Source organism: Gopherus flavomarginatus, chromosome 20 (genome assembly GCF_025201925.1).
Source record: "Gopherus flavomarginatus isolate rGopFla2 chromosome 20, rGopFla2.mat.asm, whole genome shotgun sequence".
NCBI classification, from domain to species: domain Eukaryota; kingdom Metazoa; phylum Chordata; order Testudines; family Testudinidae; genus Gopherus; species Gopherus flavomarginatus.
This window is the reverse complement of record NC_066636.1, coordinates 14,158,638-14,733,971: the sequence shown is the minus strand read 5'-3', so window position 1 is coordinate 14,733,971 and position 575,334 is coordinate 14,158,638. Positions and strand designations below refer to the sequence as shown.

The 575,334-nt window shown below is 49.7% G+C and overlaps 7 protein-coding genes and 1 long non-coding RNA gene across 10 annotated transcripts; 1 reads left to right on the top strand and 7 right to left on the bottom strand.

Annotated features, from left to right (window-relative positions):
• Positions 1 to 6,093: 6,093 nt before the first annotated feature.
• On the top strand, positions 6,094 to 9,163 carry APCS (amyloid P component, serum). The gene is made up of 2 exons (XM_050929966.1): positions 6,094 to 6,164; positions 8,541 to 9,163. Exons 1-2 carry the CDS (start codon positions 6,101 to 6,103, stop codon positions 9,161 to 9,163), a joined length of 687 nt encoding a protein of 228 aa, XP_050785923.1. The 5' UTR covers positions 6,094 to 6,100.
• Positions 9,164 to 22,897: 13,734 nt separating this feature from the next.
• On the bottom strand, positions 22,898 to 28,017 carry LOC127037836 (mucosal pentraxin-like). Its single transcript, XM_050929969.1, has 2 exons — positions 27,954 to 28,017; positions 22,898 to 23,511 (listed from the first exon to the last, which is right to left on the bottom strand). The coding sequence occupies exons 1-2, from the start codon at positions 28,015 to 28,017 to the stop codon at positions 22,898 to 22,900; spliced, it is 678 nt and encodes a 225-aa protein (XP_050785926.1).
• A 30,600-nt stretch (positions 28,018 to 58,617) lies between these two features.
• LOC127037822 (serum amyloid P-component-like) lies at positions 58,618 to 79,917 on the bottom strand. 2 transcript variants are annotated; one of them, XM_050929939.1, is made up of 5 exons: positions 79,515 to 79,917; positions 69,651 to 69,723; positions 68,905 to 68,995; positions 66,388 to 66,557; positions 58,618 to 62,365 (listed from the first exon to the last, which is right to left on the bottom strand). In XM_050929939.1, the coding sequence occupies exons 2-5, from the start codon at positions 69,712 to 69,714 to the stop codon at positions 61,764 to 61,766; spliced, it is 927 nt and encodes a 308-aa protein (XP_050785896.1). In that variant the 5' UTR covers positions 69,715 to 69,723; positions 79,515 to 79,917; the 3' UTR covers positions 58,618 to 61,763. The 2 variants fall into 2 exon arrangements, with proteins under 2 accessions (XP_050785896.1, XP_050785897.1); XM_050929940.1 differs by lacking the exon at positions 79,515 to 79,917 and adding an exon at positions 76,616 to 76,694.
• A 37,049-nt stretch (positions 79,918 to 116,966) lies between these two features.
• On the bottom strand, positions 116,967 to 124,761 carry LOC127037834 (serum amyloid P-component-like). Its single transcript, XM_050929967.1, has 2 exons — positions 124,530 to 124,761; positions 116,967 to 119,067 (listed from the first exon to the last, which is right to left on the bottom strand). The coding sequence occupies exons 1-2, from the start codon at positions 124,591 to 124,593 to the stop codon at positions 118,448 to 118,450; spliced, it is 684 nt and encodes a 227-aa protein (XP_050785924.1). The 5' UTR covers positions 124,594 to 124,761; the 3' UTR covers positions 116,967 to 118,447.
• On the bottom strand, positions 116,967 to 413,696 carry LOC127037885 (uncharacterized). The gene is made up of 2 exons (XR_007770509.1): positions 413,469 to 413,696; positions 116,967 to 117,697 (listed from the first exon to the last, which is right to left on the bottom strand). It is a non-coding gene; the product is annotated as an uncharacterized LOC127037885 (long non-coding RNA).
• On the bottom strand, positions 168,711 to 183,709 carry ACKR1 (atypical chemokine receptor 1 (Duffy blood group)). The gene is made up of 2 exons (XM_050929917.1): positions 183,595 to 183,709; positions 168,711 to 171,446 (listed from the first exon to the last, which is right to left on the bottom strand). Exons 1-2 carry the CDS (start codon positions 183,616 to 183,618, stop codon positions 170,508 to 170,510), a joined length of 963 nt encoding a protein of 320 aa, XP_050785874.1. The 5' UTR covers positions 183,619 to 183,709; the 3' UTR covers positions 168,711 to 170,507.
• CADM3 (cell adhesion molecule 3) lies at positions 235,520 to 357,694 on the bottom strand. 2 transcript variants are annotated; one of them, XM_050929890.1, is made up of 10 exons: positions 357,429 to 357,694; positions 304,893 to 305,006; positions 275,579 to 275,719; positions 274,841 to 274,993; positions 274,074 to 274,211; positions 272,827 to 272,997; positions 256,109 to 256,199; positions 255,621 to 255,790; positions 238,634 to 238,759; positions 235,520 to 235,859 (listed from the first exon to the last, which is right to left on the bottom strand). In XM_050929890.1, exons 1-10 carry the CDS (start codon positions 357,502 to 357,504, stop codon positions 235,741 to 235,743), a joined length of 1,299 nt encoding a protein of 432 aa, XP_050785847.1. In that variant the 5' UTR covers positions 357,505 to 357,694; the 3' UTR covers positions 235,520 to 235,740. The 2 variants fall into 2 exon arrangements, with proteins under 2 accessions (XP_050785847.1, XP_050785848.1); XM_050929891.1 differs by lacking the exon at positions 304,893 to 305,006 and having other exon boundaries at positions 357,429 to 357,691.
• Positions 413,697 to 505,539: 91,843 nt separating the features above from the next.
• Positions 505,540 to 507,030, bottom strand: LOC127038392 (golgin subfamily A member 6-like protein 10). The gene is made up of 2 exons (XM_050930971.1): positions 506,956 to 507,030; positions 505,540 to 505,967 (listed from the first exon to the last, which is right to left on the bottom strand). The coding sequence occupies exons 1-2, from the start codon at positions 506,969 to 506,971 to the stop codon at positions 505,540 to 505,542; spliced, it is 444 nt and encodes a 147-aa protein (XP_050786928.1). The 5' UTR covers positions 506,972 to 507,030.
• Positions 507,031 to 575,334: the final 68,304 nt, after the last annotated feature.

The window sequence follows — 575,334 nt, the reverse complement described above, 5'->3', positions numbered from 1 at the left end:
TCCCCTGGACGGTCCCAGAGACTGCTGCTCGGGTGGTCCCTGAGGCCAGCTGCATTGGCTGCTACTTGGATGGTCCCCAGGGCCAGCTAGTTGAGTGGCCCTGGGGTCAGCCATACTAGCCACTGCAGCTGCTGAAGTCACAGAGATCGTGGAAAGTCACATAATCCATGACTTCTATGACCTCTGTGACAGACTCTCAGCCTTAGTGATAAGATTCCCCTGTCTGGTGTTATTAACACATGTTCCAAACTCCACAGCCCTGCTCAGGCAGAAGTTGGCAAACAGGCCTGTCCTACACAAAGGAATGAGTGCTTGAGCATTTAAGCACTAAACAGATATCTCAAGCAGGGAGGGAAATGAACAGATGAGGAGAAGCCAGCCGGGAACATCCTGTCACATCAACTCTTTGTCTCCTAGTGCCCAGCTGGGAATGTTTTTCAAGAGAGGGACTGAAACTATAAAAAGAAGAGACAAACACCCCAGGTGACCATCCTGTCTCTCCCTGCCCATTGCAATCACTGCACCTGAAATGACAAAGAAAGCATTCGTTGGACTCTGGGGCAGGGGTCCTGACCTACAGAGTTTGGCCAGTACTACTGCTGAAAGCATGTGGAGAGAAACTTTGCCTGAATTTGATGGAGTTGGTTAAGTTAGACATTAGTGAATGTCTTGTCTTTATTTTTCTTGTAACCATTTCTGACTTTTATGCTTCATGACTTGAACTCACTTAAAATCTCTCTTGTAGTTAATAAGCTCGTTGTGATTAAACTGAAGTGTCTGAACAATTGTTTGAGATGATAAACTGGTATATTCTGCCCTTTCAGAAATAATGGACTTAATATATTTGAACTGTCCAGGAGAGCAACACAGGATGTACATTTCTGGGGGAAATCTGAGACTGGGGGTGTGTTGGGGTCACCCTGCAGTATAACCCAGGCTGCTGAGAGCCAGCATGTAACCCAAATGTGGCTGGCAGGCTGCAGTTACACACAGACACTCAGGGTGTGACTTGCATGCTGGACGGCTGTTTGTGAGTGGCCCAGATGGGAGTTGTTTCAGCAAAGCATAGCCTTGCAGGCAGGGGTCACACAGTCACCCATTGGTCTGAACTGTGCCCTGGTATGTCACAGGTGGACCCTACTGCCATGCAGTGCAGGAAGGAGGGCACTGCCGTCTCTGCTGGGGTTGGGGAGGAAACTCCCAAGGCAGCCTGAACTCAGCCAGTGCCTGATTGGGCTTCCCTCCACACCTGGAAAGGAAGGTCTGTGTGTTCCCCAAGGGGTCCAATGACCCATGTGCCATCCTGTCCCCAAGGCTGGAGAGGCCGCAGCAGAGCTTCACCATGTGCCTGAGATCCTTTGGCCACTTGGCCCAGCCCTATGGCCTCTTCTCCTATGCCACCAGGGACACAGTGACGAGATCCTGCTCTGCCGGGACAGCCCCACCGAGTATCAGATGTACATGGGTGGGGGCCCCTGATGTTCAGTGTCCCACTGAGCAGTTGCAGCACCCAGTGGGAATCCAGCTGCCTGGCCTGGGACTTGGCACGGGGCTGGTGCAGCGGTGGTGAACAGGCCAAACTTAGGCAGGAAGGGTGTTGCCGAGGGCTGAGCCGGTGATCGTCCTTGGAAAGGATCAGGACTCCTACCGGGGCTCATTGGATGCCAATCAGGAGTTTGTGGAGGAGATAGCGGAAGTGAACGTGTGGCACCATGTGCTTTTGCCTGAGCAGATGGGGCAGCTGCACAAGGAGAAGCTCCCCAGCCCCAGGCTGGACAGGACAGCCCTGAGCTATCAGCTCCAGCCTGAGGGCTGACAGAGCCCTGGGCAGCCCACACCCAGGAACCTGGCATCGGGAACAGTAGGAGGGCTCTGGGAGATGGAGGGAGCCACCCAGCTGCTAAGCCCTGGACACTGGGAGAAGGGGAGATGCTTTTCACAAGTGACTTGGGATTTTGGGTGCAGGACCGGCTCTACAGTTTTTGCCGCCCCAAGCAGCGCATCGAATTGCCGCCACAGTGGTGGCAGTCCATGTGCCCTTAGGGTGGCAGGAGCGTTTCCGCGGCGATGGCAATTTGGCGTGCTGCTTGGGGGCAAAATAACAGGGACAGCCGCCCCTTGCAGAATGCCGCTCCAAGCACCAGCTTGGAATGCTGGTGCCTGGAGCTGGCCCTGTTTGGGTGTCTCGGTTTGTGGGACACCTGGAAGGGCCCACCTCCTGAGGGGGCTGAGCAACCTGCTGCCAAGAGCTGGCCCTTCCAGGGGCCCCAAATCACTTGCCACTTCTGAAAACTTTGGCCCTTGTCTGGGACTGTTTGTGCCTGATGGGCTTCTCTGGAAGCCCCACATTTCTGTGTCACTATTGAGTCCAATGAAGTGAGGAGACCTGCCCGGGCTTCTGCCAGAAGGACTCCAAAACCAGCAACGGGATGGAGGGAACGGTCTGCTGGGAAAGGGCAGAAGCGTCCCATGTGGAGGCTGTGAGCTCCCCAGGAGGATGGGGAGATGGCTGGGGATTGGACTTCAGTACAGTTAAGAACATAAGAACATAAGAACGGCCGTACTGGGTCAGACCAAAGGTCCATCTAGCACAGTATCTGTCTACCGACAGTGGCCAATGCCAGGTGCCCCAGAGGGAGTGAACCTAACAGGCAATGATCAAGTGATCTCTCTCCTGCCATCCATCTCCATCCTCTGATGAACAGAGGCTAGGGACACCATTTTTACCCTTCCTGGCTAATAGCCATTTATGGACTTAGCCACCATGAATTTATCCAGTTCCCTTTTAAACATTGTTATAGTCCCAGCCCTCACAACCTCCTCAGGTAAGGAGTTCCACAAGCTGACTGTGCGCTGTGTGAAGAAGAACTTCCTTTTATTTGTTTTAAACCTGCTACCTAATAATTTTATTTGGTGACCCCTAGTTCTTGTATTATGGGAATAAGTAAATAACTTTTCCTTATCCACTTTCTCAACATCACTCATGATTTTATATACCTCTATCATATCCCCCCTTAGTCTCCTCTTCTCCAAGCTGAAGAGGCCTAGACTCTTTAATCTTTCCTCGTATGGGACCCTCTCCAAATCCCTAATCATTTTAGTTGCCCTTTTCTGAACCTTTTCTAGTGCTAGAATATCTTTTTTGAGGTGAGGAGACCACATCTGTACACAGTATTCGAGATGTGGGTGTACCATGGATTTATATAAGGGCAATAATATATTCTCAGTCTTATTCTCTATCCCCTTTTTAATGATTCCTAACATCTTGTTTGCTTTTTGACCGCCTCTGCACACTGTGTGGACATCTTCAGAGAACTATCCACAATGACGCCAAGATCTTTTTCCTGAATCGTTGTAGCTAGATTAGCCCCCATCACATTGTATGTATAGTTGGGGTTATTTTTTCCACTGTGCATTACTTTACATTTATCTACATTAAATTTCATTTGCCATTTTATTGCCCAATCACTTAGTTTTGTGAGATCTTTTTGAAGTTCTTCACAATTTGCTTTGGTCTTAACTATCTTGAGTAGTTTAGTATCATCTGCAAACTTTGCCACCTCACTGTTTACCCCTTTCTTCAGATCATTTATGAATAAATTGAATAGGATTGCTCCTAGGACTGACCCTTGGGGAACACCACTAGTTACCCCTCTCCATTCTGAGAATTTACCATTAATTCCTACCCTTTGTTTCCTGTCTTTTAGCCAGTTCTCAGTCCATGAAAGGATCCTCCCTTTTATCCCATGACAGCTTAATTTACGTATGAGCCTTTGGTGAGGGACCTTGTCAAAGGCTTTCTGAGTACACTATGTCCACTGGATCCCCCTTGTCCACACGTTTGTTGACCCCTTCAAAGAACTCTAATAGATTAGTCAGACACGATTTCCCTTTACAGAAACCATGTTGACTATTGCTCAACAGTTTATGGTTTTCTATGTGTCTGACAATTTTATTCTTAACTATTGTTTTGACTAATTTGCCCCGTACCGACATTAGACTTACCAGTCTGTAATTGCCGAGATCACCTCTAGAGCCCTTTTTAAATATTGGCATTACATTAGCTAACTTCCAGTCATTGGGTACCGAAGCCGATTTAAAGGACAGGTTACAAACCTTAGTTAATAGTTCCACAACTTCATATTTGAGTTCTTTCAGAACTCTTGGGTGAATGCCATCTGGTCCCGGTGACTTGTTAATGTTGAGTTTATCAAATAATTCCAAAACCTCCTCTAATGACATTTCAATCTGTGATAGTTCCTCAGATTTGTCACCTACAAAGCCAGTTCAGGTTTGGGAATCTCCTTAACATCCTCAGCCGTGAAGACTGAAGCAAAGAATCCATTTAGTTTCTCCGCAATGACTTTATCGTCTTTAAGCGCTCCTTTTGTATTTCGATCATCAAGGGGCCCCACTGGTTATTTAGCAGGCTTCCTGCTTCTGATGTACTTAAAAAACATTTTGTTACCTTTGGAGTTTTTGGCTAGCCGTTCTTCAAACTCTTCTTTGGCTTTTTTTATTACACTCTTGCACTTAAGCTGGCAGTGTTTGTGCTCCTTTCTATTTGCCTCACTAGGATTTGACTTCCACTTTTTAAAGGAAGTCTTTTTATCTCTCACTGCTTCTTTTACATGGTTGTTAAGCCACGGTGGCTCTTTTTTAGTTCTTTTACTGTGTTTTTTAATTTGGGGTATACATTGAAGTTGGGCCTCTATTATGGTGTCTTTAATGCACCGATCCCTCTGCTGCACCAACTTCATGCTGCTACCCCTCCACTGCTGCACTCGTCACCACACAGAGAGCTGGGCCCAACTGGCCACTGGCCATAGTAGCTCATGGCGAAGCCCTGCAGTCCTGCCCCACCCCAGCCATTCCCATTCCCGCTACCAGAGCAGGGCGGCAGCCTGAGCCAGGGGCATGTTCATCTCTGCGCTGAGAGCTGCCCGGACACTGAGCAGAACCAGAGCCCAGTGCTGGTACCCTGAGACACTGATGCCCTGGTGCCCTGATAGGTTCAGACAAAGCCCCTCCCAGAGCCGCTGCCTCCTGCCATGGGGACTAGTGCTCACTTTGGGCCGCAGCCCTTCAGAATAGCAGGGTTGAGCTGGGTGAGATCTGCTTCCACCCGTCTCCTGACAGAGCCAACCAGGGAGCTCCAGCCAAGCCCCCAAGCGCCTGGCCTGGCTGCCCCTCGGTACTGCTGTGAACACCCCATCAGCACCAGCACAGACCCTCCCTCCAGCACTGATGTCACCTGCCAGGGGCATGACATGACACGCCAGCCCTGGGACCCGGAACTGCTGCTTCTCGGAATGCTTCAGCCAGGGAAGCAGCTGATGGGTTAGAAGCCACTGCGGTCTCCTGGCACCCAGCAGGAAAGTCTAGTGGGGCTGTGGGGAGAGGGTGTTTCTGACCCTGGACAAGGATCCTGCTGCACCTGCACCCAGCACATAGTGTAACAAGGAGCCGTGCTGGGCAGGGCCATGGTGCCCGGGGGGTGATGGACAGAAAGCGTGTGGACAGCCCATCGCCCCTTTACCTGGCCTGGCTCTATTATGGCGGGTGGGGTTCCCTGTGGGCTGAGCCTCCCCTCCTTCCCCCTCAAAAGTTGCTGTCCTGGAGACCATCCCATAGCCAAGGTAGGCTGGAGGGTCCTGTGGCTGGAGGCTTTGCCAGCAGCTGTGAGAGCTCTGGCCCCGGGGCCAGAACTGCAGCCATGGCTGTGCCAGACGCCCTGCATGGCTGCATGTGGCTGTCCGAGCCCTTTCCTCTCCCCGCCCTCCCCACCGGGAACAGCCTGTTCCTTCTTGGCTGGTTTCCTGTGTGCAGCTCTAATGAGTAACTGCCATCGATCGCGAGCCCCGCACCCTCCCAGACCTACCCCCTGCAGCTGCACCCAACCTGCAAATACTGGAATATTGCTTACACATCGATTCTGCTGCCGTCACCACTAAGGATATAAATCAGGGCTGGTCCCTCCGGTCCATGCACTTGGGGACTGGCATTGCCTGGGAGCAGGTTCCAGGGCAGAGCAGTCCAAGACCTCCCACCTCCCTTCTTCGCTTTCCTGCCCCTCTGGGTCGCTCTGCCGGTGAAGAACATGGAGAAGCTGCAGGTTTGGCTCCTTGTCATCGCTGGCTTCTCAGGAGCCGTCGCTCAGACAGGTAGGGGCAGAGCTGGTTGTGCAAGGGGGCCAAGCCCTGGCTGAATCTGCAGAAGGATGGGGCTGGCAATTGGCTTCAGCAGGGTTTAAGATGGCCCTTGTTACTGAGATGCTGCTGCTGCTTCAAAAAGAAGCAAATGTTATTTTAGGTTGCATTACCAGAGGCAGAGCATGCAAGTCACGGGTGGTAATAGCACCGCTCTACTCAGTGCTGGTGAGGCCTCAGCTGCAGTACTGTGTCCAGTTTTGGTCCCGAATGTATAGAAAGGATGTAGAGAAACTAGCAAGGATCCAGAGGTGAGCAACAAAGATGATCAAGGGGAGGGAATGCAGGCCATATGTGCACAGGCTGAAGGAACTGGGTATGTGTAGTTTGGAAAAGAGGAGATTAAGGGGGAGTATGATAGCTGTCTTCAATTACTTGAAAGGCTGCCATAAAAAAGATGGAGAAAAGTTGTTCTCTTTTGCCACATAGGGCAGGGCAAGAGGCAAAGGTTCAAACTACAGCACAGCAGATGTAGATGAAAAACTTCCTAATGGTAAGAACAGAAGGCCAATGGAACAGACACCTAGGGAGGTCGTGGAAGCTCCTTCACTGGAGGTTTTAGAAAGGAGGCTGGAGCCATCTGTCACGGATGGCTTAGACACAACAAATCCTGCACCTTGGCAGGGTTTATACTAGGTGACCCTGGAGGTCCCTTCTAACCCCCCGGGTCTATGAGTCTATGGAGGATCCTTCCAAACCCTCTTCCTGGCTCGCTTGTCAAGTGTATGGGGATGGGGTGAGCTGGGCTGAGTGCTGGGACCCTCACTCACTCAAGCCCCTCTGCTGCAGTGGGCCTGGGTGCTGGGGGAAGCTGTGTGCTGTCTCTGCAGTGACAGAATTCCCAGGCTCTTGGTTCAGAAGCTCTTGGCACTGAGAGTTGCCCCCACACAGCAACTGCAGAGAAACAGGGGAGAGAAGAAAACGAGGGAGGGAGAAATAGGGTGACCAGATGTCCCGATTTTATAGGGACAGTCCCGATATTTGGGGCTTTTTTTATATGGGCTCCTATTATCCGCCACCCTCTGTCCTGATTTTTCACATTTGCTATCTGGTCACCCTAGGGAGAAAGGTGGTTGCGGGAGGACAGGGCTCCATGGGGCATCGGCCAAAGCACTCACCTCCCAGTGCTAAGTCTCATTGCTAGATCTACTGCACAGCCAGAAACAGAGGTGCCTGGGTAGAGCTGTGGGTGGAGGGAGACCAGGGCTGGGATAGCAGAGGGCTGCGGGTCAGGACTGAAGGATGTATAGGGCCATTTGCACAGCAAGAGCAGGGGCCTGTGGATTGTGGCTGATGGCCATGGGCAGAGGTGAGCGCATGCGTGCGTGGGAAGGGGTGTGAATGTCCAGGGGTGGGAATATCAGTTTTTCTGCAGGCCAGGGCTAGGGGGCAGCCCAGACTGGAAGGGAAGCAGGTACCGAGATCAGGGTCCCATTTCGTACAGCGTGAGACGGAAGCTCACCCTCTGTCAGCCCAGCCTGTCCCTTGCCGGCCAGGACTGAGCCTCCTGTCTGAGAACCTGGCCCAGATTCCATCCAGCCTCAGCAGGCACAGGACCAACTCCTCAATTGGTGCAAATCAGCAGAGCTCTGGTGACATGACTCATTGTGCCTCCGTTAACACCAGCTGCAGCTTTGGCCCCACATGTATGAGAGGCTGAAATTTCCTGCTCCTGAGCACCCAGGGGCACAAGCAGCCGCTCCCCTACAGGAAGCGAACAGCACCACCCCTCACAGGGCACGTTTCACCAGGGGATCCACAGGCGCCATGCAGATGAGCAGGGATACACTCACAGATTGCCCTGTCCCCGAGCAGGCAGCTACCGGGGGGTGGGCCCCAGTGGCTGTTTGTGCACCCCCTGGCCGAACCGCCCCCCCCCGGACCCTGCACTCTCTGTCCAAACTGCTCCCGCAGCACCCCTTGGCTGAACTGCCCTCCCAGCAACCTGCACTCCCTGCCTGAACTGCCCCCCCAGCACTCTATACTCCCTGCCCAACCCCCCCAGTACCCTGTACCCACTGCTGGAATCATCCCCAGCACCCCCCAATCAAAACACACCCTGCACCTGAATCATCCCCTCAGCACCCTCCATCCCTCTGCCCGAACCTCCTGGGGTCCACCCCATGCCCCAATCCCCTGCAGCTCTGTGCTGGGCTTGGTGGGGAGCGCTCTGCTCCTGAGTCACTAGCCCACTTCCTGCGGGGCTGGCAGGGCAGCGAGGCCTCCTGCTTGCCCAGTCCTGGGGCAGTGATGGGGCAGGTCAGGGCAAGAGCCAGACTGTGATGCTGGCACACAACCCAGCCTCACTGGCCGCCTGTGTCTCCCTGGCAGATCTACACGGCAAAGTGTTTGTGTTCCCTAAGGTGACTGCAACTGCCCACGTCATCCTGAAACCGAGGCTGGCCAAGCCGCTGTGGAACGTCAGTGTGTGTCTGAGATTCGGGTGTGACCTGACCCGGGCCTACAGCCTCTTCTCCTACGCCACCAAGGCCAAGGACAATGACTTCCTCCTCTTCAAACCCAAGCCCGGGTCGCTCAGTCTGTACGTCGGAGGCGAACAGGTCACCTTCAAAGTCCCAGAAGGAACAGGTACAAACACTGGGTGGATGCATGTCTGTGCCAGCTGGGAGTCTGCCACCGGCATAGCCGAGCTCTGGGTGAACGGGAGCCCCTTACCCAGGAAGGGGCTGAAGAAAGGCTACTCTGTCAGCAACCAGGGTGTGCTTGTCCTGGGGCAGGAGCAGGACACCCCGGGGGGTAAATTCGACATAAATCAGTCGTTTGTCGGGGAAATCACAGATGTGTACATGTGGGACACTCTGCTCTCCCCGGATGAAGTTAGCCTTGCCATGAACAATGGGGTCCTGCCTCACGTCATCCTTGACTGGAGAGCCCTGAGCTACGAGACCAAAGATTATGTTGTCATCAAACCCAGCCTGCTCCCGGTGTACTGAAGGCCCAGCGCTGCTTGGCTAGTGGGCCGGAAAATGAGTGAGGTCGCAAAGCAAGGAATTGTCTGTATCATTGTGGTAATGTAATAGAGCTGTTCGGCCTGCGATGGGAAAAAGGCAGGTGTGCTCTGGAGATCTGCACATGGACCTGGGGCCAGGGAGCTCCTCACGTCTATCTCCAGCTCTGACCCCAACTCCCACCTGGACCTTGGGAAATCACATGGGCCAGATTTGCAAGGGTGCTCACCCTGTAACAGGGCCAGCCACCTCCGAGCACCCCCTAGTGGCCAGGGTTGGCTCTGCAGTGCCCTGTCTCAGTTTCCCCTCTTGGACACTAAATAGCTCCCCAAAAGCCTTTCATGCAGCCAATTACAAACAGCCCTTTGGAGGTCTTGTTTATGGCCATAAAATGCCAAAGGATTCAATGAGCCCCCTCCCACAGCTTAGCCTATGAGCAGACTTCTCTACCTGCCTCGTCCAATGCCCCATGGCTCCAAGGGGTCTGCAGGCAAAGCCCTTTGCTGGTTCCCCAGCCTCCCCATGTCTCTCAGGGTCCCTGCAGCATGCCCTCTGCCCATCTTTGTGCCATTTCCAACTGGGATCAGCCCTCCTTCCCGAGGAGGCTGTTTGCTGCTGCAGCTCTGCATGCCTCCCTGCCACTGCCCATGGCCCCCTCGTCTCTAACCCCCTCTAACCAGGTTAGTCACATGGCTCCTCTCCCCTGGAAATGGTCGTGTCTCATGCTGTGGCCATCCCCCTTGAGGGGCAGCCACCCTGAGGCACACATCTGTGTTGAGCTTTTGAGCACTCACCCTGCCCTCCGGTGAGGTGCTGATGGCAGCACTTGCCTCTGGAGGAGTTGGGAGACAGGACCTGGGAAAAACTGCTTTGTGAACAGTACCCAAGGGGTTCAGGCGCCCGAGCCCCACTCAGTTCAATGGGAGTTTGTGCCCAGCCAGAGTCTGTGAAGTGCTTGGAGCATGGCAGTGCTGGGAGTGCCAGGGGTCTTCATGGTCACCATCAGCAGAGCCTGCCAGAGCAGACCAGCTCTGTGTGTCCAACCTGATACTTTCCTGGGTTGGCTCAGTCGCTGGAGATGTTTCCCAGCAGGGGCGGCTCCCGGCACCAGCGCAGCAAGTGCCTGCCTGCTGCGTCAAGCCATGGGGCGCTGTTAGGGCGGCAGTCAGGCTTCCTTCTGCGGCGTTTCTGCGGGAGGTCCGCAGGTCCCGCAGTTTTGGTGGCACTTCGGCGGCCGGTGTGCTGAAGGCGCGAGACCGGCGGACCTCCTGCAGAACTGCCACCGAATCCGTGTGACCGGGGCGGACCTCCTGCCGAGGCTGCCTGACTGCTGTGCTTGGGGGCAAAAACCATAGAGCCGCACCTGTTTCCCAGCCTGTGTACGTCAGTGTCTCCATTGCTGCTGGGTGGGCTGGGGAGCATCCCAGGTACTAGGCCCAAGGAGCCCCATGGTTACCCTCCTGCCTCTCCACTGGGATGCCTAGGGCTGAGTTTAGTATTACTGTGGTCATCTGTGTTATAAGAGACTGTGCCATTGTCCCAGGAGCCTGGCGCCCTACCAGCCCCAGTAAATGACCCTTTCAGCTGAGCTGTGCGCATGGTTATTGGTGACCTGCAGGGCCAGCAACACGGGTGCTGTGGTCAGACCTCTTCTAACACCTCTTCTAACACAGGTGGGTGGGGGCTCGTGGCACCAGGCCTTGTGCAGGTGGCTAAAGGGGGGTCTGAACAGTTATCCAAGCTGTTTCTTTGGTTGCCTGGTGCCCGCTTTTCAACCAGAAAGTCCGGTTGAAAGGGTACCTGACAATGTCCGGTCAGATGTACTGAGCGGACATCAAAAGGGCAGTTACCGCTGGGTGGGGAGACACACCTGGTCATTAAACCATGCCAGCGCCTACTCAACCAGGTCCACCTCCTACCTGCAGGTAGGCTCCTTGTCAGACTGCAGCAGCTCCTGCTGCCCCAGAGCAGAGGGAACCCAGCTGGTGTGGGGAGGGAGGTGGAGACGATCCACTGAGGAGAATAGGGGGAGAAAGGAGCAATTGACTGGGGTGGGGCCATGGAAGGAAGAGTACCCCAGTAACAAGGAGACTGGGCCTCCTGATAAGAGATGGAGCAGGGGTGGAGCCTTGGGGGAAGAGGTGGGGTAGGGGGCAGGGCCTTGGGGGTCTGATTACCAGCAATCCAAAAGATGGCAACCCTCCCTGTTTCGGAGAGCTACAATGCATCAGTGTGCAGGAGAGACTGATTCCACAAAACATGCTGTTTGTGTCTACTCCTCTTCACACAACACAAAGAAAATGGAGAAACCACAGGGGTACTCTTGGGTCAGCCTCACGTTGCACACGTGCACACACACACACACACACACACACACACACACACACACACACACACACACACACACACACACACACACACACTAAGCTCAAGGCCTCCTATCCCCTCCAGGGGGAGGCAGGCATAAGCCACTCCCCTTTCTCAGAGATGCTGAGTGACTGCACAGAACACATCAGGGACCAGACCCCAGTTCTAACCCTGAAGACTCCTGTCTCATCCCTGTGGTTACACTGCCTTAGGCCACAGCTAGCTGAAAAATGGAATTTCTGTCCTGATAGGAATGGTGACATTTGGAAAGGTAATTTTGTCCCAAATCAGGAGGAAAATTTGCAGAACAAAATATTTTGATTTGGACCCATCAGAATGACCTTATCAGAATGTTTTATAGTGACACTGTCAAACCACTTTAATGTAAGCAGGGTCTGAATGAGCTCTCCCCCGACATCTAGTGATGAGCTGTGGAGGAGGACTTCAGAAGCTGATCTCATTTGCACGGGCACACCCACCCTGCATAGGTGCTCAGCGTGATGGGATTGCTTGCCCAAATGATCACTTTTGGCTGGTGTTGGATCCCCAGTCTCCTTGTTACTGGGGGCAGGAGTACTAAAGGGTTGTTGTCCTTGTTGTGTGCATCAAGGGCAGCAGAACTGTGCTTGGCATGGTGTGATTGAGGGTCTCACCCTCAACTAATGGCACTTGCTGGGCAGGGGACATGGGTTCCAGTGACCAGTAGTGATGGTGAACATGAGCAAGTTTATTTGGTGAGTGTTAGAGTTATTCTGACTTTTTCTTCTTCCCTTTTGCTACTGTGTAATAAAAGAACTAATTTACACTCAGTTGAAAGTTTTGTTGCATGCTGGAGTGTTGAAATACCAGCAGTGAGGTTCCCCTACTAACAATTAGAATCACTGAGAGCTGTGTTAAGTGGGGGGACTTGAAGGCATTCTGGCAGGTTGAAAATCTGCTGGTATGATGCTCAGTGGAGAGGTGTATCAATCAGTGGGTAAGGTAGCTGCTGGAGAGGACTGGAGTGGAGCACCACAGAGCAGTGTGGTGATCTGCCAGCAGAGGGGCTGGTGAAGAGATGTGGAGCACCAACTGGCCAGCAGGGCGGCTGCTGAAGAGGAGCAGAGGGCTGATCGGTAGGCAGGGCAGCTGGCAAAGAGGAGTGGCGAGCAAGTGCCTGGACATCAGAGTGAGTAAGGTGCCAGGGTGAGCAGTGAACTCTGCAGATGCATCTCTGAACTCTGGATCTGCACTGACCAAGGACAGCAACTGTAAGTGGAGTGCAGAGGAGGGGCAGGCATGTTAAAGGGACTTTTGGTTGCTGGACTTAAGAACCTGAGGGGAAAAGCTGTGACTGGTTGGATCACAGAAACTCCCTTGGGAGCTGCCACCCAATGTGCCAAAACTACTTCTACCCCTGCTTTCCCTGCCAGCTCAGGACTCCAGCACCCTGTCTTGCTAAGCCAGACACAGCCATCTGCTCCAACAAAGACCCAGGATCTGAACCATGTGCCTCTCCGCTGCAGACTTAGCTGAAAGCAGCTTACAAAGTTTTCCTGTCTTTAACACTCAGATACCCAACTCCCAGTGGCATCCAAACCCCATATAAATCCGTTTTACCCTATATAAAGCTTGTACGGGGTAAACTCTTAAATTGTTTGCCCTTTGTAGCCCTGATAGAGAGATATGCACAGCTGTTTGCTCCCCCAGGTATTAATACATACTCTGCATTAATTAATAAGTAAAAAGTGATTTTATTAAATACAGAAAGTAGGATTTAAGTGGTCCAAGCAGTAACACAGAACAAAGTAAGTCACCGAGCAAAATAAAATAAAATGAACAAATCTATGTCTAATCAAACTGAATACAGATAATCTCACCTTCAGAGATGCTTCAGTAAGTTTTTTCCTTAGACTGGACCCCTTCCAGGCCTGGGTACAATTATCTCCCATGGTACAGCTCTCGTTCCAGCTCAGGTGGTAGCTAGGGGTTTCTTCATGATGGCTCCTTCTATCTTTGTTCTGTTCCACCCCTTTATATATCTTTTGCATAAGGTGGGAATCCTTTGTCCCTCTGGGTTTCCACCCCCCCATGCACACTGGAAAAGCACCAGGTTAAAGATGGATTCCAGTTCACGTGACATGATCACATGTCACTGTAAGACCCCCAAGCCATTCCCCCCAGCCTGACTCACAGGAAGGCTTGCCGGCAAACAGAGCCATCCAGTCAATTGTCCTGATTGATGGGAGCCATTAAGATTTCAAACCACCGTTAATGACCCACACTTTGCATAATTACAATAGGCCTTCAGAGTTATATTTCATATTTCTAGTTTCAGATACAAGAGTGAAACATTTATAGAAATAGGATGACCACACTCAGTAGATTATAGGCTTTGTAATGATACCTTACAAGAGATCTTTTGCATGAAGCATATTCCAGTTACATTATATTCACCCATTAGCATATTTTTATAAAATCATATCAACTGCAACATCACAAAGGACAGTGCCCAACTTACTTGGGGGGTGGGTGTTATGCTCATGGTTTATGTTTATGAACCCCAGTTGTGGTGTTTTCCCAAATTAATACTGAGTTACTTCCCTCTGTGAGGGTTTGAGCCTCTGGTTACAGGGTAGTACGGCCTAATGGTCGGAGTTCATAGAATCATCCCCGATGGCAGGGCAGTACGGCCTAGGGGCCAGAGTCCATAGGGTCACCCTTGGTTGCAGGGCAGTACAGCCTAATGGCTGGAGTCTCTCCCACTCCACCAGGTCCCAGCCAATAGCCCTAACCATGGCATAGGGCCCTGTCACTGGCTCAGCAGGGGTGCTACCAAAACATACTGAGGCTTACCAGGGGCAAGGTACCCATCTGTCACCACCCCTCCCCCACTCCCAGGTTGCTTCCTATTGGCTTGAGAGTTGGGGTCTCCCAGGAGTCCCTAGGTTCGCTTTGGGCCTCCGGGTCAGTCACCTCCTTGGGTTCTTCCCGCTGTAGGGCTTCGAGCTGGCCTGTAGAGGTTTCAGTCCCCAGCCTCTTCACAGGCAGTGGCAGGACCTTCCCCTCCGCCACCAGCCCAGACTGAGCTGAGCTCCCTCCTTTTATATTCCCGAAGCACTTGGAGCATGCCCAGTACAGAGGGGGTGGCACTTCCGCCATCAGTGCTACTGGTCTGACGCTGCTGGGGCTAGTGCGGGGCGGTGTTGCCCCGTCGCACCCTCCTTTTATTAAAAGTTTCTTTGCTACTCTCAGAGTCTGTGCTTGCAAGAGGGGAAGCATTGCCTCTTAGAGGTGCCCAGGGAGTGGTGTGTAATAGTCCCGGATCACTGGGTGGGGGCTTGAGCCAGTTTTATGTTGAATTGTTGAAAAGGAACCCCTAGATACTGAACCCAGCCCTTGTTGCTGCCAGTGCTGACTGGCAGAAGGGTTACAGTATTATAATATCAAAATAATGAATAATCTATTAATAATAATGTGACGGGTTAGGTCACAGAACCTCCCTTGGGAACTGCCAACTGGTGTGCCAAGACTACTTCTGCCCCTGCTTTCCCTGCCAGTCTGGGACTCCAGCACCCTGTCTTGTTGAGCCAGACACACCAGTCTGCGCCAACACAGACACAGGATCTGAACCATGTGCCCCATTGCTGCAGACTTAGCTGAAAGCAGCTTACAGAAGTGTTCCTGTCTTTAGCACTCAGATGCCCAACTCCCAGTGGGGTCCAAACCCAAATAAATCCATTTTACTCTGTATAAAGCTTATATGTAGTAAACTCATAGATGTTTTGCTCTCTATAACACCGATAGAGAGATATGCACAGCTGTTTGCCCCCCCTCCCGTATTAATACATACTCTGGTTAATTAATAAGTAAAAAGTGATTTTATTAAATACAGAAAGTAAGATTTAAGTGGTTCCAAGAAGTAACAGACAGAACAAACTGAATTACTAAGTAAAATAAAATAGAACTCACAAGTCTATGTCTGAGAAAACTGAATACAGATAAAACCTCACCAGTTACAGTAAGCTTTCTTTTACAGACTAGTCTCCTTCTAGCCCACGTCCAGACTAACCCGCTGTATCGGCGGGTTAAAATCGATTGCTTGGGGATTGATATATCGTGTCTAGTCTGGACGCGATGTATCAATCCCCAAGCGCGCTTACATCAATTCCGGAACTCCATCAACCCGAACGGAGTTCCGGAATCGACACGGAGAGCCGCGGATATCAATCCCGCACCGTCTGGACGGGTGAGTAACTCGATCTTAGAAATTCGACTTCAGCTACGTTATTCACGTAGCTGAAGTTGCGTATCTAAGATCGATTTTCCTCCCCTAGTCTGGACGTGGCCTTAGTCTGGGTCCAGCAATCACCCCTGTAGTTACTGTCCTTTGTTCCAATCTCTTTCAGGTATCCTTGGGGGTGGAGAGGCTATCTCTTTAGCCAGCTGAATACCAAATGGAGGGGTCTCCCAGGGGTTTAAGTAGACTTTCTTTTCTGGGTGGAGACCCCTTCCTCTCCCCTATGCAAAGTCCAGCTCCAAGATGGAGTTTTGGAGTCACATGGGCAAGTCACATGTCCATGCATGACTCAATTTTTACAGGCAGCAGCCCCTGCTTACCTGCTGCCTTGAACATCCTCATATAGACTTCTTATGTGGATTGGAACCTCCCAAAATCCATTGTGTCTTAAGTGCTTCTTGAATGGGCACTTAATTTGCACATTCCTTTCTCAAGAAGCTGACCAAATGCTTTACAAAGGCTACTTAAAAATCAAGCCAGTGCCCAGCCAATATTCATAACTTCAAATACAACGATACATGCATACAAATCAGATTAATAGATTCAGTAGATCATAACCTTTACAGAGAGATGTTACATGACATATGTAGCATAAAACATATTGCAGTTATATTATATATACAATCATAAGCATAGTTCTATAAAGCCTTGTGGGGTACACTGTCGCAAATACAATACAATATAAAAGTAATTTGAAATGAAAAAGTCAAACTGAGTTAAACTATTTCATGTTGATTTTTAATCTTTTTAGAAATGTTTCCCTCAAATGTTTTGTTGAAATTGACATGTTCCCACCAAACTCGACAATTTCGACTAAGTAGCCCTTTCTGATGGAAAACTGATCAACGAGTTTTCCTTTTGGCATAAATATGCCAGATCTCTGTTTGGCTGTCCTGCCTGTAGCACCTGATCTACCCACTTCCAGAGCAGGGAAGTGAACCCAGGGGTTACCATGTGCTTCTGCTGTCTAGCCAGAGGAGAAAGTGGGCCAGTATGGGCCAGAACGGCCTATTGGTAAGAAGTACATGCCGGTACCGGCCCATACATAGCCCATGTTAAAGTGCTGCCATGGTAGTGCTTTAATGTCACTGACCCTTTTACCCCCCACACCCAGTGCCGCTGCTGACCGAGGGGATGGTGGGGCAAAAGGGGCAGCTGCCCCGGGCCCGGCAATTTAAAAGGGCCCGGGACTCCCAGCCGCCACTGCTACCGTGGCACCGACCAGAGCCACAGGCTCTTTAAATCACCATCAGAGCCCTGGGCGGCATGGGATGGGCATCGTGGAAGGGCTGGCTGGGGGAGGCTGACCCCAGCCCCACCCCCTCCACCCAAGACCTCACCCCTTCCAGGGGCCCAGAGCCGGGCCCCCATACTGGTAAGTATTTTATCTTACTTTCACTCGTGTCTAGCCAAGAATGTGTCACCCACTGCGGAAGCTCATGGTGTGTGGATCTGAAAGTCCTGTGTTCAAACCCTGCTGCGGACCCACAGGTTTGTAGTTACAGATCCCTGTGGAGGAGTGGGAATGGGGAATCCTGGAATGGAGGGAGGGGAGGATAGAGAGGTCCACACAGATTCCGGTGTGAGGAATCATGGTGGGGGAGGGGGGAAGAGGGGCACATAGAGCCCCTGGCATGGGGGGAATGTGAGAATGGGGGGGGGACACAGAGCCTGGGAAGGTAGCACTTGGGGAGATGGAGGGATGCCAGGAGCCCTGGGTTGTGCAATGAGCTTGGCCAATACAAATTAAGGAGTGTGTGGCCCCTAGTATTTCAGGTGGTTCACGGAGGGTCCACAGCCAATTTCTGGCAGAGCAAGGCTAGAATCCAAATTAGTCCTGGAGCGGAGTCACTGCAAATCCCAAACCAAACCTGTTTCCCAGCCCAGGCAGTGCAGAGGGAAGGTGCTGTCTCTCCCACAGCACAACCCACCACTGCCCCACTGCACCGCCCAGGGGAGCCCCAGACCATCATATTCCTTCTTGGGGTGGTGGTGGTGGGGAACTTTTCCCTCAACTGAGAATTGTAGGAGATCCACAGAGGCAGTGCTAGCCCCTTTTGTTGTATTAACGCACCAGAGACACAGCAGCGAGGCAGCGTGTTGTGCCCAGGGCGCCTCTGAGCTGCCCGCTGCTAGCAGAGCGGGAAGTGAATTTGCTTAGCTACATTAACATGGTCAGAGTCTCTGGAGGGCTCCTGGTCTTTCCAATTCTACAATTGCCTTCGCCTTTCATGGATCCAGCTGAGCTGCTCTGTCTCTGAGCACATTTCTCCAGAGCCAGTTGCATGCAGCCAGGCCTGGCGTTCGTGCCTGTACAGTCTGAGGTTCTTTCTGGCTCACTGCTGATTCTCTGTTCTAAATGGAGTGGTGTGGGGTCACTGTGACAGGGCGCACCCAGCCTTGTGGGCCCTGCTGGAGGCCCTGTGGTTCTACTACTCCCTCCCTCCCCTTCCCCTGAAGGAGCGGCAGATGGGGGTCCTCCAGACCTGCCTAGACAGACTTCCTGGAAGCAGTCAATCAGAGCTCAGCAGGCTCAGATAAAAGGAGGGGCAGGGCCTCACCAGCTCAGTTGGTGGGCTGGGCTGACTTTGTCCCAGGTCTGGTCCCTGGCTCAGCAGGGTAGAGTCATAGGGGACAAGGTATGGCTGGGTGGGTCAAAAGAGGCTGCGTAGGGAGACTCTAAGCTGGGTGGGTAGGCCTGTCTATCCCCACCTGGGGCCATAGGGGGAAGGATGGAGGTGGGGTGTGTGGGTGGGGTGGGGGCTCCGCTGCCACCACAAGAGATCAATGGGATGTATTTCCTGGTCCTGGGAGCGAGAGGGCCTGAGAGTTGTAACCCTGAGGTCATGGTGGGTGGTGAAGGGCCAGGTGGGAAGACACCCAGGGAAGCAGCAGGAACTGATTGAAGGAAGAGTCCATGTCTGCTCTTTATAGTGTCCCTGGGTTGGACCTGGAGCCATGAGTGGCCTGCGTCCCCCTACCCCTCCACACACACATCTCAGCCACTGGCAAAGTGGCCTGAGCCCTGAGAAGAAGGCAACACTACTTTAGAAGCCCAAGTAGAGGGCTAGATTTAAAGGGCCCAGGGACTGGGCTGAAGATCTTGGTGGAGGCAGACAGTTTGGTGAACGCTTTGCTACCCCAGACAAGGTCCATGACAACTGTGTGACTTGGCTGGAGGGTTGAGCCACTGAAGATCTGCCTATCAAGGTCATCAGCCCAGTAATGGGGGAAAAGATTGCAGCACCACTCCCAGCCTCTTGGAGGCACTCAGGAGGAGAGCGTCCTCATCACTGTCATTTGGACTCATAACCACATTGCTCTGTAAACATACAATTGGAACAAGCAGAGAGCAGACTCCAAAAGATTTTGTCAATGGATTTTGTTTGGACTGGAATAGCCATAGTTTGAGATTCCCAAGGCCAGGATAAGCTTAGTGATTGCCAGGGAAGTGCATTAGCAGATCTGTATCAGGAGGTACCAGAAACCATCTCTGATTGGACCTTGGGATGGTGATGAATGGCCACACCCCTTTTGGACATTTCTTTGGGGAGCCCTTTGCCAAAGGTTACAAATACCAGAATTCAAGTCACCTATGGCTTGTGCAAGCCATTTGCCTCTAGACTTTGGGGAGCTTCTCCTCTACACCCAGTCCATAGGTACACAACCTAGAAACCAGGGAGACCATAGCAAGGGTCCAGAGAGGACCTCAGACCTTCGGCTCAGAACTCCTGGGGCCTCAGCAACTTCTAGGATGCCAGTTTGAGAATACTGCTGCTCCCTTCCCTGATGTCTCATTTCAGCCCATCCGACAGTCTCTTTTTGCTTCTGTTTGTCCAATCAGTGCCAAGCTCAGTCAGCTTTGCAACTGGTCCAGTCTATTAGCTCACAGCTGTAGCTGGACTGGTGTGAACAGCTTTGTCCTGACAGGAGGGGATCAGGCCATGCCAGTCAGAAGCTGTCTCAAAGATGTAGCCAACGATTTTAATTTATTGTAATTTTATTTTGTGATGTTATAATTAACATGTTATGTCATAGATAATCATATGTTAAATAGGGTTAAAGTGTAAGATTATAGAAGTATAAGATTGATCAGTATTTAGAGGGAACCATTTATTAGATATCTAAGTAAGAAAGGCAAAAGTGCAAGACCTGTAGGCTGAGGCTTGCAAAACTTTTGCTTCTCTATTTTAGGCCTTGGAGCTAAGAAATGCTGACATAAGTAAGTAACTGAAGAATAACCCAATGCCCTAAGACTATGGGAAAAGAGGTAACAAGTGGTAATATTGCAAAAAGTAGATGGAAGATTAAATTTAAATCATAAAAATGCTGTAGAGGCACATCTGTCTCCAACATGTGTCTTAACCACACAGTACAGTATGTGTGTCAATGCTAATGAGAATAAAGAGAACCTACACAACCTATGAAAGTTGGGGTCCCATATATTTCTGGGGGCACAGACCACTAAGGAAAAAGAGGGCTGACACTTTCATGGACATATGCAGAATGTAGGTATAGACAGAATCACTTTATAAAAAGGGGGTGCCTGGGAAAATGGATCTTCCCTCGACTGATGATCAATCCGTGAGACAGCCATCAGACTCTAACAGTATCTAGGAGGATGTGAGTATGTCTGTAGTTATAATTGGTGCATGGATATATTTAGGCATTATATATGCTGGGACATTCATATCTTTGTTGGTAACTTTAATAAAGTTGATAAAAGATAGCGGAGCTTGTTCTTGTGATTGTCTGTGTTACTTGCCTATGGTTTCATGTGTTTCCATGAGCTCTAGATCTAAAACAAGCAGAGATAACTCAGTTGAACTTGAGACCGTAGCTGTCAAAGCCAAACCCTCGATGATGTAATATAATATCACTAAAATTCACTTTAAATAAAAGCAAAGGCTATAAAGCAGTGCATGGAAGATAAGGCGACTGACCTGTCCCTGGATTGTACCCAGACTGCAACATGGCATCCAGAGCCAACCACGCTCCCTCCCGTGAATCTTTGTCAGGTACCTCCCAAGGCAGCATTAAGCGTAACCACCATTGACAGCACCAGGATTCTAGGTGTAACTGGCTCCACAAAGGGAATTTGGTCGCCAAGGGACTTGAATTGACACCAGATTAAGGGATTTTATCTAAATCATTTCTGGCACAGACAATGATCTATTTCAAATAAAGCATGCCAAGTAAGATATAATATGAAAGGTCATGATCTTCTGAAACCCGTTGTTCTGTTCAAATATGTATATCGTTATTGTGTATGAAGTTATGAGATTTTGCTGTATGATTGTTACTGGAATATGTCGTAAGTTTGACGGTCTCTACTGCTAGGTGGTGATCCATTGCCAGGAGGGTGTCAAGTGACCATTAATCAGCAGGGGAGTTGTAAACAAGGGATTTACAATTCTGTCAGAGAAGCACCACACAATGGGGGATTGCTCAACCCTGTGAGTCAGCAAAGCCCAGCAGGACATGTCTGGCCTAGTGTTTTCCAGGCACATGGACTGAGGATATAATAGAGAGGACAGTGGCATCATACTTTGACCTTTCTCCTTCCCCACCTACGTGGGAAGCAACAAAAACACTAAGAAGACAAAGACTTGAACTGAGGAGACTGGTTCCAGGCTTAAAGGGGAAACCTGTGTATTTAGGACTATAACCTACCTGCCACATCCAGTGGGGTGAGAGAACTGCTTGATCTAAACACTGCCTAGTCCAGGAGTTGGCAACCTTTCAGAAGTGGTGTGCCGAATCTTCATTTATTCACTCTGATTTAAGGTTTTGTGTGCCAGTCATACATTTTAACATTTTTAGAAGGTCTCTTTTTATAAGTCTATAATATATAACTAAACTATTGTTGTATGTAAAGTAAATAAGGGTTTAAAAATGTTCAAGAAGCTTCATTTAATATTAAACAAAAATGCAGAGGCCCCGGACTGGTGGCCAGGACCCGAGCACTGTGAGTGCCACTGAAAATCAGGTCACGTGCTGCCTTTGGCACCCATGCCATAGGATGCCTACCCCTGGCCTAGTCTAATAAGGTTTAAGATTTAGACTGTGCATTTACCTTTTATTTTCTTTGGTAACTATCTCTGATCTTTTGTGCTTACCACTTATAATCACTTAAAGTCTATCTTTCTGTAGTTAATAAATCTGTTTTAGGTAAAATATAAAACAATGGGTTTTAGTTGAAATGCTTGGGAAATCTCAGCTCAGGTTACAAAAGCTACTGTGTGTTTGCTCCACATCGAGGGAGAAGCAGACTGGGTAAGGAATTTACACTGGTCAGGCTTCTGACCACGACAAGACAGTACAGTTTTGGGCTGCAAGGCTGTGGGCTTGGGAGATTGCTGGTACTTTTCTCTGTGTGATTTGTGAGTGGCTCTGGGAGCATTCATGCAGTCTAGCTGGGTGTGGAGCTCCATGTGCTGTTGTACTGAATGATAACAGTGCTTAGAGGGGTTTGCTGCTTGTTACTAGCAAAGCATTGTGAGAGACAGCCCAGGCTGGAGAGTTAAAGGGGCACAGTGGTACCCCAGTTCCAGATTGTACCCCGGGGATCCTGTAACACTATGGAATGGGGACTATTTGTGGGGTTCCTGTGTGTGTATTAATATTGAACAGGATCCTCTTGTTTGGTTCTCACACAGAAGAACTGACTCCTGTGGTGGCCATGAACATTAGGAACCCAGAATTCTCAGAGCCCTCTGACACAACGGGTCACAACCTGGACAACCTGGATTCCCATTCTTAGACTGTGCCCGGTGGAGCTGTACTGGGATTCTCAATACACCACAGGCTGCAGGGGGGCAAATCAGCTCATTTATTGGTATACAGAATCATACCAGGCTTTAGACACAGGTAAATGCCCAAATGACACAAACACCAGGGATTGATTGATTTCATGCTATGCCCACAGGGTTCACAAGAGCAGAGGTTGACACTAGTTTTGCTCAGATGCCACTGGAGTGTGTGCATCACTATTCTCTGTCATGCACCAATAGGGTTTGGAGCTGGATTGTCAGGCCCCTGTTCCCAAGGCAAGACTGCATTTCAATAGGACCTTATGCCAGCATGGGTTTCAGTACCACGTAACCCTTTATTTGATAGTGCAAATTGCCCCAGCCCACAATGGAGGTGGGCAGCTGCGAATCATCATTGGCAGCCTGCATTACAGCAGTTGGGGTGGCATGGTCCCACATGTACACATCAGCAATTTCCCCTGTAAATGACTGCTTGGCATCAAATCCACCCCCAAAGGAGTCCTGCTCCTGCCCCAGGACTATCACACCCTGGTTGCTGACAGAGTAGCCTTTCTTCAGCCCCTTCCTGGGTAAGGGGCTCCCATTCACCCAGAGCTCGGCTATGCCGGTGGCAGACTCCCAGCTGGCACAGACATGCACCCACTCAGTGCTTGTGCCTGTTCCTTCTGGGACTTTGAAGGTGACCACTTCGCCTCCGACGAACAGACGGAGCTCCCCAGGCTTCTCTTTGAAGAGGAGGATCTCGTTGTCTCTGGCCCTGGTAGCATAGGAGAACAGGCTGTAGGGCCGGGTTAGGTCAGTGAAGTATCTCAGACACACTGTGACGGTCTGCAGAGGGCCACTGTTATTCATGTTCAGGATAACGTGGGCATCAGCAGACTCCTTTGGAAAAACAAACACCTGCCCATAAAGATCTGTGTGGAGAAGTGAGAGGAAAAGGCTGGGTTCTCTATCAGGCTGACACTCTTCTTACTAAGACAAGTCATTCCAATGTTTCCAAGATGATTAGCTTTTCCAGCCCTGGGCTTCCCCCTGCTATTCTAGCCCTGGGCCTCCCCCTGCTATTCCAGTCTCACCGAACACAGCTCTGTCAGGTAGGGTTGCCAACTTTCTAATTGCAGAAAACTGAACATCCTTGCCCTGCCCCGGCCTTGCCACTTCCCTGAAGTCCCACACCTTCTTCAAGGCCCCATCCCCACTCACTCCATACACCCTTCCTCCCAACACTCGTGTGACGGAGCAGGAAACTGGGCAGATTTGACCTGGGAGTTACACTGGGGATGAGAAGGAAGCTACCTGAGCTGTAACCTGAGCCAGGAGTGGGGGTGGGGAGAAGTGACACTTTCTGCCCAGGACTGAACAAAGGAGAGGAGGAGCAGAGGGGAGGGGGGAGAAAGCTGCTGGAGGGATTTTGAGTATCAGTTTGGGCTGGTTGGTGCAACGCAGGGAACCTCAGGCTGGGGTCTAAGCTCCCTGAACCCCCCAGAAGGACTTGATTGAGGGGTTCTGGTTAAACCTAAATGCTCTGCTTGGGACTGTGTTCCTGTCCTCTAATAAACCTTCTGTTTTACTGGCTGGCTGAGAGTCACAGTGACTCTCAGGAAGAGGGGTGCAGGGCCCTGACTCCCCCACACTCTGTGATAGCTTGCTCTTCCCCACCTTCACTCACTCTCTCATTTTCACTGGGCTGGGGCAGGGGGTTGGGGTGCAGGAGGGAGTGAGGATTCCAGTTGGGGATGCAGGCTCTGGGGTGAGGCTGGGCATAAGGAGTTTGGGGTGCAGGAAGAAGCTGTGGGGTGGGCCAAAGGGTTTAGAGTGTGAGAGGGAGCTTTGGGCAGAGGCAGGGGGTTGGGGTGTGGGAGGGAGTACAGGCTCTGGGCTGTGGGCTTGGGCTCCGTGGTCGGTTCAGAAATGAGGGGTTCAGGGTGCTGGAGTGGGTGAGGGATCCATTTGGGGATGAGGACTCTGGAGGGGAGCCAGGAATGAGGGATTTGGGGTCCAGAAGGGAGGTCTGGGCTGGGGCCAAGAGGTTCAGAGTGTGGGAGGGGGCTGTGGGCTGGGGCAGGGGATTGGAGTGCAAGGTGCAGTCTCCCCACAGTGTTTACCGCAAGCAGCTCCCAGGAAGCAGTGACATGTCTCTCCGCTCTCCGGCTCCTAAGCAGAGACTCGGCCAGGTGGCTCCACACATTGCCCACTGCCCGCATGCACTGCCCCGCAACTCCCATTGGCCATGGTGCAGAGCAACACCTGAGTGTGGGTGCAGCACACAGCCCCCCGGCTACTCCTCTGCCTAGGAGTTGAACAGACCGGCCATTTTCTGGAAGCTTTGCAGAGCTGAGCAGGGAACCTGCCTGCCCCGCTGCGGCCAAACTGACTTTTAACAGCCCAGTCAGTAGTGTTGACCAGAATCGCCAGGATCCCATTTTGACCAGATATTCTGGTCGATAAACGGACACCTGGCAACCCTACTGTCAGGATAAATCTTTGGGTGCGGCTCCTGCTATGTCAGTTCTGGGCCCGCACTTAACTCTGCCAATGCAGCTTTGTCCTGGCCTACAGCACCAGCTAGAGAGTCTGGGGGTGTGGCCGGGTCTCCTCTACCTCACCTTTACATGCTCCTGAGTCAAAGCCAAGGTTTGAATGGCACCAGAATCTAACAGGAAGCTGGTGTGATGGGCAGGGGGGCTGTGGAGAACAAGATCTAGGCAACCCAAGTGAGAACTCCCCAAAACTCCTAGTGCTTCCCAGCACGGGGTCTGCCACATCGCAAGTATTGCTTCTCACATGGGAATGTCCCAAAGCCCTGTCCCCCCCCATTCCCGCAACCATTGCCTTGCAGGGGCAGTATGAACAGATGCCCAGGGGCGTGTTGATAAGGAACACACCCATGGAGTGGGCGGGGGAGACACCCGGGGTCATGGTGGAGTCTCCATCGCTGGCAATTTTTAGCTCAAGATTGGATGTTTTTCTAGAAGCTCTGCTCCAGGAGTTAGTTTGGGGCAGGTCTCTGGCCTGTGCTATACAGGGGTCAGACTAGGTATCTGGTGATCCATGAATCTACAAAAACAGCCTGGCTCAGAGCTACCCAAAGGAGCTTCCTGCACCTCAGTGACAGTGGGAGGAGTGTGGAAAGGGCTCAGAGAGGCCAGACACCCCAGGGTACACAAAGATAGTTTGGGGAACATGGTCAAAAGCACCCCAGACATAGGCTGGCCAGCCAACCTCCACACATCAGAAATCCTGAGTCACACCCTCGAAATTATGCCCTTTTATCTGAAGGGTGACATTGTGTTTTCAGTCTGTCAGCCCTGCCTTCCCCGTGCGCGGGTGACAATCAGTGCTGCCCCCCCTCCCAAATGTATTGAAAATGTTGATTTTGGCCCTGGCTGTAAGAGTTCTCAACCCCATGTCTGCCCATCCCCTGCCCAGCAATTAATGCTGTTCCCCAGTCCCACCTTTTGGCGCAGCCCCCCACCCAGCCCCACCTGTGCTCCTTCTGGGTCTCTTCACCCCCCTCTCCTAGACCTGTGGGGGGAGGGGGCTGCAGAGGGATCCCCTCCCCTTGCAGACTGTGAAGGGGGGGTGCCTAGAGGGGCTCTTCACGCTCCTCTGGCTCTTCCCAGGAAGGTGCCACAATGGGCAGGGGCAGTGGTGCCATCCCACCCCCATAGCTCCCAGGAGGGGATGGGGCAAAGCTGCCCTGAGCTGCTGGAGCCTGCTACCCCCTCCCCCGACCTTGGGTTGTTATGTGTGTTGGGGGGAGAGGTCTGCCTGAAGCAGCTGTCAAGTGCGCCATTTCAGATTTTGGTAGTGGGGGACAACTTTAACCAAGATTCCAGAGGCTACTTGGGCACCTGAAAACTCTTGGCCTTTTTTCTGCAGATAACTTAGATCAAGAGTCCCCAACGTGGTGCCCATGGGCACCATGGCACCCAGGGGGTGTCTAAATGCTCCCGTGTCGTGGCCGGTGGTTGAGCATCCGCCAAAATGCCGCTGAAATTTGGCGGCGTTTCGGCGGCAACGCCTCTAGATGACACCGCTTGCTGCCAACAAGCAGCGTCATCCAGAGGCATCGCCGCCAAAATGCCGCCGAATTTCGGCGGCATTTCGGCAGATGCTCAACTGCTGCCATGGTCCTTCGTCTGGCGCCTGCCAGATGAAAAGGGGTGGGGACCACTGACTTAGATACAGTGCCCCTGTCAGATAAGAATTTCTAATTCCTATATAAAGAAAGAAAAATAAATAAATATTAGACCCACTCAGCTCTAATACTAACACGTTCTGACATTTTGTGTCATGTCACTTAAAGGACACTAATTAGGTTTAAAATGTTAATGTATATTCACACTTTATTACTAACTCTTGAATACAACAATTGAAACAACTGTAGAAAAATCTAGATGACTTTCTACCACTTTTTTGCAGTTCATCAAGCTTGGAATAGATCATTTAATTTATGGAAACATCTTATTAGGGCAAAGCCCCGAGAGTTTATACTGCACCTGCCTAGGGCTCTAAGGGTGTTACCCCACTACAAATAATAGACTAGAGAATAACTTTAAACAGGAGTGAAACTGACACTTTCAAATCACTTTCATAGTATTGCCAACCCCAAATGTTCAAAAATCAAGAATTGGGCTCACCAAAAATCATGAAACTGGCTTTAAAATAATGAGATTATGTAACAATAATAGACCTAGTTTTTTTTAATTTAAATGCTGCTTTTTGAGCTTTTAAGGTGCGCTGGGGTCACATTTTGAAATTTTCTCCACAGTCACAAGAGCCAGAAACAGCTAGAAAGAGCCTCCTGCCATCTACTTGGTGCCCTTGGCAGCAGTGGTTGGTTCTTCAGCCCCAGGAGGTGGGCAAGTGGGGCAGGCAGCCAATCAGAGGGCTCAGATTTGCTAGAGGGCTGTAGCATCTCGCATAATGGGCCAAAGGCTCCAGCCCGACCAATCCCGTCACAGTGAGAACACCGTGGGAGCCGGCGGCACTGCACATGGGAGCCAGACTCAGTGACCCAGACGCTCTCGGGCTTTGGGGTTCCCCAGTCAGAGGCGTTTGGACAGTGCTCCCCCACATCTCTGCTGCACTCTGCCCCTGGTGATGCTTTCTGCCATGCCCAGGGTGGGGCACTGCTTCCCCCCCAGGACAGCCTGTGCACTGCACCCCTGCAGCAGCATGACACACCAGGGCTTGGGACAGGGCTGTGGCTACTGCCAGGTCATTTCTGACAGGACCCAGCACCCTTGGTACTGTGAGGGAGCCTGTTCAGTTTCCCACGGGAGCCCATGCTCAGCTGTGTCATTCTGTGCCCAGCCACGGCTCGACCCCCGGCACCGCTGCCTGCCCCTACCTGACTGAGTGAGGGCTCCCGAGAGGCCAGCGAGGATGAGGAACCAAAGCTGCAGCTTCTCCATGTTTTTCACCTGCAGAGTGACCCAGAGGGGCAGGAACGTGGAGAAAGGAGGTGGGAGGCCCTGGACTGCTCTGCCCTGAAACCTGCCTCCTAATTTAACCCTGAGTAGAGGTGGGAGTGGAAACTTGTTCAATCAATCCCCTCCCAGGGGCAGAGTCTGGAATTCACCATTGGTTCCGGATGTCAACCTGTCACCACCCTGCAGTTGTTATTAATCCTTCCTATACTCTGCACCAAGCACTGCCCCTTTATGGAGACACTCCCCATGCACACAGTGTCTCCTGACTGCATCCTGCTCTGCAACCAGCACCTTCCCATCTAGCAAGTCACCTGCTGGCAACTGACACATTTCATTGGGATTTTTGCTTCCTCTGCTAAACAATCTGGTTGTTAATATATGGCCTGATCCAAAGCCCATTGAGGCCCATGGGAGACCCTGAGCTGGGTCTCAAGGGCTCTGGACGGGGCCCATAATGCAGAATGCCTAGGTCTTAGGAATGTTGTAGCTGTGTAGCTGGATATAAGAGAGACGAGGGGGAGGGGATGAGGCAATGTCTTTTACTGGACCAACTTCTGTTGGTGAGAGAGACAAGCTTTGGAGCTTACACAGAGCTCTTCTTGAGCTCTGAGGAAGGTACTCCGAGTGTCACAGTTAAATACGAGGTAGAACAGATTGTTTAGCATAAGGAGTTGATGTGTTGTAAAAGACCATTCAAGATGAAGAGGGCAGTTAATTCCTCTGCAGTTCTAGCACAAAGGGGGGTTAGTGGGTTACAGATTGTTGGAATGAGCCATAAGTCCAGTGTCTTTAGTAAGTCCGTGATTTTTGGTGTCTAGCAAAGCTATGAATTTAAGCTCCCAGACTGGTCTGTTGAGGGCCCTGGGCAGGTTCCCTTTGTGGATCTAGTCTGAGAGGTTAGATATAGAGTGATCATTCTGTGAAAAGTGTTCACCCCGGGATGCTGCGGTGTTTGTCATTTATCAGTTCTCCTGTGTAAGTTTTCGAGTTTTTGTATTGATTGTCTGGTTTCTCTCACATAGTTGATATTGGGGCATTTAGTGCACTTGAGGAGGTGCACAACATGTTGTGATGGGCGTGTATAGGACCCTGGGATCTTGAACTGTGTGTTGTGGGAGGTGTTGATGATTGTAGCAGTGAGATATGTCTTCAGGTTTTGCATCTGTTTTTCTGGCAGGGGCTGGCATCACTCTGAGTTGGTGTGTCCTGGACTGTGGGGAGCTAGCTCCTGATGATGAGCTTGGCAAGGTTGTGGGGTTGTTTGAAGGCCAGTGGGAGGGTGGGGGGATTTTTCTTTCAGGATGTGGTCCCCATAGAGCAGTGGTCACCAACTGGTCGATCGCTATAGCCTGGTCGATCCTGGACCCTCTTGCAGTTGCTTGCGATCTCTGGCTGCTAAAAGTCCCACAACACAGCGGGGCTCGGGCAGGCTGCATGCCTGCTCTGTCTCCACACTACTCCAGACACAGCTGGCTGTTGGCACATCTCTGAGGCTCCTTGGCGGGGAGCATTAGGCAGCTCCATGCACTGCCCCTGCCCTCAGCACCATCCCTGCAGCTACTATTGGCCGGGAACCAGCCAATGGGAGCTGTGGGGGCGGTGCTTGAGGGCATGGGCAGTGCACGGAGACCCATTGCTCCCCTCTTCCCCCAGTCCCAGGGACCTCAGAGAGTGCCAGCAGCCAGCTGCCTCTGGGAGTGGCGTGGGGCCAGGGCAAGCGCACAGTCTGTCTGAGCTCCGCTGTGCCACTGGCTGGGAGATGCCTGTAGTAAGCACTTCCTGACTGGAGCCTGCACCTTGAACACCCTTCTGCACCCCAACACTGTGCCCCAGCCCAGAGCCCCCTCCTGCACCAACCCCCCTCCCAGGGCCCACACCCCTCACCTCTCCTGCACCCCAACACTGCTCCAGCCTGGACCCCCCCTCCTGCACCCAACCCCTGTGCCAGAGCCAACACCCCTCACCCTCTCCTGCACCCCAATACTACCCCAGCCTGGAACCTCCCCTTCATCCAACCCTCTTGCCACAGCCCACACTCCTCACCCCCTTCTGCACCCCAACACTCTGCCCCAGCCTGGAGCCCCCTCCTGCACCCAACCCACCTGCCAGAGCCCACATCCCTCACCCCCTCCTGCACCTCAACACTGCCCTAGCCTGGAGCCCCCCCCCCTGCACCCAACCCCCCTGCCAGAGCCCAGACCCCTCACCCCCTCCTGCATGCCAACACTACACCAGCCCAGAGCCCCCTCCTGGACTAAACATCCTCCCAGAGCCCACACCTCTCACCCCTCCTGCACCCCAACAGTCTGCCCCAGCCCGGATCCCCCTCCTGCACCAACCCCCCTCCCAGAGCCCACACCCCTAACCCCCTCCTGCACCCCAACACTGTCCTAGTCTGCAGCCACCTCCTGCACCCAAGCTCCCTCCTAGAGCCTGCACCCCTCACTCCTGCAACCCAATTCGCTGCCCCAGGTTCAGCCAGGAACCCCCTCCCACACTCCAAAACACTTGGCCCCAGCCCAGAGCCCTCACCCCCTCCCACAACCCAACCCCCTGCCTCAGCCCGGTGAAAGTGAGTGAGGGTTGGGGAGAGCAAGCAATGGAGGGAGGGGGAATGGAATGAGTAAGGAATAGCCTCGGGGAAGGGGCAGAGCCTCAGGGAAGGAACAGGATAGATCCTGGGTTGATCTTAAATTCAAAAAGTGATCTTGTGAGTAAAAAGGTTGGAGACCACTGCCATAGAGTATGAGTTGTAACTGTTTAATGATACCTCATGTCGGTTCCAGGGTGGGGTGGTAGGTGACAACTATGGGTGCAGTTGGAGGATTTTTTTTTCCATACTGAAGCATGTTCTCTGGGGTATTGGGACGGCCCATTCCATGATGCAAGCTACTTGTCTGGTGGAGTGGCTTTGTTTGGTGAAGGCGGTTTTGAGTGTGCTAAGGTGTGTATCCTGGACTTTCTCCTCAGAACATGTTCTGTGGTGTCTGAGAGCCTGGCTGTAGATAACAGATTCCTTAGTGTGTCTGGGTTGGTTATTGCATCTATGAGGCTAGGTGTGGTGATCCGTGGGTTCCTTTGTTGAAACTGCTCATAGTGTCCAGGAAGCTGATGTTGGTGTGGGAGTATCCTACGAGGGGTTAACTCCCCTGCATTGCCTTGAATGGTCTCTTACAACATGCTAACTCCTCATGGTAAACAATCTCTGAGAACCTTGCCCAGCCCTGACACAGAGCCCTGGGTAAGCTCATCTCTTTCATTAACGGAAGTTGGTTCAATCAAAGATATTACCACTCCCACCTTGTCTCTAGTTCTTAGCAAGACTAGGATTTGTGCCAGTCAACACAGCACTTCAAATGACCCTTGTGCAAACAATCTTCTTGTTCCATGGAACTGTGCAGCTATTGTTCCATATCTGCCAACACGTTTGGCAACTTGGTGAGGGAACATCTCCTGTTCAGGCCCTCAGCAGTCCTTCCTCTGTTTTCCTGTAACCTAACCGAGTGTCAGGAGACTTTACTCCCTGTGCAGATAATCACAGGATTTTGGCTGCTGGCCAGTGGTTGAACAGGTTGGATGGCATTTCAGATGATGCTGGGACAGAAGGGATCTGGGTGGGGAGCTCTGGATTGGCAATGCACAGCAGCCTGCATGTGCCACATATACAGAGGTGCTTCACAAGTGAACACTATGGCCTTGTCTATGCTACACAGCTTTGTCGGCAAAAGTCAGCTTTTGTTGCCAAAGCAGTGGAGGTGTACACACTGCAGTGCTCCTCCACTGACAAAACTCTCCTGTTTTGCTGACAAATTAAAACCACCATGATGAGCAGCGTAAAGATTTTTGCAACAAAATTAGATCAACAAAGTGTCAGTGTAGACACCATACTTGGTTTTGTTGCTCTAAATGGCATCCAGGAGGTATCCCACAAGGCCCATCCTGACTGCTCTGGGTCAGCAGTTTGAACTCTGCTGCCCTGCACCCGGGTACACAGACATCCAGCCCTCCCCCTTTAAAGGCTTGGGAATTTTAGAAATTCCACTTCCCGCTGGCTCAGCATGGAGAGCTCACATTGCATCTTCCCAGCTGACCATGGTGGCTCCACACAGCAAACACTCTCCTGCTGCATCTGCTCACTGTATGGGGAGAGAAGGCTGTCCAGTCCCAGCAGCGCTCCAGCCGTAGGGACTGCAATATCTACAGGCAGATTTTCTCATGGCTTGTGTGATTAGGGCTACGAATAGGATACAGCACCGTGCCGAGTGAAGATAAACAGGGCTGGCCCACAACATTTCGGCACCTGAGACGGGGAGCTCAAATGACACCCCTGTGCCCCCTCACTTGAGCCAAAACTTTGAAAGATCTCAGTTCTTCCTTCTTCCTGTTCTACGCCTCTCATGGTACTGCTCTGCTACCTACCCCAATAAAGGAGAACTAACAACTTAAAATGCCTTGTTCAAAAATTTGAGAACAGTAAATGTAACTTTTCTTGTCTGCATAGTAAACACCGGCATTTTAATCTGTTTGAATAATCAAAGTGCTGCTTTCCGGGCCTTCTTGGTTGCAAAGATTTGAACTGCTTCCTGAAGGTCCACAGTCTGGGCCAGCTCATGCTCTGTTGAGATGTTTGCAAGGCCGACCAGCCTCTCCTGTGTCATTGTGGAGAATAGATGTATTTTTATTAACTTCAGCTTGGAGAAGCTGCATTTTCCACTGGCAACTTTACAGGTATGCGCAGAGCAACAAAAGCATTTGGAAAGAGGGTGATCATCTTATTTGTGCACATATATTCCAGAACTGCCTTTGGAGTTGATCCTGCTGAAATGTATCTTGAAAGGGCTTTCAGTTCATCACCTAAATCACTCGCATCAATATCACGCATGTCATCATGTGTCAGCACTGTCCCTAGTGCCCTGCATTGCTGGTGTAGGTCTTCTTTAGGTATAGTGAGGAGTTTGGGAATATCATACGACATCCCAAATATACCACTGTGTTCATTGAGCTGCATGAAACGTTCTTCAGCTGACTGTATTGCACAATCTAGCACCTGGTTAAAGAATTCAGCTTTGAATTGTTGTTTGGGGTCTCTTATGGGATTATCCCGTGCCTCGTAATCAAAATGCCTTCTTCTTCAGTGACGCTTGTATTCTTGAATGGGTGGGAAAATAGCTTCAGTGTGAAGTTCCTCTGCCAACTTCTGTGCACTCTTCATGACATTTTGAAATCCCTCATCTGACTGGTAAGACTGTAGGTATGACTTTGCTTTGTCCAGTTTTTCCACTGCTCCAGATATATCAAGGTCAACACCTTGGAGTCTCTTGGTTACATTTATTTCAAACAGTATGTCATACTACAACATTAAGCCACACAAAAATTTGAAGTTATGTATGTAAGCAGAATCAGGATGAGCTCTACCCTGACATCTAGTGGTGAATTATGGCAAGTGTGGAAAAGAACTTAGGGGGCTGATCTTGTTTGCATAGGCACACGCACTCCGCCTAGCATGAGTCCACGGCAGCCCAAAATGGTCACTTTGACAGCTGTGGGATCCCCAATTTCTCGGTTATTGAGATAGGAGGAATAAAGTGTTGTTACCCTGATTATGTGAGTGAAGGACTATGAGACTGTTTTATGACAGAGGGTCTCACCATCAACTAAGTAGCACTCGCTAGACAAGGGATGTGGGTTCCAAAACCCAGTGAATTAAGAGAGGTTGGGGATATGTGTGTGTCTTATGCTGTACCCCACTGGGCATAACACTAATTGCCTTGCCTTTTCTCTCTTCACTGTTGAATAGCAGAGCCAATTTTGATTCCATTAGGAATCTAACTAGAGACTGCTGAGCTGAATTCATTTTGGGCCAATGGTGCACCAACACTGGGGCTTCTCTGCTAAGAGCTGAGATCACTGAGTGCTGTGTCAACTAGTGAGGGAGACTGAAGATATATTGCTAAGTGGCTGGCAGAGCAGTTTGCAGGGTGACTGGAGGGGTGATCTTAGGAGAGTGGAGCTGAGCAGTTTGCAGGGACAGCTGGAGCGGTTCATGTGATGGCTGGTGGAGTGGAGCAGGAGACAGTTGGAGTGGCCCATGGAACAGTGAGTGGAGCAGAGCAGTTTGTGGGGACAGCTGGAGGAGTGGAGCGGCTGGGGAAGCAGAGCTGTTTGTGGTGAAGGCTGCAGCAGATCTCTGCGGAGAGGTGGGACAGTTGGCCTCGGCCCATGTAAGGTGCCCCTTAACACCCCATGTGCACCCCCTCATTCCACCCAAGCTGTGGGGGTAAAACTCCGCAGATAAACTTTTGAACTCTGGGGAGGTACTGACCAGGGACAAAGACTTTTGGGTTGTTGGACTTTGGAGTGATTGGCCTTAAGACCCTGAGGGGAAAAGGACAGTGCCAAATTTACCTGGAGGTGGGTCTTTGCTCATGGTCTGTGTTATGAATTCTGTTTGCGGTGTTTCCCCAATGTAATGCCACATTGTTTCTCTCCTTTATAAAAGGATTTTGCTACACTTGGACTCCATGCTTGCGAGAGTGGAAGTATTGCCTCCTAGAGGTGCCCGGGGGGGGGGGGTGATATGTAATTGTCCCAGGTCACTGGGTTGGGGCTTGAGCTGGTTTTGCATTGCGTTATTGAAACGGAACCCTTAGATACTGAAACCAGCCCTTGTTGCTGCCAACTTAGAGGGGCAGAAGAGTTACATGTATGTTTCTGGTGATTCTGTTTCCCCCCGCCACTGTTCTCCCACGAATAGTTCCTGTCATAGCATTATCCTCCATAATGGCAACTATGGCATCATCTAGCTTCCCAATTTGGTGTTTGATAGGCTTTATTGCCTCCACTCAACTTTCCCATCGTGTGGCATTCAATGGTTTCAGTGTCAGAGAGGATGTTCCCAGATGTTGCTTCAAAATTTGCCATCGATGAGCTGATGCAGAGAAAAATACATAGATGCTTTGAATTACATTAAAAAATTCAGCAACTTCACTAGAAGCTGATGCTGCATCGTTGACCACCAAGTTCAATGAATGAGAACTGCATGGGACAAAAAAAGCTCGAGGCTTTAACTCTTGGATCTGTGTCTGCACTCCTCAATTCTTTCCTCTCACATTGGCACCATTATCGTAGCCCTGACCTCTCATGTCAGCTGTCGCAATTCCAGTATCTTCCAGCTTTTTAAGAGGCACATTTGTCATACCAGCTCCTGTAGTATCATCAATGTCAAAAAATTCTAGAAAATGCTCTCTGACAGTCACCATTGCAGGGACATTTTCACTAGGTTCTGTTGTTACAAAACACACCATTAAAGTCATTTGTTTCGTATGGCTGATGTCAAGTGTGCAGTCCAGAAAAACAGAGTAATATCTTGCTGACTTCAGATCTGCCACAATCTTCTGTTTGACTTTTGTTGACAGTAACTGTATGATCTCATTTTAAATTGTCTTTCCAAGGCAGTGGTGTGTGTACATTTCTCGGGTGGTGACTCTACTTAGATGTTCCTGGAGTACGGCATCAAACTCAGCCATCAGCTCCACAATGTTAAGGAAGTTTCCATTGTTTGGCACATACAGTTGATCTAGGTTTTGATCTATGTGCTAGGTTTTGGGTAGCAAGCATTCTCACAATTCAAGGAGCCTTTTCAGAACTTTTTGCGAATAAAGAGAGGCTGATGCAATCTTCTCTTGATGTTGATCATCTATGGTGGCCTTTAACCTTAGTCTCATCTCAAGTTTTTTCCATCTATGGAATGCTCTCTGGTGATTTGCTTCCTTCTTATGGCATGCCAGATTTCTAGCCAGATTTTTCCAGTCCTTTGTTCCTGTAGAACCCAATGTGGCTGGAACATTAGACTGGAAGAGTTTGCAACAAAAACAGTATGCAGCATTCTGGGTTTTTGAGTACATAAGCAACAGCGACTCCAGGCACCAGCCCTCCAAGTGTGCCTGGGGTGGCAAGCTGCGGCGGGTGCCCTGCCAGTCCCTGCTAGGGCAGCAGTCAGGCTGCCTTCAGCGGCATGCCTGTGGGATGTCCTCCGGTTCTGCAGATTCAGCGGCAATTTGGTGGCGGGTATGCTGAAGCCACAGGACTGGCGGACCTCCCGCAGGCAAGTCGCCGAATCCACGGGACCGGGGACCTCCCGCAGGCAAGCCACTGAAGGCAGCCTGCCTGCCGTGCTTGGGGTGGCAAAAAAGCTAGAGCCGCCCCTGTACATAAGCCATGGCCTCTTCACTTTATCACCATTGGGGATTTCACGCTAGGAATGTGTTGGATGGAAACTTCTATTTTCATTGTCTTTGGGGAACATGAAGTTTTTCACTTTCTGTGGCCATTGCAGTACAAGGAAGTCCCTCAGGTTACTGCTCAAGTGGGTCCAGGGTCCTGGATTATCTAGACTTAAGGAACTAAACTCGGCAGCAGCTGTTTCTTGTGCCTCCACAACACTTTTCTCTGATCTACACTTTTCTTCAGGAATCTGCATGGTTACATCCATTTGAGATGGAGATATGGATGCTGCAGTAGCTGCCAGGTCACCTGCACTCTGACTAACTGAAAGATCAGGCATCTCCTAACCACTCACATCCTCACTGGGGCCGGAAGGTTCAACCGTGAACATTTGTGTCTATGTATCTCAGGAGAGCTCCTTCCTGCTTAGATAGAAAATCGTCCTTTGCTTTCTTTCTTTTTCTGAATGCTGCCCCAGAGGGGCATTTTCTCCTTTCACTCATGACTGCTGTTCTGTGCCAGCTATAGTGGCTCTCAGCACTCAGGCTGAAGGGGACAAATAAGTAGGCTGGTAGCAGGGCCTGAGTGAGGGAAGAAATCAGCATCTTAAGGTCCTAACTGACTCTTACTACTTCAGTTGACTGCCTGTTCTCCTCAAGCGGGTTCAGGGAAGCAGCAGGAAACAAGAAGCTCCCTGAGAAGCTGACGTTAAACATTCCAGGTTCCTGGGGGTGCTCGAGAGGTACATAAGAAGAGGCTTCTCCTCCTCTGTTTCCCTGCAGCTCCTGCTGCTTTCTGATATTCCCTCTCACCTTTTCTCCTGCCTGCCTGTTATGTCTCTTGTGCCCTCCTTCCTCCAGCCCAGCACTCCACCATCTCTGTGCATCTAGAGCAGAGAGATGCACCAGCAATATGCACCAGCAGCAGACACAATTTTCTACACTCTGGATCCTAGTGGCACCCCCCACAGTCTGGCACCTGAAGCGGTCACCTCAGTTTGCCTCATAGTAAGGCCAGCCCTGAAGATAAAGAAGGTGAAGTAGGCACACCAGAAGGCAAAGGAGGCACCATAGACCTGCTGTCTTCTATAAGGAGCCAAGAGGTGAATACTTCGGTGGGGCTGGAGGCGACGGAGCGTGGACCTAGCTCTGAGGATGAAGTCGTGGATGAGGCGGTCGAGTTGGAGGATGATATGGAGCACACGGAAGGATTGTCTGGTGGGATGGTGAGTCAGGACCTCTTTTCCACTCCTCTTTTCCACTCCAGAGAGGTCTAGCCAGTCTCAGCAGTCTCTCTCTGGCACTCACGATGCAGGAGAGGAGAGCCCTGGTAAATGATCTTTTTGAGTTGATGCTGCTTGGTTACATGAGGTAGAGCTGTTTTTTGCTCTGTGTATTTTAGAAGTGGGTGAAGGGATAGAAATGTGCAAGACTAGCTGTGTTTGAGTGTGCTGCACATTCCCCTGTGAGGCTAAGCAGTGCGATGGAACAGGGTGTCGATGCACACTGAGATTTCACAGGAATCCTCCAGAGATATCTCCAGGAAACTTTCCTGGAGGTACTCGCAAATCCTCTGCCAAAGGTTCCTTGGCAGAACTGCTTTGTTCCTTCCCCCATTGTAGGAACCTTTCCTGCACCACTCGGCAATCACTTGTGCAGGGACCAAAGTGGCACACAAACGAACAGCATAGGGACGGGTCAGAACCTGAATGCGTGCAGTAGATGCACTCTTACTTGCCCCCAGAAGTGAGATATTGGCTTCAATGACCCCCACCTGTGGAAAATGGTGGCAGAATTTACAATATTATCCATAGTCACCTTCTCTAATCCCCTGAAAACAACACCTACATCCTTGCCCCATCTTGAATGCCCACTCCCCACCCGGGCCTAACTCACCACATTTAGGATGTTCACTGAGACTTGTGCTTGACAAAGGTCAGTGAGAATGTGATTGGTATGTTACAAGAGGTGTATTTTTTACTGTAATGATTGAATGCTGTGCGTGAACTAACAATCATGCTTCTGTGTATTGTTTCTTGGGCTTCTGCAGATGTGGCTGTGACATTGCAGTCTATATGATTTTATGAAAATTTGATAATGAGTGAATATAATGTAACTGGAATATGCTTCATGCAAAAGGTCTCTTGTAAGGTATCATTACAAAGCTTATTGTCCACTGAGTGTGGTCATCCTATTTGTATAAAGGTATCACTCTTGTATCTGAAACTAGAAATATGAAATATCACTTTGATGGCCTATTGTAATTATGCAAAGTGTGGGCCATTAATGGTGGTTTGGAATCTTAATGGCTCTCATCAACCAGGACAATTGACTGGATGGCTCTGTTTGCAGGCAAGCCTTCTGGTGAGTCAGGCTGGGAGGAATTAAGGTTTGGGGTCTTACAGTGATATGTGATCATGTCACGTGAACTGGAATCCATCTTTAACCTGATGCTTTTCCAGTGTGCATGGGGAGGTGGAAACCCAGAGGAACAAAGGATTCCCGCCTTATGCAAAAGATATATAAAGGGATGGAACAGAACAAAGATGGAAGGAGCCATCATGAAGAATCCCCTAGCTACCACCTGAGCTGGAACAAGAGCTGTACCAGGGGAAAGAATTGTGTCCAGGCCTGGAATGTGTCCAGTCTGAGGAAAAAACTTACTGAAGCATCTCTGAAGGTGAGATTATCTGTATTTAGTTTGATTAGACATAGATTTGCTCATTTTATTTTATTTTGCTTGGTGACTTACTTTGTTCTGTCTGTTACAACTTGGAAACACTTAAATCCTATTTTCTGTATTTAATAAAATCACTTTTTACTTATTAATTAACTCAGAGTATGTATTAATACCTGGGGGAGCAAATAGCTGTGCATATCTCTCTATCAGGGTTACAGAGGGCGAACATTTTATGAGTTTACCCTGTATAAGCTTTATAAAGGGTAAAATGGATTTCTCTGGGTTTAGACCTCACTGGGAGTTGAGCATCTGAGTGTTAAAGACAGGAACACTTCTGTGAGCTGCTTTCAGGTAAACCTGCAGCTTTGGGGCAAGTAATTCAGACCCTGGGTCTTTGTTGGAGCAGACAGGAGTGTCTGGTTCAGCAGGACAGGGTGCAGGAGCCACGAGCTGGTGGGAAAGGCAGGGGAGAAGTAGTCTTGGCACATCGGGTGGCAGCTCCCAAGAGGGTTTCTGTGATCCAGCCCATCACAGTGGCCTTCAGGGGAACCTTTGCCTTTGCCAGATAGAGATGTGACCAAGGCATAGCAAGGAAGACATGTTCTGAGAGGTGCTTCAATCCTCAGAGGCCAAAGAAAGAGAATGTAGGAAGTGGAGAGAAAAGGAAAGGCAGGACAGAAAGTAGAGTAAGAAGTGCATTCTAATGGACCAGGAGCAAATGATAAAAGTGATGGAAGAGCAAACAGAGATGTTGAAGTCTCTAATCACGCTATAGTCAGAACAGATGCATGGTCCTCCCTCCCCCCTGCAGCCCATACCAAACTGTTTTCCATCCCTCCCCAAACCCCTCCCACACATTCCTAGCAACTTCCTGACATGTCTCGGTACCCCATTCCCTCCAACCCTTGGACAGTTTCCAAAATGATAGTTGGACATATACACAGCTCTGAGAGCCTACACTACCATCACTGTTATCTCCCTTCCGACCAAGCCTTTTGTGTGTGTTAAATGAGGTTTAATAAAAACAAACTCTCTGAAACAGAACCAATCTTTATTTGTGTCCTACACGTGGTGATTGCTGCAGATAGTGATACACAGATGCAGTTTAATCATTTGCTTAGTACAAATCCTGCTCTGGAATCATCACAGTTTTTAGGCAAAACAAAGTAACTGAAGTTACTGAAGCATGACAGATTGCTGTATAGAAATACACATTACTGGTGCTCATTATCAAAGCATTGCTTCAAAGTCTCCCTGATTCCAATAGCCCCTCGTTATGCCCCTCTAATAGCCCTGGTATCTGGATGTTCAAAATCAGCTGCCAGGCAACCTGCCTCAGCGCTCCACCCCGGGGGAAATTTTACACCCTTAGCCTCACAAATATTATGGAGCACGCAGCAGGTTGCTATGACCATTGGAATGTTTCCTCCATTTAGGTCTAACCTGCCATAAAGGCAGCACCAGTGCACTTTTAATATGCCAAAGGGGGGAAGGGATAGCTCAGTGGTTTGAGCATTGGCCTGTTAAACCCAGAGTTGTGAGTTCAATCCTTGCGGAGGCCAATTAGGGAACTGGTGTAAAATTCTGTTTGGGAATTAGTCCTGCTTTGAGTAGGGGGTTAGACTTAGATGACCTCCTGAGGTCCCTTCCAACCCTGATATTCTATGATTCTAAGGCACATTCCACACCTGCTCAGCCTATTGTTGAAGCAATCCTTGGTGCTGTCCAAGCTTCCCATCTAAGGCTATGGGAGAAAGGGGTGCACTGGGTCTCCTGGATCATTAAGGGCATTTCAGCACCACCTACTGGAATCTTCTGGTCTGTGCTCCTGTTGTGCAAAAGGCACATGGCTGCATGCAGAGTCAGGAGGAGAGGGCTTTAAAAAGCACATGGTGCATGGTGGAGGCTTTAGACAAAGGGTGCAGGGTCACTGAGGTTTACAAACAGCTTTTCTGACATGTTGTTTTCCCACTGCATTAAAATGTAGCTGAGACAGAAAAAAGAGGTCTCAGGTTCCCTCACTGGGGTACAGACGAGTAGGGGAAAACCCAGTATCTTACAGAGTGGCATGAAAGAGAAAGCATACATCTGTGTCTAAGCAAGAGTAAGGAGAACCCCACAAAATGACAAATCTCAAGCTGTGTTTGAATTCCTTGTGGGGAAAATTCAGCCAGAGGACAATTCTGACTAACACTAGTACGGTGACGAACCCCGGTGAACTCCTCAATGATGTCTTTACCCCTCATGATGAGGTGTTGTTGTATGAGTTGATCGATGATGACACGGCCATAGTGTGCTGGAATTACACAAAAGAACACTGCCCCCATTCTCGCAACACTAATGTGTTCATAGTGTGCTTTACCACTGCTCAGGCCAGGCTAGCACTCTACTGCCTGTTAGCGCATTTACATGAGCTGTGTCTGGCCTGTGATTCTGATGCTGTGATTATAGAGAGTAAAGGGGAGTGGCTCCCACCCCAGGGGGTTATTTGGGAGTGGCACCCATCCCTGGGGGTTATTTAGGGGCTCTGACTAGCAAGATACAGCCAGATGAACACATTGTTGAGTTTGTGCCCGCAGGGCCTAAAACCTACGGGTACAAACTAGCTGGAGGTAAGGCCTGTATGAAAGTAAAAGGGATCATGCCCAACTCAACGGTGTTGTCATATGTTTGGCTGTGTGTGTGTGTGTTCTTTGTGTGCTGTCCCAGCTCTGCTCTGATAGTTGGCACAGCAGACCTCAATCTACCTGCCCAATGATCACAAGATCCATTAAAGTTCGAAGGCAACAAGGCATGGTAATAGCACCTGGCAGACTCTACGAGGATACTAAGGTGTATGCCATGACAATGGACGCAGCTCAGTGAATGGTAGGTGTACCTATTGGGTTTCTGGGTGTGAATGGTAGGTGTAGTGGGATGGTTACCCACTCCTGCCCTTCAAGGTGGAAAACAGCCCAGGAGAGGGCTGTGGCTGGGGCAAGAAGCCTGGGCTGATTAGGAAAGGTAGGATAAGCTGTGGCCAAGCCCCACTCAGGCCCATCTGGCCCCTATAAGAGGCAGTGAGCCAGGAGCCCAGTCAGTCTCCCTCTGCCTGTAGAGGGAGAAGGGCCTGGCTGTAGGGAGCTAGAGGCAGGGTACCTGAGTGAAGCAGGGCTGGGGAAAGGCAGAGGAGCTGGGGAGCTCCAGCCTGGAAAGCCGCAGGCTGTGGCCTAGCATAAGGCTAACAGGTACTGGGGGTTGTAGAGGGCAGCCCGGGGTAGGCCAAAGCAGCAGGTCCAAACCAACCTTGCCAGTGATGAGTGGCTGATACTGCAGCCTGCCCCAGGGCGTGGGGCTAGACAATGACTGGCACTAGCCTTATACTGAGGTGAGGTGTGGGTAGCGGGTGGGGGATTCCTGGGGAGGGGAGACCCTGAGAGAAGGGGGTTACTGCCAGGGGGCAGCACTTCAGCTAACAGGGCACCGGAGTCCAGGGAGGGACACGGGGGCCAAGCGGTAGTGGATCACCTGCCTGCAGAGGGGGCTCTGGGCTGGAAATCGAGCTAATTCCCTGAGAGACCAGCAGGAGGTGCCACAGGGGGGAGTCCAAGCGCTTACATAGGACTTTCCATTCCCAAAGAGTTAAAGCAAAGTGTCCCAACATTGGTAGACTGAGACAAATAATTTGAGATAAACAACTTAGGTATCATCTTAAGCATTTCATGACATGTTTGTTACCTCCCCTTGTGCTTTCCTCCTGTTGGTTCAGACAAAACACTTCTATTCACCACCTGGCTCTGTACTTTTACTCCTAATGTTTCAGACAAAATATCACTATTCATGACTTTGGTCAAACCATTTTATTGCGTGCTAGGCTGGGATGTTCTTGTGTTGGCCGGGTGGAAAGTGTTTACATATTCAGTGTGTTTTAGCAATGCTAGCAATACTGGTGCCAAGTTTGTGTACTGAACAGTGACTTGCAGGCAAGCGTCTGCTTTTGACAGGGCCTGACTGTTGTTTATAGCATAACATTTGTTGACTTTGGTTCAGGCCTCAGGCCTTGCACCAGGCCTATGCTTCAGGCTCTCTTTCTACGACAGAGGGATAGTAAGAACGTTAATTTTGAGAGTTTAAAAGCTCTCGTCCATGACTACTGTTTGAACCCCAAAGGGGAGGACTCAAAAGAGATCATGGTACAGCATGCTGGGATCAAGAGAGTGAAAAAGTACTGGCTGATAGAGACAAGAACTCTTAAAAACTCCAGAAAGTCATTTATGACCAAAGAACTGTCCAGGCAGATTTTAAAACCTTGTCATAAGGGTACTGATTATTATGCAGAGTTTGCTCATCCCTTTTCCTGTTTGATTTGTGGCCCTTAAAAGTCAGGAAAATCTTTTTTTCCCCCCTAAAACAGTGGTTAGAAAACAGTAACAAACTGTTATTGTGCATGCCTGAAAATATTGTGTGGTGTTACAGCTGCTGGCAACTGTTGTATAAAGAGTTGTTATATAAATTTCCATATATTATGTTTTTGGAAGGTTTACTTGACACTTTAAATGATGAATATTTATTTCCTAGTAATAAAGTGCATATGGTGATTGTAGCTGATCTGATGGAGTCTGCTGCTGAAAGTGGTGAAATAAAGAAAGCCTTTACAAAGTATGTACACCACAGGAACCTAAGTACAATGTGCAAAATGTGTTTTGTCAGGAAAAAAGGGCTACACAATTAATTTAAATACAAAGTAAAAACTCCTGAGATAAATGGCCAATTGTCACGGTGGCACATCAAATTACTCTGGTAAGACAGAATTCTTTTTAGAGGCGGTAGAGACACTGTGGTAGAAAGGGACCCCAAGGCACAAGGCCTTGTATCAGAGGCCGGGGGTGAGGCCTGAGGCCTGAACTAAAGTAGTGGTCAGGCCTTGTTAATGTAAAGCACAGTTAGCAAGAGACTGGCTGTGAGTGGAGTGTGTGCAAGCTCACTGGTTTTACAAAAACACACGTTCCTGAGAAGTGCTAGGCACAGGACACTCATGCAAACACATTCCAGAAGAGTGGCACCAGAACACCCCGAAACAAAGGATGATACAAATACTCCTTGAAGCTGATACAAGGACACACTGACCCCCTCTTAAAGATAAGTCAGATGACAGGGTGATGGATAGAGATGTTTTCATTCAACCAACATGTACAAGGTAAAGGTGGCAACTAACCACACCAGAGGGACAGTAATTAACTATGTCAGAGGGGTAATACGTAGCTTGTTTGTATTGGGGTATGAAGAGATATCTCAGAGGGAGTGTCTTTGGCTGGCCTGGGGGCAGTGGAAAATCCCGCTACTGACTGAGCTATGGGCATCCATGTATTAGTGGCCTGGTAGAGTCTGCAGGATACTAGTACTGTGCTTTGTCGACAATAAACCTGGCCGGGTGCCTTCACTACTAAACGGGCGTGTGGTTATTAGGCAGTTCGATCGCAGCCCACTGTACAGGCTATTTGGCCAGAGCCAGTGCAGCATGTACGTACACACACACACACACACACACAGAGCCAACATCTGAGAACACACATTACCACAAAACCCTGTGGGTACACGCTGGTGGATTTCAATGCTTCAGTGCCTGAATCTTACAGGTCAGGTTTCTTCCCCCAGAGTGGCCCTGTGTATATGTTGTGAAAAAAGCTCCTAAAAAGTAGTTATTTTTACCACACTCCAACAAGTATGTCTAGCCATGTGCAGAGAAACCTGGCCCTTTAAAAACTGCTCCTCAAAGCCAGACTGAAGCAGAGAAAGGCTATTTTGTGTCGTGTGTAGTAGCCATCTCAAAAATAGCTCTCAGCGAGGCCGGCTACTGCGTTTTTGCCGCCCCAAGTGGCAAAAAATACCCAAGAAAAAACCAAAACCAAACAAAAAAAAACCTGCTGCGATCGGCGGTACTTCAACGGGAGCTCTATTGCCGCTGCTTCATCCTTCGGTGGCAATTCAGCGACAGGTCCTTTATTGCTGCCAAAGAGCTGGACGTGCTGCCCCTTTCCATTGGCCGCCCCAAGCACCTTCTTCTGCGCTGGTGTCTGGAGCCGGCCCTGCTTTCAGCGCTTTAAAAGGAAACATCCCCCTGAAGCCCTGAGAAGTAAGTGTCCAAAAAGACAATGGGGTTTATTAAAAAATGGAGTGATAAGAAGTTGTCCGTCAAAAGGAAAAAGCTTTATTGGTCCTTTGTCAAGCTTTGCTCTCCCCCTACTGTCAGGACTTTTAAATACCTGATAATGGAACATGGTTAAAAAATGTATCTGGTTCTGAGTTATCAGCTAGAACAATTGAGAAGGGTTTCTAGCGGCACAGAAAATATCAGACCACAACCACTTACTGACTGGATTCTGAGACGAAAGACATCCTACAAAGATCTGGTTTATCCGACTAGGAAAAGGCTAACCATTACCACAGGGTCCTGCACAGATACCTGATAAGTGCCAAGCCAGGGGAAGTGCAAAAGGCTAAAATAAGTCTCTTTCTCTGAACAAGAGCACAATCAACCTCCTGAAGCTGATGGGAGTTCATCGGACTGTGTCTCTCAGGAGGTATTGAAGGGGGTAATTACCCGCTAGAAGAAAAACACTGAAATGCTGTTAAATAAACTAAGTCGGCATAAAGACATTTCCTCTTGGGATGATAAAGGAATCTCTGTATAGTGGAGTGTGGTGATTGTGGGGGTTTAACATACTCGGTTTAGTTAGGTGATACACATTGTCTCGCCAACAAGAGACAGCCTGAAGGATGGGATGTTTTTATTAAAACCATGGTAGAACTGAATGTGCCTAGCTCTGTCGTGGAGCACGGTGCCAACAGAGTATTTAGAATGTCTAAAAACAGGCCTAGAGCCAGCCAGAGGGGGGATAAGAACGGAGGCTGAAAGCAACATCACCCCTTTTAGATCTGCGCCTCCCAAAAACCAGAGGCTGTGAGACGGTCTGAGTGGTAACTGGGTAAAACAAATACTTGAACAGAAACCAATGGGTATGTTATTTGTTTTTAAAGGGGTTGGGGTATATCTTTAAACTCACAACAAAAAAATCAGGTCTGGACATGTTAAAACATGTTTGGGGCATGTCCAGGGCTTAATTTGTGCCAGGGCTTGCCAGGGCTCAGCCTCTGCACTTCTAGGCTTGCCACATCATTTATGAATGTAAAAAAATTGCTTGAGCCCTGGCACCTCTTTCATTACAAATTTAAACACTGGGCAGGTCTGACTCCCCATCCCCCTCCCTTTTTACAAACTGCACCCCCATGTGGTCATGTTCAGGTAAATCACTGGTGTACAATTTGAAAATCTGAAAAAAGGATAACCCCTTACTAAATTTCTTAAAAAATATGTGCAATGATAATCACAGGTTACTGTAAGGAGGTCTTGTAACTGTCTCTGGTGAAACACAATGTTATCAGAATTACAATTTTAAAAAGTCATGATAGCTTCAAGAAAGAAGTTACTGTCTGGGAGAAATCCATACGAATAAAAAAACTTACCTGGCCCAAGTCTGATAGGTAGAGAGAGCCTCTGTGTGTGTGTGTGTGTGTGTGTGTGTGTGTGTGTGTGCGCGCAATCTTCTGGATACAGAACCCTTTGGGAGCAGGTCGCTTGGAAACCCATTTTAAATCGAAGCATCCATTGATAAAATACATGTGAACTGCACAGTTTTCATACTCACATATAGTCAAACAGGACATTCCTTCGGTGGTTAACTTTGAGCACATTGTCAAAACCCCCCTACTATCAGATTGACTGTAGAGGGCAGCGCCAGGGCAAAATGCATCTCTGCTCTCAGGTTGCCAGTTTTAATCAGAGCATAATGATGGCTCGTTCCAGGCCCGGGGTCAGGGTCGGGGTGTACCATGCGTAACCCGGGACAAATTCCCCACAATCGATGAAGAGCACTCGATCTTTTACAGATTTCCCAGAGGCCTGCAGGAGCTGCACGCACTCCCTCACACAGTTCCCATTCTCAAAATCAGGGTGTAGAAATTTAGCTGGCACCTGCTCACTATTCCCATACAAGGTCACAAAATTAATGTTGTGATGTTTAACACTGAAACAGGTTTTAATGGACTTACCACCAAAGGCATCATTATGTATAAAGCTGATAATGAGCTGTTTTGGTAACTGCCTTGCAGAGAGGCTTTCCTTGTTACTGATATGACTACCAGGCCGAATACTATAAACACCTTCATGCCTACCCGGTCCACATCGTATTTAGTGTTAGTGGTCATTAGAGTCTCTAGTGGCACAAATGGACCCCCAGAGTAATTTTCACCCATTTCATTCATTACAAGGGGACAATTTAGAATTCTGATTGATATTCCCACTCAGGAGGCAAAAAGTATCTTTGCTACATGTGAGTTTAATTTTCAAGTCGTAGAATCATAGAACCATAGGGTTAGAAGGGACCGCAAGGGTCATCTAGTCTAACCCCCTGCCAAGATGCAGGATTTGTTGTGTCTAAACCATCCAAGACAGATGGCTCCAGCCTCCATTTGAAAACCTCCAGTGGAGATGATTCCTCGACTTCCCTAGGTAATCTGTTCCTTTGTCCTACAGTTCTTACCGTTAGGAAATTTTTCCTGAAATGCTGTAGTTTGAACCCATTGCCTCCTGTCCTGCTCTCTGTGGCAAAAGAGAACAATTTTCACCATCTTTTTAATAGGAACCTTTCAGGTATTTGAAAACTGCTATCAAGTCCCCCCCTTTAATCTCCTCTTTTCCAAACTAAACAGCCTTTGCTCAGATGGTTTGCATTCTATCCCTTGGATCATCTTTGTTGCTCGCCTCTGGATCCTTTCCAGTTTCTCCATATCCTTTATTTATACTAGTGACCAAAAGTGGACACAGTTCTGCAGCTGAGGCCTAACCAGTACTGAGTAAAGTGGTGCTATCACCTCCCATGACTTGCATGCCATGCCTCTGTTAAGGCAACCTAAAATAGCATTTGCATTTTTTGCAATAGCATCACCATTCAGCAGAAGTTATTCTTGAAAAAAAACAAAGCACCATGTGAAGGCCCCAGCAACTCCAGCTTCCTGGTGTGGGCAGTTAGGTGAGCCCTGTGCATAAAGCCCTTGTAACCCATGCCAGCCCAAATGGTGCTCTCATGGGCATCTGCTGTGTCTTTCTGAAATGCCCTCTGGAAAGCTTCCTAGCGAGAGTATCGTGGCTGTAGGTCAGAATAAATTCAATAAAGGCTCTATGTAAGCAGGGTCTGAATGAGTTCTCCCCTGGCAGCTAGCTGGGAGGGGGAGAGACTTCAGGAGTAAAGTGTATTTACATGAACACACTCACTCTGCCTAGGTGTCCAGCAGCAGGAGCGATGTTGCTCAAAGTGATCAGGTTTGGCTGGTGTTGGGTTACGAAATGCTGTAGTACTGACTGCAGGGATAGTGAAATGTTGTTAACCATGCTGTTATCTTTATTGCATAAGTAAAAGAGAGCAGAACTATGCTGAGTCGGTCTTGATTGAGGGGGTCACCCTCAGTTGAAAGAAACTTGCTAAAGCAAGGGCTCAAATTCCAGCCCCTTGTGACAGTAGGGGGGGGGGGGGGGGGGGTGGTGTGTGTAGGTAGGTATCTCAGCCAGGAAATGGATTCTCCTTAAGTGTCCCTGGGCTGGTTTAACTTGCTTTTCCCCACCATTAAAAAACAGAGCTAAATAGGCTCCTTTAGAAGCCATCCATTATATTGCACATTCAATAAGAGCTAAAATTACTTTCAGTAGAACAGAGTTTCTACCCAGCTAAAAATCCCTAAGGGCACATCTATGCTACCTGCCGGATCAGCAGGTAGTGATCAATTTATCACACTAGTATCAACGCAATAAAATTGATCCACAATCACTCTGCCCTCAACTCCAGAACTCCACTGTGGCGAGAGGCAGAAGTGGAGTCAATGCTGCTGCCAGGTAAATCGACCTAAGATATACTGACTTCAGCTATGTTATTTGCATAGCTGAAGTTGCATATCTTTGGTCACTACCCCCAGTGTAGGCCTAGCCTAAGAGACTGACCTGCAGCAGTCACTGTAGAGAGGCAGGTGGCCAGCAGGCATGGCAAAGAACAGCAGCTGGCAGGGTAACCAGTCAGAGCAAGTGCTCATATGGCAGAGCAAACCAGAGGCCTTCTTCCCTGGTGGGAAGTGAGATCACACAAATGCACATCTGGACCCTGACCAAGGACAACCCCTGTAAGTGTGGTTTGGTGAGGGAGCAGAGGAGGGCACAGAAAAGGAACTGTTGGTTGTAGAACTCAAGGACATGAGGTAGAAGGCTCTGCCCCAAACACTCTGGGGTGGGTGTCCTGCTCGCAGTTTTATGGTTATGAATCCTGCTTATGGCCTTTTCCTAAATGAAATTCAGGTGACTTGCCTCCTTTCATTAAAAGTTTCTTTTCTACACACAGACTCTGTGCTTGCAAGTCAGAAGTATTGCCTCTCAGAAGAGCCCAGGGATAGTGTGTAATTTTCCCAGGGTGGGGGCTCGAGCCAGTTCTGTGTTGTATTGTTGAAAAGGAGCCCTTAGATATTGAACCAGCCCTGGTTACCACCAGCTCCACCTGGCAGAAGGGTTACATTTGAAAGGGTATGTCTACACTATGAAATTAGTTCGATTTAATAGAAGTCGACTTTTTGGAAATCGATTTGATACTGTCATTTGTGTGTGTCCCCACTAAGCACATTAAGTCAGATGTGTGCGTCCACAGTACGGAGGCTAGCATCGACTTTCGGAGCATTGCATTGTGGTAACTATCCCACAGTTCCTGCAGTCTCTGCCCCCCATTGGAATTCTGGGTTGCGCTTCCAATGCCTGATGGGGCGAAATCATTGAGGTGGGTGGTTCTGGGTACATGTTGTAAGGCCCCCCGCCCTCCGTGAAAGCAACAGAAAAAAATAGTTTCTCATCTTTTTTCTTGGGTTACCCGTGCAGGCGACATATTATGGCAAGCATGGAGCCTGCTCAGCTCGCTGTAACCGTATGTCTCCTGGGTGCTGCTGACAGATGCGGTACTGAAGTGGTACACAGCAGCAGCTCCTTGCCTTTGCAAGTTGGCAAAGACAGTTACCCGTCATACTGTACCATCTGTTGCTTTGCAAGTTGGCAAAGATGGTTACCAGTCATACTGTACTATCTGCTGCTGTCATGGGTGCTCCTGGCCAGCCTCGGTGAGGTCTGTCGGGGTCGCCTGGACAGAAATGGGAATGACTCCCCAAGTCATTCTCTTCTTTAAGTTTTGTCTAACGGAGATTCAGTCCTGCCTAGAATATCAGGCAAGCCTACTAAAGAACCTCAGATGCAAATGGCTGCTCTGGGTCAGAGCCCCAGACATCTTGCAGAAATGACGAGCTGCATGCCATTCTAGGGGGTGCCCCTACAACAACCCCACCCGTTGCTTCCCTTCTCCCCCACCCCTCCTGGGCTACCTTGGCAGTTACCCCCCCCCATATGTGTGATGAAGTAATGAAGAATGCATGAATTTGAAACAACACTGATTTTATTGCCTCTGCAAGCAGAGATCAAAGGAGGGAGGCAGGAGGGTATGGGAGGGCAGTTGGCTTACAGGGAAGTAGGGTGAACCACCATTCTGCACTTGCTCAGCCTATAGTTGGACTGCTCCTTACTACTGTCCAGGCTTCATGAGCCACGGGAGCAAGGGGTAGGCTGGGGTAGGTGCGACCACATGGTGCTGCCGGCTGGGAGAGTAGCTGAGGCAGAAGCCTCCAGCTTGCATGATATTCCAGGCAAGATTGAATCTCCATTACACAAAACTTAAAGAGAGAACGACCTGAAATAATTCCCTTTTTTTTTTCCAGGTGCCCCCGACCGACCTCACTGAGGCCGGCTAGGAGCACCCATGTCTGCTCAGGCACCCCCGACCAACCTCACTATGACCAGCCAGGCGCACCTACGGGACGACAGTGACAGATACCAGTCATACTGCACCAGCTGCCATCGGCAAGGCAAGGCAAGGGGATGCTGCTGTTTAGCACTGCAGTACCACATCTGCCAGCAGCATCCAGTAGACATACGGTGACAGTGAAAAAAGGCAAGAAATGATTTTTTCCTGTTGCTTTCACGGGGGTGGGGGCTGATGACATGTACCCAGAACCACCCTGTAGACGTCCACTGTTGGGGTCGCCCCTCTGTGGGGTGACTGGGAGCCAGGCCACCACATTACACAAGTCTGGTGAGTTGGTGAATTAGCCTGGTGGGGCAGGAAACAGTCAGGGGCTCAGGCCCTTAGGCAGGGGCTGAGCAAATAGTTCCGTATTGTAAGCTCAGGCCCTAGGTCAGGGCGGGTCAACAAACAACAGTTCAGGGCTCAGATCCTCAGGCCGGGACTGAGCAAATAGTTCAGTATTTTAAGCCCAGGCCCTAGGTCAGGGCAGGGCAGCAAACAACAGTTCAGAGCTCAGACCCTCGGGCAGGGGCTGGGCAAATAGTTCAGTATTAAGCCCAGGCTCCTGGTCCTGAGCATCGGGGTGAGGGGGAGACTGCCACCCAGGAGTAGGGTGGCAGGGGGGACACAGGCCCACCCACTCCTCTGCATCCCAGCCCAGGGCCCTAACAGCGGCAGGCGGCCTGCTGCTGTGTCAGTGGGGAACCTGGCCGCAACACATTGACATTGGCTCTGGGTGTGCTGCAGCCAGACTAGGGTCGGCTGCCCCCAGGCTACTTCCAACCTCCCCGTCTACCAGTACCTGCGTCTCAGCGGCATCTTCCACGGCGTCTAGCACCATGGGCTCCTCGGGATACTTGGCGAGCGGTAAGCTGGGCAGCTCCTCTGGGTCCCTTCGTACTGGTCGGCTTCTTGGCTCTTCCGGTGTCTGGTTGGCATCCGCCTCCACGGGTATGGCCAGTCCTCGGGTCAGTCACAGGTGGCAGGAGTCTCACCAGCGGGAGCTAGGGCATCAGCATCTGGCCTCTTCTGCGGCCAGGCACCTTCTGAGCCCTGGGGTTAGGATACTTCCTGCCCTGCACTTTGACCTCTAGGGGGTGGGCACAGGCTCCAGTGACTCCGCCCACTTTGGCCTCCGTAGGGGCTCATCCATCTCTGGGGCAGCTGGAAGCCAGGCTGCCTCACTACACACCCGCAACAATGTTTTTGACTCATCAGGCATTGGGAGCTCAACCCAGAATTCAAATTGTTGGCGGAGACTGTGGGATAGCTACAGTCAACAGTCACCCCTCTCTCCGTGAGAGCAACTGCAGACAATCATTTCACGCCTTTTTTCTGCTCAGACGCCATAGCACGGCAAGCATGGAGCCCGTTCAGCTCACCGCAGCAGTTATGAGCATTGTAAACACCTAGCGCATTATTGTGCAGTTTACGCAGAACCAGAAGCTGAAAAACCAGTCGAGGAAGTGACGGTAGCGTGGTGACGAGAGTGATGAGGCCATGGACACAGACTTCTCTCAAAGTGTGGGCCCCAGCAATATGGATATCATGGTGGTAATGGGGCAGGTTCATGCCTTGGAATGCCGATTCTTGGCCTGGGAAACAAGCACAGACTGGTGGGATTGCATAATATTGCAGGTCTGGGATGATTCCCAGTGGCTGCAAAACTTTCGCATGCGTAAGGGCACTTTCATGGAACTTTGTGACTTGCTTTCCCCTCCCCTGAACCACAAGAATACCAAGATGAGAGCAGCCCTCACAGTTCACAAGTGAGTGGTGATAGCCCTCTGGAAGCTTGCAACACCAGACAACAGTTGGGAATCAATTTGGAGTGGGCAAATCTACTGTGGGGGTTGCTGTCATGCAAGTAGCCAACACAATCACTGAGCAGTTGCTATCAAAGGTAGTGACTCTGGGAAATGTGCAGGTCATAGTGGATGGCTTTGCTGCAATGAGATTCCCTAACTGTGGTTGGGCGATAGACAGAACCCATATCCCTATCTTGGGACCGAACCACCAAGGCAGCCAGTACATAAACCACAAGGGGTTCTTTTCAATGGTGCTGCAAGCACTGGTGGATCACAAGGGATATTTCACCAACATCAACGTGGGATGGCCGAGAAAGGTTCATGATGCTCACGTCTTCAGGAACTCTGGTCTGTTTAAACGGCTGCAGGAAGGGATTTACTTCCCAGACCAGAAAATAACTGTTGAGGATGTTGAAATGCCTATAGTTATCCTTGGGAACCCAGCCTACCCCTTAATGCCCTGGTTCATGAAGCCGTACACAGGCACCCTGGACAGTAGTAAGGAACTGTTCAACTATAGGCCGAGCAAGTGCAGAATGGTGGTAGAGTGTGCATTGGGACGTTTGAAGGGTCACTGGCGCAGTTTACTGACTTGCTTAGACCTCAGCGAAACCAATACCCTCATTGTTATTGCTGTTTGCTGTGTGCAGGCTGGGAGGTTGAGGCAAATCACCTGGCTGCTGATTACACGCAGCCAGACACCTGGGCAATTAGAAGAGCACATTAGGAAGCGCTGCACGTCAGAGAAGCTTTGAAAACCAGCTTCATGACTGTCCAGGGTACCATATGACAGTTCTATTTGTTTCTCCTTGATGAAAACTCGTCCCCTTGGTTGACTCTAATTCTCTGTAAGCCAAATGCCCTCCCCACTTCGATCACAGCTTGCAAATAAAGTCACTATTGTTTAAAATCCATGTATTCTTTATTAATTGATTTTAAAAATAGGGAGATAACTCACAAGGTAGCCCGGGTGGGGTGTGGGAGGAGGGGAGGAGGGAAGGAAAAGGCCATTTCAGTACTTGTTGAATACAGCCTTCTGTCCACTGGGGTGGAGTGTTGGGTGCCCGGAGCCTCCCCCACTGTGTTCTTGGGCGTCTGGGTGAGGAGGCAGCTATGGAACTTGGGGAGGAGAAAGGGTGGTTAAACAGGGGCTGCAGCGGCAGTCTCTCCAGCTGACATTCCTGAACCTCCACCAGACGCCGGATCATGTCAGTTTGTTCCCACAGTAGCCCCAGCTTTGCATCCTGTCTCCTCTGATCTTCCTGCAGTCACCTCTCCTTATGTTCGCTGGCCGCTTTCCTGTCCTGTGCTATTGTGTCCCTCCACGCTTTCTGCTGAGCTCTTTCAGTGCGGGATGCCTGCATGAGCTCAGAGAACATTTCATCGCACGTGCGTTTTTTTCGCTGCCTTTTCTGAGATAGCCTTTGGGACGGAAGATGGAGGCTTGAAACATTTGCAGCTGCGGGAGGAAAAAAAGGGAGGGAAGTATTTAAAAAGATACATTTTACAGAACAGTGGGTATACTCTTTCATGGTGAACAACACTATTCAGTACAAGGTGATTTCAGTACAAGGTCAATTTTTGCATCTTATTTTGAGTGACTGCAGCTTTGGTGTCAGAGATCAAACAAGCCGGGCAACAGAATTCGGCTTGCAGGTGGCCATGGTAAGCCGTAGTCTTTCAGCTTCTGCAACCTTCATAACAGCAGCGCCCTCCTTTCCCATACCAAGCAAAGCCTGTTGAGTTGTCCATTTAGGGCTGCAGTTTTCGAATTAAAGTGCAGCAGCAGAAGCCAAACTACCCCCCCCATACTTTTCTCTGGGATGACCGCTTTAACCCTCCCCCAACCACAGTGCGTGGCTGGTATCAGGGAAGATCCCTGCTAGCCAAACGCGAACATCTCAGTGCCAATGGCCCCCCGGTCCACCACCACTTGGCTAAGTGCGGGGAGGATTTCTTTTCAGCCACAGGCAAACAGCCCAGTAGGAACGGCCACTTATGAATGTTCCCTTAATTAAATTCCCGTATTTCAACCAGGTTACCATGAACAATATCACTCTCCTGAGGAGATAAAGAATGGATGTTGCTTGAATGCCAGCAAACACTGGGACTATACGCTGCCAGGCTTTGTCATGCAATGATACCAGATTACTTGCTACTAGCGTGACGAGGTAAAGTGTCCTACCATGGAGGACAGAATAAGGCTGCTCTTCCCAGAAACCTTCTGCAAAGGCTTTTAGAGTACCTCCAGGAGAGCTTCATGGAGATGTCTCTAGAGGATTCCCACTCCATCCCCAGACATTTTAACAGACTTTTCCAGTAGCTGTACTGGCCATGAATGCATCTCAAGTCCTCAGGGCAAATTAATCATTAAAAAATGCTTGCTTTTAAACCATGTTTTATATATACAAAGGTACACTCACCAGAGGTCCCTTGTATGGCTTCATGGTCCAGGATACCGGCTTGGGAGGGTTGGGAGAGTACAGTCAGGGTGAGAAAAAGATCCTGGCTGTCGGGGAGAATGGTGTGCTGTGTGCTCTCCTCAACCTCGTCCTCCTCATCTTCCCCATCCGCAAAATCCTCAGGCATAGCTGAGAGTACCCCATCATCGGAGTCCACAGATAGGGGTGGGATAGTGGTGGCACCCACCCACCCCTCGAATTGCCTGCAGCTCAGCGTAGAAGCGGCATGTCTGCAGCTCTGTCCCAGAGCGTTAGTTTGATTCTTTGGCTTTCTGGTACCCTTGTCTCAGCTACCTAAGTTTCACATGGCACTATGTTGAGTCCCTGTTGTGGCCTCTGTCCATCATGACCTTGGAGATTTTTTCAAATGTTTTGGCATTCCGTCTTTTGGAATGGAGTTCTGATAGTATGGATTCGTCTCCCCATACAGCAATCAGATCCAGTACCTCTCGCAAGGTCCATGCTGGAGCTCTTTTGCGATTCTGCAACTGCATGGTCACCTGTGCTGATGAGCTCTGCATGGTCACCTGTGCTGATCAGCTCTCCACGCTGGGCAAACAAGAAAATTCAAAAGTTTGAGGGGCTTTTCCTGTCTACCTGGCCAGTGCATCTGAGTTCAGATTGCTGTCCAAAGCGGTCACAATGGTGCACTGTGGGATAGCTCCCAGAGGCCAGTGTCATTGAATTGCGTCCACACTAACCCTAATTTGAACTGGCAATCTCGATTTCTGTGCTACTCCCCTCGTCGGGGAGGAGTACAGACATCAATTTTAAGAGCTCTTTATGTCGACAAAAATTGCTTTGTTGTGTGGATGGGTGCAGGGTTAATTCGATTTAATGCTGCTAAATTCAACCTAAACTCATAGTGTAGACCAGGCCTAAGTGTACTAACTGTTGTTCTGGCTAATAATTTGCTCATCTAAAGTGACATCCAACTCGTTAAAAAGGGTGCCAATGGGGTAATTTGTTAAGATGACCCTGGCATCGTCGGAGAAGTCTGCACCATCTTCTTTCACAACCTTGCAGCACACAACAGCAATGTATTGTTGAATCTAAGTAATGATCCCTGTGTCTCGAAATAAAAAAATTCTAGAGAGGCAGTCACCATTAAAACGCCCAAAGGCGGCACTTCCACGTCAAAGCTATTCTCAAGGCTTGCTTGGGTGGGAGCTTCTTGAAATAGCTTCAGCTCTGATTTGACACATTCTTCAGACCTTCAATCAATAAAAGCCATTTTGTGTTTTATACTGTATCCCTTTTACCATGTGCAATGCTTCGCTTCCTCTACCGAGGGAGTCTTATATGTTTATGGCTGTGGCATGTTCCGATAGCTTTTCTTTTAAAGGTCCAAGAGGGCCCGTAAATGGACGGCAGACTGCTGTGCCTTTTCTCCTAATCACCACTACACCAGCACCTTCCTCTTTCGTGTGTGCCTACTTTTCTCATAGTGGTGTTACACATATGGCTCACTAAAGCTTTGGTTATATTTTTAGTGGCTGTTTTCATGTGGGGCTTAATCATTTCTAGATGCTTTCTAAAAATTGGAACTGCTTTTCTAAAATGACTGTGCAAATCCCCCATAAACCAGCCCTGTACGTGAAGAGTAATCCATGACATTCTTGTAGGACATAACCAGCTTGGGTCTTGTAGTTCCTATACAGAGAGGAGTCCCCATAATATTTTTAGAGTCACAATTGTTCAACATTCCTGGGGCACAGATGAAGTTTAATGATCCCCTCCCAAAAGGAAATAAAACGTGTTTATTCTGGTCCATCTTTATTTCAATAGTGATGGTTCCGATGTGCTGTTTGCTTGCTCATGGGGACATAATGGAGTCTGTCATACGTGAGAGTGATCAGCTCGTTGTTGCTGCTGCAGATGGGAACATAGTGCAATGAAGGCACATGGTAGTCTCCTGCTAATGGATGTTCCGCTATATCTGTGTGTATACGTATAAAGAATGAACCTCCCCCACCCTAGGTAACATCTGTGGGGTGTGGGACTATCTTGCGTTTCTATTTCAGGATTGCTCCTCATATCGTCTCCAATGCCCCTGTATGGAAAAAACAAACAGCTTTACACTGTTTGCACTGATGCTTCTAACCGAACCTGTCTTGTCACTGCATCATAAATGACACCGACCGCCAGTTTCCTGGGGTTGGCATTGCGGTTAATAGCGTCGCTGATATTTTCTACTAAATGTCAAATGCTTGAATAATAGCCCCTGTTTACATAGGAGGGAGGGATAGCTCAGTGGTTTGAGCACTGGCCTACTAAACCCAGGGTTGTAAATTCAATCCTTGAGGGGGCCATTTAGAGATCTAGGTCAAAAACCTGTCTGGGGATTAGACTAGATGAGGTCCTTTCCAATCCTGATATTTCTTTGAGGCCACCACAAATGAGAAATCATGTTCCACAAGTCACAATAGTGAATCTCCGGTAAAGTAACATCTCATTTCTATTTCCCAGTCTGTCTGTAATTTTTGAGATTACCTGTTAGTCTTAAAGGTGCCACAGGACTCTCTGTTGCTTTTTACAGATCCAGACTAACACAGCTACCCTTCTGATACTTGTAATTTTTGAGGCACCTGATCTTGGCTGAAAATAGCTTTAAATGCTGTTGCCACCTTTTCCCTGGTTTTATTTTTTAGGGCTACCACCCAGACAAAATGTTGATGACTGTTAAAATATATTTACAGCTATCTTTGCAGTAAAGAGTAGAGGCCAGCCTGCCACTGAGCATCCATATCAAACACAACTGTTCTATTTCTTTTAAACTTGAGTCTTGCCAGCTTGTGCAAAGCTTAAGCATCTTGGTCTATAAGCCAAGCTGCAATCTGCTTTCTGGTCAGAGTTTTATCACGTTTTTAGCAGCCTGAAGTAAGGAGGTTACACCCCCAAAACTCCCAACCTCCCTTTCTGACCTGTCTTATTCTAAGACTTAAGTATCTGTAAGAAAACACAGACTTGGATTTTTTTTATTTAAAACAGCTTCTCTCACTTTGTAACTTGTTAGCCCCCCACCTTATTTTCCTCTAAAATGCATGTTCTATTACTAATATTTCATACCTTTATTTAAAAAATGCAATTATTTTTCTCTAAAAAAAAATTGTCATTGAGACTTTATTTCAAAGTAACCTAAATGCATAAAATTTATTCTTTCCCCCAAAATAGTTATTACTAATATTTAATGCCTTTAGTTCAAAGGGCATAACAGTTTTCTCTAAAGCCACTTTCTTCTTCTAATTTCTAAACTTCTAACCTTAAAATGACCCTAAATGTGAAAAAAATCATGTGCAAATAGTGCCAATGCTCCCCATAAATAATTTTTTAAAATGTCAAAATGGCCCCTGCACCGAAAGTGCACGTATCTGAAAATGAGGCTGGGGGTGGGACATAAATTTAAAAAGGGAGTATGGACACCTGTCAGAACTATATGTTGAAGAAAACTATAGTGCCTTTCCTACTTGCCCCCCATGAGCAGTGCAGAGCAGATCTTGCCAGCAAATGACATTGTTTGTTTCCCAAACCATTTTTATTTACTTGATATCATGTGGGTAATCTGGGGTTACATGTTGCGATCAAAACATAATATAACAGTGTTATATGCTGCAATAGCATGGAGAGTTCTCATATCAAAACATACATAAGTGTAAAAGCAGCAAAGAATCCTGTGGCACCTTATAGACTAACAGATGTTTTGGAGCATGAGCTTTCGTGGGTGAATACCCACTTCTTCTTTGCTGCTTTTACAGATCCAGACTAACACGGCTACCCCTCTGATACATAAGTGTGTTTATACCATGGAGTGGCAAATGCTGCATATCATAGAATCATAGATTAGGGTTGGAAGAGACCTTAAGAGGTCGTCTAGCCTCAAAGAAGGACCAACCCCAATGAAATCATTCCAGCCAGGACCTTGTCAAGTCTGGTCTTAAAAATCTCTAAGGATGGAGATCCCACCACCTCCCTAGGAAACCCATTCCAGTGCTTCATCACCCTCCTAGTGAAATGGTGTTTCCTAATATCCAACCTAGACCTCCTCCACTGCAACTTGAGACCATTGCTCCTTGTTCTGTCATTTGCCACCACTGAGAACAGCCGAGCTCCATCCTCTGTGGAACCCCCGTTCACGTAGTTGAAAGCAGCTATCAAATCCCCCCTCACTCTTCTCTTCTGCAGACTAAATAAGCCCAGTTCCCTCAGCCTCTCCTCTATCTCACATCCAGAGTGCAAAAACAGGAGGCTGAGAAACCAGGACTGAACTCCTGATGACCAGGGAGCCTAGAAATCTGTTTGCTGTGGGAAAATGTGGAATTTGCATTCTTACAGAGAATCTTTAGTTTTTACATTCTGTGAAAAAATTAAAACCTATTATTAACAATTAATTAAAATCTTACAGAAAGTGCCAGTGCCATTTATTCAATGAGCACAACCATCCCCCTCTTGTGGTTGATTTTTGAATTTGTTTTAAATTAACAGCTGAAACCTATTTATCTGATCTAAATGGGACCGGGGCCAGATCGGATAATCAAAAATTGGGATAAACAGGAGAACTGGCAAAGAGCTTTCAATCCCTTATTTTAAGATGGGGGGCTCAGGCTGTCAGCGTCTCATGCAGCTGGCACTTGGGCTGTCAGTCTTAGGAGACTGATGGGTCGGTTAGTATGGAGAGCTGGATAGGGGAGGCTTGGATAAACAGGCTTCTACTGCATATCAGTACACCATTGTGTTCAGCTGATACCTGTAGGTATGGTGCCTATGGAAACTAAAGTTCAGCCTTTCATTTTAATTGAGGAAAAATGCACATTTTTATAGTTTTTATCAGAGAAGTTTGGTTTTTTATCACAGAAAACTAGGACCCCTGCTGCTGACAGCCTTGAGCTCCACCCATGGCCTGGACCCAAGCTGAGCAAAGAGCTAAGAACTTTGAGTGGGCCCAGGCTTGGATCAGCTTGGAGACCTTAACCATGAAAATGTTATAATGATTTGGTGGTTGAGGGTGTAGATGTGTCACCCCCGCCAGCGCCCTCATGGAATGGGGGCAGGACCGCTAGGCATCCAGCGGAGCTACCATGCCCACGGGCAAATGGTTCCCCAGCCGCCATGCTCTGCTGCACCAGCATGGGCTGGCTGAATGGGAATGGCTGTGACCTGTTGGTGGGTTCTGTGCTGCTCTCATTCAGAGTCAGTCTACACTGCAATTAGACAGCCTGGCTGGCCCATGTCAGCTGACTCCGGCTGATGGGGACAAGCAAAGAGCTGTTTAATTGGGGTGTAGGAAGGTCCTGGGAGGTGGGAGGGTCCCAACACTCAGGCTGCAGCCAAAGCTGGAGCGTCTACATTGCAATTAAACAGCCCCTTAGCCAATAGGAATCAGGACCATAAACAGTGGGAAATGCTAGAGGGTAACGGAAAGAGAGCAGGAGGGGATGGCACCTTCTGGTCTCATTTCAGAGCCTCTTAAGATCTAAGTGACCTGGAAGAGAGTGAGGAGAATGCCTGTGTGAGAAAATCACAGACAAAAAGAGGTGAGTGGGAGGGGTGGGAGCCTAGAGAAAAAATGCAACAGGTAGGGTTATAGCTAAGCTGACGGTAGGAAAATGGAGATGTACAGCCAGCCATGAGGGGTGGGGGGCATGAGCTAATCAGGAGCCAAGCTTTTCAAGGGGAGGGCACTGTCTGGCAAGGGGCAATGCTGATACACTGAGGGAATGGGCAGGAGTTTGCAATGCCATCTGCCTGCATGAAAAGCCAACGGGATTTGGGTCTGCCTGTGCCAAGGGCTTAACCCAGCGGTGAAAGGCACAGCTCTGCAGGCCAGAATTCACCAGATTAGTGGGAGGAACCCAGGCACATGGTGCTGAGTGCACGTCAGGATCCCATCCTGCCCGTGAGATCTGTGGCGAGTAGGGAAGCTCACAGAGAGCTGCACCAGCCCTAATGCCAGGCACATTTATGAGCAGACTGGACCAAGCACTGGAAAGCTGACTGAGGTGCATCCAGTGCTGGAACCCAGGGTGGGAGGCCTAGACAGCACCTACCAGCCTCTCTCAGCTCTGTGCTTTGGCCCAGTGTGTGCCACCCGGAACGGCACATACTCCAGGGGCTGGAGATCACATTCTCCTTTGTGCTAGACTCGCCAGGGTTTATGGCACAGTTGCCAACTTTCACACAGTAAATAAGCACCCAACATTCACAATAAGCCAAAAATCAAGCTAATCGCACTTCAAAACAAGGCCAGTCCCTAAGAACCCCAACACTCTATGTGACTAGATCCCCCCGGCGTGCAGTCTGGGACTGTGGTGGGCCTGCTGTGCACCCCTGACTCTTCCTTTCTTGCCCCTGCTTGCCCCTTGCCTCAGCTTGCCCCTGCTTGCCAGGAGCCGATCAAAAAAAAAGAAGCCACAAGCTATAACAAGCTACAAGCCAAAACTAGCCAACAAGCAACTCACAAGCCAATTAAGCCAAAACCAAGCCGAATTTCTGCATTTTTTCCACGGGTTTGGCATGTCTGGTTTATGGCTGCAGACAGCATGCCCCGGGGGCACGTCACTCTCTGAAAGTGACAGCAGGAGTTGGAGCTCCACAGCTTTGGGCTGGGGCTGCACTGCTACTGAATGCAGCCTGTGCTCACAGGATCAGAATAACAGCTTGCGTTTCAGGAACACATCACCTACTAATTCATAGTGCAAATTATTCCAGCCAAAGATGTAGTGGGAAAAGTACCCACCCCACATTATAGACTCCATGTTATAGAGGACATGGTCCCACATGTACACATCTGTGATTTCCCCTACAAAAGACTCTGGGAGTTCAAACCCGCCCCCGAAGGAGTCCTGCTCCTGCCCCAGGATGATCACAGCCTCAGCACTGATGGAATAGCCTTTCCGCAGACCCTTCCTGGGTAAGGGCTTCCCGTTCACCCAGAACTCAGCTATGCCCGTGGCCGATTCCCAGCCAGCACAGACATGCTCCCAGTCCATACGGTTCTCTGGGACTCTGAAGGTCACAAATTCCCCCCCCACGTATAGTCTGTACTCCCCAGGCTTGGGTTTGAAGAGCAGGATCTCATTATCATAGGCCTTGGTGGCATAAGAGAAGAGGGCATATGGCCGGGGCAGGTCAGTGTAGGATCTCAGACAAATGGTAAAACTCTGCAATGGCTGCTCTGGCTTCGGCTTCAGGATAACGTAGGAGTCGTTGGATGCTCTTGGGAAAACAAACACCTTACGGAAGAGGTCTGTGAGAAGGGAGATGGGGGGTGTGTGTTTCTTTGTCAGGGTAAGGGACCCGATTGGTACCACTCTTCCCAGTTAACCCCTGAGACCTCTAAGTCTCCCCCCCACCTTGCTATCCCAGCTCTGGGGCCGACCCAGCTCTACCAATGCCCCTGATTCCCCCCTCCCTGCTATCCCAGCCCTGGGCTGTACCCAGCTCTGCCAATGCCCCCGATTTGCCCCGCCCTGCTATCCCAGCCCTGGGCCGTACCCAGTTCTGCTACTGCACTCACCCGCCTCCCACACCCTACTATCCCAGCTGTGGCAGGGTGCTGCTGCAAGCACACCTCATCAGTCCCTGCCATGCCAGCCCCAATTAAGGGGGAAAGATTGGGGCTGGTTGAAAAGCCTTATGTCTGCCTGATGATTGACAACACCTGCCAGCTTGATAGGCAGGAGCTACAAAGGTTGGGAAGGAGCCAGAAGGAGCAGGTCAGTCAGAGAGGGAGGTGGAATCCCTCTAGCTGGTTACTGACCCAGCCTGCGCTAGGCAAGACACTTGTAAGGATTGTATATAGTTGGACGCAGATGGTGGGAAAATGCTTAAAGAATAAAGGATACGGGTGTTGCACAGAGTTGGAGTCTTCCTGGACTTATTTGGGATGGCGACCAGCCCCAGAAGAAGAGGGGCTGGGCGTGCACCCCATGACATGTGGGAGCTTGTCCGAGATCCTTTTGTGCCAGAGCTACAGTTTGGCAAGCTGGAGATGGAGGGAACCCCGCAGTGGCTGACTCAGCAGTAGGAGGAGATGCAGAAGGTGCTGCAGGCCTTCCAGCAATCCCACCGGATGGAGAGATAGGCTCAACTCGCCTGGCAGGCCAAGCAGCGGAGGACTTTACAGGATTTATTAAGGAGCAGGTGGGGTTGCCATAACAACTCCTGCAGAAACTAGTGAGTTGCCCCCGGGGAAGATGGTACCTGCACTACTGGGTTGGGCCTTTGTAAAATGGGCCCTGATGATGACCCCAACACTTTCCTTTGAGTGAGTGGCCATGGGTGCCGGATGGGACAGGTCAACCTGGGCCCTACAGCTAGTCCCATATCTCACCCCCAGGCAGTATGCAGACACTCCGGGGGTGGGCAAGGCAAGGGGCGGGGCTGCATGTGGGCTCCAGGGAGCATGTGGACAGGCCCGGGGGAGGAGGTAACAGCTGCAGGGATATTCAGAATGTGAACCCAGATAGGGCACTTTGGGTCAGGGGCTGTTGCCTTCACTGAAGCCATCCCCTATATTTTTAAATATAGAACTGGAAGGGACCTTGAAAGGTCATCAAGTCCAGTCCCCTGCCTTCACAGTAGGACTAAGTACTGTCCCTGACACATTTTTGCCCCAAATGGTCCCCTCAAGGATTGAACTCATAACTCTGGGTTTAGTAGGCCAATACTCAAACCCAGGGCCAGCTCCAGGCACCAGCATCTCAAGCAGGTACTTGGGGTGGCAATCTACAAGGGGCGGCAGTCCCTGTGTTTTTGTCCTCAAACAGTGCTCCGAATTACCACCACGGATGGCGGGGGCAGTCCGTGTGCCTTTAGGGCGGCATGCATGTTTCCATGGCGGTGGCAATTCGGTGGCAGCTTCTATGTTCAGCTGTCCGCGGCAGCACAGCTTCTGTCTTCCGGCTGAAGACAGAAGCTGCCTCTGAATTGCTGCCTCCGTGGAAACGCACGAGCTACCCTAACGGCACACGGACTGCCCCCATCGTCCGCGACGGCAATTCGGCACGCTGCTTGGGGTGGCAAAAACAGTAGAGTTGGCCCTGCTCAAACTACTGAGCTATCCTTCTCCATAAACCAGCCTCCTCTATAACCATTGATTTATTTCTCACTTGCAAGATGTGTGCTTGAGGAATACTTGTTTCTGAAATGTGCAGATGTGTCAACCAGAAGCCAAAACAGATTTCTGCACTGATGAATATCAGAGCCCTGCAAACTTAGGACCCGGTCTGTCACCCTTACTCACGCTCATGTCAGTATCTTACTCCATGAGCTATCCCACTGGGTTGGGTTCAGTTATTAACCTCTTTTGGTGTGTGCATTTACTCAGGTGAGTAATCCCATTAGTTGCAGTGAGACTACTTGTGTAAATGTTCACAACATGAAGAAGAGCCACACAATTGATCCCTTCTGTAATTCAGTGACAAGTGTAACATCTCATGGAACAGATCATAGCCCAACCTATGAAGCCTTATAGGGATGGAAAGAGGGGTAAGACTTTTCCCCCAGTGGCCCTCTCAGCCTGCCCTTATCCCTAAGGTAGGTGGTGTAAGCTGCATGCCTGGTGCATTCCCAGTGCAGGTGGGTGGAGAGTAGGCAAAGGGCAGGAGAAGCACAGACAGGGCATAGTATGTTTGAATATTCTACACTGGACAGTTTTGTGAACCTCCAAGGAGCACACCTATATTTTCCCTTTTTATTTTTTCCCTTTTAACTGGTTCCAGTTTGAGGCAGATGAACACCTGCTTAGATTGATATAGAAGCGAGGGGAGCGTGGACTAGCCCCTATTGACAAAAATTCCAAACTTATTTGTTACTGTTTCTGAGCATTCTTAAAGATTTGCTGCAGCTCATTTGCATATTTAGGGCTTGTGTGGAGTGATGTGCAGCTGAGCACTGCCCCAGGAACACGGAAAATTCCCTCCATGTTTCTCCCTTGCTACAGTGGGGATGATAATTTGCTGCTGGCCTATACCAGCATCAAATGACAATACTTCACCACAAACTCTTCTATTGTGGCCAAAGTGTTGGAGGGGCAGAGCCAAGGCTATACCTAGTAGTTAGATCTTTCTCTTTACAGCAGCCTGTCTGGTTGGGGGGAAGTCAGGGCCCTGGATCCAGATAAGCCTGTACTGGGACACACTGTGGGTGTCTTACTCCCCTCCATGCCCCATTTCAGGTGCTCAGGCCAGGGGATAATTGTATCTAGAGAGGATGTTTTAAACGTTTTTCAGACTATGTTCATATGACTCAATATTTTTTGTTGTCAATTGTATATTGTCCTATTTATTGCAATACAGTTGGAGAAACTTAGTTGTCTAGATTCTCTGAATATTTTTATATTTTATTGAACATCTATTCCCCGCCCAGTCACTGTACCCAAGCAAGGACAGCAGGAGTGGACTGGGGGCCTTTCCCATCCCAGGTGTTCTGCATTGGCCCTGGTGCCCACCTCCTCCCCAGGCATCATTGGGGTGCCTGCGTCTCCCTTATGGCAGTTGAGGAGTGAGGCCCACACTGCTTCTCCGTGGGTTTCCCACAGCAGGGTCCGGAGAGGCTCCTGGTCACGTTTATAGTCTCCAAAGGCCTTCCCAGCTCTATGCTGTACCCCGGACCCCTGCACTGTGAGCTTTGAGGGGTGGGGCAACTCATTGGGAATGCAGGCAAAGTACCACATAGGGGCAGGCATTCAACTCCCCCAGAGAGATGGGGATGGGGGGGGGGCGGAGAAGCGTTAACCCTTGGGGAAGCCCTATTGATATAAACAGTGAGATCAGCACTGTCCACGCGAGATTCCCCTCTACACCACCCTGAGGCCCCTCCATCTGCACCAAGAGCCTGACCCTGTCCCCTCTCCTGACACCGGCAGCAGATCCCACTCACCAGAAGGGCATAGTGGGCTCGGGCGCAGGATCTGCTGCCCCTAGGAGAGGAGAGTGGTGGGTACACACTGCACCCCCTGCTGGTCGCGGGGAAGTGGAGAAATGAACAGCCCCCTGCTGTCTTTGGGCTGGGGACCGATGGACCCCACGGCCACCTTCCCCAAGTCCCAGGCAGCACTATCCTGGGGAAGCAGCATTCGAATGAGGCTCTTTTAACTGAAAGGACCCATCAGCACATGGCCACATTGGCACTTTGCCCACCAGGAAACAGGGCACAAAAGTGGATGCTGGTGCTGGAGAAAGCCCCCTCGGGTGGGGGCAGAAGGGAGCTCAGTGCCCTGGCTGCTGCCATGTGCCCTTACTGGGGCCGAGGGCTGCAGGGACCTACCGATCATCTCCAGGCTGTACTTGGCCACGGAGCTGCCCCAGGCACTGGTGGCCGTGCAGATGTAGGTGCCCGTTTCATTCTTGCCGATGGGGGGGAGGGTGAGGATGCGGTTAGGGTTTATCTGCAGGGGGACATAGCTGCCGTCCTTTGTCCACAGGAACTCCAGGGGGCTAAGAGGAGGGGTATTAGTGACAGATAAGGAGTGCTTTCCCGAGGGGCACACACTGGTACATGTCTGACTGCACCCCCACGGCAGCGCCTCTGGGGCAGGCCCCTGCAGGTGATATCAGCACACAGCAATGCTGCAGCCATTCCATGACAGCCGGTGAAGGGCGCCAGAGCCAAGAGGCCTGGTCCTCTGTCACCAGGCACTTTCTTTCACCGTTCACACCAGGACAGGGCGAGTGCAGAAGCTGCATATAACACTACCAGGGAGATCTAGCAGCATGTGCCACCCCCTCTGCAATGACATGGGCACGAGGCAGGGCAAGGCAGAGCCGGGCCCGGATCTGCTAGGGAGCGAGGTACGTGGGGCTTGTCCCAAAAGGCAGCGCAATCATGCTCAGGACAAGAACTCAGAGAGCAGGCAAGTGGCCACAGGGAGGCTCCCAGCTAGCCCCGCACTGGCTGTTCTATGATCTGGATCTAGCGTCCCACTGGGGCAAGATTCTCTGTGGGTGTGAGGTAGAAGGTTTGTGCTCCGGTAGATCTGATCCCACTTCTCCATGCACAGTGCAGGGCTCAGCAACGTTTGGCATTTCCCTGTGAAGATGATCCTGGTGTGACCCATGTTGTGTCCCGGGCCCTACTGATGGGTGTAGAGTGGGCGTGATGGGATGGGAAGGGGCAAACACTATGGGCCTAGGGTTGAGGTGGGTGCAGTGGGAGGGGGAAGGCGAGTGCTACAGGTGCAGGGTGGGTGTGATGGGAAGGAGATGGGCGAGCACTATGGGTGCAGGTTGGGGGGTGTGATGGGAAGGGGAGGGGCGAGCGTTATGGGTGCAAGGTGGGTGTGGGTTTGATGGGAGTGGGAGGGGCAAGCGCTATGGGTGCAGGGTGGGTGTAGGTGAGATGGGAGGGGGAGGGGCAAGCACTATGGGCACAGGGTGGAGCAGGCATGATGGGAGGGGGGAGATTGGGCACTAGGGGCACAGGGTGGGGGTGGTCGTGATGGGAGGTGGAGGGGTGAGCGCTACGGGTGCAGAGTGGGGATAGGTATGATGGGAGGGGGGTGAGCGCTATGGATGCAGGGTGCGGGTGGGTGCAATGGGAAGGGGAGGGGTGAGTGCTATGGGTGCAGAGTGGGGGTAGGTATGATGAGGGGGTGAGCGCTATGGGCGCAGGGTGGGAGTGGGTGTAATGGGAGATGGAGGGGTGAGCGCTATGGGTGCAGAGTGGGGGTGGGTGCAATGGGAAAGGGAGGGATGAGTGCTATGGGCATAGGGTGGAGATAGTCATTATGGGAGGGGGAGGGGCGAGCGCTATGGGCACAGAGTGGGGTGGGCATGATGAGTGGGGGAAGATTGGGCACTAGGGATCAGGGTGGAGATGGATGCAATGGGAGTGGGAGGGGTGAGCCCTATGGGTGCAGGGTGGGGGTGGGCGCCATGGGCGGGGCAAGCACTTTGTGTGCAGGGTGGGGTGGACGTGATGGGGGGAGGAGTGAGCACTATGGACGCAGGTTGGGATGGGTGCGATGGGAGGGGGAGGGGTGAGCGCTATGGGCGCAGGGTGGGGGTGGGTGCGATGGGAAGGGGAGGGGGCACGTGCTATAGGCACAGGTTGGAGATGGGTGTGATGGGAGGGGGAGAGGGCAAATGCTATGGGCACAGGTTGGGGATGGGTGCGATGGGAGGGGGAGGGGTGAGCGCTATGGGTGCAGGGTGGGGGTGAGTGTGATGGGAGGGGGAGAGGGCAAATGCTATGGGCACAGGTTGGGGATGGGTGCGGTGGGAGGGGGAGGGGTGAGCGCTATGGGTGCAGGGTGGGGGTGGGTGCGATGGGAAGGGGAGGGGGCAAGTGGTATGGGCACAGGTTGGAGATGGGTGTGATGGGAGGGGGAGGGGGCAAGTGCTATGGGCACAGGTTGGGATGGGTGCGATGGGAGGGGGAGAGGTGAGCGCTATGGGTGCAGAGTGGGGGTGAGTGTGATGGGAAGGGGAGGGGGCAAGTGCTATGGGCACAGGTTGGGGATGGGTGCGGTGGGAGGGGGAGGGGTGAGCGCTATGGGCGCAGGGTGGGGGTGGGTGCGATGGGAAGGGGAGGGGTGAGCGCTATGGGCACAGGTTGGGGATGGGTGCGATGGGAGGGGGAGGGGTGAGCGCTATGGGCGCAGGGTGGGGGTGGGTGCGATGGGAAGGGGAGGGGGCAAGTGCTATGGGCACAGGTTGGGGATGGGTGTGGTGGGAGGGGGAGGGGTGAGCGCTATGGGTGCAGGGTGGGGGTGAGTGTGATGGGAAGGGGACCACTAGAGCAGCGCAGCCAAGGGGAGAGGTGAGGGGGCGGGGAGCTCCTTACCCAGGATCCCCTGGGACGTCACAGTGCAGCTGTAGCTCTCTGCCCGGGCTGGGGTAGGGGGGGCGCGGCTGGATCCTCGCTGCTGGCTTGTCTGATAACGTGGAGAAGGACGAACATGGAATGAAGCCTGTTCCCTTGCAGGGGCTGGGGTAAGCAGCGACTGTACAGAGGAATGACCCTGCAAGCCCCTGGCTGCCCACAGTGCCTCTGCCAACCCCTTGTGCTGCCCACCGAGCCTCTGGGTCATCTGCTGATGCCCACGTGCTGGCTGCAGTGTGCCCACCACAATCCCCTTTTGCCAGCCAGAATGGAGCCACGTACAGCAATGTGGGTCTTCCCAACGCCTCCTCTGCCCCGCACTGGTTCCGTGTCGCTGTTTCTAGGAGTCCTGGGGCCTTGCCCTCACAGGCACTGAGCCCCAACGCTTCAACTGACATCAGGCCCCAGTGTCTCGAGGTGGGTGGCAAGATCCAATGGGGCTAAATGCTGAGCACCAGGGACTTAGCACTGCACAGTCCCCTGAGTCCAGCAGAAGCCATGCCCTGGACGAGGGCGTTATTGGGAGTCCCATCTTCGGCTGGGAGCTGTGGGGAGAGTGGTTGGAAAACATGACTCACGCATCCTCCAGAGTGCCAGGGACTCAGCTGCTCTCTGCCTGCAGTAGCACAAACCCTGTCCTCCCTGTACAGAGGGCATCACGGCCAGGGCTTGCCCCCCTCCCCTCGCACAGCCAGCTCTGCCCCTACCTGTCTGGGCCACAGATCCTGAGAGGCTAGCGAGGAGAAGGAGGCAAAGCTGAAGGTTCTGCATTTTCTTCACCTGCAGAATAAACCAGAGGGAAAAATCAGAGGGGCAGATGTCAAGAGTCTGTGGCCAGTGTGTTACGGACAGTCAAGGCGTTTGTTAAATCTATCGGGAACAAATAAAATCCCAGTGTTCAGACAGCTCCGTTACGAGAGAGCAGCGGCAACCCTGTCAGCCATGACAGAGGAAAGAGGGAAGTGTTCAGGAAATATTTCTGTTCTGTGCTGGAAGGAGACGGGGGGACATTTCCATCTCTGACAGTGATCAAGTCATGCTTTCTATCCCATCCGTGACTAAGGAGGGTGCTACCCAGCAGCTACTAAAGTTAAACATTTTTAAGTCGACAGGAGCAGACCACTCACACCCAGGAGTATTAAAATAATTGGCCGAGGAGGTCTCTGAGCATTAATGGTGATATTGAAGAACTCTGGAACACTGGGGGAAGTTGCAGACAACTGGCAGAAGAAACGTGCCAAGATTTAAATATGATAAATGATGCGAGTCGGTTAGACTGTCATCGTTTCAGGGCAAAACCCTGGAGAGGCTGAGGCAGGCGCAAACGGTAAAAAACTAGAAGATGGGTGTATAATTGTCACGGAGTGTGGGGGAGTCCGGCCCTGCACCCCTCTTCCTGGGACCCACAGTGACTCTCAGCCAGTCAGTAAAACAGAAGGTTTATTGGACAACAGGAACACAGGTTACAGCAGAGCTTGCAGGCACAGTCAGGACCCCTCCACCGAGTCCTTCTGGGCTTTCAGGGTGCTTGGATCCTAGCTAGGATACCCTGAATTCCGCCCACACAGCCCCCAGCCCAAACTCAAACTGCTTCCCTCCTGCCACTCCCTTCCTTTGTCCCCTTCCCGGGCAAAGGTGTTGACCTTTCCCCTCCCTTACCTAGCTCAGGTTACAGGCTCTGGCATCGTCCATCTCCTAAAGTCCTCCCCTGCTCTCCCACTCCCCACACAGACAGTCCCTACTGCATCACATCTCTCCCCCCTTCGAGACTGAACTGAGCGGGGTCACTCTGCCCAGTGACCTGGGGAAGTTCAGGGTCCCCTCTCCGGGACAACGCATCCGCTGTCAGGTTGGCACTTCCCTTCACATGGACCACGTCCATGTCATAGTCCTGCAGGAGCAGGCTCCACCTCAGGAGCTTGGCGTTGGCTCCTTTCATCTGGTGCAGCCAGGTCAGGGGAGAGTGGTCGGTGTACACGGTGAAGTGTCGCCCAAAGAGATATGGCTCTAGCTTCTTAAGGGCCCACACCATGGCCAGGCATTCCTTCTCGATGGCCGCGTAGCTTTGTTCCCGGGGTAGCAGCTTCTTACTCAGGTACACGATGGGGTGTCTCTCCCCCTTTTCATCCTCCTGCATTAACACCGCCCCCAGTCCCGTGTCTGAGGCATCGGTGAACACCATAAAGGGTTTGTCAAAATCTGGGTTTGCCAGAACTGGGTCGCTAACCAGAGCCTCCTTCAGCGCCCGGAAAGCCTCCTGGCACTGCTCAGTCCAGATCACCTTGTCTGGCTTCCCCTTTTTGCACAGTTCAGTGATGGGGCCGGCTATGGCACTGAAGTGGGGCACGAACCTTCGATAGTACCCCGCCATCCCAATAAAGGCCTGGACCTGCTTTTTGGTTTGGGGAGCAGGCCAGTCTCTGATCACCTCCACCTTGGCTGGTTCCGGCTTCAGGCAGCCGCTCCCCACCCGATGGCCCAGGTAAGATACTTCAGCCATCCCCACCTTGCACTTCTCAGCCTTTACTGTTAACCCAGCCTTTCGGAGTCGGTCCAGGACTTGTTTAACCTGGGACACGTGGTCCTCCCAGGTCTGGCTGAAGACGCAGATGTCGTCAATATACGCCACGGCAAAACTCTCCATCCCCCTCAGTAGCTGATCCACCAGGCGCTGGAAGGTGGCCGGCGCTCCCTTGAGGCCGAAGGGCAGGGTCAAAAACTCATAGAGCCCCAGAGGGGTGATAAAGGCCGATTTCAGCCTGGCATCTGCGTCCAGCGGCACTTGCCAGTAGCCTTTGGTAAGATCCATAGTGGTGAGGTACCGTGCACCTCCCAGCTTGTCTAGGAGCTCGTCAGGCCTGGGCATAGGGTAGGCATCAGATACGGTGATGGCATTGAGCTTTCGATAGTCCACACAGAACCGGACTGACCCATCCTTCTTGGGAACCAGCACTACTGGCGAGGCCCAAGGGCTGGAAGACGGCTGGATCACCCCCAAAGCCAGCATGTCCCTGACCTCTCTTTCAAGATCCTGGGCAGTTTTACCAGTGACCCGAAAAGGGGAGCATCTTATAGGGGGGTGTGACCCGGTCTCCACCCGGTGGACAGTCAAATTAGTGCGTCCAGGCTGGTTGGAAAACAGCTGTCTGTACAGATGCAGCACCCCTCTGATCTCAGCGTGCTGGCCCGGGGTCAGCTGATCAGAGAGGGGAATCGCCTCCAGGGGGGAACCAGTTTTTGTCCCAGGGAATAGATCCACTAAGGGGTCATCTCCCTGCCCCTCCCAATGTCCACACACGGCCAACACCACATTCCCCCTGTCATAGTATGGTTTCATCATGTTCACATGGTACACCCGACGGTGATGTGCCCGGTTTGACAGCTCCACCACATAGTTTACCTCATTCAGTTGCTTGATAACCTTGAAGGGCCCTTCCCAGGCGGCCTGGAGTTTGTTTCTCCTCACGGGGATGAGAACCATCACCTGATCCCCGGTGGCGAAGGCACGGGCTCGGGCTGTGCGGTCATACCAGACCTTCTGCCTCCTCTGGGCTCGGGCCAGATTCTCCCTGGCCAGGCCCATGAGCTCGGCCAGTCTTTCCCGGAAGGTCAGGACATACTCCACCACTGACTCTCCCTCGGGAGAGGCCTTCCCCTCCCATTCGTCCCTCATCAGGTCTAGGGGCCCCCTCACCCGCCTTCCATACAACAGTTCGAAAGGTGAAAACCCAGTAGATTCCTGGGGTACCTCCCTGTACGCAAACAGCAGGTGAGGTAAGTACTTGTCCCAATCTTGCGGATGCTGGTTCATAAATGTTTTTAGCATCATCTTCAGCGTCCCGTTGAACCTTTCTACCAGCCCGTTGGACTGGGGGTGATACGCTGAGGCCCAGTTGTGCTGGACCCCACATTTCTGCCATAAGGACCGGAGCAGGGCCGACATGAAGTTGGACCCCTGGTCCGTTAAGACCTCCTTGGGGAACCCCACCCGGCTGAAAATTGTCAGCAGCGCATCTGCCACTGTGTCTGCTTCGATAGAGGACAAGGCCACCGCCTCGGGGTAGCGAGTGGCAAAATCCACCACCACCAGGATGTATTTCTTCCCTGACCGGGTCGTCTTGCTGAGAGGTCCCACTATGTCCATGGCCACCTTCTGGAAAGGTTCTTCTATGATGGGTAAAGGCCTCAAAGCTGCTTTCCCCTTGTCCCGGGCCTTCCCCACCCTCTGGCAGGGATCACAGGATTGGCAGTACTGTCGGACATGGGTAAAGACCCCAGGCCAGTAAAAGTTCTGTAGCAGCCTCTGCCTGGTGCGCCGGATTCCCTGGTGCCCTGCGAGAGGGATGTCATCGGCCAGGTACAGCAGCTTGTGACGGAACTTCTGGGGAACCACCAACTGCCTCCTGATCCCCCATGACTCTACTTCCCCTGGGGGAGCCCATTCTCGGTACAGGAACCCCTTCTCCCACAGGAACCTCTCCTTGCAACCTCTCCTCATGGTCTGTACCGCACTAAGGTCAGCCCGGTCCCTGTGCTTCCGCAAGGAGGGATCTTTCTGCAACTCGGCCTGGAACTCAGCAGCTGGGACAGGAATGGGGACCGGCTCTCTCTTGCTGGCTGGGTCTGAGGCCGCAGCCTCTCTGCACCGTGCCCCTGGGCGTTCCCCGCTCCCTGAGTTAGGGTCCTGCACCTCAGGTCGAGTACCTTCCCCGTTTTCGGGGTGCAGTGCCATTTGCCGACTCTGACTACGAGTCACGACCAGGGCACTCTGGGTGTTAGTAGGCCAGTCCTCAAGGTCCCCTCCCATTAACACGTCAGTGGGCAAATATTGGTGTACCCCCACATCCTTGGGGCCCTCCTTGGCCCCCCATTTCAGGTGTACCCTTGCCACGGGTACCTTGAATGGGGTCCCGCCCACGCCCATCAGGGTCAGGTAGGTGTCGGGCACCATCCGATCTGAGGCCACCACCTCGGGCCGGGCCAGCGTCACCTCTGCGCCCGTGTCCCAGTACCCAGTGACCTTCCTCCCATCCACTTCCAGGGAAACAATGCACTCTTTCCGGAGGGGCAGCCCCGCGCCCACCCGGTAAACCAAAAACCCGGAACTGGGAGCATCCATAGGTGGTATGTTGCCAACCCCCCTTTCCTGGGAATGTAGCCCCTCCTCCGATTGGGTTTTTACCCAGTCCACCCTCTGCGGGTTGGGTCTGCTTGGTCTGTCCCTGAGCTTGGGGCACTGGGCCCGTATGTGACCTCGTTGGCCACAGCGATAGCAGCCCATATCTCGTGGGTCCCCTTGAGTGGGTCGGAGGGACCTGCCGCTGGATGTTCCCCTTTTGGGGGGGTTCTCCATAGGCCCCCTTTGGGAGGTCCCATGTTGACTCTCTCTCTGCGTTGAGGCAGGCCTGCTCCTTCGAGACTCCTCCCTGCCATCCCCTGCCCGACTGTCCACAAATTGGTCGGCCAGCTGGCCTGCATGCTGCGGGTTCTCCGGCTTCTGGTCCATCAACCACAGCCTCAGGTCGGACGGGCACTGCTCGTACAGGTGCTCCAGTATGAATAGGTCAAGCAGGTCCTCTTTAGTTTGGGCCCCAGCTGTCCACTTGCGGGCCAGGTCCAGCTCATGTTTACGCTGTTTCTCCTTCTCCTCCCGCTCATGTTTACGCTGGTTCTCCTTCTCCTCCTGCTCACGCTGGCGCTGGTTCTCCTCATGTTCACGCTGTTTCGCCTTCTCCTCCAGCTCTCGCCTCTTTAACTCGAGCTCCTCCCGTCTCAGCTCCCTTTCATATTCCAGCCGCATCCGCTCCACGGATGTCGAGCGTTGCCGGGAGGATCCCCTGCTGGGGGGTGGGCTTCGCCGGGCAGATCCCCTGCTGGCCGGGGGTGTCACGGTGCCCTCGGTATACACTGGGCTCCTCCCCGCCCTTCCTCTACGCCTAGGAAGGGGGGGTCTCGGGAAGCCCTCGTCCGCCGGCTGACCACTCCCAGCGGGGACAGACACTGGTGCCTGCGCTGCATCTGCTCGGCTGCTTCCCTCAGCGACAGGGCTCCGTTCATTCATGCGGTCTCCCTCCTCCAGCTGGGCAATCAGCTGGTCCTTGGTGCGTCTCCCTGGGTGCAGCCCCCTCTGCTTGCACAGCTCCACCAGGTCACACTTGCGCCGCTTGGCATACATCTTCCTGCTGGCCACTCACAGGCCGGGGTGCTCGCCGCTCCCCACGGTTTCCAGGGGGACCCCTAGTGCACCAGCCCTTCTTGAGGTCACCACCTCTCTGCCAGGGTCGAGCTGCAGACTCCTCCGCCCCTGGGACCGCTCACTGCAATCCCCCGGGGGACCCTGTTACTGCAAAGTCCTTCTCACTGGGCACACACTCCCAGGGGTTAACCACCCCTTCGTTTTACTGCTCCCCAGTCACTTACTGCAGGAAGCGCCGTCCACGGGGTGCAGTATATCCCACCGCTGCCACCAGTTGTCACGGAGTGTGGGGGAGTCCGGCCCTGCACCCCTCTTCCTGGGACCCACAGTGACTCTCAGCCAGTCAGTAAAACAGAAGGTTTATTGGACAACAGGAACACAGGTTACAGCAGAGCTTGCAGGCACAGTCAGGACCCCTCCACCGAGTCCTTCTGGGCTTTCAGGGTGCTTGGATCCTAGCTAGGATACCCTGAATTCCGCCCACACAGCCCCCAGCCCAAACTCAAACTGCTTCCCTCCTGCCACTCCCTTCCTTTGTCCCCTTCCCGGGCAAAGGTGTTGACCTTTCCCCTCCCTTACCTAGCTCAGGTTACAGGCTCTGGCATCGTCCATCTCCTAAAGTCCTCCCCTGCTCTCCCACTCCCCACACAGACAGTCCCTACTGCATCACAATAATTACTGCCAGTCCACATGCTTTTGGGGGAATAGGTCTTGTCAGACACGCCTGAGACAGATTTTTGATGAGCTCATACGTTTGGCTGATCAAGGCAGGAGTGTGACCTTCATACACATGATATTTCTATCACATATAGCCTGAGTGCAGCGCTCCACTTTGTATTGCTCTGCCTGCCCTGCCTATAACCTGCCCCCAGGCAATACCAATCTCCAGATGCAGAAGTTGCTGCCCCAGTATGGGGAGGGAGGCAGGCAAGCTGAGAATGAGTGATGGGATGGATCACTTGATGTTTACCTGTTCTGTTCATTCCCTCTGGGGCACCTGGCACTGGCCACTGTCAGAGGACAGGATACTGGGCTAGATGGACCTTTGGTCTGACCCAGTATGGCTGTTTTTATATTATGTTCTTAAGGACATGGCCCCCTCACCCGCTCTCCCCAACCTGAGGCGCACCGGGGAGCAGATGCTCTGTCAGAAAGGATGGTGTCACCAGGGCACTCCTCCCAGCACTAGGGGAGGATAGCAGCTCCCCAACCCCCCTCAGGCCAACATCTCCACCTGCACCTGCTCTGAGCTGTGCGTAAGGACACAATTTAGTCATGGATTCCGTGATCGCATCAGACCTCTGTGACTTCAGCTTCTGCTGTCAGCAGCTGTGGCTATGTTAGGCTTTTACTAGAGGCCTCTGTACAGGATCGGGGAGCAGATACTGGACACAGTGTTGGTCTATAATACTCTAAATACCTTTTACTGATTACAATATAAACCTCACTCACTCCACATTCATATCCCAAACATACCGCACCAGAATCCAAAGATCAGAACAAAGTCCCAATGGTCAGTCGAGGTTCGGTCCAATCTCAAGGCGTGGCAAGCCGACACTGCACACCTCTTCAAAATCAGGGCTCTGGATCGATGTCTGACTCCAAATTTCAGATATGTCAGGCAAGCATTTATAGACCAGTCCGTCGCGTCATCTGCTCTTTGTCTCCATTCGCTAGGCCTTTCACCCACAGCACAGAGAAAGCAGCCCCAGGAAGCTGCCATAATCCAAGCAGCCCCAGGAGGCTGCGTTCCATTTCCCCTAGTTTTTATCCACAGCTGTAATGGATACAATACCACCAATGTTATTCCCTTTTCTGCTGATTTTGTATGTTTCCCCTGGACATAACAAGGCTGTTTTGCAAGAACAGTCCTTGACTGCTTAAAACCTTAAAGCCTCGCTTCAGTTGCCAGCATGTAACTCACATACTCATGTCAAACACACTTCATTCACACTAGGCCTCAACGGCCCATAACATATTGCATTATATATAGTGTAGATATAACCCAACAGCTGGAGCTGGGGCTGCGTCCCTCACCCCCACCCCTTGCAGCTGTGGCCTGGGCTATGCACCACCTCCAGCCCCCACAACTGCAGCCAGGGCTGTGCCCTGCCCGCTGCTCTCCCACTCACACACTCGACTAGGGCCAGGGCTGTGCCAAAATCTTAACCTTAGCTATGTGGCATGAGAAGACTCTGCTGGCAACATCCTCGTTTGTAGCCTTTCACTCAGTGCCTGAGGCGCTCAGGGCCCGGAGACAGGCTTCGGGAGCAATCCCAGGCACCGTGTAGCTCAGGGCATGGCAAACAGCAGTGGGAGCAGAGCCAAGTCCCACCTCACTGCGAGACTGCATGGGCAGCAGAAAGCCAAGTATGTGGGGTGGGTGGCTGGGTTGGGTGGCTCCAGGCAGACATTTGCCAGAGCAGCAGCAGGGCAGTGGCACCTCAGGGGGAGTTCTGCTTCCACGGGCTAGTAAAACAGCGCTGTTCAGTGATAGAGAGAGCAGCTGCCTCCTCCCTAAAGTTAGCGGGGGGGCGGGGCACCCAGAGCTGGCAGGGCGCAGGGGAGGGTGGGGGAGGTGCAGGAGCAGGCGGGATGCTGAACTGTGTCCCAGGATGTCTTGCTGTGAGGGTGCTGAGGTCACTAGCTCAGCTGAGGAAGGATGGAAAGCAGCCCTCTGTGCTCCCTGCACTTCCAGGACTGAAAGAAGGCACCTGGGCTTTGGCATCCACACAAGCCGCGCAGCAGTCCATGGAGAACCAGAGCCTTGCAGAACGCAGCCCGTCCTCAGTACATCACTGCTGAGACCCCGACTCACTCAATGTTGCTCTGGCCTGTGGACCTCGGCTGTAATCCAGAGCTGCGCTAATGCCCACTGGACAAGCCAGGCCACAGCGTGTCGGGGGCTGCAAAGATCCAATCTGCGAGGCAGACAGGATGGTTCCCGGATGTGTCTCAGAGCGCTCCCTCGTCTGAGCGTGGGACCAGCCTCAGCAGCAGCCCTTGGCTGGGGACAGGCTGGGCCCTGGCTCTAGACCGAGTGAGGGGTTTGCACTTTCGCTTCTGCTTATCGAGTCTGATTGCCCCAGAGATGAAGGGCTTGGCTACTCTTGTGAGTTACCGCACATTAAAGGAGCCCTGAGCGCACTAGCTCACTACCCATCCACACTGGCAAGGCACGTAAAGTGCTCTGACTCCACAGCGAGAGCGCTCCTGGTTACCACCTCGGCAAGTGGAATAACGTTTGATGCGTCCCCACTGGAATGCCCCAGTGTCAGTGTGAACGAGGTTTTACATTACTGCGCTCTGATCAGCCTCCAGAAATGTCCCATAATCCCCTTAAGTCAAGTGGCCACTCTTATCATTGTTTTGGATATGCCCTTTGAAAGCTCCGTTTGACAGCTGGCTGCTTATCTGCTCCAAGACAAAGTAACCATTACTGGGAATGCATTGTGTGAGAGAGAGAGGTGCGGGGAGCAGGGGGAAGGGGAGGTCTGCTGCTGTCTGAATTTACAAGACAGCATGCTGACACACTCTCAGCCCCCTCCAAACCCACTCTTTCTCCCCTCACATACACATAGCACAGTCCCTGTCACACTCCACCCCACTCCCCCATTTGAAAAGCACATTGCAGCCACTTGCATGCTGGTATAGCTACCACAATGCACTGCTCTCTGTGGCCCTTGCAAGAGCTGCTAATGTGGCCACACCAGTGTGCTGGCAGCTGTCAGTGTGGACAGACTGCAGCACTTTCCCTACTGCACTCTGCAAAGGCTGGTTTAACTCAAAGCGCTCTACATCTGCAAGTGTAGCTATGCCCATGCCCGAAGATATGATTGCAAACCAGCCTTCCTCCAGCTATGCCCCAGGAACCCAGCCAAGCTGAGACCACAGTGCCTGGGCGGAAACACCTGCTTCCCCTCCAGGCTTCAGAAAGGGGAAGTGAGCCCAAAGCAGCCAGGCCTTAAATGGGGGTGAGTAAAGAAGAGATCGAGCCAAACCCTGGCAGATAGTGCCTGAAGCACGCCCCTCCCTCGCTCCCCAGTGAGCTTGGTTTGTGGGTCTGCAGCCCCCGGCGCCCCGGGGAAGTCGTGTCTCCACAAGCTACCCCTGTTTTGCCCTGTGCTGGCCATACAGCCCGCTCGCAGAGCACAGCTTGGCATTGCCTGTTTCCCCCAGCATCTCCTATTGTCCCCTCCCCCTGGGATCGCCTGTCCCCTGCCTGTTAGCTTCAGGGCTGCAGCCTGACGGGCAGCGTGGTGCTCCAGCTCCCAGAGGTCTCGCTCCTGCTGCAGGGACCTGGCCAGGCTGTCCCACCTCGAGCTCACCACAAGATCCTCCACTCCCGGCAGCGCCCCCCCATCGCCCCACTCACCAAGCCAGGCACCCGACGCAGTGTCCCACTCCCAAGGTGCTCAGGAACATCCGCTGAAGTGCAGCTCTCTGCTGCTCCTGGCCCAAGGGAGACGCTCCTGCTGCGGGCGGGTGGGAGCGGAGTCTGTGGAAGGGCTGGGGTCCAGCAGCTGTGGTGGGAGTAGGGGTGGGGTTCAGCGTTGGTGATTCAGTGCCCCAGGTGATGGCAGAGGAACATGGGAAAGGGGGGGTAGATCTCCCCCTGCCAAGATGGTGCAGCTCAGACCCCGGTTCCCAGGGCTGTGCTAGGCCAGGCAGAGGCAGCTCCTCCCTGACTGATGCAATGGACTGGGCTGACAAAGGCGACTGGATCCAGTGAACCACTTTCACAGACACCACCCAAAGCAGTATAATGGGCAGTATTTGCACTTGTCTGCACCAAGTCTCCCCGTAGTTCCCAGCTTTGTTTTAGGGGCTGTTCTCGTTGCAGCACGGGAGGGACCTTGTCTTGTGACTCACTGTAGAGGGGCTGTCACTCCTTTACAGTATTTACTGTCGGAAAAGTTATTGTTATTACTCTTAGCAGCTCATCATTCCTCTCCCTTAAGGCTGAGTAGATGGAGGTCCCGCTGCATACACTTAATAACAGATAATCTTTGAAGATACTAAGTTGCTAGTAGCTTCAACAACCACCTCTCAATGTTTCTAGTGTAGTATTTCCTAGTGGTACTGCAATATAAGGTTTTAATTCTAAATTGTTGGGTTTTTCTTCTTTTTCTGCACACAAGTTTATTTTTGGAAGCATCTGACTTGAAGGCTGACTGATGTCCTGTGCTGGTGTCAAAACATCTTCAGTTTCCTTTGATCTGCCAGTGGAGACTGCCTTTGTCAACTGGAATTTTGCCTCTGTATCCAGCACCTGTGTTTTTTTCACATCCCCACCTCTGTGTAGAACTTGGTTTCCAAATATTCACCACAAGCCAGATTTTTAAGGTTGAATCCCACTAGTCACCTAAATAACTTTTTAAAATCTGGCCCTAAGGGTGCCGTATAAAATCCTCCTCAAAGGCAAATTTCTACTGTAATTTTTACTAAATATAGTTATACAACCCCAAGGTAGATTGACAACCGCAACAATTAAAAAATCATGAATTAAGCCCCCAAAAGTCATGAAATTAAAATAAATAAATGCAGACCTTTTGTGTTCTTTTAATTTGCCTTTTTCTTTCTGAGCCTTTAGAGTGCACTAGCTTCCCACTTCTGCTGTGACCTTGCCCAATGAATCCACACACCTAAAACGGTTGTACAGACCTGTAACATTCCATTCTGTTTTGGACTTCCAGTAATGTGATTCCTGCCCCCATCCTCTTTGGAACTGAAAATGTATTAAAAATCCTTATTTCTGTAAGTAACCCCCCATCAATCATGCAAACACAGTCACACAGATTTTACTCTTCTGTTACTGCACTTGCTAGATACATAGATGTTGATTCTTCTGCCAAATTGTTTATACTTCTAATTGCATATTTTAATTTCATAGCCTTTTATGCTGGCTATATATATTGTTATGATACCTTTCAGCGACGTTCTTCATTTGAATACGTTTATTGTCTGACATCTGCCAGGAGAGCAATACAGCAGTGCAGACAATCCAGGAAGTTTTTGGAGAGTGTTGGGGACAACTTCCTGGTGCAAGTGCTGGGGGAACCAACTAGGGGCCGGGCTCCTCTTGACCTGCTGCTCACAAACAGGGAAGAATTGATAGGGGGAATAGAAGTGGGTGGCAACCTGGGCAGCAGTGACCATGAGATGGTCCAAATCAGGATCCTGACACAAGAAAGAAAGGAGAGCAGCAAAATACAGACCCTGAACCTCAGAAAAGCAGATTTTGACTCCATCAGGGAACTGATGGACAGGATCCCCTGGGAGGCTAATATGAAGGGGAAAAGAGTCCAAGAGAGCTGGCTGTATTTTAAAGAAGCCTTATTGAGGTTGCAGGAACAAACCATCCTGATGTGCAGAAAGAATAGCAAATATGGCAGGCAACCAGCGTGGTTTAACAGTGAAATCTCCGGTGAGCTTTAACACAAAAAGGAAGCTTTCAAGAAGTGGAAACTTGGACAGATAACTAGGGAAGAGTATAAAAATATTGCTCAGGCATGCAGGAGTGAAATCAGGAAGGCCAAAGCACAGTTGGAGTTGCAGCTAGCAAGAGATATGAAGAGTAACAAGAAGGATTTCTACAAGTATGTTAGCCACAAGAAGAAGATCAGGGAAAGTGTGGGTCTCTTGCTGAATGGGGGAGGCAACCTAGTGACAGAGGATGTGGAAAAGGCTGAAGTACTCAATGCTTTTTTTGCCTCGGTCTTCACAGAGAAGGTCAGCTCCCAGACTACTGCACTAGGCAACACAGTATGGGGAGGAGGTGAGCAACCCTCAGTAGTGAAAGAACAGGTTAAGGACTATTTAGAAAAGTTGGACATGCACAAGTCCATGGAGCCGGATGCACTGCATCTGAGGGTGCTGAGGGAGTTGGCTGATGCCATTGGCAATTATGTTTGAAAACTCGTGACGATCAGGCAGGGCTGGCTCTGGCTTTTTTGCTGCCCCAAGCAAAAACAACAACAACAAACAAACAAACAAAACCACAACCAGGGTACAGGGAGGCCAGAGCAATGAACCAGAAAAAAAACAAAACAGGGTGCAAACTTTCAGTGCCACTTACTTGGCAGCTCGTGGCTGCCTCTCCCGGCCATGCTGATGAGACTCTGGGTGGGTGGCAGCTGCACTCTGGCTAGTGGGACTCCCTGCTCTGTAGACATGCCCTGGGCAGCAGAGTGCGTGCCCTGGCTAGCAGGGGGAAGGGAGCGGGGGCGAGAGAGAGAGAAGGGAGGAGACCAGGGCTTCCTTCAGCCATAGCGCTCGCCACTCAGCCCTCCAGCGCGCCGCCTGCCAGGAGGGCTCCGCGCCGCTCCCGCCTGCAGGTGAATTGAAGGTTGTCGGTTGGCGGGAAGGGATATGCGAGCTGCTGGGCTTGCTGCAGACCTGGCATCGGCTGGGGCAGAAGGAGCATGCAGTCCGCTCCCAGAAAGGAGCTCCCCTCCTCCACGCCGCTGCCCCCTACAGTGGCGCACTGAAAGTCGTCGGTGAAACAAAAGAAAAACAAACAAACAAAAACACCAGGGTGCAGGGCGGCCAGAGCAGCAAACCAAAAAAAAAAAAAAAAAGTGGCCATGCCACCCTAGGATTGGATGGAATGCTGCCCCTTAGAATCTGCCACCCCAAGCACGAGCTTGCTCGACTGGTACCTAGAGCCGGCCCTGAGATCAGGGGAGGTCCCGGACGATAGGAAAAAAGGCAAATATAGTGCCCATCTTTAAAAAAGGGAAGAAGGAGAATGCAGGGAACTACAGACAACCTCACCTCAGTCCCTGGAAAAATCATGGAGCAGGTCCTCAAGGAATCCATTTTGAAGCACTTGGAGAAGGGGAAGGTGATCAGGAACAGTCAACATGGATTCACCAAGGGCAAGTCATGCCTGACCCACTTGATTGCCTTCTATGATGAAATCACTGGCTCTGTGGATATGGGGAAAGAGGTGGACATGATATACCTTGACTTTAGCAAAGCTTTTGATACTGTCTCCCACAGTATTCTTGCCAGCAAGATAAAGAAGTATGGGCTGGATGAATGGGCTATAAGGTAGATAGAAAGCTGGCTAGATCATCAGGCTCAACAGGTAGTGATCGACGGCTTGCTGTCTAGCTGTCAGCCAGTATCAAGTGGAGTGCCCCAGGGGTCAGTCCTGGGGCTGGTTTTGTTCAACATCTTCATTAAGGATCTGGATGATGGGATGGATAGTAAGTTCACAGATGACACTCATAGACTCATAGACTCTAGGACTGGAAGGGACCTCGAGAGGTCATCGAGTCCAGTCCCCTGCCCTCATGGCAGGACCAAATACTGTCTAGACCATCCCTAATAGACATTTATCTAACCTACTCTTAAATATCTCCAGAGATGGAGATTCCACAACTTCCCTAGGCAATCTATTCCAGTGTTTAACTACCCTGACAGTTAGGAACTTTTTCCTAATGTCCAACCTAAATCTCCCTTGCTGCAGTTTAAGCCCATTGCTTCTTGTTCTATCATTGGAGGCTAAGGTGAACAAGTTTTCTCCCTCCTCCTGATGACACCCTTTTAGATACCTGAAAACTGCTATCATGTCCCCTCTCAGTCTTCTCTTTTCCAAACTAAACAAACTCAATTCCTTCAGCCTTCCTTCATAGGTCATGTTCTCAAGACCTTTAATCATTCTTGTTGCTCTTCTCTGGGGAGTGAGGTAGATATGCTGGAGGGTAGGGATAGTATACTGAGGGTCCTAGACAAATTAGAGGACTGGGCCAAAAAAAATCTGATGAGGTCCAACAAGGACAAGTGCAGAGTCCTGCACTTAGGATGGAAGAATCCCAGGCACTACTACAGGCTGGGGACCAACTGGTTAAGTGGCAGTTCTGCAGAAAAGGACCTGGGGATTACTGTGGATGAGAAGCTGGATATGAGTCAGCAGTGTACCCTTGCGGCCAAGAAGGCCAATGGCATATTGGGCTGCATTAGTAGGAGCGTTGCCAGCAGATCAAGGGAAGTGATTATTCCCCTCTGTTCGGCACTTGGGAGACCACATCTGGTGTACTGAGTCCAGTTTTGGGGCCCTCATTACAGAAAGGATGTGGACCAACTGGAGAGAGTCCAGCAGAGGGCAACGAAAGTGACTAGGGGACTGGGGCACATGACTTATGAGGAGACTCTGAGAGAACTGGGCTTATTTAGTCTGCAGAAGAGAAGAGTGAGGGGACATTTGATAGCAGCCTTCAACTACCTGAAAGGAAGTTCCAAAGAGGATGGTGCTCGGCTGTTCTCAGTGGTAGCAGATGACAGAACAAGAAGCAATGGTCTCATTGCAGTGGGGGAGGTCTAGGTTGGATATTAGGAAACACTATTTCACTAGGAGGATCGTGAAGAACTGGAATGGGTCACCTAGGGAGGTGGTGGAATCTCCATCCTTGGAGGTTTTTAAGGTCAGGCTTGACAAAGCTCTGGAGGGGATGATTGAGTTGGGGTTGGTCCTGCTTTGAGCAGAGGGTTGGACTAGATGATCTCTTGAGGTCCCTTCCAGTCCTATGATTCTATGATTGTTCTGTCCTGTCAAAATCCAAGGCTTTTTAAAAATCAGTGACCTTATTACTCCTTTACATTTGTTGGGAGGGGGAGTGGGGGCATCTAGTTTTGCCTTTTGGTGAAACTAAAGTGCATTGAGACAACTGTGTTTTTACAGTGGGATGGCTAATACATGTTAATTATCCCTCTGGTAAAACCCATGTTTTCTTAGCACTGAGGACACAGACTATACTGCTGACTCTGATGCTAAATGAATCATTATTTTCATGGCTTGACAACTGTGATACTGATTGTTTGCATGGCTAACACCACTCCTTCACCATCAGAGCCAGGTATTTGAATGTCTACAGCCCCCCCCCCCGCCTTTGTGTGGGTGTCATGGAAAACCAGTTAAAACATTTTAAACATAAGGAATTAACAGAGGCTCCCTCCTCAATACCCCTTATTCCTCTCTCTTATTAAGGGCTTATCATCACAGTGTGACAGTAAAGGTGTGAAATTAATACACATAAGATAGAGCTCTGTAAGCCCCTCTGTGGATGCTCTCTTCAGAAGTAAGCGTCCTTAGTCTTGACAACAACTGTCAGAGCAATAGAAGAGTGCAGGTGTCCTTCCTCCAAACGTTGCTAATCATCAGGGCTTTGGCCTGTCTTGAACATTGTTAAGTTTTGTATAGTCCAGCTACATCCCCGTTGGATTTTTTACATCCAAGTGAAAGGAATGAAGTAGGGGAGACCTTGTCTGAACTTTCCTGGGCATTGCCCTGGGTTGAAAAGCCTTTACAATATTTCACAGGTACCAGTTTTGGTCTGAGACAATTTCAATAAAGATTTAAGATGAAAATAAAAGGGGATCTCACTCCTTCTCTGTGCCCTGCGCTGGTCAGGACACCATTAATGAGCTGCAGAATAAAGACCTGATGGTGCCATGGTAGGTCCGGATGGGCAGGTAGACGGGGTTGGCCTAGTGGCACAGGGAGCCCTGAAGCTCGTAGTTCCTCATTCACATAATCAGGTGGCAACACTTTATTTATCCTGCCCCAATAACAAAGACATTGGGGATCCCAGAGCTGTCAAAATAACCATCCCAGGCTGCCTTGGGCTATGCTGGGTGTGCCCATGCAAATAGCTGAGCCTTCACACTTTGTGACATTCTTTCCACAGTTCCCATAATTCACCACCAGATGTCAGGGTAGAGCTCATCCTGACTCTGCTGACATCCTCCCCTCAGCCAAGAATTTGTCGTCCCGACAAATCACATTCCCTACTATACCAACTCACTGGTCCCCTCCAAAGGGCCCCAGATAGCCCACTTTTGCTTTCACAAACCTGTGTGCTAAATGTATTAGCTCCTCACTAGTCACCCCAGGTGCATTGTAAGTTAACCGTTTCACTGGTCTTATTACCCTGTCTCTGTTGCTGTGGTAGGGGGGACATCCTCTTGAGTGATGGATGGGGAGGTTTCCTGTGAGTTCCCCTCGGATACTGGCATAGGCCCCTGCATTTCTAGTTCTAACAGTGGAGGGTCGAAGGTGCTCAGGACATCCTCCATCTATATGTCACCACTGTCCAATAACCTGTGTTTGTCATCACACGGGGGTTCCACCAGTGGCTCAGGAGTGTCAGGAATGGGCCTAAATACTTCTGCCATAGGGTTTAGGGCGGAAGAGGAGGTACTCTCTTTTGATTCAGCTGAGCGAGACTGAAATCTTGTCTTCATTCCAGGATACACCATGGTTGTGTCTTCCTCCTGAAACTCACTGTCAGATGTGCTGAGTAGGGGTAGGTTAGCTGCAGGAGGCCGGCTGTTCACGTTGGAGGGCGCTTTGGTACAGCACCTTCATTCTGCCCAGTTGCCCTGTTGTGGCCCATCTCATAAGGGCTGTCTACCAATTCCCCCACAGGGAGCAAAAGGTTTCTATGCATGGTTCTGGTCTGCCCTGTACCCTCTTCAGGTTTGATCTTGTAGACCGGCAGGTCTCCTAGCTTTTCCGTCACCAAGTAAGGTATTGCCTTCCATCTGTCAGCTATCTTGTGTTTGCCAGCAATACCCAAATTTCACAGCAGGACTCTGTCCCCTGGCTGGAGCTCTTGCAGATACACCCTAGCATCATATCGATGTTTGTTGCGGTCTGCATTCTTCTGAGCTGCAGATGTAGCTAAGTGATAAGCATCCCGCAGCTTTTCTCGTAGTCGGGATACATATTGTTGATGGGTTTCATAGCTATCACCATCCTCTGATACACCAAAGCACAGATCTATGGGTAATCTTGGTTCTCACCCAAACATCAAGAGATATGGGGTGACTCCCATAGCATCGTTCTTTGTGGCGTTGTAGGCATGCACCAGAAATGCAACATATTGCCTTCTGCTCTGGCCGCAAAGTCCCTAATATATCTAATATGGTTCGGTTGAACCTCTCTGGCTCAGGGCCACCTTGCGGGTGATAAGGCGTTGTCCTTGACTTTTTAATTCCTGCTATCCTCAGCACCTCCTTCAGAAGGTGACTCTCAAAGTCTCATCCCTGATCTGAGTGTATCCAGGCTGGGAATCCATAAACTGAGAAATATTTTTCCCACAGTACTCGAGCGACAGTGGTGGCCCTCTGATCACGTGTGGGATATGCCTGCGCATATCATGTATAATGGTCGATCACTACTAGAATGTTCCCAATATTCCTCTTGTCTACTTCTAAAGACAAGAAATCAATGCAGCTCCAGAGGCTTGTTGCTGGTGATGTTCTTCAGATATGCAACCCTCATGGGCAGAGTTTTCCTTTGAACACATTGAGCGCAGGTCTCACATTTCCTGCAAACATCTTCAGCCATCTGGGGCCAATAGAATCTACTGCGGATAAGTTCCAGTGTCCTCTCCATCCTTAAATGTCCAAAGTCATCATGCAGGGCCCTCATGGCCAGAGCTCTGTACTCTTTCGGCAGCACTAGTTGATTCCGTTGCTTTTGTAGAGGGTCTGTGGTCATGCGGTGTAGCACTCCCTGAATCAGTTTTAGTTTGGTCCATTCTCTCAATAGTAGTTTGCCCTCTGGGGTAGGTGGGACAACCGCAGCTGGGCCTCGCCCCTCTCTTTTGGCAAGTAGTGTATCACGAATGTCAATATCTTGCAGCTGGGCTTCCTGCCAGTCAGCCGCATTGAGCATGGGCAAGGGAGATTGGTCCAAAGCAATATAGTTCACTGAAGCAGAAGGCATGCATTAAGGGGGTAGGCCCAAAGTTTCAGCAACACATCCATGAAGGCTCTCATGGGCCTCCGGCTCTCAGCGACTCACACTGCAAATAGCTCTCATTCCATCCGTGGGTATCACAGCAAGTCCTGGTGCCTGTGGACACCTGGACAATGCATCTGCATCTACATTGCTTCTCCCTAATCGGTATTGAATGCTGAAGTCATAGCTAGCCAAAGCAGCCACCCATCTTTGCCCTGTAGCATCCAGTTTAGCACTTGTTAACACATAAGTCAGTGGATTGTTGTCTGTCCACACCTGGAACTGGGCCCCATACAAGTAGTCTCGAAATTTCTCAGTGATGGCCCATTTCAAGGCCAAGAACTCCAGCTTGTGGGTGGGATAGCGGGTTTCACTATCAGACAGTCCTCGGCTGGCAAAGGCTACAGGTTTACGCTTGCCATCCACCTCCTGGTACAGTACCGCCCCCAGACCCTCCAAACTGGCATCAGTATGCAGGATAAATGGCTTGCTTGGGTCAGCAAAGACTAGGACTGGGGCATGAGTTAGGCAAGTAATGATTTCTCGAAAAGTCCTTTCACATTTCTCATCCCACCATGGCCCAAAGGGTTCGAAGGGGTCATAGTGTCTCTGCACGGAAGGCCCTTTATTCTTGGTCTTAGATTTGTTCTTGCTGGACTGATGTCCCCTGGTAAGATCATTGAGGGGTTTTACAATTGTAGCATAGTATTTCACAAATCTGCGGTAGTAGCCACTAAACCCAAGGAAGGTCTTGAGTTCTCTGTAGTTGCTTGGACGTGGCCATGTAGTGAGTGCTTCTATTTTATCAGGATCAGTACTCACACCCTCTTGGGACACGATGTGACCCACATAACTTCACCGAAGTCCTGCTGAACTGGCATTTGTCAACGGAAAGCTTTAAACCATAATCCTCCAACCTATCAAGCACTTTAAGAAGTCTTTCTTCATGCTCCTCCAAAGTTCTTCCAAACACAATCAGGTCATCCAAATAAACTAACACTTGCAGTAAATTCATGTCTCCCACAACTTTCTCCATAAGATGTTGAAGTGTGGCAGGTGGTCCAGAAATCCCTTGGGGCATGCGTTCAAACTGATAAAACCCTAATGGGCAGATGAAGGCTGTCTTCTCCTTCTCTTCTTCACCCAGAGGGATCTGGTAGTATCCACTCCGAAGATCCAACACAGAGAACCACTGGCTTCCCAGCAAACAATCTAAAGCATCTTGGACTCGAAGCATTGTGTACTGGTCAACCACAGTACGGCGGTTTAGGGTGTGGTAGTCAATACACATCTGGATTTTCCCATTCTTTTTAAGGACCACCACAATGGATGAGGTGTATGAGCTGCGGGACTCTGTAATGATGCCATTTGCAGCCAGCTCTTGAAGATGTTGTCGCACATCTTCCATCTCGGAGAGAGCAAGCCTCCTAGATCTCTCTCTGAAAGGTCAAGAGTCATGTAGTCTGATGTTGTGCTCTACTCCTTTTGCACATCCCACATCCCACTCATGCAATGAGAACACCTTGGATCTTTCACAAAGTTTCCTTCTCAGGCGATTTTTCCACTCCTCGGACAATGGTGAATCTCCAAAGTAAAACTTTGCTGGGTCTGTTGTCGGAACTTGAGTCTCGCACTGGGGTTTTACAATTGATTCAGGCTCGAAAAGGTCTGCTATCTTTAGTCCTTGCCTCACAACAACATCTCTACTTGTTTCATTAGCAATCAGTATAGTCACCTTTTCCTGGGCTTCAGCAGGTAGGGTTATGACTCCACTGGGAACCAACACTCCTTGCGGGAGCTCTCCTTCAGCCGGCTGCTCTACCATTGCTAATGCCCCTTTACTGCCTTTCAGCCTGATACTCATGACAAGCACTTCTTGCTCTGCCCTTGCAGGCACTACTAAGGGGGTTGTACCCATGTACTTCAGTGCCCCAATTGGTAGCTCAGATGTCTCCTTTTTAGCATTCTCAATATTCCTATAGGCTTCAGCACAAAGCGTATGGATCATCAGGGTACTCGGGTACTGGTCCCCAGCCTGTCGTCTGCAGTAATCCAGAAGCACCTTGAAGAGACTGGAGTTGGTCACTATCAGCACAGACACATCAGAGGTCCCTTTAAGGTCAGGGCATATTAAGGCAGCTGTGTCTACCTCTTCCCTTCCCCAGCAACCTCCTCTGGGAATTCCAGGTGCACTATGACATACCCTTGATAGGAGTATTCATCCATGCTGAGGCCACACAGACCAATGCCAGTCAGTGGCTGTATAGGCAGGTGCCTAAGCATCTGTTGGTAGAATGACTGAAATATAATAGTCACTTGAGATCCAATGTCAAGCATGGCTTTACACTCCACCCCTCCAATTCTCACCATGACCTCTGCTCGAGGCCCTATCAGTCCTGCAGGGATCCCAGCTGGACGATCTCTTCTGGGGGAATCTTCATATCCTGTAGACATAGGTGGTCTCTGTCCCCAGACCTTCTGGCAGCTACTGGATCTCTCCCAACTGATCCTCAGCTTTTCATACACTAAGGAGGGGTTCTCTTCCTTATGGCAGTTAGCAGCACTGTGCCCATCATGACCACCCTGGTAGCAAAAGACTTCGCCGGGGTGGGACAGTGGCTCTAGATACTGACTTCTCTATCGTCACAGTCTGAGGCTCCTTATTCCTGGAAATCTTAGCTCGGTCAATGATACTCTGCAGCTCAACTATCCGTTCCATCAGGACCTGCATTTGTTGGGCAAGTTCCTCTGTGGTGCTCACCACCAGTACACTGGCCATTGGCAGTGGCATTGTGCTGGCTGGTTCCAATGTTTGGGCTTCCCAACACTCGCTGGCCACCTGCCTTTCTTCCTCTTCCCTGACCTCCTTTATCAGCTGGGAGTAATTTGGGGGATGTTCCTGCCGTTCTCTTAGTCGGAGATGAAGTAGGATTGGATTCTGATACTGAATCCCTCTTACAACCTGAGCCAGTCTGGTCTGATCCATCTGCTCAGCAGTCACTGCTCCCCTCATAACAGCTCTCTGAAGCAGTCTCTCCAGCCTCTGTATACAGGCTGAAATTCTCTCACCCCTTTGCTGTCGGGAATTAAGGAATTTACAGTAACTGTCCTCAGGGCCCTTTACACTCCCAAAGGTATTATCAAGGGCCTCTAGGCAGTCCTTCACACTGACCCCAGGGTCAATGAGCTTTAGGGTGCGAATTACATCTAATGTTGGGCCACTAAGGCTCTCTATTAGACATCTTCGCTTTTCTACATCGGGTACGGCCCACTCCAGCAGCATTTCTGTGGTATGCTCCAACCAGGGTTCAAACTCCTCTTCCCCAGCAAATAACCTTAATTTATGACAAGAGTTTGACGTAGCATAGGCCAACGCAATCTTTTCCAATATATGCCCCTGTGCTTTTGCCCAATCATAGGCTGCATCTGCCGCCCCTGAGCTAGAGGCTGCAGGACTGGGGCCCAACAAACCCGACATATTAGCCATTATGCAAACAGTAATTTCCTCAAAATATAAACACAATTATTTCCCAGTACAGTGGGACACTCAACAGGTGCTTGCGAGGGGTACTGACCCAGGGATCCCGGACGAGCCCCCCAAAATGTAACCCTTCTGCCCCTCTGAGTTGGCAGCAACAAGGGCCGGGTTCAGTATCCAGGGGTTACGTTTTAATAACTCAATGCATAACCGGCTCGAGCCCCCAGCCAGTGACCTGGGACACTTACATACCACACACCCCTGGGCGCTTCTAGGAGGCAATACTTCCCCACTCGCAAGCACGGAGTCTGAGTGTAGCAAAATCCTTTTAATAAAGGAAGGAAACAATGTGGCATCCCATTGCAGAAACACCACAAACAGGATTATAACACAAACCATAAGCAAAAACCCACCTCCAAGTATGTTTGGCAATGTCCTTTCCCCCTTAGGGTCTTAAGTCCAATCACCCCAAAGTCCAACAACCCAAAAGTCTCTGGTCAGTGCCACCCCAGAATTCAAAAGTTTATCTGCAGAGTTTATCCCCCCAGCCTGGGTGGAAATGAGGGGGAGTTCACACAAGGTGTTAAGGGGGCACCTTACGTGGGCCAGGGCCAACTGCTCCACCTCTCCGTGGAGTTCTGCTGCAGCCTTCACCACAACCAGCTCCACTACACCAGCTGTGCCGCTCCTCCAGCCGTCCCTGCAAACCACTTCACTCTGCTCACTGTTCCATGGGCTGCTCCAACAGGCTGCAAACTGCTCTGCCAGCCACTTAACAATAGGTCTTCAGGTTCCCCTCTTAGTTAACACAGTACTCAGTGATCTCAACTCAGCTCTTTGTAGGGGAACCCTGGTGCTGATGTACTATTGGCCCAACATGAATTCAGCTCAGCAGTGTCTAGACAGACTTCTAATGGAATCAAAATTAGCTCCACTCTTTAACAGTGAAGAGAGAAGAATATGCAATTGGTGTTCCAGGCCCTCATAAGCAGCCCATGCCATCAAGTGTACATGTGTGTACACATACGTACATACGCACACACACCCTCTCTCAATTCAGTGGGTTTTGGAACCCAAGTCCCTTGTCTAGCAAGTGTCACTTAATTTATATTGAGACATCTCTGTCATAAAGCAGTCTCCTAATTCCTCATTCACATAATCAGGTGGCAACACTTTATTTATCCTGCCCCAATAACAAAGACATTGGGGAACCCAGAGCTGTCAAAATAACCATCCCAGGCTGCCTTGGGCCATGCTGGGTGTGCCCATGCAAATACCTGAGATTTCACACTTTGTGACATTCTTTCCGCACTTCCCATAATTCACCACCAGATGTCAGGGTAGAGCTCATCCTGACTCTGCTGACATATATCTATATAAAGTAGTGCCATTCTTGTCCCATTAGAATTAATCAATTGACCCACATTTTTGGTGCTTTAACTGTAAAGATTCCTCTTTGATCTCAGCCTCTGCCTGATTGCTAACCACAGGTGATATAATCCTTATCTACTAACTACGTGCTCCCAGACAAATGTCTGAGGGTGTGGCAGCTATCAGACAGTCTTTGTATTTGTTTCTGAAGCTGTGTAGGATGTTTTCACTATAGGTAAATCACCTGGCAGGTCGCTCCCCATTTACTCACCTTCTTGTGTCGCTGAGCCAAACAGAGCTGGCGGGGGTTGGGTAGAGGGAGAGGTGATGTTATAAATATAGCTGCTGAAGACAGCCCTGTGACATCAGTGGCTGGTCAATGAAAGAGCTGGTGAGTGTCTGCTCTGAGGGACGGTTTTGCTGACAGCTCTGAGAAACGTTTGGTAAAGGAGGATGCTGATGTTCGTATGAAGCTCTGAAGAAGCCTGGCCTGAACACTACATATTATGGCCACATCAGAGAGACTTAGAGCCAGATTCACAAAGATTTAGATGCCTACAGCCCAATTTTAGGCTCCACTGTGATTCCCAAACTCCCACCTCACTCTTGGGCACCTAAACTCACTCAGCACCTACATTTTTAGTGAAAAATCTCCCTAGGTGCCTAAGCTTCTGCCTTTGGGCCTGTGCACGGCTGCCTTCCTCTAGGCATCTAGACTCCCATCCCCCACCTAAACCCCAGAGGCATGCGTGTGGGGACCAATCTGCTAGGTGTGCTTAGGGCTACCTATTGGGTTGGGTCCCATTCAAATCTGGTAGGATGAGGAAGACATGGTGTCACCACTCAGCTTCTAGCCCAATGGTTGGCACACACAGCTGGGATGTGGGAGACCAAGGATCAATTCTCCCCTCAGGCAGAGGGAGAGAAAAGATTTGAACAGGGGTCTGCTGCATCCCGGGTGATGCTCTAACCTGTGGGCTAAAGGTTAGAAGGGGGGCACCAGCTCCTCCTTCTCCTGCAGCTGTTTTGGTGGAGTTAGGCACCTTCCTAGCACCTTCTCTCAAGATCCAGCTTAGACACCCAAGCCGCCTGACTCTTGGAGAGGGGTCTGTCTTTGAGAGCTAGGTACAGAACTCTGCAAGGGGGCAGGGCTTAGGGGCAGGGCTTAGCACACACCCCTCTGCTCAGCATCTCCCATTGGCTGCCTTGGTGATTCCCCGCCTAGCTCAGCTGTGTGAGTGGCAGTGTCCGGTGCCTCTCACCACCTATTCATTGTCTCAGGAGCCTGGGTGTCTGAGTCAAGCTTTGTGATTCACAGAGCGTCCCTGTGACTTTCTAGGTGCCTAAAAGCCAGGCCTTGTGACCCTGAGCAGTGCCACGCCAATGTCCCTTTGTGACTTTAGCCTTTTGTTGTCTTTTATCTGACCTCAGGATAACTAAGGTGCAGGAGCTACTCTGTGGTAACAATCCAGGGAGGGCAAGGCATTTCAGTCTGAGCAGGCAGGAAAGGGCCTGAGAAAACGTCTCTGGAATATGATCCGGGCCACTGTGCTCACAGATTTGGCCAAAGTACAGAAGTACAAATTGTGCATTGAAAACTTGCTCAGTGTGTGTAACAGTGGCAAAGGGGGGACGTCTGTATAAGGAACAATGGCAGATGTTCTGCCTAATAGATTATATTTCAAATGTATTCGTGTTTCCAAACCTGTTTACAAGCCTTTATGCTGGTTTCGGTGTTTTGTGTCCATTCAATGTTTGTTTTCTGTAGAAACTTAATGGCTTGATGTACAATGCTATGACCAGCTGCTTTTGGAAGCAACCAGGGCTGATTTCAACATATGGGGCAGGAGTGGCAAAATCGTGGCTCGCGAGCTGCATGCGGCTCTTTTACAATTAAAGTGCAGCTTGCGGAGTCCGCCACGTTCCCCGCCTACCAGACTGGTGGGGGCGGGGGAGAACTTGAGGCTTCTGCCCTGCAGCGGGAAGGGGGGTCTCGGAGTTTCAGCCCCATGGGGCACTCCTGCTGGGGCTCAGGGATTCAGCAGGAGTGGGTCTGAAGCCCTGACACCCCCTTCCCCACAGGGCAGAAGCCCCGCTCTGGCTGGTGCATTCTAGCTCTCAAATGTCTGAAGATTGTCATATGAGGCTTGGAGGGCCAGTAAGTTTGACCACCTTGATCTGGTGATAGTGGGTGCTATTAGGACGGGGTCTCCTTCTTAGCAGCCTGATATTACAGTATTTTAGGGTATGTCTACACTACGAAATTAGATTGATTTTATAGAAGTCGATTTTTAGAAATCTATTTTATACAGTTGATTGCATATGTCCACATTAAGCACATTAAGTCAGCGGAGTGCGTCCTCACTATCGTGGCTAGCATCAACTTATGGAGCAGTGCACTGTGGTAGCTATCCCACAGTTCCCACAGTCTCTGCTGCCCATAGAAATTCTGGGTTAAGCTCCCAATGCCTGATGGTTTTGGGTACATGTCATCAGTCGCCCCTCCCTCCATGAAAGCAACAGCAGACAATCGTTTCACGCCTTTTTTGCTGCTTGTTTTGTGCTCTGTGAGAGTAAGGGGGAGATGTTTATAGCTGGGTGGGAGGTTGGCATCCAAATTTGAACAGCCAGACACCAGGTCAATTAGAAGAGCACAGCAAGGCATGCTGCGCAACAGAGAGGCTTTGAAAACCTGTTTCATGACTGGCCAGGCTTCAGTGTGACAGTTGTGTGTGTTTCTCCTTGATAAATAAAGTAACTATGGTTTTGAAACCATGCATTCTTTCTTTATTAATTAAGAACAAATGAGATAACAGACAAGGTAGCCTGTGTGATGTAGGAGAGGAGGGAAGGACAAGGCCACATTGCTTATTGTAGCCACTCTAAAAATCAAACTGTTTGAATGACAGCCTTCTGTTGCTTGGGCCATCCTCTGGAGTGGAGTGGCTGGGTGCCCAGAGCCTCTCCCCCTGCATTCTTGGGCATCTGGGTGAGGAGGCTATGGCACATGGGGAGGAGGGGAGGCGGTTATACAATGGATGCAGTGGGAGTCTGTGCTCTTGTTGGCTTTCCTGCAGCTCCAACAGATGCTTCATTGTGTCTGTTTGCTCCCCCATTAGCCTCAGCATTGCGTCCTGCCTCCCCTCTTTGCACTCACTTAATTCTTTCCTGGCCTCTGCCACTGAATGCCTCCAGGCAGTAAGCTGTGACCTATCAGTGAGAGAGGACTGCATGAGCTCGGAAAACATGTCATCGCGAGTGCGTTTTTTTCGCCTTTTAATCTGCGATAACCTCAGGGACGGAGATAATAGGAGGAACGTAGAAACATTCTAGGGTCTATGATTCTGGGGGGACTGCATGGTCACCTGTGCTGCTGAGTTCACCACGCTGACCAAACAGGAAATGAAATTCAAAAGTTCCCAAGGCTTTTCCTGTGTACCTGGCTAGTGCATCGGAGTTCAAAGTGGTGTCCAGAGTGGTCACAACAGAGCACTCTGGGATAGCTCCCAGAGGCCAATACTGTCGATTTGTGTCTGCACTACCCCAAATTCGACCCAGCAAGGTCGATTTTAGCGCTACTCCCCTCGTCGGGGAGGAGTACAGAAGTCAATTTTAAAAGCCCTTTAAGTCGATGGAACGGAGTTGGTTGTGTGGACGCAGGTTATTTTTAAATCAACCTAACACGGCTAAATTTGACCTAACCTTGTCGTATAGACAGGGCCGGCTTTAGGCCGTTTCGCCCGATTCCTGGGAATCGGGCCCCGCGCCTAAGAGGTCCCGTGCTTTAGGCGCCTTTTAAATTTTTTTACTTACCCCTGCTGCGGTCTGCTGCGGGGTCTTCCATGGCCCCGCTCCCCTGACCAAAGCGCCGGCTGGAGCACGGCTGCCCCCCAGCCCCGCTCTCTCAGCTGGAGCTCTGACCAGAGAGCCGCAAGCCCCGCGGCCCCGCTCTCCTGGCTGGAGCTTTGGCCGGAGCGCGACAAGCCCCGCGGCCCCGGCTGGAGCTCTGGCCGGAGCGCGACAAGCCCCGCGGCCCCAGCTGGAGCTCTGGCTGGAGCACGACAAGCCCCGTGGCCCCAACTGGAGCTCTGGCCGGAGCACGACAAGCCCCGCGGCCCCGGCTGGAGCTCTGGCCGGAGCACGACAAGCCCCACGGCCCCGGCTGGAGCTCTGGCCGGAGCACGACAAGCCCCGCTCTCCTGGCTGGAGCTCCGGCTGGAGCGCAGCAAGCCCCGTGCACCCGACTGGAGCTCCGGGCCCTTTAAATAGCCCCCAGAGCCCTGGGGTAGCAGGGGGCTCTGGGGGCTATTTAAAGGGCCAGGGCTCCAGCTGCCTCTGCCGTCCTGGTCCTTTAAATAGCTGCCGGAGCCCCGCTGCCCCCACGCATTCCCCAGGGCTCCCACAGCTATTTAAAAGGTCCGGGGTGGGGCAGAAGCAGGGGAGCCCCGGGCCCTTTAAATAGCCCCCAAAGCCCTGGGATAGCGGAGGGCTAGGGTCTATTTAAAGGGCCGGGGCTCCAGCTGCCCTGCCCGCACCAGCCCCGCCCCCCACTGCCTGCAGCCAGCTCTGCACCCCCTGCCCACAGCCAGCCCCTACCAACCCTCCTGCCCTGTCTCCAGCCAACCTCTGCCACACACCCCTGCCCGCACCAGCCCTGCACTGCCCACCCTGCCCTGTCTCCAGCCAACCCCTGCTGCACCCCCCTGCGTGAAGCCAGCCAGTCCCATACTCCTGTCTCCAGCCCTGCCAACCCCTGCTGCACCCCCCTGTGGCCCTGCCTGAAGGCAGCCCTCCCCATACTCCCCTGTCTCCAGCCAGCCCCACACCCCTTGCCCTGCCTGCAGCCAGACCCTACCTCCAGTCAGCCCCTGCCTTGCCTCGAACCAGCCCCATGTCCACTGCTGCCCTGCAGTTCCCAGGCCAGTAACCTGCATATCTGCTTCAATGAGAGGGGCAGGAAGCAGCGAGAACCCACACATGTGCACGCCCCCAGGGAGTGGCGGGGACCCACACACGTGAAACAGCAGTCATTAATAACCAATCAACAGCATATATGATACAATGTACATAATATACAATTTTATTATTTATATAGTTATGGAAAGTAAATAATACATGAAAGAAATGGAAGGCTTTTTTTTACACTTTTTTCTTTTTAAGTCATCCCTGCCAGGGCCCCGCCAAAAGTGTTCGAATTGGGCCCCGCACTTCCTAAAGCCGGCCCTCAGTATAGACCAGGCCTTGAAGTAATTTTGATGGAATGTGAGGACGTGGCTTCCTGCTTCTCAGCTAATGGGCCGGCTCCAGGTTTTCTGTCACCCCAAGCGGAGCGCAAAAAAAAAAAAAAAAAAAAAGCCACGGCAGCTCGATCGTGCCATTCCACTCTTCAGCGGCAATTCGACGGCTGGTCCTTCGCTCCCAGAGGGAGGGAGGGACTTGCCGCCGAAGATCGGGAGCTGCCATTCCAATAGCGGCCGGAGGGCCGCACCCTGGTATTGGCCGCCCCAAGCACCTGCTTCTTTAGCTGTTCCTGGAGCTGACCCTGGCTGCTTGGCTGCTCTTCTAATCTGGCTGCAGATGAAGGCTTTAGGCTTAAGGCTTTGCAATATGGCTGCAGACAAAGGCCTTATCCTTACCATCTCCTTCTTAATGAGGCTTTTACCAAAGTCGTCATTTCTATTTCAGGAATCCAATACTCAGACCTGCTGAGCTTGGGCTTGCCTCCTGGGTATAATGAACAAAGGCCTTATTTGACTTTGCATGCCAGCTTCCTGTAGTCTTCTAACAGTTCTCTTTATCCAGCAAGCCAAAGCTGTTATGCTCACTAATAAAGCCAATTGCACTCCAATGATCATCACAATCAGGTGAACCGTTATATTAAGCATACCAATTGGTTATTTACCAATTTCCACCACGCCATTAATTGTCTCTCCCCTTCTGTAACATTTTCCCACAACTTTTTAATTCCAAAGGTAAATTTTCTTGCATGCTTTCCCAGATTATTTGAATGACCAATTGCTCGCTTATTTCCTGGGCCATGTATAGGCTAATGCAAAGGACATGTTTTCTTGTATTGATTCCATAGTCCCTGCTAACAATAACAAATTCTTTTCACCTTGCTGTTGCCATGCTGGCAGTATTTTAGAAAATAATTGTTGCTCCATTCCTAATTTTGATGAGGCTGCACTGATGGGCTTTCCCACTTCCTGGATTTCAGCCATAGCATGACTTTGTTTGTTTGCCATTACCTCTATGTTAGTAGCATCCAGTACTCCAACTCCTAATCCAGTTTTACTCAAAGCAGTTTAATGCACTTCTTGGAAGCCTTTTCTTTAGGCTACCTACCCCTCCTGGCTGCCAGGCAAATCCAATAACCTTCAGTAGTTCACATTGAGATAGTATTAGGGCAGCTATACCGTCACTGGGCCTTTATTGCACTGCCCCTTATAATAATCAGGGAAGGTGTGCATGGCCTTCCTTTCCTTATATCCAATTTTATACAACACCCAAGTGCATTCAGCTGGGCTTGCATACTGGAAGTTGATTAAGACTTACCAAGTATTACTGATTGTTTTTCCCCCAAACAACTAAAGTTTTCACACACCCTTTTTTCCCTTGGTCATTTCTCTTTGTGCTTCAAATATTTTTATGTTTATTCTTTCATTCCCACCAACAGATAAACCTTGTGTCCCACGCATATTCTGCCTTTAAATGTGCCTTTGCCACCTGTGGATGTTTCCCTTCCTTTTACAAATACCCTTGCTGATTGCAGGCAAAACAGGGGAATTACCCCTATACTTTCCTGTGTCTTTGTTCTATAGGCAGGTTTAATGATTTTTAGCCTTTAAGGGTTTAGGGGAAATTATCCCACTGTTCAGTCATTAAATTCATGAGGTGGTGTACCTCAGTTTCCCTTTTTTATACAGCAGCCCAGGTTTGTAATGTTTTTCCTGCTGTGCTAAGCTTTAAGTTTATTCATAGATAATATCTGAGAAGCATCACCATATGATCTGAAAGCATTTTTCCAAAAATCATACACACTATACATTGTTACCGGTTACTTATTAACATTACATTTAGACTCATAGACTTTAGGGTCAGAAGGGACCAATGTGATCATCTAGTCTGACCTCCTGCACAAAGCAGGCCATAGAATCCTACCCATCTACTTCTATAACAAACCCCTAACCTATGTCCGAGTTATTGAAGTCTTCAAATTGTGGTTTGAAGACCTCAAGCTGCAGAGAATCCACCAGCAAGTGACCCATGCCCCATGCTGCAGAGGAAAGCGAAAAACCTCCAGGGCCTCTGCCAATCTGCCCCTGAGGAAAATTCCTTCCCGACCCCAAATATGGCGATCAGCTAAACCCTGAGCACGTGGGCAAGACTCACCAGCCATCACTCAGGAAAGAATTCTCTGCAGTAACTCAGATCCCATCCCATCCAACATCCCATCACCGACCACTGGGCATACTTATCTGCTGATAATCAAAGATCAATTGCCAAAATTAAGCTATCCCATCATACCATCCCTTCCATAAACTTATCAAGCTTAGTCTTAAAGCCAGATATGTCTTTTGCCCCCACTACTCCCCTTGGAAGGCTGTTCCAGAACTTCACTCCTCTAATGGTTAGAAACCTTCATCTAATTTCAAGTCTAAACTTCCTAGTGTCCAGTTTATACCCATTTGTTCTTGTGTCTACATTGGTACTAAGCTTAAATAATTCCTCTCCCTCCCTAATATTAATCCCTCTGATATATTTATATAGAGCAAGCATATCCCCCCTCAGCCATCTTTTGGCTGGACTAAACAAGCCAAGCTCTTTGAGTCTCCTTTCATATGACAAGTTTTCCATTCCTCGGATCATCCTAGTAGCCTGTCTCTGAACCTGTTCCAGTTTGAATTCATCCTTCTTAAACAGGAGACCACAACTGCACACAGTATTCCAGGTGAGGTCTCACCAGTGCCTTATATAACGGTACTAACACCTCCTTATCTTTGCTGGAAATACCTCGCCTGATGCATCCCAAAACCACATTAGCTTTTTTAACAGCCATATCACATTGGCGGCTCATAGTCATCCTGTGATCAACCAATACTCCAAGGTGCTTTTCCTTCTCTGTTGCTTCCAACTGATGTGTCCCCTATCTATATCTAAAATTCTTATTATTAATCCCTAAGTACATGACCTTGCACTTTTCACTATTAAATTTCATCCTATTACTATTACTCCAGTTTACAAGGTCATCCAGATCTTCCTGTATGATATCCCGGTCCTTCTCTGTGTTAGCAAGACCCCCCCAGCTTTGTGTCATCCGCAAACTTTATTAGCACATTCCCGCTTTTTGTGCCAAGGTCAGTAATAAAAAGGTTAAATAAGATTGGTCCCAAAACCGATCCTTGAGGAACTCCACTAGTACCCTCCTTCCAGCCTGACATTTCACCCTTCAGTACGACCCGTTGGAGTCTCCCCTTTAACCAGTTCCTTATCCACCTTTCAATTTTCATATTGATCCCCATCTTTTCCAATTTAACTAATAATTCCCCATGTGGAACCGTGTCAAATGCCTTACTGAAATGGAGGTAAATTAGATCTACTGCATTTCCTTTGTCTAAATAATCTGTCACCTTCTCAGAGAAGGAGATCAGGTTGGTTTGGCACGATCCACCTTTAGTAAAACCATTTTGTAATTTGTCCCAATTACCATTGACCTCAATGTCCTTAACTACTTTCTCCTTCAAAATTTTTTCCAAGACTTTACATACTACAGATGTCAATCTAACAGGCCTATAGTTACTCGGATGACTTTTTTTCCCTTTCTTAAAGATAGGAACTATGTTAGCAATTCTCCAGTCTTACGGTACAACCCCTGAGTTTACCGATTCATTAAAAATTCTTGCTAATGGGTTTGCAATTTCATGCGCCAGTTCCTTTAATATTCTTGGATGAAGATTATCTGGGCCCTCCGATTTTGTCCCATTAAGCTGTTCAAGTTTGGCCTCCACCTCAGATGTGGTAATATCCACCTACATATCCCCATTCCTGTTTATCATCCTTCCATTATCCCTAAGCTCCTCATTAGCCTTATTAAAGACTGAGGCAAAGTACTTATTTAGATATTGGGCCATGCCTAGGTTAACCTCCTTTCCATCCTCAGTGTTTAATGGTCCCACTTCTTCTTTCTTCATTTTCTTCTTATTTATATGGCTATAGAACCGTTTACTATTGGTTTTAATTCCCTTTGCAAGGTCCAACTCTACTTGGCTTTTAGCTTTTCTTACTTTATCCCTACATGTTCTGACCTCACTAAGGTAACTTTCCTTGCTAATCCCACCCTTCTTCCACTCCTTGTAGGCTTTCTTCTTTTTCTTAATCACCTCTCTGAGATGCTTGCTCATCCAGCTTGGTCTACAACTCCTGCCTATGGTTTTTTTCCCCTTTCTTGGGATGCAGGCTTCCGATAGTTTCTGCAGCTGCGACTTAATGTAATTCCAGGCCTCCTCCGCATTTAGATCCACAATTTCTTCAGTCCAATCCACTTCCCTAACTAATTTCCTTAATTCTTTAAAGTTAGCCCTTGAGAAGTCAAAAACCCTAGTCCCAGATCTATTTTTGTTTATCCTTCCATCTAGTTTGAACTGAATTTGAAGCTCATGATCACTCGAACCAAGGTTGTCCCCTACAACCATTTCTTCTATGAGGTCCTCACTATTCACCAAAATCAAATCTAAAATGGCATCTCCTCTTGTTGGTTCTTCAACTACTTGGTGAAGAAATCCATCTGCTATCACATCCAGAAAAATCTGAGCCCTATTCTTCTTGCTAGCACTTGTCCTCCACTCTATATCTGGGAAGTTATAGTCTCCCATGATCGCACATTTCCCATTAGTGTTTACTTCCTTAAAAACATTAAAGAGGTCTCTATTCATATCCAAATCAGATCCCGGCGGTCTGTAGCACACCCCAAGCACTATCTCAGGGGGGGCTCTAGTAGCTTTCTTTCCTAGTGTGATTTTTGCCCAGACAGACTCTGTCTTGTCCATTCCATCACTTCTTATTTCTTTACAGTTAACCTCCTCATTGATGTACAATGCTACTCCACCACCTTTGCCTTTATTTCTGTCTTTCCTAAACAGCACATAGCCTTCAATACCTGTACTCCAGTCATGACTACTATTCCACCATGTTTCTGTTATCCCTATAATATCCGGTTTCACTTCCTGCACCAGTAGCTCTAGTTCCTCCATTTTGTTCCCTAGGCTCCTCGCATTAGTGTACAGACATCTTAATTTTTGCCTTTTGCCTTCACTAACATTCTTTACCCTGTTAGGCACAGACATTCTACCACCAGCATCACCTGTTAGTCTGGTATTTACATTACCCTTCCTCCTTATGTCAATTCTTCTGTCCACGGCTGTATCCCTTCTTACTTTGTTTACTTCCCTCTCAAGGTTAAATTCCGCCGTGGAGATCACCTGGACATCTCCCAGCCATCTCCCCCAAATTCCTAGTTTAGAGCTCTCTTAATCAGTTCGTCGAGCCTCCATCCTAGAAGTCTATTTCCCTCCTTATTCAGGTGAAGTCAATCCCGAGAGAACAGTCTTCTGTCCGTAAATGCTTCCCAGTGGTCGTACATCCCAAAGCCCTCCTTATAGCACCACTGCCTGAGCCATCTGTTGATCGCCATAATCTTGTTACACCTTTGTTGCCCTTCTCTAGGAACCGGCAGAATCCCACTGAAGACCACCTGAGCCTCGATTTCCTTAAGCGTCTTCCCCAGTCTGGCATAGTCTCCCTTGATACATTCCAGAGAGTATCTAGCCGTCATTCGTTCCCACATGAAGTACAATCAACGGATTCTTTCCCGCTCCCATTAGGATCCTTTTCAGCCTCAGTTCCACATTCTGTATCTTAGCACCCGGCAGACAGCACACCCTTCTGTTCTCCCGATCAGCTCTAGTTACAGGCCTGTCTATTCTTCTCAGTAAGGAGTCTCCAATCACGTAGACCTCTATTTTCCTGGTGACAATGTGATTCTCCTGTCTATCTCCTGCACCCACTGGCTGCAAGTCCTCTCGATTCCTATTCCCCCTTGCAATCCTCCTGGGGCTTATATTTGGTGTTGCCTCCATTGACTCCTCCCCTCCTCTTGCAGGACTATCAGCTCTTCTCTTTTTCCTTGCCCTTTCTCCTTCAGCGACCACCTGCTGTGCCCCTTCTTCATTTTCCAACTCTGCAAACCTGTTCCTGAGTTCTATTTCTCCTTCACCGGCCCGTCTTTTCCTCTGCCTGGTTCTCTTAGTCACATGCTTCCACCGTCCACTTTCCTCCCCCAGCAGTCTCTCCTCTGAATTCTTTGGTCCTGCTTCCATCTGCAAGTCTGAGCTTATCCCTTCCGCCCCCTCTTGTCTGTGCTCCATCGTCTGCTCAAACCCCCTTCTAAACTCAACCAGAGTTTCCACCTGCATCTCCAGTCCTCGGATCTTTTCTTCCATCAGCTCTATCAGGCGGCACTTCATGTAGACAAAATGTTTAATATGAACAATAACATTAGCATCAAGTCAATTAAAGGTATCTTGTTATACCATGAATTATATCTCTGGGTTTTGATTAATTAAAAGGTAGGCGTGTCATGCATATAAACAGACCCTTTTTGTATTTGTCTTCAGATTTTAGCACTGGGCATACAACAAAAAAGTTTTGTTTTTTTTACTTAGAGTTGACTTCTTTTTCCACCTTCCTCTGGAGGGTCATAATTTGAGCCTTTGGGTTTCAGCTAGTTTGTTTGCTGACCAGGTATGTTCATTATCTTCAGCTCCTTTGTGCTGGCATTTATGGGCAGTTCTCTCCTTCCTCTATCAGCCAGGTAATTTGCATCGACACAGATGCTTTCTGGCTTGCTTTTGGATCCAAAGCCATGAGAAGAGCTCAGAGACTCTGTTTTAAAAGGGACACACTCAACTTTCACCAGAGTTTTGATTTCTTTCCACTGTCAACTCCTGCTTACAAAACACACTGAGATCTGAAAAAGAAAACACAACTTATAGTGGCTCCTTTTAGGAGCCCTAATAGGATTTTAATTAAGTAGCATATTTTGTTTGCATTTCTTTTACCCCTTCAACAATATACACTGCACATGTCCTGGGGAAAATGCACATTTCTTTCATAGTTTAACTTCTTTAACATTATATTAGCCATATCAATTTTTATATAAGGTATAACTGTTTCTTTGGTGCTCAATGAGTTTTCATGTACCTTTGTCAAAGTGACAGTCTGATTACAGAGCCACCTCAACTATCAAAGTTCCTAATGTTGCTTTTTTTGTTTTGTGCACCTCGCCCCTGCTGTTGCTCCAGAGGGGCACTGTGACATTGCACTCTATATGATTTTATGAAAATATGCCAATGAGTGTGAATATAATGTAACTGGAATATGCTTCATGCAAAAGGTCTCTTGTAAGGTATCATTACAAAGCTTATAATCTACTGAGTGTGGTCATCCTATTTCTATAAAGGTATCATTCTTGCATCTGAAACTAGAAATATGAAATATAACTCTGAGGGCCTATTGTAATTATGCAAAGTGTGGGCCATTAATTGTGGTTTGGAATCTTGAAGGCTCCCATTAACCAGGACAACTGTAGATGGCTCTGTTTTACTTGTAAGTCTTCCTGTATACGTGTGTGCTGGTAAGTGGGTAGTGAAGACGTGCAGTGACATGTGATCATGTCACCTGAACTATCCATCTTTAACCTCATCCTTTTCCATTGAGAAGGAGCGGGTGGGAACCCAGAGAGGGACAAAAGATTCCCACCTTTTGCAGATGTAAGCAGAGTCAGGATGAGTGCTACCCTGACATCTGGTGGTGAATTGTAGGGAATGTGGAAAGAGTTCCAAGAATTTCAAAGAATGGGGAAAGATTTGCATTGGCATCCACCCCCCACTTAGTATAAGCCCACAGCAGACTGGGATGGTTATTTTAACAGCTCTGGGATCCCCAGTTTCTTTGTTATTGGGGCAGGAAATAAAAAGTTTGTCACTCTGATTGTGTGAATGGGGAGCTGTGGGACTGCTTTGTGACAGAGATGACTCAACCTCAGTTGGGTGGTACTTGCTAAAACTGGGACATGGGTTCCAAAACCCAGGAAGGGAGAGAGGTTGGGGACTGGTGTGTGTGCCTGATGGTATGGGCCCTTTGTGAGGGCCTGGAACACCAATTGCACATCCTTCTCTGTCCACTGTTGAAAAGTAGAGCTAATTTTGATTCCATTAGGAGTCCATCTAAAGACTGCTGAGTTGAATTCATGTTGAATTCAATGGTGCACCAACACCAGGGTTCCCCTATTAAGAGCTGAAATCGCTGAAGGGGTTGGGCTGAGCTGAGTGCTGTGTTAATCTGTAGGGGAGCCTGAAGGCCTACTGTTAAGCAGCTGGCAGAGCAGAGTGGTTTGCAGTGTGTTGGAGCAGCCCATGGAGCAGAGTAAAGTGATTTACATGGACAGCTGGAAGAGCGGCACGGTTGGTGTGGTGGAAGGGGTTGTGGTGAAGGCTGCAGCAGAACTTCATGGAGAGGTGGAGCAGTTGGTCTTGGCCCACATAAGGTGCCCCTTAACACTCTGTGTGGACTCTCCCCCCACACTTTCCACCCAGGCTAGGGGGGTAAAACTTGAATTCTGGGGTGGCACTGATCAGAGACTTTTGGGTTGTTGGACTTTGGGGTAATTGGACTTAAAACCCTAAAGGGGAAAGGACATTGCCAAATGTACTTGGAGGTGGGTTTTGTTTATGGTTTGTGTTATAATCCTGTTTGTGGTGTTTCTCCAATGGGATGCCGCAAAAAGGATTTTGCTACACTCAGACTCCGTGCTTGCTAGAGGCACCCAGGAGAGTGTGGTATGTAAGTGTCCCAGGTCACTGGCTGGGGGCTCGAGCAGGTTATGCATTGAGTTATTAAAACGGAACCCCTGGATACTGAACCTGGGCCTTGTTGCTGCCAACTCAGAGGGGCAGAAGGGTTACATTGTGGGGGCTCGTCCAGGATCCATGGGTCAGTACCCCTCGCAAGCACCTGTTGAGTGTCCCACTGTACTGGGAAATAATTGTGTTTATATTTTGAGGAAATTACTGTTTGTATAATGGCTAATATGTCGGGTTTGTTGGGCCCCAGTCCTGCAGCCTCTAGCTCAGGGGCAGCAGATGCAGCCTATGATTGGGCAAAAGCACAGGGGCATATATTGGAAAAGATTTTATTGGCCTATGCTACGTCAAACTTTTGTCATAAGTTAAGGTTATTTGCTGGGGAAGAGGAGTTTGAACTCTGGTCGGAGCATACTACTGAAATGCTGCGGGAGTGGGCCGTACCCGATGTAGAAAAGCGAAGATGTCTAGTAGAGAGCCTTAGTGGCCCAGCATTAGATGTAATTCGCACCCTGAAGCTCACTGACCCTGAGGTCAGTGTGAAGGACTGCCTAGAGGCCCTTGATAATACCTTTGGGAGTGTAGAGGGCCCTGAGGACAGTTACTGTAAATTCCTTAATTCTCGACAGCAAAGGGGTGAGAAAATTTCAGTCTATATACAGAGGCTGGAGAGACTGCTTCAGAGAGCTGTTATGAGGGGAGCAGTGACTGCTGAGCAGATGGATCAGACCAGACTGGCTCAGGTTGTAAGAGGGACTCAGTATCAGAACCTGATCCTACTTCTTCTCCGATTAAGAGAACGGCAGGAATATTCCCCCAAGTTACTCCCATCTGATAAAGGAGGTCAGGGAAGAGGAAGAAAGGCAAGTGGACAGCGAGTGTTGGGAAGCCCAAACATTGGAACCAGCCAGCACAACACCACTGCCAATGGCCAGTGTACTGGTGGTGAGCACCACAGAGGAACTTGCCCAACAAATGCAGGTCCTGATTGAACGGATAGCTGAGCTGCAAAGCATCATTGACCGAGCTAAGATTTCCAGGAATAAGAAGCCTCAGACTGTGACGATAGAGAAGTCAGTATCTAGAGCCACCGTCCCACCTCGGCGAAGGGGGAAAGGACAATTCTTTTGCTACCGGTGTGGTCAGGATGGGCACAGTGCTGCTCACTGCCATAAGGAAGAGAAACCCTCCTTAGTGTATGAAAAGCTGAGGATCAGTTGGGAGAGATCCAGTATCTGCCAGGAGGTCTGGGGATGGAGACCACCTAGGCCTATAGGATTTGAAGATTCCCCCAGAAGAGACCATCCAGCTGGGATCCCTGCAGGACTGATAGGGCCTCAAGCAGAGGTCATGGTGAGGATTGAAGGGGTGGAGTGTAAAGCCGTGCTTGACACTGGATTTCAAGTGACTATTATATTTCAGTCATTTTATCAACAGATGCTTAGGCACCTGCCTATACAGCCACTGACTGGCATTGGTCTGTGTGGCCTCAGCATGGATGAATACCCCTATCAAGGGTATGTCATAGTGCACCTGGAATTCCCAGAGGAGGTTGCTGGGGTAAAGCAAGAGGTGGACACCGCTGCTTTAATATGCCCTGACCCTAAAGGGACCTCTGATGTGTCTGTGCTGATAGGGACCAACTCCAGTCTCTTCAAGGTGCCTGTGGATTATTGCAGATGACTGGCTGGGGATCAGTACCCGAGTACCCTGATGATCCATACGCTTTGTGCTGAAGCCTATAGGAAGATTGAGAGCGCCAAGAAGGAGACATCTGAGCTACCAACTGGGGCACTGAAGTACATGGGTACAACCCCCTTAGTAGTGCCTGCAAGGATGAGCCCCCCAAAATGTAACCCTTCTGCCCCTCTGAGTTGGCAGCAACAAGGGCCGGGTTCAGTATCCAGGGGTTCAGTTTTAATAACTCAATGCATAACCGGCTCGAGCCCCCAGCCAGTGACCTGGGACACACATACCACACACCCCTGGGCGCTTCTAGGAGGGCAATACTTCCCCTCTTGCAAGCACGGAGCCTGAGTGTAGCAAAATCCTTTTAATAAAGGAAGGAAACAATGTGGCATCCCATTGGAGAAACACCACAAACAGGATTATAACACAAACCATAAACAAAAACCCACCTCCAAGTATGTTTGGCAATGTCCTTTTCCCCTTAGGGTCTTAAGTCCAATTACCCCAAAGTCCAACAACCCAAAAGTCTCTGGTCAGTGCCACCCCAGAATTCAAGTTTTACCCCCCTAGCCTGGGTGGAAAGTGGGGGGAGAGTCCACACAGGGTGTTAAGGGGCACCTTACATGCGCCAGGGCCAACTGCTCCACCTCTCCGTGAGGTTCTGCTGCAGCCTTCACCACAACCAGCGCCACCACACCAGCCGTGTCGCTCCTCCAGCTGTCCGTGCAAATCACTTCACTCTGCTCACTTCTCCATGGGCTGCTCCAACACACTCCGCTTTGGCAGTTGCTTAACAATAGGTCTTCAGGCTCCTCCACAGGTTAACACAGCACTCAGCTCAGCCCCACCCCTACCGTGATTTCAGCTCTTAATAGGGGAGCCCTGGTGTTGGTGCACCATTGGCTCAACATGAATTCAGCTCAGCCATCTTTAGATGGATTCCTAATAGAATCAAAATTAGCCCTACTCTTTAACAGTGGAGAAAGGAGGCTGTGCAACTGGTGCTCTAGGCTCTCATAAAGGGCCCATACCATCAAGTACACACACCAGTCCCCAACCTCTCTCTCTTCATGGGGTTTTGGAACCCATGTCCCAGTTTTAGTAAGTACCATCCAACTGAGGTTGAGTCATCTCTGTCACAAAGCAGTCCCACAGCTCCCCATTCACACAATCAGGGTGACAAACTTTTTTTTTCCTGCCCCAATAACAAAGAAATTGGGGATCCCAGAGCTGTTAAAATAACCATCCCAGTTTGCTGTGAGCTTATGCTAAGTGGAGGGTGGATGCCAATGCAAATCTTTCCCCATTCTTTAGCAGACACTCTCAATAGGCGAGACAGGGTAATAAGACCCATGAAACGGTTAACTTATGATGCACCTGGGGTGACTAGTGAGGAGCCAATACATTTAGCACACAGGTTTGTGGAAGCTAAAGTAGGCTATCTGAGGCCCTTTGGAGGGGACTAGTGAGTTGGTATAGTAGGGAATGTGATTTGTCAGGACAACAAATTTTCGGCTGGGGGGAGGATGTAAGCAGAGTCAGGATGAGTGCTACCCTGACATCTGGTGGTGAATTGTAGGGAATGTGGAAAGAATTCCAAGAATTTCAAAAAATGGGGAAAGATTTGCATTGGTATACACCCTCCACTTAGCATAAGCCCACAGCAGACTGGGATGGTTATTTTAACAGCTCTGGGATCCCCAGGGAGCAGTGAGCAGAGTTGGCCCTGGCCCACATAAGGTGCCCCTTAACACCCTGTGTGGACTCTCCCTCCCCTTTCCACCCAGGCGAGGGGGGTAAAACTTGAATTCTGGGGTGGCACTGACCAGAGACTTTTGGGTTGTTGGACTTTGGGGTAATTGGACTTAAGACCCTAAAGGCGAAAGGACATTGCCAAACGTACTTGGAGGTGGGTTTTTGCTTATGGTTTGTGTTATAATCCTGTTTGTGGTGTTTCTCCAATGGGATGCTGCATTGTTTCCTTCCTTTATTAAAAGGATTTTGCTACACTCCGACTCCGTGCTTGCGAGTGGGGAAGTATTGCCTCCTAGAGGCGCCCAGGAGGGTGTGGTATGTAAGTGTCCCAGGTCACTGGCTGGGGGCTCAAGCCGGTTATGCATTGAGTTATTAAAACGGAACCCCTGGATACTGAACCCAGCCCTTGTTGCTGCCATCTCAGAGGGGCAGAAGGGTTACACAAAAGATATACAAGTGGGTGGAACAGAACACAGGGAGAGCTGTCATGAGAAATCCCGTAGCTACCACATGAGCTGGAACAAGGGCTGTGCCAGGGGAAAGGACTGTGTCCAGACTAGGAAGGTGTCCAGTTTGTGAAAGAAACTTATTAAACCATCTCTGAGGGTGAGATTTTATCTGTATTCAGTTTTATTACTGTATTAGGCTTAGAGTTGCATGTTTTATTTTATTTTACTTGGTAAATCACTTTGTTCTGTCTGCTGTTTAATAAAATCACTTTTTACTTATTAATTAACCCAGAGTATGTATTAATACCTGGGGGGGGGGAGCAGCTGTGCATACCTCTCTATCAGTGTTACAGAGGGCAAACAATTTATGAATGTACCCTATATATGCTTTATACAGGGTAAAATGGATTTATTTGGGGTTTGGACCCCATTGGGAGTTGGGCATCTGAGTGTTAAAGACAGGAACACTTCCTCAGTTGCTTTCAGTTAAGTCTGCAGCCTTGGGGCATGTGGTTCAGACCCTGGTTCTGTGTTGGAGCAGTCTGGCATTTCTGGCTCAACAAGACAGGGTGCTGGAGTGCAAGGCTGGCAGGAAAAGCAGGGGCAGAGGTAGTCTTGGCACATCAGTTGGCAGTTCCCAAGGGGAGTTCTGTGATCCAACCCATCACAGGCACTGTCTTTTTAGATTTCTTAATCTTTTACTACAGCTTTTACCTGCTATTTTGTTACCAAAAAACAAATCCAGAATCTCTTCCCATTCTTCTGGGTTTGACTGCCCTGCTGCAGACAGGACTTTGGTCTTTAAAAAGATATTGAACTTTATAAAGCATTGAGGTACCTTAAGGGTTAAAGGCTAAATACCAAAGTCAAACACCAGTTACCTGTGTCTGGCAAAAAGTGTCTGTCAGTTTTGCAACTTTGAATGAAAGATTCAAATGGATTTTTAGTGGTGTTATTTAAAAACAAAACAAAAATCAATTTATCTTAAACCTGCAAAACAGAGTTTTACAAGCCAGGAGTGCTCCACATATTTACACAATATATTTACACACACACACACATACTTTTTTGCTTAACACCCCTTACACTGCTTTAATTTTTACACAGCTGTACCTAGATTACATTTGTATACATTTGGGGGCAGTGAAGTTCCAATAGAACCCCCTTATGTTCTTTTAGTGAATTTGACTAAATTGTTCACAGTCAAATAATTTAAATCAGATTGTCTCTTTGCCTGGCTTATTTACAGACATTCCTTTGGAAAAGAGCCCATTTTCCCTTCAGAATGGCTGCAAAGAAGCCAAGAATTCTCTTTGTATAACAGTTTTCCTTTTCAACGTTTTTACATTCCACTGCTTAATTCCCTCCAGCTTCTGCAGAGCTAACTTCTCACTCTCTTTCCTTAAATCACTTGCTTATCTTCCAAAATGGGACCTCCATCAGCCCAGATATCACCATTCCAAATACTGTGCCAGGGATGCGAAATCCCCAGGCCTGTGCTTACTTACTGCTTCCCTCACTCCTGCCACTATGCCCCTCAGGGCTCCCAACCTGTTTGCCAATCTCTTTATCTGTTGCCTGCCCGCTTCTCTGGGCTGGATCCTGCTTTCCTCGCTGAACCGCCCCTTCCCATGGGCACAGGCTTTGTCCCACTAACCATTTAGCAAGGAGGGTGGGCTCCTCAACTAGCCCCCAATGCTCCTGGTCTCGTTTCTTCTTTCCCTTTCTCTCTTCTTGCTCTGAGGTGGTCATGCTGCCAGACAGATAGCAACCCCTTCTGACAGCAGGCACAGGTACTTTGCTATTATTTACTGGGTTCAGTCCAAAAGACGTTAGGCTACCCAAGCATTTGCCACCAAATTTGTTACCCACACAAAATTCTCTGTTACTCATCCACTCAAGGTCACCCACCTTTACCTAGTTCCTAGGGCTCCAGGCGAAAGCCACCTAACTTTAACTGTCCGTGGGCTCTGGGCTCTACTCTTCTGTGGCCTCCAGGCAAACACCTTTTCCCTGTGGACTCAGGGATTAATCTTTTGTGGGTTTATGGGGTCTTTTACCAGTGAAAGAGCCTTACACGGTAATATACTACATAACCTCTATTTATTAACAATCACCAAAACCAGACTGCACACGCTACACATACAGTGCTCACCACTCCCAATAAGACACATGAACTTTTCTTGATGTCCAGTCAGGATCAGGTCCATCTGGCAGAGTCCAGTTTCTGCCCGGTGTCATTGGCAGAGTGTTGCGGTCTGGCAGCTCTGATCTTGGGGCTGTGTCCTGAAGTTGGTTCCCAAAGAACTTCTTTTTGGACCCCAGCTGATATAGTGAAACTTGAGTCCTTTTTAGCTGTACATTAATCAATCATTTTACTAACATTTTACTAACCAATCCTAACAGAATTCTCTAGTCAATCCTACCCCACCACCTTAATTAATTTACACTTAGCAAAATTTAATAAGTAACAGACAGAAACAATTAAAGAACCAGACAGAGATTATTAAGACAAACAATAGGGAAGTGGGGACCATAAAGACAAAACAATAAAGAAATGAGGATTTCACAACCACAGCTATTGATAAGTGATTTCTTGCCAGACAGATGCTGTCAAACTATGGCCTTGGCTACACTCACACTTTACAGCTCTGCAACTGGGGTGTGAAAAAACACCCCCCTGAGCTCTGCAAGATACAGCGCTGTAAAGCGTCAGTGTAATCAGGGCAGCAGCGCTGCACGCTACACCCGTAAGGGATGTGGTTTACATGCAGCGCTGGGAGAACTCTCTCCCAGCGCTGCCGCTCTGACTACACTCACACTTCAAAGCGCTGCCGCGGCAGCGCTTTGCAATTCCAAATGTAGCCATACCCTATGTTTTCTTTAAAAAAGAACAGGAGTACTTACGGAACCTTAGAGACTAACAAATTTATTTCAGCATAAGCTTTTGTGAGCTACAGCTCACTTCTTTGGATGCATAGAATGGAACACACAGACAGGAGATATTTATACATACAGAGAACATGAAAAGGTGGAAGTATGCATACCAACAGGAAGAGTCTAATCAGTTGAGATGAGCTATCGTCAGCAGAAAAAAAAAAACCTTTTGAAGTGATAATTAAGATGACCCATAGAATGTGTGAGGAGAACTTAACATAGGGAAATAGATTCAATTAGTGTAATGACCCAACCATTCTCAGTCTCTGTTTAAGCCTTAGTTAATTGTATCTAATTTGCATATTAATTCAAGTTCAGCAGTCTCTCTTTGGAGTCTATTTTTGAAGTTTTTTTGTTGCAAAATTGCCACCTTCAAGTCTGTCACAGAATGGTTAGAGAGGTTGAAGTGTTCTCCCACTGGTTTTTGAATGTTATGATTCCTGATGTCAGATTTGTGTCCATTTATTCTTTTGCGTAGATCTTGGGAGACAGGCCAGTCCTCGCTTACAGACAGCCTCCCAACCTGAAGCAAATACTCACCAGCAACCGCACACCATACAACATAAACACTAACCCAGGAATCTATCCATGCTACGAAGCCCGATGCCAGCTCTGTCCACATACCTATTCAAGTGATACCATCATAGGACCTAATCACATCAGCCACGCCATCAGGGGCTCGTTCACCTGTACATCTACCTATGTGATATATGCCATCATGTGCCAGCAATGCCCCTCTGCCATGTACATTGGCCAAACCGGACAGTCTCTACGCAAAAGAATAAATGGACACAAATCTGACATCAGGAATCATAACATTCAAAAACCAGTGGGAGAACACTTCAACCTCTCTAACTACTCAGTGACAGACTTGAAGGTGGCAATTTTGCAACAAAAAAACTTCAAAAACAGACTCCAAAGAGAGACTGCTGAACTCGAATTAATATGCAAATTAGATACAATTAACTAAGGCTTAAACAGAGACTGGGAATGGTTGGGTCATTACACTAATTGAATCTATTTCCCTATGTTAAGTTCTCCTCACACCTTCTATAGGTCATCTTAATTATCACTTCAAAAGGTTTTTTTTCTGCCTGCTGATGATAGCTCCTCTCAATTGATTAGACTCTTCCTGTTGGTATGCATACTTCCACCTTTTCATGTTCTCTGTATGTATAAATATCTCCTGTCTGTGTGTTCCATTCTATGCATCCGAAGAAGTGAGCTGTAGCTCACGAAAGCTCATGCTGAAATAAATTTGTTAGTCTCTAAGGTGCCAGAAGTACTCCTGTTGTTTTTGCGGATACAGACTAACATGGCTGCTACTCTGAAACCTATGTTTTCTTTAACCATCTTAAGATCTGTTTCTTTACCTGGTGATAGCGGGTGCTATTAGGACAGGATCTTCTTGACAGCTAGATGGTACAGTGTTTTAATGTAATTTCGATGGAATGTGAGGATGTGACTTCCTGCTTCTCAGCTAATGGCTGCTGCTCAGCTGCTCTTCTAATCTGGCTGCAGACGAAAGCCTTATCCTTACACATTGACACCAGGCAGCCAATGCCCCAGGGAAGGGGGGGCTTCCCCACATCTCAGCAAGGAAGCTGAGCAAAACACCCAGCTGGAGAACAAAGGACGGGGAGGCTGGCTCCTGGAGAAAGCTGGGAGCTCTCTCTTCTGGGACATGAGTATGGAAATCAGACAGAAACAGATAGAGCCTGAACATGGGCTTCACTACAGTGCACACTCGGCAACGTTCAGCTTTTCCTAGGGCGGTTGCTCCCCCCACGCTGGGCCCTTCAGCTCCGCCCCACTCCACCCCTTCCCCCAAGGCCCCACCCTCACTCTGCCTCTTCCCACCCGCACTCCACCCCCTCCCCCAAGGCTCCGCCTGCCTCTTCCTGGTTCTGTTCCCAACTCCTCCCCACAAGTGTGCCCTACCCTTGCTCCGACTCTTCCCACCCCCACTCCTCCCTCTCCCCCCAGCACCCCCGCTCCTGCCGAACAGCTGGTTGGTGGCAGGCGGGAGGAGGGGGAGGAGCTGATTGGTGGGGCCTGCCAAACAGCTGATTGGCGGGCGGCTGGTGGGTGCCAAGCACCCAGTATTTTTTTCCACGGAGTTGGCACCTATGCTATAGTGTGGCTGGGCTCTACGCTGACTAGAATGGCTTCCTGTCTCTGTGCTAACCTATGGCCTCCTTCTGCTGCGTTCCAGCTGACTGATAAACCTGCCCGTTTTGGAAACACTGTGTGAGCGTGTGACAAAGTGGGAATTTCCCCTTGTTATGTTGTATGTGAGCCTATGTGAGTCATACTGTTTTGCATGCATGCTGTGTGTGCCTCAGTTTCCCTGTGTATTGCACCAATGCTTAGGTGATGGGAATAAGGGCGTGTGACTTTTGCTGAGACCCTCGGCAGCAGGTGAGGCTGCTCCAGCTGCCTGCACATATGCTATGGCCAGTGCCCTTCGTAACCTGAGCTCCAGGAGATGGATGCAACCAGGTGACACTGGAAGTGAGACAAAGACCAGGAGGAGGAGCAACGGATGAGTCAGGGGTTGGGTCACTGGAAGCTGGGCAGCCTGTCTTTTGGGACTCAGAGAGAGGGGGAGTCCAGGTGACTGATTTCTGTGCTATCAAGCTCCATTCTATGTTGTGTTCCTGTCGACTAGTTACAACACTAGTTAAGAGTCACTGCTGACTGCAGAGTCAGGGTGCAGCCCCTCTGGCTTCCCCAGGAGCCCCACCTGGGCAGACGCACTGCAGGAAGTGCAGGTGTGGAAGGGGATGCTGAATGCTCCGAGGTCAGACCCCAGGAAGGTCAAAGCTGTGTAAGCTTCTTGCCCTGGCGACAGTCTGCTCAGACAGAAGAGGCTCCCCCAGAGTCCTGACTGGCTTCATATGAAGCAGTTCTAGAGCATCGGCCTGATGACTCCATGACAGAGCGTCACTGGGAATGCTGGGTGAGGTGCCTCAATCCCTGCAGGGTGGACAAGTCTCTCCCAGGGGTTTGTCTAAGTTGGACTCGCTGAGCAGAGCTCACGCATGAAGCAGGAGCTGGAACCCAGAGGTTCAGTGTCAGGAGGCAGTGAGGCTTTGTGGGTGACCCTGAAGGACACATGAGAGTCTTTGGGTTCCTCCAAGAGACTGTTCCAAATCTGAGGGCGTAGTGCCAAAGTTTCTGGGGGCCCAAGGCAAAATCTGAAATGGAGCCCCCCTGTGTCCTTCCAAAAAAATTGACAGCTTTGAGGGGAGGCCTCAGGGGTGGAGGATATTCTTTGTCCAGGGCCCTGAATCTTCTAAATCTGGCCCTGGGCTAGATTTGGACCTCATGGCCTTTCCCAGCTCTGTGCTTTCCCCTAATGTGTGTGACAAGGAATGACACACAGGGCAGGCTTTAGGAAGTGTGGGGCCCAATTCGAACATTTTCGGCGGGTCCCTGGCAGGGATGACTTGAAAGAAAAAGTGGGAAAAAAAGCCTTTCATGTATTATTTACTTTCCATAACTATATAAATAATAAAATTATATATTATGTACATTGCATCATATATGCTGTTGATTGGTTATTAATGACTGCCGTTTCACATGTGTGGGTCCCAGCTGCTCCCTGCCCCCCTCATTGAAGCAGGTGTGCAGGGTTACTGCCCTGGGAACTGCAGGGCACAAGTGGACATGGGGCTGGCAGGAGGCAGGGCAGGGGCTGACTGGAGGTAGGGTTTGACTGCAGGCAGGGAAAGGGGTGCGGGGCTGGTTGGAGATAGGGGGTGTGTGAGGTGGGCTGGCTTCAGGCAGGACCACGGGGGGATGCAGCAGGGGTTGGCAGGGCTGGAGACAGAGGAGTGTCAGACTGGCTGGCTTCAGGCAGGGGGGGTGCAGCAGGGGTTGGCTGGAGACAGGGCAGGGAGTGCAGGGCTGGTGCAGGCAGCAATGTGTGTGGGGCTGGCTGGCTTTGGGCAGGGCCACAGGGGTGTGTGGCAGGGGTTGACTGGAGACACAGCAGGGGGTTTGACAGGGGCTGACTGTGGGCACGGGGTGCAGAGCTGTCTGCAGGCAGGGGGAGCGGGGCTGGTGTGGGCAGAGCAGGGGGTGCAGCAGAGGCAGCTGGAGCCCCAGCCCTTTAAATAGCCTCCAAGCTCCCTGCTATCCCAGGGCTTTGGGGGCTATTTAAAGGGCCCAGGGCTCCCCAGCTTCTACCCTGCCCTGGACCTTTTAAATAGCTGCTGGAGCCCTCGGGTATGCGTGGGGGTGGCGGGGCTTTGGCGGCTATTTAAAGGACCGGGGTGGCAGAGGCAGGCAGCTGGAGCCCTGACCCTTTAAATAGCCCCCGGAGCCCCTCACTACCCCAGGGCTCTGGGGGCTATTTAAAGGCCCGGAGCTCCAGCCGGGAAAGCAGGGCCACGGGGCTTGCCGTGCTCTGGCTGGAGCTCCAGCCAGGAGAGCGCAGTCGTGGGGCTTGCTGCACTCCAGCCGGGGCTCCAGCCGGGGCCACGGGGCTTGCCGCGCTCCGGCCAGGGCTCCAGCCAGGAAAGCGGGTCCTGGGGGCTTGCCGCGCTCCCATCGGAGCTCCAGCCGGGAGAGTGGGGCTTGCCGCACTCCGGCCGGGGCTCCAGCCAGGAGAGCGGGGCTGCAGGGCTTGCCGCACTCCAGCCTGCACTTCGCTCAAGGGAGCGGGACCAGGGAAGACCCCTGAGCAGATCGCAGCCGGGGACTCGGGGTAAGTTTAAAAAAAAAAGTGTCTAAGGAGCGAGGAATCGGGCGAATAGGCCTAAAGCCAGCCCTGATGACACAAACACCAGGGGCGCAGAAGGTCACATTCTCCTTTATGTCACAATCATCATGGTTTAGCCGCAGCGAGCACACCTTGGGGAGGGGTCAGCCTCTCTGAAATGAGACGGCAGGAGTTGGAGCTCCATGACTTTGGGCTGAGGCTGCACCATGCCTGAATGCAGCCTGTGCTCATATGATCAGCGTGTCTCTCAGTCTGGGCTTCACAGCCACATCACCTTTTATTTCATACTGCAAGTTCCTCCAGCCCAGGGCACTGGGGGGCAGCTGCAGAGACTGATATGCAGCTCTCATTTTGCCTGGTGACAGACCATACCCCCACATGTACACGTCAGTCATTTCACCTGTAAAAGAATTATATAAATCAAACCCGCCCCCGAAGGAGTCCTGCTCCTGCCCCAGGATGATCACAGCCTCGGCACTGATGGAATAGCCTTTCTGCAGACCCTTCCTGGGTAAGGGCTTCCCGTTCACCCAGAACTCAGCTATGCCCGTGGCCGATTCCCAGCCGGCACAGACATGCTCCCAGTCCATACGGTTCTCTGGGACTCTGAAGGTCACAAATTCCCCCCCTACGTATAGTCTGTACTCCCCAGGCTTGGGTTTGAAGAGCAGGATCTCGTTGTCCTGGGCTTTGGTAGCGTAGGAGAAGAGGCCGTATGGACGAGTCAGATCAGTGAAGGATCTCAGACACACGGTGAAGTTCTGCAGTGGCTGCTCCGGCTCCGGCTTCACGACCACATGGGCGTCACTAGGGTCCTTCCGGAAGACGAACACCTTTCGATACAGGTCTGGCAGAGGCAAGGGACATGCTGGGTGTTGGTACCGATATGATGGTATCACTCCTCAGGCCCCTTGCTACAGACTCTGCTGTTCATTCCAGTGTTTGCGCCGCTCAGCTGCTTTCCCTGAGCTCCTCAGTCTTGGCCCTCAGCACCACCTGCTCTTCCACTTCCTCACCCCACTACCCAGTAACCCTCACCAGCTGGGTGTGGAAGCAAAAGCTTAAGAGAGATGGGCTTATAAGGCTACTTAACCCCGCTTAGCCACATTAACCCTTTGTGGGCTAGTGTGGGGTAAACAACCCCTCACGTTGCTCCATGGCCATACTCAGTGGAGTGTAACTTGGGAGACTCGCTCAGAGGCTCTAGGTTGTGTGTGAAACCCTTTGGATTAAGGGTGGAAAGTGGTGCCCCCATATCCGCTTGTGAGCCTGCTTGTCACCACCGTGTCTCATAAGATGCACAGTTTGAACTGTGGGGTGATTAGCCACAGGAACAGCTGACTAAGGAGTGCAGTAAATTCTCTACCTCTGGGAATCTTTACATCAAGAGCAGGGTAAAATTTTCAAAATCACCTAAGTGACTTAGGAGCCTAAGTCCCATTTTCAGATGTGTCACTGAGGGACAGACATGACACTCTCTGTTAGACTCAGGCTCCTAAGGGCCTTGTCACTTTTGAAAATGGGACCTTAGGTGTGTGGATTTTAGAGTATTAAAATCAGCTCTTGAACAGAAAGCCTGAACCATAGCGAATCTGCACCTTTGCTCTGAGTAAGCAGGCTGGAGCAATCTGCTGAAGCCACTGCCATCACTCTGCTCCCACTTGCTATAAGAACCTGCTCCCTGCTATAAATGGCCATGGCGGGGGCATGGGGAGGGCAGAAGAGGGACGAGGGGGGCAAATCAAAGGGAAGGAATGGGCAAAATTTGTGCGGGGAACCAAAATGTGTCTGTTGCAGACCAAACAGCCGAAGGCAGGGGAAGGGGAAGGGCAGAAAGGCAACAGCAGGGACAGAGGGTAGGAGCTGGGGTTAAGAAGTGTGATGATGTGCTGCCAGCCAGTAGTAGAGGGGGAAAGCCCTGGGATACGGAGGGCCAGCTCAAGGCTAGTCTCTGTGATCATATGACTTCAGTGCTGACTGATTTCCTTGGTGGCCATCCAAACTTCTTCCCTTTCCTATGATCTGCCAGGGGGATGGTCTTCCTCAGCTGTGATTGTGCCTTTCATTCCAGCACCCTAGCACTAGGGTAACCATATTTTCCCAAAGAGAAAACTGGACACTGCACAGGGTGGCCCAATGCCCCCCTCTCCTCCTGCATGAGGCAATGGCCCTCCCCCACACCATGGGGCTGGTCTGAAACACCCCTCTTCCCACCCGTGTGAGGGACTGGCCCTCCCACCACCCCTCTCGGGGCTGCCCTGAGGCCCCCCGCTTCCGCCCGTGTGAGGGACAGGCCCTCCCTGCACCCCTCACGGGGCTGGTCTGAGGCCCCCTTCTCCTTTCATGCATGGGGCTGGCCCAAGAACCCCAGCTGCCCATCTGAGGCTGGCCCAAGGCCCCCTGTCCCCCACCATACACAGAGCCAGCCTGGGCCTGAGGCCTTCCTGTCACCTGCCTGGGGGTAGCCTGGCCCGAGCCGCCTTCTAGACCCCTCCCCCCTGTGCGGAGCTGGCATGGCTGCTTGCCCCCTACACATATTCCTTCACGCCCCGTAGCCATTGCACCCCACTTTATTGGCAAAACTGGATATTTGTCCACAACTGATGATCAGTTGGCAAGAGCAAATGGGACAAATGCCCAGTTTTGGCAAAAAAGTTGGGTCGGCTGAGACAGGGCTTAAAGAAGAGACTGTCTAGCCGAAAGGGGATGTATGGTCACCCTACTTAGCGCTTTGTCGCTGTAGTGCTGCTAAATCTTCATTAAGGGCACGACACTAATATCTTGGGGGTTTTGTGTCCGAATTTAAACAGGGATTTCACAGGGTAGCCAGTTTTGACAGGCAGGATCCCAACCCACTGCAAGTGGCTCCTCCTGGCTGGGGAATTGTGGGGTAGCAAATTGTGCCATGGCAGCAATAAATAATACCTAGATGTCAGTAATTACTCCTGATAGGAAGCTGAGATAGGGAGCATTTTATAGCACAACACTCTAAGAAAAAAGGCCTTTTCCTGTAGCCATATTTTAAGTAGGGTTGCCAACTTTCTAATCGCACAAAACTGAACACCCTCACCCCACCTCTTCCCTGAGGTCCAGCCCCTGCTCACTACATTCCCCCTTTCTTGGTGGCTTGCTCTCTCCCCCTCCTCATTCACTTTCGCTGGGCTGGGACATGGGATTGGGGTGCAGGAGGGGGTGAGGGCTCTAACTGGGGGTGCAGGCTCCTGGGTGGGGCCAGAAATGAGGGGTTCAGGGTGCGGGAGGGGGCTCTGGGCTCAGGCAGGGAGCTGGGGTGTGGGATGGGGTTAGGGCTCTAGGATGGAGCTGAGGATGATGGGTTTGAGGTGCAGGAGTGGGCTCCAGGCTGGGGGTGGGGCCAAGGAATTCGGAATGTGGGAGGGGGCTGCAGGTTGAGGCAGGGGGTTGGGGTGCAGGAGGGGGTACAGGCTCTGGGCTGGGGTTGTGGGCTCTGGGGTGGGGCCAGCGATGAGAGGTTTAGGGTGCAGGAGGGGGCTCCAGGTTTGGGAGTGGCTCAGAGCTGGGGCAGGAGGTTGGTGATTGGGGTTGGGGTGCAGGCTTACCTCGTGTGGCTCCCAGTCAGCAGCACAGCGGGCCTAAGGCAGGTTCCCTACCTGTCCTGGCACCAGGCTGCACCCTGGAAGTGGCCAGTAGGTCTGGGTCCTAGGCGAGCGGCAGGACGTGCGGTGCACAGAGCCCCATGGCCCCCCCTGCCTAGGCGCTGGACCTGCTGGACACTTCTGGGGCTCAGTACGGTGGCAGACGTGTAGAGACTAGCCTGCCTTAGCAGCAGCATCACGGACCAGACTTTTAATGGCCCGGTCAGCAGTGCTGACCGGAGCTGCCAGGTTCCCTTTTCGACTGGGTGTTCCAATCAAAAACTGGACACCTGGTTACCCTAACTGTAAGGCTTGAGGGCTTTGTCTGCAGTCAGATTAGAAGAGCAGCCGAGCAACAGCCATTAGTGGAGAAGCAGGAAGCCACATCCTCATATTCCATCTATGTGACATTAAAACACTGTAACATCCGGTTGTTAAGGAGGCAACCCCGTCCTAATGGCCCCCACTATCACCAGGTAAAGAAACAGATCTTAAGAAAACGTAGTTTGACTGCATCTGTCTGGCAAGAACTCACTTATCAATAGTTGTGGTTGTGAAATTCCCATTTCTTTATTGTTTTGTCTTTATGGTCCCTACTTCCCTATTGTTTGTCTGTGTGGTCTCTGTCTGGTTCTTTGGTTATTTCTGTCTGTTACATAATTAATTTTGCTAGATATAAATCAATTAAGGTGGGGGGTATGATTGGTTAGAGAATTTTGTTACAATATGTTAGGATTGGTTAGTAGAATGATTGGTTAAGGAAAGGCTAAGCAGGACTCAAGTTTCACTATATTAACTGGGGTCCAAAAGAAAGTTCTTTGGGAACCAACTCCAGGACACAGCCCCAAGATCAGAGCTGCCAGACTGCAACACTCTGCCAATAACACTGTACAGAAACTGGAGTCCGCCAGATGGACCTGATCCTGACTGGCCAGCAGGGAAAAGTTCATGCATCTTATTGGGAGTGGTGAGCATTGTACGTGTAATGTGTGCATTCTGGTTTTGGTGATTGTTAATAAATAGAGATTAAGTAGGATATTACAGTGTAAGGCTCTTTCACTGGTAAAAGGTCCTGCAAACCTGCAGAAAATTAAGTCCTGAGCCCTAGGAACTGGGGAAGGGTGGGTGCCCTAGAGTGTAAGGTTACACCTGTGCCCTAGGAACTGGGGAAGGGTGGGTGCCCTAGAGTGTAAAGTTACATCTGTGCCCTAGGAACTGGGGAAGGGTGGGTGCCCTAGAGTGTAAAGTTACATCTGTGCCCTAGGAACTGGGGAAGGGTGGCTGCCTAAATTAAGAGGGTTATGCCTTGAGCTCTAGGAACTGAGTAAAGGTGGGCGCCCCTTTGAGTGTGTGAGTAACAGAGAATTTTGTGCGGGTCACAACACCCCCTCATAATACTGCCAGCACTCGGCAAACAGCTTCCTAGGGCATACCCTGTGCTCCCCACTCAGAAAGCAGGCTGAGTAGTAACACACACAGCAACATTTGCAGAAACTTGCTAAGGGCAGGCCTGGAAGGCAGCCCTCTTGGGAGCACAGTGTACTGCCTGGGCCCTAAGCCACCCAGTGACTGCAGCATAAGCATCTCTCTGCAACATTGTTGGGTACCACCACACAGCACCCCAAGCCTGACATGCTCCATCTCACCAGGCACGTGCTAATCACTCCTCTGGCACATATTGCAGATACATGACAATGTTTAGAGCAGGACAGACTTTCAATTAACTTTGTAACAATAGCTAGTGCCCAGCTCTGTGTTGGGGAAGCAGAGCTCAAATCTGATCCTGTTATCCTAGTCTGGGGCAGATCAGGACCATTGTCTGAGCCACCCACAGATGTGTGGAAAAACTTTATTAGAATGAGGAAGATCTACTGGTAGGTCCCTTCTACCCTGACACCACATCTCTGGAGCCCCTTGACCAGGTGACCTCAGCTTTGTATCACCCTGGCCCTGGTGAGGCAACCCCATGTTCAGGACAATGTGAGCATGCACCTGACTCTTACGGCACTTTGGAATACGGGTCTTAGACAGACACTTCTGCCCCACCTTTGTTATAATGTTCCTGGCTCGCCTCTGCAAACTTGTTTTTAAAACCTGTGCCTTTCTGCTTTCACTTCCTTTTTTATCCAGGATGCTTTTTTAGTCTTCTTCGTAATTGTGGCTTTTTGAGAACCTAACAAAAGACTCTAAACAACCTCCAATTATTGTTCACAATTTTCCTTTTAATTTTTTCCTCCCAATCAATCTAGCTCATGATTGTTTTCACATTTGAAAATTGGCCTCTTTATGGTGCCAAATGTCTATGTGACTGTATTGTGTTTGCAAATAACAAATGTAGCAATTAGGTTGTGATCATGGGCACCCAGACTACCACTTTTTGTTCAGTGACCAATTAATTCACCGTTAGCCGCTGGAAGATGTTGTACAGAGTTGCCTTATATTAGAAAATCATCTGTAATTATTAGAAACTCACAAGACATTTAACTAACACAGTATTTGCCCCAAGATTGATGGAATTGAGGGGTCTTTCCTGCACCGGAGAGATTTGCTTGTGCTGCTCTCTAGTCTGATTTGGGTCTGTAATGCACCCCTGGTAGCTCCCTGCAACCTAACTCAGGTTTTAACTGAAGTCTCCAAGTCTACAGCCCTAACCAACTCCACCCTGATCACCCTGTGTAGCACGCTCTGCCCTTACCTTCCTGGGTGATGGTTCCCGAGAGGCCAGCGAGGAGAAAGAGCCAAACCTGCAGCTTCTCCATGTTCTTTACCTGCAGAGCGACCCAGGGGGCAGGAACGTGGAGAAGGGAGGTGCGAGGCCCTGAAACCTGCCCCTGCAATGCCAGTCTCCAGACACAAGGACCTGAAGTTATCCCTGAGTGGAGGTGGAAGAGGAAACGTGTCCAACCAATCCCGTCCCAGAGTGGAGTCTGGCATTGCCTGTTCAAGCCAATTTCATGCAGTTCATGGGGTGATGGCCATTATCAGCCCCTTCCTGTGCAGGGTGGGGCCCAGCCTAGCCAGCTGTGGCAACTGACAGAGACACTCCCCATGCACACAGTGGTCTCAGTATTTGTTGTACGTTACATAGTCTGTGTGTATATGAAATACCCACAAACACTACGTGGCATGTCCTGGCAGTGAGAGATGCCCCCAGTTAACCAAGCCTTCCCCCCAAACCTCACCCCCAAGCCAAAGCTCTGGGTCTTGACTCCTGCCCTGCTTGTGAAGAGACTCAGGTTCTGTCAGTGCAGCCAGGACATGAATTGCTGAGACAAATGCTGTCCTCAATACAAATGCTGTTACCCCCCAAATACTGGGCTGTGCAGAAGAGCCCTGGCTGGCCTCAAACATCCTGGTGACACAGAGAGGGGACAGGGCTCTCTGCAAGGCCCAGCTCAAACCTCAGAGCTTTAGAGATCAACACTGTGAATTGCTGCTGGCAGGAAAGGAGAAGCAGTGCACTCTGGAGAACTGGGTGCATGCCTGGAAGCCTCAGAGCCGAGCAATCATCCTTAGGAGGAGGTGACGGCAAGATGCCTCTCGCAGTATCTGACTGCCTCTGATATCTTTGCCCCTGTCAGGCTGGTCCTGCCTAGATGCTGCATTGGCCAAAGGTCTCCCCTGCCGAGGGGTGAAGATCAGGCACCCATGCTGATGTCATTAGATCTAGAGCAGTGGGTTTCAACCTTTTCCCATTTTGAATGGCATTGCGGACCTTTGGAAATCTTAGACATGGTCTGTGGACTTTCAGAGCCTGTGGCCCACAGGTTGAAAACCACTGATCTATAGCCCTGAGCCATTATATTGCACTTGGCAAGCATTTGATCATGAGGCAGGTGAATATACTTAGCCCAGTTTCACATCTGGGGAAGCTGAGACTGCGAGACGCTTGGCCATCACCAGTCCAAGGTCCCGGGCACTCAGCCGAGTCACTAGCCAGCTTTACTGCCCCTTGGCTTTGCCATCTGTAACAAAGGGCCTGACTCTGCCAGTGCCATTTTGCCCATGGAGGAGAAAGGGGCTCAGGAAGGACAAGGGGCTGGTCCTTGTCCTCAGGGCTGCCCAGAGGGGGGAGCAAGTGGAGCAATTTGCCCCAGGCCCTGGGCCCCGCAGGGGCCCCCATGAGAATATAATATTCTATAGTTTTGCAACTTTTTTTTATGGAAGGGGCCCCCGAAATTGCTTTGCCCCAGGTCCCCTGAATCCTCTGGGCAGCCCTGCTTGTCCTGACACTCCCTTGCTGTGTGATCTGGGGGAAGTCCTGCAATGATCACAGGCTCTGCACTATGGGAATGGGGGCATTCCCCTTCCTTCGGGGCAGAGCAGCGCCTGGAGAATGCTGCAGAGGGAAAAGAGAGGCTCCCTGCCTGGAGTTTGCTGGGCTTAAGGCACCAGCTCAAGTAGCTGCCTTGGTTATCTGAAGAAACAGCCCCAGGGCCCCACCCCTCCTTTCTTGCCTTTTTTTTTTCAATTTTAAAAGTCATCTTTTCATCTTCTCTTGCTGACCATACAGGTTTCCATCCTATCAGATAAAGAGTTTATTTTAAAAAGAAATGTTTGAAAGTTTAGCATGTAAACCAGGTCATGGGGGTCAGAGAGCAGTCCTGAGTTTTATGGGAATATTGATAATTGACTGAATTCTTCGTAGTGAAGCCGTTTTGTAGGCAGCCTTTCTTTGTTAGTTGTCATCCTTTAGCATTGGCAAGCACATGTCATTCAGAAACACTTCCCTCCTTTACCAGGCATTAGCTCCCCCATACAATGGACAAATGAAATAACCAATAAATAAGATTAAGGAAAACACTGAGGATTACAGGCTTGGAGACATTTTGTAGCAGGACCTGCAAAGCAACAGGTACATTTCTGTTTATTATTACATCCCAGGGTCCTAGAGCATGAGGAGTTTGGGGTGTGGGAAGGGCTCAGGGCTAGGGCAGAGGGTTGGGGTGTGGGCGGATGAGGGCTCTGGCTGGTGATGTAGGCTCTGGGGTGGGGCTGGGGATGAGGAGTTTGGGGTGCAGGCAGGCTGCCTCGGGGCTGGGGCCAGAGAAGAGGACTTCCTCCATCCCTCTCACCTCTGGCAGCAGTGAGCTCTGGGGGAGGGGCCCCTCCTCCCCCCCGGCAGCACACTCATCCCACACCACTGTCACTGCATGTGCTCCTAAGGCCCCTCTAAGGTCCAGGAAGCCCACTCGCCTCCCCTGTGGGAGGTGCCGGGGGGGTTGCCATCACATGTGTGCCTAGGGCGGCAGCCAGGGCCAGGGGAGAGACCCAGTCCTGAACATTAGTGGAGCCAGGCCCCCATGCCCTGAATATTGTTGGAGCTCGGGCACCACAGGTGCATATAATTCACCGCCCCTGCTTTTCATCAGAAAGCTTGGTTTGGTTTGGGTTGTAACTAGGGTGACCAAATGTCCCGATTTTATAGGGACAGTCCCGATTTTTGGGTCTTTTTCTTATATAGGCTCCTATTACCTCCCACCCCTGTCTCGTTTTTTCACACTTGCTGTCTGGTCACCCTAGTTGTAACAGAACAGAATCAGGAAAGCATAAGATATACATATAATACAAAAGTAAGGGTGCAACCAGCTCCCATCATCCCATGCCCTTAAAAAGAAATTCCTCCTTACTTAGGGAGGGATATCTGTGGACTTTTGAAAGGTTAGCCCTGAACTATTGGCTAAGAGTATAGCGTAGCTGTTGCAAACTAGTGAATGATCTGTTTCAAGAGGCCTATTGGTTGAAGATGGAAGCACCCAGAAGTCCCTTGATAGCGCCAGCTGTCAAGTGGCTCACAAAGAGATGTTATATGGATGAAAATTGTGGGAAATGAAGAAACAAATATACCAATGACACATATGGTGTTTGAGATGTATCATGGGAAAGGGCCAACAGGGATAGCTGCCAATGAATGTGATCACAAGGACAACGCAGAGGAGAAATATGAAGCCAGACCACTGACCCAAGTTTGTTTGAGACTCTTGCTCCCAAGCAGGAGACCCAAATGATTCAGAGAGAGGGTTGTACTGAAGTGAGTCACAACTACGTTGTATGTAAGAACGTTTAGGAGGTTGGAGGGGACCAGGCCACAGTAATTCAATTGGCTAGAGAGTTTTGGATCGAGCCCATCCAGAGGCAGTTCTTTTATGGTAAAAGCTGTGAGCTGAAGGGGTCTCTTGACACACAAAGTAAAAGGTTTTTAAAGCACATCATATAAAAATACAAAGATGCTCAGAGGATTTGGAGAACCTGGACACTGATTGCTCTGCTAGAGCAAATGGATTGGGCCTGATCCTGTTTTTGCTCAGACCCATATCCAGATGTCCTGCAGGATTCTGAAAGAGAACAGAGTGCTTATTCTATAGGCCCATACTATCTAACGTTGAGGAAGAAATATGGCATCAAGCCTGTACAAGGCCAGAACTGTAAAACTGTTATGTGTGCACTTGTGCAAGTAGCTATGCATGGAATCATTATGCACTGCCTGAGAGAGAAACAATTTGAGGACTGCCCAGGGTGACGCATAGATGCCCCTGGACAGAGGAGTCACAACTGTGTGAACTGGACTGCAGGTGATGTGAACTGTAAAATCAAAGGAATTAGTGGCAATTTGTGCATGGAGAGTGTTCTAAATATTATCATCACACTGTGATACGTACTGCAGTGCCTCTATTTAACCCAGGACCATTGAGCTCAAGGGACAGAGCTGGTGAACAAAGTGACTGAGGACCCAGACAGACCATTAGAGGAAACAATCAAGCTGATGGATAAATTTTGAATACAGTATGTTGAATGTCTTCTTTGTTCAGCAAATCTCAAAACCCTGCTGAGAAAAAACCCTAAAAGTTTGAGTGTGGTGGGGAACAAAACAGGATATGTTGTGAAAATATGGTGTGTGTTGTAAATAAAATGTCAGTTGGAAATGACTCTGTCAAGCATGTTGTTATGGAGCTTCCCATCATGGGAGAAGAGAGGGGTGGTGGGCCCTGTGTCATATCAACACACAATTACTCAACCCCTCGTGCAAAGCCTGCCAAAGCACAGCCCCCATCAAGCCTACAGAATCAAGGCTGTTGCATTGCCACTGTTGCAGGACTGCCCAGAGGGGGCAAGTGAGGCAATTTGCCCGAGGCCCCGGGCCTCGCAGGGGCCCCCACAAGAGTTTATCGGGGCCCCTGGAGCCAGGTCCTTCACTTGCTCCAGGTCCCCAGAGATTCTTCCGCCCCGGGTCTTCTGCGGCAATTCAGAGGCGGGGGGTCCTTCCGCTCGGGGACCCGCTTCCGAAGTGCCCTGAAGACCCTTGGAGGGGGTCCTTCTGCCCCGGGACTCATCGCCAAGGTGCGACGTGGGCTCAGACACCAACCAAGGGTGATACAATGGGCAGGACACCACCAGGAAAGGGCGCTCGACAGGGCTGAGCTAATTCCCAGAGACAACCAGTAGGAGGTGCTGGATGGTGAGTCCCAACCTTGTCACACGTGGTGGAGAATGTGGGCACGAACGGTCCACCCCGATACAAAGGGCAGAACGAGGACTAGGCAGATTGTGCCACAGTCACAGACTGAAAGAGACTAAGATGGTGGAGAGGAAAGACTTTTATTGGAGGGCCTGGGTGGCTTGGCTTGCGGAGCAACAGAGCGGGCTGCTCTGGCTGTTGTGGGGGTGGGCACCGAGACCATATGGGAGACCAGGCACCCAGGGCGGGAGGCCAGGGCCTGGGTCTAGGAACTGTTTTGCCTGTGGGCAAAAAGGCTATTTCAGGCAGGAGTGTCCCTACTGTGAGGGAGCAATGAGGTCCCACCCAGACAAGGCACCCCCTGTGAGATAATAGGGGGGTCTCCAGCTTGTTGCATATGTGGGGAGCAGGGACATGTGAGGGAACATACCCCCCCCCTGCCCATCTTGTTAGATAAGCTCTGCAATTGTTTTTACAGGCCATATATGTAGGCCTCAGGCTTTAGCTAAATCAACGCAGGATAAGAGCCATGGGTTTAGTTCTCAAAAGAAAACTTGTTTATCTGCATATAGGGCACAGGGTGTGGAAAAGCTAGATATGAAGAAACGGGGTATGAAACACTAACAAAAGAGGAACTGGGAGAGGGGACAAGGGGTCCCTTGGAAGCCAGTTCAGCTATAGGCAAACGTAGTAGCTTTACTTGCATAAGGTAGATCACAAGGAGGGGTCACAAGATAATCAGCTCAACACTGCCCAAAACACAGGATATCTGTTGAAATAGCTTGCTAATTTGAAATATTCTGTATGGTAATGCTTTTGCAATATGTAATTGCAACCAAGGGGTCATAGAACAGTCAGCATAATTAACAATAATTGGAAATACCCCAAGCTAAACTTACAGTAAATAACCTGCTGATTTGCAATATTAATTATCAAAAAAGGCAAATAACTTTATGACATTTTGCGGTTTTAACCTTTATAAGCTTGGTGAAAATTGTGAAGGGCAAAGCAGCCTACCTCTTGCGTGAGGTTACACTGGCTCTCCCTGTATGCATACTTGTAAGCTTGTAGTCTTGTTTTATCAATAAAGGTTGCCTCAGGCTGTCTGATCCAAAAACAACTGGGTGGTGGTCTTTTCCCCAACAGACACCTAATGGAAGAGTGTCCCTACAGGGCTCCCAAGGCCCGGGCCAGCCAAGAAGGAAGGGCTAGGGCCCAAACAGGCTGTGATAGGGCTATGGCAAGGGGAAGACACCAAGGGTGCTTCCACTGCCACAATGAGGGCCACATAAAAAGGCATTGCCCCATGAGGCAGAGAGGGAGAGTGTTAAAAGCCAAGGCTTGGTCTGGGACTAGCTGTCAGGAAGGGGTAGTGCAAGCTGAGTCCCCCAGAGAGAAGGAGGCTGGGGCAGAGAGGCCCTACCTTACCTGGGGAACCCACATGAGAGCCAGGAGGGCCACAGTGGGAACACAAACTGGGCAGGAAACCCATGTAAGACTGTAGCAGTCTATGGTGGAGACCCAGACAATAGAAGAGGGAAGCAGGTGGCTCCAGTTGGTGGAGGGCCTGTGCTTTGAAAGAGATTCCCTGAGGGCCCAGCTGCGAGGAGCACAGGGGCAATAGGGAATTCCCCCCCGAGAGGGTTCTTAGGGGTGTGTAGTGGAGCGGCTGCCCCACTCCCTGAGAATTTAGGCTGTGGCACACCAGTGGGCCTGTGCAGACTGACAGTCAAAAAGAAAAGGGCTTACAGGGGGCCAATCAGAGCCAAGACTGGAGACAGCCAATCAGGGCTCAGCTAGGCCCTATATAAAGGCTGCCCAGCAAGGAAGCAGGCAGTCTCTCCCAGGTCTTTGACAGGATAAGATCTGTCTCCAGAGCTGGGAGACTGCACTGTGGATGGAGCAGCACTGGCCAGGCTTGGGGAGCAGAAGGGAGCTCTAGCCTGTAGCCTGCCAGGCTGCATGCCCTGAAGGGAAGGGCTAGCAGGTGCAAGAGGCTGTAGGGGAAGCAGCCCAGGGAAGTGAATGGATGAGGGGAGAGAAGGAGGACAGTGAAGCTGCTGCTAGAGGGTCCCTGGGCTGGGACCCAGAGTAAAGGGTGAGCCTGGGTCTCCCCCTTCTCCCCTTGCAGTACACCCAGCCATCGGCCGTGGGGAGCGGCCATCGTAGCCTATGCCAGATCCCTGACAAGAGGGATTAGACTTTGGGGGTGTGGTTAGACATGGTGGCTGGGGTGTAGATATGGTGGCTGCTGATCACCCCCCCCCCTCTGCCGGAAGGGGGTGTGGATGGACTGAGGGGCACTGCTGAAGGACAGTGGTCTGGGAGAGGATGTTGCGAACTGGGGAGCTATGCGGGATCAGACGCCAATCAAGGGCGAGACAATGGGCGGGACACCACCAGGAGAGGTTGCTCCACTGGACTGAGCTAATTCCTGGAGACAACCAGTAGGAGGCGCTGGGTGGTGAGTCCCAACCTTGTCATACTTCCAAATGTTAAAGCAGTGTATGTGAGATTTGAATGTGGCTCACTATCTCTGGACTAATCCTGCAGATTAAGAACCCAGAGCATCAAATCACTTTGGGGAGACTAATAAGATATTGCCAAATTTAATTAAAAGCCTCAGTTGGCTTGAGCTGGAGGAGGGGGAAGGGAAACAAAAACACTTTTGATGTATTAGCTATAATAATATGGTCATTTATAGCTAAACACACTGCCTTGAAATAGCAATTATATAACTATTAATAGCAGAAAGGGCCAAAGCAAAAAGGGGGAAAGAAGTGAGACTATGTGCCACACACAGTCAGGGCTTGTCTACACTGCAAAAATAAGTCATCCTAATTTATGTTGGCTTGCGGCCTCTGCAGTAATTAGAACACTTGCGCGTGTCTACACGTTGCTCCTTGTGTTGGTGGTGCGTCTCCTCACCAGTCAGTGTGAAGCATTGTGGGACAGCTTCTGAAAGGCAGCAACAAATGATGTAAGCAATGCAGTGTCTACACTAACACTGCATCGACCTAACTACATCGACACTGATTCTATGCCTCTCATGGAGTGGACTTATTAAGTCAGAGTATAGGGCAAGTTACATCACAGAAGCAAAATTTTAGTATAGACACTTACATAGTTAGGTTGACTTCAGCTGCCTGCATTGACCTAACTGTGTAGTGTAGACCAGGGCTCATTCAGTCCAAGGCAGGTGGCTAAAATTCTTTGTCACCCATCTGGGAAGATGCTTCCTGATTTTCCAAAACACTATTCACTTTTCTTAATTGAGACTCATCATTTCTGTAGCTTGGCCTGAGCCAATGACTGGGGCCTGGTCTACACTAGGAACTTACATAGGCATAGCTACATCTCTCAGGGGTGTGAAAAATCCACACCCCTGTGAGAAGTAGCTATCCCAACCTAACCCCCAGTACAGACCGCACTACGTTGACAGAAGAATTCTAAGTATTGCCTCTTGGGGCAGTGGATTACCTACAGTGATAGGAGAAGCTGACCCCTTGACGTAGGTAGTGTGCACACTGGAGATTACTGGGCACCGCTGCAGCATTTTAAAGGTAGACTTATCAGCTGACAGAACCCACAGCTTCCTGGGGCTTAGACCCAGCTGGAGAAAATTCTGTTTTTAGCAGGAAGTTTCTGTTCCTTTGTTCAACGCAATGAATCTGGAAATGGACCTCTTCTGGGTTCTCTGTGTGGAGCTCACTCCCCGCTCTCAGAGGCACAAACAGGCTAGAACAATGGAAAGTACCACTGCCTGCTGGATATCACAGGAAACAGCTCTAGCTTCCCCAGGGCTGTGCTGCCCCTTCCCGTTGCTGCACGGAGGCCCCTGCTCTAGCACCCTTTGCCACTGTGCTGGGTCCTGGCATTTATCCATCATAGCCTCATGGTTTTACTTCCATGGAGATTTTCCAGCGTGTGTATCTTGTGACTGGGAGTAAGTTCCCCCCCTCAATGAGAGCTGCTGAGAGGCCTCCACTGCTTGATTTAAATCACCGTATTTTCCACTAATAGACTGAAGAGTTTCTTCAGCTTTATTAACTCTCCTCTCTAATGTGGAGGCCCGAGGAGTGCATGCCTCCCATTTCCCAGCAATTTGTCCCCAGGGAGCCTTAATGGCCCAGGTGACAGGAGGTGATGGATCCAATCATAATAACACTTGGCTGGCTGGGGACAGAGGCACCTCAGCAGGAAACACTTGCCAGGGTCTATACTGCTGGCGCAATAACAGCAGGTCACCAATACAGACGAGTGGCTTCTGTGCCTTGTTAGAATCCCTGGGCTGCTGGGCCGAGCCTAGGAAATGCTCTGATCAAATAAATCTAAGAGAACATAATGCGCAGCTATCCCATGGTGTGTCAGTGCGTTCCCCTCCCCCAGCAACTAGAGAAAAGAAAACCAAACAGGCTGCTCCCTCACCTCTGTCACCCAACCAGAGGAGGCCGAGCAAATAGCAAACTGCTTCCCCAGGCCCAGCTGGGGGTTAGATCGTGAGGGGTTGTGCAGAGAGCCGCAGCTGATCAATGATATGTTTACAGGCCTGTCTGCATCAGAACAATTACAAAATGCAAATATCCAAAACTATAATGATTTTGTGCAAAGGATGAACATAGGGATACAGACAGTCACAATCACATTGTTAACACATGTTGAGGTTGTGATCCACCACAACTCTCAGATCCTTCTCAGTATTGCTGCTGCCAAACCAGTTTTCCCCCATTCTGTTTTTGTGCATTTTTCCCCCCTAAGTTTATCACTTTACATTTGTCTTTGTTGAATTTCATTTTAGTGCCTATAGCCCATTTCTCCAATTTATCAAGATCCCTTTGACTTTTTGAAAATTCATCAAAAGTATTTGCAACCCCGCCCCCCAGCTTTGCGTCATCTGCACATTTGATCAGTGTGCTCTCTATTCCTACCAAGCCCTCACTGGTAAAGATGTTAAATAACACCAGACCCAGAACAGATCCCTATGGAACCCCACTTGCAACTTCCTTCCAATCAGACGTCATTCCATTAATAGTTACTCTCTGTTTACAGTTATTTAATCAGTTATGTAGCCACTTAATGGTAGTTCTACTCAGCCCACATTTCTCCAGCTTACTTATGAGAATGTCATGTGGGACTGTGTCAAAAGTCTTGCTGAAATCCAGGTATGTTACGTCCACCACATTCCCCGTATCCACCAAACCAGTCACCCTGTCAAAGAAGGAAATCAGATTGGATTGGCATGATTTGTTCATTCTCCAGGTATCTGCAAATGGCATGTTTTATGCATTGTTCTAGTAGCTTCCCAGTATCAAGGTCAGGATGACTGGTCTATAGTTCCCCAGCTTCTCCCTTTTCCCCTTTTAAATATCAACACTATGTTAGCCCTTCTCCAGTCTTCTGGGACCTCTCCTGTCACCCATGAGTTTGCAAATATTATTGCCAGTGGCTCCAAGATTTCTTCAGCTAATCGTTCAGCACCGTGGGGTGAATAGCATCTGGCCCTGCGATAACTTGAATTCATTCAGATTAGTCAGAAGCTCTCTGTGTTCTTTACTCATCCTGATCTGCATCCCTTCCCCTTTATTTTCTGTGATAACTTTGCTAGTTGTGTGGTCACTTGTTATTTTTTGTGTGAAGACTGAAGCAAAGTAGACACTGAGCAGCTCTGCCTTCTTATCATCTCCCATTACCGGCTCATCTTCTTCATTGAGCAGCAGGCCCACAGCATCTTTCTTTTTTGTCTGACATTTGTAGAACCCCTTCTTATTTCCTGACTTTGTCCCTACGTGCTTGTGCTATTCCCGGTATATATCCTCAGTGACATGCCCCTCCTTCCATTTCCTGTATATATCCCTTTTGGTTTATAGTATCAGAGGGGTAGCTGTGTTAGTCTGGATCTGTAAAAGCAGCAAAGAGTCCTGTGGCACCTTACAGACTAACAGACATACTGGAGCATGAGCTTTTGTGGGTGAATACCTACTTCATCAGATGCATGTAGTGGAAATTTCCAGGGGCAGGTATATATATGGTTTATAGATAGCTAAAAAGCTCCTTGTGCAGCCACATTGGTCTCCTGTGGCTTATATTTTTCCTCTGCGTCGAAATAGGTTGATGTTGATCCTCTAGTATTACATCTTTTAGGCACTGCTAGCCCCCTTCAACTCCTTTTCTTCTGAATTGGTCTCTGCATGGGACCTTGCCCACTATTTCTCTGAGTGGGTTGAAATCTGTCTTTCTGAAGTTCAGTGTCCTTGTTTTGTTGTTGTGCTGTTCTCATGTCTTCCTTTCCATAGGTTCATGGTTACACTAATGGTTGTGCCATTCATGAGTCACTTCCAGCAGGAGTGATGGGAGCTCAACCCGTCTGGAGATTATACCCTTGACACTAGGTGCCTACATCTGGATTTAGGTGCCTAACTTTAGGCATTTCTGTTTCCTTAAATTTTATTCAGTCCAGGAGAAGTTCTCCTCCTGGGGGTAGGGTTCTCCACCGCCAGATTCTTCCCCTCTGGCATCCTACTCTGGGGATATCTGTGCTGTGGAGGTGATGCACAGCTCCTCTGCCATGGGAGGAATTCAGTCCCTGGCATTCCTGCTCTCACTCTTGAAATCATGTCCACCAGCAGAAGCAGCACCTTGCCAGTCCTGTATTTCATTCATCATGACCACACTGCCAATTTCATGATGGGTTTTTGAAATCTCACTAGTGCTTTGTATCATTGTCTCTGTAATGTGGCTTCCAGTCCTTTATGGTGTTTCTGTCCAGAAATATATTCAAGAAACTGCTCAAACCAAAACCGGCAGCCTGCAGTTCTTTTTCAGTCGCAATACAATTGTGTTTGAGTCAGTGCTTTAGATGCATCTGCCTCTAGATAACCCTCACCCTGAAAGCCAGTTCCCATCCCTTGTGAGCGTGCATAGATTGAGATCTGTTTCATATTCTCAGAACATTGCAGAACAGGAGCTTATGTGAGAATTGGTTTTAACTCCTGAAAGCTTTTCTTTGCCAGTTGCCCCACTGCTACACCGGACTGGCCTCACTCAGCATTCTGAGGGGAGCACTCCACTGTTGCAGTGTAGAAATGACTGTGCTTTAGATACGTTAACATGCGCTAGTTGCTGTAAAAACTCCTTTCTTCACGATCTTTTCATCTGTACAATTGCCTCCATTTTTCAAGCTCCTTTGCCACTGAGCACATGGCCAGCAGAACCAGCCTCCTTCAGCCCAATCTGACAATCTGCATCCTTCAGTTCAATTTGCTTAAGGTTCGTTTCTTCTGCAGCCTGCAGAACATTGGACAGGTTTTACTGTGTTGCTGATAATTTTGGGGCATCCAAAATTAATGGACAACTTGGCCATAATCCTTTGTGCCTCCCACTGTTGTAGATGGGAATAATCACAACCCCTAGTCTTTCAGGGATGCTGTGAGGATAAATTCAGTAATGTTCATGAAGCACTCAAAATACCATGATGCCATCCCCTGGAAGAAACTCAACTCAGCCTGGAACCAATTGAACTGATGTGGCAAAGAATGTGAAGAGAGACATTTTGCAATTGCTTCTGTCCCAGTGCTAGGAGTCTGGGTAACGAGCAAGAGAATTAAGAAATTCTCACTCATAAGAAGAAATTTTATGTAATTGGCACTACTGAAACCTGGCTGGCGGATTCACAATTGGAATGTTAACATCATTGGTTACAACCCGTTTAGTAAGGCTAGAGTGGGTAAAAGAGATGGAGTGGCACTCTACATTACAGACACCATCACTTGTTCTGGAGTTAACTCAGAAGCACAGGATTTTGATGTGCCTTGGTCAATGTGCTAACTAACATAGCCCCGGGAGGTGGGGTACTTTGACGGATCTGTTACGGACATTCACATCAAACTAGAAAACAGTTTGAAATGTAATATGTGGAAAGGAAAATTGTGTTGTTAAGGGGGACTTCAATTTGGGAGACATCTTCTGGAGGTCTCCTGGAACCAGCAGTAAAACATCATTAGAGCTCCTAAAAATGATAGATAATCATTTTCTAACTCAAAAGGTATTGCACCCAACCTGAGGCAACTCTGCCTGGGATCTCGTTATAATGGATTAAGAAGAAATGATCACTGGGCTGGATGCTGGCGGTGCCTAGGGACCAGTGATCATGAGCTGACGATTTAAGATGGGCAAACAGAGGAGAGTCTCCAGTGGTAATATATATACTTGGTGCTTCAAAAGGGCTTATTTCCCTAAACTGAGGAAAATTATGAGAAAAATTGATTGGGAGGAAAAAAATCCTAAAAAATGCAGCTGACAATTGTGCATTCTTTAAGAAGAGTTTATTGGTTCTCTGAATATGGGAAAATAATATTATCAAGGTTGCAAAGTCGAGCACTCAGCCGATAGGAAAAGGGAGTAGGGTTAAGGTTGCACAGGCCTCCTTAATTCTACCTCTTCCTAAGGGTTGATATGAGCTGTTATTGTTTATAAAACAGTAGCACTTAGAGGCTCCATCTGAGATCAGGTCCCATTGTGCTAGGAGCTGTATAAACACACAGTAAGAAAGGTGTCTTTCCAGTGTGGCTGCTGGGAGCTTGCTGGCCCTAAATATAATTTTGAGTCACCTCAGGCCTGCATTAAATTATTTAGCTGGAATGACCCTTTAGGGGCCTTTACAGTGGCTGGGGATCACCCAAACGCATCACAATCTGACACAACTCCTCTCATCTACCTTTGCCCAGAATCTCCACCCCCACTTGCATCCTATGGTGGGGAAATCCTCACCGTGAACATTCAGAGCAGCTTTGAGGCTCTATTGCATTGCCAGAGCAGTGCAAATAGACCTTACAGTGGGCCAGGATCCTGCGCTTTACTTTTGTTCTTTCTTGTTTGGACTTAAATAGACTGAGTCTGTGTCTGGAAACCACAGCATTTTAGATCCCCTTCCTGTCTTTTCCAGATGGGGTAGCTCAGGGAATCCTTCCTGAGCCAACTGCTCCAGCCTGTGCAGGGCCAGAGCTGCTGACCCCGCACTCTCCCAGGCCTGGCCTGCGTGGTTAAGAGAGCATGATCCTGGGAGCAAAGAATGAGAATGACTCTCTGTGCAGCTGATTGATGCCAGCACTAGAGGCTGTCAGTGACAGCGACCAGACTCTTAGTGGAGCTGCATGGGCTCCTGTGACAGAGACATTCGGCCACAGATTGAGGCAAATTCCTTGTCCCCCTTTTGTGTGTGTTCAGGATGTGCCAGGTGCAGGGCCAGATTAATCTTTTGTGGGTCTGGCACCAAACATATTTGTGGACCCCCATTGGGGCAAAGAAGCATGGCGTGGAGAGGTCGGTCCCCAGAACAAAGGGCCAGTCAGTGGCAATGGGGAATAGCATGGTGGGGCTGGCCAGCCAGCGGCAATGGGGCATAGCATAGTGGGGCTGGCCCTGCTCCACCCAGCCCAGTGCAAGGGCACTGTATACAAACTGGCAGTTGCCAGACGCACACTGGCCCACCCAGCCCTGTGCTACCAGCATGCCCCTTCCCCTCGGGGGTGGGCCCATGTCATGCCACACAGCCCCTGACACCCTATGCCCAGTGTCCCCAGGAAATGCTATGCCCATCAACCCCCTCCTCCCCCAGACCCTCAACCACAAATGCACAGTGGCCTGCACACCACCACCCCTGCCCAGCATCCCCCCACGCAGCTGCACCACTACTGCACAATGCACTTCCCCACAGCCCACCACAACTACACAGCACCCCACTCAGACCCCCCCACTGTGCAGCAACCCAACACACAGACCTCCCACGCTGCCCCCCAAGAGACCCCCACACACACTGCCCAGCAGCCCCCCACACACACCTCCAGAGATCCACTCCCTCACACGCTGCCCCTGGTCACTCACCGGCTCTGCTGGAAGGTGACCAAGTCTGCCAGGCTGAGCTGGCAGCACGACCAGGGCTGGTCCAGTGCCAGGGCAGGGAATCACTCCAGCCTCTCAGGAGTGGCGTGATTAGCCAGGCCAGGGTCTGCCCCCGCCCTGGTTGGACTCTCTCAGGACCCACTTGCCTGGAGATAGGGTGACCATACGTCCCCGTTTGGCTGGGACAGTTCCCTTTTTAAGCTCTCCTCCGGCCATCCTGACTTTTTTGACAAAAACGGGCGTTTATCCCGTTTGCTCTTGCTGCAAATGAACAAACGCCCAGTTTACCAAAAAAGTCCAGTGTGCCCCTTAGCAGGGCGTGGAGGAATGGGTATTTGTGGGGTGGTGATGCAAAGTGTCAGGCCGCAGGGCTTAGAGGGTCAGCCCCAGCCAGAATGGAGCTGGGGGCGGGGGCGGGTTGAAGCCAGCCCCAGCCTCTGGCAGCGGTGTGGGGAAGGTGTCAGCACCAGATCCTGGCAGTGGTGTAGGGAGCTGGGGCGAGGGAGGGATTAGCTTCTGTCCTGGCAGCAGCATGCAGCACTCGGACGGGGGTGAGGAGTCAGCCCTTGGTTGCAACGTGGAGAGCTTATTGGGGAGGGATCAGTCCCAGGGATGGATTTAGAGTTAGTGGGGCCCTGTGCTCAGCTTCATTTTTGGGGCCCCTCCTTGGAACCCAGCCAAGAAAAAGACCATTGTCTCTTATATTCCTCTGCCCCCGTTTTTCATTCTTTTTTTCTTCATCCTCCTCCCATAAGTAACAGCAAGTAAATGAAAGTAAAGTGAGGTACCTTGATTGTTCTTGTCATCTAACTTATTTTTCCACAGACCACTTGAAAATCGCTGGGGGTCTCGGCGGACCACCTAATGATCTTTCCAAATATTGTTTGTACTGTTAGCTAACTATTGTAAAGCTCTTTGGATAAGAGCACTTTATAAAAAAAATGTAAAAAAACTTTGGGGTACAGGGTCTGGCCAGGACTTAGGGTGCAGGAGGGGGCTCAGGGCTGGGGGTGCACGGTCTGGGAGGGAGTTAAAGTGCAGGAGCAGGCTGGGGGTTGGAGTGCAGGATCTGGCCAGGAGTTAGGGTGAGAGAGGGGTCTCAGGGTTGGGGCAGGAGGTTGGGGTGTGGAGAGCTTACCTGGGGCAGCTCCCATTTGGTGTGAGGGGTGCAGATGAGGATGTGGGGAAGGGCAGGAGCTCCCGTTTAGTGCTCGGGGTGGGGATGGGGGGGGTGCAGGAGTCAGGCCATGGAGCTGAGAATGTGTGAGGGGGGTGCAGGAGTCAGGGCAGGTGGCTGGGGTTGTGGTCTGGGGTCATGGGGGTGCTCTCAGCCCCCTGCCCTGAGTAGCTCATAGCAGGGGGCTGGAGTACGGTGACCAGACTTCCCGATAAAATCAGGATTGGCCCGATATTTAGGTGTTTGTCCCATGTCCCAACCGATCTTTGGTCGGGATGCAATTTGTCCCGATATTTCACTCTGCCGGCAGCACTCCCCAAATGTGTCCAAATGTTTTCTTCCCCTCATCTGGTCACCCTAGGCTGGAGAGGGTATGTGTAGGGGGCGTGCGGGGGCCCTGCCTTTTCTCTGCCCTCCCCTGATTCCACCCCCTGCCCCAAGGTCCCATCCCCGCCTCTTCTCCGCCTCCTCCCCCAAGCACACTGCGGCCCCACTCCTCCCCCTCCCTCCAGGAGCGCCAGCAAACAGCTGTTTGGTGGTGGAGGAAGCACTGGGAGGGGGAGGGGTGGGAATGTGGCATGCTTGGGGGAAGAGGTGGGGGAGGTGGGAGCTTGGCTCCCCATAGGTGTGGGTGGAGCCTGCCCTGCAGCAGGAGTCCTAGGAGCCAACAGGACCAAGCTTCAGGAGAGAGCGGTGGGCAGAGAAGAGCTGGCGGGGCCTTGGACTGCAGCCCAAGCAGAACAAGCCAGGCCACGGCCCCTTTGGAGACTGGACCTGGTGCCTTGGTGCTGGTGGTGCCATTGTAAACCTGGTACTGGCCAGGTGTGGGGCTGTTCCTGCCGCCAAACAGCACGGGGAGGGGAGGGGCTCTCAAGGGTTAATTCTCACTCCCTCCACTGGTCTTTAATTTTTCTTTTCATGTTTAGTAAAACTTAAAGCCACTCTTTGCTGAGTGATTTGCAATTGGTTCCTTGATCTCTGCTTGATAAAGGAGCTGGGGCTAACTGCCTTTTATGTCCCTGCAGCCCAGCCCACCTCTCTCATCTGCAGCATTCTGGCTTGGTAATAGAAAGATTATTGGTGAGAAGTAAATTTAATTTTTACTTTCTGCTGGGGGTGCCCAGTCCCTCAAGTTCTACGGGCTGGTGTCTTTGTGATCAGATGCCACTGAGAGGGACGAGGGGGGGGGGGAGAGAGAGAGAGAGGAGAGAGAGATGAGGTCTGAATCGCCCAGTGGAATGGATGTTGGTCTATTCATCTCCCGTCTCTGATGCGGTGCACATGGAGATAGTCCCTGCCACTATGTTTTGCTAGTACATCTTGCAGCCATTTGCTATTTCATGGGTGACAGAGCAGCTGACAAGTTATTAAAAGTGGAAGCATATTCCCAGCCAGCTGGAGTCCTCTTGTTCCCTGCACTTTTCAGTAACTGACATTAAATGAGGTTTCAATCCCAGAGAACAGGGAGTGACAAACGTGTATATTGTGTATAATCCCTGCTGGCTGCTCCCTGACATGACGTTTATCTCCGCTCGTCAGGAAAGAGTGAATAATCCCTCTTCACTTCACTCAGAGAGATAGAATGCCTGAGCCAGGATCAGCCATCACTGCTGCCCTTGCTGTCTGCAGCAATCTCCCAGTGATTGTGGAATCTGTGCACAAAGGAACTCCTCCCAGAGCGTGGTGCTGCTGCGCTGCCTCTAGTGACGGAACTGGGACAGTGTGCATCCCTGGACATCTCCCCCTTTTCCTTCCATGCCTGGCATCTGGCCCATTGACCCCTCATCATCTCACCCTTTCGCAGAACTCTGCTAGCGCAAACATCGTTACACACAAACAGAACAGGGTCATTTATCTAGAGCCCAACCCAGCCCTGACTAGAGCCCAACTCCCCTCTGCTCTAGTGCCCGGCCCAGCTCATAGTGATATGCTTTTATTTCATTTTTGAGGTTACTGAACAAGAGACAGTCATGGATTCCATCGCCCACCCCGACCCTGTATGCTGCTCTGGCAGGATCCTAGCTCCGGAGCTGGGTCACAACTAGAAAGCTCCCCTGGTGCAGCACAGGCCTGCCTTAAGCAGCAATGTGCTGGTCCTCTCAGTAGCCTCAGGGTCAGGGGACAGGCTGGGGCTGGGCCCTGGGAAAGAGTGAGGAGTCTCCATAGCACATGCCCAAAAGTGGCCTTGGGACTGAGGCTGCTGCAGCTGGAAGTGAGCCTGGGGCTACTCTAACTTACACCAGAGCACCTAAGCAGCTCAGAATCCTGGGAGCACAAAGTCGACTTATAGCCCTGCTAGCCCCTGCACCTGGGTAGCACCTCCGGGAGGCAGAGTGAAGTGTGATGACAAACACAGAGAGCCATGCTTTGAGCAGCAACTATAGAGAGAGCTGCCTAACCAGGAAGTTCCCCCATTTTTTAAGATTCTTGCTGCAACACATCCCGGTTCTTTCTGGTTACTGCAGAGGATCAGGAACTGTATAACCACCCCACAGCTCCCTTTCTTTATAATAAATGATTCAAACTTTAAATTATAAACCAATGTATACACATACAACAGTTCAACATACACTTCCAATCCCTTAAAACAATTTACACTACTTTGCCCCCTTATTAATTAATTGTAGTTAAAAAGTCCTCAAAGATCAGGTCTTCAAGGGGGTCTGATCAGTCTTCCAGATGGTGTTCTCACTTTGCTGAGTTTGTGCATGGAGTTCCCTTTGGACATCTCTTCCTGACAGAGTACCAGCAAATCCCAGCTCATCTCTGTTGTGTCGGGAAATACTGAAGAGGAACCCAGTTCCTCCAGAAAAGACCTTTTGGCACCTCCACTAGCTAGAATCTGGGAGTTTCTGCCAAGTTCTGAACAGTTCCAAATGTCCAGCAACTTTTCATCAATTTTAAGGCCAGAATGATCCATTGTGATCATCTAAACTGGCCTCCTGGATAACACGGGCCAATTCAGTTCCGGGAGTGCTTTTGTCCTGGGCCAAAGATTGAAAGTTTGTTGTTACAGAATTATTATTTTAGCACCTTTCACACCTGTTTTCAAAATTCCATCAGGTTGGGCCACTTATGTTTAAGCTCTATTGGTGACACAGGTAAAGGCATCCTTAGTCTTCTTCCCATCAGAAGTTCTGCTGGAGATAGTCCAAACTCAGTGACGTTGACCAATACACCAAGAGTGCTTAAGATGGGTCTACTGATTTTTGCAGAAGTCTTTTTTAAAATGTGCACCTCTGTCTCCACCTCCCTGTTGCTTTGGAAGTAATGGGGACTACTAGTATGATGTTCAAAATCAAAGTCCTGTGAAAAGGCTAGTGAAATGGAGGCCCTTTATCAGATATGAGAACTTCAGAAACTCCTTGTCTTGGAAATATTGATTTTAGTTTCTGGATTACTTGTACTGATGAAGCATGTGTAAGTATGGCCAAGTCAATATATCTAGAGAAGTAATCGACTACAGTAACGTATGTGTGTTCTATCCAGAAAAACAGGTAGCTTTATAGAGAGTCATGGTTCTGGCGAATGTTTATTTTCCATGTTCCATGCCTCTCAGCCTTCTACTAAGGTCTGAATTTGCCTACTCAGAGCAGACCATCATAGGGATTGTTGTGCCTGTGCCCTGGACTTGTTTATACCTGGATGTCCCTTATGGATTTTGGAGAGTATCTCTTTCTGAAGTACCTTATGGCTAAGAAGTCACTGTCCTTTCAGTAGCAGGTCATCAGCCTTGCAAAGGTCATTTCAGTCCTGCGAATATGGTCATAGGTCTTTCAGAAATTGACTCCTTCAAGCCCAGCTTTTTCAGCAGAGATGAGTCAGTTTCAGACTACACTCATTCTTTAATTGTTCCTCTCTAATTTGCTGAAGTCAGCTGGCACATATTGGAATTGCTGCCAGAACACGGTCAATGTAGACTTTGACATCTTTCTCTAAAGCTTTTTCTTCTTCCATGGGTCGCTGCTCAACTGGGGCTCTCGACAGAGTGTCTACTGCTCTGAGTGCTTTCCCTGGGATATGTCCAATGTTGAAAGAAAACTGTGTAAGCTGCAGTCAAAATCTTTGAATCCTAGGTAGAAGGTCATCCAGTAGTTTTGAACCCAGTAATACCACTAAGGGCTCGTGTCATAAACAGATAGTTAAGGGTTAATGCCTCTTTTACCTGTAAAGGGTTAAGAAGCTCAGTAAACCTGGCTGACACCTGACCAGAGGACCAATAAGGGGACAAGATACTTTCAAATCTTGATGGAGGGAAGTCTTTGTTTGTGCTTTTTGTTTTGGGGGTTGTTCGCTCTTGGGACTAAGAGGGACCAGACGTCAGTCCAGGCTCTCCAAATCTTTCTGAATCAGTCTCTCATGTTTCAAAATTATAAGTAACAGCCAGGCAAGGCAAATTAGTTTTATTTTTGTTTTCTCAACTTGTAAATGTCCCTTTTTTGCTGAGAGGATTTTACCTCTGTTTGCTGTAACTTTGAACCTAAGGCTAGAGGGGGTTCCTCTGGACTATATGAATTTGATTACCCTGTAGAGTATTTTCCATCCTGATTTTACAGAGGTAATTTTTACCTTTCTTCTTTAATTAAAAGCTTTCTTTTTAAGAACCTGATTGATTTTTCCTTGTTTTAAGATCCAAGGGGATTGGATCTGGACTCACCAGGGATTGGTGGGGGAAAGGAGGGGGGATGGTTAATTTCTCCTTGTTTTAAGATCCAAGGGGTTTGGATCTGTGTTCACCAGGGAATTGGTGAAATCCTTCAAGGCCACCCAGGGAGGAGAGAGTTTTGGGGGGACAGGAAGTGCTCCAGACACTGACTTCTGGATGGTGGCAGTGTACCAGATCTAAGCTAGTAATTAAGCTTAGAAGTGTCTATGCAGGTCCCCACATTTGTACCTTAAAGTTCAGAGTGGTGAAGGAACCTTGACAGCTCGCAATTTGTTTACATGTTAAATTTCAAGCCAAACAGATATGCACTGAGCCGTTCACTGGCCCAAGTGACTGCTAGAGTTTCCTTTGCCATTTTAGCATGCCACTGCTTAGCTTCTGTGAGACTTCTTGATAGGTATGCAACAGGTGTCTTGTCTCCTTCTGGCTGTTTTTGGGTGAGCATTGCTCCTAAACCATATGGAGATGCACCTGCTGCTATTGTTATTGGGTAGTTTACCAAATATTATGTGAAAATTTCAGTACTTTTATTTTATTAAATGTGTTTTGTTGTGGGCTGCCCAAATCCACATTTTATGCCCATTACGGAGCTATCTTCAGGTTTTTGTTAGACGAGCTAAATTTGTAAGAATTTCCCAAAGTGATTTGTCAGGGCAAGGAATCTTCTTACAGCAGAAACATCTCTGGCTTCCAGTAAGGTGAGTAATGGCTTCAATTTGTCTGAATCCAGCTGAATTCCCTCTTTGCTAATTATGTATCCTACAGATTTATTTGTTCCTTTCCAAATTTACATTTCTCATTCAAATTGGCATGGCTTGTTGGAAGCATCTCAAAGCTGCATGTAGTCATTCACTATATTCATTTCTACTATATCTCTGACATATCCAGTCCCAACAAGCCTTGTGGATAGGGGTGAAGTGGTAGATGTGGTATATCTTGACTTTAGCAAGGCTTTTATATCGTATCACATGATCTTCTGATAAACAAATTAGGAAAATGCAACCTAGATGGAGCTTCTATAAGGTTGGTGCATAACTAGTTGGAAAACCATTCCCAGAAATAATCAGTGGTTCACAGTCAAGCTGGAAGGGCATATCAAGTGGGAACCCTCAGGGATCAGTTCTGGATCAAGTTCTGTTCAATGTCTTCATCAATGATTTAGATAATAACAGAGAGAGTTATAACATTTGTGGATGATACCAAGCTGTTAAGGGTTGCAAGAGCTTTGGAGGATAGGATTAAAATTTAAAATGATCTGGACAAACTGGAGAAATGATCTGAAGTAAATAAGATGAAATTCAGTAAGGACAAATGCAGAGTACTCCACTTAGGAAGGAAAACTCAGTTGCACACATACAAAATATACTGCCTCGGAAGGAGTACTATGGAAAGGGATCTGGGGGTGATCATAGAATCACAGAATATTAGGATTGGAAGAGATCTCAGGAGGTCATCTAGTCCAATCCCCTGCTCAAGGCAGGACCAACACCAACTAAATCATCCCAGCCAGGGCTTTGTCAAGCTGGGACTTAAAAACCTCTAAGGATGTAGATTCTACCACCTCTCTCAGTAACCCATTCCAGTGCTTCACCACCCTCCTAGTGAAATAGTGCTTCCTAATATCCAACCTAGACCTTCCCCACTGTAACTTGAGACCATTGCTTCTCGTTCTGTCATCTGCCACCACTGAGAACAGTCTAGCTCCATCCTCTTTGGAACTCTCCTCTTCGGGTAGTTAAAGGCTGCTATCAAATCCCCCCTCATTCATCTTTCCGTAGACTAAATGATCCCAGTTCCCTCAGTCTCTCCTCATAATTAATGTCCCCAGACCCCGCCAGTCATTTTTGTTGCCCTCCGCTGGACTGTCTCCAATTTTTCCACATCCTTTCTGTAGTGAGGGGACCAAAACTGGATGCAATACTGCAGATGTGGCCTCACCAGTGCCGAATAGAGGGGAATAATCACTTCCCTCGATCTGCTGGCAAATCTCCTACTAATGCAGCCCAATATGTTGTTGGCCTTCTTGGCAACTAGGGCACACTGCTGACTCATATCCAGCTTCTTGTCCACTGTAATCCCCAGGTCCTTTTCTGCAGAACTGCCACTTAGCCAGTCGGTCCCCAGCCTGTAGCGGTGCATGGGATTCTTCCTTCCTAAGTTCAGGACTCTGCACTTGTCCTTGTTGAATCTCAGCAGATTTCTTTTGGCCCAATCTTCCAATTTGTTTAGGTCACTCTGGACCCTATCCCTACCCTCCAGCGTATCTACCTCTCCCCCCAGCTTAGTGTCATCCGTGAAGGTGCAATTCATCCCATCATCCAGATCATTAATAAAGATGTTGAAGAAAACCAGCTCCAGGACTGACCCCTGGGGCACTCCACTTGATACCAGCTGCAGCTAGACATCGAGCCGTTGATCACTACCATTAAGCCTGACAATCTAGCCAGCTTTCTATCCACCTTCTAGTCCATTCATCCAACCCATACTTCCTTAACTTGCTGGCAAGAATACTGTGGGAGACTGTATCAAAAGTCAAGATATATCACATCCACCACTTTTCCCATATCCACAGAGCCAGTTATCTCATCATAGGAGGCAATTAGGTTGGTCAGGCATGACTTGCCCTTGCTGAATCCATGCTGACTGTTCCTGATCACCTTCCTCTCCTCCAAGTGCTTCAAAATGGATTCCTTGAGGACCTGCCCCATGATTGTGCCAGGTACTGAAGTGAGACTGTAGTTCTCTGGGATCTCTTTCTTCCCTTTTTAAAATATGGGCACTATATTTGCCTTTTTCCAATCGTCTGAGATCTCCCTCGATCACCACGAATTTTCAAAGATAATGGCCAATGGCTCTGCAATCACATCAGCCAACTCCCTCAGCATCCTCAGATGCATTAGATCTGGACCCATGGACTTGTGCATGTCCAGCTTTTCTAAATAGTCCTTAACCTGTTCTTTCACCACTGAGGGCTGCTCATCTCCTTCCCATGCTGTGTTGCCCAGTGCAGCAGTCTGGGAGCTGACCTTGTCTGTAAAGACCGAGGGGAAAAAAAGTATTAAGTACTTCAGCTTTTTCCACATCATCTGTCCAAATTTCCATTTCTTGTAAGCCTCCTTTTTGAGTTTAAGCTCACCGAAGATTTCAGTGTTAAGCCACGCTGTTCCAAAAAGAGCAAACATCATTCTGCAGGAGTGTTGTAAGTAAGACACAAGAAATAATTCTTCCGCTATACTCCACACTGATTAGGCCTCAACTGGAGCATTGTGTCCAGTTCTTGGTACCACTGTGACATTCTATACCTTGGAGGAGCGTCCTGTAAACCCCATAGTCCTCATTTATATATAATTGTGATATTGCATATTAAGCAGGCTGTGTGAGGTATTGAGGAAAGGTTATGATCTGCTGAAACCCACTGTTCTATCTAAATATGTATATCATTAATGCATATGAAGTTATGAAAATGTGTTGTATGGTTATCACTAAAATATGCTGTGGGTTTGGGAGGTGCCCAGATACTAGCTCTCCAGAGACAATGACAAGGGAGGTAACCAACACCCCGGTGGATGCTGAACAGACATAACCAGCCATTGTCCAGCAAGGGAGCTACAATTCAATGACTCATCTGCATAAGGCCACACTCAGCAATGCCCACCAGACATGCCTGGTTTTAAGTAATAACAGACAGAACAAAGTAAGTCACCAAGCAAAATAAAACAAAACATGCAAGTCTAAGCCTAATACATTAAGAAACTGTTTAAAAGTAAAATCTCACCCTTAGAGATGTTCCAATAAGTTTCTTTTACAGACTAGACTCCTTTCTAGTCAGGGCCCAATCCTTTCCCTGGTACAGTCCTTGTTAGTTCCAGTAGACATTTTAGGTGGAAAGCAGGGGTGTTCTCGTGACTGGCCTCCTTTGTTCTGTCCCACTCTCTCTTATAGCTATGGCACAAGGCTGGACTCTTTTGTCTCTCTTGGTTCCCACCCCTCCTTCTAGATGCAAAAGTACCAGATTTAAGATGGAATCCAGTATCAGGTGACATGATCACATGTCCTATGAGACCCCAGCCTCCATTCTTCCTGGGCTGGCCCACACCTATGCTGGAAGGTTTGCAAGTAAACAGAGCCATTTACAGTTCATTAATTCTGAAGCATCTTTAATGGCTTTCACTTAATTATGTTTACATCAGTAGCACAAGTTTATATCTTATTCTCCTAACTCCAGACATAGAAATAATACATGCAAACAAATAGGATGAACACTCTCAGTAGATTACAAACTCTCTAATGATACCATACGAGGGGTATGGTAGCATAAAGCATATTCGAGTTATGTCATATTAATAAGCATATTTCCATAAAGCATATGGAGTGCAACATCACAGTATGATTCTATGATGTACCAACACATTATCTGGATGGCAAAGCAAACCTGACACAATCTGAGAGATTCTCATTTGTAAATGTTCTGGTGCTGAAGATATGCTAAATGGAAGACAACTGAAGCTGTACCTTCCAAACCAGGTGATGAACGTAGTTAATGGTATTGATTCTTTACCAAGAGCATATACCAGAAGGCTGCTGTAGCATCTAACTTTGAAAAGACTTTGGCTTCTGATAACTGAGCTAATGGCTAATTAGCCATGGAAGCACATGCCTTTCTTTACACATGCTGTTATTAAGTTATGTCAGACCCACACAAATCTAGATTTTATCTTTGGGCTTTGATATTACAACCATCTCCACGCACCAGTCAATGGGTTCTTCAATCTTAGAAATAACCCCATATCTTCCATTCTCTTTAACTCTTCCTTGACTTTCCCTAGTAAGGGTAGAGGAATGTGGCATGAGACTGTGAAAGCAAGGGTAGTCGCTCATGGCATCAATTTTATTTTGTTCTCCCCTGAGAGCTTTCTAGCTCTGTGATGACGTGTAAATAGTTTGATTTTTGCCATTAATACATTCCATTTTCTCTTCTAGAGATAGCGCTTGTATTGCTGATAACCTTACTAGGGAAGTTGTCAGTCACTGTATTACATATATTATTTGTTGAAGAACTTTCTGGCCTTTCTCCAGTTTCCCAAGTCACTGGCCATAAACACTCAATGTAGTGTTACTAACCCGACACAGAATCTTACTTAGTTTTTGCAGATCTCCAACAAATACATATATATTTGAATTGCAGTGACTTCTGTGCCAGTATCAGTTTTAAATGTAAGGTTTTGACTGTTTAGATTCATTCCTGTGTACCAAGGTGCTGTCCTATTGGGAATGTACTCCCTAGAATTATGGACTCATTGTCATCTGGTGATAACACTCCCTTTTGGATTGTTTCCACTGCTCTTGGTAACCTGTGTGCTATTGTAAAATGGCCCATTCTGTGGCACCTTCTACAGTCTGCCACTTTAGCTGATCACACTGCATCCAGCTATGACTTGGTGTCTTGGCACATCCTCCATAGCTTTCCCAAACTTCCCTCCTGTGTGGGTTCTTTGCTCTCCTACTCTCTGTTCTTGTTTTAAATGTGTCTGACAGCTCCTTTCACATTTCTATCTTTTCTCTTTACTAGGTCAATTTTGTCTGATGCAGTCTTCCCTCTGCAGCTAACATGTAAGTCACATTGCTGTTTCTTTATGGTGCCTTGCATTCTCACTTCTGTTATAAATTTTGCCAGTATGAGATCTGGGTCTAACTGAAACTGCTGATAAACTGCTAAAAGAACAGGAGTACTTATGGCACTTTAGAGACTAACAAATTTATTTGAGCATACGCTTTCGTGGGCTACAGCCCACTTCATCGGACGCATAGAATGGAACATATAGTGAGGAGGTATATATACATACAGACAACCTGAAAAGGTGGGAGTTGCCCAACCAACTCTAAGAGGCTAATTAATTAAGATGAACTGTTGTCAGCAGGAAAAAAAAAACTTTTGTAGTAATAATCAAGATAGCCCATTTAAGACAGTTTGACAAGATACTTAACGTGGGGAAAATAGATTCAATGTGTGTAATGGCTCAGCCATTCCCAGTCTCTATTTAAGCCTATCTAGTTTGCATATCAATTCAAGTTCAGCAGTTTCTCGGTGGAGTCTGTTTTTGAAGCTTTTCTGTTGCAAAATTGCTACCTTTAAATCTGTTACTGAATGGCCAGAGAGGTTGAAGTGTTCTCCTACTGCTTTTTGAAGAACAAGGTGCACATCATGCTGATGAGCTCTGCATGGTCACCTGTGCTGATCAGCTCACCACGCTGACCAAACAGGAAATGAAATTCAAAAGTTTGTGGGCCTTTTCCTGTCTACCTGGCCAGTGCATCTGAGTTGAGAGTGCTGTCCAGAGCGGTCACAATGGAGCACTCTGAGATAGCTCCCATAGGCCAATACCATCAAATTTCGTCCACACTACCCCAAATTCGACCAGGCAAGGCCAATTTCAGCGCTAGTCCCCTCGTAAGAGGTGGAGTAAAGAAAGCAATTTAAAGAGCCCTTTAAATCGAAAAAAAGGGCTTTGTTGTGTGGATGGGTCCAGGCTTAAATCGAGGTAACACTGCTAAATTCAACCTAAAATCATAGTGTAGACCAGGCCTCAGTCACCACACTGGCAGTCTTCTAGAGAAGGAGCAAATTTCCTTTACTCCTTCTCTAGAGAGAGGGATTCACTGACTGCTGACCCACGTGGTGTGAGGCATAGACACAGAGAGTTATGTGTTAAGCAGCACCTAGAGAAAGGCCTAACCAGGAAGTTCTCCAAGTATTAAGCCCCGAACACCAATACATCCTGGGCACTGGGGAGGACCAGGAAACCCGCAGGGCCAGGTGCCAGGAGCAGGAGCCCGGGTTGTGGGTCATGCACCGTGTGGACAAGAAGCAGCCCGTCTCTCAGTAACAACTGGTTGTGAAAAAGTTTTGGTTCTTCCGTGAAAATCCAGACGAGTTGGAGAGAATTGAAACATTCATTTCCCAAAACAGCCTTTTCTAGCTGGCAAACCATGTCCCGGCTGTAGGTGGGATATTGTGCCTGGGTCTGTCTCTGTCCAGGACTGGGCCTGAGCAGCCTTTCCCTGGCAGGGGCAGCCTCCTACTGCTCGGCCTCCTAGTCTGCTCCCCACCTGGCCTCAGCCCCAGCAGCAGCAGGAGCCAAGAGGGTGTGGCCAGCAGCCTTCTCCCCACCCATCAGCCTCAACAAGTGGCAGCAGCTTGGGGGAGGGGGTGGCATGGCAACCCGATGTGCCAGGTCACAACACCACTGGGTTTGGGGGGCTTCTCAAAGAGGAGGCCTAAGGCAAACTGCCCCTTAACTGAGACAGGGCACTTTGGGGGGGCTCAAAGTGGGACAGTCCCACAAAACCCAGCTCTGACAGCCAGAAACAACATCCGGTGCAGGGCTCTGTTAGCAGCCTTATATTGAAAATGACCAAACACTCCCCATGAGCACATGACTTATGAGGAGAGGCTGAGGCAGCTGGGATTGTTTAGTCTGCAGAAGAGAAGACTGAGGGGGGATTTGATAGCTACTTTCAACTACCTGAAAGGGGGTTCCAAAGAGGATGGATCTAGACTGTTCTCAGTGGTGCCTGATGACAGAAAAAGGTGTAATGGTCTCAAATAACAGTGGAGAGGTCTAGGCTGGATATTAGGAGAAACTTTTTCACTAGGAAGGTGGTGAAGCACTGGAATGGGTTACCTAGGGAGGTGGTGGAATCTCTTTCCTTAGAGGTTTTTAAGGTCAGGCTTGACAAAGCCCTGGCTGGGATGACTTAGTTGGGGATTGGTCCTGCTTTGAGCAGGGAGTTGGACTAGGTACCTCCTGGGGTCCCTTCCAACCCTGATATTCTATGATTCTATGATATGCAGAGCTGCCCCATCCCTACCCAACCTTGCCCCAGCCCAGCCACTTCACCCTAGCCATGCAGCCATGCCCCAGCCCAGCCACCCCACCCAACCCTGCCCCAGCCCAGCCACCTCACCCCACCCATGCAGCCATGCCCCAGCCCAGCCACCTCACCCCACCCAGCCCTGCCCCAGACCAGCCGTCTCAGCCCCAGCAGCACTTCTCTTGCCTACTTGGGGGCCACCTTGGAACAAAATATTTGCATGTGAGTGACTCAAGAGTAGGACGTAAAATCTAACCACTGACCACACACTCACCCCTGCCACCACCAGCCAAAGCGGTCCTAGTGCTAACTGGAGCTAACTAGTACACACACACACGGATAGATGGACATTATATTTTTATGTTATCTTATCATTTTTCTTACCTCATCTCAACACAGTGCCACAGTCCAAACTATGGAGATGTGCATTGCAGAGTGCTCTGGTGTGTCCCAAGTATACAGAGAAGGTACATTCCATTTTCTAGCTAGCAAGGCGGGACAAAAACCAGCCAGGGGGCTACCCTAGGAGTAGACTGTGCAACTCTTGAGTCACAGGAAAGGCCAGGCCCAGCTTGAGACATGATCAGTTAGTGTGGCAAGTTGTGTTAGAAATGGTAGATGTGTGTAGGGTGATCAGATGTCCTGATATCAGAGCAATGTTCCCCAAATTTTTTACCTCATGCTCCCCTTACCCCCTTTCATTCTCCCCTACCCCCTGGGGCAGGGAGGGGGCCATGGCTCCAGAAGGGGGTGGACACAGACAGGACTAAAGGGGTTGAGGCTGGGACCACAACTGGGGGCTGGAGTGAAGCCCTGGGTGCAGGGCCAGCAATGGAGACCCTAAGTGCAGGGCCAGGAGCAGAGCCCCAGGTGCAGGGCTGGCAGCCGGGACCAGGAGAAGACCCAAGGGTGCAAGACCGGCATCTGGGACCCTGGGTGTGGGATGCGGGGCCTGGAGCAGAGCCCTGGATGTGGAGCTGGCAGCTGGGTCTAGGGCATGGGGCTGACAGCTGGGGCCAGCAGCCGGAGCCAGCAGCTGGGGCTGGGGCCAGATGCAGAGCTGGGTGGTTCTCCCTCCTCACCCCCATGGGGGCTGGCTCAGGCCCCAGTTGCGCCATCCTGAATGGTCCCCCCCACACTTCCAGGGAGGGGGGGCACACTCAACAGATTGGGGACTTCTGTATTGGAGGTTTTTGTCTTATATACACAACTATACCCTCTACCCCCTGGAAAAAAAAAGTGTCCTGATATTTCATACTTGCTATCTGGTCACCCTAGATAGGGGTGATGGGCTAATGAGCATGGCAGAAGGGAGTGATGGGTCAGGGGACCCCACCTGCTGTGCCTACAAGCCCACTCTCAAAGTCAGACTCAGGACTCACAATTTGTCAGACTACTCTGTTTATTAGCAAAAGAGCCCTGCTAATATACCCAGAAAATGTGAATGCCATACAAGGCTCAAACCACTTTATTTATACAGATAAAAGGGCAAGAAATTAGCAAGATTACAAAGGGAGCAGAACTGATAAGTTTACCTGGGGCTAGACACATATCTTATGTCCTTATTAACGCTCACCAATCTCCTGTTAATGTCCCACCATCAGTTTAAGTGGACCCATTGTTTAATACCTTAATGTTCCTCTTCTTGCCAACTTTATCTCAACATTTCTCATTCCTGCTTAAAGGAACACATAGCATTTCTTTAATTCATTCTACTTCTACAATATAATTCATTCTACTTTCACACTGCTATGTAACATGCCCATCATCAGATCATCCTGTCCTCTTCCCCCATGTAACATGCCAGCTGTCCCATCCCCCTGTGTATCATGCTCCCCCCATTCCATTCCCATCCCCCAGGCAATATGGCCCCTTGCCTCCCCCGCACCCCTGTAACATGTCTCTCCAGCCCCCCTGCCCTCCTCCCATGCGGTGATGCTGAGAATGACTAGATGAAATGGGAAGGACTGGGTAATACATTAGCTGAAAGAGGATCTGATCAGAACTGATAGGAAAAATAGCAAGAGAAGGTCTTCCTTTTGATAAGGAAATTCTCCGAACTCTAGAGATAAGGATGCAAGGAATGAGAACAAAGCGCGCCTGCCTTTATACTGGTGTCAGTACCTAAATCAAAGCTAATTCCAGAGACAGCGCAAAGGCATCCAGATATTTTAATGAGATGGTACCTTCTGAGGTGGAAATATTTGTGCTGTCTCTGCATGAAGCTATGACACAGGGAGGTGACCATGTTTACTGTTTCCATTGACTGGTAGAAAGGACAAAATTCAGGGAAGAGTGACTGTGCCTGTCTAATTGATCTTGTTATTTACCTTTGGAAGGGCCCTTCTGGCCTCTGAGTCACTTAAAATCAAAATTGAGCTGTCAGCAGGAATGATGAGAGCTAACCCTGGCAGGTGGCTCACAGACAGACAGCCTGTTCCACAAGTGAGGCTGCGTAGGGCACGTACCTAATGCTTGGCTAGTGAGTACACACAGGAGAGCTATTGAATTTGTACAGAACAAACACTGGGGGAAATTCATGGTAATGTGGTAGCATCTGGGATGAGCTTGGTTCATTTCACTGCAGGGATGAGTCTTGATCTCTGTGTGAGGAGTGGTGTGATCACTGAAGTTGGTGCCAGGAAACCTGTGTTGTAATCCTGCTTCCTTCTGTGGCCTCGGACACGTCTCTGTGCCTCAGTTTCCCCAGCTGTACAGAAGTGACAACAATGTGCTCACACACTTGTGTGATTTAAAGGTGAAGGGGCACTATAGACATGTCTCTTATTCCACCCTCATTGACAAACAACAGTTCAGGAGAGAAAATAATACCTACCAGATGGACATGAATAGGCAGGGGAATGGAGGGAGGTGCCCTGTAGTTACCCCACTAGGGTTTTGCTTGGAGACCTTTATTATTGCCCATGTATTACAGGCAGAGCTGGTAATGATGTCTATAGTTAAGGATCAATAACATTCTCCATTATAAATCCCTATTTTGAAATGCTTAAACGTTACCAGACTTTGGACTCAAATTTTCCATTTCAGGTGCCTGCCTGAGGCTGAGTTGTTTTTTTGTTTGTTTTGCTTTTTGAAAGTTTCATTTAAAAAGGTTCAGCCATTTCTGAGACTAAGATGAGGAGAAAATAAGTAATTTTTCCAACCCTTTATGAAGATATCTACCACCTCCAGACTTTGCAGCAGGGACTTGAAATTTTGTAGGAAAATAGTCCTAGAGTCAGGGAGGTGCCTTTTGTGATCCCCATGAAAATCTGCCCTGTTTTGGCTGAGTTATAAGCATCTGAAAATTGCCATTTTCATATATGCTACAGTGTCTGAAAATTCCATCAGTATTGAGCATGCTCTGGCCCAGCTGACCGTCCGTCTGTACTGAGCATGCTTCCTGGCCATACTCAGCCTCCTGCATAGTAAGCACAGAGCTAGAACTCTAACTGAGACAGTGGCACAGAAGCACCACTTCCCCCACTCCCATCCCTTCTTCTCAGGAGAAGGTGTGCTGGGCTGGGAGCCAAGAGTTGATCTTCCACTGGTTGGTGTTAATCATTCTGGACATTTCACAGCACTTTGTCATTGAGTGAGGCCTCACAACTGTAACTTAGGAGACAGGCACATGTCACTTCCCCTATTGCATAGCTCAAAAACTGAGAGGTTCCACCAGTTCACTTCTGACCAAACGGCCCCAAACCTCATCTCTGGTAAAACAAACCTGAGTTTCATCTGCTCAGCCACAATTCCTTTGAGACGACATCTGCCAACGCTATGTGTCTGGCTGTGTTGTCTGCCAACACTAGACCACACTCTTCTCCAGAGCCAGGAACAGAACCAAGGAATCCTCGCTCCCAACATTTTACTGCTATCTAGCAAACAACTATGTAAGTGTCCAGACAATGTGTGTCATTCCCCTTTAGCAGCTGTTCCACACAGAGAGTAACAGCCTATCGCTGCTGCCTGTTATTCCTTAAGCTCAATCAGCAGATGTTCGTATTGGGGGTGTAAGGATCATGAGTTCAAACTCAGCTGATGGCACCTGTAGGGCTCAACACTCAAAAATTAGGAAATGCCAGAATTAAGGGTGCCTGTTTAACCTTAACTCTGTCCCCTGTGTAGATATAGTCTTTAATTGCATGATTGCACACAAGGCCCCTGCCTCACTCAGTGGACATGAGGGCAGTGAATGAGGCATAGAGGGCAGGAAGTGAATGGACATTATCTTGTTATTAACACACTGTACTAGGACCCAGAGAAGAGGGATTCTCTCCCTGGCCCTGCTACAGGCTTCCTATGTGATTCTGGGCAGAACTGTATCATACTGCATACTCACAAAGGTGTTGAACGAAGGTCACAGGTAACCTTCATGTGGGACTTTCCTAACTTTGAAGTGTTTGACTTTACAACCTTAACATTTTTGAAGTATTGATTTTTGTGTGTAATTATACAGTGCAAAACATGTGCAGTGCGCCCACGTGGAGATTTTTAATGACTGGTTGGGATAATGGGTTTATGTCTAATTCAAAAGCAGCTCCAATGTCTGCACCTTAACACCAGCAATTAAATTCTGCAGCAAAGTTTTCAGTTACTGTAAAACTGGAAACTTGTAACTCACCATTTGCTAAAAAGGTTTGAAATTTTGCAACTTGATCCCATTTCTACAAATGATTTGCAGCCTCAGAAACAAGGACGTTTTGATGAGAGACAATTTAATTCTGAATCTAATTTTGAGCCCAGCTCTGTTAGTGACCTGTGTACAGAGAGGAGTTAATTTACCAAGTGCTTTCTAAGTTGACTGTGTCACTTTAAATTTATGGGAAAGGTGTTTCAATGTCTTTTCCCTATCCATCTAATTTACAGAATGCATCCTTGGTGATGCCATCTTTGTGCTTGAAGGGGAATTGAACTGCAGGCATGGCATCACCCGAAAAGCCCAATCGGTGATGAAGTCCTATAGGCAAAGAACTACACCGGGGGCAGTGTCCACGGTCAGAGGAGGAATGGGGACAGCATGGAGCCGGAGCCCCTGTCTAGAAGCGATGGTCACATAAACACCACCCTATACCAGAAACCTACTGACCGCTATACTTACCTATATGCCTCCAGCTTCCATCCAGGACACACCACACGATCCATTCTCTACAGCCAAACTCTGAGATACAACTGCATTTGCTCCAATCCCTCAAACAGAGACAAACACCTACAAGATCTCTATCAAGCATTCTTTAAACTACAATACCCACCTGCTGAAGTGAAAAAACAGATTGACAGAGCCAGAAGAGTACCTAGAAGTCACCTACTACAAGACAGGCCCAACATAGAAAATAACAGAACGCCACTAGCCGTCACCTTCAGCCCCCAACAAAAACCTCTCCAGCATATCATCAAAGATCTACAACCTATCCTGAAAGATGATCCCTCACTCTCACAGATCTTGAGAGACAGACCAGTCCTCACTTACAGATAGCCCCCTAACCTGAAGCAAATACCAGCAACCACACACCATACATCAAAAACACTAACCCAGGAACCTATCCTTGCAACAAAGCCTGATGCCAACTCTGTCCACATATCTATTCAAGTGACACCATCATAGGACATAATCACATCAGCCACGCCATCAGGGGCTCGTTCACCTGCACATCTACCAATGTGATATACGCCATCATGTGTCAGCAATGCCCCTCTGCCATGTACATTGGCCAAACCGGACAGTCTCTATGCAAAAGAATAAATGGACACAAATGAGACATCAAGAATTAAAACATTCAAAAACCAGTCGGAGAACACTTCAACCTCTCTGGTCATTTAGTAACAGCCTTAAAGGTGGCAATTTTGCAACAGAAAAGCTTCAAAAATAGACTCCAATCAGAAACTGCTGAACTTGAATTAATATGCAAACTAGATACCATTAATTTTGGTTTGAATAGAGACTGGGAGTGGCTGGGTCATTATAAAAATTGAATCTATTTCCCCACGTTAAGTAACCTCACACCTTTTTGTCAACTGTCTGAAATGGGCCATCTTGATTATCACTACAAAACTTTTTTTCTCCTGTTGATAATAACTCATCTTAATTAATTAGCCTCTTAGAGTTGGTCTGGCAACTCCCACCTTTTCATGTTCTCTGTATGTATATATATCTTCTTACTGTATGTTCCATTCTATGCATCTGATAGCGTGGGCTGTAGCCCACAAAAGCTTATGCTCAAATAAATTTGTTAGTCTCTAAGGTGCCACGAGTACTCCTGTTCTCTTTGCGGATACAGATTAACACGTTTGCTACTCTGAAAGCAGTCTAGAATGAATCACTCTGCTCCCCCGTGTAACATGCCCCATCATGCCCATACAAAAAGCAGTGGCTCCAGACATGAGCTGTTAGTATTCACTGCATCTGCACTCGGGATGTCTCAGACTCATCATACCTTGTCAAGTTGGACACAGGATATTTGTAGATAGGTGGAAAGAAATCTGGATTCAGAGTGAGCAGACACCACCAAGTCCATGTGAACCAAATCCTGCCAATTGTTCCACAGCCACAAATCTCAGCTTATTGGAGAGGGGACATGCCAATAAACTGGAAAGACATTGCAGTAGCAATGTAAGAAGTCACAAAGACACAAAGCAAATAGCCACAGATAATAGGCTTTGGATTACTATCTCAACACTCTGACATAGTGCAGTGCTGGGGCAGGGGAGAGCGTGGGAAGGAAAAGCCATTGATAGTCATAGAAAAATAAAGTTCCTGTTTCTGTCTTTCATGGGGTGTAAGAGATTATCAGCCCTGTCACTGGTGGAGGGACATTGTGGAGCTGTGTGCTGAGACAGGAAGACTGTGAAGATGTCTGCTTTGAGCAGGGGGTTGGGCTAGATGACCTCCTGAGGTCTCTTCCAACCCTAATCTTCTATGATTCTATGATAGTGTATAACACCCTTTGGCAGGAGTAAATGGGCACAAACTGGCTCTTCAGTCAACAAAGACAGAACAGGAGCCCGTGGTTGGAAGCTGAAGTCAGACACATTCAAATTAGAAAGAAGGTGTAAATGTTTACAAGGGTGGCTCCAGGCCCCAGCACACCAAGAGTGTGCTTGGGGAGGCAAGCCTTCGGCGGCGTGCCTGTGGAGGGTCCGCTGGTCCCGTGGTTTCAGAAGGTCCGCTTAAGCCGTGGACCAGTGGACCCTCCACAGGCAAGTCGCCGAAGGCAGCCTGCTTGCCGTGCTTGGGGTGGCAAAATGCCTAGAGCCACCCTTGAATGTTTAACAGGGAGAGTGATTAATCATTGGAACAAACTCCCCTGGGGAAGTGAGGGATTCGCCAGCTCCTATTGTCGTCAGATCCAGACTGGAGCCTTTCTGGAAGCTGCATTAGCCAAAGACAAGTTACTGGGCTCCACACAGAGGTAACTGGGTGACAGTTAATGGCCTGTGAGATACAGGTCAGACTAAATGGCCTAATTGTGCCCTCTGGCTTTCGGGCTGGTGGAGACTCAAAGAGATCGGAGCTAGCTGCTGAATCACCATCAGCCCCGCTCCCTGCAGTACCGAACCTTTCCTTGGAGCTCACCCAGGCTTGTTTAGTGCTGAGTGATCACAGCTGGAGGTGCTGTGGCTGTCAGCCAGAATGGCTGCAATCACGTGACTTGTAGCCCTTTCACTGCAGGACCAAGGGAACTACAAGCCTGTGTGGGTAGCTGGGAAGCTCTGCTTTCTGTTCATCCCTCTCTCCTTTTCCTTTGTGGCCCTTGCTCATGCAGCTCTGAGCTCGGGTTCTCTCCTGCTTTTGGACCCTAGTTACAATTTTACATTCGTTGAGCTGAAAGTGGTGAGATTCTTTCAGGCCCAGTTCACAGACTAGGGATGGGGAGGAAAGTGCACGTGGCTGGGCAGGAAGCAGCTTTTGGGGCAACTGTTTTGAGACGCCAAGGCGGCGTCTACTGTGTAGGAACCCGCACTGAAGATAATAGTCAAGGCAGCAGCACGTTACTGCTCAGAGACAGGGAAAAGCCTGTCACAATTGACCGAGGCTGCTATTATCCTCAGCTCAGAGGTAATTATGGCTTCTTCCTCTTTTCTTCCCTTTATTACTCTCTGAGTTGCTGTTAACATGATTTGAGTCTGAAGCATAAAGCGAATGGTGTGTGTGGCAAGTTTAACGCCCACATTTAATTCTCCAGCTCCCCCTAATTACACCCTATTGCACATCAGCACAATTATACCTTCAGGAGCCATGGGGAACCTGCAGCTAGTCCCCCCTTACAGAGGAGATGAAGCACTGGGCATGCGAGCAAGGGCTGGATCCCAAGCACTGAAGTCCCTGGCAATTTGGGCACCGGCTCCAATGGAGCTGGATCAGGTCCTCAGTGCTGTGCCAAAGGCCAGTGCCTGCTAGAGCGAGAGCAGCAGGGTGGAGGTGAAGGGCCAGGCCCTGGAGAGGCAGCATTGCAGCCTACGGCTAGTAGCACATTCCCTAGATGGAGGCCAGATTTTTCCATCAAAATTGTGAATTTTGAAATATTCCTCTAGCCCCAATCAACACTAAGTGGCAGCCCCACTCACCAGGAACCAAGACCCAGCCCCACCGGCAAGGAACCGAGACCCAGTGCCTCTGTTTACCCTTCATATGTTGTATTGCTACCCTGGAGGGATGTGAGGTGAGGTGAGGGCAATAGAATTAAGTCTGATCTCAGGGCAGACCAAGAGACATAGGTGGATGGGTGTTGCCTAGCTACCTGAGTGAAGTGAATGAGTCATCACTAAAAAGACTGTCCGAGGAGGCCAACACATGTCAATGGAAAACCCAGTCACCAGGACACGGACACCTAGCAACCAAAGACCCAGAGGCAGGAGGATTTTCCCACTTCTCAGCAGGGAAGCTGAGCAAAGACCCCAGCTCAGAACAAAGGACTAGGGGCGTGACGGGGGAAGTAAAGAGCTGGCTTCTGGAAGAAGCCTGGACTCTGTCAGCCAGGAGAGGACTGAGGAAGGAAGTCAGGAGGAGAGACATGGGATCTGAAAATGGGGTGCACTACAGCTTGGCTGGTGAGTTGATCTGTGCTGAGCAGAATGGTCCTTGCTTTCACCTTCCTGTATCTGCGCTAACCTACAGACTTCCTGCTCTGACTGATAAACCCAGTTGTTCTGAAAACGCTGTTTGAGGGTCACTGCAAACACTGTCTGAGGTGCTCTAGTGCCTGCAGAGTGGGCAAGTCTCTCCCAGGAGTCTGTCTCTCAGCTGGACTCATGGGGCAGAGCTCATGCTGTGAAGCAGGAGTGCTGGAGCCCAGAGTTTCAGTCTCAGGAGGTGGAGAGGCCGTGTGGTCGACCCTGAAGGACAAGCTCTTGGGGTCTGGCCCATCGAAGGGGTTCCTCCTAGACACTGTTGCAAAGCAGGGCACATAGCACCAATCCTGTGGGTCTGTGACACTGAACCTGGCGGTGGAAGAGGCTTGGAAATGCAAACAAGTGTCATCATCCCAGCTGTGATTCTGAACTGCTTTGTAAGAACTGACTACTCCATCCTTGGCCTTGACTCTGGGTCCTTCGTCCGGCTGGGGAGCCTTCCTCTTTGTCACATTTGCATGTCCTTATGGTGGTGCACTACCAGGGTCTGCTCATCCTGAGAGTTTCAACCTCTCGCCCTAGTTGGGGCTTCCCTGTTTACGCCTGCCTCAAAGGCTGGTCTCTACCTGCACAGAACCTGCATGGCCAGGTTGCTCCCCACATGCTCCCACACCTCTGGGCACAGAGCTGTGAGGCTGGGGTATGGGGTGCGGTGAGCTGTCAACTCAAATAGGCAAGGCCTCAAATGGCTGGTGGGACTCCTCCCACTGTGCCTTTGTCCAAGTTCCATGTTATAAACCTCCCTCTTCTGTACCCTGCAGGCTGGGTGTGATGGGGTTCAGGACAGGTTGTCTGAACTGCGGTGGGGAAAGCTGGGTGTCCTAGTCCCACAAGCTCAGGCCGTTTTGCCAGCACAGCTCATTCACTGGAGTCGTACCCTGGACTGAACTCCCACCGAGCTCTGACATCTTCATCAGGATGATTAACAGAGAGAACCTGGGCTCCCAAACTGCACTTCCCAGAGAAGCTGATCAGTCCTGAGCCGATATCAGGCAGGGCCCAGCTGTGTCCCGGCATGGGCCCTAGGCAGCAAAGATTCCTGAGTCTCAGGTTACAGCCTGGACTCCAGGATGGCAGGTGGCGGAGGAACAGGCCTAGCTGGCATGGGTTAGGTGGTTCTGCTCATGACCATGGCCAGCAATCGCCAGGGAGGTGACAGGACAGCATCTCCCCGGACGCATCCCAGCAGCACAGCAAAGCTCAGGTGTGTCAGGTATCCAGGGTCACTGGGGTAGCCCAGAACCAATGGGCAGGGCCAACCCAGCTGAGAGAGCAGCTGGAGTGCAGGGGGTAATGGTGGCAGGCAGCCCAAAGCGCCAGGCATGTTCATCTACACCTCAGCACACAGTGCCCACCCAAAGGGGGCGCCAATTAGACCTGCAACAGGTGGGTGGGATGCATGGGTGCCTCAAGGACCCACTCCCCCCCCCCAGACGGACAGACAGACAGTTGTGTATGGGGACAGACAAAGCATCACAATTGTCACATGCCCCCACCCCCACCCCGAGCCGCCCTTTGGCCTGTGGCCCCAAGCCATCCCTTCCCTGCATATGGGGGCTGTTGTTTGGCCAAGGAGGGGTAGAGAGAGGTGCTGTCTGCTTCAACCATTGTCTAGACCCTGCTCTGCCCACCACCCCGATCCCCCAAACAGCACCCTGCATGCCCCTGCCCTCACTCTGGCCATCCCACACCCTGCCGATATTTGTGCTCACCTATGAGACTGGCTTCTGCTTGTGACCCCACAGTCACCTCCATGGCGACAGACACAGCTGTGGGTGGTCTCTGGGGCTGTGGAACCATGATGTGGCAGGCAGGGATGGGGGGCTGAAGCCTGGCTTTGAGCCTGGGGTGTGCAGGTGTGCTGTATCGACCCCTTGGGAACGGACACAGCCCACACCACATGGAGCCCTCATGCCTGCCTGCAGCCCAGGGCAAGACAGGAGGGTTCTCCCAGGGTCCCAGGCCTTGCATCATGCCCCCAAGCAGTGCTGAATAGAGGGAGAAGCACATGTGATCTTCAGCAGAGAAATCCTAGGGGGACAGGGGACACTGCAGTGTGTGGCCCCTGCCCTGCCTCACTGAGCCAGGACCCCACAGCACTCCTCCTTCTCTGGGTGGGGGAGAGGGGGATTGGCCGAGAGCTAGGAATCATTAGTTTGGTACGGAGCCGGTTCTCCCTGCTCAGATCAAACTCCCACTGGGCCTTGCTCACCCCAGGGGTTCCAGCCCCATCGAGCTGCCCCTGTGCAGCCGGTCATGGCTGGTTCGGCATAGCTCACCCCAGTGCACCATGGCACTGGGGACTGGGGACCCCTCTGAGCCCTCCTGCTCCGGCTCCGGCCAGCTCTTGGGACAGGCACCGTCATACCAGCCCAGATGCCATTGTGCTGCATGGTAGGGGCAGTGTGTGGGGGGTGGGGTGAGAGGAGTACAGGGTGGGCATGGTTATAAATAAAGCCAGCCCACACACTTTCCTGGTATGAGCCCATAAGGGTAGCAGGTGCCTTTGCTGGGGGAGGAGGAGAGCGCCTGGACTCCTCGGTGCCTGCCCAGGCCAGCTGGGGTCAGGATGAACGCAGAGCTGCTGGCTGGCGGGGCGTGCCAGAGAGCGGCCAGCACTGCATCAGGAATGGGAATATGGCACATATTGAAATGCACAGAGCTGTCATTAACAGCCTAGTGAGCTGGGCACAGGAAGTTTTGGAGCTGCAATTCCGGTTAGGCCACATTACATGCTGTATTTGCATATTGCAGGCTTAATATGCAGCCTTTTGAGAGAATCATGTGCACTCTGCCATCCAGGGATGGGGCTGTAGGGAGCCTGGCACAAGGCGAACGGCCACAGTTACCCCAGGGCAGGACCCAGCGAGGCTGGGCTCAGCACCAGGGTGCTGCTGACCAGTGCTGGGTGCCTTCTTGCATCTTCACCTGCCTCTCCCTGTGAGATGCTGAAGCTTTAGCTGTGCTGTAAATTGGCACAGCACTGGCACTTTCCCTGCTGAGTGTCAGGCCCAGCAGCCTCAGCAGGGGTAGACAAGATGTGTTTGGAGTCAGGGCAAATGCCCGGTCTTGGGGGCAGCTGAGGACAGAGCTGGAGGAGCCAAGGAAGGGCCTCAGTGCACATAGGCTGGTGGGGATGGTTAACAGGTCTCCGGGCTGTTCTGCTCCATGCAAAACCAGATCTTCACAAATGGGCGCCCTGATAAGAGCCTGGTTTTCCCCACCTGCTGAGCACCCAGCAGCTCCAGGCCCCTCGGGTAGGGAGAAACAGAGGGGTAACAGTTGGACCATGGGGTGACAGCTGGGCAGGGAGTAGCAGAGCGGTAACAGCTGGGCTGTCGGATAGAAGAGGGGTAACAGCTGGGCAGGGGGCAACAGAGGGGGTAATAGCTGGGTGGGGTAGAGGAGAGGTAACAGCTGGGCCATAGGGTAGCAGAGGGTTAACGTCTAGGAACGGGGGTAGCAGAGGGGTAACAGCTGGGCCATGGGGTAGTGCAGAGGTAACAGGCAGGGGGGCAGCAGAGAGGTAACAGCTGGGAAGGGGGTCACAGAGGGGTAAGAGCTGGGCAGGAGTGTAGCTGTGGGGTAACATCTGGGAAGGGGTGTAGCAGAGGGGTAGCAGCTGGGCAGGGGGTAGTAGCAACAGCAGCTGGGGCAGTGAGAACACCAGGCACTTGCAAGTGTCTGTCAGCAGTGCAAGGAGCTGAGGCAGATTTGGGTCAGCCTGGAGCAGCTCCGGTGCGGGTGTAAAGTGGAGTGCGCCTCGCAGGTGGGTAGCACCCAGTGGCTGCTCTCAGTCTGTACTCTGGCCTGGCCCCTTGTAGCTTGTACCTCTCCAGGCAGCCCTGGGACCCCGGCTGTCACTGCAGCTTGCAGCGACCTGGATAGCATGGGCCAGAGATGGTTGTTGTCCCTGGAAGCTGCATTCCGGGGTGCGGCCTAGGGCAGGGCCTCCTGAGCCAGGAGCAGGACAATTCCCCAGTGTGGCCCTCAGACACCTCCATAGACCTGTGCCAAGTAGGGCCAGAAGGTCCTATTCTGCTCACCCCCATCTGACCTCCTGCCGTGCACAGCCCAGAGATGCTTCAATCAGGGAATCCAGAGTCCTGCCCGTCACTGGAGCCTGGTCTGGGCTAGGGTGTTTACACAGCGCTGCCCAATCTCCAATTGCACACAACTCCAATGGGCGGGGGGGGAGGTCATTGTACTCATAGACCCTTGCACACAGCTCCATGAGGTGGGTTTGCGGGGGGGGAGGCATTGTACCCATAGACCCCTGCACACAGCCCCGTGAGGTCTCACCCTGGGGGACAGGGGGGGAGGGCATTGTACTCATAGATCCCTGCACACAGACCCATAAGGTCTCACCCTGGGGAGCACTGTACTCTTAGACCCCTGCACACAGCCCAGTGAGGTCTCACCCTGAGGTTGTGGGGGGAGGCATTGTACCCAGAGACCCCTGCACAGAGCCCCATGAGGTCTCATCCTGGGGAGCACTGTATTCATAGACCCCTGCACACAGCCCCGTGAGGTCTCACCCTGGGGAGTACTGTACTCTTAGACCCTTCCCCACAGCTCCAGGAGGCTGCCCCCCAGTGGGGCTCCCAGCAGGGTAAGTTCTCTCCTTCCCTTCCCCACCTTATTCCTTGGCCACATCCCACATTGTGTTCACCCAGCTTTGACAGTGGCAACCCTGGGTTGGGGTTCCTGGTTCCATAGCTCCTTTCCCTGGCTGTCTGCCCCACCGGACCCCTTCCACTCTGTCCTCTCACCTCCCACCCCACCGCTTCACCCCACCTTTCTTCCCTAACACTCACTGCCCTCCCTCCTTCCCCCACATATCTGGGGAGAGCACCTCCACTGCTCAGCACCCGGGGGCCCAGGGGAAGATGCACTGAGCTGGGAGTCTGGAGACCTACTGGCTGCCATGAGCATCTCTGTGCATTCTACAACTGAGCAAGGCCTCGGAGCCCTCTCCGTGAGGAAGGCAACTATTTTACAGAGCTGGTAACCTCTGGCAGAGTTGGGCATAGACCCCAGGTCAAGAATACAGCAAGTCCAAGCCTCAGCCTCACTGCCATTCAGAAGGGATTTGCCACAACTGTGTGCTTGGCTACTCTGTCTGGAACTACTAGACAACACTTCCCTGCCAGAACCAGGAATAGATTATTATTTATTGTTTGAATGGCAGGAGCAGCTAGAGGCATGGTTAGGAATGAGGACCCCATTCTGCTAGTCACCGTGCACACCATGGGCTGCCCCAAAGAGCTTACAATGGATGTATGTGACGAGAGGCAAGGGAGGTTGTGACGTTCCCCTCTGGTGTTGTCTGGACCAGTGATCTTCTAGGCCACTCCAATCCTTGACTCTGGGAGCCAGCCTCGCCCTGCTCCACTGTGAGAATCCCACTCCTGGGCTGTTCACACACAGCTTTTGGCATGTCAGCTGCTCCTTGAATTGTGCAACTGAATAACACTAGCCAATATCTCTGGTCCCAAGGAACCTCTGCCTTGTAGTGTCCAGTTATGCCCTCTGAATGCTGCAAGCTTATATGAGTTCATGAATTTAACAAAGAAATTGAAATGTACCAGGCTTGTTATCCCAAGGGGAGTTTCTGACACGCTTCAAACAAAACCCACTGCTTCAGGTAGAATAAGCAAACTAATTTATTAACTACAAAGATAGATTTTAAGTGATTATAAGTCAAAACATAACAAGTCGGATCTGGTCAAATGAAATAAAAGCAAAATGCATTCTAAGCTGATCTTAACACTTTCAATGCCCTTGCAAACTTAGATGCTTCTCACCACAGGCTGGCTGGTGCCTTTCAGCCAGGCTGTCCACTTTGATTAGTGCTTCAGTCGCTTGGTGTGGTGTCTGTAGTCGGAGGTGGAAGAGAGGAAAAGCATGGCAAACGTCTCTCCCTTTTATCTTGTCCTTTCTTCCCTCTTGGCTTTGCCCTCCCCTCTTCAGAGTCAGGTGAGCATTACCTCATCGCAGTCCCAAACTGACCAAAGGAAAGGGAGTGACTCACTCAAGAGTCCATCAGATTATTTTGTTGCTGCCTTGGCCAGTGTCCTTTATTCCTGTGAGGCTGGGCTGAGTTTGTCCCATACGTGCCTTGATGAGGTGTGAACTGCCTCTCTGCTCTTAGAGAGTTTTTGCCTGGGCTTGCTTTAAGCCATGAGGATACATTTTTCGGCCTCATAACTATATACATGAAATTACAACCTATAACATTACTATAACATTAATTATTCAGTACATCATGAGCCTTCCAAAGACACCTCACATGACAAACTTTGCATTGGATACCACACAATCATATTATAAGGATGAACATGGGGGTGCTGGGTGTTCCCCCAAGGTACAGAGTGTCACAGCGGTTACACAGACAGACCCAGGATCACAGGGAACAGGGACTGTGCAGCAGTCATAGCCCAGCAGCCACCCAGCCACCATCCAGCCTTTCATAGGCAGCAGGCCTAGCTGGGTCTTGGAGAGGTTTAAGGCCGAGAACATGGTGGTTTTGCTTGTCCATGGCATAAGGGCAGGTGGGGGAGGGAGTGAGAAGGTGCTTCTGGGATGAGCTAACTGATGGGTGCTGAAGGCTGCATCATTACCGGGGGGAAGGGAGGAATGGCGATGGCTCAGTGCCATCTAAAAGATGAGTTAGTTGGGAAGGGCTGACGATGTTTGTGTTTAGTGCTGTGGAGGAGGGATAACCAGCAGAGGGAGGCATAGGGGTGTGACCCGCTGAGCCCAATGAGGCAGGCAATGATCTGGCAATAGCTTTTCGAAAGGGTTTAAGGGGGAAGTTGGGGTTTGACAAGGCCAGAGAGGAGGAGGAGGATGTGGTCATGAAGGTGAGAGATGATGAGGGTCTGGGCCAGAGACATAGCCGTGTGGCCAAAGGACAGGCTGGGTCTTAGACACACCAGGCTGGAAGGAAGGATATGATCCAGACACAGCATGGATGTCTAGAGAGGGGGATAAGTCAAAGTCAATACCCAGGTTACAGGAGTGATGGTGATGGCAGGGGACCGAGACAGCAGGGTGCTGGGAGGGCTTGGGGGACAGGTTAAGTGTTCTGTTTCAGCCAGGTTGAGATTCAGGGTCTGTCTTCAGGGCACAGTTAACTCAAGCTCCCTATGCTCAGCTGACTCCTTCTGAGTCAGCCCAGCCCACGTGAGAGCAGCCCCGCTGTGCAATAATCCTCCAGCTGCTGTGTCCACACTGGCACTGCCCTGGCTCATGTGAGGCACTATGGCTCCTGGGGGCACGTCCCCTAGTTCTTAGTGTTGCATGAGCTGAGCCGCTCTATGGATTCTTTCCCAGTGAACTAGGAGAGAACTTGTCTGTCCTTGCTGAGGCCACGGGGGAATTGTAGGAAGGCACTGGAGGACTAGCAGCACTCGAGTGGAGCTAGCCTGCTTCCACACTAGAGTGGTTGTGTTAGCTGCTGACGAGTTGTGCTCGCCTGAGCTGTTGCCTGTACCCCCGATGGCCCAGCCAGCTCCAGTTAAAAGCAACACACTCGAGTGAGGGTTTGTGTGTGGATGGGAGGGGAGTGAGGGGCAGCGCTCCCGTTATAACTTGAGTTAACTCTGCAGTGAAGAGGCCCTGTCCATTGGCTGCAGGTTGCTGCAGCCACATTGGTCTCAGGATATGACAGAGACGAGGTGGGTTGGGTAACATCTTTGATTGGACCAATGTCTATCGGTGAGAGCCAAGCTTTCGAGCTGCACAGAGCCCAGGTCTGGGACAGGTTCTCAGAGCTCCATGCAGCTCAAGAGCTTGTCTCTCTCACCAGCAGAAGTTGGTCCAATTAAAGATAATACCTCACTCACCTTCTCCTGCTTTAGTTGGTGGCAGGAAGCTCAGGTGAGCAAGGGAGCTCGGCCAACTCAGCCCCAGGGCTGTGAACGCTGCTTTCACAGCCCCGGGCAGAGAGACGGGGGTCTGCCTTCTCCCTGACCCCCCAGCACCTTGTGTTGTCATTTCCACCAGTGGAAAGTGGGATGCAGCTGCTCTGCCTGGGTGAAAATGATGACACAAAGTGCCAGAAATGGCAAGTTGAGCTCAGGCACTGCAGCATGGGCACCTACATGGACATGCAGAACACTAGCTGGAGGGTACCTGGGCAGCCCTGCCCCCTATGTTGCCAACTCTTATGAGTTTGTCATGAGTCTCATAATTACTGGTTTCCTGAAAACCCCAGCTCCTGGAGCCAAGTGGAGATGTGATGACTTCAGCCTTTATTCTTAAAGAAAAAGTCAGTTTCTGGCCCTCATGGCTATAGAGAAAGCATTAAAATGTTTCCCTCATGCACACTAAAGGCTAAAAAAGCAGAAGGCAAATAAAAAGCACCCCAATATTATTTTTAGAGACTCACAGAATTTTAAAGCCAATCTCATGATTTTTGGTGAGCCTGACTCATGCTTTTTGAACATTGGGGTTGGCAATATTAGCCCTGTCACATGCTGTGTGTGAGGAGAGGGCCTGGGTCAGCATGGGTCCTTCGGTGATACAGCCCTGCTCCGAGAAGCAGCAAGGGCCCGAGGCAGCAGTGCAGCACACCGAGGCCCTCTGACAGCCCCAGAAAGAAGTCAAGAAGCTCATAGAAATGGCAGCTGATGTAGAGCAGCTGCCTCCGCACCAGTAAGTCCAGGAGCAGGGCTGTTCCGTATGGCACCCAGAGAAGGAAGAACAGACATGTCACCCCAACCCACAGCTGCGAGCCACTCCTGCGCCACGTCAGCATTGCCTTGGCTACTCCCAGTGCGACAGGAAACAGAATGAAAACAACCAGGCAGGATGTGACGTGGGCCAGGTGCCACCCATGCATGTCCCTCATCATACACAGCTCCTGCGGGTGCCCCTCTGTCCCACTCAGCAAGGCAGCTGGCACTGCCAGGAGGACAGCTGCCACCCAGAGAGCCACGGCCACGCACCAGTGGTGCTGTCTGGGAACCCATTTGCCCCACATGGCACTGCATGCGCCAGCAGCTACCAGCAGCCCTTCAGCGAAGAGAATCCCATGCCACAGCATGTACACCATCTTGCAGAGCCCGTCACCAATGACCCAACCTTGGCTGATGCCTGCAGCAAAAAATGGCAGCATGGCTGTGAAGATGGTGGTGCCAAGCGTCAGCTGGAACAAGGAGGCTCTGCCAGGGGGCCAGCCCCAAAGACTCCGGCAGTTGGTCAAGGCCACCACCAGGGCCAGGTTACTCAACAGGCCCAGGGCACAGACTGCAACCAGGAAGTTGAAGGCATAGCTGCGAAAGAATGAACAGTAGCCACTCTGGCAGGGTGCAGAGGCCAAGATCTCATAAACATCATAGTCAGAGGAGTAATTCACCATCATGTTCTCAAAGTTGTAATCGCTCATGTTTAGTTCCAGGTGGCTGGACTGGAAAAGAGAAACATCAGGTAGTTCAGCCTGTGCCCCACCTGGCAGGTATTCCTTGACCACTGGGCTGCTCTGTGTACCCCAGGGGTTCACTCACTGGGTGCATTCCTTGGCCACCAGGTCCTGATACAAATCCCAGGAATTCACCTATTGGGTAATGGAGGATGGGGTTCTCTGGACCTCAGGGAGCCCTGTAGGTACCAGAGTTTACATGCCGGGTGCTGGAGGGAGGTATCATTTTTCGGACATGAGGCCAGTGTGGGACTTGATTACTCTCTCCCCCTCCCCTGCCTTCTCAGAGTTTATCAGGCCATGTGGCTGTAGGCATTGGGCTGGGTAGTGCTGCTGAGGTGGGTGGTGCCTTTTGCTGGGGTGATGGTTCTGCTCAGGTGAGCTTACTGATGCAGTACCAGGTCCCTCCACCTCCAGGCTCACTTTACACCATCCCCACATTCCCCACAACCTCAAAGGAGGCAAAAACAATGACATTTTCCATGGAACAGACTTTCTGAAACATTTCAGTTCCAAAATATGGCAATGTTTTCTTTCAACACATACAGTCAAAATAAAACAATTTAATATTCCTGAAATCAAAACACTTCATTGAAACATTAAACTGTACTTTCCCATAGTGACACATTGCATTATGGGAGTTGAGTTCAGCAGCCTGATACTGCCATTCTCCCTTGATCCAATGACATTTTCGGTAATGAACCTAAATCATGTGATTCCCATGATGCACCCTACAGCTCAGTCACATTGCCTTATGGGAAATGTAGTCCTCCAGGGAGCCTGGCTCATAGAAGAGAATGGGGGCCAGGACTACAGCTCCCATAAGTAAGGCCCTACCAAATTCACCATTCATTTTGGTCAATTTCATGGTCATAGGATTTTAAAAATTGTAAATTTCATTATTTCAGCTATTTAAATCTGAAATTTCACAGTGTTGTATTTTAGGGGTCCTGACCCAAAAACTAGTTGTGTGTGGGGAGGTGGAAATTGCAAGATTATTGTGGGGTGGGGGGTTGCAGAACTGATACTCTTACTTCTGTGCTGCTGCTGGTGACGGTGCTGCCTTCAGAGCTGGGCAGCTAGAGAACAGCAGCTACTGGCCTAGAGCCCAGCTCTGAAGGCAGAGCTGCCACCAGCTGCAGCGCAAAAGAAAGGATGGCCTGGCATGGTATAGCCACCCTTACTTCTGCAGTGCTGGGCCCCCAGCCAGCAGCCGCCACTCTCTGGTACACTGAAGGCAGCAGTGCAGAAGTAAGGGTGGTCTGATATGGTATTGCCACTTGTACTTCTGCACTGCTGCTGCCAGGATGCTGCCTTCAGAGCTGGGTTCCCGGCCAACAGCTGCCACTCTCTGGCTGCCTAGCTCTGAATGCAGTGCAGAAGTAAGGGTTGCAATACGGTGACCCCACCCCCCACCCCTAAAATAACCTTATGACCTGCCTGCAATGCCCTTGTAGGTCAGGACCCCCAATTTGAGAAATGCTGGTGTCCCCCGTGAAATCATACAAAAGACCAGATTTCACAGGGGAGACCAGATTTCATGGTATGTGGCACATTTGTCATGGCTGTGAATTTGGTAGAGCTCTACCCATAAGGCAACAACGACAGAGGGAAACAGTTTATTGGGCCATTTAAATCAATGAAACATTCCAATTTGGCTCGGCATGTCCTGCAATGAACTATCACATTTCAGTTTACTCGACAGAAAATTGAAATTTTTCAAAACAATCAAAATTTTCCTGCAGAGAATTTCAATTTTTGTGGAAACTGCATATTTCTGCCAGAAAATCATTGCACCAGTATATTCCCAACAAACTCTACTTTACAAGGTGCTCCATCCCGGAGATCTCAGCTCCATTGAGCAGGTCGTTGGTTGCACAGACATAGGCCTAGACTGTGCAACACTTCCTGCTGCTAGCGAGCACTCTGGTCATATGTGTAAGCAACAAGTGTTGCGCAATTCAGCCTGTGGAACCCTCTGGTCTGTGCCATTGTGCTTCGACAAGGAGTTTTAAAGGCTGCACTCCTATGTCTTGGTCTCTGACCAATTCTGCACTGATAGCTCAGAGAGAGCTTCCTCACATTCATTTGCCACATCTGAGTGTTGCCAACTTAGCAACTTTGTCACTAGATTTAGCGACTTTTTGGTTTCCCTAGCAAGAAAATAAGTGTCAAAGTGACCAGTGACAAATCTAGTGACTTTCACTGCCAATTACAGTGACATTCAGATCCTGTAGTAAAGCTTCATCCCTGGAGACACGGTGCCCCCTATCACATTGGGGCATGTGGCCCTGTCTCACCCCGCCCCACCTTCCATCCATGCACCTCTCCTTGCCAGCTAAACTGCCTCCCCCACCCAGCCCGCTTCATTAACTGGGCTTTCCCTGCATGACAGGGTGTGCTACCTACTGTGGAGCATCGAGAAAGAACATTTGGGTAAAAACAAGCCCAGGCTAATGTGCTGCTCTCTCCAAAGTGCGCCCGGCTTTAGCAAAGCATTTAATTAGCCTCCACAAACTTCTTTTCCTCACCCTTTACATTACAGTGATCTCAGCCCAAGAAGCCCTGGATGCGATTCCTTCTTAGGACATGCTCAATTGAGACATAATGACATTGACTTGGTGTGCAGCAGAATGTAGTAAGAAGAGCACAGAATGGATTTTGTTAACACTGTTGAACTGCTTGTGAATGATTCTGTGACTATACTCGCCAGGGCGCATATATATATATATATATATATATATATATATATATATTCTCTGTTGAATTCTCTGGCCATTTTGTTTAGTGACATTTTTTACTCCTTTTAAGTGCTTAAACAGCTACATCTAGCAACTTTTCAGGGTTTGTCTGGTGACTTCCTGCTATGTGGAATTGGCAACCCTGTGAGAGTCTGATTCCAGCTGCCGTGGGGTGGAGTTCGATTCCTCAGTTATGCCCCATCTACCTGGCTGTCCTGCTCAGACACAAACAGGGTTGTTTCATAGCGAGATGTTTCTCTGTATGAAGCTGCATCGCTTGGTGGCCTGCCTGAAGGAGCCCCCATGGGCCCCCATGAAATGTCCCACCTGGCCCTGCAGCTCCATCCCTCTAGGTCTCTCACAGACTGCCACGCCAGAAGGAAGCCTTCATATTTGTTTAACTCTCACACAGCTTCTGTCTCTGGTTCCTTTTGGCCTCCAGAAGGTCACAAATCCCTGTTCTCTCAGTGTGTCCTTCTCACTGGCTTTTGTGACAGTCCACTGTGATGCTCCCAGGTCTTCAGTTTCAGGCCAGGCTGACCCTTTTCCTATCCCCTTTTCCACAGACACTTTTCCCCCTGGCTGAATATATGGAGCCCACATTCAAAAACACTGTCTGCAGATACCAGGGCATAAACCATTGGAAGCCAGATTTATTGGCTGTTTGTAGTCGCCTTTGCATTCAGTCACTAGCTCGGAGCCAGATTTATTGGCTGTTTATAGTTACCTTTCCATTCAATCACAAGGAGCCAGGTTTATTGGCTGTTTATAGTCACCTTTGCATTCAATTTTCTCCTGCAATATTCACACAAAATAATTGTGTTTGTGTGGACGTGGGCAGTCCTGACTTGAAAGGTGCAGTCACACGTTCTAGTACCTTCTGTTTGATTAATCACCGCAGTGTCATGCTTTTGGACTGCGGTTTTTGGCAGCACCCAGCTGTGCGAATAAGCAGCGTCCCATCTAGACCATGTGTAGGCATAGGGACAAGTTCAAAGATGAATCCAGTCTGATGTAACTTACCCTTTCTCTCAGCCCCTTCAGCACATCACCCAACTCCTAGCCTGCCACTCCCATGCCCCTCTGCTTCCACATCACCTCTGACCATGGCCCTCTCAATCTAACCAGCTTGCATTGTGACCTACGCCAGCTGAGTCCCCTTTTCTCCTTGGTAAGAAGGTTGGATGGTGCCTGAGTCAATGCGAGGAGCTGTTTTCTGTGCAGGGTGATCAGACGTCTGGATATAAGGGGCTTTGTCTTAGATAGGACTCTGTTACTCCTCCCCGCCCCTGTCCTGATTCTTCATACTTGCTATCTGGTAACCCTAGTTCTGCCTGCATTTACACCCGTTCAGTGCCACAGTGAGGAGCTGAGGGCCAGGGAGTGTAAGTCACAGCCCCTTGCTCCTCACCTCTGAACATCACTCTCTGGAGAAGTGTGGAATGGGCTGGGGGGAGACAGCCAAGGGCCTGTATCTGGACTAGGCAAGGGGCAGTGTGGAGGTCTCCAAGCTGTCTAATGAGAGTGGCGGAGTGGGAGAGGTCTCTGTGGTCAGAGCAGAGGGTGGGGCTTCTGGGCTGGACGTTGTCAGGAGTGTGAGATGTTGTAGCCAGTGGGCCATGCTGGGTAGCTGGGATGGGCTGGGGGGCGGGGTGAGAGGGTTGAATCTCTGGTCTAAGGCAAGACATTTGTGCTCCTAATGAGAGGCTGAGCTGGAGGATGAGCCCTGGGCTGTGTGTGGGGGGCGGGGGGGAAAGGGGGGAATGGCCCACACTAGAAAGGCTGGTGGGTTCAGGAAAAGGCTGCTGCTTTGTAGGCTGAGGCCAGGCTGGGCCCTGGGCAGAATTGTAGCTGTGACTGAGACAAAGCTGCCTTGCCAACATTTATTATTATAGCCACTGTCTCGTAGCCAGGCTGCTTAGAATTAATAGAGTTTATTTACAACCATCGCTGTGTCTTAAGCAAGTTTGTTATCTGAGTGTGACATTCATTCTGTGTGGCAGGTGGAGAGGGCTTGGCCTGGGGGCTTACCTGCTGGCACAGACCAGGAGAGGGGAAGCTGGTGTGAGGGACGGAGGGGCTGACAAACACTATGAAACAAGCAGTGATCACCTGGCATCTGATGCTAGGTGAGGAAAAGGTGTCTCTTGGCTACACTCGACTGGAGGTAACAGCTATAAATCCCTTTCATTACATATAGGAAATGAGGCCTAGAAATGGCCTCTTCCTAACATCCCATTGCAAGCTGAGCTCTGGCAGGCAGCGGCTGGGACGGTCTCACTGAGCTGATGTTTTGTGACATGGTCTGGATCCTCCTTGAGTTAGTGATGGACAGTCATTGACACCGGTCTCTACATCACCTTAAAGCCCATGAAATCACCAACTGAGTGGGGCAGCAATGTCTGTTTTTTAACCCTAATTCAACACCAATTTGTGTTACTGTAATGGTAGAATCATAGAATATCGGGATTGGAAGGGACCACAGGAGGTTTTCTAATCCAACCCCCTGCTTAAAGCAGGACCAATCCCCAACTAAATCATCCCAGCCAGGACTTTGTCAAGCCTGACCTTAAAAACCTCTAAGGATGGAGATTCCACCACCTCCCTAGGTAACCCATTCCAGTGCTTCACCACCCTCCTAGTGAAAAAGTGTTTCCTAATATCCAACCTAATAAGAGCATGAGGAGTGGCGTTTTCACTAACAGATGTTTGTCTAGAACTTAACTCCATTGTTACAGAGTTTCTGTGTGATAATTTTCATTGTTTTTAGAAAGATTTTTTAACTGTAGAGTGTGAAACCTGTAGATGGTGCTGTTGCAATTTGGATCTAGGAGCAAACTGGCTTTCACTGCACTCCAGTGGCACAGGCTGTGTGGACAGTCATAGAGTGCTGCCAGGAGACTCCATTTTCTTACAGCACAAATTGCCAGTGTTGTGCTCTCTGGGCACCTCACAACGTTAACACTTAGTGTGGTGATTCGACATGGCCCCTGGGAGCTGGAGTCACCTCCTCCACCCAGTTCCCCAGGTCCCTCCGCCCTAACAGGGCCAGCTGCTGCAGCAGAACGGCTGCAGGCAGGAAGACAGCCATGCAATCAGGAGTTCCCCTTGCCTCTACCTAACTGGCCTGTGATTTATGACCTGTGACACAAGACAAGAACAATGGCCTGGCAGGGCCCCTCTCATCATCCACAGTGGGAACAAATGGCCTCATTTCCGAACACAAAGTGAATCCTTCTTGGCAGGATGCTGGGCTCAGCCCAACAGCCAGTGGGGGAAATCCTAGAGGAAGATTCCCCTCAGAGGTTGCCCCCGTCTGGGCGTCACCCATCAGACGGGATTGCTGAGGGCATTTGAGATAGGAACAGAACAGCTCAGCAGTGAAGCACGGGATGGCTAGCAATGCCTGGCATTGCGGAGAGCAAGGCAGCCGGTGGTCACCCAGAACTGGGTCTGACTTTGGCTGTTTGGAGTGTCTCTGGATATAGGGTGTTAGAGAGCCCAGGGCAGGGATCTCACCACCAAAAGCCCTTCAGACAAGTCCAGACTGGAATGGGACATTCCTGAAAACAGCCCCTCTGCGCTGGCGCTACACGTGGTTGTTGGGGGATCACGGGCCCAGTCTGGTGGCCTGACCGAGGACTAGTGTGTGGGAGCCAGGCCTCAGTCTTCGCCATAGTTTCCTGTTTCTCAGGGTTTGGGGTGCAGGAGGGGGTTCCAGGTTGGGACTGAGGGGTTTGGAGTGCGGGAGAGGGATCAAGGCTGGGACAGAGGGTTAGGGTATGGGGGAGGGGGTGAGGAGCCAGGCTGGTGGTGCAGGCTCTGGGATGAGGCTGGAGATGAAGGGTTTGGGGTGCAGGAGGGTGCTCTGGGCTGGGGCCAATGGGTTTGGAGGGCAGGAGGGGGATCAGGGATGGGGCAAGATGTTGGGGCATGGGAGGGGGGTGAGGGCTCTGGCTGGGGGTGGGGCTGGGGCCCTTGGGGGTCCAAGGGGGCCTCTGGGCTGAGACTGAGGGGTTCGGAGGGTGGGAGAGGGATCAGGGCTGTGGCAAGGGATTAGGGCACAGGTGGGGGGGCTCAAGGGTGCAGGCTCCAGTTGGTGCTTACTGCAAGCAGCTCCTGGAAGCATGTCTCCCCTCCGGCTGCAAGGCGTGGCCAGGTGACTCTGCGCACTGCCCCATCCACAGGCACCGCCCCTGCAGCTCTCATTAGCCAGGAACCCCAGCCAAAGGGAGCTGTAGGGGCAGCATCTGCAGATGGGGCAGCACACAGGGTTGTGCCCTTGGCTTACTACATAGGAGCTGGAGGGAGGTCATGCCACCTGCTTCCTGGGAGCTGCCTGGAGCGAGGCAAGCCCTTGACCCCACTCCCCAGCTGGAGCATGGGAGCAGGACATGCCACAGACCCCGCTCTCCAGTGGGAGCTGAGGGCTGGATTAAATGGTCTGATGGGCCAGATGTGGCCCATGGGCTGTAGTTTGCCCAGCCCTGAACTAGGCTGTTCTTAGTGATGGTGGCAGATGACAGAACAAGGAGCAATGGTCCCAAGTAGCAGCGGGGGAGGTCTAGGTTGGATATTAGGAAACACTGTTTCACTAGGAGGGTGGAATGGGTTCCCTAGGAAGGTGGTGGAATCTCCATCCTGAGAGGTTTTTAAGGTCAGGCTTGACAAAGCCCTGGCTGGAATGATTTAGTTGGGGTTGGTATTGGTTTGAGCAGGGGATTGGATTAGATACCTCCTGGAGTCCCTTCCAACCCTAATCTTCTATGATTCAATGATTCTATGATCCTGTAAAAAATTATTAAACAGTTTGTGAGCACCTAGAGGATAATAAGGTTCAAAGGAACAGCCAGCATGGATGTATCAAAAACAAATCATGCCAAACCAACCTAATTTCCTGCTTTGACAAAGTTACTGGCCTAGTGGATAGTGGAGAAAAGCCAGGATGTGCTATATCTTGATTTTAGTCTGGCTTTTGACATTCCCATAAGTAGGGCTCCATGTCTGCCACGGACATTGCAGAAGTCATGGATTGTGACTTCTGCAGCAGCCAGGATGGCTGAACCTAGGGCTGCCTGAGTGGCTGGCCTCAGGGACAGCTGCTCAGGTGGCCTTGCAGACAGTCACACCAGCCGCTGCTGGAGTGGCTCTTCAGCCAGCCTCTTAGGTGGCCTCGCAGCCAGCAGCACCAGCCCCAAGCAGCTGGCCCCAGGGACCACCCAAGCAGCGGCCGATGAGACTGGCCCTGGTGACCGCCTGAGCAGGGTCCCGGGGGCTTCTGGCAGTGGACCTGGGGCAGCCAGAGCAGTGGCTGGCATCCCAGGGCTTCCCCCAGGAAGCAGTTGGAGCGGGACCCCGGGGCTTCCCCCCCCATAGCAGATGGAGCAGCAGTGGGACCCCGGGGCTATTCCCCCACCAGTGGTGGCCAGAGTGGCAGCGGGACGCCGGGGCTTCCCCCACCGCCAGCTGCAGATGCTGTGAGCCGCCCTGGTCCCCCCCCCCCCACGTTCAATCAGGGGTATTTATGTTGTCTTTTGCCTGTGACCTGTCCATGAGTTTTACTGAGAATACCTGTGGTTAAATCGTAGTGTTACTCAAAAGCAAACTAGGGAAATGTGGTCTAAGTGAAATGACCAGAAGGTGGGTGCACAACTAGTTGAAAACCCTTTGCTCAAAGAGTAGTTATCAATGGTTTGCTGTCAAATTGGGAGGACATTTCTAGTGGAGTCCTGCAGGGGTCAGTTCTGGGTCCATTACCCTTCAATATTTTCATTAATGACTTGGATAACAGAGAGGAGGATGTGCTTATAAAATTTGCATGTGATAGGATGCTGGAAGGGGTTGCAAGCACTATGGAAATCAGGAGCAGAATTTGAAAGGACCTTCACAAATTGGAGAATTGGTCTGAAATCAACAAGGTGAAATTCAACAAAGATCAGTGCAAAGCACTTCATTGAGCAAGGACAAATCAAATGCTCAACTACGAAATGGGGATTAATTGGCTAAGTGACAGTACTCCTGAAAAGGATCTGGGGTTATAGTGGATCACAAATTGAACAAGTCAATAATGTGAGGCAGTTGCAAAAAAGGCGCATATCATTCTGGGGCGTATTAACAGAAGTGATGTGTGTAAGACATGGGAGGTCATTGTCCCGCTCTACTTGGCATTGGAGGACGGTGTTCAGTTCTGGGCACCACATTTCAGGCAAGAAATGGAAACTGAAGAGGGTCCAGAGGAGAGGAACAAAAATGCGAAAAGGTTCAGAAAACCGAATGTATGAGAAAAGGTTCAAAAACTGGCCATGTTTATTCTTAAGGAAGGAAGGCTAAGGGGGGGACCTGATAACAGTCTTCAAACACGCTAAGGCTGTTATAAAGGGGAGGGGGATCAAGTGTTCTCCATGGCCACCAAAGGTAGGTCAAGAAGCAATGGGCTAAGTCTGCAACAGGGGAGATTCAGGTCAGATGTTAGGAAAAACTTTCTAACACTAAGGGGAGTTAAACTCTGGGAAAGAGTCCCAAGGGAGCCCCCTCACCAGAGGTTTTTAGCAACAGGCTGGATAAACCTCTGTTAGGGATGCTCCAGGGTCACTGGGTCCTGCCGCAGTGCTGGGGGCTGGGCTAGAGGCGCTCTGGAGGGCTCGTCCTCTCTGCACTCCTAGGATGCCATGGCCTAGTCCCTTTGCAGCAGTGATTTCCAAGCTGTGGCTCACGGAGCCCCAGGGGGCGCAGGCTATGTCTGAGATATCCAAAGGGGGGCGCACCTTCATTCAAAACTTTGTAGGGGTCCACAAATGAAAGAAGGTTGAAAGCTGCTGCTCTGCAGCATGGGCATTGCACAGGCCGCCACTGCGTTTCTCTCCACTGCAGCATGGGCATTGCACAGGCCGCCACTGCGTTTCTCTCCACTGCAGCATGGGCATTGCACAGGCCGCCACTGCGTTTCTCTCCACTGCAGCAGCTGCCCACTGCTGTTCAGAGCACAGCTCGCGCCCCGCTGGCATGAGCCTGCTGACCAGCTGGGAGACTCGTTCCCTGCTGCAGGGCAGACAGAGCCAGTGCAAGCCCCCAGCACAGGGCAGCAGAGATGGCCGGATGGAGGAGGAGGGCTTAGGTGGAAGGGAAGGGTTGGGAGGACTCTGGAGGCTGGGAAGGGGTGAAATGAGGCAGAGGAGGGAGAATGTGGGGAACAACCAGGGAGACCTGGGGTCAGGAACAGATAGGGGAGGCTCAGCAGAGACTCAGGGATAAAGTGGGGCCAGAGAGGAGAGAGAGGCAAGGCCAGCTAAGAGATGGGCAAATAATAACGGGGTGGAGGAAATGGCAGTGAGAACCAGGGATGGGCTGGAGCTGCAGCATGTGGGGAAGGAGAGACCCTGGGGAAGAGCAAGATGGCTCTCTGGGGCTTGTTTTTGTGTCCTTGGCCCCAGGGGGAAGAGCTGTCTAGTCTGTGACTCTGGGGCCCTGCTGGCATCCAGGCGAGGGGAGTAGAAACAAAGCCAGCCCTGGAGATGGGGTGAGTGTGGGCCTAGGAACATGCCCTTTCATGGTAAGCAGCCAGTCCTGTGCCCAGCTGGCCCCTCTGCCTGTCCCCCAGGGTGTAGGAGAAGCAGCACAGGAAGCAGTGTTTTCAGAACTAATGCGCTGATCATCATTTTTACAAAGCCATTTTCCTGGGATGAAGGTCGCAAATCACAGACAGTGCCTGGCTCAGGGCCCCAGGAGGAGGCTGCAGCCAAGCTGCCGGGCAGGCTTGGTGCTGGATGCTTCACAGGTGCCATGGCTCATGCAGCCATGATACCATCCAGCCAGCCATGCTGTGCACAGCAGGTTGCAAAAGCCAGTCTCAAGCCAAAGACAGCAGCTCCCAGCTCTAGCTCTGCAGACAAGGGTCAGTCTGCTCCACAGGACGCCCACTCAGTGACCATGGGATCAGGCAGGGGTTGGGGGATCTGTGATGTACCAGCTGGCTGTCTGGGCTCAGTTCACAAGTACAAATGATACTGCAACCCACTGAACTCCTGTGCTGGATGGGAAGAGCAGGGGAAGCACAAGGTGATGCCTCTGGATAAACTCCCAAACCACCATTTGCTGCTCATCCCCACAGAATCCACTCCTGATGGTTTAGGAGTGGCCCAGGACTGAGATGGCTGGGGATTGGGATTGAGAAGCATGGAAAGCCCAGGGAAGCATCCCTCTCCAGTGTCCCATGTTTGGAGAGCTGTCACTCCTTTTTGTCTCACCTGCATTCTCCCTAAACTCAGAGTGTCCTCACTTTATTGGAGGATTGCCATCAGAAATAATGACTCTTGAATAGGAGATTCTAGAGTTACTTTCCCTAAAGGAAGGAATCCTGCAGTACCTTCCCCTACCTGAACGGAGAGCTGGCGTGTTCCTTGGTTTGGGTCTTTGTCCCACTGGAGCAGGGAGCTGAGTGAGTGAAAAGCACCTGGCACAAATCATAGGTACAGAGAATCTCTCCCCTGGCACTGGCAGGTGAAGAGGGAGGCAGGAGGAGAGCTGCGGGGGAAATGCTTTCCCATCCTGTGGGAGTCAAGATCTAATTTTTTCCCCATTCCACACCAAGCTGGACACCAAGCCCTGTCAACGTTTTCTTGGAAAAATCAGAGAGCAAGCGAGAGCAGCCTTCAAATATTCAATAGTCCAGAGGTTCAGCGGCTCTGCTGGAGCGTGGAGGACCTGGGATCATGTCCCTGTGCTGCCTGGCTTGGTGCAGGGCCTTGAATCTGGGACTCCCCTCAGTACCCTAACCCCAGGGTCAGTACTGACTTAATTACTCCTACTAAGCAGGACAGTGCAGCCAGCCAGGCTGGAGAGAGGCTCCTATAGCCTAGGTTCGGATGTGGGCCAGGGGAGTGCCCATAGCACTGGGCTGTCAGCAACTGGACAAGATCCTGTCTGGCTTTGACCAGAAATTCCATTCTGAGCTGAGAAACATTCCTGGGCAGCTTCACAGACACCAAGACATTGCTGAGGAAAGTCTCTGTTTCCAGGACTCACCATCTTCCAATGAAAACCAGTTTTGTCAGAAAGCCCCGACCAGCTGTGCTCAGGAGCAAGGAGTGTTAGGCCAGCATGTGCCTGTCAGCAGCCGAGATCGAACCAGGGAACTCTGGAGCTTAGTGTCTGAGCTTCTACTGCATGAGCTAAAAGCCACCTGTCTGTTAGCTAAGGCTAAAGAGCAGGCTCATTTAACTCTCTCTTTAAGTGGTCTTGGTGCCACTAGATGGGACAGACACCACACCCAGGAGGTGTGTGGGTTACACCTGCACCACTCCACACTCTGCCTTTGCTCTCAGCCCCTCACCTTCACTATGGGAGCAAATCTATTCTAGGAGGATAGTATAGGTGGGCAAAGGAGCCCCTGGACTCACCGCAGTGATGATGCAGTTCCCCATGGTGTCTGCGTGCTGTGCGAATCGTGGTTGGTACCGGAGAGCTCTCTCTGCCTTTGTCTGCCTGTCCAAGGGGAGGGAACAGGCTGCTGCTACAAGATAAGAGCTGGGATGTTAAAAAACAAACTTTCTTCTCCCGTGAAACCCCCGGAGTGAAGGAAACAGGCGGAGGCCGCACTGCCAGTAAGTGCCTGGAGTCCTCTGGGCAGGAAACACTCCTGGAGGGGACCAATATACTGGATATCCTGGCAGGTTCCCCAATGCCAAGGAATGCGTCTCTTTTCCAGGCTTCCTGTCTGAATGCCTCATATACATGTTCCAGGCCCTGAGACAAATGCATGCTAGAGACCTGACACTACTGACTCCATATCTCAGACTACACATAGCACCAGCCTACAGCCAGATTACAGCCAACCCCACATGGCATCCTTCGGGGTCCAGTTCACTGGCCCTCATGGTGTGGGCACCTGCCCTTCCCTGTTCCTCCCACTCCCTCGGCCCTCCCATTCCACCATCACCCTCGCCTCTCTGGCCTGTTCATTTGCTTCTTACCTTAGAAATGTCAGGACTGGTGATCCTGGGCTCCCCTGGTTTGGCTAGAGGACTCACAGCAGGGTGCACCTGTGTATCAGAAGCTTTTCCTCACTGTTACGCAAAGGGGCAGGCATGGTTTGGGTTTTTAACTCAGACCTCCTTTTCCCAAGTGTCTATTAGGCATTTGAGTTACACAGGCATCTACAAAAGCAAACTCAACCCAAAGTGTGTCAGACAATCTGACCGCATCTTCCTTCCCCACTCTGCTGCTATCTCTCATGTGCCTGGGCAGATGAGATTTGCGTTTCTCATGTCAAAAACAACAAAAGAAAAAGACAAATTCGAAGGCCGTCATTGTCCTTATCATTGAACAGGAGACCTAAAGGCATAGGCCCCCGCTTCATCCCTTTTCTGGTCAGCTCATCAATACCTGGCTGGGCAGTGGCTGTCTATAACTGATTTCTAGATTTACCTGGAGCACCCAAGCTATTCAGCAGCCCTTATGCTCGGGCTATGCTAGCACTGATTTTCTGCAGCTACATCCTGGAGAGCTCAGCATCTCCTTGGCTTTCCTCTTAGGCTAGAGCAGGGCAGTTCAGTCCCTGGATGTCCCTCCCCTTTGTAAGCTCATGAAGGTGAATCCTCCCATATCTCTCCCCTTCTGTGCTCAGCTGCGCACAGACGGTGCTCAGTGCTGTGCATGGGCCATATGGGGCAGCAGGGTGAGGGCTGTGTTGGCCAGGGGCAGGGCCAAGAAGCGAGTGCCTGTTGCCCATCCTCACAGCTGTTACTCAGAAAGGGAACAAACCCCCAAGTCAGTGACCTTTTCTGTGTTGTCCCCCACCCCTGTGGGAATCCCTGGGGGCTGCTCTGGTCTGGAGGAAGCCCACCAAAGGCAGAGCCAGTGTGGTATTACAGCAGGGCCCTGGCTCCCCCTGGATCCCTTGGGATCCAGCAGATCTCCAGGAATCATTACCCTTTGCTGGGTCTACACTTTTTTACTGACATTGAGTAAAGTGATGGCTTCCAGCTCTCTAGAGATCAGCAAGAGCCAGTAAATAGATCTTGAGATTTATCAAATCGCTTCAAAATGGTGCAGATCTAGGCCCAGACCCCCTCCTCCTGCCCCATACATTCATGGGGTGTAATCTTCCTAGTGTGCAAAGAGGAGGGTGTGGTTCCTTCACTAACTCACCCCCCTTGTGAGCCTACCAAAGCCCCCCAAAGGGCTCTGGGCACTGCCAAAATTAATGACTCGTAAATAGCCTTTGAATTTCTGAGGAGTGGGAAAGGAATGTGGCTGTTTGGTGGACAACACGCTGTAGTATTTAGTAACTGCACACTAAGCAACTATGTTATTTTGCAATAATTTTATTAAATAAACAACAGGACTTATTCTTTGATTACCAGAGATTACTAAATCATTCACTACTTAGCGCTGATCGGAATGAGTGACTCTTACTGTGAACTGCTCACAGAACAGGTAAACCAGTTTGTAAGAGACTGAATTGTTAATTCCTAGTCATCAGCATAATATTGCAACATATCAGTGAAATAGCAGCATTTAGACAATAGCCCAGACAATAATTACCTATCAAACAGCTCACCCTATTGCATATTACATGTAACAATAGTGATAAAAGAACCATTACGGTTGCCATGTAAAGCCCTCAGAAGTCAGGAAAAGAATTAAGGCTGCCTGTGTAACTTGAATTCTGCCCTGCATTAAGAAAAGGCCTTTCCCAGTATCGCGCAGAGATTCTGCGGCAAAGCCAGGGACAGAATCCAGCTAGCCTGGGCCCCAATCCAGCATCTTAACCACAAGAGATGTCTTTTTCTTCATACAGTCCTCTCTCTCTCTCACTGTCCATCCTGTGCACTGAATGAGGCAGGAGTTCTGTGGAAAAAATAGCATGTGATTATAAAGACTGTGTCTTAATGCATACACCCAAAGGGGCAGTGCTACGATTTAATGGGCAACTGTGCATTTAGCATTTCCTGACTTTTGAGTGCCTGACTTTGCAAACATAACATCCTGCTCATGTATTTTGTAGGTAATTTTCTAGCTTTTTAAAAATAAAAACAGAAACAAGAGGAATCCCATCATGTGGAACCCTCAGGGTTGGATGCTTTAGACACACAGCCTCCAACTCTAGCACATGCGCTAAAAGAGTATCTGGTAGCAGTGGCAGGATTTACGTTCTATGTGGACCAGTAATTAGAAGGAAATGCAGCACATGCTGTATCAGTTTCTTACACAACTATTTGCTAGAGAGCAGGGAGATGTTGGGAACCAGCATTCCTGGGCTCTATGCTTGGCCCTGGAGGGGTGTGTGGGCTGATGGTTACAAACAGCACAGCCAAGCACATAAATTTGGCACAGCCATTTTGAAAGGCAGAGCAGCTAAGTGGATGAGCCTTAGGTCTGCTCCCTAGTGCTGCCAGAAGAGCTTGTGCAATCTTTCTGTATACTACTCGCCTGCTTCTCAGATAGGGACCCGTGGACGTGCTCACTAAGGAGCGTGAAGTGCACAGAATTATCAGTACCACCCAATGTAAGAGCTGAGATTAGAGGCCGACTTCTCTATTGTTAAGCCTCTTATGTTGTGATTTACACCTGCAAAGTGGGTATTACATAGCACTGCTCCAAGCTGGGAGCATTTTATACCCGCTTTGCACAGCTGCAAATAACGGCACAAGGTGTAGCCGGTGGAAAATCAGGCCCCAGATCTCATGGTCTCCTCCTGGTGCTCAGCTCAACATTTCTTCCTTTAGGCCAAAGCATATCTGACTGCAGTTGCTGCACCTGTGTCTGCTCTGGAGCTCTAGCTCTGTTGAGTCCCAGGGCATTCTCTGTGCAATTGGCCTGTGCAGGTAACGGCCAGCGGCACTGGGGAGCATGCTCAGTGCATAAAGACTGTTCCAAGATTTTATCAGCAAGTGGCTACCAGACACTACTGAGCACAGGCAACCAAGCCTGAGTGGATTGCATACGGCCAGCAAGAGGCACCTTGCTGACCTGAGCATGAGATCCCTACCACAGTCCAAGCCCATGTTCCCCAGCATGGAAGCTCTAGAGCTTTTCCCAAAAAAATGGCTGGCATGGTCTTTAACAGTAGTGAGGCAATTTATTCTGGCCTGTCACTTGAAACAGCTGAACCATTTTTGCTCAGACTTTTACTAACTGACTAGCTAGCAAGGTAGATACTGTCTGAGGCAGAGCTTAGGGAATATTTCAGCCAAACAGGTAAAGTCTGGCAAAGTTATGAGCAACTGATAACGGGAAGTGTTAGGCAAACTTAGCTCCAGACATGAGGGCAGCTCCCCCTGTACCCATTTCCTCCTCACTAGACGTTTAATAAAATGTCTAAAGACATTTTGCAGCAACTTCTGCAAAAGTGGATGACTGGTCAGTCCTCACGTGAGAAAGGAGAGACAAGGGGGTGAGTAGGGGGTAGGGGAGTGAGAAGCTAGTGAGAGTGGAGGGGCATGGCCTACTCAGCCTGGCACCAGCGAGGATGGAAGGAAGCAGCTTTTGCAAGCTTCTGGATGGTGCTGGAAGCAGATCAGATTGATTTGCAATGTGTGTCTGTCAGTTTGTGTGTTTGCCTGTTTGTGTCAGTGTGTGTCTGTTTATCAGTGTCTGTATCAGTGTGTGTGTGTCTGTATCAGTGTGTCTATCAATGTGTGTGTGTGTGTGTGTGTATCACTGTATCTGTGTGTCTGTATCTGTGTCAGTTTGTGTCTCTGTGTGTCTGTATCAGTGTGTCTGTGTGTGTCTGTGTCAGTTTGTGTCTGTCTATTAGTGTGTCTGTGTCTGAGTGTCAGTGTGTGTGTCTGTGTCTCTGTGTGTCTGTGTTTCTGTGTGTGTGCCTATCAGTGTGTCTGTGTCTGTGTTAGTTTGCATCTGTCTATTAGTGTATCTGTGTCTGTTTGTGTCTGTGTGTCAGTGTGTGTATCTGTGTCTCTGTGTGTCTGTATCAGTGTGTCTGTGCTTCTGTGTGTGCGCCTATCAGTGTGTCTGTGTCTGTGTCAGTTTGCGTCTGTCTATTAGTGCGTCTGTGTCTGTGTGTCAATGTGTGTGTCTGTGTTTCTGTGTGTTTGTATCAGTGTGTCTGTGTCTCTGTGTATGTGTCTGTCTGTCTATCAGTGTGTCTGTGACGTTTTGGGGATCACCCAGATCAATAAGGAGTTCTGTCATCACCTGCCCTGTGTTGCTGGGTGCCTTAATGCCCTGCTGCCGTGGCTCAGACCCTTGGCACCGGTAGCCAGCCTACCAGCATAAAGATCTCACCCTGGTCACTCCTTGCAAGGTGACTTCAACAGCCTTTCCTGTCCCGAGTGCCCCCAAAACAATCTGCACCTAGTTCTTAACTGCCAGACACTTTCACTTTCCCCCTCTGATCTGCTCCCCGTTATCAGTTCTCTTTGGGACACACACTCCACACAGTTTGCACCACAGAGACCTGCTTGGGGTAAAAATAAACAAAAGGTTCATTGACTAGAAGAGCCCCCGATTCAGAGATGGGCTGGTGAGGGAGAGCAAACCCAGCAAGTTACCCGAAAATAAACAGACACACCCTCAGGGTTTCACACTTATACAGTGGATAAAATTTCCTTTTCTAACATGTTACCCTAGGGCCTTTGCTCCCTTCCTCAGCATGTCCTCTGTCCTAGAGGGGATCCAGTATTACATGGACAGCACCCTCAACACCTGGATAGCCTTCACATCAAACCCCTTCCCCTTTAATAGGCTTTGCAGGGTTTTTTCTCTCTCACACACTATGATGGTGATTCAAGGTGGGGAAATTCCCTCCTTTCTTAGGTCAGGGCTACACTACAGCCCTACATCAGGATGAGACGTCACTTGGGTTTGAAAAATCCACACCCTTAGGCAATGGAGTTGGATTCACTACGCTGCCGGGAATGCTGTGGGAGCCTCTTCACTAAAGCTGGGCCGCTGTAGGGCTGTAGGTGATGACAAGCCCTTTGTCTTGCAAGACTGGGGTTTTGTTTTCAGGTTCAAGTGATTTCAGTGGTTTTTCATCACTTGTCTGTTTCTGGGTTGGACAATGCGAGCTGCTTGGAGCTAATGTCATAGGTGCCGACTCCGTGGGTGCTCCAAACCTGGAGCACCCACAGAAAAAAATTAGCGGGTGCTTAGCACCCACTGTCAGCCGGTTCCCCCTTCTTCCCCCCAGCGCCTCCAGTCTGCCGCTGATCAACCTCCCCATCCCTCCCAGCGCCTACTGCCCACCAGGATCAGCTGTTTTGCGGCTTGCAGGAGGTGCTGGGGAGGAGCGAGGATGGGGCGGAGTATGCTCAGGGGAGGGGGCGGAACTGGACAGGAAGAGACCAGGCAGAGGCAGGGCAGGAAGAGGTGGGGTGGGGGTGGGGACAAGGCCTGGGGTGGAGTAAGGGTGGGAAGAGTTGGGATGGGGAGGTGTGAACAGGGGGGAAGGGGTTGGGTGGGGGCAGGGCTTGGACAGAGCAGAGGGTTGAGCACCCCCTGGGCCCAGAAGAAGCTGGCGCCTATGGCTAGCGTCACCTGGCTGGGGAGGCAGCTCCTCACTTCCTGCTGACCACCTCCCTCCTGTGAGGTGGAGTGAATGTCGCAGCACAGATTAGGAACACGCTTTGATACCTACACAAACATAAATTGATATGTCTGCGTATCCATACTGACCACCGTGCTAGTGTTACACGCCTTCCTCCAAGACCTTATGTGGCATGTGTTTATACACAATAACATTGTATACAACCAGCTGATTCAATTGCTTATTGGTTGGAGTTCAGACCCCTTGTTTGTGCATTGTCTGGACCCTAATGTTTTGGTAGCTCCAGGCTGGAGCTTAGCGCAGATACCGATAGATTTGTGTCTTTCTGTCCATGTCATTGTGTCTCTGTGTCCGGGCAGGAAGGTGGGGCCAGGCCAATCCCTCAGGAATGTAGGCTGCAAGTGAGGTCTCCTTCTTAGCACTAGATGTCCCCCCACTGGAGGTGCTGCCATAGGCACACAGCCAGCACCTGGTCCTGCTCTAGGCCTGGGCTCCAGCAGCCCAGCAGGCTGGGCAGCTCTGGGGGACCCATCTGCCTGTCACGTCTGACATGCCCATCCCTGCATTATGGCACTGGCTGTGACCACAGGCCCTGGTCACTCAAGCCAGGCCACCAAGTGCCATGCAGGGGAACCAGCCAGGGCCTGCACCCGCCCAGCACTGCCATGGGGATGAGGGAGAAGCCTCAAGTGGCAGAGGCAGCCGCTGACTTAAGTACCTGTCTCCCTGCCAGAGCCACTGCTTCTGTGGAGCATGTAGCCATCCAGGCTGGGTGGACAGGGCGGGTGAGCCGAGGGAGAGAATCTCCACTGAATGCTCCGCAGAGTGAGCCCACCACCCCCACAGCCATTCTCCCTGTGCAGCTCCATGCACCCCCTTCCAAACTGCCATTTCTGGGAGCCTACAAGGAGGCTCCAGCACTCCTAGACCACCACTGGGGCCCTCTGGGTCTGGGGCTTGCTGCTCCTGTGCCCCAGAGCATTCTAGCTCCTTTCACGCTGCTGTCACTGCCAGTTCTGTTCCTGACCCTCTGCCAACCACACCCAGCTGCCTCCTTCCCCTGGAGAAAGCTCCTATGTCTCCCTCCTCTCCTTCTCCTGACTCCGCTTTCCCTTTGCCTCAGTCTCCAAGCCCACACGATTCTAGGGCCTGGTCTACACTAAACCGAATTTAGCAGCTTTAAACAGATTTAACCCTGCGCCCGTCCACACAACAAGGCCCTTTATAGCGATATAAAGGGCTCTTTAAACTGGTTTCTGTACTCCTCCCCGACGAGGGGAGTAGCGCTGAAATCGGTATTACCATATCAGATTAGGATTAGTCTGGCCGTAAATCATCAGTATTGGCCTCTGGGTGGTATCCCACAGTGCACCATTGTGACCGCTCTGGAAAGCCATCTGAACTCCGTTGCACTGGCCAGGTAGACAGGAAAAGCCCCGCGAACTTTTGAATTTCATTTCCTGTTTGGCCAGCGTGGAGAGCTCACCAGCACAGGTGATCACGCAGAGCTCATCAGCACAGGTAACAATGCAGTCTCCTGAGAATCGAAAAAGAGCTCCAGCATGGACCGCACGGGAGGTACTAGATCTGATTGCTGTATGGGGAGAGGATTCCATGCTAACAGAACTCTGTTCCAACAGACAAAATGAAAATAAATTTGAAAAAATTTCCAAGGCCATGATGCAGAAAGGCCACACCAAGGACTCAAGTACAGTGCCGTGTGAAAGTTAAGGAGCTCAGGCAAGCCACCAGAAAACCAAAGAGGCAAATGGAAAGTCCAGGGCAGGGCCAAAAACATGCCGCTTCTATGCTGAGCTACATGCAATTCTAGGGGGGTCTGCCACCACTACCCCCCGTCCGTGGATTCCCTGCAGGTAGCCAAGCAGGGGGAAGAGGGGGCGCGATTGGCCCTGAGCGGGGGGGTGTCTCATGGCGAGGAGGGGCTTAGAAGAGGCTGGCGCTGCCAATGATCCTTGAGCAGGTACGTAGTAGAGTCACAGGAATCCGGGACAAATACTGTTCTGGAGTCATTCAGCCCAGGACTGGGACTTGAGCTCTGCATTTTGAGACTGTCCCACCCAATTTGGGACATGCAGTCACCCTACCAGTAGACCTTGGAAAGTCAAAACAATTCATGTGTTGGGTGGCTTGTTTGTGCCCTGGAGTGTCCCTGCTGCAGTCTCCCTGACTAACGAGTCTGGCGTGTGTGTGTGCACAAGAGCTCATGAACATGTTTCTGTGCCCAGGCTTGTCTGTGCATATATGTTGGCACATGTATGTTTCCGCTGACCTCCTGCACCCAGTAGGCGGCGAACCATGTTTGTAGTCCACCTTCTCCTAAGGGTTCCGTGGGCAAAGATGTTGTGAGGAAGGGCAGTATAACCTGTAAAACAGAATAATAGGAGCCCTGCTCAGGGGCATTAGTTTGTTTATTAAGAACTACATTTGCTGAGCCAGTTATGATGAACTAGCTTGTTACCGGGGGTACTTGTAGCCACTAAGTAGGTGTTAGGGTACTTGCCGGCCCGGAGAATGGTGGTTTTTATAGGTTTTCAATGGCCAGAGGCTTGGGGTTCTGTAAGCCAAACCAGTTGGCCGGTGTTAAACATGGGGGACCAAGGCGGCTTAGGTGTAGGTGAAATGTGAGGCCAGCGAGAGTAACTTTTGTTGAGTGCGATAAGTACCTGGGGTAAAAATGAGCTCCAGTTTTTAAAATCAGGGTTGGGGTTTGCTGTTCGCAACATAGTTTTAAGGACTGCGATTTTTCGCTCTACCACACCATTGCTTTGAGGATGATATTTAGTATGGATGTGAAGGGAAGACCCCCATCCGAAAATGAGCTGTTCAATGCTTTTGCTGGTAAAAGGTGGTCCACCATCTGCTTGGACTTCAGTGGGAATGCCCCAGGCAGCTGCTGTTTGCTTAAGAGCCACAGCGACAGAAGCAGCATTGGTTTTATTAAGAGGAACACAAAAGGTTTGTCGAGACCCCAGATCGACAGTAACTAAGGCTTTTGGAAAACGACGAGCACCTGGCAAGGGTCCTATTAAGTCAACTTGCCACGTACTACCTGGGGCAAAGTGTTCTGCAGCATATGCAGAGCGCTCATATCGGGGACAATTCATAGTTTTTACCTGCACACACTGCAAGCAGGACTGAACAATGAGCTCGCACTGACTGCGGCTAACGTCAGGCTTTTGGTTAGAAAAGCTAGATAACAGGCTGTACAATTTTGTGGGTGGTAATTCTTCATGGAGCCAGCGCAACAGCGGGTCTGCCTGTACGGCGGGATTTGCCATATGAACTTGGGAGAGCTCTCTCATTCTTTGATCAAGACTGGAATGCAGGGGGTTAGAGTCTGGTCGATGGGAGGGACAGTGCGTAATGAACCAAAGGTGAGAGAATTTATGAATTAGGGCAAAAGTTTGGTCCCACAAGTTAACAAAAGCTGAGGGAGAGGCTTGCTCAATTAAAACGTCTAAACAAAATTGAGAATCGATACCTAAAACAACTTGCTTGTTGGCAGAGTGGGCATTAGCAACATGTTGGGCAGCTAAAAGAACGCCCTGCACCTCGCATTCTTGTGCGGAGCAGGAGGGGGGCAGCAACTGCACATTAAAGTGATTACATATGGAACAAAGAACTCCTGCCCTAGGGGATGGTGAGGTGCCCCCGTCAGACACAACCCAGGGATCATATTTTACTTCAATGCACAACGGTTGGTGAAGGGGGGGGGGCTAAGATGTTATCGCTGGGAGTTAGGGTCCATGCCTGCCAAGCTACCTCAACCTGGAAACATAGAAGCTGCCAGGTGCGAGTAGTGCCATGAAACTCGGGTGGAGGGGTACTTGTAACCCATGGGATTAAATGAACACATTGTCCAGACAGGGTACCTGGGATAGGGAGTTGGGACCAGTGACGTGCACTGGATGCAGCCAGTAGCATTTTTCCCACTAGACCATAGTTGTACTGGGGTCCAGACAGGCGATGGGCCCAATTATAAATAGCATTAACATGTTGCAGTACAGTGAACCCTACATGGTGTTTTGTAATAAACAAATTAATGTTGAGGGGTTCTTGGGAATTAAAACGGGCGAGGTGGGGGTTAGAGGCGAACCAGCCAGCTAGTTTCTCTAAGCTTTGTTGTGCTGATGCGTTCCATACTTCTCGGGAGCGTTTAGAAGAGAGAGAGCTTTGTAGGATTTCTAGGTTAAAAATTAGCTGTGCCGGGATATATTGGCGGTGATAATTAAGGAGACCTAATAGCTGCTGAAGCTCTCGTTTATTTTGTGGAGGGGCTTCTGTCCAAGGGTCTAATACACTGGTTGGGGCTTGGGTGTGAGTGGTGGGAGTGAATTGGAGTCCCAAGAATGAGAATTGCTGGCTGGCCTGCAGGTGGCTCTTTGTTTTGTTAATTTGCCACCCATCTGCTTCTAATGCATCAATTATCATTTGGGTGGTACTTTGAACTGCTTGTGAATTGGGCCCACAAATGACAATGTCATCTACATAGGTTAGCACATACACATCCTGTAGGGGTTTTACCTTTTGTAATGTGATATTGAGATGGGACGATGCAAGTGCAGGAGAATTACAGAAACCCTGTGGGCAAACTTTCCATTTATATTGGACGCCCTTAAAAGCAAAGTTTAAGATTCCTTGTGTGTCCTGGAGTGGGATTTGGTAAAACATATCTTTTAAATCAAGAGTACAGGCCCACTGATTACTTGCATCGCTTAGTTGCCGCTGTATTTCGGGAATGGTGGTAGAGTTGGAAAATGCGATAGGCTTTACACGGCTGTTAGCTTGTCTGTAATCAATGACAAGGCGATATTTAGAGGGATCAGACAGGTGGATGCAGTGACCCTTTCTATTTTTTTTTCTTCTAGAAGCTGAGTGAGCAAAGCTTCAATAAGGGGAAGCCCTTCGGATTTTGTGGGAATAGGGGAAAATTTCCATGGCTGGGAGTTAACTACTTCGGGGGTATGGGGGAATGATCGTCTACGGTTATAGGGAGGGCTTGCAGAATTTGATCATGCAGTTTAAATTTTTTAATATCTGAGACACCTAGCAGATTTTTTGATCCCAACAAGGCTTTTATTTTTCTTAGGTATTTTCCGTGGGCAATTTTAACCCAAACCACGGGTTTTTCTTGTACTGCATTGAGACCTTGAACAAACATAAAAGAGCCAGTAGGACAGTGGGCTCAATAACGCTAACTTGAGCTCCAGTGTCTAATAAAAGGAAGTGGGGGTGTCACCGTTAACTAACAGGGTGGCGTATGGGCGTATGGCGTAAAGATCGGTGGGATCTTTAATTTGGGCCGGGCAGCATCCGGCCCCTATTCGTTTTTTGTCCTAACATAGTCCTCCCAATTTTTCCAACCTAGCTGTTCGGCTACATTTTGCTGCTCTTGGTTTGACATTTTATGCAGGGCTTCTTTGGGGATCCCTTTGTTAAGAAGGAAGCCAAATAGTGCCCACTCAGTTTTAGTTCGCTCAGGATATTTTTGGGGATTAAACTGACTTTTTGGAAGGTTTTTTGGTGGTGAATCAACTGGGAGAACAACAGGCGGGGGTGGCAGTAACAACTTAATTTTACTAACCACTTCAAATAACGTTAAGATGGGTCTGCGAACGGCCGCATGCAAGTGCAGCATGGCACCGGTGTCAGCTCCAGGGGCAGCTTCTAATGCCAAATTAACCGCCTCTGCTGAGACAAGAATTTGGGTGGGATCAGTAACGTGTATAAAGGGTGTGGCCACCAATTACTGTTGAACAGTTAAATTAAGTGGATTTTGTATTGGATCCCACAGGGCTATGGAAGCTCCTGCAATTGCCCATATTAGATCGTGTGGAGTAACTAAAGTTCCCGGAGGGATATATAATCCTTTAAAATTGCCTTTCATTGCTAAAATGGCAGCTGCTGGGGTGGTAAGTTGCCAGATGTGATTATTTAATAAAGGGTGACCCGGGAAGCCTCATGCCCAATTGGCCGTTTTGGCTAAGGTGCCGGCCTCCTCGCGGTCCACCAGTTCTGCTCCATGTTCTAAGGCTAGCCGCCCGACCCAAACCATGGGGGCCTCGTCGGCTTTTCGTTGCGTTTCCTTTAAAAACTCTTTACGTTCGGCCTTAGTACGTGTTCGCAGTTCAGTAACCTGCGTGGTGTTGCCTGTTTGTGCGTCTATTTTAGTTTTAGTTATTGCAATAGGCAAAGCTTCTGCTACGGTTTCAGATTCTGCAAATTCTGGGGCTGTTGGCAGAGCTGGATACAGAGGAGTTTTAGGAGCTTCATATGGGGGTGGCAAAATTTTCCGAGAGGGACTTCGGGGGGTGGTAGTGATGGGATCTACCTTTTCTGTCTTCTTCTCATTCTTACCTTTAGGAGAGCCTGGGGCTGCCTGTTTAGCTGCAGACATTGTGCTTCCATGGAGGACAGAACACAGATCGAGGGCCTTGCATATCATGCTAAACAGGACGGTGGAAACATCCTCAGATTTATATTCATCGGGTCGCAATTTTTTGGTTTTCTTAATCAAATTTAATTCTTTTATCATTTGGCATAATAATTTATGTGCCGGATCAGCAGGTATTACCTGAGGTGGGGGAATTAATTTGGAAACGGTGCCTCCAGATTTTCTAACAATGCAGCTACATTCTCTCCAAAGTTGAGAGGGATCTGCAGCACTGAGGTTTTCCACAGTCTCCGTGCACTGAGGCTGCAGGGAACAATCGGCTGGCTGACTCCTAAAGCTCGGGTGGCACCGAAGGAGGCATCCCATATCTGCCAGGGTTAATGGTACAGTATGACCTTTTAGAGTTTTGCCCGAGCCAAGAGAACAGATCCATTCTATTTTTGGATTAGTCGAATTTTGGCTAGTAAGAAGGTGAAACTGCAAATGTTGGAACTGTTTAGTTTCATTATCTGCACGATCTGCAGTGTGCCATGGGCATGGCCCAATCTCTGTGCATCCTGTTCGTGACGCCATGTAGATTGCCACGTACTTTTAGGGACGAAAGAAAAATGCAGACCTGTTATTTACCAGGCTGCACGTGGCAATAGACTGTATAGGTAAGGGATGCAAGGAGGGTATGGGTCACGATGCAAACTGCAGGCACGCACATAACTAAAATTAATTAATTAAAAGTTTTATTGGGGATAGTTACAAGGGGTAGGGGAGCAGCGTATGATTAGCTAATAGGATTAATGGAACTTAAAACATACAATGGCTAAAGAGTTTACTATCAAACAATATTTATAAACAAAGATGCAGTAAACAATATTTATAAACACGGATGCAGCATTTAGTAATAACCAATACTTACGAATACAAACCAACTCATAACGACCGGCAAACGTAGAAACTCTGCTTAAAACACGTGAGCTGAGAGAGGCTTCGAGGTGATCAGGCTCGGTTACGGGTGTGCACAAGGTACACAGGATTCGTTTTTCTTTCTCCTCTTCTGCCTGCACATGGCAGACCAGCCTAAAATACCCACTATGACATCATAGAAGTGTCACAGGGGACGGGGCCCAAAAACTGTGTGTGTTTGTTTCTGATTGGTACAAGCAAAGTTTACACCAAGTAGGGGAGCAGGTGCCTGAAAGTCTGGCTTCGCCCCCAAAAGGTGAGGAAATGCATATAGTTCAGAATGCCTTTAACACTGACTGACAAAGGAAGAGGCCAGGGCAATACCGGTATGGGCACGTCTTTTAGGATGCAGACAGGAACTTATCTCAACGGTATGTGTGTCTCTGGGTACCTGCCTAGGACCCTGTAGCCTGTGGAAGGGGCAGGACTCGGGGTGTGTTGCCAAGCACTTTGGCATGTTGGGTGTATTTTTCTAGGTTTTTTTTTTTTTGTTGGGGGGGTCACTGCCTCCTATTCAGCTCTGGCCATGATGCAGGGAGTTGCTGCCTGGCCCTATCTGTGCTGCCTCTGTGAGATGCAGCCACTCTCCTATCTGGTACCTGGTGAGGTTCCCCTGTTCCCCACAACCATGACTCTTTGCGCTCCCTGAATTAGCACTTTCCCCGGATTGGCTGTGCTTGGTTTTTAATTAAGTTCCGTTCCAGCCATTACAATTCAGGCTGCGCAGAGGCAGGGTGGGCGATGTCTCAGGGCATCCAGCTCTCATCAGTGACTTATAAATCAGCCAGGGCCTGTGCAGCACCTCAGACCGCCAAGCTGGGAGCCAGCTGGTGTGTGCTCAGGCTGCCCCAGAGCAAAGAATTGGCACAGCCCACAGCCCGCTGAGCTGGCAAGAGTGAGACAGCAGCGAGCGGCCAGCTCATGCACAGAGTGGTGTCCTCCTGAGGGGGTGAGAAGCCCAGCCAGAGAGCCATATACTCCCTTCCCTGTGTTCATTTCCTCAGCTAGGGAGGGAGACCCACCCTGCCAGGGGGGCAGGAGCAGGTGTAACTCTCACCAGGCAGAGGGGCAGATGGCTCTGTCCAGCCCAGGATTGCTCAGAGGCCGTCCAGGTGAATTACAGCCTCAGAAACTCAGGCCTGGTCTACACTACGCTGTTAAACTGACTTTAACAGCGTTAAATCGATTTAATGCTGCACCCGTACACACTACACTGCTCTTTATATCGATTTAAAGGGCTCTTTAAATCGATTTCTGTACTCCTACAAAACGAGAGGAGTAACGCTAAAATCAATATTACTATATCAGATTAGGGTTAGTGTGGACGCAAATCGACGTTATTGGCCTCATTATTTTACAGTAGCTACCCACAGTGCACCGCTCCAGAAATCAACACTAGCCTCGGACCATGGACGCACACCACCGAATTAATGTGCCTAGTGTGGACGCACACAATCGACTTTATAATATCTGCTTTATAAAATCGGTTTAAGCTAATTTAACTTTATCCTGTAGTGTAGACGTAGGCTCAGGGCCAGAACAGGGAGAAAATGCAGGTGATCGAATGTATCTGGACTTCAGATAGGCACTTGATAGGGGAGATGACGACAGGCTGTGCTGAAAAGATGAGCTCTGGGGCTGGAGGGACGTTGCTTGTCGAGTTCCACAGGGGTCATTTCTGGGACCAACCTTATTTAATATTTTCATGAATTACCTTGACACAAAAAGTAGGAGGGTACCAATGAAATTTGCCGCTGACACAATGCTGGAAGGCAGCAGCACAGAGGAGGACTGGCAGAGTTGGAGGACTTTGAAGATTGGAGTAATAGAAACGGGATGGAATGTAATAGTATGAAGTGCAAGTTCGTGCACTTAGGGACTAATAACAAGAATTTCTGCTATACGCCGGGGGCTTATCAGTTGATGATACAGAGGGGGAGAAAGACCTGAGACTCTAGGATGTATCAGCCGAGGCATTTCCAGAAGAGATCTGGAAGCATTAATGCCAATGTACAAGGCCCTCCTCAGGAACACAGAAATTCCGGTCTCCCATGGTCAAGAAAGATAAATTCCAACTGGAAGAGATGCAGGAGCTAGGTGAACAATCAGGGGAATGGAAGGCTGATCTTACAAAGGGAGATTAAGAGCTTGGCTGGTTTATCCAAGTGAGAGAAAGGCTGAGAGGTGATCTGCTTGCTCTCTACAGGGGGTAAACACCAGGGAGAGAGAACTATTTAAGCTAAAGAGCAGTGTTGGCACAAGAACAAAGGGGGATAAACTGGCCATGAATAAGCAGAGGCTGGACATTAGAAGGTTTCTAACCATCAGAGGAGTGAGCTTTTGGAACAGCTTCTCAATGGGACTTGTGGGGCAAAGAAACTGGCTAGTTTTAAAAGGGAGCCTGATAAATGTCTCAGTGGGATTGTACGATGGGGTTACTTGTGATGGTGGAGGGAAGGACTCAGCAGTTCTTACAATCCCTTCTGATTCATGTCTTATGTCCCTACATTCTCATGCTTCAGAACTTCAGTCAGTCACCTGCAGGGGGAAGAGAATTTTGTCCCCTATGATGTAGTTTTCCTGTGTGTGTGTGTGTGTTGCCTGGAGAGAGAGAGAGAGTGAGTGTATGTCTCTCTCTCTCTCTCTCTCTCTCTCTCTCTCTCCCCCGGTGGGATCATATGTCTCAGCTAATCCATGACCTGCCTAGGTCCCTCCTAGGCTCTGCCTGTGAAATGCTTTGGCCTAGGTCTGTTTACTGGGCATGGTGTGTCGGTGCTGTTCAGTGAGCAGTTCTGCAGCAGGGCAAACTGGGTAATTTGGGGGTCCCTTCTGGCCTTAAGCCCACAGTTGGCTCACAGCCCAAGATGTGCCTGAAGTGGCCAGAAGTTTCTGCTCCAATGATAAGCAGGAGAAGCTGCAGTTTAAATGGCAGTCATTAGGCTTCAGAGTGCACACGGCATTGAGAAGAAGTGAGAGAGGCCATTCCCAGTTGCCTAGCTGCATCCGGATGACACCGAATCTCTATCACCCTCAGGAGCTTTATTTTGCAAACATAAAGGTTTTAAACCTATTAACAGGAAAAGAGACGCTCTAGTGGCCCCCAGAGACAAGCAGACAGCCTAGCCAACATCAGCACTGCCAAGGGACTGGGGATCGAGGCTGCCCTGAGCAGGGCTGGGGGTGGGGATTTTGACAAATGATTTTTTAATTTTTATTCCTATTTATTTCCTTTCCTTTTTCAAGCAAGCCCCTCCCACCTCCCCACAGCAGGTGCCTCCAGCATGGTTGGGCAGGAGAATGCCAGGTTAGGCGAGAACATGCTCTGGCTGCAGCCACAGATCTGCCACTGTGCTAACAGGGGAACCTGACTTGCAACACAGACCTGGGCTCCCAGCAGGGCACTCCAATAACGGCCTTGAAGCTGCCCATGGGCCCCTGTGATTAATGCTCCCAGAGGAGCCAGCGAGTACCAGAAACTTGCACTCAGGCCGGAGCGATAAAAAGTGCTATGAGAATTCACATGATAAATAGCAGTAATAATGACAGTGGATGCTCAAGGGCTTAAGAGCCATTGAGCAATGCTCCTTTCTGGGACAGGCTGCAGTGGCCAGCACTGCTAGCAGAAGCAAGAGCTGCCTCCAGCAGGTGTGCAGGGCTGGGTCCCAAGCTCCTGTTCTCTGGAACGAACCCTCCACTCAGTGTCAAGTGGGGCTTCACCCTAACCAGATGGTAAGTGGGACTCCCAGGGCCAGTTGGTGAGGGGCTGCCTGCCTCTGTTTGCAGGATTCCTGAGAGGAATGGGACAGGGTGCTGTGTTAAAACTGATAATCCTGCTAAAAGCCCAGACCCTTCTGGGGCTTTTCTCTGTGACCCTGCAGATTAAGAAGTCCCTTCTGTGCAGTGGCCTCAGAACCCAACCTCCCCTGGCTTGCAGGGGACAAGCCATCACCCTGCGACTAGACCAGAACCCGGAATTTAACAGAATCAACAGGAGCCGAGCTCCCAGGAAAGATGCAGTCACTGTCATTCCAGGCAATAACTAGCAGAGGATGGCTGTGGAGACCCAGAGCTGGCCTGCAGGCACTGGGGCAGTACTCAGTGGCGACACACCTGTCCCTCCGAACGGTGAGACAGATGAAATACATGGGTTAAGGTAACAGCAGCGCTAGCTCTGCATTATGAGACATGCACACACACATGGGGACACACACCTATTTGCACACATGGGTTACCATGTGTACACATGCACACACAGAGTCACATGCATGCACAGTAGGCTGACCAGATGTCTCGGTTTTATAGGACAATCCTGATTTTTGGGTCTTTTTCTTATATGGGCTCCTATTACCCTCCACCTCCTGATTTTTCACACTTGCTGTCTGGTCACCCTAATGAACAGGGGCACATGCAGGGACTGACACATATATCCATGCAGAGACACCCGTGCACAAGTTGGGACACCAGCACACACACACACACATGCATACGCACATGGAGAGACGTGAGCAAACATGTAAAGAGCCCACTCACGTTATCAGCCAGGTTTAAGCCTGGGACTTCAGCACCACAGCACAAGCCACGCTCACTGGGAGTAAGGTGCAACTAGCCTGTTGTCCTCTGTGCAGGCTAATCACTAGTGTGTTTCACAAGCACGTGAGTGCATGCACAGGGACATGTGCACAGAGCCCTTCATACACACGTGCAAACATACAGCTACATGCAGCTCAGTTCCACAACAGCTCCCTGGCCCATGACGCTCCACACATGTCCCAGAGAACAACAGGGCCGGTCCCTGTGGTCTGCATGTGAGGGGGCTAGATGTCCCGAGTGGGGCTTTGTGGGGCAAAGGCTGCTCCGTGGAGTGAGGCCATCTTTGCCCCTCCCCCCAACTCCCCTTGCTGTGGTGCTGAGAGGGGACCTCACACTTGTCTCACACTGCCTTGAGCTCAGGTGTCTCGCCCCGTCTCCTCTGTCCCCTGCGTCCCAGTGGTTCCTCTCAAGGTTTGGCCTGTGCTCTGTGGTGCCCTGTTCCCAGCTCTCACTGGTGTCCCTGGCGCTAGCTGCCGAGAGTCGGCCTTAGCTAGGCACACGTCCCTCCGGTGCAGGGCTGTGAGTCGCATCGCTGGGCAGGACGCTGCAGGCCTGGGACTGGCTGTGATAGGGGGTGGGAGTGACTCATACGCTGGGGAGATGCTGGGCTGGCATCCTGAGCAGTTAGTGGGTCACATCCCTGCAGGCCAGGAGATGCCAGCAGGTGAGTGGGGAGCTGTGGGAGTGGCAGAGTTTGCTCTGGAGTTCTGATAAGCTACTGTCAAACCGCAACAACCCCAGCCTATTTTCCACGACCCCCTGCCTACCCCACTCTGATCCCCAGCCCCAGCCTACCTCTCCCCAACCCCCCCACCCCAGCCTATCCCCCCCAGCCTACCCTCTCTGACCCCCTGCCCCAGTCTACCCCTCCACGACCCCCATCCCCAGCTTACCCCACTCTGATCCCCAGCCTACCCCTCCTCAACCCCCACACTTCAGTCTACCCATGACCCCCATCCCCAGCCTACCCCTCCCCAACCCCCCACCTCACTCTACCCCCAACCCCCCCAGCCTACCCTCTTTGACCCCCTGCCCCAGCCTACCCCTCCACGACCCCCAGCCCCAACCTACCGCACTCTGATCCCCAGCCCCAGCCTACCCCTCCCCAACCCCCATACCTCACTCTACCTCTCCCCAACCCTCACACTTCAGTCTAGCCCTCCATGACCCCCATCCCCAGTCTATCTCCCCAGCCTACCTTCTCTGACCCCCCCACCCCAGCCTATCCCCCTTGAGCCTACCCCCCACCTCAGTCTGCCCCTCCACAATCCCCATCCCCAACCTACCCCACTCTGATCCCCAGCCTACCCCTCCCAAACCCCCCACACCCCAGTCTACCCATCTCCAACCCTCCTGCCCAAACCTATCCCTTTCCAACCCCCAGCCTTTCCTCCCCAGCCTGCCCCCCACCCCCGGCTACACTCCCTTCAAGCCTCCCACCTCCAACCTTGCTGGGAACCACCAGAAGGGGAGACACCCAGGGGTGGGATGGGACACCCAGCAATTATTGCATATCCCACTGTCAGGGGCAGGTAGGCACCAGGCAGACACTGCAAAGCCTGGCCAAAGGCTGCTCTCTCCCTGGGTGCATTAAATAAACCACGATCTAAAAAGGAACCAGCTTGGGGTGAGGGGGGGGTCTCACCCAGCTCTGGTGGGGGGGGGGAAATCACCGGGGGGGAGTGGATTCTCGCCCAGCTGCAGCGGCGGGGGGGTCTCACCCAGCTCTGGTTGGAGGGGAATCACCGGGGGGAGTGGATTCTCGCCCAGCTGCAGAGGCGGGGGGGTCTCACCCAGCTCTCTCGAGGGGGAGGGAATAACCGGGGGTGGAATTCTCGCCCAGCTGTCAGAGGCGGGGGGGGGGGGGTGCTCGCCCAGCTGTCAGAGGGGGAGGGGAGCAGCCTATCCAACGCACTAGAAACAACGCGCAGGGGCTGCGCCTCGCCTCTCCCGTGCGCTGAGGATCCCAGCCCCGTCTCCCTGCCTGGCTGGAGCCAGCGCCGGCGGGCGGGGGCAGCGCAGTGCCGGGCTGTCTCCCCTCTCGCAGCGCCGGCTCCCCCCGGCAGCCGCTAGGGGGAGCCCCACACCGCCAGCCCCTGCAATCCTGCCCTGCAGCGCCCCCTGCCGGCCTCCCCGCCTAGCTCAGCCGCTCCACTGCCGGCTCCTTCCGCCCCAGCTGCTCCCTGAAATGGGTGGGAGGAGGCCGCCCCGCCCCCGGCCGCATTCACTAGTGTCTGCAGGGTGGTTGGAGATCGCTGGCTGCAAGGTGAGCCCAGCTGGCGCAGATATGGTTATAAGGCCAGACAGGACCATTGTGATCATCTGGTCTGAGTCCCTGTACAGCACACGCTGCAGGGCTTCCCGGAGTTAATTCCCATTTGAACTGGAGCGGAGTGTTTAGTAAAACATCCAGTCTTGATGTTCAGTATTGGAGAAACCACCATGACCCACAGTGGTTCTTAAAAACCATGGTTAAGTCGCCGTAGCCATCGCCCAGTTACGCTAAAGAGACTGTCTGGAGTCTGTCACTAGCAGGCAGGTTTTCCAACCGCTTAACCATTCTCCTGGCTCTTCTCTGAAGCTTCTCCAGTTTATCAACATCCTTCTTGTATTGTGGACACCAGAACTGGCCATAGTGTTCCAGCAACAGTTGCACCAGCGCCAAATATAGGCATAAAATAACCTCTCTGCTCCCATTTGATATCCCCCTGTTTACACAACCAAGGGTTGCATTAGCCCTTCTGGCCACAGTTTCCCATTGGGAGCGTGCATTCGGCTGATTATTCACTAGCACCTCCAAATCCTTTTCAGAGTCACTGCTCCACAGGATTGAGCCCCCCTCCCCGTCCTGTAAGCATGGCTGACATTCTTCAATCCTAGATGGATGCGTTTACATTTTGCCATCTGAAAACACATAATGTTTGCTTCAGGGGCGGCCCTAGACATTTCGCTGCCCCAAGCACAGTGGCATGCCGCGGGGAGTGCTCTACCAGTCGCGGAGGTCCACCGAAGCTGCGGGATCAGTGGACCCTCCGCAGGCATGCCTGTGGCAGGTCCACCAAAGCCGCGGGACCAGTGGACCCTCTGCAGGCATGCCTGTGGGAGGTCCACCGGAGCCACCTGCTGCCCTCCTGGCGACCGGCAGAGCACCCCACGTGGCATGCCACCCCAAGCACACGCTTGGTGTGCTGGGACCTGGAGCCGCCCCTGGTTTGCTTGCACTCCAGACAGAAGGGCTGGGCTGGCTGATCTGGCAGAGGGCTGAAAGAGGATGGATAAAAGCCTACGTGTGATGGAAGACATGGGGTATAGTGAGAACAAGGACTATGCACTGGGTTTATATGGACTATGATTTGGGACTTTTGTTATAGACTATTTGCACTGGGTTTTTGTAATAAACTGCCCCCCAGGAGGGGTATTGTAAGTAAGAGCCTGAAGTGGAGTCCTTTGGGTTACTAAAGAGGGAAACTGAGGCGAGGGTCCACTTGCAAGGCTCCCTATGGCCATGAGTGGGCGCCTGGGAGGATGCCACTCATTTACAATCAGTGACCTGTCCTCTTCATTACTTACTACACCCCCAATCTTTCTTTTATCTGCAGACGTTATCAGTGATGACTTTATGTTTTATTCCAGGTCATTGATAGTAAATCATGTATGGGTAAGAACTGATCCCAACAGAACTCCAATAGAAACACAGCTGCTAGATGATGATTCCCTGTTTACAGTTACATTTTTAGATCTGTCATTTAGCCAGGCTTTAATCCATTTGATGTCCGCTGTGTTAATTTTGCACCAGTCTAGTTTTTAATTAAAATATTGTTCAGAATGCTTTATGGAAAAGTAAGTATTTTACATCAATGCTATTATTACTTTTATAATCAAATTTACAATCTCATCAAAAATAGATATCAAGTTAGTTTGACAGAGTCAATTTTCCATTATGCCATGTTGATATGCACTAATTATATAACCCTCCTTTATTATTTTATTAATTAAGTCCTGTGTAAACCATTCCATTATTTTGCTTGGGATCGACATTTGGCTGAGAGGCCTATAATTAGCTAGGTCATCCCATTTACCCTTTTAAAATATTGGCACATTAGCATTCTTCCAGTCGTCTGGAACTTCCTGACTGTTCCAAGAGTTATTGAAAAGCAACATTAATGGTCCTGTGAGCTCCTCAGTCAGCTCTTTTAAAAATCTTGGATGCAGGTTATCTGAACCTATTGATTTTAAAATGTTGAACTTTAAAAGCTACTTTTTAACATCCTCCTGAGTTACTATTGGAATGGAATGTGTTTCATCAACATATGATATATCTGCACCACCTATTTTTTGTTCCCAAATACAGAACAGAAATATTTATTGAACACTTCCATCTTTTCTGCATTATTGATAATTCTACCATTTCTATTTAGTAATGGACCAATACCATAGTTAGAATTCTTTTTGTTCTTAATATACTTAAACACTCTTATTTTATTGTCCTTAACTAGGCTGACCGTGGGGGGCTCCTGCTGTCCTTTTACTCCTCTTATCAATTTTCTACAATTTCTAGCTTCTGATTTATATTCATTACTATCAACTTCCCCTTCTTTCTTTCTGTTATATATTGTTTTATTTTAATTGTAATTAATTAATTGTATTGCCTTCTCTATTTCTCTTCCAAGTCAGTTTTTAAAAAAAAAAACGAGTGTGGGCTTCTTTATCAGTTGGGGGATTGTGTCTTTTTGGGCATCTAGTAAAATAATCTTCAACATTTCTCACTTATCATTCACATTTCTCAATTTAAATTCTTTCTCCCAGTTGATTTGGCTCATAATTGTTTTCAGTTTTATGAAACTGGCCCTTTAAAGCACCAAGAATATATATATCCCTGGTCTGAATTTATTCTGTTTTCACATAACAATCAAGCCATAATCCCTTAAACCTAAGCTACTACTAATTTTTAGTTCTGTGATCAGTTCTTCTTTAGCTGTCAAGATGAGGTCTAATAAAGAATTCCCCCAAGTTGGATGCAACGCTTTCTGAGTTGGGAAATTGTCATCTATAATATTTAGAAATTCTGAGGATGTTTTAGCAGCAGCAGCATGAGACCTCCAGCAGCCGTCACTCAAACCGAAGTCCCCCATGATCACACAGCCTTTTCCCCTGTATATTATAGACAGCACGTCAGGAGCCTGCACATCTCCTCCAGCACAGTGTGCTCTGAAACTCTCCACTGACGCGCAAAGAGGTGCACACTGCACACCCTGACCCTATCTGCTGCTGCCTGCGGAGCTGCGCTAGAGATTCTTGGATTCTCAAGATTGAGTCAGATCTTGGCTCTTCACTACATGATGCCATCAATGGTTGGTCACTGTGGCTGGTGCAATGGTCCTCAGCAGCCTATGTATCCAGTTCCCTAGTGAGATTTGGGGTCAGTGGCAACTGATACCCCATCTTGTGCTTTATCTGTTAGGACATTGATCCCTAAGCATTCAACATTATTTTCTTCTGAATTGCCCGTGGCTCGGAGCCAGGCAATGCCATTTTTGACAGAGTGCCACTCCTCCTCCCCTTCTGCCCATGTAAGCCTTCCTAAATAGGTTGTAACCAGTGAATTTAACATTCCAATCATGGAAATCAGCCCTCTAGGTTTCCGTAATACCAACTAGATCAAATGTATGGGTTTAAGAGTGCAATTCCATTTCCTCTTGTTTGTTACCCAGGCTCCTTGCATTGGTGTCGAGGCAATTCAAAAAAAATGTTCTTCACTTCCTTTGGTTTCTTGGTTAATTTTGTTCTCAATATCTCGATTTTGTGCTAACATAAGCCCATTTTTCTCCCATTAGTTTAACACCCTCCAGACTAAGGTTGGGTGAATTTTTTGGCAAATAGAAATTTTGCTGAAAAAATGCATTTCTCAGGTTTCCAAAATATTCATGAATTTGAGTCAAATTTATTTAATAGTTTGGGCTGAAAAAATCTGAAAATATGTTTCAAAAAGGTCAAAACATTTCATTTCAACTTTTAATTCTGAAATAACATTTCAGTTTCATATTTGGCCAAAAAAACCCAACCCCACAAAAAAAAAGTGCAAAACACCTGAAAATGGCAGGATCAAAATGAAAAGCTAAAAATAAAATAAAATAAAAAAAATTAGTTTTGAGCTTACCAGAAACATTTCAGTCCATTCAAAACAAATTGCTTTTTTGACTTTTTCAATTCAATGTAAAAATGAAATTGGTTTTGGTTCGAATTGAACTGGATTTTTCAGATTTGGGGGTTTGGCTCTGAATCAAAAATCCATTATTTGGTCAGCTCTACCCCTGACTGCTGCAGCCAGGGCAGACGCCGGGCTGCTGCCGAGCTCCAGGTTTGCTGCTGCTGTTGGGAACTCAGCATGGACATACATTGCTCAGGGAAGACCTGATGTCAAAGGCATCTGCTTCGCCAGCCTAAGTCTGTCCCGTCCCATTGCAGCCTCCTTTTTGTGGGTGCCCTTGCTCAGAAGCACAGAGAAGGGCTGCTCCAAGCCACCTCCAAAGGCCCCGGCTCAAACATCACAGGAAAGGAGGAAGGAAAGGTTCTACGGGCATCATCAGCCAGCCTGGTCACAGGGGCTGAGGCCCTGTGCAGAGACATGGCAACACCTCCCCTCAAAGCACAGCATCATACTAGAGGAAGCCAGCCAGTCCCTTGCTCAGCACACAGGACACCTCCCCCAACCCATCCACAGCCACCATCTCCTCTGCCCCCTTGGTGTAGCATGCTGCCCCGAAGTGCAGACATCCCATTGCTTGGTACATTTAGACCTGGACTGGATATAGTGTGATGGCAGCCAACTCAGCCAGCACCCCGGGGGCTGAATGGGGACCTCCAGAGTTAAGGCATAAGCTGCTACAGCTTGAGCTAAAGAGTCAAGTCCCTAGGCAGGGCCTGTAACAACTCATATCCTCTGTGGATTGGGCACAGAGGGGCCTGTAATACATGCTCACCAGTTAGTTATCATACTACCTGGCAATGGCCTGTAGGCAGGGCCCCAGAGCCCCAGCCTCTGCAGCCCTTAATAGCAAAGCTGATGGAGCTACATGGAATCCCCCAGCTCAGGATCTGGCCCAATGGGTGTGTCCCACGTCCCAAGGTACCTCCCCAGCAGGGGAATTTCATGCCTATGGTGGGGATTTCGAAGGCAGCGCAAGGGCGCTCTAAGAGATGAATGTCCAACGCCATCAGGCACCAAATGAATTCCCAGGTGATGGCACTGGCTGGATTAGTCATTCCATATTCAATTGATTAAATTCAACAAATCTGCCAGAGAATCGTCAGCCCCTCAAGCTGGTGCCTGCAGAGGCCCAGGGCTTTGCGTGGGTGTCACACGCGAGCCCACAGAGTCCTGGGACTTTGCCTGGTTGTCACATCTGAGCTCGTCCTGGGGCTTTGCCCAGCTGTCATTCCCGAGCCCACGTAGTCCCAGGGCTTTGCCTGGCTTTCACACCTGAGCCTACAGAGTCCTGGGGCTTTGCTCGCCTGTCACACCCGAGCTCTTGGAGTCCCAGGGCTTTGCCCGCCTGTCACATCCAAGCCTGCGGAGTCCCGGGGCTTTGCCCACCTGTCACACCCGAGCCCATGGAGTCCCAGGGCTTTGCCCGCCTGTCACACCTGAGCCCCCGGAGTCCCAGGGCTTTGCCCGACTGTCATTCCCGAGCCCACGTAGTCCCAGGGATTTGCCTGCCTGTCACACTCGAGCCTGCAGACTCCTGGGGCTTTGCCCACCTGTCACAACCGATCCCGTGGAGTCCCAGGGCCAGGGCCGGTGTAACCATTTAGGCGACCTAGGGCGCTAGGATTTGGTGGATGGCATTTTCTTCGGCAGCGACCGCAGCGGCTGGATCTTTGCCCGCCCTGCTCGCTGCCGGCATTTAGGCAGAGGGAGCTGGGGCAGGGGGGCATGGGGAGGGCTGCCTGCAGCAAGTAAGGGGGGGGGCAGCACGCAGGGGAACTCCCCGCCCCAGCTCACCCCTGGCCCGCCTCCTCCCTGAGCACGCCGTCGCTGCTTCACTTCTCCCGCCTCCCAGGCTTGTAGCACCTAAGCTGATTGGCGCCGCAAGCCTGGGAGGGGGGAGAAGTGAAGCAGCGACGGCGTGCTCAGGGAGGAGGCGGGCAGGGGTGAGCTGGGGGGGGTGCCTCAGAGAGGAGGGTGGGGGGTGGGGAGCTGCCACAGCGGGGGCCGCTCAGGGCGGAGGGAGGGAACTGCCGTGGGGCGGGTGCCTCAGGGCGGAGGCTCGGGGACGGGGGAGGGCGCAAGGTGGAAGTTTCGCCTAGGGCGTGAAACATCCTTGCACCGGCCCTGCCCAGGGCTTTGCCCGCCTGTCACAACTGATCCTGCGGAGTCCTGGGGCTTTGCCCACCTGTCACAACTGATCCTGCGGAGTCCCAGGGCTTTGCCCACCTGTCACACCCGAGTCCGTGGTGTCCCGGGGCTTTGCCCACCTGTCACACAGGAGCCTGCAGACTCCTGCGGCTTTGCTCACCTGTCACAACCGATCCTGCGGAGTCCTGGGGCTTTGCCAGCCTGTCACACCCGAGCCCGTGGTGTCCCGGGGCTTTGCCCACCTGTCACACAGGAGCCTGCAGACTCCTACGGCTTTGCTCACCTGTCACAACCGATTCTGAGGAGTCCTGGGGCTTTGCCCGCCTGTCACACCCGAGCCCGTGGTGTCCCGGGGCTTTGCCCACCTGTCACACAAGAGCCTGCAGACTCCTGCGGCTTTGCTCACCTGTCACACCCGATCCTGCGGAGTCCTGGGGCTTTGCCCGCCTGTCACACCCGAGCCCATGGAGTCCTGGGGCCTTGCCAGCCTCTCAGAGAACAGGGGTCTTGCTGGCCCATTATACCAGAGCCCACAGGGCTTGCTCCAAGAAGTTCAGGACTGCTGCCACACACAAGCCCTGGCCATAGGGAGCAATCCTGCATTGGCCCCAGGTGTGAACTAAAAGGCCTTTTCTATCTAATTTTCCTAGCTGTGTAGATTTAAAGGCCAGAAGTGCCACTCTGACCATCCAGTCTGAGCTCCTGCATTGCACAGGCTGGAGTCAGATGCCTCTCCAGGGATTCCTGTGTCCAGGATAGTGCCCTGGGTCTGATCTCAGTTCCGCCAACCCTGGTCCCCGACTGTGACACCCCCTCTGCAGCCCCAGCACCTGGTTAACTAGCCCTGCCTGCTCAGACACAGGCCTAGCTGCCGTGTGCAGAGCAGCCTTGTGGTGAGGGGAGGGACAGAGTGGGAGGGGAGAGCTGGCTGCTCCCCGGCTGGGCAGGCTCCTTCTCTGAGCCGTGTCCATGTGCACTCTGGGCATAGTGCTGATTGCTGAGCACAGCCAAGGAGTCAGCCCCAAGCCATCTCTTGAGCCAAAGCATCAGGTTTCTGTCACCTTGCCTTGAAGGCTGCTGAGTAAGTCCTGCGGCACAAATAGACACCCAGGCAGTGTGGCTGAGCAGACTCTCTAATGCTCAGAGTCCCGATGGTTCTGGGCAGGCTCACAGCCCTGACGGCTCGTTCCGCTGCTGCTGGACTATGCTAGTCAGTACTGACCAAGCAGTTATTCAGATTCATACCAAGCAGTGGGGCACATACATCAATGCCAGCAGAATAACGCCAGCCACTAATGCTCAGCTGTGTAGATTGATGGAGGCTGGAGTTCAGCAGAGCACTGGCTTCTCCTTTGTGAGCTTGGAATGGCTGGGCAGGAAACTGCTCTGCAAAATCCTGGGGAACTGGGACATTCCCACCCAAATGTGATATAGTGAAAGAGGTGGGAGTGCTGGGGCAAGGAGCAGGTGGCTCCTTGGGCACTGGGAGGGTGGTGGCAGCTGTGTTGGGTATTCACAGAAGGAGCCAGTATGATAGTCTGGAACCCTATGTTCACACTAGGACTATGATACATTATGTACAAAGAAGGCCTTGTGAGGTATCATCTTAAAACTCATAATTTGCAGACCATTATTGTCTTGGTAAAATATGTGTGGCAATATTGCATGTAAAGTTATAAGAGTCTCCTGTATGGTATTACTAAGATATGTTCCAAGTCTGGGGAGCAGTCACAAACCAGTTCTCCAGAGACAAAAGGCAAGCTGATGCCTCAGTCAGGTGTCAAGAAAATCAAATGGACCCTCACCTGGTTAGTGGCCATTCTTTGTCAGGAAAGAGGGTGTGGGTGAAAAAGCTACATCTTGACAAAGAAACAGCTTGGGGTTCTTGTCCATACAGACTGTCTGTCTTCTGAACCTCAGTTGGAGATGCTTCTCAAAGAAGAGAGAGAACTATAAGAAGAGAGAGCAAATGCCCCAAATGATCTGTCCCTTTCTCTCTATCCATGGCGTCCACAACCCCTGACGAACAGAGGAAGCAGCACTGGAGTGGAGGAGGGATCCTGAAGTTCAGCTGGCAAGACTGCTGGAACACGTGGTGAGAGAGACCTTTGCTGTGAATTCACTTACCTTGTTAAGTTAGGCATTAGTTGTGTTTTACCTTTTATGTTCTTGTAACCATTTCTGTCTTTTATGCCTCATTACCTGTAGTCCCTTAAAATCTATCTTTTATAATTGATAAATTTGTTTTATTGTTTTATCTATACCAGGGCGTTCAAACTGAAGTGTTCAGGAAATTTCATTTGAGATAACAGGATGTGTGCATGTCATTTTCTGTTAGTAAAATGATGGACTTTTTCTGGGTTTGTATTGCCCATGAGAGGGTTTAATGCAAGACGTGCATTTCTGGGGAAAGTCTGGGCCTGGGAGTCTGCCGGTGTCACTCTGCAGGGTAAGTCAAGAGTGGCTGATTGCAGGAGGGTCACCAACAATATTTCAAAACTAAGGGACATAATAATGATAGTAATACTAAGCAGCACTCACCTACGTTTGCCGGGGAATTTCTTGCTGTTCTTTGCAGCACTCAGCAACTCCCAGTCTCGTTGAGATGAAAAATAAGGGGCATCCCTTATCATAAGGGACTGTTGGCAAGCCTAGGTTGCAGCACTCGTGTACTGTACACAGAAGTAACTTGTATGCTGGAGGCTGAGTGTGGGCAGGCCAGGAGTGGTTGCTCTCAGAGGGAAGCCATGTAAAAGGCTCTCCAGGTTGGAGAACTGAGGGACACAGCTGTTCACAGTCCAGACAGTACCCTAGGGCTGGTACTGGGGAAACACCACCAGTTGTGTCAAGGTGAGCTATAGGCTGTGATAAGCACTAGTCATTACATGGGCCATAGTCAGCCCTGCTCAGTTCCTCGGGGGCAGGCAGATCACTCTGAAGCCAGGCTGCCACCGCTGGCAACTGGAGCAGGGCCAGGCACTGGGGAAGGGGAGGCAGTGCGGGCAGAGGGGAGGGAAGGAGGGTACCTGGGTGGGGTCAAACAAGAGCACTCAGCTGGCTGAGTGACCTGACCCTGAGAAGGGTAGAGGATTGTGCAGAGGGCACTCCCCTGACATGAGGATGCCAAGGCCCTGAGAGACATTCGTATAGCTCTGTGGCTCCCATCACAGTGATATCTGGGCACAGCACAGATGGAAATGGCTCAAGTAAAATCTCACCCATTAACTGTCACCTCTGCCCCTCCCTCAGGGTAATTACCGTTCTCCGGTGAATGGCCACATTAACAAACAACTGGGGTGAGCAAACCCCTCAGCAATTAGCCCCACCCACAGACCCAGGTGAGCAAGTCTGACCCCTGGCTAGTGTCTCCGCTCTGGTGGGTTTTACACGGGGCGCTGAAGAACTGCAGCTGGGGATGGCGCGTGAGAGCAGGACTCAGATAATGCCCAAGCCATGCCCGCTGAGTTGCTCCCCAGCCTGGCCATCAGCAGAGAGGGCAGCTGTGCTAGGATGTCAAGCAGCTCCTTCAAGGCAGCAGTCCAGCACCTGTGAGCTCCCTGCAAGCAGCTGGAGCTTCACAATGGATGGAGCTGGATGCCACGTGGGGCAGGAATCCTGCTCTGTGGGGTCTGGCACTGAAAAGAGATCATGTGCGGGGGAGTTTCCAACACCTAGGAGGGGATCACGGGCCTCAGAGAGTAGCTGGCCCAGGAGGATGACAGCTGTGATGCCAGCACTGTCAGGGGTGCTGGTACAGGAGTGCGCTCTGGCTGGCTATGTGTGAATACCAGTGGGTGGAGAAGGGGCCAGTAGACATCACGCGGCACCATGCAGTGCAGATTCTGCATTTTGGAAACCCAATAAAACTTGTGCTTCCTTTGGTAGCAATTCCCATCCCGTGTGGCCAGCGGCAGTGCCGTGTTGCCTGTGCTTGGAGCAGGGCTGGGTCCAGTCTCCAGCCGGTGCCTTCCAGCTCATGTATTTTAACTCACATGAAAGTGGCAGAACTTTGTGCTAGTCACAGCATCTGGCCTGTCCGTGTGAATCATGCTGCAGCAGATGGTGACTCAGAGTAGGGCTGGGCTCCCAGCTCCATCACCTGGCCCCCGTGCCAGGGTGAAGCTGGGTGAGCACAGACAGGCCCATCAGATGATCACATGCCCACTTTGCTGCTGAGTAAATGAGTCCAGTAAACCAAAGACAAAGAATCAGAACAATCAGTGAGGCAAAGGACCTGGTGGGTGCACGGCCTCTAGTTCCCAGCTACTGCAGACTTTTCCCTGGGGGGGTAGTTTCTAGGGCCTGGTCCATGTGGGCAAGCTCAGCCAGATCTGGAGTATTGCATTAAGTTTTGGGGCCCCTACTACAGAAAGGATGTGGACAAATTGGAGAGAGTCCAGCAGAGGACAGAGAGAGACCCTTTGTCAGACCCTGTGTGGTGCAACCCCACTAGATGCTGCCGGGCTGTGTGGCCTGGGATAAGGCTCTAAATGTGAAGCCATTCACCCTGCCTATGGCTCAGATCCCCGGGGCAGACACAGGAGGGATTCGGGTGGCTGGTAGTTGGGGTTCTTCAGGATATCAGCTGTGACATTCTTTTGGGAAATAATTGTATCACTGTAAGACAAAGTTCAGTCCCTGTTTCTGTACCACCCAAGGCTTTGAAACACATTCAGACTGGAGGTGTCAGTGCAAATGCAAAGAGCTTGGCTGGCAGGGAGAATGAGGGGCGGTCACCCCCCTCGCCTGGAACACAGAGGAAAGACTGTAACAGTCAGGACACCGTTCTGTCTACAAGCAAACACCTGGATCTGAGTGGGCAGAGAAATGGCTCCGACCCATCTCCTCATGGGAGATGTGAGTCACGTGAGCTCAGGCATAATCTGCCCTGGGGGTGAGGGCAACTGGCTAACCCCCAAGGGGAAATGGGGTCCTGGCATGTGCACAGCCCTGGGTGGAGAAACTTCTGCAGAGGGGGCCTGCCAATGTAGAAGTGAACCCCGTACCCCTGCCTCACCAGAGCCCCAAGAGATATGGCTGGGTTAAGATCAGCTTTGCAGGGGGACAAACCTACACTGATCCCCTGCTAACTGCTCAGGGGGTCAATTTCCTACTCCAACCACGGGGTCAGGACACCCAGGCTGCAGCCGAGAGCTCTGACACATGGAGGAATGTGGGGTCACTGCCCTCCTCACTCCCTGGCAGACGAGGGAGAGGAGGCAGTGGCAAGACCCCAGCCCAGTTTCAAACCCAAAGATTTTGGGATGACAAAAGGGAGAAGAGCCACATGAAAATGCCTCACATGCATCCGGCAAGTGCCATCGACCTGCCCAGACCGAAGAGGGGATGGGGAACTGCTCTGAGCTGTGCATTGGAAACCCTACATTTGGTTGGTTAGGAACTGGGCTGGAAGTTCAATTCGCCAGGGGATGGGAAAGACACTGGGCCACCTCTGGATAAGTTGTGGGGTGAATTTGACCACGTCACTGATTGAAGTGACCCTACTCAATTTGTCTCGAAGAGGGCAAAGATGTGATGAAGTGGGAATTTTTTGTAATATTTTTATGATCCCTCTGTGTGCCTCAGTTTCCCCTGTGTGCCACACTGTTACCAGTGTGTGTGTTGTGAGGAAGGATTACATATGCTCTCAGGGCAGGCTAAGAGACATAGGGGTGAATGTGACCTAGCTGTCTGAGCCACAATGGGTCACTAAGAAAAGGACCGGTCAAGGCTGCCCCCATGTCAGTGAGTCATGGACACCTAGCAATCCATGATCCAGAGGGAGGGGGATTTCCCCACCTCTCAGCAGGGAAGCCAAGCAAAGAGCCCAGCCTGTGGACTAAGCAGGTGTAAGGGGTGAGGTGCCAGGGATAAGAACAGGCTGCTGGAAAGAATCTGGGCTCTCAGACCTGGGGAGTTGGAACTGAGGAAGAAGGTGAGAATAAGAGACAGACAGAGCCGGAACCTGGGGTTCACTACAGCATGGCTGGGGTCTGCTCCGACCAGACTGGTTCATACTTTAACCTTCCTGTCTCTGTGCTAAGCTAGGGACTCCAGCTGTCTAGTAAACCCGACTGTTTTGACAACCCTGCTTGAGCGTCACTGGGAATGCTGGGTGAGGTGCATCAAGCCCTGCAGACGGGTCCGGCTCGGCTGGACTTGCCAAGCAAAGCTCACCCTGTGAAGTGGGAGTGCTGCAGTCCCAGCAGTTCAGTCTAGGAGGCGGCGAGGCCGTGTGGCCGACCCTGAAGGGAGAGTAAGACTCCTAGGGGGTCTGAACTGGCAAAGGGGTTCCTCCAAGAGTCACTTCCAAGGCGGGGGGTGTGGATCCTGTGGATCTGTCACCCCTGGCCTTGCTTTGCTCCCAACAAGCCCCCTGATGTGTACAGTGCCTCATGGCTGCAGGGTCCGCTAGAGATTTAGGGATCGTTCACTCCTCAGTATTTCCTCCAGCCTTTTCCTGGGGCTGCACTCAGACTTACCAGATGGTAACTCCAGGATGGCTCTGCCATGTGGAGCTGTGGAGCTGAGCTAAGCTAAAGTCCTCCCGTTCTCTGGACTTCCTGCAGGTTTCCATGACTTTCCAAGGGGTCCATGATGCCTTTAACAAACTCAGAAGCGGCTCCTCTGCCGAGCCACTGAGCTGTACACGTTCACCCCGTCCACCTGGTCCTTTATGTGCCCTTATGCCTCGTCTGTGCAGATGTGGGGCTTTCTTTCACACTAGGTGGAGAGTGAAGAGATCAGAGCATCCGTGGTGTTCCCTCGCCTAGCTTCTTTGTTCAAGATCCTTTGGATCCCATTTACCCCTTCTGCTGCCCCTGGATCCCTGGGCCCTCTGCTGCCCTCTCCTCCCTGTGCCCTCTGCTGCCCCTGGATCTCCATGCCCTCTGCTGCCCTTAGCTCCCTGTGCCCTCTGCTCCCTGTGCCCTCTGCTGCCCTTAGCTCCCTGTGCCCTCTGCTGCCCTCTGCTCCCTGTGCCCTCTGCTGCCCCTGGCTCCCTGTGTCCTCTGCTGCCCCTGGCTCCCTGTGCCCTCTGCTGCCCCTGGATCCCCATGCCCTCTGCTGCCCTTAGCTTCCTGTGCCCTCTGCTGCCCTTTCCTCCCTGTGCCCTCTGCTGCCCTATGCTCCCCATGCCCTCTGCTGCCCTCTCCTCCCCATGCGCTCTGCTGCCCTCTCCTCCCTGTGCCCTCTGCTGCCTTCTCCTCCCTGTGCCCTCTGCTGCCCCTGGATCTCCATGCCCTCTGCTGCCCTTAGCTTCCTGTGCCCTCTGCTGCCCCTGGCTCCCTGTGCCCTCTGCTGCCCCAGGCTTCTTGTGCCCTCTGCTGCCCCTGGCTCCCTGTGCCCTCTGCTGCCCCTGGCTCCCTGTGCCCTCTGCTGCCCTCTCCTCCCTGTGCTCTCTGCTGCCCCTGGCTCCCTGTGTCCTCTGCTGCCCCTGGCTCCCTGTGCCTTCTGCTGCCCTCTCCTCCCTGTGCCCTCTGCTGCCCCTGGCTCCCTGTGTCCTCTGCTGCCCCTGGCTCCCTGTGCCCTCTGCTGCCCCTGGATCCCCATGCCCTCTGCTGCCCTTAGCTTCCTGTGCCCTCTGCTGCCCTCTCCTCCCTGTGCCCTCTGCTGCCCTATGCTCCCCATGCCCTCTGCTGGCTTCTCCTCCCTGTGCCCTCTGCTGCCCCTGGATCCCTGTGCCCTCTGCTGCCCCAGGCTCCTTGTGCCCTCTGCTGCCCTCTCCTCCCTGTGCCCCCTGCTGCCCTATGCTCCCTGTGCCCTCTGCTGCCCCTGGATCCCTGTGCCCTCTGCTGCCCTCTGCTCCCTGTGCCCTCTGCTGCCCTCTCCTCCCTGTGCCCTCTGCTGCCCCTGGCTCCCCGTGCTCTCTGCTGCCCTCTCCTCCCCGTGCCCTCTGCTGCCCCTGGATCCCTGTGCCCTCTGCTGCCCCTGGATCCCTGTGCCCTCTGCTGCCCTCTCCTCTCCGTGCGCTCTGCTGCCTTTCGCTCCCTGTGCCCTCTGCTGCCCCTGGATCCCTGTGCCCTCTGCTGCCCTCTCCTCTCCGTGCGCTCTGCTGCCTTTCGCTCCCTGTGCCCTCTGCTGCCCTCTCCTCCCCGTGCGCTCTGCTGCCTTTCGCTCCCTGTGCCCTCTGATGCTCCTGGCTCCCTGTGTCCTCTGATGCCCCTGGCTCCCTGTGCCCTCTGCTGCCCCTGAATCCCCATGCCCCCTGCTGCCCTTCGCTCCCTGTGCCCTCTGCTGACCCTGAATCCCTGTGCCCTCTGCTGCCCTCTGCTCCCCATGCCTCTGCTGCCCCTGGCTCCCCATATCCCCTGCTGCCCCAGGCTTCTCGTGCCCTCTGCTGCTTTCTGCTCCCTGTGCCCTCTGTGCCCTCTGCTGCCCCTGGCTCCCCGTGCCCTCTGCTGCCCTATACTCCCTGTGCCCTCTGCTGCCCTTAGCTCTCCATACCCTCTGCTGCCCCTGTGCCGTCTGCTGCCCCTGGCTTCCCATGCCCTCTGCTGCCCTTAGCTCCCCATGCCCACTGCTGCCCCTGTGCCCTCTGCTGCCCCTGGCTCCCCATGCCCCCTGCTGCCCCTGGCTCCCCATGCCCCCTGCTGCCCCACGCTTCTCGTGCCCTCTGCTGCTTTCTGCTCCTTGTGTCCTCTGCTGCCCCTGGCTCCCTGTGCCCTCTGCTGCCCTTAGCTCCCTGTGCCCTCTGCTGCCCTTAGCTCCCCGTGCCCTCTGCTGCCCCTGGCTCCCCATGTCCCCTGCTGCCCCAGGCTTCTCGTGCCCTCTGCTGCCTTTGGCTCCCCATGCCCTCTGCTGCTCCTGGCTCCCCGTGCCCTCTGCTGCCCTCTGCTCCCTGTACCCCCTGCTGCCTTTGGCTCCCCGTGCCCTCTGCTGCCCCTGCTCCCTGTGCCCTCGGCTCCCTGTGCCCTCTGCTGCCCCCAGCTCCCCTGTGCCCTCTGCTGCCCTTAGCTCCCCGTGCCCTCTGCTGCCCCTGGCTCTCTGTGCCCTCTGCTCCCTTGGCTGTCCCAGAGCTGATTCTGTGCAGGCCTACCCATTTCACCCCTCATTGCCTGTCATCTCCGACCTTTCAGCCAGACTCCGGCACTGGTGAGTTGCTCCTCACACTCTAAGAGCACTGCTTGGGAAGTAGGGATCTGTGAGGCTATCTGCGCAGCCATGGCCACGTCTTTCGCCAGCAGTCTCTGACCTGACAGAGTCAGTCGGGGCAGGGGCATTGGCCTGACCCCCCCTGGAATCACCATGGGCTGGTCCCAAAGGCCCCAGCTCTGCGCAGCAGGTGTCTATGTGAAGCCATTTCTAGCAATGTGCTGCAAGGCTATTTCCAAGCAGGCTGCCCAAATCCCAGCGCTGCGGTCAGGGCATAGAGCTAAGCACTGGAATGAGTGACCAACAGCAGGACTGAGCAGGCACAAACACGCCCATGTTTGAACACCGGGTCCAGCTACCTGTGTGTGTGTGAGCGAGTGTAACGCTGCCCAGGGCAACGCATGTGCTTGTGGGAGAGAGAAACTGTGTGAGAACAACACAGTGTGTGTGAGTGAAGGAGAGGAGCCTGCCTCTCAGCATGAGGAGCAGTTATGGCAGCGGGTGCTGCTCCAGGAAGAGACAGAGGAAAGGCAGGTGGTGGGGAAACACTGGTGCTGCATCACACTGGCATTTGAGGGGCAGCCCGTGCCCAGGTAGCTCTTGCTCGGTGCTGGGTGCCCCGCAGGGAAGCAGAGAGACGCAGGCAGGTGACATGTACAATCCAGATATATTGATAGGACTATTTTCTGAGATTAGCACAGGATATTAGAAAGGTTATAAAGTAACACTGACGTTGGTTGTATCCCCTTTATGTACATACAAGAACACAGCACAACACTCAACGGCTGCCCTCCACCCTGCCCCATTGCTTACCCAAACCAAGTGTTCTGAGCATGGTACAAATATGGCTTTCCGGTAATACTGAGAGTTCAGCGCCAGCTGGGATGAACACAGAGCCTATTCCAAAGGGGGGGCCAGCTGCCAAAGTCAGCAACGCAGGAATCTCCTCCCCCGGCCACACGAGGCACTGTGGGCACTAAGCACAGATACAGCCTGGCATGCAATGTAGAAAAGGGCCATGCTGCTGTCATCCACCCTGTCCTCAAGTCAGCACCTCCCCCAGCACCGGGCAGATCAGTGGTGACCCCACCAGCAGGCAGACAAATGATGAATCCAGTCCTGGGCAGTCATGCCCTCTACCCTCCAATCCTCCTGGCTTCCAACCTGCTCCTCACATTGCTGGGTTCGTTGCTCATTTCTGCAGGAGCTGGGCTCAGGCGAGTTCCTGGGGTCAGTGTGGAAATGGAGCCATTGGAGTTCCCGGTCAGTTTGCACAGGAGAGCCCCTTGTCTCGCTTCAACTTGGAGCAGCTGCTGTTGGGAGAACCCCCACCTCTCACCTGTGGACCCTGCTGATCTCACTGCCTCTTCCCAGGAGCCTGTACCTAAGGAAAGCCAGCTGTGCAGATGGCACCAGTATGGGCACTGGGGCAGCAGAGCTCAGCCTCCCAGGCTGCCATGGGGTAAGTGCTGGGATACAAGGGTTGGTGACAGGAGGTTATTGGGAAGGACAGGCCCTGGGACATGCAAAAAACTGGAGCAATGTTCCCCTGGGAACTGACTATTATTTTTGATGCCTATCACAGAAGATTAGGGTTGGAAGGGACCTCAGAAGGTCATGGAGTCCAACCCCCTGCTCAAAGCAGGACCACTCCCCAGACAGATTTTTACCCCAGTTCCCTAAATGGCCCTCTCAAGGATTGAATTCACAACCCTGGGTTTAAGCAGGCCAATGCTTAAACTACTGAGCTATTCCTCCCCACTGCTGCATCCACTTTACACCAGGCTCTTTCCAACCTGGCCACCACCTTTTCATGTGCCCTTCCCTCCCTCCTGCTCCTATACAATGGACTTCCCTGAACCCTCATCTCCTGCCACCCTCCTGTCCTACAACCTCTCCTCCTTCAGCCCCCCCCCCATGCTAAGAACAGGCAGCACAGCTCCTGCCATACAGCCTCCTGCCCCAGCCTGTGTCCCCACCATGCCACCCCACCCAAACCTCTTTGCTGTCCTGCCCACTCCATGCCCAGAGGCAGCAGCAGCTCCCTTTACAAAGGGTTTCATGCATTGCTTGGTGTAGATATGGAGCCAGCAGAGCTGGAGGGCGCCTTGGCTAAGGACACAGGGAACCATGAAGGGGAACAAAGTCCTGTCCCCTGCCATGTTCAGGATGTGCCCTGCTCTGCTCAGAACACCCTCTGCTGGTCCAGCATGCAGGGGGTTGGGACTGGGGCTTCCCTTAGCCCTGTCCAAACCCCACCAGCCTAAGGCCAGACCAATGGCCTTGCCCCAGTGCTTCCTTTCTGGGCCATGGCAAGGAGGATCTGGCCTCATCCCCTCAGAGCTCTGCCCCAGCTGTCCTGGGCCTGCCATAGAAACCCCTGCTCCCAGAAGCCCCAGTTAACCTGCTCCTCGCCTACATGAGTGCGTGTCCCCTCCCAATTGCCCCACTAACGCCTCCCAAGCTGCTGAAGGCCTCTCTCCCCAGCAAGGCCACAGAACAAACCCCACTTAGAGTCTGCAGGCCCCAGACTGCACTCTGGGCTGAGATGGGCTCTGTCAGGCTCCGTGGTGCAGCTCCCTGGGGGAAGGCTGGTTGTTTGGGCGGGAGGTGGGGTGGAATAAGGCTCATAGTGGGAAGCTAGCAGCAGCTGCATCTGACGAGCTCCCAGCCTGCCTCTCCTGAGGGCACAGACCCGGGGGGGGGCTGCAGAATGCAGGGCCCCCTTGGGTGTGGCACCTTGGCTTGGGCCAGGAGAGTGGGTTGCTTGGAGCTCATTGCGGGTCACAGCCAGGGGTTCCAGTGAGGAAGAGCAACAAGAATGATTAAAGGTCTTGAGAACATGACCTATGAAGGAAGGCTGAAGGAATTGGGTTTGTTTAGTTTGGAAAAGAGAAGACTGAGAGGGGACATGATAGCAGTTTTCAGGTATCTAAAAGGGTGTCATCAGGAGGAGGGAGAAAACTTGTTCACCTTAGCCTCCAATGATAGAACAAGAAGCAATGGGCTTAAACTGCAGCAAGGGAGATTTAGGTTGGACATTAGGAAAAAGTTCCTAACTGTCAGGGTAGTTAAACACTGGAATAGATTGCCTCGGGAAGTTGTGGAATCTCCATCTCTGGAGATATTTAAGAGTAGGTTAGATAAATGTCTATTAGGGATGGTCTAGACAGTATTTGGTCCTGCCATGAGGGCAGGGGACTGGACTCAATGACCTCTCGAGGTCCCTTCCAGTCCTAGAGTCTATGAGTCTATGAAGTAGCTGCGGGGCCAGAAGCTGCGAAATGAAGTGGCCTCCTTTGCTACCGCGTTTCCCCGACTGTCACTCGCCCGCCCTCACTGCAGGCCTCTCATGGAAGGAAACTTTCTGACTGGCTGCTCATTTCTGTAGTACAGCGTACAGCAGGTCAGCTGCAGAGCCGGAAGCAGCTAAGCTCATGTGCCTCTGCCACCCCAGAGATCGTGCAGCGAGTTGTGCCTCATTGCTGTGCATGGCTGTTACCAGCCTTGGTGGCTACGCACCAGGCTGTGCAGGAAAACTAGCCGGAGAAAGGTGAGGATTGTCCAGACATCCCAGTTACGTCCTGGCCTGGGAATTCACCCTCCATGCCTGCTGCAGGAGCTAGTGCCACAGGGACTGTAGGGAAACCCTGAGGCCCCTCCAGTCTCGGGGTGGTGATGTCTGTGTTCAGGTAACTAGGTGGCATATGCTGCAGCAGGCACAGGAGCTTGGGTCTGACACTTGGGCTGGGAGACGCCCGGAGCCAGAGCAGCTGCAGAAGCAGTCACAGTCCTTACGCTCCACAGCGGAGCCTTCAGTGGCCTCTCTGGGCCAAAGTCAGTTCACGGCGAAGGCCTCAGAGACCAAACCTGCCAGTGCAGGGGTGAGGGACTGATGGGGCCGTTCCCAGGTCTCAGGGCAGCAGGAGCTGCTGGGGTGGTGGAGCAGGAAGGTGTGGGGAGCACATTGGTTACTGGGCTGCTGTGGGGACAGAGCTGTTCCATTCTCACGTACCGCCGGCTCTTGCGCTCAGTGACAGGCTGGGTCAGGGTGGGGATTCACACTTGCTCTCTGGCAGACTCACCAATAGCAGAGCAAGGAATGGACTGCCTCTGGCCTCTCGGGCAAGTCTGACCCAGGGGAGGCCCTGGCTGGGCTGGGGGATCCAAGGGGAGGCCCTGGCTGGCCAGACTGGAGGGACCCAGAGGAGGCCCTGGCTGGCTGGGCTGGGGGGACTCAGGGGAGGCCCTGACTGGCTGGGCTAGAGGACCCAGGGGACGCCCTGGCTAGCTGGGCTGGGGGGACCCAGGGGAGACCCTGGCTAGCCAGGCTGGGGGATCCAAGGGAGGCCCTGACTGGCTGGACTGGGGATCCCAGAGGAGGCCTTGGTTGGCTGGATTGGAGGGGCCCAGAGGAGGCTCTGGCTGGCTGGGCTGGGGGGGCTCAGGGGAGACCCTGGCTGGGGGAGGCCAGGGGAGGTGATCCAGCATTTGACATGGCACATGGCATTTGATGGCATTGCCCACAGGGGAATCTCAGGCATCCAGCAAGTGTGGCCTGCAGCTCCCCCTCCTGGCTACAATGGCCACTGCAGCAGCCTCCTGCCACCCCTCCCTCTGCTAGCAGTGAGAGTCCAGGAGGAGGCAGCTGTTAGGGAAGTGAAGGACAACAGGAGAGGTGCTGGGGGCACCGAATGGGGGATGGGTGCAAAGGGGGGGTGGGAGGCTGCCCAAAGCTCCCCCAGTGGAGTTCCACTGCCCATAATACCTTCAGCACCCCGCCCCCAGGCTGCCACCCACGGTGCCTCTTCCACTAGCATGCCAACTCCCAGCCATTCTTAGTCCCTGTGACAAAGTGGGGGATTTTTTTATTTTTTCGTGGTTTTCCAATGGTTTGCATGCAGAGGGAGTGGGACTCAGTGTCTCTTCGTGTTACTGGTTTAGCAAGGTGGGGGAGAGGGAGTTTGTTACAGAGGACCGGAGAGGGAACTTAGGACCCCAGCCGATGGCCTGGAGGAGGGACACCCCAGCAGCTGGTGACCAGAGACCCAGCTCAGGAGTTGCAGCCAGTTCTGGCCAGTGGGAGGGCAATGGGCTGCAAAGAGAGGACCCCATGACCTAACCAGCTGGTTCCAGCCAGAGGAAGGCAGAGAGGAGAGGAGGCCCAGATGACCCTGTTTACCTGGAAAGAAGACAGTGGACAGAGGTGGGGCTGGGGCCAGTGATGACAGATGCCCAGCTGGGAAGCAAGGGGGCTCGGGGCTGGAGACGGGGGGCAGGGCCGACCTGGATGCAGGGAAGATGGGGAATGTGCTAGGCTGAGGGAGGCCAGGCCTGAGGATCCGAGAGTTTCCTGTGCTGTGTTCAGTGCTCAATAAAACCTCCTGTTTTACACTGACTGAGAGTCGCTCCGGTCTAGAGAACAGGGTTGCATCAACCCCTTTGGGGGGCAGAGGCCCCAGGGGGTCCAGAGCGAGTGGACTCCCTAAGGGGGCCCATGGCAAGAGACAGACATGCTAAGGCTCAGAGAGGTGCAGCTCCAGGTGGACGGGCCTGACCCCGAGAGAGAGTGGACCCCCGGGAAAAGGGCTGTCTCACTGAAAGGGGTTTCCCCCATGGACCACATGGGGCCAAGAGTGGGCATGATCTGTGAGTCCGTGACAGACCCCACTGTCTCCCCAGGCCCCTGGCTGTCACTGGCTTCCCCGAAACACCCCTGTGTCCACCAACCTGCTCACACTGCCCAGAGCACCTAAAGGGGTCATGGTGACTTGTGCTCCAGGCAGGGCTGCCCAGGACTTAGCAGCAAGGAGCTGGGCAGAGGCAGTTGAAGGGCTGGGCAGGATGAGTGGATGCAAAAGGGCTTTTGATGTTGATTGTTCAGTACAACAATGAGCTGGCCCCAGGAGCACATGTAAGGTCAGTGTGCCTCTAGGGCAGGGGTGGGCAAACTTTTTGGCCCAAGGGTCACATCTGGGTGAGGAAAATGCATGCAGGGCTGGGGCAGGGGGTTGGGGTGCAGGAGCGAGTGCGAGGTGTGGGAGGGGGTGTGGTGTGCAGGAAGTGGCTCAGGGCAAGGGGTTGGGACAGAGGAGGAATACGGGGTGTATGAGGGGGCTCAGGGTATAGGAGAGGTGTGGAGTGCAGGAGGGGGCTCAGGGCAGGGAGTTGGGGTGCAGGAAGGGTTCGGGCTCCGTCCCAGCACCGCATACCTGGAACAGTTCCGGGATGGCAGCAGTGTGCACCAGGGCCAGGGCAGGCTCGCTGCCTGCCTGCCCTGGCCCCGCACTGCACCACACCTGGAAACAGCCACCACCACATCAGAGAGCTCCAGATGCTACCCTTGCCTGTGGGTACCTCCCCCAAAGCTCCCATTGGCCATGGTTCCCCATTCCTGGCCAATGGGAGCTGTAGGGGGTGGTGCCTGGAGGCAAGGGCAGTGCACGGAGCCCTCTGCCCCACCCACCAGAGGCCGCAGGGAAGTGGTGCCGGCCGCTTCTGGGAGCAGTGCGGGGCCCACGGTGCCATGAGTGGCAATCCCATGAGCCGGATCCAAAGCCCACTCCTGCACTAGGGAGATCCGCACTGTCTCTGTGGGCTCACGCCCTGGAGACCCCCCTCCTCTTCATTGTGTCATTACGGGAGACTTTAACTTCCCAGGTATAGATTGGAGAATAAATGTTACTAATAATGCTAGGGCCCAGCTATTCCTGGATGTGATATATGAGAGATTTCTTCATAAAACTGTCACTGAACCACCACAAGGTGATGCAATTTCAGACCTGGTTTTGGTAAGCAGTGAGGATACCATAGACAAGCCAGTTATAGGACATAACCTTGGACTGAGTGATCAGGTGTTGATTCAATTTTAATTAAATGGAAGGATCAACCAGGTCCTCAGCTATGGGATTAGATTTCCAAAGGGCAGATTCTAGGAAATTCTAGGGAATCAGAGACTGGACTGACAAGCTCAAACACTTCAATTCAGAGGTTTGGAATTTCTCGAAACTAACTGTACAAAAATGAGCTGCAATTTGCATCCCAAGCAAAAGGAGAAATGTTGTAGGGAAAGGCTCCAGCCCCAACTGGGTGAATAACCATCTCTAAAAGGTTAGGAGGAGTATATAGAGAATGGACAAAGAGCTAGATCAGCAAAGAAATCTACGTCGCGGAGGTTAGAAAATATAGGACTAAAGAGAATTGCTAAAAGTCAAGCTGAAGTAGCTTTTGTCAGGGAAATTAAAATAAATAATAAGAGATTTTTTAGTTCTATAAAGAGACTAAGGAAGGATGAGGTTGGGCTGCTGTGCAGTGTGCCTGGGAAAGAGATTACAGATAATTGAGATATGGCCCCAAAACGAAATGAGTCCTTTGCCTTTGATGATAATAGGGAACGCGTGCATGAAGTCAGATGGAAATGCGTATCTAGAAATGGAAATTACCACAACTGTGGTGGAATAAAACTTAACAAGCTTAACGTGCTTAAATTAGGAGGCCCAGATAATTTCTACCCCAGAATACTGAAAGAACTAGCACATGAGATTGCTAGTCTAGAAGCAAGGATTTTGAATAAATCTAGCTGTTTGGGGACAGTACAATGTGACTGGAGAACACCTATGTTTAAAAAAGGGGGAAAAAAGCGAGCAGGGCAATTACAGACCTTTTAGTGTGACCTCAGTAGTATGCAAGGCTTTAGAACAAATTGTGAAGGAAAGAATAATTAACTTCATGGAGGTAAAAGATGGAGGGGATGGAATGCAGTACGGCTTTCCGAAAGGTGGATCATGCCAGACTAACTTGATTTTTGCCTTTGAGAAAATCACTTATTTTCTCAGATAAGGTAAGTGCAGTACATCTGATATCCTTGGCCTTCGGTAAAGCAGTTGACATGGTACCACATAGGAAAGTATTAGTTAAATTAGGGAAGATGGGGATCAGAACAAGCATTGTAAGGTGGATAAGAAACTGGCTAAAGGGGAGAAGGCAACGGGTTTTGCCGAAAAGTGAAGCATTGGACTGGAGAGAGGTGATTAGTGGAGTGTCTCAAGGATAAGTCTTGGGACCAATCTTATTCAATACTTTTATTATTGAGACATTGGCTCAAAAAGTAGGAGTGTGCTAATGAAATTTGCTGATGATATAAAATTTGGTAGGCAGTGGAAATTCTGAGGAGGGTCGGAATATTATACAGGAAGATCTGGTTGGCCTTGAAGATGTGAGTGACAGGAATGGGATGAAATGGAATAGTACAAAATGCAAGGTCATGCACTTAGGGTCTAATGATAAGAATTTCTGCTGCAAGCTGGGGGTTCATCAGTTAAAAGCAACAGAGGAGGACAGAGACTTGGGCGTGTGGGCTGATCACTGGATGACTATGAGCCACTAATGGATGCAGCTGTGAAAAAGGCAAATGGGATCCTAGGCTGTGTCAGGCAAGGCATTTCCAGTAGAGATCGGGACGTATTAATGCCACTGCACAAGGCACTTGTAAACCCTCCTTTGGAACACTGCAATTCTGGTCACCCATGGTCAAGAAAGGTGAATTCAGTTTGGAAGAAGTGCAGAGCAGAGCTCCTAGGATGGTCAGGGGAATGGAGGAGTCTTAGGAGAGGAGACTGGAAGAGCTTGCCTTGTGTAGATTAGCACAGAGAAGCGGAGAAGGGCTATGATTGCTCTCTCTAAATCCACCCGGGGATAAGTACCAGGAAAGGAGAAGAGCTCTTTAAGCTAAAGGACAGTGTTGGCACAAGGACAAATGGATATAAACTGGCCATGAACAAATTCAGTCTGGAAATCATCAGAGGGGTGAGGCTCTGGAACCCCTCCCCATAGGAGTTGTGGGGGAAACAATTCAACTAGTGTCAAGAGAGAGCTGGATAAAGCAATGAGTGTGATTGTGTGATAGAGTTGCTTGTGGTAGTGGGGGCGGGGGGAGGGCAGGGCTTGGCAGCCCTGGGGCTCCCTTCTGGTTTAAGTCTTATGGTGCTAAAAGCACATGCTTCAGGGCTTCAGCCAGCCACCTGGAGAAGTCAGGGTGGGATCCCCCCCACCAGAGTGTTATTCTGTGGAGTTTTTGTTGCATTGCTTGACTCTCTTTCCTCTGAAGCATTGGGGTGACCCCGGCTTGAGATGAGGTGTTGGGCAGAGAGGGTCAGGGCACTGAGCATTCTCTCTCTCAGGTGCTTGGCTGGCTGGTTCTTGCTTACATGTTCAGAGTCTAACTGATCGCCATAGGTGGGGTCAGGCAGGAATTTCCCCCCAGATCAGATTGGCAGTGACCTTGGGGCTTTTCGCCTTCCTTGGCAGCGTGGGTGCCGGGATTATCTGGGTATTTCTCACTTAGTCACTTCCCTGCCATTGCAGGAGCCTCAGTCCCGCCTTTTCTCTGTCTGTGGTACGTAACAGTCTCCTCTCCTGGGGGCTGGAATACTTTGGTCTCATTGCGGTTGTTGGTTAGTGTGTGGGGGCTGGGTGGGATTGGTGGCCTGGGATATAAAGGAGGTCAAATCAGATGATCTGGTGGACACTTCTGGCCTTAAACTCTGTCACTATGACTTTGTGGGGGTCACAGATCGGCAATGCTGACTCTCTTTCAGGAGAATCCTAGGAACTGGGGGAGTCACTGGTGGGGGATGCCTCTCTCTGGGGGAGTCACTAACTGAGCCTCCATCTCACCAGGTGACAGGTGGCAGGAATACAGCATCGTGATGATCAGTCCCTCGAGCAGAGTCACAATCAGTAGGGTCTATTTCTGCGAGTCACTCTAACTGCAGACCCCTCAGTCCAGGGAAGCCAGTGTAGACAGGGATAATCTATCCCCAGCAAGAGTCATCTGCCTGGGAGACTTCCCATGAAATCCATTTACTAGACATGGTGAATTTAATCATTCCTCCACACTGAAGACACGGTGTATCCTGTCACTCCTGCACTCAAGACATGGTGTATACTATCACTCCTGCACATGAGACACAGTGTATCCCATCATTCCCGCACACTTGAGACATGGTGTGTTCTGTCACTCCTGCACACACGAGACACGGTATATCTTGTAACTCCCTCACACACATGACACCATGCACCCTGTCATTCCTGCACACATGAGACACGGTGTATCCTGTCATTCCTGCACACAAGACACGGTGTATCCCATCACTCCTGCACACATCAGACATGAGATATCCTGTCAGTCCCTGATACACAAGACACTATGTATCCCACCACCAGCGGCAGCTCCAGGCACCTTTGCTCCAAAGTGCGTGCCTGGGGTGGCAAGCTGCGGGGGGGTGCCCTGCCGGTCCCTGTAAGGGCAGAAGTCAGGCAGCCTTCGGCAGCTTGCCTGTGGGAGGTCTGCCGGTCCCGCAGATTCGGCAGCAATTCGGCAGTGGGTACACCGAAGCCGCGGGACCGGCGGACATCCCGCAGGCAAGTCGCCGAATTTGCGGGACCGGGGACCTCCCACAGGCAAGCTGCCGAAGGCTGCCTGACTGCCCTGCTTGGGGTGGCAAGAAAGCTAGAGCTGCCTCTGCCCATCACTCCTGTACACACAAGACAGTGTATCCCATCACTCCCACAAACGAGACATGGTGTATCCCATCACTCCCGCATACTTGAGACATAGTGTATTCTGTCATTCCTCCACCCATAAGATACAGGGTATCCTGTCACTCCTGGACACTTGAGAGACGGTGTACTGTCACTTTCACAGAAGAAAGGGAACTAAAGTTTAGTTTAACCTGTTCTATAAAGCAGTTTATAAATAAATTGGAGACAAAGAGACTGATAGCAGTAGATTTCTTTAGTGACAAGAACTCACCACGGGTTGTCAAAATATATTGGGCAGGTCCCAGAATTGCTCTGGCAACAAACCAAGATGATAGAATGACAGGGCATGTTCATAACCGGAATCCCCAGATGTGTGTTCCGATTGGTGAATTCTGATGGGACTGGGCTGCCACTCCTTCCAGGACACTGGTATGTGGGGGATGGGGACTTATTGGCAACTTATTAAATAAATAAAATAAAATAATAATAATAATTATTATTATAAAGCAACACCCTGCCCCCTGCAAAAGTGCTCAGGGTGCTGAACAACAATAAAAAAAACAATTTCTCCTTAGCTAACGAGCAGTTAGCTAGGCTGGCTCTGCTTCACACTGGACACCCTGAAGGAACCAACTGGCCAGAGAGGGAGTGTGTCCCCCCCATCACTGCCTCCAGTATCTCTGACCCCAGAATTTAGGCTTCCATTGCATTGATCCTTAAAGATGCTGACCAGGTGAGGAGATATCATCACATCCATCGCATTTGGCTGAGTTCTGACAACCCCTGGGACCCATCTCACCCTCCTCCCTCCCCACTCTCACTCCCGCTCTCCTGCATCATTTTCCCTCCTCACCTTATTCCTCCCTCTGTCCTGTCTTTCTTTTTTCACCTTCTGTCTAATAAGAGTCTGGCATAATGGCCAGTCCAGCATTTATCTACGTGACATTGGAGCGATCAGTAAGGCAAGCTAAAGCAAGGGGTCAGACCCCTTGCTGAGGTCAATCAGCATAGCACCCTTAAAGTAAATGGAACTATGTCCATTTGCACCCGCTGCAGATCTGACCCAATAACTTAAACATCCCGATTTGGATGGAAGTTTACAAGATCTTGGTGAGACCAGAGAGACTGTGTGCTGCACCAATAACTTTGCAGCAGTTACGCTGCCAGTGAAAATCACAGAAACACAAAAGATGGATTTTCTCTCTCTCTTTCTTTCTTTCTTAAAAAGAATCAGACTTCAATTTTATTATCAGCACCCCACGAGTTATAGTCCATAACTAACCTATTCCCTTTTCCCTCCAGAAAGACACTGATTACACTCTGAAGCAGCATTTCACAAACTTTGGAAAACTGAGCCCTCCCCTGGAACCCCCATGAAAATGAAATCACTTGTGCCCCCTCCCCGACCCCACCCTGCCCAGCTTTTAGATTTGTAATGAAATGAAATGAAATCGTATTGTAAATCATGTCCTTACTTTTTATTTTAAGGAGTGATTTCTATTCAATATTGAATGTTAAAGATCTTCATAATAGTATCAGCTCCCTCCATTCACACACACTTTGATGAGCACCACTGGCATCAGAGTTACAACCATTGAAATGAAAGGGACAATTCACACCTCAGCATTAAGAGTTCAGGCTCTCTACAGACTCAGGCAGACATCACCACATTGATCACATTATTAAGGTTTTTCCTCTCAAGAATAATACTGACTTTTCCAAAAATGAAAATGAGATGAAGAGCAATTGAGAGAAAACAGTCTGGTTGCTCCCCTGGGCTTGACCTTCCTGCCCCCAAGGGCAGGCAACACCCTGCGCTGATCGAAAGGGCTCTCAGACAAGGACCTTTCCTTTACACATCTTTGTGCACATACATGGAAAGCGAATAAAGGAACTTTTTCAAATCACTCTCTGTGGCCAATGCTTTCGGTGTTGCCCCTTGCTGTGTGTTTTACACAAGGTTCAGCGGTTTTATTAATGGTGCTTGTTACATGGAATCACAAGCCCCAACTTGATGCAAAACCTCAAACCACAAATGACCGTTTAATGTCATAACAGCATGCCAGATTTTTAAAAACCTTAACCTGGCTGAACCCAGAACTCTCTCCACTAATACACAGAACAGGTGTATCCGGTCACTCCCTCATACGCAAAACACGGTATAAAAAAAACCCATTTCTTCAGATGCATGGAGTGAAAATTACAAATACAGGCATTTCACTCCATGCCTCTGAAGAAGTATTTTTTTACCCACGAAAGCTTATGCCCAAATAAATCTGTTAGCCTTTAAGGTGCTACTGGACTCCTTGTTGGTTTTGTGGATACAGACTAAGATGGCTACCCCCAATACTCGAGACACTATTCCTACACACACAAGACACGGTGTATCCCATCACTCCTACACACTCACAACACGGTATATTCCATCAGTCCTACATACTTTAGGCATGGTGTATCCCATAACTCCTACAAACCCGAGAGATGGTTTATCCTATCACTCCCACAAGACATGCTGAATCCTGTCACTTGCACTCCCTTGGGACATGGTTAATTCCCTAACTCCCACTGCAATGGTGATGGATCCTGGAGCTCCCACATACTCAAGACCTTGTATGTCTCATCAGTCTCACAACCTCTAGAAGGCTGTATCTCCTGCCTCTCACACACCCAGCATGAGGGGAAGTTTAGATTTTCCCACTACACATGTAGGTGTCCCTTTTCCTTGCCACACCCACAGCTAGGTCTCTACTTGGTCCCATGCCTCAGAGCTTGGAAAATGCTAGTCCCATATTTACAGGGCATGGAACATCCTATAACAGCCATGCACTGGAAGGGTGGGAGCTGTATAAACCCCCTGGGCAGGAGAGGGGGATCATGCCTTACATCTGGGGATGCCTCATTTCACACACACCTCCTGGGAAGGACACTGCTTACACAGAGCCATGGCTGCCTGCTGCCAAGTGCCCTTTGTTACTTTCCCAAGGCCCATCTTAACCACAGGGAGCCCAGGCCTGTTAGGGTCTCAGTGGAGCCCAGGCCGTCAGGGCCCCAGAGAACAGGGAATCCCAGCAAAGCTCATGGAGGCTCAGTCACATTCCAGGGGCCTAGGGAGGCATTTAGCAAAGACCCTACCTGGCTACCACAAGAGGGCCTAGAGAGTCTTCAAGGCCTCTGGAGTGCTTGGCCTGTGCCATGCAGACTGGGTGGCTGCATGCATGATGAGGCCTCATGGGGCTGCACCCTATGCAGAGGACAGATGCTGCTGGGGCCCACGGCAGAGGCCCAGGTTTGGCACCTGAAGGGCCAGGAGCCAAGGCCTAGCTCTGTAGGGTGGGGTGAGTTACACCGTAATTGTGCCTGTTCCCAGCAGTGCATGGAGCTATCACAGCCTGAGGCCTGGCTCTGGGACTCAGCCCGGCTTGCAAGGCCAGCTTTCAATCAAGCCAAGGGGAGCGGCACACAGAGCACTGGCTCTGTGTGAGTGGGGTGGGCCTGGCTAGTGTCTATCACAGGGAAGAGAAGCCTTTCATTCATTTGTTGAAGCCTCTATGTTGGGTGCTGCGGGTTGGGGTCCTGGTCTTAGTTCCCTGCTCCCCAGGGGTGAGACGGTCTTAGTCAGCACTTGTGTCCAGTCTCTGCTGCCCACACAGCCTCGCCCCTGGTCAGGCCCCTCTGCTAGCACTTGCTGTCATGCCACTGTTGGAAGGAGCAGCAGCCACCACCAGTCCCTGCAGTCCTTTCCCCCAGCCTCTCACCAGTGAGAATTACAGCAGCCCCTGCAAACAGACAGACATAATGTGCTGGGTGGCTCTCTGATGACCTAAACACCATCTCATGCACTCAGCTGGCAGATGCCATGCTGCTCCTGCATTGCAGAGGCCAAGACCCAGCCTCGTATGCTCAAAAGCAGTGAGTCAGTGCTCTGCAACATCCTGAGACTGGCTGAAGAACTGAGATTTTCAAAAATTCTAAATTTGGCGGTGGGGGCAGGGGATTCGCCTACTCATACTGCAGCCTTTAGGCCACACTCCTGTCATGTTTTCCAGCTTTTCTCTCCAACCAGCAGGGCTAGAAATGTACTTTTTAAAAATGAAGGCTGAGAGGCTCAGATAGTCACATGACTCCAGGAGTTGGGTCTTTGAGAAAAAACACCAGATCTCAGGAGACTTGATAAAATCCTGGGCATTGATAACAGTGGACACCCCAGAGGGGAATCAGAGGAACCCCCAGCATGGCTGTAATAGCTGAGCCTCCCCAGCCCATAGTCTGTCTGCTCTAGCTGAGCCCCTCACCCACTTCCCAGGCTGTCTGGCTGAGCCCATCTTAAGGGCTAGCTTGGGGCTCTTCAGTGGGGAATGGTGTGTGCTCTTTGAAGGGGGAGACAGCAGGTGAGGGCTATGTGGGCTCCAGAGGGAGCAGGGCTATGACTCTGGAGAGTGGGCAACAGGTAACCGCCCTGCGGCTTGAGACGCTGCTCACGGGCTCTAGCCTGGGGAGGGAGCTCCCTGGCTGAATTTACTGTTCCCAAAGCTGAGATGTCTGATAAGCAAACTTCGCTCTGTCCCCGAGCATGTGCAGCTCAGCCCCTGAGCACACTTCCCAGGCTGCTGAGCTGGATCCTCGCTAGTCTGCCACGAAGCTCATTCCCTCCCCTGGCCCTAGCTGGAGTTGCCAGCGCCCTGTCTGGTGCAGCCGCTCAGGTTCTGTAATGGTTCAGATTCTGGGTGGTTTGGTTTGTGGGAATGAGGCTGCTCAGCTATTTGTGACCTAGAAGAAAGACGCCCCTTGGCCAAGTCACCTGTGATCATAGCAAGGTTTCTATCTCCAAATGCTCCCTGGGCCTTGGCGCAGGAGCAGGTCGACCGGTCAGAGAGCAGAAAAGGCATGACAGCAGCATGGAGGCCCAGGACACTCTCACCCCTGTCACCTGGCTCGCCAGGGCCTCGCTCTGCCCATCACTCCCTGGCACAGGGAAGATACACAAGGATGGTTTCCTTGCACTGAGCATCTCAACAGATAGGTTATTGTCATGGCTCCAATCTGACACTTTACAGCCTTTCTTGGAACCATGCACGAGCACTGCCAGTCACCTTGCAGCATTTGAATCTCTCTCCATGGGCATCAGTGGGGACTGGAGCCTATGAGCGACTCCCACCCAGGCAGCTGGCTCCCCTTTGTACATGTATCACACAGGACAGTTCTCCTCCCAAATGAACATTGTCAGACACAACCTCCAAGGATAAAATCAGTGCAGGGCCCCAGCAGGCTGGGTGTGCCAGGCTCTCTGAGACAGTGACACTGTCTCCCTTCCCACCTTGCTGTGGGGAGGGCACATCCCTCTGGAGAGGAGCCGGGCTGGGTGGCTCCCCGTCTCCTTGCTCTCACTGGACATTCCCCTGGGCTCTCATGGCTTGTTTGCTGCTGTGGGACAGAGAAAGACCACACGTCACCGCCTCCCATCCTCAGACCAGGGTCATTCCCGTGGGTCTGGCTCAGAGCACCATGCAGGAGCCAAGGATGGGGGAACACAATGGATTTGTGGCCCCGGTTTTTGGATGGGAAACGTAAGCAACAGAAAGGGCATCCTAGGCTGCCCAGGCCCATGGCAGCAGGCAGCCACCATGAGGGCTGATTTTATCCTTGGACGTAAAAGGAACCAAAAATGGAGAGAAGCAACGGAAAGCGCAACATTGACCTCACCCGACATTCCAACCCAAGGAACCAAAGCAAAGAGCATCCATAAAACCAAAGCAAAGGGGCCAAAGGAAAGAAGGAAAGTGTCACTCACTCACTGGCTCGTCTGTGTGTTTAGTGCGAGTGTCGGTCGCGGGTATGAAGGTACAAGCAAGCGAACAGGGGTGGGGCTTTCAATGTTTTTAGTAATAACGTTTTATACAAGTTCAAGAAGAAGCATCATGGTTCAAGCCGGTCACTCTCTGATCTCTGTCCCGCCATCCCTCTGTTCGTCCATCCATCCAGGGCACGAGAGAAAATCTGTTGGGTTGAGTGGGGTTTGTGGTCCGGTTTCCATTTCCATCTGGGTTTGTTGGCTCCATTTCTCTTCTCTCCACTCTGCACCCCTAGATGAAATATTCCTTTTTGTCATCGCCGCTGGCCTGGCCTCCCTCCGCATTGATGATGGCAGTGTCAGCATCCGGGGCATCGTCTGATCCCTTGGCCTCGTGAGTCAGGTAGGTACCTGGGCAGGGAGAGGGCTCTCATTCATCATGTGCCTAGTGGTTTAGGTGGTTCTTGGGCTCTCTCTGCACCACCCAGGAAAGGGACCGTGTGGCAGGCAGGGCTCAAGGGGGATTCCGGGCTGGGGCTCACAGCTGGCGCTGGCCGGAAAATGGAATTTCCATCCTGCTGAAAATGTTGAGGTTTCAGAAAATATTTCCCCTGGGTGTGAGCTGGGAAGCAGAAACCTTGACATTTTGCATGGGCAGAAATGGAAACAATTTTGCTGTGGGAGAACTGAACCAGAGGTTTGCAGCTGGCTGGGAACTGCCTGGAACTGGCTCTTGTCAATCTCACCTGTCCTGCAGGTGGGTGGCCAGGTTGCTGGCATTTCAATTTTCCCACCCAAAACTGCATTTTTGCAAAGAGGGCATTGGAAAATCATTTCCAGCCAGCTGTACTCATGGCCTCTGTGCTGAGAGCGCTGCAGCCAGGTGCAGTCTGAAGCCAGGTGCAGTGGGAGCCTGAGTAATCTCTGCCCCCTCCCAGCCCCTCACTGGGCACCTTACTCCTGCCAGCACCCTCACTCATCAGCCACGAGCTGAGCAGGGTGTGGGACCTTCAGGGCAGGGACCATGGCTGCCTCTGGGTCTGTGCAGCACCCAGCCCGTCACCCTCCAGCTGCTTGGGGCTCTGGGAGCTACAGCCAGAGGGTGTAGAGCAGTGGAAAGCAAAGAACTCATATGTAAGTCTCGGCATGTAAGTTGTACCAACTCTGACTCCCTTACACTAGCTGGGGGTTCACCTAGCTCCAAAGGAACTGAGGGGGTGGCCGTTTCCAACTTACACATCATCTCTGAAGCTGGCCTGGTGTCATAAACACATAACAGCCATACTGGGTCAGACCAGTCCAGCTAGCCCAGTATCCTGTCTTCCAACAGTGGCTAGTGCCAGAAGCTTCAGAGGGAATGAACAGAACAGGGTAATCATTGAGTGACCCATCCCCAGTCATCCAGTCCTAGCTTCTGTCAGAGGCTCAGGGACACCCAGAGCAGGGGATTGCATCCCTAACCATCTTGGCTAAGAGCCAGCGATAGACCTATCCTCCATGAATGTATCTAGCTCTTTTTTGAACCCAGTTATACTTTTGGCCTTCACACCATCCCCTGGCAATGAGTTCCACAGGTTGATTGTGCGTTGTGTGAAGAGTTACTTTCTTCTGTTTGTTTTAAACCTGCTTCCCATTAATTTCATTGGGTGACCCCTAGTTCTTGTGTTATGTGAAGGGGTAAATAATGCTTCCCTATTCACTTTCTGCACACCAGTCATTATTTATAGATCTCTATCATCTCTCTCCTAAGATCTCTCCTAATACCGCTAAATCATTTTTGTTGATCTTTGTAATTTTTCCAATTCTTTTTTTTTTGAGATAGAGTGACCAGAACTGCATGCAGTATTCAAGGTGTGGGTTTAACGTGGATTTATATAGTGACATATTTTATGTTTTATTAACTCTCTCTTTCCTAATGGTTCTAACAATATGTGAGCTTTTTTGGCTGCCACTGCACAATGAGTGGATGATTTCAGAGAACTCTCCATAATGACTTCAAGATCTCTTTCTTGAGTGGTAACAGCTAATGTAGACCCCATCATTTCATATGAATAATTTGAATTATGTTTTCCAATGTGCGTTACTTTGCACTTATCAACACTGAATATAATCTGCCATTTTGTTGCCCAGTCACCCAGTTTAGTAAGTTCGCTTTGTAACTCTTCAATGTCAGCTTTGGACTTCACTATCTTGAGTAATTTTGTATCATCTGCAAATTTTGCCACTTCACTGTTCACCTCCTTTTCCAGCTCATTTATGAATATGATGAACATCACAGGTTCCAGCACGACTGATCATCCCTCTGTGTTTTATACACATATCTGATGGACAGATGAAAAGTCAAGGGAGGGGAGAAAAGCCTGGCTGGGGCAGGGTGGATGGCAGATGGATGGTGTAGAGGTGGACAGATGGATGGATAATATATGGCCAATGAAAAATCTCTGCAGATGGTCAGAGAGGGGAGGACGAGTGTCTAGGCGACCAGGAATAGACTGAATGTGATGCAGGATATTTAGGTGGATGAGTACTTGAGAAATGAACAGAAAACGATGACATGATGATACTAGACAGACGGAGTGAGAGAGAGGTGATGGAGAGTGACGGAGAAGGGAGGGATGCGATTTGGAAGCCTTCCCTATCCCGGGCTCAGGCAGGCGGAAGCTGATTGGTTACAATAGTCTTGTGGGACTTGCTCCTGCTCTAGGGGGTCAGCGGGAGGCAACACTCAAGCTGCCAGCCCCAAGGGAGGGAGAATGACCCACCAGGGATCCCCATGCGGTGCTGTGCAGATTTAATTTGATCTGCTTTTAGCTGCTGAGGTTTCTCAGCACATCAGTCAGGTCTCCGCTCCCTCTGTGCCAAGTAATGCGCTGTTCCTCTGTGTTTGGCAGGCAGGGGGTGCTGCGGGGCAACAGGAGACTCTTCACAGGGCTGGAATTCGAGCTCCGCATGCTCCATGCCCAGCATGCCCCTGCAGCACCCGGGCCATGAAAGCAAAACACTTGTGCCCCGCATGGCAGCGCTAAGCCCCAGGAGGCTCTGGAAGAGCTGGGGACAGAGAGCAGTAAACGGAGGAAGCAGGAATAGGTCAAAGGCCATTGGTGAGAGAGATTTGGCTGCCTTCTCCCTCCCATCTCTGAGAGGCCATCCTGTGAGCTGAGCTGTAGGCAGTGGCCAGGCCTTACCTTTGTGCCTGATTAGGTACTGTGCCAGGACGATGAGGAGGCTAAGCAGCAGAAAGACGATGACTGCGCCCACTCCACCGATCACAGCATGGTATGTGCCAGAGGGGGAAGACATCGGGCTGGCATCTATCCATGTGGCAGTGCAGGGGAGAGAGAGAGAGAGAGAGAGAGAGGTGTTTACAGGCCCTGCTGAAGTCCTGCATGGTACAGAGACTCCCTCAGTGCCAGAGCTGGGGGGTCGCAATGTGTGTGCCTGGCCTGGCTCCATGTGCCCCTACATGGACCCTTGGGGTGCTAAGGGCACATTCCAGCACCACACAGCTTTCCCCATGGCCGTGTCCTTCCCACCAGCTGCTAGGTCCTAAAAGCTGGGAGTGAAATATTACCAGTGGGAGAGAGAAGTGCAGAGGCAGAGAGAGGAGAGGTGCAGCCAGCAGAGATGAGAAATATGATGGAGGCAGAGAAGGACTGCAGTGGAGATGGGAAATGCAATGGAGGCAGAGAAGGGCTGCAGTGGAGATGGGAAATGTGATGGATGCAGAGAGGAGCTGCCAGCAGAGATGGGAAATGCGATGGAGGCAGAGAAGGGCTGGGGTGGAGATGGGAAATGCGATGGATGCAGAGAGGAGCTGCCAGCAGAGATGGGAAATGTGATGGACGTAGAGAGAGGCTGCAGTGTAGAATTGAAATATGATGGATGCAGAGAGGAGCTGCCAGAGGAGATAGGAAATGTGATGAAGGCAGAGAGGAGTTGCAGTGGAGATTGGAAATGCAATGGATGCAGAGAGGAGGTGCCAGTGGAGATGGGAAATGCGATGGAGGCAGAGAGGAACGGCGGTGGAGATGGGAAATGTAATGGAGGCAGAAAGGGGCTGCGGTGAAGATGGGAAATACAATGGATGCAGAGAGGAGCTGCCAGCAGAGATGGGAAATGCAATCGAGGCAGAGAGGGGCTGCAGTGGAGATGGGAAATGCGATGGATACAGAGAGGGGCTGCGGTGGAGATGAGAAATGCAATGGACACAGAGAGGAGCTGCCAGCAGAGATGGGAAATGCAATGGATGCAGAGACGAGCTGCCAGCAGAGATGGGAAATGCAATGGATGCAGAGAGGGGCTGCGGTGGAGATGGGAAATGCAATGGATACAGAGAGGGGCTGCGGTGGAGATGAGAAATGCAATGGATACAGAGAGGAGCTGCCAGCAGAGATGGGAAATGCAATGGATACAGAGAGGAGCTGCCAGCGGAGATGGGAAATGCAATGGATGCAGAGACGAGCTGCCAGCAGAGATGGGAAATGCAATGGATGCAGAGAGGGGCTGCGGTGAAGATGGGAAATGCAATGGATGCAGAGACGAGCTGCCAGCAGAGATGGGAAATGCAATGGATGCAGAGACGAGCTGCCAGCAGAGATGGGAAATGCAATGGATGCAGAGAGGGGCTGCGGTGGAGATGGGAAATGCAATGGATGCAGAGACGAGCTGCTAGCAGAGATGGGAAATGCGATTGATGCACAGTGGAGCTGCAATTGAGAAAGCTCTTGCTCCAGTGTGGTGGGGCTGGGTGCAGACAGAAGAGGAGGAAACTTGGAGGGGAGTGGAGAGGCCAGAGCGGGTCAAAGGGTCTGGAGAGCTGGAACTGGGCAAGAGGTGAAAGCCCACCCCAGTGCCTGTACATTCCATCCCTTCCCACCCCATCCTTGCCCTCTCCTCTCCTTCTCTGTCCATCCATCCCCTCCCATCTCCATCTTGCCTCAGCCCACTTCATCCCTACCCACCCTGTCCCATCTCCTCTCCTTCCCCCACCAACCCATGCCCTGCTCTGGAGTACAAATGAGCACTCCTGAAAGCGAGTAACAACTAGCACTGGCCACAGAGTGAGCGACTTGTCCCAACACGTTTATATCCCTCTCTCCTGCCCTGCAGAGCCCCGGCTATTCCAGTCTTGGGCTCCTGCACAGCTCTGTGATGCCCCCTCAATTACAAGTCCCAGCCCTTGCTCTGCCCATAGCATGCACAGGGGCTCTATCTCCATTGCTACCACAGGCCCTGCTCTGCCAGTCTCCTCTGCCTCTGAAACAGCACAGCCTGTGCGATTGGCTCCTCTGGCTGTCAGGAGTGCTTCGTCTTGGAAGCTGCCATGGCAGGCAGGTGACTATACTCGGAGCAGTTGACATTGGCCCAGTTCATTCTGGCCCCTCTGTTCAAACCGTCCTGTCTCGTCAGCAAAGGCAGAACAGGGCTGAAGGGGACAGCAGCCTGGAGTGCAGGGTGCTCATGACTCAGAGGGAAACCTCAGGCATTGACTGAGGGGCAGTGCCCTTAGAGCACCTCAGACCTCCTGCCAGTCCCCGCCTTCGCCATTTGGCACAAGAGAGCATCCTCCAGGCCCCTTGTCACAGTGCCCTAACCCCACACCAAGACTACACATCCGCCTCACAAGGGCGGGGGTCGGGGAGGATGGTGTCTCATGTCCGTGCAAACGGTGTCTTGTGTCCATGCTGGGGATGATGGTGTCTCATGCACATGCTGGGGGGATGGTGTCTCGTATCTGTGCTGGGGGGAGGAAGTTTCTCATGGCTGTGCGGGGGGTGATGGTGTCTTGTGTCCATGCTGGGGGGATGGGGACAATGCCTTGTGCCTATGTATGACAGTGTTTCATGTGTCTGTGCTTGGGGTGGGGGAGAACGGGGTCTCATGTCTGTGCCGGGGGTGATGGTGTTTCTCATGTCTGCTTCTGGAGAGGAGGATAATGTCTGGTGTTCACACCTGGGAGCAGGGGCAGTGTCAGGAGTCTGTGCCTGCCAGCTGCACTGGGTGTGCAGGGGCAAATTTTTATTCAGTTTTAGTTGCTTCATCCCAAAAGTGTTGGCTCAGGAATTGGAAGGTCCAGGGAAGGGTCACAGAAATGCTTAGAGAGGGAGAGGGCATCTGAAGGGGGAGAGTTTGGAATGGAGAAGAATAAAAGCAGAGGGATATAAATAGAGGAACGGGGCAGGGAGCCAGTAGGGCTCTGAGCCATCCAGCCCCTTAACACAAGAACAAGAGGCATTCAAAATGAAAAGGCATCACTTCAGACAGACAAAAGGTACTTTCTGCAATGTGTGATTAACCTATAGAACTTCCTGCCACAAGACCGCATTACAGTAAATAGCTTAGTATTGTTAGTACATTGATTACACGTCACTGCCTGAAAGCAATGGCACTCGCTACCATACACATGTTAAGGGCTCATGTGTTAGGGGAGAGATAGATGGTTCCCCATCTGGGACCAGAAGGTGCATATGGGGGTTTTCCACAATCTCAGAAGCCTCTGGCAATGGTTCCAGCAGAGACAGTACCCAGAGCGAGACCAGTGGTGTGTGTTACCATGGGCAGGAGCAGTATTGGGCTAGAAGGGCCAACAGGGAGGTGGGCTGTCACACTAGATGGGCCACTGGCCTCTTCTGCTACCAAAACCCTCCTTGCCAGTCTGGGACCTTTTACTCCTATGGGTTCTGGCTTTGCAGTGTGAACTGGCAAGATGGTTGCAGAACCTGGACGTTCCAACAAGGAAGCCAGGTGCTAGGAACGATCCCCTGATTGTACTAGCAAGGGGCTGGCAGTAATTCCTCCGCTGCAGCCACAGCCCTTGGCAGCCATTCTCCTCCTGTGTCCTGCAGCGCTTCCCCCTGGGCACCGGAGCAGGGAATCCATAAAGAAATAGAAAAGGAGCTTACAGAACCTTGGACAGTGACTGGAGTGAAGGATGAAGCAGTAGCCATGGTAACATGAGTGGTGGGCTGGGAAGGGCTTGACGAAGGGGCTGGAGTGGAGTGAACATGTGGGGTGGGGAGCTGGGAAAAATCTGGGGAGGACAACAAAAAAAAGGGAAACAAATCAACCCAGAGAGATGAGAGCAATGGTGTGAGAGACTCCAAGGTGGAAATGATGTCTGGCGGTCTCTGTCAACTCCCTCCTAATGCCCAGACCTCTGTATTCAGCTCTGCCAGTGTCCCTCAGTCCTGACCTGCAGCTCCCTGCTATCCCAGCCATGGGCCCTCCGCACACAGCTCTGCTAATGCCCCTCAATACTGGCCTGCACCCCCCAGCAATCCCAACCCTGAGTTCCCCCTTTCACAGCTCTGCAGGTGCCCCTCACTCCCAACCCACAGCCACAGCCCGATAGCCCAGCCCTGGGCTCCCATTCCCCCCAGCTCGGCTAGTGCCTCTCAATTCTGACCTGCAGCCCCCGGCTTTCCCAGCCCTGGGCCCTCCCCACACAGCTCGGCTAGTGCCTCTCAATTCTGACCTGCAGCCCCCGGCTTTCTCAGCCCTGGGCCCTCCCCACAAAGCTCTGCGAATGCCTCTCAATCCCAACCTGAAGCCCCCAGCTGCTCCAGCCCTGGGCCTTCCCCATACAGCTCTGCTGGTGTTCCTTAATCCTGACCTGCAGCCAGGGCCGGCGCTACCATTTAGGCAGCCTAGGCAATCGCCTAGGGCGCCAGAATAAATGGTGGGCGCCGTTTTGCCGGAGGGGGTGGCAGGCGGCTCCGGTGGAGCTGCCGCAGTGGTGCCTGTGGAAGGTCCGCTGGTCCGCGGCTCCGCTGGAGCTGCCGCAGTCGTGCCTGCGGACGGTCGGCTGCTCACATGGCTCTGGTGGACCTCCCGCAGGCACCACTGCGGCAGCTCCACCGGAGTCACGGAGCACCAGACCCTCCGCAGGCACCACTGTGGCAGCTCCACCAGAACCGCGGGACCAACGCGTGGGGAGGCAAAATTGCCGTCCGCCTAGGGTGCTCAAACCCCTAGCGCCGGTCCTGCCTGCAGCCCACGGCTATCCCAGCCCTGGGCCCTCCCCACACAGCTCTGCTGGTGCTCCTTAATCCTGACCCGCAGCCCCCGGCTATCACAGACCTGGACACCCATCCCCCACAGCCCTCTGCTATACCAGCTGTGGCTCCCCCACTGCTCTGCCAGCACCCCTCAATCCCAGCCCACAACCCCTGCTGTCACAGGTTGGGATGCAGATTGAGAGCTTTTCCCAATGGAGTGTGTTTGGTCAGTGCCAGCACAAGGGCCTGATGCAGGGAGCTATACAATGTGTGGCAGAGACCCAATATGGGTGAGCATGTCAGTGACGCTTGGACTTTGCTTAGCTCTACCCCTCCTTCCTTACAGACTCCTCCCAGCCTCAGCCCCTTCTTATTTGACATCTTCTCCCTCTTGCCTTCGCAGGGGAGCCGAGGCAGCCCCAACCATCTGCCGCTCTGTGGCTGTCACATCCACTGCCAATTCTACATCAAGACTCCTCCTCCACCCTTGCTCTCCTCTACCATCCACATGGACCAGCCTTTTCCTCCTCCCTGTGCCCCTTTACTTCCCCGCGCCACCAGGGGCCTTTTCTTCTTCCCTGTGCCCCTCCACTTCCCCTCACCCCCGGGGCCTTTTCCTCTTCCCTGTGCCCCTCCACTTCCCCTCACCCCCCGGGGCCTTTTCCTCTTCCCTGTGCCCTTCCACTTCCCCTCATCCCCGGGGCCTTTTCCTCCTCCCTGTGCCCCTCCACTTCCCCTCACCCCCCGGGGCCTTTTCCTCTTCCCTGTGCCCCTCCACTTCCCCTCACCCCCTGGGGCCTTTTCCTCCTCCCTGTGCCCCTCCACTTCCCCTCACCCCCCAGGGCCTTTTCCTCCTCCTGTGCCCCTCCGCTTCCCCTCACCCCCGGGGCCTTTTCCTCCTCTCTGTGCCCCTCCACTTCCCCTCACCCCCCGGGGCCTTTTCCTCTTCCCTGTGCCCCTCCGCTTCCCCTCACCCCCCGGGGCCTTTTCCTCCTCCCTGTGCCCCTCCGCTTCCCCTCACCCCCCAGGGCCTTTTCCTCCTCCCTGTGCCCCTCCACTTCCCCTCACCTTCCTGGGCCTTTTCTTCCTCCCTGTGCCCCTCCACTTCCCCTCACCCCCAGGGCCTTTTCCTCCTCCCTGTGCCCCTCCACTTCCCCTCACCTCTCTGGGCCTTTTCCTCTTTCCTGTGCCCCTCCACTTCCCCTCACCCCCTGGAGCCTTTTCCTCCTCCCTGTGCCCCTCCACTTCCCCTCACCCCCAGGGCCTTTTCCTCTTTCCTGTGCCCCTCCGCTTCCCCTCACCCCCAGGGCCTTTTCCTCCTCCCTGTGCCCCTCCGCTTCCCCTCACCCCCCAGGGCCTTTTCCTCCTCCCTGTGCCCCTCCACTTCCCCTCACCTCTCTGGGCCTTTTCCTCTTTCCTGTGCCCCTCCACTTCCCCTCACCTCTCTGGGCCTTTTCCTCTTCCCTGTGCCCCTCCACTTCCCCTCCCCTCCTGGGGCCTTTTCCTCCTCCCTGTGCCCCTCCACTTCCCCTCACCCCCTGGGCCTTTTCCTACTCCCTGTGCCCCTCCACTTCCCCTCATCCCCGGGGCCTTTTCCTTCTCCCTGTGCCCCTCCACTTCCCCTCACCCTTGGGGCCTTTTCCTTCTCCCTGTGCCCCTCCACTTCCCCTCACCCCCTGGGCCTTTTCCTACTCCCTGTGCCCCTCCACTTCCCCTCACCCCCCGGGGCCTTTTCCTCCTCCTGTGCCCCTCCGCTTCCCCTCACCCCCGGGGCCTTTTCCTCCTCTCTGTGCCCCTCCACTTCCCCTCACCCCCCCGGGGCCTTTTCCTCTTCCCTGTGCCCCTCCGCTTCCCCTCACCCCCCGGGGCCTTTTCCTCTTCCCTGTGCCCCTCCACTTCCCCTCATTCCCTGGGGCCTTTTCCTACTCCCTGTGCCCCTCCACTTCCCCTCATCCCCGGGGCCTTTTCCTCTTCCCTGTGCCCCTCCACTTCCCCTCATTCCCTGGGGCCTTTTCCTATTCCCTGTGCCCCTCCACTTCCCCTCACCCCCCGGGGCCTTTTCCTCTTCCCTGTGCCCCTCCACTTCCCCTCACCCCCCGGGGCCTTTTCCTCTTCCCTGTGCCCCTCCGCTTCCCCTCACCCCTCAGGGCCTTTTCCTCTTCCCTGTGCCCCTCCACTTCCCCTAACCCCCGGAGTCTTTTCCTCTTCCCTGTGCCCCTCGACTTCCCCTCATCCCCTGGGGCCTTTTCCTCCTCCCTGTGCCCCTCCACTTCCCCTCGCCTTCCTGGGCCTTTTCCTCTTCCCTGTGCCCCTCCACTTCCCCTCACCTCCTGGGGCCTTTTCCTCCTCCCTGTGCCCCTCCACTTCCTCTCGCCTTCCTGGGCCTTTTCATCTTCCCTGTGCCCCTCCACTTCCCCTCACCCAAGGGGCCTTTTCCTCCTCCCTGTGCCCCTCCACTTCCCCTCAGCCCCCAGGGCCTTTTCCTCTTCCCCGTGTCCCTCCACTTCCCCTCACCCTGCAGGGCCTTTTCCTCTTCCCTGTGCCCCTCCACTTCCCCTCACCCCCGGGGCCTTTTCCTCCTCCCTGTGCCCCTCCACTTCCCCTCATCCCTGGGGCCTTTTCCTTCTCCCTGTGCCCCTCCACTTCCCCTCACCCCCCGGGGCCTTTTCCTCCTCCCTGTGCCCCTTTACTTCTCCTCATCCCCGGGGCCTTTTCCTCTTCCCTGTGCCCCTCCACTTCCCCTCACCCCCGGGGCCTTTTCCTCCTCCCTGTGCCCCTCCACTTCCCCTCATCCCTGGGGCCTTTTCCTTCTCCCTGTGCCCCTCCACTTCCCCTCACCCCCCGGGGCCTTTTCCTCCTCCCTGTGCCCCTTTACTTCTCCTCATCCCCGGGGCCTTTTCCTCTTTCCTGTGCCCCTCCACTTCCCCTCACCCCCGGGGCCTTTTCCTCCTCCCTGTGCCCCTCCACTTCCCCTCACCCCAGGGGCCTTTTCCTCCTCCCTGTGCCCCTCCACTTCCCCTTGCCATCAGGGGCCTTTTCCTCTTCCCTGTGCTTCTCCACTTTCCCTCACCCTTTGGGGCCTTTTCCTCCTCCCTGTGCCCCTTCACTTCCTCTCGTTGCCCCAGTCGGCTCTGACTACGACACTGGAAAGTCGAGCTCCCTGTCTGGATCCATGGAAAAGGGCCCTCACTTGGTGCTCTTCCCCCTTGGCCTCCACTTGCCCCTCTAGTGCCCTTAATCAGTCGCAGAGAACCTCCACATACCCCTGCCCATAAGCCCCTCCCTGCCTCCCTCGATTGTGGCTCTGTGCCCTGCAGGCAGTATAGCCCGGTTCACTCCTGCTTAGGAGCCCTGGGTGTTATGAGTTCTGGAAGCTCTCAGCCTGTGTCTGTGATGAGTTCCTGCCTAGCAGCCCAATGCAGCATTTTCCAGGCATCTCTTTGGCATTTCACTGCAGCTTTCCAGGCATGCCTTTGTGCGGCTCTCAGTGTAACACAGGAGTGTCCCCCCAGGCAGGAGCCCAGGAAGTGGATGTGGGGTTGCCTCTGGATCGCTATGTGGCGTGGTGTTGTAACAATTGGGCCTACATATTGACCCAAATTGTGAGCTCAACTGTGAAATGGCTGTAGAAGTTCATAAGCTGTTACAATACCCTATAATGACTCACAGTGATGGGGAAAAAGCAGCAAAGAATCCTGTGGCACCTTATAGACTAAGGCCACGTCCACACTACAGAGTAAAATCGAAATTAATAAAATCGATTTTATAAAACAGGTTTTATAAAATCGATTTTACGCGTCCACCTAGGGCACATTACTTCGGTGGTGTGCGTCCATGGTCCCAGGCTACCATCAATTTCCGGAGCGGTGCACTCTGGGTAGCTCAGTAAAAGAATGGGACCAATAACTTCGATTTCCGTCCACACTAACCCTAAATCGATATAGTAATATCGATTTTAAGGTTACTCCTCTCGTTAAGCAGGAGTACAGAAATCGATTTTAAGACCCCTTAAAATCGATTTTAAGTGCCTTGTAGTGTGGACGGGTACAGCGTTAAATCGATTTAACGCTGTTTAAATCGATTTAACACTGTAGTGTGGACCAGGCCTGACAGACGTTTTGGAGCATGAGCTTTCGTGGGTGAATACCCACTTCGTCAGATGCACCCACGAAAGCTCATACTCCAAAACGTCTGTTAGTCTATAAGGTGCCACAGGATTATTTGCTGCTTTTACAGATCCAAACTAACACGGCTACCCCTCTGGTACCGATGGGGAAAGGTACAAGGGGAGACAGAATAGCTGAATTAGTCCAGACAAAAAGGCAAAGCTGATATAAGTCAAAGACTGTGTTGAAATTACACGGTTAAAAACAGGAGATGTGGAGAAGAAAGTGAATGAGCCAAAATTGATATGTCAGAAATGAGGCCTAATTGAGGGACAAAATAATGAGGGGAGGAGCTATTCCATTCACTGCTCTCTTTCTGGGTCCTTAAAAGAACGAGATTTTGTGGGGAAGGAAAGAACAAAAATAAGAACAGACAGGAAGGACAGAGGCTCCTGAAGTGAGCTTCACCATCATGGCTGCCATGCCCAGGGCTTCCTGGGACTTCAGGCCAGATCCTGATCCCAAGAGGTGTCCTGACCACACCGGGCCAGCACAAGGGACCCAGATGACATGGCCACTCCACCAGCTCCAGCTGAATCCCAATCACCCCCCTGGGATGACCGTTACCACCATCTTTGATACCACCTAAGTCAGTGGTTCCAAACTCTTTTGGGCTCCGGATCCATTTGCAAATGTTTATGGCCTGCTGCAACCCAGTAAATAGTGTGGGGGCAGAGGCTTTGGAAGGGTTACCATATGTCTCGGTTTTCCCGGACAGGACCTCTGTTCTGGTCCTCCGACCTCAGCCTGGGCGGATTTTTGAAACACGAACAAATGTCTGTGATTTTTCTTTGCTCGTCCTTCTTCCTTGCTCGATGGAGAGCAGCGGCTGCTGGCAGGGCAGAAGTAAGGGTGGATGAGACGGTACTGCTATGGTATGCTCTTCAACTCCCCCTCCCCCTGGCAGTGTCCTTTATTTTGGAACTTGAAATATGGTAACCCTTGGCCATGGGGTGGTTTCAGATCCTGCCTCCCCTCCCAAGAGGGTTGGGTCCTGCCTGGCACTCACCCTGCAGCTCCTGTGCTGTGGGGCTGGCTGGGCTTGGCTCTCTGCTCTGGGCATTGCAACCTCTGGGGTTGCAGCGCCACTCAAGTTCAGCCCCGCCTCCCTGTATAGACCAAATTTGTGTGAGTGGAGTTGTGACCTGACTCTTGAAGTTGCAGTGACACTCACTCGCATTTGCCTACCTGGACTCCTGTCATCATGATGGCTGGGCCATACCTGAGTGATGCTGAGACCCAGAGGTTGCAGCGCCTGGAGCAGGGAGGCGAGCTCAGCCAGCCCCAAGGGACACAAATGAGCTGCCACTCATCCCTTTGAAACACTCTGGCGACCCAGTTTTGGGACCCAACCCACGGGCTGAGAAACCCTGGTCTAAGAGACTGTCAAACAACATGCGGGTGGGAGTGGGAGGTTGTTCATTCTAAAAACTGCCCAGCTGAAGGGAAAGGGATCTAGGGATGCTGTTACAATACCAGCTTGACTTCGTATTTTACATGGCAACGATTTCAACTGTTTCCCTTCTTTTCAGTACGTTAATAGATGGCTAAAGGGATGTTTAATGGTGTATCTGCCCAGGGACAAAGCAGGCTGAAGTCTGTGGATACTAACCCCCAGGACCTTGTTTAGCACTGTTAGTGTCAGACAGTGACTCAGTGATGTTAACACCTTTGGCTCATTGATTCTATCTAAATTAATACACCAGTGAGCAGGACTCTAGGCAGTGCAAGGCCCTGGCAAATGTGTGTTTGGGATCTGAGTGCGGGGTCCAAAGAGGGAGATTGGAAGGGCCTTGTGAGTTGTGGGTGCCCAGTGTGAGTGGGATGTGCCGTGGAGTAAAGGAAGCACAGGGTGCTGGCAGCTGGGCCTGAACCAGGTCTGAAACTCCTGTGATCTGCATTTTGATAATAGTGAGGGAGGGGATTGTTCTGTTCAGCTGCAGAGAGGATGAGACTCAAACAGGGACAAGCTTCAGCACCCGGGAAACTCAAACCATTGGGACCTCTGCTCATGGGGGGCTATGTCTCCTGGTCTCTTCCAGGAGAGGATTCAGCCAGCCCAGCACCAGTCCACATTCTTAGGACTTGAATGACCTGGATACTGGAGAATCCATTCAGAGAAGAAGCCATCCTAGATCTACTGATATGAAGGAACTGACTGAGACAGAATAAAAGGGAGGCCTGGGACCTGTAACCCTGGCCTGCCAGAACCCAGCATAAGGGGCTCACCACACTCAGCAAGGCAGGGGCATTCAGTGTGGAAATGCACATTTGCGGAATCCAGAAATCTAGCAAGCACCGTCCAATGGAAGAGCACATCAGAGTGCACACGGAGTGGTGGTTACTGAGGAGCTCTCTGAGACTCCGATTATTGGAGAAGGAACAAGACATGGCCAGTAGGTTTCAGAGGGGGCAAGTCACTTGCTTTGGAAAGGGAGGGAGTGGAAAGCAAGCAACCATCAAAAGCCACCAGAATCCAATAAGGCTTTTACGGAGAAAAGAAGGGAGAGGGAGTAGCTAACTCTGCCAAGGGGGAAGGAGGGGCTTTTGTCACAAATGTCAGGGGAGAAGACAAAAAGAGCGGGTGTAGCAGGGACATGAGTCAGTACAAACGAGAATGAAATCTGACCGAGACACTGAGCACCTGTCAGCAAGCTCTCTGTACCAAGCAACACACGGACGAGGAATGGGGACAAATGAAGTGAGGAAGCTTCTGATAGAAAACTAGCAAGAGAGTCCACGAAAAATGTGAAGACAGGCAAATGGGCGATGTATTAATATCAGGACAATGTGAGTCCCAGGGAGCCCAGGGATGAGCTAATGGACTTACATGCTGGCGCAGTAAAGAAAAGTCCTGGGATTTAGGAAGGTTCCAGGGGGCTGGCGCCAGTTTTTTTTAGAAAAGATCGAGAGCAATCCTGGCATTACTGTCAGTTCACTCTGACCTCTGCCCCTTGCAAAATGATGGACTATTAAAGCAAAAGTCCTCTCAACCTGTGCATAGAGGATACCGAGGTGATGAGCAATAAGCAGCACTGGGAGCTGACTGAGAATGAAGGAGAAAAGATAAACTTGATTTTGGTTTTTTAGCTAGAATTTCACAGTAGGCAGCAGAAGAGGAGACAGTACTGGAGCTGCCGCATATCTGGGGTTTAGTTTCCTGTCACATGGAACCTCTGCTCACCTCAGTCACTCAGACTGACTCGGGAGTTGCTGAAAACTGGAGGAAGAACTGCCAAAATAACCCAGCCAATTCACAATAACAGATCATGCGATAGAACTGTGCTGGGAATTACAGGGAAGGATGGATGGATGGAAGTCACAGAAAGAAGCAGATTTCCAGAAGTAGTCAGCATACAGAATCAGGGCCACATTTCTAAAGAGCTAAGCGTGCTGCACACATTTGGGTGCTCAGCTCCTGAGACTCAGCCCTGGCAGTCACAGTGGGAGTGGCTCTGTACCAAGCACTTTCAAAGATGTAACCCTGAGAGCTCTTGAAAGCCAGGCACTACTGGTCTGGGAGAGGGCTGCACAGCCATGAACTTCACCAACAGCCCCCACGAGGAGGAGCTGCAAATACCAGTGAGGAGATTAGAGTGATTAGAATCAGAATCCTCTCCACATTCAGAGCACACTGACTCATTAAACATAGGCAGGGAATAGCGGCAGCGATGTCTTGGAAATGCAGCACGTGCAGCAGGTGAAAAAACCACAGCAGCCTGAATACCCACAGGAAGAGAATCCGGGGCAGTCGGCAGGACGTGGACAGCAGGTTAGACATGAGCTGCTAATGAGATCACACCCTAGAGGCCCTCTGGGACAATGGCTGTGCCAGGGAACCTGTTCAGTTCTGGACAGCTCAGAGCAATGAGCTGGGGCTGAGAAGGCTCAGTTAGGGGAAGAGAGGAAGAGCTGAAATTCCCAAGTGCTCAGCAGCCCATTATTCTCCATGGGGCTGGGGGCTGAGCCTCCTTTGTTCTCAGTAGCAGCTGGGAGGAGTCAGGCTTTTTTGAACATCTGGCCCTAAACCGTCTTACAACAAGCAATGAAAAGGCAGTGCAAGACACACCTAAACCCCTCTGGACAAGGGTGACAGGATTAAGGAAACTCCCCTAGCCTCATTTGCATCAAGGATGGGACAGGGACGCATCCCCATTAGCACACAGAATGGAAAACAGAGATTCCAAGGCAAGAACTGCACTGAACTCTGGGGGATCTCTGCTCCAGATGTTAATGAACCCATTCCTGTACACACCCAGCTCAGCAGCTATCTGACCAATTCTAGTAATGAATCCTTTATTGGTATCCAAAATACCAAAGCTGCCTAACTGCATTGTGAGCTCCCTCAAAGGAACAGCACCCATAGCCAGGAATGAGCAGTTCCTATTGTCTAGCCTGAACAAAACGACTTTGGTATTCTCCCTGGAGCCATCAGTTTACCCACCAAAAAATCTAGTGTGCTCCCTTGAACCATTGTTGTTTCCCTACAAAAACTCCTACCCATGCTCAAGTAAGTGCTCTAATGCCTGGATCCAACATCTGTTTTAGTTCCATTGGGACGTCATCTTCTCTTGACTGATCGTGCTGGGGGCCCTGCCTGTCTCCAGCACTCTGGACCCTCTGCTGCCACCACCACATGGAACCCCGATTGATTCAAGCTTCAGGGATGGTGAGAACCCAACTCTCTCTCTCCAGATGTAGCCTTCTAACCCTGACTTGTGTGATCACTTATAGTTTTCTGAACCTGAATTTTGTAATCAAATGTAAGTTAGATTTAATATTATAACTGTTTTGTTTGTTTGGCTCTCCTTGTATGGTTATTACCTGGCAATAAATAACTTTCATGGTTAAGCTGGTTGCTTCTCTCTGTCTCTCTCTCTGCAGCAATGCTCCTCGTACCTAAGCTAAAGATCCCTGCAGCACCCAAAAATCCTGTGAGGTCTGCTCATCAAATGGGTTACTACCAGAACAACTGTAACGTGAAAGTGAGGATAGGGACATGCTGAACCAGGGACGTGTGAGAGTGGCAACTCAGAAGTGCTGCTCGACGCAGCCTGCTGAGTCCCGGGCATATAAGGGTGGCAGATTGAAAGTGCTGCTTGACCCAGCCTGCTCAGGCTTACTCTATTCTGGTGCAGTGTCCATGGCATATGGGGGTGACAACTTGGAAGTGCTGTTCAGCCTCCTGAGTCCAGGGACATATAAAGGGTCAGCTTGGGAGTGCTGATTAACCTAGTCCTCTCAGATGTGCTCTGTTAATGTGTGTGTGTGTGTTCGTCTGATTCTAGGGCTGGAAGAACCCAGCCCTGGGGAACCTAGGTCCTGCAGGAGAGCTCCATTGGGAGGGAACTTACAGAAGGGAGGAGCAGAGCTCTGTATGAGAACACAAGTGACATAGGCAGAACACTACCCCCAGAAGAGTAACCCTGATAGATAAGCGTACCTCAAAGTAACGGGCAAATATGGCCCATCTGTTCTGGGAGGAGAGGGCGGGACACCGGGGAGTTCAGCCTGTGAACATGTGCAGGGTGTTAACAGCCATAAGGGAGAGGGCAGACTCAGTTCAGTATCCTGCAGAGGGTGCAGCTTGGAGCAGTGGGCTGCCATCTTGGAGGGGGAGAGCAATCTGAATGTCCGGGAAACCCTTCTGAGAGTGTGCGGTTTGATCTGGCTGGAGGACAGGTGGGAGCTCTGTCCCATGGGACTGTACAAACACCTCCAAACTTCCTGCAGGGCCAGTCCTGCTCTGCCCTGAGGATGCTCTAGAAAGGACCAGCAGGATGTTTCCAGCTATTGCAGCCCCTGACATTCAGGGTCAGCATTTCTTCCCCATTGCTGGCTGGCCCTGGTGCCATGCTTGGGCTCCAGCTCACCCTGGTCTGCAGGCACCCACGTGGCTGGCTGCTCTTTTCCCATATCGCTATCCACAGGTGGGTAGCTGAGCAGCCCATCCCCCTCCCTGCCCTAGTTCAGCCTCATTTCTTGTCCTTACAGCAGCAGATAATGGCTGAACGCAGCCCAGGCTGTGTGGCTCCCATCCCAGCTCCCCACTGGTAGCGCTATCCTCCTCCTGCGCATTGGCTCCCCGGCCAAGCAACACCCATCAGCTCCTGCAGGGCTCTGGAGAGACAACCTGCTCCCTTCCTGCTCTGCCATGGGGGGCCCAAGGAGCCAGTGGGGAGGGAGGGGAGCAAATGAACAGGAGAGAAGGAGGGAGGAGTGAGCATAGGAGCGCGGTGAGGAGTGTCCCAGGGGGAGAGTGGGGAGTAGGGAGGGGAGAGCAGCAGAGAAATACCAGAGAAGGAAGAAAAGGGGAACAGGTTGGAGGAGGCAGCAGCAGCTTCACAGGGCCCATGCCAAAGAAGCAGCTGCAGGAGCTCAGAGACAATCTCCTTGAGGCTCAGCATCTGCAGTTGGCTGGGTCCATGTTGGGGCAGGGCCCGTTCCGTGGGAAACTCCAGTGTACTTCCAAAGAGCATCACCCCTGGCAGGGGGCATACCCAACATACCGGGGCTCCTGGCAAGAGGTGTTTCCAACATACCTGGGGCTCCCTGGTAGTGGGTGTTTCCAACACACCTGGGGCTCCCCGGCCATGGGCGTTTCCAACATATTGGGGCTCCCCAGTAAGGGGTGTTCCCAACACACCTGGGGCTCCCTGGCACGGAGTGTTCCCAACACAATGGGGCTCCCTGGCAGTGGGCATTCACAACACACTGGGCCTCCCCGGTAGGAAGTGTTCCCAACACACCTGGGGCTCCCTGGCATGGAGTGTTCCCAACACACTGGGGCTCCCTGGCAGTGGGTGTTTCCAACACACCTGGGGCTCCCTGGCAGTGGGCGTTTCCAACACATCGGGGATCCCCAGCAAGGGGTGTTCCCAACACACCTGGGGCTCCCTGGCACAGAGTGTTCCCAACAAAACGGGGCTCTCTGGCAGTGGGCATTCCCAATACACTGGGGCTCCCCGGTAGGGCGTGTTCCCAACACACTGGGGCTCCCCGGTAGGGGGCATTCCAAACACACCAGAGCTCCCTGACAGCGGTGTTCCCAAAGTGCCTGGTGCTCCTGGCAAGGGGTGTTCCCAACACACTCGGGGCTCACAGCAGCAGGCATTCCCAACACACTGGGGCTCCCCAGTAGGGGGCATTCCCAACACACCCAGGGATCCCCAGCAATGGGTGTTCCCAACATACCAGGAGCTCCCCACAGGGGGCGTTCCCAACACACCCAGAGCTCCCCAGCAACAGGTGTTCCCAACACACCAGGGCTACCCAGCAGGAGGTGTTCCCAACACACCACAAACTCCCCAGCAATGGGTGTTCCCAAAATGCCGGGGCTCCCCAGCAGGGGGTGTTTCCAACACACCCAGGGCTTCCTAGCAGCAGGTGTTCCCAACTCACCTGGAGCTCCCTGGCAGGGGGCGTTCCCAACACACCTGGGGCTCCTTGGCAGGGGGTGTTCCCAACACACCTGGGGCTCCTCGGCAGGGGGTGTTCCCAACACACCTGGGGCTCCTCGGCAGGGGGTGTTCCCAACACACCTGGGGCTCCCTGTCAGGGGGTGTTCCCAACACGACCGGAGCTCCCTGAAGAGGGTGTTTCTAACACCTCTGGGGCTTCCTGGCAAGGGGTGTTCCCAACACAACTGGAGCTCCCGGCAGGGGGTGTTCCCAACACACCCGGGGCTTCCTGGCAGGGGGTGTTCTCAACACATCCAGGGCTCCTCAGCAACAGGTGTTCCCATCACAGCTGGAACTCCCCAGCAGGGGGTGATCGCAACACACCCAGAGCTCCCCGCAAAGGGTGTGCTGCACAAACCCTGGGTCACACATCAGATGGCTCCAGCAGTGGGGGGCAAGCCCCACAGAGGGACAACTCCACTGTACTTGGCAGTGTATCGCAGAGGCTCTGGGGAGCTGAGTGCAAGGAGAGGTTCTGGTGCGTGTGCTCAGAGAGAGGAGGAGGCAGCAGGCAGGCGCTCCACTCCCTCTCTGGTGCCCAGTGCTTACCATTGATGTCCAGGTTGTACTTCACTACGACGCTGCCCATGGTGCTGGTGGCCATGCAGATGTAGGTGCCGCTGTCGCTCTTGTTGAGCAAGGGGAGGGTGAGGACTCGGTTGGTGTTTAGATGCAGGGGGACATCGCTGCCCTCCTTCGTCCACAGGAACTCCTGGGGACTAAGAGGAAGGGGGTTAGTGAGAGGCAAGGGGCACTTCCCCGAGCGGCACACACTGGGCTGGCACCACCCATGCAGCAGCAGGTGCTGGCTTCAGGGGTCAGTCCAGCTGGGAATTCATTACAGCAGCTTCCATTTCCCAGGGGCCCTTGCAGACTGTGACACAGGCCTGACTGCATCCCACTGAACTGTCAGGAGCTGCAGTGTCCCTGGGGCAGGCCCAAGCAGCAAGGCTGCAGCCTGGTGAAGAGAGCATTGAGGGGTGCAGGCAGCCCTGCAGGAGAGGATGGAAGCCGGAAGGGTAGGTGCTGGCACTTACATCGGATTGCCCTGGGCTTCACACTGCAGCTGCAGCTCCTCGCCCTCCTTGGGGTAGGGGGGAAACGGCTCAATCGTTGCTGTTGGTTTAACTGGAGAGAGGGAAAAAAGAGAAAGGTAAAAATCAAAATCCTGGGGCAAGTTCTGTGCTGCCCTTGCCCACATGGTGCCCCTCCACCCACAACTGCAGCATGTCCCTCACTACACTCTGAGCTTGCCCCTCGCTCCTTTCAGCTGCAGCATGCCCCTCCCGCCATACACTGCAGCGTGCCTCTGCCCCAAACACTCACAGCGTGCCCTTCCCTCCATAAACCCGCAGCGTCTCCCTACTCCCACAGCGTGCCCTTCCCTCCATAAACCCGCAGCATCTCCCTACTCCCACAGCGTGCCCTTCCCTCCATAAACCCGCAGCATCCCCCTCCCTCCCTACTCCCACAGCGTGCCCTTCCCTCCATAAACCCGCAGCGTCTCCCTACTCCCACAGCGTGCCCTTCCCTCTATAAACCCGCAGCGTCCCCCTCCCTCCCTACTCCCACGGCGTGCCCTTCCCTCTATAAACCCGCAGCGTCTCCCTACTCCCACAGCGTGCCCTTCCCTCTATAAACCCGCAGCGTCCCCCTCCCTCCCTACTCCCACAGCGTGCCCTTCCCTCCATAAACCCGCAGCATCCCCCTCCCTCCCTACTCCCACAGCGTGCCCTTCCCTCCATAAACCCGCAGCGTCCCCCTCCCTCCCTACTCCCACAGCGTGCCCTTCCCTCCATAAACCCGCAGCGTCCCCCTCCCTCCCTACTCCCACAGCGTGCCCTTCCCTCCATAAACCCGCAGCGTCTCCCTACTCCCACAGCGTGCCCTTCCCTCCATAAACCCGCAGCGTCCCCCTCCCTCCCTACTCCCACAGCGTGCCCTTCCCTCCATAAACCCGCAGCATCCCCCTCCCTCCCTACTCCCACAGCGTGCCCTTCCCTCTATAAACCCGCAGCGTCCCCCTCCCTCCCTACTCCCACAGCGTGCCCTTCCCTCTATAAACCCGCAGCGTCCCCCTTCCTCCCTACTCCCACAGTGTGCCCTTCCCTCCATAAACCCGCAGCATCCCCCTCCCTCCCTACTCCCACGGCGTGCCCTTCCCTCCATAAACCCGCAGCATCCCCCTCCCTCCCTACTCCCACGGCGTGCCCTTCCCTCCATAAACCCGCAGCATCCACCTCCCTCCCTACACCCACGGCGTGCCCTTCCCTCCGTAAACCTGCAGCATCCCCCTCCCTCCCTACACACACAGCATGCCCCTCCTTCCAAACATCAGCATTGTGCCTCTCCCTCTCTACACCCACAGTAATCTGCTCCCTCTCTACACCCACAGCGTTCGGCTTCCTCCCTTAAACCCACTGTGTGCCCCTCCCTCCCCTACACAGTGTGCCCTTCCCTCTATAAACCCGCAGCATCCCCCTCCCTCCCTACACCCAAAGCGTGCGGTTCCCTGCCTACACCCACAGCGTTTGGCTCCCTCCTTTAAACCTGCTGTGTGCCCCTCCCTCCCCTACACCCGCAGCATTCAGCTCCCTCCCTACACCCACAGCGTGCCCCTCCTTCCAAACATCAGCAGCAGGCCCCTCCCTCTAAACACCAACACTTGTCCCTCCCACCGCACACCAATACTGTGTCCCTCCCTCCATTCACCTACAGTGTGTCCCTGCCTCCCTCCTTCCCTACACCTTCAGCATGCCCCTCCCTCTGTACACCCAGTGTGCCCCTCTCTCCACACACCTGCAGTGTGCCCCTCCCTCTGTACACCCAGTGTGCCCCTCTCTCCACACACCTGCAGTGTGCCCCGCCCTCCATACACATGCAGAGTGCTACTGCCCAAAGTACCCGTTTATCCCTGCCCTCTCAACATGCCCTTCCCTACACTTCTCTGAACCACGCCTCCCTCACACTTGAACTGCCCCCCCACACCTGACCCCTCCCTCCCCCATCACCTCAGGGTGCTGGCTGCCCTGGCACGGGGTGGATGTTCCCCATCCCCCTGGGAGTATTCCAGGAGCTGCTGAAGGGGAGAGATAGGGCAGGGCTTGCTTCCTGTGCAGCATCTCTCAGACATGCTGTGCTCTTAACTGCACAGGGGTCAGGCGGGGGAGGTTCTTCAAAGCTCCTCCTTGCCAAATTCCTGCCAAGTTCCTGTCTCTGCCCCAGCTCCTCAGGGGCTGGGAAATGGGGACCCCTTTAGCCTACGCTCAGCTCCTGTGGTGGGAAAAGGCGGGGTGGGGACTTTGGTGAAGGGGTGGAATGGGAGAGGGGCAAGGGCAGTGCAGGGGCGGGCCAGGGGCAAGTCAAGCACCCACCAGGCAGAAGGAAAGTTGGTACCTATGCAGCTTGCTGACTACTGGGGATCTGATGGCTCTGCACCCTGGAGGGTGCAGCATGATGAGGGCAGTGGTTTGGGATGTGACTGGCTCAGCATGAATGTGAGATGCCACCGGGGGCCTGGCTCCGTGACTCCCTCCTTCCAGAGATTCAGCCCCACAGTCTGAGAGGCTGGGGTACAGCCGGTCTTCCCAGCACTGCACTGCGCGGAGCAGGCAAGTGAACTAGCTGGCAACAGATGGGGCTTGGGCACGATGGCTCATCCAGCTCAATGGCAAAGTCCAGCAGGTGGGGAAATTTCAGGGACAGCTTCCTAGAGGGAAGCAAGGAAGAGGCTGACAGAAGTGACAGCTGTGCTCCACCCAGACTTCAGCAGAGATCATGGGCAGATCTATAGGTAGACTTAGAAGCTGCAACAGACTGAGACTAGTAGCTCAGCTGCTTGCAGACTGGGAGAAGCAGTGTCAGTGCGACGAGAGAGAGGACAAAGATCAACATCAGTCTGAGATGGAGAGACTGTGTCAGCAAAACCCTCATAATTATTGTGGGCCTGGATGATCAGAGGACTATTCTGAACAATGTGCCAAGAAAGGTCTTTTGGGAGAATCCATGTGAAGTGGAATTCCAGGGAATATCTAGGAGGAGGTGAGGGGAAATGCCTTCCACCAGAGATGCAAAATCCCGGCCATTTGAAGCTATGCCCTGAGGAAGGGGCCATCGTCCACTGCCAGACACCAAGGGTCTGAAGGTCAAAGGTCCAAGCTGCATAAAGAAAGAAGCTGATCTGCCCAGCCAGGTGCTTGTTCTGAGCTGAGGCTGTTATGAACTTGCAACCAAAGAAAACCCCTGGGTGGAGGTTGAAGAACTGACTCCTCCTACAGCCCTTGTTGGAGCTGGGATGACCTCTCCGGAGCTTATTAGCATGTGAGTAGTTTCTCTGATTGTTTTTAATGTTTTCTCTGTAGTGCTTTCACCTTAAGAATAATTGCGATGTATCACAGTGGGCAATTATGCTGCTTATAGTCTCTGGAGAGACAGAGAAGTGCAGACACTTTTAGGCAATCTGGCTTGCTGGGAATGACACTGTGTAAGCGGGAAGCTGTGCAGCCTGGAAAAAACCTGCTCAGGAGGGAGAGAGGCGCAGATCTCTGCTCAAGAGCTGTGACAGCTGGGAAGCCGGGAGCCTGAGAGTTGGTGCCCTTGCTGGACCGCTGAGGGGAAACACTGGGGCAGGTGCCCAGGCCTGTGACTAGGATTATAACGCTTACAGGCAATGTAAACACACTTTGTTCCAACAATTGACATTGCCCCCTGAAGCGTATAGGAGAAAGTTTGGGGGAATTCAGAAAAACAGGGATATAACCCAAATTAGGGAATAGGTGTCAATACAGACACCAGAGAAGGTGCTGGGATTCTGACTGTGGAATGTGGGAAGTGGTTTTTCTTGATGTGTTATTTTCTGTACTGATGTAACAGGCTTGAGTCCAGAGGGCTCAGGTACAAACCCACCAGGGCCAAACTCAGTAGTCAAGGGGGCGAGCGTGCTGTCTGCCCTCACCAGAGAAGCTGGGTCAGCATCTGCGACTGAGACTCCAGCTGGAAGCAGGGAGACACTGGCACAGCTATAAAGCGCTGAGGATCAGAACTGTGCTCGGAGCCAGGAAGACTGTGGCTCATCTAGAAGGTGCTGTGATTCAAAACTGCACAGGGGAAGGGAAACTGAGACACAGCCCAGAGACGATGTGACTTGGAAACGTGGATTATATTATGAAACTATACCAGGGAATGACGGTGTAATGGAAAGCCGGGCTGTGCCATGCCTCTGCCAGGCCAGAGACACTGATGAGTGATCTGAGCTCAAAGATCCTTTAGTCAAAGTTCAACGCCTTGGGACAATGGGTTTGCCCTCCTCTGGTGAAGGATGGCAGGGGAGTGGGGGTGGGGTTAATGGCAACTGACCAAAAGGTAGAACAAAGGAAGCAGGTGACCCCAGCAGGAGTCTCTAAATTGACTCAAGGGGAGAAAGGGGAACTGGGGAGAGAGCCATCTTGCACCAGACTAGAGTGAGGGAGGCTGCTGCAGGGGCAGGCTAGGCAGTGGTCTGGAGGATCCTGCTGCGTGGCAGAAAGAACCCAGCTGATCCTCCAAGGGAAGGGAAATTGTGGTTATGGGGTTTTGTTGACCGGAGCTCTCCTGTGCTTTACATGATTAAATATAAAGAGCATAACGTGGTTAGACAGAATAAAATGCATGTGTGTTGAGGGGGTGCTGACTGCTTCACAATGGTGGCCTGTCCCCAAAGTAGTTAAACTGCACCCCTGTCTACACTACAAATGTACATCGGTATCACTATGTCACTCGGGGTGTGGATTGAGCGACGCAGTTATACCAGCCTAGCCCCTGGTGTAGACAGCACTATGTTGCTGGGAGGTCGTCTCCTCCAACACAGCCACTGCCTCTCAGGGAGGTGGAGTGCCTACCCCGACGGGATACACTCAGCAGCGCAGCTGCGCTGTAAGTGCAGACAAGCCCTGCAACCCGAAGCTTCCCACCTGTGGGGTGGAGATCTGGCAGAGGGTGTGTTTAAGTGTGGGGGAGTTTGAAGGGTCAGTGCTGCACCCCAAAGGGCTGGGCAGCTGGACAGCAAGTTCTAGCACTCAGAGGAGATGCCAGAGAGATGTCACGCCTAGGGACCCTGAGATTGGGGCTGTGCCTGGACTCCGTTCAGATTCTGGGAGCTTGAAACACCCCTGGGAATGCAGAATGGAAGAGGCTTGGGTTCCCCACAGAGCAGCCCCTGTGGGCGGCCAGGAAGGGGTACTCCCTAGGAACTGTGCCACCCTCCCTGCACCCAATCATGAGGTGCCACTTCCCTGACACTCACCTGAACCGTGCACTCCCCCAGACACCCACAGCCTAACTCCCCCAGTGTTTGCCTCCCCACACACGCTCAGCATGCACCTCAGACACCCACACAGTGTACAGCTCCCCCCTCAGGCACTGTGCCCTTTGCCCAACACAAACACTGTACTTTCCACAGCTTCGCAAAGCTGCATTGCCCACCCCCGCTTGTGTGCATAGGAGGGTACATAGTGGTGAGTTGTATGTGTGTGAAGGGGGATGGTTAGCTGGAGGCTGGGTGTGAGTGGTGGGGGTTCACAGTGGGTTGTGTCTGTATAGGGGTAGCGGTGGGTTGGGTGTGCATGGGGGGTAGAAGTGAGCTCTGTATGTGCGTATTCATGATTAGTGGTGGGCTATGTGTACATTGGTTGTGGTTGGTGGTGCATTGTGTGTGTGCACTGGGGTGATTAGTAGTGGGATGTGTGTGCATAGGGGTGGTTAGTGGTGCGCTCTGTGTGTGCATTGGGATGTATGTGCATAGGGGTGGTTAGCAGTGCACTGTGTGTGCGCACTGGGGTGGTTAGCAGTGGGATGTGTGTGCATAGGGGTGGTTAGTGGTGTGCTGTGTGTGTGCATTGGGATGTGTGCGCATAGGGGTGGTTAGCGGTGCACTGTGTGTGCACTGGGGTGGTTAGCAGTGGGATGTGTGTGCATAGGGGTGGTTAGTGGTGCACTGTGTGTGCACATTGAGATGTGTGTGCATAAGCATGGTTAGCGGTGGGCTGTATGTGTGCATAGGAGTGGTTAGCGGTGGGCTGTGTATGCATGGAGTGGTTAGCAGTGGGCTGTATGTGTATGTACAGGTGTGGTTAGCGGTGGGCTGTGTGTGCATGTAGGAGTGGTTAGCGGTGGTCTGTACATGCGTGTAGAAATGGTAGCGGTGGGCTGTGTGTATGCATTAAGGTAGATAGCAATGGGATGTGTGTGTGCATAGGGGTGGTTAGCAGTGGGTTGTGTGCATGTATGGGAAGATAGTGGTGGAATGTGTGTGCACAGGAAGTGGTTAGCGGTGAGATGTGTGCATGGGGGGTAGCAGTGAAATGTGTGTGCACTGGGGTGTGTTTAACAGTGGGCTCTGTGTGTGAGCATAGGAAGTGGTTAGCCGTGGGCTGTGTGTACGTAGGGGCTAGTTGGCGATGGACTGTGTGTGTGCAGGGGTGTCTAGCCATGGGCTTTGTGTGCATGGGGATGTTATTGAAGGGCTGTGTCTAGGTATGGGGGTTAAGCGGTGAGTTGCGTCTATCTAAAGGGATTAAGCTCTGGGTTGTGTGTGCATAGGGAGTGGTTAGTTGTGAGCTGTGTGCATGGAGTGGTGGTTAGCGGTGGGATGTGTGTGTGTTGGTGGTTAATGGTGGGCTGTGTGTACGTAGGGCTGTGCATGGGGAGTAGCGGTGGGCTGTAATTGTGATTAGTGATTAACAGTGGGCTGTGTGTTTGCACGGGTGGAGAGCAGTCGGATCTGTGTGTGCAAAGGGGTGGATAGCGGTGGGCTTTGTGTGTGTGTGTGCATAGGAAGTGATTAGTGGTTAGCTGTGTGTGCATGAGGGGGTTGAGGTGGGCTGTGTGTGTATGACGAAGTGGGAATGTTCTTAGTGTGTTCTTTGAATGCTGAGTGGGGAGTGTTGGCCTGGGAAGGTTGCAAGGGAGTTTTGCTGGGACTGTCTGCATTGGGGATGGAAGACTTTCCTTGAGGGAGGATACCTGAGCATGTAAGATGAGAACCCAGGAAGGAGGTTGGAGGCCAGGTGACACCTCTGCCAGGGAAACTGGACAAAGGCTGGGGGAGGAGCCGGGGAGAGGCTGAGTGAGATGGCTGGAAGGAGTTTCAGTTTGGAGCTGGCTGGGAGAATGGAGGGGAGCCCAGATGGAGCTCTGGTCTCCCAATGCGGCTCTGGCCTCCCGGGCCCCCCAGATGGACCTAACTGAGGTGGTCCTGTTGTCTGTACTGGCAAGGCCTGTCATAGACTGCGTTCCCGTTGTCTAACTAAACCTGTTTTACTGACTGGCTGAGAGTCATGGTGAATTGCAAGAAGCCGGGGATGCAGGGCCTTGACTCCCCCCAGACTCCATGACATTGTGTATGTAGGGGGTAGTTAGCAGTGGGCTCTGTGTGTGCATGGGGTAATTAGCTCTGGGCTGTGTGCGTGTGGGGTAGGGAGGTTAAGCTGTGGCTGCGTCTATGTAGAGGGGTTAAGCTCTGGGCTGTGTGTGCGCAGGGAGTGGTTAGTAGTGAGCTGTGTGTGTGTAGGGATGGTTAGGGTTGGCTATGTGTGAATGTTGGTGGTTAATGGAGGGCTATCTGTGTGCACAGAGGGGGTTAGTGGCAAGCTGTGTGTGAGTATAGGGGGTGGTTAACAGTGGGCTGTGTGTACATGGGGGGTTAGCGGTGGGCTGTGTGTACATAGGGGTGATTAGCAGTGGCTCTTTGTGCATGGTAAGTGCAGAGGTTAATGGAGCCTCTGACAAACAGAGGCTAGAGACACCATTCCTTATTCATCCTGGCTAATAGCCATTAAAGGACTTAACCTCCATGAATGTATCTGTTTCCTAGAGACTGGCTCCACGGGGACCCTCACAAACTGGAGACAGTTACTTTGGGTTTGTCTTTAGTATAGCTTATGTACATGCTTCATGAACTAAGCATTTGAGCTTGTTCCAAAATCTGAGATGAGCCTATGTTGTGAAAACTGAAATGCTCAAAATAGCACATGCATGTGAATGGACACAGGGTGCTAAAATTAAATTAACCAGGGGTTCTCAAACTGGGGGTCAGGACCCCTCAGGGGGTCACGGGGTTATTACTGGGGGTCACGAGCTGTCAGCCTCTACCTCAATCCCTGCTTTGCCTCCAGCATTTATAATAGTTTTAAATATATATAAAAAAGTGTTTTTAATTTACAAGGGGGGTCACACGCAGAGGTTTCCTATGTGAAAGGGGTCACCAGTACAAAAGTTTAAGAACCACTGAATTAACGCCCCCTGGAGCCTTGGGGAATGCGGGGGTGGGTCTCCCTTGGTAGGGTTGGGAAGGAGGTAGGTGGTGTAGGATATTGCTCTTCTCATGTGATCCCTCCCCCACGGAAAAGATAACAGCTTGGATCTTTGTGTTAAATAGCTGTCTGCAAGCCTCCAATTGCTGAATGAGCTTTAGGGTAAGGAAGGCTGTTCCTCCCCAAACAGCCTGGCCCTGCCCCCTATCCGACCCGCATCCACTTCCTGCCCCCCGACTTCCTCCCTCAGAATCCCCGACCCACCCTGTTCCTTGTCCCGTCACTGCCCCCCCGAAACCTCCTCCCCAACCACCACCCTGGGACCCCGCCCCCCACCAACCCTCCTTGTTCCCTATCCCCTGACTGCCCCGACCCCTATCCACCACCCGCCCGCCAAGTCCTGACAGACCTCCGGAATGCCCACAATCCAACCCACCCCTTCCCTAACCCCTGACCGACCCCTCAGAACCTCCGCCCCCTCCCTGTCCCCTGACTGGCCCCAGGACTCCCTAACCCTTATCCAACCCCTTCATCCCCTGGCCCCAGCCCCCTGCCATGCTACTCACCCCCTCTTCCCCCCTCTCCTGGAGCCTCAGCAAACCGCGTCCAGGAGTGGCCCTCGACAGCACTACAGTGGCCTGACTCCAGCGGGGCCTGAATTCCCACTGGTCGGCCCAGAGCTCACAGCCCCGCCCCCTTACCACGTGGCTCCAAGCAGGAGGAGCTCACAGCCCTGCCCCCTTACCACGCGGCTCCGAGTGAGGAGGAGCTCAGGCTCCGCCCCCTTACCACGCGGTTCCGAGTGGGGAGGAGCTCAGGCCCCGCCCCCTTACCACGCGGTTCCGAGTGGGGAGGAGCTCAGGCCCCGCCCCCTTACCACGCGGTTCCGAGTGGGGAGGAGCTCAGGCCCCACTAGAGCTCCGTCCAGGGCTGCTCCTGGGTTACCCCCACCATTCCCCTCTCTCGGAGCCTCAGCGTGCCGCATCCAGGAGGTGCCTTGGCCCCTGGACAGTGCTGCAGCTGCATAGCTCCGGTGGGACTGGAGCTCTCAGCCTTGCCCCCTTACCATGCAGCTCTGAGCGGGGCAGAGCTCAGGCCCCGCCCGAGCCACACCACTTTAGCTCTGTCCAGGGGCCAGGGCACCTCCTGGACGCGGCGCGCTGAGGTGCCAGGGGATGGGGGAAGGCAAAGACAGGGCCAGAGAATTCTCATGGGGGCCTTTGGGGCCCGGGGCAAATTGCCCCACTTGCCCCCCTCGCCTGCCCCCGGGCAGCCCTGAGTTAGTGGTGGGCTGTGTGTGCATCAGAGTTGTTAGCGGTGGGATATGTGTGTGCATAGGGCGTAGTTAGTGGTGGGCTCTGTGTGTGTCATGGTGTTTAGCGGTGGGATTTGTGTGTGCATAGGGCGTAGTTAGTGGTGGGCTCTGTGTGTGTCATGGTGGTTAGCGGTGGGATTTGTGTGTGCATAGGGGGTAGTTAGTGGTGGGCTGTGAGTGTGGACAGGAGTGCTTAGTGGTGAGATGCGCGCATGTGTGACGCAGTAGGAAGCAGAGTGAATTGACCTGAGAATGCAGCAAAGAGTCCTGTGGCACCTTGTAGACTAACAGACGAATTGGAGCATGAGCTTTCGTGGGTGAATACCCACTTCGTTGAATGCATGTCAGGGAATGTCGTTTAGTTTTACTGGGACTGTCTGCATGGGGGATGGGAGAGCAGGAGATGACTTTAGGTGAGGGACAGTACCTGAGCCTGTAACCTGAGCCAGGAGGGGGGTGGGGCAAGTCGACACTTTTGCCCGGGAACCTGGACAAAGGAAGAGGGGGAGAGAGCCTGCTGGAAGGGTTCTTGGTTTCAGTTTTGGGCTGGCTGGGAAGAGGCAGGGAACCCCAAGTATGGAGTCTAAGATCCTTGTCCCCCAGAGGAACCTGGCTGAGCGGTCCTGGTTGTACCTACAAGTCCTGCTTGGGACTGTGTTCCTGTTGTCTAATAAACCTGTTTTACTGGCTGGCTGAGAGTCACGGTGAATCGCAGGAAGTGGGGGGTGCAGGGCCCTGACTCCCCCACACTCCGTGACATCTGATGGTAGCGATGGGATCTACTGCACCTCGTGGACAGTGCTTCCTGCAGTAAATGGCTGGGGAGCTGTAAAACGAAGGAGGATTGATGGGAGTGACAGAGTGTGTGACCAACAAGAAGGACTTTTGCAGTATCAGGGTTCCCCGGGGGATTGCAGCGAGCGGTCCCAGGGGCGGAGGAGTCTGCTGCTCGACCCTGGCAGAGAGCTGGTGACCTCGAAAAGGACTGGCACACTAAGGGTCTCCCTGGAAACTGTGGGGAGCGGCGAGCACCCAGGCCTGTGAGTGGCCAGCAGGAAGATGTATGGTAAGTGGCTTAAGAGCGAGCTGGTCAAGCTGTGCAGGCAGAGGGGGCTGCGCCGTGGGAGGCTCACCAAAGACCAGCTGATTGCCCAGCTGGAGGAGGCAGATTGCTCAAATGAATGGAGCCCTGTCTCTGAGGGAAGCAGCCTGGAAGATGCAGCACAGGCACCAATGTCTGTCCCAGCTGGGAGTGATCAGCCGGCTGCTGAGGGCTTCCCAAGACCTCTCCTTCCTATGCCTAGGGGAAGGGTGGGGAGGAGCCCAGCAAATACCAAGGGCACCGTGACACCCCCAGCCAGCAGGGGATCCTCCTGCTGAAGCTCGTGGGCCAGCAGGGGATCCTCCCGGTGATGCTCAGCATCTGTGGGGCTGAAGCAGCTGGAATGGGAGAAACAGCTAAAACTGAGAGAGCTGGAAGATTGCAAAAAACAGAGACAGCATGAATTGGAGTTGGCCAAGCTGAGGAGCAGTGAGACCTCTGTTGCGCTGAGTGAGGGGGGACCCAGGACTGCATGGAGCTTTGATAAGTGCATCCTGGCTCAGCGTAAGGAGGGGGAGGACATGGATGATTTCATGGATGTCTTTGAGAAGGCCTGCGAGCTGCACCAGTTTGATCCTGCGGACAGGCTCTGAATTCTCACCCCCTTACTGGACCCCAAAGCCATGGCATTGTACCGCCGACTGGAAGGGGTGGAGAGAGGTGACTACGAACTATTCAAAAAGGCCCTGCTACACGAATTTGGGCTGACTCCTGAGTTGTACCGGGAAAGGTTCTGGAACCAGCATAAAACCCCTGAGGTCTCATATCTGCAACTAGCTGTCCGCACAGAGGGATACGCCAGCAAGTGGGCAGATGGCGCCCGGACAAAGGAGGACCTGGTTAAACTGATTGTCCTAGAGCGGGCCTGCACAACATGCGGCCCGCGTGGGCTCACTGTGCAGCCCATGGGGATGAGTAGGCAAGTGGTGGGTGAGGGATGGGGACTGAAGAGGTGGGCAGGCAGTGGCGAGGGGTGAGGAGGCGAGCCGGGAGGTGCGGGGCTGAGGAGGCGAGCAGGCGGGCAGTGGCAGCGAGCGAGCGGGCAGGCAGTGGCGAGGGCTGAGTAGGCGAGACAGCGGGGTGGGGGGCTGAGGAGGCAAGTGGGCGGGCAGTGGCAGGAGGTGAGTAGGCGAGCCGGGAGAGTCAGTGGCTGACCAGTTCTACTGATCTGGTTTGGCTCCCATCCCCTCTCCAAGGGGTGCAGCTGTCTGGAGGTGCTGCCTTCCACGCCTTCCTCAGTCACTCCTCATTCATTCAACAGGGCAATTGATTACAAAGTGGGGGGAAGATCTTATTCTACTTCTAGCAAAAAGACATTTTTCTTTTACCTTAATTATACTACCTTAGGGGCTTGCTTTAACATGTTACCAAGGTTCAATACCGCTGTTTCGGTGGGGCAGCGCTGGGGAAGGAGGGTTCGTTTCCGCAGGGCGGGCGGTGCTCGGGGGAAGGAGTATTTCGGGGGGTTTGGCGGTGCTGGGAGGGAGGGGAGTTCGGCAGGGTTGGGGGAGGTTGGCCCTCAGCTGTTTTCTTTGGAGTAATATGGCCCTCACTGCTTTACGAGTTGTGCAGGCCTGTCCTAGAGCAACTGTATGAGCGGTGCTCATCCGACCTGAGGCTGTGGTTGATGGACAAAAAGTCAGAGAACCCATGACATGCAGGGCTGCTGGCTGATGAGTTTGTGAAGAGCCGGTCAGGTCAGGGGGTGGCAGGAGGAGTCCCAAAGGAACAGGCCTGCCACGATGCAGAGAGAGAGTCACCCTGGGATCTCCCAAAGAGGAAATATGGAGAACCCCCTCCCAAGGGGAACATCCAGCATCAGGGCCAACTGACCAGCTCAAGGGGAGCAGCGGGACATGGGCTGCTACTATTGTGGCCAGAGAGGCCACATATGGACCCAGTGCCCCAAGCTCAGGGACAGACTGAGCAGACCAAACCCACACCGGGTTAACTGGGTAGAGACCCAGCCGGATGAGGGGCAGGCTTCCTAAGCAATGGGGGCTGGGAGCTTATCAACTGCTCAGGAGAGAGGAGGGCCCCAGACAAGCTCCTCTAGGGGGCTGGATGTCCCTGACTCAAAGTTCTCCGTTTACAGGGTGGGTGCGGGGCTGTCCTTGAGGAGCAAGTGCCTTGTACCCCTGGAGGTGGATGGGAGGAAAGTCTATGGATACTGGGACACGTGCGCTGAGGTGACACTGGCCCAGCCCAAGGTGGTAGCTCCAGATCAGGGGATGCCCAACACCTACCTGACCCTGACAGAGGTGGGCGAAACCCCATGGCGAGGGTACACCTGAAATGGAGGGCCAAGGAGGGCCCCAAGGAAGTGGAGGTGACCACCATTTGCCCACTGAGGTGTTAACGGAGGGGGCACTTGGAGGACTGGCCAAGCAATCCCCAGGGTGCCCTGGTCGTGACTCATAGCCAGAGCTCGCGAGGGGAACTATGCTCTGAACTCGGAAAGAGTACCTTGCCTGATGCGCAGGACCCTACCCTGAAGGGAAGGAAGTGCCCAGGGACACGGCTCAGGGATGCTGTGGCTTCAGACCCAGCCAGCGAGAGGGAGCCGGTCCCCATCCCTTCCCCAGCTGCTGAGTTTCAGGCCGAGTTGCAGAAAGATCCCTCCTTGCGGAAGCTAAGGGACCTGGCCAACCTCAGTGCGGTACATACCATGGGGAGAGGTTGCCAGGAAAGGTTCCTGTGGGAGAAGGGGTTCCTGTACCGAGAATGGGCTCCCCCAGGGAAAATGGAGTCATGGGGGAGCAGGAGGCAGCTGGTGGTCCCCCCGAAGTTTTGCCACAAGTTACTGTACCTGGCCCATGACATCCCTCTCGCAGGGCACTAGGGAATCCGGCGCACCAGGCAGAGGCTGCTACAGTACTTTTACTGGCCTGGGGTCTTACTACGGTCCAACAGTATTGCCAATCCTGTGATCCCTGTCAGAGGGTGAGGAAGGCCCGGGACAAGGGGAAAGTGGCTTTGAGACCTTTGCCCATCATAGAGGAACCTTTCCAGAAGGTGGCTACGGACATAGTGGGACCTCTCAGTAAGACGACCCGGTCGGGGAAGAAATACATTTTGGTAGTGGTAGATTTCGCCACCCGCTACTGAGTCAACACCTTTGCCCGGGAAAGTGGACAAAGGAAGAAGGGGAGAGAAGGAGGGGGAGAGAGCCTGCTGGAGGGGGTTTTGGTTTCAATTTTGGGCTGGCTGGGAAGAAGCGGGGAACCCCAAGTCTGGGGTCTAAGATCCTTGCCCCCCAGAGGGACCTGGCTGAGGGGTCCTGGTTGTACCTACAAGCCCTGCTTGGGACTGTGTTCCTGTCGTCTAATAAACCTGTTTTACTGGCTGTCTGAGAGTCACGGTGAATTGCAGGAAGTGGGGGCTGCAGGGCCCTGACTCCCCCACACTCTGTGACAGCATGTGAAGGGGTGTTTAGTGGTGGGCTGTGTGTATGCGTATTAGTGATTAGCGGTGGGCTCTTTGTGCGTGGGGATGATTAGCAGTGGACTGTGTGTGCATGCAGGCGGTGGTAGGCGGTTGGCTGTTTGTGCATCAAGTTGGTTAGCAGTGGGCTGTGTGTGCACCTAGAGGGTGGTTAGCGGTGGGCTGTGTGTGCATGGGGGGTTATTGGTGCACTGTGTTTGTGCGCAGGAAATGGTTAGCAGTGGGCTGCGTGTATGTGGGATGGTTAGCAGTGGGCTATGTGTGTGCATATTAGTGATTAGAGGTGGTCTGTGTGTACATAGTGTTGGTTAGCAGTGGGGGCTTTGTGCGTGGGGAAGGTTAGCAGTGGGCTGTGTGTGCATGCCGGGGGTGGTTGATGGTGGGCTGTTTGTGCATGCAGAGGTTGGTTAGTGGAAGGTTTGTGCATAAGGGTGGTTAGTGATGAGCTGTGTGTGTGTGGATGAGTTAGCTGTAGACTGTTGAGTGTAGGGCGTTGTTTGCGGTGGGCTCTGTTTGAGCGCAGGATGTGGTTAGCGGTGGGCTGTGTGTGTGCACAGGGGTGGTTAGAGGTGGGATGTATGCACACAGGGGACGGTGAGTGGTGAACTGTGTGTGTGTAGGAGGGTGATTAGTGGAGTGCTGTGTCTACATAATGGGCGTTAGTGGTGGGCTGTGTGTGTGTAGGAGGATGGTTAATGGTGTGCTGTGTCTATATAGTGGGGGTTATTGGTGAGCTGTGTGTGTGTAGGCGATGGTTAGTGGTGGGCTGTGTGGGGGGAGGGTTAGTGGTGAGCTGCGTCTATGTAGTGGGGGTTAGCGGCAGTCTGTGTGCACAGGGCATAGTTAGACATGGGCTGTGTGTACGTAGGGGGTGGTTAGTGGTGGGCTGAGTGTATGAAGGGGCTCGCTAGCAGTGGGCTGTGTGTACGCAAGGGCTGATTAGCATTGGACTGTCTGGGTGCAGGGGTGGTTAGCTGTGGGCTGTGTGGTGCATAGTGGGGGAGTTAGCAGTGAGCTGTGTGTGCATCAGGGACAGTAACAGTGGGATGTGTGTACATAGGAGTGATTAGCAGTGGGACGTGTGTGTGTCGGGGTGGTGAGCGGAGGGCTGTGTGTGCAGCAGGGTGGTTAGCGGTGGGCTGCGTGTGTATGAGGTGGGTAGCAATGGGTTGTGTGCATAGTGAGGTAGCAGTGGGCTGTATGTGCATCAGGGTGGCTAGTGGTGGGATGTGTATGTGCATTGAGTGGTTAGCTGTGGGCTGTGTGAGTGTAAGGCATGGCTAGCGGGTGGGCTCTGTGTTTGCGCAGGATGTGGTTAGTGTTGGGATTTGTGTGCGCGTAGGGGATGGTTAGTGGAGGGCTGTGTGTATGGACAGGGATGGTGAGCGGTGGGATGCATGCGTGTAAAGGGGTGTTTAGTGGTGGGCTATGCGTGTGCATATTAGTGATTAGCGGTGGGCTTTTTGTGCATGGAGGTGATTAGCAGTGGACTGTGTGTGCGTGCCAGGGGTGGCTGGTGGTGGGCTGTTTGTGCATTAAGTTGTTTAGCAGTGGGCTGTGTGTGCACGTAGAGGTTGCTTAGTGGTGGAAGGTTTGTGCACAGGGGTGGCTAGTGGTGGGCTGTGTGTGTGGACAGGGGTGGTTAGCAGTGGACTGTGTGCATAGGGGTGGTTAGCAGTGGGCTGTGTGTGCACTGGGGTTGGTAGCGGTGGGCTGTGTTTGCACATAGGGTAAAGGCACCAGAATCATTGTACAAGTAGGGGGGCCACCAGAGCCAGACCCTGCCTCCCCACTTTTTAACATGGGTGTTGTTCGGTGGTGAGGGAGTGGCAATGATTAGTGGCGAGCTGTGTATGGGGCGTGGTAGGCCATGGGTTGTGTATGGGGGTGTGGCAGTCAGAGGGCTGTGTGGGGGGTGGTAGCCAGAGGGCTGTGGGGGGGCTGGTAGCAGAGGGTTGTGTGGGGTGCGGCAGGTGGTGGGCTGTGGTGGGGGGTGTCAGGCGGCAGGCTGTGTGTGTCGGGGGGTGGTAGGCAGTGGGCTCTGTGGGAGGTGGAAGGAGGTAGGCTGTGAGGGGGGTGGTGTCAGGCAGTGGGCTGTGTGTGTGTGGGCAGTAGGCAGTGGACTCTGTAGGGGTTGGCAGGAGGTGGGCTGTGTCGGGGCTGGTTGTCAGAGAGCTGCATGGGGGGTGGCAGGTGGTGGGCTGTATGTGTGTGGGGGAGGTGGCAGACAGTGGGCTCTGTGGGTGGTGGCAGATGGTAGGGTGTGGGGGTGGTAATAGAGGGCTGCGTGGAGGATGGTAGGCAGAGGGCTGTGTTGGAGGTAGTAAGCCGTGGGCTGTGTATCAGAGGTGTCAGGCGGTGGGCTGTGTGGGGTGTGGTAGGCCGTTGGTTGTGTGTCTATTGTGTGGGGTTTGTGGGCTGTGGGGGGTTGGGATGTGCTGTGTGCAGGCACGAGGTGTTCATGTGAGGCAGGGTGTGTCTGCGGAGGACGGGTCACTGGCTCATGCCTCCTTTCAGTCTCATCTGCACTTCGTCATGCTCGTGCGACACTCCAAGCACAGTCCCTGGATGCCTCCCCCTCCCTCACTGTGGCTGGTCTGTACGTACAGTAGACCTGCAGTTTCTGGCTGGTGGATCTCTCTGAGTTCTGTAGGGACTCATGATCCACTGTGCAGGTCACCTCCACGTCGTTGTCTTCTTTGGTGACGGTGAACTCAACACGGCTGGTGACGGTGAAGGTTTTCCCGTTGGAATCTTCCGTCACCTCGGGAGCCTCACCTTTGGGGGGCAAAGGAACAGGTGCTATCAGCGTGGGGCCTGCACAGGGCATGAGAATGACTCTATCTCACCCATGGGGCCCATCTGCACCTCACTCGTTGCTTCAGAGCAAGGGACAGGAGCTGCTAGTGATGGGAGAACCTCAGCTAGTGGTTAGCTGGTGCCCTGCAGGAGGGTGCACGGTCCTGACTGGTCCTGAATCCTGGCTCTGGGGCCCCAGGGCCCCTTGGGGCAGAGACTGCCACAGGCAGTGTACTGGGCACAGTGGTTACCAGTCTTCCTTTGCAGTATCACTTAGCAACTCCTTGGTTGTGGTATGAGGAGGCATGGCTGGAGCCTGACCTGGCGTGTCAGGGCAGCTCATTGTGTTGCCTCCCACCCTTGTGTCCTCAGATTCAAACAGCCCCACTGTACTGGCCCTGCTCTCCCTGGTGGGCCCCGACATTCCCCCCTGTGGGGTCTCAGCAATGGCCAGATCACCTGAGAGCTGCCTCCACATCTCCATTGTACTGAGTGCTGGTCCCTGGCTTAGGGCCCAGGTCAGGTCATTCCCTCCAGGGCACAACACGTTGCCTTGGGCACTGAGTCCTCGCTGGCCCATGGGGGCAGGTCCCTCTAGGGTTCCTCACTCTTCCCCAGCCCTCATTATTACTGAACCAGGCTTTGTGCCGCCTCCCTGCTCCCCCTTCTTAGCAGACTCACAATGCAGCCCAGTGCTGCAGGACCCTCTGCCACCCGCTGCTGCCTGTGGCCATGTTGCAAAGGGACTGTGAGTTTTACTCTTTGTTTTCTGTCTGCCTCAGAGCCTGGTGATGCTTTACCCCTTTGCCCACCTCTCTGCAGGCTCAACCCCAGGGAAAGATCTTCGCTAAGGTGCCAACCTGCCTGCAGTGGCCGATTAGGCTCCGGGGACAGCAGTGCCTCAGCCTAAGGGGCAGCCTCAGCTTTTTACTGAGCAGGGCCAGGTGCTCCCCTTCTGTTGCAGGCCAAGCTGCAAGGTTCAGGCCTTACCCAGCTTCACCAGAGCTGGTCTCTCCGTATGCCCTGGTGCCCTGCAGCCTAGCGCCAACACCTACCCTGCAGCTCCTTGTTGCCTTTCTTCCAGCGGAGCTGGGCAGCTGGCTTGCTGCCAGAGGATCTACACGTCAGCTGGGCCGTCTCTGTCTCTCGGATGGGCAGCTCGTAGCCAAAGATTTGAGGGTTCTGGGGGATTCCTGGGGGAGGGGGCAAGAAACAGAGAACGTCTCGTCCCTTCGCACCCCTGAACTGCCCTCCTGACGGCTCCCGAGCATGCGCAGGACAAGGGCAGACACAGAAAAAAGGGCAGGCACAGACACACAAGAAGACACACAGATACACAGGCACACATATACGCAACACTGAGGCACATACAGACACATGCACAAAAGGGCAGGGGAAGACACATGGATGCATGCAGACACATGGACAGATACATGGACACATGCAGACACACACACACGGGCACATGCAAACACATGGACACGCCCGGACATGGAGCCCTGGCTGGGGGCTCTGCCACTGGCTATGGAGTGGGAGTGGCTGGCTGGGCTCAGATTGGAGCTGTGAGGAGAATCCAGGCCCCGTAGCTTGGAGGGGAGCCCAGGAGCATCCCAAGGGGCTGTGGCCAGGCCTCTGGGGCCCAGGGCACCCACCCTTCAGCAATAGCAGGGAGCCCAGCTCCAGGAGCTGGCAGGGCGGGGGAGGGGATTGTGTGGGCTGCTGCCAGGCCAGGATCACACTCACTGGGCCCCGTGCACAAGCAGGCTCCAGTGCCCAGGGCGCTGGGCAGGGTCTCCAGGGGAAGGGAGTCACAAACCCTCACCCAACACGGTGACGAGGGCCTTGGCCGTCCGCACAGGCATGGTGAAGATGGAGCAGGTGTACTCGCCCTCGTCTGCCAGCACCACGTTGCTGATGCTGATGGCCAGCTCTTTGGGTGTGGAATTCACCAGCTGGATCCTGTTATCCCGGAGCGCTGGGGCCAGAGCGAGAGCGGTTAGCGATGCTGGCCGGCCAGCTGACCAGCAGGGGCGGGTACGACTGCTGGGGCCAAGAGCCAGCAGGAGCCTCCAGGTCACACTTCAACCTAGCAGCACATGCTCCTGCCTGAAGGGCACTGCTTTCCCTCCCCGCATGGGGCACTGCTTCCCTTCGTCCTGTCCCCATGGGGCATTGCGTCCCCTCCCCCCATCCCCACAGGGGAACGTTTCTACTTCCCACATGGGGCACTGCTTCCCCTCCCCCAGGGAACTGCTTCCCTTCGTCCCATCCCCATGGGGCACTGCTTCCCCTCATCCTCGCAGGGTACCGCTGCACCTCATCCGTGCCCCCCCTCCACAGGTCACTACTTCCCCTTCGCCCCCTCTCCTTCCCTGAAGCACTGCTTCCGCTTTCCGCTGCCCGCCTCTCCTGGGGCACCATTCCCTCTCACCCCCTCCTCACGCAGGGGGAAAGGCTGAGGAATGCTCTCTGGAGCCTGTTCCCCTCAGCCAGTCTAGCCCGAGGCCCAGGGAGCAGTGAGCGGGGCCTTTCCAGGCCCAGCTGGGGCTGCCGGCAGTACCTCGTTTCTCCCCAAAGTATAGCGTCTGCTGGGCTGGGTTGGACCACTGCAGTGAGGAGTCGTCGGGATCCTCCACCTTGCACTTCAGCACCACGGTGCCACCTGCTACCACCGTCTCATCAGATGTTGTGGGCTGGCTCTCTGGGGGCAAACAGGGAGACATCAGCTTGGGTTGACCCCCTGCTCCAGGGCCCACCCTGTGCTGGGCACCACCCCTCTCCTACCAACCCGGGCTCCTGCCTTGTGTGTGCTGGGATGAAGGTGAAAGACCATCTTTGGCCAGATGGGAGCGTGACCCCTGCCACTGGCTGACCTTGCTGCATGTCTGTGCCTGGGCCTTGGGAGGCACATTCCAGCCACCCCACTCTCTGGGGTCATGGCCCTGAGTTCTCATCCCACCTCTGCTCCTTTGCCTGGCCGGAGCCAAAAGCCCCTGACCAGTAGCTCCAGCACACACCACTAGCTGTAGGCGGCTCCACTCCCACTGGCTGTACAAAGAGGCCTTTCTCCTGTTGTGCTCAACTCTGCCCTCCCCACCCCACCCCTAGATAGCAGCTGCTGGGTGCTCTGCCAGGGCCCATGCCCACAGCAGGACAGCACACTGGCCATGTGGGCTGGGTGCAGAGTCAGCACTAGGCCGGTTATTTACCCTGGGCTCGCTGGCATCACCCACACGGAGCAGATCCTGATTCCAGGCAGCACCTGGCACTGCTCTTTCCATAGGGACGGGTGTGGCCTTCTGCCTATGATGCATCCCTACAAGAATCTGTGCCTGAGCCCCCTGCACCCACCATGTATGTCAGAACTGCCACGGGCAATTGGGACAGTAATCCACGAGCCCACCAGGGACAGCCTGATGCAGTAGAAATACCTTGCCCAACAGGGACAGCCTGGCGCAGCGCAAATCCCCTGCCCATCAGGGACAGCCTTGTGCAGTGCAAGTCCCCTGCCCATCAGGGACAGCCTAGCACAGTGCAAATCCCCTGCCCATCAGGAACAGCCTTGTGCAGTGCAAGTCCCCTGCCCATCAGGAACAGCCTAGCACAGTGCAAATCCCCTGCCCATCAGGAACAGCCTTGTGCAGTGCAAGTCCCCTGCCCATCAGGGACAGCCTAGCACAGTGCAAATCCCCTGCCCATCAGGAACAGCCTTGTGCAGTGCAAATCCCCTGCCCATCAGGAACAGCCTTGTGCAGTGCAAGTCCCCTGCCCATCAGGGACAGCCTAGCACAGTGCAAATCCCCTGCCCATCAGGAACAGCCTTGTGCAGTGCAAATCCCCTGCCCATCAGGAACAGCCTAGCACAGTGCAAATCCCCTGCCCATCAGGAACAGCCTTGTGCAGTGCAAGTCCCCTGCCCATCAGGAACAGCCTAGCACAGTGCAAATCCCCTGCCCATCAGGGACAGCCTAGCACAGTGCAAATCCCCTGCCCATCAGGGACAGCCTAGCACAGTGCAAATCCCCTGCCCACCAGGGACAGCCTGATGCAGAGTGAATACCTCGCCCACCAGGACAGCCTGATGCAGAGTGAATACCTCGCCCACCCGGGACAGCCTAGCACAGTGCGAATCCTCTGCCCACCAGGGACAGCCTGGTGAAGTGCAAATCCCACCAGCATCAGGAACAGCAGGGCGCAATGTGAATCCCCCGCCCATTAGGAACAGCCTGATGCAGTGCAAATCCCACGACCATCACGAACAGCCGGGCGCAATGCGAATCCCTCACCCATCAGGCAGAGGCTGGACCAGCAGGACTTGTCCCCCACTCGAAGAGGGACAGATGGATGCAATGAACAGAATAATGATAAATAATAATCAACTAAAGAGGTGGGCATGGCTCAGCCAGTCAGGGAGGAAGTGAGGGAGGGGTGCCTCACAGAGTGGGGGAGGGTTGGCTTATGGGGATTGGGGAGGCTGAGTCCTAGGGGAGCTTTTGGCTACCCTGGAGCATCAGGGTGGATGGCCCCTTCTGGCGGATGGGGAAAGGCATGTCAGCCCAAAGCAAAGGGAAGGGAATGGGGGACCCCAGAGGCTCCCGCTCCCATGTTCTCTCTCCCCTTCAGTCCCAGGTGGGGAGCAGGATGCAGGTGTTGGGCTGAATATCTAGGGAGGAGCTTCCTGCTCCAGGCCTATGGCTCCCCTGCCCTCTCAGGGTGCCTGGGTCTCCTGGCTCCCCTGCCCAGAGCCCAGCTGGCTCCCGCATGCCCAGAGATTCTGGAGGCTGCTGCAGGAAGCAGAGCCAGCGGCCAGCTCAGCAGCAGGCTGGTGCACACTCCAGGCATGTGATAGTGCTGACCACGCAGCGGGTCCCCACGCAGCACGTGCAGCAGGAGAGGCCAGTCCAGTCCCTCAGAAGTAATCCATGCTGGGCAGGGGGTCAGGCACAAAGCACCCTGCTGCCCTGAGTGCAGGCTGTGAGACTTACGGGGAGTGCCAGCTGATCCCTCCTTCACGTGGGGCTGTTAGAGAGATGGGTCTTTGTCAGGAGTGGGCAAACTTTGGGGTCTGAGGCCCATCTCTGGGAATGGAGATTGTATGATGGGCCATGAATGCTCACAAAATTGGGGGTTGGTGTATGGAAGGGGGTGAGGGCTCTGGCTAGGGGTGCAGGCTCTGGGGTGGGGCCAGAAAAAAGGAGTTCGGTGTGTGGGAGGGGGCTCCAGTCTGTGGTGGGGGGTTGGGATGCGGGAGGGGATGAGGATTCTGGATGGAGGTGCAGGCTTTGGGATTGGACCAGGGATGAGAGGTTTGGGATGCAGAAGGGGGCTGAGGGCTAGGGGTGGAGCAGAGGAGTTCAGAGTATGGGAGGGGGCTCTGGGCTGAGGCAGGGTGTTGGGGTATGGGAGGGGGCATGGGCTCTGGGCTGGGGTTGTGGGTTCCACAGTGGGGCCAGAAACAAGGGGTACAGGGTGCGGGAAGGGGCTCCAGGCTGGGGCAGGGGATTGGGAAGTGTGGGAGGGAGCTCCAGGCTGGGGCAGGGGGTAGGGGTGCTGGGGGTGAGTACTCTGGTCAGTGGGAGCTGCAGAACCAGCGCTTGGAAGAGGGGCAGCGTGCACAGCCCCCTGGCTGCCCCTACGTGTAGGAGCTGGAGGTGGGCATGCCGCTGCTTCCAGGAGCCATGCAGAGCCACAGCACACGTGGTGTGGGGCCTGCCCCCAACCCCGCTCCCAGGCTGGAGCTCGAGGGCAGGATTAAAAGGTCTGATCGGCCAGACTCAGCCCCCGGGCTGTAGTTTGCCCCATCCCTGATCTACGTGGAAGCATTTAGCATGTGTGAGTGTAAGGGGTGTGTGTGTGTGTGTGTACATGTAACGTGTGTATGTCTGCATATATGTAAGTATGTGTTTATGCATGTATCAGTGTTTTGCAGTTTGTGTGTGAATCCGAGTGTGTGCATGCGTGTGTGTATCAGTGTGTGTTTGTGTGTGTATCAGAGTGTCTGTTATGGGCTGGGTGAAAACTTGTTATGGATTGAGCTAAACCCTTTTGAGACAGGTGTGAATGAACCCTTCAATTAACTAACTGTCAGGATGAGTGCTCCTCATAACTGATAAGAAGATAACTGTCAGAATCCCCAGCCCTAAGATAAAACGGGACAGACAGGAGTTTGGACTGAGTGGGCAGAGGCCAGGGTTTTGCTGAGTAGTGAGAGAGAGAGAGAGAGAGAGAGAGTGTGTGAGTGTGTGTGTGTGTGTGTGTGTGAGAGAGAGAGAGGAGGCAGAACACACAGAAACTGAGAATAGACAGACATGGGACAGAGAGGTGCTGAGGCAAAAAGCAAGGAAGCCAACAGTGGGTAACTCTGCACTGCAATTAAAACCTGCGGCTGGCCTGTGCCAGCTGACTTGGACTCGGGGCGGGGGTCTCTGGAGAGGGGAAGTCAGGGAGCCGGGGGGGAGGGTGGATGTGGCATGGGAGTTCCGGGGTCTGTTAGGGGACAGGGGGTGGATAGGGGTCAGGGCAGTCAGGGGACAGGAAGCAAGGAGGGTCCTGGGGGGGCAGTTAGAGTCTCTGGAGGAGGTGGTCAGGGGGCAAGGACCTGGGGGGGTTGGATGAGTCGGAAGTTCGGGGTGGGGAGGCTGTCAGGAGGCAGGGGTGTGGAGAGGGGTTGTGGCAGGCAGGGAGCAGGGGGGGTTGTATGGGTCGGGAGTTCTGGGGGTCCTGTCAGGGAGAGGTTTGATGGGGCATGGGAGTCCCAGGAGTCTGCCTGGGGGTTGGGGTGTGGATAAGAGTTGGGGCATGGATAAGAGTTGAGGCAGTCGGGGACAGGTAGGGGGTAGGGTCCTAGAGGGGCAGTCAGGGGACAAGGAGCAGGGAGGCTTAGATAGGGGATGGGTTCCTGGGGGGCAGTTGGGGGCAGGGGTCACAGAAGAGGGTAGTCAGGGGACAAGGAGCGAGGTGGTTGGAGGTTCTGAGGGGGGCAGTCACCCAGCTCTCTGCCCTGAGCCCTGCACCCCCACCCCCCACACACCCCAGGCACTTGCCCTTGGCCCTGTACCTCCCTCATACACACCCAGACCTCTGCTTGACTTCTTCATCTCCCCACCCATGACCCCAGCCCTGACTCTGGCACCCCCACACATCCCCAGCACCCCCTCTGCCCTGACATCTGCACACCCCCCCACATCCCCAACCCTCCCCACACCCGATGCACTGCCATCCCCACCCTCACCCTGAGCACCAAATGGGAGCTCCTGCACCCCCCACACACATTCCCACCTGCATCCCACACATCATATGGGAGCTGCCAAGGTAAGTGCCCCCACACCCAAACCTCCTGAGCCCCCTCCTTCACTCTAGCTCCTGGCCAGACCCTTCACCCCCAGCCCTGTGCTCAGTGCACTCCCATTCTCAGCTCAGGGCAGAGAGAGGAAGAGAATGGGCCAGAACCAAGGAGAAGGTGGGTACCCACTGTATGTGGGCAGGGCCGGAACCCCAGACTGGCAGTGAGATGAGTGAATCTGGCAGTCAGGATCCCGGCTGGCAGGAGCCGGCGGATGGAACCCCTGAGCAGCAGTGGGCTGAGCCACTCAGCCCACTGCCGGTCTGGGGTCCCAGCAACTGGCCCCGCACAGCCTGCTGCCAGTCTGGGGTTCTGGCTGCTAGACCCTTGCCAGCCAGGGTCCCGGCTGCAGGCCCTGCTCAGCCCGCTGCCAGCCTAGGTGAACAGAACCCCAGACCAGCAGCGGGCTGAGTGGGCCGACGGCGTAAGATCAACATTTTAATTTCATTTTAAATGAAGCTTCTTAAACATTTTGAAAACCTCGTTTATTTTACAATACAACACTAATTTAGTTATATAATATATAGACTTAAAGAGAGAGACCTTCTAAAAATATATTAAAATGTATGACCGGCACGCAAAATCTTAAATTAGAGTGAATAAATCAAGACTCGGCACATCACTTCTGAAAGGTTGCCGATCCTGCTGTATAGTAATGCCCATTGGCAAAAATAATCCCAGCCATACATACAAAATATGGGGTCTAAATTAGCTGTTGCCACTCAAGAAAGATCTTGGAGTCACTGTGGATACTTCTCTGAAAACATCCACTCAATGTGCAGCAGTAGCCAAAAAAACACTAATAGAATGTTAGGAACCATTAGGAAAGGGGTAGATGATAAGGCAGTAAAAATCATAATGCCACTGTATAAATCCATGGCACGCCCACACCTGGAACACCGGGTGCAGTTCTGGTCACCCCATCTCCAAAATATAGTAGAAATGGAAAAAGTACAGAGAAGGGCAACAAAAATGATTAGGAGATAGAACAGATTCCATATGAGGAGAGATTAAAAAGACTGGAACTGTCCAATTTAGAAAAGTGATGACTAATGGGGGGTATGATAGAGGTCTATAAAATCATGAATGGTGTGGAAGTGCATAAGGAAGTGTTATTTACCCCTTTACATAATACAAGAACCGGAGGTCACCCAATGAAATTAATAGGCACCAGAAAACAAATAAAGGGAAGTACTACTTCACACAACACACACAGACAACCTTTGGAACTTGTTACCAGGGGTTACTGTGAAGGCCAAAAGCATAACCAGTCTATCTATGGCTATTAGCCAAGATGGCCAGGGATGTTACCCCTTGTTCCAGGTATCCCTAAACCTTGGATTGCCAGAAACTGGAACTGGATGACAGGGGATGGATCACTTAATAATTACCCTGTTCTGTTCATTCCCTCTAAAGCATCTGGCATCAGCCACTGTCAGATGACAGGATGATACTGGACTAGATGGACCATTGGCCTGACCCAGTATGGCCATTCTTATGTTCTTATGACATGGTCTCCTTGTAAATCAAGCACCACCTAGAGTGATCTCTGGTGATGTACTTAAGGTTGTGTGGTTGTATAGTTAGTTTATGTCCATCGCTGGCCGTCTTGTCACATCACCAAAGCTTTTGATGCCCCATGATCACGGGCCACACAGTGGCATTCCGTGGTACACACATTTTGTAATTCGTTGGTCTTCCATTCTAATAACATATTCTCACAATAGCATAGGCAAAACTGGAGTGGCCTATGTGTCACAGGCGCTACTCAAACCTGAGTGTCAAATCTACTCAAATAGAGGAGGCAGCTTTGCCCTTAGTCCATGGGTATAAAAGGTTACATGACTTTATTTAGGAGAGACCAGTGTTAGCTGAAACTGACCACAAACTACTCATTGTCATTTCCAAAAGGGGCCTGGTCACTCCAAGAACAGAGGTGAATTTGTAAGTTACAAATGTATCATTTGCAAATTGGATAAAATTGGGAGAGATTGGGTGGCTGCAGACACACACTCTAGAGCAATGAAGCAAAGTTCAGAGGTAGATGTTGTATGTCATTCTGATAAACAAAACCAGGACAAAATGTGGACTGTGATTGCCAGAGCAACTGCTCAGAATTACACTTTACAGAAAGTAATCAAGACTATTAGCACCAGGTGGCTGGGACAGCATATTCCAGCCCCTATTAGCAATTCCAGGGGAGCTCTCAATACTAGATGGGATTTTGCTTAAAGGCAGCATGATAGGGATTCCAAAGGTGTTACAGAAAAAATATACTACAAAGGATACATGAAGGTCATTTAGAGCAGTGGTTCTCAACCAGTCCAGACTACTATGATGCTTTCAGGAGTCTGATTTGCCTTGCACGCCCCAAGTTTCACCTCACTTAACAATTACTTGCTTACAAAATCAGATATAAAATCACAAAAGTGTCACAGCCCACTGTTACTGAACAATGACTGACTTTCTCATTTTTAGAGATAATATGATAAAATACATTGATTGGAATATGAATATTGTACTTATATTTCAGTGTGATACATGAGCCTATTTTTCACTTGAGAGCCTTGGCTGAAGCCCGAACCCAGGCAGCGCGGCTGAAGCATGTAACTTAGTTTCGCGGGGCCTCCTGTGGCAGAAAACCCTGAGCAATTGTCCTGCTTGCTACCCCCTAATACCGGCCCTGCACTTCCAACTCCCCCAAACCCATCCCTTGACACACACACCCCGGGGGCAGCAATCTCCAGGTTGAGATCCACTATCTAGATCAGTTGAGTATCCCCAGGAAGACCTTTGAGTACTGTAGCAGGGTGGACCCCTGCTCCTGCCCTGAAGGGGTTAAAAACAGCCCTGGGAAGGGGCTGTGGCTGGAGAAAGCAGCCTTTAGGCTGGGCTGATTGGGGAAGGATGCAGCTGGGGCCACACCCCAAACTGAGCAACGGGTCCTTATAAGAAGGCCAGAGGAGCTAAAAGCCGTCTGTCTCTCTCTAGCTGTAGAGGGAGATGGGCCTGGCTGCTAGAGATAAAGTATCTGAGGGGAGCAGGGCTGAGGACAGGCTGAGGAGCAGGGGGCTGTGTCATAAACAGATAGCTAAGGGTTAATGTCTCTTTCACCTGGAAAGGAGTAACCTGAAACACCTGACCAGAGGACCAATCAGGAAACAAGACTTTTTCAAATCTGGGTGGAGGGAAGTTTTGTGTGTGAGTTCTTTGGTCTTTGTCGTGTGTCTGTTCCCTCTCTCGGCTCTGAGAGTGATCTCTCTATCTCAAGCTTTCTAATCTTCTGTTTCCAGGTTGTAAGTACAAGAATAGTAAGACAATAGGTTTATATTGTTTTTTTTTGTATTTACATGTGTGTAGTTGCTGGAATGTTTAAATTTTATTCTTTTTTGGATAAGGCTGTTTATTCATTTTTTTTCTTTTAAGCAAATGACCCTGTATTTGTCACCATAATACAGAGAGACCATTTTTATGTCCTTTTCTTTCTTTTTATATAAAGCTTTCTTTTTAAGACCTGTTGGAGTTTTTCTTTAGTGGGGACTCCAGGGAATTGAGTCTGCAGCTCACCAGGGAATTGGTGGGAGGAAGAAGTCAGGGGAAAAATCTCTGTGTTAGATTTACTAAGCCTGACTTTGCATACCCTCTGGGTGAGGGGGGAAGAGAGATTAACTCTCTCAGTACTTGTGTTTCCAGGACTGGAAACAGGGAGGGTGGAGTCCCTCTGTTTAGATTCACGGAGCTTGCTTCTGTATAAGGAACCTAGGGAGGGAACACCTGGAGGAGGGGGAAGGGAAATGGTTTATTCCTCTTTGTTGTGAGACTCAAGGAATCTGAGTCTTAGGGTCCCCCAGGGAAGGTTTTGGGGAATCCACAGTGAGCTAGGCACTGTATAAATCCCTGGCTGGAGGCAGCGTTATCAGGTCCAAGCTGGTAACTAAGCTTGGAGGTTTTCATGCTAACACCCATATTTTGGACGCTAAGGTCCAGATCTGGGGAAAAATGTTATGACAGGCTCTAGCCTAGAAAGCCCCAGGCTGAGGCCTAACATTAGGCTAAAAGGTACTGGGGGTTGCAGAGGGCAGCCCAGGGGTAGGCCAAGGCAACAGGTCCAAACCCCATTGCCTATGATGAGTGGCTGATACTGCAGTCTGCCCCAGTGAACGGGGGTGAGATGGAGACTGGGCAGTAGCCATATATTGAGGCAAAGTGGGGACAGAGGGTGGAGGTCCCCCGGGAAGGGGAAACCCTCAGAGAAAGGGGTGACTGCTTGGGGGCAGCACTCCACATAAAAGGGCCCCGGGTCCAGGGAGGGACACGGGGCCAGAGGACAGGTGGATCACCAGCTGGCAGAGGGTGCTCCAGAGCTGGAATGGAGCTAATTCCTAGAAGTAACCAGCAGGAGGCGACGTAGGGGTGAGTCTGCACATCTACAGTACCCAAAAGGGTACATGTACCCCTGGTTCAGAACCACTGATTTAGAGAGAGGCCAGAGACATTTTAAGCTGGCCTCAAATGAACAGCGACATCAAGAACATTGTTAAGGCTTGTGGTATATATTGAAAATAAAGGACAAGTCAGGAGAAAGAGCCCATGCTGGTGGGCTCCCCTGGAACAATGTAGGCAGAGATTTTTTGACAGGAAACATTATGTACTTTTCCTAGATATTATTCCCACTTCCCTGAGACAGCTGTACTAGAAGATGCTACCGCTAATCAGGTGGCTGTGCACATCACATCTGGTTTTACTCGTCACAGCCTATTTTATACAGTAACCTATGACAATGGGTTGCAGTTTAGTGGGCAAGAGTTTAAGCAGTTTGCAGTGAAGTTTGGGTTTGGACATGTAACAGCTAGTCCCCATGATCCCTAATCCAAGGAGCTAGTGGAAAATGGTGTCAAAATAATAAAGCACCTACTGAAAGAAGCGACAGAGTCAGACTTTGATCCACATTTAGTACTGTTAAATTGCAGAATGGCACCAATGAAGCCTGGAGTTATCACCTGCTGACATTCTGTTCCACAGCAAATTGAAACCAGAATGCCTGCACTGTTAGAAACTGAGGTCAGAGTCGCTGGGGACTTGCAGACATATATAAAGACAGAGAAGGCCAAACAAAACCTCAGTATGATTTGGCATGCCAGGAGCTTCCCCCCACTTCATGGAAATGAGGCTGTGTCTCATAAAGAGGAACAATGGCCGCAAACAGCAGTGGGGTCACAAAAGGGCATGCTGCTATTTTATGAGGCTGTCACCCCAGATGGACATGTACTGCAGAGGAGCAGGTAACACCTTCTCCAAATCCTAGGAGGCAGGGAGACAAAGGGTGCACAGTTGGCCCTTTGCCTAAGAGGGTTTCAGACAGGAACAATCACAGGGTCAGACAATGGAGCCCCAGTATGTGGCACAGCGAGAGCAAGGAGCCCTGCCGTCTCCTGACAGCAGCAATGCGGATGTTCCAGGGGAGTCCCCAGATCTAGGCAGCAGCGGAGGGCACCTCACAGACTCACTGAACATTGTTAGTTTAGTTCTCAGGCGGGTTATTGGTATTTGTAATTGTGTGTTGTATCTGTGACACTGGCAGACCAGGTGCCAGCTCATGCCAAGTTCCCCAGGCCTCAAGAGAACCCTGAGGCATACAGAGCTGGAACCCTTCAGTCTCTGCAGATGGAAGCTGAAGCTGGAGCCCTAGCCCATCCAGACAGGTGCTGAGCTGTGATTACTGCGGCAGATAAGCTAATAACTGAACACGCAGCGAGGCTGTGCTAACAGCCTCCCCGCCTGCACCTCCTATCCCAGACACCTAGTACACTTGCACCTTCGATGGTAAGCTCCATGAGGTGAGACTGGCATGTGCTCTATGCTTGTGCAGCGCCCAGCACAAAGGGGCCCCAGCCTGAGGCCTCTAGGGGCTACTGCAACATAATGTTATAATTACACATAACAAATCTATGTTACGAGAATGTCACTTCAGCTGCAAGTCAAACACAGCAGTTAAGAAATGCCAGATCTACAGGTGCCGCTGTGCTGATCCTGTGCACCGAGGAGACAGGGGCCTGTGGGAAAGAGAGTGTAATCATGTAATGACAGGCTGGGTCATGATGCCTGCATACAATGGGCAGCAATAATGGGCACATACAACCCTAAATCGGGTCGTTTTCTAACATCTGAATGCTTGGATTGGTGACGAGTTAATGGCTTTTATTGCAAAATGGAACTTCCTAAGTTTATTTAAAAGGAAAAAAGGGAGAAACTATCATGTGCAACTGCAACAGCCCCCCAAGTCCTGCAACAACCTCCCACATCATGCTATACCCCTCCCACAACACCCTTCCTGCAACAACCCTACCGTCATGTATCAGCAGCAGGGCTTAAACCCTGAACCTGCAGCACCAACTGCTGCCATGTGGGGTATGCCTACACAGCATTTGGGAGTGAGCCTCAAGAGACTTGGAGTAGTGGGGTGCATGCTAGTGCTCTAAAAACGCTGTGTTTTTACACTTTGAAGTTGTAGCTTAGGCTGGAGCTTAGACTCTGAAGCCTGCCCCTCTCCCTAGGCCATGTGCAGGTCTAGAGAGAGGTTGGAGCAGGCCCAGCCCGGTTCTCCCCCATTCTACAGTCACTCCAACAGCAAACAGGCATTCCCAGCAAAGTGTGTGTTGCAGCTGCTGCTTTAACAGCACAGCCAGCCTGACCTTAGAATGCTCATGTTCCATGCTTAGTTTGGCAATTGCCAGCATGTCCTTGAGGGATGCAAGAAACAAAAGAAACAACGAGGAGTCCTTGTGGCACCTTAGAGACTAACAAATTTATTTGGGCATACAGACTAACACAGCTACCTCTCTAAAAGAAACAGAAGGTAAATGGTATTTTTAAACAGTAAAACCGCAATAGAATTGCATCTCAGAAAGAGAAGGCACTTCCCTAGCCTGAGGACTCTGACCTGTCAAATTTTATGGAACAATGGCTCCATAATGGGTTTATGGAAAACAGATAACTTGATAACTATTTTTGATGAAATTACAAGTTTGGTTGATAAAGGTAATAGTGTTGATGTAATAGACTTAGACTTCTTTAAGGAGTTTGCCTTGGTACCACACAATACTTTGATTAAAAAAATGAGAACAATAGAAAGTTAACATTGCCTACATGAAATAGATTAAAAGCTGGCGAAGTGATATGTCTCCAAATGTAATTTTAAACAGTGACCCATCATTGAGTGGGTGAGCATCTAGCGAGATCCCACAGGGATCAGTTCTTGGCCCTATGCTATTTTAACACTTCTTCCAGGTCATTGATAGCAAACATAAAATCATCACTGATAAAACTTGCAGATGACAAAAAAAATTGGGGAGTGGAAAATAATGAAAAGGACAGGTCACCAACCCAGCAATCCTGATCGCTTGTTAAGCTGTGCACAACCAAACAATATGCACTTTAATGCATCCAGATGTAAAAGTATACGTCTAGGAACAAAGAATGGAGGCCATACTTACATGGAGGGGGCTCTATCCTAGGAAGCAGTGACTCTATCCACTGTGACCCCCAAATCTTTTTTAATCAGCTGAACACAAGCTTCCACTGTGATGCTGTGGCCAAATGAAATTAATGAGTTCCTGGGATGCATAAACAGGTAGACTCTCAAGTAGAAGTAGAGAGGTTATTTTACCTCCATATTTGGTGCTTGTGTGACTGCTGCTGGAATCCTGTGTCCAGTTCTGGTGCCCACAATTCAATTAGGATGTTGATAAATTGGAGATGGCTCAGAAAAGAGCCACAAGAACAATTCAAGGAGAAGAAGACATACCGTACAGTGACAGACTCCAGGAGCTCAGTTTATTTAGCTTAACAAAGAGGAGGTGAAGGCGTGACTTGATCACAGTCTGTAAGCACCTACATGAGGAACAAACATGATAATGGGCTCTTCAGTCTAGCAGAGAAAGGTAAAACACAGTCCAATGGCTGGATGTTGAAACTAGACAAATTGAGACTCGAAATAAGGTGTAAATTTTCTAGAGTGAGAGTAATTAACAGCTCAGTTGGAACAACATACGAAGGATTGTGGTGGAGTCTCTCTCCTGGGTAAGTTTTAAGTCAAGTTTGCTACAGGAATTATTTGGGGGCAGATCTCTGGCCTATGTTATGCAGGGGTCAGACCAGATGATCACAATGGTCCTTTCTGACCTGGAAATCAAGGAATTTCAAAGGCCCAGTGCAAACAATGGAGGTTAGAAGCTAATCAATGAAGAGGTGCCAAGAAAGTGTTAAGCCACCTACATCTATCCAGCATAGGCAGCAGGTTTGTATAATTTTTAGTGGTGCCCAAAAGGGTGGTGGCCCCCCCCCGCTCGTGCCCTGTAAGCCGATATAAAATGAAGCTACAATGCATCGGCACCACAAGATTACAAGGATTAATTAAAAGCAGAAAGTGACAAAGTTGGAATGTTCTCAATGTTTTCTCTGAATACTGTGTAGGTGCCTCAGTTTCCCCTGCAAGGTGCCAACTGAAGGTGTTGAGGACAAAGAGATCAGGTGGCCTCCTTGTCCAGAAGAGAGACAAAGGCCAGAGAAAGGACTGTCAGTTTGGAGCTTGCTGGGGAAATGGGGAGAGGCCCAGAATTAGGGACTGGGCTCCCCGCTCCCCAAGATGGACCTGTCAGAGGGGTCCTTGTTTTCTGTACCTACAAGCTTTGTTTTAGACAGTATTCCTGTCATCTAATAAACCTTCTGTTTTACCAGCTGGCTGAGAGTCACTTCTGACTGCAGAGCTGGGGTGCGGGGGACCTCTGGTTCCCCCAGAACCTGCCTGGGCAGACTCACTGCGGAAAGCGCACAGTGTGGAAGGGCATGCTGAATGCTCTGAGGTCAGACCCAGGAAGGTGTAAGCTTCTTGCCCTGGAGACAGTCTGCTCAGAGAGAGGAGGCTTCCCCCAGAGTCCTGACTGGCTTTGTATGGAGTAGTTCCAAAGCATCCCCTTCCACACCATGCGCTTCCTGGAAGTCCACACAGGCACTGACACTCCCTCCTCTGGCCTTTGTCTCTTTTCCAGGCATTAGGAAACCACCTGATCTCTTTGTTCTCCAACACCTTCAGTTGGCACCTTGCAGGAGAGTGGCCCAGGCCATCAGTTGCCCAGAGACAGGGTTGCGGCCATTCTCTATGCAGACGGCATCACACTGGTCCTCTAGGGCTCTACGACAATCACACCCCCTTATCCCACCTTCTAGATCCTTGAGAAATGCATAGGGGAAACTGAGGCACCCACATAGTATTCAGAGAAAACATTAAGAACATTCACACTTTGTAACAACTGTATACGACTAGTTATATAATTTAAAGGGTGTAAAATAATCAAGTATTGTGCTAAACACAATGATACTCCAAACTGACCACCAAATTTAAGTTGCACGTTTTTTCCCTCAGGTGACGGCTCTGGGGTAGGGCTGGGGATGAGGGGTTCACAGGGCAGGAGGGTGCTCAGGGTTGGGGTGCTGGGGGCACAGGATCTGGGGTGGGGCAGGGCTGGGGATATGGAACTTGTGGTGCAGACAGGCTACCCCAGGGCTAGGGCCAGAGAGGACTCCCCACCCCGCACTGGCAGTAGCAAGCTCCAGGGGAGGGACCCCTCCTCTTCCCTCCACCCCCCAGCACACTCGCTCTGCACCATGGTCACTGCACATGCTCCTAGGGCCTCTCTCAGGTCCAGAAAGCCCACTTGCCTCCCCTATGGTGGGTACTGGGGTGGGGTGGGGAGGGATCTGCCATCACGTGTGGCCTCCTCTGCTGCTGCCCCTCACCATAGCCTCACTGGGGATGGGGGATGGGGCTGCCCCTTGCCCAGCGTGGGGCAGGAGTGGGCACTGCAGGGTGGTGGCTGGCAGTGGGGGGGTCACAAAATTCACCCAAGCCCCAGCTACTCAGGTCCAGGAAGCCCCCCTCCCCCATCTCCACTGGGGTGGGTGGGTGGGTGCGGTAGGGGGACTGCCATCACATGTGGCTTCCTTCCTCCCCTGCTGCCCCTCACCCTTGCCTCACTGGGGGGGGGGGAGGAGGTGGATCACAGGGTCAAACCTCACCGAAGCCCCAGCAGCTGCTCAGGTGAGTGAGGTCCACTCCAGATGTCCATCTCCTGGCCGGAAGTCCCCTTGGTGTCTCCTCCAGGTGGGTGCCAGGGGACGGGGGAGAGGGCTCCCGTGCCAAGCACGTGCGTGTCTCCTCCCTCCTCCCCTCTCCCTCTCCCCTTCCTGAGGTGCTCCAATAATCTGCCCGCTGCTGCTCTCTATAGCCTTAGGCAGAAGCAGTGGCAGGCAGCCAGCAGCACAAGCAAGGGAGAGAGGCACGGGCTGTTGTTTTTTTTTCAGGCAGGGAAGCTCCGAGATGGGGTTGCGGGGGGGGGGGGGGGACGCTCTGGGGCCAGGCCCCGCTCCAGGCGGGGCCAGGGGAGAAACCCAGCTCCAAATATTGGTGGAGCACAGCCCCCAGCCTTGAATATTCCTGGTGCTCGGGCACCACAAGCCCATATAACCTGCCGCCCCTGCTATCCAGGGGTCACGATCAGTTCCCTCACCCAGCTGGAGCAAGGCAGAGAGAGCTGTTCAACCCACAGCCAAGCAGTGACCACATGTCAAACACAGGATCCCACAGGAGTCCTCCTAGAATACTGTGGAGTCTGCCACCCTGGGACAGGACCTAGGTTGCTCCCAAGTCTTCCAGGATGGGCATTAAGCCTGGCTGTGGACAGCCCGAGGTCTGACAAGAGCATCAAAACAAGTGGGATTGGGAGGGTGCTACCTTCAGCTCTCCCAGGAACCCCCCTGGCTGGGCCTCATGCACAAGGGGAGCGTGCACCATGGAGGCAGAGGGGCAGCTGGTGCATCAGAAGCCGGAGGCAGAGGCAGACTCTCAGCCCTTTCTGGAACATTGATCTAGCCAGGGCCCAGCCAGGGCCCAGCCAGGGAGGCAGAGCTGGGCCTTGGCCAGGATCCAACCACAGATAAGTGATTTTATCAGCCACGGGTCTAGCATGAGAGAACAAGAACAGTGGGCTCGGCTGATGTGCCTCAGGCTGGGGGGCAATCACAATGTCAGTGTCTGGGTCAGAGCCCTGGGGGCACATCCCCAGGGCTCCCCCAGAGACTTCAGAACTTTTTCAGTCCAATTAATCTCAGCCCATTGGGACCCTCCAGGGTGCCAGGCCCCCAGGCTCAGTCCCAGGTCACCATCCACACACAGCGCTGTGACCTGGCGCTGTGAGAGCCCCTGTTGACTGCTGTTAAACAGAGGTCTCATAGGCATCTGGCTGAGCAGGCAGCAAGTGCTCCATGTTGAGCGTGTCTGGGGAGATGTCTCCCTCGCCATCCGCTCCTGACAGCTTTCAATAGTTCTCCTAATTAAGATAATAAACAGCTGGGCCCAGGCAGCCTCACGCTGGAGACTTGGGCATTGGTTGCAAAAAACGCTGCTCAGGAAAGCAAGTGGTGGATCACGGCAGGCACTGTGGGCAGATAGCACGTGCCTCCCCCCGCCCCGGCCGCCCCCAGCTCAGCCGATAGCCTTCAGGCCCAATACACAGCCCTCTACTATGCCAGCCCTGCCCCACTCCCCAATCTGCCGATACCCCTCAGGCCCAACACTCAGCCCCCTACTATCCCAGCCCTAGGCTCCCCTGAGCCCCCAGCTCTGCCGTTTCCCCTCAGGCCCAACACACAGCCCCCTACTATCCCAGCCCTGGGCTCCCCCCAACCCCCAGCTCTGCTGATACCCTCAATTCTGACCCACAGCCCTCTGCTATCCCAGCCCTAAGCAGCTCTGCCAGTGCCCCTCACTCACAGAATGCATCTCCCCTTGTTATCCCACCCCATGCTCCTCCCCACACAGCTCTGCTCTTGCCCCTTAATCCTGACCTGCCGCGCCCCCTTGCTATACACACTCACTTCCAGCCCATGCCAGACTCCCAGCAGCACTTCTTTTTCCTTCCCTTTCACTTTTCTTTCATGCCTTAGAAACCCCCTGAAAGGATTCCTCCCCCTCTTCCTCCTGGTCCTTCCCACTCCTCATTTTGAATCTACTCCCAGACTCCTGCCCTGATGCCAGGACTGGCGCCAGGGTTTCTCGCGCCCTAGGCGCACGGCCATTTCGCTGCCCCCCGCGCTGATCCCGCAGCTCCATGGAGCTGCTGCAGGCATTCCTGCGGAGGGTCCATTGGTCCGTGGCTCCGGTGGAGCTGCCGCAGTCGTCCCTGTGGGAGGTCCACCGGAGCCGCGGGAGCAGCTGACCGTCCGCGGGCATGACTGCGGCAGCTCCACCGGAGCCGCGGACCAACGGACACTCCGCAGGCATGCCTGTGGCAGATGAACCGCTGAGAGAACCCGCTGGGCTGCCTCCCCACCCCTTCAGGCACATCCAAGTCTGATGCCACTCTGCCTGGCGCTGCTCAGGTAGCCAGAGCATCTAGTGCCTTCCTCATCACTGGGTGTCATGGGGACCATAGGCGACTGCGAACCTGGCTCCTGCATAGGGTGACCAGATAGCAAGTGTGAAAAATCAGGACAGGGGGTGAGGGGGTGGGGGGGTAATAGGCCTCTATATAAGAAAAAGCCCCAAATAACAGGACTGTACCTATAAAATTGGGACATCTGGTCACCCTACTCCTGCAGCATGTCACGCCCTGAAGATACAGATGGAGTCAGATTCTGCCCTGGCCTTGAACTCACCACCCATATGGAGCCCCTCCCCCTGCCATGCCATCACCCCCGGAGAAGAGTCAGGGCCAAGGAGTGGAGGCTGACCCCTGCAAGGGCCAGGCAGCGGGCAAGGCCCATCCCAACTCACATGCTGCTCCCACAACTCTTGGGCCTGAGCATGTGCAGGGCTGGAGGATAGGGCAGGTGGGGCTGATCTTTTGGTGCCATGCTGTGGGTGGCTAATGCCCTGATTCTGGGCACTCTGTGCCTGCAGTGCCCCCACCCCTCACATGGGCAGAAGTGACTCACTCCCTGGAGCCTGCTGTGACCTTTCTCCAGGGGCAAGTGCAAGCTCCTCTCCCTCCCCCAGTTGTGTGGTGGCGCAGTCATTTGCGATCCCATACCTAGGTTTTAAGGGAGGCATCTCTGGGTCAGGACCTCAGCCTGGACTGAGCAGAGCCTTGCCCAGGCTTCCCAATACCAGGCACTCAGCGATGTCTCCCTCCCACCATCTGAGAAACCCGCCCCAAGCACACCCCTTTCCTGACCTTCCCCAGTTACTGCCCAGCCCTTCCCCGAGGATCCTGCCTTCTGGCTCCTAAATGCATATTTCCCCAGCTCCCCACCCCAGCCACCATCTGCATGTAATAGATGTACGTTACTCTTGCCCCAGCTGCTCTACAGAGGCGGGGGGTAGGTTGGAGTGTGGAGGACATGCCAGGGTTAAGAGTATGCTGAGGCCATGGGGGCCGAGGAGTGGATGGACACTCTTGCTGGGTGAGAGCATGAGGGATGGCAGGGGAGTGGGGAAATACTATTGTGAAGATCGAAGGTCTAGTCTGTCTGAGGGTGCAGAGAGACACCCTGGCATCCCTTCAACCTGTGGAGACAGGCTGCAAGTGGCTTGGTCTTACAAAAGAGGGATCTCAGCTATCTGGCTGGGGCCAGGCCTTGGGATAAGCTAGCCTGCAGCAGAGAGGGGAATGCCTTGTGAGGTAAGCTAAGGCTCTAGAAAGCACGCCATGAGTTTGCTTTGTCTGTAACTGTCTATTTCCAATATCTCCCTATTATCTAGATCTCTGTTCCTTGTTCTCTTTGTGTTCACTATGAACATAGGTCAGAGCTGCGTGCTACGTGGACCAGTGATCCTGACCTGAGCCTGGGCAGCCTGTGCGTGCTGGTTCTTTGGGAATGCAGGAACAGAGCTCTGTGAGTGCCTAGTGGAACTGTGGCTGGGCACTCCAGAGGGAGCCTCCGAGGACTTGCGGGCTGGTGTGCGCCTATCACTACCTGCACAGAGGTCTATTGGTTCCCTTTTTTGATAGAAGATGTCTTTTGTTCATCATTCTCCACCCAGCTGGCAGCAGGGACTGTTGTGTGGGCCATGCATGCAGTTGTTCCAAAGTGTTCCTCTTCGGAGACACCCCACTCCACACACTTTCTGCTCTGAAACCACCCTAGGTGGCACTCGGTCACTCACACTCAGTGCTGTAAACATACACCACGATGCCAGCCAACGCATGGCGATTTAAACAGCTGTGGACCTCAGCCCTTGGGGAGGAGGAGTTTCCCCAGCTGTGGGCAGAACAGGGTTGCCACATTTCTAATTGCTGGTAACCGGATCCCCCAGGCCCTCTATCCTGCCCGCCTCTACCCCAAAGCCTGAACCCTGCTCCTCCTCTTTATCCGAGGCCACGCTCCCTGCCCCGCCTCTTCTGTAAGGCCCTGCTCCTGCTTCACCTCTTCCCCCTCAAGGCCCCACCTTGCTCCACTTCTTCCCATAAGGCCCTGCCCCTTCTCAGCCTCTTCCCTAGGCGCCGCCCCCTTCTCCACTGCTCTCCCCCTAAATGGCACCCAGACACGGAAGCCAAAAACCAGACTGTCCAGGTAAAACCCAGATGGGTGGCAACACTAGGGAAGATGCCACACACTTTACCAGGGTGGATCAGTCACCCCAAGCAACTGCTACTTGTTGGTGAGGGCAGCACCAGAGCTGGGCAGCAGCCAGAGCAATCTTGAACACATTAGTGCCCACGGGAGAGCTGCACTCTCAGTTCAGGAGGCTCTGAGGTCCCCCTCACTGATGTCCAGAGCATTGTCAGAGCCACAGACCTGGGGTAAAGGGATGTTGTCAGCTCCTCCCCTGCCTGGCAGATTACCCAAGATTTCTCTTGTGTGTCTGTAACCCACACACCTCCTGAGTGCGGTGTTCTGTCCCATTTAGTGGCACCGAGACCACTTAGAGCAGTGGTTCTCAAACTTTTGTTCTGGTGACCCCTTTCACACAGCAAGCCTCTGAGTGTGACCCTCCCTTATAAATTAAAAACACTTTGTTATATATTTAACATCATTATAAATGCGGGAGGCAAAGCGGGGTTTGGCGGTGGAGGCTGACTGCTCATGACCTCCCCTGTAATAACCTCATGACCCCCTGAGGAGGCCTGACCCCCAGTTTGAGAAACCCTGCCTTAGACAGACAGAAAGAGATTAATGAGTTTGCGCTACAGCAGGCATAGGCAACCTATGGCACGCGTGCCAAAGGCGGCTCACAGGCTGATTTTCAGTAGCACTCACACGGCCCAGGTCCTGGCCACCGGTCCGGGGGCTCTGCATTTTAATTTAATTTTAAATGAAGCTTCTTAAACCTTTTTAAAACCTTATTTACTTTACATACAAAAATAGTTAATTATATATTATAGACTTATAGAAAGAGACCTTCTAAAAACATTCAAATGTATGACTGGCATGCGAAACCTTAAATTAGAGTGAATAAATGATGACTCAGCACAGCACTTCTGAAATGTTGCTGATCCCTGCTCTACAGCCTTAGCTACGAGCCTGTTGGCTTTTAGCTCATGCGGCAGAGGCCAATGCACTAAGCTCCAGAGATCCCAGGTTTGATCCCGCCCACTGACAACTGGGGTTTGATGATGTTACATGTCTTCCCACAGATACTGGTGCCCAGCACGGCACGGAGTAGGTGTGCATGTGACTGCTGTTGCTGACACAGTGTGCAGCCATGGACACACATAGGCCATACTCTGGCAACTGCCCCACAAGTCCATGGACAGGGGAAGCCTCCCACTCTTGCCCTCAGCTGGCTCATCAGCTTTGGACAGGCCCCAGCCTTCAGGTTGTGCAGGCCCCGCCCGCCCAGCAATAACCCAGGTGCACAGCAGGAGAGATGCCGGACCAGGCAGAGCAGACAGGGCTGGGACTGAAAACATCAAATCTCTGCTGGGGTATGGCACATGGATCCCCACGCTGGGTGCTACACTCCCAGTTTTGGAACAGTCTCTTGGAGGAATTCTTCAGCATGCCAGGCCTCCACAGGGTCACACTCTTCCTTCAGGGTCGGCCATGTGAACGCAATACCTCCTGAGACTGAACCTCTGGGCTCCCACACTCCTGCTTCAAGCCATCAGCTCTGCTCAGCAAGTCCAACTGAGCTGCATTCCTAGGAGAGACTTGTCCACTTTGCAAGGATTGGTGCACCCCATCCAGTATTTGCAGTGATCTTCACCCAGCATTTCCAAAACAGGACATGTCAGTGTCACCCATGTTTCGGGGGCAAGGATAGCTCAGTGGTTTGAGCATTGGCCTGCTAAACACAGGGTTGTGAGTTCAAAAATCTGTCTGGAGATTGGCTCTGCTTTGAGCAGGGGGGTGGACTAGATGACCTCATGAGATCACTTCCAACCCTGATATTCTATGAAACCCAGTTTCTATGAAACAGCCAGGTTTATCAGTCAGCAGCGGGAGGCCATAGGTTAGCACAGAGACAGGAAGACATTCTGGTCAGCCCAGATACACTGCAGTGAAGCCCATATTCAGGCTCTACCTGACCTCCTCAGTCAGTTCCCAGGTGAGAGCTCTGACTCCTTCCAGCAGCCAATTCTTACCCCCACCCCACCTCACACTTTCCCCATCCTTTCTTCTCCAGCAGGGGTCTTTGCTGAGAGTGGGGAAATCCTCCTGCCTGTGAATCCTTGGTTGCTAGGTGTCAATATCCTGGTGACTGAGTTTGCCATTGTCTTCTCAGATTCTCCGCTGACATGGGGTCAGCCTCAGCCAGCCCTTTTGAATGGGCTATTCAGGCTCAGACAGGCAGGTGATATTGATACCTATGTCTCCCGGCCTGCCCTGAGAGCAAACAGTGCTTTCCCCCCCACACTGGGTAGCCTTGAAAAACACAGTCAGAACTGAGGGGGGTCAGGTCATAAAAATACTACAGAAAATTCCCTTTGATCACAGACTCCTTCCAGATAACAGAGCACCTCAAGCACCCCCTTTCCCCGAGCTCGTTCAGCCAGGGAAACCCACCTGGAAAGGACATGAGATGACTGTGAGGTGCCTGGGGATTTTCTTGTTACGGACCCAGAAAGGGGCTGAGCCTGGACCTCACAGATGAGCAGATTTTCAAAAGAGCTCAGCAGCCTGAGCAGCCCCATTGATCTCTGTAGGAAAGGGGAGGAGGCATTCTCCATTGTTCTCCATGACGGGGAGGGGGATTCTCCTTTGTTCTCTATGGGGGAGGGGTGGAGGAATCTCCCTTGGTGGGAAGGGGGGGACAGAGGAGAGGGGAACTCTCCTTTGTTCTCTGTGAGGGAGAGAAGAAAGGGGGACTCTCCATTGTTCTCTGGGGGGGAGGGGAGAGGGACTCTCCCTAATTCTTGCCTGGGGAGGGGGAATCTCCATTGTTCTCTGGGGGGGAGGGGAGAGGGACTCTCCCTCATTCTTTGCCTGGGGAAGGGGAATCTCCATTGTTCTCTATGGGGAAGGAGAGGGAGATTCTCTATGGTTTTGTGCATGAGCGGAACAGAGGGAGACTCAACATTGTTCTCAGTGCGGGGAGGGGGGAGGAGGGGGGACTCTCCATTGTTCTCTGGGTGAGGGGCGGCAGTATGACACGATGTACCAGGCCCTTTGAGGCCCCCTGCTGGAAGCCTCACGCTCCTACCACACTTTGACCCAGAAAAGGAGCCATAAAGGTGGGTCCTCCAGGCCTGCAGCAAAGCAGCCAATCAGTGTGCAGCAGGCCAGTTAAAAGGAGCCTCAGGGCCAGCCTGAGCAGTTCAGTTGCTGGCTGGCACCACTGGGATGCTGCTCCTTGCTGGCTGCTGGAGCTCCAGTGGGAGCTTCAGCCCTGAGGGAAGGGCGAAGCAGAAGGGGCTGTGTGGGAAGTGGCCCAGGGAAAAGCAGCAGCTACTATTACAGGAAGTAGCATGTGGCTGCTATTTATAGGGCCCCTGGGTTGGGAGTCGAAGTAGTGGGGGGGGCCTGGGTTCTGGATCCCCCACCTCCACAGAGTGGCCAGAGCCCCGAGAAGGGGATAAATGCTGTTCAAAGGCCCAAGGGAAGCACAGGATGCAGAGTCTCCAGGTAGAAGGCCCTTGGGGCACTGCTCTATACTAGACCAGAGATGGATTGAAACTAGCCCAGAAGGGGCTGCAAACGGAGCCGGGAGACAGGGCTGAAGACATTATCCAGGGCACTGTGACAGGTCCTGTTGGACCTTTTGCCCTGCAAGGGGTTGGTTGCTTTGTGGGCTCAGACGTATAGGCTCTGTGTGGCTTAGCCGAGGGCTGAGCCCCTGAAGACCCGATGGGGCACTGCAAGCAGAGAAGACAAGTCCGCATGCACATGCTGGAGGTGCTCATGAGAGGTTAGCCACCCCAGCACAGGGGGATTCGCCATTGTTTGGGGGGGGGGTGAGGGGAGGGGCGAGCAGAGGGGGAGTCTCCTTGACAGTGGGAGCTGCTGGGTGCTGCGCTCATTTGAAAATCTGGCCCATAAGAAGCAGAGTGTTTGTAGAACAGGTTGAGAAAGATGCCTGCTCACAACACCACTCTCCACACACACAGACATCCCCTGGCCCCCCAAAACACACACACTGTCCCCCACAATAAACTGCCCATCTCTCCTGGGACACCCACAGCTGCCTGCTTCCAAATTACTCCTGCCTCCACGCAGGTGCAAGGCAGGCTGAGTAGCAGGGCGCCCGACCCAGCAGTGCCTTTGCTCAGGGCATGGAGCTGGCACTACATACCCGCAGCAGCTGTGCAACAAGAATGACAGGCAGAAGGAGCCTCCCAGGCCCCGAGCAAAGCCATGTCCCAGGGGACAGGTGGGACCTGAGTTTACTGCACAACAGCTGCCTCCAAAAGGAAACTTAGTGCGAACACAACATGCCACGCATGGGCAGAGGACCTGGAGCCGTGCCAAAGGCAGCCCCTGAGGCTGCTCAGGAACCTGGTGCCTGCAGGCAATTGGAGAGGGAGCAGATGTGAGGATGAGTTGACCAAGGGGCATCCAGCTAGACAGCTGAGAATGGTGGGGGCGGCTGCAGGGCACCTGGGAGAAGGTAGCCTGCTCCATTCTGCAGTACCACTGGGCAGTGCCATCCGGAGAGGTGGTGGCAGGTTTAAATGGTGCTGAGCAGAGACAAAAGCCCATTGACGATGTCAAGGCTGCCCCCTGCACATTGCCATCCGAACGCTGGCAGAACCAGCTCCATGGGTTAAAGATCCTTTGCTGACGGGACAGAGTCTCACTGATACCCCAGGCCCATCTATCCAGGGGCCCAGGACCGCACAAGTGGGCTCTTAGTTCCCCACCACAGCTCCATGACCCTGGGAAGTGCAGCACAGGGGAGCCGCAGCCCCGGCATTGCCATAACCTGGCTGTTTTACTCAGCATGGGAATGGGAAGAGCGAGAGAGAGACCCAGGACAAACTCTGGGGAAGGGCCAGGGGAGCAGAGTGGAAGAGTGGAGACAGCAGTAGAGACCTGGCCAGGGAGGCCCTAAGGGCAGGCCTGGGCACATCTCCCCAGTGCTGATGCCATTTGACATTGGCCTCCTCTTACGTTCCTGCATCTCACAGACCAAGCCCCTGGCTACAGGACACTTTGTAAGCCTGCTCACTGCACAGCAACCCCAAGCTCCGAGGGCCCCATCAATAGCACCTGCCTTCAGCTCCCTCTGCAGGCTGGGGCCCAGTGCCCTATGGCCTAGTTCCCCCAGCACACCCCTGCTGAGTGCCCAGTCCACCAACTCCTTGGGCCATGCTGCCGGCGTCTGGGCAGGCTTCATGTTTCAGTGGATTCCAGGGGAGCTACTGGTGCAGAGCCTATGGGCAAACATTCCTCAAGGAGCATCTGCAGCACCTTGCCCTGCCTGGGAGCAGGGGCACCTGGCTCTTCTCAGAGCCAAGCCAACCACCTCTCCCAGCCCCTAACTGATTTCTCCACTGCCCATGTGTCTGGCCGTCACACAGTGCTGCAGTCTGAGAGCCCAGCTCAGGCTGGGATCATTGGCCCAAAAGCAGAACCAGGAAGGAACAGGTCACTGGAAGGGAAGCAGCTAAACTCAACAAGGAGGCAGGCGCAGCACAGTGGCTCTAGCAAGGTCTAGCCGGAAGGAGTCAATATCCTGAGGTCAGACCCTGACCTCCAGTGAGTGGGTAGCCCAGCCACCCAGGACAGCTGGGAGACTGCTGCTGCAGCTGGGAGGAGGTGAGGCAGGCATGTGGCCCCCATTGTTGGGGCTGACAGAGAAGCAGGGAGGCAGATGGAGTTGGAGCTAGCTGAGTGGAAGAGGCAGGGATCAGGAAGGGGGAGTGATGGTGGGCTGGGATCAAGGAGTGGGTCCATGGAATGGGATGGAAAGGGGGAGTGATGGGGTTTGTGGATTGGGATCAGGGAGGGAAAGTGATGGGGTCCATGGGGTGGAACAGGGATGAGGGAGCAATTGGTTCTGTGGGGTGCAATCAGGGACGGGGAATGATGGGGTCCCTGGATGGGGAGGGCAGTCTGGGACATGCTATGATGCTGCCAGTCACTCTCATGGGAAGCATCTTCCTGGCCTGGGAGGGTCTCAGCTGCTTTGACCTAGGAGCTCTTTAGAGCTGAGCTAACCTAGGGATGGTCCGGCTGCTGAATTGCCACCGAAGAATAAAGTGGTGCGGTAGAGTTGCCACCGAAGTGCCACCAATTGCTGCTTTTTTTTTCCCCCTCTGCCAGTTGGAGTGGCAAAAAAGCTGGAGCTGGCCCTGGGCAGAAGTGCTGGAGCCCAGAGGTTCAGTCCCAGGAGACAGCAGGGCCATATGGCCAACCCTGAAGGAAGAGGTTCCTGCCAGACACTGTTCCAAAGCTGGGGGTGCAGCACGGATCTGTGACAATGGTACACCCCCTGCAGCAGTGGGGAGCAGTGGATGGTGCACACCCACTAGCAGTACCAGACCACAGGGGACAGAAAGCAGTAGACAGTACTCAGCCAGCAGCAGTACCAGGGTGCTGGGGGTGGGGAGAAGTAGACGTACTCACGCACCAGGAGTGCCAGGGCCAAGGCACAGGTCTGGGGAGCCGTGGATAGTAAACACTCAGCAGCACTGAGTGTCCCAGATCCACAAGACTAGTGCTGTGCCCCCTCCCTCTTCCTTCAGAGTCAGCCATGCGGCCTCACCACCTCCTGAACCTTTGGGCTCCAGAACTCCTGCTCCACACCATGAGCTCTGCTCAGTGAGTCCAACTGAGACAGACTCCTGGGAGCGACTTGTCCACTCTTCAGGGACTAATGTTCCCCTGCCAGTATTTAGAGTGATCCTCACAGAGCACTGTCGGGTTTATTAGTCAGCTGCAACAGAGCATTGGCAGTCCATAAGTTAGAACAGACAAGAGGCAGGTTAAAGCATGGACCGTGCTGGTCAGCCCAGATATCCCATGTTCAGTCTGTCTGACCTCCTTAGTCAGTCGCCAGGTGAGAGCCCCTGATTCCTTCCAGCAGCCAACCCTTACCTCCCACCTCCCACCTTCCCCATCCTTTGTTGGCAAGCTGGGCTTTTTGCTCAGTTTTCCTGCTGACAAGTGGGGAAATCCCTCTCCCTGTAGGTCCTTAGTTGCTAGGTGTCCATGTCCTGATGATTGACTTCACCATTGTCTTCTCCAATTCTCCTTTACTTGGGGGTGGCCTCAGCCAGTCCTTTCTAATGGCCCGTCCAAGCTCAGACAGCTAGGCAACATTCAAACTGATGTTTCTTAGCCTGCCCTGAGAACATTGCTGCTCCAGCATCAACTTCCTGGACATCACAGTCAGTTTCAACAATGTAACCCAACAGAAAACTACAGACAAGAAACACAGATCCAGTAATCACCCCAAGCACACCAAGAAATCCTTTATCTACAGCCAGGCCCTCAGATACTGAGGAATATGCTCGAAGGAGGACGCCTAGGACACACACCTTAACACATGTAAAACTGCCTTCACCAAACAAGGACACTCCACCAGAGAAGTAGATCACAGCCTGGAATGGGCCACCAAAATACCACAAGAGAACCTGCTTCAATATAGGGAACAAAACCTTCAGAGTGCACATCCCTAGTTGTCACCTATCATCGCACACTGGAACCCAGACGAGGTATCATTAAACAGTTACAACCCATAGTCAATGGCAAAGTTCCTGCTAAGTTTTTTTTACATCCACGTGCAGAATGAATTTTGTTATGTGCACCATATGAGGTGATGTATGGTGGGGGTGGGGTCAAAGGATTCAGAGTATGGGAGGGGGCTCAGGGCTAGGGCAGAGAGTTGGGATGCAGGGGGTGAGGGCTCTGGGGTGAGGCCAAGGAGTGTTGGAGGGGGCTCAGGGCTGGGGCAGAGGGTTGAGGTGCAGGGGGGTGAGGGTTCTGGCTGGAGATGCAGGCTCTGGGGGGGCAGGGATGAGGGGTTTGGGGTGCAGGCTGCCCCAGGCCTGCAGTGGGGAGAGAGGACTCCCCCCACCCCTCTCTTGCTGCAGCAGCCTGGGACTGGGGGAGAGCGCCTCTGCCCGCTGCGTAGCCCTTAACAGCCTGCTGAATAGCTGCACAACTTAGAGGGAACTTAGCTCAATGGGGATGTTATGGGTCATGGCTCCTCTCCTACCTTCTTCCCTACAGAAACTGCGCAGACTCTAGTTCTTGTTCCTTCATTTTAAGTTCCCTCCACCATTTCTACAGCAATTCCTGTGCAACAGTCTCTTTGCAGCACCAACAGCCCTTTTGCCCTCTCCCCAGGACCTGTGGGGTACAAGTGTCTCCTTCCCCTGAGACCTCAGTGTAACTGGTTTCAACTAGCCCAGGTCTCCTCTCTCTTCCCTGTCCCCATGGGACTTCCTTCCTGCCTCTTTGTCTGCCCAGCCAGATGGTCTAATTATCTTCCACAGCTTTCTCAAGGGGAACTAATGAACATCGGAGTGATCAAAGGACAGACTCACCTGTGTACCCTGCACTCTGTCACGCACCTCCACCCTTGCCTACCACTGATGTTCCTTCTGCCTCTGGCCCGCCCTTCTATAGAGGAAGTGCCAGGTACCTCTTTCCTGTGCTCACCCCCAGGGTGATTATCCCCCCTCCACCTACAGAAGTCACATTTTGTGGGTGGGGGACACCCCCATGATTCTGTTTTGACCACTGGTCTTCACACCAAGGGCAACTCAAGAGTTTAACTCCTCCTTATCACTCTCTTTGCTTTGGAGTGGGGTCTGTCCTGTCCCCTCCTCATGTTTTTCCTCTGTGCACTCTTGCTCTCCTAGTCCTACCCACTTATCTCGGGGCTCCTATTCTCTAGGCCCCGGCAGCGAACCTTCGGCCCATCCCACTCTGGTATGTCCTGCCTTCCCCTTTCACCTAATGTCCACTGGACCAATTCCTCCTCTTTTCCGTTTGGGAACATTTGTTTCCCTTTGCCATCCTCAGCTTATATCATGTTGTCTAGGGTTCTTCTGCTCCTCTACTTCATGCCCTTTCTCCACCTTTGCCCAATTCCTTTCTGCCATGGACCCCAACTAGCTGCTTTCCTCTTAAAGGGGAAGGGACTCCAGTCCATTCCTAACACCACCAGATGTGGCAGCCTATCCACAACCCCAACTTATTTCCACCTGAACTCTCCCCAGACCTTCAGGGGAATCTCGGCCAATGGGCAGAGCTTTCTCTCCCCATGATGCACTCCAAACTCAGCCTGTCTCTGGGAAAGATCCAGTGTGGCTTTACCACATCTTTCCTAGCCAGTGAACATCCTGATACAGTGTCCACTAGGCCCTTCTCCCATCCCCTCCCCACCTTCATCGAAACAGTTGGCATTTTCCTTTGTCGCAGGTCCCAGTCCAATCACAACATTATGCCACTTCACAGTCCATAGATGGCAGTCTCTTTTTATAGGTTCTTTCTCCCACATTGGTAACAGGTAATTTCCAGCCTCCCTGGAGTGAGTTCTCTGTAGGCTTCATCCCTACCACTTCTCCAACTCTCTTTCCTAGCTCAAGCCTGTTAAACAAATGCGCCCCCTTGCAGGGAAAATCTGCTTCCTCAAACGCTTCTGTGAGTTTGACCGCTGCCTCCAGGATTGTGGGTTGGTGCCTCCTCACCAAGACACGGGTGTTCTCTGGAATGCCTTGTCGAAACTGCTCCAGGATTATGGAGTCCATGACTTCACCCACAGTCTGCATGCCTGGCTTCAATCAGATGGTAGCCCAATCAGTTAACTTTTGGGCACATGTCCTGGCCCATACATCTCCAGCCTATCTAACAGCCCAAAGCATCTGCCAATATTTCTCTGTAGACAGTCCCACTGGGACGAGCATGGCTGCCTTAATGACATCAAAGTCCTTGGTCTGTTTGTCACCCAAGGCCACGCAGGCCACTTGAGCTCCCCGCCAAATTGGATGCTAACTGGGGGGGGGCACATTCCTCTGTCCCAGTCAACTCCCATTGCTACCCTCTCAAATGTCATTAAAAAATCATTAGGGTCAGCAGCAGGCCCCATTTTACACAGGCCGACCCCCAGGCTCCGGTTACCGTTCCCCGTACCAAGACTCACCAGTGTCTGAAGCAACTGCTGCTGCACTTGTGCTTGCTCCCTGATAAATTTCTGCAAGCTCCTCTGTTGCTTTGCTTGCCAGGCCAGCAGGGATTGTCTTTACAGCTGGTGTGCCTGTTGGAAAGATTGCATGCTCTGTTGCAGCTTCTTCTGCTGGTCTACCAACCACTGCAGAGTCTGCTCCATTGTACAGGCACCAAATATTTGCAGCAGCCTCCCCAGAGTCTCTCAATTGCCACAACTGGGGGAGTCAAGATCCTGGACAAGCCCTCACGTGTCACGGGGCATGGCTCCTCTCCTACTTTCTTCCCCGCAGAAACTGCATGGACTCTAGTGATTGGGCCTTCACCAAACCCTTTTATTATAAGTTTCCTCCACCATTTCTACAGCAATCCCTGTGCAACAGTCCATTTACAGCACTAACAGCACTTCTGGTCCCGAAGGGAACAAGATCTCTTGCCCCTGTGGTCTCAGTGTAACTGGGCTCAACTAGCTCTTGTCTGGTCTGGTCCTGTCCCATCTTGTCTCCCTCTCCGCCCCCCATGGGACTTCCTTCTTGGCTTCCCATCCCATCCATCCAGCCAGTCCGATTCTTAATTACCTCCCTAAGCTTTCTAAAGGAGAACTAATTTACATCGGGTGATCAGAGTGCAGGCTCACCTGTTCTCACCCTGCACAGTCATAGGGGACCACAACCTGAAAGAAGTCTTTCCTAAACCCCCTCTTCTGGCTTTCAAACAACCCACCTGCCTCACCAACTCATCATCAGAAGCAAGCTCCCCAAAGACCAGGACCCACCAGTGGCATCAGATCCTCCCAGAACAACAGATAAAATTTGCAGACGTATCATCACTGCTATGATGATCAGTAGCTCTCGCAACATACCTTTCAAGATCCATAGATCCTAGAAGAGTTATCCCAACACGTGGTGTACCTCATCCAGTGCACTAAATGCTCCAGTAACAACTCTGAGGGTGAAATGAGACAATCACTGTGCTCTCAAATGAACTCACACTGAAAAACGCTAAAAGACAAAAACACCATAGCACCTGTGGGCAAATGCTTCGAAAAGCGATCACTCTAAGCTGGCCTCTCAGTTCTCATCCTCAAAGGAAACCTGCACAACACCTTCAAAAGATGAGCCTAGAAGCTTAAATTCATAAGTTTGCTAGACACTAAAAATCATGGACTTAATAAAGACACTGGATTTATGGCTTATGACACACACATTTTTTGTCCTATGACTGCAGTAGTGTTAATGAACCACTTTACCTTGAATGGTCGCTTAGAATATGTGTTAAATCCTTATGCTAAATAATCAGTTCCAATGTATACTTAGCTGTGCCACTCTGAGAACTTTTCCCAGATCTGAAGAAGAGCTCCGTATTAGTCTCTCTCATCAACTGAAGTTGGTCCAATAAAAGATGTTACCTCACCCACCCTGTCTCTCTGAGAGCGAACAGTCCTTTCTCCCTGCACTCGGTAACCATGTGAAAAAGATATGGGAAACTGATTCACACATAGGAGTTATAAAAATACAGAAAATTCCCACTTAGTCATGCAGAGCCAAGGCACTGGGGACAGGGAGCCGTAGATGGACAGTACCCCATACAGCAACTGTATCTGGGCCAGGGTGCTGGGCATGGGAAGCAATAGACAGCACACACCCAGCAACTGTACCAGATGAGGGGGCACAGAGCTGCTGATGGTTTCTTCCCCCCTCTCAATAGCCCAGAGACATGGGAATCACCAGACTGCATGAGACCCCACCCATCCAACCCTGGCTCCCAATGTGAGACAAGCCATGGCTGCTTTGGAGGAATGTACAAGTCATAGGTGCCGACTCTGTGGGTGCTCCGAGGCTGGAGAACCCATGGGAAAAAATGGTGGATGCTTAGCACCCACCGGCAGCCCTCCATCAATGCCTCTCCCTCCCCCTAGTGCCTCCTGCCTGCCAGTGGGTCCCGCCAATCAGCACCTACCCCTCCCTTCTGGTGCCTACCGCCTGCTGCAGATCAGCTGGGGTGGAGGGGGCGAAGCAAAGGCATAGCACGCTTAGGGGAGAGGGCAGAACTGAGCAGAGAAAAGGCCAGACGGGAAGAGGCGGGGCAGGGTCGAGTTGAGGCATTGGGGGAAGGAGTAGAGTGGGGGTGGGGCCTGGGCAGAGTCACAGGGGGAGCATCCCCCAGCAGATTAGAAACTCGGCACCTATGGTGCGAGTTCCACACGGTGACCAGTGCTAGGCTTGCATGCCCCAGCTAGTATGGTCATGGCAGACCCACAGCGTAGTTAGCTACATACATTAAATACTCCTGCTGGAAAGTTGCAATGTAACACTGCTTTAGTACTTACAACTCAAAATAATAACTCACAAGAACCCCAAAACAGGAAGAGAAAGCAGGCTGCTCCCTCAGAGACACACAACTCCCCCTCCCCCACTAATATAGGCTGCCTGGCCGCAACTGCATGTTTCCCTACTCACTCTTGTCACACTTCTCTGACCTCCTTGAATCCCTTGCTGGGATGGGGTGATCAGTGCATCACAGTATCCAAGTGAGGCTGCACTACTGATTTATAGAATGGCGATAAAATATTCCATCATTCTCCATCTCATCCCTTATACGTGTCCTTTGCCTTTTTGGACTTTGGAAAAATGTTTCACTTGGCCTGTCAATAATGATGCCCAGGTCTTTTCCATGAACTATTACAGTTAATTTAGATCCCAGGGAGGAGTATAAGCAATTTAAACATTGCCCTCCAACGTCCATTACTTTGCATTTATCAACACTGAACTTCCTCTGCCACCAGGTAGCCCTTTCACATGGCTTGGTTAGGTCCGTGTGAAGTTCTTCACACTCTGCTCTGGACAGTGAATGGACAGCACAATGGCAGACGGGAGCAATAAGGGAATTGGATAACGAACTTACTGCACCAATGGCAGTAATTTCGGGAAAGTCACAGAGGGCAGGGCAAATATCGTGGACAGCTGGAGGGAAGCAAATGCATTGTAGTACTGATCTTCACAGAAGGGAGCAAGAATCTATCCTGGAAATTAACACCTGACAGTCTCACTCTTCCATCACCCCATATAAAATAATGGCTGGAACACTGACAACCATCACTAAACATCTAGAGGGGAATGGAATCGAGCAGTAAGTTGCTTTGGGGAATAAATCTTGACACACACACAGCTGATCGTTTTTGTTTACATGCATTTTACAAAGGGAAAGGATGAAGACAAAACAGAAGACATCAGCTATGGATTTTAGCAAAGAATTTGACATGGTGTCTCCTAAATCCTGTGCTTATAATTAATTCAAATTGGCTGGGGAATGAAAACTGCAGCCAAGACAGAAAACTAGCTGCAGGGCTATAAACAAAGAGCAGTGCTAACCTCCCTAGTATCGCTGGGCACTACCATGACCATTGCTAGACCTGGTCTCTTCCTAGGGTTGCCAATTTGGTTTGGATGTATTCCTGTAGGTTTCATCATGTGACATGATCTTTAATTAAAGATTAATCTTTAATTCCTGGAGACGCCACGACAATCCTGGAGGGTTGGCAACCCTGTCTTTTCCTGGATCTTCACCAAGGCTCTGGGTGGATAATATGCAACGTGGATACTAAACTGGAAGGAACAGCTGGCACCTGAAGGACAAAGACATAATCCTAGAGATCTGCAGAAGCTGGACATATGGGAAGGACAAACTGGGATTCAGCTTGGGAAATAGTAGGTCTGACGTCTGGGAAATATCCCAGACCCAGATAGTCAGTGGGAAGAAGACGACTGGGCAGCAGGAAAGGGTAAAAGAGCCTGAATAGGGAGGGTGAATAGCAACTCCCAGCATCACAGGGCTGCAAAGAAGGTACTGAGAGTTTGGTCTGTATCCCCAGAGCAGGGAGGGGACGGCCTTCTGTAGAGTACTCCAGGATATTGTTTCCATCCTGGACACCTCATTGCAAAGATATTGACCAGCTGGACGGAGTGCAGAGAAGAGTAGCAAAGATGCTAGAAGGATTCCTTTATAAGAAAATACAAAAGGAGCTAAACCTGATTATTTGGTGAAACAGTAATTAAGGATGTGTGTGTGCATGCATACTAGTATGTATGTGTGTGCTCATCTGTACGTGTGCTAGTGTTTGGGCATGTATGCTACACTGTGTGCATGAGTGCGAGATTACAGCTGACAGGACTGTAGTGCACAAAAGGGAGCATAATTTAGGGGGTGTAAGTAGGAGCAATGGGATGAAGAGAACAAAAGGAAAGGTGAGCTTCATCTCAGGAAAGCTCTGTGGTAGAGAGATGGGTTAGGGCTGGGCAACTGTCTCCCAGGGAAGAAGGGAGTGAGCAAAACCCTGGAAATGTCCTGCATGAAAGGCTGCTGCCCTTGTCCCTGAGCTAATCTCTGGCTCTGATTCACTGGGGCTCTGTACCTTGCAGATGGGATGGCAGAGAGCCCAAGCACAGAAGGAAATATCCCTCATCCATCAGAATCATGCCCCCAGGGAATACCAGAGCTTTTTGTTCTGTTCTTCCTGCAGAGGAGAGAGAGAGAGCGCGAGTCCAACCCCCAGGAAGCTGGCGCTGGAGGATGGAGTTTGATTGCTTGCTGGTATGCCCATAGCTCAAAGCACTCTAGGGACAAGGGGCTGGCATGCAGGATGCAGGGGCAGGCAGGTACTTAACTCTTTTGCAGCTGAGGGCAGCACTTCAGGAGAATGACTGCATGCTAAAACCCTACGGGATAAAACCCTTGATCACCTGGCTAGTGCAAACAAGAAGTGTGGAACCAGAAATCAGTGAACCAGAATTGCTTTGTCAGGAATTAGGTCTAAATGGTGAATAAAATAACAAGGACCTGCGCTATTCCACCAGTAAGGTCTGAGGCCTTCTTCTGCAGCCACATTAGGGCAACAGCAGCAGCAGCCGCCATGAGTTAAAAAGCAGAAAGACACATCCTCACATTCCACCTAAACTACATTAAAACAGTGAAATATCAGGCTGTTAAGGAGGCGCTCCTATATTAATCACCAGATAAAGAGACAGATCTTAAGATGGTTAAAGAAAACTTTGTTTGACAGCATCTGTCTGGCAAGGAATCACTTATCAACAGTTGTAATTGTGAAATCTATACTTCTTTATTGTTTTTGCCTTTATGGTCCTCACTTCTCTACTGTTTATCTGTACCGTCTCTGTCCGGTTCTTTGACTGTTTCTGTCTGTTGCATAACTAATTTTGCAAGATTTAAATCAGCTAAGGTGGTGGGGTATGATTGGGTAAAGAATTGTTTTGCAATATGTTGGGATTGGTCAAAGAATTATTTTATAGCACTTTGTTTAAAATGATTGGTTAAGGTACAGCTAAGTAGGACTCAAGTTTAACTATAACAAAAGGGAGTTCTTTGGAACCTAACTTCAGGACACAGGCCAAGATCAGAGCTGCCAGACCTCAACACCCTGCCGACCCTACTGTACAGAAGCTAGAGGAAAGGTTTGTCTGCCTTATTGGGAGTGGTGAGCATTCTGTGCTTACCGTCAGTATACAGTTTTGGTAACTGTTAATAAATAGAGGTTAATAATGTTACTATATTACTTTGCAAGGCTCTTTCACTGGTAAGAGGCCCCACAAACCTGCAGAAGATTATGCCCTGAGCCCTAGAAACTGGATATGGGTAGATGCCTTCAGGACCGGCGCTAGTGTTGTTAGCGCCCTAGATGCAGGGCCATTTCGCCGCCCCGTGCGCTGGTCCGCGGCTCCGGTGAAGCTGCCGCAGACATTCCTGCGGAGGGTCCGCTGGTCCGCGGCTCCGGTGGAGCTGCCGCAGCCGTGCCTGCGGGAGGCCCATCGGAGCCGCGGGACCAGCGGACCGTCCACAGGAATGCCTGCGGCAGCTCCACTGGAGCCGTGGGACCAGGGGACCCTCCGCAGGCACGACTGCGGCAGGTCTACCGGAGCCGCCTGCCGCCCCCCACCAGCAAAATGCCGCCCCCCAATAATCCTGGCACCCTAGGCGATTGCCTAGGCTGCCTAAGTGGAAGCGCCGGCCCTGGATGCCTTTCACCCAGAGCCCTAGGAACTAGTTACAACCTGAGCCCTAGGAAATGGATATGGGTGGCCCTGAGCCCTAGGAACTGGGTAAGGGTGGGAGTGCCTAAATTAACGAGGTTATGCCTTGAGCCCACAGAAAGGTAAGGGTGGGGCCTAGAAAGTGCTGGGCAGGTAACAGGACCCATCACTCCCTTTTTGGGGTCCTCAAAAGAAAACTCTTTGCGGGAAAGTTGGCTACTCTGACACAACTGACTGAAATACGAGAATGGAGAAAGCTTCACTGTCATGGCTGCCATCTCCAGGGACCCCAAACCACCGTCATCCTAATCCTGAGAGATGTCCTGACCAGACTAGGCTGGAAAGAGGGACCCAGATAATATCACCATCTCTGCCAGCTCTGGCTAAATCCCAAATTCCACCTGGGATATGAGATTTTGTCTCTCCTTTTCTTCCTTTCTCCCCCACCTCTCATGTGTCCTTCTCCTCTACCTTATTTCTTCCCTTTCCTAGCTTTCTCCTTTTACCTTCTGGCTAATGAGAGTAGCTTAGATTGCCAAGACTGTATATTTTGCCACAATGCTGGAAGTCTTTGACCAGAAAAGCAGTTCAAAGCAATGCCCTGAAAAACCAGATGCTGGTACAAGTTTGCCAGGTCTTGGAGCAGCTGATGAGACCTCTGCTGGGCCTGTGTTTCTGCAGCAGTGAGATTGCAAGTGAGAATCAGCACCAGAGACAGAAGCTGCATTTTCTCTTTGCTGATCTTTTCTCTCCTCTCTGGTGTCTGTTTGTCTTGTACAAGGAAATGAGATTGGACTTCAACAGCAACAGCAACAATATGAGCTCCAGCCCACTCTTTCCCCCCGAAGAACAGTTATTACCATCTTTAGTGCCATCTAACAGACTGTTAAACAAGGGGCTTTTCCTTATAGAGACTTCCCCCACTGAACAGAAAGGGAACAAGGGATACTGATACAATGAAAGCCTGACTTCATACTTTACAATGCAAAGGCTTTCACTGTTTTGCCTTCTTTTCTGTATCTTTAATAAAAGGTAAAAGGATGTTTAATGGTTTGCTTGCCCTGGGACTTGTTTAACACTGTTTAATGATTAATGCAGAGCTACTCAGGGAGAACAGGAGGTTTAAATGCCAGCTCCTAAGCGACCAGAAGAGCTAGCAAAGTGTGAGATACAGAAAAGAAGGCAAAACAGTGAAAGCCTTTGTATTGTAAAGTATAGAGCCAGTTATTACCGTCTTTAGTGCCATCTAAGAGACTGTCAGACAAGGGGCTTTTCCTTACAGAGACTTCCCCCAGCTGAACAGAAAGAGAACAAGGGATGCTGATATAATGAAAGCCTGACTTGATTGACTTTCAACACCCACTTGTTCCTTGTTATTGCACTCCAAGCATGGGGAAAAAAGAGTGCTAAACGACCCCCAAAGGGGCCGGGAGGGTCATGAAGCGGTAAGTATAGTGTTTGGCAGCTCTTGGGTCACCTCAGAAATACCTCTTGGCCGGAGATTGTAGCTGCAACATTGAAACCCGTGAAGAGGGGCCCTGGGCAGCGATATCAGAATCTTTGGGCGTTTGCTCAGGGGGTCATAAGGTTTCTGAGGGTAGAATTGGGGGGACCTACAGCGTTGGGCGGGCAGTGGAATTTGTGCTTCTGGACAAGTGTATATGCCAAGAGTGGCTCTGGAATCTTTGTGGATATGCAGCGATTCAGCCATCTTTTGGTTAAAACAATGGGATTCATCGAAAGGGAGGTCTTCAACAGTGCTCTATACCTACCTGAGGAAACCAGGGGAATGGAGCCAAGACCCCCTAAGCATAACTATGGCTGTAGCCATGGCCCTTGGGGGAGGTATCTGCTGCATCTACCACTGAATGGAGGGCTGTTCTGGCTAGCAGCTTCCCCTCCTCAATAAGCATCTGAAAATGAGCCTGATTGTGTTGTTGCAGGCTATCAGTAAATTCCTTGAATTTACTGTAACTCAGGAAGTCCTACATGGCTAGTGTGTGTGATAATTCATGATCCTGACTTGAAGGCTAGATGAGGAAAATACCCTGCATCCACACTTGCCCTCCTTATCAGATGGTGTATATCGAGGGTGCTGTTTGGCTCATTCAGCCGCCACCTGGGCAACTAGGGAGCTTGGAGGAGTGTGAGAACAAAGGGACTCATACCGCTTGGCAGAAACATAGTAACATTTTTCAGCCCCTTTGGGACTAGCCATACATGTGGCAGGGGTGTGCCACGCTGTCTTGGCAGGCTCCAGAATAGTGTTGCTAATTGGCAGTGCAATTCTGCCAAGTCTCTAAGTGTGGAGGATATCAAGCAATTTATGCTGACTGTCCCGGATTTCTTCCAGGGGAATTTGGAGTTTTCCCGTGATTCTCCACAACAGTTCCTGAAATTGCCCAAAGTCATCCAGAGAAGGGGATGCTGTAGTCACCGCTTCATCCACAGCTGAAGAGGGAAACCTTGCATGTTCCTGGAGCACCACCAGGACCAGACTAAGGGGTTCCTCCTCTACCAGTGGTTCCACGCACCTGCTAGAAGGATCCCATGGGAGGAGGCAGGTGAAGTTTCCTCTCCCACTTCACCTTCTCCTCCGATGAATCAGGACTCCAGTTTAAATGACAGCACTTTTAGAACCGGTGGAAGAGTGTAGATTACTGGAGTGGATGGCAAGGCATATCCCTTGGTGGAGGAATAATCTCTCTAGAGGCCTGATGGATGGGGTGACTCTGGGTCTGGCAAGGCAAACACATGCTGGGGATTGGCTACGGTTCCGGATCTTCCCAGTGTCAGAGGCACCTTCTCTTTGCCTGCTATTGGTGCCAGCGCCATGGACTTTCCCAGAATGGGAGGATCCCACATCTTGTGGGGGTGCCACTGATGATGACACCTGTGGACCAGTGTTCAAAACTGCTGGCTCCATTGTTTGTGGGATTTCCTCTTGTGCCTATGGGACTTAGCGCAAGCTACATCCCCATGGCTCAGACTTGTGGAAGGAGCTTCCACTGTCTTTGATTTTGAGGAAGACTTAGTCCTAAGCTTATAGGTATGCTTTCTTACCTCCCAACTAGGCCCTGCGATGAAGTCCGTGAGGGTGGTTCCACCCACACAGGATTCAGATGTAGTACTCCTTGCTGATTCAGGCCGATGTATGGGAGCGGGAGGGTTACCTGGCCTGGGTCCGAATGAGGCCTCATGGCAAGCTCCATGAGGTGCTTCTGGAGACAGAGAGCACAGCCTTCTTGGGTGCAGCTGGGGAAAGATTGGCAAATACTGCACCTGAACATGATGTGAGCTTCCCCCAAGCCAAGCAGTGCTGGTGTTTGTCACTGACCAAAAAGCAGCATGGAGAGTTTGAAGCTCATAGTCTTGGACATAGTCCAGAACCCACTCGTGGGTGGGCAGAGAGGTTCTGGTGAAAAAACCAAGCCCCTCTGCCTATCACTAAACTACAATAAAACTATAAGAAACTGGTAAAACTACTAAAAAACTTAAAACTATGTACAATTTTATTTAAAAATGTGTTAGAAACAAGGACATTGAAAGTTCCGACCCAGACCATGCGATGGTGAGGAGGAACTGGAGACGTGGCCAGCCTGCCCCGCCCTTTATCACCTTGGATGGAAGCAGAGGTGAGCCAGGGCTCATGAGCAGACCAATGGACAGTGCTTTCAAATTCTCTGACTTTGGGCACATGGTATGCATGCGTTACCCTCAATGGAATATAATAGGGATTATCATTCTAAGAAGGATGTAATTAAATTCAACATCTTTGTGATTGGAGAGTGAATACAAAAGAAGCCCACCACAGCAGCATTTAACTTCAAAAAGGGGAGTTACACAAATATCAGAAAGCTAGTTAAATGGAAATTAAAAGGAGCAGCCACAAGAGTGAAATGCCTGCAAGCTGCATGAAACTTTCTAAAAAACCCATAATGGAGACTCACATTAAATGTATACCCCAAATAAAAAAATAAATAAATGCCACCATGGCTAAACAGAGTAAAAGAGTTGGTTAGTGGCAAAAAAGCATTCTTTAAAAATTGGAAGTCAAATCTTACTGAGGAAAATGGAAAGCAGCACAAACTCTGGCAAGGCAAGTGGAAAACAATCATTAGGCAGGCCAAGAAAGAATTTGAAGAGCAAGTAGCAAAAGACACAAAAACAAACAGAATTTTTTTTAAGTACATCAGAAGCAGGAAGCCTGTTGAACAATCAGTGGGGTCACTGAACAATCGAGGTGATAAAGGAGCACTCAAGGAACAAAAGCCCATTGCGGAGAAGCTAAATGAATTCTTTGCATCAGTCTTCACTGCAGAGGATGTGAAGGAGATTCCCACACTGGAAACATTCTTTTTAGGTGACAAATCTGAGGAACTGTCCCAGATTGAGTTATTGATAGAGGAAGTTTTGGAACAAATTGATAAATTAAACAGTAATAAGTCACCAGGACCAGACGGTATCACCCAAGAGTTCTGAAGGAACTGAAATATGAAATTGAAGAACTGTAGTATGAAACCTATCCCTTAAATAAGCCTATGTATCAGATGACTGGAGGATAAGGATAGCTAATGCAATGCTGATTTTTAAACAAGACTCCAGAGGTGAACCTGGCAATTATAAGATGGGAAAGCTAACTTCACTACCAGGAAAACTGGTTGAAACTACAATAGAGAACAGAATTATCAGACACACAGATGAACAAAATTTGTTGGGGAAGACTCAACAGTTTTTGTAAAGGAATATCATGCCTCAGCAATCTATTAGAATTCTTTGAGGGTGTCAACAAACATGTGGACAAGAGTAATCCAGTGGATAACGCGATTGGACTTTCAGCAAGTCTTTGACAAATTCCCTCACCAAAGGCTCTTAAGCAAAGTAAGCAGTCAGGTGTTAAGAGGGAAGGGTCCTCTCATGGTTCAGTAACTGATTAAAAGACAGGAAACAAAGGGTAGAAACAATAGTCAGTGTTTACAGAGAGAGTGATCTGTACTGGAACCAGTGCTGTTCAACATATTCATAAATGATCTGGAAAAAAGGGTAAACAATGAGGTGGCAAAGTTTACAGATGATACTAAGGGCAGGTTTACACTTAAAATGCTGCATTGGTGCAGCTGCGCTGCTGTAGCACTTAAGTAGCGATGCTCCTATTTCGATGGGAGAGCTTCTCTTGTCGGTGTAGTTATTCCACATCTCCAAGAGGCAGTAGCTATGTTGACGGGAGAAGCCCTCCCATTGACATAGTGCTGTCTGCACAGGGCATTAGGTCAGTATAACTGCGTTGCTCGGAGGGTGGGGGTGGATTTTTCATACCCCTGAGCAATATGGTTATACCAATATAGGTCTGTAACATAGACCTGGCCTACATTAAGAGAGACAATGCAGGTGAGGTAACATCTTTTATTGGATGAACTTCTGTTGGTGAGAGAGACAAGCTTTTGAACTACACAGAACTCTTCTTCTGTAAGTCTCCCATCTAGCCATTCTATGCCGACAGGCGTGGGGAGGGGGAATCTCCCATCGGCATAATTAAACCACCCCCAACGAGCAGCAGTAGCTATGTCAGCAGGAGAAGCTCTCCCTCCGATGTAGCGCTGTCCACACCAGCAATATGTGCCAGGTTAATTTTATATTGTTCTATTTTTGTAATCAAAATGTTGTGCAGTACCAAGTCAAATGCCTTACAGAAGTGTCAGAATGTTATGTCAACGCTGTTATCTTTATCAACCAACTTGTATTCTCAAGTTAGTTGTGTGTGATCACCTGGGTTGGGTGAGAGGGCTGTGTCAGTGTGTGTGATCCTGTTGGGATGTATACCCCAGTGTTGTGTGTGTGTGCACGTGTGTGGCGAGTGTAATTCCCTGATTTGGGTTGTAGGCCTGTGGGGGCATGTTTGTATGAATTCTGACCATATGGTCCCTGGCTGGAGGTGTGTTGTGTGCCCCTGGTTGTGTGTGCTGGGGATCCTATTGCATTGGGTCACCAGCAGGCCGTTGTGGGGGGAGGGGGCTTGCTCTGCATTCTTATGAGGTGTCACTTCCCCTGCACTGGTCCCAGTGGGTTGGCCTGGCTGAGAATGCACCTGCGGCTCATAACGGCCAGTTCAATGTTTCCATAGTGATGGCCTCTAGTGGTCGCTTGTGCCACAGAGATTAGCTCAGGTTCCAAGGAGAGAAAGGGTAGGCAGGCACCACACTGCTGGGGAGGAGCTCCTGACACCTTCACCAGCCACAAGGGGCAGTCGGAGGGACTGGAACACCCTTTCACACCCACGCATGCTCACAGCTGTCAGCCCCACATGCTCACAACCTCCACTCAATTCCCTGCACTGTCACTGGGCAAGTCTCTTCCCTTCTGGGCCCGTTTTCCCATCTGTACAACCACCTGAATGAGGCTTCCTTACAGCACAGGGAGGTCAGGAGAGGCCATCGCTGGTTCTCTGTGAAGTGCACGGAGAACCTCCTGTAGCAGGGGAGAAGGGCCCTGCGTCAGAGCCTCTCCTCTAGGAACCAGGCAGAGATAGAGGCACTGTGCTGCCTGCCTGTGAGAGTGCCGTTGTAACCACCCTTCTGGCAAAGCGCAGCCTCCTTGATTGCCAGCCTTGGGCTGCCTGGGGGCTTTGCTTTCCCCTGTCCTTAAGGCCTCTGCGTTCCCCAGCTCGGCCCAGCACTGGGCAGGCTTTGTCCCTGCTCTGCTCTCAGCACGGCTTCTGGGTATTGTCTGTGGCTGCAGTGGCTCTGGGAGGAATCACTCCCAATTAGAAGCTCAAAGGTAGTTGTGCTAAGATCTTGGCTGCCTGTGCAGGTCCCCCCGCCCCTCCTGTCTTAACCTGCCATTCACTGACTCACAGACTCCCCAACAGGCCCCAAAATAAGCTGCTCTCAGAAGCTCTCATTTAGGGATCAATCAAATGGGGCCCTGATGAGCCATTCAGTCAGTGAACGTTCAGTGCTGGGGCCATCTCAGCCAAACCACAGAGCACAAGAGCATCAGAAAACAACTTCACAGCAAGCCCCCCGCTCCACTCCCACAGCTCCCCACTCAGCAGCTGGCCTCTCTTGGCCAGCAGAAGTGACCCCCAGCTGCTCAGGATGCCAGCCCAACACCTCCCCAGCATATGAGTCACTCCCACCCCCAATCACAGCCAGTCCCAGGCCTGCAGTGCCCTGCCCAGCGATGCCACTCACAGCCCTGCACCAGAGGGACGTGTGCCCAGCTAAGGCCGACTCTCGGCAGCTAGCGCCAGGGACACCAGTGAGAGCTGGGAACAGGGCACCACAGAGCACAGGCCAAACCCCAAGAGGAGCGACTGGGAAGAGGAGACGGGGTGAGACGCCCGAGCCTAAGGCAGAGCAATCCCCTCTCACCACCTCGACCATCAGCAAAACGCACCAAGGAGAGTCGGGGGGAGGGGCAGAGATGGCTTCACCCCATGGAGCAGCCCCCAGGGCAACTCGCCCCCTCAAACGTGGACTGCAGGGGCTGGACCCGTTGTTCTCTGGGACACGTATGGAGCGTGTTGGGCCAGGGAGCTGCTGTGGAACATTGAACCCTGGGTAGCTCCTTCCCCAGGAGTCTCTGCCTGTCCCAATGGCCCTCTCCTGGATCCCAGGGCAGGGCCAGATTTTGGCCTCAAGACCTCCCCCAGCCACACCCCACACCCCTCTCCCACATAGCCTTCCCGCGAGCCAATAGGAAATGAGACTATGACATCACAGACAACTATCCTATCAAATGCAGCCGATACTACCAGCCCCAGCCAAGCCACTGGGGAGGCCCCTTCTCAAGATGCTGATCCAGGCTCCTGCCCTGCTAAGCAACGTTGGGCACCACACACTACCCCAACTGTGAGATGGGCCTGGGGCAATGACAGCTAGCACTGGGACATGGCCCATGAGCAGGGAGGTCCCTGATCCCGGACATCTACACGGCAGTTTTACAGCCCCACAGCCTGAGTCCCGTGAGCTGAGTCAGCTGCCCCAGTGTGGGTGTTTAATTCAGTGCAGACATACCCAAAGGGGCCAAGCTCCAGTTTGGCTTTGAGGCTGAGCTCTCAGCCCATGTGCAGGCCCCATCACGCCCTTCATAGCCCTGCACTATGGGGAGATAGCCAGGATCTCTTGGGCAGGAGTGGGGGGGATTCACCCCAGGGTGGAGGCAGGGGGACAGTGGAACTAGATAAACGCAGTGGCTGTACCAGCCTCGGCAGATCGGGTCTGGAGCGTGACTCCTGCATCCCTACAGGAGATGAGGGCCAGAGTCCCCTCTACTCTGCCAGATGAGGGTCTGAGCACATGTCCAGGAAAGATGCCGACCACGTGAGCCTGCCCAGCACTGCTGGGGGACATCCTCCCACTCACCTGCTTGCTGCCCCCTCCCACCCCTCCATGCTGCCCCTTTGCATTGTCCCCTCCATGCTCTGAGCTTGTGGGTCTGGCTGCTCTGAGGCAGGAGTCCTCACCCCAATACTGCCCCTAGAGACATGCACCCGGTTTCCATCACAATCCACCTGCACCTCCCCCAGCCCCAGCGTCTGTCTGGTTGCCAGCCTTGTGTAAAGGGCCATTGGCTGCAGCTCCCAACATGTGCTAGCAGCAGGGCTTAGAGGGAGCCCTGCACCAATCCCCCCAGCTCCCCACAACCTGGCAGTTGGAGAGGTGGGATCCTCAAGGCAGGAGCTAGGGCTTCTTGGCCACAGAACCCTGTTCTAGGAAATGTGAACCCCCGCCCCCCAAACACACACCTTTTGTCTGCTGCTCCCTCCCCACTAGAGGGCACCAGCTTTTCAATGCCCCCTCCTGCGGGGTGCTAGGCCTCAACCCCAAGGGAGCGTCCCATACTGGCTGCACTGATCAGGATCCTGTTGAGTTCCTGCCACTCTTCTCAAGGCAACATAAAATAAAGTGTTCCCCACAGCCTTTGAACCTCCCCTCACCAAGTACTTAGCCCCCCCTAGCCTCTCCCACCTGCTGCTGCCTGCTCACCCTGCCCCCTGCTTTCCTCCTGCCCATCGAGGGAAGGCCCTGGCTCAGGTGCTCCTAGGGACAGCATAGCACCCAGCTGCTCTGCTCACTCTGCAACCTGTCATGCCCAAAAAGCACAGGGCCCAGCAGGCTGTGCCAAAGGAATGGCTGCCTGTATCATCTCAAGGGTGGCCAGCTCCATCCTTGGAGCACACCGATTGCAGGGAGGAGCGCAGTGGGATAGCTGGCAATGTGCAATGGGCTACAGTATCCACAAAGGCTAATACCAGCCTGGACTGCAATCACAGAGGTGTTGTGACCCAGAGTCGGTTCTCTGGACAGCAGGGTGGTGGGCACCAAATTCCAGGGGGCAGCACTCGGCCCAGCCCTGAACAATGAGTGGGTGGGGAGAAGGGACAGTGGGCAGGGGGAAGGGGAAGCATCAGCAGTTGGGGCAGAGGGAGAGGCAGGGTGGGATGGGAGGGAAAGGCAGAGGAAGGAGCAGCAGGAGGGGAGGGTGAGCAAGAGTCTCCAGTCCATGCAAGCCAGCAGCAAGGATCCGACTGCTATTACACAGATGGGGGGAGGGGAAGGGACTGGTCCTGCTTTGATTGGCAGCTGTCTAATACTGGATCCCAACTGAATCCCGAGGGGAATTTCTGGCCTGGCTGTGCCCTGTGAGGCTCCCAAGGCGCAGCTCTGGGGTTGAGGAGGCTCTCCCCACCCTCCCCCCACACCTACTGGGGAGGCCTGGGCCATACAGGCATGTCCTATGGATATTGGTGAGATAAAGTGAGGGTTTTTTTTAATTTTTGAAGCCTGTGCGCGCCTCAGTTTCCTTTATATTGTGCATTGCTCCCCAGTGGGGGGAATAGGACAGTTTGCTCTGAGGGCAGGACAGGGCTGGTGTAACCATTAAGCAAACTAGACGACTGCTTAGGGCACCAAGATTTGGGGGTGCCAAAAAGCAGTGCCCCAAAATTTTTTTTACACTACAGTGGAGTCACATCTTACACAGTGGTTAGGTTCTAAAGTCACCACGTAAGAGGAAAATTGTGTATAGTGAAAATTACCATAAAGTACAGTATACACTAGAACTGGGGTCCTCAACCTACGGCATACACACCAAAGGTGGCACACAAGCTGATTTTTTTTTTTAAATGGCAGGCTGAAGGTCCCGGCTACCGCTGAGCCTGCTGTCGACCTGGGATTCTGTTCACTCAGCTGGCAACAGGCTGAGCAGGGCCAACAGTGGGTCGGCTCCTTCCAGCCAGGGTCCCAGCCGCCAGCCCCGCTCAGCCTGCTGGAATCCCAGACAGCTCCGCTCAGCCTGCTGTCAGCCTGGGTGACCGATCTAGGGTTCTGTTCACCCAGACCGGCAGGAGGCTGAGCAGAGCCAGCGGCTGGGCCCCCAGCTGGCAGCAGGCTGAGGTCCCAGCCATTGGCCACGGTCAGCCCGCTGCCAGTCTGGGGTTCTGGCTGCCATCCCCTTGCCAGTCGGGGTCCCGGCCACCAGCCCCACTCAGCCTCCTGCTGGCCTGGTTTTCTGTTCACCCAGGCCGCCAGGGGACTGAAGGGATCCGGCGGCTGGGACCCCGGCTGGCAGCGGGCTGAGCAGGGCCGGTGGCTGGGACCTGGCCACCGGCCCTGCTCAGCCCGCTGATGATCTGGGGTTCTGGCTGCTGGCCCCTTGCCAGCCAGAATCTCAGCCACCGGCCCTGCTCAGCTTCCTGCCAGCCTGGGTGAACGATAGGAGGCTGAATGGAGTCGCCAGCCGGGACCAGGGCCGGCTTTAGTCTGATTCGCCCGATTCCAGGGAATCGAGCCCCACGCCTAAGAGGGCCCCGTGCCTTAGGCACCTTGTAAATTAATTAATTAATTATTTTTTTTTTTAAACTTACCTCGGGTCCCTGGCTGCGGTCTGCTCCGGGGTCTTCCATAGTCCCGCTCCCTTGACCAAAGCGCAGGTGGGAGCGTGGCAAGCCCCGAGGCCCCAGCTGGAGCCCCGGCCGGAGCACGGCAAGCCTGCGGCCCCACTCTCCCGGCTGGAGCTCCGGCCAGAGCGCGACAAGCCCCGCGGCCCCGGCTGGAGCTCTGCTCTCCCAGCTGGAGCGCTGGGCCCTTTAAATAGTCGCAGGAGCCCTGGTGTAGCGAGGGGCTCCGGGGGCTATTTAAAGGGCCAGAGCTCCAGCAGCCTCTGCCAACCCGGTCCTTTAAATAGACGCCGGAGCCCTGCCACCCCCACGCATTTCCCAGGGCTCCCGCAGCTATTTAAAAGGTCCAGGGCGGGGTAGAAGCTGGGGAGCCCCGGGCCCTTTACATAGCCCCCAAAGCCCTGGGATAGCAGGGAGCTTGGGGGGCTATTTAAAGGGCTGGGGCTCCAGCTCTTTCTGCTGCAACCCCTACCCTGCCCACACCAGCCCCGCTCTCCATGCCTGCGGCCAGCTCTGCACCCCGTGCCCACAGCCAGCCCCTACCAAACCCCCTGCCCTGTCTCCAGTCAACCCCTGCCACACACCCCTGCGGCCCTGCCCAAAGCCAGCCAGCTCCACACACACTGCTGCCCACACCAGCGTTGCACACCCTGCCCTGTCTCCAGCCATCCCCTGCTGCACCTCCCTGCCTGAAGCCAGCCAGTCCCACACTCCTCTGTCTCCAGCCCTGCCAACCCCTGCTGCACCCTTCTGCGGCCCTGCCTGAAGCCAGCTCACCCCACACACCCGCTATCTCCAGCCAGCCCCGCACCCCTTGCCCTTCCTGCAGCCAGACTCTACCTCCAGTCAGCCCCTGTTCTGCTTCCAACCAGCCCCCTGTCCACTATTGCCCTGTAGTTCCCAGGGCAGTAACCCTGCACACCTGCTTCAATGAGGGAGGCCGGGAGCAGCTGGGACCACACATGTGCACACCCCCAGGGAGTGGCAGGGACTCACACGTGAAACGGCGGTCATTAATAACCAATCAACAGCATATATGATACAATGTACATAATATATAATTTTATTATTTATATAGTTATGGAACGTAAATAATACATGAAAGAAATAAAAGGCTTTTTTTTTCCACTTTATTTTTTTAAGTCATCCCTGCGAGGGCCCCACCGAAAATGTTCAAATTGGGCCCCGCACTTCCTAAAGCCGGCCCTGGCTGGGACCCCACCTTGCAGCTGAATGAATGGAACCCCCAGGCTGGCAGCAGGCTCAGTGGTTACTGGGACCCGCAGCCTGCCATAAAAAAAAAAAAAAAAAAAAAAAATCAGCTCGCATGCCACCTTTGGCACATGTGCCGTAGGTTGAGGACCCCTGTTCTAGTGTATACTGTGTGTACTGTAGTTTATGGTAATTTTTACTAGAGGAAAATCACGTATTACGCGCTGACCTTACAACCTAACCCCTACGTATGATGTGACTCCGTTATATTCATTTTTTAACATTTATAATAAGCTATGCTCTGGAGGGGAAGAGGAGGGTGCAAGGTGGAAGTTTCACCTAGGGTGCAAAATATCCTTGCACCGGCCCTGGGGCAGGCTAAAGTACGCAGGGGGAAGGGTAACTAGCTCTGTGACCCAGGATGAATCATTACAAAAGGACTGGCAGAGGCCGAACCTATGTCAGTGGAGAATGGAGAAGACAATGGAAAAGCCAAGCACCAGGACACTGACACCAAGTGGAGGCAGGAGAATTTCCCCTCTCAGCAGGGAAGCAGAGTGGACACCCCAGCTGGAGAACAAAGGACTGGAAGGTGGGGGAGAAGTGCTGGCTTCTGGAGGAAGCTGGGAACTCCCTCACCTGGGAGCTGACTTAGGCCAGATCTACACTACAGACTTGTATCGGTATATGAGAAATCCACACTCCTGAGCGACTTGGTTATACCAACCTAACCCACCATGTAGACAGCACTATGGCGACAGGAGAGCTTCTCCCTTTGACCTAGCTACCACCTCTCCCAAAGGTAGATTAACTACGCCCACGGGCGAAGCTCTCCCATCAGCTTAGGAGTGTCTTTATTTAAGCGCTACAGTGGTGCAACTGCGCCAATACAGTGTTTTAAGTGTAGATCGGTTCTAAGGAGGTCAGACAGACAGCCTGAACATGGGTATCACTATTCTGGGCTCCAGACTGACCAGAATGGCTTCCTATCTCTGTGTTGACCTATGGCCTCCCCAGGAGCACTGCCAGCTTTTTTGGTGCCCTAGGCAGCAGAAGGTCCCACCCTCAAAATGCTGCCCCGACAGAGGTGGCAGAAGGTCCAGCCCCCAAAACACTGACGACAACCGGGATGGCCGAAGATCTGGCTGCCGCGGTCGCCGCCCCCCAAATGTTAGCACCCTAGACAACCGCCTACGTCACCTAAGGGGTTGCGCTGGACCTGGGCCTCCCACTGCTGTGTTCCAGCTGACTGAGAAACCCGGCTGTTTTGGAGATGGTGTGTGAGCATCACTGGGATTGCTGGGTGAGGTGCATTAATCCCTGCAGAATGGACAAGTCTGTCCCAGGAGCATGGCTCAGTTGGACTCATGGAGAAGAGCTCACAGCATGAAGCAGGAGTCCTGGAGTCCAGAGGTTCAGTCTCAGGAGGCAGCAAGGCCGCATAGGCAACCCTGAAGGACGAGTGAGAGCCCGTGGGGGTCTGGACAATCAAAGGGGCACCTCCAAGAGACTGGATCCATGGCAATGGGTCTCTCAGACATGGCAGGGGCCTGGAATACCAGAACCAGGCTAGGTGCGCAGGGCTTGGAAGGAGGCAGGAACCAGGTCTGTGTCTCGGGGAAGGATCTGGGAGCAGACAGCCATGGCTGACAGCTGTTAATGTGGGACAGGCTCCCCACAACACAGCCAGTGACTGCCCCCACCCCCATGGCTGAAGGCTCCCCCAGAGTCCCTTCCCCATGCATGCACTGGGGGACATTTCCAGCCAGAATTTTCCCAGCTGGCCCTCGCCCCTCCAGAAGTGCTCCCCAGGGGCAGTGCGCTGCACAAAGGGGCCTGGCCTGACAGGTTATTGTAGGTGGTGCCTGATGTCCCCCTGTGACTGAGGAGCTGTGCATCACTGCTGGCAGTGCTGGGAGCACTCTCCCTGGCAGGGAGTCTCAGCCCCAACCCAGCCTCCTGAGGCAGCGTGGGGTGCGCAGCCTGTGCTGCCAGAGCAGGATGTGGCCCAGCAGCTGGTCCAGCTCCCTTCCTCTCTGACTGCAGTCAGCTCTAATCGCAGTGCATGTGCTGCCGCCCTCCAGCCTGACCTACATATGCTGCTCATAGCCACAGCTTACATGGCCGTCAGCTTTAAACGACAGATGGGTATGGTTAGGCTGCTGCGCCTGTGCCAGCTTGATTTAATTAAAAACTGCCAGGGCTAGGCCCTGCTGCCCCTTGCCAGACTTGGCCCAGCAGGCACCAGGGACATGGAACAGCATTGTCCTGGAGAGCCAGCTGCTGCCTGCTGAGCTCCCTGGGAAAGGGGTAGTGATTGTTAACAGCTTGAGAAGACTTACTGGAGCAGTCAGCCCCAGCACTCCCTATGGCAAGTTCCTAGGGCAGCACTGCTCACTCTGAAGACCCATGTGATGGATGGGCCTTTCCTGGAGCAGGCTCCCAGCCACAGCCACTTCCCTGGTCAGAGGCTTTTCCTGAGATTCAGCCCAAATCTTCCCTTCACTCGCTCCTCCCAGCCAGGCTGGGGTTTCACTCCCCCAGCTCTGGGGCTGGCTCTGTCTTTGGTAGCAGTTACTTGATCATACTAGGCCACTTCAGCTCTCTCATCTCTTCCATCACACCTTCTGACCATTGGGGTTGCTTGTCTCCCATCTCCCGCCAGTGGCAGTTGTGCACTTGTGAAGTGAGAAACCAAGGCACTGACTGCTGGGACACACAGCTCAGAGCTCTGGTCCTTTGCTGAGCAGGGGCAGGACCTTTGAGCTAAAGGTCACATTCCCCAAGAGACATGGATGGTCCCAAGACAGGAACCCATCCTTCCTCTGAGCACTGAGAGCTGCAGCATCAGCAGCCGGGGAAATTAGAACCTGACAGTCCTAGTAACGCTGACAAGCACTGAGCAGCCCAGGGTGGGGGATACTCAGCATCTCCAAAAATCAGGGAGTGAGAACAGCCTCCCTTCTGCCTCTTCCCACCATGAGACCTTCACCTCCACAGCAGGGTTTGGCTCCTGCCGTGCTACCTGTTGACAGAGCCCAGCACTCTGAGGCACTTCATGGGAAAGTATCTGGGTTCAGGATCTGGACTTCCTTCTTTAGAGGCCAGCTGGGGTTGAGAGGAGGCAGAGACACTGGAATCAGGCCCGACAGCCCCGCAGAGCTAGATGGGACCTTTCTATAAACAGGGGGGAGGTATTCTGTCACAAAATGAAGCTGATTCACTTGTTTGCTAGGGAGCAGGCCAGAGGCCATGGAAGCACAAGCGAGGGTTGGGGGAGCCAAGTGCTGACTCAATGAGAGCTGGTTGCAGAAATGACTGAGCTTAAGCTCCTGCACAGCGAGCAGAAGGGCAGGAAGTGGTACCCGTGCTACGAGCAGCTGAGTTCCCAGCCAGCTGCTGGAGCAGCTCATGGCCAGTCCACGTTCTGGAGGATGCTGGGCTCTGGGAAGGCGTTGTAGGGAGGAAGATGAAGACTCTACAGATGGATTCTACCCATACTGTCAATAAGTCACTGCCCTGCTCTTGTCACTTGGTTCTTCCCACTTCTATGCAACAAATACCAACCCCCTGCAAACCTGGAACGATCTCAGACTCCTGTGTGAATGAAAGAACCACACTCTCCCTTCCTCAGCCCAGATCACATCTCTCCTTCCCCTGCCTCCTTTCAGTGTCCACTGCTTCCTTTGTACCTTTATTCACCTCACCCCCAGGCTTGAAACAGACTCACAGTGAACATTCCCCCAGCCTCCTCCCTCACCTTCAAATCCCTTCTCCTGCACAAGGCCTCCCCAAGAGGACACCCAGACCAGGCTCTGTCTGTTAGCCAGCTCCCAAGGGGCACTGGGCTCCAAACAGCATGGAGGGAAGGACCATACACAGACGCACCAACATGATGCTGATGGGGCTACATACATATCAAGACAGAGCGTGAGTGTGCTAAATACATAATATTGGCTGCAATAGGCCAGCACAGTACCAGAGGGCACTCTGCCCAGCTTGGGTAATTAACACTGTGCCATTAAATGGCTGCCACATTCCATGCCAGAGATGGCTGCATTTTAAGGGTAATTGCTCCTTCTCCCAGAAAATATTTATTACATAAAAGCTACAACTGAAGAATATTAAGTTAAAGTTAGGAAATGTCAAAATTAAGGCTGTCTGTGCAACCTTAACTCTGCCCCCTTGTGCATGTGCATTAGGGGACAGTTTATTTACACGATCACCCGCCATTTCCCCCACACCAGACCCTGCCTCATTCAGTCTACAAATTCTGTTACATGAAAGTGCAGCTCCACTGCATCCTCAGCCGGTTTGGGATCCTGGACCTTCAGCTCCAACCTTTAACTTAAGGGCTAACTACAGTAGCTGGCAGCAGCAGTAGGAGGCTGTTTTTCGCTATGGACCAGCCCCTAGAGGAACATGTGTAACATGCTGAAATAGTGGTTGCACATGCACAGGCAGCACCATTTTAAAACCTCACAGCCAAGCACAAAAGCTGAGTAGATTCCTTCTGAGAGGCAATGGGCTAAGTGGCTGAGGCTGGGTCTGCCATATTAGAGATCCAGGTTCTAGTTCCAGCTTCTATAGCCTCTCAGCGGAGCATTAGGGCTAGTTGCTTAATGAGGGATGTGAATGGCATAGAATTATTAACCCCTTCAGGAGAAGAGAAGAGTCTAAAACTCATGGTTCCCTGCTCCCAGGCTAGTGCATGTCTGCTAACCCCACACCTATTTTGATAGTGAAAAGCAGCAGCAGAGAAAAAGGAAGGATCCATTTTGTCTGTGCCCCATCCCGAGGGTCCATTCTGAATGACATCGCCAAGCAAGAGCCTAAGAAGCATGCTCAGTACAGAAGGAAGGTTGCATGATTTTAGCAATAAGTCTGCAGCAAGCCCCATGCAGGCTGCAAATGGTGATTTTTGGTATAACTCCAAAAAACCCAAACAGATTTATGTAGGGGCAGCACAGGGCACCTCCATGAGCCCAGGGCTACCCCATTCCCCAACCACAGAGTCCTGCTGCAAACCAGCGAGCTGCTTTAAAAATAAAAATACATTAAAAAATCAGAATGTTTTTAGTGGGAAGCATTAGGCATTCTTAATACAAGGGACATGACTGCTCCTCCTGTGCATCTGTAACATGTTTTGGGATGAACGACATGCTACTGTTCAGGTGGAAGGAAAGAGGCTCTTATCCATTTGCTGAGGGCCACAGCAGAGGCAGAGAGTTCTTGACAACCCAGCTCCCCTGGGAGCACACTGCTTGGGAAAGCTGATTGTAATGCAGCCTTTCAGGGCTCCTTGCCATCCCCATCAGAACAGCCCCCTGGGAACTCCAAGGACAGGTGCACCCTGTGCCAACAACTGTGTCAGCTCTGAGGACCCCTTTCTTTTGCCCTGGATAGAGTGGGGTGCACAGCTGCCACCCGTAGCCAGGGGCTGCTCCTGCCAACCACACAGAAACAATTACACGTAAACCCCCTTCCCTGGTAGGTAGGATACTTGTGTCCCACACAGCCAAATGGCCTGATTCGCTCCTCAGCCAGCAGCCTAGGGCTGGCTCCCCGAGGTGACACGCGCTCCCCAGTGACATGGAGATGGAAGGAAGGCAGGAGAGAGGCAGGGAGCAGGGGCAGGTGGCCGGCTGCTGCTCAGCACCAGGGACAGCTCCTTCCACAGGGCTGGCTCCAGCAAATGCTGCTGCTGCTTCATGGCCCCCGACTTGCAGGGGAGCGCTCCTCTCCCTCCCCGCACGGCCGGGGGGGGGGGGGGGGGGCGAGTCTCCGCTCCACCAACCCTGGAGCCTGCAGCAGGGATATTCACATCATGATGTCAGTCTGGTGCTCACGGTTCCCTCTGTGAGGACACGGACCTGCACGTGAGGGGCTGCAGCACAACCGGCCCAGGACACTGGGAACTGGAGCTAGGAGCCAAGCATGAGAAATGGGCAGCCAGAGAATCTGCAAAGCTTGGGAGGTAGCGCCACAAAAGCAAACAGCTGACTGCTGGCCACACAGCGCCAGCTCTCAGCGCTGGAATCCTGCTGCGTGTAAACTGCTTACAGCCAGTAAGCCCTAGGCCCAGTGTCTGCTGCATTCCCAGAGCTGTCAGCGACAGAGAGCTGCTCTCACCGGCTCATGTCTGCTCTAGAGCCTCTCGATCCAGCACCCACCCAGCCTTTGTCCTCTCTGCAGAGACACCGCAAAGAGGAGCCCTACCGCCTCCATCTGCTCCGAGAGGGTCAGCGAGCTGGGGGCTTCTCTTTTGCTAGAGCTGCAGCCATTCCTCTCTACCGCTGTGCTCCCAAGTCATCTGAAGGCTCGGCTCCTGCTGTGGGCTCTGCCTCACTTTCCCCTGCTGCCCCCCAGAAGCTCCGATGGGTGCTGACTGCAGCAGCCACCCCCGCACTTGGGCTCAGGCACAGCACCAGACTTCTGCTGAGCACAACTCAAAAGCCCTGGCCAGGATGGTCTGGGACTCAGCTACTTGAGAGACACCCCTCACTCAGCCCTGACCACTCACAGGAGTCCCCAGCTGAAGACAAACACCACGCACTGCGGGCAGGGCTGCCGGCTGCAGATTCACCCCCCTGGTGATATCAGTGCCTCAGCTCCCAGGCCCAGGGGAAAAGGGGGGATCTGGTTTTGCTTTGCCGGATTTGGGCAGTTTCTTTCCCGTTCCGTTTCATTCGTGCCTGCGGGCCGCTGGGTTTCAATTGCACCCTGAGGGGGTGGATCTAAATATAATGGATTGTTTTGCAGTGTGTTCTGCAAATACGCACTGAGACACACTGCCAGCAAGAGCTCTACCCATGGGGGGAATAACACCAGCAGAGCCAGGCAACCCCACTGGTGTAGGACAGCCTGTCCCAGCAGGAGCTGGGCTCAGCCCCCCCAACTCTGTCACACATGGAACAGTAGAGGTACTCCAGCCAGGGAGTAGAGGGGAAAGGCCCCTCCCTCCCCTGAGGCAGCCACTGCCTGAGAGCTGCAATCCCTAGCTTCCAAGAGGGGGTCCCTCTCAACCACTGCATTCTGGCTCTGCCTGCTGGTATTTCTCTGACCAGCCCCAGCCCCTCGCTGCCTGCAATACTGCCTGGGCCTGGCCTGCCTCCTTGGTATGTTGCTAACACTGGGAATCTGCGCTCCCCATAGCACCAGAGACGGCTCATCCCCTAAGACGCTGCTGCTATGGCAAGGTTTTAGCCAGTCCTCCTGCAGTTGGGTTATTGCTGAGGACGGGGTCAGAGCCCCATTGCCACAGGCAAACTAGAGCAGTAACACACTCAACAGAACTCAATATTTTCTGAATTAAACCTTACTCTTTTTCAGGGGTCTGCATGAATATTTATGAAGAGGAAAGTTGACACGGTGATGCATGGCTGTCCAGTGCCTGCAAGTACCACAGACAGGTGCTCAAACACAACTGCAGCTTCTGCGCCGTGCCACAGCTCCTAGCACCACCCGCCCCGAGGCATGCCTGCGTCCCCTCCACTATGGCCCAGCTATACAGTGGGCTGCGTCCCCTTGCTATGTCCTAGCACCTTGGGCCTCTTGCATTGACACATGGCTGCATCTCCTCTGCTGGGTTCCAGCCCTATGACTTTAGCAAGGAGAAAAGCTGCATCTTCTCTCCAGCCTTGTGGCTCTCAGGAACCTCCCATACTAAGACCCTTGGCATCTCTCCTATCTTCATGGAGCACTTTCCTGCAGGGAGGTCTCTGGGGAAGCTGAGCTTTGGAACATGCTTGTATTGCCTCCTGCAAAGAGTTTGACACCCAAGCATCTTCCAAGCCACATTTGTGGAACTAACTTGTGTCAGCTCCACTTTAGAACAGCAGAGCATCCTGTAACCCAGGGCTCTCAGACACAGCTGAGTTATATAACAGCAGCCAGGAACCTGCACAGCCCGGTCACATGTGTATTATCCACAGGATTACAAACAGCCTCCTGGCGTTTACTATTCTCCAACATGACTCACTGGCATCATCCCAGTCCTAGCGTCTAGGGAGCTGCAGCTCTCGTCTGTTCAGAGCATTGGCCCTGGCCAGCAAGGCATTCGGCAGCTGGATAAGGACCCAGATTAAACACAGGACTGTGCTGGAGTTTCAGGGTTTGTGCACAGCCCTAGCAATACCACCAGCAGACACACTGGCCATGGTCCCTGAAACAGCAAAAAGCAGAGCCAGCTCATGAGTTCCCTTCCCTGGCTCCAGACAGAACCCTCTCCTCTGAACCCCACTCAACTCAGCTGAATTGGATTCTTCCTTCCCACTGGCTGACTTGTTGGGATCTTCCCCTAGGGCCATCAGTGTGGTGTGAACCCCTACCAAGGAGCAACCTATGGCCTGAACATACAGCACAGAGAATGATCGTACAGGTTCAGACATCAGAGCAGGCCCCTAAGCCTGAGCCCCCTGCAGCCGGGGCAGAGTGCATGTGCAGCAACCTGACAGCCACCGTTCCAGGACACTGCCAAAGCCACATGACACCACTAAATCCTTGATCACTATTGGCCTATTGCAGACAGCGTTCTAAGCTTGGTGTAATTGCAGCAGAGGCAGGGAGTTCTTGCAGAAATGCCCAATGTCAGCTGTGGTGCATGGTGTACACATCAGCAGAGTTCTCTGATCAAATCATTTAATTCATAAGGGGTACGGATATTCAGCAGCCAAGCCTGCACAGACAGACCAGATGGCCCTTCTGCCACCCCCACCCCCCTCTCATTCACTCACATACACACCTGGGAATTCTGGGGTTTCCCTCCCATCCCCCCACTTTCACCCCCCTCCCCCCACTGCCCCTCATCCCCATACACCATTCTCACTATTTCCCCTGCCCCCATGGCTTCAGGGAAAGAACCTGATCCTTTAGCTAAGACCTCTGCTTCCTCCTCAGTGCCAGCCCCATGGAACCAGCCACACCCATTCCACAGGCTGCTGGCTGTCACCTTGGAGAGGCTCCTCAGTCTCCCAGCTATTCCTGAAACCAGTGGGATTCTTCTCTACAGGCACAATCGGGAGGTGGAAAGGGGGCAGGAGCCCCTGGGCTCTGAAAGGGGTTATCACTGTTATTCCAGCAGCATGTACAGACCCCAGCTGGTGCTACACTGAGGGACTGAGCCAGCTCCTGCCCCACAGAGCTCACTCTAAAAGCCAGCAGTTTCATGGATTATGGAGAAACGAAGTCCAGCTTTTATGTCCAGAGTGCTGAATGAGAGAGAGACAGGTGGGGTGGGGTTGGGTCAGGACACAGAGGCAGGCAACTGGGGAAAGAGATGCACAGAGGTAGGGTGAGGTGGGGGGAGCAGTGGTTCTGAGGACAGCTGTTGAGCTGCAGCGTTCACACACAGGCCCCAAGTCTGCCAGGGAACTTGCTGCACTGAGCTGCCATAGCTGGTGAAAGGGGAAGACAGTGGCAGAAAAGCAGTTCCTAGCAAAGGCCATTTGTTCCCCATGGGGCTTCTTCCCCAAGAGTGGCCTATTGCCCACCTGGGAGCCTTGTGAGGGGGGCTCTCTCCCCAGCTGGCTACAGCAGGAAGCCTCAATGATAGTGGGTAAGGACCAAGTTACTTCTCAGTAACTTGTGGAGCCCTTGGGCTCATGCTCCCCTCACCCGGCACCCCTGGAGTGCCAACACTTTGCGCTGGCCAGGCCGAGAACAGGGCAGTGCTAGAGTCACATGCAGGCAGCAGGCTCGATCCCAGCAAGCCATGAGTGGGGAAGCATCACAGTGCCTCTGAGATAGTCACTAGCAGGGGCAGAGTGGTCCCATCTCCCACCAGAAAACAGGGATGAGATTCCAGGTCCCCTGCTCAGAGCTTTGCAAGTTGCTGCCAGGTGAAACTAAGATTGATCCATTTCTGCCCTGGTTCAGAACATCGGAGCCACAGAGAAATTGACAACAGACCTGGGAGTTTCACTCTGCTGCTGCTGGGGAAGCTAGAAGTGGGGTAGCCGTGTTTCCAACCTAACAGCAGAGCTGAGGGCAGGCTGGCACAGAGACCTCCTCCCAGAAGCCATAAGGCTGAGGATGCAAAAGATAGCAAGCAGCCCCCACTCCTACCAGGAGCACGGCTAAGACAATGGCCTCCCTGCCAGACAGTCACTGCAAACCTGAGCACAGCATCCAGAGACCACAGAACAGCCTCCTCAGGCAGAAGGCCCCTGAGGGGAGGGGTGGGGAGGAGAGGGACAGCCCCTTTTGGATGATGGGGCAGACACACGCCCAGCAGAGACCAACTGGAAGAAAAACACAGCCTCTTTCCAGCGCCTGGGGCCACATTTAGCATCAGGGCACTGCCCTCGAGCCGCATCTCCACCATATTACCCTGCCTCATAGGCTTTGGCCACTGGGCTAGTGGGGGTCAGGTAAATGGTTCAACTCAGGAGAGGAGACAAAGGCCATGGAACCATAAAATGACAGCACCTGCATAGGAGCCACACGGCCTTAGCGAAGGGCCAGGGTGGGCAGGGGACATGTTTAGCAGGCTGAAGGGGGGGGGGGCACAGAGACGAGCTAGATGGGCTCTGGCTGAGGGGATCACAGCTCAGAAGCGTGCAATGAGGAGTGAAGCCCCCACACAAACCTCCAAGCCAGAAGAACGGGTCACAGGCCATGATTACAGGGCAGTAAGCTCAGCCCAATGAGATGCTCTTGTATGTGATGGAGATTCAGGATTGGCGAACACATGGGCTGAGTCCAACACAGCAGCTCCAGTTTGCTGGATCATTCTAGGGCCATTCTGTAGCTATGCAAGCAAACATAATAAGGTTAGTCTGATCCCAGGCTCCAGTGCTTAAGACTGTTTCCAGCAGGGTCAGGAAGAAATCCTTTACTCCATGGGTCAGTTTGTAACGTTTATTATGTTTAACCACCAGGGGCAAGAGGTCACAGTGGCATTCTACACAGCTGCAGACCGATAAGTTCAGGCAGGCTGCAGCCTCCAGAGAGAAAAGCAGACCACAAGGAAATCCTTTTTCAAAGTGATACCAGATCCTCAACATGGAAGCTATGGAAGACATCACTCAAGATCCAGCAAATTCAAGGAAACGGCAGATGTACAAGACATATGTGGATGGCAGCTTGGATCAACCTGAAAGAAAATCAAGTTTATCTGCTAAGTTTTCTCCAACCATCCAAGGAAGACAGACTATCCTTGGGGGACAGTGATTCATAAGAACATTCTGCAAGGAACAAGTGGACAACAGGACAGCATGAGGCCTCCCTGGAGCCAAGACACAAGATGCTATTCAAGGACTGGATAGGTTTCTGACATTGATGGCAAGGATCATTGATGCTGAAGTACTATGACATTGCATCACGGGATATCTTGCAGGTAACAGATGACTTCAGGGAACTCGGAAACATGCTGAAGACAACTGTCCAACAAGCAAAAGAAAGCTGAAGACAGAAGATTCTGGAAGTAAACCACTGGCTAGGTAAACGGTATAGGATGGAGGATTTTGCTTTTGTGGAACACTGGTCCCCCTCTGTGAGGAGAGGGGGCTGTACAGTTTGGATAGCTTCCACCTCAGTGGAAGGGGAATCAACCTTCCTGGGGACTGGCTGGCTATAGTGATCCAGAGATGGTTAAACTAATAGGCAAAAGGGGAGGATGTAAAAGAGGGAAGATATGAGCACTCAGCACAAAATCAGGATGTTGAGCACAAAATTAATCAAGGACCAAACAACATGAAAAGAAGAGATTCTTGAATTACCTATTTACCAATTCTTGAATTGCCTATAGCCTAGGTAACAAACAAGAGGAATTAGGATTGCTCATTTATGAGCATAAATTTGATCTAGTTGGTATTACTGAAACCTGGCAGGATAATTTGCACAATTGAAATGTTAAAAATCAATGGTTATAAGCTATTTAGGAAGGATTGAGTGGGCAAAAGGAGAGGGGGAGTGGCACTCTGTTTTAAATAGACATTACCTTTTTGAGTCACTGACAATTCAGAAGAAAATGATCCTGAATGCTTATGGATCAGTGTCCTGACAGATAAATCACAAGAAGCTGGTGTCTACTACAGACCACTAAATCACAACAGGGAACAGGATGACTGCCTCCTTAAGTGCCTATCCCTAATGTGTAGGGGGAAAAAAAGATTGTGTGATCATGGGGAACTTCCATTTGAATGATGTATGCCAGAGGTCTCATGCTGCCAGGACTAAAACATTCTTTGATGACAATTTCCTAACTCAAAAAGTGTTGCAGCCATCATGGGGGAATTCATTACACATTGTCCTAACAGATTAAGGGCACAGGCAGCACATGACTCTTGCCCAAAGCCCCCTGGAAATGGATGTGGGGGCCCAATGGTGCCCAGACTGTGGCCCCAACCTCCATTCCACCCCAAGACCTCACCCCCACTCAGCATTCTCCCCCAAAGTGCCCCCCACCTGCTCCTCTCTGCCCCCTCCCCAGAGGCAGAGAGAAAAGAGTGGCAGGTGGGGGGGACATCTTGGAGGAAGAGATGGAGCAGGGTCGGGAAGAGGCGCAGCATGGGTGGAACCACAGGGGAAGAAGCCGAGCAGGGGCAAAGGGCGCCTTGGGGGAGGAGGAGGGCCATGGCATGGGCACCGATGCCCCCTGACACTTCTCAGGAGCTTCAAAGGCAGTGGTGCTCCAAAGGCAGCGGGCCAGTGCCTCTCCAAAGGCTAGTGCACCACGTTCAGCATCTCTTGTCCTGTTTGGGGAGGCTCAGCCTCCCTGAGCCTCTTATACCCACCGCCCATGATAAAGAGGAAGCGATCACAGAACTAAAAATTAACGGTAGCTTAGGTACAAGTGATCATGACTTGATCACACTTATAACATGCAAGTAAAATGAAATCCAGAGACGTAATACACCACTACCTCGATATAACGCCACCCGATATAACATGAATTTGGATATAACGTGGTAAAGTAGTGCTCGGGGGGGGGGGCAGGGCTGCGCATTCCAGTGGATCAAAGCAAGTTCAATATAACACAGTTTCGCCTATAATGCGGTAAGATTTTTTGGCTCCCAAGGACAGCGTTATCCGAGGTAGAGGTGTATTTTGGTGTTTTAAAAGGGCCAATTTCTCAAAGCTGAAAACAATTGAGCCAAATCATCTAGGAGGAAGAATTTAAAAGAAAAATTGGGAATCCCTTAAGAACACCATACTAGATGTCCCCAAAGAAGGAGTTTTTAAAATATATTGGGAACAAAAAGAATCCTGACAATGGTAATGGTCTATTGCTAGATGGGAATAGTAGAACTATCAATAATTACATAGAAAAGGCAGATGTGTTTAATAAATATTTCTGTTCTGCATTTTTTGGCAAAACAGATAATATTGTCTCATCATATGGTGACAACACTCTTCCCATCCCACTAGTATCTCTGGAGGATATAAAACAGAAGCTATTAAAATTAGACATTTTTTAATCAGTAGGTCCAGATAATTTGCACCCAAGAGTTTTAAAGAGCTGGCTGAGGAACTCACTAGACAGTTCATGTTAATTTTCATTCAGGTTTTGAGTATTGAGGAAGTTCCAGAAGACTAGAAGAAAGCTAATGTTTTGCCAGTTTTTAAAAGAGCGTAAACCGGATGACAGGTAATTATAGGCCTATCAATCTGACGTTGATCCCAGGCAAGATAATGGAGCAGTTGATATGAACCGGGTTAACAAAGAATTAAAGGAGGGTAATTAATTAATGCAAATGGAAAACAGATCCTAACTAACTTGATTTTTTTGATGAGATTACAAGTTTGGCTGATAAAGGTAATATTGTTGACAAAGTATACTTAGACTTCTGTAAGAAGTTTGACTTGGTACAGCACGATACTTTGATTACAAAATTAGAACAATATAAAATTAACATAGCACACACTAAATGGATTAAAAACTGGCTAAGCAATTGGTCTCAAAATGGAATTGTGGGTATCAAGCAGTATGTTTCCAGTGGGGTCCTGCGGGGATTGGTTCTTGGCCCTACACTAACATCTAGATCAGTGGTCTGAAAAAAAACAAAAATCACTGAAAGTTTGCAGGTGACACAAATTGAGGGAGTGGTGAATATTGAAGAGGACAGTCACTGACACAGAGCATGCTGGATTGCTTGGTAACAGGGCGCAAGCAAACAATGTGTATTTTAATACAGCTACATGTTAAGATGTATACACCTAAGAAGGCCATACTTACACAAAGGGGGCAACTCTACCTTGGGAAGCAGTGACTCTGGAAAAGATCTGGAGTCATGGTTGATAATCAGCTGAACGTGAGATCCCAGTGTGATGCTCTGGCCAAAAGGGTTAATGTGATTCTGGGATGAGTAAACAGGGGAATCTCAAGTAGACGTTTTACCTCTCCATCTGACACTGGTGCGTCCAGTTCTGGAGCCCAGAATTCACGAAGGCTGTTAATAAATTGGAGATGGTTCAGAGAAGAGCCACGAGAAGGATTAAAGGATTAGAAAATATACCTAATAGTGAGAGACTCAAGCAGTTCAGCCTATTTAGCTAAACAAAGAGAAGGTTAAGGGGTGACTTGATTACAGTCTATGAATACCTACAGCGGGAATAAATATTTAATAGTAGACTTTTCAATCTAGCAGGGAAAGTTATAACACAATCCAATGGTTGGGAGTCGAAGCTAGACATATTCAGACTGGAAATACTTTTTTAACTGTGAGAGTAGTTAACCATTGGAACAATTTACCCAAGTTCATGGTGGATTGACTCCAACTGGGACAGGATTGGGCGCTAGCCACTCTAGAGGCCTACTCTACCAGCAAGCTGCCCTGTGGTATTTGGTCACTCTAGGTGTGTGCGCACACACTCCCAGCCCAGTCCCTCTAGTTTAGGATTGGGTTATTTACTGTAAATGTGTTTAAATGTTTCCATTAATTCCATAGAAGGCCACTGCACTGAGACCATGAAGGCTGCAGAGTTGGCACTGAATTGTCAGGAACTGCCCAAGGTTGCACATGACCCCTTAACTCTGCCCTCCCGCCCACACACAATTATGATACAGACTCTGACTACACCATTGCACAGTATCTCAGGTCATACAACAGAATAGCAGATCATTTTATTCTCCTTAAACCCATAAATGGAGCTGCTTGTCACATCCATCAGCAGAAGGATCCAGTTTATCTTTATTGACACAGGTTTTTTTCTATGGCAAGTTCTCTTCTCTCTACAGATTGCATTTTAATAATTCAGGCAACAACCCTGGACTATACAGCTACTGTTGAACCCACAGCACAGCTTTCATGAATTGCAGCTCTGTGGTGAGGCAGTTAACTTAGCTGGAGATGGGAGTCTTGGAATTCAGTTAGCTTTGGATCAGGCCCTTTTGAGGAGCTAAGCAAACAAACCAACCTGCTGTACAAGCTTGGTTGACCTGTGGTTTCCCAACACTTAGTGCTATGGGCACAGGGATACAAACTCCCTTCTCTTCAGCAGGCCTTGTTCTCTGGTTCAGCCTCAGGCAGTTTGCTCCAGAGCCCAGAAGACTAGGAAGGCTATAGCACCATACACTCTCCTGCTCAGATGTCCCATTCTTGCTCACCTCCACACCCAGAAACTCTCCCCTTTGGCATAGCCTCCAACTGAAGCAGTTCAGCCCCAAAGACAAAGTTTTCTGGAGGGGGCAGGTTTGAGTGAAGACCATTTGCAGCTCCAGGCCTGGTCACTGGTTGTGCTCGGTCTCTCAGCCCAGCCCCTCCCCATATTTTCTCTCTGGTAAAAATCTTTCCCTCCCTCCATCCTGTTGCTTCCCCCTCCACTCGCCTTGCTCCTTTCCTCCCAGGACAGACTGGGGCTAGTGATGTTGGCAGCAGCAGGACTGGAACAATTTGTAGAGCAGGGGTGCTGAGAGCCATTGAACCAAACTAAACCCTGTCTATGATGGAAACCACTTCAAGCCGGGGGTATGGCATCAACCCCAGTTCCAACACCTACAGTTGGCAGCTAGAAGAGTCAGAGCCAGGCCCAGGCCTCTCCCCTGGCTTTCACAGAGAGCCAGAGACCTTCTCTTCTCTGTCTTACAGACCAGGGAAGAGGAACTGCTGTGGGAGCAGAGATCCTTCTTCCCCACCCCATCTCATGGAGAGCAGCTGGGGATGGGTAGAGAAGTGCCCCAAGAAGGGGTACAGCTGGGGGTGGTGAAGCAGGAGCAGGCAGCACATGGAGCAGAAGGGAAAGCACAGACAGATGGAGGGTCAACTTGGGCAGTGGCAGATTATCCAATGAGCCCATGGCCCCAGAAAAATGGGTGCCCCAGCAGAAATCCACTGCAGGGCAGTGGAAGCCTGGAGCCCTGGCCAAAGCCATGGGAAACCCCAGCACCCCGAACCTGGTCCCTGACAGAAGTGCCAGGCAGGGGAAGCCCCAACACCTGGCAGAAGCCACAGCACCCCAACCCTGGCTGCCACCCTGGGACTGGAGGAGCTCTCGCTCCCCACTGTGGCCTCGTTGCCATGGTGGGGGGATGGAAGCTTTTCCAGTCTTGGGGCGGAGGTCACCAGAAAGGAGCAAGCGGGGGGTGGGGCTGCAGTGTAGGGGTGGAATGGGTAGGACTGTGGGCAAAATGGGGGCAGGGCTGCAGGGAAAAGGGGTAAAACCAGGTAGGGCCATGGGGGAAGGGGCAGAGCAGTGAGCGGGGCCACAGGAAGAAGGGGTGGACCAGGGCCATGGTTCCAGTGCTGAAGCCCACACAGTTGCACTGGCCCAGGGCCCTAGGAGACCTTAATCCACCTCTGAGGGTGGGGATTGGAGATGAGCTGCTGTGGAAGAGAGGGGCAGCTGTACGGCAAGGACATGAACACAGGACCATGCAGCCAGCCTGCGCTGAAGCATTCCTCTTTGCACCGGGGGCTGGGGCCAGGGAGCGGCTCTTGCTCTCAACAGCCCCAGGAAGGGGCCAGTTGCCTGCTGTGGCATGGTGATTCATAGTGGGATGGCCTCTAATGGTTTCAGCAGTTTCTTCTTATCAGTCACCAGGACATTGGGGCAGTGACATTGGACTCCCGAGCATGGTGGTGGGAAGCAGGTACCAGCTGGTTCTAGGCAATTCCTATCATTCACCCCACAGTATGTGGGGTGGATTTTGTGAGCAGAGCAGCAGCTGTATTTCATGTTCTCCCATTCATGCTGTGTAGCACACGTCCGGTCAAGCCCCAGGAACTGTGACCCTGGCTCTTAACACAGACTGGACTGGTGCTGAGCACAGAGACTTGCCACATCTCTCCCCTGGCCACCTCCCAAGGAAGGGGCTCAGCTCTGGCTGTGCAGAGAATGGCTGCAGTCTGCATCTGAAAGCCTTTTGGGGGTAGACAGGCGAGTGGTGGGGAGACCTGAGGCAGACAGGCAACCCTGGACCACTGAAGTGTTGGCTAGTTTTCTGGTTCAGCGATATTTAGATCGTGCACTGCCACCAATGACTGTTGCTTGGATTCCTTAATCAGCACTCACAGCTGGGAGGCAGGCAGCGCAGGAGGGCGTGTGCCAGGCAATGGCAGGTGCCTACCCTTGTAAGGAGCAGGTGAAGGGCCAGACATGGTGATGGAAGTGCAGCATGGAGCAGGCTGGAGTCAGCAGGGCCTGAGTCAGGCTTCACAGATGGAGGGGATCCAGCCAGCAATGCAAAGGGCTGTGCCTCTGACTGACAGAGCAAGGGAGCGGGTTAGAGCATGGCCCCACACTCCTCAGCCTGAAATCACCCACCATGCTCATGGCGGCCTTTGAAATGCAGCTTGTAGCCCTTGCTGGCCAGATTTCAAAACAGTTCAGCCTCCTGCAGCTCTGCTGAGGACAATGAAGGGTGGAATCCCTGTTGGTCTCACTGTGGGAGGGAAGGATTCCACGGGGGTTGCTAGATTCTGAACATTTCTGAAAGTCTGGTCTGGTGATCGTGAAGATAACCTGAACTGAGTAACCAATCCAGTGGTGTCTGCCTAAGTCTGCAGGCAGCTGGACACAACAGTTCTGCAATAGATAAGAACTGTCCCACTCACCTCAAAGGGGAATTCATGCTCAAATTTAAATTGCCATCTTTGGCTGTTCCACTGTGATAGTGCCACACTGATCAGCCTGAGCACATCGCTGAATCTTTCACTGCTGATCATTTAAGCAGAAGCAGCCAGCTATTATGTTTATCTCACAATCTCAAACTGCCTTTCCAGTTGTCAAATTCCCCGATCACCCTTTCCATGTTGCCACCTCTGCTCCACAGCTTCTTCCATGCCAGTTTGAACAATACAGTTATGGCTCCTTCACTACAAACATCTTGGGTAGCTCGAAAGCAGAAGATGGGGGAACAGCACAAAGTAATGAAATTAATCTCAAGACCAGTGATACAGGGACCCATGCTGAGCAGATCACTCATTTCAACTACAGAAAAGCAAAACTGATACACTAGAGTCACCCAGAACCTTGCTGTACTGGAACTCTAGAACCCAGAGCCTAGCTATGGATTTTCCAGCCTGCTACATACAGTTCTCTAGAACCCAGGGCTTTGCGGTGGATTCTCGAACCTGCCATACTACAGTGCTCTAGAACCCAGGGCCTTGCCACATGACTTGGGCCCAGCTTTCACAAGCACTTGGGGCCTTGGCTATAACTGGCGCTGGCACAAGAATGATTGCAGGTTGCTGAGATGTGACGACATCTTCTCCCCAAATGGAACCCACCTACCCTGCACACATACCTGCACACTCAGCTGCTGGGCCCTTACCACAGGATGCTGCATTCCAGGAGTTTGATCAAGTTATCAGCTGCCTACTGCACTTAAGGAGAGCTGAGGGACTGGAACATGGCTGGTCATTAGCGCAATAGGCAGTTAATAGGAGCCCTGAGGCAGGGTGTGCTGGAAAGGAGTGAGCCCAGGAGAACCTGCTGAGGAGGATGGGCCATGGGGCAGTCTTTAACCCATCTTGGCTGGTTGTTTCTTGACAAGGGCGCAATTAGAGCCCCCTCTCATATGTGCAGGTCCGAGCCCGACGGCCCTATGATCATCGCAGACACACACTGTACTAGGGACTGGAAAGCAGCACCCTCTCCAGCCCATAACAGGACTTAGGGAAGGGAGTACAGTTTTGGGCAATGGACTATACTTCCCCCCTGCCCCGCCCCGGTGCTGCCCTTAACACTCCAGGATCTGCTGTGCCCACGCATTCCTGAGGTGTGATATGGGCAAGCTCACTGGCAGCAAGCAGGGAGCAGCAGCCGCTCTGATGGCAGCAGCAGCTCCTGCCTGTGGCTCTGGCAGCCAGCCGCACAGACACAGGCTGCTGCTGGCTGTGCTTCCCAGTGGTGTTTACACTTTCGCACAGAGGTGGTGGCCATTAGCTGAACAAAATGCGGCAGCTCAGTGCAAGGCAGAGCCACTGCCTGTGCATCCAGCACTGCGTCCTCACCCTGCACAACCCCTGGCAAGTGTGGGGAGAGCACGTCCCCCCTGGCATAGCCCTGGGCTCTGGGGAAGTTTCTGTCCCTCTCCCTGCACAACTCCCAAGGGAGGGGAAAGGAGGCTGGTCACAGTTCTCTCTGAAACTGCCTGTCTCAGGAATCTCAACCTCACCCCAGATCTCAACTGCCACAGAATCTTTTCAAGTCCCTCCAGGGCATGTATTTGCAGAGAGCAGAGTCCAGCCAGGAAGGGGTTGCACATCCCTGAAATGAGAGAGATTTGCAAGGAATGCTGATAGAAAGAGTGTGCGATACAGAATCCTGCTCGTCAGCACCCCATGGCACATGGAGGCAAGGGAAAGATGGTGCCAGCTCAGGAGTCAGCACTATTCCAAGCACATGTCACCAGGGCACAGCCTAAAGCGGAGGCATTCACAGTGAGCCCTGGACCAGCTGGACAGTGTGAGGAGAGCCCCCTGCTAGACTCACGCAGAAGCATTCCAGATCGAGCTACATAAATACAAACCAAAGCATCTAGAGCATTGAGGCAGAGAGAGGGGTGGGGTTGAGGGGGTTCCAGCCAAGCTTGGGTCTGTAAGAAAAAGGTGCATGGTCCAGCCACTCCCATGGTTCTGCTCTCCCACTGCAATTATTGAGCATCACTTGTATCCAGGGGGAAAGGTCAGGCCTGTGAGTATCTAGGGGGAAGAAGTGCAAGCAGCAGAACAGGGTGCAGCTGTCCCTAGTATCTGTGCAGAGGGGGGATCCCAGGACAGGCAGTGGGGCACACAGGACTCTCCTGCCTCTTCCATGTCCTGATCTCTGCATTTGATGGGCCACGTGTGACCAGCTAGCTTTGCACCCTGCTGGAGAGACTCTGCTACAGTCTCTGTGGGGACAAGTCTGTGCAGGAATCACTGCCCACCCCATGAGCCAGCAGCACAAACATATAGAAGACAATGAGCAGTGACACACCTACCAAACATGGCACCATGGACCAGGCTTTCAGACAGGGCTGGCGCTTCCATTAGGTAACCCTAGGTGGTCGCGTAGGATGCCAGGATTCAGGGGGGCAGCATTTTGTGCGCTCCCCATGGGGCACACAGGAGCTTCCGGTTCTACTCCCATCGCACCACCGAAGAAGGACCTTCTGTTGAAGTGCCGTGGAAAACAGCAACAGGCAATTGAGTGGCTCAATGACTGCTGCTGTCGTCTGCGGCATTTCGGTGGAGGGTCCTTCTTCGGTGGCACGATGGGAACAGAACCGGAAGCTCCCGCGCGCCCTGTGGGTAGCGCACAAAATGCCGCCCTCAAATTCTGCCTAGGGCGCCGGAAATTCTGGTGCCGCTCCTGCTTTCAGATGCTCTGCACAGACATCTAAGCTAGTAGTGTCATTTTCGTGTGGGGTACAGAGCTCTTCTGAAAGACTGGCCCCACACACTCAGGGACATGGAACAGTTATTCTCATTTATCAGTGGATCACGAGACTGGACTGAGAAGCCCTTGTCCCACACCGATTTAGACCAGTAGAAACCTATTGAAACCCACAGTTCCTTCTGATTTACCTCAGCATATGTACAAGGAGAATCATGCCCACCCCTCTGCGTTACTTGCACAGGAACAGTTGTACAAACACTGTGCACAACAAAAGGAATTTTTACACAGTAAGACATAGGGTGCCTCTGCTGTCTGCAGCATTTCTGATTTCTTGCTTGGGCTGTTAAAAGTCTCTATTAATAAGCAGCCAGTTGGTGAGGTGGCACTGCTCTGAGAGGTTGCAGGTCTCCTCTCATGAGTTTGTGGCTTTTATGCGCTTGCCTTTTCCATTGATGCTTCTCGGCATGGTGGTAAAGACACGGCTCTGGGGTGTGAGGCCCAGAACAGCCTCTGGGCACTAGGATGGGGTCTGAGCCCCTTTGAAGGCTGTGGGATCTCTGCATGGTGATGCCATAGTTCCTACTTCAGGGCCAATCGCTGATGTGCTTGTTGCCAATGAAGCAGATGGTTTGGTTTGATATTCTCTGGTGCCTGGGGCCATCCTGCTCCAGTGAGGGTCTCAGTGTGGGGTCCTAGGGCTGCTCTTTGCTTTACAGGGATCTCTGTGTGTTCAGTGAAATTGTCATGTAGAACCTAGCAGCCAATGTCTTTCAAAGGAAAAATGGAAAATAAGAATGGTTTAATATTTTCTTGCAGCTCTCAAGGGAAAAATAATGAGAAACCCTAGAAATAAGAGCTGGAAACCCCTTGGAGCCCTCACCCTCTCCTCTGCCCAGGGCATGTTTCCTAGTGATTTGCCAAAGCTAAATCCTTTAGAAGTCCCATGAAAAGGGGCAGGAGCCCCATTACCTGGAGACTGTCTCCTGCAGGCTCATTCAATTGGAGAGGGACAGCTCAATGGTTTGAGCATTGGCCTAATAAACCCAGGGTTGTGAGCTCAGTCCTTGAGGGGGCCACTTAGGGATCTGGGGCAAAAATCAATACTTGGTCCTGCTAATGAAGGCAGGGAGCTGGATTTGATGACCTTTAAGGGCCCCTTCCAGTTCCATGAGCTAGGTATATCTCCTATACTATTAATTATTATATTATATTATATTATATTAAATTAATAGGGCATGAATCTTCAATAGTCTGTTGACCTGGCACCAAACAGCCAAGTCTCCTACTGGCTCCCAGGCAAATGAGAGGAGAAGCAGTTTCAGAACCAAAAATAACCCTGGCCCTGGAGGGTCATTCCCAGTGAATCCCAGCCACTGGAGATGGATGTGGCTGGTTCCAATAATGAGAGTCACCATCTAATAAGAGTCACTCCTCTAAGTTTCTGAAGCACTTAGAGGAGAGGAAAGTGATCAGGAATAGTCAACATGGATTCACCAAGGGCAAGTCATGCCTGACTAACCTAATTGCCGTCTATGAGGAGATAACTGGCTCTGTGGATGAGGGGAAAGCAGCGAATGTGTTATTCCTTGACTTTAGCAAAGCTTTTGATATGGTCTCCCACAGTATTCTTGCCGGCAAGTTAAAGAAGTATGGGCTGGACGAACGGACTATAAGGTGGACAGAAAGCTGGCTAGATCATCAGGCTCAATGCATAGTGAGCAATGGCTCCATGTCTAGTTGGCAGCCAGTATCAAGCGGAGTGCCCCAAGGGTCGGTCCTGGGGCCAGTTTTGTTCAATATCTTCATTAATGATCTGGAGGATGGTGTGGACTGCACTCAGCAAGTCTGCAGATGGCAATAAATTGTGAGGAGTGGTAGATATGCTGGAGGGTAGGGACAGGATACAGAGGGACCTGAACAAATTAGAGGATTGGGCCAAAAGAAACCTGATGAGGTTCAACAAGGTCAAGTGCAGAGTCCTGCACTTAGGATGGAAGAATCCCATTCACTGTTACAGACTAGGAAGCAGTTCTACAGAAAAGGACTTACGGGTTACGGTGGACGAGAAGGTGGATGAGTCAACAGTGTGCCCTTGTTGCCAAGAAGGCTAACAGCATTTTGGGCTGTATAAGTAGAGGCATTGGCAGCAGATCGAGGGACGTGATCATTCCCCTCTATTCGACATTGGTGAGGCCTCATCTGGAGTACTGTGTCCAGTTTTGGGCCCCACACTACAAGAAGGATGTGGAAAAATTGGAAAGAGTCCAGCGGAGGGCATAGAAAATGATTAGGGGGCTGAAGCACACGAATTATGAGGCGAGGCTGAGGCAGTGGTCCCCAATCTTTTTGTGGCCAGTAGAACATTCATGTTTTCAGAAGAGTGTGGCGGGCGCCAACAATTTTTCAAGGCTTATTTTGTATTTGTACATTAAATAATACGAAAACATATTTAATATAACATAATATATGAATCCGGAGAGAAGCCGCAAGGACAGAGAACACCAGCGCCCGCAGCCTGCAGCCCCGGAGTTCTCTGTCCCGGGCAGGCACGGGGCAGCGGCTTTTCTCTGGCTTAAGCTGTGGCCCCGCACCTGCCAGGGACTGCGAACACTGGTGCCCACAGCCTGCAGCTCTGAAGTTCTCCGTCCCCGGCAGGTGCGGGGCCGTGGCTTCTCTCTCACAAATGCACAGGCACCACGTTGGGGACCACTGGGCTGAGGGAACTGGGCTTGTTTAGTCTGTAAAAGAGAAGAATGAGGGGAGATTTGATAGCTGCTTTCAACTACCTGAAAGGGGGTTCCAAAGAAAATGGATCTAGACTGTTCTCAGTGGTGGCAGATGACAGAACAAGGAGCAATGGTCTCAAATTGCAGTGGGGGTGGTTTAGGTTGGATATTAGGAAAAACTTTTTCACTAGGAGGGTAGTGAAGGACTGGAATGGGTTACCTAGGGAGGTGGTGGAATCTCCTTCCTTAGAGGTTTTTAAAGTCAGGCTTGACAAAGCCCTGGCCAGGATGATTTAGTTGGAGATTGGTCCTGGTTTGAGCAGGGGGTTGGACTAGATGACCTCCTGAGGTGCCTTCAAACCCTGAGATTCTCATAGACTCATAGACTCTAGGACTGGAAGGGACCTCGAGAGGTCATCGAGTCCAGTCCCCTGCCCTCATGGCAGGACCAAATACTGTCTAGACCATCCCTGATAGACATTTATCTAACCTACTCTTAAATATCTCCAGAGATGGAGATTCCACAACTTCCCTAGGCAATCTATTCCAGTGTTTAACTACCCTGACAGTTAGGAACTTTTTCCTAATGTCCAACCTAAATCTCCCTTGCTGCAGTTTAAGCCCATTGCTTCTTGTTCTATCATTGGAGGCTAAGGTGAACAAGTTTTCTAGGATTCTATGATCTAGCAGGTGTGGCGAAATCAGGTTAACCTGAAGGACAGTTTTCTCCAGCAGCTCTGAGTGGTGCCCTGGACCATTCGATCCTGTGCATGGAGCAGTCCCTGTCAGAGGGGAGGGTCAGAGCCCAGCATGGAGCACTACAGTGTGACTCTGAGGACTGCAAACAGTATGCAAAGCTGCCAAGTTTAGGAGAGGTGAAGTGCAGAGTCCACTAGGGACAGCTCTATGCAAATATTTATTAATGGGCTTAGAGAGACAACGTGGGGGAGGGAATATCTGGACAAACTTCTGTTGAGGATAGAGACTAGCTTCTGAGCAACACAGAGCTCTTCTTCACGTGGTCTTTACTGTGCTTGATGTTCAGCTACTTTGCTGAAATACCAGAAAATGGACAAGTTCCTAAGGTCAGGCTAATCCCAAAGATGGGTGACAGATCACCACAGTTTGGGTGCTGCGAGCACAGCTCCATTAGCAGCTGAATGCGCAAATACCCTTTTATATGAATAGACAGGGGCCTGACATCTCAGTTGCTATTAGTTTCTACCCTTCTGTCTCAGGACTTGTCAAGGCAGCAGTATACAGGATTACAGACTCTGCTACCAGAAGGTAGGGCCGCCCGGGGTGGGGGCAAGTGGGGCAATCTGCCCTGGGCCCCACGAGTCCTGGCCCAGCAGCAGTCCAGGTCTTCGGTGGCGGGGGGCCCTTTAGTCGCTCCGGGTCTTTGGCAGCATTTCAGCGGCGGGAGGGCCTTCAGTGCTGCCGAAGATGCGGAGAGACTGAAGGGCCCCCCACCGCCAAAATGCCGCTGAAGACCCAGACCGCAGCCAGGTGAGTACAAGCGCTACAGCTCCCCTGCTTTTCCCCAGGCCCCCTGAATCCTCTGGGCGGCCCTGCCAGAAGAACTACTAATGCCATTTCTTTAACAAGAAACTTCCGCTTAGAAAGTGATGGCTATAATAAGAGAGTTGGGAAGAACTTAAAGCTGTCAGGAGCCTGTGTCATGGAGTGGCCCTACACGGAAGTCGGAAAGAGTGCACTTTTTTGTTAAAGGAGCTCTCTCCAGGGGCATGACTGGCCTAGGGGAGACGGAAATGAGTCCATGGTGCATGGGAATCCCACAGCACTATTGTTTCTGAAGATGATCAGGTTTTTAGTTTGCACCCAGCTTTTACCCTCAAAAACCAGCATAATGGACAAGAAGGACTCGGCCTGCAGACATGAAAATGTAAGGAGAGCAGGAGCAACAGCAAATTCCATTTCAAGAGTTAAGGCCCAAGACCGTTAATAAGAGTTTTGTCACTGACAACAAAGGGAACAGGTCCATCCCATGAATGTTCAGCAAGCAGACAGCTGGCACAAGAGACCAAAGCATTCATGGTGTCACATGTCCTGACCCCTGGGTATATACTCAGACAGCTAGCCCAAGCCACTACCCCTGCTGTCATGACATTGCTATTTTTTGACACTAGTTCAAGGAGAGCTAGCAAGTATACATTTACCTGAGCAGGAAATCACACCTCCCAGCTGCTGCGTAGATGTATGCAGAGTAGCACCACTGTCATTTCAAACCTATTCCATTAAGCTGGTGCCCAGCCTCATCAGCAAGGGCGCTCTCAATTTAATTTAAACCTGGCTTCTAGCAGCTCCTTAGCGAGTTAAGCTAAATGGATAAGCTTGGGTTAAATGGAATGAATAATGTCCACACAGGCATGGCATCAGTTTAATTAATTGGTTTGGAAAGCAACCTCAGCAGCAGAGTGAAAGGGTGTTGGCTGGAGAAGGATCCATCACACTGCAAGAGGACACTGCCCAAAGAGAGGAGCAAGGGGAGGCATTGATACCTGGGTGGGCAGCAGCCAGAGTTCACGCCTCTCCCTGGTGAGTATTACTGTCCAGCCTCTCACTTTGACCTCTGCTTCTACTATACACCAGGGCCACATGCAGTTGGGTTGTGCCCATTTGCTGGTCACGCTGGAGAAGCGAGGAGGATTTCAGGAAACACAGCTCAGAAGTTCACGGGGTGACTGAAGAGTCACAGCCATGACGCCTCTTATTGAACTGGACAGATGCTGACTTTCTGCTCCAGGACCCAGCTGTTGCCCCCTCTCCTCAAGCAAGTCTTTGGCCATTTGTAATATTTTGCAAATCCCTGCAAAGAGGACTCTGAGGTCCCAGAAGAGGTGCTGTGCAGTGAGCAGTTCACAGAGTGACAGAGTTGCCACAAGCAACTTTGCCTTCATGTTTTACAATTGCAGCACAAGATTCGGTAGTAACAGAATAATGCAGCCACCGAGAACGCCACCATGCCACAGCAAATGCCATTGTGCTGCTGCCACCACAGAGGCCACGCTGCTGCAGAAGCAAGATGCCTGCCATCCCACTGAGCTTCCGGAGTTCAGGCCACTGCACTAAGAATAGTCTCCTTTATGTATTCAGTCACCCTTCTGTCATGAAAAGCAGCTGCTCAGTGCACACTAGCCAACCTGATCTCAGACAAGTGAGCTGGTGTGGCTGGTTTTATATACAGGTCCCAGTGCTCCTCACCCTGGGGGCCATGTTGCTGATAGAGCTACATTGTGTGCCTCAGCCTCCCCATCCCTTGTTACTCTATTGTTATTTTTATTACCATAGTACATAGGAACCAGCCCAGGTGCAAGGTGCTGTACGAACACAGAACAGAAAGGTCTCTATGTTTGGTTCCTCTCCCTCATTACCTGTCGTCTCAAACTACACTGCATGCCGTTCACGACAAACAGTGCCTGTATCTCCTTACACGTTTGTGCAGCACCAGGCACCCACGGGGCCCCAATCCTAACTGGGGCTTCTGGGGATTTCTAAAATATTAATAAAAAAATTGATAATGGAGTGGAGGCAGGAGCTGAGGCGAGTGCTCAGAGCTCTCTGAAACATGGGACGGGGAGACGCAGCAGAAGGGGGGGCAGGACAGAGGGGAGCAGAGAGATGGTTCTGCATTTCAAACACAGGGATGGTTATGTTGGAGTAGAGCCCATCCCGGTGAGCGTGGGTCATGTCCACCTTTGGCCTCTTGCCAGTTTGGGACTTCCTGGGGAACAACTGAGATGTGCAGAAGATCACCAGAAAGCGAGCCCTACACCCCAGTGTCATTGTGTGACTCCCTCACAACCTCACTAGGACTCCGTCTGTTTGTGGACTCCAAGATCACGGCACAGAAATTAGAGAATTGGTTCCTTTCTCAAGCCTTCATGTCAGAGAAGCTCTCTCCACTCCTGTGTATATGTAGGAGGAGGGGGGCCATGGACAGTTATCTTTCCAACGGATGCACTTCTTTCAGCAGGTGTGAGAGATCCACTGAGCTAAGACGGCCCTGGACAGAGAGGTAGATTCCGTGGGGAAGGGAGAAGCAGCATTGCTTTGGAGAAGGAGACTGTCTGAAGAAGAGAGAAGACTGTAGCTGGTGACCAGGAATTGTTCAGAGATGCAGAAAGAGCCCTGACCAGTGGTGGAGCTAAGGACTGTCTGCCTTCATCTCGGTGGAGAGTGATAAAATGAGGGCAGAGACACGTTCCACTTGGGCCAGTGTGGCGCATGGGCACCAGGGCTGAGGGACAAGAAGGGAGTTGCCTTTCCCATGCATTCTGGGTCTAGACAGCAGCACAGCATTATCTCTCCTCACACCTTCTGACTGGAAGGAGACTGGAAAGGCTCAAGGGCCTGGCAGGGACTTATTAGTCATTGCTGGCAATTGCAGTTCCCTAGCTTGTCTCGGTTCTTCCTCCGGCTCATTGCAGACGTGCCCTCCACATTCCCCAGCACACGCCCAGCATAGCATTCCCAAACCTGAGGATAGTCAGAGTAGAAGCAAAGTTTCATCCCTGCCTTTGCAGCACCAGCACTTCCCCTCACTGTCTGAATACGTGGCTGGGAGATTGTGTACCCTGATTTCTGTTATTGTTTTCAGTCCAGTGTGTCTCATTGATCCTAATGCCTTCTGCCAGATAGCTGAGCTGTCGGTTTCGGCAATCCTGATTCGCAGCTTGCTCTGCCTGCCATTTAGGAGAAGCTTCCCTGTTCTGTTGCACTTGTTATTCTCCGAGTCTAATAACGCAAAAAAGCAACTACAGCTGCATTTCCTCTTGGCTAGGCTTCCTGCAACAGAAAGGCTCATTTCCCCTCAGGAAGCCAATCTGAAACTATCAGAGTGGTTTTAATTTTGTTTCAAGAGAGTCACAAAGGTTGGACTTTACTTTCCTCCTCCTTTCTCATACCTGTGGAATTAGTTCACCAGGGCTGCCACAACGTCCCCAGCCAACTTGCCCCATGTGACATGGGACTGAAACAAAGTATGTAGCATATGCTAAACCTTAATGATAGCTGTGAAGTCAGTAGTTGCTTTAGCACAAGTATGTGGATGTGCCTCTACCCAAGCCTAAGTAGTATTTACAAAAGGTACAATGTGCATCCTAATGCGACTGCAACTGTTTCTCCAGCTCGAGGACAAGGAGCTCGCAGTCTGGCAAGGAGGGGCTAAGAAATGACTATGGGGCTGAGGAACTACACTTAACACCCCCACCCCTGTGAGAGCTGCTGCACAGCCTCACTATGGTACAAATGTGTCCTACTGAAGACAAATAGCTATTGCAAGGATCTTGCAGTCATTTGCATAAGACAGTTACTGTGCATCAGGTCCATCAGTGCCTGCTGGCCAAAAGCACACAGACAGACCATGGACTGAGCCAGCAGATGGTGGCAAACTCATCTGATCAGAGTATTACTGAGTATGCCACTACAGATTTCCTTCGGTAGGGCTCAAGGGCTTATATTAACATTAATGTAGGCAATCCCCCAGTGAGACAAGTCTATTATTATTATCTTGGTTTCAGAGGTGGAGAAATTAAAAGACAGAGAGGCTGCTGACTAGACCAAGGTCACTCAATACACCTGTGGCACAGCCAATGGAGCCCATAGCTCCTCACTCCCAGGGCTGCGCTCTAACCATTAGGCACTGCTCCCTCCCAGAAGCACTAATACCCATTTCAGCATCCTGTGAGGGGATGGTCTCATTCACTGGGTGTTAGTTGGAAACACATGGAACTCACCAAAGACAGGGAAATCTCCTCCCATCATAGTGCTTCTGCTCAGCATGAAATGCTCTCCTAGAGGAAGCCTGGGAATTCACATGAGGGTCAGGTACTTGATGAATCCACCTGTCTTTAGCTCAATGGACCTTAGGGATGTTAGATGGGGTGGAATCTGAGTTACCACAGAGAATTCTTTCCTGGATGCTGGCTGGTGAGACTTGCCCACATGCTCAGGGTTTATCTGATCACCATATCTGAGGTTGAGAAAGAATTTTCCTCCAGGGAAGATTGGCAGAGGCCCTGGAGGTTTTTCGCCTTCCTCTGCAGCGTGGGGTATGGGTCACTTGCTGGAGGATTCTCTGCACCTTGAGGTCTTTAAACCACAATTTGAGGACTTCAGTAACTCAGACATAGGTTAGGGGTTTGATCCAGGACTGGGTGGGTGAGATTCTGTGGCCTGCATTGTGCAGGAGGTCAGACCAGATGACCATAATGGTCCCTTCTGACCTTAAGTCTACAAATCTATGAAAAACTAGGAGAGGGTAGGAGGAAGGGCATGGGAGAGAACATTTTCTACTGTGTTGAGAAAGTAAGGATGGTTGGGAAACTAGCCTAGGACTTGGGAGATCTCATTTCAAGTCCCTGCTATGCCACAGACTGCCTGTGACACTTTGGGCCAGTCACTTAGCCCCTTTGACCATCAGTCCCCCATCTGTACAATGGGGATAACAGAACTTAGAGGTACTAAAGATTGTGAGGTGCTACAGTAATAGTTGATATATAAGTACCTTCGGTAGATGGTCCCCAGCAGACCAGGGCCTGGAGCTTTAGTGTTCTGAGGGTTTCCTCACGTAGCTAGTGTACACTATTTTCAAATAAATAAAAGGTTTTGCTCCTGAACTAACACCCCGCCTTTTACTGGTGGGGTTCTTGTAGGCACAGAATCATCGTCTTCCCAACCTCACACACTTCCAGCCCAAAGACATCAAAATTTGCACAGCACATCAGCTGTCCAAGTGCACACAAAGCTACTATGACGTATCAAGACTTTTCTCAAAGTCCATCAGTTCTGCTCCCTTGGCAACAGAACTCATTGTGGAACCCCACCTCCTGTCTCATTACAATGTTCGAGGTGCTGTGGAATACAATGTAGTTACTTCCCCAGGGGAGGAGACAGGTGGGGAACTTTATACTTGCAGCACCTTACCTCTCCCCTCTGAGGAGGTACCATGTTCCTCAGTAATGCTGCCAGAAGGGCTCTACTGGTGAGAGAGCTGTGCCAGGGACACATTCAGAGGTTGAGGGGTGCATGGGAGGGGTTTTTTAGGACAATCAGTGGTAAAGGATATTTTCCTGAGCTCACATGTCATTGACTGGTGTACAGCATGACACTACAGAATGTCTTCCTGAGGAGGCACTATTTCTCAGCCAATGCTTTTCCGAATTCAGAGTGGGAGTAGACAGTGCTCCAGGGCGGCACTCACAGATTTTTTGGTTTTATGTTTTTCAGCCAGCAAAGGGCCAGAGAACAAAGGAAACATTGACACTTCCTGGGGGAAGCTTGACATGTCATTTTCTGTGCTGTACTCTGCCTGGGGACTACACAGAGAACTTCAACCCACCACTCTCAACCAATACCACGTGCATTTTTGTGAGCACTTGAGATTCAGTCAAAAGTGTGTCATGCACATTGACACCCAGTCAATTCACTGAACATAATCAGGCTTAAAAAACAAACACTGAGGGTGATTAGCCATTGGGACACTTTAAAAACAAAACGAAAATCTCGGCCCTTGGTAAAGATCTACTCTAGGAATTATTTCGGGGATGTTCTGTGGCCTTTGCTATATAGGAGGTCAGACTAGATGATCACAATGATCTCTCCCGGCCTTGGAATCTATAGTATTCAGTGGCATTTAGCATGGCCTTTTTAACAAACAATCAAGAGTGACATAGTGCCAGCCATACCCAGGTGGCTCCTCTTTGGAACTTCATGATGCCGAAGGCATTACAGCCTCATGAGCATAAGAACGTAAGGATAGCCAGACTGGGCCAGACCAAGGGTCCATCCAGCCCAGTATCCTATTGTCCAAAAGTGGCCAATGCCAAGTGCCCCAGAGGGAGTGAACCTAACTAGCAATTATCAAGTGATCTCTTTCCTGCCATCCATCTCCACCCTCTGACAAACAAAGGCTAAGGACACCATTCCTTACCCATCCTGGCTAATAACCATTAACGGACTTAATCTCCATGAATTTATCTAGTTCTCTTTTAAACCGTGTTATAACCCTAGCCTTCACAATCTCCTCAGGTAAGGAGTTCCACAGGCTGACTGTGCGCTGTGTGAAGAAGAACTTCCTTGTATTTGTTTTAAACCTGCTGCCCATTAATTTCATTTGGTGGCCCCTAGTTCTTATATTGGGAACAAGTAAATAACATTTCCTTATATCATAATCACCAAGACCACCATTGAAAATGCATGGAGAGTTTCTGCCTCTGGGACTTTTGAATGGGTGTGATCACATGACACCCTGCTTCCAGTAACAGTCTTCTCCTCTAGCATGGGGTGGGTAAGAGGATAGAAACTCTCCTGCTGTGAAGGACTAGCAGAGCTTCTCCCATAGTTCAACAGGAGAGCGGCTCCTGCTTTGGGATGCAAGCACCTCCAGTTCATGCCCTCACCAGGATGTTTCCTGGTTTCAGTTTCTCATCCTTCCCACATGCTGCAATACTTCATCTAGCCTTTGGTTCCAGGCTATTTTAACCCAGTAAGCATTTTCAGTTTTACTTCCTGCACCATGAAATCAGGCAATGAGAGCAATGTAAGGAGAGCAGTCCCGCACCCCTCCATCATTAGCACCTGCAATGCACACCGAGGAAAAGCTCATTCAAGACCCAACTGGTGAAATACATGGCCACAGTTGCAGAGACAGTCTGAGAATCCTGCCTGCACTGAACATGGCATTTCTAGATTCACTGGGGGGGGGGGGGGGGCAGGGGAATGGATGAATGGTCCTCTCATTAGCATGTGAGTACACACAAAGCTCTTCTACTTCACAGCTCTAATTCACCTCATGCTCTAATTCCACCACAAGTTGCTGGGCTAGATGCAAGAATTACTGGGAGAAATCTCCAGCCTCTATTACATAGGAGGTTAGAGTAGATAAGAGTTCTTTCTGGTTCTGAAATCTGTGAAACCCTTGTCTTAGCACTGCTGATCCCTCACCAAGCGCCCACCTCTGAATTACTTCCTGCTTCTGATGAGCCTCAGTACGTGTACAGCACCACATAGATGCATATATAATCCTTTAAAGACAAATATAAAGAGAAGGTGTCACTGACATGACATCAGTGATCTCGTGGTCATTTCAGGTCACAAGCCCCAAGCCTGGCTATTGAGGTTCAGCTAGCATTTCATTTTGCAGCAAAACAGTTAGAAAAGCAATGCATTGCCTTTACAAATCCTTATCAAAATTATGTTTGCTTTGTGGTACTTCATTAAAGGTTGTTTTGACATGCAGCGCTCTGCCTATTGTTGTTCTACATAATGGGTAAACACCCTTTGTCTCAAGGGTTATGGGGCTACAGAGCCGCTCCATGCTTTCTGCGCAATAAACAATCCGTATACAGAGTGCCAGGGGAATTTGAGAGATTTGAACAATATGACACTTACAAATATGAACAGGTTTCTCTGGGAGGAACTGGTCTGTCTTCTCCAAACCCTGCTGCAGCCTTCTGCTATCTTCTGAGCACTTTAAACCCAGCTAATTGCAGCACTGTATGTTCTAGCTTAATGGGAGAGGCAGATGGACCAACAGAGACACAAATGGAAAGCTGGCTAGGAAGGTAAATAGGCAGAGATGGGAAGACAGGCAGCAAGCCTGATAATGTTAAATAAATCTCTCTAAAGTGCTCCTGGAACTAAAAGCCAATCTCAGCCTCAACTCTAGCACTAAAGCCCTGCCTCGAAATGCAGCATGCCACAGCCCTGCGGTCACCTTTGGCACTTGGCTACCCTTAGCTGCAAGAGCACAGGCCGGCTGTGATGGTGACACGGCCAATCTGGGGTGCAGTGACTGAAGCCTCTGGCTCCCTACTCTGCACCCCAACCCCCTCCCCCAGTATGGTCACCCAGTGGGAGCCATGGAGAGACACATCATGGGAAGACTCCTGATGCTCAGGGCAGGAGGGGCAGGGGCGCCAGCCTCTCTGGAACATTCCAGGGAGGAGGAGATGTGGAGCCAGTCATACCTGTTTGCTGAAAAGGTGGCAAAGGGGCAGCCTGGGATGACCTTGATACCAGCTACCCCAGGCTGGAGAACCCCTCTGGAAGGGCCTGGGGGAGACCCAGGTTGGCCCCTCCTGCTCCCCAGCCCAGAGCCGCACGGCCAGCTCCGCTAGCTCCATCCCTCCGAGGCAGGGGCCCTGCCCCTCCCTTTCTCACGCGCCCAGCTTGCGCCCTGCTGCGTCGCAGGCTGCAGAGCCGCTGGCTGGCTGCACCGAGCCGCCGCTACACGCCTGTGCCCGGGGACCCTCCCCAGGGGCGAAGGCCCGGCCAGTCCTGTCCCCGAGCCCAAGGACCGACCCCCCCCCCTCCCTTTTCGGGAGAGCGGCTGCAGCCAGCGCCGAGCGGGGCTGGAAGCCGGGCCAATCTGCAGGGCTAGGACGGGTCCCCGCAGCCGAGCCGGAGGCGGGCTGGGCAGGCGGCGGGGGCACCTACCACCCGGGGAGCCTGGCTGACCTACATCGCGGCACCACCCGCCAGCGGCAGGCAGCGCCCAGCGACCCCCTCCCCACTGTGCCGGGCTCCCAGCCCCCGCGCTGAGCGCCACAGAGCCGGGAACCCTCGCCCGCACCCGGCTGCGCCCGAGGGGCGCGGCGCCCCCGAGCCAGCCCCCGCGAGCCCAAGGCTGAGTCCGGCCGAAGCGAGGCGGCGGGGGGGCGCTGATTACCCCAGCTGCCAGGCAGGAGCCGGCGGCGGCTCCCAGCCCCTCTTCCAGACGCTCGCGTTACGGCGCTGTCCGCGGTCCGCTCCCTGGGCTGCAGATGCAGCGACCGGCCTCCGCGAAACGGCGTTTGCAGACCGGAGCGCGGCTGGACGACCCCCCGCGACCCCCCACTCACCGTCCTGCGAGAGGGTCCCGCTGCCCGCCGCCAGGCAGCCGAGAAGCAGCAGCAGGGTCCGCGCCGGCGGCCGCATAGTGGCTCTAGGGCTGCGGGGATCCTCCAAGGCTCAGCCCCGCGGGAAGCGAGCGAGCGTCGCGTCCGGTCCGGCCCAGCCAAGCCACGCACAGCAGCAGCAGCAGCTGCTATTGAGTGAAGCCAGCGCGGCGGCTGCAGCAGGGGATTAAATAGACCACGCGGAACGGACCATTAGGGCTGCGATCGTAGGGGGACGGGAGCATCTTTCCGAACGTTTCCCCTCCCCTCCGCCCTGTTGAAACACGCTCGCTCGGCTCCCCCCGCCCCGCGCCCTGCCCCCGCAGAAGACGTGGTGCGGTCCGCACGCTCCGGTCCCCGCGGAGCGCGCTGCTGCTGCTGCTGCTCGCGGGGTGGGGGCTGGCGTGGCCGCGGGGAGCCCGGAGGCCGGTCCAGGGTCCGAACCAGAAGCGCTGAGCTCGGACGGTGCAATGCAGCTTTTGGGCGCGGGCGGGTCACTGGCACCTGCCGGCACTGCCTGTGGTTACTGCTCACAGGGAGCGGGAGCGGGAGCAGCCCTCCCCGGCGGGCGCACACGCACGGCCCGCGTCCCTACAGACCGGGGGAGGCTGCGTCCCCCCGACGCTCTGTACCGCGGCTGGGAAAACACCGCAGCCGCCAGCCCCAAACCAAAACAAGCCACACCCGCTCCCAGAACACACCCAGCCGCGCCTCCGAGATCCGGGCCGCCGCGGCGTGATTGTCTCTGCCCAGGCTCATTCCCCAGGCTCGGGTTAGTCCGGGGTGGTAGGATGGTTCAACTCATGGTAGGAAAAGGACGTGATAAAACCCATTTCCCCACTGGGGCTGTCACTGACGTCTGGGAAGCCGAGGTCGGTGTGGGGCGGGCTGTATCATTAGTTTATTGGCCAGGAGGGGTCTCTGGAGCAGGCTGTATCAGCAGTGTCTTGGTGAGGCGGGGTCTATCAGCGGTGTATGGGTGAGGAGGGGTCTCTGTGGGGCAGGCTGTATCAGCGGTGTATGGGTGAGGAGGGGTCTCTGTGGGGCAGGCTGTATCAGCGGTGTATGGGTGAGGAGGGGTCTCTGTGGGGCAGGCTGTATCAGCGGTGTATGGGTGAGGAGGGGTCTCCGTGGGGCAGGCTGTATCAGCGGTGTATCGGTGAGGAGGGGTCTCTGTGGGGCAGGCTGTATCAGCGGTGTATCGGTGAGGAGGGGTCTCTGTGGGGCAGGCTGTATCAGCGGTGTATCGGTGAGGAGGGGTCTCTGTGGGGCAGGCTGTATCAGCGGTGTATCGGTGAGGAGGGGTCTCTGTGGGGCAGGCTGTATCAGCGGTGTATCGGTGAGGAGGGGTCTCTGTGGGGCAGGCTGTATCAGCGGTGTATGGGTGAGGAGGGGTCTCTGTGGGGCAGCCTGTATCAGCGGTGTATCGGTGAGGAGGGGTCTCTGTGGGGCAGGCTGTATCAGCGGTGTATCGGTGAGGAGGGGTCTCTGTGGGGCAGGTTGTATCAGCGGTGTATCGGTGAGGAGGAGTCTCTGTGGTGTAGGCTGTATTAGTGGTGTATTGGTGAGGGTGGGTGTCTGTGGGGCAGGCTGTATCAGCCATGTAGTATCGCCCAGGAAGGGTCTGTGTGGAGCAGGCTTTCTCAGCGATGTTTTGGTGGAGAGGGGTCTGTGTGGGGCAGGCTGTATCAGCACTGGTATTTGGTGAGGCCATGCCTTGTGGGTCAGGTTTTATCAGTGGTGTATTGGTGAGAAGGTGTTGCATTGGGGCAGCCTGTATCAGTGGCAGGATCTATGGAGACAGGGTCCATAGCAACTTTCCTGTAATCAGAATCCTTTGTTGAGGAACTAGTTCTTTGTAAAAAGGGGATGCTGCTGTGTAAATACAGCTCCAGTGGAGTAGTTATTGTGGAAGAAGTGGTTGTCCCAGAGCTCTGAGGGAGGCCAGTGGAACCATCTTTCATCATCCCTCCCCCTTTTTTATCCCTGGAAACACCCCTGGCTTGCACAGGTATCCCTGTCTTTCCATACTACACTAATTGGGGCTGGCTAATGATTGGTGGCTCATCCTGATTGAGAACCAGTTGAAGAGGTGCAAAGCAATAGCATTAGGGAAGGCTGGGGCATTTCCCATGTGGATAGTGTGGGAGACATGGGCAATGTGCAGAGAGGAGATGGAGAGAGCTGGTAGGTCTGCTTCTGAAGCCCCATCGTTGACAGCCCAGTTCTCTCCATTTTTTCAGGCAGCTCCAACCACTTTGGTACACAAATGAGTGAGGCTGGAATGAGACTTGGTCCTTCTTGGGCCCCAAACAACCAGTCTGTCTGGGATGTCAGCAACATGGAGAACCAGATGAAACACTGGTGTGTGTAGCTGCTAGGTGCATTTCCATCAACTGTAGAGGAGCAAATGTAGCTGAGCATGATCAACTGATGTAGCGTAGCCCAGAAGGCCTGGGACGATCATAGAATATCAGGGTTGGAAGGGACCTCAGGAGGTCATCTAATCCAACCTCCTGCTCAAAGCAGGACCAATTCCCAACTAAATCATCCCAGCCAGGGATTTGTCAAGCCTGACCTTAAAAACCTCTAAGGAAGGAGATTCCACCACCTCCCGAGGTAACCCATTCCAGTGCTTCACCACCTTCCTAGGGAAAAAGTTTTTCCTAATATCCAACCTAAACCTCCCCCACTGCAACTTGAGACCATTACTCCTGGTTCTGTCATCAGGTACTACTGAGAACAGTCTAGATGCATCCTCTTTGGAACCCCCTTTCAGGTAGTTGAAAGCAGCTATCAAATCCCCCCTCATTCTTCTCTTCTGCAGACTAAACAATCCCAGTTCCCTCAGCCTCTCCTCATAAGTCATGTGCTCCAGCCCCTTAATCATTTTTGTTGCCCTCTGCTGGACTCTTTCCAATTTTTCCACATCCTCCTTGTAGCGGGGAGCCCAAAACTGGACACAGTGCTCCAGATGAAGCCTCACCAATGTCGAATAGAGGGGAATGATCAGAATGAAACTTTGATCTACTAGAGTGGGGATTGCTGTGAATTGGGACATCTCTGTGAGGCAAGATCTGTCTGGGCCAGGGGGTCTCTGTGAGGCAGGGTGTTTCTGGGGTTGGGGTGTCTTGGTGGGTGAGGGTGTCTCTGTAAGGCTGGTTCTCTGGGGATCAGGGTGTTTCTGTGACCTGAGGTCTCTGGGGGCCAGAACCTTTGTGGGATAGGGCACTTCCAGGAGTTAGGGTTTCTATGTGATGAGGTGTCTCTGTGAGTTGGGGCATCTCCAAGAGGTAGGATGTCTCTGAAGGTCTGGGCCTATGAGGTGGGTGTCTGAGAGGCAGCTATGTCTGTGGGTCGGGGTCTCAGTTGGGGAGTCTCCAGGAGGTGGGATGACTTTGTTGATCAGGGTCGCAGTCGGGTGGAGGGGTATCTGGGTGTCAGTGAGTTGGGGTGTCCATGAAGCAGGATTCTCTATGCATCTCTGGTGAGTAGGGGTATCTCCAGTAGATAGGATGTCTCAATTGGTCAGGTTGTTCATGGGATGGGTATCTGTGAGGCAGATGTCTCTGTGGGTTGAAATGTCTCCATGGTTTGGAGTTTGTCTCCAGTGGGAGAGACTTCTCTGTTGGTGGGATGAGGCATCTGTGAGATGGATATCTGTGTGTTGGAGTGGGTCTGTGGGAGATGGCGGTCTCTGGGTGGGGGTGTCTCTTAGAAGGGGATGGGAGGGAGGTCTCTGGGAGGGCGTGTCTCATACCAAGGGTTTAGAGCCTGGAGTGACTGAGAGGAGGTGTTTCTCATAGAAAGGGATGGGAGGTGAGGTTTGCTGTAATAATTGGGCCTACAAGTTTACCTTAATTGTTAGCTCAACTGTAAAAAGTGGATACAAGTTCCTAAAGTGTCCCAATAACCCAGAATAGTAGAAGTTCCTAGAATATCAGGATGGAAGGGACCTCAGGAGATCATCTAGTCTAACCCCAAAGCAGGCCTAATCCCCAGACAGATATTTGCCCCAGATCCTTAAATGACCCCTTAAAGGATTGAACTCACAACACTGGTTTTAGCAGGCCAATGCTCAAACTGCTGACCTATACCTCCCCAGTTGATGGAAAAGGTGCAAACATAAGATAGAAGGACTAATTAGTTCAAACAAAAAGTCCTACAGACACCATTCCAGTACTGTATTAAGATCACTCCTGATAAACAAGAGGAGTAGAGGACTGGAAATCAATGGACCAAAACTGGTGTGTTGGAAATGAGTCCTGTTGGTGGACAAAATAACCATTGGATGGACTGTTCCACCAAACACTCCCTTTAGGAATTATTAGAAAGAAAAGACTTTTGGGAAACAGCCACTGCAGTGAGTTTTATTATCATGGCTGCCACCCTCACCATCTTCTCTGACCCCGGTGCTTCATTATCCTGCTGTCGAGAGGTCTTGACCAGGATGGCCAGATAATATCGCCACCTGTACCAGCTCTGGCTGAATCCCAAATACCACTTGTAATGTGAGACTTTCTCCCCTCCCCCTGCAATATGTCCTTTTGCCTCCCCACTTAATTTATCTTCTTTCCCATCTCTCTCCTTTTTCCTTCTATCTAATGAGAGTCTGGCTTAGCTGGTCAGGACTGTATATGTCATAGCACTGCTGTAAGCCTGTGACCTGAAAAAACCAGCTAAAAGCAATGCCCTAAATGGGCTGATGATGGTACGAGTTTTGCAGGTCTTTGTGTGGCTGATGAGAACATGTGCTGGGCCAGTGTTTCTCCCGCAGTAAGGTTGCAAGTGAGAGTCAGCACCAGAGACTGATACTGCATTTTCTATTTGTTGTTCTTTTCTCTCCCCTTTTTGTGTGTTTGTGTTGTTTTGTCTTCTAGGAAACGGGATCGGACTTTAACAACAACACATCTCCAGGCCATCACAACTAACTTCTCTTTGCCACATCTTTAATTCCATCTAAGCAACTGTCAAACAAAGGGTGTTTTCCTTATAAAACCTCTCTCCAGCTGATGGGGAAAGGAAACAAGGGATGCTGTTACAATAAAAGCCTGACCTAATACTCTAACATTGCAAAGCTTTAACTGTTTTTCCTTCTTTTCTGAATCTTTAATAAAAGGTTAAAATGATAGTTAATGCCCTGGGGCTTAACAGGCTGAAGTATCTGGATATGAAATCGCAAATTTTGTTTAACGCTGTTTAATGTTGGACAGTGACTGGATCATGTTTACACCTTTGACCCCTATATTCCATCTAAATTAATACACCATGTCAACGTGAGGGGGTTTCTCTCTCCCAGGACGGGATCTGAAGTGGGCTAGACAGAAAATTGGGAGGGGGTGTGCTATACCTCTTGTGGGCACCCATATGGGAGCACTGAGTCTCTGCTGCTCTCCCACTGGGTTTATCATGAGAGTTCTGGCCCCTCGCTGCCTCTTCATGGGTAGGGCCCTGGGCTCCGGACCTGTGGCTCAAGATCAGCCCTGCACACCTCACACTGCCCACCACCCCGTGGCACAGCTCATCTCAGTGCCAGGCAAGCCTGCCACTAGCAGTCCTTGGACAGCCATAGTGGCAGGACCAGATCCCTCATGATATGCGCCTGCCCTTGCCCACCCCGCTCACAGCAGCAGTGTCCCCTCTGCTACCAACTTGGCTGTGGCCTCCCCATCCCTGTGCCACTCCCATGGTATGCAGTCCCCCACACTGGGCTGTACATTACTGCTCTGGCATGGTGCCTGCCCATTTGGAACTCACCTCACCCACACTCCCCTAACCATGCCCCTTTCCCCTGCCAGTGATTCCCCCTCCCCTATACATGCTCCCCCTCTCCTCTGAGATTCCCCCTCCCCTATGCATGCTCCCCCATTTGTGATCCTCTGCCTCTATGCATGCTCCCCGTCCGCCACTGGTGATCTCCCTCCCCTAGTGATGCTCCCCTTCCCCATCTGTGATTCCCCCTCCCTTATGCACACTCCTTTCCATCTCTCTCCCTGCATGTTCCCTCCCCTCTCTTGTTATTTCCATATTTCCAGTCCTCCCCCATGCTCGGTATGCTACCGTTACTTCCAGGGCCGGTGCCACCTTGCGCCACCCCCACTAACCCCACCCACTGCCCCCCCATCGCAGCTAACCACACCCACCCACACCTCCCACCCGAGGACCCCCACCACCACGGCAGCTAACCCCACCTGGGGAGCCCCCCCTCCCAGCAGCTACCCCCCCTTGCAAGTCCCACCTCGGCTGCTAACCCGGCCTGGGGAGCCCCCCCAGGGGAAGCTAACCCTGCTCCCCTCCATGGCAGCTAACATCACCCCCCACCGCGGCAGCTAACACCACCCGCTGTGGCAGCTAATCTGGCCTGGGGAGCCCCCCCCCGGAAGCTAACCCCGCCTCCCACCACTGCAGCTAACACCGCCCGGGGAGCCCCCTCCCCACGGAAGCTAACCCCGCCTTCCACCACCACAGCTAACACTGCCCAGGGAGCCCCCCTCATGGAAGCTAACCCCGCCCCCCACCACGGCAGCTAACACCGCCCACCACAGCAGCTAACCTCGCCCAGGGGGCCCGCCCCACCTCTCCTCCGCTGAGCACACCCGCCCTGCTCTAATTCTCCTCCCCTCCCAAGCTTGCTGTGCCGATTGGAGGAGACTTAGAGCTGGGGCTGTGTACTCAGTACAGGAGGCAGCGTGGAGCTAATCTGGGGAGAGAACGGTTCCCCTGTGCACACTCCGCCCCGTTACTGTGGGCGGCCTTCCCTGTGCCCCCCCCCCCCCGCCCCAGCTCATCTCCACTCCACCTCCTCGCCTGAGCGGGCTTTTAGGTGCAGCCGCCTAGTTTGCCTAAATGGTTGCACCAGTCCTGCTTAGTTCCAGGGCCGGCTCCAGCTTTTTTGCCGCCTCAAGTGGTGAAGAGAAAAAACAAAAGATAAAGTCGCAATCGGCAGCACTTTGGTAGCTGCTCTACCACACTGCTTCATTCTTCAGCGGCAATTCGGTGGCTAGTCCTTCCCTCTGAGAGGGACTGAGGAACCCGCCGCCGAATTGCCGCTGAAGACCAGAGCGTGCCCCTCTTTCCATTGGCCGCCCCAAGCACCTGCTTCCTGTGCTGGTGCCTGGAGCTGGCCCTGCTTACTTCTGCACCACTGCTGGTGGCAGTGCTGCCTTGAGAGCTGGGTGGCCGGAGAGAGGAAGCTGCAGGCTCGGCACCCAGCTCTGAAGGAGGTGCCCCACCGGCAGCAGCACAGAAGTAAGGATGTCAATGCCATACCCTGCCACCCTTAATTCTGTGTAACGGTTGATCTTTGCACTGGGAAGTGTTAAAAGCGCAAAATTCACTGTTACTCACACACTCTAGGGGTGCCCACCCTTATCCTGTTCCTAGCGCTCAGGCATAACCCTTTAAATTTATTTACCCCTCCGTGGGCTCCGGGCTGTACTCCGGCCTCCAGGTAAACACCCATTCCCTCTGGACTCAGAGCAAACACCCATCCCCTCTGTAATCTTTTGTGGGTTTACAGGATCTTTTACCAGGAAAGAGCCTTATGCAGTAATATCCTATTTAACCTCTATTTATTAATAATCACTAAAACAGAATGCACACGCAACATGTACAATGCTCATCACTCCCAGTAAGAGGCATGAACTTTTCCCTGCTGGCCAGTCAGGATCAGGTCCATCTGGGGGACTCCAGTTTCTGCACAGTGTCATTGGCAGAGTGTTGCGGTCTGGCAGCTCTGATCTTGGGGCTGTGTCCTGGAGCTGGTTCCCAAGAACTTCCTTTTGGAGCCCAGTTTATATAGTGAAACTTGAGTCCTGCTTAACTGTACTTTAACCAATCATTCTACTAACATTTTACAAACCAATCCTAAAATATTGTAACATAATTCTCTAACCAAACATACCCCCCACCTTAATTAATTTACACCTAGAAAAATTAATTATGTAACAGACAGAAACAATCAAAGAACCAGAGACCAGACAGACAAACAATAGGGAAGTGGGAACCATAAAGATAAAACAATAAAGAAATGAGGATTTCATAACCACAACTATTGATAAATGAGTTTTTGCCAGACAGATACTGTCAAACTATGTTTATTTTAACCATCTTAAGATCTGTTTCTTCATCTGGTGATAGTGGGTGCTATTAGGACAGGATCTTCTGAACAGCCTGATATTATAGTGTTTTAATGTAATTTAGATGGAATGTGAGGATGTGACTTCTTGCTTCTTAGCTAATGGCTGCTGCTTTCTTAATATGATTGCAGACAAAGGCCTTATCCATATGGAGGGATGGCTACAGGGGTGGAGGGGAAGGCTAAGGCAAATTTTGAGGTGGCTGTAGCCCCCTGAATGCCCCCCCAACACTTCCCCCACTCTGTCCTAGGGAGGTGGGGTCTCTGTGAAGAGGTGATTCTCTCACAGTGGGGTCTTTCTGTGGTGGGCTGTATGAGGTTGTGTCTCTGATAGACGGGGACAGAAGACATGGCTTTATGTGAGGGTCTCCATGCAAAGGATTTTCTCTTTGAGTTATTTGATATTTTGGAACATTTAACCCCAGCTCAGCCCAACTGTGTCTCTCAGCCCACCCTCAGCCAGGCCAGGTTCCCTGCCATCCCTGCAGACTCCTGAGGAGGCTACTTAGCTCCATTTCCCTGCCCACTGTGAGTGCATCCCCTTAGCCTTACAGGGAATCTTTCAAGCCACCAAAAGGCTCTCCCACATGCCACTTCCCATGGCAATGCTGCGTGCATACCTGTGGAAGCAGCGCCCCCTGTCAGTCACTTGGGAGCAGTGGCTTTCAGGCACTGACAGCCTGCAAGAGACAGCTTGCCTCCGGAGGCAGCAAGTAGGGAGAGATCTTTAGAACTCAGCAGGTGCTGAGGCAGAGCTCACCACAACAAACCTGTGTGATTCAGCCTGAAAGCATCTGCCATTGCTGGGGGAAGAACATAGCAAACAACAATAAATAGCTCAGGAACCTCCAGCACACAGCCTCCACAGCACAGAAATCACGCTGTCCCTACCCCAGGTGAGCCGCCGGCACTGATGCAGCTACACACTCTTACACCAGTGCCTGAGAAAAGATCGAACTTCAGGGCTTCCCTGAGCTCAGCAAAGCCACACAAGCGGGAGAAAAGTCACCATAGGAAGCTGCTTTATTCTGCTGTCTCCAAGCCTTGCTTCCCACAAGCTACAAAGGGTCAGATTGTTGTGCCATGAGGGTCAGTGACCTCTGCCCTGCACTCTAGGGCCAGCACTCTCCATAGGTCTGCACCTTGTGTCATCATTTACAAAAGGGATTCTGACAGGACTGTGATTTATATCCCTTTCCACTGGTGTGAATGAGTACACAGGGTGCTGTGAAGTGGAGATTCAGGGCCTCTCATCTCAACTACATGATTTAGGCTACGGCAGCCCCAAAATTAAGACAGCAAGTCTGATTCTTCTGCTTACAGTAGCTTTGCACGTATCTTCATCACTTTATGAAGATAGGTTTTGGCAGACTGGGACAGACCTGAAGGCCATCTTGCCAGTGTCCCATCTCTGACAGTGGTCAGTACCAGATGCTAAAGGGGAAGATGTAAGACTCCTACAGTAGGCAGCTACCCCTGCATTAATCTACCCTCACATTAGGTCTCATCCTGGGCTGTAAGGGCATATATAGACTGCACAACAAAAGCTGCGACAGTGAGTCTCAGAGTCCGGTTCTACTACCTCAGGCTCATGGAACTTGAGTGATGGCTTTAAAAATAGCAGTGTAGATGTTCCTGCTCAGACACTGAAACCTGGCGAGGGGGGTGGGTCTTAGATAGGGTTGTCAACTTTCTGAAAACTGGACCCCCTGCCCTGCCTCTTCCCTCAAGGCCCCACATCCTCTTTCCCATCCCTCTGTTGCTCACTGCTTTCCCTCTCCCCCTTCCTCTTTGCTAGATCCTCTCCTGCTCCCTCTTCACCTCACCCCCAATTGGGCTCCGTCTGCTCTGGAAGCAGCAGGCCCTGCCATGAAGCCTGCCTGCCCACCAGATGCAGGTAGGAGGCAGTCCTGGCTGAGCAGGGGCTGGTGCGACTTCATGACTCACCCTCCACCCTAGCCCACAGTAACTGGACTTTTGGTGTCCTGTCAGTACATCTGACCAGACACTGCCAGGTCCCCTTTTCAACCAGACTTTCCAGTTAGAAAATGGACACCTGGCAACTCTAGCCTCAGAGCTTGACCTCCAGCCTGAGCACAAACTTCTGCACTGTAATTTTTAGAGTTGCAGCATGAGCCCCACAGGTCCAAGTCTGTAGACCCAGGCTGTGAGACTTCCTGCTGCAGGGTTTTTGTGCAGTGTAGATGTACAAGGTACACTGGTATAAGGGATATATGGAACAGATGATGCCTTGAATGTTTAATAACTAATGATTCCTTGTCACTCTCAAAAATTAGAAAAGCTATCCACCTTTGTTTATTCCAAAATGGGACCCACCTTTGAAGACAATCAGAAAATGGTTCATATCCTGTGATATACTTCTTCTAAGACCCACAGATCAGCCAAGGTTGGGCATTCTCCTCCCCAACTATAGAAACTAAAATGGCTAAATGAGGGTATTGTTAATCACCTGGGCAAGAATCTCTCATAATTTGCATATGTATAATCCTCTTTCTCCCACCCAACCTAGCTAAAAAGAACTCCAAGAAATCCAAGACACATGTTTTCACCCCAAATTATAAACTGTACATTGTTTCCTTGTAAATCAAATATACTGTGAATTATCTGTCTGTCACCCCAAATTAGAATCTGCATGTTTGTTTGCCTTGTGAGTCTGATCTACATCCTTTTATGTGTGGAAAATGTCTCTTGTTCTGTTCTAAGTCCTAAATAATATGAAATGTTTATGCACAATCAAAGAATACGGAGTATATCCTCCAAATTTAGAAGATTATAAGGATTTTTTTAGTTTTCATTGCAAATAATTGTTGCACTCTAGACATAATAGGAATTGTCTTGCACAAGGAAGGAGAAATGTTAAAGAATATAAACCAGGGTATAATGTTGAGATTTTAAGAGAAATTGCTTTAAAAGGTGGGTAGATCCCTACAAGTAGTAGGGTCTAATCATGAAATACAATCTTTGAAATGAATCAGGCTTAAAAAGCCTCCAATAAGAAAAATATTAAATAAATTCATTATACACCTGAGCCATCCACTGGATACCAGTGGAAACAGCAGAGAAACTAAGAGCGGAAATCTGACCACTCACTTGGCATTCGTCCAATAGGATTCAGAGGATGGCTTCCTCCAAGGAGCCCTGAAACTAGCGTATATACAACTGAGGTAAGCAGATGCTCATGAGAGTTGACTGAACTGAACACAAGAAGCTGCAGAATCCTAAGAGCCACCGAAGCCTGGATCAACCATGTGGAAAGGACTCTCCTCCATCCCAGGGCGAAGTTGGTAAGAAGAAGTGAGATTTAATTTCAAAGATTAAATTCCACTTCTATTCTTTAATATCAATAACTGTAGGTTATCTTGCTGAGTCTACATTCCCTAATGAGACCTCGAATAACTGTATTTTAGATTTTAACTCCTTTATAAATCCATGCAAATTGACTTCAGAGAGACTGAAAAGAATTGTTTTAAGCAATTACTTTTAACACTCTAAATGTGTCCCTTTTGGAGCAATCTAGTGAAAGAGAAGGACCCACACCCTTCGAAGTGCACACTTGGAAGTGTGATAAATGTATTAGGTACTAAAGAATTGAGAATTGTTGATCATAAGTAAACGTAATAATAAATCTTGGTAATTTGCATTGTTCCTTGCTATAACTGCTGACCCCCTCCTCTAGTCTATAAGAATTGCTTGCAAGACTTTCTAGTGTGTGTAGTACACACAATTGGTATTGGAGTGGTGAATTATTCATTATATGTTTATGTGGTTTGGGATGAATTAATACATTGTTGGTTGGTTGGTTAAGAATAAGCAAGTGTCCTGATTTGAGAAATACTGTTCAAGTTAAAAGTTGACCTGAACAAAACCCAGCGTTAAAACTAGCAAGCTAACGCTCCCTTGACTCAATAAAAGGGGTTATCCTATTGGATTTTCTTATATATTGGCAAATCTAGCTTGTTAGACTTCAGCTTTAAAATCTAACTGGCATCCGGGCAAATTCATAATTTGACCCCCTTTCATACTTACACCAGGTCCACAGACTTGTGGCCGCAACGCTCCTGCTAGCAGGCTAAAAATAGTGATGTAGACATTGGGACTTGGGCTAAAGTTCAGGCTTTCAAGACCCCTCCAGTGCCCCATCCCCCAGCTTGACAGTTGGTGCTCCAAGCTGAGCCACAACATCTACACGACTATTTTTAGCGTGCTAGCATGAGCCCCACTAACACAAGTCTATCAGCTCGGGCTGGAAGGCTGTAGAAATACCCTAATTGTCAGAGATCGGCTTAAGCCCCGAAGCAGAAGGGTTAGTATCCTTTTACTCTGTTAGTAACAGCAATGGTAACTGCATATGTCTCTAATCCATAGACACGTCCAATCTCTTTTTGAATCTTGTTATGTTCTTGGCCTCAAGGATTTCCTGTGACAATGAGTTACACAGTTTAATCACATATTGTATGAATTTGCCACCTTTGATGTCATTGAACGTCCCCTTGTTCTTGCGTTATGAGATTGGGGGCTTCTGTTCTTCCTATCTCCTTTCTCTAGACCAGCCAGTTTTCTGTATTCTTTTCTCATGTTCCCTCTTGTTCATCTCCTCTTTAAGGCAACAATTCCAACCTGTTCAACCTCTCTTCATATAAGACTTTTTTGAGATCCCTGATCATTTGTGTCACTCTTATCTGAACCCCCTTAGATATTACAAAGCCCTCTTTAAGGGGGGTGGCCAGCATTGCATGTTATTCTAGATGAGGCTGCACCATTGATTAGCGTATTGCCATTACAATATTTTATGTACCATTCTCTATCCCATTCCTTATGCATTCAAACATCTTGTTTACTTTTTTGGCCAAAGCTGCACGTTGAGCAGAGGTTTTCATTGAGCTGTTGACATCCAGGTCCCTTTCCTCAGTTGACACAGTTAATTTAGAACCCTATAAGGTATAAGAGGAGTTTAAATTTTCCCCTCCAAAGGGCATTATTTTCCATTTATTGACATTGAACTTCATTAGCCATCCTAATTCTTATTCACCCAGCTTAATTATGTCATTCTGAAATTCTCATGGTCCTTTCTAGTCTTGACTAACCTACATGACTTTGTATCATCTGCAGATTTTGCCTCTTCACTATTTAACCCCCTTTCTAAATCATTAATATATATATTAAACAACACGAGGGCTAGTATGGACCTTCAGACTTATAGGCTTTAAGGTTAGCATCGTGATCATCTAGTCTGACCTCCTGCAATTCTCAGGCCACAGAACCTCACCCACCCACTCCTGCAATAGATCCATAACATCTGGTTGAGTTACTGAAGTCCTCAAATCATGATTTAAAGACTTCAGGTTACAGAGAATCCACCACTTACACTAGTTTAAACCTGCAAGTGACGTGTGCCCCATGCTGCAGAGGAAGGCAAAATATCCCCAGGGTCTCTGTGGGTCTGACCTGGAGGAAAATTCCTTTCTCATCCCAAATATGGTGATCAGCTAGATCTTGAGCTTGTGGACAAGACCCACCAGACAGACACCTGGGAAACAATTCTCTGCAGTAACTCAGAGCCCTCCCCAACTAGTGTCCCATCACCAGCCACTGGAACTGTTTGCTGCTAGCAGTCGCAGATCAGCTACATGCCACCATAGGCAGTCTTCAATCCTCTCCATAGACTTCTCAAGCTCAGTCTTGACGCCAGTTAGGTTTTTTGCCCCCACTGCTTCCCTTGGAAGGCTGTTCCAGAACTTCACCCTTGAGGCCCCTGATGTTAACCTATCACCAAGGTGAAAACTGACCATTTAATCCTATCCTCTATCTTCAAGCAAGCTTGTGATCCATGACAATACTTCACCTCTCAGCCCATAACTATTTAGTTTCTTTAGTAGCCTGTTGCAAGGGACCCTGTCAAAGGCTTTTTGAAAATCTGAATAAATTATGTCAATCAGTTCTCTTTTTTCCATTATTTTATGTCACACTCAGAAAATTCTGAGAGTAGTGAGACACAATTTTCCTTTGCGGAAGCTGTGCTGGTTAGTCCCGATCATATTATGACCTTCCAAGTGTTTTATTATTTAATTTCTTATGACCATTTCAACCAAACTGCAAGTACATACGTAAGACTTCCTTGTCTGTAATTCCTCACATCACCCCTAGAGCCTTTTATAAATATAGGTACATATGCTAGCCTCCAATCATAGAATATTAGGGTTGAAATAGACCTCAGGAGGTCATCTGCTCCGATCCCCTGCTCAAAGCAGGACCAACACCCATTAAATCATCCCAGCCAGGGTTTTGTCAAGGCTGACCTTAAAAACCTAGATAACCCATTCCAGTGCTTCACCACCCTCCTAGTGAAATAGTGTTTCCCAATATTCAACCTAGACCTCCCCCACTGCAACTTGACACCATCGCTCCTTGTTCTGTCATCTGCCACCACTGAGAACAGTTGAGCTCCATCCTTTTTGGAACCCCCCTTCAGGTAGTTGAAGGCTGCTATCAAATCCCCCCTCACTCTTCTCTTCTGCAGACTAAACAATCCCAGTTCCCTCAGTCTCTCCTTGTAAGTCATGTGTCCCTGCCTCCTAATCATTTTCATTGCCCTCCGCTGGACTTTTTCCAATTTGTCCACATCATTTCTGTAGTGGGGGTGGGGAGACCAAAACTGGATGCAGTACTCCAAGTGTGGCCTCACCAGTGTTGAACAGAGGAGAATAATCACTTCTCTCAATCTGCCGGCAATGCTCCTACTAATACAGCCCAATATGCCATTGGCCTTCTTGGCAATGAGGGCACGCTGCTGATTCATATCCAGCTTCTTATCCACTTTAATCTCCAGGTCCTTTTCTGCAGAACTGCTGCTTAGTAAGTCAGTCCCCAGCCTGTAGCAGTGCATGGGATTCTTTCTTCCTAACAGGACTCTGCACTTCTCCTTGTTGAACCTCATCAGATTTCTTTTGGCCCAATCCTCCAATTTGCCTAGGTCACTCTGTATCCTATACCTACCCTCCTGTATATCTACCTCTCCTGCCAGCGCAGTGTCATGTGCAAACTTGCTGAGCGTGCAATTGATCCCATCATCCAGATCATTAATAGAGATGTTGAACAAAACCAGCCCCAGGACTGACTCTTGGGGCACTCTGCTGCCAACTAGACATGGAACCATTGATCACTACCCATTGAGCCCAATGATCTAGCCAGTTTTCTATCCACCTTATAATCCGTTCATCCAGCCTATACTTCTTTAATTTGCTGGCAAGAATACTGTGGGAGACCGTATCAAAAGCTTTGCTAAAGTCAAGGAATAACATGTACAGTGCTTTCCCCTCATTCACAGACCCAGTTATCTTGTCATAGAAGGTAATTAGGTTAGTCAGGCATGATTTGCCCTTGGTGAATCCATGCTCACTGTTCCTGATCACTTTCCTCTCCTCTAAGTGCTTCAGAATTGATTCCCTGAGGACCTGCTCCATGATTTTTCCAGGGACTGAAGTGAGGCTGACTGGCCTGTAGTTCCCCAGATCCTCCTTCTTCCTTTTTTTAAAGATGGGCACTACATTAGCCTTTTTCCAGTCATCCAGGACCTCCCCCCGATCGCCATGAGTTTTCAGAGATAACGGCCAAAGGCTCTGCAATCACATCCGCCAACTCCTTTAGCACCCTTGGATGCAGCGCATCCGGCCCCATGGACTTTTGCTCGTCCAGCTTTTCTAAATAGTCCTGAACCACTTCTTTCTCCACAGAGGGCTGGTCACCTCCTCCCCATGCTGTGCTGGCCAGTGCAGTAGTCTGGGAGCTGTCCTTGTTCGTGAAGACAGAGGCAAAAAAAAAAGCATTGAGTACATTTGCTTTTTCCACATCCTCTGTCACTAGGTTGCCTCCCTCATTCAGTAAGGGACCCACGCCTTCCTTGACCTTCTTCTTGTTGCTAACATACCTGAAGAAACCTTTCTTGTTACTCTTAACATCCCTTGCTAGCTGCAACTGCACATGTGATTTGGCCTTCCTGATTTCACTCCTGAATGCCTGAGCAATATTTTTATACTCCTCCCTGGTCGTTTGTCCAATCTTCCACTTCTTGTAAGCTTCTTTTCCGTGTTTAAGATCAGCAAGGATATCACTGTTAAGCCAAGCTGGTTGCCTGCCATATTTACTATTCTTTCTACACATCGGGATGGTTTGTTCCAGCAACCTCAATAAGGATTCTTTAAAATACAGCCAGCTCTTCTGAACTCCTTTCCCCCTCATGTTATTTTCCTAGGGGATCCTGCCCATCAGTTCCCTGAGGAAGTCAAAGTCTGCTTTTCTGAAGTCCAGGGTCCATATTCTGCTGATCTCCTTTCTTCCTTGTGTCAGAATTCTGAACTCGACCATCTCATGGTCACTGCCTCTCAGGTTCCCATCCACTTTTGCTTCCCACATTAATTCTTCCCTGTTTGTGAGCAGCAGGTCAAGAAGAGTTCTGCCCCTCATATGCGCTGACTCCGTGGGTGCTCCGGGGCTGGAGCACCCACGGAAAAAATTGGTGGGTGCTCAGCACCCACTGGCAGCTCCTCATGGCCCCGCCCCACTCCCCTGCTCCAGCTCACCCCTGCCTCTGCCTCTGCCTCCTCCGTAAGTGCGCTGCTGCATCCTGCTTCTCCCCGCTCCCTCCCAGCACTTGCGCCGCGAAACAGCTGATTTGCAGGGCAGGGAGGGAGAGGGGAGGAGGGGAAACATGGCGCGCTGGGGGAAGAGGTGGGACCAGGCAGGGATTTAGGGAAGGGATCCAATAGGCGCAGGGAGGGGGCGGAGTTAGACCGGGGACTTTGGGTATGGGGTTGGAATGGGAGGCGAAGCCAGGGGTGGGGATGGGGTGGAATTGAGGCAGGGCTAAGCAGAGGGAAGGGGGGGCCACAGGCACCCACCGGTGCCGGAGAAAGTTGGCACCTATGCTGCCCCTAGTTAGTTCCTCCAGCACTTGCACCAGGAAATTGTCCCCTACGCTTTCCAAAAATGTCCTGGATTGTCTGTGCACTGCTGTATTGCTCTCCCAGCAGATATCGGGGTGATTGAAATCCCCCGTGAGAACCAGGGCCTGTGATCTAGTAACTTCTGTTAGTTGCCGGAAGAAAGCCTCATCCACCTCATGCCCCTGGATGGATGAAGCATATGGATGTTCAGGCATATCTTGGATGTGCCTGCAGCAATATCTAGAGTGACTCTAGGGCACCCAAATTAGCTACTGAAAATCCAGTCCCCATTATCAAATTTCCACTGGGTGAATCTGATGTCGCAAACCAAGCTCCTATTGACTAGGCCAGTGTAGCACAGACTGTGCTGCCAGTGCTGTGCTCCCGCCGGCACTTTCATGGTGGGGGGAGGCCTGGCCAGGAATGCCACTATTTTGTGGATAGGAGGAAGCCTGACCTCCCCCTCTGTCTGAACACACCTGCAGCCCAACCCTCCAGCTGGGAAAGGGGGACACCTTCCAGTGACAGTGAATGTCACCAGCTTGAGGCAACAGAAATAGCTCAACAGCATTTGTTTCTGCCAGCTCCTGAACAAACCCAGGGCTATAACAGAGAGACTGGGGTCAGAGTGCATGCATGCTGGCTGCGACAAAATTCAACTGAGGCTGGCTGATGTGACTGCAGAACTATTGGCCATTGGCCATTATCTTTGAAAATTCATGGCAATCGGGACTTTTAATTGTAGTGTAGATGTTCTGGCTCGGGCTGGAGCCCAGGCTGTAGGATCCTGCATGGTGGGATGGCCCCAGAACATGGGTTCCAAATGTCTACACAACAATTAAACAGCCCCTTAGCCCAAGCCCTGTGAGCCTAAATCAGCAGGCACAGGTCAGCTGAAGGTGTCTAACTGCAGTGTAGACATACCCTAAGACAGCGTTTCTCAAGTGCAGCCACCAGGGGCTTTTCGTGTGGCCACAGCCTCCTGGGTGGTGATGGGGGGGGCGGGGCAAAACAGTGGCCCCTCCTCCAGGGCTGCCAGTAGGGGTTGGGCCCTGCCCCCTCTGGAGCCAAAAACACTGGAGGAGCAGGCAGGCGGTGGGGCTCAGGCTCCAGACCTGGGGTGGCGGGCAGCAGGCTCCAGCCATGTCGTGGTAGGCTCCATCCTCTGGCCACGGGCTGTGAGCCCTGGCCCCAGGCTTACCCCTCCACCCGCTGCCTTCTCCGGTTCCGGCCATGCAGCAGTGGGCTCTGAACCCTAGTTGCGGTGTTTTGGACTCCACCCATGGGTCCATGCGATCCAGCCCCCAATTGTGTGTCAGTGACTGTCAACCCCAAGCTCATCGCCCCCCCCCCCCCCACACTTTGCCCCAGGCCCCGACTGTGTCCTCCAGCCCCGGTCTCCAGCTGTGCAGCTGCAGGGCTCTGGTGCCCAGACTCACCCCTAGTCCCATTACTCCTGGCCCCAGGCTGCCTCCCTACCCACCTCCCCAGGGCTTAATTTGTCCCCCAACTTGCCAGGGCTGAGTAAGTCTGTGGTGAAAAGTGATATTTGTATGTTTGTTAATACCACTTTTCACTGCCTCCCTGTTATCTAGCAAGTCTGCTGCCGTGAAAAGCAGTACACCTCTACCTCGATACAGCGTGACCCGATATAACGTGAATTCGGATATAACGCGGTAAAGCAGTACGAAGGGGCAGGGCTGAGCACTCTGGTGGATCAAAGCAAGCTCAATATAATGCGTTTTCACCTATAACACAGTAAGATTTTTTGGCTCCCGAGGACAGTGTTATATCAAGGTAGAGGTGTACTAACAAAATACAAATAGCACTTTTCACAGAAACAGACTTACTAGCTAGCAAGTCTTTAAAAATAGCAACCAAAAAAGCAAAAGAAACAATAACAAAAAGGGACAAGTACATGCAAAGCACATTATTTGTTTCTATTCTGTTTAGGTCCAGTAAAGAACAGAGAAAACTGTACATTATTTTTATTATTGAGTCTGCAAAAAAACCCTACATAAATAAATGACAATGATTTGGATGTGGATATGTGCGTATTTGTTAGTTTTTCTTAAAATTAATTAAGTATTTTAGGAAAAACTGTCAGATCAGCCACCAGCAAGAGTTGGCGGCCGCACTCTGAGGCCACCAAAAATTTCTTGTGAGAACCCCTGCTAAGAGGCTCAGCTACCTCTAATTACCTTGGAGCAGGCTGTGTCTCTCTGAGCTGACTTGGGCTATGTCTATACTAGAGAGCTTACATCGGTGCAGCTGAGCTGCTGTGAGATCTCTAGTGTGGCTGGTCTAAGCTGACAGGAGAGAGCTCTTTTACTAACGTAATTAGTTCAACCCCAAAGAGAGGTAGAAGCTCTGACAGCAGGAGAAGCTCTTCTGCTGACGTAGGTGCTTATGTCGGTGTAACTTATGTTGTTGAGCCAGGGGTGGTTTATTCACATCCCTGAGCGACATACAGGGCCAATCAGAAGGGGGGCCAGAAGGGCCATTTGTCCTTGGCCTCAAGCTCAAAGGATGCCTCAAATTTAGACGTTCATTTTATGGCACTTGATAAGTTTTGCAGTTTGTTTTTATGCACATCCCTATCAGACCAAAGTGTGACACACACTCTCAGCTTAGAGCTACACATTTAAGCAAATAAGAGATGTGATTTGGTAAAAGACATAATTTTTTGGTTAACAGATATAGACTGCGTCATATTAAAGAGTTAAAAATGTTCATAAATATTAATAAAAACATACCGGTTCTGATGGCACAAGATTAGACCACGTGTCATCATTTTGAATTTTTATTATGTCTAGGAGCCTCAAAAGCTGGAAGTGGCCTGGGTCTCTCTGGACCTCTGAGAGGGCCTGGTGACATAAGTTATACCAACATAAGTGGTAGTGTAAACAGAGCCTAAGAAAGTGGGACTTCCTTCTAGGGACACTACTAGGACAGAGTGCGCACAGCATTGGGGTCCTAGCCAGGGCACCAGAACTCTGTGTACCTTCTCACAACAACTGCAATGACGGCTTACTGGTGAATTTCTTCTGTTTTTGTTTCTAAAAAGCTTTTGAAAATCAAAGTATAAGAAATTACTGGAGATGGTTTTATTTCTGTAAAAGACCATAATTTTCCACAATGAATTATGTATTAAATAGAAAAAGAAGCATAATGTCAAAACAATACATTTAAGTAGCTACAAATAAGACAATATATTATGCCAATCAAACTGAAAACCTTCCCTGAAGAGTTGGCATGAGAATTAACAAAAAATTACAAATGTAAAAGAGCAAACTCCTGAGAATGTTTAAAAAATCGAAGCAGATTGCAAAATCCTGTAGTCATGGGGAGGGAAACATCAGATTTGGAAAACTCAGCTATCTCCTCTTGGAGCTGGAGCATCACCCAGAAGTTTTAGAGAGTGCAATCAGCTGTTAGTTAAATGATTTGGTCTACGTAAAGATGACATTTTAGATTTGAAGCTCTGGATAGTAAACTGCTGGATATGAGATTCTTCTATGCTGCTGAAGAAATTCTAGCTGTACCTATAGTGGTGGTGAAAATACACAAGTCCTCGTCTGTGGAGCCCAGTCCGACTCAGTATTATTGTGGGGTTACCATAATTATGGGTGTTTGGACACCACTGGGTCTTTGCAATCATGTTTCATAATCCCAACCTTGTAACAAGTGATGATTTGGGTGAAAATTGGTGCCAGAAAGTGCATTACTCCCATTCACTATCCTCCAGTTTAAAAGGTTTTAGTCATCCAATCAGAAAGCTTGAGCAAAACCCATGTGACTTGGGTGGCCAATCACACAAAACAAAAAATGGATATGGAATTGTCAGCTTGAACTGTTTGTAAGGAGCTCATTGTCAGAAAATGATTTGTCCAAACTCTGCAGCAAGTCAGAGGAAGGAAGTCCAATGAAGGAATCAGGGAAATTGCAGATGTTTCACAAACAGAGAAAACCGAAATCAGGGGCAAAGCTAATGCCAACATTTGAGGGGCTGGGAGAATCCTTCTGTGTTAATGATTTTACAGGTGAAAGGAGACTGTTGATCACCTAGACCACCAGGGACTTTTCAAAGACCCTAATTGCAGAACAAGGAATCTCCTTCCTTAGAGGTTTTTAAGGTCAGGCTTGACGAAGCCCTGGCTGGGATGATTTAGTTGGTGTTGGTCCTGCTTTGAGCAGGGGGTTGGACTAGATACCTCCTGAGGTCCCTTCCAACCCCGATATTCTAAGATTCTATTATTCTAAGTCAGGAAGGAGGAGCTTAGTACAGAGGAGGAGTCATGGATGTGGATTGAGTGGAAGACACAGTAGGTCTGGCCAGTAGGTGAGGAAGAAGGGACAGGTGAGCAAAGCTGAGGGAGACAAGGTGATGGCCAGGCAGGGAATTCAGCAGTGGAGAACAGGTCAGAGAGCTGATCCAGGGCCGCCCATTAAATGAGGACTGAAGGATGAGGAGTCTATGAGTCTGTACAATGTTCTGAATGATCCATTCACCATTATAAAAACCTAGATAGTGCTGGATCCCTTTGCCTATGCTCCCTCGTCTACAATGTTTGTGTGTCAGTGCTGTGTGCAGAGGAGCAGGGCACACACACCCGAAACAGGTCCTCACTCTTCTTACCTGGACAGTGATTCTATAAATGACAACAAGTGTTGGTCTACACAACACCTGAAATGGGCAATTCTATTCATTTTCATTTGGTTACCCTCTGTGATTGGAGGATTTCTCTGTGTGTCAGGTATCAGAGGGGTAGCCGTGTTAGTCTGGATCTGTAAAAGCAGCGAAGAGTCCTGTGGCACCTTATAGACTAACAGACATATTGGAGCATGAGCTTTTGTGGGTGAATATCCCTGCATCCAATGAAGTGGGTATTCACCCACGAAAGCTCATGCTCCAATACTTCTGTTAGTCTATAAGGTACCACAGGACTCTTTGCTGCTCTGTGTGTCAGCACAGTCATGCATGTGCCAACAAATGTGAGTGGGAGTGTGACCTCCTCACACACTTCCATAGCTATGCCTCTGACCAAATCCCTAACTAATGCTATTCCCAGTGAATAAGCCAACCAGAGAGTAACGTGGGAATAAATTTGCCTGGATTTCTCCATCTGTGTAACATAAACCCACAAACCACACAGTGACATGCAAAGTCCCTGCCTTAGAATCATAGAATATCAGGGTTGGAAGGGATTCAGGAGGTCATCTAGTCCAACCCCCTGCTCAAAGCAGGACCAATCTCAACTAAATCATCCCAGCCAGGGCTTTGTCAAGCCTGACCTTAAAAACCTCTAAGGAAGCAGATTCCACCAACTCCTTAGGTAACCCATTCCAGTGCTTCACCACCTTCCTAGTGAAAAAGTTTTTCCTAATATCCAACCTAAGAACCTTCCCTTGGTTGAATGAGTCCAGCTGAGCATAGAAGGGTTAGAGGGTTCAGAAGGGTCTTGAGAAGAAATAGCACTTGTGTGGATCCTGGTTGTAACTGCACCAGCTGCACTGAGTGGATTGAGACCTTTGTTGCTGGACAGGGAGGCTAACCTGTTGTCTGACACATATCAAGTGACTGGGCCCAGGAAACAGAGCGGATGATAGCAAATAAAAGGTGGGTAGCATAATTAATGCCAGCCAACAAGGTTTTATGCAAAAAAAAGGTCTTGTCACACAAATTTGATAGTATCTTTTGATCACATTACAAGTTTAGTTATAAATATAACGGTGCTGACATAATGTACCCAAAACTTCTCTAGGGAATTTGACTTTTTGCTGCATGATATCCTGTTAGAAAACTAGCACCATACAGAATGAATGCAGCCACATTAAATGGATTAAAAAGTGACTAATTGCTAAATCTCAGAAAATAATTGTAAATGGGGAATCATCATCCAATGGAGATGTTTATAGGGATCCATAGGGATCTGCTCTTTGTCCATTGCTATTCAATAACTTCATCACTGATCCATAAGAAAATATAAAATCATGCTGGTGAAGACAGCGGGTGAAACAAGAATTGGTGGAGTGGTAAATAAAGGTGAGGACTTATTTGAACAAGATGTATTTTAATACAGTCACGTGCAAGATCACGCATATAGAAACAAAAAATGTAGGTCATATTTATAAACTGGGGGAGTGTGTCCAGGAAAGCCTGACTTGAAAATGAATTAAAGGTCATGACGGATAACCAACTGAATACAAGCTTGCTGTAAGATGCAATGACTAGAGGGTTAATATAAGAGGGATGTATGTATAAGCAAAGAAATACTGAGTGTAAGTAGAGACAGGTGGTGGTATTATCCCTGTATATCCCTAGAGAGACCCTTACTGGGTACTATGTCCAGTTCTGGTATCCATGCTGACAAATTGGCAAGAGGTCAGGAAAGAGCCATGAGCAGAATTCAAGGTCTGTGGCCTTACTTTGAAAAACTCAAGAGCTCTATCTCCATAGCTTATAGAAGAGAAAGTTAAGAGGTGACTGGATCACAAGTCTGGGGCTCCTGAACAGTCCCTGGGAGGACCTGAGAGAGACCTGTACACCCAAAGGGAGCAATTCACACCCACCTTCCTTAAACTGGAATGACTCTCAGCCAGTGCTCTAAAAGCAAAAGGGTTTATTAGACATCTGGAACACAGTGTAGAAAGTCCTTAGTTAATATTGAGAACAGAAAATTACAGCATGGTCCATCTAGATCACTCCCAGAGCCTTCTGACCCCTCTTTAGTCTCAGTCCAGGAGCATCTCCCCTCCGCTTCTAGCAGCCCACACTTCACAACCCCACTTGGCCCATCCTTTGTCCTTGTTACTGGCAACCACTGTCACTTGGCTCTCCTCCTTAGCCCTTTGTTCTCCAGCTGATCACACTTGGTTGGCTTCTTAAGGAGGGTGGGCCATCCAAAGTCATTAGTTGCTAGGTGCCAAATGTCCAGGCAATTGGAATGGCCATTGTCTTCTTGGACTCTCCATGGGTATGGAAGCCCAGGCCCCATGATCACCTCAATCTCTGTGTCTCTGCACCAAGTAAACAACCTTTTCTTACCACCTAGTTAACTATGCACCATACAGTGAAACTGAGGCACACACAATATTGATACAAAACATTAGGGAAAATTTCCCCACTGTCACAGTAACTACCTGAGGAGATTTCTCTTTAATCTAGTAGACAAAGACAGAACAAAATCCAAGGCTGGAACTGAAGATCGTCAAATTCTGAGTAGAAATAAGTGCAAATTAAATAGTAAGGGCTTATTAAACAATGGAACAACTTACCCAGGAGGATGTGGTGTATTCTCCATCACCTGGGATCTTTACATTCTGATGTAAATCTGTAGCTCTAGCTCATCCAGAAGTGATGGACTTGATGCAGGAATTACTTGGTGAGATTCTCTGGTTTATGTTATACAGAACTTGATCACCACAATGGTCCCTTCTGGTCTGCAAATCTATGAAGATGAATTGACTAATTGTGACGATGTGGTTCTGGCGGGACCCAACTGAGAGTGCCAATTCAGGACCAATTGCTCAAACAGGGCAGTCACAGCCCAAGGCTGGGGTTTTTTCACCTCTAAGGCAAACCAAACCAGCCAGACAAAAAGGACTTCGGTTTCACCCCACTGGCTAACCACAAGTCACACAAGCAATTTCCTTAGACACTCCAGTCTCCCAGTGTCACCACCAGTGCCACCCATCCTGGGAATGAATGGTTATGAAAACTAACACCCCAGTAAAAGAAAAAGGTTCTCTCGATCCCAAAGGACCAAGCCCCAGACCCAGGTCAATATACACATCAGATCTTACCCACAAATCACGCTGTTGCCAATCCTTTAGAATCTAAAATCTAAAGGTTTATTCATAAAGGGAAAAAGATAGAGATGAGAGCTAGAATTGGTTAAATGGAATCAATTACATACAGTAATGGCAAATTCTTAGTTCAGGCTTGTAGCAGTGATGGAGTAAACTGCAGGTTCAAATCAAGTCTCTGGAGAACATCCCCTGCTGGGATGGGTCATTAATCCCTTGTGTAGAGCTTCAGTTTGTAGCAAAGTCCCTCCAGAGGTAAGAAGCAGGATTGAAGACAAGATGGAGATGAGGCGTCGGCCTTATATAGGCACTTTCAGGTGTAAGAACACTTCTTTGTTCTTACTGTGGAAAATTACAGCAAAATGGAGTTTGCAGTCACATGGGCCAGTTTCTGCACACCCTGCTGAGTCACAAGGCATATCTGTCTCCTCTCAATGGGTCAGTTGTGTAGCTGATGGTCCTTAATGGGCCATCAAGCAGGCTAAGCAGAGCTAACACCAACTTGTCTGGGGTGTCACCCAGAACTACAGCACCAATTTGGAATACAGACAGTATACAGCCAATACTTATAACTTCAACTACATAATGATACAGACTTACAGACAGCATAATCATAACCAGCAACCCATAACCTGATCTTAGACACCTTACATGACACCCTTTACATAAGATCTGGTGCCACTACAGGACCTTGGTTGCAAACCATGTTCTATATGGTCCCAGTTTATATCAATAACGTCACACTAATCTTGCCAGCTATGCCTAGCATTTCACCTTCATCACAGGCATGCACTCTGCTGACTTCGGTAGCACACCTTTAATAGGGAAATAGGCACTGAACAGTCACTGAATTTCAGCAGGATTTGGGAATGTACTTCCCTTCAGTCCTTTAGGAGATCCCAGCCCCGGCCTTCAAGGGGAGCTCTCAGACATCCAGCATGGCCTGGCAGAACATTCAAGCATTCTGGAGTCGGCAATGAACCAACAAGAGCTAAGGGCTGAGCTGCTTCTCAGCAGAGACGTTTCTAAAACGTGGCTTTAGTAGACCATTCCCCTCTTCTCTTCTCAGTTCCATATCTTAGCTCCCCCTTCATCTCAAGTGCGGCCAGAATTCTGCTCTGGCCACAGCTAACGTGTGAAATTAAAGTGCAAAGACTTATTCTGAGGAATGTAGCTTGTGAAATCAGATTTATAATGGAAAACTATAATGGAAAACCAGGCCAGGTGCTATTACCATGCTTTGTTGTCAGTAAACCTGGCCCGGTGCCTTCGTCTCTTAATGGATCTTGTGGTCTTTGGGTGGTTCGCTCGAGGTTTGCTGTGCCGGCTGTCTGCTCAGAGCTGTGGCAGCACACAGGGAGAACACACACGCAGCTGAACATCTAACCACAGTATGTAGTAAAAATTAACCTATTGTTATTGTTTCCTTATCATTATACAATTTTTAGGAAGTTGGTACTTCAGAATTAAATTAATTCCTTTTGTTTTTTATGGATTTGACTGGGGAGGCAGATGCTGTTCAATCTTTGGTGAAAATCTTCAGTGACTGAATTCTGGGTCTCTTTGTGGCTTTGTGTAGAAGGAGTTTAAGCACTAAGAGAGGGGTGGTGAAGTGAACTTTAGCCCACCCACTGGTTACATTTCCACCTTCTCCCAATCTGCTGGTGTCATTAGCACACTCTTTACATCCCTGCTTGAGATTGTTAAGGAAGGAGTTACATGAACCTGGCAAATAATGCCTGTCTCTTCAGATCCCACTAGACACCTGCTCAATAACTGGCCGTTGTGGCTACAAGTGAGATTCCCTATCAGAGCAGATGACTGCTAAGAGTGAGTCCCCATTACTGGAGCCTGGAGTGCTGCCACCTAGCAGGATTCCTGGCCCACACAGTGAAGGAAAGCAGGGTTTGGAGAGGGGTGAGAAATTATTGCCAAGGACATGGCCACACAGTTTGGGCTCCAGGGGTGTGAATTGCAGCACACATTAGCATGCTGGGCTGTATTTGCCCTGTGCAGATGCTGCTGGTGCAAACTAAAAGGTACCTAGTTTGCATTCACATTGTTCTCTTGAAAGAGGGACTACATTAACGAGAACTGGGTGTATTTCGAGTTCATGCCAGCCGCGTTTACATGGGGGAGGGAGAGCACAAGTTTGGTGTGCTCTGCAATTCGTGCTCACGCAGCCCACACTGCAGGGCAGTGTATGCAGTGCCTTAGACTGAGCTCATTGGGACAGGGACTATCCTTTTGTCCTGTGTTTGAACAGCGCCTAGCACCAGGGGTCCTGGTCCAGACTGGGCCTCCTAGGTTCTACTCTAGTAATAATCATTTGGGAGTTTTCAGTTCAGTTCTGAAGAATTATAGTGACACCCACCACCTTTGAGGCTGGATTATAGACTAAGCAATTGTCTCTGAAAAAGATCAGAGGGGAAAGAGCGTGTACCCATGTGTGTGTTAAAGTCAAGGGGTGTAAGTGTGAGGCTGAAACCCCCATTCTGTCACACCTGTTCTGTGTAGGAAGCATGAAGAAGTCAATCTTTGTGGCAGTCTATGGAGGAAGGCTGCCCAGGGAGCTTTTGGGTATGTAAGATTTAAAGGGCTGCTTAAAGTCCTTGGTTGGCAGGTGTATTTACTAAAAATCTGTACATGGTCCAGTTGTGTGGGGTTGTCTCTCAGAAGATGAGTGGGGACTGTTAACAAAGTCTAAATTCAGGGTTTAAATACAGTCACCCTGGGTTTGACTGTGAGGCCATGTCTAAAGTACAAACTTTGGCTGAGAAAAATTACATCCATGTACAGCCGCCAAGGTTTGTGTATCACTCAGGTGTCAGTACTGTGTCAGTACTGCATATGCTCACCATGGGTGCTTGTGTCAGTGCACCACAAGGTGGTGTCCTGGTGTGCCACATGATGCGGGTTTTGGTAAAAAATTTTCAGTGTGTTGTGGGATAGAAATGACTTTGCAGGAGTCACTGGAAGCTAAGGGTCACTTTCCCAGCATGTGACTTTCTCCATCCCATAATGCCCTCCAGAGGCGCTGACTTCCTGAGTTCCCGGGGGATGCTTGGCCCCTGTCCTGCCCCAGGCCCCGACCCTACTTCACTCCTTGCCCCAAGCTCCCATGCCTGCCTCGCCTCTTCCCGCCCCACTCCGCTCCCATTCCACCTCTTCCCGCCCCGCCCCTTTCTGACCTGTTCCATCCTTCCCCTGCCTCTTCTTGCCCCTGCTCTTCCCCTCCACCCCCGCACATCCTGCCCGCTGTTGAGCAGCTGATCACAGCAAGTGGGAGGCATTGAGAGGGACGGGGAGGAGCTGATTGGTAGGGCCTGCAGGCAGGTGGGAGGTATTGGGGGAGAGAGGGAGGAGCTTATCCATGGGGCTGCTGGTGGCTGCTGAGCACCTACATGGATGCACCTACTGGAGCATCCACATAGTTGTCTCTTATGAATATCCCATAATTATTGCACCTTTTAAAAAACTCCCACAAATCTGCATGGTGCTCTGTGTCTGCAATCTCTGACAGAAGCATGGAGCCTGCAGGGTTCTGCGGTGTTCTCATACACCTTGCAAACACAGACTATACAATTCTTCTTTATTAGCATACCTACAGGAAGTACCACCACAGTGGGGGACATGACAATTTTCTCAAGGGCAGTTTGCTAAGGGATCTAGTAAAGAACAGTTCAAGGTTGATGACATCCACAGAGCAGCTGTAGATGTTGGAGCACTGGTTCTGAGCCAGAGAAATGAGCACTGACTCCTGGCATCTCATTATAATACAAGTTTAGGGTGATGTGCAATGGTTGCAAAACTTTGGGATGCAAAAGGCCACGTTCCTGGAGCTGTGTGCCGAGCTCATCTCAGCCCTCCTGCAAGACACCAGAATGAGAGCTGCATTGACAGTGGAGAAGGGAGTGGCGATCACACAGCGGAAACTTGCAACATGGGATTGCTACTGGTCAATGGGACATCAATTTGGAGTTGGAATATCTACAGTAGGGGCAGTTGTCATGCAAATGTGTAGGTACATTAATCATCTGCTGTGCAGGACTGTGACTCTCAGCAATGTGTAAGACATGATGGGTGTATTTTCAGCAATGGGGTTTCCAAACTGGTGGGGCAATAGACAGCACATGTTTCCTATTTTGGCCCTAGCTCATTTTGCCACAGAGCACCTCAATAGAAAGGGCTATATTTCTATAGTTATACAAGCACCAATGGACCACCAGGGATGCTTCACTGACATCAATGTGTGTTGGTCAGGGAAGGTGCATGATGCTTGCATCTTTAAGAACGCAGGACTCTTCAGAAAACTATGCGTAGGGACATTCTTTCCCAAGCAGCTGATTAGCATTGGTGATACTGAAATGCCAATAGTGATTTTTGGAGAATCTAGCTTACCCCTTGCTCCTATGGCTCATGAAGCTGTGCACTGGCCACCTCGACAGCACCGAGGAAAGATTCAGCTACTCAGTCAGCAGGTGCAGAATGACAGGTGAAGGTGCTTTTGGTAGATTGAAATTTGCCGGTGGTGTTTACTCACTAGATTGGATCACAATGAGAAAAATATCCCAATGGTTATTGCTGCCTGTTGTATCCTGCATAACATCTATGAGGCAAAGGGGGAAAAGCTGCCACCAGGGGCAGGGCTGAGGTGGAGTGGCTGCTGGCTGACTTTGAACAGCCAGACACAAGGGCCATTACAAGAACCAATGTGGAGTTATGCTGCTGAGGGAGACTTGGAAAGAGCATTGTAACCGCCAGACACAGTAGTTCTGAGTTGGACTGCTCTCTGGGCCTGGAGCTAGTGCAGTGGTTTTCAACCTGCGGTCCACAGACCTCTGGAGATCCGCAGACTATGTCTAAGGGATCTGTGAAAGGTTGTCGTTACCACAGAAAAGTGGTTTTCAAATGGTAAGCAATTGTCTCGGAAAAAGATCAGAGGGGAAAGAGTGTATATCTGTGTTTGATCCTGAGGGTCTGCAGACTATGTCTAAGATTTCCAAAGGGGTCTACATCTCCATTTGAAAATTTTTTAGGGATCTGCAAATGAAAAACGGTTGAAAATCACTGGTGGTGTGCTCGCTGTACATGTATACATATGGCTGAGTGTTCTCCTGAATCTATGAATTAGTGATGATTGCTGTACATTTACAAGTACTCTTTTCTTGGATTACCACCATGCATTTTGCAGCATGTGTTGTGAACTAATACAGATAATTTTATTCTCCAAAAATATAAGTCTACTGAGTGCCAAAAACAGTGCAGAAAAACAATTTGCAAAACAATGCAGGCATTGTAATACAAATTCTTAACATAAATTAACTGAGTGGAACTTTAAAATTGGAAAGGCTGCAACCATTTCTGTCCACAAATGTCCCGTGTTGTGGCTACGCATGCACTGACCTGGAAGCACCGCAGTTGATGTATGTGAAGATATGATTTTCCTCGCTGTCCCTGGTGTGGAGAAGTAAGGGTAAAGATGTGGCCTGTGATGCCATGTGGTATGTTGTGGGTGCAGGGAGCAGTGACCACTTTGTTCCTCAGGAACTGCAAAGGGTGCAGAGTCTGGGATTTGGGAGTCTAGTGTAATGACCTTTAGACTCCGAGATCACTTAGGTGCTTTTGAAAACGTAACCCACAAGTTCTCTTCCTTAAGGTAAGATCAGGGCATGAGAGATGATGTCCATAGCAGCAAACAACTAAGCAGATCCACTTTTATGAGGTCCCTTCCCTCTGCCCCTCCTGCTGATGACACAGAGCATGGTGTTCAAACGGGACCTCTGCATCCGAACCAGGGAGCGGCAGGAGCACAAGGAGGTTTCTGACCCATGTTTAGGGGAGTAAAAGGGGTTACTGGCCTCTCTGGGGGGAACGAGGAACAGAAGAGAGATCCCTTTGTACCTCTGACTCATGTGGAGTGAAGGTGGGTGAGGGAGGAATGCTTGATGGCATCTAGAGGATGGGAAGGAGCTTGAAGGAGGGGGCGCAGGGGGAAGGGAGCATCCTTGCAGATACTATAATCTAGGTGCAGCTCCAGCCGTGCACTGACATTGGAAGAGGGATGGAGGCAGCACCAGATGGCCACCAATAAACCCAAAATAGCCCAGGACTTTTGCAGACATACTGGGGGAAGAAAACAGTGCAGTGAAAGTGGGTTCATTAATAAATGAGGAGAGATGGAGACGGACTCTCGAATGGCTGTACTTAGCCTGTGCTGATTGAGGGCATCAAGAGAGAGGGTGGGGCACTCAGAGCATGGTGTTGCATCCCTCCCTGTCCTGGCTAATAGCCACTGATGGACCTATTCTCCAGGAATTTATCTAGCTCTTTTTTTAATCCTGTTATAGTTTTGGTCTTCACAGTATCCCCTGGCAAGGAGTTCCACGGATTGACTTTATGTTGTGTGAAGAAGTATTTCCTTTTAAAAAAAAACAAACCTGCTGCCTGTTAATTTCATTGGGTGACTGCCAGTTCTTGTGTTATGTGAAGGATTAAATAACATTTCCTTATTCACTTTCTTCACGCCAGTCAAGATTTTATAGACCTCTATCATATCCCCCCTTAGTCGTCTCTTTTCTAAGCTGAAAATTCCCAGTCATTTTAATTTCTCTGCCTGTTTCATACCCCTGACCATTTTAGTTGCCCATCTCTGTACCTTTTCCATTTCCAATATAACTTTTTTGGGATGGGATGACCAGATCTGCACACAGTATTCAAGGTGTACACGTACCATGGATTTATATAGAAGCAATATGATATTTTCTGTCTTATTATCTATCCCTTTCTTTAAAAAGCGAAAGTTTCAGAGTAGCAGCTGTGTTAGTCTGTGGGCTTGGCTACACTCGAAACTTCAAAGCGCTGCCGCGGCAGCACTTTGAAGTGTGAGTGTGGTCACAGCACCAGCGCTGGGAGAGAGCTCTCCCAGCGCTGCACGTACTCCACCTCCTCATAGGGATTAGCTTGCAGTGCTAGGAGCCGCGCGCCCAGCACTGCGGCACTGTTTACACTCAGGCTTTACAGCACTGTGTCTTGCAGCGCTCAGGAGGGTGTTTTTTTCACACCCTTGAACGAGAAAGTTGCAGCGCTGTAAAGCACCAGTGTAGCCAAGGCCTGTATCTGCAAAAAGAACAGGAGTACTTGTAGCACCTTAGAGACTAACAAATTTATTTGAGCATAAGCTTTCGTGGGCTACATCCGATGAAAAGGACTGTAGCCCATGAAAGCTTATGCTCAAATAAATTTGTTAGTCTCTAAGGTGCCACAAGTCCTCCTGTTCTTTTTAAAAAAGCAAACAGAAAGTTGGGAATCATTGACTGCCGCTGCACATTGAGTGGATGTTTTCAGAGAACTATCCACAATGACTCCAAAATCTTTCTTGAGTGTTAACAGCTAATTCAGACTCATTCATTTTGTATGTATAGTTGAGATTGTTTTCCAATGTGCATTACTTTGCATTTATCAACATTGAATTTCATCTGCCATTTTTGTTGCCCAGTCACGCAGTTTTGTGAGATCCCTTTGTAATTCTTCGCAGTTTGCCTGGGACTTAACTATCTTGAATAGTTTTGTATCATTTGCAGATTTTTCCACCTCACTGTTTACCCATTTTTCCAGATCATTTATGAGTATGTTGAACAGTAATAGTCCCAGTACTGACCCCATCAGGGATACCACTATTTATCTCTCTCCTTTCTGAAAACTGATCATTTATTCCTACCCTTTGTTTCCCATCTTTTAACCAGTTACTGATCCATGAGAGGACTTCCCTTTTATCCCACGATGGCTTACTTTTCAAAAGTCAATTTAAATTAAATACTTTTTTTTTAATTTATATTTTTTGAGAAATCTAGACCTGTTATGCATTTTGGTGTAACTTGCATTATTCTTATATTAAATTTGCATTATCCTAACAAAACATTTACTTTATTCATATCTCTTTTATATATCTCATTGGTCCTGACACCTCCCCATAAATTCGAACACCCCTCCTAATTTCAATTCCTGGGGAAACCACTGGTCTCTTCTTCTGATGAATACAAATTTCCTTGAAGTCAGGCTCAAATCCTAAGTTTTCTGCCATTTTTCTGGGATCTTCAAATCTGTTGTCTCTGTGGGCCACAATGAAATCTAGGCAACTTCTCATCAAAGTAGTAGCAGTTGCAATGTCCATTGAATGAGTTTGTAATGGCTTGCTTACTATGGTTACTTACAACAGGATATCGTGCCAAACCACAACTGAGACCAGAAATTTGAAGCCAGTGAGCTGGTTTGCCAGGCTTTTCACCTTGTTTTTTTTTTTTTTTTTTTTGGGTGGGGGAGACAACTAATAAAAGAACAGGGACAGGAGTGCAATCAGAGGGTCATAAGAAGGAAGCCTGATGGGGACACAGAGCAGAGAACCCCGGACAGCGCCCACTGCTCCTCGAAGGCATCAAGAGAGCCTTGGACGCCACCCAGAGGAACTCTGCCTGGATGCATGAATGGACTAAGGACCGGAAACAAGCCCCACAGTCACAGGAGTCTCCATTGGCCAACCTCCTCTCCCTGGTTGCGTAGATGGCCATTTTAGCCAGGGCGAGGAGAAGGTTGACCAGGAGGTCCTACGACTTTGTGGGGCCACGGATAGGGAGTGCATAAAGAAGGAGGTGAGGGGAAAAGTGCAGCCAGAAGCTTAACAGGATATTGATGAGAAGCCGGTATAGGGGCTGAAACCTGGTGCACACCAAGTAAACGTGTGCCAGGGTCTCCCTCACACCGCAGAAGGGGCAGGTATCTGGGACAGGGGTAAACCAAGCCAAATACACGCCCATGCTCACGGCTCCATTAAGAAGCCGCCAACTGATATCTCCGGTGGGCTTTGGGACCAGGGTAGAGTATAGGCTGGCCCACCGGGGCTCCTCACCCTCTAGAGGTGGCAGGAGGTCCCGCCACTCTGTGTCGGGGCGGGACATGAGGGTGAGAAAGTGAAGGGTGTGGAGCACGAGCATGTAGAGATGTTTCCTTGGCATGGTTTGGAAGCGGAATGGCTGCAGATCGTGCAGTCAGCTTGTGGAGAAGGGGCGGGGCGGCCGGTCGGGTCCATGGGGCAGGGGCTTGATGAAAAGGTCCGGAGGGCTCTGGATGGAGGGTGGGCAGAATGTGCCCTCTCGCAGGACCCCGTCGAGGTAGGCCCGAGCAGCAGGCGGCAAAGTGGCCTTCACCTCCTGTAGTATGCACCGGGGAGTACAAGGTCTGGAGAGCCCCATATGCTGAGTGAGTGTCAGGGGATCCAGCCAGTTTCCGCGGTCGTAATCCAGGAGTAGCTTCTGCCAGGACCAACCTCTGGCGCACTACGGGGGACTCCGCCACCTGCACACGGAGCTGGGGATTGTGTAGCAGGGGCTCCGCGAGGAGATCTTCCCCCTCAGTGGCCGCCACGGACCTGCTCGCAGAGAACAGCTTCCAGGTCTGGAGGAGGTCCTGGTAGAAGACCGGGAGCCGAGAAAGGTCTCGTGGAAGACCCCTCGGATCAAGATAAAGGATTCCAGCCTTGGCTTTACTCGACTGCGTCAGTTCCATTAGGGCATCGTAAACCTCAGTCACTTGGTACCTCATGGGCCTTATGCTGTCAGTGCGGATCTCCCAGCAAGTGCCACTTAGTAGCTTCATGGTCAGATTTTGTTTGTCTGTGAGGATCTTCCACCTGATAGTTGATGCTGAAAACAGGACGTATAACCTTTGCAGTATTCCAAAGAGAAATACTGAATCTAAAGAAAATGCTGCTGCATCTGACACGGTTGAGGGATGGCAGCCACAAGGCACGAAGAAAGCTTTTGAATTCAGCGCAAGTATCCTTGCCAGGATGCCACTGTTTCTGTCCTTCATGTTCATGCCATTGTCGTAGCCTTGGCCACAGCAGTCCTGAAGCTTTATGTATCAGAGGGGTAGCCGTGTTAGTCTGGATCTGTAAAAGCAGCAAAGAATCCTGCCGCACCTTATAGACTAACTGACGTATTGGAGCATAAGCTTTCGTGAGTGAATAACCACTTCATCGGATGCATGTAGTGGAAATTCCCAGGGGCAGGTATATATATGCAAGCAAGAAGCAAGCTAGAGATTACGAGGTTAGTTCAATCAGGGAGGATGAGGCCCTGTTCTAGCAGTTGAGGTGTGAAAACCAAGGGAGGAGAAACTGATTTTGTAGTTGGCAAGCCATTCATAGTCTTTGTTTAATCCTGAGCTGATGGTGTCAAATTTGCAGATGAACTGAAGCTCAGCAGTTTCTCTTTGAAGTCTGATCCTGAAGTTTTGTTGCTGCAGTATGGCCACCTTAAGATCTGCTATTGTGTGGCCAGGGAGGTTGAAGTGTTCTCCTACAGGTTTTTGTATATTGCCATTCCTAATATCTGATTTGTGTCCATTTATCCTTTTCTATAGAGACGGTCCAGTCTGGCTGATGTACATAGCAAAGGGGCATTGCTGGCATATGATGGCATATATTACATTGGTGAACGTGCAGGTGAATGAACCGGTGATGGTGTGGCTGATCTGGTTAGGTCCTGTGATGGTGTCGCTGGTGTAGATATGTGGGCAGAGTTGACATCGAGGTTTGTTGCATGGATTGGTTCCTGAGCTAGAGTTACTATGGTGCGGTGTGCAGTTACTGGTGAGAATATGCTTCAGGTTGGCAGGTTGTCTGTGGGCGAGGACTGGCCTGCCACCCAAGGCCTGTGAAAGTGTGGGATCATTGTCCAGGATGGGTTGTAGATCCCTGATGATGCATTGGAGTGGTTTTAGCTGGTGACTGTATGTGATGGCCAGTGGAGTTCTGTTGGTTTCTTTCTTGGGTTTGTCTTGCAGTAGGAGGCTTCTAGGTACATGTCTGGCCCTGTTGATCTGTTTCCTTATTTCCAAAAGGAGGCTGCCAGAGAACTCTCCAATACCAAATTCTACAGGCCACTTCCCTCAGATCCCATTGAGGAATACACTAAGAAACTGCACCATCTACTCAAAACACTCCCTACACTAACACTGGAACAAATCAACATACCCTTAGAGCCCCAAGCAGGGTTATTCTATGTACTACCCAAGATCCACAAACCCGGAAATCCTATACACCCCATCATCTTGGGCATTGGCACTCTCACTGAAGGACTGTCTGAATATGTGGACTCTCTACTCAGAACCTATGCCACCAGCACTGCCAGCTATCTCCGTGACACCACTGATTTCCTGAGGAAATTACAATGCATTAGTGACCTTCCAGAAAACACCATCCTAGCCACCATGGATGTAGAGGCTCTCTACACAAACATCCTACACACAGATGGAATACAAGCTGTCAGGAACAGTATGCCTGATGATGCCACAGCACAAATGGTTGCTGAGCTCTGTGCCTTTATCCTCACACACAACTATTTCAAATTTGATGACAATATATATCTCCAGATCAGTGGCACCGCTATGGGCACCCACATGGCTCCACAATATGCCAATATTTTTATGGCCTACCTGGAACAACGCTTCCTCAGCTCTCGTTCACTCACGCTCCTTCTCTACTTACGCTACATTGATGACATCTTCATCATCTGGACCCATGGGAAGGAGACTTTGGAAAAATTCCACCACGATTTCAACAGCTTCCACCCCACCATCAACCTCAGCCTGGACCAATCTACACAGGAGGTCCACTTCCTAGACACCACGGTGCAAATAAGTGATGGTCACATTAACACCATCCTATACCAAAAACCTACTGACCGCTGTGCCTACCTTCATGCCTCCAGCTTCCATCCCAGGCACACCACACGATCCATTGTCTACAGCCAAGCACTGAGGTACAACCGCATATGCTCTAACCCCTCAGACAGAGATCAACACCTACAAAGTCTCCACCAAGCATCCTCAAAACTACAATACCCGCACTAGGAAATAAGGAAACAGATCAACAGAGCCAGACATGTACCTACTGCAAGACAAACCCAAGAAAGAAACCAACAGAACTCCACTGGCCATCACATACAGTCACCAGCTAAAACCACTCCAATGCATCATCAGGGATCTACAACCCATCCTGGACAATGATCCCACACTTTCACAGGCCTTGGGTGGCAGGCCAGTCCTCGCCCACAGACAACCTGCCAACCTGAAGCATATTCTCACCAGTAACTGCACACCGCACCATAGTAACTCTAGCTCAGGAACCAATCCATGCAACAAACCTCAATGCCAACTCTGCCCACATATCTACACCAGTGACACCATCACAGGACCTAACCAGATCAGTTACACCATCACCGGTTCATTCACCTGCACGTCCACCAATGTAATATACGCCATCATATGCCAGCAATGCTCCTCTGCTATGTACATCAGCCAGACTGGACCGTCTCTACGGAAAAGGATAAATGGACACAAATCAGATATTAGGAATGGCAATATACAAAAACCTGTAGGAGAACACTTCAACCTCCCTGGCCACACAATAGCAGATCTTAAGGTGGCCATACTGCAGCAACAAAACTTCAGGACCAGACTTCAAAGAGAAACTGCTGAGCTTCAGTTCATCTGCAAATTTGACACCATCAGCTCAGGATTAAACAAAGACTGTGAATGGCTTGCCAACTACAAAATCAGTTTCTCCTCCCTTGGTTTTCACATCTCAACTGCTAGAACAGGGCCTCATCCTCCTTGATTGAACTAACCTCGTTATCTCTAGCTTGCTTCTTGCTTGCATATATATACCTGCCCCTGGAAATTTCCACTACATGCATCCGACGAAGTGGTTAGTCACCCACGAAAGCTCATGTTCCAAAATGTCTGTTAGTCTATAAGGTGCCACAGGATTCTTTGCTCTTTTACTGAAGCTTTATTTTATTCTCTTTCAAAATGTTCATAAACAGTTCTGTTAGGTCATTTCCAGTAGTGGCATCTGCAGACCGGACACAGATAAAATGTTTCTTTACTTGGATACAGCCATCTTTGTCGTCAAGAAATCTTACTATAAATGACATCTTTTCACTGTGACAAATGTCGGGAGTGCAGTCCATTAATATGGCGTAGTACTTGGCTTTGCCAAGCTGCATCAAATTGTTATCAAGCACCTTCCTTACCATAAGGTCAATCAATTCATTTTGAATTGTTTTGCTGAATAACTTCTTTACGAACAGCTCGACATAGGTGCTCATGCATGACATCATCATATTTCCCAATGAGCTCTACCAAACCAAAGAAATTACAGTACCACTATGTTCAGTGAACAACTTATCTGACGAGATCTGGAAAGCCAAATTACTCTTTGCAAGGAAGCGGGTAATTAAGATTAGACATTTGAGCACATTCCTCCAGTGCTGGGTTTCTACATTCATAATCCACTGGTTTTCTGTGTCTATGCATTTACTCAACTTAAGCTTGGACTTGACCTCCATTCATTTGGAGTAGGACAGAAAATGGTCGGGTGACTTTTCATGTTGCTTCAAATCATTGGCTAAACTATGCCAATGATTGTACCTGGGAAATGCAAGCAATGATTTGGCATTCTTGTCAAACAGTTTGCAACAAAAACAGAACACTTTGTCAGTTGATTTTGAGTAAACTAGCCAATGTCAATTCAGTTTCTCACTATTCTCGAGCATTCTGTCGTAGTGTGACTTTGAGAAGTGTCGCTTCTGTTCATTTAATGGAAATGTCATATCCTCAATTTTCCACCGCCCATTCAAAATTGTACAATCAATATCAGCAGAGTTTAGGACCACCAACCATAAAGCAGGACCTGATGGCTTAATCTGTGGTGTGCATTTTTTCCCACTGCTGTTTCTATCATCACACGAGGCTGATTTTTCTTTATTGTTTCTCTCCTTTTCATGTGATCCATTCTTCTTTATCATCACTCTCCTTTATGTTACCAGGAAAACTGGACAATTTTTCATCATTTTCCTCACATTTCCTTTCCTTGTCATCAGGTAAATCTGCTAATTCCTTAGCAATAGGATTTCCATTCTTTGTGCTTCACTCCTCAATTTCTTCTGTACTGGGACAATTGTTAACTGCCTAATGCTTGGTCTGTTTTTCTGTTTCAGATGTTTTCCCAGCAAATTTGCACCTTGCTGCAGACTAGGTTGCAACTGAGCTTTTTGTTTCCTATACTGAGCTCCTGAAGGTTTATTTGGGAGCATTTTTTATTCTTTACAGGGGAAAACAGACAGTATTAGGAAGAGCAAAAGTGTGGGTTACACAGTCTTAGAAAGTCATGAAACATTACGTGTTAAGCATGGCAAAATAAATAACAGTATTTCTTCTATATTGTTGCGTAGATAGGGGTTTAATAGATATTTCTGGTGTCTCATTAAATATGTCCATTATTGGTCACTACTTACATGCTTCAAGTCTTAAAGCACAAATACACTTTCACAATTACACAGTAAAACAAGGTTCACAATATTGCAGCTGGGCTCTCACTTCACTTCACTTTGTTCTTACATCTCACTGACTGACTGGTGATGCCCTGCCCCTTATATACTCTTGAGGCCATGGCTGACAACATTTTAGGAGGTTCAAGGAAAATGTAGTTCTCAGAATGTCTGGAAGGTTCCATGAGATTCTACAAAGGTCCAGAACATTCTAGGAGGTTAGTGAAAAATGAATCCACATATGGAATACCTGAAACATTTTACTTCAAACATTCTATTTTCCTTTTTGTCTCTAAAACCAAAAACAGCACCCTGAGCCCAGTACTCCCCCAACCCAGTACCCCAGGCAGTTGCTGTGTTGCCTGCCCCTAAATCTGACCCTGTAGAGGAGCACATGGTTTGAACAGATACATCACCTCCATAGGTGATGCTCTATTAATGGGGATTCTCTATATCCTAGTAAAGAGGGGAAGATAGAAGTTGATAAAGTACAGGTAGGAACTGAAGAGAAACAGTCAAATGAAAAAGAGTCCTGTTCAATCACATCACATAATGGAAGACAACTAAAAAGTAACAAATTTTATAAGTGCTTGTATATAAATGCAAGAAGTAACTGAGATGGATGAACTTGATTACCAGATATTAACTGAGAATATTGATATAACAGGCATCACAGCAACTTTGTGGAATGCTGATAATCAGTGGGACACGATAATACCAAGGCACAAAATATATAGGAATAACATCGTAGGTTGTGCAGGTGGGGGAGTGGCACTATATATGAAAGAAAGCATAGAGTCAAATATAGAACCTCAATGAATTCTTTGCATCGGTCTTCACTGCAGAAGATGTGAGGGAGATTCCCATACCAGAGGCATTCTTTTTAGGTGACAAATCTGAGGAACCATCCCAGATCCAGGTATCAATAGCAGAGGTTTTGGAGCAAATTGATAAGTTAAACAGTAATCAGTCACCAGAACCAGGTGGTATTTAGCTGAGAGTTCTGAAGGAACCCAAATAATGAAATGGTTTGTAACCTATCGCTTTAATCAGCTTCTGTACCAGATGACTGGAAGACAGCTAATGTGACATCAATTTTTTAAAAAGGTTCCAGATGCAATCCTGGCAATTACAGTAAGCCTAACTTCAGTACCTGGCAAATTGGTTGAAACTACAGTAAAGAACAGAACTACAGACACACAAATGAACACAATTTGGGGAAGAGTCAACATTGCTTTTGTAAAGCAAAATCATGTCTCACTGATCTATTAGAATTCTTTGAGGAGGATAAACAAACGTGGACAAGGAGGATCCGGTGGATACCAAGTGTATTTGGAATTTCAGCAAGCCATTGACACAGTCCCTCACCAAAGGCTCTTAAGCAAAGTAAGCAGTCATGGAGTAAGAGGGAAGGTCCTTGTATGGATCAGTAACTGGTTAAAAAACAGGAAACAAAGAGTAGGAATAAATGATCAGTTTTCAGAATAGAGAGAGGTAAATAACTGGGTCCTCCAAGGGTCTGTACTGGGATCAGTGCTGTTCAACATAGGCATAAATGATCTGGAAAAAGGAGTAAACAGTGAGGTGACAAAATTTGCAGTCAGTACAAAATTATTCAAGATAGTTAAGTCAAAAGCAGGTGCTGAAGAATCACAAAGGGATCACTGTGACAGAATATACCCCTGTATTCACACTCTACACACAATTGTAATAATCTTTGTACAAAGTATGCCTTATAAGGTATCATTTGAAAACTCATAATTTGCTGGTCAGTATTGTCCTGGTAAAGTATGTGTAGCAACACTGAATGTAAAGTTATAAGATTCCCTCTATGATGTTTGTCAAGGTTCTTTCCCCACTCTGGACTTTAGAGTACAGATATGAGGACCTGCATTGAACTCCTAAACTGAATTACCAGCTTAGATCTGGTTTTGCTGCCACCACTCCCAAATACTAGCTCCCTTTCCTGGATAGTCTTGAGAGACTTCTTCACCAAATTCCTGGTGAATCCAACCCCTTGGATCTTAACACAAGGAGATTTTAACCATCCCCCCTCAAATCCCCCACCAATTCCTGGTGAGTCCAGATCCAATCCCCTTGGATCTTAAAACGAGGAAAAATCAATCAGGTTCTTAAAAAGAAAGCTTTTAATTAAAGAAAGAAAGGTAAAAATCATCTCTGTAAAATTAGGATGGAAAATAACTTTACAGGGTAATCAGATTCATAGAGCCCAGAGGAACCCACTCTAGCCTTAGGTTCAAAGTTACAGCAAACAGAGGTAAATCCTCTTAGCAAAAAGGAACATTTACAAGTTGAGAAAACAAAGATAAAGCTAACATGCCTTGCCTGGCTGTTACTTACAAGTTTGAAATATGAGAGACTGGTTCAGAAAGATTTGGAGAGCAGGGATTGATGTCTGGTCCCTCTTAGTCCCAAGAGCGAACAACCCCCAAAACAAAGAGCACACAAACAAAAGCCATCCCCCCACCCAGATTTGAAAGTATCTTATCCCCTTATTGGTCCTTTGGGTCAAGTGTCAGCCAGGTTACCTGAGCTTCTTAACCCTTTACAGGTAAAAGGATTTTGGTGTCTCTGGGCAGGAGAGATTTTATAGTATTGTACACAGGAGGGCTGTTCCCTTCCCTTTATAGTTATGACAATGTTATTAACACATGTTCCAAACCCCACAGCCCTTCCCAAACTAAGGTTGGCAAGCATGTCTGTCCTAAACAAAGGAGTGTGTGCTCTGCTCAATTTTTCTTTAGGCAGGAAGGGGAATGAAGGAAGCTCAAGCAGGTGAGGAAAAGTCAGCAGGGAACATCCTGACACATAGACTCTGTCTCCTAGTGCCCAGCTGGAAATGTTTTCAAGAGAGGGACTGAAAATACAAAAAGGGGGATAAACGCTCCAAGGGTTCCCTCTCTCTCTCCATGCCCATCACATTCACTGCACATGAAATGACAAAGAAAGCATTTGATGGACTCTGAGGGAGGGCTCCTGACCTACAGGGTTTGGACAGTAGGACAGCTGAAAGCATGTGGAGAGAAACTTTGCTGAATCTAACATAGTTAGATAAGATGTTTACAATTAGCTTTATTTTTCTTGTAATTGTTTCTGACTTTTATACTTCATTTATTGTACCCACTTAAAACTCTTTGTAGTTCATACACTTTTTTATAGAATCATAGAATATTAGGGTTGGAAGAGACCCCAGGACGTCATCTAATCCAACCCCCTGCTCAAAGCAGGACCAATTCCCAACTAAATCATCCCAGCCAGGGCTTTGTCAAGCCAGGCCATAAAAACCTCTAAGGATAGAGATTCCACCACCTCCCTAGGTAACCCATTCCAGTGCTTCACCACCCTCCTAGTGAAATAGTGTTTCCTAATATCCAATCTAGACCTCCACCACTGCGACTTGAGACCATTGCTTCTTATTCTGTCATCTGCCATCACTGAGAACAGCCTAGCTCTATCCTCTTTGGAACCTCCCTTCATGTAGTTGAAGGCTACTATCAAATCCCCCTTCACTCTTCTCTTCTGCAGACTAAATAACTCCAGTTCCCTCAGCCTTCCCTTGTAAGTCATATGCCCCTGCCTCCTAATCATTTTCATTGCCCTCTGCTGGACTTTCTCCAATTTGTCCACATCTCTTCTGTAGTGGGGGGACCAAAACTGGATGCAATACTCCAGGTGTGGCCTCACCGGTGCCAAATACAGCAGAATAATTACTTTTCTCAATCTGCTGGCATTGCTCATACTAATACAGCCTAATATGCTGTTGGCTTTCTTGGTAACGAGGCCCCACTGCTGCCTCATATCCAGCTTCTTGTCCACTGTAATCCACAGGTCCTTTTCTGCAGAACTGCTGCTTAGCCAGTCAGTCCCCAGACTGTAGAGGTGTATGGGATTCTTCCTTCCTTTGCACTTGTCCTTGTTGAACCTCATCAGATTTGTTTTGGCCCAATCCTCCAATTTGTCTAGGTCACTCTGGACCCTATCCCTACACTCCAGCATATCTACCTCTCCCCCAGCTTAGTGTCATCTGAGAACTTGCTGAGGGTGCAAATCATCCCATCATCCAGATCATTAATAAAGATGTTGAACAAAACCAGCCCTAGGACTGACCCCTGGGGCAATCCGCTTGATACCGGCTGCCAGCTAGACATTGAGCCCGACAATCTAGCCAGCTTTATATCCACCTTATAGTCCATTCATCCAATCCATACTTTTTTAACTTGGTTTTATCTAATCCAGAGTGTTAAAATTGAAGTGTCTGGGTGACTACATTTGGGGTGACAAGTTGTGTGCATATTATTCCCTTAAAGGAATAATGGACTTAATATAATTTGCATTGCCCAGGAGAGAGCTGGGCAACATAGGACATATGTTTCTGGGGGAAAATATAAGACTGGGCATGTGCTGGGATCACTCTGCAGTATAACCAAGGCTGGTGACAGTAAGGGTGTAGCAGGCTGTTTGTGAGAAGCCCAGGTGGGAACTACTTCAGCAAGGCATTGTAAGGCACCCAAGGTTGTAGAACTGGGGTGACACAGCTGCCCATTAGTCTGGATTCACCCCGGACCATCACAATCTCTCAAAACTGGGATGGAAGATGAAATTCAATGCTGATAAATGAACAATGTACATTGGAAACATAATCCCAACAAAATGATGGGGTCTAAATTACCTTTTGTCACTCAAGAAAGAGGTCTTGGAATCATTGTGGATAGTTCTTTGAAAACATCCACTCAATGTGCAGCAGCAGTCAAAAAAGCTAATAGAATGTTAGGAGCCATTAGGAAAGGGAGAGATAATAAGACAGAAAATATCAAAATGCAACTATATAAATCCATGGTATGCCCACACCTTGAATACTGCATGCAGTTCTGATTGCCCCATCTCAAAAAAGATACATCAGAATTGGAAAATATGCAGAAAAGGGCAACAAAAATCATTAAGAGTATTGAATAGCTTCCTTATGAGGAGAGATTAAAAAGACTGTGACTTTTCAGCTTGGAAAAGAGATAACTAAGGGGGGATATGACAGGGGTCTCCCACCGAATGGTGTGGAGAAAGTGAATAAGGAAGTGTTATTTACCTCTTCACACAACACAAGCACTAGGGGTCACTCAATGAAACTAATCAGAAAAACAAACAAAAGGAAAGGAAGTACATTTTCACACAAGGGAGAGCCAATCTTTAGCGTTCATTGCCAGGGGATGTTGTGGAGGCAAAAACTGTAATTGGATTAAAAAAAGAATGAGATATGTTCATGAAAGATAAGTCCATCAATTGCTATTAGCCATGATGATCCGGGATGCAACCCCATGCTCTGTCCTAAGCCTCTGACTGCCAGATGTTTGGACTGAATGAATAGGGTGATGACTGGATGATTGCCCTTTTCTGTTAATTCCCTCTGAAGCATCTGGTACTGGTCATTGTAGGAAAGCAGGATACTGGGCTAGATGGACCATTGGTCTGACCCAGAATAGCTATTATGTTCTTATGATCTGGAATAAAACATAAAATCATCATTGATTAAGTTTTCAGATGACACAAAAATTGGAGGAGTGGTAAATAATGAAGAGAGCAGGTCACCGTTTCAGAGTGATGTGGATCGCTTGGTAAACTGGGCTCAAGCAAACAATATGCACTTTAATACAGTCAAATCTAAACACATACATCTAGAAACGAAGAATGTAGGTAGTACTTTCAGAATGGGTGACTCTGTCCTGGAAAGCAGTGACTCTGAAAAACTTTATCCTGGTGGGTAATCAGCTGAATATGAGTTGCCAATGTGAAGCTGTGGCCAAAAGAACTAGTGCGATCATGGGATGCATAAACAGGATTCTCAAGTGTAGGCTTATTTCATTTCTTAGTTGGCATGATTGGGAAGGCGAATGGAATGTTAAGTTGTTATAACAAGCAAAATGATGAGTCAGGATGGCTAGCTAAGATCATCAGGAACATCCTGATGTTAATAAACAAGCCTAAATGTAAGATAAGGTAGAGGCCAGACTACCCATGAGTAGCTCATGGACAGAACATGCTATACAGGGTTTCATTCCTACAAAATAACTGAGCCAAACCGCAAACCTGTGATCAGGGCCGGCTCCAGGCACCAGCAGAGGAAGCATGTGCCTGGGGCAGAACATGCTAAGGGGCGGCATTTTGTCGATTCTTGGGGCGGCACTGTCTGGCTTTTTTTTTTTTTTTGGTTCGGCAATTCGGGCAGCTTTTTTTTTTTTCGCTTGGGGCGGCAAAAATGGTGGAGCCAGCCCTGCCTGCAACATGATGTGTAAATGTATATAAAGGAAGAGGTTTTCTGTGTAACTTTAGATGTGTAGTACGTCCTATACTCACCTACTATTCTTAAGTCTGATCAATTCAGTATAGCTTTGCTTTATGTCAAATAAAGATTCATGAGTGCTAAAATGTGAAATCGAAATGAGCTCTTGGGAAGCTGAGTAGAATAAAGTCTCAGAGGAAATCCCCAAATCAAGGAGTAGAGAGATTATTTTATCTTTGTATTTGGCACTGGTGCTGAAATAGTTTGTCCAGTTCTGGTGTCCACAGGTCGAGGAGGACATTGATAAATTGGAGAGGGTTCAGAGAAGAGCCACGAGAATTATTAAAGGATTGGAAAACCTGCCTTATAGCGATAGACTCAAAGAGCTCAATGTATTTTGTTTAACAAAGAGAAGTTAAGGAGTTTGTTCACAGGAAGTATCTATATGGGTAACAAATATTTAATAATGGGCTCTTCAGCCTGGCAGAGAAAGGTATAATGTGATCCAATGGCTGGAAGTTGAAGCTAGACAAATTCAGACTGGAAATAATGCATACATTTTTGACCATGAGGGTATTTAACCATTGGAACAATTTACCAAGGGTGGTGGTGGATTCTCCAGCATGGACAATTTGTCAATCAAGATTGGACATATTTCTAAAAGGTCTGCTCTAGGAATTTTTGTGGCAAAGTTCTCTGGGGGAAGAGAGATCTATAGAGGAGATCAAACTAGATGATCACAATGGTACTTTCTGGTCTTGGAAACAATGAATCTTCTACATATGTCTGAACCAGCAAAACTGTGCTTCCTGGATTTTGTCAGCCACATCACAGACTTTGACTTCCATCCTAATATTTACAATTCAAAATCTGTCTTTTCCTGTAAGTCCCCTTCCAGAGCAAAGACATCTCATTTCATATACCTGTAGGCATTGGACCTACCATCTCTTGATATCGATCATTTGCACCATGATGCATTGTGGGGTGTAGCATGTTCTACACAGCTAAGCTTTTACTCTCAGTGGCATACACTGGTCATGTACATCTCTGAGATGTTATTCTTCACTCTTCCAGCACTCCCTAGTCTGGACTGTATCTTGTGATCAGGCTCACTGTCTTCCATGAGCCAGCTGCCAAGGTCAATCTAGTTTAATTGTGCTCTGTTAATCTCTATGTCCAGTTTTGCTCTGGGACCTCTACTAGCCCACATGACCGCAGTCTTAGTCATGCTCATTTTCTTCCCATGCCAGCTCAGTTGGTCATATCTCTGGCAGTAGCGTAGCTAGTAGGATGCATGAGAAGCAGCTGCTTCCCCTCACCTCATTTTAAAAAAAATGATGCCTCATGCACTCCGCTCTGAACTGGCTACTCAGCTTCCCCCACCCTGCCTCATCATACCCCACCCCCACCGATCAGCTGTGTCTCCCAGCAGAAGGGAGACAGCTGATAGCGGGGCAGGGAGAGGAGGGGAAGAACTGAGCTCTGGCAGCAAGCTGGGCTCTGTGGGAGGAGGACTCGGAGAGGCCCGCCTTCCCGGCTTAGCAGCATACCTGGCCGATCAGCTATGTCTCCTAGCAGGAGGGAAATAGCTGATCTGTGCAGGGGGGAGGGGGAAGAACTGCAATCTTATCAAATCTTTCACATTAACTCTAAAGAAACTTTGTGATACCAGATGGGCATCTAGAAAGTCAGCAGTAGAGGCAGTCTTGCAAAATTTACCAGCACTAGTAATTGCCCTACAAAGAATTGTGGATGGTGAGATAAACTGTACTCTTAAACAGCTCAGTGAGGCAAAGGGTATTCTAGCAACACTCAATACTTATGAATTCTTAGATCTTCTTATATTCTGAAGTAAAGTGCTAGAGAAGGCTTTCCATTTATCCACATATTTACAGACAAGTAGTCCAGATAGGGTAACAGCTTCTCATTTGATTCAGATTTTTGAAAATGATATGAAAAACATTCGAAGTGATTTTGAATCTGAATTCAAACAGATTGAGAATGAAGCAACTGAGTTGGCTCGAAAATGTGATATGACTGTGGAATACAAGCAGCACAGAATACGCAAGAGAAAAAGATTCCATGAGGAGATTGCAGAGGATGAAGGAATATTTGATGCCCGGGAGAAATTCAGAAATTCATAGTTGAATCCTACTTAGTGTCCTTAGATTGTGTTATAAATAGCACAAGTAAAAGATTTGAGCATTTTAAAAATGTGGCTGCCAAATTTAGTGGTTTAGATCCAAAGCATTTTGACAACGCAGATAATGTGAACAGATTAGAATTTTTGGCAGACATGTACTTGGATGTGATCGACAGTTAAACCACAATTGTGCAAGAGTTTCTTTCATTTAAAGACATGTACAAAGAGATAACGAGCACTAGCGGTAAAGTCAAGTGTCGACGAGAAACTCACCATCGACAGTGTACTGAAATTCATGATCGCCAATGATATATGTTCCATTTATCCTAACCTTTCGAGATTGTACCACATTTTTCTGACCTTGCCAATAAGTAGCGCAGTTGCGGAACGATACTTGAGCTGACTTAAACTTACATAGTCCTACCTGCGCTCTATCATGGGTGAAGATAGATTGTCTGGGTTAGCTTTGCTCTTCATTGAAAGACAATTGGCTACTGAAGTAGATTATAATAAAGTAATAGATAACTTTGCTAGAATGAAGCTTAGACAAAAGAGGCTGTTGTAGTTGCCTCATAGATTATCATATTGTTTTGATCTTATTTTTGAAATATAAATAAGTAAATAACACGTGTTTTATTATGTTTTGATTTTATATACAATACTGTAAGCCTTTTTATATTAAATGTAAAATAACACCTGTACTTATAAAACAATATCATTCTTATGTTTTTATTTTAAGTACAAAATAAATATGTATAACAAATTTAAAAGTATGTAACTAGTAATTTGATATGGCGGCGGGTGGCACCTTTCTTTATGTGTTCGCTCCTGTGTGTTAGAACCTGTGTTCGCTCCTGTGTGTTAGAATGTGGCTACGCCACTGATCTCTGGTTTAATATTTCCTTTAGGTCTTCTTTTGAGGGTCCCTTATTGTTGTGTGATCTTCATATTGCAACTTTTCCCTTCTTCCTGATGATGTAGTCCATCAATATGATAAACAGGAGTGGACAGAGGACTGAGCCCTGGTGCAGTCTGACTTTTACTTCAAAGCGACTTGTCATTCCAAAACATGTTTGTGTCACTGTTTTAGGTGATCGATATAGGGCATACACTGTAGTTATTAAATCCTCAGACACTCGATAATTCCTCAGCACGGGTGTGAGCATCCTTCTGTCCTCTTGTAGGCCTTGTCTAGGTCTATAAGATCCCAGACTGTGTTCTAGTATCTTCATCCATGCGACAATAGCTTTATTCCTTGATAGTTTTCTCATTCATGGATGTTACCTTTCTTATGTATTGGGACCAGGATAGACTGGCACCAGTCTTTGGGAATTCTCTTGTCTTGTCATACGGTTTTAACTAATCTGCTCATCCATTTTAGGCCTCTCTCACCCAAGACTTTCACCAGATCCACCGTCACTTCATCAGGTCCTAGTGCTTTACAGTCTTCATTATCTGGATTGCATTTCTCACCTCTTCCTCCATTATATGGGGCTCAGGCACCACATTTCCTCTGTCCTAAAGGATTTGCTTCATTTAAGGGACTCCCGAAGTATTCTTTCCATCTCTCCTTCACTTGTTAGGTGTTACTAGCAGTCTCGCCTACCCATCATGTACAAATGGTGCTACAATATATCCTGCTTCTCTTTGCACCCCATTTTTGCAATGCTATAGATCTTTTTGCCAGCCAGCTGTGGGTGGTTTACAAGCTCAGCATACATATTGTCCAGGGCACTGTCTTGGGGCCTTCCTCACTGCCTGCTTGGCAGGTCACTTTGCTTCTCTGTATTTGCTTTCATTTGTACAGAATGGATTGATTTATTTTTCTTTATGCTCCATGCTCTTGTTTTGGATTGCTACTTGCACTTCATCACGCCATCACCACTCCCCTCTTTCCCTTGGTTTTCTCCATCTGCATCATCCACAAACCTCTTCCACTGCTGCAATCGACATTTTTTTGAAGTGGGTCCACTCCTCTACAGCCAATGCCAAATCTGTTTCCAGATGCTTATCCTGCACAAACTTCCCTGCCACACTTCCCCTTAACTTCTCCTACTTTAACCTTCTCTTTGATAAGATCAATAGATTGAATTTGTTATGGTCTTCACTGTAAAGCAGGTTTTTCAGACCTCTGTGGGTACCTCTACTCAGCCCGTGGCAGTGAGCGTCCAGACAGTGCTTTGAAGTTGCAGTTTGGCTGAAGCTTGGGCTCTGAAGCTCACCCTACTCCCTACCCTTCAGAAACTGAGCTCCAGTCCAAGCAGCAACATCTACACAGCTGTTTCTAGTTCAGCACCACAAGTCCTGTGAGCCTGAGTTTGTCAACCCGGGCTGAGAGGCTTGCTACTGCGGGCTGGATAGACACACCCTAATTGTTCTTGTAGCTCTTCTCTGTACCCTTTCTAATTTGAAAACATCCTTTTTCAAATGTGGGCACTAGAACTGGACTCAGGATCCAATAGGACTGGCCAGAAAAAAAGATTTCCATTTCTCAAAATTTTTTTTGATGTTTCAGAATTTGTTCTCATTCTGCATTAGAGTGCTTGGTGTTCAGAGCACTCACCTGCAGTGTAGGGGAGCCAGGTTCAAGCCCTTGCTCCACGTCATGTAGAACAGGGACTTGCATGCTCAGGCCACCAGGTTATTGGCTAATCTGGGTGAGTTGGTCTCTCTCTCGCTTTTTGACCAGAAATTCCACCCTGGACCATCCTGAAAAAAGTTCTATCAGAATCAATACCTTCCTGTGAAAATTTTCTATTTCGATAAACTGGCATTTTTTTTGTTAAAAAATTCTGACCAGTTCCAGTGTCCAGTAATGGTCTCACCAGTGTCATATACAGAGGTAGTAATACCTCCCCACTCCTGCTTAATATTCCTCCATATATATGTCCATGAATTGCAGTAGTCCTCTCTGCCATGGCATCATTAATGATCTGGAGGATGGCGTGGACTGCATTCTCAGCAAGTTTGCAGATGACACTAAACTTGGAGGAGTGGTAGATATGCTGGAGGGTAGGGATAGGATACAGAGGGACCTAGACAAATTAGAGGACTGGGCCAAAAGAAACCTGATGAGGTTCAACAAGGACAAGTGCAGAGTCCTGCATTTAGGACAGAAGAATCCCACGCGCTGCTACAGACTAGGGACCAAGTGGTTAGGGAGCAGTGCGGCAGAAAAGGCCCTAGGGGGTTACAGTGGAAAAGAAGCTGGTTATGAGTCAACAGTGTGCCCTTGTTGCCAAGAAGGCTAATGGCATTTTGGGCTGTATAAGTAGGGGGCATTGCCAGCATATTGAGGGATGTGATCATTCCCCTCTATTCGACATTGATGAGGCCTCATCTGGAGTACTGTTTCCAGTTTTGAGCCCCACACTACAAAAAAGATGTGGAAAAATTGGAAAGAGTCCAGCGGAGGGCAATAAAAATGATTAGGGGGCTGGAGCACATGGCTTATGAGGAGAGGCTGAGGGAACTGGGATTGTTTAGTCTGAAGAAGAGAAGAATGAGGGGGGATTTGATAGCTGCTTTCAATTACCTGAAAGGGGGTTCCAAAGAGGATGGATTTAGACTGTTCTCAGTGGTACTAGATGACAGAACAAGGAGTAATGGTCTCAAGTTGCAGTGGGGGAGGTTTAGATTGGATATTAGGAAAAACTTTTTCACTAAGGGCTGGTCTACACTACGGGGGAAAATCGATCTCAGATACGCAACTTCAGCTATTTGAATAACGTAGCTGAAGTCGAAGTATCTAAGATCGAATTACTCACCATCCTCAAGGCCTGGGATTGATGTCCGCAGCTCCCCATGTCGACTCCGCAACTCCGTTTGGGTTGGTGGAGTTCCGGAATCGATATAAGCGCGTTTGGGGATTGATATATCCCGTCTAGATGAGACACGATATATTGATCCCCGAGCAATCGATTGCTACCCGCCGATTCGGCGGGTAGTAAAGACATAGCCTCAGAGAGTGGTGAAGCACTGGAATGGGTTCCCTAGGGAGGTGGTGGAATCTCCTTCCTTAGAGGTTTTTAAGGTCAGGCTTGACAAAGCCCTGGCTGGGATGATTTAGTTGGGAATTGGTCCTGTTTTGAGCAGGGGGTTGGACTAGATGACCTCCTGAAGTCCCTTCCAACCCTGACATTCTATGATCACACCAGGTCCACCAGGACCCCAAAATCTTTGTGAGAGTCACAGCTTTCCAGGATACAGTTCCCCATTCTGTAAATGTGACCTACACCCTTTGTTCCTAGATGTTTCTACATTCCAATTAGCTATATTAAAATCCATATTGTTTGAATGAGCCCACCTTCCAAAAGTGATGCAGATGACTTTGTGTTACTGCCCTGACTGATCATTATTTACCACTCCATCATTTTTTGTCACATCTGCAAACTTCACAAGTAATTACTTTATATCTTCTTCCAGGTCTCTTTGACAGCCAAATTAAAGAGCTTTGGGCCAAGGAGAGATCCACTGGGCCAAGGGGAGATCCACTGGGCAAATAAGTTGGTTTGACATGCCCTGTTTTCCACAAAACCATGCTGACTGACACTAACTGTGCTGCCATCCTTTCATCCTTTACTGATTGCTTCCCATATCAGGTTTTCCATGATTGTGCTGGGTTCAGTGACAGGCAAACTGGTCAATATGGCTGTTGTTCAGTACTCTGGAACTTCCCTAATATTCCAAGGTTTGTTAAAGATCCACATTGGTAGCTGATCAAAGTATATTTGATTATTTGCAACAATAGAATTACAAAATGGCCCAGGCCCATTTCCTGCTTTGTTGCCTGGCCTCTCGCTCCCATTTGCCACTTAGCTCTAAAACTGCAGTAGCAAAGTTACTTGATATAAAGCAAAACAACTCCCCTGGGGTTTGTTCTCAGGCTCTCTACCTCTCAGCTCTGCACAGATCTGTTTCCCCCCAGGAGGACTTGGCAGTGGATTTTCTGCTAGAAATTGCTCCTACTTTGTTTTTGCCTACAACCTTCAAAGAGAATCATTACCAGGTAGGGAGAACTGTTAGCTTGATACAACTGTTTATCCCATCAAAGTGAAATGGTCTCCAAAGGACAAGCAGAGGAACTCAGAGGGCTCCCCATGGTACCTTGGAACCATGCCTCTGGGTCCCCCAGGGAACACTGCTCTCCCAGTAATCCAGGGGAGGTTGCAAGAGAAGGATGGGTCTTCTTCAGAGCCCTGAGGGCCTGGAGTCTGGAGATGGGAGTCTTGTGGGTGAGGAGTGGCTGTGGGGATGAAGAGAGGGGAAGGATAGGGCGGATCCTGTGATAGCACTGATCTTCTGCTGCCACTGTCACAGTCTGTCTAGATGCTGCAGAGCGTGAGTGGAAGGCAGTCTCTGGCCCTCTCCCCATGCCATGGCCAGCATCTCCACAGCTCTCACTAACTTCCTTGCCCTTCCTGGAAGTTTCATCCTGTGCATCTCCATCATACAGGACATGGTCCATAGTAACTCCAGATCCCTGAGGCACTTGGGAGAGTTAAATCAGGTACCAGGCTGTCAGCAGTATGTAGTGTGAACAAACCACAGAAAGAGGGTGAGGGAGGACCGGGGAGAGATTGTGGGGAAGAACAGAGTATTTTTTGCTGAGAATGCAAATGCCGAGTGGATCTTATAGCACAGAATGATGTGGGGAGGTAGGAGCTGCACAGAAGACAACTCACACCAGAGGGGCCAGGCTGTGTAAAGGGACATGACCACATTCCACAGGCCCCTTGTTGGATGGAGATCAGGGACCGAGGCAGCTATTTGATGTCCCTTTTCATCCCCGTTATTCAGTGTGTGGCCCCACGCCTCATTTACTGCACAAGCCACATGCTGCAGGGAAGTCTTTAGCTCATCATGGGTCTTCCATGTCATCCATCACTGGATTATCTGAACCCCTCACAAACATTGTGCATTTCTGTTTGCAACACAACATCACACTGCATGAGAGAGGCTTTATTCTCCCCATTTTACAGTTGGGGAGCTGAGGCTGGGAGAAATTTGGGCCACAATTTGCAAATGTGATGTGTTGAGCTGAAGATGTCTTGGGCCTGCTATTAGAGGCTGGAGACCTAAACTGCCATTGACTGCAGCTGGATCTGTGAGCCCTCAGCACTTCCAAACATCAGGCCCTGGGTGTCTCACTTTGCACACCTGGAAATGGAGAAATACACACGTAACAGTCATGCCTGACAACTTGGGTCTCATTAAACTCTGGATATCACATAGGAAGGTGTCAGGCAGAGCCCAGGACAGGATCCAGCTCTGCTAGCTCACTGGCCTAGGACTTAGGTTCAAGACCAGGCTTTCTCTTCTTCATTCATTACACAAAATTCTGTTGCAAAAGAGGTAGGAGGGTCAACAGAAAACACCTGCATTTGTAACCCACACACCTTCTGGGTGTTGTGCTCTAGCCCATCTAGTAGCACCAAGACCACTTAAAGAGAGTGTTTAATGAGTCTGTTCAACAGCCAAGTGGCTTTTAGCTCATGCACTGAAGTCCCAGGTTCAATCGTGCCCAATGACAACTGGGGTCTGTCAGTATTACACATTTACTACAGAAGCTGGCCTTGTTCTTTATCCATTCTGAGCCCTATGCTAAAACAATGGGGTCGTATAATTAGAGTTTGTATCACGATGAATGCACCCAAGTGGGCAATACTAAAATTGCACAGGCAAACTACATTTCCTGCCTTCTCAGTGCTTGATTTTGGAACCTTAATTTTCTTTTAATATAGTTTTTTTTGGTATGAAACAGCCTAGGTTTTTACAATAGAAAAGTGAAAAATGCAGAAAGTCTGTAACAGTAGTGAACCCCCACATAGGGTCTGAACCTAGGCTCCTCAGGGCTACAACGAATCTCTCACCTGTGAGTTAAAGAGCAAATCCTAGCTCTTGTCCACTATGTGGAACAACCCAAAGAGTTTGCAACAAGACAGACTTTGATAATGGATTACACAGTTGCTAGACAGCCACAGAATGCCGCAGCATCTGGACACCTGGTTTCTACTCCTGGATTGAGAAGGGGGTGTTGTAGTGGTTCCAGACGAGATAGCTGAGCACCTAGATTTGGCACATCCATTCTGAAAGACAGTCTGGCTAAGAGTAAAGGCTTGGCTCTAGTGTCCTAAAAAGATGGTTTCCATTCCCATCTCTTGTTGAAGTGACCTTGTGCAAACACCCAGTTACCTGATCTGTAAAGTGGTGTGAATGACACTTGCCTGACTCCTAGGGGAGGGCTATTGCTGGTCTATTTCATTCACATGCTGAGAAGCAATCCGTAAGAGAGATGTTATCATTAAAACCATTATAAGCTGTCAGGCACAGGGCAATGTGCCCCAAAGCACAGGCCTTCCCCTTTCAGGTCATTTCCCACCCATCTGGTCACTCCTCTCTCACTCTGGCAGGCAGGGCTGGCTCCAGGCACCAGCATACAGGGCCAGCTTTAGGAAGTGCGGGGCCCAATTCGAACACTTTCAGCGGGGCCCTGGCAGGGATGACTTAAAAAGAAAAAAGTGTAAAAAAATGTCTTCCATTTCTTCCATATATTATTTACTTTCCATAACTATATAAATAATAAAATTGTATATTATGTACATTGCATCATATATGCTGTTGATTGGTTATTAATGACTGCCGTTTCACGTGTGTAGGTCCACGCCACTCCCTGGGGGTGTGCACATGTGTGGGTCCCCGCTGCTTCTTGCCCCCCTCATTGAAGCAGGTGTGCAGGTTACTGGCCTGGGAACTGCAGGGCAGCAGTGGACATGGGGCTGGTTTGAGGCAGGGCAGGGAGGTAGGGTCTAGAGGTAGGGTCTGGCTGCAGGCAGGGCAAAGGGTGTGGGGCTGGCTGGAGACAGGGGAGTGTGGGGCGGGCTGGCTTCAGGCAGGGCCACGGGGGGGGGTGCAGCAGGGGATGGCAGGGCTGGAGAGAGGAGTATGGGACTAGCTGGCTTCAGGTAGGGGGGTGCAGCAGGGGTTGGCTGGAGACAGGGCAGGGCGGGCAGTGCAGGGCTGGTGCGGGCAGGGGTGTGTGGCAGGGGTTGGCTGGAGACAGGGCAGGGGGGTTGGTAGGGGCTGGCTGTGGGCAGGGGGTGCAGAGCTGGCTGCAGGCAGCGGGGGGCGGGGCTGGTGCGGGCAGGGCAGGGGGTGCAGCAGAGGCAGCTGGAGACCCGGCCCTTTAAATAGCCCCTAGCTCCCCACTATCTCAGGGCTTTGGGGGCTATTTAAAGGGCTTGGGGCTCCCCTGCTTCTACCCCGCCCCGGACCTTTTAAATAGCTACGGGAGCCCTGGGGAATGCGTGGGGGTGGCGGGGCTCCAGCGGCTATTTAAAGGACCGGGGTGGCAGAGGCAGCTGGAGCCCTGGCCCTTTAAATAGCCCCCAGAGCCCCCTGCTACCCCAGCGCTCTGGGGGTTATTTAAAGGGCTCGGAGCTCCAGCCGGGGGCACGGGGCTTGTCGCACTCCGGCCAGAGCACCAGCCAGGGCCACAGGGCTTGTCGTGCTCCGGCCGGAGCTCCAGCTGGGGCCAAGGGGCTTGTCGCACTTCGGCCAGACCTCCAGCCAGGAGAGCGGGGCTGCAGGGCTTGTGGCGCTCTGGTCAGAGCACCAGCCAGGGCCACAGGGCTTGTCGCGCTCCGGCCAGAGCTCCAGCCAGGAGAGCTGGGCCGCGGGGCTTGTGGCGTTCTGGTCAGAGCTCCAGCTGAGACAGCGGGGCTGTGGGGTAGCAGCGCTCCCACCGGGCGCCGGCGCTTTGGTCAGGGGAGCTGGGCCACGGAAGACCCCGGAGCAGACCGCAGCCGGGGTAAGTAAAAAAAATTTCAAAGGCGCCTAAAGTGCAGGGCCCTCTTAGGCACGGGGCCCGATTCCCAGGAATCGGGCGAATCGGCCTAAAGCCGGCCCTGCCAGCATAGGAAGCAGGTGCTTGGGGCGGCCAATTCAAAGGGCGGCACTCCGTTCGGTATCAAGGTGGTATGTCCGGGTCTTTGGCGGGAATTCGGCAGTGGGTCCCTCAGTCCCTCTCTTCCTCTTTGAGCTGCCCCCGAACTGCCACCAAAGAGGAAGAGAGGGAGGACCCGTTGCCTAACTGCCGCAGAAGAAGCAGCACAACTGAGCTGCCGCCGAAGTGCTGCTGCTCTTTTTTTTGTTTTGTTTTGTTTTGTTTGTCACTTGGGGTGGCAGAAAAGCTGGAGCCAGCCCTGCTGGCAGATGCGAAGGGTGAGATATGACTAGTCTGCATGTGTAAAATTGATGTGCATTGAGTTTACTTGTGTAAATCTGGATGGGGCAGCAGAAGCTGAGGTGGTGGAGTGGCTGTGAGCAAGGCAGAGATCCTACGGAGACAGCGTGTGTACTTAAAAATGAAACCTTTGTCTTTAGCACCAGTTAGACTGCAAACAATTGGTGTTGCGACTGCAAAGTTCCTGGGGTAAATTCTGCCCTCAGTTCCTTGTACAGTCCCATTGCCTTCAGTGCAGGGGGCTGCACAGATGGCTCTGAGGGCAGAATTTGGGCTGCACAATCTTTCTGAATATGACTAACCCGTTAGACACCCATAACAGAGCATTGATCACCTGGGAACAATACTGATGAATACAGAGGCCTAATGCTTCTTCACGTATAGCAGCATTTCACCCTGACACACGGAGGCCAGTTTAGAGGAGGCTGATGTTCACAGTTTTACCAGAGAAGAGTTAGCCCAATACAGGCCCATGTTGGTCAGTTCAGGCGGGACTTAGTGAGGGTGACAGCTTCTTGTTAATGGCAAAGTGGTGCTGATACTTCCGAAAGTACATCTCAGCCACAGAGTGCTGACAAATGTAATCAAAGGGCCAGGGAGATGGAGACAAGCACTCAGACAGCAGGCACGATAGCTCACTACAATACAGATAATTACTTCCAAACAGCACAAACCAAAGAGCTGATGCAGACTTATGAAATCCAGCAAGATCATAGCAAAGGCTGTGGGGGGGAAAGGAACTTGTCTGAATTTAACAAAGAAACCTAATTTTGTGTTAAAGGATTATTGCTCTACATTCATGAAAATTTCTGGAGTATAATTTTGCTATGTTCCTATTGTATACCCCTAAGTAGTCTGCTTTGACCAGGGAAACCAGAGCTGCAACTAACAGGACAAATCTTTCAGATCCTGGCTGGTATGGACTTCTGAGTGATCTCAACCATGATCAAGAAATTTTGGACATTGGCCTGCTCCTGAAAATCCTTTAGTTAAATGCGAAAGGCCCCCTCGTCTGCTAAACACTCTGTTCTACAATCCCTAGCCTTTAAATGTAACAAATATAATGTGCCTTCAGCATGGGCGGTGGGTGATCCACCGGCTCGGGAAGGCTAGCCCCAAGCCTGACCCAACCCTTCCATCTGAGGCCCTGCCCCTCCCACCCCTCCTCCCCCAGCCCAGATCTCCTGCCCCCCCCCAGCTGTCAGCCCACGCAACCCTAGAGCACCGGGTGGGTGGCATATGACCCATCCCGGCCCCCTGGAGCACCAGGCAGCATATGCCCCTCCATGATGCCCTATAGTACATGGTGGTGCGTACCCCCCAGCCCTGGAGCATGAGGTAGGTGGCACGTGGAGCCCCCCTCAGCCCCTGGAGTGGCAGACAGTGCATGGCTTCCTCTCTCTCCAGCTCTGGAGCACTGGCTGGCACAGCCCCAGTTCCAGGCCCCCCAGCACTGAGCAGCCCCAGCTACCCCAAGGCCCAGCCGCCCTAGTTCCAGCCCCAGCAGGCTTCCCTTCCCGGAAGAGGAGCAGACGGCCTCCAAATGGAGCACGGACGGGGCCATGTGGGGCTGTTTGGGGAGGCAGTGTCTTCCCCTGCCTATTAGACCCACTGCCCATGGCCTTCAGGAGACACATGTCAACTCCCTTTCTGCCATCCACCTTAACATCAAAGGTTAGGACCTTATTAGTTACTCTCTGGATAGTAGCTATGACCATGCACACTATATTAGAGCGAATCTTGCTGAAATGGAACCATTTCCATCTAATTCAGACCTCTGTGATACTGTGAGAGTCACCCATTTCAGAATGGTGAGTGTGTACGAGCCCCCTAGTCACCCCTGGGCTATCCCAAATATTCTTCCTAAGCTCCCACACCCTGCCATCTATGTTGGAGATTTTAATAGCCCCCACATCACCTGGGGATACAGAGTCAGATCAAAGAGGAGTTGATCTTTTGGACTGGGCCTTGCTCCATTTTCTTCACCTCATTCATGACCCAAAACAATGGGGTACTTTTCTTTCTGCCAGATGGAAGCAAGACTTACTCTCCTGGTCACACCTGGGCCACCAGCACAGGAAATCCTCCAGTGCAAGCTATAAGCAGTGTATTGAAAAACTTTCCACATAGTCATAATTTTTACCAAAAGTGGAATAGCCATACCTGTTGTGAGCACCAATAAAAGCCCTCACTGGAGCTATCAGAAACCAAACTGGCCCAGCTTTACACAATTCACAGGTGGGTGTATCATTTATGTCCTGAACAATATCTCTATTGAAGGAGCTTGTGTGTGGTTCACAACAGCTATTTACAAAGCTGCCACCAACTCAGTTCCAAGGGGTGATTATCAGACCTACATTCCCTGCCTAGCTAAGGAGTGTGCAGAACTCCTCAAGTGATATAAAGAGAGTTGTGATCCAGACATTGCCACATATCTTGTAGATGGCTTGAATGCTTCCAGAAGAGCAAGACAGGAGCAGGCTTCCACGGAACTAAACCTGTCTAGATTCAGCCACAAAGCCTGGGCACTCATCGGAAGAGTTGGTGCTGCTCAGAAGCCTCCAGCACAGAAGCCTCCAGACTCTCCAAACAGCATTGCTACCCACCTAATAAATGTCCCAAAGGTAGAGAAGGACAAAAATTTTGAAGGCAAGGCAAAGAAGAAATGGGGGCAATATAAACACCTGGAAGTGAGAAAGGCTTCCAGCCTTTCACCGTAGATGAAATAGAAAGGGTGACAGAATAGAATAGAATATTAGGGTTGGAAGAGACCTCAGGAGGTCTTCTAGTCCAATCCCCTGATCAAAGAAGGACCAATCCCCAACTATGTCATCCCAGCCAGGGCTTTGTCAAGCTGGGCCTTAAAAATCTCTAAGAATGGAGATTCCACCACTTCCCTAGGTAACCCATTCCAGTGCTTCACCACCCTCCTAGTGAAATAGTTTTGAGACCATTGCTTCTTGTTCTGTTACCACTGCAACTTGAGACCATTGCTTCTTGTTCGATCAAACATTAAAAATAGGTAAAGCTTGTGGGCTTGATAACATCTCCCCAAAATTCCTGAAGAACTTGGGAAAAACTAGCAGACAACAGGTAGCCGTCTCCCTCTCTAGAGTCATCCAGGAGAATAAAATACCTAAGTTCTGGTTATCATAACCTTAGTCCCAGATTTGGACCTTAGCGTCCAAAATATGGGGGTTAGCATGAAAACCTCCAAGCTTAGTTACCAGCTTGGACCTGGTACCTGCTGCCACCACCCAAAAAATTAGAGTGTTTTGGGGCACTCTGGTCCCTCTGAAAAAACCTTCCCTGGGGACCCCAAGACCCAAATCCCTTGAGTCTCACAACAAAGGGAAATAATCCTTTTTCCCTTCCCCCCTCCAGGTGCTCCTGGAGAGATACACAGACACAAGCTCTGTGAAACTACACAGAGTGACTCCCCCTCTCTGTTCCCAATCCTGGAAACAAAAAAAGTACTTTCCTATTCCCCCAGAGGGAATGCAAAATCAGGCTAGCAAATCCAACACACAGATCTCCCCGCTTCTTCCTCCCACCAATTCCCTGGTGAGTACAGACTCAATTTCCCTGAAGTAAAGAAAAAACTCCAACAGGTCTTAAAAGAAAGCTTTATATAAAAAAGGAAAGAAAAATACATACAAATGGGCTCTCTGTATTAAGATGATACAATACAGGGTTAATTGCTTAAAAGAATATTGAATAAACAGCCTTATTTAAAAGAATACAAATTAAAGCACTCCAGCACTTATATTTATGCAAATACCAAAGAAAAGAAACCATATAACTTACTATCTGATCTCTTTGTCCTTACACTTAGAAACAGAAGACTAGAAAGTAGAAACTACTTCTCCAAAGCTCAGAGAAAGCAGGCAGACAGACAAAAGACTCAGACACAAACTCCCTCCACCCAGAGTTGAAAAATCCGGTTTCCTGATTGGTCCTCTGGTCAGGTGCTTCAGGTGGAAGAGACATTAACCCTTAGCTATCTGTTTATGACACTGGTGCAGAGCAAAAGCAACAGCCTTGTTAAAAATCTGAGAAAGACCATAAGAAGTTACCACCCCATTTCTGTACAAATTAGCTGAAAGGCTGATCCTACCAAAAAAATGCCCCCAGCATTGATGATATCCAGAGTGCAGATCAAGCAGGTTTCAGATCAAACTGCAATACTGGTGATCAAGTGCTGACAATCACCATCTGCATAGGGAATGGCTTCCACACCACGCAGAACACAGATGCTGTATTCCTAGATCTTACTGTGGTATATGTCATGATCTAGCATACAGGCCTACTATAAACTGTCATTGGTCCTACTGATATAGGTTGTCAGGGCTGTGGAACTGTTGCTAAGAGGCTGCTGGTTTCAAATTTTACTTAGACGAAAGAAACCCCAGCTCCTGGAGGTCCTAAAACAACAGCCTATTCTCAGGTCTAACACTGACACGTTTCAGTCTCTTCACAAATGATTTTCCCAGCACCACTGCCAGGTGTTTTATCAATGCAGATGACATCTGTCTGACAGTGAAGGGCCAGGATTTTAGTTACCTAGACCAGTGCTTCTCAACCAGGGGTATGTATAACCCCGGGGGTAAACAGAGGTCTTCCAGGGGGTACCTCAACTCATTTAGATATTTGCCTAATTTTACAACAGGCTACGTAAAAAGCACTAGCAAAGTTAGTACAAACTAAAATTTCATACAGACAATGATTTGTTTGTTATTACACTGAAATGTAAATATAATATTTATATTCCAATTAATGTATTTTATAAGTATATGGTAAAACTGAGAAAGTAAGCAAATTTTCAGTAATAGTGTGCTGTGACACTTTTGTATTTTTATGTCTGATTGTGTAACACCTTACCAAGATACTGATGAAAATAAAGGCCTGATCTACACTGGGAGGGAGGGATCGATCTAAGATACGCAACTTCAGCTACAAGAATAGCGTAGCTGAAGTCGACATATCTTAGATCGACTTACCTCCCATCCTCACAGTGCAGGATCAATGGCTGCAGCTCCTCCGTCGACTCCGCTTCCTCCTCTCTCCGTGGTGGAGTTCCAAAGTCAGCGGCAGAGCATTCAGGGATCTAATGATTGCATCTAGATGAGACGTGATAAATTGATCCCCGATAGATTGATCGCTACCCGCAGATCCGGTGGGTAGTCTGGACGTACCCAAAGACAAGAAACAACCTGATCAGCATGTTTTCACAATTCCGGGCAAATGCACCTGTATTCCCTGTCCCTGGGCCCTGAAGGGGACACTCTGTAGGCTCCCGGCTCCTTAGTCATCAGGTCTCTTGAGTAGAGACCTGAGTTCTCTCCCTCTGGAGCAAGGTTTTTCCAGGCTGCACAGTTCTCTGCCTGCACTGTGATATCCCCAGCAAGCCAGGCTGCCTTTATAGGCCAATGTTTGCCCTTTATTTCCTCTTTGAAGGCTATGAACAGCATGATTTCCAGCAGCAGTAAGTTACCACACAGCCCTGTAAGCAAGCACATATATACTTAAGGTGGAAAAACTTCAGAGAAATCATAAAAAATATACAAGTTCTTATTCACATGCTCAAAGCTTACCAGAGCTCACAAATCAGTCCTATGGGCCTCGGAAGGCTGAAGTACTTCCAGCCCTTCATAGGAAAGACTGGGATCCCCTTTGAACAGAAGGTCCTGTCCATTTGCTGGATCACAGAAGGCCCCGAGTCAGTTAGAGCTCAGGTTATTTCTCCGAAAGGCCTTTCTGTGTCTGTTGGATAATCCAGCATGAACAAGTTGAAGTAATCTTGCCTACCCGGATCAGTGGGTAGTGATCAATCTATTGGGGATCAAATTATCGCATCTAGTGCAGACGTGATAAAATCAATCCCCAATCGCTCGGCCATCGACTCCAGAACTCCACCACAGCAGGAGGTGGAATTGGAGTTGATGGGGGATTGGCAGCAGTCGACTCGCTGCCTTCCTCACGGCCAGGTAAATCCACCTAAGATACACTGACTTTTAAGTTGCGTATCTTAGATCAACCCCACCCCCGGTGAAGACCCCCTACTGTCACTGTTCTTAGCTTCTGGAGGGCTGTGGTCCCCCTCCCCATGCAATTACAGACAGTCCTTGTATCCTCAAACTATCTTCTTCAGCTAGCAGCATTACCTCATCCTGTCTGGATTAAGCTGTAGCCACTGCTACTTCATCAAAGCCTCCCTTCACTCAGGCACAGCCAGGGTGTGCACAGGCCTGGTGCATCTCAATAATACTGAGGTCCCCTCACTGTGATGGTGCTGGGGAATCACTCCTGAGTGACAGTGTGCACCAGTGTAAGGTGAGCATCAGGCCCTCAATGTCTGGATTTGTGAAGAATGTGTTATGCAGCTGGGAGCCATCTGTATAATGATGGCAAAAAAGCTTGGTATGTTACCCTCTCCACTGTGCCCTTGCATAGATGCTAAACACAATGACTGACCCTGGCAAGGCTTTATGGTAGAGAAGTTAACAGCCCTACTTTGGGGAGTGAACAGAGCCAGTGAAGCTGCTCTGTTTACACCCACCAAGCCCCATAGATGGATATACAGTGACAGGTGGGCCACAGACCTGAATGCCACTGAAAGATGGTGCACCATGGGCATTTGTTCTCTGTCCAGTAGGCAGATCACCCATCAGCACAGTGAGGGCTCTCTCTGTGCTACGTCAAGGCCTGAACAAGGACTGGAAAGGGTTCAGATACCTACATGCTTCTATAGCCTCCCAACCACAGATTCGAAGTCCCTGCCAAAAAGAGAAAGGGTGATACTGGAAAGAACTGTAACTTGCAAGATTACTCATGATTATTAGATTAATAGATAATAAGGCCAGAAGTACCATTGCGATCATCTAGTCTGGCCGCCTGCATAACATGGGCCATAGAACTTCCCTGAATTAATTCTTGTTTAAACTAGAGCGGATCTTTTGAAAACATCCTGTCTTGATTTAAAAATTGCCAGTTATGGAGACTCTACATGCACTGTGATAAATTGTTCCAACGGTTAATTACCCTCATTGTTAAAAATTTGCACCTTATTTCAAGTTTGAATTTGTCTAGCTTCAAATGCAAGCATTTGGCTTGTGGTTTCTTTTGAATGGTGTTACTTTTCTCTGCTAGACTGAAAAGCCCTTTGTTATCAAAGTTCTGTTCCCTTTGTAGATAACTTATAGACTTTGGCCAAGTCACTCCTTGACACCCCTCTTTGTTAAGATAAACAGATTGAGCTCCTGGAGTTTAATACTATAAGGCACATTTTCTAGTCCTTTAATGATACGTGTGATTTTTCTCTGAACTGTTTCAAATTTATCAACATCCATCTTCAGTTGTGGATGCCAGAACAGGAAACAGGATTCCAGTAGTACAACAAGTGTGCTCTGAATTGGTTCCTGAGAACATGGTAGGGTTTGGACCCTATCACTTACTCCCATATACAGGTTTCGTAGCTTCCAAGACCAGAAGGGACAATTGTGACCATCTAGTCTGATCTCCTGGATAACACAGCCTAGAGACCTGCCCCCAGATAATTCCTAGAGCAGAATAAACTGGGCTGGGAATAAGTAGGAAGAACTTGAAATTCTAGTTAATAAACACAACTATGACTTAGTTGGCATCACAGAGACTTGGTGGGATAATACACATGACTGCAATATTGGTATAGAAGGATACAGCTTGCTGAGGAAGGACAGGCGTGTAAAAAGGGAGGAGGTGTTGCCTTACATATTAAAAGTGTATACACATGGAGTGAGGTTGAGATGGAAGCAGGAGACAGACTTGTTGAAAGTCTCTGAGTAAAGATTAACGGGGTAAAAAACAAGGGTGATGTCATGGTAGGAGTCTACTGCAGACCACCTAACCAGGAAGAAGAGGTGGATGAGAAAGCAGACTTTAGCAAACTCAGGGAATTGGTAGGTAAGATCCCATGGGAAGCAAGTTTAAGGGGAAAAATAACTGAAGACAGTTGGCAGTTTTTCAAAGAGACATTATTAAGGACACAAGAGCAATCTATCCCACTGCATAGGATAGATAGGAAGTATGACAAGATGACTCTGGCTTAGCCAGGAGATCTTCAATGATCTGAAACTCAAAAAAGAGTCCTACAAAAAGTGGAAATTAGTCAAATTACAAAGGATGAATACAAGCAAATAAAAGAAGTATGTAGGACAAAATTAGAAAGGTCAAGGCATAAAATGAAATTAAACTAACTAGAAACATAAAGGATAACTAGAAAACATTCTATAAATACAAAAGAAGCAAGAGGAAGACCAAGGGCAGGGTAGTCCCATTACTTAATGAGGAGAGAAAAACAATATAGAAAATATGGAAACAGCAGAAATGTTAAATGAGTTTTTTGTTTCAGTTTTCACCGAAAAGCTTAGTAGCGATTGGACGTCTAACATAGAATCATGAATCATATAAATCAGGTTTGGAAGGGACCTCAGGATGTCATCTAGTCCAACCCCCTGCTTAAAGCAGGACCAACATAGTGAATGCCAGTGAAAATGAGGTAGGATTAGAGGCTAAAATAGGGAATTAACAAGTTAAAAATTACTTAGACAAGTTATATGTCTTCAAATCACAAGGGTCTGATGAAATATATCCTAGAATACTAAAGTTGCTGACTGAGTTGATATCTGAGACATTAGCAATTATCTTTGAAAAGTCATGGAAGACAGGAGAGATTCCAGAGGCCTGGAAAAGGGCAAATAGAGTGCCCATCTATAAAAATGGGAATAAGGACAAACTGCGAAATTACAGACCAGTCAGCTTAACTTCAGTACCTGGAAAGATAATGGAACAAATAATTAAGCAATAAATTTGCAAACACCTAGAAGATAATAAGATGATAAGTAATAGTAAGCATGGATTTGTCAAGAACAAATCATGTCAAACCAATCTAATAGCTTTTTTTTACAGTGTTCCAAGCCTTGTGGATATGGTGAAAGGGGTAGATGTGGCATATCTTGATGTTAGTAAGGCTTTTGATACTGTCTTTCATGACCTCATAAACAAACTAAGGAAATACAATCTAGATGGCGCTACTGTGAGGTGGGTGCGTAACTGATTGAGATCCTTAAGTCTATCACTGTAAGCAGGGGTAGGCAACCTATGGCACGCATGCCGAAGGCGGCACGCGAGCTGATTTTCAGTGGCACTCACACTGCTCGGGTCCTGGCTTCTGGTCTGGGGGCTCTGCATTTTAATTTAATTTTAAATGAAGCTTCTTAAACATTTTAAAAACCTTATTTACTTTACATACAACAATAGTTTAATTATATATTATAGACTTATAGAAAGAGACTTTCTAAAAATGTTAAAATGTATTACTGGCATGCGAAGCCTTAAATCAGAGTGAATAAAGTAAGACTCAGCATACCACTTCTGAAAGGTTGCCGACCCTTGCTGTAAGGCATGTTTTAGTGCTGGACTCTTGTGTCCAGTTCTGGTGCCCACAATTCAAGAAGGATGTCAATAAATAGGAGAAGGTTCAGAGAAGAGCCATGAGAACAATTAAAGAATTAGAAAACCTGCCTTATAGTGATAGACTCAAGGAGCTCAATCTATTTATTTTAACAAAGAGAAGGTTAAGGGGTAACTTCATTATAGCCTATAATTACTTACAAGAGGAACAAACATGGAATAACAGGCTCTTCAGCCTAACAGAGAAATGTCTGATATCTGGATGTTGAAGCTAGACAAATTCAGGCTGGATATAAGGTATACATTTTTAATGGTGAGGGTAATTAACCATTGGATCAATTTCCCAAGGATCATGGTTTCCTTTGCTGGTTTTACAGTGACAATTTTTAAATCAAGTTTGGATGTTTTTGTAAATGTTCTGCTCCAGGAATCCTTTTGGGGAAGTTGTGTGGCCTGTGCTGTACAGGAGTTCACACTAGATGATCACAATAGTCTCTTCTGGCCTTAGAATCTGTTTGCAGACAACACAGATTCTGCTAGGGCCTTAGCATGTGCTGAAGCTTACTGTGTGTCTAAAAAGATGAAATCCATGAAAGATTCCTCTTCCACATGAGAGAACAAAAGGCACCAGAAAGTCTTGAGAAATTTGTTACCCATTTAAAACTGAAGAGCTACTCTTGCAATTTTAGTGCTATAAGAAATCACCGGATTAGAGACAAATTGGTGTTGCCTATAATAATGGGAGGGGACATGAGTGCTTGTCCAGGGACAGTGAGCTAGCTCTAGAAAAAGCTATGCAAAGCTGCAGAACAGACAAAACTGGAGGCACAGACCTTATGTAAGACAAAGAGTCAAGAACCAGCACATGATGTTATTGTGCAGCAGAATATGAACTGCCAAAATCTTAGAATAATAGAACCATGAGGTTAGAAGAGACCACAAGAGTCATCTAATCTAGCCACCTGCCAAGATGCAGGATTTGTTGTGTTTAAATCAGGAGTGGGCAAACGTTTTGGCCTGAGGGCCACATTGGGGTTGCAAAACTGTATGGAGGGCTGGGTAGGGAAGGCTGTGCCTTCCCAAACAGCCTTCCCCCTGCACCCATGTGCCTCCTCCCACTTCCTGCCCCCCGATTGCCCCCCTCAGAACCTCCAACCCAGGAGTCCCCAACACGGTGCAGAAATTCGGTGGCGATGCCTCTCGATAATGCCACTTGCCGCCGACAAGTGACACCATCGAGAGGCGTTGCCACCGAAATGCTGCAGAAATTCGGCAGCATTTTGGCGGATGCTCCACCACTGTCACGGTCCTTCATCTGGTGCTCACCGAAATGCCGCTGAATTTCTGCAGCGTTTCAGCGGTGATGCCTCTCGATGACGCCACTTGCCGCCACAGAAATTTCACTGCTGCCACGGTCCTTCGTCTGGCGCCTGCCAGATAAAAAGGTTGGGAACCACTGCCTCAACCCATCCAACCCCCCCTGCTCCTTGTCCCTTAACCTCCTCCTCCCAGGACCTCTCACCCCTAACTGTCCCTGGGACCCCACCCCTTATCCAACTGCCCCATTCCCAATCCCCTGACTGCCGCCCTGACCCCTATCCGCACCCTTGCCACTGACAGGCTCCCCCCAGGACCCCATGCCTATCCAACCCCTGACCCCTATTCACACACACACCCTGACAGCCCCCCCCCCCCGCCCAGGACTCCCATACTTATCCAACCCTCCCATTCCCCATCCCCTGACCACCCCTCCCCGAACCTCTGCTCTTATCCAACACCCTGGCCCTGGTCCCCTTACCATGCCACTCAGAGCAACATATCTGGCAGCTGTGCCACCTGGCCAGAGTCAGACACACTACTCTGCAGGAGCACACCGCTCCACTGCCCAGAGTGCTGCAGGGGAGGAGGGACAGCAGGGGAGGGGCCGGGGGTAGCCTTCCTGGCCAGGAGCTCAGGGCAGGGCAGGATGGTCCCAGGGGCCGGATGTGGCCTGCGGGCTGTAGTTTGTCCACCTCTGGTTTAAACCATCCAAGACAGATGGCTCCAGCCTCTTTCTGAAGACCTCCAGTGAAGGAGATTCCATGAGTTCCCTGGGCAGTTTATTGCATTGTCCTACTGTTCTTACAGTTAGGAAGTTTTTACTGAGATTTAATCCAAATTGGCTATGCTGTAGTTTGAACCCATTGCCTTTTGTCCTGCCCTCTGTGGCAAGAGAGAACATTTTTTCTCTGTCTTTTTTATGGCAGCCTTTCAAGTATTTGACGACAGCTATCATGTCCCCCCTTAATCTCCTCTTTTCGAAACTAAACATACCTGGTTCCTTCAGCCTTTGTTCATATGGTTTGCATTCCATCCTTTTGATCATCTTTGTCACTCACTTCTGGATCCTTTCCAGTTATACACATCCTTTCTATACATTGGTGACTAAAATTGGACATAGTACTGCAGCAGAGACCTAACCAGCCCTGAGTAGTGCATTACTATTATCTCCTGTGATTTGCATGCTTTGCTTCTGTTAATGCAACCTAAAATACCATTTAATTTTTTTGCAACAGCATCACATTGCTGACTCATGTTGAGGTTGTGATCCATTACAACTCCCAGATCTTTTGCAGCAGTGCTGCTGCCAAGCCACATATCCCCCAGTCTATATGTGGGCATTTGGTTTTTCTTCCAGAAGAGCAGCACCTTATATTTGTCTTTGTTGAATTTCATTTTGTTGTCTATAGTCCAGTTTTCCAATTTATCAAGATCTCTCTAAATTTTAGCTCTATCTTCCAAAATGTTTGCAACCCCCTAGATTTGTGTTATCTGCAAATCTGATTGGTATGCTATCTATACCTACATCCAGGTCATTAGTAAAGATGTTAAGTAACATCAGATCCAGACAGATCCCTGTGGATTTGAGACCTTCCTTCCAATTTGACAACAGTCTATTAATAGTTACTCTTTATTTGTGGTCATTTAACCAATTATGTATCCATTCAATGGTAGTTCTGCCGAGCCCACATTTCTCCAGCTTACTTATGAGAATGTCATGTGGGACTGTGTCAAAAGCCTTGCTAAAGTCCGGGTATATTATGTCCACTGCATTCCCCCATCCACCAAACCATTACCCTGTCAAAGAAGGAAATCCAGCTGGATTGCCATGATTTGTTCTTGGTAAATCCATGTTAGCTGCTAGTGATCATCCCTTCATCCTCCAGGTATTTGAAAATAGAATGTTTTCTATATTGCTCTAGTAGCTTCCCAGGTATTGAGGTCAGGCCGACTGGTCTACAGTTCCCTGGTTCCTCCTTTCCCCCACTTTTAAAGATGAGCACTATGTTAGCCCTTCTCTGGTCTTCTGGGACCTCTCCTTTCGTTCATAACTTTGCAAATATTATCACCAGTGGCTCTGAGATTTCTTCAGCACCCTCAAGTGAATAGCACCAAGCCCTGCTGATTTGAAGTCATTCAAATTAGTCAGAAGATCCCTGACATGTTCTTTACTTATCTTGATTTGCACCTCTTTCCCTTTATTGTCTATGACAACTTTGCTAGTCATTTGGTCACATGATTTTTCGTATGAAGACTGAAGCAAAGTAGACACTGAGCAGCTCTGCCTTATCTCCCATTACCAGCTCATCTTCATTGAGCAGCAGGCCCACAGCATCCCTGAGCTTTCTTTTTCATCTGCTATTTGTAGAACCCCTTCTTGTACCCTTCCAGTTGTAACTCATTCCTTTCCTGACTTTGTCCCAACATGCTTGTGCTATTCTCAGTATACATCCTCAGTGACATGCCCCTCCTTCCATTTCTGGTATGCATCCCTTTTGTTTTTTAGATAGCTAGAAAGCTCCTGATGCAGCCACATTGTTCTCCAGTGGCTCTTCTTATCTTTTCTCTGCATTGTAATAGCTTGGTGTTGACCCTCTAGTATTACATCTTTTTAGGAACTGCCAGTCCTCTTTTGACTCCTTTTCTTCCTGATTGATTTCTATATGGGACCTTTTTACTATTTCTTCCAGTTGCTTGAAATCTACTCTTTTGAAGCCCACTGTCCTTGTTTTCCATGTCTTCCTTAGAATAGCATCTTGAATTTTATCAGACTGTGATCACAAACTCTCAGGAGGTCATCTAGGCCAATCCCTTGCTTAGAGCAGGACAAAACCCCAAACAGATTTTTTCCCCCAGATTCCCTAAATGACCCCCTCAAGGACTGAACTCATGACCCTGGGTTTAGTAGGCCAATGCTCAAACCACTGAGCTATCCCTCCCCCTACTTAAGTGCCTCCTAAGTTCCTGACCACCTTCACCTTCACAACTAATTACTCATTGGTCAAAACCAGATCCAAAATGGATGACCCCTTAGTTGTTTCCAGTTGTCCCCTACACATGCTAAGAGTTTGCAGGAGGGGGGAGTTATAGCTTGGTGGTTTGAGCATGGGCCTGCTACACCTAGGGTTATGAGTTCAGCCCTCAAGGGGACTATTTAGGAATCTGGGGCAAAAATCTGTCTGGGGTTTGGTCCTGCTTTGAGCAGCATGTTAGACTAGATGACCTCCTGAGGTCCCTTCTAATCCTGATATTGCATGCTTTGCTGTGATAGTCTTCCAAGAGATATCAGGAAAGTTAAAATCCCCCATTGATACTAACTCATGTATGTTAGCTAAACTTGTCATCTGCTTGTAGAATGATTCATCTACTTCCTCTTCTTGATTTGGTGGGTCTATAATAAGACCCCGCCACCATAACATTGCTATCATTTTTTTCCTTTTAATCCTCACCCAGATCCTCTCGGTAGGTCTGCTCCTCATTTCCTCTTGGACCTTGGAGCAAGTGTACACATGTTAGCTGTACAGCACAACACCTCCTCCTTTCCTCCATACCTATCCTTCTGAAACAAGCTATCGCTCTCAATGCTGGTATTTCAGTCACAGGCGTTGTCCCACGAAGTCTCTGTAATGTCAATTAAGTCTTAATTTCCTTCATATACCCTAACTTAAAGCTCATCCTGCTTGTTCAGCATACTCCTTGCATTGGTATACAGGCATCAAAGATATTTTGCCAACTGCCTTGTTGTTTTTCATATTGCATCTTGCAGCAAATAACAGCCAGTGACAATATGTGAAATGTGGAAGTGCACATGTCTAAAATTTGGGTAAAAGTGCAGAGTCTGCCATAAATACAGTGATTTTACTAGACAATGCAAGCAAAGGGAACGGTAAAAGCAGTGAAGAAAACCACTAATGAAGCTTTGTGATTTGAGTCAATACAGCAACTGTCAGCAGTCAACAAAAACTGGTCCATTATACTTAAAACTGACAACACACACAGTACAGACAAGGTGGACATGCGTGCTGAACCCAGTGTGCTGCCTGTACAACTGTGAAAGCATACAATGGATTTTCCATCTCTGTGGTGGAGAGATGCTGCCTTACTCTGACATATAACAGCAGAGAAACAAACACGTTTTTGTCAGGGGACACAAGACCAATTCTAGGCCTGGAATCAAGCCAGCAATTGGGTCAATACACAGGTTATTACTATACAACAAAACTTGACTCCGAATATCACAGCGTCAGTGATGAAATATACAGATATGCTCAACAGATCAAGAGAGTTACCAGAAAGAAATAAAATCACCTCAAAGGAAAATGCAGCCAGGAATGTCCCTGTGGCCCTGAGGAGCAGGCTAGAGAAGGAACGTCAGTGCCTCATCTTGATGCATATGACAAGGAATTGGAGGAACCTTCCAGATAGGTGCACTCCATGGAGCACTAGGCTTCTGTTTAGACAGCCCCAAGCAACTGAAGGAGAAAGCATTATCACACGCTAACCATAGAATCGGGGGCGGGGGGGAATAGCAGGTGACATGGTTTTCCCCATTCTGGATGCATCAAATGGATTTTGATACATTTTCCCCTATTCAAGAGAATTCACACCATTGCCCGGTTTAACACACCTTTTGTCAGGCACTGCTTCAAATGGTTCCCCTCTGGAATTTGTCCTGCATCTGAATTATTCCATAGAATATTCCAGCAGCTTCTGGATGCCATTCACAACCTCAGGATGTGCACAGACGATATTCTTATTTGGGGTCCCACAGAACAAAAACAGAAGGATGGGCTGGGGAATCCTGCAGATTGCCAGGGACCATGGTCAGAAATTGAGTAAAACAAAATGACAATTCCAGAAAAAAGAACGCTTGTATTTGCAGGAAATTCTGTCAAAAAATGGTATTAGGCCTGATCTAGACAAGAGACCAACTATTCTGCCTAGTCAAAAACAAAACACAGACTACAGAAGGCTTTGGGTGTGGTGACCATCTAGGGGCATTTCTTCAAAAATCAGATAAAAGAACTTGTAGGAGAAGATTGCTGCTTCAGGGTGTGCAGTGGAGATGGGCCGAAGCACAAGGAAGCAGAATAAAGAATTGAAAAGATTACTCACCTCTTTGCCCACATTGCAATATTTTAATGTTTCATGCTCTGAACGTGGCTACTGATGCCTCAAAACATGCAGTAGGTGCAGTACTGCTGCGAAGGAAAGACAGTGACCGGAGACCTGTACTTTTGCATCCAGAGCCAGAGTCATACAAAGGGAAGGATGCACGGAGCAATTGTCGTGGTTGTGTATGGATGTGGGAATCACTGCAGAACCTGATGGTCACCCTCCATTTCTGTGAGGAGGACTGCTGGGCTGCAGGGGCAGAGCGAGCTGCGGGTTGCAGCAAAGGGCAGGCTCAGGTCTGTGTTGTGTTACAGTTGTGAAATCTGTAGTAATAACGGAGCTGTTAAATAAAACTTCTGCTTGTGTGAGTGAAAAGAGCAACATTGTGATCATCCCGGAGAACATCATGGCAGTGAGATCAGCAGAGGCTGACAGGGGTTGGTGAGTTCTAAGGGATAAAGGTCTGTCCTTCCCATCAGCGACCAGAAGTGGCAGCACTCTGGCCACATCTGGGGAGCCTGGGCTCCTGTAAGGGAGGGAAACTGGGAGGATGCCAGTTTAAAACTACCTCTTCCCTCAGAAGTGCCCAGCTACACTTTGGGGGCCTCCACCCCCTATCACCACTTTGTTATTGCAAAAATGACCCCAGGTATCAGATCTTTCCCGAATGATGGGGTGTTTGTGTGAGCTGAGTGCATCTCCTGGATGACCCTTGCTACTGAAAGAGCAGCTGGGTTCCAGGGACAGAGAAACAAGCACTAAGGACCCTGTGCTCCCAAATGGCTTGGGACCAAAGGTATTTAGGCAGCTAATGAAGAAGACAGGAACTTAGTGGCAAAAGTGCCTGTGTCCATTAGGTGGCTAACTCTGATTGACTCTGATTTTAATATTTATCTGGAGGATCCATTACATTACCCCTCTCTGGAGATACACTTCACAACTTTTCCATGAGTTTACACTGCACAGCCCCTCTCTGGGGAGACAATGCACACCCCATCCCCAGGGATACACTGCACAGCCCCTCCCTAGGAGACACTGTACAGTCCATCCCCTATGAGATACTGCACAGCCCCTCCCCTAGGAGACACTGCACCGCCCCTCCCCCTACATATTTTTGTAAAACAACATGTAAACTGAAGCATCTGGCTTGTAAACTGAAGGGAACTGGGGCTTGTAGTGTCTCCTGCTCTGATAGGAGACATTTGGCCTATGCCCCACTTGGCAGGCCTTGCTCCCCTCAGGGGGTTCATGGCTGTGTCATTGAGTCAATGGATTGGGGTAACATTCTCCGACAAGCCTGGGGGCATGTGTGTATGACGGGGGGCAGTGAGACCCCAGCAAAGTAGCTCCATGGGTAAGTACAGAGGGAGGGAGGGCCTTGCTTATTTTGGGGGAGGTCAATTCTGGGATCTATGTGGCAGGACGTTACTCCTGGGTCTGTAGCCTTTCTTGACCCTGCCCAGAGACCCAGTACTTGAGGCTCATTCCAGATGGACCAGAGGATTGAGAGCCATGTGAGTCCTCCTCCAAGGGTGGGGGAGATCCTGGGCCTCTGGCACCTGTGAGGAGGGAGCAGTCTGGCTGGTGTTCCAGGCAGGACTAGCCCTGCCAGGCAGAGAGCTGGGAGGGGCTGACTGTAATCACTGCAGCAGTGCTGCAGCCAGCTGCTTCCTCCCGCTGCCTTCCAGTCCCACTCACACCAGATGCTACCAGGGCCTGGGCCAGGATCCCCTTCGGGTTGGTTAGTGCCCTCCCAATACCAAGTTTGTGCTGCTGGTCTCTGTAGATGTGATTGTTAATGCTCAGGAGAGGTTTGGGTGGGAGGCCAAGGATCAGTAACAAACTTGCCCAGGATCAGTATCAGCAACTGGGTGACACCTTGGGCTGGGGAAGGGGCTCAGAGCAGGGATGATGATCTGGAAATCTGTGTGAGTGGATCTGGCTGTTGTGTGCTGTTGGTGTGGGGGCTGGGCACAGGTAGTGTGGCTGTGCACAGCCACGGAGGTATGGGGGTGAGTGTGTCTTTAGATGTACCTTGTGTGCATGCAGCTTCTCATGCAGATGTGGCTAGTTTTGTGGTGAGGCTTTGTGTGTCAGTCTCTACTTTGTGGGAGGGAGTGTGAGTGTGTGCATATGCAGTGATCGAGCCCCCTTCGGGTGGTGTTGAGGCCGGTTGGGGGAGTGCATGGGTGGATAGTCTGAGCATCTGTTTGTTTTGAGGACCAGCTTTACTTGCCTGCTTCCTGTCCCAGTGAAACTCCTGTGTTGTTGCATTTGCCCAGTGTCTGGCAATAAGGTGTTACCGGGCTCAGCTCCATCCAGAGGTGGCCTCAGTTCTCAGTCAATGACTCCTAAAGCTGGGATGCCATGTGGTGCCCTCTTAGAACTGCCTGGATGCTATTTGCCAGATCAGTTACCTGGTTATTGTCTAGCCATGTTGTTTGGTGGCTTTTCCTTTCCACAAAGCTGCTCCCTCTCCAGCCACACTGCTGCTTGTTGGAAGGAGAAAGAGCGAGATGAATGTAGGAAAGGGAAGCAGGTCTATGCCCTATAGTGAGGGGAGAGGCCAGCAGAGCTGTAAGGTGAGGATGCTGTGCTGGTCTCCCAGCTCCTGGCATGAACCCTCCTGTGAAGGAAATCCAGGGAATTGCTCTGTAAAGCTTGGCTCTGCTGGCTCCTGAGCTGCGTTTCTGGGCTTGGCTGTTTCTCTGCATGGGCTGGGACCAAGCACTCTCTTCCCTGATTCCGGGAAGAGGACGGTGGCTCTGCAGCTGTTTGTTCTTAGGAACTGACAGTCCCAGGAAAGCTGCCAAATCTCCAGTTGATGGATGAGCCCCTATCAGAGCCTGGAAACCTTTCACACAAAGGGAGAGGAGTTCTTCAGGGTGCTGCAAGTGGGAATAGTTCAGAGTGAGGGGGTGAAACTGAGAAAGGAAGCATTTAAACTGACAGTGTGAGGAAAATATGTCAATGGGTGTGTGTGTATAAGAGTGTGCAGTGTCTCTCCAGAGTCCCATCACTTAGGGCATTTAAAGCTATTCTGGAGAAAATAGAGAAGATTGGGAACAGCCCTTGGAACAATCCTGCCCTGCCCCAAAAGATGCTGTTTGAAGTCTCCTCCATCTCTATAGCCCATGAAACTTCCAGCTCTGCTGTGGGCCAATGGGTCAGGGCCAAATGGCTGCCAGCCCTACAGCACCCCCAGGGTGCTCACCTTCCCCACTAATCAATGGGTCGCCCTCACCTGGGGTATTGTGGCCAGTGCTGGTCACCCATCTCCAAGTGGATAGGGCAGAATTAGAGGAGCTCAGAGAAAGGGTCTGGAAAAAACTGTTTTATGACTTTTGAGGAGAGGCTGAGGAAACTGGGCTTATTTAGTCTGCAGAAGAGAAGAGTGGGGGCAGGATTTGTTAACAGCGTTGAACTATCTGAAGGGGGGTTCCAAAAAGAATGGAGCTAGGCAGTTCTCAGTGATGGCAGATGACAGAACAAGGAGCAATGGTCTCAAGTTGCAGTGGGGGAGGTCTAGGTTGGATATTAGGAAAAACTATTTCACCTAGGGAGGTGGTGGAATCTCCTTCCTTAGAGGTTTTTAAGGTCAGGCTTGACAAAGCCCTGGCTGGGATGATTTAGTTGGGGTTGGTTCTGCTTTGAGCAGGGATTCCGACTAGATGACCTCCTGAGGTGTCTTCCAACCCTAATCTTCTATGATTCTATGCAGAGAGCTTGACCAGACTGGGATTGTTAATGCATAGAGAAGGTCAATAAGAAAGGACATGATAACATAAAGGGATGTGAAATACTGGTCTAGAGAATGGAGACAGGGAGCTTCTGTCTTACTGTGACATACCAGGGGTACAAATCCAGACTAATGAGCGGCTGCGTCACCCCTGCCCTGTAACCTTAAGTCCCTTACAATGTCTTGCTGAGGTATCTCCCACCTGGGCCTCTCACAAACAGCTTTCCAGTATGCAAGCCATGCCCTGAGTGTCTGTGTGTATTTGCAGCCTGCCAGCCACACTTGGGTTATAATCTGGCTCTCACCAGCTTTGGTTATACTGCGGGGTGACCCCAACATGCCCTCAGTCTCAGATTTCACCCAGAAATGTATGTCCTTTATTGCCCAGCCCTCTTCTGGACAGTACAAGTTGTATTAAGTCCGTTATTTCTTTAATAGAAATAATATGCACACAACTTGTCAGCCCAAATGGAGTTTCTCATACACTTCAATTTAAACACACTGGATTAGATAAAACAATAAAACAAGTTTATTAAGTGTAAAGAGAGTGATTATGAGTACACATAATGAGGCATAAAAGTAAGAAATGGTTACAAGAAAAACAGAGATAAAACGCTGCTGGTGCCTAACTTCACAAACTAGGTTAAGTTCAAAGCAAAGTTTTCTCACCACATGCTTTCAGCAGTCCTACTGACCAAACTACTTAGGTCAGGACTCCTCCTCCAGAGTCCAACAAATGCCTCCTTTGTTGCTTCAGGTGCAGTGACTGTGATAGGTGGCGGGGGAGGGATCCCTTGAGGGTGTTTGTCCCTCCTTTTCATAGTTTCAGTCCCCCTCTTGAAAAACATTTCCACTTTATCACCAGGAGACAAAAAATCTATGTAGAAGGATGTTCCCTGCTGCTTTTCCTCACCTGTTTGAGCTTCCTTTGTTTCCCTTCCTGCTTGATGATTCATTTTCTACTTAAAGGCAAATTAAGCAGAGCACACATTCCTTTGTTTAGGACAGACCTGTTTGCTAGACTTGGTTTAGGCAGGGCTGTGGGTTTTGGAACATGTGTTAATGGCATCTTACAGGGAAATCTTATAACTTCATATTATGTTGCCACATCCATTTTCTCAGGACAATAATGACCATCAAATTTTGAGTTTTCAAACTTACAAGGCATACTTTGTAGGAGATTATTACAATAGTGTGTAGGGTGTGAATATAGGGGCTCGATATAGGATATAGGGTCTGTCACACTGGTCTAGAGAATGGAGACTGGGAGCTTCTATCCTCTGTGTCTCAGAAGAGAAGAACAAAGGGCAGTCAGCGAAATTAAAGGCAGAAAATTGAAAACTGATAGAAGGAAATCTCCCACCCCTGCAATTAGTCTGTGAAACTCACATCCACAAGATATTACTGAGACCCAGAGCATAGCAGGATTCAGAAAATAACTGGAGATTCATCTGGATAACAGGAATGTCCAGAGTTAGAATAATGATTATTAAAATAATAAACACAAATTTGGAAGGGATATAAGCCCTTTTCCTTCAGGACATCAGCCCTAGCCTCTAACAAAAGGGGTCAGGAGGAATTTTCCTGGGGGCAGATTATTCCATAGCTAGGGGATAACATGCGCCTTCCCTTGAAGCAGCTGGTACCTGCCTGTCTTGGATGGTTGGGGGTTAAACTGGGAAACTCAATTACAATTACTCAGTTACTCAATTACAGCTCGAGGAGCTGACTGAGGAGATGTCAGAGCCATTAGTGATTATCTTTGAAAAGTCACGGAAGATGGGAGAGATTCCAGAGGACTGGAAAAGGGCAAATATAATGCCCATCTATAAAGTGACATAAAGAAAACCCAGGGAATTACAGACCAGTCATCTTAACTTCTGTACTCAGAAAGATAATGGAGCAAATAATTAAGCAATCAATTTGCAAACATCTAGAAGATAATGAGATGATAAGTTACAATCAGCATAGATTTGTCAAGAACAAATCATGTCAAACCAACATATTAACTTTCTTTGACAGGGTAACAAGCCCTTGTGGACAGGGGAAAGCAATAAATGTGGTATATCTTGACTTTAGTAGGGCTTTTGATATTGACTCGCATGACCTTCTCATAAACAAACTAGGGAAATACAACCTAGATGGTACTATTATAAGGTGGGTGCATAACTGGTTGGAAAACCATTCCCAGAGAGCAGTTATCAGTGGTTCACAGTCAAGCTGGAAGGGAATATCGAGTGGGGTCCCACAAGGATCAGTTTGGGATCTAGCTCTGTTCAATATCTTCATCAATGATTTAGATAATGGCATAAAGAGTACACTTATAAAGTTTGCAGACAATACCAAGCTGAGAGGCATTGCAAATGCTTTGGAGGATAGGATCAAACTTCAAAATGATCTGGATAAACTGGAGAAATGGTCTGAAATAAATAGGATGAAATTCAATAAGGACAAATGTAAAGTACTCCACTTGGGAAGGAACAATCAGTTGCACATATACAAAATGGGAAATGACTGCCTAGGAAGGAGTACTGTGGAAAGGGATCTGGAGGTCACATTGGACCACATGCTGAATATGAGTCAACAGTGTAACACTATTGCCAAAACAAAAAAGAAGTGAACATCATTCTGCGATGTATTAGCAGGAGTGTTGTAAGCAAGACATGAGAAGAAATTCTTCCACTCTACTCTGCACTGATTAAGCTTCAGCTGGAGTATTGTGTTCAGTTCTGGGTGCCACATTTCAGGAAAGATGTGGACAAATTGGAGAAAATCCAGATAAGAGCACCAAAGATGATTAAAGGTCTAGAAAACATGACCTATCAGAGAAGATTGAAAATATTGGGTTTGTTTAGTCTGGAAAAGAGAAGACTGAGAGGGGATGTGATAGTTTTCAAGTACAAAAAATGTTGTTGGAAAGAGGAGCGGAAAAAATTGTTCTCCTTAACCTCTGAGGATAAGACAAGAAACAATGGGCTTAAATTGCACCAAAAAATGGTTTAGGCTGGACATTAGGAAAATCTGCATAACTGTGAAGTGGTTAAGCACTGGAATAAATTGCCTACGGAGGTTGTAGACTCTCCATCATTGGAGATTTTTAAGAGTGGATTAGACAAACACCTTTCAGGGATGTTCTAGATCAGGTGTCAGCAACCTTTCAGAAGTGGTGTGCCGAGTCTTCATTTATTCACTCTAATTTAAGGTTTCACGTGCTGGTAATATATTTTAATGTTTTTAGACGGTCTTTTTCTCTAAGTCTATAATATATAATTAAACTATTGTTATATGTAAAGTAAATAAGATTTTTAAAATGTTTAAGAAGCTTCATTTAAAAGTAAATTAAAATGCAGAGCCCCGCAGACCAGTGGCCAGGACCCGGGCAGTATGAGTGCCACTGAAAATCAGATTGCATGCCGCCTTCGGCACACGTGCCATAGGTTGCCTATCCCTGGTCTAGATAATCCTGCCATGAGTGCAGGGAACTGCACTAGATGACCCCTCAAGATCCCCTCCAGTCCTATGATTCTATGTCCACACAATTTAGGCTTAACCAATTTTCAGACAGAATTATTGCCACTTATGTGTCTGAACGTACATTTATGCCAGACAAATAATAACAGAAAAGACAGAATCGGTGGGGGCCCAATTTACCAATTCCAGGTAACTGGGACTTCGGGGGCTCTGGGGTGTCCTCCTATATTCATGATGGTTGTCGCCTCTCTGATCCCTTGGTCTGTTGCCTTAAGTTGCTGGGCCAGTGTTTCTCCCATTTGGGCCTTGGCCTACGTGTTACCGTATCTATGCTGTTCATTATCACATTGCAAATTATTAAAAATATAGCGATCATAGCTTTTAATCTTACCACTTACCAATCCTTCATTGTTATATTTCAATGTTATAAATCAGTATGTTTTACCCTCCCCTACTGCCTTCATCTATTAAAGGGGCAGAGTTATGGAAAACACAATGATTCTTTAATGTCAACATTTCTTATCTTGTTTCAATATGGATTTTTCCTTCAAATTCCAATTTCGTTTGTGAATCATTCCAAAAATTACTCCATTCACAATTTTCTTGTGTTCATTTTGAGCAATGTCTTGTGACCTTAATATTTAGTTGCTCTTAATGGTTCCCCAACAAAACTCTGGTCTGATCCAATCTGGTGATCCCCATGTTCCTAATCCCAGTTGAGAATAGTCAGAGGAAGAGGAGTTTGTGTCTATCTTGCTGAGAGTGGGGAGTGTGTGACAGAAATGGTTACACTGAGATCTAGCTGCATTCCCCACATCAAAGGGAGGGGAAATGCAGCTGTTCCAATCCTGTGATGCCAGCTGTTCACCAGGACTTGGAGCAATGTTGTCAGCAATTCAGAGGGAGTCAGAGAAACAACTGAGGGGGTTGTTTGATTACCAGGTTCATTATATTTTATGTGCGGTAACTTTACAAAGCTAAATTTAAAAAAAAGAAAAAAGGAGCCTCTGAAAAGAGATAGTAAGATGATGATGACAGTGTCTGGGACCCGCAGCCATGGACCAGGAGCCCATTGTGCTAAGCGTTGTACAAACAATGAACAAAAAAATCAGTCCCTGTCCCAAAGCTTACAATCTAGGTGTTAGACAAGAGACAACAGATAGATACAGACAGATGAGGAAGCACAAGGAAACAATTAGATAGTATTGGTCGTAGTAGGAAAAGAGCCTGAAACATAAGGCCTTGTATGATACCAGAGGCCTGAACTAAAGTAGTCATCAAAACTTTGCTGCCATAAAGCAAAGGTAATAACTGGAGATATACCAATCACCTAGAATGGGAAGGGACCTTAGAAAGTCATTGAGTCCAACCTCCTACCCTCATTAGCAGGGTCAAGTATTGATTTTGCCCCAGATCTCTAAGCGGCCCCCTCAAGGATTGAGCTCTCAGCTTTGGGTTTAGCAGGCCAGTGCTCAAACCACTGAGCTATCCCTCCCCCAAAGTTAAGCTTTGAGCAAGAGGCAGGTCCTGCTTATAGAATCTGGCAAGAACAGGGCTGATATTGCGGAAACACATATTCCTAAGTAGTGCTAGGTACAAGAATATACATACAAACACATTTCAGAAGGGTGGTACCAGAACACCCCGATACCAGCACATTCCCCAAAGATAACAGGAACACACTGACCCATCCTAAAGATAAGGTCAGGATGACAGGGTGATGGATAGAGATGTTTTGATCGAACCAACAGGTACAAGGTAATGGGTGGTTGTTAGTTATGTCAGAGGGTGGCACCTAGATGCGTCAGAGGAGGGCACCTAGATAGGTCAGGGGGGGAAATCATAACTTGTTTGTATTAGTGTATAAAGAGGTATCTCAGTGCTGGTGTCACCATCTGGCTGAGGGGAGAATAGAAAGTCCCACCATTCACTGAGCCAGTCCATTGTCATGGGCATACCTGCATTGAGTGTACTTGTAGCAAGTATAAGGCACCAATACTGTCAATACTGTGGTTCGTCGGCAATAATCCTGACCAAGTTCCTGCACTGAAAAACGAGTCTGTGGATTTATTGGGCAGTTCAATCGGAGCCTGCTGTACTGGCTATCTGGCCAGAGCACACCCAGGCAAACACCTAACCACATTGGTCAGCATGAGGGGCAGTGGTCTCTGCATATCAGCAGCCTGATCACTGTCAAGATTCCTGTATCTGAGATGAGGATGCACTGAGAGGGCACACGATTGCCCAGGAGTGAAATAGAGTCAATATCAGGACTCACATGTAGTGTGGTAGCCAGCTATGGAGATCTACATGCTGAGGAATGATTACATCTCATCCTGTATCTCTGCAGTCTATAGAGTTTGTATAAAGATGTGTCACATTCTTTCAAGGCATTTGTCTTGCTATCATACAACATTTTGATTAAAAAACTAGACCAATATAAAATTAACATAGCACAAGTTAAATGGATTAAAAACTGACTGACTGACTAATAGGTCTCAAAACATAACTGTAAATGGGGAATTGTCACAAAAGTGTGCTGCCAATGGGGTCCTGCAGGGATCAGTTCTTAGCCCTACACTATTTAATGTCTCCATCAATGACCTGGAAGAAAACAGAAAATCGTCACTGACAAAGTTTGCGGATGACACAACAATTGGGGGAGCAGTAAATAATGAAGAGGACAGGTCACTGATTCAGAAAGATCTGGATCACTTGGTGTCATGTGTAGTAAGTGAAGGCCTGATAAAGGCCCAGTATGAGGCCTGAGGCCTGAACTAAAATAATGGCCAAGACTTTGCTAACATAAAGCAAAGTGAAGCTGTGAGCCAGAGGCAGGCCCTGCTCACAGAAGCTGGCAAGGAAAGGGCTGATGCAAGTAGATACGTACCTAAAAGGTACTGAACACTAGAGATCAGAACATTCACATACTTGCACATTCCACACAGATAACAAGGAACAGACTGACCCATCCCAATGACAGGGGCAAAAGGGTAATATGATGGATAGAGTTGTTTTGTTCAAACCAACATGTACAAGGTGAGAGGTGGCACCTTACTATGTAGAGGGGTTGTACCTTGCTACGTAGAAGGGTTGTACCTCAATACGTCAGGAGTGATGTGTAACTTGTTTGTACCTGTGTATAAGAATGCATCCTTGGGGCGATATCTTTGTCCGGCCGAGGGGGCAGTGGAAAGTCCCGCCATTGACTGAGCCGAGTCCATTGACCGTGGGCACATATTAGTAGTATGCCCTGTAGAGTAACAATCTAGGGGGAACTATTGTTGTGTCCAATATGGCAATAAACCTGGCCGACGTGCCTTCATACCTTACTAGACTCTGTGGTCATTGGGGGTTCTCTTCGGGTCTGCTGTGTCAGCTATCTGCGCAGAGCTGGGGCAGCACAAGAGGGAACACATGCACGCAGCCAAGTGATACCAACAAGGAGAGAGCAGAGCACCACACCGGTAGCATCTGACAACACCTCTGACAACATCATGGATCCACAGGGTCTGGTCTATGCTCCAGCCTGTAACCAGTCTCTTGGGAGTGATCCCTGTAATGTGCCAGGCCCCCAGGACCCACACAGTTCCACCAGTGCAGGCACAGCCTCCAAGAATCTTAAACTGGGCCTTAGGCCTCAGCTATCCTGTCTCTCTCCATTGCTCCCTGCAATGAATCCAGCCGAGCCAGACTCCTGCGAAAGGCTTGCCCTATTTTCCTCAGGGTGCGATGCTCCCAGGGAGTGTTTGCAGTGACACAAACAGCCTTTCCGAAACAAGGTAGCACTTTAGTAGTCACCTGGCCTACAGACTCTGAAAGTCCTTAGGTTAACAAGGAGAAGCAGGGGTTAAACCATAGTCCAACCTGGACAAGCCAGTGCCATGGGCCAGCCAAACTGTAATGGACTCCTTTGCATGCCCTCTGTCCCCTGGTCTCTTTGTCCTTAATCCCAGGTGAGAGATGCTGAGTCCCTGGAAAGGGCAGCTTTTATTTCAGTTACCTGACACAGTTTTCCCTTTGTTCTCCAGTTTATTTCCTATCTCCCACCTGCCTGAGTTTCCTGCTGTGAGGTGCTGATTGTTCAGTCATTGGCAGGGTGTGTTTGTGTCTCCTTTTCTTACTGGATTTTTTGCTGATCTGGGTCAGTTTCAACCAGCTTTTTTAATGACCTATTCAGACCACTCAGACAGCTAGGTGAACCCTTCACCCACCCCATGTCTTTTAGTCTGCCCTGAGAGCAAAATTAATCCTTTTTGCCCCACTGAGAAGCCATGCAAGGTATAGGGGAAACGGTTGTACACATTTGATTCATAAAAATATTTTTTAAATGTCCACTTCATCATACTTGGTAAACTGGCACAAGCAAACAACATGCATTTTAATACAGCAGTGACTTTGAAAAAATTTGGGGAATGGATAGTCACTGAACATGAGCTCCCAGTGTGACACTGTCTAAAAGAGCGAGTGCGATGCTGGGGTGCATAAACAGGGAAATCTTGGGTAAGAGTCAGTAGAGAGGTTATTTTATCTCTGGATTTAGCACGATGCAACGGCTACTGGAATCCTGTGTCCAGTTCTCATGCCCATAATTCAAGAAGAATGTTGAGAAATTGGAGAGGTTACAGAGAAGAACCCCAGGAATGATTAAAGGGTGAGAATACATGCTCTATAGTTATGGACATAAAGATCTCAAACTATGTACTTTAACAAAGAGGAGATTAAGGGATGACTTGCATACAGTTTATAAGTACCTACATGGGGAACAAATATTTAACAATGGACTCTGCAATCCAGCAATCTAACTGGAAGTTGAGAGATAAATTCAGACTGGAAACTAGACATACATTTTTGACGGTGAGAGTAATTAACCACTGGAACAATTTACCAAGGATGATGGTGGATTCTCCAGCATTGACAATTTTTAGATTGAGATTGGATGTTTTTCTAAGATATCTACTCTAGGAATTATTGTTGCACTGTACAGCAGACCAGAGTAGATGATCACAATGGTCCCTTCTGGCCTATGAATCTCTGAAAAATTAAAGGATTATCTGAAAAAGACAAAACTGATCCTAGGATATATCAGGAGAGGTATTTCTAACAGAAGTCAGGAAGTATTAATACCATTGTACAAGGCACAGGTGAGACCTCATCTGGAATATTGTGTGCAATTCTGGTCACCCATGTTCAAGAATGGTGCATTCAGACTGGAACAGGTGCGGAGAAGGGCTACTAGGGCCATTAGGGAAATGAAGGGCTTGTCTTATAAGAAAAAGCAAAAGAGTTTGGCTTGTTCAGACCAGCAAAATTCAGCCTGTGAGGGGATCTGATTGCTCTCTAGAAATACTTCTTGGGGGTAAACACCAGGGAGGGAGAAGAGCTATTGAAGCCGAAGGACAGTGCTGGCACAAGAATAAAGGGATACACTGGCTATGAACACATTTGGGCTGGAAATGAGAAGAAAGTTTCTAATCATCTGAGGAATAAGGTTCTTGAACAACCTCCCCATAAAAGGAGTGAGGACAAACAATGTCACTAGTTTTTGGATAGAGCTTGATAATTTGATGAATGGCATTGTATGACAGTGGAAACTGCAATGGGAGAGCAGCAAAGGATCCTGTGGCACCTTATAGACTAACAGACGTTTTGGAGCATGAGCTTTCGTGGGTGAATACCCACTTCCTCAGATGCATGTAATGGAAATATCCAGGGGCATCTGAGGAAGTGGGTATTCACCCACGAAAGCTCATGCTCCAAAACGTCTGTTAGTCTATAAGGTGCCACAGGATCCTTTGCTGCTTTTACAGATCCAGACTAACACGGCTACCCTCTGATACTTGACACCATGCAATGGGAGAGGCCTGGACTGATGACCCAGAGTGTGTCTTCTAACCCTATGTCCCTTTTTGATCATAGGATATAGGGTTGGAAGGGACCTCAGCAGGTTATCTAGTCCAACCCCCCACTCAAAGCAGGTCCAATCCCCAGACAGATTTTTGCCCCAGATACCAAAATGGCCCCCTCAAGGATTGAACTCACAACCCTTGATTTAGCAGGCCAATGCTCAAACCACTGAGCTATCCCTCCCCCGGCAGTAAAAGGAGAGCTAACAATCATAACCAGTTTGATTCAGGTCTGCAGCTATGGAATTTTGCAAAAACAATCCACTCTATTTGCTCAGGATCTGCTGAAATGTTCATAAACCAACTAAATCCAATCCAGTGTCCTCTAGAACAGGACTGTACCCGACTCTGGCACTTACCTTGTGGGGGCTCCCTGGAAACAGTCAGCATGTCCCTGGAGTTCCTAGGCGGAGGGGCCAGGAGGCTCTGCGCACTGCCTCTGCCTGCAAGCACTGCCTCCGCAGCTCCCATTGGCTCCGGGTCCCGGCCAATGGGAGCTGAGGAGCTAGTGCTCATGATGAGGGCAGCATGTGGCAGTCTCCTGGCCTTCCCTCCCCCTAGGAGCTGCAGGGACATACCATCTGGTTCCAGGGAGCCGCACAGAACCAGGTAGGAACCTGCCAGCCCCAGCAACCCTCCCCCCCAGCACCAGTCAGGTCCTGGGCTGCCTCCCCAGCACCCACGGTGCCCCCCCAGGCCACTCCCCCAAAGCACCCCCAGCCCAAGTTTTAATTAGGGGTGTACAATACAAGTCATGGACAGGTCACAGGCAATGGATTTTTTTGTACTGCCCGTGACCTGTCTATGACTTTTACTAAAAATACCCCTGACTAAAACATAGCTGTAATTATGTGACACACATTCTGTTCCTGGTTGACTAATCTAGCCCTTTTTTCAGTCCAAGAACCATTTGGGATTTGGTGGCTCTTTGGGTGTTGGGAGGCGGGGGAAAGCTTTGCTAGGGATCCACAAATTGTTCCCTGGCTCAGGACTCATGCAACATTTTTGTGAATGAAACTTTACCCTACAGAACGTTCACCACCAGGAAAACAACAGGATCCCAAGCAGCGAATGGGTCTTATTCCCAAATCCTACTCTCTCCAGAGTCTTTCTGCCTCTCTCAAACCATGCAGGAGTCTCTTCAGGAGCAGCTGGCAGGCTGGGTTATGCCCCAGGGCCAACATTTCAGATGTGGGCTCAGGACCTGCCTTCTCAAACAACAATTGATTCACCACTTCTGGGCTAGCAAGAGCCACTGTAGGGGCATTGTCAAGGCCAATTCAACTCATTGCATGTGTGACCTATCATTGCCCTTCCCATCACCCCCTTCTCTTTTTCTAGCTCTCTGTTGGTGAGGGGAGGAGGTAGTTTGGTTAGTGTCCTGCAGACCGGCAGCCAAAATTAGCACAGCTCTAACTCAGCCAGCCAGCCAGAACAAATTGCTTTGCTGGGGCTTATGTTCCTTCCACTGCTCTGCTAACTAGTGTCTGCAGCTGCTCTGGGAAATAAAAGAGCTGTTTGAACAAGGGGCTCTGGAGGGAGCTCCTGGTCCCAGTACAAACATGCCACTGCAATTTCCTTTCCCCCCAGGTTGATTCTTGACTCAGATAAATTCCATTTGTGGTGGGGGAGGGAGATGATTCTAGCTCCTTGTGCCCTGGCACTAGGAGTCCATGATTCCTCTGCAGAGATGCCCCTTCTCCTTCTCTTCCACTCGCCAGAGCATCCAAATCTGCCAGATACAGGGATGTTGAACACCCCACCCCACCAGCTCTCCCCAGATTGGGTCACTGCTTTGTATCTGGCTTGCTCTAGTCCTGGGCTGCGAAGAGTATCTCAAGCAACAAGGCAGGCACGTGTGAGTTGGTGGGACAGGGTCTAGGACAGCCCGTTGCACACAGTGAGCTGGAGAGAGGAGGCCTAGTGTGTAGGGAGCACAGACTGGCTGGAAATGGATGAATGGAGCCAGAGTCAGTACTGACCAGTGGGCAGGTCTGGATTATATCCAGGGCTAAGGGAGCGTCCACACTGTGGCTTAATGCCTGCTCCCAGCATCTCCAGGGAATAAATCACACCTGCCTGGCTGCTCCTGATTGTGCATGTACAGAGTTTTATTAAGAAGCATAATAGCACTAATAAAATGGCCATAAAGAGCAAGTCACCAACACCTGCACCCTTCTGATTTATGCCCAAGTGGGCTCCCCGAATAGCAGGGCCCTGGGCCTCTTCTGCATAAAGTGAGCAGTGGGCCAACCTGATGGAGGATAGGGCAGGGCTTTCTGGGTGAGGTGTGGGACTGTGATACAGGGGAGGATTGGGAGCTGACTGGCCTATGGCTCATGTGAGCATAGGGCATTGCCTTCAGGGGAGAAAGCAGATTCACACAAGCACCTAGCCCTGCTCCCAGCCAGGTGGGCACAGAGCCACAAACATGCACACAACCACACACACACACACAGACACACACACAAACAGGGACACACACTGACTTGTTTACATGCACAAAGACATGCATGCTCGAAAAAACATGTTTTTATACACATGCAGGGATGGCTGCATGTGCTCACACATATACATACACCATACGCACACACTGGCGAATATACATGGTCATGCATGTGGACACACTGGCAGACACAGGCTGCATATATGCCATGCATTAGGAAAGAGAACCGAGTCACATGTTCCCATGCCACTAATGTCTGGGTTTGCCCCATCTCCTGAGTGGCTGGAAAGAAGCGTGGTATGGAGGGAAGCAGCGCAGGTGGCAGCGGGTCTAGGGACATGAAGAGTCTCCAACTACTTCGTGGCCAGACTTTGCACTCTGTAACCAGCTGAATGGGGTTCTGCCACCCTCAGCCATGAGGGCTGTGCTGCACTGCTGACTCAGACACAAACCCCTAGAACATACAAATCCCCGCTCTGACCTTCTCCTCCTCCCAGCTTGGATGTGGGACAGAGCAGGAAGAGGAGGGGGAGGCTGGATAAGAGCAGGGTTGGGGATCATGGTGGAAACAAATGCACATAAGCTCCCAGTGTTATGCTGTGGCAAGAAGTGCTACATAGCACTTGGATACAGTGGTGAGGCATGTGAGGAGGCGACTGCACTGCTGTTACCCTTTCACCTGAATGGTTAGTGAAAGTTGGGCTCTTGCACGTTGTTTCCTTAGGAAGAGAAATTAGTGATGCAATCAGGGGTTTGGCACATTCCTGTTTATTTTCAAAGAAATTGTGACATTTCTCTCCATGTGTTTATAGAAATATGCTTATGAGTGTAAATATAATGTAACTGGAATATGCTTTATGTAAAAGGTCTCTTGTAAGGTATCATTACAAAGCTCATGAGTGTGTTCATCCTATTTATAAGAATGTATCATTCTTGTATCTGAAGCTAGAAATATGAAGAATTGTAACTATGCAAAGTGTGGGCCATTAATGGCTGCTTGGAATCTTGATGGCTCCCATTAACCAGTACAACTGGTTGTAAATGGCTCTGTTTACTTGTAAGCCTTCCTGTATACCTGAGTGCCAGCCAGTGAGTAATGAAGTCTCACAGGGCCTGTGAACATGTCACATGATACTGGAATCCATCTTTAACCTGGTGCTTTTCCATTTAGAAGGAGGGGTGGGAACCCAGAGAGAGACAAAGGATTCCCGCATTGTGCCAAAGATATAAAAGGGGGTGGAACAGAACAAAGGGGGCTGGAGTCATGAGAAATCCCCTAGATACCACGTGAGCTGGAACTAACAAGAAGTGTACCAGGGGAAAGGATTGGGCCCAGACTAGGAAGGAGTCTAGTCTGTGAAAGAAGCTTATTGGAACATCTCTGAGGGTGAGATCTTACCTATAATCAGTTTCTTAATGTATTAGGCTTAGACTTGCATGTTTTGCTTTATTTTGTTTGGTGACTTACTTTGTTCTGTCTGTTATTACTTGGAACCACTTAAATCCCACGTGTTATGCTTAATAAAATCACTTTTGTTTGTTATTGAACCTAAAGTAAGTGATTAATACCTGGGGGAGCAAACAGCTGTGCATATCTCTTTATCAGTGATATAGAGGGTGGACAATTTATGAGTTTACCCTGTATACACTTTATACAGAGTAAAACGGATTTATTTGGGGTTTGGATCCCATTGGGAGCAGGGTGTCTGGGTGCTGGAGATAGGTGACCTGCTGAGCAGTTTTTGGTTAAAATCTGCAGCCTTGGGGGTGTGGATCAAACCTGTGTCTGTGTTGCAGCAGACTAGCGTGTCTGGCTCAACAAGACAGGATTCTGAAGTCCCAAACTGGCAGAGAAAACAGGCTCAGAGATAACTTCAGCACATCAGGTGACAGTCTCAAGGGGGTCTCTGTGATCAAACCTGTCACAGTCCTCTTTCGCTGAACTCAGGAGGAATCAAACAGCAAGATGCAATTCTTTGCTCACAGCTCCAAGCCTCTTTCCAGCCAGCACTTTGCCCCAAAGCTGGCTCTCCTAGCTTTTTCTCAACGTCATGCTACAAGTCCTTCTTTGACTTTCTGCTGCCTTTGATGTGTGCATCTGTCTCACACACAGAGAGCAGTGTAATCAATCCCCCCCCTCTGCATTTGTTACCAGATTTCTTCAGGAAATCGTTAGGCCTACATGGTTCAACCCCTACCACAGCCTTGCAGGGGGGCTGTATTTTGGGCAGCAACTCCTATTGTTTCAGCTTTCTGTTCCATAAAGGCAGCTTCAATGAGGTTTTGCCCAACCCCCACCATAACTATAACATAACTGAGGCCATGGCTGGGCTAGAGGTGCCGGAAGCATGCAGGAGCCTGCACACCAGGTGCACACTCACCTTCAGCTCTGCACCTGGGAATGGGGGGAATGAGAACATTCTGTTACACAGGAGAGTGTAGGAGTATAAAGGGCTTGACCCTCTGCTGCCCAGCACTCTGGCCAGGCATTGGCACCGGTGCAGTGCATGTGAAATGATTCTCACTGATGCTAAGGCCCTTTATATGACTCTGGCTGTGAATTACACCTACACGCTGCCAGGGTGGAGGAAGGGGCCTTAGCATGGAATCCACAAAGGAACTTAAGCCTCAGACAGGCACCTAAACTGGGGTCTCAGTTTCAGCCTGCACTGCAATTCACAGATCTCCTGCCAAACCCTGTAGATGCCTAAACCCACTGGGTGCCCACATTTTTTGGGTGAAAGTTCTCTTGGCAGCTCTGTTTCTGCCTTTGGACATGTGCACAGCTGCCTCCATCTAGCCACCCAGGCAGCAGTCACCCTCCTAAGCTACAGAGTAATTCATGAACTGGGAAGACAGCGTTCGTTTCCTTGAGTCATGTGCAGGGCCCAATCCAGTAGATGTGTTCAAAGGCTGCCTATCAGATCAGGTTCTATTCAAATGATCATCAGCACACTCCTGGGATGTGACAGACCCAGGTTCAGTTCCTCACACTGCCTGTGTAGGAGAAAGGATTTGATTAGGGGTCCCCAGTGCATATACATATGTTGAGCTCTGGGGCCTGTGACAGATATGGCAATTTCTTGTAATATTTTTGGAGATCTTATTGAATGAAGTTTAAGTAGATTTGAGGTCCATTGTATTCAGGAGCGGCGCCAGAGTTTCTGGCACCCTAGGCAGAATTCGAGGGGCAACATTTTGTGTGCTGCCCATGGGGCAGCGGGAGCTTCCGGTTCCACTCCCGTCGTGCTGCCGAAGAAGGATCTGCCTTCAAAATGCCGCAGGCCACAGCGGCAGTCATTGAACTGCTCAGTTGCCTGCCGCTGTTTTCCATAGCACGTCAGCAGAACGTCCTTCTTCGGTGGCACGACGGGAGTGGAACCAGAAGCTCCTGTGCGCCCTGTGGGGTGCACGCAAAATGCCGCCCCCCGAATCCTGGCGCCAGCCCTGATTGTATTATAAATGCAAAGTTTACATATTATTGTGGGCTTGTACGTAACTTCTCTAAGGCAGACCCATGGCCAGTGTAAATCCTGGCAAGTGTTATGAGATTCAAAGGTCTATTTTAAGGCATGTGCCAGACCAGAGGGAACTTTTGGGACAAACAAAGGTAAGTGGTTTTCCTAAGAAATACTTGGGGAGAGGGAAATGCAAAGTCCCACCTCCACACATGACTTTTTGAAGCTACATGAGGAGAGAGCCAGTGTCTGACTGATTACCTACCCATGGTCACTGAAGATCAAAGACCCAAGCTGTATAAAAGAAAGGCTAGCCTATGCATTAGTGTGCTGCTTCTTAGAAACACCAGTACTGGATTTACCATGGCGCTGTGCTGGGCCCACCCTCCAAAGGGGCCCCAGCCCAGCCTGCTCTTCTCCACCCCCCACTCTCTCCTGCAGGAACAGAAGCTTGGTGCTGCCAGCTCCTGGGGCTCCTGCTGCAGGGCAGGCTCTGCCAGCAGCCAAGCTCCTCTCCTGCCTCTTCCCCCAGCGTGCCGTGTTCCCGCCCCTTCCCCTTTCCCTGCCTCTTCCTGCTGCTGATCAGCTGTTCGCCGGCGCACGAGAGGAGGAGGAGCAGAGCCTCAGTGCGCTCATCACTTGGGGGAGGAGGTGGAGAAGAAGCAGGGGCCAGGCCTTGGGGAAGGAGTGGAATCAGGGCATACCCTCTCCAGTCCGCTGCCGTGAAACGCTCAGGGCAGGGGCCTGGGAGCACTCCCATGACTGCAGCCCACACCCCCAGCTCTCTGCCCTGACTCCTGCACCCCTCCACACACAGCCATGACCCCAGGCCTGACTCCTGCACCCCCCACACCTCCAGCCCCATGCCCTGACTCCTGCACCCTGCCACATACCCATCCTCCCCACACCCCATGCCCTGAGTGCTGCACCCCCCACATCCCCACCCTGAACACCAAATGGGAGCTCCTGCACCCCCCCACATATTCCCACCTGCATCCCTCACACCAAATGGGAGCTGCCCCAGGTAAGCTCTCCATACCCTAACCTCCTGTCCCAACCCTGAGCCATCTCCCTCACCTTAGCTCCTGGCCAGACCCTGCACCCCAACCCCCAGCCTGCTCCTGCACCCTAACTCCCTCCCAGATCCTGCACCCCCAGCCCTATGCTCAGTGCACCCCACCCTCAGCTCAGTGCAGAGAGAGATGAAGAGAATGGGCTAGAACCAGGGAGAAGGTAGGTACCCACTCTATGTGGGCAAGGGCAGGGGGGATCCTGTTTACCCCCTCCCCAGCCCTGCTGTGCTTGCAGTTTACCCCGGCCCCTCCCTCGCTCCAGGGACCAATCCTAGCTCTCACCTCGCTGTGCTTTTGTCCCTGGCCTGTGCCTTGCTCCAGTCAGCAGGGACTAATCCTCTCCCCATACCCCACCGTGCTCTTGCCCCTGGCCCCTGTCTTGCTCCAACTGGGGACCAATCCTTCCCCTCCACCATGCCCTGTTGTCAGGGTGGATAAAAATCAATGACTTTAAAAAAAATCAAAAATTTGGATTTTTTTATTTAAATCGGATTTTTGAGGGAAAAAGATAGTTTTAGTTAAGATACATTATATCTCATCACGGAGTAGGGATTATAAATGCCAATTCTATAGTATGAGACAATATATTCATGTAATGTTTAAGAAAAGTTTTGTAAATGGGTTCCAATAGTTCATGGATTAGGGACCCAATCTTATGGGGTACCACAGGCTTCTGTATAAATTATTTAGGTTAATCTTTCTATCTACCCAACGGGACTCAGTGCTCAGTCTAGAAGATACCATCAGAGATGCTTAGTTTTGCAGTTCTCAAACTATGGATTTTTGTCTCCAGAGGTAACATGCTTGTCAGCAGCAAAAATGTTTTTAAATAAAAAAAAATATATAGAGGTGAGAAATAACAGTCCTTAATTCTATTGTCCCTCAGCAAATTTGTGTACACAGAGTCAATCCCTTACCTCTCTTTAAAAGTAAAAAGTTTCAAAAAGTTCAATGAACAGAAGATTGTTTGGGGTGAAATAGATCTGGACAAGGAGAAGAGGTCTGGAGATAAATGTGAGAAGTGAGGGACATATGCTCTTTTGTTAACATATTATATTTGCTGTTGAAGAAAAAAATCCAGAATACGTAATATTGTTGCTTTAGTTAAATAAAACAATTTAAATGTCTGTCTGGTAATGTTTTCCTAATACAGCATGGCAAGAAAATCTTCCAAATATTAATGATTAAGCTGTTGAATTGGAGATAATTCACCTCCCAATGACTTCATAAATATCAGCTTCAATTATCTTTGGTAAACGAAATAACCAATCATTCATTTTCTGATATAGCTGTAAAACTCATCTGAAAAGTTTTCAGAATAAATCACTGTTTAAAAATGTATGTGTGCCTTCTAAAAATGAGACCTACATCTATCTCAGAGTTGTGAAGAATATGTATTAAAGTTGTAACAACCAACAAGAATGCACTTTTATGTAGAAAACCAGGATTAAATTGAATCTTCCTGACCTAATCCACCCTGCCGGCTGTGCTCTTGCCCCTGGCTCCTTCATTACCTGGTGGGGGCGGGGGGGACACAGATACGTTTGGCTCCAGGCCCACAAAAAGTTAATCCGGCCCTGGCAAAAACTTTTATGAACTTGTGACAGAGCCCTTGATGGAGTTGGGGGGATCTCTGTTGAGCGTATTAGCAGGTGTGTAGGTTCTTTTTTTGTTGTATCAGCCACTGTAATGTTTTCACCATAAGAACAAATGTGCTTGCTTAGAAAGGACTATGCGGTAACTACCTATGGGCAATTACACTGTAGCCTCTGGAGAGAAAGCAAACTGTTGATACCAGCCTTTGAGACTGTCTGGCTTGCTGGAGAAATCACAATGTAGCCAGAGAACTGTGCAGCCTGGAAAAACTCTGGTCAAGAGAGAAAGATGCACATCTCAGTCAAGGGAGGAGATGGCAGAGGAGCCAGGGACATATAGCGGGTGCCCTTGCTGAACTATGAGGGGGAAACACAGAGGCTGCTGCCCTGAACTCTGACAGGGCCCCTCCCATCTCTCCTGTTGAAGTTGCTCCACTGTGGATAAGCAACAAAAGAGCAATTGGAGGAGGGAGACGGGACCGTGGGTCTCCCCTGTTCCAAGCGGGTGCCTCACCACTGACCTACAGAGTCATTCTCAGTCTTGCTCGATGGCTCTTTCTAGTTTCTTGTCCAATGACAACTGAAGCCTTACAGTGGAACAGTCATGGGGCCAGAGACGGAGTAAGAATGAGAATGACCCGTCCCCCCCAAGATGCGGGAGACCCATGGTCCAGTCTCCGTGCTCCAATGACTCTTTCATTATTTGGCCACAAGGGAACAGCTTCAGCAGAAGAGCCTGAGGTAGCCTCATACCAAGGAGCTCAGTGGTTCAGGCACCCCCTGGGAAGTAGGAGAGCCCTGTTCAAATCCTTTCTTCCCTGATGGCAGAGAAGGGGGAACTCCCAGGTCCCAAGGAAGTGCTCTAACCAGCAGGCTGAGCATTATAAAATAGGCACCACCTCCTTCTCTGGCCATTTTTGTGGGGAGTGAGGCAGGTCCCTAATTCGTTCCCACCAGAGAAAGCTTAGGCATCTGAGGTGCCTGATCCAGGCATGGGGCTCCCGGCTGTGACTCACCAGCATAACATGTTCCTCCCTGCAGCGGGGACTTAGGCTTGTTGGTATCTCTCATTGGCTGGCTTAGGCAGCTCCCCGTCTGGTGTGCTGTCTGTGTGGATCACAGTCTAAGGGGCCTCTCTCCCTGTTCATTGTATAGGAGCCAGGAGTGGTGGAAGATCTATAAAAGTGAGGGGCCCATGAGTGCCCGAACTGTGGCTCCACCCCCTGCACTGCGCCTTCCCCCGAGACACCCCTGCACAGCCCCTTATCCCCGAGGTCCTGCCCCTGCACCACTCCTTTTCCCCAAGACCTTATCCACATGCCGCCTCTTCACCCTAAGGCCCTGCCCCTGCACCGTTCCTCCTCCCCGAGGCCCTGAGATAGGGGTTGCCAACTTTCTCATTGAAGAAAACCAAACACCCTATCCCTGCCCCTTCCCCAAGGCCCCATTCCCCGCTCACTCCATCCCCTCTCCCTCTGTCACTCATCCTCCCCCAGACTTGCTCACTTGCTTATTTTCACCAAACTGGGGCACGGGATTGGGGTGTGGGAGGGGGCTCTGGGCTGGGGCAGGGGGTTGAGGTGTAGGAGGAGGTGAGGGCTCAGGCTACGGGTGCAGGGGCTGGGTGGGGCTGGGAATGAGGGGCTCGGGGTGCAGGAGGGGGCTTCAGGCTGGGACCAAGGGGTTCAGAATGTGGAAGGGGGCTCCTAGATGGGGCAGAGGGTTGCAGTGCGAGAGGAGGTTCGGGGTGCAGACTCTAGGTGGCACTGACCTCTGGTGGCTTCTGGGAAGTGGCAACATGTCTCTCTGGCTCCTAGGCAGAGGGATGGCCAGGCGGGGAGCTGCGGAGCTGGCATTTAGGATGGCACCTGTGGGTGGGGGCAGCGCATGGAGATTCCTTGGCTGCTCTTTCACCTAGGAGTTGGAGGGCCATGTTGCCACTTCTGGGAGCTGGGCAGAGCTGGGCAGGGAGCCTGCCAGCCCCAATGCACTGTCAATCGCACTTTTAACGGCTCAGTCAGTGGTGCTGACCGGAGCTGCCAGGGTCCCTTTTTGACCAGGTGTTCTAGTTGAAAACTGGACAGATGGCAACCCTACCCTGAAGCTCTTCCCCTGCATTGTCTCTTCTCCCTGAGGCCCTGCTGCTGCATCGCCTCTTCTCCTCGAGCCCCTGCCTGTCGATCATTCCTCTCTGCCCACCCCATTGTTTGCTCTTATGGCAGGTAAAAAGTGCAAGGGCCATGCCCTGCCCCATTCTGGAGCGTAGGGCAGAATCCTGGATAGCAGGATGTTCCTGTGATGTTAGAGGTGCCATGACTGCGAGCCTCGCAATGCCTATGTCCCTTTGTGGATCTGGGCCTCAGCGTCAATGAGAGCGTTTCCCTGCTGGAGAGGACTCCACATGGTGCAGGACAATGGTGAATCAGGGCCTAGGGATTTAAACCCTCCTGCTCAAGGCCCTGAGCCAGCTTCTCGCCAAGGTGATGGTGGGAAGGGACAGGAAGAAACACCCCATGGGCAGATGATTGAATAAATGCCAGAATGGTGTTGGCCACTCTTAGAGATGAGTTAGCCCATAGAATGATCCATTCCCACAGACGCCCATTCCAGCAGGGTGCAGTGACATGGAGATTGAACCAGTGTTGGCTGCCTGTGTCAATGGCCCCAGGCAGCTGAAATGGGGGCAGGGGAGGGAGGTTTTGTGAAATGTCCCTGGTATAGGCAAGTCTGTAGATGTGTGAGACTCCAGCTCCTGGTGCCCGCTGACCTGGGCCTTGCTACTACCCTGGGCTGTGACTTGGCAGCTGCCAGGCAGCCAGATCTTTCAGGGATCACTCAGAGTGAGAGAAAGGGAGGGAGGCAGGTTTTGTCTTTCACCACTGGCCCTAATTATCATAACAAGCCTCCTGCATAGCAGGCACAGAGCCAGCCCCAGAGGTGCAGGGTCACGGCAGGGTGACTTACCCTTCTCTGCAACTGGAAAAGATTAGTCTGGGTAAAAATAGACAAGGAAAGTGGTCCCCCTGCTGAGGGGCTTTGCCATAGCTTGGTAACTGGTCCCTTGGAGCAGGCTGTGTGAAGGAGGAGGAGGAAGGTGTGGGCATAGGCTTTTTGTGTTACTCAGGTTTTGAAGCGCTGCTGTCTTGCTTGGCTCTCTCCGGTGTATTGCAAAGGAGACATTGCTTCTCTGTGGGGCACGACCATTGCACACAGTCAGCTGCGTAGGGCTGCAAACACTTACATGGTTGCTGCAGAACTGCTAATAGCCATGGGGCTCAGTGACTCACATATGTGAGACATCTGAAAAACCTTTCATGCCCATACCCTGCCCTCTGCCCCAGGCAATGCAGGTTTGGTCCCTACCTGCCATGCAGCAATGCCAGAAGCCAGGCCTGCAGGGAGAACCTAGGATTTCTGATGCTCCCTACCCCAGAGCTGCCTGGAAGTGTCAGCCATCAGGGCTGGTTTTGGGGTTGCAGTCTGAGTTTTACTTCCAGATACAAACAAAGGTTGAATGGGGCAGATCCAGGGAGCCAGAACATGGCACATATCCCCTCACTGTACTGAGGTGGGGAGATGGCCTCATCCCACTCCCTTCCACAAAGGCTCAGAGTTTCCTTCAGTGCAGATGGTCCAGCCCAGTGGTCCCCTGTCCGTGGGCCAGTATAGAGGAGGAGTAGGCATGGCGCTGCCTCTTCCTTGCTTCTTCTGAGGTGCTCTCAGGGATGCAGAGAGAGCAGTCCCTTCTCCCCATCCAGAAAAGCGAGGGCAGAGGAGGCAAAAGGCTCTTGCACTAATCCCCTTTGCACAGCCAGGGGACTAGCTGGCCTCTTCTTCCTTTCAGCTCCTGGTCTGTGTACTGGTTAGCTCCCTAGAGGCTCCTGGGCAGCTTGGTCATGGTTTGCATTAACTAAGCATTGGCATTTCCAGTCCTTGTTTATGTACTTTCCCATTTTAACAAATAGTTCTGGAGATAATTACAGACAAGGCTATTTATAGCAGCCTGGCCCTCCCTGAATAGAGATGTTTGCTGCTATCTCTGTGCATGTGGCTTTGATATAAATAGCGATACTGGGTAATTATTCCAAGGCTGGAAGTTACAGTATAAGAGTAGATAAATACAGGAAAAGGAAAGTGAGAAATGGTCCCCATTATCCTGGGGGTTCCTCTGCCTTCACAGCAGCAGCAGCAGCCCCCGTGGCAGTGTTTCCTGCTAAACAGGCTACTGGAAATGTCTTTCAATCCTCAGGAGCCCTGTGTGCTCAGAGGAGCATGGAGAGGCAGTACTGATGCTAGGAGCTCTATGCCACAGGGACCTTTCTGCTTGCACTGGGCATTGTAACTAGCACCCACATCACTCTGAGGCGACCCCACCTATAGAAACAGCAGACATCTTTGGGTCACAAACCAGTAGCTGCACATGATACAGAGATGGTGCTCGCAGATGTGGTGATGATATATCCTGCCATTACCTACCACAGCAGCCACCAGGCCAAACCCTAAGCACAGAGCCCACGCTCAGGAGTCCCCATTATCCCAATGGGTTGGGAAAATGGTGTCAAAAGGAATAAAGCACCTACTGAAAGAGGTTGCAGAGTCAGACCCTGCTCTGTATTTAACACTGTTAAACCAGAGAATGGCACCAATGAAACATGGTTGCATTTTGTTTGAGAGAAAACCAGAATGCCTGCACTGTTTGGAACTGAGGTCAGAGTCACTGGGGACTTGCAGACATATAAAGAGGCAGAGAAAGCTGGACAAAAACTCGGTATGATTTGGGGTCCAAGGAGCTGCCAGGCTGTCTCTCTCTGATGGGGTACAATGACTACAAACAGCAGTGGGGTCACAAGAGGTCATTCCGCAGTCCTGTGAGTCTGTCACCCCAGATGGACACATACCACAGAGGACCAAATCCCAGGCAGGAGGGAGACAAGGGGCGTGGAACTGGCTGCTTTGCCTTACAGGGTCTCAGACAGGAACAACAATGGGCCCTGCTATCTCCTGACAGCAGCGGTGCGGATGTTCCAGGGGAGCCCCCAGGTCCAGGCAGCAGCACAGGGCACCTCACAGACTCACTGAATGTTCTTAGTCAGTTTAGTTGTGTCAGGCAGGTTATCGGTATTAGCGAGTGTGTGTTGTTTGAGTTGGTTTTGTTTTTAAAACTTATCATTATAAAGTTTTGGCTGGGTAGGAAAGATGTGAATTGGGGCCTGTGCCCTTAAGGGCTGAGCTTACCAGACAGGGCAGAGTGCTGGGAAGCCAACTGGAAGTGGACTCAGAATAAAGCAGCACTCTCCTAAGCCACAGGACCACTGAGGGATCCCCTAGCTGGTCCACAAAGGCTCATTTTTTGTAATTACGATGTCCATATCAGAGTCTGCAATGGCGGGGCTACTGGGTGCTAGAGCAGAGCCTGCTCTCCCCCCGCTGCTGGGATGGGGGGGCTGTGGCAGGATCAGGGCTGCCCAGAGGATTCAGGGGGCCTGGGGTCTTCAGCGGTGGGGGTCCTTCCGGTCCATGTCTTCGGGGCACTACGACGGCGGGTCCTGGAGCGAGTAAAGGACCTGCTGCCGAACTGCCGCCAAAGACCCGGAGTGGAAGAAGCTCTGGGTCTTCGGCAGTGGGTCCTTCACTCGATCTGCGTGTGTTCAGCAAAGGACCTGCCGCTGAAGACTCCCCGAAACTCTCATGGGGGCCCCTGAAAACTCTCGTGGGGCCCCTGTGGGGCCCGGGGCCTGAAGCAAATTGCCCCACTTGCCCCCCCTACCCTGGGCAGCCCTGCGCAGGACCCACTCTGACACAAACAGGTCCAGGCAGGCTATAGCAACCCTTGCCCCATCCCAAAAGAGGATGGGGTGTGCATGCCCCATGACAGGAGGTTATAGGGGGCTATGACTGAGCCTGTTCTCACCCCAATGCTGGGATGAGGGACTATAGGAGGCTATGGAAGAGCCTGTTCTCACCCCAGTGCTGGAATGGGGGGCTATAGGAGGCTATGGAAGAGCCTGTTCTCACCCCAGTGCTGGAATGGGGGGCTATAGGAGGTTATGGAAGAGCCTGTTCTCACCCCAGTGCTGGAATGGGGGGCTATAGGAGGCTATGGAAGAGCCTGTTCTCACCCCAGTGCTGGAATGGGGGGCTATAAGAGGCTATGGAAGAGCCTGCTCTCATCGCAGGGCCCAGAGAGGGGTTCTCACAGCCTCCACCAGTTTATGTTTATTGTAACTGCTAACAAAGGCGGGCTCAGGAAATGGTGGAAGGGGAAAAACACTTTGAGTAGCACCTTGTGGAAGAGGGGAGCATCACAGGTGTCAGGAGACACGTCTGTCCTAGCAGGACCTCCCACCCTTCTGAAGGAGTGGGGGATTGTGCGGGTCCCACACCACCGAATCCAGAGCTGATGCCACATTCATGCCCAAAACCCAAACCACTGTGTGAGCAGAGGCTGGGAGATGGGGGTGGCTAACACCTCCAATGTCTCCTAGCCAGGGAGTGCTGCCCTCCAAGGACATTGTGCTCCCATGCTGATGGGCTGTGACAGGCTAGGTGCCCAGGACTGTCCCAGATCCAGCAGCACCAGGGCTATAGGCATGACAGCCCCATTCCCTGGGCCCCAGTGCCTGTGGGGAGCTGAGACCCAGATGAGGTTACCCCTCCCCCAGTGCCCCTGGACATAAATCTGTCATGGGGAGCCCTCCCCCCAAGGGCACATGTGCCCATACAGCTCTGCCCCCAGACACTGGAGCTGGGGAAAGGAGAAGCTCCTGGGAAGGGCAGCTCAAAAGCAGACCCCGCAGGAGCTGAGGCCAGTGGCTGCAGCAGAGCCTTCGGGATGTAGGATGTGGAACTTTACCTGCACTGACTGGCTGTTCACTCCAACCCCCCCTTGCAGTCTCTGCACCTCAGTTTACTAACCCCAGCCCCCTGTTCTCATTTTCCTCCCCTTCCTCTTTGTTTAGCTAATCCCCTCCCAGCCCAAAACGCCACCCAAGAAACACAAAGGAAAAAATAAACAAAAGAATTGTGGCTCGCCCATGCCCTCCCAGACCACAGCTCTGCCTGTACATCATGCCCCGTCCCGCCCTGTCCTGCCCCACCCCACCCCACCCCACCCCACCCTGCCCCACGCCTGGCTGGTCTCTTCAGGTGTAAGCTCCCCTGCCTTTTGGCGCTTGCCCATGGTATGCATCACGCTTTAAACTTGGACGCTGGTCTCTGGAGGCTCAGGATTATTTATTTCCTTTGGAGAGCACAAAAACTCAGGGCCCTATATGTAACACCACTCTGCCTACAATGTGCCTCTGTACCAAGACAACCCTCGCTAGCAATGGGGAATGCAGTGGGGGGTGTCCAAAAAGTTCAACCACTGTGAAACTTCAGTTATTGCTGTAAGAGCTTCACACACTCTTTTGTGTATCTCTTCCATCTACCGAGTGCAGATGGACAGATATGGGCGAGCTGCGCTCCAGCTAGTGCACTAAAGACAGCAGAATGGCCACAGTGGCATAGGCAGAGGTTTGGGCTAACCACTTGAGTACAACTCCACCCGACCCTCTGGGTACCTCCTTGGGCAGTCATGAGCCACCACAACCACACAGCTAGCATGTGCCTGTCTACCCACTCTCATTAGCACTACAAAAAGTAACTTTCCCTCTGTTGATATTCACCCCTTCTCATCAATTGTTGGGAATGGGCCACATCCACCCTAATTGAATTGGCCTCATTAGCACTGACCCCCCCCCCCCGACTTGGTAAGGCAACTCCCGTCTTTTCATGTGCTGTATATTTATACCTGCTACTGTATTTTCCACTCCATGCATCTGAAGAAGTGAGTTATAGCCCATGAAAGCTTATGCCCAAATAAATGTGTTAGTCTCTAAGGTGCCACAAGGAATCCTCATTGTTTTTACCCACTCTGAGACTCACACCTCCCAGCTGCTGTGTACACTGCACATATTGTGCATCTGTTCAGTGCCCAGCCCAGTGGGGCTCCAGTCTCAGTGGGGTTCTCTAGGTGCCATCATAAAATACTAACGATAATAATTAATACATGGCCCCCAGAGACCTATATTTACATCACAATTTCAGCTTTCATTTCTTTCAAAAAGTAGGTTTCTAGCCCTCATGATTGCAGAGGAAAGATTGAAAAGACGGCCTGAGTGTAATCAACACAGCAACACCTTCCTGAGTCTGCAGAAAGCCTGAGATACTCACTCTCCTAAGGGGGCCTACTCCAGTCATCTCAATGGAGTGTTAACTTCCAGCCCCACTGCTCCAAGCCTTCCACTCCAGCCCCAGGATTGTCCATGTGGCAGAAGAGGAAGGGTGATCCCTTCCCCTAGCAGATATACCCCAGCTGCAGGGTACAAGGGAGCCTGGCTGGTGGTGCTGCAGGGAGTGGGGCCCCTGCCTGAGAGATTAGGGGGCTCCAAAGAAAGGGGCCACTGCCTGAGAGAGTAGTAGGGCCCCACACACTGCTGCTGTAAGTGGAGGAGCTTGGGCCATGGTGGAGATTCTATTCTATTCTATTCTAGTTCTTCCCCCACCCTGCTTGCCCTGCCAGAATACTTTAATCCAGCCTTGATGGCTCTTGCACAAATAGACCCCTCATTAGCAACAGAGGAATCTTGCTTGGAAGTGTCACTGGAAAGAGAGAGAGACAGAGAGAGAGAGAGAGAGAGAGAGAGAGAGAGAGAGGGGAACTTGCTTGGACTCCCTCCCTCTCCTAATGGACATTAGGAGCTGTATTGCATCACTGCCAGACAGCCAACTCCAGTGCCAAGGAATAGGAAATCTTACATAACGAAGCTGAGTTTAGTGCTGTTCTTATCTGAAAACTGGTCAGTGTCTCTGCTGGCCTTCACTACAGAGATAGAGCTAAATAAATGGCACTGTCTTAGGCCCTTGCAAAAGGTGAATTAGTTCTTTAAAGTTCACGCAAAATCCATTGGTTTATGCTAAGCAGGGAAAGCAGACTTCTTCCATTAGAAAGAAAACGGTCGAGTCTTATCATCTCCTCATATACTTTGATTACAGTGCAGTGTGAGCCATCAGCATTATCATGTGATCAGTCCCAGGAAAGCCTCACCTGGGGCAAAGAGATGGGGGTGCAGTTGCAAAGTGCAGGGTTTAGATGCATGCTAAGTGCAAAGCCCTGCCTTGTTCTGATGAGGTAAGTGGCAGCCCTTGGGGAGAACAGATGTGCATGTACTGTGAAGGCTTCTGGCCTTCCCTTGCAGAAAGTCTTGTCACTGATCTTCCCAGATCCTATGCCACCAGAGAAAAGCTTAGCTGAATTCTGCAGCCCAGCCTGTGGAGCAGTCATACCCCACATCATCTCAGCCAGGGAGGAGCTCTGTTCTTTTTCAGACGTTCTTGGTCCTCAGCACCAGTAACTTGGCCACTCTGCCCAGACTGGAGATGCTGAGTGACACCGTTCAGGGCACAAATGATCTAAGAAAGTCACTGCAATGAGGTCCAGGACTAAAGTCTGTATACAGTGAAAACTCCCCACAGGCCCCCAGGCCCAGAATGGAAGTTTTCACGGACTAAAGACTAAAAATCTCAGCGCTGGGGCCAATAATTTGTGCCATTCTCACCTTAATTGAGCGTTCCAATGGTCTGTCTGGGCTGTGTGGGGAAAGGCCGTGATGCTCAAGGTCTCCACCCTGGGGAAGCCCCAGTATCTCCCTAAACTAAAGTTTTAACAAGATTTCCAGTACAAGCCTGATTTGCTCTCGTTTCACTTAGTTTTCCCAAAAGCCTTAGCGCTTCCAATGTTGCTTATGACCTCAGTAGCCAGAGGAAAATTTGTCTGAAATTTTTGAACTGAATGAAAGAAAGGTGTTTTGGGGGAAAACAGTCAACTTTGCTTAACTGGTCTGGGCACATCTGGGCATTTCAACAGTGGCCTTTGATTTTGGGAGGCCAATCTCAAGCCCCTCAGGCCTGTCTCTCAGAGAATCTGAGCAGCTCAGCTCTCGTTGACTTCACCTTGTGGATGGCATTTGTGTGTACTCAACCCGTCTGAAAATCTGGCCCACCAGGTGTCCGGTTAGGCATTTAAAATGGCTGGCCACTTTTGAGCATGGAGCTCTTTTATCTGAAAGGTGCCTTGATTAGTGTATTTCAGGGAGTTCTACAGTACCAGTCTCTGTAGTGTCCAAGTGCTAATTTGCTTCATTCTTGTGCATGGGACAATTTCTGTGGACGCTTGTTTTCACCTTGGACATAGGAGCAGATAATGCTCTGCCAGGGATTGACAAACATAATGAAGCCTTTTAGATTAAATTACAAAATTAGGGGCTATTTGCAAGAGTAAGATTACTCACTTGAGTAAAGGTTGCAGATCTAAGCCCTTAGTGGCTGAAGAGAATGCAGGGGATGTGGTATATGTGGATGTCATTCAAGCATTTAATTCTCTGTTTCACTGAAATCTCACTCAACATTCAGATCAGCTTGGAAATGACACTAGCAAGTGGGCTGAGAACTGGCTGCAGCCCTGAACACTTGAGAGCCATGTAACATGCTGGGGAGCTAGGTCCAGTGGTACTGCAGGGGTCTGTGATAGCATCATCTGGTTTCATAGATTCCATGGCCAGAAGGGACCATTGTGATCATCTAGTATAACACAGGCCAGAAAACTGTTAGAAAAATATCCATTTTGTCTCTTCATTAAGGCCACGGAAGGGGGTGTAATGGCAAGTCACAGAGAGACCGAGAGCTCCTGATTAAAGGGAAACAATACACCTGAGACTATAGAGAGTGCATGAGAATCCTTTCCTGTGCACCCAGCTGATCCCTGTCTTCTGTGAGGGTAGGGATGAGCGGGATTCATGTTACTAGTCTCCTTCCTTATGTTTGCTTTGCGTTCACTTTGGATCTAATGAAGAAAAGGCCAGTGAGCTCTGCCAGAAACTCCATTGGGACTCATTAAAACCACTGCAGGCTAAACAGCCATGCAGAGTGTCCATACACATTGTGGCACCAGTTTAACCAGAATGTCCACATTGCTATGTTTAGTGAACTTGCTTGAGCCCTGCTAGCGTAAGTCTATCTAGCTGGGCTAGGAGGCTTGCTGCCTGCTGCATTGTGGTCATGTCCTTGGAGGGGGTATATTCATGGTGGGAAGTGAACTAGGGGGTGATTGGAGCTGTGCAGAAGGATGTGGAGAATTTATGGAGAAATGTTTGAGCAGGGGGTTGGACTAAATGACCTCCTGAGGTCCCTTCCAACCCTGATATTCTATGATTCTATGAATGCCATAGGCACATTCCCTGGTGTTTTTCTTTAAGAAGCTGGTCTCAGCGGAGGCAGCTGTTAGCTCTCAGCCTTCCCATCCCCTGGCTCCTACCCACTCACTGTTTTGCTGTCCTCTCTAATTCACTTGCCTGGCTGCAGGCAAGCTGCAGTATTTCTGCTTGCAGGGCCAGTGGCTGGGCTCCTGCCAGCAACTACACCCTGCCCAGAGCAGGTGGCACCAAGGTTCTGCATTGCCATTTAAAGCAAGATCTAACAAAAATGTGAACCACCTGGGCGGTGTTGGCTCCACAGACACCAGCAGAGCCATAAAGCCCCTCGATGGCACATAACTTAGGGGAAAGGATGAGAATCTGCCAGCTCTGGGGAAGATCCAGGCTCTCCCAATCCCATGTGCAGCCTGCAATGGCTGCACCTCCTCCCCCATCTATCCTCACTAACCTGCTGAGGAGGCACATAGCACTGATAATCCAGGTTCTTTCTGGGCCAAAGACAGGCTGAGAATGATTTCCATCCAAACCCGGATGTTTGTGTCAGTTCCTACTCCACACAGCTCAGATTGCCCTGGGGTGGGGGGTGGTAATAGACCAGGCTCTGGAGGGAGCAATTACCCCTAAGGTCCAGCAGGCTGGGAAAGAGCCTGGCTAGCCCTCGCCTGTGCCACGCAGCCTCTGTGCACTTCAGTTAAAATACAGGCAGCTGCTGCTTCCTTACTAGCCACCAAAGGGCAAGAATGTCCATGTTGCCCCCCTCAACCCAGCTTTGACCCTATGACAGCCTTATCCCCATGGACCACCTTGCCTTCTATCAGCCATCTAGACTGGTGGGCATATGGCAGCTAGGGTTCCTCTGCTATGTCTCCAGCCTTCTGCATGGTTCGATCTATGGGAATCATTCATACATTGGAATCTGCTCCCCTCTTTCGGCCTCCCCAAGGTGATGCCCACTTCCTTCCCTCCCTCCCCCACACCACTGGAGTCACACTTTGTTCTTTGGCCACTGCGCTGTACGTGGCACATGTCGGGCTGATTGCCCTACACTATAAGAAGGCCCCTAATTTCAGTTGAGCTGCACCCACTTTGCCTGGGCAGAACCACTGCATTTGTATATTTCTTCCTTAAAATGGATCAAATGTGCTTTCCCCTGGGATGCAAATGCATCACACAAACCTATATCCCTCAGAACAGGCCCCCTATGTGCATGTGCACACCTCTCCCCAAGTCTATCCCGCAGAACAGGCCCCCCCACATGCGCATGTGCACACAGACACAAACCTACATCCTACTCAACAGATCCTCCACATGCATGCACGCACACACACACACACACACACAAACACACAATCCTATATCCTGCAGAACAGGCTCCTCACGTTTGCGAGTGCACACACACGCATACAAATCTACATCCCTCACAATAAGCCCTCCATATGAGCATACACACACGCACACACAAACCTATATCCCTCAGAACAGGCCCCCCATGTGCACTCACACACACACACACACACACACACACACACACACACACACACACACACACACACAAGCATGTACACACACACAAAAACCTATGCTTGCAGACACGAATTTGTACACATGCATATGCAAACCTGCATACAAGATGCATGCACACAGTCACACTAATGTGCTCACCCCATGAGCACGCACTCCAGCCCCTACACACACACACACACACACACACACACGTAGGTACACACACATAATAAAACTGGGCCGTTTTCACAGCCTCCAGTATTCTGGGGCTGGCAAACTCTCAGACCTCCTGGCACCTGTACCATATTTCAGTGTGGGGAGGTACAAACCTTGTGCATGATTTTCTGGGGCATCTCCCCAATTTTGCATAACAGGACACCTCCATCCACTGTTGCCCTAACTGATTCCAACCCCTCCACTGCCCACCCCTGGCTACCCAGCCAGCTGAAGCAGGAAAGGAGTTTACAGCAAGTTCAGGAGGGTAGATTTCTCTTTTATACTGTTTGTGTATGTGTGTGTGTAGGGGGACACACTCAGCTTTTCAGCGGCAACCAAGGCTGTGTATGACTCCAAGGGCAGCTTGGTGAGCTCAGCTCCCGGCCAGGCTCCCAGTAGACGGGAAATGGTATGGTTTGCATGATGAACATAACCACATTATCAATTCTTCCAATTCTAAAATTAGCCCTTAATGCAGGGGGAGGGGAGAGGCAGCTTTGCAATCTGGAGATGAAGTAACATCAAAATCGATAACGGCTCTTCTCTGTCTCTCCAGGCCTCCGTGGCCATCCCGGGTGGGGAGGGACGGATGTTTGGAGCCTGCTCGTATCTTAGTTTAAGCACTGTTAGTAGTTAGTGGATGGCTTTAAAGATCAGATCGATACCTGTCAGGTTTTATGGTCTTACATGTGCCAAGGAAAACAACAATGCTGCTTCTGTCCCAGACAGGGGCTTGGGGACCAGCTGGCTGAGCACTGGAAATGGGGCTCCGCTCCTCTTGGCATCTAGTGGCCCAGGTACATATCCCCCACCAAAATCTCCTCCAAGGGCTCAGCATGATTGGCAGCCTTTCCTCAGGAGAGGCCCAGGAATATGAAAGCAGGAGTTGTGTATCAGGATGGAAGGGCATTAGTAGAGCTGTTGCGTGCATGCGGAGAACTGCAATAGCAAGGGATGCTCGTGATCAGGGCTGAGGGCAGCTACAGTATGGTGAGGATTGAGTGGCATGGCTGGATTAATGGGAGGAGGGGAACAGAGCTGTTGGGGAAAGGTAGCTCAGTGGTTTGAGCAGTGGCTTGTTTAAACCCAGGGTTGTGAGTTCAATCCTTTTGGGGGCCACTTAGGGATCTGGGGCAAAAATCAGTACTTGGTTCTGCTAGCAAAGGCAGGAGGCTGGACTCAAGGTCCTTTCTGGTTCTAGCAGATAGATATATCTCCAAATATTATTTATTAACTGAGCATTTGAGCTTGTTCCAGAATCTGGAATGAGCCTATTTTGTGAAAACTGAAATGCTCAAAATAGCACATACATGTGAATGGACAGAAGGTGCTAAAATTAAATTAAACCAGGGGTTCTCAAACTGGGGGTCAGGACCTCTCAGGGGGTCACGAGTTTATTACTGGGAGTCACAAGCTGTCAGCCTCCACCTCAAACCCCACTTTGCTGTCAGCTTTTATAATAGTGTTAAATATATAAAAAAAGTGTTTTTAATTTATAAGAGGGGGTCACACTCAAAGGTTTGCTATGTGAAAGGGGTCACCAGTACCAAAGTTTCAGAACCACTGAATGAACTCCTCTGAAGCCTCAGGGAATGCAGGGGACGGGCGGGGGGTCTCCCTTGGTAGGGTTGGGAAGGAGGTAGGTGGTGTAGGATATTGCTCTTCTCACATGATCCCTTCCCTAGTGGTTAATTTTAAATGAAGCTACCCTCCCCTGACATGAATCTCCCTATGGCACTGAAATTAAATATAGACTATAATTTGGCATTTGAGAAGTGAAAGGGATGGTAAGCCTAATGGAAAAGCTATCAGCTTGGCTCTTCTGCAAGCCTCAAACTGCTGAATGAGCTTTAGGGTAGGGAAGGCTGTGCCTCCCAAACAGCCTAGCCCTGCCCCCTATCCGACCGCCACCCACTTCCTGCCCCCTAACAGCCTGCCCCCCTCAGAATCTCTGACCCAACCTGCTCCTTGTCCCCTCACCATCCCCCAAAGACCCCCCAACTGCCACCCGGGGCCCCCACCCCTGCTCCCTGTCTCCTGACTGCCCTGACCCCTATCCACCCCCCCGCTGAGTCCTGACAGACCCCCGGAATGCCCACGATCCAAGCCCCCCATTCCCTGTCCCCAGACTGCCCCCCCAACCTCTGCCCCCTCCCTGTGCCCTGACTGTCCCGGGACTTCCTGTCCTGGCCCCTTACCCTCGGCTCCCCCCTCACCCGGAGCCTCAGCATGCTGCATCCAGGAGTGTCCCTGAACAGCACTGCAGCATGGCTCCGGCGGGGCCTGAGCTCCCTCTGCTCGGCCTGGAGCTCATGGCCCCGTCCCCTTACCACGCAGCTCTGAGCAGGGAGGAGCTCAGGCCCCGCTGGAGGCACATTGCAGGGCTGTCCAGGGACGTTCCTGGATGCACTGAGGCTCTGGGAGAGGGGCAGAGGCAGGGTCAGGCCGGGAAGGGAGCCTCAGCCAGTCTCATGGGGGCCCCTGCGGAGCCCAGGGCCTGGGGCAAATTGCCCCACTTTCCCCCCAGTCTGAGCGGCCCTGCCAAGCCCCAGCCCCAGATACAATCCCAGATGGGACCAAGTGGAGCTCGTGCATAAACACAGATTAACTCGCTTCTGCCCTTGCTTTCTGCACACAGTAAGCTCCATTATTTGACAGGATTACTGGCCTTGTGGATAGTGGGGAAAGCAGTTCTCATGATATATTTTGGTTTTAGTAAGGCTTTTGACATAGTCCTATGTGACATTCTCATAAGCAAACTAGATGGTCCAGATGAAATTACTATACAGTGGGTGCACAACTAGCTGAAAGACCATATTCAAAGAGTAGATAACAATAGTCTGCTGTCAACCTGGGAAGGTGTCTCTCATGGGCTCCTGCAGGGTCAGTTCTGGGTCTGGTACTATTCAATATTTTCATTGATGACTTGGACAATGGAGAGGAGGATGTGCTTATTAAATTTGCAGATCACAGAATGATGGGAGGAGTTGCAAGCACTTTGGAAAGCAGGAGTAGAATTCAAAAGGAACTTGACAAATTTGAGAATTGGTCTGAAATCAACAAGATGAAATTCAACAAAAATCAGTGCAAAGCACTTATCTTAGGAAGGAAACATCAAATGCACAACTACAAAATGGGGAATAACTGGCTAGTGGTAGTACTGTGGGAAAAGATCTGGGGTTTATACTGGATCACAAACTGAATATGAGTCAATAATATGATGCAGTTGCAAAAAAGGCTAATATCATTCTGGAGTATATTGACAGGACTGTTGTATGTAAGACACGAGAGGTAATTGTCCCACTCTACTTGGCATTGGAGAGGCCTCAGCAGGAGTATTGTGCCACACTTCAGGCAAAATATGGACAAATTGCAAAGTCTAGAGGAAAGATACAAAAATCATAAAAGTTTCAAAAAATCTGATCTATGAGGAAAGACTTAAAGAACTGGACATGTTTAGTCTTGAGAAAAGAAGTCTAGGGGGGACCTGATGGCAGTTGTCAAATATGTTAAAGGCTGTTATGAAGAGGATGGTGATCGATTGTTCTCCCTGTTCACTGAAGATAAAATAAGAAGTCATGGGCTTAATCGGCAGCGAGGGAGATTTAGGTTAGATATTAGGAAAAACTTTCTAACACTAAGGGTACTTATGCTGGGGCTTTGAGTGTTTACTCCTTCACTCAGCCCCTCCTGTGTCAGCCTAAATCAGGAGAAACGGGAGGAAAAACAGCTTGGCCCTTTGCTTTGCTTTTCTGTGCAGTTGCTGTTTCCCTGCATCTTGTCCACCTGGCCCATTTTCCTGAGACTCTGCCTTAATGAGCAGTGGTTGGCTGATGCAGTAATCTCCCTGCAGCCAGCGCTGTCCATTCAATTCACACCCAGTTCAGTTTAACTCAGAGCATTAATGAATCCTCATCAAAGATTTACGACCCTCTTAGAAGCGCTTTCCTTAAGCAACCTTATTTACATGGGAGGTGGAACCCTCGGAGAGCTGGTGCTCAGCTCCACCTCTCTCTGCTGTACTGGGTCTACTGTGCTGGTGACCTGGGAGCAGTTTGTAAAGAGGGAGGCCAGCAGAGCACAGGGCAGCTCCCTCCTTCCCTCTTGCTTCACCAATAGTCCTCCCTCCCTGCCCCGCAAGAGATCTCAAGGCTCGCTACAGCTGCTCTCCCTCCAGCCCTAGCAGTAATTGCACATCCCTGGGGATAATTTTGCACACTGAAATATTCTGAATGTATGACTCTTAATGGCCAGGAATAAGCAAAACCCCAGGGCGAGGAGAAGGGTGATCTTACCTTGAACAAATCAGATGGAACAGCTCATCAACAGCTCAGCTAACAAAATGTCTCACTGAGTCCAAGAGGAAAATCTCTCAATAGATACAACTGCTCCAGCTGTGACAGACCTTCCCCAGGCCTCAAACATCACTACATCTGCGGAAGGCAGCCATACAAACAGGAGAGGGAGTGCAGGCTAATGGTTACAGCAGGGAGTGACTGCTTTATAATGGATGTGCTGAGCCAAAGCAGCTGGGAGGCCCCCTCTGGATTGCCCCTGGCAGAGTGCTCCTTGCTACCTGGTACAGAGCTGGCTTTACACCTGCCTTCCACGTGAGTCCTGTCCTCAGACAGGGCACATAATGAAGCCAGCCCATAAACATCTGCACATCCTCGTTCCTTTCTTACACAGATGGGGCTGCTGGGCATGACAGGAGGGAGGTGGCTAACCAGGCAGGTCACTGGTTTCAGTGTGATTGGCTGGGAAACTTGGGCAGCCTCACCAAACCAGAATGTCTGTACCTCTAGCTACAAAGCAAGGTGCATTCTGGGAATATCCTTGGAACACGGTGTCCTCCCTCAAGCACACGCCCTATGCAGCCAGATCTGATTTATTCTGTTTCAGTTAATTCGTATACAGGAAACTCCTCTTTTTAAACATCAAGAAGGAAGAAATACTATTCGAGTATTTACATCTGTAACTGTGAAATTTAACCAACAATATTAATAAGTAAAGAAATCTTGTTGAGATTCCCAATAAATGAAACAGGCTGTGACAGAGGAGGAGAGAGGAGGGGAATGGTGCAGCTGAGGCTGAACGGGAACCCAGAGTGAAACTTAGTCCTCTAAAAATAGCCCAGCCTGAGCCTAGACCAAAGCTCAGCCTAGAATGACCTGGGGCCTGGTCTATGTCCTGCCAAAGCTCCTGGTGGCTCTGTAAGTGAATTTTCACTTTTGCATTTGTGCTCCTCTGCAGCCTGTGGTTCTGGTCGGGTTGGGGGAAGAAGGGCCCTGGAAATAGTCTGACACACAATCCTAGGACTCAGTGTGAGGAATGACCTGGTAAGTCCCATTCAGCCTTTTTCCCGGGGTCAGCGCTGCCCTGCTCCCTATCATACATTTGCTATGGGTTTGTTCAACCCAGTTTTAAATATCCCATGCTATGGGGCTTCCACTCCTCCCCATAGCATTTGCCAGCAGAAGGCTGGAAGCCTCTGAAATCTCATTGCGGCTGATTCTCAGGGCACTCCCAGTATTACCTGCTGGAAGAAGAACCGCGGTTTTGTTCAACCTGACCCAGACCTCCAAACCACTGATGGTGGTGCAGCACAGGGCAACAGTGGCTATCGATGGGGGCTGATTCTTTGCCCTGCTCTGCCCCCTTTGCATTACTGAGGCATGCAAAGAAAGCAGAAACTGGCTGTATACCCCTAGCTGAGAGGATTCCTCTATTGTTGGGTGCTAGCATCTTCCTCTGTTCAACCTGCAAAGCAGGTAGTGTCAAGGCAGGGAGAGGAGAGGAGGTGTGACTAGAATGCACTGCAGCTATCTTCAGCTAATACATTGTCCCTTGGGGTCTGTTGCAAATGGCACACCCTGGAGTAGCCCTTGGACTGAGGCTTGGCAGAGACTCAAGGAGCACCCCCTCGGCTCAGCAGACAATCTGGGCCAGGAGCTTGCTGGTTAATAAAAGTGAAGATCTGGAAATTGCCTTAATTACTTCCTGAGATTGGGGGGAAATTCTGGCAAATCAATATTTGCTCTGAGCCCACCTGAAGCGACACCTCCACTTTTATCAACAGTGATAAGAGCACTGTTTTCTATCCAAGGCTCAACCTTAGAGATCTATTGTTTCAGAATAAATCTGCTGCTGGAGGTCCTTGAATTCTGTAAAGATCTGTGAGTAAATTACAGTGCATCATGCCCCGCAGTCCGGTTCACTCCCTACAGAGCTTTGTGGTAGTGTAACTGCACTCAGGGCTTAATGTGGTCTAAAATACTGTGTGCAGTGGGGGTCTGATCACCCGCACATCTGTCCAGCAATTAATTCTGCCCCCAACCCCCAAATTAATCTTGTTCCCCCAGTCTCCACATCAATTCTGCCTCCATATCTGTTCTGTCTCCTCCAGCGCTGCATCAATTCTCCAACACCCCCAGCATCACCTCTGCTCTCCTACAGCTCCTGGGCACTTGTCTTCAACCCCTTTCCCAAACTGGGGAACTGCTCTGGGGCCCCTCCACCCCTTCCCAGGCAGGTGTTGCAGGGAGGGAAGGGGAGGAGAGGAATCATCCAATTGCTCACAGCAGAAGAAGGGGGGAAAGGAGGCGGCGCTGCCCAGCTCTTTCTGCTCCGTCTTGCCCTTCTCCTCCTGTAAGAATGATGTTAGGTTGCTGAGCGGGGGCAGAGTGGGGGATAGTGCTTCCTGCAGCAGCTTTCATTGGTTGCTCTACCCTAGGAAGCGGGAAGGTGGGTAAAGCAGCCAATCAGAGGGGGCTGGCTTTCCCTCAGATGGTACTAAACATGTGCACCACTCAGCCACCTGGGTCTCTTAGAAATTTTGGGTTTGCAGCCCCTTGTGACGGGTGAACTTTAAGCACTGCTTGCACTGACATGACCCTGCTATCTAAATCTATCAATATCAGCTTGTTAAAAAAGATGAGACAAAAATAAAAAATATCAGAGACAGTTTTATCCCCCTGATTTGTGAATGAACAGATTTTTCACTTTTCAAAATTTTCAGTGATTTTTTGAAGAGATTTTCATTTTAAAAATCATATTTTTCAAACCCCATTTTTTTCAATTTTAAAATTGAATATGTTCAGAAAACATGTCTTGAAAAATCCCATTTTATCACTAATTAAAAGAGTCAAAGCTAGGAATCCAAAATACACACACAACGCCCCCACGCCCCAAAACACTGACAAATTCACCCCACTCCTAAAAAAGAGTTTTGAAAAATAGAAAATGTTGTGAAAATCAAAATATTTTCATGAAAACAGCCATATTTTGTTGGGAACAAAAAATTCAACCACATCTGCTAACTGGTTGGCTGCAGGTTTCCGATGGGGCCTATCACTGCATTAGCTGTGCATTGCTCAGGAAAGTTAGGGTATGTCTTCACTACCTGCCGTATCGGAGGGTAGCGCTTATATCGATTCCGTAACTGCACCAACCTGAACGGAGTTGCGGAATCGACAGGGGGAGCCGCGGACATTGATCCCGCGCCGTGAGGATGGTGACTAATTTGATCTTAGATACTTTGACTTCAGCTACGTTATTCATGTAGCTGAAGTTGCGTATCTAAGATCGATTTTCCCCCGTAGTGTAGACCAGCCCTTAGATCTGCAAGGTGAGGTTCCTGGTGGCTTTCGGAGTTTTCTGGTCTCCTCTCTTTCCTAGCACAAGATTCATGATATATTTGGATTCTTTAAATATACCATCAGGCAATGTAATACCCACCCAAAACACTCTGTTAACGTACAGTGACTGCTGCTCAAAGTTCCTCAGTGCAATGCAAGCAGCAAGGAGCTCATAAGGCCATGTTCGCACAGAAGGCAGGGCCAGTCTCCAGGCATTAGCCCAGCACCATCGTGACTCCCAAGCACACCAGCACTAATGCCATCTTTAACACACTCAGATAATCACAACCCCCCCCCCACTTCATGCACACCCCACCACTGTGAATCACACTGTGATATACAATCACAACTCCAGCTTTTGAGTGCTACCAGAGGAGGAAGCAGGTTCACAATCACGTCCAGAAGATGGTATCTAAGTGAATTGCTGAGGAGCAGGGGACCAAGCCCCTGGAGACACTGCAGGTGGTCAGAGCATGTCAGGAAGAGGGCTGTGAGTGACATTCTATTCTGGGGTCAGGAGACAGTGGCGCTTAAAAAAGAAACACCTACTTTTCCCCCACTAATCCCCTGAGCAGAGTTAAAAAGCCAGAGAGAAGGAATGACCTGTGATCCCCCAACCAAGGGAGTACCAATCCTACAGAGCCCAATGGAGCATCCAAATTGCCCCCTCCAGTTGTCCCAGTCCCCTCCACTCCACTCCAAAAGCAGCACGGGCTAGTTTTGCTTAGCTGAGCTGTGTAAAGTCAGTCGTCTTCCTTCCTGGCTCTAGCTGCTCCTGCTCTGCACTCGGCTACAGGGTCTCTCCAGACTCAGACAGGTTCACTGCACCACTTACACACCCAGGTAACACTTTCAAGATTTTCTTCACAACCATGAGGGCTAGGAATGATGTTTAATGGAAACTGAGCTTCTGACGTCCCCACATGGTTCTGGGAGCCAGGGCCCTGGGCATGTGGTGAATGTGCCTTTATCCAGTACATCTCTTGAAGCTCCAGCAATCTTATTTTGAGCATTTGCACACTGCTAGTAGTCTGGCACTCCAAGTGGGTGGAACTTGGTTTGTGGGCAGAGCCTCAGAGAGTACTGCCTTTCTCCCCAATTTAAGCAGTTGGTGAGAGGAAACAAGCCACCTGTAAGCAGAGGAGGTTGCTGGTTGTCCTCAGGAGTAGACAAGGCCTCAGAAGAGGAGTGGGAGAAGGAGGGACCTCCTGTCTGCTTGGGAGGGGGCTTAAAATCTCTAGAGAAGTTTCTGAGCTTGGAGATCACTGGGTGTGGAGCCCAATCCCCTAGTCAGAGCTCCTCCATCACTGGCTGGGACTAGAAAGCATTGGGGCAGAAAACACAGAACAGATTATTTTAACTCAGGCTTGGTCTACACTACGCGTTTAAACCGATTTTAGCAGCGTTAAACTGATTTAACGCTGTACCCATCCACACTACGAGGCCCTTTATGTCGATATAAAGGGCTCTTTAAATCCGTTTCTGTACTCCTCCCCGATGAGAGGAGTAGAGCTAAAATCGGTATTACCATATCAGATTAGAGTTAGTGTGGCCGCAAATTGACAGTATTGGCCTCCGGGCAGTATCCCACAGTGCACCACTGTGACCGCTCTGGACAGCAATCTGAACTCGGATGCAGTGGCCAGGTAAACAGGAAAAGCCCCGCGAAATTTGATTTTCATTTCCTGTTTGGCCAGCATGGAGTTCTGATCAGCACGGTTGGCAATGCAGTCCCAAATCCAAAAAGAGCTCCAGCATGGACCGTACGGGAGATACTGGATCTGATCGCTGTATGGGGAAACAAAACTGTTCTATCAAAGCTCCGTTACAGAAGACGAAATGCCAAAGCATTTGAAAAAAAAATCTCCAGGCTACACAGTGCTGTGTGACAAGCGTAACGGGAAGCCAGAGACTCAAATGGATGCTCATGGAGGGAGGGAGGGAGTACTGAGGACTCCAGCTATCCCACAGTCCCCAGCAGTCTCCGAAAAGTATTTGCATTCTTGGCTGAGCTCCCAATGCCTGTAGGTTCAAACACATTGTCCGGCGTGGTTCAGGGACTAGCTCGTCAATTTACTCCTCCCCCCACCCCGTGAAAGAAAAGGGAAAGAAATCGTTTCTTGACTTCTTTCAATGTCACCCTACGTTTACTGAATGCTGCTGGTAGACGCGATGCTGCAGCAGTGAAGAGTAGTATCTACTCCTTTCCTCTCCCTGGTGGCAGATAGTGCAGTAGGACTGGTAACCGTCCTTGTTATCAACCTATGAGTGCTCCTGCCTGGCTTCAGATGAGGCTGGCCGGGGGTGCCTGGGTGAAAATAGGAATGGTTCTCGGTCATTCTCAGTAGATGGTACAGAATGGCTGGTAACTGTCCTCATCATAGCAACTAGGGGCTGAGCTCCGTCAGTCCTCTCCCTTTCCTGTGTAAAGAAAAGATTCTGTCCTGCCTAGACTATCATAGCAGTGGCATGCTAGGCTCCTCTCCCCCGCACCGCTTAATGTCCTACCTGGACTGTCATAGCACCGGGAGGCTGCCTCCCCCTCATTTTATCTCACTAACAAGTCATTGTTTCTTATTTCTGCATTCTTTATAACTTCATGGCACAAATGGGGGAGACACTGCCACGGTAGCCCAGGGAGGAGGGAAGAAACGGGTGGGGTTGTTGCAGAGGCACCTCCCATGAATGGCATGTAGCTCATCATTTTTGCAGGATCTAACACAGAGCAGCTGTGCTCTCTGATACACTGGTTCTCTAGTACACTTACCCCATATTCTAGGCAGGACTGACTCTATTTTTAGAAACCATAAAGGAGTGATTGACTTGGGGAGTCATTCCCAGTTTTGCCTTTGCATCCCCAGCCAATCTTAGCCAGGAGCACCCATGATAGCAGCAGATAGTACAGAAGGACAGATAATTGTCATCTCATTGCCAATTTATGCTGGCAGTACAGAACAACTGGTAACCATCTCTGCTATCATGCAAAAGCAAATGAATGCTGCTGTGTAGCGCTGGAGTATCGCCTCTGTCAGCGGAATCCAGTACACATACTGTGACTGTTAAAAAAAAAAAGCTGAATAGGCTCCATGGTTGCCATGCTATGGCGCCTGCCAGGGAAATCCAGGGAAAAAGGGTGCGAAATGATTGTCTGCTGTTGCTTTCCCAGAGGAAGGAATGACTGACGACATTTACCCAGAACCACCCGTGACAATGATTCTTGCCCCATCAGCCACTGGGCTCTCAACCCAGAATTCTAAGGGGCGGGGGAGATCGCGGGAACTATGGGATAGCTATGGAATAGCTACCCACAGTGCAACGCTCCAGAAATTGACTCTAGCCTCGGACCATGGACGCACACCGCCGAATTAATGTGCTTAGTGTGGCCGCATGCACTCAACTTTATACAATCTGTTTTAAAATCGGTTTATGTAAAATTGGAATAATCCCATAGTGTAGACATACCCTCACAGAGAGAGAGCAGACTTTAACTGAGAGTCGAATCTGAGCTTGGGGCCAAGGGTTGTATCAGTTATTGATTCCCCAGAGCCAAAGGGCAGAGCACTGCTGGCCAGAATTGCAGCAGCAGAAAGTGCACTAACTCAACCCACAGCCAGAGCAGGGTCATCTGCTTTCCATCCTGGGCCAGAATATGTGTCCCTCCCACCACGGTAGGGAGAGGGGAGCCAGAGTGATGAGCCACAGCATCACCTGCTCCTTCTGCCCCACTCACTACCCACCTCCCCTCCTCCCCCTCCAGCAGTGTCCTGCCCATCCAGCCTCCTTCCCTCCCTTCTGCCTTCCCTTTCCTATGCTGCACTAAGATGGCTCTTTCTCTCTCTCCCTTCCTCCTTCCCTCCCTCCCTATGGCGGCTGATTCAATAGAGAAGCAGATTAATCCCACTGTTCTGCCGGAGCAGATCTGACCCAATTAGCTGCAGCTCGGAGGCTCCGGTGACAGCTCTGGGAAGGTTTCCAAAGCTCATTCATCATCGAGAAAATTCTCAAAGAGGGAGAGGATGGGGAGACTCTGCTGAGTCACAGACAGCATCAGCGGCACAGCAGCCAGCAAACAGAGCTGTAAACAGGGGAGTTGCAGAGGGAGTTCTCTTGGAAGAGCAGGTTTTTGTAGTTTGTGTATTGTATTGTGTAGTTTGTATGTGTGGAGGCTGCTAGGGGCAGTGTGCTGGGAGAGCAGCTGAGCCCTGATTAGGGGGTGGGGCTTACCTGATTAGGAGTCCTATAAAAGTAGCCAGCCAGTCAGGCAGTGGCACAGCAGCCAGCAAACAGAGTTGTAAACATGGGAGTTTCAGAGGGAGTTTACAGGGGGAGGTTGTGGGGGAGACTAAGAGAACTAGACAGAGGGACTGACAGGCTAGTAAAGGGAGTGGGTGGTGGTCTGCCAGTGTTCTGGTACCTGTTGGGAGTTTGTGTTGTGTTGTGTTTCTTGGACTACCAGGTTTTAGGTGAGAAGGCCATGACTGATACAGAGGCAGCAGAGAAAGACACAATGAGGATGACTGGATGTGGAAGCTGCGGCATGTACATGATCCTGGAGGGGGTACCTGAAAAGAGTTTTGTCTGCATGAAGTGCCACCTGATAGAGCTGATGGAGGAGAAGATCCGAGGACTGGAGATGCAGGTGGAAACTCTGGTTGAGTTTAGAAGGGGGTTTGAGCAGATGATGGAGCACAGACACGAGGGGGCTGAAGGGAAAAGCTCAGACTTGCAGATGGAAGCAGGACCAAAGAATTCAGAGGAGAGACTGCTGGGGGAGGAAAGTGGACGGTGGAAGCATGTGACTAAGAGAACCAGGCAGAGGAAAAGACGGGCCGGTGAAGGAGAAATAGAACTCAGGAACAGATTTGCAGAGTTGGAAAATGAAGAAGGGGCACAGCAGGTGGTCGCTGAAGGAGAGAGGGCAAGGAAAAAGAGAAGAGCTGTTAGTCCTACAGGAGGAGGGGAGGAGTCAATGGAGGCAACCCCAAATATAAGCCCCAGGAGGATTGCAAGGGGGAATAGGAATCGAGAGGACTTGCAGCCAGTGGGTGCAGGGGATAGACAGGAGAATCACACAGTCACCAGAAAGAGGCAGGTCAACGTGATTGGAGACTCCTTACTGAGAAGAATAGACAGGCCTGTAACTAGAGCTGATCGGGAGAACAGAAGGATGTGCTGTATGCCGGGTGCTAAGATACAGGATGTGGACCTGAGGCTGAAAAGGATACTAGCGGGAGCAGGAAAGAATCCGTTGATTGTCCTTCATGTGGGAACGAATGATACGGCTAGATTCTCATTGGAACATATCAAGGGAGACTATGCCAGACTGGGGAAGACACTTAAGGAAATCGAGGCTCAGGTGATCTTCAGTGGGATTCTGCCGGTTCCTAGAGAAGGGCGACAAAGGTGTGACAAGATTATGGTGATCAACAGATGGCTCAGGCAGTGGTGCTATAAGGAGGGCTTTGGGATGTACGACCACTGGGAAGCATTTACGGACAGAAGACTGTTCTCTCAGGATGGACTTCACCTGAGTAAGGAGGGAAATAGACTCCTAGGATGGAGGCTCGCCCAACTGATTAAGAGAGCTTTAAACTAGGAATTTGGGGGAGATGGTTGGGAGATGTCCAGGTGATCTCCACGCCGGAATTTAACCTTGAGAGGGAAGTAAACAAAGTAAGAGGGGATACAGCCGTGGACAGAAGAATTGGCATAAGGAGGAAGGGTAGTGTAGATAACAGACTAACAGGTGATGCTGGTGGTAGAATGTCTGTGCCTAACAGGGTAAAGAATGTCAGTGAAGGCAAACGGCAAAAATTAAGATGTCTGTACACTAATGCGAGGAGCCTAGGGAACAAAATGGAGGAACTAGAGCTACTGGTGCAGGAAGTGAAACCGGATATTATAGGGATAACAGAAACATGGTGGAATAAAAGTCATGACTGGAGTACAGGTATTGAAGGCTATGTGCTGTTTAGGAAAGATAGAAATAAAGGCAAAGGTGGTGGAGTAGCATTGTATATCAATGATGAGGTTAATTGTAAAGAAATAAGAAGTGATGGAATGGACAAGACAGAGTCTGTCTGGGCAAAAATCACACTGGGAAAGAAAGCTACTAGAGCCGCCCCTGAGATAGTGCTTGGGGTGTGCTACAGACCGCCGGGATCTGATTTGGATATGGATAGAGACCTCTTTAATGTTTTTAGTGAAGTAAACACTAATGGGAATTGTGTGATCATGGGAGACTTTAATTTTCCAGATATAGACTGGAGGACAAGTGCTAGTAACAATAATAGGGCTCAGATTTTTCTGGATGTGATAGCAGATGGATTTCTTCACCAAGTAGTTGAAGAACCAACAAGAGGGGATGCCATTTTAGATTTGGTTTTGGTGAGTAGTGAGGACCTCATAGAAGAAATGGTTGTAGGGGATAACCTTGGTTTGAGTGATCATGAGCTAATTCAGTTCAAACTAGATGGAAGGATAAACAAAAATAGATCTGGGACTAGGATTTTTGACTTCTCGAGGGCTAACTTTAAAAAATTAAGGAAATTAGGGAAGTGGATTGGACTGAAGAACTTGTGGATCTAAATGCGGAGAAGGCCTGGAATTACTTAAGTCGCAGCTGCAGAAACTATCGGAAGTCTGCATCCCAAGAAAGGGGAAAAAAACCACAGGCAGGAGTTGTAGACCAAGCTGGATGAGCAAGCATCTCAGAGAGGTGATTAAGAAAAAGCAGAAAGCCTACAAGGAGTGGAAGAAGGGTGGGATTAGCAAGGAAAGCTACGTTAGTGAGGTCAGAACATGTAGGGATAAAGTAAGAAAGGCTAAAAGCCACGTAGAATTGGACCTTGCAAAGGGAATTAAAACCAATAGTAAAAGGTTCTATAGCCATATCAATAAGAAGAAAACAAAGAAAGAAGAAGTGGGACCGCTAAACACTGAGGATGGAATGGAGGTTAAGGATAACCTAGGCATGGCCCAATATCTAAATAAGTGCTTTGCCTCAGTCTTTAATAAGGCTAATGAGGAGCTTAGGGATAATGGAAGGATGACAAACGGGAATGAGGATATGGAGGTGGATATTACCACATCTGAGGTAGAAGCCAAACTTGAACAGCTTAATGGGACAAAATCGGAGGACCCAGATAATCTTCATCCAAGAATATTAAAGGAACTGGCGCATGAAATTGCAAACCCATTAGCAAGAATTTTAAATGAATCGGTAAACTCAGGGGTTGTACCTTAAGACTGGAGAATTGCTAACATAGTTCCTGTCTTTAAGAAAGGGGGAAAAAGTGATCCAAGTAACTATAGGCCTGTTAGTTTGACATCTGTAGTATGTAAGGTCTTGGAAAAAATTTTGAAGGAGAAAGCAGTTAAGGACATTGAGGTCAATGGTAATTGGGACAAATTACAACATGGTTTTACTAAAAGTAGATCGTGCCAAACCAACCTGATCTCCTTCTCTGAGAAGGTGACAGATTATTTAGACAAAGGAAATGCAGTAGATCTAATTTACCTCCATTTCAGTAAGGCATTTGATACGGTTCCACATGGGGAATTATTAGTTAAATTGGAAAAGATGGGGATCAATATGAAAATTGAAAGGTGGATAAGGAACTGGTTAAAGGGGAGACTCCAACGGGTCATACTGAAGGGTGAATTGTCAGACTGGAAGGAGGTTACTAGTGGAGTTCCTCAAGGATCAGTTTTGGGACCAATCTTATTTAACCTTTTTATTACTGACCTTGGCACAAAAAGCGGGAATGTGCTAATAAAGTTTGCGGATGACACAAAGCTGGGGGGTCTTGCTAACACAGAGAAGGACCGGGATATCATACAGGAAGATCTGGATGACCTTATAAACTGGAGTAATAGTAATAGGATGAAATTTAATAGTGAAAAGTGCAAGGTCATGCATTTAGGGATTAATAATAAGAATTTTAGATATACATTGGGGACACAACGGTTGGAAGCAACAGAAGGGGAGAAGGACCTTGGAGTATAGGTTGATCACAGGATGACTATGAGCCGCCAATGTGATATGGCCGTTAAAAAAGCTAATGTGGTTTTGGGATGCATCAGGCTAGGTGTTTCCAGCAAAGATAAGGAGGTGTTAGTACCGTTATACAAGGCACTGGTGAGACCTCATCTGGAATACTGTGTGCAGTTCTGGTCTCCCATGTTTAAGAAGGATGAATTCAAACTGGAACAGGTTCAGAGACGGGCTACTAGGATGATCCGAGGAATGGAAAACCTGTCATATGAAAGGAGACTCAAAGAGCTTGGCTTGTTTAGCCTAGCCAAAAGAAGGCTGAGGGGGGATATGATTGCTCTTTATAAATATATCAGAGGGATTAATATTAGGGAGGGAGAGGAATTATTTACGCTTAGTACCAATGTAGACACAAGAACGAATGGGTATAAACTGGACACTAGGAAGTTTAGACTTGAAATTAGACAAAGGTTTCTAACCATTAAAGGAGTGAAGTTCTGGAACAGCCTTCCAAGGGGAGTAGTGGGGGCAAAAGACATATCTGGCTTTAAGACTAAGCTTGATAAGTTTATGGAAGGGATGGTATGATGGGATAGCTTAATTTTGGTAATTGATCTTTGATTATCAGCGGATATGTATGCCCAGTGGTTGGTGATGGGATGTTGGGTGGGATGGGATCTGAGTTACTGCAGAGAATTCTTTCCTGAGTGCTGGCTGGTGAGTCTTGCCCACATGCTCAGGGTTTAGCTGATCGCCATATTTGGGATTGGGAAGGAATTTTCCTCAGGGGCAGATTGGCAGAGGCCCTGGAGGTTTTTCGCCTTCCTCTGCAGCGTGGGGCATGGGTCACTTGCTGGTGGATTCTCTGCAGCTTGATGTCTTCAAACCACAATTTGAAGACTTCAGTAACTCGGACATAGGTTAGGGGGTTGTTATAGAAGTGGATGGGAAGGGTTCTGTGGCCTGCTTTGTGCAGGAGGTCAGACTGGATGATCATATTGGTCCCTTCTGACATAAAGTCTGTGAGTCTATGAGACTTCAAAGCAGAGCACGGATCCAGGGAGGAAGAGCACCCACAGCCCCGTGAGCATGGAGAGAGCCCTGCCTGTGCCCTGAGCTGTGTGTGCATAGACTGGACACCGGAGCCATCAGAGTGCAAGTGGGACTCTGTCTGTGCAGGGAGATGGGACAAGAAAGGGCTGGCTGTTGAAGAAACCCAGAGAGAGCAGGAGTAAATGCAAGGCGCTGGTGGAGAATGAGACTAGCCATGCAGTTGGAGGCCCAAAGCAGGAGAGCCAAAGGCAGATCTAAGGAATGTGCATAAGGTCTCCGTCCTTCCGCTGTTGCCTGTGTGTGTACCACATGTGTCTAGGTGAGTGTGTGCACATCTGTGCGTAAGAGCCTGCATGGAATCCTGTGTCTCAGACAATGTATGAAACAAGCTGCAGCACTGAACATCCCTGGAAAGCCCTACTCAAACCTCCCCTCCAATGCAGGCACTCCCTGGGACACAGCCTAACGGGCTAATAGCTCCATTATACACAAACGGCACTACTGTATCAACACAAACTGCAGAAGCATCTGGGCGAGCAGCAGCATTTCCACACCATCCTCAGTACAAGGATAGCATGGTAACTGACTGGTCATGGCACAATCCATCAAAGCCAAATTCATACCATAAGAGCTGCCAGACTGGGTCCATCTTGCCCAGTATTCTGTCTACAACAGTGACTGGTGCCAGAACTTCAGAGGGAGTGCACAGAACAGGGTACTTATGGAATGATCCACCCCTGCCTTTGTGATGCAGTAGGGACTGTCTGTGTGGGGAGTGGGAGAGCAGGGGAGGACTTTAGGGGATGGACGATGCCAGGGCCTGTAACCTGAGCTAGGTAAGGGAGGGGAAAGGTCAAACACCTTTGCCCGGGAAGGGGAACAAAGGAAGGGAGCGGCAGGAGGGAAGCAGTTGGAGTTTGGGCTTGGGGCTGTGTGGGTGGAATTCAGGGTATCCTAGCTAGGATCCAAGCACCCTGAAATCCCAGAAGGACTCGATGGAGGGGTCCTGACTGTGCCTGCAAGCTCTGCTGTAACCTGTGTTCCTGTTGTCCAATAAACCTTCTGTTTTACTGGCTGGCTGAGAGTCACTGTGGGTCCCAGGAAGAGGGGTGCAGGGCCGGACTCCCCCACACTCCGTGACAGCCTTCCACTCCTGGCTTCTGGCAGTCAGAGGTTTAGGGTCGCCCAGAGTATGGGGTTGCATGCCTGACCATCTTGGCTAAGAGCCACTGATGGTCCTACCCTTCATGAATTTATCCAGTTCTTTTATGAACCCAGTTATACTTTTCACCATCATAATGTCCCATGGCAATGAGTTCCACAGGTTAATTAAATCTTTTTAGTCTCTTCTTATATGGAATCTGTTCCATACCCTTGATCACCTTTGTTGCCCTTCACTGAACCTTTCCATTTCCACTTTTGAGATGTGGCAACCAGAACTGCATGCAGTATTCAAGGTCTGGGTTTATATAGTGGCTTTATGATATTTACTGTCTTGTTAACTGCTCTTTTCCTAATAGTTCCTAACATTCTGTTAGCCTTTGTGACTGCTGCTGTGGAATGAGTGAAAGTTTTCAAAGAACTATCCATAGTAACGCCAAGATCTCTCTTTTTGGTGGTACTAGCTAATTTACACTCTATCACTAGATACATATAGTTGAGATTATTTTTTCCAGTGTGAATTATTTTGCACTTTACAACATTGAATTTCATCTGCCATTTTGTTTCCCCATCACCCAGTTTTGTGAGATCCCTTTGTAACTCTTTGCAGTCTGCTTTGGACTTTATCTTGAATAATTTTAGGACATCAACAAACTTTGCCACCTCACTTTTCACCCCCTTTTCCTGATTATTAATCAGTATATTGAACTGCATAGATCCAATACAGATCCTTGCGGGACACCTCTGTTTACCTTTCTCCATTGTGAAAACTGGCCATTTATTCTTCCTCTTTGTTTCCTATCTTTCAACCAGTTACTGATCCCTGAAAGGACCTTCCCTCTTATCCCATGGATACATAGGCTAGGTCTACACTGTGGGGGGAGTCGACCTAAGATAACCAACTTCAACTACGTGAATAGCGTAGCTGAAGTCAGCGTATCTTAGGTCAATTTACCTGGCCGACAGGACAGCGGTGAGTCGACCACTGCCACTCTCCCATCGATTCTGCTTCCACCTCTCACTCGCGGTGGAGTTCCAGAATCAACGGCAGAGCAATCGGGGATAGATTTTATCGTGTCTACTCTAGACGCAATAAATCGATCCCCAATAGATTGATCACAACCCACCGATCCGGCGGGTAGTGTAGACATACCCATAGTTTCCTTAAGAGTTGTTGGTAAGAGGTTTTGTCAAAGGCTTTCTGAAAATCCAAGTACACTATATCGACTGGATCACCCTTGTCCACATGCTTGTTGACTCACAAAAAATTCTGATAGATTGGTCAGGGATGACTTCCCTTTACAAAAGCTGTGTTGATTGTTCCCCAGCACATTGTTTTTATCTTCGGGTCTAATAATTCTATTCTTTATTATAGTTTCTCTGAGTTTTCTGGATACTGAAATTAGGCTTACTGACCTGTAAGTGCGAGCATCTCTTCTGGAGCTCTTTTCAAAAATTGACATCACATTAGCTACCTTCCAGTCATCTAATACAGAGGCCAATTTCAGTGATATGTTGCTTAATGCAATTACTCTCATGCATCCGATGAAGTGGGTATTCACTCACGAAAGCTCATGCTCCAATACGTCTGTTAGTCTATAAGGTGCCACAGGACTCTTTGCTGCGTTTACAGATTCAGACTAACACGGCTACCCCTCTGATATTTAATGCAGTTAGTAGTTCTGCAATTTCATTTTTGAGTTCCTTCAGAACTCTTGGATGATATCACTGGTCCTGGTGACTGATTATTGTTTAGTTTATCAGTTTGTTCTAAAACCTTTTCAACTGACAGATAAGTTTGGGACACTACTTCAGATTTATCACCCAAAAGACTAGCTCTGATATGGGAATCTCCCCACATCCTCTGCAGTGAAGACCAATGCAAATGTATCTTCTTTGCAATGACCTTGTCTGTCTTGATTGATCTTTAACACCTGTATTGTCTAGTGGCCCCACTGCCTGTTTGACAGGCTTCTGGTATGCTTAGAAAAAAATTGACTGTTGTTGTTTGAGTCTTTAGCAAGTTGTTTCTCAATTCTTTTCTTGGCCTGCCTTCTTAGACTTTCATTTTACCTGCCAGAATTTTTGCTCCTCCCTATTTTCCTCATTAGGATTTGACTTCCAGATTTTGGGAAGATGCCTTTTTGCCGTGAATGGTCTCCATTATTCTGCTGTTTAGCCATGGAGGCATTCTTTTGGTCCTCCAACTGTCTGTTTTTGATGTGGGGTATACATTTAATCCGAGGGTCTATTATGTTGTTTTTCAGTACCTCCATGCTGCTGGCAGGCAGTTTGTAACACACCAGGATGTAGGCCAAGGGATCAGAAGAGGAGTCTAGCCTAGTGGTTGGAGCAGAATCAGAGGGCAGAACTTGGGGAGTGGTAAGGGACAAGCCAGTGGCTGCATCCAAGAGTCAGGGGCCAGAACAGAACCAAAGGGCAGTGCCGGAGGTGTGGTGAGAGGACAAGGCAATGGTTGGAGTCAGGAGTTCTGAGGAAGGTAGGGACTAGGGATGGAAGGGGAGCAGGCACAAGTTGGAGAAGGGCTGGGGCAGGAAGCAGGGCTGGTGCAGCTGTGCGTGTGGAACACAATGAGTAGCCATTGTGTTGCTTTTGCTACCAGGCTTAAATGGTGATCTCTTGGCACTGCTTTCCAGTCAAGGAGCACAGTCACCTAGTGAGGGTTTATTGGGCTCAGCCAAGCTCATTGAGTTGTAAGGCAGCCACACCAGAGCCAGATGAGTGCCTGACACAGTTTACGCTTCAAGTATCAGGGGGTAGCTGTGTTAGTCTGTATCCACAAAAACAACAAGGAGTCCAGTGGCAATTTAAAGACTAACAGATTTATTTGGGCATAAATTTACGCTTGTGACTATTCTTTTTAACTTCCATCTAACTAGTGTCCTCATTCTCGAGTAGTGCCCCTTTTCAAAGTTAAATGCTACTGTGGTGGGTTCTTTGCTATTTTCCCCCCTACAAGGATGCTAAATTCAATTACATTATAGTCACTATTACCGAGCGATTCAACTACAGTTACCTCTTGGAGCAGACCGTGTGCTCCACTTAGAACTAAATGGAGAATTGTCTCTCCTCTTGTGGGTTCCAGAACTAGTTGCTCCAGGAAACAGTCTTTTATAGTGTCTAGAAATTTTCTTTTTCCATCACCTTTTGCTCACAAAGAGGGAAGAATTGGTAGGGGAAGTAGAAGTGAGTGGTAACCTGGGGAGCAGAGACCATGAGATGGTCTAGTTCAGGATCCTGACACAAGGAAGAAAGGAGAGCAGCAGAATACGGACCCTGGACTTCAGGAAAGCAGACTTTGACTCCTCCAGGGAACTGATGGGCAGGATCCCCTGGGAGAATGACATGAGGGGGAAAGCAGTCCATGAGAGCTGGCTGTATTTTAAAGAAGCCTTATTGAGGGCGCAGGAACAAACCATCCTGATGTGCAGAAAGAATAGTAAATATGGCAGGCAACCAGCTTGGCTTAACAGTGAAATATTTGGTGAGCTTAAACACAAAAAGGAAGCTTACAAGAAGTGGAAACTTGGACAGTAGACTGGGGAGGAGTATAAAAATATCGCTCGAGTATGCAGGGTTGTAATCAGGAAGGCCAAAGTACAATTGGAGTTGCAGCTAACAAGGGACGTCAAGGGTAACATGCATCCGACGAAGTAGGTATTCCCCCACGAAAGCTCATGCTCCAATACGTCTGTTAGTCTATAAGGTGCCACAGAACTCTTTGCTGCTTTTACAGATCCAGACTAACATGGCTACCCCTCTGATAGGTAACAAGAAGGGTTTCTACAGGTATATTAGCCACAAGAAGGTCAGGGAAAGTGTGGGACCCTTACTGAATGGGGGAGGCAACATAGTGATAGATGATATGGAAAAAGCTGACACACTCAATGCTTTTTTTGCCTCAGTCTTTACAGATAAAGTCAGCTCCCAGACTGCTGCACTGGGCAGCACAGTATGGGGAGGAGGTAAGCAGCCCTTGGTGGTGAAAGAACAGGTTAAGGACTATTTACAAAAGCTGGATGTGCACAGTCCATGGGGCCAGATCTAATGCATCCGAGGGTCCTGAGGGAATTGGCTGATGTGATTGCAGAGCCATTGGCCATTATCTTTGAAAAGTAATGGCTATTGGGGGAGGTTCCGGATTATTGGGAAAAGGCAAATATAGTGCCCATCTTTTAAAAAGGGAAGAAGGAGAATCTGGGGAATTACAGCCTCACCTCAGTCGCTGGAAAAATCATGGAGTAAGTCCTCAAGGAATCCATTCTGAAGCACTTGGAGGAGAGGAAGGTGATCAGGAACAGTCAACATGGATTCACCAAGGGCAAGTCATGCCTAACCAACCTGATTGCCTTCTATGATGAGATAATTGATCTGTGGATATGGGAAAAGTGGTGGATGCAATATATCTTGACTTTGGCAAAGCTTTTGATACGGTCTCCCACAGTATTCTTGCCAACAAGTCAAAGAAGTATGGATTGGATGAATGGACTATAAAGTGGATAGAAATCTGGCTAGATCATCAGGCTCAATGAGTAGTGATCAATGGCCTGATGTCTAGTTGGCAGCCGGTATCAAGCGGAGTGCCCCAGGGGTCAGTCCTGGGGCCAGTTTTGTTCAACTTCTTCATTAATGATATGGATGATGGGATGGATTGCACTCTCAGCAAACCCACGGATGACACTAAGCTGCAGGAACAGGTAGATATGCTGGAGGGTAGGGATAGGGTCCAGAGTGACCTAGAGAAATTGGAGGATTGGGCTAAAAGAAATCTAACGAGGTTCAACAAGGACAAGTGCAGAGTCCTTCACTTAGGACAGAAGAATCCCATGCACTGCTACAGGCTGGCTAAGTGGCAGTTCTGCAGAAAAGGACCTGGGGATTACAGTGGATGAGAAGCTGGATATGAATCAGCAGTGTCCCCTTGTTGCCAAGAAGGCTAAAGGCATATTGGGCTGCATTAGTAGGAGCGTTACCAGCAGATCGAGGGAAGTGATTATTCCCCTCTATTCGGCACTGGGGAGGCCACATCTGCAGTATTGCATCCAGTTTTGGGCCCCCCACTACAGAAAGGATGTGGACAAATTGGAGAGAATCCAGCGGAGGGCAACAAAAATGGCTAGGGTGGCTGGGGCACATGAGGAGAGGCTGAGGAACTGGGGTTATTTAGTCTGCAGAAGAGAAGAGTGAGGGGGGATTTGATAGCAGCCTTCAACTACTTGAAAGGGGGTTCCAAAGAGGATGGAGCTAGACTGTTCTCAGTGGTGGCAGATGACAGAACAAGGAGCAATGGTCTCAAGTTGCAGTGGGGGAGGTCTAGATTGGATATTAGGAAAAGCTATTTCACTAGGAGGGTGTTGAAGCACTGGAATGGGTTAAATAGGGAGGTGGTGAAATCTCCATCCTTAGAGGTTTTAAGACCTGGCTTGACAGAGCGCTGGCTGGGATGATTTAATTGGTGTTGGTCCTGCTTTGAGCAGAAGGTCGGAGTAGATGACCTCCTCTCTTCCAACCCTAATCTTCAATGATTCTATGATCATGCCCTGAGGTGGCACTTACCCCACCAACATGAGGATAGTTGAAATCACCCATAATTACTGCATTTTCTGATTTTGTAGCCTCTCTAACTACCCCGGGCATTTCACAGTCACTGTCACTATCCTGGTCAGGCGGTCACTGATTCATTCCTACTTCTATACTCTTATTCCATCATGGAATTTCTATCCACAGAGATTTTACGGTACAGTTTGATTCATTTAAAATTTTTTTTTAACATACAGTGCCATTCCCCCAGCAGCACAACCTACTCTGCCATTCCTATATATTTTGTACCTTGGTATTACCGTGGCCCACTGGTAACCCTCATTCCACCGAGTTTTCACATTCAATATCCTCATTTAATGCCAAGCCCTCTAGTTGGCCTGTCTTATCATTTAGACTTCTAGCATTTGTATATAAGCACATGTACATTTAGTCAATATTTAGTTGCTTGCCTTCATGTGTTATTATTAAATAGGACTCTTTGGCGTTTGACTGTTCCTCAGTAGCTCCAGTCTGTACTTTGCCAGCTTTCTTCCTATCCTCTATACTAGGATATAGAGTTCCCTTTTTAATAAATTCACCCTAAGGGATGTCTCCACCCAAACCAAGAACTCCCCTGCATTTGTCGGCTTTTCCCCAGTCCTTAGTTTAAAAACTCCTCTACAAGGTTTTCAGTTTTACATGCCAGTGATCTGGGTCTATTTTGTTTAAGGTGGATCCCATCTCTCCTGCATATCCTACTCCTTCCCCAAAAGATTCCCCACTTCCCAAATTCTTCCTCCATACACTATCATCTTATCCATACATTGAGACCTTGAAGTTCTGCCTGTCTACCTGGCACTGTGCATGGAACTGGAAGCATTTCAGAGAATGCTGCCATGGAGTCCTGGACTTTAATCTCTTACCTAGTAGCCTAAATTTGGCCTCCATGACCTCTCTCCTAGTTTTTCTTCTGTCACTTGTACCTACATATACCACAACCTCTGGCTCCTCCCCAGCACTACCTGTAAGTCTATCTAAATGTCTCGTAAGATCTACAACCTTCGCACCTATCAGGCAATTCACCATGCAGTTTTCCCAGTCATCACAAACCTAGCAATCTATATTTCTAATAACTGAGTTTCTCATTACTATTGCCTGTGTCTTCCTAACAACTGTAGTCCTCTTCCCCAGAGGGGTAGTCTCAGTGTGAGAAATACCATGACATCATCTGGAAGGTGGGTCCCAACTATGGGATCATTTCTCTCCGCTCCTGCTTGATGCTGTCCTGGCCCAAGACTTTCATCCTCTTTAACAGCACAGGGGTTGTCGGACAACAGGTGGGACCACTCTACTAGGTCTCTAAGGCTACGTCTAGACTACCCGCCGTATCGGAGGGTTAAAATCGATTGCTCGGGGATCGATATATTGCGTCTCATCTAGACGCGATATATCGATCCCCGAGTGCGCTTATATCGATTCCGGAACTCCACCAACCTCAACGGAGTTGCGGAATCAACAGAGGGAGCCACGGACATCGATCCCGCGTGGTGAGGACAGGTGAGTAATTCGATCTTAGATATTCGACTTCAGCTACGTTATTCATGTAGCTGAAGTTGCGTATCTAAGATCGATTTCCCCTCGTAGTATAGATTAGCCCTAAAAGTCTCCTCATGGTACCTTACCCTTTCCTCCTTCAGTTCAGCTACTCTGGCCACAAGAATCCATACACCACGAGTTGCTTGCATCGCATGCACAGCAATGTCATCAGTCCACAAGGCATGTAATCCTATATGTTGCACTCAGTGCAGTAAACTGTGTAGTTCCCACCCGGTTGCTGGTCTTCAATCTCTTGGGCTTTTATATGTACCCCAAGTTTAGGGTGTGTTTGTTAGGTGAAATGGTGGGATGTTTTGTTCTTTTTTCAGAGGGTTACTTTTCTTGGGGACTTGGTGCCTTACTAATTGTTATAATCCCTTGGCCTCCTCTCCCTGCAGTCAGATTCTCCTTGCCTTTGCAGCTTACCCAGTTGCTGTGCTCCCTCACTCTGTCACGAGCTCTCTCTGCCCTGCAGATGTTCATTAACAAACATGTAAAAAACAAAACTCAGGGCAAACAGCTCATCAGCTTCTTAGGCTTTTAAATCTATCTAGCACCCTAAACTGACCATTAAATCACCACAACATTAAACTGGGGGGAAAACATGACCCCATTAAACCATGCACTATCCGTCCCATTCTGGGTAAAAGTAAACGACATGCAAACAGGATTTCCAACAAGAATGGGAAATAACACACAAATGGTATCTCAGTCTGACCCAGATCACCACACATGGTACCTCAGTGATTTCCCCAAAGATATAATACTGTGTGCTGATGACCCGGTCAGACTATCTCCTATCCAAGAGAGTGTCTAGGGAAACTTACATCTTCTAGAGCCAACTATAACACATGGAAAAAACAAAATCAAAGTATTTCTGGAAAAAAATCCAAAACAACCAAACCAGAATGACATTTTTATTACAGCGACAAGGAGATTGAAGAAACCCTAAATTATACATACAAGGGACTTATTATAAATGCATCAGGGAGCTTCAGGCTGACTATAAAAGCATTACAAGGAAATGCTCTGCAAGCCTCTATATCATAAAGAAACTACTAGGTAGATAAAAACATCCAATAAAGCTGATGCTAAAGCTATTCAATGATATAATCCAACTCATTCTACTGGCTGGGAGTGAGGTCTGAGACCAGGCTGTCACAATAATCACAGTGATTGGACTAAAACCCCACTAGAAACCCTGCAGTTCTGCAAGCAAATCTTCTGTGTGCCAAGGAGTGCCAGCACCAATGGCAGGCAAGGATTGGGCTCCTGCTAACAGCTTACAGGGAAGACTATTGAATGTCTTCTGGAATCTCAGCCAAAGCAGCAAATGTTCCCTTCAATGCAGAGTATTAGAGAGTCAACAGTGAAATCCGAATCAAAATATAATCCACTCCTAACATCATTCCACTCTCATCATTTCCCAGGCTGAACAACTCCAACCCCGCCTCATCCAACAAAGCAAACAACTCCGCACAACCTGAAAAATGCTCAACATGCCAATCCAGGACATGAAACTACAATGTATCCGGGCACTGGGAAGAACAAACTCAAGCCAGCAGCATGCTGGACTGCTCCAGATCCCTGCGTGGAATGATTGCACAAGCAGAGACCTCACTGAAGTGACGTGCAAAACGAAGGGCTTGTCTAAGCTGGGAACTTACCTCAGCATAATCACACCCCTGAGCAACGTAGCTACACTGACCTAACCTCCGGTATAGACAGCACTCCGTCGATGGAAGAATTCCGTCAACCTAGCAGCCACACCTCTCAGGGAGTTGGATTTCCTAAGCCAATGGGAGAACCCCTTCCATTGGCATAGGTAGTGTCTATACTGAAGCACTGCAGTTGCACTACTGCAGTGGTTTAAGTGTAGACATAGCCTACGGCAGATGCCCATCCAATGCAGTATTAGGTCTGGTCTATGCAAACAGTTTAACTAAAAATGGGATTTTATACTCGTTTAGTTAAACCAGTTCAGTTTTGAGTGTGGAGACACTTATATTGGTTTAAATCTGGTTTATACAGATGCAAGCTAAGCTGCTATAACCAGGTTTATACTGATATATCCAACACAATATGTGCACTTTCTGTGTAGACAAACCCACAGTGACCAAGACTAGAGGTGAAACTAGGAGACACAAGCAGTATAATCCCAGACAGGAGCAATAGTCCAGGCAGTGGGACAGAGGAAAGACTGCCAGCGAGACATTCCAGAGAGAGATTTCCTCAAATGATCAGGAACCATAACAGATGTTTCATCACAAAGCAATTAGGAAAAACCATGCCTGCCCTTGGGGAACAGAGAGAGAGATCAGAGATGGCATCCTGCTCAGAGCAGTCTACTGCAAGAACAGTGATGGACGCTGCCAACAAACAGGCTTGGGGATCAAACCCCAAACTCACTGCATAGGCCTCCGCTGGGGTGGGACAAACCTATTTCTGACAAAGCCCTGCGTGGTCTGTCGCTTACATCTTAGCAATACTTACACAGCTGGTCATGCCAAGAAGCCTCATTGAATTGCATGTTTGCATGTCTGAGAGTCCCTGTTTGTTTTTGTAGTCCTTTGTGCATGTCTCGTTTCCTCAGGGAGGGATGTTCCGCTATCTCTCTCACATTTTATTCTTCTGCCTCTGAGGCTCATTGTGGCCAAAAAATAAAGAATATGCATTCAGAGATCTCAAGTCTCTTGCATTTTCTCCTGGTCCCCTGGCACAGGGCTTTTGGCTCCCCCTGCATCCCTGTTACTGCTGCTCTTTTGGGCTGCATGCTCAGTGAGTTCAGAGGGGAAGACATTACATTAATACTTTTGTGTGGTTCCCCGGGCTACATCTCCTTCACTAATGAAAGGAATACCCCAATCAAAGTTGCACCTTGACCCAGAATGTTAACAATTGGAAAACAGTTAGCAGAACTTCCAGGACACAAAGGGATAAGATGAGTTCAGGCTCTGAATGCAGAGAGAGTCTCACATGCAAAAATCTGCAAATCCAACAAATGTTTGAGTTTGTGAATTCCCCAGAGAGGAAGAGACTCCCTTGACCCTTTCTGACCCACAGATCATGGAAAAGAACAGGTGACACACACAGAAGCAGAAGAACATTTAGCCCCAGCACGGCCTGCTTCACTGCCACCTCCTAGCTAGCAAGAGCTCTGCCTCTCACACATGAAAGGCCCTTGGTAAAGAAAAGTCCTTATCCGTCACTCAGTCACTGCACGCATCATGTGAGGGGCTGAACCACTTGGAGTACCTGTCTGGACAAAGAGCAGACACTTTGACCTTCTAAACTGGTAAGGGGGGGGTCTGCTGTGATGATCACTGTCACGGCCAGAGTCATGACTCAGGACCATCCTATGGCACCGGCTGTCCCTGTCCCGTGTGCTCAGTCAGGGCCCTGCTATGGCACCGGCTGTCCCTGCCCCCTGTGCTGAGTCAGAGCCCTGCTATGGCACCGGCTGTCCCTGCCCCGTGTGCTCAGTCAGGGCCCTGCTATGGCACCGGCTGTCCCTGCCCCGTGTGCTGAGTCAGGGCCCTGCTATGGCACCGGCTGCCACTGCCCCGGGTGCTGAGTCAGAGCTCTGGTATGACACCAGCTGTCACTGCCCCATGTGCTGACTCAGGGTCCTGCAGCAGCACTGGCTGTTACTACCCCGTGTGCTGACTCAGGCCCTGCTATAGCACAGATGTCACTGCCAAGTGTGGTGTCTCAAGGTGCTGCTACGGCACCGGTGTCACTGCCCCATGTGCTGACTCAGGCCCTTTATGGCACCGGTGTTGCTGCCAAGTGTGGTGTCTCAGGGCACTGCTATGGCAATGGCTGTCACTGCCCTGTGTGCTGACTTGGGCCCTGCTATGATGCCAGCTGATTTGGCACTGTCGGAATTTGGGAACTTTCTGGCAGACACTTTTTTGTTAATTGAGTTTTTATATGTGTTAACTACTCACTGATTGATTCATTTCTCCAACTCCTTCCTTTCCTCCACACAGTTTCTTTGTTAAAATGTACTCTGTCCTCTCTCTCGGTACTGCCCATTCATTTCCCACTCGCCCGCTCTTGTGAACTCACCCTCACTCCTTTTCCACTCCTCACACCTTTCAGAACCTTGAACCACTATCATCATCATCATCATCACTGCTTATATTCTACCTCCATCACCTGCCACTGTGTAAATTAATCGTGTGACCTCAACTAGAGTGCCCTGTACAGAGCTGACTACCCCATCCCAGAGAGGACATTGAAGAATTATGGACAATGAGCAGCAGTCTGGAAAAACTTCCCTATGAAAGTGAACAGACTGAGATTGTTCCCTTTGAGAGTAGAGAAATGAGAAGGGTCCCAGTATTACTATTACTAATACTTAGCTGTTATCTAGAATATAAAATGCTGAAGGGTCTAGAGAAGGTGCCTATTTCTCTGCTGCACTAGGTGATGGCCAGATGTGGGCCTGTGTGGGACACAGATTGATTAACTAGACTTTGTGGGTTTGCAGAGAAGCTGTAAGCTGCACTCCTTCACTCAGCAATTTATACAAAGCTGTGTGATTCGATCTCAGCAGTGTCCCAGCAAGGGGTCCTGAAGCAGGCGCCAACTCTGCCTCACTACATTTGGGGGCGTTGGCAACACTGCGGTTGTCTCACACACACCGTGGGGAGGGGAAAGGGCAAGGAGAGTTCAAAAATCAAAAGACAGACCAAAAAATATATATATTTTTTAATCTCATGATTTGGGAGCCAGTCACATGATTTTTGAACATCTCAATGTGACAATAGTGCAGCAATAATTAGTCAGAATTTTTCCAAACCAAAATTTTTTATTTCAAAATCAAAAATATAACTTGCCCTGTCTTCACTAGGGTTTGGAACATGTTAGCAACACCTTTTATCCTAGTGTGGACAGGCCTCTGTGCTTGAAACAACCCATGGGGTTGACACCGCTGCAAGCAAAGCAGTGCAGGGGAAGACAGTGGGAGATAGGCAGTAGATGGATGAGTGTGAACAGGGAGGGAAAGAATGAACAGATGAGAGATTATGGAAAGGACTGCATTTCTCACTGCTGTCCCTGTCCCCATCTCCCTCTGTGGGAGTCTTGGTCAGTGATAATAGCAAAAGGAAGTCTGAATGCTAATGGGTCAGACCGATGCTCTTTTTGTCGCTGTCTGCTTCCTCCAGGGTGTGAAACCTTCAGCACACCCCTTCAGGGAGCTTTGCAGGGGTGCATTTCCTTTAGGAAACATTCTGTGGTCTCTCTGCCCTTAGAAAGATGCTGGATAGGCAGAGGACTGGTGGGCTACCATGCTCTGCAAGACTAGTGCAGTGAAGTCCAGATTGAACCTTAGAGCAAAAGAAGGGCTAATTGTCTTCACGAGTCACTTTTTGGATCCTGTTTCTTCTCTCTTTTCTGAGGCCACATCTCTAAGGGCTTGGCTGAGCACAGAGAATGCACAGCCCTAGCACCTGACCCCATTCAGATCACACACTGAAGAAGACATTACCCTGGCTTGGGAATACATTAGCCTGTGAGAGGTCTCATTACAGTGTCCTCTAATGTACTGATCAGGGTCCCCAATTTCATTTTGGTAGCAATCCAGGTCATTTATAAGGAGGATGCCGATTCTGCTGCCCCTATAAAACATTTGACTCTCTTCTGTGTGCTGGGCAGTGACCTCATTGTACGAAATGTTCCTTTCTCTTCCTCCCAACCTGGCTCTCTCCAAGGACAAGTGTGATGTATTCTTCCTTTCTCTGTCTGGAGCCAGAGGGGAACACACTCCACACGCTTGCCTTTCTCTCTTTTCTTTGCTGCATTCCAACAAGCATCACACGCAGATGGCTTGAAGGCTATTAATAGAGAAATGTGGAGGGGAGAGTCTGGACACACATATCTGGTTATTTATGATTTGATTCTTCCACTGAGACAGTGCTGCACTCTCTCTTCCTTTCCAGGAGCACTTGCACACTCTGCAGTCCCACAGACAACATGCTCTCCACGTGCTCCCTCCATCAGGGAAAGCACGAGGGCCACACTGTGACACATGGCTACTGACCTGTGCTGTGGTCAGCAGGGAACAGCGTTCACCAAGCCAGGGGAGTGGAAGGGGATACAATCCCTCCCTAAACTCCTTTGCCTAGATGGGGAGAGCACAGGATGGACTATCCCTTGGGAGAGAGCAACCTGTTTCCCACTCTGTATTTCACCAGCTCCATGGGCTGCAATATTGAAGATCAAATCAAATGGTTAACAATAAATGCAGATTAGTAATAGATGAATGAGACATTCAAAGACATTGAACAATTGGATAACGAGAACAAAGGCAGATTTATCAAAAGGTAAGTGTAGTGGAGAGAGATAGAGCCTGGAGCACTGGGCCTCGTGTAAGATCTGAGTCCTGTATCAAAGATTGTGAACCAAAGTCAGGACATGTATTAAAACTCACTTCCGGTACATGGACTCGGCATAGTTGCTGCTAGTGTACTAGGCACAGATATTTATGTCAATATATTGTAGCTAGTACGGATACACCCCAATCTGGTACAAGATAAGAAGGTTTGACAAAATAATGAATAAGGATGTTTTGTCCATGATATCAGGAACAAGGGGAGGTAACAAACAAATGTCGTGACATACCTAAGTTGTTTGTAAGTTGTGTATTGTAATTGTTTGTCCCATATACATGTTAGGGTATCTTGCCTTAACCCTCTGTGCAGCCTAGGGAACAGCAGAAATTCCTGCTGCTGACTGAGCTACTCCTTGCTACTAGGCTCTCATGTGTTAGTGAACCTGTAACCATGGAGCCAGGGCACTAATACTGTGCTTAGCGGGCAATAAACCTGGCCTAGTGCCTTTGTCAGTGAACCGTGGCTGTGGTCTTTCTTGATAAATAACGTTGAGGCCTGCTGAATGAGCAGGCTGCCTTATCTGCTCCAAGGACAGAAGCACTGGGCATCCTGAACAGTATCACTAAGACAATGACATTCCAGTCTTTGGCACTTAACAACACTGGTTAGTACTACCAAGGTCTGCTAAACCAGCTATCTGCGCAGAGCTGAACAGCACACTGAAAGGACACCCACGCACAAGCCAACTGCCAACAATAAGAACCTTCAATTACAGAAGAAAGGTGATTCATGTGATTCTTATGGACCAAAATGGACAATATTGAACAGACCCTAAAGACAAGAACAAGAGATAGTGAGAATATATCGTGGAACTATATGGTCATGATAGGCCTGAAAACTTCAGCTAGAGGGTAATCAAATTAGCCTGCCAATAATAGATGAAGAAATCATGGCAGCAATAAGAATGCTTCTGAATGGAAATGCCCTAGATTGTGATGGAATACTGGCTGAATTGTTAAAAAGCATCAGGGATGAAGGTATGAAAGCCCTGTCAAAAGTAATGAAGAATACGTTTGGGACAATATAATTACCAGAAGACTTTACAATCACACTGTGTAACCAAATCCCATAAAAGAACAACGCTGTGGATTGAAGAGACTACAGAACATTCAGCCTAGTATTGCATGCCTCTCAGTTACTTTTGCAAGTTGTTCAGGGCCAAATACAAGGAAAGACTGTTAAGGAAAAAAGTAAAGAACAATATGGCTTCAAACCTAGAAGGCCATGATAAACACCATTATGAACTTGAATCTCTTAGAATGATCAGTTGAAATGGGGGAAACAATATATTTGTGTTTCATTGAATTCCAAAAAATATTTGACAGAATCTACCATTACAAATTGCTCAACATATAAAGATCTGTAGGGATGTATAGATACAAGCTCCCAGTAATAAAATATTTAGACTGGTGACTATAATGGGAGATGAAAAAGAAAATCTAATTGAGACCAAGATAAGAGTGAGACATGCTTGTATAATGTGACTATTCCCCATTTATAGCAACTGTTTAATTAAATTAATTGAAGAAACAGAAGATGGTATTAAGATGAATGGAAAAATGGGTGAATAACATTAGTTATGGAGATGACACAATGCTACTGGCTGATACAACAGAAGGTCTGATGAAGTTAATGGAGATTACATATGAATATGGCAAATACCGTGGTCTAGAGTTGAATGTGAATTAAACTAAAACTACGGTGACAAGCAAGGATCCTGGGAAAAGATTCAAGATTCCAGTGAATGACACAGCCATACAGCAAGTGAGAAATTATTGCTACTTAGGAAGCATCATTACAGAAGATGGAAGATCAGATACTGAAATCAGCACCAGAATAGCAAGAGTGAAACAGATATTCTGGAACAATAAACATCTGATGAGAAGGGTCATAAATGTGAAGACAAAATTCTGACTCTTAAAAACTTATATTTGGTGTGTGCTAAATTGTGGCTGTGAAATATGGACATTCAAAGTATCGATAATAAAAAAATTACAGTGCTTCAAATCATGGTGTTATATAAAAATTCTGAAAATATTATGGATAGACTGAGTAACCAATTAAAAGTATTGGAGATAATCGGAGTTCAGCAACTGCTAGTTAGAGGACCATAGATATGGGGAGGAAAATATCTCAGGATATCCAGAAACAATACCCACCCAGAGTAGTACAAGTACAAAGGGATCCAGAAAGGGCTGTACTTACATGGAATAAAGAAAAGGAATACAAAAAGAGCATGGAAGAATGTCCATTGTGTGGCAAGCCATCTCACAGAAAATGGCTTGATTCAGCAAGGGACACCACATGCAGAAAATGTCTAACAAGGGAGCATTATGAGCTGAATGCTGGACTAAATGCATGGTAGCAGCTGCCTCTCAAGAATAAGATCTAAAAGACACTGAGATTGCACACCTTGGTGCCATAGAAGTTGCTCAAAAAGGGAACAACTTGGATCGTCGTGGTCACCTTAGGAAAGTATAAAAGAGACTTCAAAACATACACAGATACTGATGGAATTGTGAGTTCAGAATCACTTTACAGAAGGATAAATGCATCAAAACTTGAAAGGCCAAGGACAGTCTCCATTAAATGTGAAAGGAAAAATTTTGGCCACTCTAAAATGTGGAGGGAAGACTACATTCCAAGACGTCTACATTGTATATGTCCTATGCACTGTTCTACCTGGCAAAGTCCTAGGCCTGGTTAGAAGGATAGAAGAATAACCATGGACTTGGAATCTAAGATCAGGTAGAGGTTCCCAAAATTATTCCAAAGACTGGGCAAATTAAACTGATACCAGATGTAAAGCCATTTGTTCTGTCTTCTTCCCTTTACTGCCCAGGATGAAAGCAGAGCTCAGTAACATGGGGCATATGGTGTCATTTCCAGAATAGACACACCAGCTGGATAGTGTGCAGGTATGGTAATGGTCCCAAAACCAAATGGCAAGATTCAGATCTGTATAGACCTTCTGAGCTCGATGAGAACATCTACAGAGAGTGAAATGTGCCCTCATGTGCTGTACACAGCCCTGGCCAACCTAATGAAGCAAAGTCTTCTTAAAATTACATCAAGGAACCAAAGGACATGAAGAGAAGAAATTTTTGAATTTCCTATATACCAACGCAAGGAGCCTGAGTAACAAACAAGAAGAACTCAAATTGCTCATTTATGAACAGAAATTCAATCTAGTTGGCATTACTGAAGCCTAGTGGAATGATTTACACGTCTGGAATATTAAAATCAATGGTTATAACCTATTTAGGAAGGAGTGAGTGGACAAAACGGGAGAGGAAGTCATAATCTATATCAAAATTGGCATTACCTGATTCTGAGTCATGGATAACTCAGAAAAAAATGATATTGAATGCTTATGGATCAATGTCCAAAGAAATGAAGCACAAGATGGGATACTGGTGCTACAGACCACCAAATCACAACAGAGAATAGAATGACTGCCTCTTTATTCATCTACCTATAATGTATGTGTGGGGAGGGGGGGAAACTGTGTGATCATCAGAGACTTCAATTTGAGTGATATATGCTGGTGGTCTCATGCTGCCAGTACCAAAACATCATTTGAAATTTGAAACATTATAGATGACTGCTAGGTAGTAAATGAGGATATTCATATAATAAGTCTCTCTGAAACTTGGTGCAATGCAAATAATCAATGGGACACGGTAATACCAGGGAAAAGATATACAGGAATGACAGAGCAAGACAGGCTGGTCAGGAGAGGTGCTATATGTGAAAGCGAGCGTAGAGTCAAATGAAGTAAAAATCTGAAATAAATCAAACTGTTCCACATAATCCCTATGGATAGAAATTCCATACTTGAGTGCTAAGAGACTAGCAATAGGAATATACAGTCAATCACTTGGTCAGGATGGTAATGGTGTTTGTGAAATTCTCAGGGAGAGTAGAGTGGCTACAATACCAGAAAACCCAATAATAATGGGGGGTTTCAACTATCCCCATAATCACTAAGTACACGTCACCTCAGGATGGGATGCAGAGATAAAATTTCTAGACACCAGCTTGTACTGGAACTCAAAAGGGGAGAGGCAATTCTTGTTTTAGTCCTAAGAGGGGCACATGATATGGTCCAAGAGGTGAATACAGCTGAACTGCTTGGTAATAGTGACCATAAAGTAATAAAATGTAACATCCTTGTAGGAGGGAAAATACCAAAGAAGGTCATCGCAGTAGCATTTCACTTCAAAAAGGGGAACTACATAAAAATGAGGACTCTAGTTAAATGAAAATTAAAAAAAATAGTCACAAGAGTGAAATGCCTGCAAGCGGCATGGAAAGGTTTTAAAACTTCATAATAGAGGATCAAATTAGATGTATACTCCAAATAAAAAATATCAGTAAGAGGACCAAAAAATGATACCTTGGCTAAACAACAGAGTAATAGAGGTGGTTAGAGGCAAAAAGGCATCCTTTAAAAATTGGAAGTCAAATCCTACTGAGGAAAATAGAAAGGAGCATAAACTCTGTCAAGTGAAAAAATATAATTAGGCAGGCCAAAAAAGAGCAACCAGCAAAAGATGCAAAAACTAAAAGGAAATATTTTAAGCATAACAGAAGACTGCTAAACAATCAGTGGGGCCACTGGATGATCAAGGTGCTAGTGGCGGACCCAATGAAGACAAGGCTGTTGTGGAGAATCTCAATGAATTCTCTTTACTGGTCTTTACTGCAGAGAATGTTAGGGAGATTCCTACACCTGTTGCAGATTGAGATGTCAATAGAGGAGGTTTTGGAACAAATTGATAAATTAAACTGTATTAAGTTACTAGGACCATATGGTATTCACTCCAGAGTTCTGAAGGAACGCAGATATGAAATTGCAGAACTACTAACTATGGCATGCAACCTATTGCTTACATCAGCCTTTGTACCAAATGACTGGAGCAGAGCTAATGTAACACCCATTTGTAAAGGCTCCAGACATGATCCTGTAAATTACAGGCCAGTAAGCTTAACTTCAGTAGCAGGCAAATTGGTTGAAACTATAGTAAAGTGGCTAGGCAGCAGTTCTGCAGAAAAGGACCTAGGGGCTACAGTGGCTGAGAAGCCAGATATGAGTCAACAGTGTGCCCTTGTTACCAAGAAGGCCAATGGCATTTTGGGCTATATAAGTAGGAGCATTGCCAGCAGATGGAGGGACGTGATCATTCCCCTCTATTCGACATTGGTGAGGTCTCATCTGGAGTACTGTGTCCAGTTTGGGGCCCTACACTACAAGAAGGATGTGGAAAAATTGAAAAGAGTCCAGCAGAAGGCAACAAAAATGACTTAGGAGGAGTGGCTAAGGGAAATGGGATTGTTTAGTCTGTAGAAGACAAGAATGAAAAGGGGATTTGGTAGCTGCTTTCAACTACCTGAAAGAGGGTTCCAAAGAGAAAGGAGCTAGACTGTTCTCAGTGGTGGCAGATGACAGAACAAGGAGTAATGGTCTCAAGTTGCAGTGGGGAAAGTTTAGGTTGGATATTAAGAAAAACTTTTTCACTAGGAGGGTGGTCCTGCTTTGAGCAGTGGGTTGGACTAGATGATCTCCTGAGGTCCCTTCCAACCCTGATATTCTCTGATTCTATAATTCTATGATGGGCAAGTCACATGTCCATGCATGACTCAGTTCTCTACAGTCCAATGCCATTGCCCACATGTTAGCCCGAACGTTCCCAGGAAACCTCAGATGTGGATTGGAGTCTATCAAGGTCCATTGTTAGCCAAGTACTCCCAATTACTTGAATAACCCCTTCACACTATGTTGACCAAATCTGCCGTAGGTGCTTCCTACAACAAACACTTTAAATATAAGCATAGAGCCAATGCTCAGAACTTCAGATATAAAAATGATACATGCATACGAATAGGATGAATACATTCAGTAGAACATAACCTTTGCAAAGTTGTTACATGGCATATCTAGCATAAAACATGTTCCAATTATGTCATATTTACACTCATATCTCAAAAAAGATATACTGTCATTAGAAAAGGTTCAAAGAAGGGCGACTAAAATGATTAGGAGTTTCGAACAGGACCCATATGAGGAAAGATTAAAGGGGCTAGGACTTTTCAGCTTGGAAAAGAGGACACTAAGGGCAGATATGATAGAGGTACATAAAATCATGAGTGGTGTGGAGAAAGTGGATAAGGAAAAAGTATTTACTAGTTCCCATAATATAAGAACTAGAGACCACCAAATGAAATGAATGGGCAGCAAGTTTAAAACAAATAAGAGGAAGTTCTTCTTCACACAGCGCACAGTCAACCTGTGGAACTCCTTGCCTGAGGAGGTTGTGAAGCCTGGACTATAACAGAGTTTAAAAGAGAACTAGATAAATTCATGGAGATTAAGTCCATTAATGGCTATTAGCTAGGATGGGTAAGGAATGATGTCCCTAGCCTCTGATTGTCAGAGGATGGAGATGGATGATAGGAGGGAGATCACTTGATCATTACCTGTTAGAATCACTCCCTCTGGGACACTTGGCATTGGTCACTGTCGGCAGACAGGATACTGGGCTGGAAGTACCTTTGGTCTGACCCAGTATGGCTGTTCTTACGTTCTTATAAGCATATTTCTATAAAGCATGATTGGGTGCAATGTCACAGGAACAATAATGCAAAACTCAAACCTCCAAAAACTAGGCAATAGGTTTAAAACAGTATCCTGCATATCCACACATGCCCAGAACACCAGAGACACAGGACTTGCCACCTCACAAAAATTTCTCCCATATAACATATATTAATGTAGTAAAGTGGGTGTAACCAACCCAATAATGTGTGTTCTTGCTATTGAGCTCGTGGTGATGCAAGCAAAGTTGTGTTTTCAGCCTTACATCTGCACAGCACTGCACTGCATTGATTTCAGTGCACTTTGATGTGAGGAGGCATCTCAAGGTCCCTCGCACTGCTCTCAACCTCAGAGCATTTGAGCAATTTATGACTGTGGATTGTGAGATACCTCCTGCAGTCCAGAGGCTTTTTGGAAGCCGACATTCAATACCCATCCGGCTGTAACCTAGAGATGCCACGCCATTTCTAAACTGCTCTCATGGGGTATGTCTACACTACAGGGTAATTTCAAATTAACATAAACCGGTTTTATAAAACAGATATTATAAAGTCGATTGCATGCGGCCACACTAGGCACATTAATTCGGCGGTGTGCGTCCATGGTCTGAGGCTAGCATCGATTTCCGGAGCGTTGCACTGTGGGTAGCTATTCCGTAGCTATCCCATAGTTCCCGCAGTCTCCCCTGCCCCTTGGAATTCTGGGTTGAGATCCCAGTGCCTGATGGGGCAAAAATCATTGTCACGGGTGGTTGTGGGTACAGCCTCACCCCTCCCTTCGTGAAAGCAGCAGACAACCATTTCGCGCCTTTTTTCCTGGGTAAACTGAAAGCAAACGCCAAAACATAGCAAGCATGGACCCTGCTCAGCTCAATAGCGCATTCGTGGATGTTGTAAACACCTCGCGCATTCTCGTGCAGTCTATGGTGAACCATGAACTGCAAAGACAGGCGAGGAGGAGGAAGCTACAGCAGCGCGGCGATGAGAGTGATGAGGACATGGACACTGATTTCTCCCTAACTGCAGGCCCCTGCGCTTTGGAGCTCCTGCTGGTAATGGGGGAGGTTCTAATTGAACACCGATTTTGGGCCCAGGAAACAAGCACAGACTGGTGGGACCGTATAGTTTTGCAGGTGTGGGACGATTCACAGTGGCTGCGAAACTTTCGCATGCATAAGAGCACTTTCTTTGAACTTTGTGACTTGCTTTCCCCTGCCCTGAAACGCCATAATACCAAGATGAGAGCAGCCCTCACAGTGGAGAAGCGAGTGGCAATAGCCCTCTGGAAGCTTGCAACACCAGACAGCTACCGGTCAGTCGGGAATCAATTTGGAGTTGGAAAATCTACTGTGGGGGCTGCTGTGTTGCAAGTAGCCAAAGCAATCATTAAGCTGCTGCTACGAAAGGTTGTGACTCTGGGAAACGTGCAGGTCATAGTGGATGGCTTTGCTGCAATGGGATTCCCTAACTGTGAGGGGGCGATAGATGGAACCCATATCCCTATCTTGGCACCAGAGCACCAGGGCACCCAGTACATAAACCGCAAGGGGTACTTTTCAATGGTGCTGCAAGCACTGGTGGATCACAAGGGACGTTTCACCAACATCCATGTGGGATGGCCAGGAAGGGTTCATGACTCTCGCGTCTTCAGAAACACTGTTCTGTTTAAACGGCTGCAGCAAGGGGCTTACTTCCCGGACCAGAAAATAACAGTTGGGGATGTTGAAATGCCTGTCATTATCCTGGGTGATCCAGCCTACCCCTTGATGCCGTGGCTCATGAAGCCATACACAGGCAGCCTGGACAGTGGTCAGGAGCTGTTCAACTACAGGCTGAGCAAGTGCAGGATGGTGATAGAATGTGCATTTGGCCGTTTAAAGGCTAGCTGGCGAACATTACTCACTCGCTCAGACCTCAGCCAAACCGATGTCCTCTTTGTTATTGCTGCTTGCTGTGTGCTCCACAATCTCTGTGAAAGTAAGGGGGAGACCTTTATGGCGGGGTGGGAGGCTGAGGCAAATCACCTGGCCGCTGATTACGCGCAGCCAGACACCAGGGAGATTAGAAGAGCTCACCAGGAAGCGGTGCGCATCAGAGAAGCCTTGAAAATGAGTTTCATCACGGGCCAGGGTATGGTGTGACTGCTGTGTTTGTTTCCCCTTCATGAACCTCCCCCCCTTTATTGACTTCTCCTGTAAGCAACCCACCATCCCCCTTCGATTACAGCTTGCTTAAGGAAATAAAGTCACTATCGTTTAAAAATCATGTATTCTTTATTAAAAGTCATTCCCTGTAAGCAACCCACCCTCCCCCTTCAATTACAGCTTGCTTAAGGAAATAAAGTCTCTATCGTTTAAAAATCATATATTCATTATTAAAAAGTAATTATAAAAAGAGGCAGAGAACTGACAAGGTATCCCGGGTGTGGTTTGGGAGGAGGATAGGAGGGAAGGAAAAGGCCATTAAACACATTTCAATGTAATGACAGCCTTTTGGCTGGACTGTCCACTGGGGTGGTGTGGGCAGGTGCACAAAGCCTTCCCCCATGCGTTCTTACTCATCTGGGTGAGTAGGCTATGGAACATGGTGAGGGTGGTTACACAGGGGCTGCAGTGGCACTCTGTGACCCCGCTGCTCTTCCTGAAGATCCACCAGACGTTGGAGGATATCAGTTTGATCACGCAGCAGCTGCAGCATTGCATCCCGCCACCGCTGATCTTCCTGCCTACACCTCTGATCTTCCTGCCACCACCTCTCATCTCGAACGTCTCTCCTATCCTCACGTTCGTCCCTCCTATCCTCACGTTGGTCCCTCCTGTCCTCACGTTCACAGGCATCTTTCCTGTACTTTGCTACCACGTCCTTCCACTCATTCAGATGAGCTCTTTCATTGTGGGTTACTTCCATGATTTCCGAGAACATTTTGTCTTGCGTCTTCTTTTTCGTCCGCCTTATCTGAGAGAGCCTTCGGGATGGAGTAGGGAGGCTTGAAAAATGTGCAGCTGCATGAGGGAGGGAAAAAAGGGAGAGAAGTATTTAAAAAGATACATTTTACAGAACAATGGTTAAACTCTTTCACAGTGAACAACACTATTCACCTTACATAGCACATGTGATTTCACTACAAGGTCAGATTTTGCAACTTAATATTGAGTACCTGCGGCTCTGGTGTTACAGATCTCACAGACGCAGGTCCGGGCATCAGAATTCAGCTTGCATGCGGCCATGGTAAGCCATTGTCTTTCAGCTTCTCCAGCCTTCATATACACAGTGCCCTCTGATGCGTCTTTCCTGTTAACATTCAGCAGCAGAAGCCAACCCCCCTATCCAATTCTCTAGGATGATTGTTTACCCCTCCCCCCACGGCATGGCTGGTATCATGGAAGATCACTACTAATCACCCCCCTTTCCGCCCCCCACCGCGTGGCTGGTAGCTGGGACGATTCCTGCTAGCTAAACACAAAAAAGCTCAGCGCTATCCTTCCTCCCCTCCCCCCGCTTGGCTACGTGCAAGGAAGGATTTCTTTTAAGCAACAGCCCAGTAGGAAAATGGCCATCTCTGTCCCCTTAATTAAATTCCTGAATTTCAACCAGGTTACCGTGAACGATATCATTCTCCTGAGGATAACACAGAGAGATAAAGAACGGATGTTTCTTGAATGTCAGCAATCACCGGGACCATACGCAGCTATGCTTTGTCATGCAATGATACCCGATTACTTGCTACATGCATGGCGTGGTAAAGTGTCCTACCATGGTGGACAGAACAAGGCTACCTTTCCCAGAAACCCTCTGCAAAGGCTTTTGGAGCACCTCCAGGAGCGCTTCATGGAGATGTCCCTGGAGGATTCCGCTCCATCCCCAGACATGTTAACAAACTTTTCCAGTAAATGTACTGGCCGCGAATGCATCCCAAGCCCTCATGGCAAATCAATCATAAAAAAACGCTTGCTTTTAAACCATGTTTTATATTTACAAAGGTACACTCACCAGACGTCGCTTCCATGGCTTCACTGTCTGGGCTAGTGGCTTGGGAGGGCTGGGAGGGTAATTCTGTCTGGGTCACAAAAAGCTCCTGGCTGTTGGGGCTAACAGAGTGCTGTGTGCTCACTGCAAGGTCGTCCTCCTCATCCTCTTCCTCATCTTCCCCCTCCGCTGAATCCTTTGCCATGGTTGAGATTACAACCCCCGCCTCGGAATCCACGGACGGGGTGGGGTAGTCGTGGCGCAGCCCCCTAAAACTGCATGCAGCTCAGCGTAGGAGTGGCATGTTTTCAGCCCTGACCTGGACCTTCCTTTTGCTGCTTTGGTTTTCTGGTAGGCTTGTCTGAGCTCCTTAACTTTCACTCTGCACTGCACTGAGTCCCTAGTGTGGCCTTTTTCCATCATAGCCTTGGAAATTTTTTCAAATATTTTTTCATTTCGTCTTTTGGAACGGAGTTCTGTTAGCACTGAATCCTCTCCCCATATAGCGATCAGATCCAGTACCTCCTGTGCGGTCCATGCTGGAGCTCTTTTTCGATTCTCAGGAGACTGCATTGCTACCTGTGCTGATGAGCTCTGTGTGGTCACCTGTGCTGATCACAGCTCCACGCTGGCCAAACAGGAAATTAAATTCAAAAGTTAGCGGGGCTTTTCCTGTATACCTGGCCAGTGCATCCGAGTTCAGATTGCTGTCCAGAGCAGTCACAGTGGTGCACTGTGGGATACCGCCCGGAGGCCAATACTGTCGATTTGCGGCCACACTAACCCTAATCCGATATGATAATATTGATTTTAGCACTACTCCTCTCGTCGGGGAGGAGTACAGAAACCAATGTAAAGAGCCCTTTATGTTGATATAAAGGGCCTCGTAGTGTGGACGGGTGCCGCGTTAAATCGGTTTAATGCTGCTAAAATCAGTTTAAATGTATAGTGTAGACCAGGCCTTAGGGTGTGACCAGCATGTTTGTAGGCTGGCTGTGAGCATCTAGGTTGGGAGCTATAGCAGTAAAGTGTAGTAGGAAGAGAGCTTAAGACATAAGCCCTTGTATTAGAGGCCTGGTATAAGGCAAGACCTGCTTACAGAATCTGGCAAGAACAGGGCTGATATTGCAAAAATACATATGTCTAAAGAGTGCCAAGCTCAGAGTACTTACGCAAACACATTCCAATATTAAGTGGTACAAAACCATCCCGATATCAAGGATGGTACAAATACATTCCCAAGGATAACAGGAATGCACTGAACCCTCTTAAAAGATAAGGTCAGGAAGACAGTATGTAATAAAAATGTTTTAATGGAATCAACATGTACAACATGATAACTAGCCACTTCAGGGGGCAATAATGAGCTATGTCTGAGGCAGTACGTAACTCGTTTGTATCAGGGTATAAAGATGTATCTCAGATGGAGTATCTTTGTCCAGCTGAGGGGGGGAATGGAAAGTCCCACCATTCACTGATCTGCGTTCATTGTCACAGGCATACACATCTTAGTATCCTCATAAAGTCTGCCAGGTGCTATTACCGTGCTCTGTGGACAATAAACCTGGCCTGGCACCTTCATACCTTAACAGATCTTGTGATCATTGAGTGGTTCGCTCGAGTTCTGCTGTGCCGGCTGTCTGTGGAAAGCTGGGGCAGCACATAGGAAAAACACACATACACAGCCAAACATCTAACCACACAAAGCACTGCAAAGCACCCAGGATTAGAAGTGGTGATGCAACCTCTCACTGGTCTGAATTGTACCCCCAAGTCCCATCATGACTGCCCAATGTAGCGCCCATCTTTCTCTTTTGTCCAGCTCAGGGTACATGAATTCTTCAACAACTGGTATGATTTGGTTTGGTTAAAAGTCTTTAAATCAGAAACTGTCTCACTCAGGCCAGTAGCCTTGAGTACCATTTATCCATCATGACCTTAAAAATACGGTAGGTGCAGTCATCGGAGAGCTATGTATCAGTGTAAATCTGAAGAGATCTACAGGAACACATTTTAACACAGAAATGTTTGTAGCAGTTTTAGGAGGTTGAGAACACTGGGAGAGCTTTTCTCAGATCCTTAATGGATTAAAGACAAGTCCCTCCTAAAATATCTTTTCCCTTCATGACAAGCTCTTCTCAGAGCTCAGCTGGCTTTGTTCTCCTCTGCAATTGTCTCTGTCTTCTCAGGCTGGGATTTTGGTGTTTCTTGTGCAAAGTATTTTTCTGAATCAGATTGTAAACTCATCAGAAACTGGACTTTGTGTTCCTATGTGTGTTGAAAAGTGCCATGTACATTTACTGTGCTGTAGAAATAAACAATAATACGGAGACTCAAGGACTGTCCTATCCAGTCCTTCAGGGGAAAGACAGCAGCTCCTGTGAATGACTCATATGGAAACAGTTGAGAGAAGTGAAATAGATTTTTTAAATAGAAAAGTATGAGAGAGTGAATCCTTCCTAAGACTGAACTGAGAAGTCAGAGAGAGAAGCTCTGAGCTGCGTGGAAGGGGCTAAGCCCCTAAGCAACACCTCTGTGGATAACAGCTCCCAAGGCAAGACCATGGGGAGAGGTAACTAATATTAATCCTGTCTGCCTATTTATGATTTTACTTGGCTCCTATCATGGTGGGGAAAAACAACTGAGGAGAGTTGGCAGTTTTTCAAAGGGACACTGTTAAGGGCCCAAAAGCAAGCTATTCCAATGGGTAGGAAAGATAGAAAATGTGGCAAAAGACCACCTTGGCTTAACCATGAGATCAGACTGGGATAAAATATAACATGATTTTACAAAAGGTAGAGCATGCCAGATCTCAACTCATTCTTTGAGATGCTACCTGATAATTTTAGATAAAGGAAATACGTATATCTTATCTTGTCTGGATTTCAGTAAGTCATTTGATAGTTCGACACGGGAAATTATTAGTTAAATTCGAGAAGATGGGGATTAATAGGAGAATTAAAAAGTGGATAAGGAACTGGTTATAGGGGAGTCTGCAACTGGTCATACTGAAAGGTGAATTGTCAGGCTGTAGGGAGGTTGCTAGTGGGGTTCCTTAGGGATCGGTTTTGGGACCAACCTTATTTAATATTTTCACTAATGATCTTGGCACAAGAAATATACTAATAAAATTTGAAGATGACACAAAGTTGGACGGTATTGCCAATATGGAGGAGTATCATATAAGAAGATCTGGATGACCTTGAAAACTGGAGTAATGGAAATGGGATGAAATTTAATAGTGCAAAGTGCAAGGTCATGAATAAAGGGATTAACAACAATAATTTTTTCTATAAACTAGGGATGTATTAGTTGGAAGTGACCGAAGAGGAGAAAGACCTGGGTGTATTGGTTGATCACAAGGTGACTATGAGCTGCCAGTGTGATATGGTAGTGAAAAAGGCTAACAAAGTCCTTGGATTTATCAGGCAAGGTATTTCCACTAAAGATAGGGAAATGTTATTGCCTTTATACAAAGCACTGGTGAGACTTCACCTGGAATACTGTGTGCAATTCTGGTATCCCATGTTTAAAAAATATTAATTCAAACTGGAACAGGTGCAGAGAAGGGCTCCGAGGATGATGAGAGGAATGGAGAACCTACGTTATAAAAGGAGTGTCAAGGAGCCTGGCTTGTTTAGTCTAATGAAACGAAGGCCAAGGGGAGCTAGGATTGCTCCCTATAAATGCATCAGAAGGATAAATACCAGGGAGAGAGAGGAGTTATTTAAGTCAAGCACCAATATTGACACAAGAAAAAAGGGATATAAACTGGCTATCAACAAGTTTAGGCTCAAAATTTGGCGAAGGTTTCTAACCTTCTGAGGAGTGAAGTTCTGGAACAGCCTTCCAAGGGGAACAGTGGGGGCAAAAAATCTAACTGGCTTCAAGACTGAGCTTGATAAGGTTACAGAGAGGATGATATGTTGAGATTGCCTACAATGACATAGGGCTCATCTGCGACTGCTAGTGGTAAATATCCTCAATGCCGGAGATGAGGCACTAGATGGGGAGGACTCTGAATTACTACAGGGAATTGTTTCCCAGGTATCTGACTGCTGGGTCATGCCCACATGCTCAGGGTCAGAAGGGAATGTTCCCCGGGTCAGATTGGCAGGGACCCTGTTTTTTTTCCGTAATTCTCTGCAGCATGGGGCACAGGTCACTTGCAGGTTTAAACTAGTGTAAATGGTGAATTCTCTGTAACGTGAAGTCTTTAAACCATGATTTGAGGATGTCAGTAACTCAGCCAGAGCTTAGGGCTCTATTGCAGGGGTGAGTGGGTGAGGTTTTGTGTCCTGTGATATGCAAGGGGTCAGACTAGATGATCAGAATGATCCCGTCTAGCCTTAAAGTCTATGAGAAGGTCCTGTCTGTTTGCTAGATCAGCAAGAAGGCTCTGAGTTAGTGTAAACCCAGCCTTTTTAATGTCAAAAGCATTTTTGTTATTTCTGGAAAATCCAGTTTGAACCAGTATATGGAAGCCTCTCCAAGAGGTGTTTACAAACTGAGCGATTCACCTTCATAACCCCCTACTGTTTTTAGTTTCTGGTGGAGCTGAGGTAACCATCCCCCCTTGGAGATGGAACAACCTCTGGTCCACAGTGATATATAAACCATTCATAAACTTCATACAATATGTTCCCCAAAGATATTGCAGCAGTTGCAGTATCTGACATAGCATCCGGCTCCTAAGAACTTCAGGACACTGGTGTTTCTAAGAACATAAATGAACAATGCCTATAGCTATAAATTCCTGTGCAGAGTGAGAGAGAAGGAGAAGGCAGCTGGGACACTGGAACTCATATCCAGACAGTGCACAGGATAAAGCCTTGGATATGATCCACATCCAATGGATGCAGCTCTTGTGCACTAAATGAGCTGTCACATGACATACGTGGTCAACCAGGGTAAAAGTCCACAGGTGTATGGACCATTGCCCAAAGGTCCCTGCTATTGCAGGGCCATCTATATCAGACAGGTCTCCAAGGGCAGATTTTTCAGAAGAGCTCAGCACATTCTGGGTCCATGTTGGCCATGTTTTGAAAATCTGGCCCCAGTGGTTGGTGCTGGGACCGTAAAGATCCAGCCTTGAGCTCTTTTCAAATGCTGGCATCTCGAGGTGAGCCTCCCTCAGGCTCTGGCAGAGCCCTTTTCTCATACATAGATAGTCAGTAAGATCAGTGCTGGGGAGAATGTTAATACAGAAATTCTCCTTCTCTTTTCACCTTTTCCTGGAGCAAATTCAAAGCTGCCGTGAGCACAAAGGGATTCATCACTCTTCAGCTGTCTGCAGACAGCAACCAAGTGCAAAGTTTGACAGGCAGGGATAATTACCTTGCCAACATTGCTTTATCCACATTTCAGATTCAAAGGGAACATGGAGCTTGCATGACCCAGGGCTCAGGCAAGGCAGTTTACCTGGAATAGTGTCTGGCAATTCCCTCCTCAGGATGAAATGGGATCCATGGCACCCGAATGGAGGAGTAGCATGGGGGACTTCATCTCCATCCCTTCCTCTGCTTGCAAACCTCCAGTCCTCCTTTCTTCCTGCCCAGTGCTGCCCTTCCCTTCAGAGTGATAGTCTGGTGCTGTTGGATTACTGAGTCAAGCTATAGCACTGCAAACCCCTTGAGATAAGCACAACACCACCCACAGAAGGAGCAGGCATCAATTTCATTACATTGTTTTTTCTACCAATTTAGTTAAATTAGTGCAAAAACTAGGGGTAGGCCAGCCTTTACTGCGGTAAATGAACTAGTCTTCTTCATAACCTGCTTCTCTGAAGGCCACCACTACATCCCTCCATTTTCCTCACTTCTAATCCCTGTTCTTACATAATTTTTGAAGGGTCAAAGTTATAGGCATTCCTGGGCTGGGCTGCTACTTAGAGCTTTCTATTAAAGATCCTAATACAGCTGAGGATTGGGGCCATAATTAGAACTGTACGAAATTTTTCAAATCATAGAATCATAGAATATTAGGCTTGGAAGAGACCTCAGGAGGTCATCTAGTCCAACTCCCTGCTCAAAACAGGACCAATCAGCCCTCTGGAACCCTGCCAATCAGACTTTAAGGGGGGGTGTCATAAACAGATAGCTAAGGGTTAATGTCTCTTTCACCTGAAGCACCTGACCAGAGGACCAATCAGGAAACCGGATTTTTTCAACTTTGGGTGGAGGGAATTGAGTGTCTAAGTCTTTTGTGAGTCTGCCTGCTTTCTCTGAGCTTTGGAGAAGTACTTTCTACTTTCTAGTCTTCTGTTTCTAAGTGTAAGGACAAAGAGATCAGATAGTAAGTTCTATGGTTTCTTTTCTTTGGTATTTGCATGAATATAAGTGCTGGAGTGCTTTGATTTGTATTCTTTTTGAATAAGGCTGTTTATTCAATATTCTTTTAAGCAATTGACCCTGTATTGTATCATCTTAATACAGAGAGACATTTGGATGTATTTTTCTTTCTTTTTATATAAAGCTTTTTTTTAAGACCTGTTGGAGTTTTTCTTTACTTCAGGGAAATTGAGTCTGTACTCACCAGGGAATTGGTGGGAGGAAGAAGTCAAGGGGAAATCTGTGTGTTGGATTGCTAGCCTGATTTTGCATTCCCTCTGGGGGAATAGGAAAGTACTTTTTGTTTTCAGGATTGGGAACAGAGAGGGGGAGTCTCTCTGTGTAGTTTCACAGAGCTTGTGTCTGTGTATCTCTCCAGGAGCACCTGGAGGGGGGAAGGGAAAAAGGATTATTTCCCTTTGTTGTGAGACTCAAGGGATTTGGGTCTTGGGGTCCCCAGGGAAGGTTTTTCAGAGGGACCAGAGTGCCCCAAAACACTCTAATTTTTTGGGTGGTGGCAGCAGGTACCAGGTCCAGGCTGGTGGCTAAGCTTGGAGGTTTTCATGCTAACCCCCATATTTTGGACGCTAAGGTCCAAATCTGGGACTAAGGTTATTACAGGGGGAGCTTCACATTTGGGCTGGGCTTTGAGGGTCCCAGGTAAGCAGTCACCCGCAGGCTGCCAGATGGCAGATTGGGGCATGGCTGCTCCCATGAACTTGTGGACCTGTGAGTCATGACATGGTTTCAGTTCAGATTCGGATTGACCCATTGTGACTCTCAGAACCCCTCAATGCCAACTGGCAAAAGGTTCAATGTTCTATAATAGCAACTCCTACCAGGCCTGACAAACTCACTACCCCAGCACACTGCTTTCATAGTATATATCAATAAAAATGTGATGTGAGATCTTAAATAAAAGTCAGGATCACGCTGGTCATTAATATCATTGTGAAATGCATGTACTGACACTGCATAAGGAGTCATGTATATATAGTGGAAAATATGTTTTAAAATCTGAATCAAGGCAGAGTCGCCAAGCAGGTTTCTGTCAGACAAAAGATATATATTCACCTGTGTCATAAACAGATAGTCAAGGGTTAATAGAACAGAAGTACTTCATGTCTCTTTTGCCTGGAAAGGGTTAACAAGTCCAGTGAGCCTGGCTGTCACCTGACCAGAGGACCAATCAGAGGACAGGATACTTTCAAATCTTGAAGGAGGGAAGTTTGTGTGTGTGCTGTTAGATTTCGGTTGTTGTTCACTCTGGGGGCTCAAAGGCACTGGACGTGCAACCAGGTTTCTCTCCAATCTCTCCGATACAGGCTCTTATAAGATCAGAATAGTGAGTACTGGATAGATAAGGCGAGCTAAGCTTATGTTTGTTTTCTTTATTTGCAAATGTGTATTTGGCTGAAAGGAGTTCAAATTGGTATTTTGCTGAAAGGATTTTAATTTGTACTTGAATACTTAGGCTGGGCGGGTATTCCCAGTGTCTATAGCTGAAAGACCCTGTAACATATTCCATCTTAAATGTACAAAGATAATTTGTACTGTTTTTTCTTTCTTTAATTAAAAGCTTTTCTTGTTTAAGAACCTGATTGTTTTTTTATTCTGGTGAGACCCCAGGGGACGGGGTCTGGATCCACCAGGGAACTGGTGGGGAGAAGGGAGGGAAGAGGGAGAGAGAGGCTGATTTCTCTCTGTATTAGGATTACTGTCTCTCTCAGGGAGAGTCTGGGAGAGGAAGAGAGAAGGAGGGGGAAGGTGAATTTTCCTCTCTGTTTAAGGTTCAAGGAGTTTGAATCACAGTGATCTTCCAGGGTAACCCAGGGAGGGGAAGCCTGGGAGAGGCAACGGTGGGGGAAAGGGTATACTTTCCTTGTGTTAAGATCCAGAGCGACTGGGTCTTGGGGGTCCCCGGGCAAGGTTTTGGGGGGACCAGAGTGTACCAGGCACTAGAATTCCTAGTTGGTGGCAGCGCTACAAGTACTAAGTTGGTAATTGAGCTTAGAGAAATTCATGCTGGTACCCCATCTTTTGGACGCTAAGGTTCAGAGTGGGGAATTATACCATGACAACCTGTCTGCCTCAGCTCACATGTAAATGAAGCATTGTTACTACTGGCGGAATTCTCCACCAAAAATTAAACATTCTGTGCACAATTTTTTTAAATTCTGCAAAATTCTGAATATTTTATTCATCCAAAAACTCAATATAATCATGCCAGTTTCAATTATTTTGGTAATTTATTTCAAAATACCATACAGCAAGTATGTCTGTAACTATACAGACAACAAAAAATATTCAGGAAATGTTTTTTTACAGATTCCTTACTAGGCATATTAATACAGAAATTTGAGTAATAATTCATTTAAACTACAATACTGAAACATTTTCTGCCTCCCTCAGAAGCAGTGAAAAGGCTGGGGGGAGTCAGGGGTAATGAAGGAGTGAGGGAGAGGGAAGTAGTTGCTGGGAAGAAGCCTGGGAATGATACTAGTGGGTTATTGGGTATGGGTGGGAGAAGTATGGAACAGGTTTTTTAGGGGTGGGGAGGGATTATTAGGGAGTTGGGGAGCCTCCACCATGGAAATCCTGGCTGATCCCTAGCCTCTCCCAATCAGTGAGGCACATCTTCCCCCTTTCCCATGTGTCCCTGCATCCCAACTCAGCCACCCCTCCCCCTGTCCGTATGTGTCTCTGCACCCTCACTGAGCCACCCCTCCTCCCCGATTCTTATGTGTCTTTGCACTCATTCCTCATGTCTCCATGTGGCAGTGCTTCCTCACTCCAGTTCAGCTTCTATCCCTGTCTGTACCCCACCAGACCTTCTGAACCTCAGTCTGTGATCTCCCCAGCAGCCCCAGGTGCCCCATGCTGTTCATCTGCCGCATATCCCGTGCCTCCTCACCTGACCCCATGGGCTGAGCACTGTGAGGATGCAGCCTCTTCTCCCTCTCTTCAGCTGGCTGCTCCCAATCAGGAGTGGCTGCCCTCTTTTCTGGCACCACAGCAGCCCTTGTTGGGCATAAAGGGTAACTGCAGCGCTTCTCTGGCAGAATTTATTTTCTGCAGAAAAAAAAAATCTGCGGGGGACATGAATTCTGCACTTGCACAGTGACACAGAATTCCCCCAGGAGTATATTGTGGATCAGCACAATGAAGGCTCCATTTCCATACAAGGTCAACATGAGGTTGTGAAGTAATAGGAAGTCAGCACACGAGGGAAAGGACTTGGGAGTCTTACTGACTCTGGGGTTAAAAAATGGATTTGAAGGACTATAAGTAGAAGGTCAAAGGACCATCTTTGTCCTGGACCAATACAGCATAAGGACAGTGCTGTCTGCATTCATGAAAGAGGGATCCCAGTCCCATTGGCTGGAGAGGGTGAGAGGTTGCTGTAGGTGAGTTAACTACTTTAGATAAGCGTTTAACTGGTAAAAGTTAACTTTATACTCTAGGAAATGGATTATACTTTTTATTTTATATGTAACCATTTCTGTTGCCATTGTTATGCCTACTTACTATCTGTTAAATCTTAGCCTTTGATAAGAAACATAATTGTTTCACTATAAATATATCTCAGCTCCGTGATGTTACAGAGGACCTGATCCTGGGTTGTAATACTCAAGCTGTGTGTATACCATTCCCTTGCGCACAGAAAACCTGGTTAAGAGCTGGGCACTGCAGGGAACTCTCTAAGGACACAGGGGTTGTGCGTGCCTATCACCAGCCTACATGGAGAGATCGAGGCCTGCAAGAGGTTGGTGGTTTCAGGGAGCTGAGCTACAGCAGGCACAGACTAGATGGCTTCATGCTTTGGGCAGGTGGTAGTGAGGTGCCTCACACCCAGGTTACTCCTCGGGAGCATCACCCCCAAACCAATTTTTTAAAAATAAAAATTTGAACTGCCACCAACCTGAAAATCTGTTGCTTGCTCAGCTGCAGCCATAATGTTTTTCTAGCACAAAGTAAGCCTGTGTTACATATTGGCGACTGGCAGCCCCACTCCTACTTTGAAATCCTGGCTAGTAGGAGTGGGTGCTCCGTGAATTAATGATTTCAATTCAAGCCCATTTTCAGAGGCTCAGAGCTTCCTGAAACTTTTACTATTTAGTTATTTTCCAGGCTCAGACTACTGAAAGGTAAATTCTTTTTAGAAACATTGAGCAGAAATGGTTCCGCCATTTCTGAGTGCCAGGAATGTTAACAATAGATACGTCCTCTTAGTATATAAATCCTGGAACCTTTCTTTGAATCAAAATGGTTGCAATTTGAAAGTTAAAATGTGCCAAGGAAGCAGCTCTCATGGAGCAGCCAGGAATCCCCTGTCCTGGAGGTAATCAGGTTAAATCTGTTAAGCTCTGAGAACTGAAAATCACACACAGTAGATTTGTTTTCATCCATCTCATTTAGATCCTGAGTGAAAGCTCTCTCAAACAAATGGGAGTCTTTCCATGGATTTCAATGTGCTTTGGATCAGGCCCTGAATGTGCAGCTATGAGAGGCTGCATGTGCCTGTGTTTGGGACTAACTCAGGTCTAGCTATATATAGCATTGCAGATCAGTGGGAAGAGCTGGAGCTGAGTGAAGCACTCCTGAAGATTTGTCTGGTGGGAAGGAATGAGGAAGGGTTATTGCCAGACCTGTGAGAGTGCAGAAGTTAGTGCAAGGGGTTCTATGAAGCTCTTAAGATCAGGGCCGGCGCTACCATTTTGGCAGCCTAGGCAATCGCCTAGGGTTCCAGAATAATTGGTGGGCGGCATTTTGCCGGATGGGGTGGCAGGCAGCTCCAGTGGAGCTGCCGCAGTAGTGCCTGCAGAGGGTCTGCTGGTCCACAGCTCCGGTGGAGCTGCCACAGTCGTGCCTGCGCACGGTCGGCTCCTTGCGCGGCTGTGGTGGAGCTGCCGCAGTTGTGCCTGCAGACGGTCGGCTCCTCGCGCGGTTCCAGTGGACCGCCCTCAGGCATGACTGCGGCAGCTCCACCGGAGCCACGGAGCAACGGACCCTCCACAGACACCACTGCAGCACCTCCACCAGAGCTGCGGGACCAGCACGTGGGGCGGCGAAATTGCTGTGCGCCTAGGGTGCTCAAACCCCTAGCACCGGTCCTGCTTAAGATGCACAGAAGAGGGTTCCCAGCATACTTTCAAATTTATGAGTATGGATTGAGATGCATGTCCAGAGAGAATATGTACACTCTAACGACCCTACATTTCTTTAATCTGGAGAAGAGAAGACTGGCGGGGGGCATGATAATGGTTTTTAAGTACATAGAAGGTTGTAACAAGGAGGATGGAGAAAAATTGTTCTCCTTAACCTCTGAGGATAAGACAAGAAGCAATGGGCTTAAACTGCAGCAAGCGAGATTAAGGTTGGACATTAAGAAAAATTTCAGGGTCGTTAAGCTCTGGAATAAAGTGCCTAGGAAGGTTGTGGAATAGCCATCATTGGAGATTTTTAAAAGCAGATTAGACAAACACCTGTCATCAATGGTCTAGATAGTACTTAGTCCTGCCTTGAGAGTAGGGGACTGGACTAAAAGATCTCTCGAGGTCGTTTCTAGTCCTATGATTCTAACGTGTATTTTTTCAGACTGGTGCAGATTGAATCACATCAGGGCATCTCATGGGAGATGTGGACAAACCCTCTTGAAATGGAAAATGAGGCATGTGACTGTGGTCACCAAGCACAAACGATAGAGCACATCATATCTGAATGTGCCCTTTGTTCTTTCGCTGGAGGCCTGAAGGACATTCACCAGCTCACTGCTGCGGCAATGTGCTGGCTCTCAAACGTAGATATAAATTTGTAGTTGTTGCTACCTACCCAAGCCATACGAAAGAGGAAGAAGAAGTGTTATGGAGATCTGATGGGGACACTCCACTAGAGAAGTAGATTTCATCATGGAACAAGCCTCCCAGATATCACCAGGGAACTTTTTCAACACAGGGAAAAAATACTCGAACAGTAAACCTCTAATTGTCACCTATTACCTCACGCTGGAAACTATGAGGGATATCATTAAACAATTACAACCCCTTCTCAATGGGGAATCACATCCTGAAAGATTTTCTCTCCAAACCCCTCTTCTGGCCTTTAAACAACCACCCAACTCATCATCAGAAGCAAGCTCCCCACAGGACACATCAACTCAAAGTGGCACCAGACCCTGTCAGAACAACAGATGGAAAACCTGAAGACATAGCTCCACTGCTACAATCATCAACAGCCCCATAACACACTTTTCAAGATCCATGGGTCCTACATATGCCTAACACGAGTTGTGGTGTTCCTCATCCAGTGCACTAAATATCCTAATATCAACTATGTGGATGAAATTAGACAGTCATTATGCTCTTGAATGAACTCACACAGAAAAAATACTCAAAGACAAAAACACCCTATCACAGCTGGGTGAACACTTTTCACAAAATGGAACAAAGAATCCTGTGGCATCTTATAGACTAACAGAAGTTTTGGATCATGAGCTTTCGTGGGTGAATACCCACTTTGTCAGATGCATGTAGTGGAAATTTCCGGGGGCAGGTATATATATGCAAGCAAGCTAGAGATAATGAGGTTAGTTCAATCAGGCAGCATGAGGCCCTGTTCTAGCAGTTGAGGTGTGAAAACCAAGGGAGGAGAAACTGATTTTGTAGTTGGCAAGCCATTCACAGTCTTTGTTTAATCCTGAGCTGATGGCGTCAAATTTGCAGATGAACTGAACCTCAACAGTTTCTCTTTGAAGTCTGATCCTGAAGTTTTTTTGCTGCAGTATGGCCACCTTAAGATCTGCTATTGAGTGGCCAGGGAGGTTGAAGTGTTCTCCTACAGGTTTTTGTATATTGCCATTCCTAATGTCTGATTTGTGTCCATTTATCCTTTTCCATAGAGACTGTCCAGTTTGGCTGATGTACATAGCAGAGGGGCATTGCTGGCATATGATGGCATACATTACATACTTCTGTTACTCTTTAAGGTGCCACAGGATTCTTTGCTGCTTTTACAGATCCAGACTAACACGGCTACCCCTCTGATACTTTTCACAAAATGATCACTCTATATCTGGCGTTTCAGTCTTGGTCCTCAAAGGAAACCTGCACAACACTTTCAAAAGATGAGCCTGGGACCTAAATTCATAACTTTGCTAGACACCAAAAATCATGGACTTAATAAAGACACTGGATTTATTGCTCATCACAACAATCTATAACCCACTAACCCCCCTTTGTCCTACAAATGGAGAGGTGTTAACTGCCTATTTCACCTTGAACGTTCTCTTGCAACATGTGTTAACTTCTTACCAGTTCCACCTTCTACTTATCTGTGACACTCTTAGTACTTTTCCCAGACTTGAAGAAGAGCTCTGTGCAAGCTCGAAAGCTTGTCTCTTTCACCAACAGAAGTTGGCCCAGTAAAAGATGTTACCTCACCTACCTTGTCGCTCTCATATCCTGGGACCAACATAGCTACAACAACCCTGCAAACAACATTTTGTGTGAATGCAGTTTTAAGCTTGGGGTTGTATATAGATGATGATTCTGATTCTCCTTGCCCTGCACCTTGGGTAGCCTTGTATGGTTATTTCCACCAGTGCTTTCCAACCAGTGCAAAGATTTTGGGCATGTCTACATAAAGATTTAGTTTGCGGAAAGCTGAGAATCTAACCTGCACTAGCCTGGCATGCACTAAATGTCCTTGTGGACCCTGCAAGGTGCACTAACAATTAATTAGTTCATTTTAATTTACTCCTAGATTTATAGTTTCCAAAGCCAGAAGGAACCACTGTAATCATTTACTTTGACCTTCTGTATAATACAGGCCCGAGAACTTCCCCAAAATAATTCCTAAAGCAGACCTTTAACAAACACAACTAATTTTGATTTTAAAATTGCCAGTGATGGAGAATCTACCCTCGGCAAATTGTTCCAATAGTTTATTACTCTCACCCTTAAACATGTACACCTTATTTCCAGTCTGAATTTATCTAGCTTCAACTTCCAGCCACTGGATACCTTTTTCTGCTACGCTGAAGAGCCCATTATTAAATATTTCTCCCCATTGTAGGCTCTTACAGAATGTAATCAAGTCACTGATTAACCTTCTGTTTGTTAAGCTAAATAGATTGAGCTCTTTCAGTTTATCACTATAAGGCAGGTTTTCTAATCCTTTAATCATTCTCACAGCTCTTCTCTGAACCCTCTCCAATTTATCAACATACCACTTTGTTGCCCCCAGCTCTCCCATCGATTTATTTAATCCACCCCCAAAGCGCAGCTCTCCCACTGATATTGCGCTGCCCACACCGGCACTTAGGTTGGTGTTACTTATATCACTTGGGGGATGGCTTATAAGTTGCCCATTCAGGCTGGGGGGCCCAGGGCAAGCCAGCTGTGTTCAGCGGCAGAGCCCCTTTAAGAACAGGTGTCAGATCTGGTAGATGGGAATATCAGCAGCAGCTGGGAAGAGTCAGGTGGTTCGTATAAAAGCTAAAAGAGCTCTGAGGAGGATTGGAAGTGAGCCTGCTCCTCTGGCCAACCCTGGAGCTGCAGGGAGATGATGCAATAGGAAAGGCCTCTGGGCCCTGCCGTTGGCTTTGGTTGGGGGAGTAGCCTGGTTTTGTGTTTCTTTGTGAGTTTTGTGTTTGAATAATAAACTGTGTCCTGAAGGTAGGCCTTGGCCAGACTCTGTGCATGGCATTTAACCCTTTCTGGGCTGGGGAGACAGGCTAGAAGCCTGCACTGTCACTGCTGTTCAGCTTGTTCTCAGCTTTCCCACATCTGCTGGCTTCAAAAAAGTTCAGCTCCTATTGCTGGTGGATTCTCTGCAGCTTGAGGTCTTCAAACCACAATCTGAAGACTTCAATAACTCGGACATAGGTTAGGGGTTTGTTATAGAAGTGGATGGGTAGGGTTCTGTGGCCTGCTTTGTGCAGGGGGTCAGACTAGATGATCACATTGGTCCCTTCTGACCCTAAAGTCTATGAGTCTATGAGTAAAACACCTATATAATTGTGGACACTGAGCCACTTTGAAAATGTGACCCACAACACATCTGAGCTCTAGAGCCTGCAATGGCTTCTTATGGGTGATGCTTTGGGCTTGGGTATCTAAGGGTGCCTCTGCACAGCGGCTGGAAGGTATAATTCCCAACTCAGGCAGACACATGCACTATCTCTGCTTGAGAGCGTGGCTATGGGTGGGCTCCAGGGCTAGCTGCCCAAGTCCAGTCCCACTTGACCCCCTGGATACAAACTTGGGGATTTGAGATACTCGGACTAGCAGCTCTCAGGCTGGTACTCAGAGTGAAGGCTTTGGAATCATCTTCCTGTCTTGGTTTCAAAGAACTCCAGTCAGAGCCCAGGATGCCATTCAGAGCAGCTGGCTGAGGAAAGGTAGACCCACTTCTGTGCAGGCTAGGCTGGGGAGGGTCGTGAGGTGATTGTATAATTGTGTTAATGTGCCTCAAGAGCTGTGAAGGGGCATTCAAAATCAGATCAATAAACAAAGGAATCCATTCAGCAAAAAGAAGTCCATTAACCAGTGTAATATGCAGCATCAAGGGGAGGTTCTGGCTGTGCCAGCAGCCCAGTCTGTGCATCTGTCCAGGAAACCTCTCCCTGCTGCCAGGAGGAGCTTTCCTCTTCTGAGAGTTGGATAGCTGAGCTGTGAACTTGACACACGTTGAATTTCCACCAGAGCCTGCTGGCCCCCAGATCTCTCCAATGCGTTGATGTCTGGGCTTAATTTCTTGTGACTGGGGGGTGACTGAGTGTGATGTCTGTGCTCCGGTAGGGATCTGGAGGGAGAGGTTTTATTTAGAAGTCAGGGAGCCAGAGACTTGCAGCCAGAAACTGTCAGAATCTGTTGGGTTTCGTTCTCTCATTTCATAACTAATCAGATCAGCTCCATCTGTCACTCAGTCTGCATACATCTCACTGTCATTCACTCTCTCCTCTCCCTTAAGCCAGGCACCACCCTGTCAGTGTTTCCTGCTACCCACTTGTGCATCTGTCTCTCCACTTATCTAAATGCATCTATCTCCTGAAGGAAGCCCAGGCAGCAAAGTGGATTAAGCTAGTGGAGCCTGGGATAAAAGCTGGAAATTACACATCGTCCCCTCTCAGCACAAATGGCCTCTCCTCATTGTTAATTCATAGTGTAAAAGAGCTCTGAGGTTAACTGGGAGGGGCTGGAGAACGTTGTCATCACTGGCCTTGAGACAACACCCTGAGTGGCATGCTGGCTATTACGCCATAGTCTGCTGGGCATGCATAGGGAAGGAAAGAGCAGAGTCCTAAGCCATCCCTGTTACACTGGGTGTTTGGGGGCTACTCATCCTGCTTCTCCCGCTCCAGGATGAGAGAACTGCTGCCTCCTTCCTTAGATAGGACTGTGTGTTCTTGCTGCACTGCAGCACGTGGGAGTTGAGGGCATCAGCAAGACAGAGGCAGAGAGAACCAGGCTGCCAGCCTTCTCTGCTGCAAGAGAGGCCAACAGAGCCGGGAAACAGCACTGTGTATGGTGCCGCCTGGGTGTGAGCCCCAGCCCAGTCTATCAGGCAGCTTAGACACCACCCATCGGCGAATGCAGAGGCTCAGTGAACGGGTCAGTGTGGTGACTTGAGATGAGCCCTGTGCTATACAGCACGGAGACACAGATGCTAGAGGGGACCTTGGGCAAGTCACACCCCGCTCTCTAATATGCTCCCGGTAGCGGAGGGGGAAGTGTTCATGTATTAAAATGTGTATCATACAGGAGGGTGCTCTAGAGGGGCAAACTGTCTGTTGCTTCATTCTTTATTGCTATCCCTGTAACTACGTTACACATGGGTGAACCTCAGAAACTTCTGTCCTTTGGGTCAGTGCCCCAAACATGTGGAGACTGAGCTGCAATTCTTAATCTGCACACTGATCTGGCAATATGACTTCATCCCTGTCACCTTGTCGTAAACAGATAGTTAAGGGTTAATGTCTCTTTTACCTGTAAAGGGTTAACAAACAGGGAACCAAAAACACCTGACCAGAGGACCAATCAGGAAACAAGATATTTTCAAATCTCGGTGGAGGGAAGCCTTTGTTTGTGTTTTTTGGGTTTGGCTTTGTTCTCTCTGGATTCTGAGAGGGACCAGACATGTAAGCAGATTCCTCCCATCTTTCTGAAAAAATCTCTTCTGTTCTAATTTTAGTAAGTGCCAGGAAAAGGCTAGTTTAGTCTTTTGATTGTTTCTGTATTTGCAAATGTGTAGTTTGCTGGAAGTGTTTTAAATTGTATTTTGCTGTGGGGAGGCTTCTCTCTAGTGTCTATAAGCTGAAAGACCCTGTAACTTTTACCATCTAAATTACAGAGACAACTTTTACTTTTTTCTTTCCTTTTATTAAAAGTTTTGTTTTTTAAGACCTGTTTGATTTTTTTCCCCTTGTTGAGGCTCAAGGGAATTGAGTCTGTACTTACCAGGAAAGTGGTGGGAGACAGGGAGAGAGAAGGGAGGGGGGAAAAAGGTGGAATCCCTTTGTTTAGATTCATGGAGCTTGAATCTGTCTATCTCTCCAGGATAGCCCAGGGAGGGAACGCCTGGGGGGGGGGAGGGAAAGAAAGAAGCGGGGTGGGGAGAACAAACCTGATTTCTCTGTGTTGTGATTCAAGGAGTTTGAATCACAGTAATCTTCCAGGTTAACCCAGGGAGGGGAAGTCTGGGAGAGGCAACGGTGAGGGAAAGGGTTTACTTTCCTTGTGTTAAGATCCAGAGGGTCTGGGTCTTGGGGGTCCCCGGGCAAGGTTTTGGGGGGACCGGAGTGTTCCAGGCACTAGAATTCCTGGTTGGTGGCAGCGCTACAAGTACTAAGCTGGTAATTAAGCTTAGAGGAATTCATGCTGGTACCCCAACTTTTGGATTCTAAGGTTCAGATTGGGGAATTATAGCATGACACACCTCCACTGCCAAACTCTCTGGGCCTGCTGGAGTTCAGGGGTCATGCCTGGTTTTGTGGCACCTTGTTCTTCTAATACAGGAACCAAGTTGCCTGTGGCTGTTCTGTGGCTAGTGCTGAGGTCTTCATCTGGATGGAATCCACACTGATGATCGTTGTCATTTTATTAAAGTGGCACTCATGAAAGCCTAGAACAGTGGGGTCCAAGAGGTGGCCAGGGTCCCTTTCCACACTGTCATAGACTTGTAGATTCCAAAACCAGAAGGGACCATTGTGATTGTCTAGTCTGACCTCCTGTATAACACGTGCCAGAGAATTGCCCCAAAATAATTCCCAATAGTGATTTAAAAAATTGTTAGAAATTGAGAATCCAAGATAATCTTGGTAAATTGTTCCAGTGATTAATTATGCTCACTGTTAAAACTTGATGCTTTATTTGCAGTCTGGATTTGTCTAGCCTCAACTTCCAGCCATTGGATCATGTTATAATTTTGTCTGCTAGACTGAAAAGCCCATTATTAAATATTTGTTCTCAGTTTAGATACTTACAGATTATAATCTTTTTTGCCAGAAACTGAGAATGGGCAACGGGATGATTATCTGTTCTGTTCATTCTCTCTGGGGCACCTGGCATTGGTCACTGTCAGAAGACAGGATACTGGGCTAGATGGAGCTTTGGTCTGACCCAGTGCGACTGTCCTTATGTTATAATCAAGTTACTTCTTAACCTTCTCTTTGTTAAACTAACTAGATTGAGGTCCTTGAGTCTATCACTATAAGGAATGTTTTCTAATCCTTTAATGATTCTTGTGGTTCTTCTCTGAACTCTCTCCAACAGATTAACATCCTTCTTGAATTATGGGCACTAGACAAGACACAGTATTCCAGCAGTGGACACAGCAGTGTGAAATACAGAGGTAAAATAACTGTCTCTACTGCTCAAGATTCCCCTCTTTATGCATCTCAGGATCAGATTAGTTCTTTTGGCCACAGTATGATGCTGAGAGCTCATGTGCAGCTGATTGTCTACCACAACTCCCAAATCTTTTTCAGAGTCACTAGTTCCTAGGATTGAGTCCCCCAGGTATACATGTAGGAACACAGTATGACCTACATTCTTTGTTCCCACATGTATACATTTACATTAAAACACAGATTGTTTGCTTGTGCCCAGTTTACCAAGTGATCCAGAACATTCTGAATTAGTGAGCTGTCCTCTTCCTTAATTACCACTCCAACAAACTTAAAAAAACTGCAGACTTAAAAGAACTGCAAACTTTATCAGTGATGATTTTGATTAAAAAAAAAACCCAAACCAAAAAAGAACAATATAAAATTAACATAGCACACATTAAACGGATTAAAAACTGGCTAGCTAAGTCTCAAAATGTAATTGTAAATGGTTATGTATCCAGTGAAGTCCAGCAGGGACTGGTTCTTGGCTCAATGCTATTTAACATTTTTAACAATGACCTGGAATAAAACATAAAATGTTAGGTCAAGCATCTTCAGAAGTCTAAGCATATTACATCAACACTATTACATTTATCAACCAAACTTGTAATCTCATCAAAAAAAGACATCAGGTTAGTTCGACAGGATCTATTTTCCATAAACCCATGCTGATTTACATTAATTATATTGCCCTCCTTAATTCTTTATTAATTGAATACCATATCAGATGCTCCAGTATCTTGCCTGGGATCAATGTCAGGCTGAAGGGCTTTTGATTTCCGGGTCATCTTGTTTAGCCTTTTAAAAAATTGGCACAACATTAGGTTTCTTCCAGTGTTCTGGAACTTCCCCAGTGCTCCAAGACTTCTTGAAAATCAGCTTTAATAGTCCAATGAGCTCCTCAGCCAGCTCTTTTAAAACTCTTGGATGCAAGTGATCTGGACCTCCTGATTTGAAAATCTTTAACTTTAGTAGCTTCTATTTAAAATATTCTAGTGATAATAGTGGAATGGAAACAGTGGTATCATCACCATATGATGAGACGATATCATTGTTTTTTCCACATACAGAGAAGAGCAATATTTATTGACCACTCTGTCTTTTCTGCTTAATTATTCATAATTCTACCATTTCCATCTGGTAATGGAGTAATACCATTGTTGGAATTCTTTTCATTCCTAACATATTTTAAAACTCCTTATTGTCCTTTGAGATTCTAACTTGAGGCTCCCATGGATGACTGTGCCAAGAAAGATCTGTTAGAAATGGTTCTATACAGAAGTGTTCAACCAGCACAGTGACTATGGAGGCCAGGGGAGGGCACTATCTCCCCTGCAGCAGCTCTAGCTCTAGCTGTGTTCCCTGCACTCCCTCCTCTGGTCATCTGCTGTATTGCAGGGGTAGCTCTGGTTGCTCTATTATTGACTTCTCTGCCAGAGTGCAGGAACCCCCATAGAACAGGACTGTGCCTAAGCCTGCACAGGAGAGCTGTCTCCCTGCCCCCACACATAGGCACCCTTTGCATCCCAGAAGACGAGGAGAGAGGAGATGCTAAGATCCAATAACAAGCTCCCCGATTCTCTGCCCTGGATAAGGTTCTCTAAGTTCTCTCTCCTCTTCTCTATCAAAGAAAGAAAAGTAGCTGAGAATTAGCAGTTTTGCCTCCCCAATGATGCTCCTCATGGTGAAGGTGGATCATCTGAAAAGTGAGGGAGGAACACAATCCCCACCACCAGGAGCAGATTTAAATGTTCAAAGCTTTGTGAGGAATCACCCCAGCTAGTGTCTTGCCCAGAGTGCCCTCCACAGAGAACATCCTGGATGGGAGCGACCCAGGGTAACAATGGATTCTCTGTAGATTGTCAAAAATAGAAAAACAGTTTTGCAAAGCATGTTGAAATGGGGCAGTTGGTTCCATTTTGAAGGTTTGGCAAGGAGCCAGTTTGGTTTTGTTTATTTTCAAAAATTTTCACAAAACATTGTGTTAATATTTCAAATTTTTGTTTTTCCTTCTCCACCCTCTTTTTCTCTTCTTTACCATCGAAGGCAATTGAAGGGAGAATGGCCATGGCAGCTTTTTCTTCGCCATGCCCCACCCTCATAACATTTCAAAACATTTCCCACTTTGTATGTCACCAGGAGGAAGTGACAGATTTTTCCTTTTGTTGCTCTGTAACTTACCCAAAGTTGGCAAAATTTTGAAAAGTGATAGAATGGAAAATGGAATAAAAGAGGAGAAATATGGTGAACAAAGAAAAATTAACTTAAAATTTTTCATTTTGTTTTGCCATTTCCCGTTAAAGACCCTCTGAATTTACTAGTGTCTGTGATTTCAGTAACATGCTGTTTATTCTGTACTTTCAGCGCATTAATGAACATGCAAACAAAGAACAAACCTAATGCCACTCCCTGCAGCACCCACTAAACCTCTGCTCCTATTTGGCCAGTTGTCACTTATTATTACTCTTTCTGTATTGTCTTTAGCCAAGTCACCTGGCAGGGTCAACCCTGAGCTTTTGTTCTTCAGTCAGGAACCCAGGACAGCTCCTTTTGCTCTGCCCTGAATCCCTGATCTTCTATCACCCTCTCCAAATCATAGAAGCCAGCAAAAGAAAGCACTTATTAGAACATCCAATCAGTCACCTGGCGACCGGTGCATGACTCTTTCCCATAGCTTGTTTCCACTCAGTCATCTTTGAGTCTTATCCAGGCTGTGCCACGCTCCCCCATTTGTCCTCATTCACTCCCTCCCATACGCTTCTCTCCTTCTCCCCATCAGTCTGTTACCTGCACAAAATGCTCTGTCACTTGCACACCCCAGGGAATCCCACCTCTACCTAGTTCCTAGGGCTCCGGGCATAACTCGGTTAATTTAGGCACCCTTTCCCAATTCCCAGGGCTCCAGGTGAAAGGCACCTAACTTTAGCCCTCCATGGGCTCTGGGCTCTACTCCTCTGGGCTCCAGGCTCTACTCCTGCAGGCTCAGGGCTCTTCTCCTCCAGGCGCCAGATATACATCCATTCCCTGGAGACTCAGGGCTTAAACTTTTGTGGGTTTACGGGGTCTTTTACCAGTGAAAGAGCCTTTCACAGTAATATACTACTTAACCTCTATTTATTAACAATCATCAAAACAGACTGCATCACGCTACACCTACAATGCTCACCCACTCCCAATAAGACAGATGAACTTTTCCCTGCTGGCCAGTCAGGATCAGGTCCATCTGGGGGACTCCAGTTTCTGTACAGTGTCATTGGCAGAGTGTTGCGATCTGGCAGCTCTGATCTTGGGGCTGTGTCCTGGAGTTAGTTCCCAAAGAACTTCCTTTAGGACCCCAGTTTATATAGTGAAACTTGAGTCCTGCTTAACTGTACCTTAACCAATCATTTTACTAACATTTTACTAGCCTTTCCTATCATATTGTAACAAAATTCTCTAACCAATCATAACCCCCCACCTTAATTAATTTATACCCAGCAAAATTAATTATGTAACAGACAAAAACAATCAAAGAACCAGACAGAGATCGTATAGATAAACAATAGGCAAGTTGGGTCCATAAAGACAAATCAATCAAGAAATGAGGATTTCACCACCACAACTATTGATAAGTGATTCCTTGCCAGACAGATGCTGTCAAACTATGTTTTCTTTAACCATCTTAAGATCTGTTTCTTCATCTGGTGATAGAGGGTGCTAGTAGGATAGGGTCTCTCCTTCTTAACAGCCTGATGTTACATTGTTTTAATGTAACTTATACGGAATCTGAGGATGTGACTTCCTGCTTCTTAGCTAATGGCTGCTGCTCTCTTAATATGGCTGCAAACAAAGGCCTTAGGCCTTACAATATGGCTACAGGAAAAGGCCTTATCCTTACAAATCCTACTCTCTCGCCTTACTTTTGTTCCGTCCAGCCCTTTTTCTTCTGCATTTTTCAATGATCCTGATCACATCCTACCCACCCCTTAAAGCCTCTGCATTCCCACATCCAGGCTACCCCATGCACCCCTTCTAGCCTATTCCCTTCCAAATTCCATCCATCTCTGTGCAATGGCTAAGATTTTGACATGGTTATTTTTAGTAAAAGTCACAGACAGGTCACAAGCAATAAACAAAAATTCACAGCAGCTGTGACCTGTCTGTGACTTTTCCTGCTGCAGCTCCATGGTTTCCCTCGCCACCGTGGTGGCTGGAAGCTGTGGGGTTCCCCAGCCGCTTGCCTGAGGTATCCTCCTTCTCCCCTACCCCCCGACCCCATCTCCACATGCAAGACTGTTGCCCGTTGCTAGAACCCTGAGGAGGGCCCCCTCAGGAGTCTGTCACCTGTGTTTGGAACCTTTCAGGGACCCCGCCGTCGCTGGTCACTGCTGTTACCTGTTGCTGTAACCCTGCTAGTCCCGCAGCCCCTGGGGCTGAAAGAGAGAATGTCATGAAGGTCTTTGGAAGTGGTGGATTCCGTGACTTCCACGACCTCCATGACATAAACATAGCCTTACCAATGGCCAGCTTCTGAGCCAGCACCAGGGATGGCCCCACGGACCTCAATGCTTTGCAGTTTCAATTAAAGAGCCAGACTCTGTAGCCAGGAGCTGTAACAAACTCATATAGTCTGTGGATTGGGCACAGAGGGGGAAGCATGACATACCCTGATAGACCCAAGCACACGGTGGCAGTCACTGGGAAGATGACAATTCCAGCTGGGCATTGTAGCTTGGCCTGTGCTGCCCAGGGCGCTTGCACCTGCTTTAGCATCTTATTGTGCAGCACTGACTCTGGATCTCCAGCTGCCAAGAGCCCTGCCCAGCCACTGAAGCATAGAAGGGCTCGTAGCTCTGTCTGAAAGGGACAAGCGCAACAGTAGGACTTGGTGGGAAACCAAGAACTGGAGAGAAACAAAGAACTTGGACAGGTTTGAAAACATGAAGTCATCCTGTCATCTGATTCCAAAGCCAGGGAGATGTGAGTATTTGAACTGCTGCTGCAGAAGCTGCAGTGATAAATTAGATCATTCGGAGAGCACTTTAGAGCGGGATAGAGAAATTCAGTCCTTCTCATGCCAATTTCATTTTGTAAATGGAATGAGCACCTTAGTGGCACACAAAGTCCCTTGTGTGCAGCCCCATGTGGGAGTTGTGCTCTGTGGGAACACTAGGCTCCCAGAAAAGCTGCTGCTCCATACACACGGGCATAGCAGTAGGGAGGTGGAAGCACCTCTATATACAGCACTGGTGAGATCATTCTTGGATGTGATGCCCAGTTCTCATGTCCATACTTCATAAAGGATGGTTTACATTTGGAAAGGGCTCAGAAAAGAGCTACAGGGATGATGCAAGGTCTGGAAAACCTGCCTGGCAGTCAGAAACTAAATAAATTCAATCTATTAGTTTATCAAAGAGAAGCTTAAGAGGTGACTTGATTACAGTCTGTGAGTCTGATGTGGAGAGATGACTTCTGATAGATGGGGGCTCTTTAATCTATCCGACAAAGGCAAAACAGAATCCACTGGCTGGAAGCTGAAACTAGATAAAATCAGACTAGACATAAGCCGCACATTTTTAACAGTAGGGTAATTAACCAGAGGAACAACTAACCTTGGAATGTGACAAATTTTCCATCAGGTGGAGTCTTCAAATCATAGATCCTGGCTTGAGGTGGTTTCCATTATAGACAGGATTTACAGTTTGGTTCAATGGCTCTCAGCACCCCACTATACAAATGGTTCCAGCACCCTTGCTTCAAATCAGGATTGGCCATCTTTGCAGAAGTTGAACTGAGAGTCAAACGGAAGTGGTGGGTTTGATCCAGGAGTCACTGGATGCGATTCTCTGCCTGGTGCTGCGCAGGAGGACAGTCTAATAGTCATGATTGTTCCTTCTGGCCTGGCATTTATGAATCTATATGCAACAGCAACAAACTCACCTCACTGACAGTCACTGATTGCCATGGGGAAAATCAGTGTTTCCTTCCCATTCTTCATATGGTTCAAACCCATGGGATGTCAGGGGTGTTCAGGGCCTGATTTTATGCCTAACATACTGGAGTAGAAATCACAAAGGCAGGACCATTACTGCAGTTTAAATTGAACAGGGCAAGAAAGGCAATGGGGACACAGAGCCTGGGGCTGTCAGAGGAGGAAACAGTTCTGGGGTGTAGCGGGGTGGTCACCCCGCTCTTGACTGGAGGGGTGGAAAACAGGCCTGGAGAGGCTGTAGCTGGGGAAAGGCTGATTGGGGAAGCAGCCTCAGCTGGGGCCATGCCCCAGTCAGGGCCCAGCTGGCCTTTATAAGAGGGCAGTGGGCCAGGAACTCAAAAGGACTCTCCCTCTAGCTCTTGAGGGAGAAGGGCCTGACTGCCTGGGAGTGGAGCAGGGTACCTAGACTGGAGCAGGGCTGGGGAAAGGTGGGGAGCTCCGGCCTGGAAACCCCCTAGGCTGCAGGTAGAGTGACCAGATGTCCCAATTTTATAGGGACAGTCCCGACTTGTGGGTCTTTTTCTTATATAGGCTCCTATTACCCCCCAACCCCGACCCGATTTTTCACATTTGCTGTCTGGTCACCCTAGCTGCAGGCTTTGTTAAAGGCCAAAGAAGATACTGGGGTTGCAGAGGGCAGCCCAAGGGCAGGCAGAGGCAGCAGGTCCAAACCCTCCTTGCAGATGATGAGTGGCAATTACACTGCAGTGAGCAGGGGCTAGATGATGACTGGCAGTGGCCATAGATTGAGGTGAGGTGGGAATAGAGGGTGAGGGTTCCCCAGGAAGGAGAGACCCAGATCTGTGGGGGTATTGCAAGGGGGAAGCACCCCAGCCTGAAAGGGGCACTGGGGTCTAGGAGGGACTCGGACCCAGCGGCAAGTGGGACACCAGCCTCCAGAGGGCACTCCTGGATCAAAGAGCTAAACACTGTGGCAGTGAGTCCTGCCCGTGCCATAATGGTGGAGAATGTGAGCATAGGCGGTCCACCCCCAATACAAGGGGCAAGGGCAAGGACGGCTGGACTATTGCCCAGAGACTGGAGAACGTCAGGACAAAGGGAATGGTGGATCCTGGGTTCACCAGGGTTTATTATGTGGAGATCCCAGGTGCCATCTCTGGTTGGGCCCCGATGGCAGGGCCCCAGTGGAAGGGGCCAGATGACTTGCAGGGACTTCAGGAGGCCCAGGAGGGACTGGGAGAGGTGCCGAGGGCCCTCCATGAACAGCTGAGGCAGCTGGCAAGGGAGCAGCAGGCCCTGGTAAAACTCCTCAGAGATGGGTTTGGAAGAACTGTGGAGCATGGCCTGAGGAGCCGACTGCCAAGGTCAGGAGGCCTGTGACAAAACATCGGGCTTGCTATGCCTGCAGGTGATGGGGACATTTAAAAAGGGATCGTTCCTATTGAGGTGCGGTCAGGGCACTTCGGCCCGAGCAGGAACAGAGACGAGTCCGGAAGACAGTCCACTGGGTGAGGAAACCCAGGTGGCCGTGGACTTATTGGGTCAATTGATAGAGAGGGCACCTCTGGAGGGAGTGCCCAGGCCCAGTGAACCAAACCCAGGGCAGCCCAGGGAGGGCTAGGCCCAGGAATGAGGGGAAAAGGCCCAGGGCAGCCTGGAGGCTCGGAGCCTGCTGGGACTGCCAGATTCCAGGCCATGTTAGGAGGCACTGCCCCTCAAGGGAGTTGAGGGCCAACCAATGGAGGTGCCTGGAGGCCCGGAAGGGCCCACACTGGATCCAGCGAAAGCAACAGAGGCTAAGGCAGAGATGGCGGGGACCCAGCAGGAAATTGGGACCCAGACCTCCGCTAAACCAGTCACCAATGGGGAAACCCAGACTGAATGGGGCCTGCAAGAGGCCAGAAGCCAGGTGATTGTGGGACAGGCAACGAAGTGGACCCAGACCCTGCAAGTGTGGGGGGTCTGGGAGATGCCGACCTACAGGTACAGCTGGAGGCCGCGAACCTGGCCCACCAGAAGGCAGAGGCCCAGTCCCAGAAGATGGCCCAAGGCTGGGAAGTGTCCGAGAAGAAGTGTGTGAGCCTGAAGGGCCAACTTCGGGAAGCCCACGCTAGGAAGCCCCCTGATCCCCAGGGGTGGAGGGTTTGAGGGGGTGTGTAGCAGTGTGGTCACCCTGCTACTGACCGCAGGGGTTAAAAACAGCCCTGAAGAGGGCTGTAGCTGGGGAAAGGCTGATTGGGGAAGCAGCCTCAGCTGGGGCCACACTCCAATCAGGGCCCAGCTGGCCCTTATAAGAGGGCAGTGGGCCAGGAGCTCAAAAGGACACTCCCTCTAGCTCTTGAGAGAGAAGGGCCTGGCTGCCTGGGAGCTGAGCGGGGTACCTAGACTGGAACAGGGCTCGGGGAAGGCCAGAGGAGCTGGGGAGCTCCAGCCTGGAAACCTCTCAGGTTGCAGGCTTTGTTAAAGGCCAGAGAAGGTACTGGGGTTGCAGAGGGCAGCCCAAGGGTAGGCAGAGGCAGCAGGTCCAAACCCTCCTTGCAGATTATGAGTGGCAATTACACTGCAGTCCACCCCAGTGAGCAGGGGCTAGATGGTGACTGGCAGTGGCATAGACTGAGGCGAGGTGGGAATAGAGGGTGGGGGTTCCTGAGGAGGAGAGACCCAGATCTGTGGGGGTACTGCCAGGACACTGCAAGCTTATATGAGTTCATCAATTTAACAAAGAAATTGATATGTACCAGGCTTGTTACCCTGAGGGGAGTCTCTGATACACTTCAGAGCGAATGCACTGCTTCAGGTAGAGTAAACAAACAGATTTATTAACCATGAAAGATAGATTTTAAGTGATTATAAGTCAAAGCATAAGAAGTCGGATTTGGTCAAATGAAATAAAGGCAAAACACATTCTAAGCTGATCTTAACACTTTCAGTGCCCTTACAAACTTAGATGCTTCTTACCACAAGATGGCTGGTTGCCCTTCAGCCAGGCTCTCCCCTTTGATCAGTGCTTCAATCGCTTGGTGGTGATGTCTGTAGTTGGAGGTGGAAGAGAGAGGAAGAGCCTGGCAAATGTCTCTCCCTTTTATCATGTTCTTTCTTCCCTCTTGGTTTTGCCCCACTCCTTTCGGAGTCAGGTGAGCATTACTTCATCGCAGTCCCAAACTGACCAAAGGAAGGGGAGGTGACTCACTTGACAGTCCAGCAAATCCTTTGTTGTTGCCTAGGCCAGTGTCCTTTGTTCCTGTGAGGCTGGGCTGGGTTTGTCCCATACATGCCCTGATCAGGTGTGAATTGCCCCTCAGCTCTTGGCAAGTTTTTGCCTGGGCTTGCTTTAAGGCACGAGGACACATTTTCAGCCTTATAACTATATATATGAAATTACAACCTATGACATTACTAGAACAATGATTACTATAACATTACCATAACAACAATACTCAGTACATCATGAGCCTTCCGAAGACATCCAACATGACAAACTTTGCATTAGATACCACACAATGATGTTATAAGGATGAACATGGGGGTGTAGTGTGTTCCCATGAGGTACAGAACATCATGGTGTCCCAGGCAGTTTTGAGCTGGGGCGGAGTGAGGCAGGAGGAGGAAAGGGCTGCGGGTGCCTCAGGCAGGTCTGAGCCAAGAGTGATGGTGGTGAGGCAGAAGGAGGGAAGGGCTTTGGGTAAGCCAGGCAGGTCTGAGCCAGGTGGGTGGGGGGTGAGGCAGGAGGAGTGAGGACCCAGAGCCTAGGGCTGGTAGAGGAAGAAAGGGCTGTGCGGCCTCAGGTAAGGCTGAGCTGGGATGGCGGCAGGAGGAGGGATGGTCTGTGGGTGCCTCAGGCAGGACTAAGAGATCATGAATGAGCATCCAAAACCACCTGCCCATTTGACCCCACATCACCATTCTATGGAACTTGACTCAGAGTGTTCAATGCACCTATCAGAGCCCTTCTGGGGAAGAATACGAGGACCACATGTGTGTCCCACAGCGGGAGAGAAGTGTGATAGCCAGTGAGCTTCCTCTGGGAGAAGAGCAATGGCCTCTGAGTCCTAGAGATAACTGTGGAAATGAGGAAACATTCAGTGAGTTGCAGGGGTCATGGAGGGGCACTGGAGCTGTGACAATGAAGGGTCATTGGAGGAGGAGCACAGGTACCACGACAGTGTTGGTTTATTGGAGGGGAGCTGCACTGTACCTGACTGAGACCTTCCCCCAATAACCTATCACTATTACAGCTCCAGTGTCCCTCCCTCAACAACCTGTCATGTTATGGCACCTGTGCACATGTCCCAATAACCCTGCACCATCAGTGGCAGGAGACAGCTGAAGCAATACAGAGGATAGCAATTCCACTCAGCTATTTATAAGGAGACAAAAATAAAAGAAAACAGACTGCAGAAGGCTTATCATATGACAATAGCAATAAGAGCAAAAGAACCAGCACATGTGTAAAAACAGCAGAGTGCTGAACTGAACGAGCAATAACAGCTATTTCCTGGTCACATCTTTGGGTCACAGCTCTGAAGTTTTGGCATCTCTCTGTCACTTTGGTGGCACCTAAGCCATATCCTGAAAACAATCCTCCTCCAGACACTTACTGGACTGGACTCCAAACCTGAGGGGCTGCTGCTACCTTCTCTAAGCTGGCATTCAATGCGTGGCGCACAGCAGCCCAGGCAACCACACTGTAGCACCAAAATTAAAGGCTAATAATTTTTGAATTATTGGGGTTTGAAGCTGGTTCTTGCTGTCAGCCACCGTATGAGCTCAGGAGATGTCTAGTGATTTAAATTTTTATGTGGCTATAACCACATATTCCAAGGTGGGGCCCTCTGGCTGGTTGGAGAATGTGTGTTGCCTCTTTAAGGGCTAGAGAGTCTGAGTGTTACCTGGTATGTGGTGAGGCTGATTTAAAGATACACTCAGATGCTTCAGGTTTTGGGGTATGTCATGAAGGCAGGTGGTGTGCCCATAAATGACTTTCCACTGGCATACAAAAAGGGGTAGAGCAGGTTTTACCATTTCTGGATTTCTTCTCCATTGTGCTGGCAGTGGTTATTTGGGGAGGCTAATAAAATGGTGCATTTCTGGCATGACATGTGCCACCATCATGTTATCATTTGCCAGTCCTCTAGATCACACATGTTTATGAGGTTGGCAAGGACATTTGTATTACAGTGTTTAAGGATTAACAGCTGTTTCTTTTCCAACATGTTCTTGGGGATGATAATGGGATAGCAAACACATTGTCTCATCTTCAGAGGGACAGATTTCTGGAGCTGGCACCAGGAGCCAACAAGGAATCCAAATGTATGCCGTGAGCTCTATGGAATCTTGGCATATGATGGCCGTCAGCGTAGCACAGAGGTCGGTGGCCCTGTGAACATTTTGGAGATATGAGAAAAGTTTTAATGATTTTTGTGCAGTTTTAGTAGCTGGAGGGCCTGTTGCTGATATGGCCAATTACAGAGGACCGAGTGCTGCAGTACATAGTGTCATTAGAACCTGGTGACTGACAGGGGCACTGGAACAATTTTTATAGGGGGCATGGCAGTGTGTCGACCCTCCCTTCGGGGATGCTAGCTCATGATAGTGGGGTGCTGAGAGCCATTGAACCAAACTTAATTTTGAGAAGGCCAAAGATGGATCAAGAAGCCTGGCTGAATCCATTATTCTATAGGACAGTGGTGAGCTCAGGATCTGCCCTGTGGGGGTTGGGAGGCCAATATGGAACTAAGACCAAGTAGGGATGGACCCCTTTTTATTCACAGTGATGGGAAACCCATCATAAAATACCAATTTGTTACAGTTTTAAGATGGGGACTGATAAGATTGTAGTTTCCAGCACATAAATTTGGTTCCCACTCATTCAGCATCAGGCTGCAACAGCATTGGCATATATTCTGAAGCATATAAAATATATGTGAGACTGCAGATGGGAAATCTGTGTTAACTTTCCTTTGTGTTTGCATTCCAAGCACTTGTAGACGTGCCAGGCAGATGATGGTGTGGATCTGTGGGCAAAGTATTGTTCAGTAAGTGCATAGGTGAGCTTCCAGGTTTTCACAGAATCATAGAATATAAGGGCTGAAAAGGACCTCAGGAGGTCATCTAGTTCAATCCCCTGCTCAAAGCAGGATCAATTGCCAACTAAATCATCCCAACCAGGGCTTTGTCAAGCCTGACCTTAAAAACCTCTAAGGAAGGAGCTTCCACCACCTCCCTAGGTAACCCATTCCAGTGCTTCGCCACCTTCCTAGGGAAAACATTTTTCCTAATATCCAACCTAAACCTCCCCCACTGCAACTTGAGAACATTACTCCTGGTTCTGCCACCTGATACCACTGAGAACAGTCTAGATGCATTCTCTTTGGACTGCCCTTTCAGGTAGTTGAAGGCTGCTATCAAATCCCCCCTCATTCTTCTCTTCTGCAGACTAAATAATCTCAGTTCCAACAGCCTCTCCTCATAAATCATGTGCTCCAGCCCCCTAATCATTTTTGTTGTCCTCTGCTGGACTCTTTCCAATTTTTTCACATCCTTCTTGTAGTTTGGGGCCCAAAACTGGACACAGTACTACAGATGAGGCCCCACCAATGTCGAATAGAGGGGAATGATCACGTCCCTCGATCTGCTGGCAATGCCCCTACTTATACAGCACAAAATGCTGTTAGCCTTCTTAGCAACAAGGGCACATCATTGATTCATATCCAGCTTCTCGTCCACTGTAACCTCTAGGTCCTTTTCTGCAGAATTGCTGCCTAACCATTCGATCCCTAGTCTGTAACAGTGCATGGGATTCTTCCATCCTAAGTGCAGGACTCTGCACTTGTCCTTGTTGAACCTTATCAGATTTCTTTTGGCCCAATCCATTAATTTGTCTAGGTCCTTCTGTATCCTATCCCTACCCTCCAGTGTATCTACCACTCCTCCCAGTTTAGTGTCATCAACAAACTTGATGAGGGTGCAATCCATGCTATCGTCCAGATCATTAATGAAGATATTGAACAAAACTAGCCCCAGGACAGACCCTTGTGGCACTCCGCTTGATATCGGCTGCCAATTAGACATGGAGCCATTGACCACTACCTGTTGAGACTGATGATCTAGCCAGCTTTCTATCCACCTTATAGTCCATTCATCCAGCCCATACTTCTTTAACTGGATGGCAAGAATACTGTGGGAGATCATATCAAAAGCTTTACTAAAGTCAAGGAATAACACGTCCACTGCTTTCCCTTCATCCACAGACTCAGTTATCTCATCGTAGAAGGTAATTAGGTTAGTCAGGCATGATTTGCCCTTGGTGAATCCATGCTGACTGTTCCTGATCACTTTCCTCTCCTCTAAGTACTTCAGAATTGATTCCTTGAGAACCTGCTCCATGGTTTTTCCAGGGACTGAGGTGAGGCTGACTGGCCTGTAGTTCCCCAGATCCTCCTTCTTCCCCTTTTTAAAGATGGGCACTACATTAGCCTTTTTCCAGTCATCCAGGACCTCCTCCGATCGCCATGAGTTTTCAAAGATAATGGCCAGTGGCTCTGCAATCACATTCACCAACTCCTTTAGCACCCTTGGATGCAGCGCATCCGGCCCCATGGACTTGTGCTCGTCCAGCTTTTCTAAATAGTCCCGAACCACTTCTTTCTCCACAGAGGGCTGGTCACCTCCTCCCCATGCTGTGCTGCCCAGTGCAGTCGTCTGGGAGCTGACCTTGTTTGTGAAGACGGAGGCAAAAATAAAGGATTGAGTACATTCACTTTTTCCACATCCTCTGTCATTAAGTTGCCTCCCTCATTCAGACTTTCTTCTTGTTCTTAACATACCTGAAGAAACCTTTCTTTTACTCTTAACATCCCTTGCTAGCTGCAACTGCATGTGTGATTTGGCCTTACTGATTTCACTCCTGCCTGAGCAATATTTTTATACTCCTCTCTGGGCATTTGTCCAGTCTTCCACTTCTTGTAAATTTCTTTTTTGTGTTTAAGATCAGCAAGGATTTCACTGTTAAGCCAAGCTGGTCGCCTGCCGTATTTACTATTCTTTCTACACATCGAGATGGTTTGTTCCTGCAGCCTCAATAAAGATTCTTTAAAATACAGCCAGCTCTCCTGGACTCCTTTCCCCTTCATGTTATTCTCCCATGGGATCCTGCCCATCAGTTCCCTGAGAGAGTCAAAGTCTGCTTTTCTGACGTCCAGGGTCCATATTCTGCTGCTCTCCTTTCTTCCTTGTGTCTGGATCCTGAACTCGACCATCTCATGGTCACTGCTTCCCAGGTTCCCATCCACTTTTGCATGCCCTATTAATTCTTCCCAGTTTGTGAGCAGCAGGTCAAGAAGAGCTCTGTCCCTAGTTGGTTCCTCCAGCACTTGCACCAGGAAATTGTCCTCTACACTTCCCAAAAACTTCCTGGATTGTCCATGCACTACTGTATTGCTCTCCCAGCAGATATCGGGGTGACTGAAGTCCCCCATGAGAACCAGGGCCTGTGATCTAGTAACTTCTGTTAGTTGCCGGAAGAAAGCCTCATCCACCTCATCCCCCTGATCTGGTGGTCTATAGCAGACTCTCACCATGACATCACCCTTGTTGCTCAAACTTCTAAACTTAATCCAGAGACTCTCATGGTTTTTCTGCAGTTTCATACCGGAGCTCTGAACAGTCATACTGCTCTCTAACATACAATGCAACTCCCCCACCTTTTCTGCCCTGCCTGTCCTTCCTGAACAGTTTATATCTATCCATCACAGTACTCCAGTCATGTGAGTTATCCCACCAAGTCTCTGTTATTCCAATCACCTCATAATTCTTTGACTGTGCTGGGACTTCCAGTTCTCCCTGCTTGTTTCCCAGGCTTCTTGCATTTGTGTATAAGCACTTAAGATAAGTCGCTGATCATCTTGCTTTGTCAGTATGAGGCAGGAGTCCTCCCCTCTTGCGCTCTCCTGCTCATGCTTCCTCCTGGTATTCCACTCCCCCACTTACCTCAGGGCTTTGGTCTCCTTCCCCCGGTGAACCTGGTTTAAAGCCCTCCTCACTAGGTTAGCCAGCCTGCTTGTGAAGATGCTCTTCCCTCTCTTCATTAGGTGGAGCCCATCTCTGCCTAGCAATCATTCTTCTTGGAACACTATCCTATGGTCAAAGAATCCATAGCCTTCTCTCTGACACCACCTGCAAAGCCGTTCGTTGACTTCCACGATTCGACGGTCTCTACCTGCCTGGTGGTTCACCGCTGGGTCTTGGTGATGAAGCAGCCCTTAGCTAACATGGGAGAAGGGGTGTGTTATGGGACCAGCTGATGCTCCTTCCGGACACTTTGGTACCTGATATGGCAAATCCTGGAACTTTTCCCAGGAGTAAACATTTTTTGGTTGGACATGTTGCAATGCAGGGTGTGGCAGTGAGCTATGACGCCTCCCTGGATTAACAAGGTTAGGAGGTACATGAACAGGCAGACATCAAAATTCATAGGTGGCATAGGGCAGTTGGTAATTTCTCATCCAGACATCCAGACAGGGCAAGAATTATGCAGGAAGCATGGGGTCCAGCTGTCAGATTTGGGAGCTGATCCCTTTTTGGCTGATATTAAAGAAGACATCATAGATGTTTAGGAACCTGGCTAGGTGTGGTGGGGAGATAGACGAGCTAACTGCTGACACCTCCTTGTGGTGGACACCCCATGCAGTTACTCCATAGGGAATGGATATGGTTGTCAGAGGTCTTTCCCTTCACCCTCCCACTTCCCTGGTTCTTGTCACGCAGACTGCAAGCAGCAAAAGACCAGAAGTCTGAAGCGCAGACAATGCGATGTTTATTGGGGTTAGTTTCCAAGAAAGCATATTCCAAAGCCCTTCACACCAATTGGTCTTATCTCTATAAGCCAATAGAGACTGTTCCCCAGTGTTCCCTTCTCAGCTCTGACACCGTAGAGCGTTTACCTCATGTCCCCCTTCCCAGCTCTGGTGCCCCAGAGCCTTGTCTGTGGCCCTGTTCCCTATTCCCTGTTCCCACTCCCTACTTAACAAGCATTATTCCAATTTCCCTTCCTACTTGCTGTTTGACCTCAATTTATATAGTCATATTCTCAGCTGTACCTTAACCAATCATTTTACTAATCATTTGTAACATAATTCTCTAACCAACTATATCCCACTACCCTAATTAACTTACACCTAGCAAAATATACAGCAGACAGAAACAATTAGAAAATCAGACAGATTAACAATAGAAAAGTGGGGGCCATAAAAGATAAAACATACAGAAATGAGGGTTTCACAACCACAACCATTGATAAGTAATTTCTTGCCAGTCAGGATGCTATCAAACTAAGTTTTCTTTAACCATCTTTATCTGGTGGTGATGGGCACTACCTTATTTCAATGTGACTGGTTTGGGATGTGAGGATGTGACTGTACGCTTCCCAGCGTATGGCTGCCCCCGCTGCTTAGCCAAAGAACAAGGCCTCAGACTATCCTAGTGAGAGAAGGCCCATAGACAGGAAGACTTGTGATTTTGATTCTTTGATTTTATACCCCTGTAACTAGCTAAGTGATAAAAACACACCTAAGTTCTTAAAATATAGGCCTTTACAGGAAGGCCTGAATATCTATATTCTAACAATGGTAATCAGATCAAATGGGCTGGAATAGGACTTAAAGGAGGCATTCTTCAAAGGAGCAGAAACAGCGGGGTTTAGGGCTTCAATAACTGGTGTGGAAGGGAGCAATCCCCTTCCTTTATGGCCCCCCTTAACCCTCATTTGAGTAGGGGGAGTGTCATAAACTGATAAGTAAGAGTTAATAGAACAGAAGTACTTCATATCTCTTTTGCCTGTAAAGGGTTAACAAGTCCAGTGAGTCTGGCTGTCACCTGACCAGAGGACCAATCAGGGGACAGGATACTTTCAAATCTTGAGGGAGGGAAGTTTGTGTGTGTGCTGTCAGTGTTTGGTTGTTGTTCTCTCTGGGTTCTGAGAGTGACCAGACGTGCAACCAGGTTTCTCTCCAATATTCCTGATACAGGTTCTTATAGATTCAAAATAGTAAGTACTAGGTAGATAAGGCGAGTTAGGCTTATGGTTGTTTTCTTTATTTGCAAATGTGTATTTGGTAGGAAGGAGTTCAAATTTGTATTTTGCTGAAAAGATTTTAATTTGTACTTGTATACTTAGGCTGGGAGGGTATTCCCAGTGTCTATAGCGGAAAGACCCTGTACCTATTCCATTTTAAATTTACAAAGATAATTTTTACTGTTTTTTTTCTCTTTAATTAAAAACTTTTCTTGTTTAAGAACCTGATTGTTTTTTATTCTGGTGAGACCCCAAGGGACTGGGTCTGGATCCACCAGGGAATTGGTGGGGAGAAAGGAGGGAAGGGGGAGAGAGAGGCTAATTTCTCTCTGTGTTAGGATTACTGTCTCTCTCAGGGAGAGTCTGGGTGGGGGAAGAGAGAAGGAGGGGGGAAGGTGAATTTTCCTCTCTGTTTTAAGATTCAAGGAGTTTGAATCACAGTGATCTTCCAGGGTAACCCAGGGAGGGGAAGCCTGGGAGAGGCAATGGTGAGGGAAAGGGTTTACTTTCCTGGTGTTAAGATCCAGAGGGTCTGGGTCTTGGGGGTCCCCGGGCAAGGTTTTGGGGGGACCAGAGCGTACCAGGCACTGGAATTCCTGGTTGGTGGCAGCGCTACAGGTTCTAAGCTGGTAATTGAGCTTAGAGGAATTCATGCTGGTACCCCATCTTTTGGACGCTAAGGTTCAGAGTGGGGAATTATACCATGACAGGGAAGTAGGGAAGTGCCAGAAGCAAGTTGTCTGGGGACCAAGATGAGTAAAGGGGATAACTGCCAGCAGCCTCCTGGGTATATGTAAATGATTATGGAATTACCCGCACTGTACAATTTTATCTGTTAGATGCTTCCGGACATTTAGGAATAAAGTTGCGGCCTAATTAAACCATATCCAGTAGCTCGTGTCCTTCTTCCGGCATCGCTGGACAATATCCATGGGTTTTGCTCTAGCTCTGTGTTAAAAAGTGTTATAAGGACCAGTAAATGTTGAAAGCAGGTTATTTGGGAGAACTAAATCGCTGCCCCCCTTGACCAAATGACTCTAAAAACACAATGCAAAATCTACCCCAGCCCCTGGTGTGTCATAGCCATTGTCATAGTCTACTGATACAAGTGTATTTTTAATATTAAAGGCAGATCATATTGGGAGGCTGTATCTCTGCAATCTCTTGACCAGAAATGACCTTAAATTTGCACAACTAACTCCAACCCAGTCACTCTACTGGAATGTCAGTTCTCAGGCTGATCTCACTGTGCATATGGATTGTTGAGCAATTTGAAAAGATCATCTTCAAACTAGCAAACCGGAATATTAAACAGCAAATGGGAGTTTTATGAGGGACTTCTCTAGGTGAAGGAGGAGCAACTACATGACCTTTGGGGGTGGGGATAGGTTTGTCTTTTAGTTTGTTTGTACCTGCTGCCTGCCCTGTGCCTGCTTGCCTGAAGTTTACAGTTTAGTCCATTTGGGCAGCCATGTGCTGAGCCAAGTGACCTGCCAGGCTGGGTGGAGGGGTTCTTAACAAGTCTCTAGCCTGCCATCCTTTGATCTCTCATTCCTTTAGGATCTGTTAACTGGGGGGGGGGAAGGGGCGCTACTCAGGGAGAACAGGGACTTAAAAAGCCAGCTCCTAAGAGACCGGAGGAGATAGTGAACAGGCGCAGCAAACAGGAGTTTTTAAAGGGAGTGTGAGAGGCAGAAACACCCAAAAATTCTCTAAACTTAGGCCAATAAACACCCCTCCCCAAAACAAAGCAAAACAAAAAAGATTCAAGTGTAAAAGGAATGCTAGCCAGGGCGGCCCAGGGAAGGGGCAAGTGGGGAAATTTGCCCCAGGCCCTGTGCCCTGCAAGGGCCCTCATGAGAATATAGTATTCTATAGTTTTGCAACTTTTTTTTATGGAAGGGGCCCCCGAAATTGCTTTGCCCCAGCCCCCTGAATCCTTTGGGTGGCCCTGATGCTGGCAGAAGTCCAGAGTCTGAGTGGGGGCTGTTCACTTGATTGCAATGAATGCAGAATGTATGATTACCTGCCTTGTGGCCAGGTGGCATATGTGTGCACTCGGCATAAGACACTCAGTGCTGAGACTGGGTACAGGCGCTTGATGCCAGAGTGGCTGAACTGGAGAAGCTAAGTGAGACAGAGAGGTACATAGATGAGAATTTCCAGGACACAGCAGAGCAATCCCAAAACTAGGCTACAGCATTGTGCTGTTGAAGAGAATGAAAGTCTCAGAGAAGAATATCAAACTGGAACAGAAAGAAACAATCTCATGGGTGGGATCCTCCTTCCAGATGTCATGGTATCTTCTCACCCTGAGGCTAACACTCTAGGGGAGGGAACCTTAGTTATTAGGAAGAGAAAGGTAATAGTAATGGGGGATTCAATCAGAAATACAGAGAGCTCAGTTGGTGAGGCCTGGGAGAACTGCATGGTGAATTACCCGAAAAGGTTGTGGATCTCTCAAGCTGTCTAGACAGACTTATGTGCAGTGCTGAGGAGAAGCCAGTGATCGGGGTACATGTAGGTACCAATGACATAGGGAAAGGTAGGAGAGCAGTCCTGGAGGCCAAATTTAAGCTGCTTTGAAAGAGATTAAAGTCCAGGGCCTCCATGGTAGCATTCTCTGAAATGCTTCCAGTTCCATATACAGGGCCAGGTAGACAGGCAGAACTGTAGGGTCTCAATGCATGGATCAGAGGGTGGAGGGAGGAGGATTGTAGATTTGTTAGGAACTAGGAAACCTTTTAGGAAAGGAGAAGCCTATACAGGAAGGATGGACTCCACCTAAACCAAAACGGAACCAGATTGTTGGCATGTAACATTTAAAGGGTCATAGAGGAGTTTGTAAACTAAGGGCTTGGAGAAAGCTGACAGTTGCAGAGGAGCATGCAATTTGGGCAGAGACATCTGATAGGGAAGGATCTATTAATTGAGGTTCTCCATATCATAGTAAAGAGAAGTGGCTAGATGTTGATAAAGCACAGGAAGGAATTGAAGCAAAACAGTCAAATGAAAGAGTCTCATTCAATTACATCACATGAAGTCAGGCAACTAAATATTGACAAATGTTATAAGTGCTTCTGTATGAATGCTAGAAGTCTAAATAATATGGTTGAACTTGAGTGCCTGGTGTTAAACGAAGATATTGATATAACAGGCATCACAGAAACTGGGTAGAATGATGATAATCAATGGGACACAGAAATACCAAGGTACAAAATATATAGGATTGACAGAGTAGGTCGTGCTGGTGGGGGAGTGGCACTATATGTGAAAGAAAGCATAGAGTCAAATATAATAAAAATCTTAAATGAATCAAAGTGTACCACAGAATCTCTAAGGATAGAAATTCCATGCTTGAATAATAAGAGTATAGGAGTAGGAATATATTATTGATCACCTGGCCAGGGAGATTAGAGAGGTTATACAAATAGAAAACTCAATAATAATAATGGGGGATTTCAACTCTCCCCATATTGACTGGGTGCATGTCACCTCAGGATGGGATGCAGAGATAAAATTTCTTGACTTCATTAATGACTGCTTCATGGAGCAGTTAGTTGTGAAACCCACAGGTGAGAGGCAAGTCTTGATTTAGTTCTAAGTGGAGCACAGGATCTGGTACAAGATGTGACTATAGCTGAACCGCTTGATAATAGTGACCATTCTGTAATTAAATTTAACTGCAGACTGGGAGGGAGGGCAAGGAAGCCCATCACAGTAGCATATAACTTCAGGAAAGGGAACTACATAAAAATGAGGAAGCTAGTTAAAGGGAAATTAAAAGGAACACTCACAAGTTATCTTTGAAAACTCATGGCGATCGAGGGAGGTCCTGGATGACTGGAAAAGGCTAATGTAGTGCCCATCTTTGAAAAAGGGAAGAAGGAGGATCTGGGGAACTACAGGCCAGCCAGCCTCACCTCAGTCCCTGGAAAAATCGTGGAGCAGGTCCTCAAGGAATCAATTCTGTTGCACTTACAGGAGAGGAAAGTGATCAGGAAGAGTCAGCATGGATTCACCAAGGGCAAGTCATCTCTGACCAACCTGATTGCCTTCTATGATGAAATAACTGATCTGTGGATACAGGAAAAGCAGTGGATGCGCTATATCTTGACTTTGGCAAAGCTTTTGATATGGTCTCCCACAGTATTCTTGCCGGCACGTTAAAAGAGTATAGGCTGGATGAATGGACTATAATGGGATAGAAAGCTGGCTAGATCGTTGGTAGTGATCAACGGCTCCATATCTAGTTGGCAGCCGGTTTCAAGCGGAGTGCCCCAAGGGTCGGTCCTGCGGCCGGTTTTGTTCAATATCTTCATTAATGATCTGGAGGATGGCATGGACTGCACCCTCAGCAAGTTTGCAGATGACACTAAACTGGGAGGAGTGGTAGATATGCTGGAGGGTAGGGATAGGATACAGAGGGACCTAGACAAATTAGAGGGTTGGGCCAAAAGAAACCTGATGAGGTTCAACAAGGACAAGTGCAGAGAGCTGCACTTAGCATGGAAGATTCCCATTCACTCTTACAGACTAGGGACCGAATGGCTAGGAAGCAGTTCTGCAGAAAAGGACCTAGGTGTTACAGTGGACGAGAAGCTGGATATGACTCAACAGTGTGCCCTTGTTGCCAAGAAGGCTAACAGCATTTTGGGCTCTTAAGTAGGAGCATTGCCAGCAGATCGAGGGACGTGATCATTCCCCTCTATTCGACATGGGTGAGGCACCATCTGGAGTACTGTGTCCAGTTTGGGCCCCACACTACAAGAAGGATGTGGAAAAATTGGAAAGAGTCCAGCAGAGGGCAACAAAAATTATTAGGGGGCTGGAGCACATAATTTATGAGGACAGGTTGAGGGAACTGGGATTGTTTAGTCTGCAGAAGAGAAGAATGAGGGGGGATTTGATAGCTGCTTTCAACTACCTGAAAGGGGGTTCCAAAGAGGATGCATCGAGACTGTTCTCAGTAGTACCTGATGATGGAACCAGGAGTAATGGTCTCAGGTTGCAGTGGGGGAGGTTTAGGTTGGATATTAGGAAAAACTTTTTCCCTAGGAAGGTGGTGAAGCACTGGAATGGGTTACCTCGGGAGGTGGTGGAATCTCCTTCCTTAGAGGTTTTTAAGGTCAGGTTTGACAAATCCCTGGCTGGGATGATTTAGTTGGGAATTGGTCCTGCTTTGAGCAGGGGGTTGGACTAGATGACCTCCTGAGGTCCCTTCCAACCCTGATATTCTATGATTCTATGATAAGAGTGAAATGCCAAAAAGCTGCACAGAAATTTTAAAATCCCAAAATAGAGGCTCAAATTACATGTATACCCCACATTAAAATAATAGTAAAAGGACCCAAAAAATTCTGCCATGGCTAAACAACAGAATAAAAGTGGTGATTAGAGGCAAAAAGGCATCCTTTAAAAATTGAAAGTCAGATCCTATTGAGGAAAATGGAAAGGAGCCTAACTCTGGCAAGTCAAGTGGAAAAGTATAATTAGGCAGGCCAAAAAAGAATCTGAAGAGCAACTAGCAAAAGACACAAAAGCTAACAGCCATTTTTTTAAGTACATCAGAAGTAGGAACCCTGCCAAACAATGAGTGGGGCCACTGGATAATCAACATCCTAAAGTAGCACTCAAGGAAGAGAACACATTACGGAGAAGCCACATGAATTCTCTGCATCGGTCTTCAATGCAGAGGATGTGAGGGAGATTCCCACATCTAAGCCATTCTTTTAGCTGACACAGTTTAGGGACTGTTGCAGATTGAGGTGTCAATAGAGGAGGTTTTGGAACAAATTAATAAATTAAACAATAACAAATTATTAGGACCACATGGTATCCACTCCAGGGTTTTGAAGGAACACAAATATGAAATTTCAGAACTACTAACTGTGGTATCTAACCTCTTGCTTTTATCAGCCTCTGTTCCAAATGACTGGAACATAGCTAATATAATACCCATTTTTTTAAAAGGCTCCAGAGGCAATCCTGTCAATTACAGGCCAGTAAGCCTAACTTAAGGAGCAGGCAAATTGGTTGAAACTATAGTGAAGAACAGAATTATCAGACATATGTTGGGAAAGAGTCAATATGACTTTCATAAAGGGAAATTATGACTCACCAATCTATTAGAATTTTTTTAGGGGGTCAACAAACATTTAAAATTGTGATCCACTGGATACAGTGTACTTGGACATTCAGAAAGCCTTGGCAAAGTCTCTCACCAAAGGCTCTTAAGCAAAGTAATCAGTCATGGGATAAGAGGGATCATGGATCAGTAATTGGTTACAAGACAGGAAACAAAGGGTAGGAATAAATAGTCAGTTTTCAGAATGGAGGGAGGTAAATAATGGTGTCCCCCAGGGGTCTGTAGTGGGACCAGTGCTGTTCAACACAATTATAAATGATCTGGAAAAAAAGGGGTAAACAGTGAGGTGGCAAAGTTTGCAGACAATACAAAATTTCTCAATATAGTTACAGAGCTATCTCCCAAAACTGAGTTACTGAGCAACAAAAATGGCAGATGAAATTTAGTGTTAGTAAATGCAAAGTAATGCAAGTTGGAAAACATAATCCCAACTGTACGTGCAAAAGGATGGGATTTAAATTAGTTGTTACCACTCAAGAAAGAGATCTTGGAGTTATCTGAAAACATCTGCCCAGCGTGCAGTGGCAATCAAAAAAGCTAACAACGTTGGGAACCATAAGGAAAGGGATAGATAATAATCCTAATGCCACTATATAAATCCCCTTGTACGCCCACACCTTGAATACTTCCTGTAGTTCTGGTTACCCCATATCAAAAAAGATATATTAGAACTGGAAGAGTTAAAGAGGAGGTAACAAAATTGATTAGGAGGATGGAACAGCTTCCATATGAGGAGAAATTAAAAAGACTGAGACTTCTCAATTTAGTAAAGAGATGACTAAAAAGGGATTTGCTCAAGGTCTATAAAATCATGAACGGTGTGGAGAAAATGAATGAGGAAGTGTTATTTATCCCTTCACATAACACAAGAATCAGAGGTCACACAACGAAATTAATATGCAGCTGATTTAAAACAAAAAAATGAAGTACTTTTTCATGCAATGCACAGTAACCTGTGGACCTTGTTGCCAGGTGATGCAGTAAAGGCTAAAAGCATAACTGGATTAAAAAAAACTAGGTAAATTCATGGAGGATAGGTCCATCAATGGCCATTAGTCAAAATGATCAGGGGTGCAACCCCTTGCTCTAGGTGTCCCTATGCCTTGGATTGCCAGATTCTGAGACTGGGTGACAGGGGTTGGATCACTCAATGATTACCCTATTCTGCTTATACCCTCTGAAGGATATGACACTGGCCATTTCTGGAAGACAGGATACTTGTCTAGATGGACCACTGGTTTCACCCAGTATGGCCATTCTTATGTTCATACCGGGGGTCCCATGGTTACGCCAGTTTACAGGGGATGGCCAGACCAGCTTCCCAGTTTTCTAGGAAGGCTACAATCCACAATTAACATGTGCAGACCTCCTGAGTACCAGAAGGTGGGGATCCCATTTGGCCCCCTGTGGGGAACTGCCCTAGTGAAGGTGCAGACCTGACCCAATGACCAAAAGAGTACCACTGAAAATATTTTGTAGTGACTGGATCAGATTTATGTGCCCCTCCTCCTCCACCCGCCCCTGCCAATGAACAGATGAAAGTGTTCTTTGCTTAGGTCTAAAAACCTACTGAGACATTCAGAGACTTTGCCAGTAGCCTTCAAGTGATGCTCCGCTCCATCCAAAAGTTAAAAGCCGCACAGGACCTACTGGCCAAGTTGTCCATATACATGTAGAAGCTGAGCATGCAGATAGAGATGCAGCAAGAGAGACTGTCCAATGGTCTGTCCAATGGTCTGAGGAAAGTTCAATTCAAGGGGGAAGGCCAGGGTAGAGGGCCAATGATCAGTTCAACCTGGTTGACAAACACACCTACAGGGAATGTGGGGAAGCTGGCCACATTGCAAGGAGGTGCTCCCAAAAGAGGGCACATTTAAACAAGATGTCTTCCAGGTGTGGAACTGAATCCCCAAGGGACAACCATTGGATCCAACTCTCAACTGGTAATGATCCAGGTTTATCAGCAAGTGCCCATTGTTCCTATCATCCTCAACAGTCTGGTCACCAGTTTCCAGGCAACTACTATCCAGGAAAGGACACTTCTCCAGCACTGGCAGCCACAGGACTTATTGAACCCTCCCAACAACTGGATCCAACTAGCTGCTGGGGACAGGATCAGCAACCTTTATATAGGGTAAGTGCTTGCTGACGTACAGATGGATTCAAAGATACTTTGCCAACCAGGGATCATTGTAAGTGACACTGATAACCATGCCCTGCCCCTGTTGTTCTAGGCATGAATCTGCTCCAGCACAGCTGGAAGCACTGCAGACTCATGAACCTCAGCTACTCGCTCAGGGAAAAGGGTGTGGCAGACACCATTAGACAAATACGGACATACTAGCACTTTGCCAACACGCATGGCAAAGTGCAAGATCATGCATTCAGGGACTAACAACAAAAATTTTTGCTGTATGCTGGGGAATTATAAGTTGGAAGTGACCGAAGAGGAGAAAGATCTGGGTGTATTGGTTGATCTTAGCTTGACTAAGAGCTGCCAATGTGAAGCAGCCATGAAAAAGGCTAATGCAGTCCTAGGATGCATCAGATGAGGTATTTCCAGTAGAGACAGAGAAGTGTTATTACCACTATACTAGGCACTGGTGAGACCTCATCTGAAATATTGTGAGCAGTTCTGATCTTCCATGTAGAAGAAAGATGAATTGAAACTGGAACAGGTACAGAGATGGGCTACTAGGATGATCTGAAAAAAAAAACAGGAGTACTTGTTTGCACCTTAGAGACTAACAAATTTATTTCAGCATGAGCTTTCGTGAGCTACAGCTCACTTCTTCGGATGCATAGAATGGAACACACAGACAGGAGATATTTATACATACAGAGAACATGAAAAGGTGGAAGTATGCATACCAACAGGAAGAGTCTAATCAGTTGAGATGAGCTATCATCAGCAGGAGAAAAAAAACTTTTGAAGTGATAATTAAGATGACCCATAGAAGGTGTGAGGAGAATTTAACATAGGAAAATAGATTCAATTAGTGTAATGACCCAACCCTTCCCAGTCTCTGTTTAGGCCTAAGTTAATTGTGTCTAATTTGCATATTAATTCGAGTTCAGCAGTCTCTCTTTGGAGTCTGTTTTTGAAGTTTTTTTGTTGCAAAATTGCCACCTTCAAGTCTGTCACTGAGTGGTTGAGAGAGGTTGAAGTGTTCTCCCACTGGTTTTTGAATGTTATGATTCCTGATGTCAGATTTGTGTCCATTTATTCTTTTGCGTAGAGATTGTCTGGTTTGGCCAATGTACATGGCAGAGGGGCATTGCTGGCACATGATGGCATATATCACATTAGTAGGTGTGCAGGTGAATGAGCCCCTGATGGCGTGGCTGATGTGATTAGGTCCTATGATGGTGTCACTTGAATAGATATGTGGACAGAACTGGCATCGGGCTTTGTTGCAAGGATAGGTTCCAGAGTTAGTGTTTATGTTGTCTGGTGTGCAGCTAATAGTGAGTATTTGCTTCAGGTTGGGAGGCTGTCTACAAGCGAGGACTCGCCTGTCTCCCAAGATCTGTGAGAGTGAGGGATCATCTTTAAGGATAGGTTGTAGATCTTTGATGATGTGCTGGAGAGGTTTTAGTTGGGGGCTGTAGGTGATGGCTAGTGGCGTTCTGATATTTTCTTTGTTGGGCCTGTCCTGTAGTAGGTGGCTTCTGGGTACTCTTCTGGCTCTGTCAATCTGTTTTTTCACTTCAGCAGGTGGGTATTGTAGTTTTAAGAATGCTTGATAGAGATCTTGTAGGTGTTTATCTCTGTCTGAGGGATTGGAACAAATACGGTCGTATCTTAGAGCTTGGCTGTAGACAATGGATCGTGTGGTGTGTGCTGGATGGAAGCTGGAGGCATGTAGGTAAGTATAGTGGTCAGTGGGTTTCCGGAATAGGGTGATGTTTATGTGACCATCGCTTATTAGCACAGTAGTGTCTAGGAATGATCTGAGTAATGGAAAACCCACCTTCTGAGAGGAGACTGAAAGAGCTTGGCTTGTTTAGCCTAACCAAATGAAGGCTGAGAGGAGATATGATTGCTCTCTATAAATACATCAGAGGGACAAATACATGGGAGGGAGAGGAGTTAAGTTAACCACCAATGTGGACACAAGAACAAACTGATATCATCTGTCCATCAACAAGTTTAGGCTTGAAATTAGGGAAGCATTCTAACCATCAGAGGAATGAAGTTCTGGAGCATCCTTCCATGGGGAATAGTGGGGGCAAAAAACCTAACTTGCTTCAAAACTGAGCTTGATAACTTTAAGGAGGAGATGGTATGGTGGGACTGCCTATAATGGCATGTGACCCATCAATGACTGCTAGTAGCAAAAATCCCTGATAACTAGAAGTGAGACACTAGATGGGAAGGGCTCTGAGTTACTACAGAGAATTGTTTCCCAGGTGTCTGGCTGGAGGGTCTTGCCCACATGCTCAGGGTATAACCGACCACCATATTTGGAGTTGGGAAGGAATTTTCCCCCAGGTCAGATTGGCATAGACCCTGTGGGGTTTTCACCTTCTTCTGCAGCATGTGACATGGGTCAACTGCAGGTTTAAACTAGTGTAAATGGTGGATTCTCTGTAACTTGAAACCTGTAAATTATGATTTGAGGATTTCAGCAACTCAGCCAAAGGTTAGGGGTCTATCACAGGAGTGGGTAGGTGAGGTTCTGTGGCCTGCAATGTGCAGGTGGTCATACTAAATTATTACGATGGTCCCTTCTGATATGACAATCCCTTCTGAACTGACTAGTTTACAGTCATGCTGGAAGGACATAACGAGTGGGGTCCCGCAAGGGATCAGTTCTGGGTCTAGTTCTGTTCAATATCTTCATCAATGATTTAGACAATAACATAGAGAGTACACTTATAAATTTTGCAGACGATACCACCCTGGGAGGGGTGGCAAGTGCTTTGGAGGATAGGATTAAAATTCAAAATGATCTGGACAAACTGGAGAAATGATCTGAAGTAAATAGGATGCAATTCAATAAGAACAAATGCAAAGTACTCAACTTAGAAAGGAACGATCAGTTGCACACATACAAAATGGGAAATGACTGCCTAGGAAGGAGTACTGCAGAAAGGGATCTAGGGGTCATAGTGGGTCACAAGCTAAGTATGAGTCAACAGTGTAACACTGTTGCAAAAAAAGCAAACATAATTCTGGGAAGTATTAGCAGGAGTGTTGTAAGAAAGACATGAGAAATAAATCTGCTCTGCACTGTGCTGATTAGGCCTCACTTGGAGTATTGTGTCCAGGTCTGGGCACCACATTTCAGGAAGGATATGGACAAATTGGAGGGAGTCCAGAGAAGAGCGACAAAAATGATTAAAGGTCCAAAAAACGTGACCTATGAGGGAAGACTGAAAAAAATGGGTTTGTTTAGTCTGGAAAAGAGAAAACTGAGAGAGGACATGATAACAGTTTTCAAGTACATAAAAGTTTGTTATAAGGAGGAGGGAGAGAAATTGTTTTTCTTAACCTCTGAGGCCAGGACAAGAAGCAATGGGCTTGAATTGCAGTAAGGGAGATTTAGGTTGGACATTAGGAAAAACTTCCTAACTATCACGGTGATTAAGCACTAGAATAAATTGCCTAGGGAGGTTGTGGAATCTCCATCATTGAAGGTTTTTAAGAGCATGGTAGACAAACACCTGTCAGGAATGGTCTAGGTAATACTTAGTGCTGCCATAAGTGCAGGGGACTGGACTAGATGACTTCTCGAGGTCCCTTCCAGTCCTATGATTCTAAAACCTATGAGTCTATGGCAAGATGGGCCAGGATAAGATCTGGGACACCCACCCTCTGCGAATAGGACTGAACACTGACACCATCCTCCTGTGTGAAACAAAGACTGGCATAAGGGGAAAGGATTATATCTCCCAGATGGAGCCATACCCAGATACCCATGGAAACCCAATCACGGTGGCTCCCAGCTTGGTCACTGTCAGGTAAGTGGTGCTACTGGGGGAACCATGTACAACATCCCTCAGCCCATAAGGTTGGACTGCAATCAGATTGCCCTGCAGAGCAGCATTAGCTAAGACTTGGGAGAGGCCTGGCTGCAGGAAATAGACATGAGCACTGCAGATGACCACAGCATGGAGGGAATGTCTGACCAAGCTGGTTCAGAAACACTCTGCCACCTTCTCCAATCACCTGGTTGACTTCATATGTGCGACTCACCCAGATTCTGAAGGCACCGGAGCAAGAGCAAAAACAGTCTTCATCGCACCCATGGGACTCTGTGACTGCACATGCATGCTGTTCAGCATCTGCAATGCTCCAGGGATGTTCCAGCAGCTGGTGGAGCATAATCTGGGCAGTGAAAATTTTGAGAGGTTCCTACTGTACCTGGATGACATGATTGTCTACTGAAAGACAAACAGGGAACACCTGAAACACCAGGACATGGTGTTCTCCCAACTAACCCAAAATGTACTAAAGAGCAAATCCCCAAAGAGCCACTTGCTGAAGGAGAAACTGGTGTTCGCTGGCCATAGTTTGACAGCAAAGAGGATATCCCCTGAGCTGGAGAAGGCGCAGGTTGTTGAGACTTGGCCGAAGCCCACAATGGTAAAGGATGGCCAGAGGTACCTGGAGTTTGTTGGATACTATGGATGTTTCATAAAAGACTTTTCTAAGTTAGTGGGATGCTTACATGCCCTGTGACGATGGCTCTCCAAGGGCAGGGCTGTACACAGGGTCCTCTGAATTGAGATGCAGGCTGCTGAAGGTCCTCTGAATGTTTGAAGTCTGCTGTGGTGAAGACACTGATACTGGCCTACCTGCACTACACCCTCCCATTCAAACTATATACAGATGACAGTAACCAGAGGTGGAGGTCTGTACTCTCCCAGGAACAGGACAGGCGTGAAAGGGTGATTGCATGTGCCAGCTGGGGATTGAGACAGTCTGTACAGAACGATGAACATTACAGCTCCTTCAAACTACAGTTCCTGGTCCTGGTCTGGCCAATCAGAGAGAACTTTCAGAGCCACCTGTCACAGTATACATAGACAACAACCCCCTCACACACATCCGCTCTGGCAAGCTGGGAGCACTAGGACAATGCAGGGCATCAAGACTGGCCATCTACAACTTCTCTATGGAATTGAGGTCTGGCTGGAGCAACACCAGTGCAGATATTCTATTGAGGCTGCTGACATTGCTGGAACCAGAAGCATCAGTCAGCCGTGGAGACTTAGAAATGTTACCATTTGTAGCAGTCCCCACTGAAGTGGTTTATACATGCTGCCATGCAGCTGCCATCACCCCTGATGCTCATGAGGAACCCCTGGAAGAATTTGAAAAGGGTGAGGACATCTGGGTCCAGATCCCAGGCTGCAGCCCTGTTATTTGGAGAGTATTAGAGATTATCCAGAAGGGAACTTGGCTTTCTGACACCAATTGCGGTGCTCTGCCCCCAGAAGAAACCCAGCTGCAGCAGCAGCAGCCCTATCTATGTGAAAAAGAGGGCAGACTGTATGCAAGACCCAAGATCCTGGGACTAACAAAGATATTACACAGATGGTGCTGCCCCAGACAGCACCCAAGATGATACTCCAAGCCTATCAATGTTCTTTGGGCAATTTGGCCTTCAAATCACTGAGACAAATGTATGCAGGAGGTTCTACTGGGAGGGGAAGGCCTGAACCATCCAGGAGTGGTATGACAATAGGGTCTGGGGCTCTGTGGGATCGCCAGTCACCAGGTCCAGGGCTCCATGGGACTGTCACTTGCCAGGTCTGGGATTCCATGGGATTGGCATTAACATGACACTCCAGTGGGCCCCTGAATGCTGGCACCTGTCCACTTTGTCACAGGTGAACCAGAAGATTTTTCTCCTGTTTGTTAATGCATCCTCATAGATACTGCTGTTTGATGATGTGATGTAACTGCTTGTGACAGTGTTGTAAGTGATGATGTCACATGAGATGTACAGTGAGTGACAATAACTGCTTTAACATGGTGTTAAACATGAAAGGAGAGCCTACAACTTAAAGAAGTGCCTACTGTAGCCACAAGGAATATTTCAGATGCCTAGAATTGAACGAGCCTGTCCTATTGGGGTAAGGGATGTCTGAGAGCTTACCTGCATAGTTGCCTTGAGATCAGCAGAGCTAGTTGTGTAAGTGCTCACCAGCAGGAGGGAGGATTGCACAACATGACCCTCAGCTTGTTGCTCTGAGCTTGTGGCCACACTCTGGACGTCGCCAGTGTGTGTGTGTGTGTGTGTGTGTGTGTGTTTTGACTAGATTTCAAATCGACCATGTCCTTTTACATCCAGCCAATGCTAGTTAATTGCCATCATCAGGCTTGGAGATACACAAGCTCTTTTAGCCTATGTTTTTGGGGGCAAGGATTGTCTATCTCTGTCTCGAGAGGCACTGAGCACACTGATGGCTCTGAATAGGAATAACAATGAACAATCTGTAAGGAGATCGGAACCCAGAGGGAAACAAGTGACCTCTGTTGGTTGCTTCACAAATTAGCATCAACCATGTCCTGAAGTGGAGCTTCCTTCCTGTTCTCAGCAGGATGGAAGTAGGAGCTTAGTCTATGGGAGGCCCGTGAACTGGGAGAGAGGCAGAGGGGACGAGACAGAATTGGACAGGCAGAGAGGGATCTAGTGAAAAGCATGCAATAACCATCCAGGCTCCTTCCTCAGTACAACTGCAGCCTCTCTTCCTTTGATTCCAAAAAGCCGAATATTCACTACAGATAATTTGTTCAAATATCAAGCAGCTTGTAAGAATCTAAGAATTTTCCCTGTAAGCAGACCAGGCTCCAAGGTGCTATTCCAAATACCTTTCATTCTGGTTGCAGTGTGTGAGCCCTATATCTCCCTTCCTGTCAGAGCAGTAGAAATTGATTCTGCCTTAGATTTATAACAGCAAACAGCACAGCATCTGCAAAAGGAGAGTGCACTTTCCTTCTCTCTTCTCTCCAAAAAGAGCCTTTTGCTGCCCTCCTCTGTCCAAGAGGAATGGGGGAGTGGCTAACAGGCAGCTTCCAGAGATGCAGGCCAGGTTCATTCATTCATGTCTCTGGGTGAAGAAAGAAAATTCCACTGCAGTGCTGGTTCACAATGAAAGCAGCATCCTCTGTGATGTCTTTAAAAGCAGCAATAATGCCACACAGCAGGCAGCAGAGCTGGACAGGATGTTTATCTGCAGCTTTGGCATGTGTCCCTCTTGTGAGCCTCCAAGTTAGAGTAAGCACTTCAGAGCTGGGACTGATGTGGGCCCTGGAACTGCCAGATGCCTTTGAGTACCTCTGCAATACAAAAGGGCCTGCTGGATCCTGGAGGTGGATGCACTTTTCAAATCCTCCTTTCAGGTAAAAATTCAACCTTCACTTGGTCGAATCTCTTGCTGGGATATGGCACCTCCTGAGCCAGGGGACGCTACCCTAGAAAACAGGCAAAAAACTGCTCTGGACTGATAAGGAAGAATTAGGCTGAAAATCGAACTGTCTGGAGCATCATGCCAATTTAACAAAAGCCCAGATGAGGAATTTATCCAGGAGGCTTCAGCTTAAGGATGGAAGTCAGAACTGCCTGGACCTCCCACTCCATGATCTGTAGGGACAGACCCAGATGGATCTCAGCTGCCTCGGCCCTGGATCCTAATCTGACCTGAGTCACAACCCAATTTCTCATGCGATGATCCATCCCAGACTGCAGTAGCAATCAGGGAAGCAATCCAGACTGTATTGTCACAGATCTGTGGAAGGGGATTCCCACCATTTCGCAGCTTTCGGCAGCCAAAGAAGCCGATATTCTAGCACCCGAGAAACACGGCAAATTTTGTGAAATTGCAACTAGCAGAAAATTGTAATTTATTTTTGTAACAAAATGGTGTTTTTTCTCAGCGAATGATGGTTTCTGCCTGCAACTGTGGTAACAGCAGTGCCAGGAGTGGACACTGTAATGGTCCCACAACAATAAAATGTATTGCCACTTTTGCTGAGACTTTGCTGAGACTTTCTGAGTCAGTTTGAAAGGACTTGGAAAGCTCAGATGGTCTGCTCATTGCAAATGCAGAAGTTTGCTTCACCTCACTCACCAGAAACTATGATTCAAAGCATCAATTAATAGACTTTAAATCCAGGAGGGGCCATGAGATTATTTAATCTGACTGTCTGTGTATCACACTCCACAGAATTCCACTCAGGCACCCTGTATTGAGACCAATAACTAGTGTTTGGTTAAAGCATCTTCCGGAAAGGCTCCTAATCTGGACTTGAAGACATCAAGGGTTGGAGAGTCTATCACTTCCCTGGGGAGATTGTTCCTATGGTTAATCACCCTAGTTGTTAAATGTGTGCCTTATTTCTAATCTGAATTTGTCTGACTTCAGCTTTCAGATATTGACTCATGTCCTGCCTTTCTCTGCATTTTCTCCCTTTGAACTTACTTATACACTGTAATCAAGCCACAACTCAATCTTCTTTTCAATAAGCTGAACAGATAGAGCTCTTTCAGTCTCTCACTCTAGGGCATTTTCTCCAGCCCCGCTCGAATAATTTGCATAGCTGTTGTCTGCACCCTCTCCAACTTTTCAGTGTTTTTTAAAAAAAAGTGGATGTCAGAACTGGACACTGTATCCAGTATGACATACCAATGCCGTATACAGAGATCTATCATCTCCCTTTTCCTACTCACTACTCCAATGTTTATACATACGAGGGATCACATTAGTTCCTTTTTGTCCCAGCATCACACAGGGAACTCACGTTGAATTGCTAGTCCACTGTTACCTCTAGATTCTAGATTCTGCATTCTGCATTCTGCAGGCATGGCCTGCATTCCTTGTTCCTAGCTTTATATTTGGCTATATTAATATGAATTCTGTTTGAGTGAATTCAGGTTACAAAACTATCCAGATCACTCTGTTTGACTGTCCTCAGGGGCGGCTCCAGGCCCCAGCACACCAAGCGCATGCTTGGGGCGGCATGCCGCGGGGGGCGCTCTGCTGGTCGCCGGGAGGGCAGCAGGCAGGCAGCCTTCGGCAGCTTGCCTGCAGAGGGCCCGCTGGTTCTGCGGCTTCGATGGATCTCCCGCTGGTATGCTGGAGCCGCGGGACCAGAGGACCCTCCACAGGCACGCCTGCGGGAGGTCCACCAGAGCTGCAGGACCCCGGCGACCAGCAGAGCACCTCCTGTGGCATGACGCCGTGCTTGGGGTGGCGAAATATCTAGAGCCGCCTCTGACTGTCCTGTCCTCATCATTGTTGACCACTCTGCCAGTCTTTGTCTCATCCATAAATTTAATTACCAGCGATTTTATATTTACTTAAATACTGCTATAAATACTGTCGGTGTTACATAAGCATGAAGAAAATACCTGCACTGAGGTAAATGTATCTGCATCTGATATAATTTATATTCAAATATTCTGCTTATGACACTGGAACAGTTTGGTTGCTGATTTATAAGAAGATTCGCTGGGCCCTTTATGCAAAAGAAATCAGATGAAACATCTTGGTATACGAATGTTTCAGTGTATGGTATCAGAGCTTGGTATTATCAGTCACTTACCTACCACTTTGTTACATTGCAGAGTTTGTGGGGAGCAAGTTACAATGCTGTGTGGACCTTACATACCATGCTGCTGGGTGATGTTGTTCCCATCGTTAATTATACTCAGTGTTAAAAAAATGTACACCTTATTTCCACTCTGCAATTGTCTGGCTTCAACTTCTAGCCATTGGATCATGCTAAACCTTTGCCTGCTAGTTTGAAGAGCCCATTTTTAAATCTTAGGTCCCCACCTAGGTACTCTGAAATAACTTTGGCCATTTCCAAGTGGTAAGAAGATCAGTGGAGTGGCGGAACCTTATCTCAGTGTAAAATAAATCTGGGTCTAATTTTTTTTTTAGCTCAAATAACTCAAAAATGTTATAACTCAAAATTTTTAAACTCTTGCATTGTCCCCAATGAGGGATCCATCCTTTGCTGTGTTTGAAATATTTTATCATTTTTATTGGAGTATTAATATTTGAAATGCTTGTCTGGACCATGGTGATATAGGATTTTTATTATGGTTTCAAATACTCATTTTCAAACAGATGCAGTGCCCAGCTGTTGACTCTGTCTGCTGGTCTTTGGGGATCTGTACTCTTGTGCCCCTTCCCCCCATGCTGGGCAAAGGGCTGGGGGAAGTTATGTCTTCCACACACAAAAAGCAATCTATTAATTCAATCACACTGACTTTTATTTTAGACTAAGAGAACAGGGATATGACTGCTCTTTATAAATATATCAGAGGGATAAATATCAGAGAGGGAGAGGAATTATTTAAGCTTAGTACCAATGTGGACACAAGAACAAATGCATATAAACTGGACACTAGGAAGTTTAGACTTGAAATTAGATTAAGGTTTCTAACCATTAGAGGAGTGAAGTTCTGGAACAGCCTTCCAAGGGGAGTAGTGGGGGCAAAAGACATATCTGGCTTTAAGACTAAGCTTGATAAGTTTATGGAGGGGATGCTATGATGGGATAGCCTAATTTTGGCAATTAATTTGGCAATTGATCTTTGATTATCAGCAGGTTAAGTATGCCCAGTGGTCTGTGGTGGGATGTTAGATGGGGTGGGATCTGAGTTACCACAGAGAATTCTTTCCTGGGTGCTGGCTGGTGAGTCTTGCCCACATGCTCAGGGTTTAACTGATCACCATATTTGGGGTTGGCAAGGAATTTTCCTCCAGGACAGATTGGCAGAGGCCCTGGAGGTTTTTCGCCTTCCTCTGCAGCATGGGGCACGGGTCACTTGCTGGAGAATTCTCTGCAGCTTGAGGTCTTCAAACAACAATTTGAGGACTTCAGTAACTCAGACATAGGTTAGGGGCTTGTTATTGAAGTGGATGGGTGAGATTCTGTGGCCTGCATTGTACAGGAGGTCAGACTAGATGATCATAAAGGTCCCTTCTGACCTTAAAGTCTATGAGTCTATGAAACAAAAAAGAGACATAATACGCTCCTGTAGAGAGACTTCACTTGTGTTGCGTCCTTTATATTGTGCTGCATTGCTAAACCGCTGCTGTCTCTGCTGACAGAAGGCTCCTTGGACGTGTGTAGATGGAGTGTAGAGAAAAAAATCATACTAGTTACGTGGCATATATACAGCCTTTTCTGTAGGTCCCATATTCATTTCAGATTTCCCATGCTCTGGGGTATGCTGCACCATAATGCACTGGGGTAACTGAGATTCTGTTTTCTAATATATTGATTCTAAGAATTGCAACCCCACTGCAGCAAACTTCTCCAAGTGCTTTTGAAGCAGCCTATTCAGGCTCTTTATTGGATTTTGCATTATTGCTGCTGTGGGTGCAAAGAGCAAATCTCTCATTCCTTCTGTGAAGTCAAGATCTGGGTTTCTTCCATGATTGTGATGCTCCATGGCTGCTGCTGACTTCAGTAGAGAAACCTGCTCTTCACAGCACAGCTCTGTATCAGGGTCTCCACATCCAACCTGTGGGCTGCTTCTTGAGTTTAGGGAGGGAACATAAACTCCTCCTTCCAGTAGGAGGCAGCATGCTCTAGGCCAGGAATGCAAACTCATTCAAAGGAGCAGAATAAGGTCTATCTCTAAGTATGGTCCATGAGGCAAGTATGTATTCAGGACTATACACTCCCCACGGTGTACAGGAGATACTCACCAATGTCAGCAGGAGCTTTGCACTAAGATCAAAGGCAGATCAGAGCCAGTATGTAGCTGGTGAATGTTTAGTTATGTATTGTTTGTTCAGTGCCTTCTCACTGCATTTGTCTCTCAGTGAAAAAAACTAATCCTCTTTTGCCCAGCACTACCTCTGCCCTTATTTTCTCTGCCTTCCCCATCCTCCTTTCTTTTTCTCTCCCTCTTCCCTGTCTGTATGAGTTTCCTGTGTCCTTCTCGCTGCATTTCCTTCCTTGCAGCAACACCTAATTCCCAAACCTATGGGCTTCTCTATCCCGCTCTATTCCAGCCACTGAAATGATCAGTGATTAGATAGTCAACATTGGCACTGAGGCATCATTGCTGGATTTTAAAGCTGCTACTCCAGAGAGTGGTGTTCACCCCTCTAAGTCATTCTTTTGGGCTGTCTGCACACTCATACAGACACCATTGCATCAGTTTCACTAAGAACATGTCTGCCTTTTCTGCATTATTATTGATAATTCTACCTTTTCCATCTGCAGTGTGGTGGATCACAACATGAACATGAGTAAACAGTATGATGTTGATGAGAAAAGAAGTAAATGCAGTTTTAGGTTGCATTAAGAAAGGCACAGCATGCAAGTCACAGGAGGTGATAGGACTGCTCTATTCAGCACTGGTTAGGCCTCAGCTTCAGTACTGTGTCCAATTTTGGTCACCAGTGTATAGAAAGGATGTAGAGAAACTGGAAAGGATCCAGAGGCGAGTGACAAGAAGGATGAATTCAAACTGGAACAGGTTCAGAGACGGGCTACGAGGATGATCCGAGGAATGGAAAAACTGCCTTATGAAAGGAGACTCAAAGAGCTTGGCTTGTTTAGCCTGGCCAAAAGAAGGCTGAGGGGGGATATGCTCGCCCTATATAAATATATCAAGGGGGTTAACGTTAGGGAGGGAGAGGAATTATTTAAGTTTAGTACTAATGTAGCCACGAGGACGAATGGGTATAAACTGGATATTAGGAAGTTTAGACTTGAAATTAGACGAAGGTTTCTGACCATTAGGGGAGTGAAGTTCTGGAACAGCCTTCCGAGGGAAGTAGTAGGGGCAAAAGACTTTCCTGGCTTTAAGACAAAGCTTGATAAGTATATGGAGGGGATGTTATGATAGGATCGTTAATTTGGGCAATTGATCTTGAATTACCACCAGACAGGTCTGCTCAATGGTCTGCGGGGAGATGTTGCATGCGATGGGTACTGAGTTGCTGCGGAGAACTCCTTCTTGGGTGCTGGCTGGTGACTCTTGCCCACATGCTCAGGGTTTAGCTGATCGCCATATTTGGGGTCGGGAAGGAATTTTCCTCCAGGGCGGATTGGCAGGTGCCCTGGAGGTTTTTCGCCTTCCCCTGCAGCGTGGGGCACGGGTCGCTTGCTGGTGGTGTCTCTGCAGCTTGAGGTCTTCAAACCATTTTTGAGGATTTCAATAACTCGGTCCTGGGATAGGGGTTGTATAAAATTGGATGGGTGGGGTTCTGTGGCCTGCCTTGTGCAGGAGGTCAGACTAGATGATCATATTGGTCCCTTCTGACCTATGAGTCTATGAGTCTATGAGACAAAGATGATCAAGGGCAGGGAATGCAAACCATCTGAGCCAAGGCTGCAGGAAGAGGGTATGTTTAGTTTGGAGAATAGGAGATTAAGTGAGGAACATGATAGCTGTCTTCAAACACTTGTAAGGCTGCCATAAAAATGATGGAGACAAGAAATTGCACAGACCAGTAGATCCACTGGTACCGAGCACCAAGCTGCACATGCCTTTCATTTTGCCCCCCCCTTAAGGCAAGGGGAAAACCATCGGTTTTGAGACAGTCCTCTGCTCCAGCCCCAGTTCCGGCTATGGGGCACATGCTGCTAACACCAGGGAGGTTGGAGACAGTGCCAAAGCCACATGAACTTTTCACCCTTGGGAAATCGAGATCTCTATGTCTTTCTCTGCTGCCTGTGGCTAGAGAGTTATGATCTCAGCTTACCTCAGTCTGCTGAGGCTTCCACCATTTCCCCTATGGTTTATATGGTTCCACCAGCTCCAATGGTACCACCACTGGAACTAGGGTGCAAGTTCTCATAATTGGAGGAGTTGGATGGAGCTCCAGGGCTGCCCATCCCCTACTGCTGCTACAAATACCGTAAAGGACCACCAGCTTCATGGCAGTATCCTCGTCTCCCACAGCAGAGGAACCACTGGTATCCCACTACATGGGGCTTGCCACAGTATCCCCAGTTCCATCCTGTTGACAGTACAGAAGGTCCTGGCCTCAGTATCCACCTTCAGAGCCTTCCCATTCAGCAAGAGAGGGTTCACCCCTATCCCTGCTTTGGGCACCATCGGAACCAGTTTTGGAGAATGAACTGCTCAGTCCAGTTCCAACGGCACCAACTGAGCAGGAACGATTCCCATCACCTTTCCAGATGCTGCTGTGACCTCAGCTTCTCCCTCATCTCCCAGTGACTTTTGTCAGTTCTAGGACCTCCTATGCAGGGTGGCTGAAGACCTTCATATTCCACTGTAGGAAGTACAAGACAAACAGCATCAACTTCTGGACATCCTTTATGTCTCCGTACTGACCAGGATTGCTCTACCAATCAACTATGCCATTCTTCAACTGGCTTGAACTGTTTGGCATACCCTGGCCACCTGTGCACCTACCCCCTTAAATCTCCAGCTGCTGGAGTCCTGGGATTATAAGAGACTCTCAACATTCAGTAACTAAACAGTATGTTTCCAGCACTACTGGTTGTGGAGAGAAGTTAGAAAATGTGACTCTAATGCAGCCTAAAGAATCAGAAACCAACTGGCAAAGAAAAAATCCCCAAATTTATTATATTTTATGTCTCACCAATTTTAAAGACAGTCTTATGATTTTGGAGGCCTGAATCACGATTTTTGAGTACTTGGGGTTGGCACACTGATACCATCCACTCTTCACTTCCTCCCTCCCTCTCCTTCACCCCTCTCTCCTCATTCACTGCATGCCCCATGGCTTTTCTCTCACTGTCCACCTTTCATGCACTCTCTTTCTTATACCCTCCCCTTCTTCCTTTGCACAGCCACATCCTCTCCCCACTGCATGAGTGAGAGATGGTGGCCGCAACAGCAGCAGAAGAGGAAGCCCCAGAGCCTTCTCCTCCAGCAAGGACAGGCAGCAGCAGCAGTGGGAACTCTGGGGATCACTCTTGGTAGGAGGTAGTGAAAGAGGGGGAGCTAGCCAGAGTGGCAGCGAGAGAAGGGGGAACCCCATAGTCCCCTCCTGGCAGGGAAAGCAGCAAGTGGGAGGTGTGGGAGCCCTGAAGCTGATCAAGAAACAGATGCCTCCAGGTGAAGAAGGCTTCCCTGTGTGCAAGGCCTTGGTACCAGAGGCCTGCCAACTGGGGCACAGGCGTACCAGCACAGCCCGTGGGCATGACTTGGGGCCAAGACTCTTCATGTTGTGTCTGGGTTTTCCTAACAGATCCCCATTTTCTGAAAAATTCTCCTCTGGGGCTGAAATTTCCCAAGCTTGGTCTAGCCCCAGAGCAGGATGTTTCTGGGCATGTTGAGGAAAATCCCATCAACAATGCCTGGAGGGAGACTGCCATAAATTACAGTCTGCATTTTATTCCCCTCTCCTCCTTTTTCCTCTCACCAGTAAAGAATCATAGAATATCAGAGTTGGAAGGGATCTCAGGAGGTCGTCTAGTCCAACCTCCTGTTCAAAGCAGGACCAAACCCAATTACATCATCCTAACCAGGGCTTCACCTGTGTGGATGCCAACAGTCCCTTTTCATCTCTACTGCCCCACGCTACTCTTTTCTTTCTTCTCCATTTGGGACGGGACTGAGGGGCAAACATGAATGGGATGATATCTTGATCAGCTGACAAATTCTACCCTAATTCCCCTCACTGTACTATTGCTGTGCACATGGTCTCTGTGCAGCTAGCCAAGAACACTCCTGCCAGAGGACTGCAGGAAAGAAACTGCAGCACTAGCTGCAAGGAGACCTGTAAAGCTGAGCATAACATCCCTGTCCCATCCTCTGCATACGTCACATGTCGGTCATGTTGATAGGCACATCTGGTTGTATCCTGCCCCGTTGTTTCAAATGTCAGTCTGTCGGAGTAGAAGAGCCAGTTGCCTTGCGCAGTGCCCTGCAACTGGGCTACATGGGTGGTTTTGGGGACAGGGCTGGGACTCCCAGCTAAGTGTGGGGTTTGCTCTGCTCTTACACACATTCTCGTAATGTGCTTTGCATTCACTTTTGGCACATCTTGGTTTCCCTGACCTGTTTCCTTCATCACCTCCTGCTGAGTTAGTGCCTGTCCCTGTGTTCTGGCTGCCTGCTGGTTGTCCTGGTGAAATGGACATTTCCCTGGCTGAGAGCAGACTTGGCAGTTGCAACTGCTGAGCTGCACTTTCTGCTGAGCCCTTTTCTTTCCTCACTGATCTCTCAGCGTGTGCAGGAGCCCCTCAGCCCTTGCAGCCAGTGATAATTAGCTGAACAGTTTCCACGTGGAATCTACATCCCATCCCCAGGGGGCCAGCACCTGGACTAAGGATAGTGATCAAATCCTCTTCCATACAGGCACCAGCAAGCCTCCCAGCCCCCATTTCCCTGTGACCCCCGACAGCAGCGCTAACCAAGCTGCATTCTGCTTTAGGAACGCATGACTGGGCACTTTGTTCCCCATGCCTGTCTAAATGTGATGTTAAAACAAAGCTGACTTCTGCTGTGGGCGGGGGAGGGAATTGGGGCTCCCTCGAGTCCCACTCAGGCTCCAATTCAAGTTGTCTATAATGTCCCCCCACCCTTCGTATCACACGAGGGGTTATCCAAACAAAACGAAGAGTCTTTTTCCCTCTCTCTCCCTTGTGGGAGGGGAGCAGGGTAAAAGAAGAGATGGCCTGTCTCTTAGGCAGTCTTTCTGGACCTAGCCCTTTGGGGCCCTTTGGGGCTTGGCTTATCAGGTGGCCTACTGTCTTTAGGGTCTACCTCCAGCCCCTTCTCTTGGGGCACCCTGCTTTACAGCTGGTCCATGCAGTTTCAGAGGCAGTGAGGACTGCAACTGTCTCCCTCTGGGCTGTTCAGTCTCTGTGGTCAGCAGTTTCTGAGATGTAGCAGTTTTCGTCCTGTTCACCACGCCTTCCTGTGGCAGGCTATCCCTTTTTAAGCTTCACCAGAGCAAGCCCTACAGGTGAGTCTCGTTAGTGCTGAATGAGTCCAGATGAACTCATTAATCTCCTCTCCACCTGAGTGAGGGTGTCCTCCTTCACATACACCACCCCTCAAATTGGAAATGGAGTCCTGGGGTGGGTTGCCTCCATTCCTGATTCCCATGAAAAGAAATCAGCATTAGTATGGTCTTTTCCTGCCTGGTGTTGCACTCTGAAACTATAGGGCTGTAGCACAAGGCACCATCACATTATACGTGGGTTTATATATTTCATGGTGTGGATCCTGCATTGAGGAGTGTGATCTGTAATTAAGGAGAAGGGGCTACCCAATAGATAATACCTGAGGGAATCCACAGCCCGTTTGATCGCTAGTGCCTCCCTATCAATTATTGAAAAGCCTTTTCTCTAGAGAATAGCTCCCTGCTCAGGTATAGGATGGGATGTTCTTCTCCACTGAAGTCTTGTGAGGGCCTGGCATTCATTCCGACGTCTAAGGCATCCGTGAGCAGTATGGATTTGTGTGAAAATCAGGGCTGAAGCACCTGGGTGCCCAGCATAGTTGTGCTGTCAGTTCACTGAATACTTCCTCACATTTCTCATCCCATTGAATCTTCTTGCAGTTGTTGCCTTTTATGAGGTCTGTAATGGGGGCTGTGACTGAGGTGAAATTGAGGATAAACCTCCAGTCATATCCTGGCAGGCCGAGAGAACACCTCACTTGTCTCTGGCTGGGGAACTAGGCACACCATTAGGGCCTGTATATAATCAACCACTGGTTTCCTAGGGCTGCCGCCTGTGCAGTACCCCAGATAGGTTACTTCCACCAAGACTAGTCTACATTTTGTGGAACTGGCCATAAGACCTGAATCCTGGAGGGCCTTTAACACTGCCTTTAAGTGCTGCAAATAAGACTATAGACAACAATGTCATCTATGTAGGTTGCAGCATATTAATGGTGTGGGCTGAGGATCTTATTCGTAAGGCACTTGAAAGTTGTGGCAGCTTCATGGAGGCCAAAAGGCACAGTCTTGAATTGAAAATGTCTGAAGGGGGTGAAGAAAACTATTGGGATTTTTTTTTTCCGGAGGAGTGGGGGATGGGGAGACTAAAAGGACCTGTCAATAACCTTTTGTCAGATCGATGGTGCTCAGGTGCTGCACCAGTCCCAGCCACTCCAGTACCATACATACCCTTGGAGCTTAGTAAATGTTGAATTTTGAGATGGAATTAACCTTCCTGAAGTTCATGCAAAACTGAATCAAACCACCCAGTTTGGGAACCAGCATAAGGGACTCCTCCTCTCACCTTTGGATTCCACAATTATCCCCACCTTCAGCATCATTTCTGCTCAGACTGTATCCCTCATCGTCCATGGCGACGGTCTAGGGGGTCTCCCCGACTAGCTGGCTCAGGGTGGTCTCTAAGTGATGTTGAACTAATTGGGTTCTCCATGGGTTGGGGGAGAATACAGTTACAAAGTCCTCGATCAACTGGAGGAGCTGCTTCCTCTGTGCAGTGCAGAGTCCCTCACCCCATGATACTGTTGTCGGTTCTTGGCCGCTGGGTTCTTGAGGCCCTAAGTCAGGCTCCATAGGAGTGGGAGCTATCAGCCAGGCCTCTTACGTCTTCCAAGGTTTAAGAAGATTCACAGGATAGATCTTAGTTACCTTCCTTCTCCTTCTCCTTCTCTCATATTCCACCAGCCCTACCTACCTGACACTTCAAATGGCCCTGGCCATTGTACTATTAATTTTTCACTCAGCTGAGGGCAGTAACAAAAGGACATGATTGCCTGGGTACAAAGCCCATAGTCATCCCCTCTATTATAATTTTGTTCCTGTGCAAGGTGAGCCTTTCTTAATTTCTCTTTGGCAAGCACCCTATGTAACAGGATGAAATTTAATAGTGAAAAGTGCAAGGCTATGCATTTAGGGATTAATAACGAGAATTTTGGTTATAAATTGGGGACACATCAGTTGGAAGTAACAGAGGGGGAGAAGGACCTTGGAGTATTGGTTGATCACAGGATGACTATGAGCCGCCAATGTGGTATGGCTGTTAAAAAAGCGAATGCGGTCTTGGGATGCATAAGGCAAGGTATTTCCATTAAAGATAAGGAGGTGTTGTTAGTACCGTTATACATGGCACTGGTGAGACCTCATCTGGAATACTGTGTGCAGTTCTGGTCTCCCATGTTTAAGAAGGATGAATTCAAACTGGAACAGATACGGAGAAGGGCTACTAGGATGATCTGAGGAATGGAAAACCTGTCTTATGAAAGGAGACTGAAAGAGCTTGGCTTGTTTAGCCTAACCAAAAGAAGGCTCAGGGGGGATATGATTGCTTTTTATAAATGTATCAGAGGGATAAATATCAGGGAGGGAGAGGAATTATTTAAGCTTAGTACCAAAGTGGACACAAAAGAACAAATGGATATAAACTGGACACTAGGAAGTTTAGACTTGAAATTAGATGAAGGTTTCTAACCATTAGAGGAGTGAAGTTCTGGAACAGCCTTCTAAGGGGAGTAGTGGGGGCAAAAGACATGTCTGGCTTCAAGACTAAGCTTGATAAGTTTATGGAGGGGATGCTATGATGGGATAGCCTAATTTTGACAATTAATTCACCTTTGATTATTAGCAGGTAAATATGCCCAATGGTCTGTGATGGGATGTTAGATGGAGTGGGATCTGAGTTACTACAGAGAATTCTTTCCTGGGTGCGTCTTGGTGAGTCTTACCCACATGCTCAGGGTTTAACTGATCACCATATTTGGGATCGGGAAGGAATTTTCCTCCAAGGCAGAGGCCCTGGAGTTTCCTCCATTGGCAGAGGCCCTGGAAGTTTTTCTCTTTCCTCTGCAGCATCGCGCACGGGTCACTTGCTGGAGCATTCTCTGCACCTTGAGGTCTTTAAACCACGATTTGAGGACTTCAGTAACTCAGACATAGGTTAAGGGTTTGTTACAGGAGTGGGTGGGTGAGATTTTGTGGCCTGCGTTGTGCGGGAAGTCAGACTAGATGATCATAATGGTCCCTTCTGACCTTAAAGTCTATGAGTCTGTGAGTCAGTCCCTTAATTGTAAGATGTATTGGGTCATGTTTAAGGCGCCTATGCACTATTCCTCCCGGCCTTCTTGAAGCAACTCCATGGAAAAATCATGGAGCAGGTCCTCAAGGAATCCATTTTGAAGCACTTGGAGGAGACGAAGGTGATCAGGAACAGTCAACATGGATTCACCAATGGCAAGTCATGGCTCCCCCAAGACACTTACCTGACTTTCTGAGCACCGCTCAGCACATGTACCTGCCTCGCTGCGTGCCAGGAGTTGTAGTCCCGGGATCAGCTCCAGCCCACGGTGCATGTTGGGGGACTTATTCCTCCTTCAGAATACAATAGGGTGGGCAGCCATCCTGCCGCTGTGCATTCTTGGAGCTGTAGTTCCATTCTCTCAAAGGACTGGGTAGGGCTCACTCCCCACTGTCCCCTTGGGCTCTTCGGTCCCCAGGAGTGCAAGGCTCAGGATGGTGCCAGGCAAGGATCCTGGGCAGGACCAGTTTTTGCCTACTAGAGGTAGGGACTACAACTCCCAGCATGCCTTGGCACGGGGTCAAGACTGGCAGGGGGTTAGAGGTCCGCTGGACCTCAGCTGGGAGCCCAGGCTCCTGGGTTCCTTTCCTAGCTTTTCTCTGAGGGGGATCTAGTGGTTAGAGCAGGGTGAGCCTGGGATCCCAGACTCCTGCATTCTATACCAAGCTTGGGAGGGTCCATCTAGCAGGAAACAAAATCCTTGGCTAATTCCAAGTTTGGATCCCAGGCCCTGGTCAATTTCAGGTCAGGTCCCAGCTGCCTTGTCCAGCAGGGTGTAGCTGCCAACATTGCATTTAAAAATAGGGGATTGTTTTCTTCACAACCTGCCCACTCCCTCCCAATATTAGCATTGTTATTAATTAACCTGTTCTCCCAGAAAATTCTGGGCTGCACTCAGCAGCTCCTGATCTTGTTGTACAGCGACAAAGAAACAGGGACGTCCCTTGTAAGACGTGGCTGTTGGCAGGCCTAGTTGCAGGGCCCAGCCCGTGGGGCAGCGACACCTTTGCAAGACAAAGGCTGTGTTATGCCAAGCCTGGAGTCTTTCTTTCCCTACCCAGAGTAATGCCCTGCATTTATCTCCATCCGCTCCTCTGATTCATCACAGAGAAATAGTAATGACCAAATTCCCCATTCCACACTGGAGCAGGGAACATGTCTTTCTGACTATTAGCAACAACAAAGCTACTAATCTTATCACTGGACAGGTACTTCCCTGGTTTGCCCTGCTTGTGCTTTCAGTGCCCTGTCCTCAAGTCAGAGATATCCCAACAGGATTTTTAGCAGACCAAGAAGGTTGCCTTTGCACTCTTTCTTGAAAGGGTTATCAAAGGTCTTATCAACCACACTAACCACTAGGCCAACAAATCAATTGCTTATTTACAACCCGCTAAATGCACTTAGGCCTTTACCCTCTTCATCTAATTGCTGTTTCACATATATACAACATCCCTTGACAGTGAGTTCCACAAGTTGACTGTACATTGTATGAACTACTTCCTTTTGTATGTTTTAAATCTGCTGCCTGTTAATTTGATCAGGGAACCCCAATTCTTGTCACAGTCAACATAAATTCACCCAAGAGCAAGTCATGCCTGACCAACCTGATAGCCTTCTATGATGAGATAACTGGCTCTGTGGGTATGGGGAAAGCGGTGGACGTGATATATCTTGACTTTAGCAAAGATTTTGTTACGGTCTCCCACAATATTCTTGCCAGCAAGTTAAAAAAGTATGGATTGGATGAATGGATAGAAGGTGGATAGACAGCTGGCTAGATTGTCGGGCTCAACGGGTAGTGATCAATGGCACAATGTCTAGCTGGCAGCCGGTATCAAGCGGAGGGCCCCAGGAGTTGGTCCTGGGTCCAGTTTTGTTCAATATATATGTTAATGAACTAGATGATGGGACAGATTGCACCTTCAGCAAGTTTGCAGGTGACACTAAGCTGTGGGGGAGAGGTAGATATGCTGGAGGGTAGGGATAGGGTCCAGAGTGACCTAGACAAATTGGAGGATTGGGCCAAAAGAAATCTGATGAGGTTCAACAAGGACAAGTACAGAGTTCTGCACTTAGGTCAGAAGAATCCCATGCACCGCTACAGGCTGGGGACTGAATGGTTAAGCAGCAGTTCTGCAGAAAAGGACCTGGAGATTACAGTGTATAAGAATCTGGATATAAGTCAGCAATGTGCCCTTGTTGTCAACAAGGCTAATGGCATATTGGGCTGCATTAGTAGGAGTATTGCCAGCAGATCCACAGAAGTGATTATTCCCCTCTATTCGGCACTGGTGAGGCCACATCTGGAGTATAGTGTCCATTTTTGGTCCCCCCACTACAGAAACAATGTGGACAAATTGGAGAGAGTCCAGGGAGGGCAACAAAAATGATTAGGGGGCTGGGGCACATGACTTATGAGAGAGGCTGAGGGAACTGGGCTTATTTAGTCTGCAAAAGAGAAGAGTGAAGAAGATTTGATAGCAGCCTTCAACTACCTGAAGGGGGGTTCCAAAAAGGATGGAGTTCGGCTGTTCTCAGTGGTGGCAGATGACAGAACAAGGAGAAATCGTCTCAAATTGCAGTGTGGGAGGTCAAGGTTGCATATCTGCGGCGAACAGCAGAGGCTAACAGAGGGAGTTTGCCTGGGATCTGTCCGTAAGGAGGTACGCTAAGTGCTGCATCAGGGGGCTGTGTTGGTGAGTATCTGAGTGTCTGTTGCACATGACAGTTTGTCAGTTGGTCAGTTTGACTGTGTGCTTGATTGTTTGCTTGTTTGTTTGAACAGTGTGAATTGGGAGAGCTTTGTTCCAGGTGGGCCTTGAGTGGGCCTGACTGCTATAAAAAGGCAGTCTGCAGTGAACCAGCTGAGCGGTGAACAGCAGAGGCTAACAGAGGGAGTTTGCCTGGGGAGAGCCCACTGAGGCTTTCATCTCGTGGGCTTCTGTGAGTGCTGCAGCAGCTGAGGAAGCTCTTAGAAGCAAGAAATTATGGAAGGTGAGCATTCAGCTGTTGTAACCTGCACAGGTTGTGCCATGTTTGGTTTTCTTCCACAGGACAGAAGCGACTTTGACTGTACAAAGTGCAAGCTGGTCTCCATATTGGAAGAGAAGGTTTGAGGTCTGGAGCAACAGGTATCAACCCTCCATTGCATAAATGAAAATGAAGATTTCCTGGACAGATGTCAGGATATGCTTCTACAGGCACAACGTCCTGAAGAATCGAAGCAGGCTGTGCAGAGGAGAGAGAGGGTCGGTGAAGAAATTTGGCAGCATGTGACCTCCAGAAGAAGAAAGAGGAGCTTCCATGTACCAGCAATGGAGATACAGATGAGCAACCGTTTTCATGTTCTCTCCACAGGTACTAATGCGGAGAGTGGAGTAGATGGTACATCTGAGAGAAGGGAGCAGAAAGAGACTCCACCAACTGGAAGGCTCGAGATGCATTGTCCTAGGGATGGGGGTTCCACGATCACCACTCCCAAGAGAAGGAGGAGGGTGGTGGTGGTCGGGGACTCCCTCCTCAGGGGGACTGAGTCATCTATCTGCCACCCCGACTGAGAAAACCAAGAGGTCTGCTGCTTGCCAGGAGCTAGGATTCACGATGTGACGGAGATACTGCCGAGACTCATCAAGCCCTCAGATCGCTACCCCTTCCTGCTTCTCCATGTGAGCACCAATGATACTGCCAAGAATGACCTTGAGCGGATCACTGCAGACTACGTGGCTCTGGGAAGAAGGATAAAGGAGTTTGAGGCGCAAGTGGTGTTCTCGTCCATCCTCCCTGTGCAGGGAAAAGGCCTGGGGTAGGGATCGTTGAATTGTGGAAGTCAACGAATGGCTACGCAGGTGGTGTGGGAGAGAAGGCTTTGGATTCTTCGACCGTGGGATGGTGTTCCAAGAAGGAGGAGTGCTAGGCAGAGACGGGCTCCACCTAACGAGGAGAGGGAAGAGCATCTTCACCAGCAGGCTGGCTAACCTAGTGAGGAGGGCTTCAAACTAGGTTCACCAGGAGAAGGAGACCAAAGCCCTGAGGTAAGTGAGTAAGTGAGATACCGGGAGGAAGCACGAGCA

What these genes read in the sequence shown, in the direction of transcription:
- APCS (XM_050929966.1), top strand. Translation starts at nt 6,101, where the DNA reads ATGGAGAAGCTGCAGGTTTGGCTCCTTGTCATCGCTGGCTTCTCAGGA. An exon ending in AGGAGCCGTCGCTCAGACAG is followed by an intron (nt 6,165 to 8,540) that starts GTAGGGGCAGAG and finishes TCTCCCTGGCAG; the next exon opens with ATCTACACGGCAAAGTGTTT.
- LOC127037836 (XM_050929969.1), bottom strand. Translation starts at nt 28,017, where the DNA reads ATGGAGAAGCTGCAGCTTTGGTTCCTCATCCTCGCTGGCCTCTCGGGA. An exon ending in GGGAGCCCTCACTCAGTCAG is followed by an intron (nt 23,512 to 27,953) that starts GTAGGGGCAGGC and finishes TTCTCCACACAG; the next exon opens with ATCTTTATGGGCAGGTGTTT.
- LOC127037822 (XM_050929939.1), bottom strand. Translation starts at nt 69,714, where the DNA reads ATGCAGAACCTTCAGCTTTGCCTCCTTCTCCTCGCTAGCCTCTCAGGA. An exon ending in AGGATCTGTGGCCCAGACAG is followed by an intron (nt 68,996 to 69,650) that starts GTAGGGGCAGAG and finishes CCACGTTATCAG; the next exon opens with ACAAGCCAGCAGCGAGGATC. An exon ending in GACGTCCCAGGGGATCCTGG is followed by an intron (nt 66,558 to 68,904) that starts GTAAGGAGCTCC and finishes CCCTCCTCTTAG; the next exon opens with CCCCCTGGAGTTCCTGTGGA.
- LOC127037834 (XM_050929967.1), bottom strand. Translation starts at nt 124,593, where the DNA reads ATGGAGAAGCTGCAGGTTTGGCTCTTTCTCCTCGCTGGCCTCTCGGGA. An exon ending in GGGAACCATCACCCAGGAAG is followed by an intron (nt 119,068 to 124,529) that starts GTAAGGGCAGAG and finishes TGCCTCTGCCAG; the next exon opens with ACCTGTATCGAAAGGTGTTC.
- ACKR1 (XM_050929917.1), bottom strand. Translation starts at nt 183,618, where the DNA reads ATGGGGAACTGCATCATCACTGCG. An exon ending in GGAACTGCATCATCACTGCG is followed by an intron (nt 171,447 to 183,594) that starts GTGAGTCCAGGG and finishes TCTCTTTTCCAG; the next exon opens with TCCAGCCACCTGGAACTAAA.
- CADM3 (XM_050929890.1), bottom strand. Translation starts at nt 357,504, where the DNA reads ATGCGGCCGCCGGCGCGGACCCTGCTGCTGCTTCTCGGCTGCCTGGCG. An exon ending in ATACTTTGGGGAGAAACGAG is followed by an intron (nt 274,994 to 275,578) that starts GTACTGCCGGCA and finishes CTCTGGCCCCAG; the next exon opens with CGCTCCGGGATAACAGGATC. An exon ending in GTACCTAATCAGGCACAAAG is followed by an intron (nt 235,860 to 238,633) that starts GTAAGGCCTGGC and finishes CTCCCTGCCCAG; the next exon opens with GTACCTACCTGACTCACGAG.